This window comes from Oenanthe melanoleuca, chromosome 2 (genome assembly GCF_029582105.1).
Source record: "Oenanthe melanoleuca isolate GR-GAL-2019-014 chromosome 2, OMel1.0, whole genome shotgun sequence".
Taxonomy (NCBI): Eukaryota; Metazoa; Chordata; class Aves; order Passeriformes; family Muscicapidae; genus Oenanthe; species Oenanthe melanoleuca.
Window position 1 is genome coordinate 126,298,030 of NC_079335.1, and position 536,305 is coordinate 126,834,334.

General features: G+C 39.2%; 5 protein-coding genes and 1 pseudogene across 8 annotated transcripts; all 6 read right to left on the reverse strand.

The window, feature by feature from the left end:
* Positions 1–120,122: 120,122 nt before the first annotated feature.
* FZD1 (frizzled class receptor 1) lies at positions 120,123–123,162 on the reverse strand. The gene has a single exon (XM_056483746.1). It carries the CDS (start codon positions 123,070–123,072, stop codon positions 121,318–121,320), a length of 1,755 nt encoding a protein of 584 aa, XP_056339721.1. The 5' UTR covers positions 123,073–123,162; the 3' UTR covers positions 120,123–121,317.
* A 1,022-nt stretch (positions 123,163–124,184) lies between these two features.
* Positions 124,185–460,456, reverse strand: CDK14 (cyclin dependent kinase 14). 2 transcript variants are annotated; one of them, XM_056483748.1, is made up of 15 exons: positions 460,047–460,456; positions 453,697–453,728; positions 379,734–379,979; positions 369,635–369,729; positions 359,204–359,283; positions 332,167–332,261; positions 316,757–316,819; positions 304,898–305,021; positions 286,443–286,563; positions 276,375–276,468; positions 254,665–254,728; positions 245,643–245,691; positions 224,682–224,821; positions 220,512–220,658; positions 124,185–126,761 (listed from the first exon to the last, which is right to left on the reverse strand). In XM_056483748.1, exons 1-14 carry the CDS (start codon positions 460,135–460,137, stop codon positions 220,543–220,545), a joined length of 1,410 nt encoding a protein of 469 aa, XP_056339723.1. In that variant the 5' UTR covers positions 460,138–460,456; the 3' UTR covers positions 124,185–126,761; positions 220,512–220,542. The 2 variants fall into 2 exon arrangements, with proteins under 2 accessions (XP_056339723.1, XP_056339722.1); XM_056483747.1 differs by lacking the exon at positions 124,185–126,761 and adding an exon at positions 156,811–161,022.
* On the reverse strand, positions 399,223–438,091 carry LOC130249796 (pre-mRNA-processing factor 6-like; annotated as a pseudogene).
* Positions 460,457–477,400: 16,944 nt separating the features above from the next.
* LOC130249643 (pituitary tumor-transforming gene 1 protein-interacting protein-like) lies at positions 477,401–500,573 on the reverse strand. Of its 2 annotated transcripts, none has more exons than XM_056484604.1 (7): positions 500,356–500,573; positions 498,810–498,862; positions 496,538–496,646; positions 493,726–493,834; positions 490,162–490,227; positions 485,653–485,699; positions 477,401–478,972 (listed from the first exon to the last, which is right to left on the reverse strand). In XM_056484604.1, the coding sequence occupies exons 1-7, from the start codon at positions 500,471–500,473 to the stop codon at positions 478,923–478,925; spliced, it is 552 nt and encodes a 183-aa protein (XP_056340579.1). In that variant the 5' UTR covers positions 500,474–500,573; the 3' UTR covers positions 477,401–478,922. The 2 variants fall into 2 exon arrangements, with proteins under 2 accessions (XP_056340579.1, XP_056340578.1); XM_056484603.1 differs by having other exon boundaries at positions 490,162–490,230; positions 500,356–500,540.
* Positions 500,574–511,554: 10,981 nt separating this feature from the next.
* On the reverse strand, positions 511,555–519,923 carry CLDN12 (claudin 12). The gene is made up of 3 exons (XM_056484726.1): positions 519,834–519,923; positions 517,505–517,571; positions 511,555–515,458 (listed from the first exon to the last, which is right to left on the reverse strand). The coding sequence occupies exon 3, from the start codon at positions 515,434–515,436 to the stop codon at positions 514,699–514,701; it is 738 nt and encodes a 245-aa protein (XP_056340701.1). The 5' UTR covers positions 515,437–515,458; positions 517,505–517,571; positions 519,834–519,923; the 3' UTR covers positions 511,555–514,698.
* Positions 519,924–521,028: 1,105 nt separating this feature from the next.
* GTPBP10 (GTP binding protein 10) lies at positions 521,029–533,731 on the reverse strand. 2 transcript variants are annotated; one of them, XM_056484350.1, is made up of 10 exons: positions 533,534–533,731; positions 531,933–532,121; positions 531,738–531,829; positions 530,612–530,756; positions 528,499–528,572; positions 527,567–527,619; positions 524,636–524,743; positions 524,056–524,133; positions 523,017–523,140; positions 521,029–522,176 (listed from the first exon to the last, which is right to left on the reverse strand). In XM_056484350.1, the coding sequence occupies exons 2-10, from the start codon at positions 532,070–532,072 to the stop codon at positions 521,947–521,949; spliced, it is 1,044 nt and encodes a 347-aa protein (XP_056340325.1). In that variant the 5' UTR covers positions 532,073–532,121; positions 533,534–533,731; the 3' UTR covers positions 521,029–521,946. The 2 variants fall into 2 exon arrangements, with proteins under 2 accessions (XP_056340325.1, XP_056340324.1); XM_056484349.1 differs by having other exon boundaries at positions 531,933–532,126; positions 533,534–533,730.
* Positions 533,732–536,305: the final 2,574 nt, after the last annotated feature.

The window sequence follows — 536,305 nt, forward strand, 5'->3', positions numbered from 1 at the left end:
CTGCTCAGGTAAGGCACTGAACATAGGCATTTGTTTTCCCTTCCTGCTTTGCAGTGAATTGTTCTCTTTGCTGATGGTCAGAGTCTTCTAGAACATGGAAGCTAGTGACTCCATCAGGTCATGCAAATTCAAAATACATCTTCTGTTTTTCCCTCCCTCTAGTGTATATAGGTATAGATAGAGAGCTTGGTGTAAATAAGGAAGCTTTTCCTTGAAGAAGTTTAAAAAAGCATAGCCATAAAGGATTAAGAAATTAAAAAGCTTTTTGCTGTTTGCTTCCAGTGAACAGAAAGTGGTACAAAGAAAGAAGGAATGGAGAACAAGCTTGTGTTGCTTTTCACAATGAATTAAGTATATAAATGCTTAACAATGAATAAACACTATTGACAGAAAAAAGTAAATATGTCTTAAATTTTCTCTGGCTTTTAAAACAAAGAATATCAATAGCAAAATTGTGTTTTCAAATGTGTTTTGAATTTGACAGTGTCTCTTTGACATTTATAAAGTACAGTGATGAGTATGTAATTAAAGTTCTGTGCTTATTTTCCAATATTGAATTCTCAGTCCTACAAAGTTCCTTTGAGCTAAGAAGTGACTGAACAAAGGAGGAAGGCTTGCCAGCCTGTTCCCATGCAAGCCATGCTGTGCACCAGCAATGTGCTTGCCTTTGAACCCAACACTGAGCCAGACCGTGTGCATGTGCTGAGGAGCATCTCCTCCCAATGTTCTTGGGGGTTTGTTTCAACTACCACAAAAGTCCTAAGTGAGGAATAGAATGTTTTCCTAAATTTATTTGCATTTCCTTCTGTCTAAATATGAAGTATCAGTCTTTTTGTGGCAAAGGGAGATGTTTTCTTGGGAGCTCACATATCTGGTTTGACTGCAGATAAAATACTGAACAGCATGTATAACCCTGGGACATCAGCACTGAATTCACAGGTAATGAATTTTGCTGTAGGCTGTTTTTCAATTGTTGTTTTTGCTCCTCACTCTCAGAGTGTGCTTTCCACCAGTGAGCATCCTGCTCAGGATTAGAGCACTGACACCCAGCCTGCATGGGCTTGGCTGTGTCAGTAACACAAGATCTCAAGCCAACAAAGCCCCACTTACAGCACACAAAAAAGGCACAGCACCAAAGCTGTCTAAATGTTTTCACTCTTTCCATATGAAAATGTTCATTTGGCCCAGGCCATATGTAGAGATTCATGTTTATCTCAAATTACACATAACATAAAAATTGCTATCACAGAGCTGAATACTGCATTAAGTGTCAGTGGTCACAGCACATAGGCTGCAGGTCAGGGACAGGACTTTGGGAGTCCCCTTTACTGTCTGCTTAGCTCCAGAGTGATGTTCCCTCTTGTGTGCTCTGCCTGCCTGCCTGATTTAGCTGGAAATGGGACATATTGGCTTGAATCCTTTCTGATGAAGGAGCCTGAATTTTATCCCTCTCTGAGAAGGGGTGGTGTCACTAGAGCTGCAGGCAGGAGCTGCTTGGACATTGTTTGAGCAAGGGCTGCTGTCCCCATGCTCTGGGTGATTCTGCAGACATACACTTGCTGTGCCCTGAGCACACCTCCAGGCTTGAAGCCTTCAGCTCCCAGTGACAGACCTGGCTGTCACACAGGTGTCAAACTGCAGTATGAAGTGGCAGTAGCAGGTGAAGGAGTTCTGGCATGTCCACACACAGATTAAACAACTTGGATTTTGTTGCTGTGTAAACCTTTACGTTAGTTCTCTCAGTCTTTTTGTGGATTAATTCTTCCTACTTCAGTTGCTCACTTCATATGGAAAATCATCATCATTGATGGAATTGAATGCATCTATCCACAGACCCAGCCCAGAAGCCTCTGGATATTCTTTTCTGAGTGCACCAGGGGTTGGGTACCTAAAATGGATGAATTAGCAATTATTTAGATCTTCAGACATTAAAAGATGATGTAACTATTTCAAACACAAGGCAAATCTGTGACTGAATCCTGAATGCGTGCTGCAGGAAAAGGCTGACAGGATTGCTAAGGGCAGTTGCTTCAGGAAAAATAGCATAAGGTTACCCTGAGCCTGGAGATTGTGAGGTTAAGGCAAGAGAGCAGCCAAGTGTGGCACAGCATGAACCGTGGTGGACAGGAGCCCTTGGTGGACAGGAGCCCTTGGTGGACAGCAGTGCAAGGTCTCTGTGTCAGGTGACTGTCATGCCAGTTCTATGTCAGCAGCAAAGCAGAGCACGGGTCCCCTGTCTGTTCTCTGTTGTGTGCAGTTGGTTTACCCTCAGCAAATATTGTTCTAACAGAGCCAGCTGTCAGATTTGCATCTGTTGAACAGATACAAAACACTGATCTCAGTGGGAGGCAGGTACCTACTCTGCATAAGCACTTTTGCAAATCCCAAAAGGCATTTCTCCATCTTCAGGCACTTCAATATCTTTGAAAATCCTGCCCTTTGTGCCTAGCTTTGCCTCTCTACAAAGCAGAGAGAAATCTGCCTCCCTAGGAAGTGAAGCAGAGTTAAATTTATTCATATTTGCTTTAAGCTTTGGAACCACAGACAAGATGTATGCCACAGGTGTACTTCTTGTTCAGCATGCTCTACAATGAAACACCTGTGTTCAGGTATTGTCCATGCTGCCATTGGCCTCATTTTGGAACATGTATCCATGAATCAGAGGAAGGCAAGGTGCCATGCTAATGAATATAGCTACAGAAAGATAAGCCACACTGCTTTGTGATGGGCCAGCAGCTCTTTTATAAAGGACAGAAGCAAGGTTTCACTGCTGGTATCCTCCTGTGCTTGAATGTCTTGAAGAAAAGAGGTAGAAAAATACTACAGGTGATCATTGTCATCATTGTGCAAGACATTTGGTGAGATAAAGACAGCAAAGACAATTATATGTCCAGATCTTCAATTCTGATGTCTAAAAGAGCTCTCAGTTTTTCAAAACTGCCCCATGCTCCATGAGCTTAGGCCCTTCTGCAATGCATTACATGGTGGCTTCACTGGGGCTTTCTGGTTGCAGAGGTCCTCTTGCCCTTGCTCCTCTACATCTTGCCCTGACTGTGAATTTTCCAGAGTTTCAGAATCTGTTCCTGCACTCTTTTGTTAGCATGAACAAAGCAGAGGTTGTGTTTGAGCCCTGCAGGGTCCTTTTGCCCTAGTTCCCCCATGAGCTGCCTGGGGTGGAAATTTCCATCTGACTTGCTTGTCCTGCCCTCAGATAGGGGAGTTTATTCGGGCTGCCCTGTCACTGCTCATTTTGCCTTGGGTTTTTAACCAGTTTCCTTTCGCTGGGGCAGCAGCTGTCCTGCCAGTGGAGCTGTGCTGGCCTCCCTAAGACTCAGCCTGGCTGTGGCTTCAATTGCTGGCTGATCCCCAGTTCCCAGGTAATGGCCAGTCCTGTATATCTGATAGTAGTCACCCTTTCCAGGGGAAATTCAGAGGAAAAAGGCTCCTGCTTTCTGCTTCTTCTTTGCTTGTCTGCACAGACAGTACCAGACTGTATGAGTGTGGTGGGTTTTCTTGCTAATCATCCATCTACTTTGCCTGTTTTGGGTTTGACATTATTTTGGTTTATTTAGCTGGGGTGGTTCTTGTTCTTTCCCAGTGGCAAATGCTGTGGAAAGCCAGATAAGGACTTCACCCTATTCTTAAGCATCAGGGCAACATATCTTAGCTTTCAATAGCTGAGCATTTTGATAGCTGAGAGGCAACTGGAAGACAATTAAATGACATGATTTGAAGCCAGGGTTCTTTGTTTTAGTGTCTGGCCTGCCCAGGCATTCTGGTGTTATGCTTATAACTTTTCCCTTTACTTCTATGAAGACAGAAATATGATCAAAGAAAATAAAAAAGGAGAATCTGCAGAAAAGTTGTTGAAGCATTACTGAAACATTCTATGTTAGCAGCGCCAAAGGCTGCGAACTCTCTTAGTGTGTTAAAGCCTTTTAATAATTTGAGATCACATTATAATCCCCTTGTCCAGAATCCTTACAATTTATACATGGTTTAATGCTTGGAATAAAGTTAGAATCTCAGTCTCTCTTCCTTATTTTTTTTTTTTTTCCCACTCTTATGCCACAGTCAAGGATAATAATTTTAAATTTTCAAATGTGTTAAAAGCATTAAATGCACTAGTTGAAGTATTTTATTTTGAATTAAAGTCACTCAAAACTTTAATATGACAGGGAAGATACAGTGCAATAATTCTAGCTGTGACTCAAAACAGGAAAAAATCCTGACTTTGATCTGAGTAATAACACTTCTCTCCCTGACTGACAAGATTGCTTTCCTGCCATACTGAGCCTTAGCACCAGAAGCACCCAAGAGCTGCTGGCTCCCAGCACAGGGAATGCAGCTGGAGCTGGCTGGAGCTGGAGCTGCCCTGGACTCAGCCACACATCCTGTCCATGCAGGTGGGAGAGGGGAGGACATGTCACAGCACCACAGACACCATGCAGGAAAGTGGAGCCACCTGCCCCAGTGATCTGAACCTTTTCCAAGGCAGTTGTGGAAATTTGTTTAGACCACTTCTGGCATTAAACAAAATGTGTTACATCTCGTTATACATAGCTATGTAAAGCTGGAGCATTTCATGCATTTGGTAGAGTGGTTAAGCAAGCAAAGAGATGTGAGTCAGCTGAAACTTCTGGGGAGAGAAGGTCAGCTGGGATAAGCACATGAAGCACAAATCATCTGACAGGGGGTCAGATCTGCCTCACAAGGAAAAGGGCTTGGTTCAGCTCCCAGCCTTGGTGGGAACAGCACAGTTTGGCTTAGCCCATACTGCCACAGTGACTTGGGGTATAAAATGTGCATGCTAGAATTTATTCACATAGCTATGCTGCTGAACCCTTGTGCCAGTTCACCTCAGGCCTGTTAAGCACCTTTGGGGACCACTGAAGCTATTCAGGGATAGATTTCTAAAAGCATGAAAGGCAAACTGCCATGCTAGTTCCACTGGAACACACCTAGGGGGTGATTTGAGTACCTAAACATGTATGTCCAGCACAGTTTAGGTGCCCTAGGATCTTATGTTTTATTTTAGAAAGTCATAGTTTCCCATACACCTATCAGCTCACTAGAAATTATCTGAAATTGCACTGGTTACCTATGTTCAGGCACCCAAATATCTCCCCTAATACCATGTTGTGCTTGAAGTTAATCCAGTTTGTAACAGTAAGAGAGAAAATCTTCTCAGTCCTGCAAGCTTATTTCAGTAGGTCCCTTCCACCTATTTTACAAAACCACGGTGGGCTGGTGGTCTTGCAGTTTGCACAGATTTTTCTAATTTTTTAATGTTTTGATTGGGAAGAAGTCAGACTTCAAAATTTGTGCCTAAGGTTAATCTAGCATTATTGGGTTTCAGAGTTAACTTCCATTTAAAAGAACCTAACTTCTTCACCTCAGAGGCCAGCATCCCTACTGTGCCAAATATTTTGAAGGAGTGTTGGTCTTGGCAGTGTGTTTGGAAAGTTACATAAATCCAGTTAAGCAGCATCATAGAAGAAATTCTTTAGACTTGTCTAACTTTCACAAAAGATGTGCTACCAGAAGGTCTTTTCATCCTGAACACTTCTGATCATATGGAGGGATGGATAGACATGGTCAACCTAGTTCCAAAACCTAAAAGTGTTATGTCTCTGATAAAAAACCTGTATTTATTTTTTATTTATTACATCAGGTACAGCACCCATTCAGCTGTTTTGGATAGGAAAAATAGCAAGAGGTGCTCTTATTTTATTTAAATACTAGTGGACTTGTCTATTATATAGGTTTTGGATAAAAGGATTTTATGTGGCAATGAACTGTAAGGCACAGCCATGAGTCACCTTCTCTGTCACTTGGGTAAAAGCTGCTTAGGGTGACTGGCAAGCCTGAGACACTCATATATACAAACAATGAAAGCTAGTTGCCACATGATGAGAGGCAAAAGCTCATAAAATAGAGCCTATACTGTAAGAATCTCAGATTTTTTCCTCAGAAGGCTTTAAGATACCAAAAATAGTGGACATCTAATTTCTGAAAGGCAGAATCATTAGCCACTATGGGGAATCAAGACCTTAAAACTGGAGCTACAGTAATGTACATTCATTGTGTGTATACATCCAGAATATATATTATTTTTGAAATAAGACATATAAACCTTCAAGTTTCAGTCCATTAAGTTAGAAATTACCAGAGGTCATGAATAAATTTTGTCAATGAACAGGTTTAAATTTCAGTGACCACTTAAGGAAAAATTGTATTTTTGCCTTGCTTTAATTGCCAAAGGCTATGGTTTTAGAGGAAAGAATGACTGGCTAAGTAGTCAGCAAAAAAAAAAGAAAAATTATGCCATTAGTACGTGATATATTGTGCTATTTTCTGTGCCATGGGTTCTCTTCCGTGTTGCTCCATCTCACTCAGATCTCACAACAAACTCCAATATGTCTGTCTGCAGCCTGGCTGTCATTCCTGCTAAGATCAATGCCTCCTGGTTGGTTGCAGATATTTAATTATCCCCAGACGTGCAGTGTACAGACTGGAGCCTTACATACATGTAACACTGAGGATGAAGGGTCTGTGACCAAACCTTTCTCTGAGCAAAAGTCACTTAACACATTTTTGCATTACAAAATATCCCACAGTGAGATCTCACTGGAACCAGATGTTCATAGCAGAAAGCATATGGCAAGAGGATGTAGATCCATTTTTCTTAAGTCCTCTTGAAAAGTCATTGTATCATAGCCCAAATTCTGCTGAATTTCATGCTTATAACCCCTAAAGCCTTTTCCCAGTTTAAAAAAAAAAGGTCTCTGTTTTCATTGCTTGTGAATCACTTCCACATCCAGTGATTTCCAATGGTTTGCAGAGAAAGTGGCTGAGAAGAGAATCTGACCCACAATGAACAAGGTGTGCATGAAGCTTGAATGAATGGAACATGTGTGATGAATTAGTGAATGAGTTTTTGTCCTGGAGAAGCAGAGACAATGGTCAAATAAAAGTCAGCCTTTGTGTGTTCCATAAGTATTTAATCTCAACCTAAAGAGATAGAAATTTCCAAACAATCTGTATGCTGTTTATCATATCATGTCATCTCATATTATACAATGCCTGCTGGTGCATGACAGCTGCCTAATCTGTTTATGTAGCTGGGCTTAACCAGGTGAGTTTGTTCTTATTGAATGGATTAGAGTGTCTGACAACAGACCCCTTTTCAAACTGAAAGTTGCTGCCAATACAGAGAAAAGCAGGGCCTAAAAAACACTGTAAGCCAATGCCCAGGGCTAATGAAGGCTGAGACTGTCCTTCAGTTGTTCATTTAACCCCTTGTGCCCACAAATACTGCATTTATTAAAGGGGTTAATTGCTGTGTCCTGTCCAACTACACCCAGCACAAGCTGTTGTGTGCTCAGATGTGTGTCCTTCATGCCAGCAAGGATCCAGCTCTGACAGAAGCCTTGGGAAATGTGTGCCAGGCAGGCACCCAGGGACAGCAGCAGTGACAAGGACAGGAGCAGTGTGTGCTCCTCTCCTGCTTCCTCCTCAAATGGGTACAAGAAGGGTGAGACTGAGGGGTTGTTTCCTTGGTGGCCCAAAGGTAACCCTGCAGTGGTCACTGCAGGTCTGGCACTGCTCTGGAGTCTACCAGTATCTCAGGAAGCAAACAGAGTCACACTTTGGATCTTTCAATATACAATGGCACAATCTGAGTTACTCTCTGTAAAAATGTTATTTCTTGACTGTATTTGGCCATGCCAATAAATAACAGGAAATTTGCCAACCATAATCAGTGATCTCTCCCTTTCTTTCACTTTACTCATCACTTGGGAACTTTCAGGTAATTGCAATTCTTAAAAGCTATTGGAGTTTGGAAACACTTTCAGCAGCATTTGCAGTACATAGGAAATTCCAAGCCAGACAAGACATTCATGGCTTGGTATAAAGTCCAAATATATGAGTCATCCTACAAAACAAATGTCATATGGCAGCCTGTGCTCATGAAAATAAATTACTGATTTGGTTTTTAGGCTTTAAATAAGTAATTATATATTTTATTCTGATCTCTTTTATTTAAATGAATAAATGTCTTCCTGAATTTCCATGTTCATAAAGAACTAGCATGTGCCACATGTAGACACAGTAACAAGAAACTAAAATACATGAAGAGCTGGTCCAGTATGACAGAAGAAAACCTGTATAATTATGGTGACAGTTAGAAATGCTCTTTACAATATTTGAGCTGAGAAATGTGTGTCTCATAGGTATTACAGAGATTTATGTTTGGTTTTTAATAAATTAGTAAAGCACCATTTTCAAACACTAAAAGCAGTCACTTTTTGTTTGCAAGCCAGAATAATTTTTTTTCCATGCTTTTATAAAGCCATAAACCCTTGAAAGAGATTATATAATATTGATATATAACCATTATGCAATTGGACTTTCTCTGTGATGATTTGAAAGCACTTCTCATTACTGATGACTGAATTCTCACCATACCTGTTTTTACAGAGGTTTTTTATCATTTTGGAGATGAATGACTGAAAACACAGGCTGTACTTAAACTGGGAATGCTTTACTGGTGTAGGAGTTCCTGTACATTATGGGAATGAAGTGCACTTAGTCTGTTGGACAAGCAGGATTGCTTTGCACTGGCACAGTAAATTAGTTTACCCTTCAAGTGAAACAAGCTGTACTAGTAAAAGCACAATTTTCCTAACTGCAAGCCAAGGTCTCCTGGACTGGTCTCCTTTATCTAAAAGAAAATCCTGTCAGAGCAGATTTTTAGGATTTTCTACCTTTGTCTAGACTTTCTGGGTGAATGCCTTGCAGCCCTGGGGCACAGCTGAGCACAGCAGCAGCTCTGGCTGTGCAGCTGCAGAGCCAAACACTCGAGATACCAGGGTGTGCAGCAGGTCCTGGTCAGATGGGGCTGGATGAGCAGTGTGACCCTGGGTCTGTGCTCCAGTGACAGCACTGCTGGGCTGTCTAAGCAATCAGAGCAAATCAGGGGCAAAGCCAGAAGCAGAAGTTTATCCCATTAAAAGCCAGGCCATGCAATGAAAAGCCCAGTGAGTTCCCTTGGCATTAATAAGGCAACTTCTGTTCACTAGGGCAGCTGTGTCATTGTGCAGCATTTCTGGGATAGCAAAGAAGAGTCATGATATATACATGTCTGTATATATATATAATTATGTCTATATCTATCTATATCTATATCATCTATCTCTATCTCTATCTCTATCTCTATCTCTATCTCTATCTCTATCTATCTCATCTCTATTTCTATTTCTATTTCTATTTCTATTTCTATTTCTATTTCTATTTCTATTTCTATTTCTATTTCTATTTCTATTTCTATTTCTATTTCTATTTCTATCTATATAATCTATATAATCTATATAATCTATATAATCTATATAATCTATATCTATATCTATCTATCTATCTATCTATCTATCTATCTATCTATCTGTCTATCTATCTATCTAATCCATGGTCACATAGTTGCAATGATTTCCATATGGCTTGCTTGAAAGGTCCTTGCTAACTCTAGAAATTCCAAGCAAATACAGAAAAAAACCCCCCTGTTTCTAGACAGAAAGAAAGCTGATTGCAAAATCTGGATATAGGAGAGCAGTTTGCAGCAATTAGAAAATATGATAAATGAATTTTGAAATACCTTCTCTAGGGTCCATCTTATTGTCCCTTATTTTTCCATTGCATTGGTACTAATGGAAATCCATTTATCTGGTTTTAATCTTAGTTACTGTACCAATTCTTGTAGTAATCAGACATAATTAATTAGAGTTAGAAAATCCTTTAATCCTACAAGTTTGTAATTCCATGGGATTGAAGGGAGTCAAACAGAAAATGGATCCTTCCATGGAAAACAATTACTTTTAGCATGGAAAACTGAGCCTCTTCCTTACCTAATGCTAGTGAAAGACCAGAAATAAATTACATAGAAACTAGTATAATAGCTACAGACTTCAAAATGGGGAGCCAAACATTATGCAACCTGTTTCACTGAGCTCATGCAGGGTTAGATCACTGTAACCATGGAAAAAAAAAAGAAAAAAACCAACACTATGAAGAGTGGATTTATAATGTTCTTTTCACATTTGCCAGTTTGATTCTGAAGAATGTAAAATCAATGAGACCTTTCAGGCCAAGCTGTATGTGAATCACTATCTGTTATGTTTTATGTCTTTCTCCCACCTATAACACACAAGGGCTCAGGAGTGCCTGCATCCTGAGATGTCTTGGGCACTTTCCATGGCCCAAGAGAAAGGTCAAAAGGATTTCAGCAGCCAGATGAGCACATACCTTTGGTTGGGATTCACTAGCCCCATAGCCCCCTGCCTGAGTACTGTGTTGCTCAAGACAAAAATCCTATTTAGCCAGAATGAGGGGAAGGAATGAGCTCCTAAAATAAGCACTGGCACATTCCTCTGAAACTTTAAATAAACCTTCCTAGAGGTAAGTTCAAAATAGGTTATTTTCAAGGTGGATTTTCAGTTACCTATAAACTTGTCTCTGACTTGTAATAACTTTTGTAAGAAGGAGGAAGCATTTTTTTTGTGGTTATAACCCAAAAGATGCATTGCTGAGGTGTTTTCTGGGGTATTTGTAGCCTCCTTGCATGGACATTAAAATGTGAATGCATAAAATTACTGTACCTAAAGATACTTTGGGAAGCAAATTTGAAAACAGGACCTTTAATCTCTTTCTACTGGATTTTGCTTCACTACACACAGGTCTGTTGGAAACCTTAATTAATGTCATTTTAGTCCTACAAAATGAGCCTACAAAAATGCAAGATTTTATCACCTCTAATCTTCTTTGTCCCTGAAAAATCAACAGCACACAAGTTCAAGCAGTCTTGGCTGAACACAACTTTCACAGGATACTGTTCCTTTAGGGTCACATCTGATAAAATCCAGTGTGCAGCATGCAAACCTCCACAGGAAGTACTCAAAGGAGATATTATCCACATCCTCATCTAACAAGGGAGAACAATAATAGGTATCTTTCTCCCTTCTCCTCTCCATCAAGAGCTGCCTGGACAACAGTTGCTCTGTAGCCTCTGGGGGAGGATGATGTATTTTGTTTCCCCTTTACCCTCTGTCTCCCCTGTATCCACACCCAGAGACCATCCTCATCTCTCACCTCTCAAGTCAGTAAAAAAATCATCTCAACATGAGAGCTGTCAAAATGCCACTTGTATTTTAACAGCACCCATGACACACAGCCCTACACACAAGAGAGGAAATGGGCTGGAGAGCTCAGAGAATTAATTAGCTTGACTTTCTCTGAAGCTTAATTTGTTTTGGTAAAAAGACAATAACACAAAATAATTACGTTATTGAATGTAACTTCTCTGCTTGTGGTTGTCTTTTCCAAATTACCTCTCAGAAAATAACAGTTCTTCCCTGAGGCATTTCTCAGATGGAAAGCTCAGAAGTAAGAACCACAGAAAAAAAAGCTGGATGCTGAATGAGAGGACACACTTATCTATCACCTTAGCAAAGCTGTTGTAAAGCCATGAGACAGCCCTTCCAACAACTAGAACCTCTTGCAGTGGCCATCAGAGCCTTTCCTGAAAAACTTTTCATGGCAAAGGAGAGATTTGGTGTCAGGATGTTAGATATTCTCTCCACCATGGTTTTACAGTAGACAATTAACACAAGCTTTACCTACCAGAGATAAAACACCCTCCACTTTTTTGTCAGTGAAAACATGATATAAACAAAGCCAGGGGCTCTATCCCAAGTTTGCCTCTTGCTTTTGCCAGACTTGACTCCTGCATGAGATCCTGATAATCAACACAGGAAGCTGACAAGGTAAGGCACTAAAGGAGAGTGATGCAGCTCAAAGAAATGCTACAAGTAAATAAATTACACCAGGATAATTTATTTGTTTTTCTTCCTTTCAGCTTAAAGGAGTTACTGTTTAGCAACCCAGCCCAGTGAGATTTAACTCCCCTTGGTATCCTGCAAAAAGCGTTCCAATGTCATTGGATATTTATTACTCTGCTATTTAACTGGAGATATCCCCTCTTTATCTTCATATTTTTGAATTGGTTTACATTCTGGAGATGATAAAATAAAGATTGCTTTGTGGTTTTTGGACCAGCACAGCAGAGGCCAAGGGCTGTTGTGGAAAATAGTATATGATTAGAAAATCTGTTTTTGCCACATGAGCCCCAGTTACATAGGAGTAATGAAAGGTGAGAAACAATAAGTATTATAGGCACAACCTATGATAGCCTATAAACACACTTTACCCACCTCACTAACTGACCTCAGGAGATTTGGATATTCAGTGAAGTCAGAGTTCAACTCTCAGGATCAGACAAAGGTTTCTGATAGATACATATACATACATGTTAAAAGTGGCTAAAGAGGCAAAAAGGAGCCCAGGTACCTCTAAAAATTCTATTGAGTGCTGTAAATATACCCAAAATAATGCCAACATGTGACTACATGCCAGTGTTTTGATTTTCTGTATATATATCTGAGTTAGTTACCTAATCTTTTATAATTAAAACAGGAAAATAGGCACTTTTAGATACAACTAATTTCAGTTTAAAGTAGTTGTCTAGAAAGGAGCAGATATTATAGAAGTGTTTATTTCTCACTATTGGTGGTACTAGGAACTGAGGGCCATGAGCTCAGGTAGAGCTGCTTAAACCACAGGCAGGTCGAGCTGGGCAAGAAAAATCCTATATTTGAAGACTTGCTTATCTTAAATATTTCTGTGGCTTCCTATGTATAAAGATTGCTTGTCACATGAAGTTTAATTTTGGGGAGAGGAGGATATATGGCATGTAAGCACTCTGATAGAAGATGATGATTTGGCAGAGGCTTTGTGCACAACTGTGGGATTGCCATCACTGTATCAGTGTGGACAAAACTAATGGTTAATTGCCAATTCACAAAAGAAAGAGGGCACCACTGTCTTTATTCTGCACCTGCCCTGCCTATATGTGAATAACTGTGTCAAGCTGTCATAATCAGAAGGTTAATGGAAATACTGGCTCTTTATTTTGTTACATCTGTCCACAATTTTGAAGGTTGTTGCTCAAAACTTCCATGTGTTTTATCACATTCCACTGACTGCCCATTAGCTTCTCCTTTGTAAGTTGGGGACTGGGACTGTGACTTGCATTTGATTTCACTTGAACCCGTGGCAGCAAGCACTTTACAGCCTGGTGTGTTTGGAGTTTATTAGAGTGTGTTTGGACAGGGGACTTTCCTGAACAAGAAGGTCCAGCCATTCTCTCATAAACTTATACTTTAGAATTGCTTATTCTCCCTCAGCTGACTTCAAGTACTTCTGCATTTCAAAGCACCTCTTTATTTGCCTAAGCATTTCATTTGTCAATGTGCTATCATTACTGCATTTAATTGAAAAATTCATTATGATAATATGCCATATAAACAATAGTCAAATTTGTAACTGCTTCTTTGGATCACAGTAGTTTTAAAACCCCACTAATACATCAAAATATTTGAAGAATAAATAGTGCCTGTGTATGTGAAAGAAGAAAGGGGAAGTATGCAGAAACTCCTACAGGCATACAAGTCAAAACACACTGTTACACATTTTGCCTCCATGGGATAATGGTGAGACATTCACAATATGTGGCCTACTTTTTACACAGAAGCAAGATTAAAGTTTTGAGAATGAAAAAATGCACCAAACATTTGCCATTTCCTTATCATGCTTACATGAATATCCTGTTGTGATAGATAAAGACCATCTTTCCTCCAGCAGCCTATAGGACAATGTCCTAGTGTGGGAGTGCTCTGATCTGTTTACTAAATGAAACCTAAATGAGATAGTATTTTTAGAAATCCAATGGCTGTTAGAACAAGTGAAGGGGGAAGAAAGCCATCCCATCCCAAAAACTTCCACCAGGATGTTTAGCATTATGTCTCAAAATAGTAATATTTTTTGCAGTAGAAGTTCACTTGTTGTAAGGATGTTGTAAGGACTTCCCAATTGCTTATCTCAAACACTGCTGGACCACAGCAGGACTTTGCCATGAGATAAGCAGGGAATGGAGCAGCAGGATGGCTCTGGCTCCAGGGTCTGGCTGGCACTTCTGGGGAATGCATCCCATCGAGGGTTCCCACTGGGGTAAACTGTGCAGGGGCAGCTGCCCACACTCATACTGCTGGCCAGAGATCACCCAAGGTATGGGATGCCACAGATAGCATCTGTGACCACCAAGGGCTTTCCAACTCCTCTCCCACCCAACTCCCCCCATTTTGCCTCCATGGATTCCTGGAACCTGGACTGCACAGTTAAGCTACCTGATGGGAGCTTGGGATAAGATAAAGGGGATACCATTGTCTGAGCATTATCTCAGGCCCAGGGAGAGGTAAACAGAGCTGGGGGAACACTGATAAAGGACACAGAGAACCCACAAGGAAAGTCAGCTCAGTGGCTATGCTGAAATCAGCTGTGACTTGGTAAAAGGTAGTTCTGGCAGGGGGATCTGGCACAACCCACCACATTAAAGAAACCCATGGACTTGGACAACCCACTGATTCAAAAGAACTATAGCATCAGAAGTGAGGGAATCATTTAACCAGTAGAATAAGATAATTGATTAGATAAATAGTGAATTTTGAATGACCACAATACCCCCACACCCAGAAAACCACGAGGAAGAAGGACCAACAGGACAGATCCACAGATGGTGACTGTCTTCTGCCTAATCTGCCTCTATCTCCCATCCTCTCTCTTTTCTACTTTTTCAATCTTTCTGCCTCACATTCTACTGTTAAATAAAATCCATATTATTGACTTTGGCATATGATCTTGCTTGCACCTTAATTCAGGTAGAGGTATCTCTCCATACATCAGATCTTAAAACATGTCCTGGGCAAATTCCAGTTCAAATAATTTCCTTTTGCTGTTTTACAGGTACCCTCTGTTTCTGTAGTAGTATAATGCCAGCATGGATTTATAAGATGCCTGGATGCATTTTTTCCTGTCCAAGCATTTTTTAAATCAAGTCTGATTGCATGTTGTGTGCACTACTAACTTCCAGTGAACTTTTAAGTGAAACTGACTTTATCTGCACAAATGTTTGGGGGATATAATTTCTCTAAGTAATTTGAATAGTCTGATTCAGCCTATTTTTATGGTTCATGTTGCAGCACTAGGTAGATGCTGAATGTTGATTTCCTTCGATTTTGATCTCATCTGAGACACTGCACATCCTTGCCTTGTATTTGAAAAACAAAATAAAGTGAAAAAACCCTTAAAGCAGTGGTTTCCCAGACACTGTTGCTAGGTGATATTCCAAAGCTGAATGAATTCTTAAACTCTTCCTGCTCCAGGCACCTAATAACCAGTATCCACACGTTCAAGTGAAAAAGGAGCATCCCTGCTTTTCTGACTGCTTCCTAGTTTTGCATCCTTACACAGACTGAGACAGGCACCAGCTGTCTTGGTTTTAGCTTTTCTCTCCCTTGGAAACCAGGCAAGGCATTTACAAATACTATCAAGATTAGATGAATTAGCTGGGTAGAAAATCAACATACTTAAGTACTCCTATCTGCACCTCCTCAGTGACTCTTCTGGCAGTTATGTATGTGACAATGGTTATGTTAGAAAGCATGTATCTATATGAATAACTGTTCACTCAAAGATATTAATGAATGCTAGAAAATCTGGAAGTCTATGTTGGTAGAAAAAGAACAAAAATTGACCATTTTTTTAAAACAGCAGTTGAATAACAGTACAGACTCTGCTGAAACTTGGTCAATTTAATCAGAATTTAACTCAGAATGGGTTTATTATGTCCATTAATACATAATGCAATGCTGAGCTTTCCTTGAGATGAAACTTAAGCTTCCTCCTTTTTTTGGCTTCACCAAGTAAGTGTATCCTTCACAAAACTTAAGTCAGCACAGACTGACCCTGCAGCAAATGGCCATGTTAGACCTTGTGAATAAAATAGTGAAGATGCATGCAAGAATACTTTGTATGAATGTGATATAGTGGAATAAAAAACAGGCACAGCAGTGCATTTGCTTTTCTGTGGCTTTGTTTTGACTTTCTTGCTGCTTGGAGGATACCAAGATATTGCAAACCCATTACTTCATTTATGCTGACAAAATTCCTCAGGAGAAAGAGGAAAAATGGCTGTCCATAAGGGTATCAAACTTCCTTCTCTCTTGACAAGCTGAAAATCCTCCTCCCATCTTTCCATATACTCCCTGCCTTATTCAGAATATTTTTTTTATATACATACAATACAGCTCTCTATCTTTCTCCAAGCCAAGGTCCACACTCAGAGAGGACTGGTCGAGGCATGGCAGTGACAGCAGGCTGCAAGGACAGCAGCCTGAAAGTCTCTCCTTTTGTCTTGCTCCACAGGAGAGGCTTTGTGAGGAAAACTCCAACCTTTTTTTCTGATGTCAGACCAGCAAATTTCTAGCAGTGTCACAGAGAGATGGTTACCTCACCATGAAGAAATCCACAATTCTGTAATTAAGGGCTATCATAATGAAAACACGCCAATTAAGCTTGCACTGGCAGCTTCATTCTTCACACTGAATTACTGAAATTTTAATCTTGATAACAGTCTTTTAACTTTGATTCTGTGTATGATTTCCTAATCTCAGTAAAAACTAAATTTGCAAAAAAACGAGGCTGAATCATCCCATTATCTAAGGTCTTCATTACTTCTATATGAATTATTAAGAGTGCTGCTAATGGTGAGGAAAGCCTAAAAAGTAACTTGTCAAAATATTTGTTGGAGATGTTTCTCTTTGCTGCTTTCACATAGGACATCTGTCTGTTTGAAGCTTGCCCTATATTGGGAAATTGCTTTCATTAGTTCCTTGCCTGTGCTGCTCCTGGGAGCCTATTAAGTAACCTAATGCCATGTTGTGATCCTGGATGGGAAGGCATTCTCCCACAGGTCTGGTTTCTAGTCTTCCTGGTAAAGTGTGGCAGAATGAGGTTATCCTGAATAAAGACTTGACAGAATAATTTTCCATACAGGCAAGACTAATTTTTCCCCACTCTCATTCTTACTTTGAGTTGGTAAAGATGATTTTTGGAAATTCTTGAGCCTGAGGCTCAAGACAAATTTCAGCCCAAACAGTCTCTACAACACTAGCACACAGAATCACAGAATTACCAGGTTGGAAGAGCCCTTCAAGATCTCAAGACCAACCCATGCCCTAACACCTCAACTAGACCATGGCACCAAGTGCTACATCCAGTCTTTTTTAAAACACATCCAGGAATGATGATTCCACCACCTCCCTGGGCAGACCATTCCAGTACTTTATCACTCTTTCCGTGAAAAACTTTTTCCTGATATCCAACCCGTATCTCCCCTGGCACAGCTTGAGACTGTGTCCTATCGTTCTGTCAGTGCTGCCTGGTGGAAGAGACCAATCCCCGCCTGACCACAAACACCTTTCAGGGAGCTGTAGAGAGTGTAAGGTCACCCTGAGTCTCCTTTTCTCCAGGATAAACACCCCCAGCTCCCTCAGTTCCTCACAGGGTTTGTGTTCCAAGCCCCTCACCAGCCTTGTTTCCCTCCTCTGGACACGCTCAAGTGTCTCAATGTCCTTCCTAAACTGAGGAGACAGAACTGGACACAGCACTCAAGGTGTGGCCTCACCAGTGCTGAGTAGAGGGAAAGAATGACATCCCTGCTCCTGCTGGCCACACTGTTCCTGATACAGGCCAGGTAGGTACCCTATGAATGTATTGAATGGAAAGGTTCATCTTTGTCAGGCAGCAGGGGAATGTCAGCAAAAATGGTATGGATAATTCCCCTGGTGATGAAGAAATGAGTGTGACTGGTGCAAAAGCTGTTGCTGAGGCAGATCTCCTCAGGCAGTGCCTCTGGAGACAGATGGACCATGCAGGCATCATTGCCATCACATCCTCACATCCTTGCAAGAGCTGTGAGGGTCTAAGGCCTACAAAAACAAATAATAAACATGCCTGAAATGTTAAATGAGACCCTCAGTGGTTCTGTGTGTTTTAATAAGAAAAACTTCTGTGGTAGGCAGGATAGCAAGAACAATCCTTTTCAATAGAAAAAGCTCTCAGCCTTAGGGGCTCTTTCTAAATACTTTCAGAGAAGAGAGAGGAATGCAGAGTGGGATATGGGTTTGTTTCATGTTGGGCACTTAGGATTGTCAGTGAAGATTTGGACAGCAGAAGCTGCAGCTAGTTCTCAGTGGTCCTTTATCTGCAGTGTGGATTTTACCTGCAGTGTGGGTTACCCATGGCCTGAAAGCAGAGGGGCTGAGGTGCTCCTGCTGACCCAGCAGTGCCACTCAGGGGCACAGCCAAGATTATCTTTGGGGTAGGTTCAGAAGACTCACCCAAAAGGAAAAGGTGCTGTGCTGAGGCAGCCCTGTGCTTCCATGAACAGGGCCTCAGAAATTTGGGAAGAGACACCTCTCTGGGGCTCTGAGTGCTTGCTTCTCAGCACCATGGCACTGGAATTGCATTGCTGTTATTGCTGACAGATCCTCTTCCCCCCAGAATTAAGGGCACCTCTTAGCAGTGCTTGGTTAGTTCAGGTCCATCTGGGAGCTCCAGACCCAGCACCCAGGGGCTTGCTGTCTCTGACAAGCATGGGATGCTCTGTTATGTCTGTTCCTGCACAGCCTGTTTGCAGGTTCTGCAGCAGCTCCTGGACAAAGCACAGCAGGTTATGAAGCCCAGGAAGGACTGTGAGCAATCTCTTCAGCACTGTGGCATTCACTTTCTAAGTAACTTGAGAAATGTTCTTTGTTCAGCCAGGCATTCAGGGCAAGATCCAACTCCCTTTCTTTTAGTTATCTGCAATTTAGGTGCCTAGTCTAAATAAATTACCTTGTCTCTCTGGATGGAGCCTATATGAAGATATACATCTTTAGAGTGTTATTCATCCCACCTACTGTAAACATTTATATTGAAATAGAATGATATATACTGTGGAAGAGTCTTTCTCCATTGCTTATCAAGGAATTCTGGTGAAAATTTACATTAGTCTCCTATCTGGTAGATAACTAAATTTGATGAATCACATTCATGTGTTTTAAGGCAAATTATCCTTATTTCTTGTACTGAGGTCTCCTGGGTAGTTGTATGTTTGCCATCAGATTTCTTCACGTTGCATATCCATTGGTAATTAATGATTTTTCTCCTTTTCTTTGGGTTTGAGTTTTCTCAGTGTTTCAGTGCCCAGAGAAGATGTGTGGAGTGCTGTATGACTGGTTTCTGCTTGAATGGAGATGATCAGATGATCTTTGGTCCTAAACACAGAGTGTTCTGTGTAGCCAGCATTAGTACATCATCTAGACACACCCCCCAAAAAAAAATGAAAATGGAAACATAAGCATTTATTTAAACATTTATTTTAAAAGATATTAATAACTGGAGGATAGAACAGAAAATGGCTGATGTTTCTAGGATGAAGTGCTCTGCAATAGCAGAAGTTTTATTTTTAAACAAAAAAAACAAAACAACTCAACAGAGGTGCAGTTCAGGAGAGGACATTTGAAATATCTCAGCCTTGGAAATTATATTAAGAACAGCAGGATACATTTTGTAAGCATTGACTTACGAGTTTTGATCTCAAAGCAAGAAGACCAAAGTATTTGTGATGTTTTCTTGGATAACATTGCTTGGATTAAGGAAATTTGCAAGTGTACATGAATATGCTTTCCAACTCAAGGATAAAACAGTGCCAATGTCACCTTACTGCATACTATAGGCCTTCCTATAAGTTGTAAATTGTCAGTGAACATTAAAAAAACAAAACATCCCCACTCCCAGCTCCACAAACCCATCCCCCAACCAAGCCTGTGGAAAAACAATAAGGAATTACCATAATTTTTAAACAGTTTGTGAAAGAGGAAATTTCCATTAACAATTTATTCACTAAAAAATACTGCACATATCACTTTTTTTTTCCTATTGTTATTCCATTTTCTTTTATCTAATTTCCAACTTTTAGATCTCAGTTTTTGGAATTTTAGTAGTCATTTCTGACCAAATGATAGTGACAGTTGCCCTGATTTATTGTTTGAGTTCTGCTGTTAGATCATGACCTTTTAGAGACATTAAATTTTTCTTAAATGTAGAGGCTGAAAGCCTAACATTATTCAGATGTAGATTCCAGATAAGCCTGAAGGCTGGGACACACACATTGTGTACTTCAGTCTAAAATGTCAAAATAGAGACCTTTTGAAAAGGGATTTCAATTTGGATTTTGGAAAGTAGATGCAGGCAATTGTCTTAGACTTATGCCTTTTCTTTGTCATGGCTATTAAAAAAATTGCAGTTATTGAACCCATTTAGAATGCTGGTCAATGCTTACAAGTGACAATGAACAGGATTAATATTCAGAAAGAAAACAGAGACCAATGTCAGATCCTTCTAATTATTATAATTGCAGTAAGATTGAAAATGTAAACTCAAACTATACATCCTCATCACAAAGTATTTTCTGCACTGGTCACATTGAGCAGAACCAAGATCTCAAAGGGGTAGAAAATATTTTCAAGCCTCCCACAGGACCAGCTTGGTGTTTTGACAAAATGTTGGAGCACTGTTACCTCCAAGATAATCTGCTATCTGGAATAGATCTTTTAAAGGCTGGGTTTATGTACTTTCTTTCTGGTAGTCAAATTAGCCTGCCATAAATAACACTGAAAAGAGACCAGAACAGTAGCTTAGATTACCATGGGGAAGGCTCACTGACAGCCCTGGCTTCACTGCAATTCTCTTGGAATCAGTTTGCTATCACAGATGTTATTCAAGTAATTAAGTGTTATTGCATAAGTTCTCAGACAACATAATATAACCCTAATCTTATTAATGAAGACAGACCAGTGCAGGCCACCTGAAATCTTAATCTCATACTTTCTTTCTTAAATTAGTATTCTTTTGAATTAAAAAATAAATAAAGCAAATATGTTTCATCTATTAGACAGCAGAGAAGTGAATTGCTTTGTGAATAACTCCATGGTGAGGCACAGGTATTGGGGAGCCTTAAGAGCCTCCTGCCTCTCCTGCCTGTCCTCCTGCTGTCCTTATGTAAGAGAACAAGCCTCCTCTGTGCCCTGTGTTGTGCACACCAACCAATGCAGCTCTTAGTAATTTCAGGTGTCCAAAATTACATCATGTACCTAAGTTTAAGCACTAAGTGATTGTACAAAAAGCAACACTTTTGTGATCATGCTGGGGTGATAAGGATAGGCAGCAAAGTCCCATTATCTGAGCCACACACATGTACCAAAATCTCTGACCTTGCTGTGCATCTTTATATGATGCTTAATTTTTGTGCTTATTTGTGTCTGATATTTAATGCTAGTCTGTTTAGAATAAAGACCTTCCTTCTATTCTTGGTGCTGGCTTTAGTCACAGGAGCTGCAATCCTAAAAATTTAATCACCATAAGTAAAGGAAATACAAAGACATGATGGAGATACAGAAGCTTTTTTACATGAGTCTACAATTAAAACTAAAACTAAAACTAAATCTAAGCTACATACACACACACACACACATATATATATACATGTTTAAAATCTCTAAGAAATAAATTATTGCTTCACTGTCTAATTAAAACAATATCATTCCTACCATGCAGAGGGAGAGCAACATAGTGAAAGTAACTGAGAGTCTAAGGCTAAGAGTGTTGTAACAGGAATCATCCAAGCCCTCACAAAGCATAGGAATACTGCCTTCAAGGCTGATGAATTTGAACCTTTTTAGAAAGGCATTCTGCCTTGTTTGAAAGCCTTCAAATGAAGGACAATTCATAGCAAGAATTTTCAATAGTTAATTACATGCACTGTTAAAAACCTAGTGCTTTATTTCCAATCTTATTCTTTCTTTTTCCTTTAAAGAAAGAGATTATAAAATAAAATGATTCATCCATAGATCTCATCAGGCTTGGTCTGCACTGCTCACTTGTATTCCCTCCAGTAACTGCTCTTGTTTGCTGACCAGTTCAGAAATGAACTGCAGCCTCAGATGAGTCCCCCACACAGAGACTGTACTCTTATCTTTGCACTTTAAGCTGTACTAAATGAATGATAATGCCTTTGCACAGGATGAAGGCACAATCAGAACCATCTCACTGGGAAGAAAGCAATTTCAAACAGATCTGGCAGCATATTCTGTCCTATTCAGTTCCTCCAACATGCCCATCACCCTGTATATGAGCACTTTTCAGAGCAAAACCAGCCCCAACACATAAAAGTTCATTTTCCATCTCTTCAGCCATGGGGTGTGCATGCTGTAAAGTCTTCCAGGGACAGGGGGACCAAGTCCTCATTCATTGGAGGTGTGAAAGAGACAGAATTTGACAAGAGGATAAGTTTCTTCATGAGTAAATTCCTGTGTTTTGATGTGGCTGCTGCTGACAACTTGTTCCCCACATGCACAAAGGTGCTCCCAATGAGCAGCAGGGCTCTATGGAGGCACTGCAGGTACCTTGTCATCATGCTGCCCAAGGAGCAGAGATTGAGGTAGAAGATGCTTCCTTTGGACATTTTACTTGTTTTACTTTACTGATGTATCATGGTTGCCAGATCAGCTGATGTGAAACTTCTAAGTGTAGAAGTCACACAGAGCTCCAAGGAGAAAAGGAGGCCTGGTTCTGTTTTGGAACTGGCTGTCAAGGCCAGGTAAGCTCAAATGCTGAAAAATAAACCTGTGGCTGACTCTGTAAGGAAATTACTCTTCCTTAGGTTCCTACAAGCCTAAAAAAGGCTCCTAGGATGTCAACAGAGAAGACTTGCCAAGGGAAGGCACCAGAACCTCCAATTCTAAACTAAAAAGAGAAGTGAGATGTTGGCTGAAATACTTTGCTAGTGACTCAGTATAAAATTAACTTTCTAAATCAGAGATCTCCCATGTTCTTGTCCTGCTGCTTAAATGTTCGATTATGTTTGATTTTCACCCTTCCAGTAATTTGTTAATTGACAGCTACAGCAAAAGTTCCTCCCTCTCCTGTCAGTGAGTGAGTGAGAGCATTACAGCTGTTGTGGTTGTAAAGCCTTTCCATGGCAGAAAGGTGACATTTTATACATACCCTGGATGTAAGTAACTGCAAGTCATGTGGAACAAGACTAAATCAAGTTTGCAGCAATGCCTCAGCCTATAAAGAGGCAGTTAACAAAATGTTTCTTCTGTAATCAAATCAAATTGAGACTTTCCCATGAGCTTTTTTAATCATTAAATCAGCAATCTGTTTTGTAGTGTGCGTCTAAAATGGATTGCAGTGTCACAAGTGAGGGGACAACATCACAGTGAGCAGAAGGAGCCAGAGACTGGGAAGGGAAGGCAAGAAATTCCTAAGTTAGCTTTGCCACCTGTATTTTGAAACTTTTAGAATCTTTAGAACTTCTGGGAAAATATGCAGAAAACCCATCCCTGGTATCTATAAAATCAAGACTGAATGTCTGTTTAATGGGCTGTGTTCCTGTTCAGCCACGAGTTTTTGAATGGGCGTTACTGGAAGAGGTTGTGAGTCTGTGTTGGGAGATCAGACTGCCTTTGTGGCTCCCATCCCTCAAACCTCTGAACTCTCATTAGGGTTTCTCAGGCCTGGATTCAGCCAGCTGGTGCACTTCAGTAAGAACAGGAGGAAGGACAATGCTTTTGATAGTCATACAAATTCCATTGTTTATCTGACTGTCAGTATTACATCTCTGTATTCAATGGGGGTCAGGAGCCTGCTGCAGAATAGCTGTGCAACATCAGTTGTTTGACCAAAGGCCTGCTCAGTCAAGCGTTTCACTGCTCATCTGTCATTGGGGCTGCCAGTAATAACAATTAGCTTGACTTAATTGTGTATTTTAACAGCTGCTTAATATTACCCACATCTTTCCTTCCTCATAATGTAAGATACCTTCCTACTGAATGTGGTTTTAATTAAGGCTGTGTTCACAACTTTTCACAAGCTGTTGAAAAATTCATGTCTTGTAAGAAAAGTGATGATGCAGTAAATGCTACTGGGGCAGAGACTAACTTTTTATTAGATGAGCATTGAGCCCTTCTGAATTTACATCTCCAGATTAACTGACTCGGGTGCCAAAGAAAAGAGTGAATAGATTTAACTACTGCAGTAACATAAAATGTGTAAAATATGCAGGTGCTGATGCCAGCAAGGTTGTGTGTTGTGGGGCAGTGTGTCCTTAACATCCTGCTAAGCCATAATCTGTTGCAGGGCACTGTACCTGTTGACTGCATTTCCATGTGCTTGAGAAGTGCTAAGCTGATGAAGAGCGCTGTGACTGAGCAGTGCTGTGGCACTGCTTCCACTTAAAGCCTGTAGAATTTGTTGCACAAGAAAAATACACAAAGTCACATTTTTGAATATACAATTCAGCATACGAAAATCTCTCACTTATCTGTGTGTGTGACAAATGGATAATTCTTCACAAGACAGTAGAAACTGAGTTATTAACCCTCACCTTCACAAGGGGAATCTGAATTCCAAACTCTCTTTACAAGCCAATACTATTACACTGACATTCCTCTCCATATGCCCCAAATAATATCTTGGTAACTGCAAAAAAGTTGAGGAAGTTGTTATATATGTGGAATTACATTGTGAGCATGAATTACTTTCATCCGGAGCAGATGTCTTGTGCCCTTAGCTTGACTTCTACTCAGACATGGAATGCATGACATTTATACAACGTTACAAATGGGCTGGGATTTGGGACTGAGCAAACTTTTGGGTTACAGACATTCAGAAGTAAAATCATCACCCTTTCCTACTTTTTATTGTCCAGAAGCAAACATTTTTAAAAATTCTCTTCTCATATTCTGACAATAAGCATTTTAGTTATCCTAGCACTCACTTTTAGATGTGCTGTAAATATACTTGGCAAGCTAATGGATGCCCTTAGCCACTTGAAACAGCCACTTTCCACTTAGTTTATGTATTTCACACATGTAAAGAACAGAGAAACAATGTGGAACAGCATTTGCAGGTCCCACAGTATTCATGCCTTTGGTATTCAGGAAGGTGGGAACTCCTTGCTTGTGGAATTTTATCGGGATTCTGGCACCCTGGCACTTTTTTTTTTTTCTTTTTTTTTTTTTTTCTTTTTTTTTTTTAATGTAGATGATTTCCCAATTAAATTACTTTGTAGGAAAGTAACGATCTTTGAGAATTTACCCTGTTGTGAACTTGGTTGAAATACATAACATCTTGGAAAATTATTTTGACAAGCTGTGGGGTGGCAGAAACTGGAGTGGTTGAACAAACAGCAATTATTCCATGGCTGTGCTTCTTTAGGAGCCTGAGCTATATCAATGACTGACATGGAGCAGCAGATACAGGAAACTTTCAGAGCACAGAAGGCACAGGCAGAATCTCCTGCTCACCCCCCTGGTGATGAAGTCCTACCCATGGGAGGACATTGCTGAGCCAAGTGGCTCTGAACAGCCTCCAGCAGCTCCCAGCTCCTGAGGTTTAAGGCTCTAATGACTTGCAAATGGAACTTAACATAGGGTTAAATATTGCCCAAAGAAGCAGGCTGCTCTGTGAGCAGTGGATAAAGCAGTGGCACTGCCTTCCCAAGGGTCAGTGTCCCACACAAAGACTCTGTGGCATTCCACAAAGGGGAGAACACCCACAAATTCTTTTCCCTCACTATGGGCAATCGTATCTTTCTCATCCAGTGACTAGGTGCTGTCATTCAGCTCACAGAAACTTTATAGATCTACATCCAAGCCCAGAAGACAAACAGTCAAAATGTATGCTGATGGAAACAGCAAAGCCCTATGAATCTCATTTTCACAGGAAGACAGACTAAAAATTAGCCCACATCATGCCCTTTCATGCCAAATATGCAAATATGTCAATTAAACCAAATAAACTCTAATTGTTTGCTCTCACAGCAGAGTGGTTTTTTTTTCTTGTTAGAAGTGAAGGCTCTATGCATACCCCACTAGTTTCCCCAAGTAGTCCCAGAGCAATCTTTTCTCATAATGGTCTTTCTTGATTTAAAGACAATAAAGATAACAGGTTCACAGTGGAAGAGATTGTTCCTGTCCTGAACCTTCAGAGAATTCAATGCAATTTTTATAGGACATTTTTTGACACAAGTGAAGGTGAGCCAGTTACTGTGTTAATAATCCTTGCTGAGTTTAATGAACAGAAATGACTGGCAAGCTGCTGCAAAGGACTGGGACATCTGAAAGCCTTCCTTAGCTATTTTCCAAAGCAGTGTCCCTTCTTTGGGAATTTGACTGCACTGGGGAGTTGTCTTTGCTGTGTTTTAATATTTCTCTGACTGTAGCTGTGAATGTTGGATCAGTGGGGTACCACTGCCTCTGCTTACTCAGAAATGAGCCCAAAATGCAAAAGGTGTGTCCAGATCTGGATCTAGAATTCAAGTATTGGAGAGCCTGGGATGTTTGGATCTGCTCAATGCTCTGAATAGGGAAACAACTCGAAGGAGCCACTCTCTTCTTTAGCCCTGATTTCATGGGGGTGGAAGGGTTTGCATTTTTACAAAGAAACACCTAAAGCTTTTATCCAACCAGGCTTCCCATGGTGACCAATGCTGGAATCATCACAGGCAGCCTGACACACTTGCCTGTCCCTCTGTGCCTCAGCTCCTGCTTGCTCAGGACAGACCAGACAGGACAACAGCATAAAGGACCCAGGATGCAGATGTGATTTTTCAGGAAAAGGCCCTACAGGAGATTGCACAACACAACAAGTCCAAGCAGGTAGCAGGAAAACCAGTATTTTTCCCAGACACCATGATAGTCATAATTACAGTCCTGTAAGTCAATATGATGAAAGACAAATCACATATTTCCAGATGTCCATGGTAAAACTACTTACTGTAAATTAGAGCCAGAGTTAAGTGTGTGGAAAAGTCCTATAATTTGGGCCACAGCTGCAAGAAAAGCTGTAAGAAAAGGCTCTGAGCTGTGACTTTGTTTTCATCACAGCATTTTGTTATGTCTCTTGTTATTGCCTTATCAAAAGCAAGCTGGTGTAGAAACATTCCCTTTTACAGCAGGGTTATTATTCAGCTGGAAAAAGAATTTTAAAAAAATTACGCTAAATGAGTTGAATGATTACCTTTAATTACCATTCACTCACTAAGCTATGTCAGATAGACAGATTCCTATATTAAAGTGAATGCTTTTGAAAAATACATCAAGTGCATGGCTGTGATTTGTTCTGCCAGCAGATTCCAACATTAATTCTTCCCCAGTGTTGCAAAAGAAAACTGAGGTCCTGCCAGAATTTCAATAGCAGCCATTGAACAGGGCTCAATAATGAATCTTTTGTGAAAACCATCAGTACCTCATGTGTTGTATTTTGTTTCAGATGAATAATTTGTACTTTATTAATCCTTTGAAACATACCTTTTCTTACCAGATGGCTTGGTACTATACCTTTTCATTAATAAGCATTATTAGTGCTAAGCAATTATTCATGAATAAATAAAGGAGTCATGGATCTTATTTTTTATTGCTTACCCAATTTTACAGCCAAGACACAGCTTAGCCAACAGTTTCAGTGCTATGGCTTTAATAGTGTGGGACCTTTCACCCTAATGGCTGGCATGCAAATGTACAACCTTTACAGCTTCTAACTACAGGGAGATAGCCTCTAGGAGCACAGAGGAGTTGGCTTTTCTCCAGTCATGCTGATAAATACCCAGAGATGTGTGTTGGTTGCCTCACTCACACAGCTTGCAAGTGTCTTCACACAGCTGAGAAGTTCCTAAACCACTGCCCAGGCTGCCCTTCTGGCCATGTGTGTTGTCTGTGCTCTGTGTTGAGCTGTTACAACCAGAATGGAAGTTTGTTTTATAGAACATGACCCACAATTCCCATTGTTGTAGCAACATTCCAGCTGGGAGAAAGCCATCCCAACCCACATCCCAAAGCCACAAGCCTTCCAGCTCTGCAGTACCTGCAGGCCATTGTAATAAAATAATTTGCCTACCAATGACTTTTTTGTTTGTTTTGCTTTAATATAATACTCCAGTGATAAATTGGTTTCAGCTTAATGTTTTTGCTCAATCAAAATTGCCATCATGGGCCGGCAAACTGTGAACACCAGAATGAAAATTTTGCCAAAGAAGATTCCCTATTAGGATATAATCAGGGAACTGACCCATCTGAAAGATCCAGCAACTGACCAGAAAGATCCCACCTGGCCTTTTTTTTCCAGGGCCAGTGTCCCAGGATGAATGGGGTTCCCCATCCTGTTATCCCTGGACCCTGCAGCCTGTCAGCCCAGGATCCCCCTCGGGGAGTGCCTGGGCTCTTGGTTGTTTTGGGGATGGTCTGGTGTCCTGCCAGATTGTGCTGGCAGCCCCTAAAGAGGCATTTCAGCTGCTTGCAAGCATGAATGCTTAGAGGGGAACATTCAAATGGGGCTGTTAGTACCTGCAGCCAAGCACAGTGGGTCAGTGTGTCAGCATCTGAGAGTTCCCGTTAAGCAGTTTCTGTCAAAGGCAGTCCTCAGCACCTTCCTGTTTTAAATACAAATGCACTTTTCTTTCAAGCAAAAATCATCTGAGATTGTTTAAAATCTGAGAATTATTTTGCCTGTCTTTTGCTAAGAAAATATATATAGCACGTCATTTATACAGAGCAAAAATGAACACATTTTCACAGCCAGAGGTTTAAGGGCACAGCATACACAACTGTGTTTAATTCTGCTCACTTATATTATGAAGCATCCATGCCAGAGCAGGAGCATTAACATTTTTGGACTCAGGCTACAGAAAGCTAAATGGTATGGCCAATATTTCCAGACTTCAATGTCCTGCTTATCACAATCTAAAGTCATTCTTATGGAAAAGTTTTTTCAGAAAAAACAAGAGACAATCAAGACCTTGAAAACTGGGCTCCAAAGAAGAGATCTCAGTGCTCCACCAATGTATTGTTTTGTTTCAGGTAGCCTTTTCTTCTATGTAAATGGTTTTATAAATTTGGGACTTTTTTTAATTGTAAACCATCACTCCATTGGAGCATGTCAAGGGACTCAGTGGAAGAGGGTTTATTTAATGATGAGGAGACCAGTCCTACTCCTCTTGCAGAAGTTTTACAAACTTCTCTTGGAGGAAACTGATCAGTTTGCTTTGGTGTCTAGGTATGGATTGACAGCCTCACTTCAGAGCTGCTCCATATAGAATGCTACCCAAATATCTGGCATATATCAAATCTGGATTTTTAGTAGGACCTGTTACAAGAGATGGATTTTTGGCCACAATATCCACAGAGTTCCTTTCAAAAATATCTTTTATCCTAGACCCCTAGCTTAAACATTATACTATATACAGATATTTGCAGTTTGTATTAATATTTTACTAATTAATCCTAATTAATTAATCTTACTATTTTTAAGCTGATCTAGGAATTCCAGCTGTTTTAGGAACCCAATCCTGTTCCATGTATAGAAATAAGTAAATTTTTAATTCATTCAATGTAAGATATCTGCTTATAAGAACAGCAGTGGACAGTCAGGCCTGGTGTTTAATAATAAATCTATTAATCAGTAATTGCCTCATGGCTGACATGAGTAAAACAGGATATTATAAACTCACATTTGCTATAGACAGCAATGACTCTGTTAGAGCATTCTTTTCTGCCTTTTTGCTAGTGTAATTATTCATAATGACTACTGAATTTGGGCGTTGTTATTTGCCTAAATGACTCATGAATCCAGTTTGGGATTGTTTAGATGCCGTGGGAGAATAATAGTCATAATAATTGCATAAAATTCAGCTAGTAATGTGTTGATTGATTTTATGTTCCTGCTCCCAATGACAACAATTTTGAATCCACTTCTTTCTTTGAATTATTGAATTGCTTTTTGAATTAAGAAAGAAGAAAAAGTAGAAAGAAGCAAATTACCTCAAAAAAAGTAAAATAACACCACCTTTTTTCTTCTATATATATGCCCTATAAAGTTCTTATTGTAGTAGGGAGCATTTAAAATCAAGCAGCCCATACCAAAATTAGAGTACAGTTCATGGGAAGGAGCTGTTCAGCCCTATGTTTCTGGAACTATACTTAAGTCATGCAGTAATAGCCAAACCAATGTATTACTTTATCAGATAAAAGTTACCAAAGTAAACTGAAAAGCTTACTCTGAAATATACAATGTGGTTTTTTTATATATGCATTTTTACATATTTTACAGGCAGTAGAAGATTAGAGTAGATTTAAGTAGTTCCTCTAAAATAATTCAACAATAAAGCTTGAGCACAGATGTGTAAGAGGCATGAAACTATTCTGTATTTTATTGCTCCAGTTACAATGAACATTATATTTACAGCTTTCTTTTGAATGTGTGTTAAAATGATACTGAACAGAAGCAGGTAAAACAGAAACCTTAGTCTTTAGCTGTCCTGGTTTCCAGGACAATTAAAAAAAAAAAAGAAACAAAAAAGAATTATGAGTTGGTTGTGTCAGAAGTCTTGCAGCGGATATAGAATCCAAGTTAATGATATCCTGTAATCTGATCCTGAGCGGACATGGACAGCTGTTCTCAGGGCCTTAATGAGCCATGCACATTTACAGATCACTGATTAGCAGAACCTGATCCTGGTGGGCACAGACATGTCCTAACACTGTGTGAAATAGCTCTGGTGGTATTAAATAACAAGGATCATGGTAACAAGGTTATCGTGTGATTACCTGTCTGTAAAATTCCTATTTATCTTCATTATGCTGCTGCTTTTCTCGGAGATGAAGGTGGGAAAAGCTTGCCATCTTTGATACTACACCTGTTGCTTCAGTCTTTGCACTTTGAGAGAGGACAGCCTCCTTGGGCTCAGTTTGCAGAGAGGAGCTCTGCAGCAGAGAGCTGCCCTGGGCACAGCCATGGCACTGATGCCTCCTGTGATGCTCAGGGTGCAACAGTGACTCCAGCCAAAAAAAACCAGAAATATTTCTTGTTTTTTATGACAATAGTCACTCTTGATTGGGGGAAGAAGTATTTCTTCTTTTCTTATGACAATAGTCACTGTTGACTGGGGGTGGAGGTGAGGAAACACAGTTCCATGAAAAAAACCATTTGTGGCAAAGATGAGCAGCTTCAAGCAATTGGATATACCTAAGAGGACCAGAGGTAGTGGCAGTGCCAGTTATGTCAAGGGCAATCCAATATATTCTATTTATGCATCTGCTTCTGCTCTTCCTTGATGATATTTTGAAGTGCTTATCAGTCTGTGCACTATGAACACCTAATTTAGGTTTAGCAAATAAGGTGGCTGCTAAATACATGTATCCCTGTGCAGTGCAGTTTGCCTTATGCATTGTTTTGAGATAGTAATAATCTAAAAGTAATTCAAGACAGTAATAATCTAAAAGTAACAGCACTGCCCTTTTGCATAACAATGAGTCTAAAGCACACATCTGTCTGTATGAGGAGCTGATGGCTTTGTTAGGGCTTCAGTTGATGAGGACAGCATGTAAAATACAGCTAAATGTAAAGTGATCTTTCAAGACAACAGGGACTCCAGTCACTCTAGATATTTAGGAACTGATGAGGGAAATATTCGGGGATGAGGGATTAAAAACTCAGCACTAAAAAGCTTTTTATCTCATGTTATAAAGAGTGACTAAACTAATCACTGTAAAACATTATTCATTAAAAATTTTCTTTTACAAAACCAAGCGTGACTTTAAATTAACGAGCTTTTGGGGTATTTTCCTTCTCCTGTGTTTTCCTACCATGAATTATTCTGCACCATTTGTTGCCTCTAAGTCATCTCTTGTTCCTGCATACATACTCAGCCTTTTGTGTCCCAAAACAGGTGAAAGTTGTGTGTCTAAGCAACACTGAACACTAAAAATGAGCTCACTTGCAGTGTCATCAACTGGTCTCCAACCACTATTTCCCTCAACTTTGCCAGTCCTCCCATTGGATAAGGAAAATGAGCTGTATTGACATCCTTGCAATAATGGTTACTTTAAAAGCAGAAAAATTAAAAATCAAGTAATGATTTTTTTTTTTTTGCTGAAAGTCAAATCTATGCAATACATCACAAACATTATTCTGTCATTTGTTTTTCACTGTGAGAGGCTCACAATTTTAAATATAAAAGCACCTTGCAGGCAGAGGTAGAAAATTATTTTTCTGAGTTTATTTGTCCTCATTTTAATTTTCTTGAAAACTTTTCATAAGTTTTCAGTGTTTCTTTTTAAAAATTGCTTGTGGAACAAGTTGTTTTTTCTGATCAGATGGGCAGAGGGACAAAATAAGTTTTCTGTGAGACATCATTCTTTTTCTGTCTCTAACAAGTCCATTTTTGGAAGACATTTCATAAGACTTCTTACCACACTTTGGACTTGTACTTCATCATAAAGAGGCAGCAGTTATGCTGCTGACCAGAAGCCCCATTTTAGGTTCTCTTATCACATCTCTCACAGTGTACCAAGTTGCATATATGATCCAGCCACTTCTAGGAAAGGAATGCAGTCTTATCCTGGATTCGAACTGGGTGGAGGATGTCAGATGGCTTTATATGCCTAATAATTTATGCTCTGAAATTCAAGGTTTGAATGCTTTGATTTTTATTCTACTGATTATTTAATAAAGAGTTACAAAATACCATCTCACTTATTTCTAACATAATCCTACAATGCAAATAAAAAGAACCTTTTAAGAGGCAAGGGGTATAGCTTGGGGTTCCTCCTGCTTGCATCTACCCACTCGTATTTAACGTTCTCCCAAGGACATTTCTTTCTACTTCTAAGGTATTAACAAAGTAGCATTTCAATAGCATTTTTTCTTAAAGAAAACCAGCTTTTCTTTGAAGATACAAAGTTTGTGAATGCTAACATTTGTCTGGAGTCCCCTTCCAGTTAGGGAATGTAGCCCAAGCGAAATTTCACTTTCCTATTTACGATGAGATCCATTGGTTTTCATCTCATACCTCTGAAGTTAGATGGTTATCCTCTGCCACTCATTAGGGTCCCTTAATTATCAATGGGGAGAGACAGACTCTTCCAGAGGGTGATTTATTCCATCCTAAAACAGCTGTTTAAGACAGGAAAGATGAATTATGCTGTGGAGGTCCTATCTCTCCTCGATGACTAGAGCAGTCTGAAGTCATTTGTTCCTAGGATCTGTGCGACAGGACCACAAAGTATGCTCTGTCATTAATTCCAGAATAAAGGAGTCCTTGAAAATGATGTGGCTGGGGTGAACAGAAAGTATAGCCAGGCTTTTCAAATCATACATAAGGAAAATTTAAGCTGTAGTCATTGAGGTACTTCATCTAATTCCAAGGGCAGACAATGGTGGGGAGAGCTCTGTGCTGAGCTGACAGAAGCTGAGCCTTTGGTTGTTACAAGAGTGGTTTCCTCTTTCTGATGGCTTTAATTTTACACCTTATATCCTGAAGAGAGGCAGTTAATTTTTGTACTTCCCTCAGCCACAGCTCATTTAGGAAAACCTCCACGGAACTGCAGAACTAGAAAATGCAGAGAATACTCTGACAAATTGAAACCCTTGTCTGTGTGATTAAGCACAGAATAATCATCACTTTTTAACCACTATTTTGGGAGAACCATCCAGAAAAGTGTGGAGTAAGGTGACCAAAAGGGCAGGTGCCCCATCTGTGCTCTCCTCACATAACCAATCAGTTCCTCATTTGCACAGACTCTGAAAAAGAAAGAAACTGAAAATAGAAGCTGGGAAGAGGACTTTTGATCAATCCTGAGCCTCAGTGTGACTGAGCATCACAGATAAAAGTTCTTTTCCCAGGCATAGGGAGTGGAAACCCTACTAGCTGAGCCAGGGAAAACAGAACCTCCTTCAGCAGAGACTCCCCCATCTGGGGGTGGCCACCAAGGCAGAGGATACCCAAGGGATGCTGGAATTCAGTTCCCAGGCATGGATGGAACACCCTGGGAGTAAGGGCAGGGTCAAAGGGCAAACTTAATATTTGTATGATAAACAATTATTTTTTGATTCCACTTAGCTAATTCACTCTCATTCTTATTAAACAAATCATCTTTGATTGAATCACATTATTTAAAGATAACAGAGATCATCCAGAGTGGTTGGTACCATTTTGGGAAAATATCTTTTGTGCTACACAGAAGTTACATTACTCATTCACTTGAGGGTGTATCTTTCAACACGGTTGTAATCCGATTATCAGATCCAAACATTGCCAGTGAAGTTGCTTGAGATGAAAGAGATAATTTTCTAGAGGGCATAAAAGTATTTAATTTCTGCTTCTTGAGGCAAAAGAGATTTTTTAAGTCTTTGGTGTTGGCTGTTCCAAAGTAGAAGATATTGATGTATACCAACTATGTGATTTCAAACACAGGAATAACAACAGACCCTCTCTAAAGATAAAAGACAGATTCTACATTCAGTATGTCTAATCAATAACACAGTCTCTCTCACCAGGTTAATCAGTTTGGAGACTCCAACAGCAATATCGAATTCTCATATGGCAGTCATACAGAATCTGAGAGGAAGCAGCATGCAGCAGACCCCATTTTACTGAAGGCAGGAGGAGCTCAGGCTGTGAATATCCCACCTGGAGAAGAATATACTCTTTCTCAAATACCTTCTGCAGTAGCAGCAGATCCATAAGAGAGCTTGTCCTGCCCTGATCCATCTTTAGCCTCGCTCTCTCTGCAGAAAACAGCCAGTCCTACAGAGAAGGGTGAGCTGAATTTGACCTTTTTCAGTGTAAAACCACAAAACCATGCAAGTCACCCTCTTGTGTTTTTGGATGTACTTGGCAAGGGAAAGTGAGGGGTGGAATTCATCTGACCTAAATCTGGTGTTTACAGCATTTGCCCAAGATAGTCTCAATTTACAAGCAGTGCAGAGAAACAGGCATTTTATAAGAAATGTTTTTAAAACTTTGAAATGCTGCATGCATTGGTTCCATTGCTGTTAGTGGAACTAGTGACCACATCAATATCAACATTTATATTTAATCAGAGGCCTTTCCTTTCCCATTTGCTGTACCACAAAACTTGTGGAACAGGGATAAAACTTTTTTGTCTTAGATCCTTCTTTATCATCAGTGCAAAGGAGCTAGAAAGCTACCTCAGTTGGATGACTGGTGATAAAACTAATCTGTAAAACTCTCTGAATCTTTAGTCTAAAACAGGGCAGCTTCTGGCTAGGTTGCTTTCTGTTCTAGAGAATTTTGTTGCAACACAGACTGTAAAGTATAAATGTAATGTAGCATAAGCTGTCTGGAGATTGTTTTGTTTTTACCTGAGAGCCAAAGGGGCTCTGCTCCCTAGAAATTGCTGACTGGTTTTAAATTGTTTTAAATAGGATCTGTAACCAGAATATCTACCATCACTGATCTCTGATGTGCTGTAGAAATATTCCAAATAAATAATCAGGTTCTTCCTCTGTAGTTCTCAAGCTTCAGGCAGCCAGACTGTGGCATACTCTGTTTTCTTCTTTTGAGGGAAGCCTTGGAAGAGGGTCCTTGACCGGGGTCTTAGCAAGAGGATATAGTACAGTCCCTAGAACAAAGTTTCCAGTGCTCATGAAAAAACTGGCCTTTTATCAAACCTGTAGAGAAATTAAAGTCATGGATGGAACATTGAAATCCTGGTTTTGATATTTAGATGCTATCATTGAAACTCATTGAATGGCTACCAGAGAAATAATCACAATAACTGCTTTGATTTCACTGCTTTGTCAGTGAAGACACAAAAAACAAGGAGCAAAAATAAGTAACGATGCTGAAAACTGTCATAAGTAGTATTTTTTAAACCATTATCCCTGTGTTTTAACCTATGTCCATTTGTCAGTATCAAAACACCACTTGAGCCCAACAGGAACCAGAATAGCCCATAAAGAAATCTTTAGATCTGAATGAAAACAAAAACCACTGCATATTTTCAACTTTAGACCTATTGCAAGGCCATTGCAGAGTACCTGATAATGGCATTTATGTTTATATAGTCCATTGTTTTTCCTGTGCTGCAAACTTTCCACTCGACAGCCCTGTTTCCTGTTTCCCATTATGGAAGTCTCCAAAGGGGGTTTCCTTCTGTTTTTCTTATGGTATAAAGGAATTTCATAAGTACAAGTCCAGTTTCTTTTCAGAGCTACACGTGCAGAATGGAATCTGAAAGCTCCCAGCGTAATCATCTCCAGCATGTACATAGTTAGTGTTACACATAATCCACATCTGGGTCACAAAATCTCTGAAAGGCTTCCAGGAATATTTAGACAGCCATAATGCAACACGTTGCTGTGTAAGGGAGAAATAGAGCTAACCTCAGTGTCAAGGTTATAGCTTTTGAGAAACACAGCAGCTCCCCTCAGAACCCTGCAACTCACCTTCTGGATCCTGACTGCCATCAGTTTGAATACCATTAATATTTTCTTTTCCACTCAAGCCCATAGACACATCTGAAAACAGTTTGCATCCCAGCCTGCCTTATGCTGGTGATATTTAAATCTAAACTGTGTATAAAGCTTGGTGCATATGTAACCCATATATTTTAATATCAGAGACCATCTTGGCACCTTTTTCTGCTACAATCAGCTCAGAACCCCAGGAGATAAAATATGGTTGAAACTGAACTAGCAGGCAGTCTGCATTACAGTATTCATTTCTGAGTTAAAACACATTCTTAGATTAGATCTGGGCTTGGCACTATGCTGCAGTACAGCTTTGTGTGTAGTATTGTATCTATAAACTACTTTTTAACCACTGCTTATGGCAGAGATCCCATAGTGATATAAAAGCTATATGAAGCCCTTCAAAACTTTCTTTTCAGCATATTTTACTTAAATAGTGGTTTTAGGACGGTGCCTCAAGGAATACAACATCAGGCATTACCTGTAGCCCTTAATGATACTAGATTTTATTGTAATTTCTCTACAAAATTTGGGGCAGCTGAGAGTAAAAAAGGTGGTTCATTTTTTAGTTCATCTTCTCTTCATGAGAAGAGGTCTACTTCACAAATTTTTTGTACCAAAGAATTCCTTAATTTTGTTGTTTTCAATTCCTCCCAAAAAGGGGCTAACCAGAAATTATTATCCAGCTCTATATTAATCTGATCTTGCCACTGAATTTGAACTTTCTAGCTACAAAGTTGCCTTCTGAATTGCTTTTAAAATGGAGGATCCTCTCATTTTGTTTTGCTGTCTGTATATCCCACTGGTGAATAAGAGCATTGTAGATGTCCCTGTCTGCCCATACAGACACTCTTGCAGGAAAGGTGAGAATTTTTCAGCAAGAGAGATTTTGGGGTCAATCCCTGGTCAAGAAGGTGAGTGTCCTGTCTAAGGAGCAAATGCAATAGTGTTTATCCTCTGTCCATCTGTGTACACCCCTGTACAGAGAAGAAAGACACAGCCCTTGGAGGGGCCTCTCTCCCCCTACATGCTATAAAAGAGCCTAAATAAGAACTTGAGATGAGACATCTACCTCACAAATGGCTGGAGCTGAGGGAGCTGATTTCCCCCTCACAGTTTCTTATACACAGTCTTCTCTTGCTTTCCCTCTCCTGTGCTATGCCAAACGGTGCAAATACTTGATGGGAAAGAGGGAGAAAACACTTTGGCAGTTGCTTGCTCTTTCTACTCTGAGAAGATACACCATGATATCAGAGGTAACTCTCTGCTTCTCAGTGATTTGGACAGGGTAAGGGTGATCTCACTGTTTACTTGTTTATTTTGCTTCTTGCTAAGCTTTGTGCATTGTTAGTGCCCCTGACACCGACTACTCATCCAGCAAATATACTTTCAGAATATTTTCTTTTCCAAATCTATTCCTTTTTCCCCCCTTTTCTTTGTGTAGAGGATATGTACTGGCTTTGTGGAATCCCTGTAGCAAGTTGTGAATGATGTATGAACTGAAAAATCTTTGCCTGGTACACAGTAGGAATATAGAAAGTACTGTGCAGTCACTGCTGTGCTATGCTTTTTTTCCTACATATACAGACACATAGTAGTCATTTCATATTCATTTTGACAAACCTTTTATGTCCAGACACCATGGGATGGGATGGCTTGTGCACCATTGGCCTGCACTGGATTATGTATCAGAGAGATTTTTGTGCATAACTGTTCCCTGAGCTGTGCTTGGAAGAAACTGGTGTCTTCTGCTTTTGCTAATATGCCAGCTTGAGTTTCCTCCTCAGTTCATATTTCAGGCAGCAAGTATACCTGGGAAGCATTGCTAAGATGTCTGTATTCTGCAAATGTGTGCTCAGACAGGGATTTGAATCCTAGACACTGAGCTGCAAACTTGAGGATGTGCTCATTTTTTTAATTGGCATGGATCCTGGCTATTCCCTGTTTACAGCCTACTGTGTACTCATTCAGTTTATTTCCTTTGGGCATCCAGTCCATCTTAGCTAGTGGAAAGAGTACAAAATACCCAGCAGAAATGCAAGTGCAAATCAGAGAGATTTTTCCCTTCTATTTTAATGGCTACAAGATTCATACTCCTCCTCAGATGCCTATTGCTCACTTAGATTTTTGATTTCCCATGTTGCCATACCTGAAAGGGTATGCACTACATATTCCTGCAAGATATATGTCACCACAGAAAATCTTACTTGATTTCCCCTGATTATACAAGGGTATATTCCTAATGTAGAATGGCTGAATGTTTTTCCTTCTGTGGTCACACAGTATATTATTAGTTGCTTAAACCTGTTGTTAGATTCCACCTGAATGAAAAGATTTCATTTTTATGAGCATTGACCAGTGAGACTACAAGTTAAATCTAGCTTTCCCCTAAGAGTACATTTCTCATTAATAAGAAAGATGCTGAAGTCAAAGTAAAGGCTTATTTTATTAAAAGTGGAGACCTTAGGGAGGAAGTAGAGGTTACTGACTAAAGCACCAGAATCCTTGTTTACATTAAATAAATCACATTCCTTCTCTGAGCCTCCATTTCCTAACTTAAAAATAAGGAAAAAAACCAGATAGTTTTTCAATTCTGGAGACTGACAGTTGAACAGCATCGGACAAAAATTACTGATGTGTATAAAGTACAGAAGTAAGTGAAAGTGAGTAAAAGACAAGCAAACAGATGAAACCAGGGGGAGAGAAGCAGCAGCTGGGTAGGAGAATACATTCTGATCACCTGAAGACAGGGTGTCAGAGACCCTTATGCACAGTGAGGCAGGCAGGAAGGTTTGCAGGGGAGGTGGTGCACAGCCACCTGAATCCTGGAAAAGATGGGTAAATCGTGCACAGGGAGTTACTGTCCCAGGAAAAGAAGTCAGGAAGGACAGGATTAGCTACAGCTGAGCCCACTGCTTTTCCCTAGGCTTCCCCAGGCCATGGCGTGAGAGCTCCAGGCTCCTGAGTAATGGACTGTGCTTCTCCAGCTGACACTGCTGCAAGATGTCAGGAGCCTGTTCTTACTGCAACAATTAATATTTTAAAAATGGTTATCAGCAACTATTGTTTTGTTATGTCTTTATCTCTAGTTTCACCAAATAGAGCAGACTTTTACCACATGCCCCAAATAGTAGACTATTTATGAGGGGCTTTTTATGATTGCAAATCAAGAGTATCCTTGGCAACATTTCTTTCCCATTCCCAGCAATCAGCTGCTGAACCCTAACCCAGATATGTTTGATATTCCCTGCATTCATGCTTGGACAAATGAAGTTGATTCCTGAGCCTGTGAACACATTGGAAGTGTTGCCTCATTCACTGCAACCTTGGCAGAAGTAAATTGGACCAAGGTGACACTCCCGGCCTTGCTTTCGGTATAATTTCTTTCTTTTCACTATGGAACCCTGATGTGGTCATGCCCTAACCTTTCTTTGAGTCAGTTCTCCTGCTGGGGGAGTTAAAGAGTGGAAAAAGACTTGTGCACTCTCCAGAATTCAGCAGAGAGCTGCTAATGAGCCCTCCTGATCCCCCTGCACCGGGGTGCGCCCAGGGCTCTGCTCAGCCCTGCACCCTCTGCTCCATCCCACGGGCTCTGGGATGGATGGGCAGCCAGGGGTGCCCTGAGCCCAGCACAGCCCCACTGACCCCTCAGCAGGCTCTGCTCCCTTGCCTTGGGGATGGCTGCCCCCCAAGCTGGCTCGCACCTTCCATCGACTTCCACATGGCTTTGCTGGGCACCCCAAACCACCCAGGCAACATCTGCTGTGCTGTGGGTGTGTCTTATGCATTGTTTTTGTGATGAGATTATGGCATGATGTGAATTTTTCACTGCTGGGTTGTTTTTATGTTTTTTTTGCATTGTCTTATCTCATAAAACAGTACATGATATTCCCCACCAACCAGATGCACAAGCAGCCTATACATTGGTTTTGGATGCTTGCAGGAAACTGCTGTAAAAATGCTTCTTGGAATTTAGAATGTTCTGGAAACTTATGATTTTTGTTATCAAAATGGGTTAAAATCAACTATGGTAGTATAGTCTGCATTTTCTTAATGCCCCATAGACTTCCTCAACATTCTACTTTTAAAGAGTTTAAACTAATACATCCGAGTCTCTATCACCCAATTTTTATTCATGGATTGAAGGTAAAAAACAAGCTTTCCTGTTTTTTTAGTATGTGATCAGTTTTTCAGCTCGAATGAGTGTCTTGGATAAATCCAAAAGCAATAAAAACCTTCTCTGCACCTGTGGAGAAGCTACAGCTGGCAAAAGCAAACATTTTTTCAGGTGTTCAGTCATTGAAACCTTACTCCTGAGTAGTGGGATTCTCTTAAAATTTCAAGAATAAATATATTTAACTCAAGTATTATTTTTAATTTAATATGAAATGGCCCAAAGTTATTTCAGTAATCCTAGGCCTTTGTAAAGGTTAACCTAATTTCAGAGTTGATTTTAAATTATGTAAATATTTTAATGAGTCTGTACTAGCAACACCTGAATACAGACCCTGTCATTATTTTTTCTGGGTACTAATTTTTGCACCCTTTGTCTGTAGAAGTTGATAAGAAATTTCCAACCACTAAATCATATTGAGAGAGTAACTGTAGTGTTAACTATTTTTAATTTAAGAAGATCAAAAACTGTGATTACCACAAGTATATATACACACATATATATAAACATAGTGTGATCAGAAGCTAGAAATGTTCCCAATAGGCACATTTTTGTAAGACTTGGCATTCCTTATTCAGAATGTTTGAGCCTCCTGCTCCAAAACAGGGGTCTGGCTTGTTCACTGCTCCTTGCTGGGCAGATGTTCTTCTTTCCCAGGTAGGATGGTCTGTAGCATAATGGTTCCAAGAGGGATTTAAAACTATCTCTGCTGAAATGACTCTCAGGTTGATACAGGGATAGACACCAGGCAATTTAACGTTTCTGCTTGGAAAGCTGTGCTGTGTCCTATCAATGACCCTGTTGTGAGCAATCCTAATCACCTCCCGTTTGCTGTCTGAACCCAGCTGCTAACAGGCATTTTAGGGCTGTCTGCTGTTTACAGGAAAGCAAACCATTGCTCTCTCTGCAGAGAGAAGCACTCAGAGTGGATCTGTGACATGGTGCTTCCACCAGCAGAGACAGGGCACAGGAGAGTCCAGCCCGGGGATGCTCTGAGCCACGTGCAGGGCTGCTCGCTGGCATCCAGCTGCAGCCAGCTGTTTTGGGGTGCTCTGAGCTGACAGCAGGGCCCTGGGGTGAGCTGTGCCACCCAGCCAGACCCTCCACACCCAGAGAAGTGCTGCCACAGCAGGACAGGGTGCCCCACAGGAGCCAGCGTGCACCCCACGCTCGTGTGTGCAGTGCTGCCTTACACTCGTCCATAGTAATTACTCACAGATATTTACTGTAGCACATGGCATATAGAACATTAAAAGGGGTTTGAAAATCTCTCAGTTTTTCAACTTCTGAAGGATTATTAACTTCAAAGTCTGAAGAAATGTCGGCCTTCTATGCTTGGAAATGCCAGCAGCTTTTGCATATCCCCACCACAGTACCAAGCAACCCCCAGCAGAGAGAAACGATTACTGCCTCCATGGCATAAGGATGGCTTTTGATCTCCTAACATATTGGAAATTACTTAAAGGTAAGCCATCTGCTAGCTGAGGAACAAAAATAGATTACATCACACCCTGCTAGAAAGATTGTGTTAAATCCTGTGTATCAAGGCTTTTAATAATTCTAAATTAAGTCAGTTAATAGGATTAGGTACACATTTTCCTTAGGCTTCTTTCAGCAACTATTCACAAAAAAAACTTTTTTTTGGTGGTGGAGATCTGTTAAATTCATGCATGTTTCACTGTGAATAAAAGAGTTCATTCCAGAACAAAACATTTCTTTAGATCATAACTGCTCTCCAAAAACAGAGTAGGAGAGCAGGTCAGTGTGCAGGGAGTGGGAGGAACCCAAGCCTTTTATTTTTTGGCAATATAGTAAAAATAATATAGTAAAAATAATATAGTAATAACTATATATATATATATATATATATATATATATATATATATATATAAAATAAATTAATATTGTAATATTGACTGCAAGTGTTGAATTGCTTATTGCTTAGCTAGGGTACTGAAACTATTTGCCTAGAATGTAGCCTAAAAGTTTGTTCAGGAAACTTTTCAAAGTGTTTTGGTTTTTTTGGTTTGGGTTTTATTTTTTTGGTTTTTTTTTTGGTTTTTTTTGGTTTTTTTTTGGTTTTTTTTGTTTGGTTTTTTTTGGGTGTTGTTTTGTTTTGTTTTGTTTTGTTTTTTTGGTTTTTTTTTAATCCCCAAAGTGGTTGGCCACCTAAGAAAGGTGATTTAGACCTGCTCTCTTTACACTGAGAAGAAACTTTGACTGGTATTCCTTGTACCTAGGAGATCATAAACCTTATTATTTTGGCTTTGACACTGTCTGGGAAAAGATGCTCAGATGACAAATCTCCCTCATTTCTTTCACTGCTACCTCCCTCTTGTCCTTGGCAGTCCATGAATCATGGACTACAGTAGCTGAAACTTACATCCAAGTATTTGGGTTTAATAGGACTTAGTGGACTCTTCCCTTAATCTGTGCAATTATTTTCCAAGTTTATTTATAGTTTTGTGTTCTGTAACATACTTTGGCAATGAGATTCATGATTAAGGTTTGTGTTGTAACTACTTATTTTTGTTAAAAACTTTTAAGCTTATAATTTTATAAGTGGACCATGGACTAACTACTTTTCTCACAAGAATTAAACCATTTGGAATCATGTTTGGGTGCAAGACAATTTGGTCATGTACTATTTTATACTTGTTGCCATTTTCTCCTGTGAATTAATCAGTGGCTGTTTTACTATATCCTCATCAAAACACATGAAACTAAAATTATTTGTATTTTCCATTCTTTCATGTGGTCTAGGATTTATTACTGAAGACTTTTAATGTGACAGAAGTCATTCTGATTACCATTAAGAAATCCTGCTTAGTCAACAAGTATTCATGGCCTTACATGGATCAGTAGTTAACAACTGTGGTAAGTGGTATCTTCCTCTAAGGGTAATTTATTTCATATCAAAGCAAACTATCCCCCCATAAAATAAGGCTACAAGAATCTGGAAAACATAAGTTAGAGCCAAACCCTGAATGTATGGTTTCTGAGCAATGCAACAAGTGAAAATATAAAGGAATTGTGGCCCCATGCCATAAAAACTTCTGGGCAGAAATTTGTGGAGTTCTGTTATCTCAGATGCAGTTACAGTCCCTGAGATTACTCTTGTGCTCAAAATTAAATACATATTTCTTTTCTATATGTGAACTCTAGAAGGAATTACTTGTGTTAGATCAGAGTTTGGAAAACAGTGGCTCCAACTAGCTGGTTATGGTTTTACACTGATTAGCACAGAAGAAGTATTTTCCATTTCTAATGTCAAATGCACCACCATATAAATGTTAGAACAAAAGCAAAGGACAGTATTGGCAAGTATGGAACTACAGTAAAACAATAAAAAGAATCCTCCTTCAACTTCTGTGTCGTGGCATTTAAGTATTTCTGGAAGTTTGGTTCAGCAGAACTGGGGAGGTTGAGGGCACAGGGAAAGTGAAGGATCCTATACTTCATTAAAATGGAGAGTGAAACACAACAGAGCATTACAGACATTTAAAGATGAGATATCCAGGAGGATATCTTATATTGACTGGGAAAATGGTTGTCTTTGCAACAAGCAGAACACATGATTCTGGATTTTGCTGATGTTGGACTTGCATGCAGAAGATACCACACAAGCATTTATTGCACAGCTGAATGTTCCATCTATATGCAAACTAAGTAATTAGAGAGAGCTGAGGAGCAAACTTTACTACAACCCATCCAATCTGTTAAACTTGGCCTTCAGACATCCTTTTGTCTCATTGAAGAGCTGTTTTTTTTCCATTCCCTTTCAGTCCTTGCCTTTTCCAGAGTGAAACTGCCAAGAGTATTTCTGAAAAGCTGGAAAGGAGAACTGACTTTGGAGCTACTGTACAAACAGTAATTCTCACAACTTCCATCCGTCAGCTGCCTACCCCAAGGAGAGGTTTAGAGTCCTCAGACCCCCTAGTTTACAAACTGTCCACTTCAGAACACATATCAACACTAAATAATTTAAAAATAAAAGTATGACCTTACTACTTCAGATCAAATGTTAATGTAGCTCTGTTTTCTGCAGTGGATACAAACATGTCCCTGAAAAAAATAAGAGCATGTCAAGTCTTTATGGTACTTTGCATTAAGCTTCACATTCAGTTTTTAACTATTTTCAGCCCCCTCTGCCTTCATTGCACACCCACTAAGTCTGACACTGGAAGAGTCTGTGAGGAAACATTTTCTATCAAGCTCTTGTTGCCAGTTCTAGCCTTTTTCAGGCCTCCAAGAACTTTCATCACCAAGAACTTGTTTAGATATATTGAAACTATTTTGGGACAAGAAGATCACAATTTGTAGAGTTTTAGGACCTTGGTAAATCGTGGTTTTATATAGTGGCATAGTGATGTTCTTCATTTTGCTCTTCTCAAAAAGATTCTTAATGTTTGACTTGCTTTTTTGACCACTAATTAATATTAATATGATACTTTCATAGTTACCCACCTTCACTCCTAGGTCCTGTTCCTGGGTGGTAAGATCATCTCAGAGCCCACCATTTTCTAGATGAAGCCAGAATTTTCTCATGCCCATCACTTTACATTTATTAATAGTGAATTTCCTTTTTATTGCCCAGTTGCTTAGTGAGCCCTTTACATTTGGGTCTTGCCCTTTGATAGTCTGGGTAACTAAGCATAATTAGCAAACTTGCCCTCACCACTCATCCCTTTTGAAGAATATTTTAAATATATCAAACAGTCCCTGCAGAATTCTTCTGGTGAGTTCATTTCAACGTGAAACTAAACATTTACTCCTAACCTCTGTTTTCTGTCTTTCATTCAGATATTCATCTAAACAAAAATTCCCCTTTAAACATCCCCCAGATGTTTAGTTTTCTTAAAAGCTAAATCTTTACAGAGGTATTTTGTAAAAAGCTTTTTGGAAATCCAAGTAGACTGTACCTACCAGGTCACCCTTATCTACATGCTTTTTTATTTTTAAAGAACTCTACATTTATAAAGCAATACTTCCATGGACAAAGACATGGAGTAGTTCCAGATGTGCATTATTTCTATTCTTATTAAACATGCTACTGATGTACCCTGTATAGATGTCAATCTTGCAGGCCTGCAGTTCCTCAGATCTTCCCTGGAATAATTTCTAAAAACTGACACCCCATTTGTCACCCTTCAGTCCTGCTGCTAAGGCAATTTCAGGCAAGAAATTACACTCCCTTGCTATAATTCCACTATTGCATCCTTGCATTGTCCTAGGACAACAAGCTGAATAACATCTGCTCTTGGCAATTTTTTTTAATGCTCAATTGACCATTTGTTCCTTATCCTTTTTTGCAGAAATTTCAATTTGAAGGAGATGTTCTACTCACCACCCCCCCAAAAAACCCCAAGCCAAACCCAAACAACAGCAACAAAATAACCCAAACCTCAAAACAAAACAAAACAAAAAAATCCCTCCAGAGTGTAAAAGTCCTTAGTTTTTTCCATAGTGAACACTGATGCAATTAATTAACTTTTGTGAACTTTTTCCTCCTGTATCAGGATCAACTAGTATTCCTACAGAGTTTCAGAACATCCTACTCTTTAGAATGTATTTTTAATTGTTGTGCTGACCCTACTGCATTTTTATATTCAAAATTCCAGAATTTATCATTGTATTTTCTTACTATGGATATGACTTCATCATCCTTCCCTGAAGGAGGATGGCCTCATGCCATACAAAAGACTGATTATCTAGCTGTGTTAATTGATACACTATATGGAATTAGGCACAATCAGATAATTCTTACAAAAAAGGCTTTGCACAGAGAACAGCTGAAAGAATAATTCAGGCCTATATCCATGCCCTAATCAAAAGTCAGATAGCCTATTTTTGGACAATATCCCTTTCATCTCTTCTTGTTGAAGATGTTCCTTTTCTCACAGCTTTTTTAAATTGTTGCCTAGGTGATAGGACATTTATTTTGGAAGGGAAGTCTCATGTTCAGTCTCATCACCTGCATCTTCCTCTGTTGCACATCTCTTGACAACTCAATAATACACATAAATGGCTTTTAGTACAGCAGCAGCACTCGGCTGTCCCCCTTAAACAATGAATGCTGCCAAGCTGCAGAGCCATACTGACTAGCCTTATAGCTCAATCAACACAAAGAATAATTTTGGCCAAAAGGAATGTGTTTTTGCTTTTTTCTCAGTCCACAAGACATTGTAACCTGATCTTCAAGGGAACACCTTGGAGGGTATGGATCCAAACACACCATGACCATGGTGAGGACTCAGCCAGAACTCAGTGGATTTGCAGCTTGAAAGTGAATTGAGCAGAGTCAGAAGACAGAAAGAGATACTGAATTGTATTGTGTCCAGACACCAATCTTTAGAGAGACAGAGGATAAGCCTGAGTATAAGCAGTATATATGCAGGTCTTCAGAAGGTTGTTCAGGGTCCAAACTCTGCTTCAGGGTCTGGCCAGCCTTGGTGTGCCTGCCCCTGGGTTCTGGCAATCTTCTCTAAGGTACCAAGGGGAGAACTGGACCTCTCAATCAAATTTTGTTATTTGTGTGTCTTTGAATTCAGTTCAAAGGTCTAATTCAACAAAGAGATTTATATCACTGACTACTACCTAGGCACCTGAATCCAATGTTTATATTTTACTGAGACTCTCAAAACTCCCACTGAATTGCTGCCTATCATTTTAACTCATCTTTGTTCTTGGGTTTTGCATCACTTAACCTTAAACATTTGCAATGCAGATGTTTGCATCTGAATTAGTCATCCTCAGTTCCGCTTAAGCTCAGCAGAGAGAAGAGAGAGTTTCTGAGGAATGATTCATCTGACCCACTTTAGAGGTCTGCAGTACATCCCATGGACTACACAGCCAGCCCACAGTGACAGCTCAGATGTATCTGCCAGCCCAGTAGGTGATTGCATTCAGACAGATGAATTGAAACCCTGATGCCAGAGGAGCTGCAGATCATTTGTACACTCTGTACAGCCCTAAACCACCTGTGCATAGCAAATGTGAGCTATTTTAAACCTCAAAGGACAATTGCATTGCACACTGATGCAAGCTGAGAGTGAGCCTGTGAACAGCTGTGGTGGCTGACAGGCAGGGAATAAACAAGTTGCTCTGTATGTTCTGTTTACACAGGGTGGCCAAAAGCCCCCTGTGCTAGAGCCCTGCTCACCTCCATGCCTGACCAAGCTTCTGGCATTGGACTTGACCTCCTCTGCCCAAAAGGTGCCAGCACACCCATCTCCATTTACACAGTGCTCTTCTTGGATAGCCTCAGCAGAAATGTGTACCTGAAGTTTCAGGATGCCTAAAATTTAAACAGTAAGATTTTCATGTCTCACTAGCCCTAGGTATACCAAGTTTTTGTATAAAATATTCCTGTGTCTTTAATCTCTAAGTGTGGGAACTTAGTGTTGAATTAATCCTAATTAGATCTCATAGCTCATAGTGTGTCTATTATTTCTTTCTCATGGGGGAAAAAGATGGTGGATATGCTTTTAACAATAGATTCTGGAATACTCTGACTTCAGTGTGAACTGTGGCAAGGCACAAAGGACTGGGTGTCCTAAAAACTGGTTAGAAGCTGGACTTACACCACTAAAGTATGCAAAGCAGATTTTGCTGCAGCTAAAGAAATAACTGGAGGGGTCAAAGTGAGCTGCAGAATGAAAAAAAGCAGCATGATGAAGCCTGTGCCTAGAGTAGCTGGGCAGATAGGATGCAGTAATCTACTTACATCTCATCATTAAAGAGTGATAAGGAAGCAGCATTTATTTGACCACCAGAAAGCACTGGAAATTTAAATTATTTTTAACTGAAACAAGCTCAAAGTCATTTGTTGAACCATCATTTAGCAGATTTTTTTTCTGCTTGAGTGAATGGCTTCAATTTACAGCTATGTTTTTAGCAAACCAAGAAATTATAGAAGTGAAAACTTGCCATCTTAACTGGAGGAAATGCAGACATTGACATTCTTCCTGGTCTTAAAGTACATGAAAAATGTTTCTATCCTATATCACCTACATATATAAGCTTGAAGTGGACATCTCAAATGATTTTTATCCTTGTTATATTTGACAAGCTTGAACAAGGTGATGGCAGGCTGCTTGTGCCACATTCACTACAGAAGGGAAACACTCCCAATAGCAGATTATGAGAGAAAAGGTTGTTACATTTATTTGTTATTTGTCTTAGTTCTTCAGTGAGGGAGGAATTAATGTATTTTTTAACATAAATGTTATTAATTGTGTGTATCTACAGCTCTCTCTAGTGACAAAAAGCTCATAAAAACTATAGCTCAGAACATTTAGTGGCTGTCTGTTATTCTTAAATAATGCAAATTATTTGATCTTCTTGTTTTAATCCCCTTACTTCACAAATCTTGGTAGCTATGGCCAAAACATGCTCTATGGACTCATTAAACACTCAGTACTCCCAGTGATGACAACAGAGATTGTGACAGAAAAATCACAATAAGATTTGGTCTCTAACAAACAACAAATAGTGCTGTGTTTATAACTCTTTAGCACAGTTTATTTCTTCTCATACACAATGCAGACCCTTGATGTGTGTTCTACATCTCAGAACAGGGTCTATGGCCCATCTTACAGGGCCCTGGTGCCTGAAATTGGCACTGATTTTGGAAGAATTAAAGGTTTCTATAAAGTGCATTCTCACCTGACCTGGGAACTACAGTGGCATCAGTTACACTTTTGTAATTGACAGCATTTACATTAGTCACAGTCATTTCTTTATGTCCCAGCACAAATTTATTAAATGCCTCTGAAGCATTTAACCAAAACTGTACTTGGCAGCACTGCTGACCTTTAAAAAAACTTCTCCCTATGATTCAGCAGCAATATATGTTCTTATTATATCACTCAATCAATGTCAGCATCTCCAAGTGTCCCTCAGAAGAGCTGGCCAAACTGCCAGACACTGACTGAATGGAAGGTGATCACTGCATCCCAAGCCATGGATATTGCACAGCTCTTGCAAGGATGTGTCAGTGCTACCCCTATTTACATTCATTTGCTTCAGGCTGCTTTTATTTTTTGCCCCAAGACAAAACCACATGCAAACTGCTGAAGCTCCCATGCCTTTTGACCTTGCCAAGCTTTGTTAGAGCATCTTATCTTTACACAATACCCACAAGCATGCATAGGACACTGGGATCAGTGTACCAGAAACTCAGTGCAGTTTTGAGTCACAGCACCATAGGCTAAGAAGATGTGACATATATTTCCATATCAAAACAAGAAAAACCTTTCTTTCCCCTCTTCACTGATGCATAACATCCCAAAAGGCAAGAATGGCCTTCAGCTAACACAGATCAATTTTCTTTCAGCTTCAATCACCATTTAATTACTGTTGACTTCTTTAACCTTTTTCTCTTCCTTTATGGATTAGATTCCTTTATACTCTGTTGCCATTTGCTTTCTCTGTGACATAATCAAACTCAAAATGGTATGATAAAATTTCACATTTTTCTTCTTCCTTCCTACCATTTATGCTCAATTTACTTCAAAAACCAAATCATTTCTTCAGGAGAAAAGTATTTTTAATGAATTGACTTTTAACTTTATCTCTCCCCAGTATCTAGATGTCATTTGCTTTAAGAAAGTAATTGTTCAGATGACTGGATGGCATGTTGGATAAAAGCACTTGCTTTTCAGCTCTTAACATTTCAGGAGAAAAACACCCACATGGCAGTATATTTTGAATGCAATGAGTTTTGTTGACTCAGCTTCATCTTCTGCAAATATTTTGTATTTCACTAACTCAGAGTCCACATAAAAATAGTTTAGTTAAAACTTTTTATCAGAAGGAAACCATTCCTCAGTAGATCAGCAGAGGAATGATTTTTCTACCAGTGGCTGTAAAACAAGCAGAGATCCTCCCAGCCACACCAGGGCATTCATTCCTTGGCACCATTTGTCCTGCTGGATCAGAGGCCAGTGTGTCTGTGTCACTGTGCATGGGCTGGTGTAATTCAGAATAGATTATGGCCCATGCATCTTTTAGACTGATTGCTTTAAAACACCTTTAATTGCAAATGCAATGAGCACAGTCTGTTTTCTGGAACACAAATATTTTAGGGCTTAGAGTAACCCCATCTTGGCATTGATGCAAACACCTAATACCCCCTTTACAAGGAAATATTAATACCAAGGAGTTGGGCACTGAGCTGTGGAGCAGAATGATTTTTCATTTGTTGGATTGTAGGGGTCAAAGGAAAGAGTGGTTCTGTAATTATTACCACACACAGTGTAACTGCCTGTGAATCTGTTACTATGGATTTTATTTTGAGACCTTGTTTTTGAAAACATTTGTCCTTGAACTTCTAATTAAATTGGAGCAATTGAGTTACAAGAACTATTGACCAGAAGATTTTAGAGAAGTGAGGATGCTCTGAGGTATGTGTCATTATTGGCAGTACCTTTGATCCCTATGGATCCTTTGGACACCACAGTTAACAAACAGCTTTACAAAAATAGCTTTATCTCATGAGATCTCACTGATGTCCATTCAAGCCATTTCTTTGGTTTTGCTCCATCTCAGGATGTTGTAAGCAGTTGTCTTCTTCTTATACATCCAGCCATTAAATTAAGCCAATTCTCAAGGGCAAAAGAAGATGTAGAAAAGTACCAATTCTTACTAACATGATACTAAATACTAGTTGTCCCTTTTTGTTTCAATAATTGCTGAATAATTAATTAATTCTATTTTAAAGTTAAATATATATTTCTACTCACAGGAAAAAAATACAGTTTCATTTTTGATTCAGTTACAGTAAAGTAAATTGATAAAATACTTTGAAAATAATTGTACTAAAGGGAGAGCCTGGAGAATAAAAATAAAATACATAAAATACAGATGAAAATATGTGAAGTATAATCCTTTTGAGCCACATTGTCTTTTCTTGCACCCATAATAGGCTTGTTTTGTGTTGCTGTGTGCTCCCACACTCTGTAGACTGCTCTACTGTGTGCTGAGATATGCAAATATGTATTTAAAGCAGATGATGTAGCTTTCAGATCATTTAGATTAAGGATGAGTTTACTCTGCAGCACTGTGACCTACCTCATTTAATAACTGGAATAACATGTAATTGTGATCTGGGTGGTTTTAATGAGATGGAAAACACTATGCATGACCCATTGCATGTTATATTAAGCTGATCATTTTTAAATACACACCTCTGTGGACATTAGGCATGAAGACAAAAAGCACATATCTGAGTTTAAAATCATCAATAAAAAGACCTGCCTGCAGTGCTTCCAGACATAATAGAATGGCCTTTGAAAAAGCCATCAATTTTAACTAAAACTGTTGGAATTTGCTGGATTAGCTTTTAAAATTCAGACCTTTCTGCAGTGAGTCATTTATTTATGTAAGTTGGTCATACTATCCACAGCTATAAAAAATGGAGTAAATCAGATCTTTTGCCATTCCATTTTACTTCTTCCTGTCATACATATTTCAGCATAACTGGAAGGAACATATTTTGTTTACATATTTTAGAAATAATTGTAAAGAGCAGTTTCTTAGAGTGGCATTAGAAAATTTTGGCTAGGTTGCTATCAGTCTTGAAGGATTTTATCCTCAAAGGTTTTGGTTTTCATGTTCATATGCAATGTACAATGTAATGTAATACACTACTCTTATGTGTCTGTCCAGAGCCAATAATCAGTTACCCTAAATTAACAGATTATCTTGAGATTTCAATTGAAATGTTTTTACTATGTTTGAAAAGAATTTTATTCTTAAAAATATGTGAAACCTTCCAAAATTAAGATTTTTAAAAGTAATTAAAAAATCAAAGCTCAAAATTTTGGGAAAAAGTCAGGAATGAGCTAAAGCAAGATACTGGATCTGCCTGTGTTTATATAGCTCATAAAATGAGCAAAAGTTCAGAAAAACATGACTAATGTCAAAGATTAGTAAAAAGTTTAATAGTGCCAGTTAAGTCTTTGCATGATGTGTTTTATTGTCTGGTATAGACCAGGCAGTTATTACAGTGCAATCAGACAGCAAATGTAATTTGTATCACAGCTATTAATATTTATCATGTAAATGACCTGAAATGATTTTATCTGAGGCATGTAATTCTTATTTCTGATTTTTAATACTTATTTTATCCAAGCAGGATCTGAAAATCCCATGTGAATTTGAAATCTAACCTTTTATAGTGAGGGAAAATACATATGCATACTCTGATAGCTGAAGATTTTGGGGGGAAATTTTGCCACTGCCTTCTCTGGCAATGTACCTTCTGCATATTACCTTTATTTTGTATATTAGCTCATTAAAACATGTTGGTGGGCTCAGTTCAATTGAGACAGCTCAAGGAAAACTCAAACTCAGGATATGAAAAAACGGAAAATGAAAAAGGGGAGGTTACCTTATGACTTCCTCAAATCAACCTTGGAAGTTGTCACCTATTGTTAATTTTTACTTTGAACATGAAGTTTAGTTCACTGCTTTTCATCGCCTCAATTTAAAACTCGATTGTTTTGTAATTGGACAGTTTCATTTTTCTAATCACTAATAAAATTACTTAAATTGAAAGAGAACTGGTATAATTTATATTAGTTTGAAAGTATTTCACAACTGAAGGAATTAAAAAATGCCAATTGTTTGAGAAAAATCAAAATCAAAGCTGAAAAAAAAAGTGGAGAATTTCCTTTTAGTATTTTATTATCAAGCTAGCAGAGATTGCTTAGGAAAGATCATATTCTTTATAAATACCATGAATTTCTAAAATATTTTTGGCTCTTACTCAAGGTACAAGAAAATATTATTGTCCTGCTGAAACCACTGCATACTAAGTATTAACGAATGAAAACTAGTAAACATTTTCCCAAAATACAAACTCAGTAATTTGCAGATAGTATTGATTCTCATGACCCAAGCAATTCCCTGTCTAGAAGTACAGTTCTTCTGCCTCCCTGCTTCCAAGCTATTTCTTTCTCCTGTTGCACTATTTAGACTCCTAGATAATATTTTTGGATTATGGGTGTATTATTTACAACCTATTGTCCTAATACAAAACATTCACTGAAAAAATCAGATGTTCATTATCATGGTCTTTAGCATCACCTGTGACAAACACAATCTCATCTTGCAGATTTCTTCAGCCCATTCCAATGATGCCTTTCTTTCTAAATACTCCTTAAGCTTTTCAAAAAGCAATCAAATATGCAATCACAAGAATGTTTATTTTCTGTGTTGGGATTTGTAATGCTAACATCCATCCACTTTGATATTCCTCTGTTTTAGCTAAAGAGAATGAGAACTAAGCTATCATACATCCATGATCACATCCTCTTGTGTCCCTTGCTGGGACATTGGTGGACAGATGCTTTTGCAAACCTTTGTTCCACAACTTGAATTCACTTTCATATGTTATTGACAAAATATGATGCACTCCAGTTTGGGATACTGTGTTTTAGCTATTGGCTATAGAAGAAGCAGTGCATAACAGTGCTGTCAGTGAGAAGGGGAGCTTCAGGTAACAACACCTGACAAATCTCTTTTAATGCTACATATTAATGGATCTGAAAACCAGCACATTCTTCTTGAAAAAAGAAATAGCAAATCTCCACTCAAAGAAAGGGATTGAGGGGGTGGGACAACAGAGTGAACAGGAGGGAGAACATACAAAAAGACACCTGTTCTCATTAATTCAATGACTACTGTCAGCACAGTCCTACTACAAAGAAGGATAAAACCCATAATGAGTACTCTTCAAACTACATTCATGAGGGGGAAAAAAAGGGAGGAAATAATGCCATTCTGGTTAGATGTAGCACAAGGTCTGGGAAGTTGGTGCACTGACAAATGAGAACTGATGTACTGCACTGAGCACAGGAGCAAAGATGCAATCAGAAATGCTCGTGTTGCCCAGTTCATGCTTTCCATGGAATCTATTTTCAGAAGTCCCTAAAGATCAAATTCACCTAAGTACAGGATGATGATACAATGGGCTTTCCTTGTAGCAGAAAATTAAACAGTTTTTTCCTTTGTCTATTCACCATGAACAAAATGCAGAGATCTTCTCTTGTTGTGAAGGAAGCATCCATAGCTCTGCATGGTAGAGCAGTTCCAGCTAATGGGCTGCACATTGGACAGAAATCTGTAACCATTTTATTAATGGATTAATATCCTAGGAGAGCTTACCAACTGTCATGTTTTTTTACCAACTTTGAGGCATATGACTCACAAAAGGAGGATATAAATATTCTTGAGGCATGACATGAAGTTAGAGAAGAAAGCAAAATGCTAGAATAATAAGTCTCTTAGCAGTATTCAGAATGGGTATTACATGTGCTCTTTTGTACATGCAAAAAAAGATAGCTTATCCACAGACTATAATTGTCAATAAAACACCCCATCAAGTCTGTGCAAATGGAGACAGAATCTATTGTCTTGTTAATACAAATTTAACTTAGGAGACTGCTGGAGTTTCTGCTTGAGCTGAGTAGGAAGGAACAAATTCCAAATCTAAGGAGCTCAGTACTTAAGGATCCACATGAGATTTCAGATGGGTCAGCCAAAAATATTATATTGAAACTTTTGTGGTCTCCACTTGGCATTCCTGACACCTTCCCATCCTCTGCCAGAATGGAGTCTCTGCATGTCACACAAAAAACACTGCCACAGTCTAAGTGTTTTAATATGACAAAGATATATTTCTTCACTCAAAAAGAAAGATGGCAGTTTATTTTGTTTGCATGTTATTTAAGGCTAGATGGGAAAAGGGTAATATTTTCAGCTGGACTTCAAAAAGAATGCTTGCCAAATAAGGCAGAACTGTTTTTTGACAGATTAGAATGAATGAGTGCTTATATGTAATCTGTCATTTATTTGTACAAATCCATATTTAGCATGCAAATATATACTTGTTGCTGGACTCTATTTCTATAGTTGGTCAAATCCAAACCCTAATGTGAATTGTGCCAACAATAATGTCCCCAAATCTGCATTCCATTTCTAAAGTTCAAATTTATTTCTAAATAAAAATGGCAGTTTTCCAAGAATGTGACTCCCAGTAAAGATTGTGGTTGTGCTGGGATCCAGTGTAATACCCAAATGGCATTTATTTCCTTTTCTCTTTCTGTGAGCATACATATTCTTCTCACAGACTTATTTCCGATAGATGAGATAGATTTTCTTCAACTAGACCAGGATCCTCAACTAGACCGGGTTGCTCAGAGCTCCATCCAGCCTGGCCTTGAATACTTCCAGGGATGGGGTATCCACAACTTCCCTGAGCAAACTGTTCCAGTGTCTCACCAACCTCATGGTAAAGCATTTTTTCCTGATATTGAACCTAAACTTACTCTCTTTCAATTTGACCCCATTCCCCCTTCTCCTGTCACTGCCATCCCTGTAAATAGTTTTCTTGCCTCATCTTTCCCATAAATTCCCTTCAGGCACTGCATGGCTGCAATTGGGTCACTCCTAATCCATCTCTCTTCCAGGCTGAGCAATCCTAATTCTCCCAGCATTTCCTCATGAGAGGTGCTTCCAATCCTCTGACCATCTCAGTGTCCCTGCTCTGGACTCACTCCATGCCCTTCATGCCCTTCCTGAGCTGGTACCCAGAGCTGGGTGCTGTGTTCCAGGTCGGGTCTCTCTCACCAGGGCACAGCAGAGGGACAAAACCTCCCTGCCCTGCTGCCCACGCTGCTTCTGGTGCAGCCCAGGGCACGTTTGTGTCTCTGGGCTGTGAGTGCCCATGGCTGGGTCATGTCCAGCCTCTCACCCACCAGCACCCCCAGCTCCTTCTGGGCAGGGCTGCTCTCAATCTGTTCACCCTCCAGCCATTATCCATTTCTGTACATGGATTCTGTATCTAAAATGTTCTTTAAATTCAGTTAGAGAAAAGACAAGAGAAACCTGTGGTTTCCACTCTGAAAAATGCATCTCTGTTAACAGTTTTTCTAGTGTTCATCCTGTACTTCTTTGAGAGCATTGCCTATTGCTTTTAAATGCTGTTTAAATATGTGGCCTATACCAGATGTGATTCTGAGGCATTGAGTACAAGCAAGTTTCAGGGACATGAACAGCACACAGGTCTGTGAGATTTGATCCCTTGAAGTTTCCAAGTACCCAGCTAGTCACTGTGGAATAAGATTATCTCACCAGACTTTGGAGATCTAACAACTTATGTCTAAAGTCAATGAAGAAGGCATGAAAAAGAGCAATTACCCCCTTGTCCAATAAACACTCAAGTAGCTGGGATGAACAATCTTCTGTGGGTGCACATTATGCTAGGTTAATTATAGTGTTGGGTTTTTTAAATGAGGATAATTATTAGACATATGAAGTCAGATTAGGTTCATCTTATCCTCAGACAAAACCAAAACTCAGAACAAAGTTGGACTGCTCAGGGTTGAGGCTTTTCATCTGAAGAGTTCTAAGTGCATCACACAAGAAGTAGCTGTGATTTTGAACTGCCATTTTCAAGAGACCACATTTGGCACAGGGAAGCTGTACTCTTTACCTGACTTCTTTCTCAATCATTTTCTCTGACAAATTAAATAGTATTTTTCTGTAAATAAAGCTACTGAAGTGCAAAAATGATCTGGAGGTGCTGATCCCACACCTTGACATAATCATTAGCTTGGGTACTCTGCAGCTGAGAGGTAGGTAGGTAGGCATGGGGTGGAGTGGGAGCAAGGCAGGTTAGTGAAGGAGATCTTAGGGTCTCCACTTGTCTCATCTGGGGGCAAAACACACAAGTGAGCTGCAGGCACACCACTGCTGATGAATTTAATATCCTGCCTTCTACCTCTGGGCAGCAGCCAGGGTCAGCAACCAGAGCTTGGGGAGTTATTACTGGGGGGAAGAAAGATGACAGGGGAGTAAGAACAAGTAAAAAAGGATGTTGGTTCTGGGTTAGAGAAAGATGCAAAATGCTCAGGGTCTAGCAATGATTAAATCACCTTTTCACTGTGGCTGTTGGTGGCTGTGCTCTGCTGTTACCAGCAGGGACTCTGCCTTCCCAGGACAGGTGGGACTGGGACACTTGCACAGGGAGGTTGCAGATTTGGTTTTCTCAAGCTGCTTTTGCTGCAGATTCCAAATGCCAGTGAATGCCACCAACCCCAGGTAACAAACTGAAGCTAAAAGGCCTTTGTAATTTTTTGCCTGTTATCTTAAAGGACTTAATTCTGCAGTGCTATGTAAAACCAAACTGCAGCTATCAGGGAGCACAGCTGTCTTTATCTGCTTTCAGTAGCACTCATAAGCAACTTACTGCCTCATTACCAAACCTGAAGCCAGAAATGTATTTGCACAGGGACAGAATGATCATGCCCAATGTCAGGTGAAGGACATTTGCTTTCATTATTTTTCCCTTGTCTCTTGTTTTATTCACACATTTCCACTTCTTTAATGTCTCTTCTCTTGATTATTAATGTATGAAGAATGCTGGCTGCACAGTTCAGAACATGACAACACCTGAGAAACCCCAAAGAAGCCAAGCATTGCTATGTGTTATTTATAGGATTTCAGGCTTCTCTGTATTTCCCTCAGTTTCTGGGACTTTGTAATTAGAGAGAGAAAAACTACCAACTCAGAGTCAGATGGTGAAAGAAGCTCCAGAGCTCAGTATTGACCTATTTATGCCAGAACTGCTCTTTAACTGTTAAAACATTCCTGTTGTAGGGGGTCAGAGGCTTCATGTATTAATGCAGAAAGTCATGGGACTGAGTTGAATAATTTATTAATTGCTTTTGTGCACCACACCTAGGGCTTTTTTGGAGAAAGGGTTGAATATTTAGCAGATTAAAACAGTGTGTTTGAGTCATTTATACTCAGTACAAGTCTTATGAGCCACCCTGGAGATGGGGGTCTTTAGCCAGGAGAAAAAAAGCTCAGAGGGGACCTTACAGCTCTCTAAATTTTCCTGAAAGGAGGTTGCAGTGAGGTGGGGATCAGCCACTTCTCCCAGGTAACAAGGGACAGGACAGAAAAAAAAAAAGTCTTTAAGTTGTGCCAGGGAAGGTTCAGATTGGGTATTAGGAAACATTCCTTCACCAAAAGGGTCACCAAGTGTTGGAACAGGATGCCCAAGGAAGTGGTTCATTCACCAGCCCTGGAGGTATTTAAAATCATAGAATCATAGAATGGTTTGGGCTGGAGGGGACCTTCAAGATCATCTAGAGCAGGTTGCCCAGGGCCCCATCCAACCTGGCCTTGAACACTTCCAGGGATGGGGCACCCATAACTCCTTGCGCTCTTCCAGTGCCTCACCATCCTCACAGCAGAGAATTTCCTTTGGGAACTGTTCTGAAATGTTTGTGTGAATAATGCTGTGTGGACAGCACATAACCTCAGGGTGAAGAGTCAGGCAAAACACTACATATCAGGGTTTTCCAGCTGGACACATGCACAGGCTCTCCATCCTTGGCCAGAAACAATGACCTCTAGAGAGCTGAGCACTCTGCTTGGAAGAGCTTTTCCAAAGGCATTTCCCCATTGTCTAGACCCACCTGGCTGCTAAAGACCATTATGGCAATGACTCCTTCATTTACTAATTGCTGGAAAAGACCAGGGCAGCTGACAGGGTGAAATTCCTGCTCAGGTTTTGGCTATTTTCCTGCCTTTAGTGACCAAAAAAGGTATTTTCTTATAGAATACCTGTAATCCTAAATTTCTACTCTGTGTTCACTAAGAACACAACTTTTTACTAGCTCATAGCCCTCTGAAGGTATTTTTTAAAATGTAATTATTATCTTTATATTTTAGATACCACCATTAAAATAGACAGAAGAATGTAAAATGTATATACAGAGCTATGATTGCTGTCCAGTTTGTTTAAATTAGAGAAACTCTATATTTTGAAATTGTACAAATAACTTAGAATGTTTGGATTATGAAACTAAAGATAACTGTAAAAGGATATGAAGCTGTAAAAGGATATGAAAAGACAAAGAGTAATTAAAAATCTACTTCTCATTAGTCTTCCATTTTCTTTAAAATCTCAACTTGCTACCAGTTGTGTAAATCAGTGCCAGGCTTTATGCCTAGAGAGCCTCTGGAATACTCCTCTCAATTTTTTCTTATAATGTTTTAAGACTATTTTTTGTCAAAGAGTTTATTTATTAAACACATTTTAATAGTTTTTACTCTTATGCAGTGCCACATATTGTTTACTTACTTTTCTACTTGCCTGAATTTTATATTAAGTAATTACAAATTAATTGCATACTGCATATAGAAACTTGCTGTTTGATTGCTTGTTATGGCCCTTTGGTATTGCTTCCTTCCTAATTGGGATGATTTTCCTAAAAAAAAAAAAAAGTGTAAAAAGCTTCAATGATAAGCTTCAGCAAGAGGACTGAAGGTGTCTTCTGAAGTGTGTCAGAAGTGACAGCAAATGTCAAAATTACCTTGGAAAGTTGCCACTTCACCAGATAAAGGCCCAGTCCACCAGCTGGTATGTGTCATGAAATGGTTAATGAAGTGGGGTATAGGAGGCCCCTGGTACAGTCCTTTGAAAGTGGTTTCACTTTGCTTAGCTCAACCTAATCATTTTCCTCCTTTTGCTACACATGCTGCCAGCCACACTGCCCATCACCCATGATATCCAATTGATTCCTGCTGCAGCTGATCAACTGGACACCAATCAAAGAGAAGGGAAAAGAAGTGCCCAAATGCCACAATCCAAAAGGGGAACTGAAATGCAATCAGTGACTCCATAAGATGTGACCCAGCCTTCCTGCACAAGCAGAGACAAGCTCAGTAACTCCAGATCCTTCACCTTTTTTTTCTGCTACAAGGACCTGATTGCCCTGTTCATTTTAGCAGCCCTTTCTGCCAATACATATTTGAATTTTTCTTAGGATGATCACAGTTGTTGACAATTTTCTGTGTAAGGTCCTGCCCTGGCTTCAGCTAAGACAGAGTTTCTTCTCAGTAGCTGTTACAGTGCAGTGTTTTGGATCCAGAGTGAGAATAGAATAGATATTACACTGATGGTTTTGGTTTTGTTTTCTTCTAAGTCCTGCTTATCCTAAGTCAAGAACTTCCTTGTCTTATGTTCTTCTGTAAAGGAAGCATGCAAATGAAACTGGGAGGGAGCACAGCTGGGAGTGGTGACCCAGATTGACCAGAGGGATATTCCAGGCAACACAAAGCCATGCACAGCATAGACACTGGGAGGAGTTGCCCAGAAGGATGGTTGGTCTGGATTTGGGAAGAAAGGTTTGGCACTGGTCAGCAGGCAGTGAACAATTGCATTATGCATCACTTGGTTTTCCCCTTTCTATTAACATTATTATTATTATTATTTACCATTTGTATTGCATTTTAGTTTATTTTCATTTTTATTACACTATTCCTATCTCACTCAAGTTGCACTTTGAGTGTCTTCCCCATTCCACCAGGGTTTACATTTGCATTGTCTCAATGAGCTTTGTGAGGGAAGAAAGGCTGCAACAAGCAGCAGCATTGTTTTAACTGTCAGAGTACTTTTACAATGCTTGTTGGAATCCTAAGGTAATTTCCACCCTCCTCAGTCTCACACACAACCAGAACCTTCTTCCTAAGTGAAGACAGCACAAGAAACATCCACAGGACCACACTTGGGAGGGCTCACTTTATCCCTGGTGCATCCTCTCAGCCCTGGGTCTCTCCTACATCACTGGTGTGAACAGAGGGCAAAGGCTGCATGACCCAGCCCTGCAGCACCACCAGGTTCCTAACTTGTGTTTCCTATGAATGAAGTTCACAAAAGAGAAAAGAGATAAGCCATGATGTGTGATCTAAAATGAATGAATCTTTCAGATCAACCCTTGCACAATGGTTTCTCTCTGTGCCACAATCTGGAAGATTAATGTGGTGAGTATGCATGGCTGCCAACTGCCTTTGTGTGCCAGTCCAAGAATTAATAAATGCTTTGCAGTTGTTCAGTCACAATGAGAAAATTACAATCAATTGGCATTTTTAATAAAGAAATTAATGGTACACTTCAGTGAGATGACACTGATAAGTGACTGCTTCAGGCAGTGAACTGCTCATCCCTATTTATAGCTATATAGCTGAGGACAGAAAAAATGGAAGAGGGAGGGAGAGACAATAAATCCCCAGTGAATTGCAATTAATTGCTTCCCAGTGTACTGACTCACCATATTCCTCACCAGAAGACAGCTTTCAACAATTTTTTTTTTAGTATTTATCTCATCTGTGTAAATTTACACTGCAGCCCTGAGCAGAGCACCCTGCCCTGTATTGGTGGCCAGCAGAGAGAAGGGGGCACTGCTGGGACCTGGAGATCTGGATGGTGTCTGGCACCTGCTTTGAGGTGAGGTGGATTTCTCCCTAGATTAGCAAGGGAATCCAGAGTGATTAGCAGAGATTTAGCTCTGACCTATTTTAGATGTTTATAACTAAGCAAGTGAGTCACACTTGGTACTTTTGTTGCCTTAGTTTCCCACTTAAAAAGTGACTATTCCACATGATCAAAGACAAGTTGTCTATGAGACCTTCCAAAGTGAGAGGTGTGCCACAATGACTGACAAGATATAAGAAGTCATGAGTGCAAGAGAGCTAAAACTGTCTTTGTATAGGCAGGTGTTGCAGTGAATATCAGACAGTTCAGGTTGACAAATTCAGTTCAGCTCACTCAAGAATCTGTAAACATTGATATTGGCCCAAACTTCATCTGACTCCTTTCACTTCCTGGCAGTGAAATGTTGGAAATGCGTCAATGTGTTATTGGAAAACTCTTGGGAAACATTTCAGTAGTTCTAATTCAATCCCTAACCAGGAAGTATAGAGGGAAAAGGGGGAAAAAATGTTTTTAAACCCATTAAAACATTGGCAACATCAGCTCTGATGGTGTTGAACAGAAATGAACTGAGTGTGTCTCTGGAGGGAGCAGGCAGGCTTGGCTTGCCTGGAGCACTGGCACCTGCCAGAGGGGCAAGAGGGACTGTGTGCATGCAGGGAAAGAGGCTGCATTGCTGTCCCTCTTATAAATGCTGGAATATTTTTATAGTGTGACAAAGGATAAGCAAACTGATACAAGAGCACCAGAATTTTCTCCCCGTGCTTTTCTTTCCCCTTGGCCTGTTGGGGCTCAAAGTCAGAAATCCCTCTAACATTCCATGATCCCTGAGATGACAACTCAGGCTGGTGCAGGCTGTACTGAATTGTGACAGGTCAGGATTGCCCTGCAGGGCCAGCACCAGAGCTGTGACCAGAACTGTGTCATGGAAAGCTGCAGCCACAGGGGAGAGCAGGGGGAGGGCACCAACAAGCTGCTCATGGAGGATTCCTTGTGGGTAACTTTGCTTGGGGCATCATCATTTTGGGAATTACAGAGTAACTGCCAGATGGAGACTAAGGGCTGTGCTGCTGAACACAAGTCATTGTGGCTGCAGAAAAAAAGCCTCTTTTTGCACAAAAATCACCACTAGTAATGGAAATTATTTTAAAAAATTGACAATGGATCACTAAATTTGCACCAAATCTCCAGCAGTAGGAATGACATTGACATATGCACTTAGCATGTTTTGGGGGATGGGGAGGATGGAAAGGACAGAAAGGTGGCTGGAGTATTTCTTGAGTCCACTTCTCACTCTGTGTGTCTACAGTTTCAACAAAACCCATCTTTTTTTTCTACATTCACATAAATATTATCTGCACAAGAATGTAAACAACAGTAAAAAATTGGAATCTGGGCACGGGTCAGCTCTTAGAGGAGTGCCTGCTTTCTGAAGCCATGCACATGCACACAGTCCTGCAGCTTACAGCCCATAGCTGTAAGATCACATCACACATGAAGAGTGTAACTTTCCATTCCAGAGCAAAGAGCAAGCCACTTATGTCTTCTAATCAAAGAAATACAAAACAAAGCCTTAAATTGCATTTTCTAGCTGTATCTACATAATGCTTCCAACAAAATTAGTTGTGTTTCTCATTATTATTGAGAATTGTGAGTGCTGATAGTGCCCCATTCCTCTTCCTTGTTGGTTATTTCCTATGCACAGCTTTCTCACATGTCCTTTTTCACAGGAGATGCTGCCCAGAGTTCATTGCTGAGCATCTGTGCTGCACCTAATAAAATGCTGAGGTGTGACATGTCTATCACAGAACAACACCATGGTGAAACAGCATGAAAAAATATCTTTCCAGGCCTCCTGGACAACTGTAGAGCAACATACCTCCTAATCTCCTCTGAAACCTGAAACCTCAGGTAAGGCATTGGTTGCACATGGAGGCAAATTAATAAGGATTGGACACATTTCTCACCAGGCTCTATAACTGCTTTTATTGTTATCATAATTTTGAAATTTAAACTTGTGAGGGAGGGCAGAATGATGGGATTAGTCTTCCTTGAGGACCCCTCCTGACAAATGTGTGTTGCTGGGCAGGAACCTGTGTTCAGAGGATGCCACATCACCTTGCTCAGCAGTTACTGTAGCAACAGCTTTGCCTATTCTTATTCCTTCATTGGGCACCTTGAACCCTCTCATTTTCTTACTGACAGAAGACTCAACCCCCTACTTACAAAAATTATTTAATAAAAAACCACATTGCTAAGGGCAATCAGCCTTGATCCAAAGAACTCATGAAGCTTCACCTCTTTGCAATGGCCAAGGGTCCAGCTCACACTGTTTCTGTGTACAGACAGAATAGTCACTGCTCACAAGAAACACCACAAGAACTTACAAAACAATATTCATCAATAGGTGGGAAAAGCACAGAATATGACAGAAGATGGTCAGACAGAATTTTTGGTATCATTTCAATCTCCACTAGGCTCTACAAGAGCACAGGATACATTCTTTGCAGTTGGCCTGTAGAAATCTGACATCATTGTAAACAGAAAATATTTGAGCGAGAAGAAAAGAAAATCTTTTAATATTAACTCAGTTTAAGACTCAGAAGTTTCCCATTGAATATTATGGTACTGGTCAAAGCTAGGACCTATCTTTCACTTTTTGAAGAGGGTTGTTTTTATTAGCACAGGTGTATGCAGTAATAAATAACTGCTTTAAAGCATTTAATGTAAAATCAGCCCTCATAAACTAGCAGGAACATACCTTGAAATTTGTAGAGTCTACAGATAAGCTAGTGTGCAAGAACTTAATAGTGTATGGTTTTGATTATAGAGTAATCATTTCCCTCATTAACATATATAAACACTTAAATGACCTGTAGGTATTTAAACTTGTTTTATTCTGAGTATACTTTTCTTAGTATTACAAATCTCACTCACTGTTTAATTCTAGAAAAAATAATATTTATTTTAGAAGGTATTTGCTGAATGATGTTGTTTGAAGGGCTGCTTGGCAGCACATAAACCATCACCAGTATCAGCTGGAACAAAGGCAGAGGACCTGTAGCTCAGCATCCAGCACATCTATGACAGCCTGGCAGAGAGAAAGGGCACGTCCTCATGGCTCAGAATTTTCACCCCATGCTCAAGCTCTTCATAATAAAATCCTTGGAATCCACCTGCTAAAGCCTTTGGTCTAAGAAGCATGCTTATAAAAGCCTTTGACTTTGAGGTCTGCTTTCTGGGACTAAATCATATTATTTCATCCTCTGAAGGAAAGCTGACATTAGTGGGACTTGGTGGGTACATTAAAGGACAGAGTTTGACCCAGTGGCTTAAGAAAAAAAATAAAGAGATAGGACTCTAAGGTTCAAGTCCATATTACTGCTTGACAAACTGAAAGGAGTGAAATCACTGCCTTATGAAGAAAAATAAAAATTAGAGCATTTTTGGCTGCAAGACCTATAAACACACATGCACACGGGCATACTTCAAATTGAGGACTTACTTTGTATTAGTCTGGTAGTCAATCAACCCCTCAGTACCTGGTAGCTTGGAGAGGTCAGGAGAGATGAGCCCTAACTCTAACTTTTTGTTAGAGGTGGCAGAACTTTTTTGCAGCTGCTTAGAACTTTTATTTTTTAACCATCTTTAAACACTGGAGAAAATATATGGCTCTGGATGATTTTCTAGGAGAAAATTCTAAAGTAATTCTCCTGGCTCTGAGACTGAGGCTAAGGGAGGAAAAAGCATTGTTTTGTCCATGTGGCCCAGGAGGGACTAGCTCAGGTGGGGACTGAGAGGCTCAGCAATGCAAACTGCTCCAACTGCCAGCTCTATAACTTTAAAGCCCCAGCATGTGTGAGCACACTGGATAAAGAATTCCTCCCCACGACTCCAGCTGCTGGCTGTATCACTTCTGACTAATGAGAGGCAGAAGCAGAGGAGGGAGAAGGCAAGTGGCAGGAGAAGGCAGCAGAGGTGCCACAGATAAATGGGGAGGAAGGATGAAAGGGGAGCTCTAGTCTATAAGACACTTCCACCAGCACAGGACCTGAGACCTGATCCTCAACAGCCTCTAGCAGCAAATACCTGTGAAGGCACTGATGGGAACAGCATGGCAGTCCTTTCAGGAGATGGCTCAAACAGCATGCTATTGCTATTGCTGCTGCAAGTCACCACCACAGGAAACTGGAGGTTTTATCCCTCCTGAGATGACATGGACAATGACTTGGACATTTTCACCTTTACGTTTTTTAAAAAAGGAAGAAATTAAATTAGACTAGTCTTAAAAGAACACCAAGATTGCAAAGTCAAGTGCTGGAAAGATGGGAAATGCCTGAGTCCCTTTCTCCTGCTGCTCATGTGAGAGCAAGGTGCTGCACAAGTGACTACATGCTCATTTTCCTGTGGGCATTTTTCTTTCAGAGAAGAATGGCCACTGCTCAGAGCATGAAAGCTGGTGTGTGGGTGAGAGATTGTGAAGAATTGCTTCATCTAGGCATGGAAAATGTGTCCTGGGTCATACAAGCCACTACAGAACAGTTCCAGTCTATGTTTCTCATTTTGTTGTCTTGAACCATAAATGTTTTCCTCTCCAACTAAAATCACAAAGAGCTGCATTTTTTTTCTGTTGCAATGTTATTGATCATATAAAACAATCCCCATGTTCGTAGGGAAGAGGTGATGTTTTCAGGAGATCAAAGGAGAGAAGAGGCAAAAAAACCTCCCAGATTTTCAGGAATGCAAATACATGGGATGTGGAACAGCCACAGCAGGTACCTACAGTTTAGACCCTATGGGAAGAAAACCAACATAGCAATCATACTGTTAAAGACTGTCAGGTTAAAGTCAAACCAAGACAGCCCTGGCATTGTTTTCTAGCATCAAATGTTTGACCTTACAGGCCAAACTGCATGTCAGAGATCTGCATGTTAAAGTTAGTTATGTGGAAAAACCAGATGCAGATACAGTACCCTGTACCCTCCATTCAATTGCTTTTTTGAATTAATGTCAGATTACAATGACTGTAAGCCAGTGAAATGTTGATGATCTCTGTCCAGTGTGGTAGAGGTAGAGAAATCAGCTTCAGCTGAAAATATGTTTTATAGCTAAGAGGAAAAAAGCAGTCAGGCACTGAAGACTGCTTCTACCTAGCACTTGAAAGAGAGCTCTTTCTGTTGAAAATCAAAAAGCTTTGGTAAGGGAAGGGGGGGAAAAGCATAGCTCTTGGCTCTACTGTTCGGTAAAATAAAGCACCTTTTCCAATATTTTTCTTCCAGCATTTTGCTGAAGATAATTTAGTAGGAGTTCAAGAATCAAAACAAAAAAAACTAGTGAAGAGGCAAAATAGAGGAATGGAAATATATTTCTTATAAATATCTTCAAAGTCTAGACCTACACAAAAGCTGGAGCTTACCAAGTCAGTAAACCATTTTGCTAAATTTGGAGAGTCCTGACATTTTGCAGCTTCCTTATTGCACAGTTATCAAAGGAAGGAACTTAAACTCTTCCTACGGACATGAATGTAACACCCAAAGTAAGGAGGAGTCTTCTTCTAGAACCTATTCCTGTCTTTGGCACCTAGATCTAGAAAAACAGGACATAGAATGTTGGGAGGAGGGAAATAAAAAAATCCCCACAAACAAAAAATGCAAACAAAAAACACCCCCACAAACCCTCACCACTTACAAACCACATGCTATATTTTTTATATTGTCAATATTCTTGTTTCTCTGATGCAAACACTCTCTATATCCAGTCACTATGTGCAGGACTTCCATTCAAATAAAAGAACATTTGAAGAAAGGCAGCCCTGGCTATTGCAGGTATTCTCCTTGCTACTGTTATTTTTACAACTGGAGAAGATATCATTCTAGCATTAAAGTTTTCTGGGCTTAGAATAATTTCATCAGCTCTCTAGAGCTTGACAAAGAAAAGGAGACAAAATCAGAAAGCTATCAATAGCTCTTTTCTAACATTTTCACTAGAAAACAGTAGTAAGGTATGAATTACATTTTTAACTGAGATTTTTTGGGAAGAAAACAAAACCAGAAAGAACAAAACCACACCTCCACTAAACCACTTAATATGCATTGCCAGCAAACATATTAATTTGTATGTCTTGGATTCTATCTGCAGCTGATATTCTCTTTAATCAAAAATACTGAACAGAATCAAAGAAAAAATGCTGATTTATATTTTATTGCTCGTGTTTTATCTTTTTCACTTGCATAAAAGACCTATTTTCTGCACTGTTAACAGATCTTAATTTAAATATGTTAACACAAACATTTGTATGCCTATTTACAAATACCTTGTATAAGTAAATAACAATGCATACATATATATGTAGACATGTAAGTATAGGGATATACAAACTTCAATTATTTTTAAAAATACATCAAAGAAAGTCACTATTGTTATCCACCAGCTGTGACCAAAACTGTCTCTTTAACATGCTGCATTTAATGAGACATTATGTTAGCATTTCCAATTCTCTGTATTTCCCTGAAAAAAAAAAAATCTATGTTAAAATCAGTAAGGGAATTATGTAAATAAAGCACCAACCCTGATGAAACAGAAATTATTTATCTCAGCAGCTGTGCAGGTCTGTTTATGATAGATGATTAACTAGCAAATTGTTTGCATATTTGTTTTATGAAGCATTTGGCAATTTAACTTTTAGCTATGAAGGTTTAGCCAAAAGTCATTAAAATGCTTAGGCTGGTACTGATCACAGGTGCTACTGTTTTAGGAAACTTACAAAATGCCAAAATGTAAGATATACCTTATAGCAAAGGACTATATCCACAGAGGGTTGTCCAGGAGGTGTGAGTAGGGACCAGGCTGGACATCTAATCCACCCACTTGGTGGTTTGTGGGGACTCAAAAAAAAAACAGGTTCTGGCTTCTTCTCCTGCTGCCACTGAATTTGCCTTCTCCTTCAGTCCTTTTGATAGTCTATGACAAGGGACACCTTTGCTACAGGCACAATTTGAGAATATCTCCAGACCTTCATAGGCAGATCTGGGATGTTTGAGACCTGGATTCCAGCTCCACTTTCATGGATATTTAATGCAAATAGCACAGTCACAAGTGCTACACTGGCACAGGGACCATTACAACATGGAATTCTTCTCCCTCTTTTACCTATTGAATTTTAGAAGGAAAGACCACCCCCACCAAAAGGGTTGGAAATCTTTTGTAATGTGGGTTAAAATCTGCTCAGAAAGGAAACTGCATCTTGTTTTCCTGCAGTTTGGGTAAGTGCACTGATACCTGAGCCTCTTCCAGGGTGGCTGAAAACATCTTACCATTGTCATCACCCAAAGATTACTTCACTGAGCAAGTGGAATATAGTTGTGGCTTGTCTATTTTTGTGTTTAGTGTCAAATGAATAGAGAAAATCAGACTTAGATAGCTTTTTTGTATTTCATTCACAAGATGCTGTAGCAAGCAGCATCCACCAGTGATAGGTCCCTAAAAAGTACATTGGTTACTCTGAAGGCAGGTATGTTCAGGTTCTGACTGAACTGAGCATGGGTACACATTTTAGCAGTTAAGGATTCTCTGAAAGTTTCTTTTCCTCTTTTGCTCAAAGCGACAATTTCAGTTCTGTTATTACTTTATTTCATTATTTTCATGAGAACAGCTACAATATGAGAAGGGACAGTTTGGCCCTTTCTATTGTGACAGGCAGCTCACAGCTGCATAACTCCAGGGAGAAGTTGCTCTGCCTAAGACAATTTGCATCAGTGAGTCCTGGCTTGCTCACCTTGTGCTTGTCCCTGTATTTTGCTGTAAGAGAGGAGCTGGTGCTTCTCCATCAACCATGCCAGCCCCTGTCTGCTCTCATCCCTGACTTTCACAATCACTTTCTCCAAGCCCTGAAGATGCAGCCCTTGTTTCCAGACACACAGAGCTCGGTGGCATGCATGAGATGTGAGTGTGACCAGAGTTGTCCTGTATCCACTGCCAAACCCAGACCAAACACTGGTCTGCTGGTGCTGATACCCAGAGATCATACAGCTCTAGCTGTTAGTTACAGACACAAGGCTCACTTGCTGTTTAGGGGAGAACAAAAAGCATCAGCATCAGCTCACGTGTAGCTGCAGCTGCAGTGCTGTGGATTTATAAGTGGATAAATTACAGCTGCACCCTGCCTGCTTCCCCCTGCCATCTCAGCATGCCTCTCCTTTGCCTTCTGCCCTGTTCTTCCAGACCCCACTCACCTCCTCCCATCAGAAAGGAGCCATCTGAACTCAGACTGCAAGTAATAAATTTATAAACATTGTTTTGGAATTTTCACACAAAGCAGAAATCAGTTCATGATTCCCAAAATCCTACTGATTCACCAAGCTATCATCACTATATGAGCTCATACCAGTAGAATTTTGCTGTGAAAGTAAGCCAAAGAGTTTGAACAGCAAGTTGCACCTGGCCAAAAATGCACTGCTTTTATTTCTTTAAAATTCCAACCACCCAACACATTTTTCCTGTGTTCTTGTAGCTTGCCTCTGCTGAAACCTCACTGGTGTCAGAGTTAACCTGGAAGATTCGTATGGAATTAGAGAAATACATTGTTTGCTCTATTTGTGAAACATACTTTCCAGGAACAGTATTTCCTTCTGTTCCCTCCTCTCAAATTTCCCTCCTCCCAGCCTGTTGCTATGCTGGTGCTGTGTGTATTCTCTGAGCTTACACCACGAGCTGCCTACAGCAAGGAGCTGTTATTTGTGCTCCTCCACAACACAGCTCTGTCACCATGGACATAGCAGCCCAGGCAGATGATCTTCATTACAGAAAGCTAACAGGGCAGATCAGTCATTCATCAGGATGATCATTGACTCCCCTGTGAGGTGGGGGCTGTGCTTTCAAGGCAAGCTATAATTTATCCCAGCAAACTTGATGATATGTGGCTATTGTTGAGAAAAAACTGAGAAAACCTGAGCACAACACACAGCCTGTGATGGGGTTTTAAATCTTTTCCTATAGGTGAAAAGAATGTTTTCCTCCTTTAACCTGCTGTGGGGCTCTCTGTGAGAGTAATCAGGTGAGATGTCTGTCTTGTAGCAGTGATGGGGGACTGGAATGCACTGTGGGATATCTTGCTATGACAGATTCATACAAAATATCAGATTAATCAGGTTCAGCCTTTCCCTCTTTCTGATTTTTCCTGATTCAATGCCCAAGATGATGATGACTCCAGCAGGAAAAACAGAAGAAGAAAATCTGCTTGAAGAGTTGCCTTCCTAAATTAAGCAGGATGAAGAGGTGACCTGAATTTGTTTGCTTGTCTTTAAACAAAGAACTCATGAAATCTTAAAAAGCAGCTTTTGACTGTAAACAGTGACTTTGCCTATTTAATATAGCTTTAAAGACTTACACTGCTTCCCTCCACCTCCAGATGATGGGGTGACTTCCCTGGGAATACATGCAGGAACATTGCCTTCCTCAGGCTCTGAGCTTGCAGTGGCTTAAGTAACCAGTTTCCAGCCAGTCTGGCTGAAGAAATAACCAAAACATAAAAGCATCAAAGCCTTTGAGATGTGTGGAGGTAGTGAGGTGTCTCAGGGCTCCTTTGCTGGCTCCCCAGCAGGCACTGCTGGCCTCACTGCTCTCTCCATCTAATCCATGCCCATGGTGCAGCTTTGACAGATGCTCCCAATCACTACCACCAAAAATACTGAACTGATTGTCTAAATTCAGGAGAGAGCCTTAAAATCTTGCTGTTTCAAAATGGCTTATTTTGATGCTTTTTATTTGCCTTTGGGTTAGAGTTTTCAGAGCCATGCCAGTGATTGCAGTCATTAAGCCTACATAATTTTTCCTAAAATAGGACTTCAGGCTGCCATTGACAGCTTCTTTACACCAATGAGGTTTTAAGAAAAAATCAAATATTTGAGACTGGTGAATAAGCCTTGAGAATTATCAACATTTTATGTCACTGGCTCCTTTGCTGTTCTCATCTCTTCCTGCCTCAAGAAACCAATTCCTCCATGTCAGATAAGAGATCCAGGATACATGATAACTATCCAAAACTGGAGTGCATAAACACAGTTTGCAGCTCAAGCCAATTTCATCTCATCTTTAATAACAGCTCCATTTTAAAACATTTGGAGAGAAGAAAATTAAGAATAAATAGTAATTTTTTTTCTGATAAAAACATGCTCCAAATGGGCTTTTATTTTGAAAGAGTCTTCTTTAATGTACAGAGAAGCTTCAGAAATTAGTACAAGGCAGAGTGAACTGCAGTCCTACTGAGTGAAGTGTAAGATATTGAATAAATAATTTTGATTTGACAAGGAAAATTGGTTGAGGTCTTTAACTACTGCTATAATAGAAATAACTACATTTTTTTATATGAAGAAGGCTTTTAAGCATTTCTGGTTTTGTGTGCACATGTGCATGAAGTGTTACTGTTTGCACATTTATTCATAAAATAAGCAAAGTAAAGTAACCCTTTACTTATTGCTATGATGGGAATACAGCAATTGAAAAGGAGAGTCCCACTGTAGTGGTTGTCACAGGAAAAGTCTGTCCCTGCTCCAGTACACAGAAAACCATAGATGCAAGTTAGAGGAGAGCAAAATGAGTCAGGGTGATGAGCTCACATTAAAAACCAAAGTTTAACAGAAAAACAGGAGCCTAAGCCAGCCATAAGTGCATTTTTCAGGATGATATAATCTTTATTAAGTGGCTTGAAATTACATTATTATCCAGAACTTCATGTACACCAAAATATTGACATGTATGATGTTACATAATTTTCCTGATTAGAAGGAGCATTCAAAAGTCATTATGATACTTCAATATACTGTGACTTCCAACAGTGGATCCAAGTGTTAGCTTCCAAGATTTCAAACATTTGAAAGAACATTTTCAGACCTTTTTTGAAATAGCTGTCCTTGAGTACAGAAGATAGTCCCCTCTTACAATTAGCTGAATATTGTATGTACATCACCATAAAACTTTGAAAGAATTGGGATCAACTTATTGTTTGACAAAGCTAAAGCAAGAATGGTAATCAATCCCTTGGCAATGGAAATTTTAAATTTAAAATAAGCTTTACAAAGCCTTTGAACCTTCAAACACTTTATCCTTAAGAAATTAATGGGTCCCTGAAGAAGTCTTATTTCCCTTTCTGTTTCAGTTATATATACTTCAATTACATTAATCAACAATGCAACAAAATAACTGATAAAGACCAACCTCCCAGAAAAATATCTTCCCAATGCCTCTTTGCCACTTCCCCCCTTTTTTTTGCCCTTTTTGGATTCTAAGCTGCTCAGGGCTCTACAGAAAAACTGTACTTTCTGGTTTTTGTGCTCTATTTTTTCCCAGCTTTGGTTTGCTGTCACAGTAACACCTCCCTCCACCCCTGACCTATTCCTCTCTCCAGCAATTTGTGTTGACTGCAGCAACACCTGCAGATGAAAGCAGCCCTGTGTGAGAGGTTTCCTTCTGCTGAACCAGGAACAGCACTGAAGAGTCCTTCAAATGTTTCTGTCTTTTAAAGGCAATTGGAACTTTATGGAACATTTTCTTTTTCCTCTTAGGAACAATTACCATTGTGGTCCCCAAGCTGCCATGCCAGCCTCTGCCTTTGGGCAAAAATGAATATATTTTTCAAGTTTCACTACATCAAAAACTCCTAGAAGTGACCTTCCTTGTTACAGGTATAGATTGTGGATGCCTTTATTGTGCCTACTCTTAAATCCCATCATAGTTATAGTTTCAGTCTAGCTCAGCTTCTCCCAAACATGAAAAGCCAATCTGTGTGAACTGTTGACACTGTTTTCCCCTCTTGGTTCCTTTGCTCTCCTTAAAAACCAAGACCCTAAAAATAAATGTCTCCTAGCTTCAGCCTTTGGCCTGGTACCTCCTTGCAGGGCTTTGTAAGGTGCTCACATCCACCATCAAGCACCATTTTGCTATTCCTGTGGCTCTTAGCTGATCTTTCTGCTAGCATTACCTGGAAGCACCACTGCAGAGAAGCTGCATGCCTTCTAGTATTTGTATTATAAACAGCCTACTTAGGGGGTTTGTATAACTCAGAGGTAAGAATTTGCTTTTGGCTGAAAGTGATTAACTCTCAGCCAAAAACCAGAATTTTGTTTAATTTGATGTAAATAAAATTGATTTGCTGTGACAGTTCTATTTATACCAAGGGTTTTGTATTTAGATCAGTTTATCCAGATACCACGTGAGGATTGTGGTGCTGACAAAAAAAATCTGTGATGTTGGGTCACAATTCTCACAGCCTCTAGCACAGAAAAGTGAGGGGGTAACTAATGCACAGAGAGGGACAGACACCACATCCCTCCCCTTTGCTCCTCCATGGGATGCAAGAGGAGGTAACTAATGCACAGAGAGGGACAGACACCACATCCCTCCCCTTTGCTCCTCCATGGGATGCAAGAGGTCCCAACAGTGTCATGATGTGCCCAAGGCATTATGAAAAATTTGGTCCTTTCCTTGGCTGCCATACAGAATATGTCTGTTTGATCTGGAATTGCAGACAAGTGGCTGACAAGGAGGACTGACCACTTAGTTCAAGGCTCTGCACAGGCACTGAACTGGGTTTTCTGGGTACCACTGCCTTGAAGTCAGAGAGGGATGGAGAGGAAAGAAGACATTCCTCTTGTACACTTGTGCACAGTCTTGACCATGAAATGGCTCAATTTATCTGAATTTGATGCTTTCATGGTCAGATTTCTCATGCTGCTACCTTTCTGCTTTCTGCCCTCTGCATTAATCTCACATAATTTGCTTTTTAAGTAAGTTCAAAAGCCAATGTGTCCTTACTGAATTTGCCTTATATAATGCACCATGCACATATATTTGTTTTTTAAATCATGAAGAAGAGAACTATTGATGAAGGCCATTAAGTTAGTTCATTAACATCTCAAAAAAGTAACATTAACAGACTGAAATATCTAGGTTTTTTTTTTTTTTTTTGAGGAAACTACAGAAACAGTTTTGTGGTTGGAAATAATTATGGATAGGGGTATGGTTTGTGCAATGTGAATATTTAATTGCTGCACTAAAGGCAGTGACTCTTATTTTAGGAGCCATTATGTAGTGTAAATTTCTGCATGTTCAAAACTGGCTGCAACCATCTTGAAAAACTGAAGTGTAAGACAAAACCCTAAAATTCACAACTCTTACAAAGTGTAGCCATCCTGAGATGACTGCTGATGAAAAGTTCCCTTAAATTTCTGTATCATTATAAAAATTAAAGTAAAATTCTTGGCCTAGTATAAAATTTACAACATTTTAGTGAGGAGCCCTGTTTCATTTATAAGTGGAAATTGGTGGTTATCTGCTAAGGGTAACACATTTCTGGTTTCTGTACCCATTTCTGTCTGAAGAAAATAAGTTCTGAAGTAAACATATAAGAGAGAAGTGCACAAGCACATAAACCCTAATGGCTGGAAGATCAAGTGCTAGGAAGACCTGGACTTCCCCAGTGACATTAAGTTACTCCCTGATGTTTTCCAGAAATCTACAGAAAGAGGTGGACAAAGCAGAAAAAGAAGTATTTGGAGAGCAGGATTTGCAGCACTTGTGGCATGGAAATGTTCTGAAACAACAACACCACTGCAGACTGTACAAATGTCAAGAAGCAAGGTCTGTTAATAACTCTGGGTGTAAGAGCAAGCAGAAACCTGAAGGAGGTGGCATCAAAAGGTGTCACTGGTGATGAATCTGCCCCACGTAGGATGCACAGGAAGGGAGCACAGCACCTGTGTTAAGACAGGATTTGTGATCCAGTGTGGTCAGACTGGGTGGGGGAAGCTTTGGAGCAGTAGATCTGCCAAAACATTCAATAGAAATTGGATGTTTTTGATAGTCAGAGCATGAGTGAGAAAGTGGGGCCCAAAAACCACTTGGGAAGATGGACTTGGGAAAGCAGTGCAGGGTGTTCCTGTGCCTTGCAACAGAGAGAAGACAACACAGGGTAGAGGAGAGGTGTTTGAGCCTCTGGCCCTGTCTGGGCTTAAAAAAGAAATAATATTAATGTGTCCAGGAGGTGAAATATGGACAATTCAAAAGCCCATAAAGCATTCATTCATCCTGGGCATCACAGGGTGATTTGTTACACCTTGCCACTGACTTGAGACTAGACTTTGACCACTGAAGCTCCCTGGGACTTTGATGCAATAATTTATAGGACAGATTTACAGGGCAGCCACAAAGCAATTTAACATCTCTTCTTTTCCTTCTACTGCCTGACTGGCATTGCACACAGCTCCCCCCTTCACCAGTTCAACTGAGGCTCAATCCATCACTGATTTATGTGTATATAAATCAGGAATAAGATCAGAGACAGACCTTTGTATAAAAGAAAAGTCTGTTTTTTAGAGCTTGAGCAATAGCAGTAATTATTAATAGGTTTAACCCAAACCCTGATGTACAGAGCACAATAATATTGTGAAATCAAGACTGTGGATCTAAATTTTGTGGATGATGTAATCAAACTTATCAGAGAAATAAGAGTCTTTTTAAAAAAAGGACAATTGTGGTTTAAGCTACTTTGACAGTTCCTCTATTCCAGGACAAAGCATTTGGATTGGTCAAAAAAATTTGAATTTGACCATCTACTTTCATCTCTGTAATTTTTTTTAAAGAAATAACTCTGTTCTTGATGCTTCACCATATCATCTGATTTTTCTGATACTGACATGCTAATGTGCATTTCCATTTTCTGTCATTTTTTTTTCCCTAGACTACCTACCATTCAGAACCTTTCCAACCTGGATTCAGGCATGTGACAAATAGAAGAACTAAGAACTGTAACTGCTTTGCAAAACCTGTCCTTTTTTTAAAATAATATTAAACCTGTGTATCAGTTAGCTCTGAATGATATGGAATTGGAAATAAGGAATTATCTGGGCAAAAAGTGTGAAGGGGAGAAAAAATCAGGATTCCCTAGAGAAGGTAGGCTGTATGATGTTAGAATATATAATATACAATACATTTGTACATTTGTTTACTACTCCTGTGTAGCTTACCCTGCCCTTCCCTTGGTGTTCCTCACGTCACTTTCATTCAAATTAATGAAAACAGAGTTTGAGCATGTGGGCAAAGCAAGACTAACTCACCAGGTCTTGGACTCAGCTGCTTGACCCTCTTCCATTTCATTTACTAATACAGTTATACTCAAAATATTAGTTACAGAGGAGAAAAATGATCATATGGAGGAAAAAAGCCATCTTTTTTGATTACTGTGTTACTATAGGAGAGTTCTAGGTCATGAAATCTAACACTATCATTGATAGTGCATCATTTATCTCTTCTTTATGTTGTTGTTCTGGTTTTTTTTTGACACAGATGAAAGTTTAAAATTAAGTAATTGGATACTGCTTAGCAGAAATATTCTGGATTTAGCCATGTTTGTGCTCATGCTGCAGCCCCATAACAAAGTGATTCAAGTTGTCAAGGGCTGCTCATGGGTTGCTCATCTGCCATCCTTCAGGTCACCAGCATTTGCTCACGGGATTTCAGGGGATCTGGACAGCTTTAAACTCTCTCTCCTGCTCCGAATCTCAACCTAGACAGAGTCTGTAGGTCAGTTGTTAGCATGTGCAATACATCTGGTATATCAAAATGGTTGAAAAAACCTGGGGTTTATGACTCCCAGACTCTCAGCTGGCACTGGGCAGCTTGAAGAGGGACACAGGGAGCATGACACTTGCTCTGAACTGAAGGTTCAGACTCTGAATACTGTTGAATTGCAAATAAACTAATTAACTAATCCAAATACAATATAGCCACTGCTGAGTGACCAAATAACCATGAAGGTGACTAAAGGAACTCCACGACTACTCGATGATCTGCACATGAATTCTGTGGGGGAGAAAAGCACAGCTCACACAGTCTGCTTTCTGACCAGAAAATCCACACTACTGAAAAAAAATTCTACCACTAGTTTAAAATGTTCCAGGACTTTTCTGGAAGGGTGCATGTTATATAATTTTGCACAGCAGAAGTAGAGCTAAGTCAGCTTTAAATAGTAACCATTTCAAGCAGTGTCTTCACAGACCATTTTCACAGTGTTATTTTCACAGCAATAATGTCTGCATTCATAATTACAGCAGCAAGTTCAAGACTTCTGGAAAAAGAGGGTGAAAAGATAGAATAAAAGATTGCATGTGGGGAAATGAGATTGGGAGAGTTATTCATGCACTGAAGTAATAATATATTCTTATATTAAGCTGAATAATTTCCTAGTTCCTATCTTAATATGTAGAATAGGGAATTCTGTGTCCCTAATGTACTGATTTGGTCAGAAAAATCACCCACGCTGCCTTATACAAAACACTGAAGCAGACAGAACTAATTTCCATTAGCACTCACAGTTTTCCCCCAAAGCATCTTCTTACCATTAATGTAACAGCTCTACATTGTCCTCTTATTGTCCTGGATATGAAAAAATCATTAGCCTTATTTTATTAATGAGGCCCAGCTAACAATATTCACAAACTGGCTGTGCTCTCAGGTCTTGCAGTATTACAGATAGGAGTGTTCCATACTTTATTTTTGTACCATGATAATCTGGAAGTTGCAGAAAGGTGATTATTTAGCTTTCCTTCACAAATGAAACCTGTTCCAGGCAAAGCTGGAAGGAAAAATCAAGTTCAGTTTCTGATTCATTTTTTCTTAAGCACTGGAAATTGTGTTGATTTCACAGCTTAGACTTTGCATTTAGAGTAGATAGCACCCTTTATCTTAAGTATTTTGATGAAAAGCCTCAAGCATCCTTGAGGATAGGTGTGTCCCTGTTACAGAAGGGCAGCACTGGGAGCTGTTGTAACTTGACACATGGGGATCAGCAGCAGGAGAAAGAGCTCTGTCAGTGCTGGGAGTGCCTGTGGTTTCACATGGGTGAAGGAAGAGGTCTTCCCATGCCCTCACTACCTCTTTTCCCATGTCAGGCATTCAAACTTCTTTAGGGATGCACAGGGGTAGGGAGATGTGCATAACCTCCTGTCTGCAGAGCTGGGCAATGGTGAGCTTGCTCTGGACTAGAAACTGCACAAATATACATTTGTATAATGAGGGCTCAGTGCTGGACTTCTTTGACCTTATGAATCTGGAGCCAGTGCTTTTTCTGGGCCACAGGCAGAGCAGCTTGCTTCTGCCCACAGAGACAGCTCAAGTGTGCCTGATAAAAGGGTCAACTCTATCTTTCAGATCACTCATAGTAAAGAGATGAAAGCAGAGGAAATGCCAGATATCACTACTACAGTTCCTGGATCTGTCCTTTCAAATGACACAATTTCCTTCTCCTGTTAACCACCATCCATGGCTGATTAAGCCATGGGATTGTCCTAGCAAGCAGGACAGCAGTGTGCATGGCTCCTCAGCTGCCTCAGTCCCAGCATCTGGGACACAACCATAGTACAAAACTAGGTGCTGACAACACACAGGAGGGGTTAAAGCACCTCCCTTGGCCATGCTGCCCTTCAGGGCTAGCAGAGCACAGACCTGGTGGCTTTCTGTGCTCAGCCATCAATATAGCAACGAGTGCACCAGGGCGATGAGCAAAACTGCTACAGTGCTTTTGCAGCCACATCTGCTCTGTGGCATTGTTCTTCTTTTTTGTCATCTGTTTATTTGAGGATCTCTTAGGCTGCTGGCTGTGAGGGGAGACAGAAGAAAACAATTAGAAGAGATTAGAATGTGTGAGAAAACAACAAGGAGAAGCTAGTGTAAGGGGAGTGAGGGAAGGAGAGATATGGAAAAGACAAGAATTGTGGTGGGTAGAAGATTGAAATTGATGCAAAAAATGAATTAGTGGGAAAGCTGCTGCACAAACCACAAAACCCAAGTAGGCAATATAAAACCAGTATTTGAGTTAGACCTTCAGATGAAATAGAGAGCCAGGAGTCTTGTATTAACAGCTGTGCTGCTGTGCTTGTCTCTGAAGGTTCTCTACTTGAACTCAGTAACAGGCATATCCTGAGATATTTAATTCTGGCTTTTGGCCTCTAAATTGATTTACCACAATATCTTCCCCACCTGACTGGGGATAAAGAGATTATCTTAACAAACAAGACTTACCATCACAGTTGCATGGATGAATTTCTCTCCAGCTATTACTCCCATCTCTTTGCATATTTTTGTGTCACTTTTTGACCTGAGAACAAAGAGCTTTCAGTATATATATATATATTTCTGCCTTTTCACGATGGTTTGGAAAATTATCATTGCTGCTATTTACTTGAGCTATGGTTATACACACTCACAGGGGATTATGTACCTTATTCCCATAACAAGCAAATGGTCCCTCTTGCCTCACTCACTCCACAAATCCAGATACTCCCGAGAATGGTGCTGTATAAATACCTAGATAGATAAATCAGAAAGATATTTATTTTCTCCATACTCTGATAGGAAGGAATCTGGGGAGTGTGCATTCCTCAGTAGTCTGTCTTTGTTTTTACAATAAAATATCTTTTCTACCACTACAGCAAGAGGAGATGAGAGATATCTGGTGCCAATGAACTCTTGTACTTGCTTAGAATGCTGCAGTGCTATTGTTTTTAATATTTAAAGCTGCAATGTTGCCATGTAACTGGGGAAATAGCTTTTTGTGTTTAAATATTTCATAGCTTGTTGAAGTCCAAGAACAAGAAGAATTTCTTTAGTACGTTAGAGGCCTATCTTGACTTGAAAAGTTTTTTGTTAACCCTTGAATGTGTAAAAATTGCTATGTACTGCAGAAATTTAATAAGCATAATTTGATTCATTCAGGGATCATGAAGACCTGGAAAGAAACATTTTTGTCTTTTCACTTTTGTATAAATCCACGTTAATCTTCTCAATATGCTTTTCTATGTTGGAGGAAATCTTTCATTTAATATTAGAGCCCTAGTTTAATATTTCATAATTTGGTTTCTAAAAATATGTATTTCCTTATAAACCATTTCCAAAACTATTCAGTATCAAAAACAAAAGCTTCAATTTAATTGCTTTTTTAATTTCCATTTCTTTCTTTGGTGCTTGAGTATACATTTTGTTCACTTTCTAGAACAGGATTTTTTATGTGATTCCCTAGGCAAAATTAACTTCAGAACAACCAATGTGTAAATTCTTCTGATTTTAACTGATAATAGCTGAAACGTGTTATGTACTGAAATTGTGAATTTGTACACTGATGGTTCTGATGGTGAGATCAGAATAAAACAGAGGTTGGAAAAATCCATTCCTGGTATCAGTGATGAAACAAACTCATTTGAGTCAGTTCCTGAATTATGGCAATTTTCTGCATGGTCTCCTGGCCCCTCAATGGTTTTTATTCCAAATAAAGTAAATAGTCTCCTCATCTGAGAGATGAAAATAGCTATCTGTTTTGCACAGAGATCCTGAATGGTAGGCTTATTGTGAAACTGAGGAAGAGAGTGGTATAGAGTAACACCTTGGGAACATTTGGGAATGGTGACAGCTCAGCAGGGTGCATATAAATATTTAGGTAATAAACACAAGCCTTTCAAATGCTTGGAAAAGAATCAAACGTTCCTCATGAGATTCTCCAAGTTACAGAAATATTTGCTTAGAATGTTAACATTAATGAGTATTTTAGGGTAAACCATAATTAACATGTTTAGAGATGGAAAAAAATGTATGGAGAATAATCATCCTGCTCACAAACACATTTGTTTGTTCTTTACATTAAAAGTTAATGATGTGTGCTGGCAAGCAGAATGAAGCACAGATGATGGCTTGAAAGTACCCATGCCAGATGTTCACTCAATATTTGGCCTAGTTTTATTTCCACACTCCATTATTCCCATATCACTCCCAAATGTTTGCAAGGCTGGCCTTAGGGCTACTGTTGCAGGATGGATTCTTCTTCCCTGGTGCTCATCTCCTGCTCCAGCAGCAGCAGTAGCACTGGTTGCCCCTTTCAGGCTGGAGCTTTGGCTATCTCATCTCACAGTTTTAGGTGACCTCAAAATTCACAAGTGAAAAAGAGGTTCTTTACTTGCCCACCCAACCCAACTCATGAGAGCATCCCAGGGAGGACCTGGATGCTACAGGACTTTTGAATGTAATGTTAGCACTCCCTGGCACAGGGACTTGCAGCACTGAACTGAGTGCATTTGCTGCCTCAATGATGTGGGGATGCTGACAGGCATCTCACAATGCAATTAAAGACAATACAACAAGGAGAAAACCATGTCCAAAAACCAGAGAGGCAAACCCTATGTAACTTTCAGCATTGCTCTTGCCAATTTCTAGGCATATAATTTATTATTTCCTTTAACATGATGAGGATACCTGCTTTCAGTTCACAGCCACAGATTTAGTACACTTGACCTAGAATGTGAGAAATCATGTTCAATTTCCTTTTCTGCTCTAGGGGATGTGAATCAAGAACTGCACAAAGACGTGTCCACCATGTTAGTCTGGAATAAATGTATGGAAAATAGCTCTTGCTACTTGACCATGCATGGATAAATTAAAAGTTATTTTGGTTAGAAAGGAAGTGACTCTCACAATGACTTTTAATTCCTTTACTTACAGTATAGAAGAAAATCTGGAGTCAGTGTGTTCCAACAATACTTGTGACAGAGCTAAAATGCATTTTAACATACATTGGAAGATGGAGAAGTGAAGTTCATGTCTTTTTTGTCCCAGATGAATGTCCCAGTTGATAGACTTCAAAGTCAGGCTCTGCTGTCTTTAACCACTGGGCTAATACAACAACAATCCAGAGGGATTTACAAGGGCAGCTGTGTCTGAGCAGCCCTCCCAGCAAATGCAGGACCTTGTGCATGGTAGGAAAAGTGCTTAGCCCAAACAGAAACCCCTGCAGCCCTGCAAATGGGTGTGTTGGGTATGGGAACCAGGCCTGTGGGCAGCTGTGGTGGCACAGGTCCCCTGCACTGCCTTGCAGGACCAGGGGACTCATCCAGGGCCCAGGACAGAGCCTGGGGACGTGGGACACCCCAGCACCTGGCACCACCAGGACTGCACCGTGGGACTTGATTACAACAGGTCAACTTGTCAGATTAAAAAATGGGAAGTGAGAGGGTGTGGAAGGTGCAAAAATGAGGGGGAGCTGCTTTGGCAGAAGCTGTGAGGAGCTACATGAGGGGTTGGGAACCTGAAGCAGTTCTAAGAAACTCAGTACCCCAGGAAGATCCTTCCTTTCTTCTGGTTGCCTGCTGCCTCTTTGGGAGCTGCATGTGAGCCCAGGGGTACCACTGGTACAGGTTGTGCATTGTAACCAAGGGGACATTGCTGCTGAGTGGAGCAGCAGCTCCTCATTTCCACCAGGTTACAAAGTGCCCACTGCAAAAGGCTGTGCCTCAAATTCCAGATGATCCCAGAAAAAGCATGAGCCAAACATACACATCTGAGAGTAATATCTGGCCTCTTGTGCTTTGATCCTTCAGTGAATATTGAATTTTAACTATTAAAAATACATGAAAAGTATTCAACAGCAATCAAACATCACCTTCACCACAAAAAAATAAACCTTCCCCAGTTTTGTTGCTTTCTTGAAGTCATAAGTATATCAGACTATGTGCTGAACTACCCCTTGGAAAAGAGCTGAAATTTTGCATTTTGGTAATAATCTTCTTCACTGTAGGAACTACAGAAATTAATATACTTCCAGAGGTTATCTGGAAGTCCAAGTCCAAAGGCATTAGTCTGCTACAGAAATGGCAAGCATCATTAGCTCTTAGTTAATATATCAAGTAAAATGACAGTTTATAAAACAAGGGAGTAATGACCTATGTTTAAAACTGACATGGAGTAGCAAGTTACATACAAGGCAAAACTTTGTGAAAGCAACAGTGACTGTGGAAAAAGTGACAATGCACATAGCAGATTTTCATTCCTATAAAATTATTTAGGTGATAGTACGTGTCTGCATGTGCCAGCATTATTTTGGGTTAGCCCAGCTGCCACATGTGGAATTCTCCCCCAGGAAACCTTGAAACTTATGCAGAGAGTCCTGAGAAATTCAGATTCATACATCTCCTCCTCTTGTTTAAGTTCTTTTGAAGGACTCAGCTGAGTTCTTGCCCATCCAAACAAATATCTAGTAAGACCACCATGGCTGCTCTATGGGAGAAGTAAAGCTGGAAATTTGAAGAGCTCAGGTGGAAAGGATGAATAGAAGATACAAGACAAAAATTTGCAATTGCCTTTAATTATTCATAGATAATTCATTGGAGGAATAACATTTCCTGATCTGAAAGTATGGATTAATTTTAGCAGTCTCTGAGTAGCAGAAAATGACTATATTAAAAACAAGAAAAGCCTGTGGTACTTTTCCATGGGAGATTTTGTCAAAATTTGAACAGTTTCACAGGAAAATTGAAGTCCATTTCTGGTATCTTGATGACCTAAATGCAAACCAAATTAAATCAATTTGTTCATACTTTTAGATATTACTTCCCAAAATGAAACAAAAGTTGAGACTGGGATTTTACTGGGGACAGAAGTTTCATTTTTCAAACATACATGCTAGAAACTATAAACTGAAGTGAAATTAGATAGTCTGCTTTTATTGAGACTCTCCCAAAGCAACACAATCCAAATAGACTCAGTGGTAGAGCTGGTCCAGAATGATTTGATGAAATGTTTTTGATCTGAAAGTGATGGCTCCAACTAAGCTGAAGATTTTTATGTAAAGAAGTCATCTGAGAAGAATTTGCAGTAAAACAAAGTCCAAGGCACATCAGAAAACTGCCAGGCTTCTTACTAAACTGTCTCATGGTTTGCCTGAAGGACAAACTTCAATCTGTGGCTTGGCTGCTTCCTCATGAGCAATCCCTCATCCCAAATGCTCCTGGGCTTTCAGGGCTCTACTCCTGCCACAGTCCCACTGTAACACTGCTCATGAGGCACCAAGCCCCAAAAACTGCATTTCCTGACCAAGCCCAGCACAACTCTGCTCTGTATCAATGAGGAGATCTCTGGCAAGGAGGAGAAGTGTGGCTGCTTCTCCCCTGAGCCCTCAGGAGGTGATAGTTTCTCCTGAGCTAAGGGTTTTGATTCCTAAAACACCTGCTTCATTCCTCACTCTCTGGCTTGCCCCAGAGAGGATCACTTGGTGTTTGGGATTTGCAATGCAATAGAGGTCCTGAGTTTAAAATGGCTTTACCTCATAGTCTCAGGGAAGAAATGAAACCCCAGAGAAGGATGCCACACCCAGAGGGATTGCTACCTACTTCACAGTCTTCTATTCCAGGAATTTCCACCTTTCTGGAGTCAAAAATTGAGATTTTTCTTCTTCAAAGTAAGAGCTATAAATATCAGCTATTGCTAGCAGCCTAACAGAGAACAACAATAAATCACTCTCTACAAACTATTCATGTCTGTGTAAATTATCTTTTAGATTTATTAAAGCCTCATGGTGTCACAACCGTAGAATCAAAGTTCATTACAAAGACCACCAAACACTGTATGAGTTACACACCAAAGTGACTCCTCTGTATTTCACAAAGTCAACATTAAATTCTTCTTTGCCATTATAATAGCAAGCATTGTTGGACAACAGCAAATTCAGGGACTCTTGGACTGGACACAGATGTGTTTGTGGTGGGGAACCTGCACTACCTGCAACTTTATTTTAAACATATCAATCTTGCAATCTTGAACCAGATTTTGCATTAGATTTCCTTTCCCATAATTATCAAGTAAACTGAAACGATTGTCTACTTGTGAAAAAAATATCCATTAAAGCTGAAATAAGCCAAGCAGTATTTTTGGTGTTAGTCATAATAACACAGCAGGTGTTTTTGTTCTCTACTAACAACAAAATTTCTCTATTCCCTGTCACCCTATGCTGACCTCTACGGCTCCATTTGTAATTGGCCATTGTTGCTCTTTGCTACCCATGGGAATAAAGTATTTGCTATAGATAACTTTACTTTGACTTAACCTAGACCTGGAAAAAATAAGATTTCCTGATAAATACACATAGATTCAAAAATATATACAAGCAAAAAAAAAAAAAAAAAAAACAAAAAAAAAAACACTGTGACAGATGTTAAAGCAAAAGCTCATGGATCACATTAGATTTACTTATAATTAAATCTGAAATTTTCACATGGGTGGTAATTTATTTGTGGGTCAAAGACTGAAGTGAATCTCTTACCAAACACCTGCTAGGAATATCTGGCCTAAAATTCACAGTTGTCCATCTGGAGGGAATAAAAAAGGGTGGGGAGCAGGCAGCAAGCCTAGATAGCCCACACAGAGAGATTTCAGAGAAACCAAATGGTATCATTGGGAAACCTGGAGCTGGGACTCTGCAGAGGTCCCAGCCTGCTGCTGGTGATCCCTGGGAGCAGAGGAGCAGGGAGGAGCTGAGATCTTTCAACAGATGTACTGGCACATTCACCACAGCACTGCAGAATTGTATTGAGGGAAAAATATTCATCTCTGACTCTCTGTTAGAGTAGCTGAACCTTTCTGCTTGTGAAATATTTCCTTGGTGCACAAATTGCCCACTTTTAATGCTTTTCTGACCTTCCACATGGTTTGCCCAGTACAGTCTGACAGACTGCACAAAAGCCCCATCAAATCAGATGTGTGGTGCCAGACAATGATTTGCCAAACCTCATTTATATGGAAACTACCTCAGTATGGCTGCTGCTGTGGCAATGCAAAGCAGAAAGTAATCTATTCATGAATACCTGTCTTCATCTGCTGTACTTGTCTTTGATGGCTGGGTACCAATAATTTAGCAAGTGCCATGCTCTGACATTCACTCCAGAAGTTCAGACTGTCTCAATGGTATGGCAGCACCACTAGTATAAAGTACAGTGACTTTCTCTCCAGAGCAACATTATTTATGCATGACATGGAATAAAGCCTAATAGGAGCAATGAAAGGAAGAAAAGTGCAATGAGCTAGTGTGTATATGATATGACCTTGTTAACATTTCACCACAGCATAATCTTTTTGTACTTTCAAGCATGATAAGTTAATGCTTGCCACTGTGAGACACATTGGAACTGACAGATAGACATGCATTTTAAAAACTCAGCTCAGCAACTGTCACTTTACCACTCTGCAAAACGTGTAAGGGACTGAAGAATGAAGAGCAGAGACCTTACAGTAACAATAAAAATCCTCACTTGTATTCCTCAGAATACATCAAATACCCTGCAGCTTCCATCTGCAGAACTTGATGAGAATAATCTAAATGAGAAATGTATATTGTGACAAACAACTGAGAGTTTAATTGGAATTGTGAATGTGGGCATGCAAGGCTGCCAAATGCTTGTGGATCTAAGGACTTGGTACCTACATAGAGAGCATCCAGACAGGGCTGCAGAAGCTGGTCTTGGAAAAGGTTATATAGCTCAAGCTGTGTGTATGTATAATGCAGGAGCTCTCTTAGGAATAAACCTGAAAAGAATGAGTGGCATGTGAATAGGACACGTACTTTTAAACCCAGTCACTGTATAAGCTGTTTTAGATTGGCGATTTTGAAACTGGCAAAGCATTTTCTTCCCAAACAACACTTATGTGACAAAGGAACTTGACTAAGTGGGAAATTGTGAGCTGTCAAGTGGATGTTGCATGACCTAACACAAATGTCTGGTATTAGTTGTTTGATCTGTAATATACCACAGTTAGTTCAGGATAAAAAACTGGAAAACACAGATAAATCTTTTGTATCAAACATTTTACTGACAGGCAGCAGCCCTGCTAAATACATTTGGGATAATTCTGATGCCTGAGAATCTTTGGCAAAACCACTTGACCTTTATGCAGCAGAATGAGAATCTAGATTTTTTTTCTGTGAAGAAAATAATACTGTTCCATGGAACAAGTAGTGCAGTCCTGAGCATGCTCTTCCCCTGCAACAGCATCTTCTTTCTTTCTGTCCCACCATAATGTACTAATTGAAAAGTAATAAAAGATTTTTGTAAAATCCAAAAGACAGCCTCAGTTGTGATCATACCTCAGTTGTGTAGACTGCATTTGCCAGTGCAGACTTCTTCTGTGAAGACTACCCTGCTTTGATGCAAATTGAAAATATTTTCATTGTCTTCCTTCTGCTCCACAGCAACTCCATTGTTACATTCTGTCAATGTATTATGTGATAAGTTCTCTATGTGATGCTTCTTCCAGCCCTTTCCTTGAGTTTCTTGTTCTGTAACATAAAAAACTACAGTTCTTCCTCTTTGAATCATTAGAATGTTCTTACTAGATCACATATAATATATTTGGTCTTGACTGAAGTTCTGGTGTAGAGTTTTTTTACCAAATTTTGTAGCATTTGGGGAGTGGTGAAGGAAATTGGTTGTAACACAGTATTTAAAGATAGCTGTAATCCTGAAAGATGAGCAGGTAACTTTCAAAATAAACTGCTGTGGCCCTGAGGGAGAGCTGGAGTTCTTATATGTGCTAGGGATATAAAATTCTCATTAAAAAATCCACCAAACAAATTTTCTTAATTCTTTTTTGAAAATAGAAAATTTGGGGAGTGATTGAAATACATGTAGTAATTGTTTTTACTTTAATGATGAGGAATACACAAATAGCTCCTATATGTGTGTAGAAAATACAAAAATATGCTTAAAAAATTAAATTAGATAGAGGACAGTGCTTTAAATGGAGGTTTTCTACCTGTAAAAGAAAAAGTAATTTTCACTGACAGTTCCTCCATGAAATAGAATAGGGGAAAAATAAAGTGGAGAGTATTGCCATACTGTCCTGTAAACTAAAGGAAATGTTAACCATACAGGCCCAAAACAGCTGGAATCCTGAGCTCTAACAAAACCCCCATCTTTCTAAATGAAAAGCTTGAAAATGTACATGACATCCCCATACATGCATTCATGGTAATGGAATACATGCAGTGAAGCATTATATGCTAACAGTAAATTTGGCCCCAAAAATATTGGAATTATAGTTGCCATAACATTGGAAAGTTTAGTTAGAGAATAAATGCACTGGAAATACCTCATTATTTCACTGGGAGTCCTGCTCATTGTTGAATGTGGTTTAAACCACTGAAATGAAACAGTAAATGCAGCAATAAAATAAATCAGTAATAACATCTTTTTAGACATTATTCCATCCTTTTCTCTATTTTTATTCTAAAAGAGACAATTTCCTGTAATTTTTCTTATTTTTTCCTCAAGGGTCTAGTTTTTCCATCCCAAGCCTTCCAAAAGGATTGAAGGAAGGACTAAGAAGGATGTCTTTCAGAAAATCTTCAAACTCCTTTCCATGACCATAAATCATGGAAGAAAATTTGTTAAAAATTCTGATGACATACACTGTTTTCACAGCAGGAGTCATATCATTCAGCCAGGCTTGGACTGAAAGGAAATAAGAGAGAAAGGGAAAAAAAGAGGAAGAAGCACTGCCTCCAGATCATCTATGAACTGCACTTTTTATGGTTGTCCCTCTATCAGGAGACCCAAAATGAGGTAAATTTAAACTTCAGATGTGGATCTGGATCTTTCTTGTCTCTTTGGTATTCATGTCAAAGTTTACTTGTAGTTGCATTACAGAGAGATGAATCTTCTGTAAAACAGGGATCCCAAATGGAAAATTCCCAGACTCCATGGTGATGTCCTCTTGTGTTTGGCTTCCAACTGCAAACCTGAATCCACATTTGACCTTTAAAAGAATTTGGGATAGTCTTTTCTTTATTTTTTTTCCTGACTTTGGAGGCTGTGTCACCCCCCATTACAATCACAGCTGCAACTAGAGCACTTCATCTGACTGGTTTTTATACAGCAAGATGGATCTTTTATGAAACCATGATGGACATTCTTTGTAATAACAAATGGCTTCTTTTTCAAGTATTTCTCAAATAATCCCCAACTGTAATACAACATAAACAATTTTTTCTGTCTCATTAGCAGTATTAATTCTAAGACCACTAACAAAGTCCATAAAAAGCCTTTAAGAAAGAATTTTCACAGAAACTGTGGCTTCCAAAAATGGCAGAAATACATTGATGAAAAAGAAATAAATATTTAGCCTCCATAAATCTTTTTGAAGTTTCAAAATTTCATCATTATTATTAGCTCAGTGAAGTTAGTATAACAAAGCAGCACTAAATATTAATAATTGTTTCTACACCTCATAGAGTGTTTTGTTTTAAGACTGTATATCACCAGTGATGGATAAAGCTCTGTAAGTTTGGACATGAGGTTGTTCCTACAAGACACTTGTAGTTCATATCTCTATCTGTTTTTTCCTGAGATTGGAACCAGACTAAAGAGGAAACTTATCTTCTTGGGGAGACTGAGAGGTGTCTGTACTTTCAGAATAGAGCAGCTTGGTTAAAAAATGACACTGATATCTGAATAATCTCTGGGATTCGTTTCTGCAAAATTAAAAGCAGCATTCATTTTCCATATTTTTATTTTAGAGCAACTCTCTGCCAAACCCGCCTTAATCACTTAAGCTGAGCAATGTTCTGATGGCATATGAGAACCATCATGAAACATAAGTTCTTTCCACTTTATTCATCCCCTCTCAATTCTCCAAGTCCTTCTCTGCATCCAGTTGCCTTGAAAACAATCCCTGTCTTCAGCAGCATCTTTCAGCTCCAGCATTACTCCTCTTGCCATCCTGAGTGTCTATTGCCATTTCATTTTTGCCTCTTCTCAGTTACTTCCCTGATGCTGATCTCTACCCAAAACTCAGGGGAATCAGACTTAATTTTAGACAGAGGCCAGAGTGGTTAACTTTAAACTCAGATCCAAATCTTCAGTTTCCTGTGTCCTTGGCCTTTTTTGATACAGCTTTCCAGCTTTGGCACTCCCATGCTTATTTCATACTCGCATTCCCCAGTGTGTGGGAGTGCTGTTGTTTGGGTCAGAGAACTGGAATTCCGGAGTCAGGAACTCATATTCTCCTAAATTACTCCCTCCATGGCCTTTACGACTAGCTGCTAACTTGTTTATTTCAATGACACTTACATAGGGTGTTTCTCTTTTTTAATGCCAACTTGACACATAGTTGACATAATTTTTGGAAACACTGTTTATCTCATTTAGAAAGCAATATCACTTTGAAGCTATGAAAATTGGCATAATTTCCTAGTTTGTCCTCTGTGAAACTGAAGCATATTAATTCAAGGGCATCTTTCGAAAATTAGGTGCTAATGCATCCAAATTATCCATCATCCACCTGAACAAAAGACATATTTACTACCCTCACAGACTGGACTTTGGCTGCTTTTTCTTGCAGACCCAGCTGCCTTCCCAACCTTCTTATCTTCCTGGCATCCAGATGCTCTATTCTTCCCATCACCAGGAGGGTTGTCAAAGGTCAGAGCCTGTGGATCACTGAACTAGATTAGCTTTGCAAATTACTATAGCCCTAAACCCTCCCATCCAAGATAACAGCAAAATGGTCCTAACTTAGTTAATGATTTTTTTTTACCAGATTATTACTATCTCCAAAAGTGCAGTTATCACTTCTTTAAGTGCACTTATCACATCCTTCAAGTTTTGCAAAGCACTGCATGCTATTTTACAGTAGCTCAGGAGCAAGCCTGCATTAGACACAGAATGTTCTCCACTTGTTTTACTTAAGCAAAGACCTTCATCAGAGTTGTTTTCCTTGCTTATAGTATGAACTATTGATTCAAACCATCACTGTAGAGAAATGCTAACATTCTCTCAGTGCTGGAATTTGGCTCTCAAAATGTACTGGAAAGGCAGAGATAAAATTTGTATTCAAGGCAATTTCTGTGCTACACATTAAGCCAAGAATCTGAATTTTCCTTTCAGAAGCTCCCAGAGGTGTTATTGCCAAATCTCACCAGGACACGTGATTTTTGGGTTTTAATTTTGATTCTCTTATGGGTTTATATTTTTTTTTTCAGATCTAATTTACGTTTCATTCTACACATGCCTTCTTAAACTATTGAGTGTTCATATGCTGTACAAATTTAGGTATCCACACCCATTCCTATTTTTTCAGTTTTAGGAGGCACATTATAACATGTGAAATCAGTTTTTCACAGAGCTAATAGTAACAGAGGCACATATTTCAGCAGATTAATAATTCTCTTTACTGTAGATCTCATGAATTCTTCTCCTCCCTTTTCCTTCTGCCCTCATGAGTTTAAAGTCCACCCAGTGATTTCAGTGACCAAGTCACATTTGTACAATTATATGCTTCAAAGACATTTTTAAGGAGAAAATTAAACAAACAAACAACAAAAAATATTTGGCAACATTAACAATTTCCTCTTTAATAACTACCATAGCCATTATAAAAACCCACAAAACTTTCTAATTTAAAGTGGAAAACATATTTTCTAACTTGGTGGTATCCACCATCACTATTATCACCACCACAAAAAACAAGAGCAGGAGCCAGAAGTGGTGCATGATCAGTCAGCTCCACAAAAGAGTGTTCTTTTGGGAACACAGTTGGTTTGGGTTTCCTGTCCCTAACTTTAGCATTCTGAATGTTGTTTGCTCTGAATTAGTCACATAGGATTTCTCAGCAGGCAACCTCTCATTTTGAACAGATAAGTACAGATCACCCTCTGCAACTGGCTGTGTCTCTCCAAAGGTCTCAGAGGGATCTCCATGACTGACTTAGAATAGATATTCCATGTTTCCCTAATGATGGAGCTATATTATTGCCATGTATGTAATGCACATTTATTTGTGCATGAGTTTTGCTGTACATATACATAAACATACCCATACAAATGCATATAAATAAATTTGTATCTTTTTATATAGTCCTAACAAATTTTAAAATCTAGATATATCAAAGTTAGGGTAATGGAATGTAAACATACAGTTTGCTTTCCTGCAACCAAAATTTAAATTATATAAATTGCTGTGTCTCTTAAATTGAAAACAAAGATGCATGTGTTTGTTCCTTGCTATTCAACCCAATCTGGCCCAGTCAAAATGATTTACTACCAAAGGTCACCAGTGATTTACTGCCAAAGGTCACCATGCCCACACAACAATACAAACATGCCCAGGTAGCAATTTAACTACAGCAGAACAAAGCTAAAGCAGTGCTGTGGCCAGGGAGAAGCAGCACATATCCTGCTAGGCAGCCCAGGAAGCAGGAATCAAAAATGTTCAAGCCAGTGATGGTATCTGAGACCTTACATACAATTACTGAAGAAGTTCACAGCTTTCATTGGCATTTTGCTTTGTAAACAAAAAAACCTTGAGTCAAAACAATGAAGGGCCTTTCCTCCTGGTCCTTTAAAGGAATCTAAGCAGAGAAACCCATAAGCTATTAACAAAATGTACACATTTTCTAAACTGCCCCTGAATTCCCTTAGAGATATTGATCTGAAAAAAATTACTGGAAAAATGTTCAGTTAAATGTATTAGTAATTCATTGTACCAATAAACAATTCCCTCATTGTGATGCATTATATAGCAGCTATGGAGTAGACAACGTGATCTGATATATACATATAACGCTATATGGTGTGATTATTGATCTATCCATGTGAAACACGGACTGTGCAAAAAATTCAGAGCTAGTACAGCTGACTTGGAGCCTAAGCAGAGCTGATAGGACAGTGTGGCATGTATTTTTTTTTCTCCTGGCACCTGAACACAGATGGTAGCTCTTTTTACAGGCTACCAGCCTCAGGAATTCCTCCTTCATGCTGCTTTTATTCTGGTGTGCTTTCAAAGGGTGTACTTCTTCTCTGGTACCATAAGGACAAGAAAATAACAGTCTGAGGCTGCTGTTATTACAGTTTCTAAAGAGCAAACAAAATAACATAGAAAGATGAAAAGGCTATTCCATTTTATTTTTCAAATACTTGGAAATACAGATAATGACCTTGCTTGGCTTTTGTTAGTGCAACAGCCATTTCATTGCAGTGAGCAGTGAAATTCCACAGAGGTTGAATCTCCCCTTAAGAATGAAACATTGATATGCAGAGTTGTGTTTTTATCACATCACCATACCCTTGTTTTATTTTCATTTTTATGGAGTTCTAATAGTGCTTGGTGCTAGTAAATGAGTGTGCAGTTATCCCTACACTTTTCTGATCCTGCTCTTTCAGCATTCCTGCAGGTTCTCCCATGAGAGGCACAGTGAGCAAGGTGGGCAATACACACCTTCCCATGGTAATGCTCATCAGTGCTCAGCTGGACCAAAAATGGTTAATGTGGATGATGTGCAACTTCTTCATTTCAGCAGATATTTGTTTGAATTATAACACTTTGCCTATTTTCAGCTAAAAAATACAGCACAAAAATTGCCTGTGGTTTTTGCTCATTTGTGTTTCAACACTCTATACAATATGGATCACCAAAGATTAATGTTATAAGCAGAAAAAAAAAGAACAGTCATAATAGCTATCCAGAAAAATAAACAGCAATGTTCCTCTTACAGACCTGGCATCCACATTAACTAATAAAACATTGTCTAAAACTCCTATGTCCTGAGGACAGCATCCTTTCTGAATCATTATTCCCATGTACAACTTATAATTTCTTTAAAAGGTGGGGAGCTGGAACAGAAAAGAAATCCTGGCAGAAGCACAAGGATTTCTTAGATGGAGTCCACCCACTGAGATGTTTGTGGAAGCAGCTGTAGGCAGAAAAATTATTCAAGTGGGATCTGAAAATGATTCTCAGAAGGACTGAGACAACATAAACACTCAGCTCATTTCCACCTTTGCACTGTATTAAAAAGAATAAATGCTGCACTATGACCAGACAGAAAGTGTGTAGGGAAACCCTCAGTATTCCTCATCAATCTATTTTGGAAGACATTTTTGGTATTAGGAACACTGTTAAAGTGATTAAAGAAGGCACTTTCTTTTCTCATCCAAGTAATTTACCTGCTACAGTAGACAACCATATCATTACATTTCATGGATACAGCTATGAAAAAGTAGCTTCCAACTGTGGTTTTAGGCCCCAGCAACTTCCTAGAAGTCCAGCTGAGACTCTTGCTCCTTTCATTGCCAGACCTTTTTGTGTCCAGCATGAATATATTCACAGGGTTTATATCCTTGTGTCATAGTGCCCTTCAGAAGAAATGTCCTTTTTCTCCTGGAGACATGCTTAGAGAAATAAATGGTGCCTTCTCCCAGACTTTCCTTTGCAACATAAAACTAGCAAAGTCCTTTTCAATTCTGTCATGTGATGGGGTTTCTGTTCTCTGGGTGTTGTCCTAGTCTTTGCTTTCACCTATTCCCATCTGAGTTCACCTTTCGGAGGTAGATCTAATTGAGACTGCTCTAACTGTGTCCCATATAATCAATAGCTCTTTAAACCACAACACATACCATAAATCTGTGTTAATACTCAAAAAAAGAAACCCAAAAAATGGCCCAAAAGAAGCACAAGGACATGTAATATTCCTAATTTTTGAAATTCTGATTCATAGGTCACCAAACATTTAAACCTTATTTGATGACAAAGTAACTTGCTCATTTTTAAGCTGAAGGACATGACTGATCTCAGCATGCAGCTAAGCATATCAGTTTCTTAATGGTATTAAAGAGAAGAAAATTAGATAGGGATGGGACTTGTGGGAGTGATTATTCCAGGCTGAGAAACTGCATATTAGCTTTAATAATACTGTAATAAATCCATAATAAAAGAACAAATTATTATTTGTATTTTTTGCACTCTCAAGTCCCTGAAGCCTTTAGACAAAGAAAGAAATCTGTGTCCCTGCCCATCCTGTTCTCCACAGACACAGGAGGAGTCCAGAATCCCTGCCAGTCCTGTCCTTCTCTTCCTTTTTGGTTTTATAAAACACATTATGTACATACATTTTTGCCTAACCTTTTGTATTGTGCTAAGTATTTTTTTTTTTAATGTAAAAAATACCTACCCTGGAGTTGGAAGAGAAAGCTGTGAGACGGTTCAATATTTATCCCCATTCAAATGTGACTGTCTGTTCTGGAGGATGCCAGGTGCTTCAAACACTGCCAAACATATGGCAGGGCTGCCTTCAACAGGGAGCTGAGCTAATGGCCCCACATGCATTTCATTTAAAAATATGGACAACTATTCAATCAAAATGAATTTTGTCATCTTGGTCAGAACTGCATTCAGTCTGTGTTGAGAGACTTGAAAGGACGCTCTGCTGCCCATATTTTATAACAATGACTCACTCAGCTGCTGTAATCCCAGTCAGATACAGCACAATGCTATTCCTTGCCTGTTTCTTTTCTTTCAGCTGTAACTTTTCCTCTGCTATGCACAAAACTCAGTGGTTGTCAAGAAGGTCTTGTTAGCACCTGCTTTAGGGGCTAGCTACTTATATCCGAGGCTTTGCACTTTCATAGTCTTTTTCCCCCTCTAACTCTGACCCTTTTTCTGAGTATGAAAACATATCTCATCTTTACCTTGCAGCTACAGGACAGGAAAGCAGCTACAGTTACAGATCTGTATGATACAACCTTTTTCCTGATTTGTCTGATGAAAAATGTATAAGCAAGTAGAAAACATTATTATCCCAAAGCAATTCGTACACAAAAGCATAACAACCTTTCCAACCACAGCAGAGGCAGCAGTTGTAATATTTTTTGTTTAAAAGGCATTTACCTCCTATCATGGTTTCCTAGACTGGTTCCAATGCTCATTAAAAGAATTGGTTCAAAAAAGCCTCATGAAATCCTGCACCAAGCAAGCAGTGAACCTCCTCCCTAAAAAAACCCAGAAAAAATAATTGGCAGAAATAAGCATATAAATAAATATGTGGGGCTCGTTAGAAAGATATGCTCCATTTCAGGAAGGAGACTAACTAAGATATTAAAGGAATGAAGCAATTTTAGGGGTAATGATCAAATTCAATGAAAATAATTTTTTGTAAAATAAATCATAATTAAATAATCAAACATCCAGTGCCAGGCTGCATTCATATCAGGGTATGAAATTTCCCCTAATTTAGCAGGAAGGGAAAAAAAAAAAAAAAAAGGAGGAAATAATCATTTTGTGTTGCCCACAAGGAAATAAATCTATATATAAAAAATATATTTTCTCTCTCTATTGCTCCCCCTCCTCCTGCTTGTGCTGGGTGGGTGAGCTCCAGACTTCACATGCTGGGCTCTGTATGGGATCACCCCCCTCCCCACCCAGCAAAAACCATCACTTTGCTGGTGACATTTCCCCTAGCCCCTGTCCCCAGAGGGTCTGAACCTGCTGTGACACCCTCACCAAACCTGCCCAAACCTGCAGGGCAAAGCTGTGGGGAGGCTCTGGCTTGGGGTCACAGGGATGACCAGAAGCCAAGTCTGGATTTCTTTAAATGGATCTTTAAATGGGGTGGAGGGGGCTGAAGGAGGAGCCAAACAATCAGCAGACTGAAGTGAGTGGCTAGACCACAGGTATTTGGAGACTGTAAACTTGGTGTATGCACTGACTGACTAAAATAGCTTCTCAACAGCTGTAAGTTATTATATAGACACTGGGCTCTCACATCCTTTATTAACAACAACCCAAAAAACTGCTCAAATTTGGTTTTGTCTTATGCACAGCATTATGAAAAAATAATGAAAATATATTCCTCTATAGATTGTTACAGCATTTCTAAAGACATGACGTCATAAAAATGCAAGCTAATTAAACTGGGCTAGAGCTTATTAAAAGCCCTAATTTTTTTTAACTCTATGAACTGTTTTAGGGAGGCCCAAAAGCAGGAAATGTTTGTATCTAGCTACTTATGTATAGTTCTTACTTGCAATCAAAGTGAAACATTTGAATCATCATTATTATGCTTATGGCCAGTGAATGTGACTATTTCTCAGCTTGCATATGTTTTCAGGGAAAATATCCTCCTGATTAAGGACCTAAGGTCACTTGTGGAAAGGTCAGCCAACATCTTGTTCTGATTCAAAGATGGGGAGAGACAAGCTCCTGCACATCACATCCGACTGTGCTCATTGTGTGTGCAGAAGGGAACAGCTGGACATTGTTTAACAATCACCCTTATGGGCACAGGCTGCATTTTAGCAGCTCAGCAGCCTCTAAGGTCCTCCAGTGTGAATATGCCTGCCTTTATAGAAACAGGTCACTAAATAAAACAGGTGACACTCTTTCTTTATGCAATTAAACCAGCCAGGTATGCACTCTCACTTGGGAACATAACATGTTTTGAAAAAAAATCCATGAAGGAAAGAAATTTCTGCTGAAGGCATGAAAGTTGTACAGTGTCTGTCCTGAATAATGAGTGAATGAAAGAATTTCTTCTGCTTAAGAGTATAACAAATAAAATGCAAAGCAGGCTCATAGGGTATGGGAACATATTTTCAAACTGATGAGCAGAGACAAGCTCAGCTCCTGACCAGCCAAGAAATGCAAAAACCCTCATCAGTTGTAAAATGGAGTCTTACAGTTTTTTGAATGGAACTGAGTAGTAGGTTAAGGAGAAGTTTAAATTCATGATGAATCATTTTGTCCTTTGTCTTCATAAGAAGGAGGCATTTGTTCATTGTGTTCATTGCACCCCAGCTACATAATATCACACCTCACATTTTCCTTGGCCTTTGTAAAGACCAGTTATTTCCTTTCTTCCCACCAACTTCACTGCTGTGATTTTTTTGGCTCTCATCTGAAGTACCAGAGACAGATCTCAACCAGAGACAGGACAGGACACATTGGTGATTCTACTGAAATATAAACATCTCAAGAGCCTTTGAGGTATACTCCAAAGGTTATACCTGACACTTGACAGATCTTGGGTGACAGGAATTTTCCCCAAAATCAGACTGGTGGGGGTGATCAACTTATCTACTTTTATCCATAGGATAATGTGGTAGAATTGTTAGGATCATCTGACAAATAACTAACATCATAACTGCTAATGGAAACTGAAATCAGCACTGAAAAGCCTTGATCCCCTCAGCTCTCTCTGTGATTTATAACAGCATGCTCAGACCTTTTGCTATAGATCTGCAAGTTGTCACAGGGAGCTGGCAAGATTTTTGAGGCTCCTTTGTGGCTGAGCATCTATTAAATAGTCAAATTCAATAACAAGTAGCTGGGCTTAGTGATCTAAACAGCTCACATTCACACAGTAATTTTACTTTTTGCATATTCTTGGATTACTGTGCAAAAGAGAGAAAGGTAGGTGATGTCCCATGTAAGGGAATTGTGAAGTAGCAGATTTTCAACATCAGTTTCCAGGTTTTCACTGGAATCTGAGGTCATGAGAGTATGTGTAGCACTACTCAGACAGATCTGCTAAATTACCAATAACAATCTGTTCCCATGCTCTGATGCTGTAAAATTTCTATGTATTTGTTTCACAAAAGCTTCTGTTCCAGTATGTCTTAAATATCTTATGAAAAAAATTATTCTGCTATTATAATTTAATCCAATGTGTTATGAATATGACATTTGACAGCCTATGGCTGAAAATTCCAGCTGCCTTTCTGGACTAAGAGCATAAAGTTTTACAGCCTTATGTGGCAAGCCACTAGGGTCAGCAAAAAGGAGCCTGAATTTTCTATGCAGATCAGGAAAGCTGCTGATGAATTGTTATTCTTCCCCTTAGTGGGGGTCCCAAGAGACCAAATGATCTGAATTATCTTCTCATCAGTAGTGAATCTGTCTCTCAGGGGAAAGGTCAAAAATAAGCCAGGGCAAGGAGTACAGGCAAAGAGTTGAGCATGCTTTGAAGTGTTCAGCCCAGTGTGGCAACACAAAATGCAGGCATGAGGGGCTGTAGAAGGGCTGTCCTGATTCCCACTCCTGAGAATTCCTCATGTAATTCCTCTCCCCAGGAAGAGATTTTGTTAAGTGGTCTGGGTAAAAAAGCTGAAGGATGGAGCTTCAGGACAGGCAGGACAGACAAGTAGCCAGGCAGCACTGCCCAGGGGCTGCTGCCCTCCGTGCAAACATCTTCCACCATGGAGGGATGACACAGCAGGGAACTCAGAGCTTATCTGCGATAAGCCAGAGAAAAACAAGAGTGAGAAAGCCAGGGAAGGAGCATCTTACCCAGGTGGTAGAGAGCAGATTCACAACACTAACATTTGCTAGTGATAGCTCAGGGCTTCAAAGTCCCCTAGATATGGTACAGGGCTTCATTTCGCTGTGTAAACTCCAAACAAAGAGACTGGTGCTATCCCAGAGTTTTTCTGAGTAGCAATTTAATCTGAGTAATTTCCTCCAAGAAATTTAAACTTTATTCTCAAGAAATCAGACTAATAAAATAAGAATAATGCAGAAGGTAGAGAGCTAATTTCATTTATTTGTTTTGAAATGCTGCCAGAGGATCTTTTTAGGACTTTGGGCATCTTACAATCAGGTGTGGATGAGAGATATGTCACAAAACTAGGACCTGGATCAATTTCCATGGATTTTGCTCTCTATTCCTGCTATTATACCAGCTATCCATGGAATATATTAAACACTGTTTAAATAGTTAAAGTACTCTAGAATTCTGAATTAGAAACATGACAGTTTGTAATGAGAACTGAAGAAATATCAGATCAGGAAATGTAACTCTTCCTCTAAACAAGCAAGTAGCTTTATTTTTCTGAAAAGCTGCCAGTGAAGCCATCCTAAGTGGTTTTAAAATTATTTTGAGAAACACAACTGCAATATCTTAAAATGGATGTTATACATGAAAGATTATTCAGTTCCAAAAAGGACAACTCTTGTTCAGCTGTAATGAATATTCAGCTAAAATGCACCAAAAGGCACAGAACTCCTGCTCTTTTTCTTCAATTGTTTTCTGGCAATGACCAGGAGAAACATGAAACCAAATCAAGAAATGGATGGGGACAGTAAAGAAGCAGTAGGAAAGGTAGGAAACAGCTGATGTCACACATGAAGCACATGCTTTCCTATTGCTTCTTTGCTGAAGAGGAGGAAAGGGTATTTAAGCCACTTCACCTTACCCTGACCTCTGGGCTGAGTCTGGTTCCATTTTCTAGGGGGGTGTGTGTGGATGTCAGTCCTGAGCTCGTGACTTCTGGTACCATTTCCTTCTCAAACAGCTCTTCCCAGCTGGGCAAGCAAGTACTAAAAGCTGGAATGTGCCAGCCCTGGGCTGCTGAGGATGCCAAGGGCCAGGCAGTGCCCCAGCACTAACCTTCACCTTGTCCAAGAGGCTCCCTGAAGCCTTCTCATCTCACACTGAAAGATCCTCACTCACAGCATCTGCAACTGAGGATTTATTTACACAATAGATTTCATTAAATTTTAATAAAAATTCAGTGTTGGCAGGAGCCACTTTTCTCACTACCAAGACTTCCTTTTCTATTTCATAAAGTATGTCAATGGCACACAGTTAATCACAGGAGGAGTTCTAAGGCTGGGGATGAAGTGAGGAACACAGAAGTAGACATGGGAATTCAGGGGAGCAATATTAATTGAACTATCCCAATTGTAACCACAGAAGAGACAAAGAGAGGTCTAGCCCCCAGATCCAAAGCCAGGCTGATGTTAATCCCATTGTGGCAGATGTTTGTCTGAGCAGTCCTTAGGAAGTTTGGTTATGGAGAATCTGAAGTCTCATTTCACAGCCTTGTTCCTGAGTTTATCTGTCTGATGGTGAGAAACAGTCACTTCAGTGGCTGGCACTGAATGTTTAACAATGAGTTTAACATTTTCCTTTTGAAAAACTGAAAATTATGAACAACCAAACAATCTCCTTCCTAATAGCAAGTGTGTTTAAAGGAAGATGAGATTCCATCCTTTTAACTGCTCCTTGCTTTTTTACCCTTCTGTTACTCCTCTCTAAAAAAGCAGGAGGTGTGACACAAACAGCAAACCAAAAGCAAACACCAAGCAGAGCCTCTGACTGGATGCTTTCTCTGACCAATGGTTTTAAAACTCTACTTTCCCAGGAAGTGCACTTTTACCAAGCACCTTGTAAATCAAAGGAATATGGACCCTTCAGCAGTGAAGTGGTTGATTTGTCAGAGAGATAACAGTGGGAATGTAATTTCTATCAGTAAGGCTGATTCAAACTTTTCTATTCATGAAGATTTTGATGGATTATGTGAGATCAAGTAAAGCAAATGTACACACCATTACATTAATGCAGTAAGATGTTCTTTGGCAGCTTATCCCTAAGTACATCCACAGGACAACTAGGGTGCTAGCAGTGTTGTCCCAGTCTACAAAACTCATGATGACAGTAAAATGGAGATATCAGAAACTGCTGAAGAAGTGTTGCTTGAGTGGAGCACACCACTGTCCAGGGACATGGCTGTTTTATATTTACTCCAATACTTCTACTGAGAGGAAATCAGATAGTCAACATCCTGCTGAAGACTCTGCATTTGCTGCTCAAGAAAAATGTGTCTCCCATCCCAGGAAGGGATGCATTGCTGCATTCACTGATCTTGAATCAGATGCAGAGGTGTAAGCAAAGTATTTATCTGACTGAGGGAGAGCTTGCTGCTCTCCAAACAAAACAAAATCCAGTAAGAGAGGTTTTGCCTTCTGCAGCCAGAAAGGAGCCTGCAGAAATTATAACAAGGCATTGCTGTGACTCATTGCATCAATAACCATTTCCCATGATATCTGAGCTGCTTGCTGGATATATCTATTTTATCTTGACTTATATTTAGCTCATGAGAAGTCTGGGGGTGAAACCATCTTCTCTGTTTGAAAAGGACATATCAGGTTCTGAGTGGGCTAATTGCTACTTTAATATAAAATAACAGACAATAAAAATCACCATATAATGATTGAATATTGGGAATGGTAGGGCATACTGCTCCCTCTGGACCAACTGATGTTAGAGCAAAACTGGGTAATCATCATCTACTGCTGAAAGGAGTAGAAAAGGCTATGTCCTGTATTTATACCAGTTGGGGTGCTCTCCAGTTTATCTGTAAAGACAGGCTTGCAGACTCTGAAATATAATTTGGGAGATAAGTGGATCAGTTCTTCCCAGTGGATGTAAAGCAATGGAGGCTCTGATGAGAGACAAAGGGAGAAAGGATTTGTTCACTGAAGAACATGAGTTCCAAATTAAACACAAGAAAATATAAAGCTCAAATAAGGGCTTGAAGAAGGAAGGGGGTAGAAAAGCAGAGATAAAGGAAAATAAAGGGATACTGTAGAAGAAGCATAGCTGTGTGTTGGAGTGCAGGTTGTTGGGCATGGAAATGAGAGGAGATGTCGTCATTCTGCTTTCTGTGCAATGAATCTTTAAATGTAGATGAATGTCTTTCCGTGCTAGGGAGGCAGCTCCAAATAGCAGCTGTCTTCTGTTTCAGTGCAGATGCAGAATAGTACCAGAGCAAGATGGTTTCCTCCTCTTTGCTGACCAGCAACTTCTTCTTAAATTATTTGATTTTCACCCTCTGGGGTTTTTTGTTTGTTTGTTTGTTTGGGGTTTTTTTTTTTTGTTGGTTTTTTTTTTAAGTTCCCTTTCTACAAGAAATGAAAGTGATCTGGTCTGGAAGATAAATGCAATATATTCTGTAAATAAGAAAATTCTTGTGGGAATTGCTGATAACATGGCAGTGCTGGGCACCTACTGCCAACCAGTTAAACCATCCATGCTGTCAGATGGTACTGGGGCTGTTTTCCCCACCAGAAGCACAGGACCACATGTGGTGCCAATGACATGGACACACATGTTGCAGTGCACCACACACCTCCAGTTTTCTCCTGTCCTTATTTCGATTATTTCCATCACTACCCAGACTCAAAATTCTCACAATTAAAATATGCCATTAGCAGTCATTTCTGCACATCATGCCCTGAAGTGCAGCCAGGATGACTCACAGTGCAGTTTTCTAGTCCAGCCCTTGTATTGAGAGCCATAAATCAATGGGGTCACAGTCTGAGCTTTTGTCTCATTGTTCCCATAATATTTCCACTTGCACCTCATATGCCTTAACATACTGTACACATACATGTTCCATGTCTTTCTGAAAGTCTCTGCACTTTGAATAATTACATGCAAATGGGGTCACCCTACCACAGACCCTTAACTAGCATTAAACCCCTTAAATATCACTTGCAGTAGAAGATCCTAAGGGTCATTCTCATTCCTCTGTGAATTTATCCCACAGCTAAAGTTCATGCATTGTTTTTTCTAAATATGCAATAATAGCCAAAGTGCACACTTTTGTCTGTTAACCTGATATTGATGGAAGCAGGACAAAGCTCACAGTGCTAAATTCCAACCTGAGTTCAACCTGTTCTGTTCAGTGCAGATGAATGTCCAGAGCTGGGCACTAACTTTGACTCAAGCATGAGAAATAGGAAGGATGTGTAAAAAATACCTGTGATTATGTGTGAATTACACATATGAAAAATTACATGCAAATCTGTGCATCAAGAAAATGACAGCCTATGGAAAATGTAACTTGCAGCCCCCTTCTTTCCCATCAGTGACAGGAACTGTTTTGTAAACATTGTCTGACCACTCACTGCATTGACTGCCTATAGAGATTCTCTTCAGATTCATGTTCCCACTGAATGGCTTAAAAAATTTGTGGATGCAAGGAATGTACAAGACTACTGAATTACTTTGGCATGAAGGATCTCTCTGTAGCAAGGAATAATGTCTTTTCTGCAAGACAGAGAGCTTTCCAGGAAGCAGAGTCAATGCTGCAGACATCATTTGAAGAGCTCTCTGTGTTTGACAAGCTCCCTAATCCACTTCTATTACAAAAAAGAAAAAAATGAAACAATAAAATATAGAGTCTCTAACTTTCCAGAAATGCCCATGTACAGGAAGAGAAAGGAAAACTGGAAATAATACCTCAGTCTTGATACCTTCTGTCCCCTCAGAAAAATTCTATTGAGAATTCTATTGAGAATATGCTACAGTGTTGTGCAGCATATATGAGCTTGAATAGAGTTTAAAAGAGTGTCTATTAGTGAATGGCACACAAATAAAAGAAAATGTGTGGCCTTTCAGCCTCTAGGTCACCAGGTCGAGTCCAGCTCTCACAAGCAGTGGTGGAGGTCACTGTCATTTGAGGGCTTCATGGTCAGTATGACATTGGCTTCTGAGCCATGAGCTGCAACATTAGAACTCTTGTTCCTCACCAGGAGATGAAGACATGACACTGTTCTGCAAACCTCTGCTCTTTTAAATTCAAAGCCCATTAATATTTGAGGATAATAATTGTCCTGGTAAATGCATGGACATCTGGAATGCTGCACTACCTTCCATATTATGAGCATTACTGCTGAATAAGAGCACAGTAAAAAATGAGTATCACTTAACAAGTTCTTTTCATTGGTGCAAACAGTCATGCAGGATACAAACTAGTGGAAAATCAGACTGTGCCTGTAATAAGAATTCTCAATCAATTGAAAGAATTCTGGTACATTTACCTTTAATTAAAAAAACCTTGCCTGCCCTCTTTCTACATTATCCAGAAATTTTTTCTCCAAAAGAACTAGAAGGGTATGGGCATATAATGCTCCCTTTTGAGAGGAGCAGTCTTAAAATACTCACTCGTTTTTGCTTGGTATTCTGTCCCACCAAAGGAGTTTTATACCATGGAGTATTTTGACAAGGATTATGAATGTATGTGAGGATGGAAATTCTTTCTTTTTTCACAAGTGAGATACTAAGTGAATAAACTGAACAAAGACTATACTGCTATTTCTAAAATTAAAACTGTCCTCAACTACCTGCAATCAGGAATACTATTGTAATACTGGGATGAATCAATCTATCTTCCCTTTGACAATGACCTTTTCTGTAGTGTTTTATGCTGCAAAATTTTAGCAGCATCCACTTGATAGACATTTTGCCTTATGATAGTTTTCTTGGAACTGATTTCCATTCTCCTACCCCCATATTTTGAAATGTGTTTAGCATTTTAGTTTGGAATCCATCTGTGTCAGTGCTTAAATATGGATTTCAGTTGTGAGTAAAAAGCATTATGGTCACAGTCAACTTTAAATTTTCCCAGTGCAACTTCATTTTATCTACAGGGGGCTAGATGTGAGGGGGAAATGGAGGTTGATAATTTTTGTTTAAAGAAAGCTTCATTTTGCAAAAGATGGAACTCACACAGTTTAAAATGAAGGCTTGAAAGCTGGGATATACAGGCTTGAAGACTGGACCCAAGTCCTCTTGCAGAATCCATCAAGTACCTCAGCATACCCACACCAGTCAGTTTGGACATTTACAGGATCCTAAACACTGCAGGGATGGTGATCAGGAACAGCAAAGAGGAGTCACCAGTCTGGCCCCATGAGGACTGAAGACATGCTGCCACATTTGTGGTAGACAGAGCATCAAAGTGCCTTGCAAGAAACTCTGCATCCTTTCAGCCACCCTGGAGGTGATATTATTAAGCTCCAGTGGGATAAATCCAGTAAGAATCTGCCCAGCAACATGCATAAGGGCCCTACAGTTCTGCCCCATATTTTTGTTTCTGGAAGCCATTTTTTAAAATCTGTTTGCAGATGAGGAATTTAAATGCTGAATTTCACATCCTCCCCCACTCAGATTGCAAGGCTCATCTAATGCATGTTTATGTAGAGTCTGATTCCCCTGCTAAGTGTTTCTATTCTCCACCCAATCTGGCAGCTACTGAACAATGCACAAAATAAATTTAATTGATTTGTACAGGTATTAAAACAGATTATCATCTACACAGTTTTGGAAAGCAGACACTGTGTGTTAGCAGACACTGTGTGTTAGCCAAGCAGATGATGCAAACTATAATGATTTACAAAGGGTTTCAGAGAGCTGGGTATTAGCACACAGTAGATCACATTAGACAGCTAAAGAATTTCACTTTTATCCATCACATGACAAAGGAGATCCAAACTTAATCATGAGATGGTTTAAATATCAGAAATTATTTATTTAAAACATCATATCAGGAATCAAATTTTCATACAAAAGCTCTTGGTTTACCTGTTCCTGCAAATCATATGCATGATGGAATGCACCCATTTCCAGTGCAAGCCAGAATTTTCCATTTAGGAATTGACTGCAAATAAACACCTCACCCAGAACACAGAACTGTGCATACACATGCAGCACCAGCCAGATATCCCTGCTGAAAATCCATGGCTGCCCACCTCTGGTGGAAAATATTGACATACTGACATATGGCTGACAAACAGGCAATGCAAATATCATGAAATTGCTGCTTCCAGCATGGAAGGAGAACTCTAGGAGGGCACACCAGCAGTCATTCCCTCTCTTGCAAAGGTTGTTATCCAGGATATTTGTTCCCTGCCCACAGTGTGGGGTGACATGGGGAGGTCAGGGTGCCTGTCACCTCCTGCCACCACTCTGACTGAGCTGCAATGGCCAGAGATGGACACCCAGGGATGAGCACAAAGCCAGGACATGAATGCAGCACTCTCAGTGCAGTATGCACTGAGTGACCACTGTCATTTTACAATAAATGAAATTCTAAAATGAAAATTAAAAACCTTCCCCGAAGATAAAGGAAGGGAGCTGTGGAGCTGTTGTGTGAAGAGACACCCTTTTGTGCATGTAAGGAGAGGTTGTTTTTCCAAGGGCACAGGACACTTTTACACAGTCAGGGCTATAGAACTTGCAAAAGAATTTTTATAACAAGCTCTTTAATGAAACATCTATGACAGCTGAATTAAAACATTAGTTAATGGAGCTAGGTCTGAGATTGGAAATTTGTTTCTCTTTGTTCTACAACTCAGGAGATCACTCTTTTTTTAATGCCTCCTCAATGTATGAAATCACTGCAGTGTTCTTTACACTGCTTCAGGAATTATGAAGGCTGGAAAAATACTTTTCTTGGGCAATAAACTCATAGTTGGACTGAATTTTTCCCCTTCTACACGAAAAACACAGCCAGACCATTCTCCTTATCCAGCAACGGCTGGTGCACAGCTCTGACCAAAACCCTGTTGTCTCAGCTGATTTTGAAAGATGTCTTTTAAGAACAAGGTAAACTCCACAGAAACACTCTCTTCTGAGCCTGATGTGATTGCACAATTACAGACATTGTAGCTTCTAGGCTTTGATCCAGAAAAATACATAAGTGTCTGACTTCAAGGGGGATTTTCATGCACTTAATGTTAGTTGCTTACATACTTTGTTGCACAGAAGTCTGAGCACAAGGTGTTAACAGTAATTATTGTTCTGTGAAAACATGCAAAAAAGCATTCAGGAGAAGCTGAGTTTGGTATTCAAGTGTTGAATAATCTAAAAGGTTATGCTATCATATAATAAAATCAGTAAGCAACAAAAAAATAAACCAGCAAACACTTCCTGGTAACACTCTGAAATATATTATTCAATTCTAGAAAGGTACCAGAATTTATTTCATAGTTATAGAGTGGATTTTATACCTACATAGAATTTCCCATCACTGAAAACCTCAAAGGACTTTATAAACCAGGACTGAATTTTATCTCCTGGTTATAGGATACATAGAGCTGCTGTTTTCAACACTCTGATCCAATTTCTTACAAGCACCTCTTTGGGAAAAAAGTTAAGTCACTGCTTTTGCAAAGTGTCATCTGAAGTGCCATGTGCAGGTCCAGTGAGGTTCCTCCCATCCTCTGCCCTAATCTTCCTACCTGCATATTGCTTTCTACATGTTTCCTTCTTAGCTAGTGGAATAAAGGAATAAAGGACAAAATACTGAATGTATGAATAAAAAGAATAAAATTAAGGTTGATCGCAGTAGACTCAGACTTTAGCCAGAGATTCTAGAGGTATTAGTTTTAAAAATCAGTGAAGAAATAATGACTAAAAAATCTTATCAAATAAAATTGTGCAGTAAAATGTAACACTTTCACTGAAATTGGAAAATAACATATTCATATCCAGTACCTCAATTCTGAAAACAATATCATATAACCTTCAGTGGCTCCAGTTTTAAAGATGACCTATTCATATATTACCATAAATTCTTTAGGCAACAGTTACTTTCACAGTAGCCCTGCCTCAGTGGGCAGAGAAGTTCATACTTTTATAATGGCTAAAGTGCATGAACAGCTTTGTCAGGACAATGTAATTACATCAAACACAGACCTGATCCAGCCTAATGATGATAAAACTACATGACTGAAATGAATCTTCCTTTCCTCGTGGGAAATCTAAACCCACTGAGGTGCTGCTGCAGGTAAATATGTCTTAGAGGCTTTTCTGTCTCATTGTTCACTCACCTATTTGCCATTACTGAAGGATGTAATGAGAGAGAATTTAAAGTATTTTTTGGACACTGGGCGACACAGACTGGTCTGATCTTGTTTTTCTGAAGTTACTTGGCACTCTGGATCTCTAAATAAATATAAAGTCATTCACAATCAAACAGGCAAGAAAGAAATGACAAGTGTTTTGACAGTGCTCAAAATACTTTGAGGTATTTTTAGCATATTTCTGAGTCGTATTAGCTTAACCTGTAATAGAATATAAATGAGCCCATATGGCAGGGATGTAATTATGTTCCATGTGAGAAATCCCTGTGGTAGATTTGGGGGAAAAAAACTCACTACGTGTGCCTTCTGGAGGGCACGATTTACACATGATTACCTACTCATTTGCATTGAGAAGAATATGAAGTAACACAATGCTAACAACACGGTAATGAAAAGGGCAAGCAAAGACTCCAAATCCCTGGGGGTGCTGATCCCTCTGACTGACATCCAGTTAGGAGCAGGGAATTCGTCCCTTTAGGGACCACATTTTATGAAGCGATCTTTGATTATGTGGGCACAGTAATCACGAGTCTTAATTATTATTACTGTGAGAGAATGGGCTACAAATCTCCGGGGAATGTCTCTGTCACAGATACTTTGCTGGTGAATGCTGAAAATTAGTGTTTTCCCAAGGATCATTTTCATTCCAGCCTGATATTTAGCTGAAGTTTCTTTGACTACTAGTCATGAAACATTAAATATAGATTAGAGGCAGAGAGATGTTGAAAGTTAAAATTCACCGGAGGTGCACACCCGTGCACTTGAGAGACAGCCCCAAATGTTGTCCAGATGTTGTAGCAACAAGGCTGAGGGTTCCCAAGCTGCAGCACAGCCACAACAGAGGAGAAAGTGGATGTTTAGCATTCCACTGGCCTTCTGTTTAGTTTACTTGTAGTGTATTAATTTAGCAGAAAGTCCTAACAGCCTGTTAGCAGTAGATGTTACCAAGTGTACACTATCCTGAAAGAATGAAGAAATTCTTTTATAGCAATAAAGGGAGCAATTCAAAGCATGTAATTGATTTTCCACATTTTCAAACTGTGATAAGACTAAGCTTTAGCAGCAGAAACATATGTTTGCAGTTTTGTCAATGTTCTTCAATGAATCAAAAAAAAAATAGGAACCTATAAGTTACTGGTTAGATCGTTAACATGCACTGGGCATTTCGGTGGCTATTGAAGCACTTGCCAAGAGCATGTCATCTTCTAAACAGACTCAGAGGTAGCAGGGATTGCTTTTTGCCACAGGACATGTTTTTGTGATTATCTAAAATCATTCTTTTCCATTAGGAACACCACACAGAAGAACATCAAGGCTCCTTTAACTAGCTATTGTCACGTTTGTGTGCTGTCCTTCCTTACATCATTCTCAGCCCAGAGAGGCAGAGAGGCAGCAGGGCAGGGCTCCTTTCTGCTCACCCCTGCAGCATTCCCAACTAACTACTGCACACTGTGGTGTCTGACAGCCAGCTGCTGCCCCCACTCCTCACACCAGTATTAGGGTGCTCTCTGGGCCCCCCAGGAACATCCCTGATGACACCCACCAGAGGAACTCAAAGCAGAACTATTCAAATAAATTTTCAGAAAGGTTTTTGGATTCTCCTGACACCAGAAAGAAAAGTGCAAGAACATAAAAGAGGTCACCTACTAAGGCTTGGAAAACAGGTCACCTACCTGTCCTCAGAAACTTTTCAATTTCAGATGTCTTCCCATCTTGCATTATGAGAAACCTCAGATGCTTAGCAGCTTCTTTGTGAAAAAAGAGAGGACACATTTCAGAATAACCTATTTATTGGGATATACAAGGGAGATACAGAAAATTTGAGTCCTATTCCTACTCTGTTGGCCTTAGAGCAGACATGTGGACCCAAAACTTAAGTCCACTTGGCATGCTAAGCCTGAGCTGCAGACAGATTCTCACTGCACTTCAATAAATAATTGTGGAGAGCAATACAGAATGAGACAGTGACACTCATTGGGAGCCATCAGAAAACAGCAAAATTTCCATTAACTGAGGTAGCTGTGGTGGGGAAAATAACAGAGGTTCATGTCCCCACATGTCATTTGCCTCAATTCTTGTGTTGGAAGACTTGCCAAAGTGAGAAGGAAACAGCTTGGAGGGATGCCTGCCCACAGCCAGGAGGGAAGAGGGTGCTTGCAGCATGGGGGTAAGGAAACCATCTTCTGGCATGGTGAGGAGTTGGCAAGGCTGACTGAGAATCAAACAGGGCAACAGTAGGGCAGGGGGAAAAATCCCTCAAAGACTAAAGCAAGCTCATTCATGTTTGCTCCCTCAGGAGAGCACAGAGCATCCCCCACAGAGGATGACTTCATAGCTTTGAAACTAGGAAAGCTTCAGAGAATAGGAAATGGGAATGCAAGACCCTTTAAACTGAAATCTAAAGGTTTGAATTTGTGAAACAATGGGAGCAACTACCTGAGTTTGTCACCATCTCATGACCGTAGGGTTTCAGGTAGCAGCAGATGATGATCTCTGGCTTTTCATGGACAAACATGGGCAGCAGAGACCAGCCTCTGAAGGAGGCAGATGCTGTGGCTATGGCCTGGAGATGGAGGAAAGGGGACAGTAGAGACAAAGAGTCTCTCTGGGCCTCCTCAGGAGGGATGGTTCTTCTGCTGTACCCCACTGTGGTGATGCCTTTGGAGTGCCATGCCTTCTACACAAAGAGGGTTTTTAGAACACCTGAAGTGTGCTGAATGGCTGAGTAACATGCTTGCTACTCCTTCTGCCAAAGGAACCAGCATCTTTGTAGAGCCAGAGGCTTTTCTTCTATGAAGCAACAAAACCATAAGGGCAAAATCCGGGTGAATTAATTCTCTTATTTAATATGACAGCACGGAAGAAACAGAAAACCAAACAAAATCCCCGGTGGTTGCTCCATCCCATCCCTCCTCCATATGTGTCTCCTCCTTTTCAAAAGCTGTGCAGAGGGAGAACAAAGAAGGAATGTGGTTCCCTTCCCAGGGCTTAGAGGAGCTGTGTGCAGTGACCCCCACAGGCACTGCTGCACATGGATCCATTATCAGTGCACACACCAGCTCTGCTCCAGATCTGTGCAGATACTCGTGCAAGGTGCAAGGAAATACCATGGGCCATGCAAGGCTCCCATTATGGAGATGATGGGAATGGAGGGTACTCAGCTGCAAATATAACCAAACCTTTCTCAGCTATTTCTGCTTCCTACTCTCCATTTGCACTTAAGAACTCCAAACAAACAGAGCTCTCAAGCAACAACACAGCTCAACAGATAGCAGCCTTCTTTTGACTGCTTCCTAGCCTACTTTTTTTGGTTTGGTTTGTTTTGTTGTAGTTTGGTGCATAATTTTTTAAAAAGAGAAAGAAAAAAGAGAAAAGATACAGGAACCATGTGTGCTTCATTGAAAATGCTGCTCATGTAATTCTCTTTGAAGTGTGCAGCAAAACTCCTTTGTAGGTTAATGAGAACAGGATCAGGCCCTTCACAGTGAACTTGTGCTGAGAGCAGATAAGATCTTGAATCAGTCAGAGCCAAGCATGCTGTTTGTGCAACATGGGCAGGCTGAGTCAATCTCTGAATATTTTTAATGGGTGTCAACGTGAAGTGTTAATTCCACAAGTTAAATTGTTTTGCAGTTTGCCTGTGCCTGCTCTCCAGGCTGCCTTCACAAATGGTACACATCCATTTGCTGGCTGTGACAGGAAAGCTATTTCCAGAACTGCTGCAAGAAAACAACACTTCTGAGAAAATATAAAGTGTGACTTTTACAAAGAATTTTAAAACCAAATGATAGTAGAAATACCTGCTAGATATTCAGATGGTCACACATAAAAGTAAAAGTAGCCCCATTTCAAACAGAGATTATTACCTTTTTTTTAAGGACCCTGAAATCAAACTGAGTATTTGGTAACTGATTCTTTTTGAGGAGCTAACCTCTATTTTTTACAAACACAGGACGGAGGTACTGAAGTACTGAGATGCTGAGATAATGTTTGCCCCTGGATAGTACCTACATAACCTTAGTAAATAGGATCAGAAAAACACTGAAAACATTTTGAATTCTGATGAAACTAACTAAGCACGAAGAACAATGTTTGGATGAGAAATCTTTATTTTTGACTTTCCCTTTTTCTGTTCCCAGGATCTCCATGCACTTCCTAATGCATCTTGAAGCCAAGATGAAATTACAGCCCTCAGGAGGCCAACGGGAGGCTCACAATTGCCCACTGCCTTCAGCACAGCCAGGATTTTACTCTTACTGTAAAGATATCTTAAGAAACACTGGGGCCAGCTGCCCACTTCTATGGAAATAGTCAGCTGGAAACATAGCAAAGCCTACCACACAATTTCCTTTCCAGTTTCCCCTGTAGGGAGATTTTTAATCTTGGAGTGGAAAACAGGATCCAGGGAAACCTGTGGAAGCCTTGTGGTTGCCATCTAGAGAGAGCTGGCTCTGGCTGGGCTCCCTGCCTTGCCCTGCTCCCCATACCACCATCACTTCAGCCCCAGGTTTGCAGCCCCTCTGCTTGTCCCTCTTCCATGAGACAACAAGGAGGGTTTGCCTTGTTTCCCTGCCTCCACCTCCTGTGACTCTGGGGAGTGTGCTGGAGGACCTGCCCAAGGTTTCTGCATGCTCTGGAAAGCCATTCCCTTCCCACATCTGAGTTATGGTGGTCTTCAGCTACCCTCGGCAAGAGAGGCACAAATCCTGCACTGCCACAAGTGCTCAGTTCAATATCTCAAACCTGGCCTGTGCAGACAACCATCTCCCAGTGCCTTCCCCCTTTGCTGCCCCTCCTCCTCCTCCTGACCTTTTCTTGCCTGCACACCACAGGCAGCTGCCCATCCAGACCCTGATTTCCATCTCTCCCCCATGTCCCACCCCTGGGGAGAGCAGCCCCAAGGACTCCAGGCTTAGCAGTGCTGAGCACAGCACCCGTGGGCTGAGAGCTGGTGTGCTTCACCACTCCAGAACTGCAAATCTTTGTATCAGGATGTGGAGTTGGTGCTCAGACACCAAGTTAAGTCATCACAGTTGCAACTGTTTACTGAATTGGTTAGAATCCATTTTCTTATAATTGAGCACCACTTGCTTCTATTAATTTTGTTAACAGTGAAGTGCCCAATCCTACAAAATGCTAAACCTTTGAGCAGGTTGGAAATTTTTCTTTCACTTCCCTCAGAATTAGAATAGCTATTTTCTTAATTAAGAAGTAAATAAATAAACTACTTGCAGTCTTTTAAGAGACAGTTTCATGCTAGGAGGAGACTAATTACCCTCCCCATTCACAGAAAATAAAAGTGAAGCTTTCACTGTTATAGAAAAATAAGGACTGAGAAGTTAACAAGAGTCATTGCAAAATCTGACTTTGTGATGAGCTGGTTTTCCTGCAATCTTTTCATTTACAGAAATATTTTGAGAAACCCACCTTGAGGTATGTTGGCTTTTTTATTATTATTTCCTCTTTAGATGCAGTTGTAGATGAGTAGGCTATAAATGAAACACAAATTTTCCTGAAGGCAATCATAAAGGTGTGTTGCAGCCTTTCCTTCTCAATTTCACATGGAGTGAATTTACCACAATGTAATATTACCACTAGTGTAATATTTTAATTTGAACAACTGGAAAATTCTTACCTGCCCACTCTGTACTCCCAGTATTAGATCAGCTCCTTCAGGATAGTATTTGTGCTTGTATTTAAAAGTGAAATGTCAGGAATAAACTGTCAAACACCTTGAGAGTAAGCTACTTCTCTGTTTCTGGGGGTTTTTTTTGTGATTAACATGATGCACTCTGCACAGTCAGTTCTCAACAATAAATGGGGATCTGACCAAGTTATATTCTGACAATGGTTGGAGCAAGGAAGATTCCAGAGGAAGAGTAACAGGCAGGAGAGCAGTAGAACAGTAGGATGGGGATGTTGTAATGCCACATATTGCACATAACTTCCTCCATCAAATGCAGGGATTAAGAGCAGCCAGGATAGTCCAGGTAGGTGGGGAGGGGAAATAAAAGAACCAGCACATGGCTTGGGCAGCCAGGAAAATGAGTCAATTCAGCACAGCCTCACAGTGCTGCTGTCAGTAGGATATCCATGGAATTTGCAGGAGAATGCCAAGACTACCTCTGAGTGGGACTGACAGACCAGTGCCCAGTGGAGCTACAGGCACTGAACCAGAGGTGGGCAAGGTGTCAGGTGGGGGCTGGCATGCTCCTGTGCTGCTCAAATGGCCTGCACACTCCTGCCCTTCTGTAGTGTTCTGAGCCTGGTAGTGAAGCTCAAATAAAGCAACAGTACTTAACCTGAACAAGACAACGTGACTAGTCATAGAGCATCATTGAGCCATACTTTTAGTCTCAGGTAAATACAGCCAGTTAGACTAGCACTGAGTCACAGGATGTAAAACAGTTACACAAACAAGTATGGAACAAAACAGCATCAAGACATCCCACCTGAGGGTACAGGACATTTTCATTTTTATTGTGGTCTTTGTCATTAAAGTATCCCATAAATATTTCCTAATGTGTGTTGCAGCAAGTAATTAATATTAGCCAAGATATACTAGGACTAGACAAAAATCTCTCTCACCCAAAAGTATCCTGGTGATACCATAAGGAGGACAAATTTCACCAAATGTGCTGCACTTGACATAGGGTAGCATTCTATGTTAGGCTAGGATAACACCTTATTAAATACTGCAGACCACTATTAATGCAACCAGCCAAATGCCAGCTAATTGCACATAAAAGTCTATCACTTCAGCAGAGGTCGGTAGCAGAACCAGGTCTTGGTCTTCATTAAGCATTGTCTGAGCAGAAAACTAGAGTTTATTTACTCAGCCTCAAGATAAGCAACTTAATGCAGCTGATTTGAATGCAAACAAGGGCAAGACCTCATGCCTGGAAGACTCTCAGATGTGGTTACACTGGAAGTTTAGAATAAACACAAGTTGGGATCTGAAACCCAGTTGTCGTGGCCTACAAATTTGGGATGTTTTAAAGTAGTTAAAATTTTTTTAAAGCATTGTCTGAACTATCAAAGTGGTATTGCTTTTATCTGGAAGATATTACACTTGCAATTACATATTGTTTATTAAGGTCAATTTTGCTAATTCACTGGAATTTCTCCCATATGACAGAAATTACATTTGCTTCTCCATTTAGTGACCTCAAATGACAAAAGGTGCAGAATGAATTTAAGTTGGCATGTAAATGCAATTATGCCTTTCCTATTTTCTTACAGGACTTATCCAGTCTGCTTTAACACCATCACTGGGTGGTGATGTTGTTTAACACCATTCACAAATGAATAAGGGGCTCAAAATGCTTGCAATGTGTCCAGGACCTGGCACGTTTAGTTTGTCCTTAGGAAGCTATTTCACATCTTAAAAATGCTTGTGGACTTCTAAAAACTAAACTGTGGAAACCAAGGCCTCAGCTGTAAGACAAGTCTTGCTTCCTAAACCTGGTAACCCATTTTTAAATTATGGTAGTGCAATTTCAAAATGGACTAGGAGCTTCAGAACAAAGCATTTCTCTTCTATGCTGTAAACACAGAAACAGCAAAGGGGTCAGTCCAAAGAAAGAAAAACAAAGTTCTCTTTCTCCAAATGAGGGTGAATCACTGCCCAAGCCTTACAGCTCAACTGAACAACAGAGGCAAGAGATTTACAAATATGAAAAACTCTCACAGCTGTGGACACAAGAGCACCCCTCTCTTGTAATGGCTCTAAGCAGATTACTGACTTGCATTTTTGAATCAACATTTGACTTCAGAATCCATATGATCCATTGGCTCCAAGTTTGCAAACAGCAACCAATAAAATCTAGGAGAATTAAAAAAGGGGGAGTGAGGTTGATATTCAGATTTTGCATAGTATTGCCAGTCATGTAGTGCTGTCATTGGAAATATCTACCAAATAAAATGCAATTCCAGTGCCTGAGCACTAGAGGGTAAATTTAGAATAAAAACAGAGTTGTGCCTCAGTTTCTTTATTTTGATAGCAAGCATTTGAACGCTTGACTTAGCACCTCTTCATCTGTCTCGACTTTTGCTAGCTGAAGCTCTTTCTGAGGCCATGCAGCACTGGGGTGGAAGATTATGTCACACAATTGCAAACTTCTTGCAAGAGTACTCTCAATAATTTTGAAGTGTGTCATGCCAAACTCAGGATTACTTTCTCTGGTCAGCTTCAGGGTGCACACCACACCTTTTAAAAAGGACCACAGTGTCAGTCTGAAAATTGTCTCTTGTGACTGGGATTGGCAAAAGACTGGTGAGATATTAGCCCATAGCCTTTTTTGAAAAAATACTCATCATGTAAATAAACAGCAGTCTCTTCTCATACCTAGTTATCATCCCTTTGAATAATATTTTTTTTTAAGTGCAAAGGGATGGCAGCAGAAGGGTGGGCATCATCCAGAGGGCTGGACTGAGCCCCAGTTGATTTCAGTCTTGTCTTACCCCTCTATTGAAAAAAAAAAAAAAAAAAAACAACAACCAAAAAAAACAACCAAACCAAACACAACACAAACACACACAAGTATGTGCATATACCAGAAATTTTGGGCATTACTATATGAACAAACCAGAAATCCTACTCCTTCCCAATAGGATTTGTTATGGAAACAGCATATAATTTCATCCCAATACCACAAATTTGCCACTACATTAAAGAGCATTACTGTTACTAAAGGATGAATGGTAAATCAACATCCCCAGCTCTTCAGGCTACAGCCCTCTTCAAGGGAATGGTGATTTCGAGTGTCCCTTCATTTCAGGGTATAAATATATCCCATGAGAGAAAGCAAAGCTGCTGAGTATGGAATGCTTAAATGAGAACTTCAGCACAGAAAAACTTTGTCATAGCAGTTTTGTTTTTATATTAACCTTGTCAGGGCAAGAGAAGTGGGAAAAACTGCTTCTTTGTATACTGATACTTTCCACTTATTGTACATTGATACTTTCTCTGGTAACCAAGGCACATCAATTACCCAGACTACATTGTAAAAACCCCCATCTAAACCCCCTGGAGCAATGGACAGATCTCTTTTTAACTGTAAACCATTACTGATGCCCCACGCAAAAGATATCTTTGTATCTTATTAATAAATAATCTGAAATACCATTATGTGTTGAGAAATAAAATATAAAAAAGTGGAGGAGCCACACAGATAGCACCACAGCATTCAATGTGACCCTTGCCAATTACTGCCCTGTGAAGGGTCACAAAAATTAGCAAACAAAAAAAAGCAGGGGGTGCCCTTTCAACAGATTTATGAATGTATTGCACACTCTAGTATATTTATTAAAATAACCAAGATTGAACATGGAGCTTTAGTTCTGAAAAAAAAAAAAAAATTCCAAAGAATTGAAGGGGATCCATATCTGCTGCAAATAATGAACTGTAAATAGTGACATCTTACTTCTTGTAGAAAAAAAATTCCATTATTCATTTCTGAGAAGTATTTTTAAAAATTGGTCTTCCCATTTTTACCATAAACATCTCTGTTATAAATAAATATGTTCTCCCACCCATAAATAAATCACATACATTGTTGCAAGAAAACAGATCAGCAGAAACAGCTGAAATGTAATTATACACTAACCAAAAAGAATTCCATTGTAACTGAAAATGAATGGCTTGTACTTCAGGTCATTAGCAGAGCACTGACCAGCCCAATCCTAAATGCTAGAATACCCCCACAAAAAAGGAGGGAAAAAAACAACCAACCAACCAAACTTGAGAAAAATATCCAAGTGCTTGAGAAAGCAGAAACTATGTTTGTATAGAATGAATTTTTAAATATTGTGAAAACCCTGCCCATTTGTCTCACATTAGAGAAATTCTGTTAAGCTTCCCTTACTTCTCTATGGCTGTTTATGCATCACTATTTGAAAAAAGTAAACAAGCTAAAAATCATTTTTATCTGCCTCCACATCTACAGAATGAAATGCTTTGCTAGCTTATAACACTAAAAATCAAAAATCAAGTTTGATAATTAACCAGCCTTTCTTAACAAACCCACACTTACCAAATGGCACTTCAAACAACGAACTACAGAAAAAAAGAAAAAAAAAGGAAAAACGTGTATTGTGTTGAAAGGTTAAAGAATATGTGTACTTTCCATATAGCTGAAATGCTTCCATGAACATTTAACTCTGGATTAACACAACAGTCCAAATTCAGGAAAATAAAACTATTTTACTCATTAAAACATTCTGACAATATTGCAACGTAATTTAAGTGTCATTTTAAGCACTGAGAATTTTTTTATTTCAATAAAAAGGAAAACAAGAAGAAATGCTAAGTTGAGAGAATCCCTTTCTGCCACCAAAAAGAAACCAAAAAAAAAAAAAAACAAACCCAACCAAAAAAAACCCACCAAAAACCAAACAAAAAAAACCCCACAAAAAAACCCCAAAACTCCCACCAAAAAAGAACTGGTGAGCTTCTTTCTTCTCCTGCCATATAGCAGATCTCTTCTTGGATTTCACACCACTGACCATACCCTGACAGATATCTTACACAGTTTACATTACTTCTTTTGAAGGATTAATCTAGACCAGCCCAGAGATAAAAACCAAAATGCACAATGAATTCCTACACTGAATTCCAGCTTGTTACTGTGAACTCAACATAAGTAAAAAAGGAATCCCACACATCTTATAGTATATACACTGTTTTCACACAGTAGGAGTTAGAGGAATACGTAAAGGGACAAGCTACTTTTGTACAAAACCTCAATTTATTTCAGAGAAATTAAAAATATGGTATTTAATATATATAAATTTCTATTCCTCTATAAATATAGATGATCTTGCGATAATGAACAGAAATAAATGCATACCAAATTAAAATAATTTTGCATTTAGGGTATGGTAGCCATAGATAACGTTTATGAACCTAAATACAGGCATTTGTAATATAAAAGAAGTTTAAAACAATACAATCAGGAGAGAAGCATTCTGCTGTTTTTCATACAGAGGTCTACATATTCAAATGCATCTGTTGAAAGTTACAATTTCGTCTTTAACTTTTTTAATGCATTAGAAGCACAATCCCACACACCCAGGAGCACACAAGGGAGTAGATACACTGCAGACATGGTATCTTATCCTTGCAGTATGCAATGTTATTTCTGTACCGAAAAAAGGGGAAAAAAAGACAGCAGAGGCTCTTTCAGGTCTCACATCTCACCAGAGTGCTTAAGCATTCTGCTTTTCTGTTTTCCTTTTCATTGTTTTTACTACTGGCAAAAATCATCACACCCTCATGATGTGTAATAATTTAAATCTCAATGAATTAAAATTCAAAGGAATGGCAATGGCTCCAGCGTTTCCCATACGAAGAGCTGGTGCATGAATATAACTAGGGGGCAGGGAGGAAACAAACAAAAGCCCCAAACTGAATGCTGCGATTTATTCCGATGAAGCTCTTTTCAGTGAGCCCGTATTTCCTGATCCTGCTGACCCCAGCCGGCAGCGGCGCGGCGGGAGGGAGCGGGGCGGGCGGCGGTGGGAGCACCCGCGGGGCGCCCGGGATCGCAGCGGGCTTAGGGAAAAAACAGCAGGAGCCAATTCCGCTCTGTCTCTGAGCCCTGAGCCATCGGAGGTGCTACAGGTGCAGGCGGCGCTGAACCCCAGCTCGTACCCCGCACCGGGCCAACACTGCTGAGCCCCGGGCACACGGCCGGGGCTCTCCCTCCAGAGCGGCCCCGAGCACGGCGGCTGTCCGCACCGCAGGAAGGCCGGCGGGGTCAGCGCCGGGGCTCGCTGCAGCGCCGGCCCCGAGCCCTGCCCGGGGGCTCTCCGCGCTCCCCGGACGGGGCCGGAGCCGGGGCGGGAAGCGGCGCTCCTCCCCATCCCCATCCCCACCTCCACGGGCGGGCCAGGACCCAGCCCGGCTCAGGAGGAGCCCCCGGCCGCAGCCCCGCTCCGCGCCCTCCTGGTTCATGCAGCTGGAATTCCAAGCAGAGCCATTACAAAACATGTGTGGGGGAGAAGAAAAGGGGGTGGTTTTCGGTTCTCTTACCGGCAGCTTTTCCCATCCTGCCCTACAAAATAAAAATCCAAAGTCTTTTTTTTTTCTTTAAATAAAAAAAAAGGGAGGAGGTGAAGCGAGGAAGTAAAATCCGCAAACGGGTTAGAAGTGTCCTAAATAATTAAAAAAGTGAGTTTTTTGTAATTTAAATACAAATATACTTACAAAATCTTACAGAGGCTATTTACATCCCTCTCCCCCAACCTGACAGTGCGTTCAGCTCCTACAGGAGACAGCCCGAGCGGCATGGGGAGGGCAGAGCCCGGAGATCCCAGGCACTGGCTCATCCTCCGCTCCCCGCCGCCTGCGGAAGCCACTCGCAGTCCCAAAAGTTTGCCCAGGCTGCATAAGGAGCTGCTTCCCGAGGCAGAGCCTCAGTCCTCCGCCTGCCCGCATCTCCCTAGCCTGGCAAGCAGGGGTCTCAGACCGTGGTCTCACCCTGCTTGCTGTTGGTGAGCCTGGTGTAAAACTTCCTCCAGGAGTTCAGGGTTTTCCCGGACCAGATCCAGAAACCCGAAGTGATGCCCACGATTAAGGTCATGAGATACTTGATCATGAAGACAGTGAAGTCGGGGCTCATGGGCGGGTGGTGGCCGCTGTGGTTGTTGGGGCAGGGAATGGCATAACTCTTACAGCTCTGCGTGACCCAGCTCCTCTCCCACTGTTCCCTAAAAGCTTGCTCGTAAAAATAGCAGGCAATGACGATGGTGGCCGGCACCGTGTAGAGGACACTGAAGATGCCTATCCTCACCATGAGCTTCTCCAGCTTTTCTGTCTTGGTGCCGTCATGCTTCATGATGGTCCGGATCCTGAAGAGGGACACAAAGCCAGCCAGCAGGAAAGAGGTGCCAATGAACAGGTAGACGAACAAGGGGGCCAGCACGAAGCCCCTCAGGGCATCCACGTTGTTGATGCCCACAAAGCAGACGCCACTGAGGACGTCCCCATCCACTTGTCCCAGGGCAAGGATGGTGATGGTCTTGATGGCCGGCACGGCCCAGGCGGCCAGATGAAAGTACTGGGAGTTGGCCTCAATGGCCTCATGGCCCCACTTCATGCCAGCAGCAAGGAACCAGGTAAGGGAGAGGATGACCCACCAGATGGAGCTGGCCATGCCAAAGAAGTAGAGCATCATGAAGAGGATGGTGCAGCCCTCCCGCTTCGTGCCCTGCGCCACGGTGCGGGAACCGTCCTCGGCAAAGCGCTCGTTGCAGACCACCCTCTCCTCCAGGAGGAAGCCGGCGATGTAGGCCACGGCCACCGCCGTGTAGCAGCCTGAGAGGAAGATGATGGGCCGCTCGGGGTAGCTGAATCGCTTCATGTCCACCAAGTAGGTGAGGACGGTGAAGAGGGTGGAGGCACAGCAGAGCACGGACCAGATGCCGATCCAGGTGCGGGAGAAGCGCAGCTCCTCGGGCCCGAAGTACATGAGCCCGTAGAGGCGGCCGGGCTCGCAGGGCGCCCCGCAGTCCTTCTCTCCCAGGAAGCGGTAGTTCAGGTACGAGGGCACCTTCAGCGCCCGCGGGCAGGTGAAGCGCCCGCGGCTCTCGCCGGGCCCCGCGCCCCCAGGGCCGCCGGCGCCCCCGCGGTGCGGGTTGCTGGTCCAGCTCTCGGGGCGCAGGGCGGGCGTGGGGGTGCCGCGCTCCGAGGCGTTCTGCCCCACGCACAGCTCGCCAGCCCCGTGCACCGGGAACTTTTCGCAGCGCAGCGTGTCGGGCCACTGGAAGCCGAACTTGTTCATGAGGGCCTCGCAGCCCTGGCGGGCCCGCTCGCAGAGGGAGCGGCAGGGCGGCAGGGCCTGCTCCAGCACGGTGCACACCGGCGCGTACATGGAGCACAGGAAGAACTTGAGCTCGGCCGAGCACTGCACCTTCACCAGCGGGTAGAACTGGTGCACCTCCAGCCCCGCGTCCTCCTGGTTGGTGTGGCCCAGCAGGTTGGGCATGATGGTCTGGTTGTAGGCGATGTCGGTGCAGAGAGGGATGGAGATGGGCTGGCAGTAGCCGTGGTCAGGGATGGAGATGCCCCGCTCGCCGTTGTACTGCGACGCCGGCAGCTGCCCCCCGGCCGGCAGCGCCGCCGCCCACAGCAGCGCCAGCAGCAGCGCCAGCCGCGGGCGCCGGCCGCTGCCAACTTCCCCGCCGCCGCTCACCGCCGGCCCGCGCCGCTCGGCCATGCTCAGTCGGTGCCGCCTGCCCTGCCGGGCTCCCGCCGCCCCGCCGCCGCCGCCTCCGCCGCCGCTGCTCCTCCCGGCCCGAAGTTGCGACTCATGAAGGGAGCGGCGGGCAGGGACGGGGCAGCCCCGGCCGCCACTCACGCGGCCGCGGAGCGCAGCGCGCAGCTCTGCCCGCTCCGGCGGCAGCGTCCGCCGCGCCTCCGAGTACCGCCGCTACCGCCGCCGCCGCCGCCTCCGCCGCCGCCTGACCATTTGTGCCGGCCCCTCGAGCCCGCGCCCCTCGCCGCGCCGCGCCGCGCGCCCTCCGACCGGTTTCCAGGCGCCCCGCAGTCTGCTCCACCGGAGGGAGGAGCCTTGAAACCGACGCCGAACTTTCCTGCGCAAGGGACCGTCTCCCAACGCCTCACCCGGGGGCGGGCGCAGGCGGGCCGGGGCTGCCCCTCAGCGCGCCGCGCACAAAGGCGGCGGGGCGGCGCTGGGAAGGGGCCCCGCGGCGGGCGGCGGGGGACGGGCTGTGCCGTGCCGGTCGGCAGCGCGCCGCCCCGGCCGTCCCGGGGGTGCTCTTGGATTCCCCGCTGGTGACGCCTGTGGAAGCTGTTGAGCGGCGCTCCCGCGCTGGGCCGGCCCCGTCACCCTCGGTGCCCCCGGCCGTGCAGCAGCCGGGCTGATCCCGGGCGGGGCAGTCGGTGTTTGGCGCACGGCAAAGGGCAGGGCTGGAGCCGGGAGCCGCGGCTGTGCCGGGACTGCTGCGGGGAGCCGAGCGCAGCCCGGTGTCTCTGCGGTCTGGAATGGGGGACACGCTGCGGTCACCCGAGGCGCAGCCCGCCGTGTGGCACACCGGGGGATGCTGGAGTGGCCAAAACTCGCCTCTCCCCAGAGACACTTTCAGTAACTCGCTACCGACCGGTGTGTCATCTGCGCCTTCCTCCCATCGTGTCCACAGAAGCAGCCCGACATACGAAAATAATCCCACCAGGGCTTTCCCATTCCCCTGCCTCCCTCTGCTTGATGGGCAGCTGTTCCAGTGTGGCTCAAGTCAAATGCTGTGCGACTTGCAATACCTACCGTCAGGTTTTTTGGAAAATTCTTGCTGTATTCTGGGGAGGGGGGTGAATAGGCATACAGTGACCGCCAGCAGTGGCCATTTTTGCACGCCTGAAGCCCCATTGCACAAACAGAATGGAGGTCCTGTTTGCTCTCCCGAAATGCATAGTCCAGAAAAATGATGAAGGCTGAATAGGGGATTTACTGTACTCATTGGAACTGAATAAGAATAATAAAGTGTGCTCTTGGAGAGAAGAACCCTGCCCTGTTCTCCAGACATTCAGTAATTAAGGCGCTCCGTTGTGTGTGCAAATGTTCTCATATTTGTCCGAAGGTTAATTCTGCCATTCGGAGCTGGACCAGGCGTGGAACTTGTCCCACCAGCTGTCTTCCTTCTTTGCAGTGCTTCTACCCTTTCCACTTACATATTAATTGAGATCCAAAAATCCATTAGGAGTAAGACAGCTCCAGCATTTATTTCTAGCTGTCAGAGGTGGCACGGGTTAATAAAAGACATCCGTATTTCTTGGATAGCTACAGATAAAATTTGGACTGTGTTATTTAGGCCACTGTCTTTCTCCCAGCAGTGCTGTCCCACATTCAAACTAATTAATAGCAAAATCTGTGCTGTGTAACGACTGCAGGAGCGGGATCATGTTAAGAAAAATTGCACATCCTCAAAAATGTCGATTGCTGATGTCCTTGTTTACTGAGGTTCATTGAGTTCTGTCAAGAACACTCTTCTCAGAGGACCACAGTTCAAAAATGATAAGCACAAAAAGCTTTTTCCATCTTCTGCTGAACAGTTTAATTCCTTAAATATTGTATTTATCGAACTGTATTGAAGCTACATATTTTTCTCTTCAGATCTACATCAGTAATTAAAATTATTAACTTCTTTCTGGCACAAAACCTATTTATATTCAGCCCTAAATAGCAGTATTGCTTCTCTGTTCATCCTAAAAGATTGAACACCATCCTAAAAGATTGGATCATTAAATCGGAATAAATATTATCCATGCTCTTTCTCATAGACAATGAGTGTGAATTTCTGACTAATCTTGGGAAGCCTCCTTGGCTTTCTGCCTGTTCTTTTTATACTTGGGGAAACATCACATAATCTAGGAGAGGTAATTAAGATGCCTAAGTGCATCATCACTTGGTTGAAATTCTACCTAATAGGGTCTGCATTTGAAATATTAAGAAAACACTTCTCAAACGGAAAAACACCCATCTCTACTAACCTAGAAGATTGTTCTAGGAGAAAGACCAGTGTATACAGATAAGGTTTGTACATGTACATAATAGATTTTTTAAGATCAACTAGTACAGAAGGAAAACCAGACACATTTTTGAATTAACAAGCTAATTTTTTTTGTTGTTCTGAAGCAGTAACTATCTAAATGCAGTAATTAGCTAAAAGCTAAATGCAGCTTGAGAAAAACTACTTCAAGTTCAGATGTATCAGACCAGCTCAGAAAGAAAAAGTGGAAATGGGGTAAAGGTGGTATTGAGGGGAGAAGAACAAGGGTTGAGAGCTGTTAGGTTCTGAAAAGTTTCCAGGATTTGCTCATTTTAACTGTTTAATGATTTTTCACATAACAGAAGAAAATCCTATGTGGAAAGAATCTTCCCAGAAGCACTTGTCCTACATTTCAAACACCCCAAACCACAAAACTCATCATTAGAGCATAATCCTTTGTGGCCTAAAACACGAGATCAGTTTAAACTGTGCCTGAGCAAGAAATGCAAGATGTGTTTTGATGCCCATCCACTGCTACATCATTGCTACAGCAATGAACACCCCCTGCCATCAAACCATCAGCATACCCTAGTTTTACATTTGATGTTCCAGGGCTGTACTTCACCCAGTGCACAGAATTCCTTGAAGTCCTATTGCTGAAAATGACCACTCAGCTCCAGCATAAACTCCTGGAGGGCAAGCAAACCATTGTGCTGTTTGTGAGGGAGTCTTTCTCACAAAACAGACATTCTCTCACTCTTTTCAGACCTGATCTTTTAAGGGAAATTACAGAACTTGTCCCACAGAAGTCCACTCTGAGACTAACTCTGCCCAAAACTGTGGACTCAGTAGAGATGCTGGTCTGATAGTACATTATCATTTCCTTCTACTTCAACATACAACACTGCCTCCTCCCACTTACCCCTCTCCAAATCAACACTGTCTCTCCTTTTTGCTTAGCTAATAAATGCTATTTTTTCCCATAATTAACATCATCAATGTTCTCTCTATTCTAAAGGTACAATCTTCTTCCTTTCAGAATTGGCTTAATTAATAAATATATTAGGAAACAGTAAGCAGTTGTTCTTAACTGAAAGGTGATTCTAACAGAAATCAAAAGTCTGTCTTATTTTTCCACATATATGTCTTGGTCTAACAAAATTTACTACTTCTTCATGCCAGCCCAGTACTGTACATCATATCCACAGGAAATTATTCCTATGTGTCCTCTTGTTCTTCTAATGATTCCTTAGGTGTCCATCATAGTTGGAGAGAGGAGGCTGGACTGGACATCACCTTTGCTGTGGTCAGTATGACAGGAATCATGTTCTTATGAAGACACATTCTATTTCTTAAAGCACAGGCACTCTTCTCCCTTGCTACGGAAAGACAATCCTCCATTCTAAAAGAAACAAAAATTTGGGCATTAAATAATAATAAAAAGGAATTTCAGCTTTTACTTCAAACCAATATGCAGATGTTACTAGGTATAGTAGCTGTTAGGGGAAATTAGGACTCTGGCAGGTAGGAGAGTATGAGATTTGTCCTCTTACATTCTTTATGTAACAATACTACCCTTAGAGTGCTGGTTCGTGCTTGCTTTACTTATTATGGGAGATGGGGGATTGTCTGGAAAAAAAAGTTATGTAAATCTTTGATTTTTTAAAGAAATAATGCAAAAAGTCATCACAGGATTTTCTTGTTTTCCTCTCTGTGATTGGCAGAAATAGGATAAAGTGAATGCTTCCATTCCATAACACTTAAGCAAAACTCATTTCCTTAGAGGAAATTATTCAGCTTTATCTCACAGACCTGTGTTGCACACAGAGAATCCAAACAGAAGCACAAATATGTATTTAGGAAGGCTAGTGAGCACCCAAATGAATAAAATGTAAACTGAGATGAGAACATAAATTATATTTGTCCACCAAATTAAAGCAAATGTTATGCTTAAATAATTAGGTTTTTAATTGATTCAAGGTTTCATTATTAAGATATCAAATAAAGGGTTAAAAGTAAAATCATCATAATTCAGTGGGATAAGTTAAAAGTTGATTTTTGTTTCATGTTGAGCATGAATCTTGGCTGGTAAGAACAGTTACTATTTTTTGTGTGGAGCAATTAGTTCTGTATGGAAAGAAAGGATTTGTGAGATTTGGGTAGAGAGGGGGATTAATATATGTAAGCTGTGATGGGCAACAGTGTGTAAACTAAATGAATGAAGTTTCTTGGGAGTTTCCAAATGAGACAGCACAGATTCACATCTCAGTTGGGTCCCATTTCAGCTCTGAGAACTGGCAGTACACATCATATCAAGTCCTCACAATGCACAGACAGGGACACTTGCTGAAAAATCAGTACAAAGATTGCAAAAGCAGTGAAATCAAGGAGAATCAGTACAAAGATTCTAAATGCAGTGAAATGAAGGAGAGATGATTACAGTGTAATGAAGGAGAGATGATTACAGTGTCACACATACCAAATTGTAAGATGAAATAAAGTACGCCCTTACATTGCCATATTAAATCTACCATATATTTTGGATAATAAAATCATTAATCCAGATGATACATGCTCCTTAAAGTAAGGTGTTTGACCCTAGAAGTTGACACTAAGGTCTACAAACCAAAATTCTGGAGAGTAGGTACCTGGACAAGTCTCCCAAGCAGCATTTACAGTTGCATGGTAAGATAGTTTTCAGTTTGCAACATCCCAATGACATAGTCATCTGCCTCAGGGCCATGGCATAGTGTTTCACAGACCTAGTCTTGTCAGAGGAACAAAATCCTTAAAATTTAAAAGCCTGCCTTCGACATTTCTTGGAACATCTAGAAGACTCTTAGAAGTATGCCTGTGCTGACAAAAATAACAAACACATACAGTGATTGGCAAAGAAAATCAGTAGGAGCTGAACACAAACCTTAGGAATGATGCAGTCAGCAGCCAGGATACTTTCTGCAGCAAAGGGTCTCAAGGCTGTACAGCCAAGTGCTCAGAAAGTCACCTCAGTGCAGAGGCAGTTGTTACTAACAAGCGTTTGACAAGATACCAAGTAATTATCTGACCATCAGGTGGCCCAGGTCAGCTTACCCTCAAATTCATTCCACTTGCCTTTTATTAATTGGCTGTATTAGTTTGCAATTGTCCATTTAGGTTAAAAATTGTACTTTTAATTGTATTTGGGGGTTGTGGAAACAAGAGAAATAGAATTTATTCCTGCTGAGTGATACCTATTGTAACATGAATGTTCTACCAGGTACCATGGGCAAGGAATAAAGAGCAGTTTTTGGCCAGCATTGGTGTAAGTCAGGCCCCCATTACAAGGATTTTATATGTTTTAAAGAGGCATGAGGAGAAGCAATATGCACAGTCAAAGCAGACTACAAAGAGTCTCTTCCTCTCAGTACCCACAGCATTTTTTCCTTAATGCTGTTTATTCAAGATAGATGGAGTATGTGGAGATTCGAATTGGTTTTCTTTTCTGTTCAGAAGAAATGTAGATGATCCCCTGCAAATTAAAGCCGTATGTTGCCTGCCTTCCTTGACATGTTCTGTGCTGGGGTGAGAGGCGCACGGGGCTGCAGCCCGGCTGCCGCTGCCAGAAGTTTTCCGGAGAACAAGAAAAAGTCACAACTCTTAAAAGGGCAATTGCAGATCACAGCTCATTTTGTTCAGAGAATGCGAACATTTTTACTCTCTTTTTATTTCCCTTTCTTGAGCAAGTTCTTCTACAGTTACACACAGTGCCTGAAAACACAGACTCTCTCTTGTTCTTCAAACACAGAGGGGCTGATTTAAGGGCCTAAGATGGCAATCCTTACTCCCAGGAGTAGACCTGCTGATTTCACAGATACAAGGGAAAGGAGTAGAGCTTCATAAGGCTGTGATGCAAGGAGAAATTATGTGGTGAGCTCTTACTTCTGGCCTCATGCTGCTCTTGCTGTGCTTCAAGTACATTCCTTTTAAAGAAATGACTCCCCATTTCCACTGATGTAAATGAGATTCAGATCATATTTGGTGCATTACTATTTCAAGATACACAAATTGAAAAGGTGTGTGTGTATGAGGTGGGGAGATAGAGTGGAGGAAAGCTGTTTTTCTATGTCTTTTAGGAGTGTGTGTATTTTCCATGAATGCCATTTAGAGAGTGAGCAGGATGAGATCAGAGCAGGAGTAATTCTGAGCCTGCATCTGCCTTTTTCAGTGGAATGCAGCTTGGTACATGTTAAAGGACAATCTTGACTTTCCCTTTAGAAGAAATTTTTGGGTTTTGCTTTTCTTTGTAAAGATAGCTTTAAATATTTAACCAGTAAACAGAGGCAGAATGCCCAGCAAGACTGAAAGGAATGTGCCACAAATATCTGCTTGTAAGCACTTCTCCCCTAAATACATTCTTCCTCATACAGGAGGGGTCAGCTGTATTTTGAAAGGAATTGTTTTTTGACATTTTAGGCTGTTTGTGTGAAAGGAATTAAGAATGTCTTAAGAATGGACAGGAGTAATTCTAGATCTTCCTTCAGTGTTCTAGACCTTCCTCCAATGTTGCAGCTGACTTTTCTAGTTAGCATTTCCCCTACTCTTTGACCCTGGCTGTGTGGGCCCTTGATAAACCATCCTTAGCCTGATTCCACAGTCTTCAAGGAGGAGAAAAAGGAACACTTCCTAAAAATCTCGAAGTTCACAGTAAGGAATGTTACCTTCAGGATGATGGAACTTAATTTCCTATTGTCACAGGTTGTCATTCTGTGTTGCTCAAACATGCAACAATGTTTAGCCCAACTGCAAATATATTCAAGTCTCTCCTTCCCTGGTACCCCTGTCAGAACATTAACCTATCCCATGACAGTGGGTGCATCTGGACTCTCTGCTTCTGGATCTTGTGACATCTCTGTTTTTATGGGTGACTAATAAGATTGCATAATTTTACTGGATTTGGATTTACTTATGGAAATCCACACATTTGCCATCTCCAGGGATGATTATTGTAATTGTATTGTAATTCTGTATAATTTCATATGGTTTTGCTGACATTAAGAAAAGTATCTGAGAGTTCCCAGCACTGCAGACCAGGAGGATAAGCCATGTCACCTCAGTGTCTCAGGAGATACAGTGTATCCAGGAGATACAGCAACATCTGGCTGACTGAATCTGTAACATCCAGAAGATTCTGGCATGTTTATGTACTTCTGTATTTTCAGATGAAAACACATCCTTTTCCCATTTCGACTCTCAGTGGTAGTCACACCATTACAAACAAGGTTCAGTCATGCCCATCCTTACATATTCTACCTGGAAAATGAGAGAGACTTCATGGTTATTCTTCAATTAATTCATGAGGAAGGATATACATAAAAATACAGACTGAATAGAAAGCATTAGGAAAGGATGGAAGGGGAAAAGATGGGTATCTAGCTTCTGGTTCTTACGTGTTGGTATCAATTAATGTTGAAATCATTCTTAAATTTCAGGAAATATTTTGCTGGTGGTGATTCTTTTGGACGTTGTCTGTTCCTGTGCCATTTATTATAGCTAGACAGATATAGCTCAGCTATTAGGATAACTATTAATTAGTACTTCTCCAAAGCCACTGTGGTTTCTATTTCTATTTTTGTACTTCTTTTACAGTTGTAGAGCTTCTTCTTTGAATACATCATGACTCTTAAAAAATGCAAACTGATTTAAGTATTTATTTATTTTAAAGTCTTCACTGTGCCTACAGTTACTTTCTTCCAGGTACATTTGTGATGGCAATTCAGAGTTGGAAGTCTGGGTCCTCCTTTTAGCAAAGAAGGGCTAGGAGCAGTTCATCCTAAACTCTGTCCACACTGCTGCCATAGCAAGCAAAAACCAGACTGGTTTGGGAGGCACATTTCCTTCCTTCTCACAAGTAATGTATTTGTGACTAAGTGGCAGCTGGCCTGCCATAGAAATTAGGCTGCCATGAAACCAACAGGCTTGCAGTCCCATCTCTGGGATATCTCAGTTATATGTCATTGCTTGAACATTAAAAAATGTGACAGAACCATGTTCCCACATATTGTGTTCAATAGCAGCAGGCTTAAAGATGCTTCAAATCATAGCAAGCCTAATTGTGAGCCAATGTAGCACTCTGAGTACCAAGGACAGGCACTAATTGGTTTTTGCCACGTCTGCTACGCCATTTCTATTACTTTTTTTTTTTTTTTTTTTTTTTTAATTCACAGTGCATAGCATTAGGGATATGGGACTTAAAGGCTTGTCTTATTTGGGGAAAAAGAATGCCAATATTAAACTAATCCCTTGTGTAGACACTCTTATTTCAGTTTAAAAGTGCCTTTCATGGCATTAGCAAGTTGATTCCTTGCTGACATAAGCTTAATCAATATGAAACACTCAGCCTGATATAAATTTATCTCTGTGATGGGGTTGCACCAATTTCTCTATGTGCCTTTGAAAAACCATTTAGTTAAATCAGTTGTTTCTTCAAATTGGCAAGTTCTCTCTCATTGAAGATTTGCAGTACAACAGTGTGGCCAGCTGAAAAATGAATCACTTCAGTCAAATGTAAAGAACTCTTTGCCTTTGTACAGTGCTACCCATTAAAGCTCTGAAAGCTGCAAATATCAATAAACCTAGAGCAGCTTTGCATCTATGTTCTTAATCCCCATTTTCTAAATGCAGGAACTTAAATGTAGAGAAATTAAATGCGTTTCCAAGGTCAACAAAAGAGTATGTGGTAAAGTGGTTTCAGAATGAGACCAATGACTGAATATCCCTGGTCCCAGCATCTTTTAGACACCTTACATGTAAGAAGTGCTGGTACCTGTGCTTTCTGCCCTTTAGAATCAGATTGCTAGGGTTGGATGATGTATCTGAGAATAACTAGCCAGTAATCTCTCATTTGAGTTTTGTAAACAAAAGACTGACTTCTTCTTGAATGAAGATCTGCCCTTGTAATTTTATCACCACCTTACTAAATATTTATTTCCAGTGGTATCCTCCTTTAGCTATAAACATAGACATTCTAATCTCAAATTCTGAGGCAAAAAGGATATTCTACCATTTGTTATGGCTACACCAAATATATTTTTTCAAAGGATAAACATTTCAAATCTTATGCTGCAAGCAGAGCTTTTTAGGCTAGGAAGAGGATCACAGTGAAAGTATTGATGCAGTATATCACCCATTCTGGAATAGTGTTTGTGGTCCAAACAACCACTCTGTCTGCTCTGTGTTAAAACATATTAGTTTTTAGGATATTAGTTTGAAGCCCTGTAAATGATGGGTCTGGTCACAGACAAAAGCACACATTAGCACTGTTGGAAAAAATATGACAATGTCAGGTCAGATGAGCTTGAATCAATCTCCTCAGAACAGGCTCAGGTTCAGATGGAGCAAGTAATGCTATGGTATGACTGATTGAAAGGCATGTAAAATAAACCACAGCTGGTGTTTTCACCATGGAGCTCACTCTGTCATTGGGTGATGCTACTAAAAATTACTGAAACTTGAAAATGCTTTTTAAAGCCTGAAAAAATAATTTCCATCCTTTGTCATATATCTCAGATTTATACCCTCAATTCTGTAATCTGGAATTCAGTTATACCAATGATTTGCCAAAAGCATGGATGCTTACAACATGTTAAGCTACAAAGACCATAGTTGTGCAGTGCAAATACTGTCTACAATTATGGCAATTAAAAATAGTAGCTTGGGGCAGAAGCACTTTAAAAATATTTGCAGAATTATCAAAAGTCTTTCTGTGCTCCTATCCCAGAGAACCTGGGCACCTCAGCACCTCAAAATCTCTAATGTGCTTGTTCTAAAAGATAAAAGTACTGCTTTGTCTTTGTTTTGGAAAGGAAATCTAAGGCAGAGATTAAAATGACCTGTTCAAAGTCAGGTAAGAAATCTGTGATAGGAAAGTGAATTTAACCTAAAGCTGGCACACATTCTTTTTTCCTGAGGCCTATTTTTCCTGGACAGGGATGTGAATCACAGTTGTTTTAAGCCCCCTTGGGAGGTGGTCCCACACCTTACCCACTCCTGTTCTTCCTCCCACAGAGGCACCTGCAGGGCAGAGAGAAGCAGAGCAATGTGCTGACCCAGCTGAAAGCTAACCAGCAAGCCCAGTGTAGCTCCAGTCCCAGCAATTCCCTTCTCCAGCCCTTGGCATGGCTGCAGGGGTGCCAGTGCCAGCAGAGGGGAAAGGGAAGGAAGGTGTGAGCTGAAACACAGGAGAGGAGGGAATGGTTCCTGTCAGCAACAGCCCAGCTTTAATGGGCATGAAGCAATCATGAAACTGCAGCTTGGACTGCACCTTTCCAAAGAAAATTTAATCATTAGTTATTCTGACTTGAAATTAAAAAAATCTAGTCATAGCTGGACCAGCTGCTGAGGTGGCAAATATGGGGAGAAATCCCTGTTGTTTTGTTCTTTCCAGTACTGCAAAGGGAAATTGAGGGGCCTGGGAGTAGAAAAGACCTTGAGTCACCTTGATGCTGACTCCTACCCTGAATAGAGGGGCAGCAGGGCTTGAGGCCATCATTTAACACCTCCCCCCTGCTATGTATGGCAGGACTGTTGACAACAGATTTGTTTAACATCACAGTACTAGCCCATGAGGAAGCTGTCACCTTAGACTCTCTCACAGCAGCATGCAAGATTCTTAATATCTATTCTCTAACCTGAAAAGCAATCAAGATGACACATGAATGTTCTGACTAAGCATGTTTATATTTATGTATTTGCTTAATTTGCTTCGTTGCCAGTTTCCTTTCCCTGCCTGCCTTTCATGCTCTAACTAATGTCTCTCTCAGCATGCCACTGTCAATAGCAATTTACACTAGACATCAGGCCATGCGAACAGCTCACGTGTCACCAGTTAAAATGAAGGGAGACTCCAAGGACAGTGGTGCACAGCCATCTCCTAAATGTGGGTTGCAGAGCACTGTTCTTGAAAGTGCTCTGCATCCTCTGCTGCTGTGAGGAGACAGCTGCCTGCCACTGAAAAACTCTGGACTGGGCATATGGACTTAATTTAATTAACCAGATAACCTGTGCTACATCTACTGTGAGTGGATCTCCTAGTGCCAATACTCACACTGTAGAACAGCTCTTTTCATGACAGAAGCAGCCTTTGGTAAAGATGAAATGGTGCAAGAGGAGACACAAACTCTGCCCCTTTTTATGTTCTGGGTAGGAGGCAGAGTCCTAACTGCTCCTCAGCAAGCCCCATCAGTGAAGTTGAGAACATGCCAATGTCAATGGGTGTTTGTCATATTGTGCAGCAAATCCTAATAAATACATAAATTAAAAAAGGCCTTGATAAAAGAAATTCACCAGAGGCAGATGGTCAACGATGATCACCAACATGAAAACTCAGATATAGGCTGAGAATTGGAATCCTCAGGATTCAAATATAACTACATTGTAAAATATTTGGAGTAACTATTGGACAAGACTTTAGATATGAATTTGTTCAATTAAAAACAAGGTTGAAAAACCCCAGCATTTTAACTTTGCTGATTAGTGTTGGGTGCTTATTTATCTCAAGCCAGTCAGAGAGATTTGGTTGGGATTTGAAGTGGAAGTTTCATAGATACACAACCTTTAGCATGTGTCCAGATATTTTACCTCCTCTTCCTTTGGCTTGTGTATAGACAAAGGCACTTGGGCTGCTTCTGACTGCATATGAAAATGAAATTTCCTTCAGCATGTACTTTGCTTTTAAAAGGATTATCTCCCACTTTTTTCATTTTTCTAGACCTCAACAGTGCAAGACACCCAGATGATCTTTTAGAAACAAGAAGACAAACCATGGGGAGGGTTATTTACTGCAGCTCTTGTGATAACTGCTTTTTGACTGAGGTAACATGTGACACCTAAAATCAGCAAGAATATCTTGCAGAAGTACCTACCAGCCTAATCCACAAATTCTCTCTGCATGTACATAGTCATTATTTCACTACTTTAGTTTTTTCTTTAAAAATTCTCTTTCTCTCTTTTCCTAAAGCAGAAAAGAACCAAGAAACTCAGTCTCATACTTACACTAACAACTTTTAGGCCAAGGAACATAATCTGCTTTTATATTTTATCAAGATAAATTCCAGACATAATTTGTTTTCCCAGACCCAACTCTTGGCCTGTATTTCTCACAAGTGGATAATCACCCAACAAAAATAAATAAAAATATCACCCTACCAAATTAATATCTGACATTGCTCATAGCTGACATTGTTCAGAGACCCCTTTTGCATCTGCAGGAGACAGCCATGACTTTCTCGCTGCTGCTCCCTGACCAGTTCCATGCAGCCCATGTAGCATCTGTCTCTGAGCTCATTATGCATAGCTTTCTCATGTTGCTGCAGACTAATGGTGAAGAAATTGGGTGTGTGGCCATTCCCATTTTGTAAACAGAATGTATACTATCTTGTAACAGGAGTCATTATAATACAGACTGTTAGTGTTCATGATTACTGCTTATTTCCATACCATGCTGGAGAGGAAGAGAGATCTGAAGTTGAAGGTCACAGCCTTTAAAGAATGAAGAAATGTCTCCTGCAGGTGCTTGGTTTATAATTGCCCAGGATAGAGCTGTTTTTATGAGGATTGTTGTCATAGTAAAGTTCCCAAGAAAAACAAGTGGTTTTTTTGTTTTGGTTGGTTGGTTAGATTTTTTTGTCCTGGCATCTGTTTACTGTCAGTGGACACCCACAGCTGTAGCCAGGAGTATGCCTTCACTTCTGGCCTCTGATGTGAACAGCTTTTGCTCCAGCCCTGGGGAGCTGCTGGGCAGACAAAGCAGTAGGGAGCAGGCAGCACCCCAGGTGATAAAATGTCCAGTTTCCATTCTGATGTATGGGAAATTTTAAAAGCTTTGATGTCTGAAGGCATATGCACTCCAGCAGAGAAAACTTCACATCTCATCTCTCCCTTGCCAGGAGTAGATCTTTTCTATTATATCACAAGCAGCCTGACAACACAACACATAAAAATAGGAGCTATCACTGTATCAGATCATGAACCAGCTTTCCTGAATGTTGTTATTAAGGCAATTCTTAAGTGAGATAAAAATTGGTAGTATAATAAGTCTCTTTAGAAGTATGCTAAGCATACCCGAAATAAGGCTCAATGCAATTAATTTGACTAAACAATTCAGAAGAAAATATATTAATGTGAAAAGTATAATGGAGGAATTACCACATGAATTCTCTAATTGCCTAGATTCTAAAACACATAAGAGTATCAGGGACCTGGCAGACACCAGAATCCATAATTTCCACTATCATATGTTTTTGCAGTAGAAAGTAGAATTAAGTAAACACATTCTTTGCTATTTAATTAAAGAAATGTAACTCTTCTAGATAATAATCTTGATAGTGAACCAGAAAGCAGAGCTCTGTTCACACACAGCTAAGAAAGTGCAACCATTTATTCCAGGGAATATACAGTGGATCTTGATCCCCTTGGTACTGAGCAGGCAGAACATGCTCTCATACAGGGCCACCCCACATTCATCCAGCAGTGGAGGCAGAACATCTCCTCTCATTTATGCTTCACCTCACAGTTCTGCTGTGCTCATGCACGGGGGGCAGCTGGAGTTTGAACTGCCCTGGCCAGAAGATGCCCAGTTCTGAGCAGGGACAGCAGTACTGTGAGAATATGTGCTGGAGCTTTGCCATGGTTTGGCTTAGAAAGCCCAGTTGTTTCACTGGATTTGGGCAGTTAGGGAGGGCAAGTAAAAGAAGTCAAGAAGAATTAATAAAAACATGGTGATATCTGAAAAGCTCTTGCAGCGAGTATCTGCCTGGAGTTATATGCCTAGGACTGCAGACAGTTGTTCATTTTTTTGTGTGTATGACCACAACACAACTACAGAATTGCAGCCTGTAGAATGCACAAGTTTTCACAGTTTCATACTCATTTCCTCTGCACTTTCTACAAGCAAGAATGAGGAGATACCACAGATCAGCAGCTGCACAGTAACCTGTTATGTTCTGGTAGCTGATCTGGGCACACAGTTTCTCCATCCAATTTCAGTTAAGGTTAGAACCCCTGGGGAGAAGAGAGAGCAGACAGTGCTGTGAGCATTTTAGCTGTGTACATCCAGTGCCATGCTGGCTTGCTTTTTGAAACACCAGCAGAAGGAGAGCAGCAGCAGCTATGGAGGTCACAATGGCAGGAGAAGCAATGTATGCACCAGGCTCCTATCCAAACAGTTTCTGCTAAACCATGGAGATCCACAGAGCAGACTTGATGACCTATGTTGACTTTCAGGCTTCATACAACTGCATCCTGCAACCAAGAATTTTAAATCTGGCTGCATAATGCTGCATGTTAATGCATATGGGATGGTTTTTGGAAGCTCTGTCCTCTCCCATGAAGATGAAAACTTGGGCTTTAGGGACCACTTTGAAGAAATCAGACTTCAAAAAATAGCATAAATGTGGCTATATTAGCTGTGCATATGGCTGTGATAAGCTGGGCCTTGGTCCAATATCGTGTTTTGTTTTGTTTTGTTTTTTTTAAAAGTATAAAATATATTTGCATCACTGACTTGAAAGGTCCTGGTAGCTATGTTGATTGTTTATTGGTTCTACTTATTTGCAAACAAAGAAAAGTGAGGAGAATGGCAGAGTGGTTCAGAAGTGGGATAGCTGCAGGAGCAGAAAGGGTCATGGTCAAGGTGTTGAAAGTTGTTGGTGCAAGTGCCAGCAAAGAGACCAAAATAGATATGTAAAGGAACACAAGGAGGTTGCAGGTAAGCAGCTAAGGGCAATACCTCTACCAGCTTCAGGGAATGCAAAATCCTGCACATCCAGCTAACTACAGAGACCTTAGTCACTGGTGGTAAAAAATAATCCTGAACATATTAACCAACAGATTAAGGCCAGTTTCAGAGGAAGCAGATGACAGAAACAGTGTGACTTCACAGCAGATGCAAGCAACTACTCCTTTAGTGCAGTAAGAAATGTCAAGCAATTGGGTAAGTCCAAGTTTGATTTAGGAGCAGAGGACTTGGAATCGCACCCATTTTCAATCATGAAGATGAATGCTGCTGTGAGATGCCTTGGAGGGCATAATTTTGAAAGATCTGTAGCAAAACTTATCAGTAAATATAAATGATATGTGATTACTGACAAATAGGTCTTACTTAATGAAAGCATTTTTTGCCATGTTTGAAAATTTGTTTTGTAGACTTGAACTTAAAACTTGCTCCAAGAAGATGAGATGACTGCATCTTGGAGAAGAAAGAGTACATACTGTGCTGACATGTAACATAAGGGAAGTCACAGAGAAGTCTAGTTCTACATGTAGTTGTATCCACATTAGCATCAGTTAGTTCAGCATCAGTGATTCAGTAAAGGTCAATTAAAACAGTCATGTACCTTAGTCAGAAATGCTGCACAGTAGATGATGAGATTATGGATCAATAAGGATAATAGATCTACAATCCATATGGGGTTTTTTTTCAAATTTATTATTATTTCATGGACTAAGAACAGTTCCAGTAAATCAGATAAAATTGTAAAAAAGGTTGGAGACAGCTCTTTCAAATATTGCAGTTAGAAATGGAAAAACATTTTAAAATATCAGAGACTGAGTCAGGAAACCAAGGCAAGGGATTGACTTTAATTAAAAAGATTATAATGATGATGATACACCAGGCCATACCAATCATAATGAAAAAAACCAAAAAACATACAAGGCCTAAAAGCTAATATCAAGTTCATGACTAGATACTGCATTAAATTAAGCTTTGTTTAATAGTGGAATAATCCCTCAACTGGAAAGACCAGCAATGACATAGTGTTCCCCAGATCTGGAAGGACACTCCAGAAAGCCAGAGAAGAAAAAGACTATTTATCTATTTTGGATTTTAATTAAGATGCCTTTTTTCTACAGCCCTAAAATTTATCTGTCTGTCTACAGAAATAGTCATAAACAATCATCACCATAAAAAACTTGTAAAAATGCCCCACAAATTCAGAAGTTTTTTCAAACAAAGCAGTCAGTGCAGATTCACTTACCTAAATATTTAGCACACATGCACATACCACACACACATCTGCACAGTAAGAAGAGAGAACAGATAAATCAAATACACAGACACTGCAGAAATACAATGTGCTTGCCAAGACTCAGACACAAGCCTTCACAGGAGTCTGTTTTTAAGCCAATTCATATTTGAATAATTGAAATGACATCTAATGGAAATTAAATATATACAATAAAATAAATGTGTGTATTCATCTTTATGAAAAAAGTATTAATAATACAAAGGTACAATATTGAGATCGTCTAGGAAAACATCTTGTCCTAGAAAATGTAGGAGCTTTGTGTTCAAAGGATTTAGAAAATAAACTCCCTTTCTGTGGAGCCCTGCCCGTTGGGATTTGGCATAAGAAAGAACAGAGAATTTCTAAGAAATATCAGGTTTTCTTTGCTGGTGTATTTTTTACTTTGTTCTGAATGGAAACAACTTGAGCTCAAAAGGTAAATTTCAGTGACTATAGATTTTACTAAGTGTGAGTTTAGCAGAGAAAGCAAAATAAATCGAAGGATGTACTAAATATGACTGCATTTTACAGCCCCTTTCTTCTTCTTTTGATAAGCACTTAACAGAAGTCTATTCAGTGAAAGCTGCCAATTCTTATTTTTACCATATGTACAGATCGAGGATGTCAGAAGAAATGTGTATGGCAAATTAGGGTGAACTCTGTGGCCTGAATGTTAAATGAGAGGGCAAATTATGCAGGATTTGTCTACCATTTCAGTGCTCTCATTTGTGATGTCTTTGGGCAGGGCACCTTTATAAGACTATCCTGAAGATATTATCATAATGGAATGTTTTGCATAATGGAAAACACAGTCACCTCAGATCTTCTTTTGCATGACAAACCCTTGATTAGAAAAATAATAGGATGGAAATGGAATTTGTGTTTATACAGGCAGGCATCAGAGCCAAGGAGAATGGAAGCTGACCTCAATACACTGGAGAACTGACATAGGCAGATGCAAAACCTCTCTCTTTACAGTAAATTTAGCCTGGAAATAAACTGAGAAACAAGCGGCAGTCATATAAAAGTCTTCTTATGGTGAAAAGTTCCTTATTCATGAGAAAAGTATCTGTGATATGCAAAGGATATCACATATTTTTGAGTGACTCATAGCTCTTTTATACTGTAAGGTCCACATTACAACCCTGTGAAAACAAGAGTGTTTTGATATTTGACCAAATGGAAAATATTTTAAATTTCCTGTTACGTATCTAATTTAGCTTTGGCAATTTACAGTCTTTAGGTCCATTGATGTACAGTTAGAAAACGGAATGAATATCCTGTCTTAAATCAGCATGGCCAAACATGTACATAATTAAGAACTGGATTATTATTTTCAGAATTGAATACAGCCGTGCTCCTGTCCTGTACTCATCTGAATTAATGCACACATCTGCATATGTATTTATAGGGTTGCTGCTGATGTGCACATGCCATTAGACACATAAACCTGCTGGTTTTATTTAGTCAGTCAGTATTAATTATAAGATTTATTCTGAAAACAGAAACATAGAAAAAAGTCTCAAAACTCTAGAATAATTTGGAAGACTCTGTACCTTCAGGGAAATTGTAAAATCAAAGGTAGATTTTACTAACTATTTCCTTCTTACTATCTAAGAATGTAATGTGCTATTACATGATTGGACTTAACACATGTTCAACTTAGAAGACAACATTATTTCATTACTGTCAGTGATCCTGGGAGCACAAAACAGTATTATTCTCTGCCAACATCATATTGCACACAGGTTGAAGTGGATTTTGGGTGATAAGAATTCCAACACAGCTGGTTTACAGAGGACCTCAGTTAAACTGCTTTAAACACCTAGTCTAAAATATAGTACCTGTGAAGATAGTGTTGTGATAACAGGAGTTCTGCCTGCTGGGAGAATGTAAGTGCTAATTACAAACGTGCTCATGTTTTCTTCTATGGCTGCCCTGAATTAAAGAACACTGGCCAGTCCTGATATTTGATATAGCCTGAGAAGACAATTGCTCTGAGGCACCTCATCTTCGTCTGATAAGGATAAAATCTTAGCCTGGCTTTGGTTTTCTGATAGCCATTTCCTTTCTGTCTTCCTCACTGTGATTTGTTGAGATGATCTTTATCTGTTCCAAATGCTCTGAACACCCAGAATTGCCATTAAAGGCAGCAAGGATAGGTGTACCAACTATCTCTCAGGATCAAGCTTATCATTTATAGCTGTAAATATCTGTATGACTAGAGTTACATGTGTCAGCTTTAAGATAATATCATGATTTCATTGTGGTCAAATATCTTGAAAAAGGAAATCATGGCCGATCTCTGAACAGCGTCTGTTCATGTTTATTATCTTAACAGTAAACTCACAGCTGATTGCAGTTTGGCCCTTATACTAAATCATTTCAGCTTGTTCAGGAACAGATCAATCTGGAGATGCAGCTTTACAGAGAATTGACATAGAATACTAACCTTTATTTTTCAGCAAAGGTAATTTTTGATGTAAAAAAATGACGGACAAGTAGCCACAACATTCAATATACATATATGAACAATGGCTAATGAAATACAGGAATTCAATTTTTCAATGCCTGAAGAAGCAGATTTAATACCTGGGTTTAGTACTGCAGATTTCTTCATCTGGTTTAGAGTGAGTTGTAGGTAGGCTGATTGATTAGAAGACTAAAAAGATAACCCAATTTAATGATCATACATAACATGCCTACCAGAATCCTCCACCTAGTTAATTTATTTGAGGAATACTTTTCAATGTATTAGAGAATGAATCTCCCCTCTTCTTCCACAGCAAGAGTATGGCAGCCAGACAACCCTCTGCTATCAGTCTGAACCCAGAAGGATATGTTCCCAAATGCTGCTTAATTCACCTTCTCTAAAGTGCTAGCAGTAAGTTCTGCACTGGGGCTGTGTACTTAAGGTCTGTATTTGCCACCCGCTCTGCTTTCCATTAATCGATTACTGACTCAAAGCTGCACTTAATCCATTATGACAATAGTTACATTTGTAAAAAAAAAACATTCTGAAGTAAGATTCTGAGTTGTAGTAGAGTCTGTTCAGGCCATGCTCTGAGATAGCTAGAGCATGCCCCCGGGATTATTCCCATAAGACAAACCAAAGCCAGACTCTGTAATGACACCACTTGCAAATTCAGCAGTCATTTTTTCTAATCTCCCCACTTCCAGTAAGCTCATCCTGAATGCCTTTTAGCCAGCCTCAATTTTGGTGTCTCCGCCATCTAACCCAGTGAGAAACACACAAACAAATCCCTCAAGGAAGGGCAGGAAGTTGTGAGAGCTGTTACATAGTTATTGTTACTAGGGAAACCACTGCCTTAGTATTCATGTGTTCAGCAGATCTGTCTGGCTGTGTCTTGGAGTCCAGGCAATATCATGAAATAAATGGCAACCAGGAAAATGAACCAAAACCAGCACAAAATATACTGTAAATATCTGTGACACTTAAAATCTTGTTTTGGTAAATGAAGTAGAACCAGAAATATCTCCCATAATATGCTTTTATAACAAGGGAGTGTGTGTTTGGAAGAGTATGCTATATTCTATTCCTCTTTTCCTGAACATTAATAAAATATCTGTAAAAACAATCAGTACTGATAGTCTAGAGTTAAAATGCTAAGCCCAAGCAGCTATATTTTTTGGCTGCTGACCTTAGCTCCAATTTCATGAGCAGTATCTATATCCAAGCAAAGGATGAGTAGAGCTAGTACTCTGGAAAGCAGACTGGAGTGTTGGGACTCATCTCTAAGTACAGATCGTCTATGCTCCTACTCTGTGGGACATTTTTTTGTTTGTTTGTTGGCTTTTTTAAGATGCAGCTTGTTTCTGGGTTCAGTCACAAAAGTGTATGACTTAAAAAACAGTAGAAACATCTCGAGCAGTAGCCATGCTTCTTAATGTTCCCTGTATCCCTGTTAGCATAATTTAAACAAGCAGCAACTTTCCCAGATTCAGTCAGAAATCGGGACTGGAAGGGCTCTCAAGAAATCATCCGTGCTGAGCAGGTTGTCATATATCTGGTTTATACATACACGATCACCACCAGCTCCTTAATTTCCACAGTGATTGAGATTCAACACATTTCATCCTCAGTAGGAATTCCACAGCTGATTAACTGATTTTGCCTCTTATCCATCTTGCTGAAAATCTCAGCTGAGTGATAAAGCTTGCAGAGGATACGCACACCTTCCCTAGAGCACTTCTAGCCTCAGGCTGTCAGTTCCAGTGCTGGCTGCATTGCAAAACCAGCTGGGTGTTACTGCTCTCCCTGATGGACTCCAGGCACGTAGCCGGTTTGCTCATTCACCACGGGTTTTAGGTCTGGCACTTCAGAAAGTTATTGTTCCTGAGGATCTCGATAACCCCAAGCCCAGCCAGAAACAACCACCTCAGCAGGTTTGTTCTTGCTTTAGAGTGGAATGAATTGCAGTGAGAAGATACAGTGTGCAGCATAACTGAGTATTGCAAAGTTCACTTGCTGCTAGAGAAGGACTTCTCTAAACAGACATTTCAGAAGACAACATACATGCACAAACATGACCAGAGTTACAGGCAAGACTGCAGGCAGGATAGTGGTACCTGGTGTTCTGAAGAAATGGAGGTGAGGAAAGCAGCAGAGAATGAAGTGACAATACTTTGTTGTGAAGCAACCCTCTGATAATAAAGCACAAATGATTAACAACTATTTGGGCCTTGCTGAAGCAGGCTTACAAGCAGGGTTATGCAAAAAAACCTATAAACTGAGATAAAACCTAACACTTTGGATAAAAAAGATGGATAAAAAAGATCTTTTTGACTCTACAAGAATCACTATAATTAACAATAAACAAGTGTTTAAAGGCTTGCTTCCTTTTTTTTTTTTTTTTTTTCCCTAGTTTTATTTATCTCAGAGTTAACTATAGCAAAAATACTCCTGCTTTACAACAGAGAAAAATAAAAAACCAGGACTGCAGGATTTAGAAATATCCCTGCCATGAAGACCTGCAACACAGGACAATGGAAATATCAAGGTACAGAACTAAAGTTCAAATACTCATGGGTGGCAGCTCACTTTCCTCTCAGTATGTTTGAATCTTTGCATGATCTCCAGCCTGATCCTTAGTCCACAGTATGATATGGGCTTGTGCTATCCACAGGGTCACCATATAAAACAGATAATTAGAGACCACTAAGAAGAGACTTTGGCAATTAGAAATATCCAGCACAAACCAACAGAAAGATTCTGGTCATTAAATATATCCAGTGATGGCACTAAATAAAGAGGCACATGTGAGCTACAGCCGGGAAATACAGGGAACTAGAGTTCATGCAGAAAAAAGCTGTTGCAGAATTACAAAAAACTCTCACTGATGTCCCAAATAAAAGATGATATAATAAATATGAACCTCAGTTCCAGGTTTCTTTCAAGAGCACTACAGGAAGCAGCTTCTATCGTTCAGATATCTGGATCTAAAGGACAAGGAGACAGTGTCCAAGCCAGGCAGTGTATTCAGCAGGGCTAGGTATGGAATTTGGCACTGGGGAACAGGCATGCTCTGGCTGGTTTGCTATGGCTCTTCCTGGCAATTTTACCTAGACTGCTATCTTATGGGGCAGTAAAAAGGCATTCACTGTCCCCTGACAGGACCCCACTTCCAGCTCGGGATGCACTTTTGTTGAGAGCTGTTGAGAGCTGGAAGACTACTTAGAGGAGATATGTCTGTGGGCTTTCTTTATTCACACATCTTTTCTCAGATACTGGCAGCCAGGTTTGGGGTTGGAGGACTAGAGGACTTTAGTGCTGAGAATTAAGGTAATTTTGATGAGGCAGGAGACAGGTATGGTACACACTAAACCCTGGAAAGAGCTGAGTGTTCTCCTCACCCACGTGGGCTTGGTCTCTTGAGACCCCCATGCAGTAGGCAGCTGCATTCTTGGGGGCATTCACAGGAGCATAGCTGCCCTGCTTGTGGGTCTCCATGTGGCAGAGCTGCCCCGCACAAGGAAGCTGCCACTTCACTTCTGGAGAAACCTACAGAGGAACAGCTTAAAACAGACAGTGACACAAGGAGGGCCCACATGTGGGGTGGTTCAGAAAAACTGACAGCATTGGGAGTGAGGCAGAAAACCTGCTCATTTGTTGGATGAGGAGTGCAGGCAGCAGAGCTGGAAACACCTCCTGTGGTTCTCTGAAGCTGTAGCTGTTGAGAGGGCAAGGGCCAAATCACCCATCTCTCCTGTGCTTTGAGATGCATGTTGGAAAAGCAGACAGACAACCCCCTCCCAGATGAGTTCGCACTTTCAGTGAGAGCTTTAATAAGAAGCCAGGTTTGCAGGAGAGAAGAGGATGGGGATCCACAGGGCAGCCCAGATTTACCTGTAAAATCCTCCAGCAGGATGTGACATCTCAGTGCAGGTGGAGAGCACCAGGGTGCAAGCAAGCAGTACTGTTTCAATGTTTATGGCTGAAAATGTCCCCAACATGTGTACTCACACGACCTACATTTTGAAGATAGAGATCTGCCTCTGGCCCAGCTCTGCTTTCAGTATTCTGAGGAGCAGTGCTCAGAGCTAAGAAATCCAGTAATGGATATTGATATTGCAGGCTGCTGTTCGATCACAGGATAGCTTGCCTGTGACAGGCCAAGAGGGAAATCAATGCTGGTGACAGCATTTTCAGCCAGGAACTGCCCAGAAGTCAAACAAAGTAGCCACAGCTTTTAGTAACACTGCTCAGAGATCAATTGCTACACTTTCCACAGATTATAGAGCAAATTAAATGTCTGCCAGATATATATATAAATAAATATATATGTATGTATGTATTGACAACAGTGGGAGTTTTGGAAAGGGAAGACTGAAGTCACCTTGCTTTAGAGCCTCAGATATTTATCATGGAAACCAGTTTGCTGGAAAAGTCTGTGCAACTGCATGGCTGGTATGTCCACTCATCCCTGTGCAGCAGGCTGTGGCTCAGTGAGGGAGCAGGTATCTTAAATGCTCCCAAAGCAGAATACAAGGAGGGTGAACTAACAGCAGAACTCAAGCCAGAGCTGAGCACAGGCAGTGCAAGGAATCAGTTAGTCACAGAAAAATGCAAACACTTGTAACATCAAGTCAAATTTAGTCAGCAGCTTCACCTGGAATAAAATGTAGAAGGGATAATTTTGGTGGTTTTGCAATTTATTTATTTTTTTTTTTGCTTTGACTTTTCATACAAGACTTACAAACTGTCTTGAAAACAATTTCTGAAACAATAGAAAATGGAAAAAGAGTATGGTATGCCAACTACATCTTGTGAGACTGGAGGTACCTTATTTAAAGCTGGGTCTTAGAATCACCCCCTTCACAATGATACTGATTCTAGGTGGGACAAGTTCAATTTTTTTTGCTTTGAAGATACTTGGAAAGCAGAGAATGGAAAATTCAGGTAAGTACCCTAGACACCAGCCCAGACCATAATCATCACCTATTTTCTTACTCAGTGAATGTTCATGAGTTACACATATTCAAGAGAGGTTCCCTTTGTATCTCTGCAGCCACAGTGAATTTTCTTTATCACAAATACCAATGCCTTCAAGTGGCTGAGAGCTTTACATCTCTCAGAACACAGGGAGCAGGGCTGGGTTGGTGGTGGAGCAGGGACACGAAGCAGGGCACGCCACAGCTTCTGCTGTTTGACCTGTCCCACCCCATGGTGTACAGGTTGCTCAGCAGCCTTGAATCCAGCAAAGGCAACATCAATTGCAGAAGTTTCACTTGATCTGCCTGTGTGGCATGGTTTGGACAGCCTGGCAGTTAGGACATTTTTTCTGAGGAAAACCTGGGGATTATGGAGCAGCTGGAGTCTCTTACCTAAAGAGTCAAAGTTCACACCACTGGGTGCAACAGGGTATATGCCCTCCTCAATTTTGTGAATTTTGCTCCAGTCATCCTGAATGAGTTTATTTTTACATAGTTTTAGAGATGTCCCAGATCAATATGAAAAACTTATTCAACCTGGAAAAAAACCTCCCTTATCTGACAAACGGTCTGAAAAACTTTGGTTTCATGGACATCCAAAAATATTTTCCTCTTTTTCTTTAAAACATTGCAGTTTTCCTCCAAATAGGACCAGTCATTCATGCAGGTCTAGTTAAAATAAGAAGTATTGCCAGCTCTTTGCTGAGAACATTAGTCTGGTTGCTCAGCATTTCTAGTTCCAAAAGCTGTTGCCCAGAGTAAAACTGTTGCCCACTTGTACTGGGTCTGGCTGAGATGGAGCCCATTTTCCCCACAGCAGCCCTCATAGTGCTGTGCTTTGTATCAGTAGCTAGAGAGGTGCTGATAAACACTCGTGTTTTGGCAACTGCAGAGCAGGGCTCACACAGAATCCTCGCTGCCTCTCCAACAATCTGCCTCCCAGAGTGGGCTGGGAGCAGGCAAGAAGTTGGGAAGGTCAGCCAGGACAGCTGACCTCAACTGACCAAAGGGATATTCCATACCATATGGCATCTGCTCAGCAATAAAAGCCAACAGAAAGGAGGGGCATTTGTCACGATGTTTGTCTTCCAAAAGAGCTGCTAGGCACTCTGGAGCCCTGGGAAGGTCTTCCCTTCCTGGGAAATGTCTGAACACTGATGAGAAGGAGAGAATAAATCTTGTTTTCCTTTGCTTTTGTGCATGGCCTTTGTTTTTGCTTTATTAAACTGCCTTTATCTTGACCCATGAGTTTTTGACATATCATTTTCTCCCTTCCAGTGTTGCTGAGGAAGGAAGTGATAGAGCCACTGGTGAGCAACTAGCATCTATTGAATGCAGTCCCATCAGTCCTTTTTAACAACCAACATGGGGCACCCTCTTTGCAGCAAATACTGTGCCTTCACACACTTAAGGGCCAAATTCTGATTAAGCTCCCATTTCAGTAGGATCAGAACAGGTCTGAACCACTAAATTTTTTCTCTCTCAGACTCCCATAGTGCCTGGTTTGGAGATGGAGGCAAGCAGCAAGTTAGGCACTTATACCCAAAGCATGCTAGGCCTCTTTACACCCAAAGGGAGAATTCAGCAAACTGAGATTAGTGTGCCAGGTGAGGCCACAGCAGGAAGCACCCTGCAGACCGGCCTGGTTTTTTTCCTTACACCAGAAAACATCTTTTTCATTTGTCACCAAGCTGAACAGAATTTAGTCCACTGATGCTCTAAACTTTCCCGCAAAGTTTGGAAGTGATGCAACACAGAATTTGCAATATCCTACATCCCAGAGTACTGGATCTGAGTTTAGGTGTGGGTGCCTTTGTAGCAGGATTCTCAAGGACTAACATCATATTGAGGCTGCAATTGTTTCTGAGTAGGAGCAGAATGTAACTCTGGAGCATCTGAAAAAACCCACTCTTTTTCTATATAAAAATACAAGAAAATATGTGTGCACGATTGTCTCATTCCCCAGAGTGTTATGCACATAATCAAAGGAAAATCACTATGGACTCTGTGGCACGGAGGAATAGAGTGCTTTTCCTTTATGAATGAAGCACATACAGCTGAGCAAGTACCATTTCCATGGGTAAAGACTGCTTTTAAGGAGAAAAGAAATAGATAGCATCTTCTCTGTAGCAAAATAAGGGCACACAGATCAGCCTATTCTCACAGCCGGTGTTCAACATTATACTTAAGAGCAGTATTAGACTAAAAAGCACCTAATTTAACTTGAGCTGATTTAAAATGCATCTTGGTGAGTCTCAGCTATTGTCTAACGCTTTTGTTTGAGATGTTCTACATTAGTCAGCCACTTTTGATTCATGTGCTAACAATCCCCCTTCAGGCAGGTAATTCACAGACAATGTTCACGATGTGCAAAGTAGCACTCCAGTTCCCACAGACAAAAGTCAGTCAACTTTAAATCCCAGAGCCCCTAAACTTATTTTGCATAAATTGCCCTCACAGGAGGGGAGCAGAGATCTGTTTATATGCATCTCCTAGAATTCAAATCAATTTTTCAGAACAGTGGGAATGCTGATTAGAAACAAATCACAGCAGAAAGCAAAGGCTGCAACCAATTTCGAGTACAAACAAAATAAAATGTGAATGTCTTCACTTTAACCTCTACATCCCACTTCAGTGTCCTTTCCATTAAAGGTTTCTTCGCACAATTAACAGAATGGGGATATATTTTTGTTAAATAATGACCTCCTACAGATGGCATTTTTTCCCTTGGTACTGAAGTTACACGATAGCATTTACTCCCATAATGGAATAGGTCTTAAGCCTAGTAGCTGTTGATTTTGCCAAGACTACAAATGGGACCTTTATGCTAATGAAAGGTAAGATTTCAATCTTTCCAATGCCATGCAGTTCCTGTCCTCAGAAGATCTTGAGATAGTGAGCTGTTTCAAATCATGCAATGCCAAGTATAAGGAAGAGTTTGGATTCCTTTTTTTGAACTGCAGTACTTAGACAATCACATTCCTTTTTCCCAGAAATCCATATATCTGTATTCATAGCAGACAAAAAAACCTGTAATCACCTCAAGGTAAAAAAAAGAGAACTGTGAAACCACGGTACCAGTAAAACCTGTAAATATGTTAAAACAGGACAAAATGAAAACTTCTGCATTGGTAAACCACGTAGCCGTGGCAACTTATATAATTAACAAATTATAAGGCTATCAAGGTTGCGTAACTACTTGCATAAGCCATCAACATTCACAAAGTGGAATCTAGACACAGCTCCAATCTGTGTTTAAACTGCTGTGTCTATCTTAGCAAGCCATCCTGGACAAAGTCCTAGTACTACTGAAATCAATGCAAAAATAAAAAATAAAAAAATTATTTCAGGGTTTCCAGGATTCCAACAGATTTCAAACCAGATTAAAACCAGATCTCCCCTGCCCATATGGTAGGATGAGCTATTAAGTCATCATTTTCTTAGCGATAGTTCGAATTTACCAAGTGCCCCCTCCAACCAGTGAACCTTGTTATCCCCTCTTGGTAGGTTTTATTACTAATGATGATTAGTAATTCATTCTATCACGAGAACATGTTTTCTAGAAACTCTTCATTCCAAACTAGAAGCAAAACCATGGACATTGAAATATGGCATCTAAGCTGAAATATCTGGAGATGGCAGTTTGGAGAGTTTCAGCCTCTGGAGTCTGGAACCAAATGATTTCTGACATCTGCAGTGTCCCAACGCTGCACACACTGGAGAATTGCATTGGCTCCTGACTCTGCGGCAAAAACCCAAAAAACCCAGAGGTCTCCAGCCCCACAGTCATTCAAATGGAATCTGGTCACTGGGCTGAGAACTCCAGCCACACAGTCATTCAAATGGAATCTGGTCACTGGGCTGAGAAACCTGAGCTCCTGGCGATCCACAGGTGAAGGAAGTTAATTGAAAGATAAGTCTTTCTCTCCTGATAAATCAGTGGGTTTCAAAGCTGCTGAATAACCTTGCTTTGTTGGGAAAAGCTTCCAACCAGCTCTAATCAAACAGTTCCAGATTAAGTTAAGAAAAGCAATTTAAAGAAGGTGCAGGGAGAGCTCTGGGGGATTTGTGTAAGTGTTGAGGGACACCTTAAAAAAAACAAAAAAAAAAAAAACAAAAAAAAAAAAAACAAAAACAAAAACAAAAACAAAAACAAAAAACAGTGTGTGCTACAACCCCGATTTCTTTGTTGGGACAGTGTAGTACCGAGATATGAAAGAAAAATAACTAGCGATTTCCCCGTTTTCCCCTTGCATCGCATCCTGCAGATTGGAACAGTGCAGGCTGATCATCTGTTAATCAGTTGTTTAGGTGATTACTACCAGAGAACAAAAGAGATCATATGTGTGGAAAATAAACCAGGCAGAGATTCAAGAGAGATTAAACAACACATTTTCTTTCTCTCTTTGTAGTAAACGTCCATTAAAAAATGGGGAAAAAATTCACCTAAGGCTATTTCTCTAACTCTGGCTCCAGAGATACCTTTGAAAGAACTTGGTTGCATTTTTTTTCACTTTCTGTATTGAAGAAATTAATAAAAGATCAGCATCTGGGGCAAGTATGAGTTTCATACTGTGTTTTACTGATGACAAACACCAATTCCATCTTCAGGTATTCACACCAGTCCAAAGCCCAGTTGCTGCACCAGCTGCTGCATGGATCTAGCTGAAGGCGGATTAGGGAATTAAGGCAAGATTGAAGGTGTTGCACACGAACTGATGGATGTAGCAAAGTGCTTTCAGATGTGCTAAAACAGTGGAACAGGCTGCCCAGAAAAGTTGTGGCTGCCCCATTCCTGGAAGCCTTCGAGGCCAGGGTGGATGGAGCTTTGAGCCACCTGGTCTAGCGGAAGGACTCCCTGCCCATGGCCAGGGGATGATCTCCAAGGCCCTTTCCAAGCCCGGCATTCTGTGATTCCGTGAAACCCTGCAGGTGAGGGTGTTTGGATGGCTGTGGGAAAGTGGCCCAGGGCGGGCGGGATGCCGCCGGCAGGAGCAGGGCTGAGGGCCCGGCTGTGGCAGCTCTGAGGGGAGCCAGGGCCTGGCTTGTCCCCGCACCCCGCACCCACTCTGCCCGACAGCCTGGAACCGCGGTGAGAGCGGGGAGGAGACCCCCGCCCCCCATTCATAGCGGCATTTCCTACAACCTTTGGAAAATCTCAGCGAGAAGCCTGACTCTCCCCGATCCCGCCTCTCATGGCAGCACGGCTGCTCGCCGCGCCAAGCCCAGCGGCGGCCGCGCCCTGCCCAGCTCGGCATTCCCCGCTGCTCCCGCTCCGCGGCGGACACTCCGGAGCTGCTTCCCTCACGCTGGCGCCAGAGCTCCCCGCTTCCCAGCGGGTGCAGACACAGCCCGGCCCTTCCCGGCCCTTGTTCCTGGCCCTTCCTTCCCTCGGCCGACGGGCGGAACCGGGCATGGGCTTGACGGAGCTCAGCCCTGTGGGACTGACTGCCCACGAACGCTGCCTCGGGCCGGGGTCTGTCCTCCCACCACCCTCCCCGTGCCTCATATCCCAGCTTCAGCCCTGTGGGACTGCCCACGAACGCTGCCTCGGGCCGGGGTCTGTCCTCCCACCACCCTCCCCGTGCCTCATATCCCAGCTTCAGCCCTGTGGGATGACTGCCCACGAGCGCTGCCTCGGGCCGGGGTCTGTCCTCCCACCGCCCTCCCAGTGCCTCATATCCCAGCTTCAGCCCTGTGGGATGACTGCCCACGAACGCTGCCTCGGGCCGGGGCCTGTCCTCCCACCGCCCTCCCCGCGCCTCGTGTCCGCCGCGCCTGTGGGGAACGAAGCCTTGTCTCTGCCGGGCATCTCAGTGGTGTCAGCACAGCCAGCACACCTGAATGTGCTCCTTGTTCCTTCCTGGCACTCCCTCCTACCAGACGGATTCCTGCAGTCAAAACATTTCGGTGCAAAGCAGCTCAGCAGCCTGAGTTGCAGGTGCGGGAGTCACCGGCCCCAGTGTTTGGAAGGGTGCTGCGGTTTCTCACCATGAAGTTTCAGCAGAGTTAACACGGCCCCGTGGTGGGGAGGGAATGGGAGATCCCACCGAGTGGGCCACCGATGGTTTGGTGTTTTTTAGACTAACAAGGAGCACGGGACAAAGTTGCTTTAGCTTCAGTCTGTCATCAGGCCTTCAGTAAGAGCTGATGTTATTCCCAGGTCCCAGCTCCTTTCTTTCCCTGGTTCAACTGGTGACTCCTTCAGGCCACCTGGCACTGCTGCAAAACTGGGGACAAGCATCCTCTCCCAAAAGCTCGGTATTGTTTACTTCGGCAGTGCTGTCATAGGGAACCCTGCTGCCAACACTGCAGAAACACACAGCAGTGTTCAAAGCTCTGTGTTATTACAGGTGGGGAATGTATAGTACACTTCCTCATATTTGGGAGCTTGTAAGGGCTCATCTGAAACCCTCTGAGATTCTCCCCTTTCCTTTGATCAATTGGTTGTCCTAAATCTAAACTGCAAGTGCTTGGGGAAAGGATATCCAAATGTCCCTTTCTCACGTGTGAGTCATAAAAGAAAGGCTCAGCTAGCAGAAGGATGAATGTTTTGGGAATTTCTAAAACAAGGGAATGTTCTAAAACACTGAAACTTGTTTGTGACCATGTCCTAACCTCTGCCACATTCACGACCTTGAGGTTCATGCCCTCAGATAGCACACATTCTATCTCATGCCCTTTCTCCTGCTTCTTCCACCTCCAGATGTGTCCAAGAAGGACAGGAGAGCTTGGAAGAGTGACTGAAGCTATGGAGCAGCAAATCCTCATTCTGCTCACTCACTGCTGTCTCTGGACTGGCAGAAGAGTGGGGTACCTCTGGCCAGTAAAGGAGCTGATCCAAAAATTACAGGTTCCTGCTATTCCAGATTAGTCACTCTGTGTGCATGAGTGCACACTAAACAACCAGCAGTGAAAACACATACATTGCCCAGGTAGTTGCAAACAGGCATTTCTGGAGAGAGCCTAGTGGATGTAGGAGACCATGGAAGTGCAGCTCTTCCATGATTCACATCCCCACCAAGGAGGCAGTTATTTTCCAAAATAACCCTGCATGGGGTTGCTGTAGAGTACAACCTTCACTCCTCCTTTGCTATCTATATTGTGTGTTATTGTGGAAAAAAAAGAGATTACAGAAGAACATCTGAGACAGTCTCTGAAAGTTGTGTATCCTGATGCAGCCAATGCATTTCCCAGTGAATGCTGGTACATGCAGTTTCTCCTGCTCCACACTTACATGATGCTGGGCATTTGGTAAATGAGCAATTCTTCAAAGTCCTGTTAGAGCACAACACTTCGGCATGTCTTTGGAGCTGTCTGTACTGTGAAACATGACCTGTTTTAAACACAGAAGTTACACTTTGTCATTGTGAGAAACTGTTCTAAAAAAATCTTGAATTTTCAGGCTTCACCAAACACCAGGTAAAATACTCTTTCAGGTATTTTTACTGATGCAAAGTTTTGAAAATAAAAAAAACTGAATCTGTACCTTGGGTTTTAGGGTGTGGGTTCATCTTTCTTTTTCTTCTACAAAAATACAGATACTTACATCTGTATGGTATATTCCAGAGCAGTGTATACAGCTTATTTCTCTGATGCATGAATATCTCTGATCTCCTCAGGTGAAAGCGGGGGGACAAATGTATAATTACTTGGATTGTAAGATTAACACCTACCCTTCTGACACCTACACTGAAGTCCTAATTGCAGTTGAAAAGTGAGGTTGAAATGTTTCTATGATATCATAGATCTCCTTAGGCTTCAAGACTTTACTGGGATATACAGCACTGCAGTATCTGGTATAGCACTTAGAGCTGTTACGTCTTTTATGTGAATCACCATATGGGTCCTTGAAAAATTAATTTTAAAATGTTTGATTTTAATTTAGTAGTTCTTTCAAGGTAGTACAGCCCCAGCAATCACTACTGGGTCCTTTGGGAATCAGGAGATAAAGGAAAAAAAAAAAAAAGGGAACATTTCTGGAATCACTTTCTTTTGCCCAACTCGGTATCAGCTGGCAGAAGCAATAATGAAGGGGCTGCAGGACTGCTCTCAGCTATTATTGTGCCTGGCTCTCTCTCAGCATGACTCACTGCAGACAATATATAACACCACTCGCAAGGGAAATGAACAGTAAATACTTGGCCCTGGATATTTTTTTTAAATCGCTTCAGTTGTTTTTTTTTTTTCTCTCTCTGATTTGTATCCCTTTATCCTCGCCCATGTGCTATATAAGCCTCTCAAATCTAATGTCCATAACACCACCCCCCACTGGTAGCAGCAAGCCCTTCCGCTGCTGTAGGGTTTACTTTGCAGAGGTTTACAAGGAGAGGCATTATTGAGAAACTCTATGTGTTAACCCAATGGCACAGGGTTGCTCCAACACCTTCCCTCTGGTTTTTCTTTTCTTGGGGGAGGGGTGGCTATTCTAGCTAAATGCATCTCTTGCTTTGTCATAGCAGCCAGGCTCGCTTAGGAAGAAAACCTTGGGGCTAAACAGGCTAGGAGTGCAGCCAAGGGGGTCAGGAGACAGCTTTAAAGATTATACTACATAATTAAAGGCTGACTCTGAACATGCTTCCTGGTACCCTGTGTTCAAACATACAAACCTTTTTAGGTAATAATTCTTGGTCCTTATTTGTATCAGAGGTATTTGTAGGTTAAAGTTGCCATACAGGTAGTGAGTCAGGAAAACAAATTATTCATCTAGACTATAAAAAGGCAACACCTTCCTAAACCTGCCCTAGACAGTGAGAACTGAGGGTAAAATATAAATAGATGAACAGGCATGTGTTTTCTTAGTTTGTTTTTGTGAAATGCCCTCTGGGTGCAGCTGATGTCATTCTACAGCAACTTTCTAGATTGAAAATGAGGATTCTTCCCCTGAAGTGCTCTGTGATCAGAACAGGGCCAGAACTGGATAAAACCTGAGATATGGAAGACCCACATTCCAGCTTATACTGTGCTAGCTCCAAGGAAGACCTTTTTATCTTCAAATATTTCTAATCAGTTGGAGCAAGACTATAATCTAAGTCCTCCATTATTCATATTCTGTGCCAGGGCTGCTGCCCCATCAGCCTACACAGTACAAGCACTTGCTCTCCAGCCATCCCCCATCCCCGATCAAAATGGCTCCTACAGACTCTTGTGTTTGCTAAAACAGCATATTCTGACATTTCAGGCAAATATTCTAATGAAGTCTATGCAAACTGCATTGATTTAGCATCCCTTGTCTAAAAATAGGTCCTAGCAAGATGCTGGTACCAAAAAAGGTAGAAGCAGTGGAAAGGAGGAGAAAATACTGAACACACATATTGATAATATACAGTGTGAGCAAGCACTTGCTTATCTAATGCTATGATGCACAAATAGACAAAGAGTCAAGGCAGCATATGCTCACTGATTGAAATACATAATCAAGTATGAACAAGGATAAATCACACTTCCACATCAAAGTCGTGAAAAATGTATTTCGTGTTTTGCCCGATTTTCTACCAGAATTGTCAGTTTTCTATTTCAAGAGAAGTTGCAATAAGCCAGACTTCATGCTCCATACAATGATATATTTAAATCAGACCTGTTTGGTTTCTTTTTGCAGAATACTGGCTTTTCTACTTCTTTGGTTAAATTCCAGTGTGCTGTAAAGAGGTCCCTTGTCACATATACAACAAAACAGAATGAGACACCAAATCATTAACTTACTATTACAGACAGAAAGGTGAAGAATGTTGCCCTGTGTAGTCAGCACTGCCTTGTAGGTTTGATGAAGCTCATGTTTGACTGAATCAGTGCCTAATCTTTTCAACATATTACTGTCTAGTGTCTGCCTGCTCCCAAGTACTTTTCATTTCTCAAAAATCTCTTGTTTACAACCATTTCCTTGTTCAGTTTTTGGAGAACAAAGAGGAAAAGAAAGGCTTTATTCCTTGGGTTTGGTCTAGATCACAAAGGAGAAGAGAGATTCTGCTACACTTTATTCAATATGATGTTACAAGAAAACAACAGTTACAGCTGACAAACCATTACATCTTTCATAATACAGACAAATTACAAGGTGTAACAAATAATGCGACATTTATTTCACTGTACTGCTTACTATGCTGTTCTTCTGAAGTATATATATATTTAATTACATTAACATTGTTTTCATGTACCAGCCCTCCCCTTTTTTATTTGTTAAAAAAAGAACACCTCTTAGTGCACCATACAAAAATCCGCATGGAAGCTGGCAAGCAGGAATTTGTATGCAGCACCATTGAAATGCATTTTGGGGGATGGGAATTATTAGTGCATCCTTTACTTTTAGATTTTTTTTGCTTGTGTGAAAAATGCAAGGCAGTAACGTACAGTCACTCCACCTAAATGCTGGTAGAGGAGAGTATTGTTATGCTCAGTAATGCAACTTAATTCTGTTCATATGGGGTATCTGCATTTTGCTCCTTAGTCTGTACAGCCTTAACCTTTTATATAACAAAGATTACAAACCCAGTAATATTCACAGATGAATATATGAGCATATCAGAGCATTGACTACACATTTGGTTGCGTGCACTGACACAGGGGTGTACATAACCCACCAACCCACAGGGTATTTATTTATTTATCTTACCTTCTGTTCCCAGGAGTTTGAAGTGCAGAACCCCTATGCACCAAACAGAAAGCAAAACCCCCTGTGCCTCCGTCTACTGCAGACTGAATTTTCACTGTTGTACTGATGACTTGTCCTAAGCCATGGTTCTGATTAAAAGTAAGAGTGAGAATTAAAAAGACCCACCTGATCTAGGACTCCATACAGTAATGTAATGCCAGAACTATTGGAGTGTCCTGTCTGGGGTGGTGCCTACTGGGTGTGGATTACAGTTGATCTGAACCCAGCAGGGGAGAGGACTGAGCAATCTCCAGCTGGTTGGCTTGTAGATTTAGGTTCTGTGAACTTGATCTTGGTAAGGACTCTCTGTATCATGCAGACCATATCTATGACCATCTTCCCTTCCCCATTCACTTAATATTAGATCCCATAGAAAGTTAGAACATGCCTTCCCACTTTTATCTGCCTGCTATACCTGCTGCCCTGTTGCTGCTGCTCTCCCATCTCGCAGCAAAGCCACTTCTCTCAAGTATCACCAGGACAGATCTACTGGATCTCAGCCAAGTGGTAGGAAAATGCAAGTCACACTGCTGCTGGCTACTGACTGAGCAAATCCCACAGTTTCTCCAGGACTGTGCTCCAAAGACTATTGGTCACTGAAGCCAACTTTTGACTTCAACAATGTTGACAATGCGAAACATCACATTCCAGGCACCTACAGCACGTCTGGAAGGCTGGGCTACTTCTTGTCTCTTTGAAGATTCTTTGGGGAACTAATTTCAGAAGGATGAGAGAAAATGACACTACTGATCTTTGTTGAAGCTGTCTCAAGAGCATTTATAGGATTTAAACAGTCCATTCTGCAACACTGAGGAGAGCTGTGGTGAAAACAGCTGGAGAGGTGGGCAGCTGTTTGGGAGTCCTTACTGATGGGTGTCGGGCTAACCATGCAGGTGAGGGCTCTGCTGGAAGGGAGAAGAGGGAGCTCAGGCTGTAGTGTCAACTGTTAGTTCTCTGGCCAAAGGAGCTTCTACTATCTAAAAAACCTTGATATTTCCCAGAAGATTTGATGTTACAGAGGATTAATTTGCAGTGCTCATGTGAAAAACACCATCCTCCTCAGTTTCACTGGTGCCAGGAGAACATCCCCAGGGCCCAGAGCCTCCATGGGAGAGTAGCAAAATGAAGTCACAACAGGCAGTGGTGTGCCAGGAAAGGAGGTGCAGAAGTAAGAGATCCTGGTCACTCCTTAATGATCAGTAGTGATAACTTCATTACTGCTGAATATTATGCTGCTATTTGGAAACCTAGATGTTTATGAACTTTCATTCAGGCAATTAATTAAGTTTGAAGACTTTTTTTATCAACTTTATTTCAGTGGTTGCTTAAATGTGGGAATGGGGCAGGGAGGATAATCTCATGTGCACATGTGTGTTCACACACATACACACACATACATACCTTAAGCAAACACTGTACATGAGTCACTATGGATAGTTATGTGCTAGGCTTGTGGGAACAGTTGGGGAATTACTCTCTATACTAAACCTTCAGATGATTAATTGAGCAGTGTAATTGCTTGCCTTCAAATTTAAGCTGTCAAGTAGAAGCATCTATGAAACTACCCTTATATTCCTAATCAAAATCTTTGTTACATTTTCAAAAATTCTTCAGATTTTGCAGCAAGTTTTTTTTTCTAAAAATAGCTAATTTTAATCATCAAACTGCACACAATTTAAGTAGCAAAGATAATGTATAAAAGACTTTTCTCTTACAAAAAAAAAGAAACATGAAACCCAAACAAACCACGTCTAAGGCAGTTTCAGTGTGTGATAAATTCAAAAGTTCAGTGGTCACTTTTCCCCCTATAAACACAGGGGAAGAACTGTAGTAAGTTCTAAATAGGATTGTGACTGAAAGTGGCTTTCAGATGGCTTTTAGCAGATCCTGAAACAGAGATGTCATTGGGGAAAATTGTCTTTTAATGGCTGTGCAAATATTGAGAATATTTCCACGGTTCAGTTCTTTGAAAGTGTAGACTCCTGTCCTAGTTCATTAAGAGACCTTTTGTAGCTACTTGTGCATTCAAGGATTTGCCTTATTGGGTGTCTTTCTTATTAAACACTGCTGGAGTTTAATAAGATGGCAGTAGCACAAATCCTTTCCCCCTCCTTTTAAACACTGAAAGCTAACCAAAGCGTTACCACACTTCTTTAAAATGTAATTCAATGCATCCAGCAAGCAAAGGATGTCAAAATTATATGCAGAATAATATTGCCTAGCAAGTGCTTCTGTCTGAGCAGGACTATAACTCAACAGTGATTTTTGCACAATACCCTGCCCTCTCTGAATGCAAAGTTGTAAACAGGGCAGTTTTTCATACCCCCTGAACACAATGCTCTCCCCAGCCAAAATGTAGCAGGGGCTTCCTTTTCTAAAATCACACACACAACTTAGTTTCTTGCAAAGTTTGCATTTGAATGATTCATTCAGAAAAGCTATCTAAAGACTAAGGATCATGTAGTGCCTTCCAATCAGCTCAGAATACCTATGGAAAATAACTCAAAAGGTGCTTTGGTGTGGAACAGCAAACAGTCTGGGATGAGGAGAATTCTCCACTTGCTTTGTACGTGGCAAAGTAACACAGCTAGATTTAATGGCTCATTCAAAGGAAGTTTTTTCTGTACCTCAGTATCTGCCTTGAATTAAACAGAACAGTTTCATCATCTCTGTTTTTAAGAAAGTATTCCAAAAAGTAACTAGTGTGAGGAAAAGCATAGAGATGTTAGCCAAGACCCATAAAAGGAGGATATATTCTTGAAGGGAATAAAACTATAAGGAATTCAGTGCGTATCTATCAGCTGCATACATCTCTTCATTTTTGCTTTGTCGTTCTCACAGGCCTATTTTGAAAACTGGCATGCTACATAGCCTAAGCAGAGTAACCAAATTTAGAGTACTGAAGTAAACATGCAATTATTGCCATGTTTTTAAATGGATATGAATGGTCTGAGGGGATAATGAAAAAAGAAATAACCCAACAACACCTGAGGAAGAGTGGCAAGGTGCTGTAATTGTCAGCTGATCAGACAAGTTGGGCTTGCCCTGGGAAGAAATAGTCTTCCCATTGGCTGCCAACTATGCACAACCCTCAAAGAAACACACAGTCCTTTATGCCACTGTTGGCTCTTTTTGTACAGTTGTTACTGAAGAGGTGTGAACACCAAATGTGTTGTCTGAAAGTATTTAAGACGTTGCTGGTGAAAGCATAAAAATCCTTACAAAGATGCAGCGCTGCAGTGGAAAATCAAACAAAATCAAACACAAAAGACTGAAAGAGTACATGCCATGTATCAGTCAGCAAAAGCTTAATCTTCACATAGTTCTCTGAAATCACAAGGTATCCAAATGCGTGCAAGGTTTTAAATAAATTGCAGGGAAAAACAGGGTCTTGCCAGCTTCAATTTTCTTTTGAATGAAATCCACCATAGAGACAGAAAGGAAACAGGCCGTGGTTCTTTCCTGGTGTCGGCCTCCTCATTAGGTTTTTGTTTCCCTCCTCCAACCTGGTATATTTAATCCTGTAAGGAAACAATATAAATTATAATAAGCCTTATGAATTGCATTTTAAAATGTTTTTTTGTTTTTTTTGGTTTTTTTTTCACTTGGTAAAAGATAGGTTAGGCCAAAGCTAGTTATGAAGACGCCAGCTCAGAGTGAAGGGCAGAATTCCAAAGCATGTTTAGAACTGGTACCTCAGGAAAATGAACTTAAAACACCAATGTTTACAGGGTGGTCGCCTAAGTGAGATATATTAATCCATATTCATGTGTCTGTGCCCCAAGAGCTAATCTTCAGAGGTGCCATTAGCACTGACATTCTCCATGGAAATTATAGACAGCTGTGAACAGTCATCTCTTCTAAAGGTGGTCACACCCCCTGAATGCAAAGGAAGGTTGCTAAAAATGCTGGCAGAGCTTCAGGAGTTTACAAGCTTTTTTTGCCCCCTTTCTCCCTAGTGATCTTCTCCTCCATAACAATACTTGTAGTTTTTGAAAACGTCTCCCCTGGTTTCCTCCCCAAGAGTTGTTTGGGGCACCCTGAGACAAACCACAAACATTTCTGCAAACATAATCAGGTTATGGAGCTTCTTGGTGTGCTGTGTCTAAATGTATTCACCTTTATTTCAGTTTAGCATTTCTATTTTAGTATTTCTATTACTAGGCAGATAATTGAAAATTTTCCTTTCAAATACAAAAGTAAACACTATCAATAGCTTCACTTATATTGTCTTTCACTCTACTGATGTAGAAGCTCAAAACAATGACTGGACTTGCATGACGGTATCTTAATGTTTTTGAGGTTTACACAAAACAGGAGGCAGGCTGAGAATGTGGGACAGGAAAACAAAGTATCCAATAACTGCAAGAAGAGCCACCTGAAGGCGGAATGAAGGCTAATGAACTGGATGAACAGAAGCCACTGAAAGGATTTTATAATTAAGACATTTAACTCTTAATAAATCTCCAAGTAGAATTCTATGCCAAGAAATAAAGTGAGACTTTCTGAGAAATTATGAAAATATTTTTGGTAAGTTCTCCAAGCTACAGACCTGATAAATTTTTAAAATGCGGTTGGCAGGAAGACAGACAGATGTGAAGGAATTTCATCCCTTAAAAGAAGAATGCTGAAATATTCATTGAGCGTGGAACTGGTTTGTATTAGCATGTCCTAAAACTATTTAAATCAAACTGGATGCAGGTGCCAGTGAATCTAGTCTAGCCCTCATTTCAAAAGCAGGAGAAAAACAAGGCATTGGTTTTGAACTGCAGTTTCAAGCATAGCATTTTAATTGTGGCTTTCAATAAAACAGCCCAGTGTCTATGCAGTATCTTAACTTCCCTAATTTCCAGGGATCCTGTCATGGTTCTTGAGAGCTCTTCTGTTCTTTAAGCACCAGGATACCTGAAATGGATTTAATAAAAGCCTGTTCTTAAGCATCTTGGGCCCTGTTGGAGCTTGGTCTACCACCTCTAGAGTCCTTCTTAGGTTGTTTCCTAAAAGCACCTGGAGTTTGTGTGGAATGTCTACTCCACACTTTCCCCAAGGTCTAGAAACTTGGCTGAAATACCAATAAATCTTGTTTCAAGGAATACATTTGAGCTGATGCATTTAGTTTACCTTCAAAAGCTTAAAAAGAAAAGCAGTATTTGGAACGTGCACAGATTCACATCTGCTTAGTGATGAAACACCAGTGATAATATTCCCTAAATTCCAGATTTCCCTTACTTCATGAGCACTTTTCAGGGATGTTCTCTTGGAAGCTCCTTCTTGGAAAGAAGCAACTAAACTTCCAAAGCTCCTTTGAACTCTGAGGTTGCATTTGGCCCCACTGCCACCTACACTCCTGTTGTGGAAAGCAGGCTTGCAATTTGGAAGCTACATCTGCCCAGATCCAGAATAGCTGGCCTGATTTTAGGCTAAGCCCAAATTACTGGAGTTCCAGAGACTGGCATAAGCAGCAGGGACATCTGAGACAGGTAGCAAAATTATAAGGATAGAAAAGTCTCTGGATGGATGCTTTTCCAGTAATTATAAAATTGTTCAGAGGGTCAATGCTCATTTGAGAATAACTGCAATTTAATTACACAGAACTTTTCCTTTCTATCACTGGACCTCAGGACAATTTCTAAATGAGGTAACTATCACACTTCTCCTAGGATTATGCTTCAATTTTCCAGAAACAGTACTACATTGCCTGGTTTCAAGTTTGGCTTTGTAGGCTGATGACACATTCTCCAGGGCAGGGCCTGATCTTGTGGACTGGGGAATACCTTCATTAGAAGTTTAGCACTTCCAGAATCAAGCCCTAAAACATTAAGAGATTCTTTAGAAATTAATAAACTGAGAGCTGCAACCACATAACACATGGGGAAAAAAAATCTTTGCACAAAGGCAACTACTGTGAGCACCAATGCAGACTGCAGGCAGAACACTGAACACTAAAAAAGGGTAGCAGGAGTTACAGGTTTCCTGCTCTGGCTCAGTACAAGGCAGATCACAATTCTAAGATCATGACTCTACCAGCTCCAGCTTTGCTGGATCCTGCCATGCCAGGGCTGCAACTGGTTTCTTGTGAAGCTTAGAGAGTGTGTATGGTGGGCAACACCACCCTCCTGCACAGGATCCAGATTTAAATTAGATCAGTGGAAAATAACATGATTTGATGCCACATTTCACTAATGGTTCTGCCTGGGGAAAGCTAGGAGACAGTACAACTGGAACCAGAGAACAGCATGGTGGGCTCAGTCTCTGCAGTGTTGAAATGAGCAGAATGCCTGGTTTGGGAATCCAGACCCACTGCTCACAGCAGTGCCAGAATGGGCAGGGTGTTCTGAGCCTGAACCTCAGCTCTGCCTGCCAAGGCTTCTCCTGACTATGAAATCCTTACATGACACAGCAAGTGTGGTTCTTTGGAACAGATAATGTTTGCATCTGAATCACTAGTTCTCTGAATGTGTATTGTCAATTCAGAAGTGGAGTCAACAGGTCAAGTCTGGAAGTCTTCAACAGGTGAAGTCTTCCCCTGCCTCAGAGAGCTGTTGTAGAGTGCCAGCTTTCTCTGCTGCTGAACACAGATATGCCACTTGTCAGAGGAGTGCTGTAATCCCTCTGCACTTTCTCTTTGCATTTATTTTTGTTTAAGATGAGATATCAAATACACAACTTTCCTAAACTGGAAAAAGAGGAGAGCATCTCTTTATCCACAACAGAAAATCCACAATTAAAAAAACCCATAAAATTTTAGACTGGTGTGAACCAATCTTCTTATTAAAAAAGCTTTGCTTCTTCAATGTGGCTCTTGAACTGAAACATCAGTTGTTCATACAACAAACACACAAGGCAGGGCCCTCTACACAGTGTTGCCATTCAGTTCCCAGATGGCTTAGTATTCCATGTTTCTATTTTTAATGACATATTTTAGAAATATCCTTGCTTAGAATTTATACATTTCCCTCATCACACAAATCAAAATTTTGCCTGGTGACTTGGCACATTATGTTTATGGCCTCTGGTCACAGCTTTGCTTATTAAATTGTAAATTGTTAAATAGAATATTTACAACTTGTGATTTCCCAAAAGCAAAATAGGGTTCTTTTATATCTCCTTAAAAACCAAACCAAAACAACAAACCCCAAACAAACAAGCAACAACAAACCCTGAAACATAACCGGCTGCCTTAAAAATGAACTTCTTTCAGCAGAGATCCTGGTACTTCTGATTTTCCTGACATCTCTACTAAACCTAATAGCTTTCTACAAGTAAGTTAATGATGTACTTGAAATATTGAGTGATCTACATGAAGCGACTTATTTCTGTGTTTGTTACCCAGAGAAAATTTCTACTGCATACATCTGTTTGTCCCATACCCTGAATGGGATAGAGTGTTAATCCACCTTAAAACCAGCAGATGCCAACTTCAGAATGCAGTAGCTGTTGGTGTAACAGTGGTTGTAGACAGGCATACCAAAGCTTGTAATTTAAACATTAATCATACTCTCAAGACATGAGGCAGAGGAGGGTGATTAAATCCCAAATATTTTATTTATTTTAATTAGCAAAAGAACATCCTGTCCTGTAAAAATACCAGCTCAATACATGTTCCTTTTGGCAGCATCAGCATCCTTCTCTAGGTACTTTTAATTTCTGTATAAATTATCACATTGGGTGGAGCTCTGCTCCCTCAGAGTCTTTAGCATGCAAAGCACACTCAGAGTGCAGGTCTATTTATGTGGCAGCTGATGTAGCAGTATTGTAGGAGTATTCCAGTTTTAAAATAAAACTGTGAGCTGACAGCTGGAGATCCTGTATTCTTTATGAGCTGAAACATGGAGGTATTTAAGATCATCAACAACAATACTCTTTCTGCTTCTCCCTCCACCACACATGCAGACACCACAGATACTGTTCATCCTCTCTGAAAAAAAGTACAGTATTAACAGGTGATTTTCCCCACACCTTTTATTCCCACCTTTGTTAGAGAAATCATTTTAAAAAGCCAACCAAACATTAGCAATACTATTAGCACTCAGATAATATCTACATGCAACTTGTTGCTATAAATATTAATTAATTGGATCACCAATACCCATAATGCAACTTTATTTTGACCTACGTGCCCTATGAACTAGATATTTTTTGGATTCAATTTCCTTAAAACCAACTGTCAGCATCATGTGATGGAAGAGATGAAAAATGAAAATGAGCGTTCCTGCTGTGCAGGTGAGTGACCTGTGGGAGACAGCTCTGCCTGCTAGGATTTTTACACGTACCATCAGACACAGACCAATTGATTAGATCATCTTATACCTGCCACCAACTAGGCTCAAGAGACTAATTAGAGGGAGTACTGCCTGCGCAGGCACCCCATTGACACCTAATTTGCTCAGCCAAAGCCTTTGGGGAGAATGTATTATCTCTGCAGCTGCACTTCATGCATTTCTGATTTGAGGCATAAGCAAGGAGTACTTCTTCACTCTTTTGAGCAAACTGAGTATATAAGCCCTTAAGTGCTAAATACAAGCAGAGAAATTAAATCTGGCCAGCCACCATAAATCCTTTTTCCCCTTCAAATATATATGCACATATACATGCATACATGTTTTATTTTATATCCGTGTCTATGATATATGTGCACAAATGCAAACATACAAAAAATGTGTATGTATGACTCTGAATGTGTGTAGAAAGGATGGGTATATAAAGACATTTCTATAAATATATGCTTTAAAATATGCAATTGTCACACTGTAAAGTGTGCCTTCTTTCAGAGGGAAGTTTTACTTCTGTGAAATTTAAAAGAAATGCATTTTTTCTTGTATATGAAAAATAAATGATCTGCAATGTTGTTAGCTCAGGCTCAGAATTACCCCATGGACAAGGCTCAGTAGATTGATGCCTATAAAGTTGCTCTGTGTATCTTCAGAGGTGCTTGTTCAAAGATTATTTCAGTATACAGCCTAGCTTTGTTGGAAGCTTTTCTTCGATGGACTACACCTTGTTTGTGGTTTCCTGAGGAGTACTATTCACTAAGGCTAAATATAAGGCTACTTAAATTGCTTTCTGCTGGGCTTTAGTTTTATCTAGTTATCCATGCTCCAAAATACACAGGAGAGGCAAGACTGCCATTAAAAATTTATTCAGAAAGAAAAAAAAAAAAAAAAAAAAAAAGAAGAGACACACTAGAAAAAATAGGATTTTTCGACAAACTGTGAAGGGTCTGAAGAAAATAATTTCAACTATAGGTTGGTTAGTGATTGCTGAACTCAAGCCTTGTTGCACAGAGGAACATAGTGGATTTGCATCACTTCTAAAATAGCACTGAAGCCAAGTATCTTCTTCCCTGTCATGTGTCTACAAAGCAACTTTCAGGAGCTGAATAAGGCTGAATAATTGCAGTCTAATTTCAGTTTCTGTCAAAGCCCATGTTGACAAGGTCAGTTTATAGTGTCAACTCAGGATCCTGCACCCCTGTAACTAAAGAAGTAAAGAAGCTGCAACAAAATATGTGTGTGGCCAAAGTATTCAGGTGTAATCTCCTTTGCAAAACACACTACAAATGTGTGTCCTGTTTCTAGGGTGGGGCATAACTCAATACAGAGAGACTAGCCTCACCTTTCTCCCTTCACATAGGCCACATCTTTACCAATTTACTTTATATTTCTTTAGCTATTTAATATCTTTTAATGTTTAAATTATACCTCTAGATTATCTTGGCAATTGTTGGCTACTACCCTTTCACAGATGCAGCATGGTACAGGATACTTCCACATTATAAATATAAGTGCTATAAGTACTTAGTAGTAAACCATATTTGACAAATCAGTAGCACAGGATTAATTGGTTAATTTCTTCTGTTTTCTTCTCTTGTGTCTTGTTACTGCATTGTATTCTTATACACAAAGGATTTCCAGACTCTATCTAAAGTGATGAAAATTGCTGTATATTCTTTTCCACAGTTCTAGCATATAAATCATAATAGAGATCCTTATGGACATATTGCTGTGCTATGTATTCCTCTCTCCACAAAGAATTGTTCAAGATTGACTTTGCCTCTAAGCAGAGCCCTGCAACTCTAAATAGATTTGTGTGTGGGAGCTGACTACAGTTTCAGGGTGGGCATGAAGGGATGACCCTAAAAGAAGTGAGTGCTAGCCAAGAACTGTAAACTAGTAAGAAAATAAAAAACCAGAATATTAATACAATTATAAACGAAATTATTTTATGAGCACACTTTAAATAGGTGGCATAACCTTTGAAAGGTGAGATGTCTATGACCCTGTGGATATGGGGCTGGAAAACAGAAAAACAGAAACCAAGATTTTGGCTTTGCTGCTCAATGTGACTGTAGGAAAGTCATTTCATCCCACTGCAACCTGTTTTGTAACAAGGGCCCTGGTTTATGTTGCAGCCTCTGGGTTTAGAGTGTCTCCCAAAATTAGTGCCCAGTTTTAGCTGGAGTCACTAATAGTTCAAATTATGTAAATATAGTTAAATTTATCAAAAAAAGCAGTATTAGAACAGTTGCAAAATTTGGTAGTATTTGAAATCTTTACTTGGATTCTGAGTTTTCCAAATTGTACCTTAAAGCACAGCATGAGTTCAAAATGAAAGTCCTGCATCACCTGACTCTGTGAATGTGCACCCAAAAGCCCAGTGTGGGAGGTTCATTCTGGAGAGTCAAGACTTTCCCTTAAATTACACACCAGCTGCTAAGTAGCATATATGCACATCAATAATTGCAAACCAACCTTGCATACTTTGCACACAGGTCTCTACAAAATATTGTAATGAATTCCTTCATGGTGTGTCTTGTCAGGAGAAAAAAAGGAATACAAGCTCAATCTTCACTGTAATATATTTTATTCACAGTATTAATTCCCAGTGTTATTTGATAATGTGATTGGTTTCACAATTGATTTGTAGGTATACTTTTAACTTTTGAGTGGCTGTGGTAACTTCCAAATTAGTTTTCTACAAGTCTTTCAGTGAAAATTCTTTCCTACCCTAGCTGCCCCACAGCTGAAGTTTTTCTTTGAGTTGAGAACAAAGTCCACAAAGCCCTTCACAATTACCATTTGAATAAGGCTTCACATGAAAAATGGCCAGGACTGAATCTACTACACGTCTTCTAGTTTATAAGAATAAAGCACAGCCCTCTGTGAGTGAGCTCTGGGAAAACTAGCACTTCAGATGGAGATACTGCAAAAACAGCAGTGTTATTGAGCTTAATATAGTTTGCAAGCAAAGCCATGGAAACCTTATTAAAAACAAAAACACAAATTGAGGGTTTTGGTACACATCAAAAATAGGAAAATATTAGTTCTAGTTATTTGCAAGAATATATATCTCAAACCTGACAAACAGCCAAATCCCTACAACTTCTTCTAACCTTTTTTCTATCTGATTAACATGGTATGTCTAAATTGCTATGCTTCTCACCCTGATAACTTGCAAAAAAGCCTGCCAAAAAGGAATTGACTGAACATGAATTGGAGAAATGCTGTCTCCCTGGATCTATAATGAGACAACCTAAATCTACTGTTTTTGCCAGTGTTTGACACTATAAGATCCTTAACTCAGTGGTAGCACCAGCTCTCATCTCTGAAACAGATAAGTAAATGCTATACCTGAACAAAATGTGTAGGTATCTTAATTAAAATAACTGAAAGAAAAAGAAAGAAAGAAAGAAAAGCGCCTTTGTTACAGTTGCATGTAACAGGACTCAGAAAGGAAATACCTGTTGGAAAATGATATAAAGTCATTAATGCCCTGGTTAACAGGTTTGTTACTGGTTTAAACCCACCTCTGGAGAAAAGGAGCTCCAGAATGGCTGCTAAGAGATCTGCTAATAGATCTTGCTGAACTCTCTTGCAGAGCTAAACAGTGAAGGGATGGGAGATTCAACTACAAGCAGCAGGATGTGAGTGAGCTTAGCTGAGGTACTCTTCTGTCTCACCTTTGTGGCAGAGCCAGCTTAAGAAATTCCCACTGCTGCAAACTTAATTTCTTGTTCCTGCCCTGCCACTTGGGGACCCATCACTTGTATTGTAAAATTTTCTGTGGAACTCTCTGTCCACTGTATCACTAAAGGTATCAGAAGTGACATTTTTATGTAGAAAATCATAGTGAAGTGATCCAGCTAACACCAAACTTCCAACTAGCTTCATCATAGCTAATGGGATTGAAAACTGGTGAGAGAGCAAGAAGAAACTGCCTGGATAGAGCTAGACAGAAACTCATCACACTGTTCTTGTTTGTAAAGACAAAATGATGGAGTAACATCCTTATTTTTTAGCAGCAGCATTCCCCAGTGCATTACTAAGAACAAAGCTTCATTCTAAAACCTGAAACCACCTCCCAGCTCACAAATGGCTAATTATTTTCAGGTATCCAGAAACACTGTGAAATCTGCCTTAGCCAGCCACTTAGGGGAGCAGACAGAAGTTGTCACATAATGACCTACTAATTAAAAAGGAAGAAAAGCATACTCAAAAGATCTGGGAATACCCATAAGATAGCCTAATAAGGATAATCTCCGGTACATGTTTCAAGGGAGCAGCAAATGAGAGATGGCTGAGAGCCCATGCCTCTGACTGGAAGTTCTTTGAATTTTTTTGGTTGGTTTTAATTTTTTTTTTTTAGCAGCAAAAATATGTTAGCCTGCCAACATACCAAGGAGATGTTTAACAGTTTGTGAAGCTTCAAGTCATATTTAACCAGAATTCAGAGAATTCAGATGGGATAGAAAAGCATCTGATTCTTTACAGGTCACTATCTAGTTCTGAGTGAAAATACAACCCTAGAGTTCAGGGAAAGCAGATCAACTGTGCCCTCCAAATACCACACATGAAACTTATTGGTTGCCAGTGTCAGGAATGATGGTCACTGTTATTAGCAGTGCTATTTATCAACTCAAACTAAAGCACATTTATTAATTTATTTATATTGTCTGCAACACAACAGCTGACCAACTCAAAACCCAAATGAGATGATGTGCTTGACCATCTCCATCCACTCCTCCCCATCTAACATAACAAGAAGTAGATATCTTCAGAGAACTTAATCAAAAATTTATTCCTGCTTTTCCCTGCCATGGCTTTTATCCCCAAAGTGAGGTCTGCTGGACAAAATGACATGTGAAAGACTAAATACTCACCAGATGACTCCATTAGCATTTACCTCCTCCCAAAAATTAAGCCCTGCCTCATGCAAAAATTAAAGTGTCTGCAGGTACTTAAGAATAGAGCATTTTGTATACATGTGATTGTTTAATATTAGTCAAGTTACTTCTTGAAAGCTAAGTAATCTTGGAACAAATTTAATTCTGCTGGTTTAGTCAGTGCAGAGTAGCTGTGGGATCATCTAGGGATGGGTGTGGACCATTTTGCTCTAACAAAGATTCCTTGGAATTTAAAAATGCCTCTGCAAGGGATCATAACACTATAAAGTACCTCAGACCCCACAGATAAATGCTAAGCATTAAGAAAACAATGTGTGAATGTTTATCACTACCACAATCATTCTAGTAGCCTGCAAGTACCTACAGGCAGCTTGGAGTTAAGTTATATATATTTTTTTTGCTTTGAGGAAACAGGGTGAGTGTTCAGGTGCAGAAGGAAGAAAAAAAGAGGAATGGGTAAAGAAAAGAAAAAAAAAAAAACATTTCTCACCTGCATTTTTATTTCCATTATTGTTCTTCCTAGAAAGTACTTTTTAAACCAGCAAGGAATTTTTAATCTGGAAGGTGGAGTTATGAATGCCTTTGTTTTAGCTTGACAGAACAGATATTATTGCAGCTGCATTCTGGACAGTTAAGATCCTTCTAGGTAAACACCATCTGGTTATGCATTCTGTTTGCTGCTGTGACTTTAGAGAGACTGAGCATCATGGCAAAGTGGTAATGTCAATTAAAATACATTTTTAGGACAGCCCTGCAACCCTTAGGCACATATAAATTAGACAGAAAGCAGACCTCACATGCTGAAGCAGAAGGACCTTTCCCATGATTACAGTATATTATATATAGCAAGTTTAAGTAATAGATGTATTCAAATTTTGCAATACATTTTCAAATATGATTATGTCCTAAACTCTTAATCTATGTGTCCACCCACACCATGAATGCCACACAATGGTATTTTTGACAGAGATATCAGGAAGTCTTTGCAGTTGACATTTTCAAGGCTTAGTTGTTTCCCAGCCTGAGAGTTCTTTAGACCAGAATGGAACAGAGGAGAAAAAAAGAATCCCAGTTTAGGAAATGCAATGGTGTCTTTATGAGATGCTGCTTGTCTTCATGCTCACTCCCTAGAGGGTGTGCTGAGACTTGCTGAATACTGCTATGCAGTCCTTTCACCTATTCAGCTCCCACTTGGGATTTTGCTGAAAATCTGTGACATTAGAAATAGTTACTGGCAGCTTCAGGCCAGCTGCTTTCTTCCCTGCCAGTTCCATTTTTACATACAAAACCATATGGAGCACTGAAACGGAAATATTTCCCCAGTGCAGTCTCTGTGGCATTAAATGGAAAAAATGTTCCAGAATTAGCACCTCCACAGAGCATCACTACAGCAATGAGGATAATCTATCTAGCACATAAGGAGATCACAAAGCAGCTCAGTGATTTTATTTCTCAGAGCTCCCACTCTGTTTGGGGTAAGAACCTTTTCCACATGTATGACTAAGATGTTCAGATATTATGCATTATTCCAGCATAAGGTTCCTCTCACAGACACAACTTTTTGAAACCAAGCAGGATCTACATTCTTTGATAACCAGACCACCTCCAGATATTACAGAGGCTTCCCTCTTCCTTTTTGTTTTTCCCTAAGACTTAAATTAAATTAAATTTTAAAAAAACCAGTTTCACATACTAGAGAGGCTTGTGGCAGGAACAGAAGATGTCAAATCAAGTGCAACATACTATACATTTTGTGGTATGCAAAGACAGGGATCATGGTAAGATGGAGTACTAAAGGCTTTTCTTTCAGAAGTGCTATAAGCATTGGTTTTCTTGTAACTGCAAGAAATACTTAATCTTTTTTTTTGAAGCTCCATTATAAAAGTAGGTTTTGCATAGCTCATTAAAATAGTTTAAATGACACAAGGTTAAGAACAGGAAAGCCTTTCACCAAAGGTGGTTAGTCCTTTTCAAAGATTTCATATTATTTGAAGCTTACTTTCACTGCATTCTCTTACCTTGGCTGCTTCCCAAGTGGGTATAAGTTAATTAAATAGGATTTTGACCCTTTAACCTTCCCTATAAACTGCATCTTTACCTACTCTATTTAAATAAATCAGATAAAAAACCAATCATAGCAGAATATATATTTTTACAGCTGTGGAAAAAACAAACATGTCTATTATGCTTATTTGTAAGTACTTAGTAGTCAAAGCAACAGCCAAGACTCATGGATGATTTTAATTAAAATAAATCTGGGTGGGCACATAAATTCATTTACAATGTTTTTTTCAAACTGAAACTTCTCTAGCATTACTGAAGAGCACAGCACTACAGAAAGTTCTCATTTGTTTGTGGCAACTGAAGCTCAATCCACCTGAGTAGCTTGTATTCATGTTGAGTAATGTAAAGTGTAAATTGTATCTACAAAAAATATCAAAGATATGAGGCTGAAAATTGTTCCAGGAAAGAAAAGAAAGGAAGAGCAAAACAGATGGACAGATAATAAATATACAGAATGATACCCAGCATCTCTGTAACTGGCTTGCTCTGGGTTTAAATATCAAAAGGTGAAACAGATGCACCAGAGAACACTGAAGTGCTCTCTACAAACAGAGAGTGTGGCTTTCTGTATCTCATTAGCCCTTTTCACCTTAAAGTGCAGGCTTCTGATTATTAGACCCTTCCAAAAAGCCTTTTAAGTTCATCCAGAAACAAAGTACAGTTTAGGTATGAAGAATGATATCAGTTATGTGTGGAGAAATGAGTAACTAGCTCACATACAAAGAATGAACAAAGAACTAAGCTGCCTCTTTGTGCCCAAGTGATGTGCTCAGGTCTCTGCATAGGCAGTAACAAAGATACAGCTACTGGAGCTGAGCATTGATCACATTTCTCACCCCCAGTAGGGACTGCTAAAATTGAGTTCATCACAGAAATAAATCCTTCCAAAACACAGGCCTTTAGTTTGATATAATAATAGCAATACCATCTAACCACCTCACTGATGCATTTTGTTCAAATTGTGCAGCCACTGGTGATAAATACATGCCTTTTCAAGGGTGCTACTTTTTTTGATCATTGACTGGGACATATCTGCCCCTTTCCTGACACTTCTCTCAACCCATCCTGGCTGAATAAACAGCAGGAAGATGGCAACGACAATCATATGATGCATAAGAAGCCCCCACTGCAGCATGAGCAGAGACACATACAAGTGGGGGAGGCAGACCTGTGCACCAACTTCTGTCTTCCAAGGTGCCACTCATCTCCTCATTGTAAGTGCTTGGGGGTTTGCAATGGCTTCATGCATCATGTTTTTTCCACTTTTGTCAAACTGTTTTAGACCAGGGCTGTTACCATGCACAGGCTGTGGTAACAAGGATTAACAGGAATAAGGTTTTCTGTTTCTCACGTTGCACAGAAGAGGATCATATACTCCCAATAGCAAGATTTCTCTGCAAGATTTCTTCATTATCCCCATAGCAAAGCTATCTAAAGCAATATGTAGCAGTAGAGTGTCCAAAGGAGAAAAAAAAAAACCAATAAAAATCAAAAAAGGCATTGGAAATTCTGGAAATTATAATGAATGGTTTAAAGGCATGTCAACAGTCTGTAACTTTCCCTCCTCAAACATTTTTATCCTGTCAAGTAATAACTGACAATAACGGTACTGTAAACTCAGAGAGATACATTCTTTGTACTTTGAAAGGGCTTTGCATAGAGTTATTTTAATTATTTTCCTTCTATAGTAAGTAGAGGATGAAAAAGATTTCTGAAATAAGAAATGTTATTGTTAACTCACTAATCACAGCTGAGGGACTTAGGGGCAGTCTGGTTCCTGAAATATCTTTGAGCTTATTTTACAGAATTGACTTGGTTGGTGGTATCCCTGTCACATGGATTTCAATGCAAGGCACCAGAACTTCCTTTATGCAGAATTACAATAGACAACACTGGATGCTGAAATCATAGCCTGAGAAATTCTAGATCACTAATACTTGAAACTTTTATTAATTTTAAGAAGTCAATTTTTCATTTGTAAATGACTATTTATGAGGTGAGTGAGTTTTGAGTCAATGTGTAAACTACACACTATGTTATTTATTTTTCAAACATAAAATACATATCCCTGCTGTTTTGAGAAACTACTGACCCTTAAAAGTCAAAGCAAGGGCTTGATTTCTCTCCTTTGATTCTGGGGTCACCACAGATGAGAGGGTTATGAGCTTCCCTGTTTTGCTTCTTGACATTCATCATACTTATGGCTTGGGACCAGTGGAGTATCTGGGGACAACCCGGGTACCAACAGCTAGGAAGAGCTGCTAAGGGGACCTGGGAAATGCTGAGACTATGGCCAAGGAGCCCATGTGGCAGAGCAGACCAGGAGGGGAGTCTGCAGCCAAAGCCAGGCAGTCACACAGCTACAAACGATGAGGTTTTACAGCAGAAGCTGCTGTAATATGGAAATAGATTCTTACCCTCTAGGCCCATATGTCATCACAACAAGCTAAGCTGAAGCTGCCAACTAAAATGGGCAATTTCACATGAACTTGGCAGAGTGACTGCCAACACAGAGCTTGTTTTCCACTGGTGCCACCCACTCTGCTAATCCAATTCTGTCTCCTGATTTCTTTTAAGTAATAATGAACACAGCAGATGGGAGGGGGAAATGTTGCTGGCTGTTAAGCCAGCAGGCGAGTGAGGCTCTTTGCTTTTCACATATCTTGTGCAAACTAGCTCTAAATGCAATGTCAAGTGATTAATAGTGGTTAAATGAGAAAGCCAGGATTTGCCATGTCAGTCATTTAATCTTTGACCAGGACAGGCAGGCAAACAAAACAGTCAGAAGAATGACATGTTCAAAGAGAAAGAACCAACTTCCATAACATTTAACTCTGATAAAGGTAGGGATAGACTCTTCTGTCCATCCTTGCAAGTACCATTTTTGGTGGGCTTTTTTGGGCAGTGGCATGGGGTGATACGGGGTTGCTAAGCACTAGAGCAATATTAAAAATAGCTTTCAAGTCAAACACAGTAATCAGGACAGGAGTTATTGAGTGAAATCCCATGGCTGACTCCTTTGTGACAGAGGGACAGGTTAGGGAATAGGGATGTGACTGTCAGGAGAAAGGGCAGAGGGAGGCACGGGCAGAGCAAACAGCCAGGAGGCTGCCTGTCTGCTCAGCAGCAGCAGGAGCACCTATTGTTCCTGGGTCACACAACATTATCTCCTGCCCAACAAACAGCAGGTAAGCTTGTTTGCACAATGCACTGTGTTTTCTCTTGTGTCAGCCTGACACAGAGGATAATCACCTCCTACTGCTACCTACTGACCTCACACTGAGGGCTGAAAGGCAGGAATCCCACTGGCGACACATCTTGATGAAGGTGAAAGAAGGTATCAGTAAGAGGTTATCAGTACACCAAAACCTCTTCCACTTTATCAGTTTCTGAAAATTTGGGAACTTACAACTCTTGAAAGGAGTTAAAATGCTTGTGCAATATATCTAATCTCTTAGAGACCTGCAGCATTTTTTAACACATGATCATTTTTTTGTCCCCAAAGAAACCTTTGCCACATTTGCTGTTCAAACTATATGCTGCTTTTCTAAGAGAAAGAGTTTTATTGAAAATAAGACCCTTGATTCCTTTATTGTGGAAGTGGAAAGTCTCAAGTTGAATGGGCAGACAACAAAGTTTCAGTAGCTGAATGCTTGGAAAGTTGCATTTGAGTCCTGCTTTTGCCATAGTTCCTACATGATGCTAGAAAACTATTATCAGAGCTCCTATGATAGTAGAGTATGTTAATCTATTTTTTTTTTCTTTTTTTTTTTTTTTAAACAGAAATTCACTTAGCAGCTCTCATTTTCTTTGTAATCCAAGATGGATCCTGGCTGGGGCTGCAGATATGCTGAGTATTCACTGCTCCAGCTGAGGTCAATGCAGAATGAAATCCAATCTGAACATATTGAGCACTAAAGGATGCAAGGAGCTCTGAAAAATCAGGCAAGAATAATTGATTCATTTTTAACAATTGCCATTTTAATACCTGTGCTTCAGCTCCTAGAGCATAAAATGGACACCTTGATACCATGTCAGCTCATGGGGGTACTGTGAAAGTGGCTTCACGATGCTGGCAAAGAACTAAGCCAGAATGCACATCATGAAAAGCCACCATGGAAACTAATGATTCCATATCTGGTGCAGATTATGGAGGCTATAGCCATAATGCAAAGGATGAAACACTGAATGGTGAAGATGAAAGGAAACATTAACTATCCATCTGTGTCCACAATCCATTATCCTACAGAAAATTGACTTGAGGGCCCAAAGAAATAAGAGTATATGATCCTGACAAATGAAAACTATAGATGAGTGCATAAACCACAGGTGGACGAAATTAAATTTGAAACCTTAATTTTTGTATTTCCTGTTTGAATTTACCACTTTAATAAATTTTGTGAAGCAGACTTTATAAGAAGACAGTGTTGCTGAGAACTAATGGTACATCTACCCAGTTAGTCACATAAAGGGTAAAGAGATTCCTAATATGAAACATAACTTTGTCTCAAATTTTCTCAAAAAATACTACCAATTTCTTTGCCTTTCAACTAAAATGTTTTGTCTGGTTTGTTGTTGCAAGGCCACAGTAACAATTTGAGACAGCAACCTTTGATAATACAGGTTAACAGATATTGCATTGTGTAAATGTTACAATCTCTGTTTTTCCATCTAATGTAGGGAGCTTAGCATATGCCTTCTAAAAACTGAAAGAATTTCATGCAGGCATCTGTACTGGCCTGTTCTTTGTACTAATTAAATTAGTTTCCCTTTGAGTAAGTAAGGTACTGGCAGCCAGGAACAGTTGGGGAGACAGCTCAGAGGCTTAAGCACTGAACCATGAACTTTTCTGTTTACTACAACATTAAACAAGTAGACACTCTTGCTGACATTATGGGGAATGAAAGAGCATTCTGTTAAGATTGTTGTTTCATTACTGTTAGTGAACTACTGATCTTCGTAAAGAGACATTTTTAAAGATACAAAAGGTATTTCATTTGATACAGTTAACTAAATAAACTCATTATTTGGTTTAAAAATACGTGTGTCAAAGTTAAAGCTGAATTTGAACTTCAAATCCAAGGGGTCAAAACTCAGAAGGGAGAAATAAGTCAAAGTGCCACCCAATAACCTGGCTGTGTCTCTGGTTCTGCACCTCCACTCTAATGACCACAAAGATGAAAACTTGATATGACACAGATCTTCAGCCCAAGCAGCTCACAAGGGGCACTGACACCTTGAAGCAGCAGGGCAAGAGACACCATGTCTCTGATCTTCTACACCAGTAGCTTTCAGCAGCTGCTGGAGAGTTTGCCATTTGTTTAAATAAAGCATAATGACAAAAAAGCACAAGCAGCATATGAATGGAAGATCTAAATAGCTGTTGTTACTTCAGTTTCATTTTTCCTTGTCATATAAGACCTCTTAAAATGCTATAAATTGTTTACATTAAAATATACATGCTTGCCACAGTACATCTACACTGAGCCTTTGTGTGCATATATTTAGCTCAAAGCTAATCTCTGAATAAAAGCCCTTTCTGAAAATAGAGATTTATAAAAAGAAATACTGATAAACTTTCAACTATAGGGACTCTAGTGGTCACTGCAAAAACAGCACTGCAACACAAAACCTGTGTGATTTTGCGGATCACCCCATAAATCTTCCTTTGTCCCATGAGTTCAAGTTTTCAGCCAAGAAAAACAACATTCTTCATAAAATTAATGAAAACAAGCTGCTCTTTGCCTACAGAAAAAGATTTTTCTTAATTACATTTTTTGCTTTGAATCATATATCCTGTAGTTTGATTAAATTCCCTTAGAAGTCAACTAAAAATTAGAGCTTTGCAGCGTGAACCTCAAACGTGGTGTTTACTTGGAGAATATAAACCCACTGTGCCTTTGGAAGGTGATATTTAAAGCAAGAATAAGAGCAATATGCAAGACAGTTTTTATTATTTTCATTATGTCACTGCATAAATTTATTTTCAGGGCTTAGAGTTGGCAGAGAAATATGATCTGGCCAATGTATTTATTAGAAATAAATGGTCTGTGTAAATGAATGTAGATAGAGCAAGAATACTGGAATTCTGGTTAATCCCTTGAGGCAGTAAATCAGGATTTCTAAAGCACTTAATGCAAAATATCTGCATCAAGGGGTTAAATATATAAAATATGAAAAGTCAAAGACAAGAACTAGATTAAAAGGTTGCATGGAGACGGTGTTGAAAAAACTGGAGCCTGCTGCTAAATAGATATCCAACAGGCATTTATTTAGGTTCACTGGCTGCAGCAGCCGCTGGCATACTCTAAATGAACTCATACAACAAACAAAAATCAAATTCTAGTGTCAGTCTTTGATCATTTCTTAGTACCAAAGCAGAAAATTTCACAGAGAACCAAGCTATGTGGACATGATTAAGCTAATGCAACTAATTGCCCTAACTGAAAAATAAAAATGCCAGTTCTCTATACCCTTGCTGCATCCTCCCTCATTGCCTCAATACTCCAGATGAGCCTTGTATCCTTCCTGGCAGACTGTGCCTGATCCCCAGTAGGGACAGCAGACAGGGAAGAGACATCACTCATCAATTTAAGCACTAATTGAATCAGTTCCTATTCAGCAGAAAGTCTCCCTCTACTCCAGAGTGAAACCTGTCCCAAAACCTAAGTCTTTGCTAGGCCTAAACCATAATTCAGACTGAAGAATAGTTTTCTTTTCCTCTGGCTCCCAATACTTTCGTACAAACAAGACTTTAGATGACTTTTTGTGTATGTACCACTAAATAAGAACTACTTAAAAAAAACCCCAGCCCCAAATCCTAACCACTCTAACCAACAAAAATTGAATATATTGCTCATTCAAACAGCAGTGTTCCCTGTGGTTCTGTGTGCAGCAGATGTATTCCCAACACAACTGCAGCTATCACCCATGGCCAGTAACTGCTGGCTCCAAAGCTCAGAGGTGCACTTTGTTTTAAGTTCTAAGGCAACAAGATATACCTTGATATATATACATTATATATATATATATTTTCACATTATATGTATATATATTTTTTTTTTTCTGCTTTTATGCACACACATGGATAAAACTGACCTTTTTTTTAAAACCACTGTAGCCCTGACCCTTTCAGGGGCTCCATGCAAAGAGACCAGTATCCACACAGAGCTTGTTTGAAGCCAATGTGGTTTTCCCAGTGGGAGACAGGAAGAGATGGGAATTACTGAGTTAAATTTGTGTATTGGTATTTTCAACATAAATTAAATATTTGCAGCTAAAGTAATAAATACTGAAATCCTACTATGCACTGATACCTTTCAGATCTCTGGGAAGGCAAGTGACCTTGGTCCTGCTTCTGTCATTCTAAACTTAAAAGTTTTAAACTTTAAAGGAAATTTAGTCCAGATTGGGAGATGGATTCCTAGTTCCCACACTGGTACTCCAGAAACTTCATTTCCTTCAGTAGGTCTTAATCACATCCTTAAAGCTAAATATTTTTCCAGCTATGTTCCTAAATTGAGTTTTGTATGAACAGCAGAAGAAAAAAAACCCTTTTATATATATGACAAATTACAGTGCTCATCACTTTTGTTCAGCAAGGTTGTATCAAATGCTATTTCACAATTCAAGGAATGCATCTGAATTCCTACGAAGAGATCCAGAGGATTAACTCTTGTACACGTCTTTTCCTGTTTGGGACAAGGCTGCCAAAACCTGAATGCAGAAGACTGAAATTCTGAGCATGGCAAAATGTACTTGTTAGACCTTTTAACCTATAATTGATAGCAAAAACTAGGTGTTGTAAAATCTGAGCCTAGCTGAGCAAGCTTTAGGGCATTTTCTCACTTGTTATTTTACCTCTTGATTATCACTCATGCACAGGAAGAAACTACCAGAAATGCCTAGGGAATGGCTAATAGTCTCAAAGCTACTATTTAAAAAGAAGATATTGATAGAATTAGCTAACATATAAAAAAATGTGTCAATTGTTATTTGTACTTATTATGCACAAAGTTTATTTGTAAAAATTGGCTTTTATGATCACCATACATTTGTCAAACTTGATTGTAAAATGGCATTCTTTTGACAAGCCAGTTCTACAGTGACACAAACACTAAATGAAGACAACATACAAGTACTTACTTGGGAGAAGAAAGTCTCGGAAAGAAAGAACATTTTAATAATTATTTTTATTCATTTGACAAAGCTGGCACCTTAACTCCCCCAGGTCTCTGAAAGAGTGTGTGAATATCCAGGGAACAGGCTATCACAGCACTGCTAATTCATCTGGATTTGACCTCTGAGGAACAGTTTGTGTCACCGTGGAGCAAAAGCTCTGGTGAAACATTTGTCTAGATGAAAGGCCTCAAGCAGTTAACCTGCACAGCAGAGGCACTGCAGCTGGGCACGAGGATAATGACCTCTACCCAAATGGGAAGGCACATCAATGGAACACTACGACAGCAAGACAAAAGATGATGGCAGCTCAGCAGGAAAACATTAGCAGTGATATAATTCCTGTACTGTGTGTGAAGAAATGCCTTAAGAAGTATAATGCCAACCTGTTTTTACCTAATAATTATTTCAAGTGTTAATATTTTAAAAAAAAATTAAACATCTTTGTTCTTCGCTTTTATTTTAAATTCTTGCTTTCATTCTGTTTTATTTTTTTCCTAAATAAAAATCCTGATAGAAGTAAATACCCCATGCAGGTAAAAGTTACAATTCAGATGAAATAAACTTTCCTCATTTGATACATGAATTATTGGATGGATGTTTTTCTGAGTTCAGGTAGTTATGACACTTCTTAAACATAATCCAGAAGAACTTGATGAACCTTGTTCAGCAAGTCAAACCTGTCCTAACAGACAGATTAACTCATTTCTTATGCAGATTATTTATACTTAGGATACCTTTCATTGTTTATACTGGAGTTTTCTGTTTTTAAAAGGAGACACTGTGTCACATATCCATTATTTTTACCAGGCAGAATGCCTTGAATATTTAGCTACCACTCTTTTAGCACCACACCATAAGTTCTGGGTTTAAACTATTTATTTTTAAAGTAGTAGCATGATCAGGCCTGCATGCTTATCTAAAGATCTTTGCTTTATGAGGGAGATTTTAGTCTGTGAGGTTTCCTCTACACATGGTAGGCAGCTGTCAGCAGCAGTGAGCAGGGCGAGGGGTCACTGCAGCTGCTCTGTGAAAGCACAGGGTTCCATCAACATCGCAAAAATCCTGCAGAGTGGGAGCTGGAGACCACGGATTAGAGTACACTGGAGTGTGTATATAAGGTCACATCACGTCTATCAAAGTGATATCAAACTGCTACACTGTACAATACATTTTACTGTGCTCTGTGTTCAAAGAAAATAAAAGGAAAATGGACATGTGTGTAGCAGACCACGGTGTAGTACAGAATTTCACACTGTCCTTTTAAATAGATTTACTAAGTTCACAAAGACATGTCAAATATGTATACACAGTGGAGATATGTTGACTTGAGAGAGAACTAGATTTCATGAATTCTTCAGGTCAGACATGAATGAGATCAAAATAATTCTTATTAATTAAATAGTAGAAAAGACTATTAAGAGAAACCAGATGTCCACATTTCCTGAATCACACACACTGATATACATAAATGTCTGTCTTTGTCTACATATGTCAATAGTTTCCCATGAAGAGCTTTTTCATATCTCCTCATGAAACTTTGATGAAATCTGTAGCTGTATTTAAGATAGCCCTAAAATAAGGACAGATAAGGAGCAAACACATAATTCTGATTTGTAGACACAATTCTCTCCCAAATCTGCCTGTTTCAGAGGACAGTTACAGGACATCGATGTCACATATGTCATGTTGTACAGAATCCACAGAATCCAGAGATTTGTAATTCTCATCATGGTGCTTCAACCAGATGGACAACACTGTGCTTCCCAACAACAACAGCAGCAACTACCACAACAAGATATTACTGACCTGACATCTTGCATTAGGAAACAAGGAGATGGGTAGGGCAACAGAGAATTTGTTCTGGCTGAAATATGCAACAAAATGAGATGACTAGACACTAAACAGTGTCTCTTATTTCTAGCAATCTTGTGTAAGCTGAAAGCTAGCAAAGATATTCAGGCAACAAGGGTTTATCAAACTACATCTGTCTACAAAGTCAAAGGGTTGATGACACTTTAACAGTTTTATGCTGTTTCCAAATTGCTTCCACAATTTTACAATTGCTTGCAATCTCTTTCAGCAATAGAATATAAGCAACGTAGGTGCAAAGAATAAAAAAGGAGAAAGCATCCTTTTTGCAAACTGTACAGTTGTGAAGTATGAGCTGCTGAAAGAATCCAAATGGTGTGATTTAGACTAAAGCATCCCAAATATCTGAACCAGCAGGACTCTGTCACCTTCAAATTTCCTCTGAAAAGTTCTTAAGTTTTTCTGTTCATGAGGATCACTTTAAAAATTGCTGACCCTGGCAAAGATTGCAAAACTGTCAAAAAAAAAAAAAAAGTTACCACCTTAAGCACAAGTAAATTACAAACCTCCCTTTCTCCTCACCATAAATAACCAACACCCACTTGCACAGTAAGCCCTTTAATCTCTTCCTCACAAAACCCTTCATGCCTGGCATTCACTTACACATGCATTTGCAGTTATTTTTCACAGCCAATTACCATCCTGCCCTCACCCAGTCATTACCCAATCCTCCTGGACACACACATTCACTTGAAGGCATCCTCCTCCACTTCAGCTCTTCCCACACTGAAGCCCTCTCTTCTTAACCACTGGCCCAGATACACCTGAGCTGCTGAGAGGTTTCTGAGCCATCAGAGCTCAGCATGAATGGGCTTTGTCTCTTTGGATTTCTCCAGTTTTGTTTTATTTTAAGCAGAAAATCTTTGATGCAGGACCATTTCTTCCTGCTTTCCTGGGAAAGGCTTCCCCTTACACTGGACAGGCAGAGTTGCCAAGCCTGAAGAACGAATGTGGATGAATACCCCTGGCAGTGCCAAGGTCTCTTCTCAGCTTCACTGCTGCTGACCTGGGTCTGGTCCCTGACTCTGACTCTGGCCCTGCTGTCTCTACAGTTTTCTACATCAATATTGCTGCCCAAGAACCAACCTCCCCCCTCCCACAAGTGGGAACACCAATGCACCCACTGCCTTAATCAATGTACATACAATCAGAGAGGATCACACAAGGGCTGCCTGGCTTAGCCTACTCCTCAAATAATACTTCACCTGCTTTACAAATGGTTCCTCAATCTTAAGTGAATTATCTTTGCACATGTCTGAATAAATGAAAAAGATTAAGGACAGCTGGTGGAAGAAATGTGAAAAAAGTGGAAAGTTTCCCATGGCTTTCAGCCTTGTGATTGCTCTTCTAAGCCACAGTCTTGGAGAAAAAAAATTAACCTGCAAATGCTATCTTATTTTCTTGTAAGAATAGGAACACAGCTTTATCTTTAAAAATAAATTAATCCTAAGGACTGATCTTTCTAAGGAAAGAAAAGTTCCTGACAAAATGAAAGGGGCAAAGAGTCATAAGAAAAACATACCTGAGAAAGAATTTTTCACCAGAATTATGAGAAATTCTGTCACCCATTTCACTCTGAAATCCTATTTGCCTCACACTCTATTGCAAAACCATGGTACAGTACATATTTTTCTCCCATCAGTTCGTTCTTCTTGCATTATTCACAGGTTAGAGATCAGTTTCCTGCAGCTTGTAGAGCACAGCAGGAGCTGAGAAGTGACACACAGACTGCCCTACGTCTGTGTACCTGAATTCCCAACTTCCAGTTTCTTCTGCAGCATTACTGGGCACATGATAGATGACTCTTCCCCTTATTTTCTGTGGGGCATAACCATTTTTCCACTTGATGGGCCAGCCAGCTAGATAATCAGTACATGCAGACCAGTGGGCCCCAAGAGTCACCCTGTAAGCATGAGAATGACATCCAAAATGCTGTAATTAACAACAAGCACCACTACAAGCTCCACTTCTAAAGTGACCAGAGTGATGATTCAGAGCACAACCCTGTACAAAGCTCCCATTTTAGGCTACAGAACTGGAAAATTGAGAACTCTTCAATAATTCTATGTTAAAAACATCCTGGTTATAATTATTATGTTATGCTGGCAATAGAATTTCATATATAATTACTGACCCATATTAGAGGAGCAGGGCAACCAGTAGCTAGCTTAAAGTAGTTAACTTGCAATTAGCTCATAATGATTTCATTACTTGGCACATTGTTTTCTTACACAAAGCTCCCATAATTTCTTTTCTAAAATTACAGAGAGAATTGCTGATTAGGAATCTCCATGTGAGCCTGGAATTTATGCACTTGTTTAATTTCGAAATAAATAAAACTAAATTATATACTTATGCACATGTAGGCCAGGCCTACTGAGATCTTTAGGAGAAACATATTCAGGCTTCCAAAACAGAGGTACTGCCATTAACCAAATAATCTCCATCTGAAAAACAGTCCTTTCCCTTTACAGTATTTGCAATAATTTAGGTAGGTAGAAGAATATTTTCACAGCAATCTTAATCCTTGTAATACATTTGAATAGTTCTTTGTGCTTCTTAGATGTTTTTAACAAATGAATAGTTGAATAGTGGATTTGGAAAAATTCTACGTGCACTGATTACATAAGAAAAAAACCCTAAACATTTGATTTTATATTATTTCTAAAAATGTTGATCACATTTGCACATATGTACAATTTTTTTGGAAACATCCTTCAAAATTCCTAAATAATAACAAAGAACCAGAGTCTTCATGTTTCCTCTCTTATTTTTTTTACCCTTTGCATTCTCATCTTCTGCTTCCCACTGGTTTCCCTCTGCTCTCCTGCTTTGGTATGAAATCCTGCTGCATGTCTGGGAGAGTTAGTAAGGAAAAGAAAGTCTTGCAGGTGACAGAGCTGCTCTGCAGACTGACAGCTCAAGACATGGCTTCTAAATAATTCAGTCTGGGATCAGACATGGCAATTCTGTCTATGCAGAAATACCTCAGAGTCAAGGTCAAACACTTCACATTGTCAAGAACAAGCAATTAGTAAGCAGAATTTCCACACTTTGAAATGGGCTCATAGTTTGCTTTCAACTATATGGGTAGGAAATATTAGTATGTGTGGACTCAAGTTGCCATCCTTAAAAAAAACCCAATAAAATACTCAACATTTTTGACTTTAGATTATTTGGAAGTTATTTCCTTTTCTTCTGCATTTGTGTTGATGTTGCCTGGTCAGTATAGTGGTAAGCTGAGGGCTAGAGGTGTTACCATCACAAACAGGGGTGGTTCTGTAACCACAAATGGCAAGGAAACCAGAAAGGTAGGTTATGCAAAGACAGCAGAGAAATGCCATGTGATCAAATATTTAATATTTCCACTTCAATTATACACATAATTAGCTTTTTTCCTGGGTATACAAACAAAAGCACATTTCTATTTTTGCCCATACACTTTAGGCCAACTAAACAGTATAAATGCAATGGATTATCTGAAGGCTAAGTACATCCTTTAGGTGTGTGCACACATCTCTGCACATGAGTTCCACTCAAAGGAACTTCTCAGTTCCTGGAGAAGAGGATTTCTTAGCACAGTTCACTGTCCCTTCTGCACTGTTACAAAACAAATGCTGATGACAGCAACAGGAATAATGCTTCCAAAAAAAAGGGGACTGCTTAATTAAACTCTATAGAATGCAAATTCATTGTGCTATTCAACATGAAAGTTCTTTTCAGATAGATAAAGGATTTTTTGTGGGGTTGCCTTTTTTAATTATTTTTTTTTCAAACAAGCTCCATGTCTTAGGTCTGGAAGCAATCAAACTGGATGTGACTGTGAAGTATAACTCTGAAAATGCTTGCAACATAACTCTGGCCTATTGCAATGTTGTTATTATAGTTCTGGTTTCTGCTGGAGCCATGGCCATGGAGCTGCACAGGAGTCACTGATGAGAGTTCACAAAAATACCCTTTCCCCCACCATCCCTCAAGCAGCACGGATTAAATAACTGCTGCTCAGCTGCTGTCTTTTAAATAAAAATATTCTCTTCATTGTACATGTAGCAGTGGTAGGTTGAAGTACATTCTGCCTTTCTTTTCTTTTTCACTCCCCAAGTCATGAAACATCAGGCAGGACCACAGTGAGAAAGGATTTGGCATGTTTTAAAAATTTGTCTTGTTTTCTTTTAGCCCAGGAAAAAAGGTGCCCAGAGGAACTTCTTTTTTTCTTGTTTAACATGGAGAAAAAGCATCAGAAAACAGTAATTATTCAGATCCTACAGAAAATCACGTCACTGTTTCAAATGAAAGTTCAGGTGTTTTCAGGGACATGCCCTATACCTATGATAAGTATGAAACTTGGTACTGTTGGTTTATGCTACTGTTCTAAATACTGTTTTGAGAAAAACTATCCACAAATGGTTTTATTCTCAAAAACGTATTTTTCCTACAGAATTGGAAGTACTGGGGAAAAGCTTAGCCCAGAGTGTTAAGTGGGTCATAGGAAGACAAAAAATAGAAACACATTGGTTGGTTGTGGATGTGAGAATGGCTACGTGATCTAAAAAACTCCAGATTCAATCTTTGGTAGTTTCTACACTAAAGATTTCTTGTGAGGCAGACTGAAAATACAGTATTATGTGTTTGTGTCATCCTCTGCTCTTTTCCATACCACTTGCTAATGGCAACTGTCAGGGACAAAACACTCATCTTGATGGACTTTTAGTCTGCCTTGATATGGATGTTTTCATGTTAGTAGGAACCTTGAAAACTCCAGTTTGGGAGCTAACCTGAGAATACTCAGGATTACCTACCTGCCCTGTGAGCCCACTCAGCTATTTTTTGAGAAATGTAGTTCTTAAGCCTAGACATTATTTTAAAGTTGTAGTGTAGTTATCTACAGGTACTTTTACATTGTATTTCATGTTTAATTGCATGCATTTTCCTACTAATCCTTAATTTTGATACTTTTGGAGCTGGAGCTCATGAACACCTTGACAATAAAAACTAATCAATATCTAATCCTGTGATTTGATTCAACAGCAACACGTGTCCTACAAATTGCATTTTTCTGCAGTAAAACACAATACTTTATGAAAAGAATATGTATTTACCATAGTAGATAAAAATCTTACAGCACTATACAAACAAGTAAAACTGTTCTGGTTATCTGTGACAGCCTCTAAATCTATCATCAGAAAGAAAAATATCTGTGAATAGTAATTAAACATTTTCCAGTAGTGTGTAACAAATCTCAGATGTCCAGTTATTACCTTTGGTTATCACAGATACTATACAGTGCTTCCATTGTTTATCTAGCTGGCTGATGGTTTCCAGGTAGGTGACTCAAACTGCATCCACAGCACCTCCCCAGCCAGGGGTGCTGGAGGAGGAGTACCACATGCAGAGGTGTCTGCATGCCTAGCCATTCTCAGGAATGTCAAATATTGAAAGCTGAAGAATCAAGACTTGGAAGCAATGTAAAAAGCTTAAGTCAATTCTTCTACTTATATGGCAAAGCTGAGAAAGCAGCTTTTCATACATGTTTTCTCCCATTATACCTCCTCTCCTCCCTCACCAAGAAATACTCTCACTTATGAGGACACTAGGATGAGAGTGGTTGAGACAAATGTTCCTATATATGGAAGAGTCTGAGTTAAAGACAACTCTGGATGACAGATCATGTTAAATTCTCATCATGCCTATGCTCCTCACAGTTACTGTAGAAGAGATTAAATGATGAAGGAAAAACCCACTATTTAATTCCAGATGCTTCCTGACAGGAAAAATACTTGAAAAACTGAGAAAGAGTCCTAAATTCCTATTTATTTCCTCTCGTGATACCATCCATAATGTTAGTCTACATATTTCAGTGAACCTGACACCTGAGCAAGCATTGATGTTTTCAGTTAACAGCAATGTAAAGGTGCCAGATAATATTTGCCAAGAAATGCTGCTGTTTCTCATTTGAGAGGACAATCTCCATAGCCTTACAACCTGCAAGATCAGTTTTGCACTGTAACCATAATGCAAACCACAAGCCTATAATATGTGGTTTCTGCTGCCAACATATAATGTTTGCTGAATATTTAATAAAGTGTTCATAGACTTTAACACTATATACAAGCATTTTCCTTAAATGGATAAGGACATTGATAAGAAATGTGATTGCCATTTTTATTGTCAGTCCTGAGGTATGTGTCTAAATGTTTATCATCTTTACAATCTTTCTTTACACAGAAAGGTTTTATCCATATATTTTGTAATTTTTAAATTATATGTGTTTGCTACAACAAATATTTCTATCACATGCCTTTTTCTGGTTTTAGGTTAAAACTTTATCATCTCCTAAGAGTGACATTTTATGAAATCTTTCTTTTTGTGTTGAATTACTGTGTCACTTAAAGGAATATTTTCTCTCTGAAATATTTTTTAACAGGAAAACTTCTAATAACTAAATAGTAAGCAAAATAAAGAAGACTGAGCCTGTATAACCAAAAGATATACAAGACTGCTCTCACTCTGAGTGACAAACATAGAAACTGGCCCAGCTGAGGAGCACACTGCTCTGGAGACAAGAACCTCCTCCTGCTTTCCACCCTGTGGGAAATGAAGAATGGCTGGTTGGTCCACATAGCTGCAAACCCATTATTGCTCCTCACCTCCCACCCATCACCCAATCTGCCTCCAGGGCTCTGTAGGTGATCCCATGGAGGACAGATCCTTGGTGTGCAGGCAGATAACATTTGGCATGGACTCCTTTGCCTAAGGGTTTGACTCCTTCTCTGGGTTCAACAGCAGCAGGACCACTCTCTACACCATGCACTTCTCACCTAGCTGGTAAAGCTTTCTCTCTAAAGATGCCAGCCCTGTGCTCCACTCATGACACTGGGCTCAGCAATACTGCTGTTCATGGCAGTGCTGAATGGAACCTGCTTTCTGAGCAGGAGGAGGGGTTCAGGCTCCACCAGGGGCTTCAGGGCAGCTCGAGCCCCCAGGAGCAATGCCAGCTGAGGGCTAAATGGGCACAGCAGCCCATATCCCACTGCACCCAGCTCCTGTGGTGGGCTATCCATAGAGACCCACAGTGGGGCTGTGAAAACACAGCATGGTAAAATTCAGGATGAGTATGTAAAGTATGTGTGCATGGGCGTGCATTCAAGATGTACACTTCCCAGCTGGATTTCAGAACTGGAAAAGCCAGTGTAAAAACGGAGAATAGTTTTCTATGAGACAGTTTCAGTCCTGATAAAGAAACATTCATTTGAGGAGTGAAACAGCACTCAGGGACTCCTTTTGAAATTCCTGCAGCTTCTATCCAGAGTCTTGGTTTCAGCTGCTCCCTCTGCCTCTCCATGGTTAATTTTAAGCATCCCATAAACACACATGGTGGGAATGAAGGGTGGGATTGAGGGAAAAGAACGGGACCAACTTCATTCTCATTCCAGACAAATGGGGAACAAACCAAACAATCCAAATATCAAAGCAATTTACTGTGAAGCTTAGTGGCAGACTGTCACACACTGATAGTTAAACATACTGTAAGCAGATTAATAATAATTATTTAATAGGAAGCTGAGTACATTGTACCTAGTTTGGTTACAAGCTGTACAGATTGCTGCAAGCTGTACAGATTTCTTAGCCTTTTCAGAGTGGATAAAATAAAAAATTACTACGTGCTAGAAGCTTCTTTCTTTGCTGACAGAAACCAACTACACTTTTGCCCCCTCTTAAACAAACCAGTGTACTTTTCACTCCATAAATCTCATATTACTTCCTTCCTTTGCATTTATTTTGAACCAGAAGGAGGGGTTTTTAACAGAAGTGCTCTATGGAAGCAGGAGGAAAACAGCAGATCAGGATGGAAGCCACATAAGGAAAGTAAATCAAAAGTAATAAAATCATGGAGATCTAGCAAGGTTTGTGGGGGGAAATGAAGTCGAAATTGACTGAATCCAGAGCTGGAGAAACATTACACATGAGAAAACACCATTAAAAATAGGCTGCACTCTGAACAGATGAGATGGGAAATGAAGTAATAATTTATAGCAAAGATAGGAAAAAACCTGCCAGGTTTGCAAATTTCAAATGAGATGCAAGTTTGAATAACAAGTGATAATGAAATGCAAGCACACAATCTTTAAGAACAATTTAATTAAAAGGAAAACAATATGCTTTGCAACACAGGATCAGAAATAACATACTGCCTCATTTGCTGTGCAGCTAACTAGATAGCTGTCTATCCAACAGGGCAAGCAATGCATTCCAGTATTAAAAAATTTTACATAAAGGTTTCAACTTGACCTGAAAAAATATCAATAATGACTTAAAACTTTCCAAATAGGTATTTGCTAGAAATTCTTTCTTCTGATTTTAAGTGACATGAGTATGAAACAAATGGAAATGTCTGTGGGCATAAGAACTTCTGCTAAGCATGTATAGCTTTAAAAAGTAGTTTTACTTTTAAAAGCAGAATATGCCAAGCATTTACTGTAATAAATATGGCCATTTTTCTCCCAATCCCTAAGAATGGTCTTTAAAAATTCACACAGTTTGGCAAGCCTTCCAGAAAGGAAAAAAACCTCACACCCTAGAAATCTCATATGTAATATTAAGCAATGCAATAAAAGAGTAGCTTATTTTATATTGAAAGATATTAACTACAGTATGGGATATTGCAGAAGAAGAAGGTCTGCAGATTTGAAAATGAATGTCATGCATGATTTATAAATGCAAATGTGAATAGTAGGTGATAATGAAATACAAGCAAGCAAATACACGATAAATCAGATACCCTGAGGAGGTGGGGGAAGTGTGCTGCACTAAATGTACTTTTTCAAATGTCAGAGTTGGACCCAAATAGCATGAGAAAGCAGCATCTTGATAGAGTGGAATTATAGGAAAACAGCATGTGGATAATACCAAATGAAGGTAAAGGTAGAATGAGTGTTTACAGTTGTGTGAGAAAATACACTACTGAGGTGTATTAAAAATAAAGGCATTAATCTTAGTCTCAAAAATAAAATACTTCTTACATTGCCCACTAAACTTAGCCAAGGTTATCAAACCTCAGAAAGTCCACAGAAGAAGACTACGTATGTGGATGAATATTAGCTTAAGTTAATGGATATTCTTGATTTACTATGTTTAGTCATATACAAATAAAATACCCAAGAGACAGACAAGGAATGCAGATTCAGGGGACAGGAGCTGCTCCTGAGGAGCCAGGGCAAAGCAAAGACCAAGAGGAGCTTTTTGACTCAAAAATACCTTTAGACACATAGCCCAGGTGCCAGCAAATTTCCTTCCATGTAGCAATGACAGATTGAAGGAACTAATCCATGCTTTCCTATATTTTGACTGGTTCTGTAGTTAACAATTCAGCTGCTGTTTAAACTGAAGGACTGTGCATCAAGAAACTTTACAAGTGTCTTTTGAAGACTTAGGTGGAATTCTTTTTAGGGAGGAACTGGGGTCAGGGTTAAAAATGCACTCACTATATACAACTTGGCCTGACAAGACAGAGGAAATGGCATACTTTTGATAAGGCTGTTAAAAACCCAAAGAGGGTAAAGTCAGACACAGCTCCATTAAAAAAACACCAAAAGAAAAAGAAAAATTATTAAAAAAAATAAAAATATGTGAAGTGTGTTACATGGGTCTGCTGATTTCATCTTGTCTTGGCATCAGTGCAGTAGCTGTCTGCTGTTTTCCTATTGTTTTTTAAAGCTGCAATGATTTTTGTGTTGGTATGCAGAGGCAGTTTGATGGCCTTCCAAATCTGTATTTACAATTTAAGAATTAGTCACACAGGACTCTATCAATATGCAGATAATTAAAACAGAACACTAATAAAACAGAAAAAGATAGAGAGTTAAGTATCTAAAATTATCTATAACCTGTAACTTGATGCCTCATGTAAAGCCTATATGTAGATAAAATGAAAGCTTGGAATTTTTGAGAGCTAACTTTTTAAAACAGCTTTCCATTAATTAAAATCATAATTTTGCCTGAAATTGAACCATGGATATCTGGCTTACTTTCCTTTCATATAGTCCATGATCTCTGAAGCAGCTACACCAGCTCGGAGAATTTAGTACAATGTTTTACCTGGCACATGTGAAGATATATTATAAACAACTAAACATGAAATGTAAGAACAAGGAAAAACTCATCTTAGAATGGATATATGAAATATTTAAGTATTTATATACTATTTAAGAGAGTGCCAGTAGTACCTGGGCACCCAAGATATCTGCAGGATGCTATGAGGGAGGCATTCAGAGAAGAGCTTTCAAAGGAACTGCACCATGGCCGAACTGCAAGGGTTAATTACACAGCTGAGTGTCTACTCCATTTACTGATAAGCAGAAAATGTTGTAATTTTTTGGATTTATGAATTGCTGGGGTCAGTCTGTATCTTGCACACAGCAGTGTCTGTCTGGCTGCATCCCTCACACGCTGGGCAGAGACAATCCCTCTCTCCTGGAGCCCCGAGCCCTCTAAGCTGCTCGCTCCGTAACCTTGGCAGCTGGGGCCAGCACAATTCCTCAGTCTTGTTTTTGCTACTGGGCCTCTCTAAATAAAAACTACAGAGCCTTGTTAGCCAACAACTGAGCGTGAAATCATGGCACTGCAATCCCCTACTCTAAGACTCAATCAATATTTTTCATTACGGATTTGTACAGTTAGGTCAGCAAGAAGAAAAAGGCGCACGGAGCAAAACATACAAAACAGAGAATTACAAAATCTCTTCCAAGCTGCAGGATTATTTTCATTATAATGATGTAAAAAATACACTCTGATGTAGTTTTTAAATAAAAATGAAGGAAACTTACATTTGGTTGGACACAACAAAGTGATCTGTATGGCCTGTACTGACACATCTTGGTAATGCAATCTGTTTGACATTCAAAAGATTTACTATTCCTTTAAACAAAAATTACATCATTGCACATTAAACACAAAAGACAGGTTTAAACTGCTGAATTTTCTGGATGATATTTTCTTTGCATTAATTAGTAGGAAGGAGGATTAGACAGAGGCACAGGGCTAAGCTGGTACATTTCAGCCTGAGAATCAGGGGCAATCTGCTGCACAATGTAGCTGCTGCTCTGACCCATTTCCAACAAGTTTTAGCTCAATAGTATACACTGGACCACTCATTTTCCTGAACCAGGCAGAAAAACATGAAGATAGAACCAAACACACCTGAAATTTTTGATAATGCAAAGGTGGTCATTACAGACTTACTAGGCAAACTAGGTTTTACCTAACATGAAGCCTCTTGATAAATCAGGGTAATTTGGTAACAGCAATAAAAACCATACCTGCATTTTAAAAACCTTATTTGTACATAATCAAACATTTGTTGAAATAATATTTTTCTCCTGTATTTGAAGAGAAATATCACTTTGTACCATCAATAACTAACTCCCAGGAATTATGATTACAACAAGCCAAATATGTGTTATGTGTTAGATGTGAATCTATTTCAGAGCAGCTACATTACAAGGTGAATTGAACCTCTTATGTATGTGAAAAATCACTGTCACTTAATAACACTAATGTGAAACCATGGCCTTGATCTGAAGGACAGCCATCACAGAGGGATTTAGAGGGTTTTTATAATCCTAGTGACTATTTTACACTAATCAAGTTGCTTGCTGAAAGCCCCAAGACCAATTTTTCTTCTGATAGGAACACCTTTGGAAAGAGTGCCTTTATTACAGGTCTGTACTGTTAAACTATTTCTTCTGCTGGAAGAGCATCCACTCACTTGTCCAAAGACAGTCCCACTGCTTGGTAGGAATTTGCTTTTTCATATGCAACTTCAATTTTCAATCTATCTTTCATAAATCCCAAACAAACCCTCTGTCCTCCACCACTGTTTTGCAAAGTTCAAAAAGCCAAAATACTTAATGCAGATTGAAAGAAAAAAAAAGTCTCTTTACAATCTACAGAGGACTGAAGTTTAACTCAGCTGGCTAGAGCACAGTGCTAATAACACCAAGATTGTGGGTTCAATCCCACTACAGGACAATACTGAAAGAGTTGATGATCCTTGTGGGTCCCTTCCAACTCAGAATATTCTGTGAAGTGTTTATAAATTTAAAATGGCTTTTGCAAACTCAACTGTTCTCCTGTCTGCAGCCAATAGAAGTAAGTATGGATTTGAACCACAGCAGGAACAGCCAAGTCTTTCTTGATGTCTAACAGCAAGGACAGAAAGACTGGAACAGGCTACCCAGAGGAGGTGGTGGTATCACTATTATTGGATGTTTTTAAAAACAGGTTAGTCAAACATCTGTCAGAATGACACAGATAGAGCTGATCCTGCCTTGGGGAAGGCAGCATAGACTAGATGACCTCTCGAGGCTCTTCCTGCCCTATTTTTTATGATTCAGTGATTCAGCACATAGCTTTGAAACACCCTGGGGCTTGATTCTTTTCTCACCTCATGTTATTTTTAAAATGGTGCAACTTCACTGACTTCAGTAGAGCTTTTCCTCCCTGTCCTGCAGTAAGTGTGAGAAGAATCAGAACTCACATTTCTTACACAAATGGAGACTGGGTCTACCCTCCCACTGTGCTGCACAGCTGATTTCCTGAGATAACATTTTTTACCTCTTTAAAGCAGGCAATATCAGCGATTTAAGTCAACCTTTGTATTATTTTAGTAAAAATCTAAGTCCCATTATATGAAGCAAAGGCAAAAAAAAAAAATCCAGTAGAAATATTCTTTGCAATTTTCAGTGAATATCAACTTTTTCTCCCAATGTATTTCTCTTTGTGTAGAGATGGAGCTTGGGACTGAGAAAAAGTCACCTCACCTACTGAAGGAAGCTACAGTAGATAGCAAAGAGGAGGAAAAGAAACAGGAGAGCCAGTACTAGGCATTTGGCAGTGCCTCAGAAACAAGGACACAAAACACTACAGCTGGCTGTGACATCTTGTAGACAGGGTATTCTAAAAATGTTACAGACTGGGGGTGGGTTTAGCATGTGAGCTAATAAGTGTGGCAGCTAATCACATTCCCATCCATCAATCCCTAAGGACAAAGAAGTAGATAAAATATGTCAGAAGCCCCTGAAGCTACACAGCATCTAGAATACTACATATTTGAAAATGTCAGAGCTATCCACATTCCACATGCAGTCAGCAGGTTTACACAGAGCTTCAAACACCCAGAAAATCTGTAGTCCATGCCACAGTCAGTGAAACCCTATTACACTGCACCAACTTCAAACAGAGGAACCACAGAAAACACAGTCCATACTGACTAATTTATTCTTTGGTTATCATCATCCATAGATGCTTCCTATCACTATCTCTCTTGTGGCATTCATATATATCTATATAATATCTCAAAAGTATTTTCTGCTCATTTGATTTTGCTTTTAATGGATAATAAATTGTCTGCTTATTTTTTTGGTGTGAATGAAATTCAACATCAAGTAGTAAACTGTGCTTTTCATGCATTTAATCTAATTCAAACTAATAATAAAAAATAGAGAAATGGTTTTTGCAAATTCACTCTTAAAAAAAGATTGACTATAAAAATAAATATGAATACAAATATAGATACAAAATATATAAATATAAATATAAATATAAATATAAATATAAATATAAATATATAATATCCTTGCAGGTGGATTTTTGCTTTCAAAAAATTCATTGAAATGAAGATTTTTAAAACTGAGAGACTTCATCTGAAACATGCTGCTCAGGGCTTCAGCACTTTTCGAGACCTTTGGGAGATCCTGTCTTCTGATTAGTTTTACAGTGGTCACTCCTTTTCCATGCTCTCATATCCCAGTTTATGCAAAACTTCATGAAAAAGATGGTGAAGACACGAATGGAAAAATTCTCATAGGCTGCTAATTCCAGTGGTAATTGAACCTGGCATATTTCCTCTATTCTGGTCTAACTGGGATTTGAATATTTGTTTCCCTCAAGTAAAGGTTGTGAAATCCCCTGAAACACAAAACTATGATGAAAAGGTCCCTAGTGCAAAAGATATTTCATTTACTTGTGCAGTGCTTTGAGATTTGATTCTTCACTTAAGAGTACCAGATTTCCTTGGGATGATGAAAGATTGTATAAAACCCCAAGGAACATGGAAAGGTTTAACTCTCACTTCTGGATTCCTTTCATTAAGAAAATGGTATCTGCAGGTTTGGTGGGAGGAGGCAGGGGGTGTAAGTTTTTGGCCTGAAGAACAGTTAAAAATTAGTGACAGGTTTCAAGATGTGTTATAAAACACAGTTTATCCATACTCAGACAAACAATCTTTAATACCAAATCACTCAGACAAACCTGTACAAAGTTTCATGTGACAGCAAAATACTCTGTCAAGCACCCTCTGCAGTACATCATAACATGCCTTCTCTGCTCCTGAATCTGGAAGCCTGTGTCACCCTGTTCCTTTGAAAAGGCCTGCTCTGCATCCAAGTTTATCATAAGGTCATCTTCCTTTCTATGTTTTTTTCTGCCATTATATTTGCTTATCTCAATTAGATTCTGAGCCTTTGAGATAGGTGATGGCAATCAGAGACAGCTGCATGCTGTCATGTTAGTTACCACAAACCAGCTCATTTTGAACTACCCAGCTCTTCCAGAAATTAATATTATTCACTGAACGGGACCTTTCTTTAACTTGTTTGTTTGATTGGTTTAGTTTGTTGGGTTTGTTTGTTTGTTTGGGTTTTTTGTTTTGTTGTCTTTTCCATCAATGCACTGTGCATGATGGGCAAGGCTACTCTTCAACCTGAGAACTACACCTTCTGGGTATTTTCTGGGAGAAAAAAAACCCAGTTACCTGAAGCATTTTGAGTTTGAAATCTTTTTGGTATTATCTTATCAGCTACCCAGATCTCTTCATAGGCAGAGACTGAAATATCTGCAATAATAAAGACTATGGAGAAATAGAGAGGCAACGAAGTGGATATCTTTCTAACTGTGAGCTTAATGACTTAATCAGGGGCATGCTTGTGTATTCTGTTTTTACTCAAGCTTTGTGCACCTCCTCCCCTTGGCACTGTTCTTTAACCTGTCTAAAATGGCACCACTTGCTGATCAGAGAATCAAGTCCAATGCAGTTAAAACAGTGAACACAGCCTCTTTAACACAGTACTTAAAGCAGGGCTACCTTGTCTTCTACAGATACAAGGACATTTCTGACAGCACTCTCAAAAAAAGGGACTAAAATTTTCCCATCTGCCACCTCTCCTGCTCATCACAAGCAGTTCTTTGCATCAGCATAGAGGCTTGGACCTTGACTCCCTTCATTGAAGTGATTACAAGAAGTATTTTCTAGCCCCCCAAATTTTTTTTTTAAGACTTCTCACATAATTAGAGTTAAGAAAGTTCAATGAAAGCAATTTACATCTGTCTCAGTTTTTAGCTCTTAATAATGATATAAATTTCATTAATAATATGCATTCATGGGGTTGTCTGAAATAGTGCATTAACATTTCTCCTAAAGCAATATACTTTTTATCTACATACTATTTTCCTATCTGTCTGCATAAGGCCCCAAGAATTTCTTTTAAGATACAGCAATTCAATAATTACTCAAGTCTCCCATCTACAAATTAATATGACTGGAGCATTTAAGTATCCTTGAACAGGCAGGAATGAATCCCAAATGGAAAGGCCAGCCAGTTACCTCAATAAAACCAGATTGTGTGCAGAGAGGGGTAGCAGTCTGCAACACTGAACACATGGCCTGAGCTCTCTGCAAGAAGGAGCATTATTTAATATACTATTGCAAGGTACTAGCATGACTGAGCCTAGCCTTGCTCTGAGCCAGGGGAGCCACATCCTAAGACAAATGTAAAATAATGACATTTCCCTTCCATAACACACAGAACACATTCCTAAACAAAGACCAACATTTCTAGAGTCAAAGATAAAGCAAATTTTTAAACACTGCAGTATCAAGGCCTTATTGTGCACTTTAGGCTAGTGACCAGCCACATTCTGGAGATAATGAAGAATTTGCTAAGAACAAGGAATAACAAAGTTGACAGCAAATACACAGACTGATCATCATGACATAGCAACTATAAAGAAAAGAAAATATGAGATTGTACTGGATCAAGTAGTAGCTGATAGCAAAGATGACAACATATTACCATATAAATATTGTGGCTGGAGGCAAGTCTTGGTAGGTGCAAGTCATTAGGATTTCTTTGTGGTAGCCCTGTAAATTATACATGGGGCTGCTCTTAGTGAAATCATCTTTTTGCACTCCTGGAGTTTTATGCCAAATAAAAAAAAAATGAAGGAAGTAAGCAGAATTATTCTTGCTTATGTAGCAATTTTGATAAACAGGAAGGAGTCTCATCATTAGATAAAAAAAAAATTAATCACATTATGTCAAAATTAATCAATGAAGTCAAAGGTCCATTCTGTCCTCTTGTTCCTCAGAAGACTTGCTTTACCTAATGACTACTGGGAGAAGGCTGGGAAGCTCCTTAATAAACACATTAACATACATTTTGGTGTATGCCTGGCATTATTCAAGCTCTTAAGAATCTCACTAAGTTCAGACATCTGTAGGGATGACATGCAAAGCTGTCAAAGTGAAGTACAGCCCATATTCAAAAATGCTAATATTAACACACATATATAAATAATTAATTAACATGCAACAATCCTCTCTTCACTTTTAAAGAAGATACTTCCAAATCTTTCAATCCACTCAGATTAGATTATGATCTCTTAAGCAAGCAGTTTTTTCAGCAACCCCAGCTAGAAACCCTTTCTAATTTCCAAGACATCAGATTTTTCCTATGTGATTCAAGATTATTATCACAATACAAAAATAAACTATCCAGCGAAATTATTTTAATGTAACCAAGTATTAGAAGATTATTTTTTTCAGTTAAGAGTTCAGAAAAATCTGATTGACAGAAGTATGTGTGACAAGGCTGCAAATCCAGCTTGAAAGCTCCCATGATTGAGTGAAAATCAAGCTGACCCAGTACAATCTAACTCTGTTGTTTCAGATCTGATAAAAACCCCTAAACTGATTGGTTAACCTTGAACCAGCAGGATTTATGGTGGTTCCCAGTAACCAGCATGGAGCCAATGTACTCTGCTCAAATCAGGTCAGGTATCCATTCTCAATCCAGACCAAATTTGTGCTGCTGGGAAAGCAGGAGTGCACAGACCTCATCTCAATGACTGTGGAACCAAGGCACAATTGTAGAAAATGCTGGAAAATCTCCTTGTGCAGTAAACACACCTCTAACAGAGTGTTATTCATACAAAATACATTAAAGTCCTTATAAGAATTCAGAAATTTATTTCCTGGAATAACATTTTTCCAGTGATTTGAAAGACAAAATGTAGCACAAAGGGACTCAGATAAATTAACAGTTCTTCCATATCTATTTTCTTCATGCCAAATAAAAATAAATTTCCCAAAATAGGCAATGTCTATTCGGGTAAAACACCCCAACAGCCAAAGGGCATGTCTGTTCTCAGAGATGACCTAATTTAACATATTTAGGAGGGAATTTCTGTTAGCAGGGAAGTAGAATACAACTTTCACCATTAGAACAGGTCTGACCATATGCACACATTCAAGGCACAGCCAACATGGAGTGTTGCCCCTCTTCCAGACCACGTACATTCCTAAACCTCAAGAAATAGAACAGACCAAATCTTGACTTCAGTAAAGTCTAAGTAAAAGGCTGCACCTACAGAACCTTAACAGCATCAGCTGGGGCTCTAATGCTATTCCTTCATGACAAAGAACATGAGCAACACATTTCTGACTACAGCTTCTCAGCAGACTCCCTTGTCCAGTGACTCCCAGTAGCTCTGGATTCACCCAGCACACCACTGACTGTCACTCAAAAAGGAGAAAGAACTACCAGTTAACTGCAACTCCATGGTTCAAGAGACTCCCTCCTCAGCTTATTTTCTCCTTTGGTTCACTCTCAGTCTTAAATTTTTTATTACCCAGTGAAATTCACTCAAAAAGAACTCTTGGAATAACAAAATAAAAAGGAAACACATTTTCCTCTCTTAAATCAAAACCACTGTGCCAGCCTGGAATCCCCTAATGACAACATGAGCCCAAGACAGAACAATGGCATAGTTGCTTGATAAATTACAGAAAGTGAAATTAATATTTTATAAATGGGAATGGAAAAGTCTGTCAGAAAACCAAGGTTCTGCCAGGGTTTCATTCCAAAATACATCAGAATTAGATACCAGAATACAAATAAAACTCTGCAACTTTTCCTATGACCCTTTTGGTATTCCATCTAAGTCACCTGCAGAACTGTATGAAAAGAGTGGGACACTTTCTTTTAAATGAACACTTTTCCTACCTGCTGAGTTGTTTCTCAAGGAATTCATGTGAATTTGCAGCATGAGAGTTGAAGCTCAGATGTACAGCTTTCCAAGGGAAAGCCAAGTCCATGGCAGTGATACCAGTCTGCATCCATGCACACCTACTCACAAATGTTTCCCATTCTCCTTCAGTTGTACCCCATTGCTCTTGCTCCAGATTTCATGTCTCTCAAGGATTTGTTTTTTCCATTGTATCACCAGTGCTGAAGGTTGCATGTCATACACAAGTAAGCAGCTCAAGTAACTTTACAATCTTGTGTACTCTAACATTATGAGCCATCACTGTCTCTTTCAACAATTTTTGCTCAGTGATCAATTAGCCACTGTATGAGCATGGGGAGTCACCCTATCCACCCTCCTGTTACTGTCATAAAAAGACATAACCATTCCTTTATTAAAATTCAGCACTTGATAAAGACAGCTTTTGCCATGTGCTTAAATTTACTTTGTGTATTACTCAAAAGACTGGGACATAGATTTCTTTAGAAACTATTTTTGCCTTCCAATTATTAAAAACAGTATTTTATTTTAAATTTTATTTTCATCAGCTCACTCCCTGTTGACAAAAATGCCCTGCTTAAAGCACATTAAAATAGTGAATCAGAAAATGGATGCTCTAATTTACTAAATAAAGTAAAAAATAAAAGACAAAGTAATAAAAAGATAAAGCCTTCATAGAGAATTGAAGCAATTATATCTCCACAGCTACAATATAACCCAAAACTTTGCAAACCCTTTGATTATTGAACCATGGCTGAAGTGAATAATTTGGCTTTCACTAAGAAAACAAGCACATTCATTCTCACCACAATGGAGAGAGGCAGTTTTAATTAAACCTTATCAAAAGATGAATAAAGAATAAACTCAATACCCATTCCACAGGATTCTATTTTCATCTGTTTAGTTTAAGCTTGCCATGTTCATGCAATAATTAACCACTGTCCAAGGAATGCTGGAGTTGTGTTAATGTTGGTAAAGATTTAATTAGTTCAATTATCTGGAGAGTATTGAAGGCTCAGCACAGTACCAATTTCTTCAGGCTTTATACATACCTCAGATCAAAATATATTAAACTGAAATATAAGTGAACAAAGAAAATGTACTATTTCACTTCAGCTACTGAATGAATGTGTGTTTAATAATTTTACTGCCCTCGTTTTAAAATGAGGTTTCAGAAATAGAATATGTAAGCTGTGATTTACCCAGTCTTCCAGATTAGCTGGTGGGTTTTTTTTTTCCTCCCCTAAGTCATCTCATATTTTAAACAAAATTAAGTTTACTTTAGGAGAGAAAGCCCAATGCTTCTTTAAGCAGGAGAAAGCATAGCTCCTTTTACACTTTTTCCCCCCACTGCCTACATATTTTATGTCTTTCAAGGAAAGTGAGGCATTTAAAAAGCATTGAAAGCAGTGACACAGACAACTGTTTCAATCTGTCAGCCAGCACGGACAGGCAGTGGGGATCATTTCAGAAAATGGAGCAGCCCCTGGCAGCCTGACCTTCCTGGTGGGAAAGCGAGCCCAGCGCGGCGCTCGACAAGCTCGCCAACAAAGGAGCGAGCTCGGTCCCCCCAAATTCTGACACGCTTCTCACAGCAAAACCCAGCCTGGGATGGGCTGTCCCTGAGGGCTGCTGACAAAGGGACTGCTCTAATTGGGGACTGCACGTTACTGGGAAACAAAGAGCGAGAGATGGAGAGTAACACACCACTTCACTACAGGCAGACTGCAAACGCTGGAGTGAGCCCAGCTCCCACTTCTTCAAATCTGTAAAACTCCATATTAGATGCTATTCAAGCCCTCTGGATCTGTATGTGCAGCTCCTGCTGCCTTCAGTGGGAACAGAGCCCAGGAATGGGAGCGTTAGAAGATTTCCCCCTTTGTGTTACTAAAATATTATCATTAGCTATTCTTTAGAAGGGATGTTTGAATAAACCACATCCATTTTCCTGTAAGGTTTAAATGACATGTTTATTACTACCACAGTCCATCCTTTGTTTTCCCAACAGTGTGTTTTGGAGTATGAGCTCTTTATTACCAGTGAAAGCTGCACAAAGATGGCCAGCACGTGAGAAGGTCACAGGAGTTTATCTCTGTAGAATGATGTTATCATTTTCTTATGAAGCAATAAAAAGTTATGAGTTAATATTAAAGTAACTGTTTTGAAATTGCATACTACATTGTACCCAGGCTGGATTCAAGCTGCTTGTCTCTTTAGGCAGTCAAAAACTACTTTACAGATTGCACTGCTGTGCTTCCAAGCAGTAAACTTTATTTTATTTACCATCTGGTAAATAACCCTTGTTATTTACCTTATTTTCTACTTATTTTCTACTTATTTTCTACTTATTTTCTACTTATTTTCTACTACTCATTTCAGCTGGAGTAAATTAAACTAATAAGAGAAGGTGTGAACTGCACACCGAGTACCAACTGATGCCTCAGGTCACCTCCCATTTTTACCAAAATTTGATCTCCCCTTCCAGTTTTCTCTAGGGTGGAAGAAAAAGGGAGATGCTGAAATTCATTCAGGTTTTTCTTAAGTCCAGATGGCAGATAATGCTCACCAAGCAACAGGATACAGCACATTTTCCATCAGCCACCTCCCTTTTTTGACAACTGATTTTCAAGTTGCACCAACAATCTGAGGACTGGAGGTGCTCTGTGGCCTATTGATTGCAGACTTGCTTCTGCCTGTGTTTCTGTGAGAATTTATGACAACCATGTGGGAGAAAATAAGATGATTAAGTATTTAATGATTCACATTTATCACTAGCTGGGAAAAAAACCACAAAACCTCAGCTGAAACATCAATGTCTGTCTCTGAGTAAGAATAAAGAAGAACTCCAGGTTAAAAATACCACCCCAAACAAGTCAGAGCATGTATAACTGAAAGCCAAATTTCATCATATGTGGACTCATTTATTAATATTAATAGGACTGTAATTTTTTCCCTTAATTATAATCCTTAAGTGACTGTAAACACAAATATATCCATACAGGTATACCCAACACAATTCTTTGGTATCTTAGAAATTGTTTCATCTTCTTTCCCAGAATTTCACCAAGCCTTAAAGACAGCACTTGTTTTACTAGAGAAAATTCAAGCTCTATTCAGGCCAGGATGTTGCTCACCCTAACACTCACAAAGCATTACTGAGAAACATATGTTGCTTTACAATGACTACTAGTTACAATGCTAATGAGACAATGACAGACACATTTCTAGGAAGAATTATACATATATATATATATGTATGTATATATATATTTATATATATATACATATATGTATGTATATATATGTATGTGTATATATATATATATGGAGCATTTTGTGTGTGTGTGTGTATGTATGTGGGTAGACACACACACATGCACACACACACACACAATTTCCATGAGTATTATCATCCAAATAAATAATTCAGTACTAGTTAAAACCATTAGGGCTATGGCAATCACACACTAAAATAATTGCAGCAACAAAAAGCAAAAGCCATCTATTTTAGGTGCTGTGCTGTTAATGACCTATTTGGTCCCTAAATATTAATTATATCCCTGAGATTATGTTCTTTGTTCCATGTGAAATCCTTGAGCACTGGCAGTATACACTGCACGTGGATAGTTATTCTAAGGAAGAGCAATTTGCCTGCCACCACCTTTAAATAGTTTTGGGTTTTTTTAAACACAAATCAGTTATTTTATCTGGTAAAGCTCTAAGGCATGGACTGAGTCTGCTGCAGATTAAATATAAAAGAGGTTTGGGGCTTCTGACTCATCTCTCAGGTGAGAAAAAAAAAACCTAGAAAGTACAGAAGAGATCTTAGTAGAGAAACAACACTTTACCCCAACTAAATTTCAAAACACTGTTTTTAGTTGGTATGAAGCTCTACTTGTTTAAAAAAGAACTGTGTTGGAGAAGGCAGCAAGATTTTGTCTGCCTCAAGAGTATCTGATTTTTGTGCTCTCTGCATTTTGAGAACATAACTCTCCCCTTTTTCTCCTAGCCTGAAAACATTTTGTGATATATGAGTTCAGCCAAGAAGTATTGGGGAACTTTGTCTACACCAAAAAAGAACTTTAGGGTATTTTGTGAAGATAATGAAAAGAACTTGCTCAAGTCTGCAGTGTAATTTTTACCACACAAATTCCTCACTTTTGTGTTAGCAAAGAGGAATACTTTGAGTCTTTCAGTTTAGGAGATCTTCAAACAGACAACAGTGTGTAAACAATCCCAAAGTACATAACTTTACTAGAACAACCTCCAGTCTGTGTGCAAGGGCTTCAGAAAGGCCCCTTCATCAGATTTCCTTCTGCTCTTCACACTGAACAAAGCCTTGGCTGACAATACCGAAATCTCCTCCTTTATTTGGATTAAACCCTTTGCAGGAGAAGTATGCAAATGCTATACGTGTTTCTCTTGCTGAGGCTACTCTAACCCAGCTATCTTTTCACTGTCTGTTTTCCCCCAGCAGACCATCCTCTCGGCTGACAGGGGGAGCAGCCTTTGAATTCAATCTTTCACAGCACTGACAGTTGGATGCTGGGGCCTGCCATGAACTCTAAAAGGAGCTCATTTAGTCATAATTAACTATTCCCTGCATATTTCCTAAGGTATGGTAATTGTGCTAAAAGCCAACAAGTGAAGCATTCATTCTGGTTTTCTTTTAAACTTATTTTTCCACAGCAGTCCCTTTCTCCCCTCCTTCTCCCCCAGCCCCCCGCCTTTTTTTTTTTTTTTTTTATTTAATCTTTTCTTTCTTTCTTTTCTTCCTCCTTGGAAACATTTAGAGTAAAGAAAAGGAATGACAGTGGAGATAGGGAGCTGCAGAAAACTGTGATGTGGGCAGTTCAAAAGGCAAAGTCTGCCATACGATACAGGACCCCATGGCAGCACTGAGCTATTCAGCTGGGTAAAACATAAAGAAAAATGAAATGAGTAGAATAGAGCTATGCCATTAATGCAGAATGATGGACATCCTACTTGGGTAACAGGGAGTCATGAATATACATTTCTAATTCCTCAGATATGGTGGTAAGTGATCTCTGTTTCCTTAGCACCAGAGTACATGTATTTGAACTACCTAAAATCTTCAAGTTATGCAGATGTAAAGCACTTTACACACTATTCCTCCCTCCTCCCCACAACACACACATATACATGTCCTACTGCATGCAGTGGGGCCCTCACAGGGATAAGGTATGATGGATCCAGCTCATGTTTATCACTGCTGAGGTGGGAAGGTTTGGGAATCTGACAGGGATTATTTACCTTAAAAGGCAAAACATGATCTCTAGTCTGCCCTTATCTGTTTTCTGGTTTATTTAAATGAAGGAAGGGTTGACAGCACTCTGTGTTTAATTACAGGCTTTGCATTTGTTGAAATTCTTGTGCCTTTCAGAAAGTTTGGGACCTACTGGACACCTTTCCATCATAAAAGTGCATAGTGCATATAGACAAGCAAGAAACAACAGAGCTTAGTATCTTCACATTCCCATCTCCTTTCCATCTGGATGTGCACCAGGAGCAAAGAAATCACTGGCTTTTGCAAAGAATGCATGGCAGGGCCATATCTGTGTGTATGTGTGTGCTGGGGGGAGTGTGGGTTAACACTGCAAACTCAGAAACTGTGCCACAAGGGCCAAACACAGCACTGAGCTTCCTTACTCTTATGCAGCCTTTTTCCACAGCCACAAAATGTGGTAGGACCTTCCATGAACAAGGTGAGTAGCATCTTTGAATTACAGAATTTATACTCCAAATTTATACTCCAAATAAAGTAAAAAAACAAAGAAAGAGATAAGGAAGAGAGATGGCAAAACTTCAAACAACAAGGTCATGTAACAACTCATTTTACTTATGTTCACATATTAAGGATCCTGTTTTCACTTTTTCATCTATAAATATACTATATTTGCTTTAAACCTGCAAAATATTTAAGAATTAAAAAACTGAATTTTTTTTTTTTTAGTTCAAACACTAGAGTACACACTGCTCCAAAAAAAGAATCTTAATGTTGAAGAGTAAGGTGGATGAAATGTTTCTAAAATCCTTTTCCCTTCCCTTTATTTCTAGACTATATCAAATTTGTGGATTGATATGGTTTTTAATGGCAGGCAAAAACACACTAAGAGCCAAGCTGGCAGGCTGTTGCTGAAACTCTTAATGATCTATTTTATCATCACGGTCTGGGATTTTGTTTTCTTAGGGGAGGAGGTTTGGGGGTGGGGGATGTTTGTTTAACTTCTGTGCATTACTGTGATCACAACACACAGTGGATTAACAACAGAAATTTAAAACAGAGCATCTCTCAATAGACATGAGCTGAAAATGTTGGTGTTTGTTAGCAAGAAACTGTGCTTGTTTCCATGAAAATAAAATGGGTGAGAAACACCACATGGATGAGAAGCTTTGCAGATCTCACCTGGCAGAGTTCCTTTTTTGCCCACAGTGTCCTAGCTGCTCTTGAGCAGTGTTGCTTCCTCCAGTCCAGACCCTGAAGATGTTATTTCTGCCTCTGATGATTCTCTAAGGGCCCATGTGTTTAGACTGCATTGTGCTTACTCTCTTCCTTCCCCAGGAACTCATGGAAAGAGAATTAGGTTTCTCAATCATTCTGTTCCACTGAGGCACATTTCAAACACCTTTCTAAAGCCCCAGGTGTGCTCCAGTTTCTCTGCCCTGCATTTAGGAGTCTGGATGAAGGAGAGGTGCCTGTCCTGTGTCTGGTGGCACCAGCAGTGCTGTGACCCATCAGCAATTCTCCTGCTTTTGATACCACACAAGCTGGTACAGCAGTTTCCCAGAAAACTGTAAGGTTCAGAGATGAATCTGAGGAGAGGAGGACAGCCTACACTAGAAAGCAAGTCCAGGACTTGAAAATTCAGAAAATCTCAGCTTTTATGTCGTCTGAGGAAAAATGGCAAGGGTTAATGATCCAAAAGCAATGCTCCAGCTACTAAGAAAATCAAAATCAAGACTTATGCACAAGTTCCTGGTTAAGGAATTTGACAGGATCAGATCAAGAAATCTTCAATATGCTCAATGTATCTAAATGTACCTCCTTAGAGATTTAGTAATAGATGTAAATAATTTGTGGGATATTTAATGCAGAGGGGAAGACTTAGTAAAAAAAACCAAAATAGTGGTGAGGCAAAATCACAGAAAATAACTTTGATAGAAATATCCATTTACTGCAGCCCAAGTTAACAACACAGATGAAAAAGAAGATTAAAAAGCAAATTATATCAAAGTCGGAACTACACACATACATCTAAAAAGTGGTATGACCCAATCCTGGGTTCAATTTATGGATTGTTTTATACTGCTGTATTTAATTTGAAATATAATACATAAAGCAAAAGTTGAAATGTTACTGATTGAACCAGATTTCATCAACAGCTGCTCACATTACACAGAGTTATTTAGATGACCTCAGGGCTCACTGGACTTTTCCAACACTCTCTACATATCCACCTTCTAAAAAGACAAAGGCAATTCATACACAAAGTGATTTTACATGCAAGTAATGAGACAAGGAGTCACTGATGGAATGTGGACCATGTGTTAGAGCTTCTTCTCACCTGAAAAGTGATTCACAAAGATTGGTAATGTCACAGAATACACACTAGCAAGTCCCAGTGATTCCTCAGAAATTTGGGGGAGAAAACACATAAAAATCAGATGATAAATAAGTGATTTTCCCACTCACTGCTTCTGCCTGATCTTCCTCAGAGAGTCAAGGAACAAACCAGTATTTATTTGGAATAAAGAAGTCATGCTTGGAGTGAATGACAAACAACTGCAGGAACAGTAAGTTTTGAGGGGCAGGAAGGAATTTACTACTAATTCCTTCCTGGCTACTATTCTTCATTTGAATTATCAAGTTCCTAGAAGCTAAGAAGATTTTTGTCAGTTTTGAAAAACCAGAAGCTGGTTAAAAAATGAAGAGTAATGGTTAAATTCTTTCTTCTCTTTCAGACTAAAATTCTTTTTCTTGCCAGAAATATGTGGGAAATATTAGTTGTTTAACTGCTTTTTCTGATTCTGAGTGATCCCTTCTTTGGTCATGAACCTAGGTCATACACAGGTCATTAACCAGTGTCACACACAGTCCTAAAAAGAGCTTATCTGCACCTGCCAGATTTCCTAGCCAAAACATCCTTCTGCTCATGTCCAAGCAGCTGTTGCCAGATGCAGAAGACACTGCAGCTACCACAGATCCCTCAAATATACCTCAGGGTTAAAAATCTAGCAGGTCTGTCCAGTGCTTCCTGATCCTTGCCTTTACTCCATGGAGCTAACAGACTTGGAGATTTCCCAGTTTACTCTCTTTTCCCAACAGAAGCCTAATTTTCAAACTCCATACCAATAATTTAAATGCATATCACTTCCCCAAACAAAGCACCAGAGCAGATATTACGTAATGAATATTTTCTGAACTTTTCAAATTAGTTTCTAGTTTTTTACTTAAATACTTAAATATTAGTTGGGATCTGCTGAGCTACCCAAGGTGGGAAAAATTCTATCACAGAATCTGCACAGAGGATATTTTATTCTGATATTTTGCTCTCTTTATTCAGCTATGCAAAGGATTGAGCCTTTGTGTGTTCATTAGTGCAGCAGCCAGTGCTCACAGTGCCTATCTGAAAGAACTTTACACTAAAAAGGTATCTGGAAGGTAAAGAATGCCCTTTTAAGGTGCTTTAGTAACTTCTTTTTTGTAAATTATCAGGCTGTTAATGCTGAGCTTTTTACATGAAATACAAAACAGAAAACACTCATCTGAAGGCTCTGTACAAATATTTTGATTAAGAAACTCCCTTTAAAAAACTGATTCTGATTCACATTTCGTGAAGAAAGGGAAATCCAGCAGCCTGTGCTTACTCAATGAAGCAAATGCCAGCTACTCCATTACCAACTTAACAACTTTGATGGATGGAAGAAAATAAAAGCTGAAAAAATCCAGGGTCTGAACAGTAAGCAAAGAATCCTCAGCATCCAACCAAGAGACTGCTTAAGCATGAGCTTCAAGCTTCTGAGAAAAGTATGAGTTTAACATATAAAAGACAAAATTCCTTAACAAGAGGAGATATAGTTGGCAAAATAGTTCTCAGGAACCCCTTCAGCTTTTAAGTCTCATTTTCTCAGCCTGAGATGGTATTGTTGTGTCTATGTTAGTTTTGATAAGGGAGCCAGCTCTACTCCCATGAAGTCCATGGAATTCTACCATTGTCTTCAGGAGGAGCAGAGCTAGACACAAAGATACCAAGATAAAACAGTCTGGCAGGTACCATGATCCCCTCTTATTTTCTTAACATTTCTGAAAAAAAAAGTGTGGGGGAGGGGAGGAATCTATGCAGCCATTTCTACTGATATGCAATATGCCTTTTATATTAAAATCCAGACCCATGAAGCAAATGAATGGTTGGTAATATTAATAGCCAGGGGCTTGTTAAACTGCCTGGGATGAAGAGTTTGCCTGCAATTTTACCACTACAGGATATGTTGGAGAAGACTAAGCATTTTGTAATGCTGATATTTTATATATGCATTCTTTAAGTCCCTGATAGGCAGCAGACCCTGTAGTCTTCATTTCAGATTAAATTTTATACAGTAAGCCTGAAAGCTTTATTTATTTTTAAATCCATACTTTCTAAGGGTATGTAGTTTTTCTTGGAAATAAAAATATATCATGCAACTGAAAGTGCATTCTGATTTTATGCAGTCCAGCTAAGCATTAAAAATGAGCCCTTTTATAATTCAACTTGCAACAGGAACATGTCTTTTTTACAACAGCAGCTTGCTGTTGTTGTAAACCCCCAACCCCACTTCATCCAGAAGACAAATCACTGCCCCATGTTAATAATGAATGCAGCTCATATCTACTGTGTTCTGTTAAATTGCTAAAATTGCCCAGATAAACCATTTGAGAGTATGTCAGGTTAAATTAATACAACATGACCTGCTCACTTCCACAGTTGGGAAGAAAGAAGTTGGCATTCTTTAAATCCAGAGCTCAACCTGGAGATTATGCTAAACTGCTTCATTCACAGTCCAGGCTCCTCTGCACATGTCAGGAGGACAGCATTTGTCCCCTCTAGTGATAAACAAATTATACATGAAATCAATTCCACTTCACAATAATTTTCCCTATTGGGTATTATCTTTCCTCCTCTGCTCCCTCCAGTTAAGCTTGCATCCTGTAACTTGCTAATGAGCTGGGGGCTCTCTGTTCCAGGTGGCACCCCCTGCCTGGAAGTCATGACATTTCCCATTTGGAATGCTGCTGGCATTTTTCGACAGCTCCTGCTAACCAGCCTTTTTGACCTGCACTAAGAGGAACTCATCTGATCGAATGCTCCAACCTGCCAATCACACCAGCAAATGATCTTCACAGTCACTCCCAAGGCAGGAGGGGAAAAAAAGGAGAGGGAGAGAGGGGGAGCGAGAGAGGCAGAGTGATGGAGCAGGCAGCCTCTGCAGCTACCTAATGAGAGTACTTTGAGACAGCTGAGACACTGGAAAACTGGTGGGAAAATTAGGACAGAACTGAATGCCTGCTGCTGTTATTACTGCTTTCTTTACACCCTGAGATCATTTTGAAAGCAATACCTCTGAGATGTGCCATTTTCAAAACAACAGAAGTTAATTTTACCATATAAATAGAAAACAGATATATTTTTCCCTGCCACTATCAATATGCAAACCTCATAATTCTGCTCTGCCAAATGGTGTTCTTTACAGAATTAATTAGGAGCTGTAAGCTCGTTAAACGAGTAGCTTCACTTAGGGATGATTATGAATATTTTTTTGTGGTTGATGTAAGCCATAAATAGCACTTTTAACCTAATTTAAATGCTGGCAACGTTTACACCTCTGTATTTACAAATGTTTGCACACAGATACATAGAACAACAAATACAGTAACTGCAAAGTCTCCATGTCACTTCATGGGCTGAAACCAAGCAGAGTCATGATAATGATTCAGTTGTTTTGATTTTGTTCATTTTATGATGTGACAGATTACTCAGTGCTGAATCTTTCAAGCACACAAGGACACATTTAATTGTGTAGATATTTCTTTCCCTTCAGATTATAAGCTAACTAGATTTTAATACCCATGTAATACACAGACTGAACGAGAGAGGTATGAAAAACCATTGTAAAATAAACATTTCAGGGAGAAAACTTAAAAAAAAGGCAGTGATCTTACTGTTACCAAAAAAAAAGCCAGAAAATATAATGCACAATTAGACTTTATATTAGCATCAAAAGAGAGTTGCAGAAGTGGCTGTACAGAATTAAAATCTAGGTTACTAATGGCAGAGAATGATCACCCATAATTACTAATTCAAAATACATATATGGCCCAAAACAAAAATTAATAATTTATAACAGACCAAATACTCAATTTTGCTTCCATTTCTTAAAATATCCAAAGATACTCTTCCAGGACTATTCTTCTATGATAGATATCTTTATCTGAGAATTTAGTATTTTTTGAGTTTTCCTCCTGAGATTTAATAATTAACACTAGGAGGATGTGGGAAATCAATCTGTCCTCATTCCACTTATGGGGCAAAATAAATTATTGGAATTTATTAACTGACTTGTAAACTATTGCTACATTTTTAGGCAAGAATCTTCCCACAACTAGGGGTATTCAGTGCACATTTACTTTAATGGGTGTTGCATCAAGAGCCAGTTTTGCAGTGATTGGTTCAGTTTGTTTATTTCATGGAGAATAAGGCAATATAAGTTAGAGATGAAAAAATGGCACCACAAAACTTGTCCTCCACAGAAAAGATTCTGCTGTATGGAAACACTAAATTTCACTTTTTGCTTACAATTTGGCCAAAAGTAAAACTTTCTGCTAACTCTGAATGCTGCAAAAGGTGCCTGAGAGGCAATGCCTCTCCTTAGCTTTGCTGTCTCCCTGGGTTATGGGCTGTGTGTCAGCATTGGAAGCCTCTGCTTTGTCTGCAGAACTGTGGTTCCACATTCGTGTCAGACAAAGCCTCACTGAGGGGTCACATGAGGCAATAATCCTAAAGGAGAGGTGACTGTCCATGGGAGAATGGGGAGAGTGGAGACCTGCTTCTGCCTCCCCCAGTCACTGTCACCGAGACATTGTCCTTGCTGCGTTCAAATGTCACCCAGACCACCAGCCCACTGCAACTCACACTGCCTTTCATGCCTAGACACTTCTTAGGCATCAACAGACCACAAAGACTGCCTATGGGAATTGCTTGCTATCCTAATATTAATAATGCAATACAGTACACTTATGGCACAGAGGATTCCACCTTTCGTCTCCTAAATTTATGAGCAAACCAATTGGAAATACAGATAAACAGCCCTGCAACTGAGCACATGCATTCATGCAAATACCACTAATATCTTTCCTACAGCATAAATGACTGTAAAATTACACACCTCTACACTAAAAATTATTTGAAAATGAATCTTCACAGTGCTGAAGGCAAGTTATCATGCATTGGGAATGAACTGAAAATAGGCTCCATACTATGCCATAGTACAAGGAAATACAGTATTGTCCTTCGAGAAAGTTATCCATAATAGCAGTATTGCTTTGTTTTCCTTCTGCCAGATCTGCAGCTGATTTGGCCATGACACATTCCAATTTTAAATAAATCAAGTCAATAAAAACGTAGCCACTAGCTTCACACCAAATGACACAGAGTATATAACTGCAGGGAAGACATCAGTATCTCCTGGCAATGGAGGTTTGAAATACTTGTCCTACCAAGTGGAGTATGAAACAATAAAACATGAAGACCTCTCTTCTCTGTTCTGCTTCCCTTCTTTCCTTCTTCTTTCCTAAAGAGACTCCCATTATTTTAGAAATCCTGGTCATGCCTACTTGTTTCAGTGTACTTATTTCCAGGCATAGATGCTCTCCTGAGCTTTCAGTCTCCAGGCTGGACAGGCTTTCACCAGAATTGGTGTTCAGCTTCCCAATTCACTTCCCATACCTCTGTGCATTATATTACCAACTCTTTTTATAAAGACAATCAAGAGACTGTGCATTCTTCTCCTTAGAAGGAGTGCAATTTAGTGACTGCATTTCACATGACAAGGTGAGCTGTTACAGTACTGACACAAAAACAACATTTAATGTTTAACATATTGTCTAAGCCTCATGAGTTCCTTGATTGGGCAGTGGATTGCCTTTACTGGGGCATACCTGAAGACCCTAGGGACAATTCCTCCATCCTCAGTCCCCACATGTCACTTTATACAAAAACAGCCTTGCACTGGACAGCTATTTGCTTAGCCCATTTCACCTGCTGTGCAGAGTCCAGAGAATATGGGGGGATTTTCTTTATGGTTGAATAGAGGGCAAAATTCAGCCCCTAACTTCCATTTTAGATTAATAGAAATGAGATCACAAGGAGAATGTAGACCAATGCCTGGAGTTTTTCCCTTGTGTGTTATATTTAGGATATATAGGAGCAGTGTGGTGATCTTATTCTTCAATATTAAGTGAAACACAGCTGGAACAGTCTCATAAAGCCATTATGTTGTTAACATAAGAAAATAATGGCACTGAAAGTACTAGAGAGCCAAAAAATATCTTGGATTCTGCAGTTATCTTTCACTGCTTAATATTAATTTAACATTTTACAAAATTGATGTTACAATTTCAACTCTGCTTAGTACTATCACTACTGGACTGAAACCCAAATTGCTTTCAGCTGCCCACCACAACTGCATCTTATTAGCCTTTTCAGGAAAGCCAATTTATGCAAATCCAGTATTAGTTAAATAATTAAATTGACCCTCAACATTCATGTATAGACACTGTCTGGCACTAAAAGATGCAAGAGAAATTTAAACCTCCCATCTTTAGTGCTTAGGCTTCCATCTTTTCAACTGCAGCAGCACAATGCCTGTTTATACACATCTATCTGAATCCATCTATTAAAAAAATGCATTAAAAAATTAAACTGGCTACTGCTGTGCTTTTATAGCTCTGCTTTTCTCTCCCAATCTGGTTTTACACTGAATTTTGAGATTTCACACATATAAAGCACTACTGGCTACTTTGAGCTTTTGATTAAATCAACAGTGACAAAATCTGGCTGATATGCAGTCTCTCAGCCTAGAATTTCTCTTTTATGCAGACCTTTCTCCACTGTAATTACTACAGTTTTATCCCCTGAAGCTGCAGAGATGAAGACTTAGATGCACAGTATATGGTTTTCCACTGTGTTTTAGCAACACTGGGTACCCAGCACAGAGTAAATGCAGGGGAGTAATGAATGAAAATGACTTTTCAATACCGACTACTGGACACACACACTGCTGGACTGCAGCTTCCCTGAGGCTTGACTAGGGCAAGGCAGGCAAAAATTATGTTCCCACACAGCAGTGCTGAAGAGATGCTCTTAACCAATTTATAAATGTAAAACTGAGGATGGCAAACAAAACTGGAACTATGTGGATGGGGATGTAACAACAGTCACCTCTCCAGCTAGCAAAGAGAAAAAGGTAATTTTACATAACAACCCTGTGCTGCTGAGCACACCTGGTCAGAAGCAGCCAAATAACCTGCACCTTTTGCCACTACAGTGGTAACTGTCACCTCTTCAGCTTTATTCTGTTTCACACAGCTGAGCTGGCCCCAGTGACACCATCCTGCCTTCCACTGGCTGGGCTGGTGTCAGTTGCTGCCTTAAATGGACACAGAAAAAAGAATCCAGCACCCTGTGATTGAAATTCAGGATTGCTGGGATGCATGTGCATGTGGTGGAGCAATACAAATAAAGACCACTTTTTGTTTTGCTTCAGTGAATTGTCAAAGAGATTTAGAAAGCCAGGGGATCTCATTATGGTAATACAGGTTAAATACTTTAAAAGCATATGGTGTTACCATCCTGAATGAAGCTGTCCCTGCTGGCCCCAGGAAGCAGACAATAGGCCAGGAACACATCTCGTGTCTCTGGCCCACCAATGGGAACTGGGGATTATAAATCACCACAAGAAAACATCACGTGCTATCTGGTATCAGGTAATGCCTTGTCTTTTCAATTACTATTTGGCTCATCCCTTCCAGAGAGGAACAAGCTTGAGCCATGTATTCCAGTAGCCAAATGAAAACAGAGCTCTAGAGTTTATTAGGGTCCATTCTTGTCTCAATAAAACAGATCTGTAAGGATGGATGACCATAGGATACACAGTATAACTCAACAAGACATGTAGAGATGAGAAATGCTTCCACAGAGACGCTTCTTCCCCATGGAGAAAAAAATAACAACAAAAACCATCAGGCACAAAGTAAAAAAAATTTGCATTATCACAAAACTTTAAAGATTTGTAGATATGGTCAAAAGGCCCCATCTAATTCAGTGCTGACAGATTCTTCTGTGTGCAGTGATGCTCATTACCACATATTTGCTAATTTTTCTCCAGTAGAGAGCAGCCTCAGCATTGACCTTGCTAACTCCAAATGTCAGCTTTTTCCCCATGGGCACTGGAATAAATGTGTTGTCTCTTCTTGGAGCCCTAGACAATGATACAGTGTGGTCTACAAAGATCCCATCAGTAGTCCAAGTCTGACAGATGTTATCTAAGTTTTCAGAAACATGTCCATGTTTTCAAGTGGTAAGTTGATTTGTGAGTTGCAGACAGGAAGCTGAAGCACTACAGTATTTTAAAGACAGCAGAAATTCTCAGAGATGCAGCAATTTCTGAGGGCTTAAGACAAGCTCTAATCAATGATGGAGCCAATTAAATATTTACTGCCTTTAGTCCCTCTCCTTCACCAATCTGCCAGAGACTGCTGCTTCCCAAGCAGATCATGTCTCAGCCATTCCTCCCCTAATCTTTTTGCCTTCCAAACCCTAAAGAAAAGTGGATTTAATTCAGTGGGTGCACTATCAGGGCAGTAACATCTGGCAAGTGTGTGAGAGAACAGCAGGAGATGAAAACTTCTTATCACAGAAAGATCTGGCACAGCACCTTTATTGGGTCTCTCAATTTTATTTCCTTCTTTATCCCCAAAACAGAGAAATTAGGGAAGGGAAGGGAAGGGAAGGGAAGGGAAGGGAAGGGAAGGGAAGGGAAGGGAAGGGAAGGGAAGGGAAGGGAAGGGAAGGGAAGGGAAGGGAAGGGAAGGGAAGGGAAGGGAAGGGAAGGGAAGGGAAGGGAAGGGAAGGGAAGGGAAGGGAAGGGAAGGGAAGGGAAGGGAAGGGAAGGGAAGGGAAGGGAAGGGAAGGGAAGGGAAGGGAAGGGAAGGGAAGGGAAGGGAAGGGAAGGGAAGGGAAGGGAAGGGAAGGGAAGGGAAGGGAAGGGAAGGGAAGGGAAGGGAAGGGAAGGGAAGGGAAGGGAAGGGAAGGGAAGGGAAGGGAAGGGAAGGGAAGGGAAGGGAAGGGAAGGGAAGGGAAGGGAAGGGAAGGGAAGGGAAGGGAAGGGAAGGGAAGGACAACTAGGATTTTCTTCAGCACCAGATTCTAGAGGTGGTTGAAGATGGTTCCTTGTGTTTCTTTGTGGTTTTCTCTAATAAATTCCTTTACAATGTATAAATGCAAAAAATCTATATAAAATAAAACTTTTCCTTTACACATGTGTTAGAGGATTTAGAGAGCAACTATCTACAGATTTTTCTCTTTCACAGCTTCCCGAAGGATACTGGAAAACCTCAAAATTCCAGCCCTTCCTAACTTCCCTGCCACCTCTATATATGCATAAACTCAACCCACAAAGTTTAGTCCAGGAGACAAGCTAGAAACATTTTTTTGCTCTGGTTGGTTTTTTGTTTTTTGGGGTTTTTTTTTTGTTTTTTGTTTTTTGTTTTTTGTTTTTTGTTTTTTGTTTTTTGTTTTTTGTTTTTTTTTAATAATCAGATCTATTTCCTTGCAATATTTGCCCCTTCTAATTATCCTTTATCCCACTAGCTGGGATGTTATGTGATCATGCTTGTTGACATTTTAACATCTTGTACTGTTTGCCTCCATCTCTCTAACTCTACTTGCCTTGATTTCCTGTTAACTCATGGCTCTGGAAAGCTACTGCTATCTTTCCTTTTGCTATTCATGCATCTTTTTGCTTCACTGAGCCTTGTGAATGGAGACTTTGACAGAATATATTGTAATAAATACCCCTTCCCTAGTGCTACTCTCCTGCTCACTGCAACTCTAGTCTTCTGCTAGAGTTTTACTGACTGAACATCCTATTTGCCAGTCACTACTCTACTGCTTAAAATCACAGCCACCTGCCATTCTTCTTTTCACATTACCAAAACTGCAGACTCTCTTCCCAACTCTATTCATTTTCCACACTGACTCACACCTCTGCTTGCCTGGTAGTCTCATCCCATGAAAGGTTTCCACCCATTCTAATAATTCCTCACTCAAATCCATTTTCCATGTCCACAGTTCTCTTGCTTCCCTATGAATTTTAGTTCCATCTCATTAATCCCCAGCTCTCCACATGGTACAAGAGGACCTTTTACTGTGTTTGGTACTGATACTTTTCCAGCATGACCTGCTGGTCTCCATCTCATGGCAAATACTACAGGGGGAGCTGATATGTTATTGCACTCTAAGCACCTAACAGAAAAAAGTCCCAAGCCACAGTGGAAAACTGTAATCAATAATGTGCACATCACAACATTTGCTAAGTGGTTTCAGGCCTTTCACAATAAAACATGCTATTCAATATTAAAACTGTGGCTGAGCAGCCAGAACAGTACAGTGATGTATGTAAAGGGTACATTTGGATTTTTCTTTCTGTTCTCATACAAAAATTTAAAACAGTAGTTTCTGTGTGCTCAAATAGATATTTGGTAAAAATGATCCAATGGTTCTTTTGTACTACTTTACACGCTCATTTGCAAAAACCTTCCATTGCATATTTTATAAATGAAAAATTGCATTTATTTGGAAGCAGCAGAAAGGAGATTCTGTACATGAGAATTGAGATTCTGTACATAAGCTTCTACACAAAAGGTCTTTAGCACAGATGGGCACATTCTAAATATACTTTAGATGGATGATATGTCACGTTAGAACAGACAAGGTTGAAGAGATGTCTGCAGGGACACAGCCCCAGGAAAAAGTAGGGATTAGCTTGTCAATAAAGATGTAAACAGACTGCTCTGAGGCAGCCTCATTTCTGACATTAGAGAATCTTAAATGGTTTTTTGGTGAACAGCTTGTGCAAAAACTGGGGCAGGCTGTCAGCACCAAAATCTACTAATTCCAGTTTTTCAGTAGTTACTGCCTGTCAGGCAACGGCTCTATAATATTATAGGGTTAAAAAACCAAATTGTACATAAGCATACAACAGCAAACCCAAATGTAATTCATTAGAGAAAGCTACATCTGATATTGTAAAAAGCAGGCTTAGCTAAATATAGACATTGTGTGAATATCAACCACATTTATGGGAGACCATATCTTCAAATAGGTATACGAGCAGCATGTGCCTTTATCTCAGCTCCTAGACCTTCTGTAACAAGCTGGTATCATGGAACATTCAAAAGCAGCTGTGTCTTTAAAAAAAAGCAAGAAAAAAAGGCAGGTCTTGCTTTTTTTTGAATGAAAAGAATCTGCTCTCTAGGTATTTTGTGAAACACTGTGGTATGAAAAAAACAACATTTAGAGAAGCACAATAAGCAAAGCAGCTATATAAGGAAATGCTGCTAATCTGGAAGAGTCTGTCAAGTTAAATCCCACTGAACAAACACTGGGGTGGTGCATATGGGCAGAAGACAATTAATGCCATGGTATAACTCCACCATCCCCTTGCTGTAATTTTGTAAGCAGCCTCTCTATTCACCTGGCCTTCCCAAGTTCTGCTCTGCTCTTAAAATACCAGAAGTCATATTACACACTATTTCACTGCTGAATACCAATGGTTAAACAAAACTAGTGATATAGACCATAAGCACTAACACGAGAGCACCTCTTTTTTCACCAAGAATCCTTCTGCTACCATGACCACCAACCTACTAAATAACAGAATCATAGAATGCTTAGGGTTGTGAGGGACCTTAGATCATAGAATTTGTCCTCCTTGCCCCAAAATTTAATAGAACTGGCAAGAGGTGTTTTCTCTCTTCCTGTTTTACCAGGGAAAAGAAAGTACCAGTCCAAATTGAAGGCAAAATATTATTTAGTATACTAGCACCAACTTCTGCAAGGTTTTCAACCTGTCAGTGACATTCATTCCTGAGAACTTAAACTCTTCATATGGACTGTAAAACTGCAAAAACAGAGTATCAGCCTGCATATGGATGAGCAGTTGAGTTTTGTATTTTGTTTCTCCAAAGATAACTAAAGAGCATTTTCAAAGAGATCCTTTCCAACAATCATGTCTTACCTGCATTATCAGTTGTGAACATAGGTATTCTTCAATGTTTGCTGTTTGATACACCTTTGCCATAACTATTGTTTTTTCCAAAGGCTCTCATGCTTTCTCCAGTCTCTGGCTGTAATCTTACATTCGGTACAGTAAAAATAGAAGACACTGTAAAAAAGAGTGTCAGTTCAGAAACTTTGATTTCTTTTTGCAGTAAATGCAACAATTTAAAAATAATTAATATATATAGTAAACACAACACATTAAATACATATATCACCCATTTCTGCATGCAAGGACTGTACAAATTCTGAATGGAAAGAAGCCGAATGCATTATGGTGGAAATTGTATGGTGCAAACATTTTTATCTGCATGCATCTTCAAAAAAACCTGTTTCCAGATTGTGTGTGTTCATCTGTCCTCTACACCAACATACAATTAATACCTTCCACTTTCAAATTTCTGCTGAGAGAATTTAGAAGTAAGAAGGTAAAACGTGCAGCAAGGTTTTTCAATCATTTGATATCACATATTTCATCTTCAGAATCTTGATATCAGTAGAACCACACTATCTTGTTTGACTTTCTTTTTTGAATTACTAAAGACAAGTAGGCTTGTTGGAAATATCCAAACAACTCAAAAATATTTTATGTGAAGCAATCCCCTTTTGCATGAGCTAGAAAAACCTTGACAACTTCAATGTCACACCAGGCAACAAGTTATTAGGAGATGATAATAACAACATTAGATGATGATAATAACAACAGAAATCAAAATACAAATGGTTTATAATAAGAACTTAATATAAGTTAGTTCTTAAATAAAAACTAACATATTGATAATATGAAAACTCATTTTACTTAGGATGCCTCAGTCTGATGGGGAAAAATCAATGACTTTTAATACTTCCTGAAAACAAACCTCCAGGTAACAATATCCTCACAAGAGCTGCCACTGCATGATTCCATAAGGAAATGTGAAAGAACTAATCAGGGCCATAAGAGTTTTCTTTTTTGCACTAACAAATGGCACATCTATAAGGTTTTGGAACTATTTTTTAATCCATATGTCTTTAAAAGACCTGGATACTGCTTTATGCACAGACCTTCCCACTGTAGTTTGACATCTCAACTTGCATTTCTTATTCTGCTATCCTTGATAGCACACATTGTAAATGGCAGATATTTTATGCAAATAAATTAATATGAAATCTCAAATATGAAAGTAGAAAAGTGGGAGAACTGATCTTTTTTTTTAAATAGAAAATAACAAGTACACATATTTAGTAAAAAGGATTATTCTGTGGATTACTGCTCAATTTTCAGATGAAAGCTATTTTGCACCATAAATTGCACTATATTTCTAGACAAGGTATTTTTAGTAGAACTGCCCTACTCTTACCTTTTTAATGTACTATTTTCAAAAATTGAAAGTGGCTGCCTATGAGCTTATCTGGAAATTGAACTTCCAACCCAACTGAAATGATGCCTTGACTTGAAACTAAACCAAGTAAAAAAGCAAAATTGTGCTTATCACATTAACTCTGCACACATTTTTAAAATAAATCCCATTAAAAATCTATATTATAAAGTATTACATAGAAATACAAATACATAGTTCTAATGGTCAAAACAAGAACAGAAAGTCAAGCACAGTGTAGGCAGAGTCACCATATTTTTATAAAATACTGTGATTCCAAGGAAACAATTTTCTGATGGAAAATCATTTGACTGATTCATTCCTTTTGCTTTTCTACCCACATATGAGTCTTTCCCTCATTTTAAGTGCTAAATCCCCAAATTTACAATTCAGCATCAGGTCCAAATTGGACAAAATATATTCCATGATGAATACTATTCACTACAGAATGAATCACAAAATCACAGTGGTGTCCAAAGTAGAAAGCAGTAATTTTCTTTGTACATAAAGACTCAATATGTTTATATTTAATTGTCAATAGTCTTTCTTGATGTAAAATACTAGCACAGAGAACTAGAATCACAAAAACTGGTAATTTCAGTACACAGCAAACATTTTCCCAACTCTCCAAAGTAAATGATTTCTTTGTTTTGTAAATATGTTTACAAGTATATCCAAGTCATACTAAATAGAAATGATTGTAGTATTTGATACTGGGATTGTCCTTTCTTGCATCTGGATTTACGCTTCATAATGATTATCTACTAGACACAGAAATAGTCTTTCTGTAACTCAAAATTTTACTGGAGGCATTTAGAAGAACCTTGCTTTAAAATATAATGATTTTTTCATCTTTATTCTCCCCCCTTCAAAAGGTTTCACTGCTCCTGATGTTTAACGTTATGCAAAGACGTGTTTCTGCCAATGAATATCGCCTTATGGTTATGCTTCTGCAAATAACCTGCTGTGAGCTGATAAAAGGATTAATGCAGCCAAAATTCTTAATCTGTGAAATTACAAATTAAATTCTCATATTAAAAATACCACCCTGAGGTATTTTTTGTGGTTTTAATTCCCCTCTGGTGTTCTGCATACATTGTGCTTGTTAATGACTAGGACAAGACTGTCTCTGTTGGCAGCCTGCTGCAGAGTGATAATGTGTAGGCATTTACTTCACTGATAGAACTGGATTTAGCCACTGACTGATAAACTAAGTGGCAAGTGGGTAATAAGTCCATATTAACAGAAAAGTACTACTGCAGAATTCAGAATTCAAAATCCTGGCTAGACTAAATCACACAGTCATAAGGATTGAGATGTCACCACTGCAGAGTGATTTTTGTTTTCCATTTAGTGGAAATAGGATAAATGAACTGGCATTCTTGATGTTTCATTAGTACTGAAGAAAAGAATCTCCACCTAAATTTATACTGAATGTTTAAATTTTCTGCTTATCAAGTACCACAGACAGCAAACTGAGTGGTGGGTCACCATGGTAGAGAAGAAAACTGGGAATCTTTTTGCAGAGCCAGAACACAGTCTATGACAGTGATGGACAGAAATTATTGGTGTTATTTTGGTTTTAATGTTCATATTCTACAAATGGGAGAGTGCTCTGCAGAGCAGAGCTGGCAGTAGGATGCTTGGACAGCCAAGTCACAACCAGCCCAAAATGTGACTACTACAGCTGTTGAGGATTGAAAAGAAAAATTTCAGGAAGACAAGAGTTTTTGTACTGACACTGCTGTAAACAGATTCTACTGTGAATGAATATTCAAAAAGAGAGCTTAGTTTTTAGAAGCAAACTTTTAAATCAGCCATAGTTACACAGAGTTCCACTGTTGCATCTCTGAACTTTCTGCCTTGAGGTACTGGATTTAGATCTTTTGTTAATGGATGCACGTTTGAAAACAGAAAAGAACATACAGTGCTATAATGCAACCATGTGTCTCTTCACCATATTGAGTTAAACCAAAATGCTGACTGTTACTCCCTTGTGAAACCTTTTTTTAATAACAGAACCTTCTTTGAATAAAAAAATATAATTCAGGATACTATTTTCCCCCTAGAATAAATAGTTGTGTGCTTTAAATACTGAAAAACAACATGCAGACATATGATATAAGTGATTTTAAATTACTGAAAAGATAATTGACAGCACACATGATGATAGGAACATTTCTGCAAGTCAACTGGAATGCATTCTGTTTAATAAAAGAAGCAAAAGGATGTATGTAAATAGTGAAAGCATTCTTAGTTAAGAATATCATCTGCCATCCTCTCTGTACACAGTCTAATTCAGCAAATTAAGTGATTGTTTACTCTGTGCTTCCCAGACTTCTGAATGCTGAGTCCTTTCTCAAAGGTTACTGTTATAACACAGAGATTCTGTGAATCAAACACAGCTGGATTTTTATCCTGTGTGCTGCAGCTAGTTAAGAAGTACTGTATGTTATAAGAGCACTAAATATGTAAATTGCATTTTTCCTTTTGCTTTATGACAATTCAGAGGATTCTATTGGCTCCACACATAATCAAATACAAAGATAGCAGGCTGCAGACTGCAGAGCAGAGATAGCAAAAAAAAAAAAATCCATTTTGTCCTGTGTCAAGCTAACTATGTAATTTCAATCCACACAATTGCAGTCACGTATTTTGTGTGTGGCTGTGTGTGTCCATGGAGCTGTCTGTATGTGAGGGTTAGCATACAACTTGCATCTGTCTGAAGCAGAATCTTTGTTTCTAATAGATTTGGAGGTGATTATACTCACTATCAGTTAACTCCCATAGCCGTGGGGGCAGATCACTGAAGTACTCGTGGCTCAGAGCTGCCTGTGCTGACAATCTGTTCTTTGGGAAACACTGGAGTAGTTTGGAGGCTAGATCCTCTGCATGCTTCACACAGCTCAGCCTGAAACACAAACAAGAAGGTTTTTCTGAAAAACAGTATCATTATTCTGTTTACTAATTCCATATCCAGCCAGCACAGTTGAAACACCAACCTTTAATAGCCAGGAGCACTACCAGGAAAACTCTTCCTCAGGCTAGGGAGTTGATTAATTATTTCTGTATTGACAGCTCAAAATTCATACAAATTTTACAAGTACAGAGCATATAAAATACCACAGCACATATGCCCTGACTATTTGCTAAACCATTATGAGCAACAGCATCTTGAAAGTAAATGTTTTGATCCTTACATTTACATTTTATTGAACATACTGACAAACTGAAAATTTATAGTGCTGGAAAACAAATGCTTATTACCACGTAAACACATGAAATCCAAGCTTAAAATAACAGCAACATTCACACAACTTTGAGAAGTATCAAATTTGAAAATCCAGTGATGCTTAACATGAAACACATTCATCATGTTTCACAAAGACACTTGTCTTTCAGAAGTACTGACTTCTTACTTGTCCATATATTCACATATAAGGGAATTGACTCTTCATTAAGTGTTAATCCAATGCAAACATTCAATTTAAGTGAGTTATCTTTTCTAGGTTTCCTACAGAAACTGAGAAAACTTACTGTTTTGCTGCGAGCTAAACCCTTGGGAATGTTATAAGAAAATATAATCTAAAAGTAATAGACTTGAAATGGAGACAGTAAAATGGTAATCAGCAAGATGTGGCCTGGGCCCAGTAACCTGTAGCCACCTCCTAAATTTCCAAAGCCACCAAGCTTTTTGTAATATGCAGTCAAAAAAATACATGATGAATCTTGTTGACATCACATTGCTATTATTACTAGGAAACTACATAAATTCAACAATGCCTTTGTTCAGTAAAGATCTCTCATTGGGTAAATGCCAAAGTTTAGAAAAGGTTTTTTCAATGCATTGGTTTCCAAAAAACAGTAGAAAGTAGACTGCAGTCCAAAATAACTCAGCATATGAAAAAAGATTATGTTATCCTCTAAAATCAAAAATCCTACAGCATGTTTTATGCAAATATTCATTTTTTTTCAGCTCAAGATGACTTTCCAGAAAAAAATTCAAGAAGATGGATTAAACAGCATTACTCTTTTATTGGGCTGACATGGCATGATTTATATGTATCAGTATAGGCACAGGTGAAAACTGTTTCTTCAACAAAGAACAGACAACACTTAAAACACTAAATAAATAAAGGTTATTAAGTAATTTAAATTACAAATATCATAGACACGACTTTTTGTCCACGTCCATACCATAGCGTGAAAAATAAAATATAAATTTTAGATAATAATTTTAAATAAAAAATTAGAAGTCTAAAGCATCTATCCTAAACTATGTACTGGCATATGTATGATATGCTGATATCTGCAATCATTCAAAAAATATGCCACTGTCTGTCTTTTTAATTTCTAGCAACTGTATGCTAGATGGAAATTTAAACACTGTGCCTATCTGATCTCTTCTGGAGAACTGGCAGGATATATGTCCAGATAGAAGACATTATATCTCATCATTCATAATCTTAGTGAATTCTCAGGATTAGATTTCAGAATTGCTATTTCAGGTTAAACAGATGCTGAACTCCAGTGTTTCTGATGGACACTTTTTTTCATTTTCAGTTTGTGACAAAAGAAAAACACCTTGAATGAAAGACTCATTGCTTATAAATTACATCACAAATTAGAATAATTCCAGACTATTTAAACTACCAGATTGTTAAAAATGTTCAGTAAACTTTTGTGATGATTACAGATAATTTCATTACAGAAAAATACCAAGACAAAAGGTTATTATTAACAAAGAAAAGGAAAAGGAGGGGCAAACATTCAAGGAGAATTGGTATTAATTCTTCTACACATCCCAAATTTCCACGGAATGGTGATTATATGGAGTCTGTGAGGCCTGAGTCCTAATCCCCCCTGCACCAATTAATTGTTCAGAGATTGTGTCAAACCATTTCACCAATGTAATTTTTCCCCACAGAGGTAGCTGCAAGCTTTCCAGGAACCACAGTAAACCTGCTCTGTGTTGAATGAGGACTACTGTGAATTCAGAAAAATGCAGTCACCTAAGCAGTGAAATATTATCCTCCAATATAAGAATGACACCATTCCTTAGCTGACCCATACAAACAGTGGAGATGCTAATTAGGTAAGGTAAAGCAAAGCAAAAGAAAATAACATTCAAACATCAACAAATTCTGACTTGCAGGTGAAATTATGGATGACATCTGCAGTTCCTTGAACAGAGTGATGCTGACATTTTGACTGCATTAATGGTTACCAGTGTACCTGGCACACTGCTAAGATTTTTTGCAAGAAATTCAGAAAAACTAATATAAATTGCAAGTGTTTTGAATAGGAAGAGTTTAGAAAGCCAGCCACCTTCCCAGTTTAGACACAAAAAAGATAAATGTTTACTGAAATCAGTTGAGAAACCAGAGATAAACATCAAATAATCAACAGATTATACATTAATATAAATTAAAAAAAAAATCTAGGGCTGGAAAAGAATCATATCAGATAATTAAATAATTATTAATAAATCAGTCATAATTAGAACCAGTTTTATAATTAATAAATAGAAAGAAGACTATTCATTGCACAGTCTGCAAAAATATTTTAATCTGCTATAATTATTAGATCTATCTGCCCTGATCACATTCTAAGTAGTGCTGGGGGTGTGGGGTTGATGTAAGTTGTTTGCCAGTGCTTTGAAGGTTTTACTTGCTACATTATTAGTATTATGTTTCCAAGCATTTATAGATTTCAAACTCAGAAGGGACCACAAGGATCAAGTGTCACCCCTTGTGTAATACAGGCCAAAGATCATCTGAGTAACTCATGGATCAAATCTCCACTTTCCCCTAGCTCAGCTGTATCTTTAAAGTTCTACATTAAAATTCTAATTTTGTTTATGGAGCTTTTGCACAGCAACGAAAAAAGGTCTTCTCCACACTCATGTCTTCTGCAAAGGTCCCTTCTGGAAACCAATGGGCACTACAAAAAGCACATGCATGTGGGCTCCTGAGCTTCTCAGTACTAAAAAATGATGCCTTCGTGGCATGCATGACTAATTTTGCTGCTTTGTTTAAAGACAAGCTATTCTTTACTTATGAAAAAATGTACTGTATGATCATGTATTAAAATTACATCTGCCACGTCAGAATTGTTTGAAAACCCTATTTAGTGCAAAACCTCTGTGCTTGGAACATTGAAACTATTGCTTTGTTTCTCACTTTTTTTTTTTTGCCAATATTCTCCTTAAAACATTAACCATTTGTCTAATTTTAGTTTGAAACCTGATTCCTCAATAGAGACAAAGGCTAAATTTTTTTGATGGGGTTCAGTAGTTAAATACCTAATATAGAAGTTAACAGAAAGAACCGAAGGAAAAAAAAATTCATTTTTAAATACTCCTCTTTCAGTACGAGACAGGATGGAATTTCATACAATATGGCTTTGTGTCTAAAACATAATAGCATGTTTTGTCTCACAGCAGTTGGGCCATATAGGAACTTGGCATGCATGATATGGCAAGTCTCAATATTCACGCTTCACTTACTGTCACACTAATCACTGAGGAATAGTTACTAGCCATGACAGCACACATACTTTCAGAAAATGTGGTGTACAGCAGAATACACAGAAACCTTTGGCTATATGTAGGTATTGTTTTGAGAAATACTGGGAATATTTTTGCACACCTACTCTGATGACATTTGTGAAACACATTGACTTTCAATTTAATCCCAAATGCTATATACAGCCTTAGCTCAAGAAAAACAAACACCATATGAACCTGTCTCACTTGAAATATATATGAATCTGACTAGACTTGAGCAGTTGTAAATCTCATTGGATTACAAGAATTTGATTTAATTTCAGAAAACAGGCTTAAATGTCTTTCTACTGCAGAGAAAGGTCAGTATTTGGTCAAGCAGAACATGACTAAGATCACTGAAGTTTGGTTTAAGCTCTTAAGAAAAAAAAGTTTGGGGCATGTGCAGTGAACTTCTGAACTTGGGGTGATTTGCTTTTAAATGCAATGAAGAAGGCAGTTCAAATTCACATAAATAATTAAGACAAATGGGCATTAAAACAAATGGAGATAATATGCTGTCTATATGCTCCTAGCAGCATGAGGTAAATACTTCCCAAAGCAAAAATGGTTTACTGTGCATATTTTCCATGTGAAGATCTGATTCTTGCAGTGTGTCACTAATTAATTTCTCAACTGGCATTTACAGCATGGCCTAGAGGAGTGAGGTACCTAATTCTGATTAGAAATTTCAGCTGTTTCTTTATTCTAAGCAAGTTCCTGCAACCTGAAGTGCTGAAAGACAAAGACACAGTTAACCTGAACAACCACACCATTTAGCAGAGCTTAAAGTTGAGTGGTGTGAAGAGCACTAACAAATTGGTGTGAATCAGGCAGGCAACCCTGGCAGCTCCTTTCACAGAGATGCTCTGGACCCCTCAACAACAGGGCTCCTGTACTCCCCATTTCCACCCAACTCATCCCAGGCTTCAGCCTCTCCTGAGCTCTGTACAAAACCATCCATCACCATGCACTGCAGTTAACACTTTACAAATGCACTGCCTTCTAACAGCTGAACAGAAACGCCCACGTGTGCCTTGACAGTCTATACCTCTGAACGTACACGTGATCCTGGTAGCAGCAGCTATGTGAAACACCAATCAGAGCAGGGCCTACCTGAGTAGCATTCCCTTTTCATGAGCCCCAGCAGCCTCTTCTGTTGTTCCCACCATGCAGAGAACACCTACTGTCTTCAAAGAGCTGCCGTGCCAGCTCCAGCGCGCAGCAGCCGCTTCCCCGCGCGCCCGGTGCGCCTCCACGGAGCTTTTGCAGAGTTTATTGAGCCATCAAGCAACCAACACAACAAGTGAATGCAAGTTTTGATGTGAGGCTTTTAGCTTTTGATACAGATGAAGGCATAAAGGAGTAGCTCAAGATGAGAATCTAACAGAGCAAAGATGTTACCATTTTTTCAGTGTTTTGCACAAAGGGTATTGAGGACTAAAATTGATGAACAAAGAGAGACAAAACCATTTGAAGGCTCACTGGAGCAGTGTTTTACTTGCTGCTGATCAATCACAAAATACAGAATTTGCTCTACAGCACAGTACAGAGGTACTTCAAGCCAAACTACAGAGTAAATAATACAATCAAACAGAGCCAATGTGGCATGTCACTGCTGGGACTGTACCCCACACCTGCCAACAGCAGTCCTGGGTTGTGCACATTCCTTAGAAAAGACATGTCCCCAAACACCTGATGCTCCTCTTGCTCTTCCCAAATTGAGATGCTGGCAACAGTTTAGATTCAGAAACACTGAGCCGTCTACACATGCAGGGTGGGAAAATCCAGTCTCCAGGCTCCCTAGGCCACCACTTTAATTGTACTATTCTAGCTCAGCCCCTGAACAGAAGCAAGATTGCCACATTAGCACATCATGCTCTTGGATGAGCTAGGCTGGGACAAAGCCTGCACTGGCTATAACATGTATAACATGGCTATACTTCTTCTGTGTCTGTCCTTTGGAAATTTAAAAATTAGTTTGATCCCCTTTGATTATATTACCACATTACAGCATCAGAAGTCTTATCCACTGAAGTACTGAAAAGGTGGTCAAAATATTTATTATTACTATAAAAGCCATGACAACCAATGATAAGTATTCACAGATATGCAGTGAAGATAAAAATAACAGTGTCAGTGTTTGATTCCCTGGCACTGCTGTTAATGTCGACACAGCAGAAGTCAGAGCCCACTTGGAAAGCTGTGGAGGTAAGTTCATTCAGTGCATTCCAGGAAGGTAAAGATAACCCTGGCCTGTCTGAACTAATTCTCACTTGACAGTTGCACAGATGCCATTAGCTGGAAAGCAGCCAAGATGAACAGCATTTTGTGAAAAAACGAAGGTTCTACCAATACAGGCAACCAGGTTTTCTATTTTTATTAATATAGATTTAGCCCTAGGTTTATAATGGTATATACTTGGTAAATTCATAAAAGAATCTACTGACCCAGTAGGTAAACCAAAATTACAGTTGCAGCCCCTGAACTTCTCAGAACAGAGAATTAAGATGCTTAAACTGCTCATGAATCACACCAGGCTTCAGAGACTCAGCTTGGTCACACCTAAGCTAGACAATGAAGTGACCCAACCTCTCAAGGCAATTCACTTTTGACAATAGCCATTATGCTCAATTACAACTTGATCATTTGTATGTGTCATCACCAAATGCAACTCAAGACAAAAACTTAGATATGAGTCTACTTCTCCCTGACTCTTTGGCACTAGATTTGATATGTTTAATGTCTGTTTCAGATGTACTACTGTATTTCTTCAACACAATGATGCTTGTGATTTCCAGCTTGGAAGGTCTGCTTCACAGAGGAAGCAGAACACACCACTTTTAAAAACTGAATTTGGTTGATCTGATGTTTAAAGGCTAAGCTTAAGGAGAACCAGTAAATATACAACAGACCTAAATGTATTCTGAGATTTTTGAGAGCTGCCCAGGCCAGCTCTCACTCTGATGCCTCAGAATATGAGCTGAGCTGTGAAACCTTACAAAGAAACCCAGCACCAACTATTGAGAGCTTTGGGCAGGAAGATTGCTTATACTGCCCACTGACAGTTATTTTTCCTACTTGTTTCTTCCAATTCTGATGCAGAGCAAGGTTGGCATCTTTTTGCCAGAATAACATATGCTGGAGCATCAAATGAAGCAAGAAGCATGGAGTCCACATGGTAGACACTGAAGTGAAGAAAAGGTTATTTAAACAGCAAACATACCATGTATGTGCAGTGATAACACACCCTAAGCTATTGAGAATGGGGTGTTCTGTGATAGGATCACATAACTTCCTTAATTCCTAGGAATTCTGAGATTGTGATAGTCGAGGCAGTGTGACTGCTGGATACAGTGCTTTGCTACTGTTTAAAATCAGTCACTAAGTCATTAAACTAAAAACTACCTGAAGTAATTCACATTGTTTCACTCAGTTTTCAGCAGTTTGTTAGATACAGGTATTTCCCTGAAAAAAATATTTCCTAAGAAATTTTAACTAGAACTTTACTATTTTGTCCCAGGAATAATTAGCAATTACTTTTTTTTAATTTTACATGCCACCACCAAGCAACTATTTTAATTCTTTCAGCATCCCAATTAGGCCAGTGTTAAAGATACTAATTATGGAAGACATAGTACATTACTTACACCACCACAGACCACTACTGGATATGCCAGACTTATAGTTTACTGCAAGATCTTTGTTTGCTGTAAGTGCAATCAATGAAGAAAAACAACACAGTGGTGGCATCTAGTCAGGAGTTTTTGATTGTTCTGAAATTCTTTAAAGGGCAGGAATCTTCTGATCAAGGTGAGTGTTTTTTTAAAGGCTCTCTGTGTGCACCTCAGCAAGTTGAACAGAATAACCTTAGAAAACAAACAGAGCTAAAAATAATTACTAACACCCCAATCATTTTATGAGCTATTATTTCACCAGAAAATGGAGAAAATAGAACTTTAATCCTGAAAAAAAACTCTTCAAGGTTTATGTTCTCTATAAACCTTTCACTGAGAACTGAAAATATAAGTTAGTAATGCAATAAATGCCCTAACAAATATATCAGATTTTTCACTTAATGCTTTTTACAGGCTTAAACCAATCTGAGTGAAAGAAAATCACCTTTTACAGTCTGACTCTTAAAGGAAGAATGCCTTTCTGTTATGCTTTTTAAAATAAGGCATGGTGAATTTATATCAACTTCAGTGAATCTTGGGGCATGATAAAAGGAAGAAAATATAGCAGTGGAGTTAACATTCCATAGTATTCTCTCTTCACATATTTATTTCCTCACTGGCTGGACATAAGTGGGAAAAAAAAAAAAAAAAAAAAAAAAGGATGGAATAACCCCCCCACCCCCAACACAGAAAGAGCTGAAATAAACCTTTGGCACACAATGCAGTCAAAGCTCTGTGTTTTTCCTCATCCCACCCTCAACAACCTGAATTGCTTCTCTCCAAATAAATCCATGCAAAAGATATTCTGAAGAAAAAGAAAAAAAAACAAACCCTGAATTTCAAATTTGTCAAGTGGGTGCACCCATTAGGAAAGTAAAAAAAGTCTTCCTTATTTTCCCTTATCCAGCTGTCTTTCTGGACCTATTACCTTTAGAAAACAATCAAAACAATCAAAACAAAGACAGAACTAAGTGCAAGTAAATAAACATTAATGCTGCTCTATGAATCTCTACCCTCTTGTCTGATATTTTATCATCTTGGGTTTAAGTAGTTTTAATTCCATTCTAATGTAAATAAGAACTGGTTTGTTTGCTCAGTACTTCAACAAGAATTTGCTGCAAGGTTGCAGCATGCAGGCAGTGCCCTGAGAAGGGTGACCTTGCTTTAGTGGGTGAAGCCAGAGATCATTTATCAGAGTTAACCTACAAAATCTGTCTTGCTGGAGCTCAGATCTGTCAACCACTTGGAAGCAGCTACTTGCCCTGTCCTCCCACTGCTGCCTAAAACATTGCATGGGTCTGATCTTTTCTATTCCTGTATACCTCTCAGCTAATAAAATAGGTTTTTGTGGCTGTGGAACTAACAGGAGTACTTTGTATTTATTTATACAGCTCATTAAAGGCAGATAGAGATTTGGAGGCAGAGAGAATGCCCCAAGCCTGGAAAGCTCAGGAAGACAGACCCCAGGCATATGCATGTATTTAACTTTATGCAGATGAGCTGCCTGGCTGAACCCAATGAGACTGAGCAATTATGTAAAAGCAGGCATCCTGGTCTTTTCTGCAACTATACTCCTAAGCTAAGACACGAGAGGGAAATGATGCAGAACTAGTAAACACTGGGAGGAAGAGACTGAAATTGCTGCAATGAGAGTATGTGGGCAATATATTCAAGCTATGCAGTCAAGAACACTCAATTATGTATTATTATGTCTGTATTTAGACAGATTTACATCACATAGAACTAGCTGCAGCTCCCTGACCCTCAGGCACTTGGTTCAGGTGACACCAGGAGAGAACACAGGGTAGGACACCCCATTCAAGCCAGCACTGTGGTGTAGAAAGTGCCATTCCTTTTCCAGATCCACTCTTCCTAGCACACCCCTCTCTCTTTGCATTAATAGAAACTTCCCAAAATGAGCTTCAGCTCCTCTTTGAGTAGGGAGAACCAGCCAGACTGAAAATCCAGTGTCTGACACCAAAGGCAGTAATACTTGTTAAGGGACAAATATGCTCGTGTTAATGTGTGAACTTAACTTTGAACTTGAACAGGGGGAAAAAATACTCTAGGTTTCTTCTGCAGGGACCACCATGAAAGGAGAAAACAGTGATCTCTATAGTACACAATTTAGAGAAAATCTAACATTATTTTGCACTGTTTTTGTTTTTGTTTTAAGGGGAACATTACATATCTACACATACCTGTATTGAAGTGTCTTTCTAAAAAGTTGCTTGAATATAACATTTGAGTTTATGCTTTTTATTTATAAACATCTTGGAGGTAAACCACCAAGTCACAAGATCCATCTATTTTAGCTACCAGTTACTGAAATACATGGATATGTGTGAGGATGTAGTGCTGACACTCAGAAACTGGCTTGCAGTAGGGAAGAACTCAACCCTGAACCATTTTTGCAAATCCTATCCTGTAAAAGTATCATGAAAGAGAGACAGCTAAGCAGGGAGTTACTGCTATTTAGGCATAAATCAGCATAGGTGATTTAAGAACTAAAATCAAATTTTTTATCTATAATAGTGACCACTAAAGGTCAGATTCCCCAAAGAGCCAGGTATCACTAAAAATTGACTGCCAGCAGAGCTCAGGCCACTTCTAACAACCCAAAAAAGCAGGTGGAATCTCAAAAGATATTGCACACATGGAACTGTGGAATCCATGGATCTCTGGTCATTGTGCTGTCATTGAACTGGATGGGCAGGTAAATAACATCTGGGTCTCATTTCAGGGTGTTAAATGAACACTAAGCTTTTGTAAATGCAGGTATTTGAGGCTGATAGGCTCTAGCAGATTCCAAACTGGGAACAAGAGCCTGGAGTCAAGGACCACAAACAACTGATAAATTCACTAACTGGGCATAAGCCCATCTGGTTCCCAGAAGGGAAAGCAGCAGTTGTGAGTCTGCCTGAACCATCTAGGGGACATGAGAAGGCTTAAATATGAGAAAGGGATCACTGACATAAAAATAGGGAATAGGGTCTTTGTGAAGAAAGAGAGGAAGGGGAAAAATTTTGGAGGATTTTGAAAATATAAGAAGAGGCTCAAAAATGATGAAGTAAAACAGCCAGTGTTGGGAAGAGAATTAAACAATACACAAAAAAATAAACTGAACTCACTGGTTTCTTGTTATATGATCTGAAAAAGGATGTTGATTGGGAGAGGACATGAGAAGTCTATTATGATAATCAAGATCAGAGTGATGAAGTTGATACAAGAAAGTAATGTAGAAAAGCTGGAAAGAAAAAAAGGTAAAATGTATATATCCTTCTGGATGCATATAATAGGGAAATTTTTTATTTTTCTTTTCCTAAGACTTTAGGCCTAAGTGACAAAGAATCCTAGCAGAACAGTGAGAGCAGGGGCTTCACTGGGAATGTGCTCAGGTGTGCACAGGGAACAGTAAGAATCTCTCCATTGAAGTCTTATTGCTGGATTGAGCAGGGCTAGTGAAAGAGCCTGACTGCTCAACTGCTGAGTGTCCACATTGCCCCTGGATTATCTGGCCATGTCAGCAAACTCCAAACTCACTCCTGGACACAGTCCAGGGAACAGCTCGTGCCAGGGACCATCCCCAAAATGCAGCAGTGTCTGTGCTCCTACAAGCAATACACATATTGTACTGCCATATATTGCACTATGGCAAAAACACCATGGAAAACACAATCCCTATGGTCTGCAACATGCTGACTTCATTCTGGAAATTTTGCATTAAAAACCCAAACTAATAACTGCACCTGCAGCTGCATGGGGACCACAGAAAGCCCACAGGAGGTGCATGCCCAAGAGCTCCTCAGCACAGCTGTGGCCAGGTCTGCCACATGGCCTCAGGGCCAGCTCACATCCCTGGCTCTGCTTTAGTTTGCAGCACACACGTGGGCTGGAGCTGACAGAAGAATGATATTCACCAAACACTGTCTGTCAACATCTCAGGAAAATTCATGCCCTCATGGCTGCTGAATAAAGCTTGACTCAAGGGCACTGTAAGGATCAAATATGAAAGAAATAAAAGGAATGCAACCATATTCTGCAAAAGCCATAATGCTGAGGGAAGGCCAGTAATGATCCTGAGCATAATTTTTTTATGTCAGGGTGGTGAATTTGGTTTGAGGCACACTAACAGTACATAGTACTAAACAGAACTTTAAAACTGCCATAAAATCTAATCAAAGAAGGAAATGCAAAAGTGATGGTCCATTTCTTAACATGCAGTGATGTCAGAGTGAAAAGCATAAATGTAACCTACTTTTACAAGATTTCCTTGCCAGAGACCACAGATATCCAAATATCTGTACCACAGATATCCAAACAGTATCAATCTTTTAAAACTATTCTGTATTCCCAAACAATAGAGACAAAAAAGCAAACAATACATTTATAAGAATGTGATAAAAGTAAAAATTTTACTTTTTCAATTTATATTCTTCACAGCAGGATTCTGAATTTATAAATCCAACATGAAAAATTAGGTCCATTATTCATTTGTATTTTCAGCCTTCTATTGCAGCAGTGTTCATAAAACAAACACAGCTGGCATCTTTATTATTTTATTCACTGAAGGATTTAGCTGGACAAACATCACAAAGATGGTGGCTGTTTTCATTGAATTTATGATCAAATATGCTCCAGCATAAGATCAACTCTGTTACATCAATTATTAGGAGATGTGAATAATTTAACAGAAAGTTGTCTATTTGTAAATCAGATCTTAGGGACAGAAATTCAGCTGAGGTAGCAGCCAGTGGATATACATGTATCACAGAATTTAAAAGGATGCAGGCTTTTTGTGAGTCACATTTAGTGACAAACATTGTCATTTATATTTTGCTATCTAGTGAGCTGCTAATTCAGGCAAACAATTTCAAAATTTTACTTTAAACTTTAATTAAATTCATCTTTATCAGATGAGAATTTAATTTTACTGATGCTTTTCAGAATGACACAATATATTTCCTATAAAGGCTTAACTGAAAAACAACAAACAAACTACCATCAACACCATATTTTGTGTTTTTTTCCATAGATGCTCAGCAGAGTCTGTTGTTCAGCCTAATGCCAGGAGAGCTATGATAATTTTAACGCAGAATGTGTGCCTTAGGATATGGGATTGACTCAGTGCCTGAAAGAAAAAGGTCAGTTCCCTTTGGAGCCACTTGCCTCTCTGCCCTCCAGCAATGACAGGTGCACCAGCCCTGTGCTGAGGCTCGTTATTCACAGTGCAGATGCATAACCAGCCCCTCTGATTTAATGCAGCAGCAGGTCAGAGTCTCCCAGCTTCCCCTTTTGACATGGGTCAAGCAGGCACTGAACACAGACACACACGACCTGCTTGCAGACAGCATCTTTCACAAATTCTCAAACAATAGCTTCAAACTTTCTTAGCTACTTCATTTAAAGAAATCACTGAATTTATGTATTAAAATGTTTGGCTAGTAAATAACTTAAGTTATGAAAAAATCAGTGTTTTCCACAGTCTACAATGATTTGTGTTTTGGTTTCACTAATATATAAAAAAAAAAAAAAAAAAAAAAAAAAAAGAAAATCTTCATGAAAAAGCAAAAATTCTCATTTCTCTGTACAATATGGCAGGGAAGATACCAGAAATCTTTAGGCAGATACACGAGGCAACACAGTCAAAAATGGAGGAAAGGAAGCGATTAAGATTTTTTTGAATGAATTTTGAGAGACAGTCACAGGAGATGCTCATAAATGGCAGTACCTGTGATCTTGCCAGAGAAAAAGTGGTGGTTCAAAATTACACTAAAACCCCCCCATGAAATCCTCATAAAAGTCAGTATTTGCCTAAGGCAAAGATAGTTTATGGTGTTTGTATCACTGCAGAAATCTTAACTATTGTCATAAGTCTCTGGCTGGCAACAGAGATGAACAGCATGAGTTTTGAGATTGGCTTAAGCCATCTGCACTGGTGACAAAACCCAGGAACATTATTCATAATTTTATACTTATTCCTGTCTGCACCATTTCTCAAAATTATCTGCATTTCTGAGATCCCAAGATGAGAATCAAAGGAACTGCTTAGTTAAAGAAAAATTATCTGCAATACAGAATAAACAGGAGAGGATAATATCAAGCCACATAAGCCAAGAGCAGTTCCTTGGCACTAAGCACTTTTGAATGCCAACCCAGTTCTCAAGTTGCCCATCATTTTCACTTTCCTTTTGGAAAAATCTTGCCTTTAATGGCTACATGCAAATAATGAGAGAGCCAGTAGTAAGGTCTGCTTCCTTTATATTACTACCTTCAGAGAACATCTTTAATTCCTTAGACAAACATTTTAAAAGATATCTCAGAGACTCATTTTTGTCAGCAATGTCATTATCTGGAGAAGAGAGATTTCAGCAGACAGGCCAGCAGCAGAGAACTCAAGCAAGAGGGTAGAATTCAGAATGTGAGGATATAATGATGCCTGGTGCTTCTGATCAGAAAGTATTAGACTTCAAACCAAAAAATGAACACAGACACCATGGCAGCATATGAGTAACAGGCTACCAAAAACATAATTCTGAGAAATTAATAAAACACTGGCATGTAGAAATGCAAGGAGAAAGAACAACTGGAAACATCTGAAGAGCTGATCAGAAAGTACTCAAAAACATTAATGAAGAACATACATTTAAAAAAAACCTCATACCTGGAAACACCAAATAAACATGTCTATCTGGTATACATCTCAATATCCTAAGGAATTCTATAGGAATTAGTGAAGATAGCAAACAAATGTAAGGCATCTTTTATAAGTCTTTCCAGGAATTCTACATAGGAATAGCCAGTTCTCTTTCCTAATTTCTCTTCATAGGCTTATTACTGTAGATATGTTACTGTAACATTATCTATCTCTGCATTCTAGTATGGTACAATGGTACTAGACTTAAAAAAATATATGCCCATACTTCCTTTCTGGTTTTCAAAAAAGAGAAGCTTGGGAAATACTTTTTGGACACTGACACAATATAGAAGGAAAACAGAGACAATATGGATGTAAAATTAGATTTCAGAAGAAATAAGACAAAATGGCAATCAAAAGAAGAGGTGACTAATGACTGAGATGCCATATAAATTATTTTCTTAAAGTGGACTTAATAATTGGTGGAACAAAACAACAAAAAGATAATGTTTGATGCAATTTCTATTAAAAAATCTTGCTCTGTGGACAAACTCTGAAGAGCTGGGATGTGATACACTATCTCAAAGCCTGAAAGTGGCTGACAGGCCATAAGCAAAGGGTAATGATGAGTGGCAATGTACTGAGTTGGAAGGGAAGTGTCCAGCTGTGTGCCAGAGGGATTAGCGTTAGTCACAGTTTTATTTAACATCTTTATTAATGACCTGGACTAAGGGATACCCTGCATACTGAATCAACTCTCAGATGACACTAAATGCTGAAATCACCACAAAAGACAAAGACATTAATACAAAGAAACTAACAGTAGTGAGACATGGACAGAAAATCTAAAAACAAGATAAGCATAGAACACTACAAACAATTATTTCCACAGAATAATAACCCCAAACATGGACAGGTCCAGAGTTAACAATGCAAACAAACTCTAGTCCAATACCAGATACTGAATTAAATGCTGCAGAAAACAACAAAGAACATCTATGTACATTGGGGCTGTATTTTCATTGCTGTCATGGATTGGAAAAGGTACAGGGCAACAATGTAATTTTAGCAATGAAGCAGAATGGAGTTATTAGTAGTCTGAAACAAAAATGACAAAAGCTTTTGTGGTCCAGTTTAGAAGGCTTATTAGTATTTTAACTGGAACAAGAGGATGTAACACAACACCTAAAGCTTAGCAACACAAAAGAGGGGGAATTTAGAATAAAGCAAGAATAAATCGACTGTCAGGATAAACATGGTATCAATGAGGTCTGCTAGGAACAGCCTTCCCTCTAAGTTTTAAAAGGTATAACATTATAGCACTTCGCGGCTGCTCCAATTTGAAAGAAAGACTAGAATACAGCTCAGAAAGGATTTTTTGAGCTGGGCGAAGGGATGAACGGAGGAAGTGCAGCAATGTTTCCCAGCTCCTGGCTCCAGCAGCATCCCCTAATTCCGCACCCGCTGAAATCCCCGCGGCGCGTCCTGCACAGCGAACAGCGCTCCGCGGGCGCAGGAAAAGGCGCTTAACTACCACTAAGCAGCTTCCACCACCCCGGAATTAATTTATAATTAATTCAACTTAATTTTAGCGTTTAAGTAGTGATGGATTAATTAATAAACCTCACTAAGCGGAGAAATAGAGAACAAAGGCGCTGCTGGTCTGCGGGCGCCCCCTGGCGCGGGCAGCGCGGAACTGCAGCGGGGGGGACACCGCCTTCTATCGCGGGGGGTGTCGCGACATGACTGCCCGGGAGCAGGGGGAAAAAGCAAACGGAAATGCAAAATGTTTTTTGTTTCCAGTGCAGCAGTATGCCTGCAAACCTTGAGGAGGCAGAGGCAGGTTTGTATGTGTGTTTACAAACACTTCCAATCGGTGTTTCCATGGTGTGTCCGGTCCCCGCCGCTCCCCCGGCGTGTCCCGGCCCCAGCGATGTGCTCACAGCGCTCACGGAGCGCACAGCACAGCCAGCCACCTCTGCTCCTTATTTATCCGTCAGAGAGGTTTCCCCAACCTCAACACTAAAGCTTTTTGTTTCTATTGTGCCGGAGAGCCCAGTGTTCCTCCAATGGTACTACCGACTGTGTTACAATGAGCAACGCTGGTGAAGGGACAGGAGGTGAAGGGATAAAAGTGACAATTAGAAGAGCGCTTTTTCTTTAATCCAAACCCAACTAAAGATTTTCTAAAAAACCCAAACACCACACTCCCAGACCAAAAATGCTTCCCAAGTCTCAGCTCTAAGCAAATCCATAGTCTGTGCCATGCTTGGAATGAAATACAGACTCAAGCTACATCGACTTGTCTCTATTCACTCACTCTGCTTTCTTCAGGAAGTTTTCACTGAATAACAGTCCCAAAATAGGCCAGTCCATCCTGGGATGCAACTTTTAAACACCCTGGCCTCAGAAAGGGAGGTCTCAAGTACAGAGGCCATCTTGTTAAAGGAAGAAATCCTCAGCAGTGGGACTGGTGAGAATAAAGTGTTATTTATATAATAAATACAGCCATGTTGGGGAATTACAAAGTAGTAGTCCCATTTATGCAGAGCAGAATTTGTTTTCAACTGCACCTTTTCTTTCCAACCTAATTTCTCACAATACAACCCATTATGACAGAAGGGTCTGAAAAAGCTTTTTATATCCTACCAAATATACACAAGGATAATTAGTTCTCTTTTGTTATTCTTCTGTAAGGGTTTATTATTGTGGAGAAGCTTTTGCAAATTGAAAGAGGTTGCATTGCATTCTGGAGGCAGAGCTGTTCTTGGTTTTTATTGTGTAGAGATAATTGAACAGAAAAGTTCAGGGGAAAAAAAAGTGAAAATATAATTAATTATGAGCTCTATAGGAAGATCAGATTACCACAACTTAGTTCTTTCAGACCAGCATTTTATAATTACATTCCACAGTATGTTATGTCATGCTATGTAGGTGAAGCTTCATACTAGATAAAGCAAACACCAATGCAAGTTTTGTTTCTTAACTTTATAAGCATTAATCCAAAATTTAGAGATTCCATCTTATCTAGTAAATACTCTCTCTATAATCTTTAAGTAGTTTATCAACCAGTGAAGAAATTCAGTGTTGAAGTCTGCAAATAACTTAATTTGCTATATGTGAAAGTTATATTATTTGCCTCAAACACTTCCCAAAAGTACCTCTAATAATAACCAATTCTAGTTTAAGAATTTAAGGGACCTGACTTATGTAATGATCCTGCTGGGTTTCACTTTGGCATTGCTGTCAAATTCCATGCTTTTAAATAATTTCCAGCTAGACCAGGAATTAAAGAGCAATTGGCTTGTGTCCAATATCGTTCCATCATCTTGCTCTTCCTTTAAAATCATCTTGTGGAAGCTGATGTTGGTCAGGTGCAATTATTTTGCCCTCAAACTACTGCCTGTGATGTTTTGGAAGGTTTGGCGTTGGAAATTTTTTGCCTCTCTTCCTTTGGCCTTACAGACATGAAGCTGGCTCTGTAGATACTGGAAGAGTATTATTCTTTCTCCTACTGACCTCCCCTTACATAAATTGAATTAAAATGTACATTTTGAGGAAAGAGCCTCTTTGAAGGCTTCCAAACCCATATTCTCACCCTTGCATGCTGTGACTTCAAAACATGTATATAAACAAGACAAAGGATCAGCCTGTGCCTGAAAGATGAAACAGGAGATAGTGAAACTTCATTGTGCTTAGAAAATTAAAGCTGTTCTCTTCCAATCTGGGAGCATGAAGTTCAATGTCACTGCTATACAGTTTCTATGGAAGTTTCTATGTGAAAATTCTTTTTTTTTTTTTTTTTTTTTTTTTTTTTTTGCATAGCAATTCCTCCCCTATAAAATGCAGGAATGGGACCTTGCATCAATAGAAGTTAAAGCATACATGTAAATCCTTACAAGACCATAAACACTGCTCTTTAAGGTACATCTTTCAAAGCTACTAAGATGCTGAGAGGAAGTAAGTCTGTACCAAAACCAATGCATATTTAAAAACAAAAGGCGGTATGTTTTTCTCTCATTTCAGGTCTTATGATCATTGCATTTAAAATAATTATGTATGTGACATATTTTGTGTCACCAAAAATCTTCCACAAATTAAATCAGAAGTTAGAAAAGTTTTGGTTTTTTTTAAATTTAAGATTGGAGACTGCTTCTTTTTGAAACATGATAAGAAAGAAAGAAAATTTCTAGAATGAATCAGTCTATCCATGTGTTAAATTTTACAGCGGGATTATAAACCCTTGGGAATATGATGTCTATAATGGAAATGTTTATACATCCTTAACTACAGCTGTGCAAGCAAACAGAGCTCTAACACAGCACACAGATAAAGATTTACACTGGAAAAAGAGAAAGCCCTTTACAATTCAAATGTAAATGATACATAATTTTGAGGCATTGAATATTTCCTATTATAGCAGAAACATCCATATGAAGTACTGAACTGTATGTATTGTCATTGCTTTCAATCCCTTCATTTATGCAGAAAAATTGCAAATCCTTTATGCACAGTGCATTGAAAATGTATAAATATTTTTGAAGAGGTTTCATAGAATTTAGAAAGCTCTGGTCTTATTTGAGTCAGCCTGTGATGTGATCAGAACTTGTGTCAATAATGAAATCTCAGAGACTGAAGCTGTTTTAAGCAAACTGGGTTTTGTTCTTTTTTTTTGTGGTATTTTATGAAAAGAGAAATTTCATGCAATGGTCTCAAAGGAAATATAAGACAGCAATTTCTCAAATTCAAACCAATTATTGTACTTATTAATACATAACTGCTGTATTTTAATAGTCTAGCTGCTCTTAAAATACAGAAAAAACCTTCAGCCCAGGCCTGCAGGATGGATGGAATAGCATGCCAGTATCTATTCACATTACTTAGGCAAATACATGCCTCCAAGCAAGCACATTCAAATCAATATTAGTTTCCTTGTCCTTCTTTCCCAATCCAGATCTAATTGTCTATGCTGTAGTATAATTGATTCTTTCAAGCTTTTGGATTTCATTAACTACTTTCAAAGAAAATATCAACTTGCAATTTTTTTGACTGTAAAAGGACAGGATACAGACCATTATAGTGACTTAATTTTTAAAAGGAAAGCTGTGACTTTCAGGAGATTAAATTTTATTCCAAGCAGTAAGACTGAGGTACAGTCAAACATTTTAAGATGCCTGCAAGGATTGCAATTGGCAAAATGGTCTGAGATATTTACAAAATATAAGTGGAGTTAATCTTCCTGTTGTTTCCTCTGCAGTAAACAGGAGATGGACTCGTCCACAAAAGCCACCAAATTAGGCTCCTGGATTGAACTGGACAAGCCAGGAGCTTTTCTATAGACTATTGAAAGTTAATTAATGCAGGCTGGTAACACTTAACCTTCCTGGGGGCCTGAACTGGTTTCAGTGCCAGCTTTATTTCTCACTGCAGGAATTGGGAACCAAGGAGGAGCCAGCAGTGCTGCAAAGTGAGACACAGGGTCATGGAAGATGCCTGGCACTGCAGAAGCACAGGTTCTGACTCAAAGGACAAACATTAATGGTGTTACATTCAACAATTAGTACCAAAATATTGATTTATCCTTCTATATTAAGAGATTCTTCCTCCTTCAGTCAACCACAATTTCAAAAGGTGGTTTGTTTTAGTAGTGTGTTTGTTTGTTTGTTTGTCTGTTTGTTTGTTTGTTAAAAAGAAAACACTGGACCAAATGAGTTTGGGAAGGAAAAGATAGAGAAAAAAAGTAATAGAATGGCAAAGTGAATATAAACCTAATCACATTTTGGAAAAGTGACCATGCTATAGATTTTGCAGTTGTAGACACATTTCATTGTTAATAAATAAGGATATTGGAAAAGCATTTGGATTTCTACTCTATTAATAAATTTTTTCCTTTACAGGAAGGAAGTTTCTTCACCAGAACATATTGTATCTTCCATTCTAGTGGTGAACTTGGAGATGTTACAGTCTCCTGCTGATTAATCTCTTGAAGTCCCTGGTAAACTACCAACAGTTTACCAACAAGACAGCCAGTTGCTAGCAAAAATAAAATTTTGAATTAGCACAATAAAGAAAACAGCAATGCTGGTACAGCAAAGGCTTAGCCCTGCTGCAGGACTTTTGGTCAAAAGAAAGTGGAGAAAAATTCTAACAGCTTTTCTGGCAAGACAAGTTGTTGACATAGCTGAAATCATCCAATTCAAGCTCTCTATGCCTTCCTCAAAATATAAAAGCTATTAATTGCTTAAGACAGTACAGTCCAAATATGCTGTCTACAAAGATTCTACATGTGCTGAGAAATCTTCTAGCAAACTTTACACAGATGATTTCTTAGAATAAGGGCAGTAGTGTGGTATTCAATCTGAATGCTCATCAGGTAGCCTTTCTGGACTTTGAGCATAATACCTCCATATCAATGTCCATCTGATGTAAATCTGACCAAATTCAGGAAACATTGAAAGGAAAAAAAATGTGGTGAATTTTCCCTGCTTTTTTCTTTTATAATTAAGATGATAACAGTATGGTCAGCAATGACCAGATGAACCTGGCAACAGGGGATGATTATGTGGAAACAACACTCAAAAGTGGATTAGAAACACAATTTTTAAAAGTTCCCTAATTTTTATAGATGAACAGAGAAAACAGGATTCCAAGCTGATGGCCCAAAGTAATAAGAGAGTATTTCTCCATGAGCTCAATTCACTTGCCAACTAACACCCCCAAGAAGAAATTACTTACTATGAAGTTTCTTCCTATTTACAAAAAACTGGCAATTCATATCTGGCTTATTTGAAAAGAATAGAGCCATTCTATCTTAGACATGATAACTTCAGCATATCCTTGAAGAGTCAAAAGTGCAAAGAAAAAAAATACTTACTTGTTCCATGCTTGTCTAAGGTTTTTAGGGCCGTACTGTGTAAACCGTTCTGTAAGAAAAAGGGAAATATTCAATTATTTTACTAAACCAAGGAAAGAAAACCATGAGCCAATGAGCAATTGACATACAAACAGGAGAAAAAAATACCAAAACACAACACCAATACCAAAAAGCCCTTAACTTGTTAAACCAAATCAAACCAAACCAGCATGACCTAAAGCTCATTTACTGTGGCATCACCAGAAATGGAAAGTTTTACAATTATTTCTAAAGTAGTTTTTGACTGCTACAGGATAAAAAGAATCCTGAAATCTAGTGTTTTTTTCTTCTTCATGACAAATACAATTCTCTACAGCCTCCCTGTGATATTTTTATGCTTTTCAGGATGCAGAACAGTAAGTGTGGGTCTCTGTGATTCACGGGAACATGATGGACACACAAGTCTATTTTCTTAAGAATACATATAAATAATGAGCAGAAGGAACAAGTACAATGTCAGCTTTTTTTGGTTTTTTTTTTTTTTTTTTGTTTACTCAAACATTAAGTGATTGCATTAGCTGCTGTGTAAAGTTTAAACTTACAAAATACTCCATAAAGTCAAGTAAATAAATAAATAAATTTTGCTTCCTCTCCACCCATGTGCATGACATTTAATAGACCCACCGTACAGTTGCAATAGTATTTATATATATATATATATTCACACAGATACACATGCATCTTACTGTGAAAAACAGCTGCAAGTGTAAACTTCAAAGGAATTGTGTTCAAATTCCTATATTTGTATACTTGCTTGTATTATTTCTAAAGTTGTCATGTACATTTCATACATAGCCAGTCCCAAGGATGCCAAAACCAAGGCAGAAGAAAAATCCTAGTGTCAATGTGGATGCTTTGATTTTCTTTCTTATACTGATTTTTTTAGGGCTTTTTGCCCCTTTAACTAAAATGACAAATGCAGAAGCTTCAAATCTCATTGAATCCACTATTGGAAGTTACTGATAATCACTAGACCTGCAAACTGTGTCTGTGGGCCACTGTTGAGTTTTGTTGCTTTAGCCATACTGATGCAGTTAAAGAAATGAAATCACTCCCTTTTAGTTATGTGTGACAAGTGTACTGGAAACTGGAGGCTACATGACTATAACCCTTCAATTTGCAAAAAGGAATTAAATGCATGCATATATGCCAACAGATACCCATTAAAATTGGAAAAAAAGAAAGACTTTTTATATTAAGTAAATTGTCCAACCATAACACTGTCAATTCATTTATGACAAGGGACTGAAAAATAAAATGCAGCTTGACAGTGCTGTGTAACAACATGTCTGAGATGGGAGTTCACCTAATAAAGTGCAAATTTGCACATTAATCTGTTTCTGTGCAGAAAAATCTGTGTGGAAAGAGAATTGAACTGACTTGAAGCACTGCTGAAAAGGCAACCTGGACCTCGAGAGAGACAGATTTTGATTTTATCTGTCATTCTGCAATATGTTTTGGTCAGATACTGAGCTGGTTCAAACTGGCAAAGCAACACTGATTTCAACAGAGCTACATCCACTTAAAACATTTAAGAAGTATCATATAAAACATATTTTTCTTGACCAGACTATCTGGTGTTTATTTTAATCAATTTAAGCTATTTTTACTGTGGGAGGAAAGCCCAAGAGTCAACCACTTGGCCAAATTGCCTTAAGATTTTAATGCCCAAAGATCTGTTCCAGTTCTGCAAAAAACCTGAAAAACTATTGGTATGCCAGATGAAATTTACTGAAAAAATGATACACTGGAACCAGTTATGTAAACACTATAGGGGACACACATGAGCAAAACAAACTTCTCAAAGGGATCTTACTTTGCTGTCTACAGTTCCAGTCTAAATATCTTTTTAAGTAATTGCCTTATACATCATATTTATTAGGCAGGAGAGAGAAAACAGAAGGGGAAGACAAAGGGAGGGCAAAACCCTGTCTATAGAGAGGCAAATGTTTAGTCCATAGTCCTTAATTTCAAACTCTATTGACTATGCTGTGACTGCAAACCATGCTTCTCCTAATTATTGGTACCAACTCTTAAGCAGATTAGAGGCTGCTTACTTTACATCTTTTATACAGAGAAAGAAACCACACATTGATAAAATAATAGCTCACATTTTTCCACCTAATTTTGTGGCTCCAAACAGAGTCTTACTAACTTTCATGGACAAGATAATTAGATGTGACTATTGTGTTAATTAAGCCCAGCCTCATGTACATGCCAGCTGATAATATTTTTCTGAATTCATCCTTTAGAGAATAAAGAAGCAGTGAAACCAGCTGATTTTGGTTTCAGAGTTGCCAGAACAGAGAAGCTACAAGAATCTTGTCCTTGAGCTCCTCCACCATGGTGCAGTTTTTAAAAAAAAAAGAAGAAGAAGAAAGGAAAACAAAAAAAAAGCCTGAACAGAAAGCTCATTCATTGCATTCAGCAGTACTAAGTACTTAAAAAAAACAATATTTCTTTCTTTTATCTCTTATTTCCTTTAGGCAGCCACTGTACAGCAACACTGGTATATGTGCACACCCACTTGTGTGCCCACACATGTTCTGCTCTGCAAACATCATTCTGTGCCTGATGAACACACTCCTGACAGCCCTGCACCAAGGGCAGGCTCAAACAGAAGCCAGCTCCAGCAGAACTCACTAGTGAGCTTATTAGCAGACCACTGCAGGAATACTGCTCTGCTCTGAGAATTGAAAATACAGGCACTTGCATTTTAAGTAACATTAAACAAGATCAGGGTTTTTTTCCTTTTTTTTATCAGCCAGAAAAATACATGAACTATTATACCTTTGCCACATTTTCTTTGAAAGGACCTAAAATAGGCAAGGAAAGCTACAGAAGGAATTAGAGGCAGAATACATTTTGATTTTTAGCTTCTTTTTAACAGTATTGATAATCAGCTTCTGGTCTAAACCAAAGAACTTAAAATGCAGTTTGACTTCAAGGCATTTTTTATGTTGTTAATCAAACCATGATGGCTAATATGCATTCCTTGATTAATGCTCTTCTCTATTTAAAACCAAATGTGATTAGCTTAAATGCAAATATTTAAACATCACCATTATTAATATTTTGAAAAGTCTAATTCATTATTTCTGTGGAAGGGTTTTCTTTACATTTATTTTAAAACTCTAACATGACTAACACTGTATTGTGATATACAAGACATATACAATTTTTAGTAAAGATTCAATGCTAAAATTAGTCAAATTATGTTAGCTAAAGATATAAAGACAAGTATCTATGTTGACAAGAAAAATTTCAAACACTACAATATCTGCAGCACTAATGTGCAATTTGTTTTTACTGGAGTTCAGTCATAACTGGAGTTTTATCAAATACATGAGCTAGACCTTGGAGTTCTGTATGCCAAACATCTTGATAAAAATTACAACTCCCTCCCCTCCATCCCATCCCCTCTTCTCCCTTCCATTTGCTTTAGAAGAGCACAGTTTGTGTAAAGAGGAAGAATAGCTGCTGTTTCCTACACTCCCTCCTGAGGATGAGTAGAAAATGTAATTTTAATACCCAGTATTATCTGAAGCATTGAATTCCTACATTAAATGGTTCCACCTTTTAGCAGAGCTCACCTTGCCTCCCCTGCATACATAATAAGTTACTTTAACTTTTCAGCTTAATGTAATTCAGTTTAAAGAATGGTGAAAACACTGACAGCTCTGCTTCCCTTGGGTTGTAGATACCAAGATTGAAGAAACAGTAAATAACACAGTTGAGTTTTGGCAAAAGAGGGGGAGGAATTAGAAATTAATTCTCATTCACAAGTAGCCCTCCTTTCTTCAAGTACTCAAATTCTTGAAGACTACATCTACACCAGTAATTTAAATGAGCTTGGCCAAGACACCATCACTGTGCAGTGGCACTGCTGCAGCACCTCCCACTTCCACCCTCCAGAACAGGAGATGGGGACTTCTTACAGGGAACAGTCCCTGGCCCACAAAACCTCCTCACATCAAGAAAGCTTCCTAATGCCCAGGAATTAATTATCTGTACGTGTTAATTGCCATGAGGTAAAAGCACAGCAGAGGCTTCCACTTCACCTGGGAACATTCCCTGGCATCAATGCAGATGAAAACAAGAAGATATTGATTTAGAATGTAGCAAAATGTTGACAGGTTTTGGAGAAACTCTATAGGAAAATGAGAAGCCATATGTTCTCATACACAGTATGTTCATGTGTTTGTGCCAAAGGAGTTCAGTCTCTCAGTCCAGCCCTACTCTAAAAGAAGACTTAAAACTTTTGAAAAAAATCTGGCTGTTAATCAGCTGTTAAGATGCATGTAGGCAGATCATATTTCTAAACCAAATCTATATTTATTGATCACTTAGGAAGTAAAGTAGAACTCCTGAGTTAGAACAGCAGCTCTGCAGTGGTTTTGTCCATCAGAGACTTGTGATTTTCTAATAAATCCACAAAGTACTCATCAGTCCCTGACAAAACCCATGTTATGCCCTATCTCCTATGAATGCTTTTTCCTCACTGTTTCTTTTTGTGTTCTGCTTTCTCTTTAAGCAGAGACTCTTCCTCTTTTCATCCTGGCTTTAGGGATTCTCTTTTAAAAATCAGTGCTCAGCAGATGTTTCCATTGTCTCATAAAGGCACTTTTCAGGTGTGTTACTCTCTATTGTATCTGATCATCTGTTAACATTGTGAGGTTCAGGCTCCTACACCACCAGCCCAAGCTTAAATATTTAGCTTTCTTTCACCTAGAAACAGTATAGTAAAGAAACTGATGCAGAATGAACATTCTCATGTTTTTACCACCTTCCAAACAAGTTCCTTCTTCTCCTTGACCATTACCATCTCTTCATTGCCACAGACAGTTAATTTATCTTCTATTGTGACCATATCTTACCTTCTCCCATTTTACTCACTGAAAGTACCTCCTGATAAATCTCTACTTAACTTCCCAGGATGGAGGTTACACAGCATCAGTCCCAAACACTAACTGAGAATGTCAGAAAAGTGAAAACTTGACTTTAGTGTAGATATTTATCCAAAGGTTTATCCTTTGGACAGGACTCAATCCAGGAGAAATGGCTGGAGAGAGAAAGTTGAGAGGACTCCAGACAAAAAAAAACCCAGAGATTTAATAACAATGAAAAACATAATGCACAAAAAATCAGGAAGACTTTGATTCAAGACTGGCAAGGAAGTAGCTTGTTTGGGAATACTGCTTCACCTCTACTCATCTAGATAAGACATAATTAATGAATTAAAGTAGTTAATTCATTCCTGGAGATACAGGTCCAGTGATATGATTGATGTTTGAATCTGTTTTACCTCAGCAAATCTAAATATTTCCTAAAGTATTGCAACAAAAGAGTGAATAGTGAAAACATGTTCTCCAAATCTAGGGGATCATGTTCATCATTGAAAGTGTCTCTGCCCAACAGCCTGTAACATGGGGCTTCTCATGTGGATGAAACATCAAGATCCTATTGAAATAGCAACTAGAACTCTTTCACAATTCCCTCAAACTGTTTTCCTATTTGAGGGCAGATAATTACTTTCACAGGGACCCAGAATGGCTGGGGTTCATTGGTGATGAAAGCAATGAAATGGTGATTCCTGAGTACAGGAAGACCCTCACAAGATTACAGCACCCATAACAGCTTCAAAGTGACTGAAAAGTTACTGAAATACTCCTGAAGTACTTCAGGCCTCTCAAATGTATTATTTAGGTTATCCTTAAGTAACTTACTAAGCAGGACATATGGGCATGTGTGTCTGTGCTTCCAGACAAAACTGAGAGGATGGAGGCTGCAGCACAGAGAAGGCTTAAAGACCAGGCCAACTTTAAGCTTTAAATATCTTATCTGTTACTTGTAAGGCAGTAAGTAATCTTAAAGCAGATAGATAAAATACAAGTTGTTTTCTGACTTTTTAAATTACAAACAAAACTATGACAATTTTATTTTCACTATTATAAGCTGTTAAAATCACCTAGGTTAGGAGTTTAAATGACCTAGAGTCACCCACAACTGGCTTTAGGAACATATTTCTTATTCAGGCTCAGAAATATTCCTGCATATTAAGATGTCAGAGATCACAGTTATTAAAGCACTGGATGCTTTCCATAATAATCATGACCCTTGGCCACCATAGTACAGACTAGTACCATGTTTTTCAGACTTGTTTCTCCTAGTAAACTGTGATTAGCTCTCTGCAGCACAAGACTGGGCCCTATCAAACCACAGTGTGAAAAGTAGTTATTGAAGTCTGTATGCAAACAAGAAATACAATTAAATTCTGTTTTGACTCTCAACAGTCTTCCCAAATCCACAGGCATTTAATGTGCTCAGCATTTTTTAAACTATAGCAATGATCTATCACTGATATTTGCTGTTCAAATGCTTTTGTTCTATGTTCATACAACTCAAGTTTATGGAATCAAAGCCTTGCCTCAGTGAACATTGATATCCTCACCACCAATGCTCTCTGCACTTCTCAATTTATCACAATTAGTGATAGCAGCTATCAGTTTTAAAACTTGACTAACATGCAAAGCACAGGAGTTACTTGACCCCATACCACATATATTTAAACACAGTAATTTAACAGATCTTCAAGAATAATGGAATTAGTTCAGATTTGGCAAGACATTTCAGGGTACTTCATTATTTTGCTAGGAAAAGGAACAGATTAAGTAATCTTCAAAGAATCACAGAATATTTTGCTTGAAAGGAACCCACAAGGACCACTGAGTCCAGCTGTCAAATGCATTATTAAAGTCTCAACTTTCATTTTGGCTCCTAAGAAGTCAGTCAGGCAAGCTGGAGTGTAACAGCAATTTCAGACCATCAGGAAGGGAGCATGGCTGGTTAAGCACCTGTAGAAGATGATGCAGCAGCCTTACCACAGCCAGAAATCTTTTGTGCACACAACAGCATGAAGGAAAGCACATTTTTAAGAACAGACAGAGAACCTGGTATCCTTGACCAAACACCTCCAACAACCCTAATGGCCTGAGCAAAGAGCATTCATTCCAGCCCAGCCCAAAGGTCAGAGCATTTTGTGCAGAACACACCTTAGGTGCTGGCACCCCAGAATGATCCCAGAGGGATGTGTTTTGCTGCTCTAACAATTCCACATTTACCTAAAATTCAGTTACTCAGTTTTGGGGTATGCAAGCCAGTTTTTGTTGTCTAGTTAGATGATGCTTTCTATTGCTGTAATTTCTAAAAACAGCAAATAAGGAACCATAAGATAAACAAAAATCCTTTTACCAAGGTCATCAAGGATATAGGGTGCACAACACTGTATGTGTACAGAACAGGGATTTTATTTTTTGAGTGCTCCCAGACCTCCACAGTGCTAGGGAATGAAGGAGCTCAGTGCTTTGCACTAACAGGCCCTAAAAAGATGAAATGATTGCAGCAATAATAGTAATTACTCTGACTTAAAAATCTACATATTCACAGATGTGGAAAGGATCTGAGAGAACAAAGGCCACACCATGCAGAAATGGTGAAAATACTGAGTGACTATTTTCTGTCTTGTAGGCACCTTTTCTCCTCTCCCCACCCTGCATTTTTATAAATATTATGTATTCATAGCTGAAAAAATTAAAAGTCTGGGATGGAGAAAATAAGAGCAATTCTAACACAATGCCTGTATAAAAATTAGATTTAATGAAGTGCCTACAGTGGATTTATTTCCTGATGTTCTTCTGTGGTAATAAACCCACATCCCTTGACACACTTGGAAGCCAAACCGAAAAATGAAATCAGGAAATTTCTTGGCTGCCATCTACTGTTCAAAACTTTCCTGTATCTCACAGAAAAAGAAAAACAAACCAACCCAAAGAACAGCCACTGACACCTTCAGGCCTTCCCATTCTCTTTACTATTCTTGCTAAAACCAATGTTTTTGGGCTGCTTTTACAGACCACTGCATTTCTGTAAGCATTCTGTATTTGCCCACCTTTCAATCAGTGTCAAGAATAAGAAACACAAAAGCTTGTAAACTTAATGGAACACTGTTTAAGGGAAGAACACTGTAGCATTTTTAGTATTTTAGTGAAAGACTGTTAAAGAAGTTTCTACTGATTCACTAGATAGCACTAGAGTGTGATTTCACTATACAGCAGTAAGTCAGCAGTAGGACAGAGACTGAAAATCAATGTGCAAGAAACTGTCTGCATTCCTTTCTTTCAAGGCTTTATGTTTCTATCAGGGTAAGCCCTACAATATATTTGTTTCTCTCTCTCTTATTTTGAGAGCTATCTAGATCTGTTTGCCCCTTACAACTCCTCTGACTCATCTGCCTACTCACTCACCTGCTTTGCCATGATTAAAAAAACATATTTCATAGATCCCCACTCAGAAGTTCACAAGACTACATATATTACATACAAAAACATGCATACATATATAGCATAATGAATATATATATATATATATATATATATAGCACATCCTCCTACTCTCTCAGAGACAAACTGCCCTCTCTCACAAAAAGGTGTCAGATGGTGAAACAGTTTTTCAAGGATGGTTACAGAGTATGACGACTGCAAATACAACACATATTAAAAAATTGAGTCTTTGCAGAAAGATACTAATAGATGATCTGTTAATAACTTCAGCTTTCACAACTTCTTTTCTCTACTGTTTAGTTTCTTTTATATTTGTCAAAGTTTGGTCAGTGCTCTGAAAAGTAATCCTGACTAGAGAATCAGCACACTAGCAGTCTGAAAGGTACAATACTCAGTGGCTGAGGAATGCAAGCAGGTCAGGGCTCATACTGTAACAAACAGAAGAAAACAAAAAGAAAGCAAAGGAATTAAATGAAAGAAAATCTCCCACCATGAGCACAATAAAAAGTAAGTAGCTTGAAGTGCATTACAGTTCACACAGGGCACACCAGGTCATTTTGATCACTTGTGGTCAGGGATGTAATTCTCTCTGTTGTGTGTACTTCCAGAGAGGGAATTTGGAGGAACTTGGTGCTTCAACCTACCTGGTTTGAAATGGGGTAAAGAGTGGACTCCAGGCCACGTATCTTCATTTGGTGTTCCGAGTACCTGTGCACAAAAAAAAAAAACAAACCCCACATTGCTTTAATGGAAAAGACTTAACAAGTCATAGCACTGTAGAAAGCACAATCTAAACTTCAAATAGGCTTCTTAAGTGGGGATGGGGAGGAGGAGGAAGGTACAAAAGGTTAAATGATTACAATATTGCCAAGGTACCAGTTGGGTCTGTAAAGCAGGTGGGAGTGCTGTGTTCCTGTCACACTGTTTAACCAAGGGATGTTAAAGCTGCTTTTCACTGACAAGTACCAAGCTATCTGAGAGCACTGGTGTTACAGAGGCTAGACAATTTAACTCAGAAATAACTTCAATCCCTAGAAACTTAAATAAGATAAAAAGATAATGAATAGATGCTAGGATAGGAGATTTACACAGATGGTAAAGAGGATGATCAAGAGTGTGTCATGAACAAGAATGCACAGCAGAGTTGTTATTTTAATGTGGCTGCAATACACATAAAAATAGTAAATTCTTAGGAGATACAGACTTTACTGACTCGTGCATTATGCTTTGTTTCTATTCACTCTCCTCCTTCTTGTAAAGTAAGTCAGACCAACTTACAGCATCAAAGTATTTACACTTCTCACATGCATCTTATGTTCTCTGTTCACGTGAAAAGTTCACTCTCCATGCCTTTGACACAAGTAGTAATTAAAGTGAGAGAACTGCTATAAGTAGTTCTCCCAAACCTGGTTTTGCTTCATAACACATAACTGTCAAGACTTGCTTTAAGTAAAGTCAGGAGGAACACTTAAATTAACTAGAATCACATTTCTGAATGAACCACGGAATTTAATATTTCACTAGTAGGATCTTTCTTTTCAAAAATTTACACTCAATTTCTAACATGAATGAAAATGCTAGATTCTTTTGAATATTTGTTATAAGCTTAAACCCTAGAATAACAGGTTGATATTCTGAATGAAAGTAATTCATATTAGTCTAGTGCTTGTTTTGCATTATCAATGTACAAAAGCTCCTCCCAGCTCTGCCCCTATCTGCACTGCAGGTCATCTGAATAAAACTTTTGGACCTGCATATCTTCAGGTGACATTCTGTGGTCACTTACCTCAGCAGGAAGCAAGACCAAAGTTAGCATGAAAATCTGTGACCCAAAAAATGTGAGAAACAACATCTACTCCAAATCATTTGGAACTGAAGAGATTTATTTTAATTTTGTTTGGTGCGATAGATATGAATTAGGAGCATTAAAGGAAGGACACCACTCCAGAATACTTGTTTCATTTCTTAAGTTGTGTAAACATTTGCTCTTGTTGATAAAATAAAAAAAAAATTCTTAGAAGCAAGACTGGCAAGGTAAAACACAAAAAGTTTTTCTTCAACTCTGCCAGAAATTTATTAAATTAGATTTAGAAATGAGCTTAAAAACTTGAGACAAAACTAAGTGACCTCTAAAATAGATACAATTTTTACCTATGAGGTTTGCTTTATGAGTCTATGGCCTCAAATTTATTGAGCAGTTTAAAATAGTAATATTTTTCTAATCTAAGAATATTAATCCAAAGATATTTTTTGTCCACAATCAAATACAATAGGCAGACAGTCCAACTTGGATGTAGTATGATCAGTAGAGGGAAAGCAGAGCACTAAGGTGACAAAGGTGACAGTATCAGTGCAACTATAGAGTATACATTCACTTAGTTATTTAGGTATGCAAATTCGCTGATTTTATTTGTAAATATTGTTTGTAGCACATTTCTTTCAGTCCTTGTGATGTCTTAATTGGCACTTGAATAAGATAAACCTGGCCCTGCAACCCTGATTCATCACAACACCAGTGTTCATCTCATTATTGCTATTAGAGAGAGCACAATGCTGTCATTAAACATTGAGGAAGTTAGGAGACACTGTCAACACTGAGTCACAAAATCAATTTGCAAATAACTTCCACTTACTTTCTGCATTAATCAAGCTCCTGGTGCCAGGCACCTCCTAGACCAGGAGAGGGAGCCCGTGCATCAAAACCAGAGATTCTTGCATCAATTTTGATTTAGAAGTAAGGTTCTCAACTTTGCAACCCCTCTCAGAGAATCAAAATAACATTCCCTTAATAAATAAGATATATTGATTATGAATATATTTTTTTCTGAACATTAAAAAAATTAGCTACATTCCTCTAAAGGTATGTTCTTACTTGCCTTTTATTTTAGATGAGACAGAGGCAGCAATGGGAGTGTACAGATGAAAATTAAAACCAGCTAACAAAATCTGTAATTTTTACCTTTTAAAGGATCTCCTGACTCAGTGTTTCTTGTTTCACTAGTTTTCCAATCCATTTCTTTAATAATATTCTAGCCCATCTGCCACCACAGTATCTAGGAGCCAGCTACAAGCAAGTTCTGTGCATTGGAGTACTCAAATCACCTACAATATTTACAGCTTCTCTCAAGGGCAGCAGTCAGGCTGAAAACAACTGCAGGTTTCCTAGCATCTAAAAGCCAAACAATTTTTAAGGTAGAGACAAGTGGCAGTCCAGGCAAGGATCCAAACACTTTATTTTAATGCATGGTCCAAACACTATAAGATCACACTTCTTCCACATGATTTTTTAGCATATGCAATACAGAAAGTCACAGTATGTGACAGCCAACAAACCAGGAGGAGAGGGCAGAGGTGAAACAACTGTGCCTGTGGGTAAGATGGACCAGTCACTGCCCACAGGTAAGTCAACACAAAGAGATTTGTAAGCATCCCCTTGTAAGTGAGTCTCCTAAGCAGCAATCAATCCCATTCTGATGAGTGGGATTAAGCAATCCAAAGAACAAGTTTTGACACTGCCATAAACAAAGCAAAGAGGGTTCACACTGAACCACAGTGGAGAAGAATCTGCCTTGTTTTGCAGCTTACAAGAGAGAATTAAGTCACCAACATGGACAGGGGAGGTGGAGAGGAAGGGAAAACCCAACAACCTTCTATTTTACTGGAACACACTGTCACTTAGCAGTGAAGACTGATTATCCAGACCCAGACAACAGCTGAACACCAGGAGCTGTTATTTTACAGGTGACCTCCTAGCCCCAGCTTTCATGGTCCACCACTTCTCAGCCCAAGCTGCCACCAGGAATTCTGCCTCCTCTACATTTTAACATTTTTTCTTTCCATTTCACGTACCAAAACCATGAAAATAACCACTGCTGTCACAGCAATCAAGCCTCAGCTTAATACTGGAAAAACCCTTTTATTTAGCATTGAGAATTATTTGAAAAAATAAGACTAACTTGTTTGCTTTCTCTACTGATAATCTGATTCTCAGCGAGGTAAGCATTCAGCTTGCATTGTTTAATATCCTATTTTCTTTAAATTGAATTAGTAGCACAAGACTAATCTACAATCCTAAAATTTGGAATGCAGTATTAATGTTTTCCAGAGACCATGGTGGTTATGGTTTCTGCAAAGAAGACTCCAAAATCTACTGGGGTTCTGCTGTTCCACACCACAGACAACATTCTGGGCTCTTTTATTCTCTGAAAATGTATATAAAATGATTTTTCTCATTTGAGACTTGCCATTAAAAATCAGGACCAGATTCTAATGCCATTTGTAGGGTGAGAAGTCTCTTTATATAAAAATGACAGATTTACTATATATCAGGGTGCTGAAGGTCAAATACCTGTGCTGCCAGTTGATATCATTAGGGTTTGGCAGAAAGTTATAAAAACAGAACCTGCTGTTCAAATCTCCACACACAAGCATGAAATAGAAAGATTTCCTAGGAAATGCAACAAAAATGCATCAAAGGCTACTGCATTGCCTTGTTTTTTTAATGTAAGAAAAATTTGGGGGTTAGCATGTGGTTTTGCAAGGACTCACCATTCCCTGTGTACAAGGGAATAATTAGTTTACAGTGAGCTTTGCACCAACACAATTAGTCATGTTGTCCTGTATTCTGCTTCAAATGCAAAACCATCCCATGTTATTGCCATGTATTAGATGAGCAGCAGTGCAAATCTTTCCTACCAGCTCTTTCCCAATTGCTGGCACAATTAATAAAGAAAAGCATTTCCCTTTACACTACAAGTTTTGAATATACAAAGCTGCATATAACTGATGTAACACTTTATCCCTTGTTAGAGCTGATGATCCTCAAGAAAGGTGAAGGTTTGATTTCAACAAGACAAAGAATCTGCAGCCTGTGGTATTATTCAGAGCAGAATGAAAGACAAGACCAGAATGCAAATAAGCTGCCTTTCCTTAGACAAGAGTTATGGAAATCAGGTTAAGTAATATGCAGAATTTAATTTTTTTTTAATGTTAAGTCAACTTGACGAACAAACAAAGTTTAGGAAAAAAAGGTGTCAGGAGAATGCAAGTTTTCCTTTTAAAAGAAGAGGGGTTTGTTGAAAAATGCCCTGGAATTTTAACTGGAAAAAGTTACAAGCTGGATGTAAAAATGTTTTCTTATTTTATTGTACCTTTGAAGGATGTTCAAGATTTCTTTTCTTGTCTTCCTGTTTGCTGGGTAAAATATACTGCATTTAGTGAATCCTTGGCTGTGATCTACCATGGGAGACTACAGCTATTTGAAGAACAACTTACTCAAAAGAGGAAGAGAATAAGCATTGCAGACCATTCTGAAATAAGCAATCTCTGTTGAGTGAGATTTGGAGGTTTTGGATGTTTGGTTTTTCAAGAAAAATCTGTTCTATTCTTCCAAAACAAAACACATATATCTAATGAAGTTTTCAACTTAGTCAAAAAGCTAGGTGTTTTCCATTCCATTAGAGGAAAGTACATTACTGCTTCAAATTTGCCTCTTGAGGAGCAGTGTGAGTTCCAGGGTTTTTCTACAGCAGCTCCATCCCTCTCAGAGCCACCTCTGAGCACAGAGTTTCTGCTCTGGAAGAGCAATGGTGTAAGTCATCTGTCCAGATGATCACCTGGGGCCACATTCCCTTCCTGAGGAGTAGAGTCAGAGAGATCTGAACCACACCTTTCACAATCTGGAGAAGTTCTGTGTTAGCAGAAGTGAGGCAGTGAAGTCCAAAGAATGAGCTTCATCCTTTAACTTAGCACTTGGTTATAGTACACTTGGTTAGAAAAAGCATTCAGTGATTATTTGTGCAGTATGCATGCTGACTTGAGTCTGCTGACTGACAACAGCACTGAGGCTTCCTTGCACTGCCTGCTGGGCACAATGGTGACAGCTGAGTGTCAGGTTTAATATCCAAAATCTAGAGTCAGAAATGGAATTGCCTCAATACCAGTCATTTCCTTCACTCCTTCACATCAGGAGTTTAGAGGTTTGCTTTTGCAGCTCAGTTTCCATAAGGGTCTGTACATCCATTAATTTGTGTAAAACACTTACTGGTTTGTTAGACTGGGGCCAGACACATTTCACCCTTGGGAATGTTGTGGAAGTTCCAGGGTTCACAGCTGCAGTGAAAAATTCACCTCATTTTTTGCTGAAGAAACAATCAGCTAAGATGGCAAGAATATATTTATTTGGATTCATGAAAAGTAAAGACCACATGCCTATTAATTGTCCTTGAGATTTAGAATATTGAAGCCTTACTTCATTAAATCAATGGCAAAAATTGTATCGTTCCTAAACCAGGAATCCATGCCAATTCTAAGTTAAAACAGCTGAGGTAAGATTGTGTAATCTAGGCAGTATCTTCCCATGTGGGAAGTAATAAAGACCTTGTTCAGATCCTGAAAACCATATTTTAGTAAAATTATTTTTAGTAAACTTTCTGTGTTTTTCTCAGTCAACTGTCATCAAAATATCCCTTCATTATTGCTACACAGGTAAGAAATTAAACACCAGTGAAACATTAAAAATACAGAAAATGTAATGCAACAGATTAAGCATACTGAAAACATAATTTCTATGATTCCTCTTCAGGAAAAAATGTTAAACAAGAACACATAATTCTTTACAGACAAATACAGAATTTCAAATTCTTATTCTTAGTTTTATGCATAAAACAGGTGATAATTTTTTTGCTTCCTTATGTGTAAATGCTGCCAGAGTCATGAGAAGATCCTTACAAGGAAAAAGGCAAAATAAATTCAATAGCCACCATGTTTTATGTGCACAATGGTAATGTACAAAATAATATTTTAAATGTGATCTGCATTCAGGGAATTAAATCGGAATTATGGATTTAAGAGGGAACAAGGCTGGTTAGAAAACAAACTGATTGGAGTATTTCTTCTGCAAGTTATTTTGTAAATCATCTAAGCATGGTCTTAACAAAAAAAAAAAAAAAAAAAAAAAAAAAAAAACCAAAAAAAAAAACATATTAAATTCTTTCACTAGCCTTATGAAGTACCTGCTGTACAGATGATGAGGTTGGGACACAACAGCAACAGAAAAAAGAGAAGGCACCTCCTTATGAACCCCATAAACCTGTTTTTGCTGTAAGGAAAGTGATGCTGTTTTGTGAAAAAATGCAAGTTATTGAGGCTTATTCTTTAAGGTGAAAAAAGAGGCAGCAAGAACAGAATGAGGCCCCACAAAAGCCTGACTCAGGCATCAAGTGGAATATCATCATTCCATTATATATGGGTAATTGAACCACATCCTTTGAGTATAAGAAGTGATTTATGATGGAGCTGTATTCTAAAACCTTGGGCTAATGTGCCAGTGTGGATGAAAAAAGCAAAACACTCCCACAAAATTCTAATAACATACCTTCATTTAAAAAAAAAAAATCAAGCTCAACTAATATTTTTGTTTTAGCTATGTCAAGGATGAAAAATGAGGTACTTGAAACAGTAGAGGGCCCAACTGCTCTTAACTTCCTTTCCCCATAGAGGCAAAATACAATGAAGTCTTGCCAGGAAACCTTTTTAATATGTGATTTTTTCCATCCTTACTTTATGTATATAAACAGTATTTTAGAAGCTGTCTGCCTTGCAAAGTTAAATTTATCCCAACACTGTTTCCATACCATTTGCAGCACAAGTAAATCCATCATTCTCCTCATAGCCATGGTAACCACAGCTACCCTTCTGAGGGACCCTGGCAGAGACACCACTGCAGCTGTGCCAACACAAGGCAGACAGAGGGGGTGGAGAGTGCCCAAAAACAGCCTGGCCACCCTCACAGAGCCAGGCTCTGCTCCAGTGGGAGCCACAGCTGGCACAGAGGAGCAGAACTGTCACCCCAGTGCCACAGCTCTGCAGAGCATCAGGGCAAGACTGATGAACCCCAGCCCTACAACAAAGCACCACGGGGGTTTGACATGCCAGCATCCCTGAAGGCTCAGTCAGGGAAGAGCTCTGCTTATTCCAATTTGATGGGATGACTTTTAGAAACAAATTCTGTCCATAATCCAAACTGAACTGCAATGAGCACAAAACTAGAGGATTTAATCTAAATTTCACAATGAGGAAAAAGCAAGTGTGAAAAACCTCATACAGGACTGTGACATCCTCTTCCTACAGGGAGTCAGCACATTTCATCATAAGGTCCTATTTTAGTAACTTACAACATCCACAAAAGTTCACATGGTGGAAGAAACTGCTTTTTTAATTTAGTGATTCTTACTAAAATGTTTATGTGAATGAGATGAATGCTAAAATAAACTAGGAAAAAGGATTTGGCAAACTTATTTTGAAAATAGATGGGCCTATGCTGTAGAGACACAATCTGAAATTAGCAGCAAAAGGGCAAAAGGAAACTCCTGACAGAGACTGCACTTTCCCTCAAACCAGTGCAGCCATGCAGCAATTTTGCCAAATCAAAAGCTAGTTAAACAATGATGTGCATGGTAAAAGGAGATTGTTTAGCTCCAAAGTCTCCTTCCATCAGCAAACAATCCCATAATCAGAATTTAAAAATTCTGACATTAAACTAGACTTAGGGCCTTTGGTATCTGCTTTGGAGCTGCAGAAACTATACAAGATCTCAACAGGACAAGACTGATCCTTTGTAAGAAGAGAAAAGATTTTGAAAGCTTTTGTAGACCTCAAAGCTGTGGATCAGGAAAAGACTGGGAAGGAAATTCATGTAGAAGACTCTAGCTAACCTCAAGAGATTTCTCTCTCCCTCCACAAGGAGAAAAGTTTGGTCTTCTGGCATTGACAGAGCCTGTGAGCTCTCAAGTAGGGTTACAGAGGGAATGATTTCACTGAGGAAGAGATTGGTGTTAATACATGTGAAGAAGCAGCTGCTGCTGCTAGCTGTGCTGGAAGGTCTCTTCCTTACTGTTTGGGAACAAACAGAATGGTTTTCTTTTCTGCAAAGACAGCTGTTTTCTGCCAGAAGGACCCTGTGGCTCACAAGTCATGCTTGTTTACATGTTCTTTAAAATCTGCTCTGATTTACTCTGTACAGAATAGTGATACACTCTGCATTTCACATTTCCTATCCTGTCTAGGTTGCAAAGCCTTTGGAACAACCCACCCAAACAGACAGTCCTCCCCTAAACATGTTCTTTAAAGATTTATTTCTAGGGTTTTTTTAATGACTTCTTTTCTTTAAACTGAAAAGGGAGAATAAAAATAAAAGCCAAAACCTTGTGGGAGGCCTTTATGAAATGTAGTTCTGGAAGTCCTGCTGTGCTGGCTCAGCAGCTGGCTCATTTGAATTCCAGGTATGCACTACACAGGGTTTTTTGGAAATGCTGGCTTATCAGAAAAGCAATGCTCCCTTTGGATCATAAAGCTGGCTTTAGGGTCTTTTTGAAGACCATGAAACTGGCTCAGTTAACACATATGAATTCCTACCTAGTGTTGTAGTATCCAATCTCACTGGCACAGGCCAAGCTACGCTGTTGCATCAGGATACTTAAGGGCTTAAAGCTGCCATTCAGCTGGAAAGCTTAGTTAAATAATTAACAGACCAAAGCATGCATATTCCTATGAATCACCATAAAAACAGCAAGGAAAACCTTTTTATCTAGAAGAAAATTAAGTTTCTTCACTATGGTGTCATTTAACTACAACTGTTTAAACAAACTAGAACATTTGGGACCACATCCTTTCTCCACGAGGGTTTTCTCTGCACCAGACCCTGACCCCACTGGTTCTCACAGGAACCAAGCAACATTTCCCCTCCAAAGCAGTGAATGCACAATGCACTTCTGTGATACTGGAAACATTTTGTCTCTGGCCTGGTGCCCAGTCCCCACACATCAGAGGAAGGACTGTGCCTGGCTGTGACAGCACACCAGGACTCAGCACTCCTCACCCCAAGGAGCAGCACATGCACAAAAGGAGCTCTGGACACGTGCTGCTTATGATAGAAAAATACCTGCAGAAGAAAGCTCTTGTGCTAAGGCAGACAGAATACTAGAGTGGGTGACTGAGCTGCCTGAGCTCACTGTCTGGGCAAAAAAAAAAAAAGCAACATGAAAATTCTTTTTCTCACCTAAAAACCAGGGGAGGTAACATTCACTGAGACCTATATATGAAGCCTGGTGCTCAGCATCACAGAACAGCATGAGAGTAGAATCTGATCAGATCATCCAGAAGTTTGCCAGCTCCTTATTTTGCCAGTTAAGGTCTTGATCTTGCAATAATCTCAATTTTGAATAGATTTGTGAAGACCCATGGAGCTTAGTGATGCAGTGGGTATTTTGTCAGTTTTTTTTAAGTGACAATCTGCAGAAAATGAAGGCAGCAGGTCACACTGCCATTTGAAGAATGTCCAGGTTCAGGTGTTAGAATGTTTCTGAAACAGTGAGGGCATTAATAATGAGCTCCAGTTGTGATGGGTATATAGACAGATAAGAGTACTCTTCTTGGATGTCTAAATATCCAGCTGATTCCTACACTGAACCCTATCAGAATTCTCAAATCAAATCCCTCTTAAAAATGTCTAACCTTATCACTTAAAATCCATTTCAAGTGACACAGTTTGAACTGTGCCTCCTGCAACAGAACACAGCATGATGCTTGGTGTATTCACTCCAAGCAGCAGCATTTTGCTGCTACAAAAGAAAAGAGTTTTATATTATCCTTCTGAATCACAGGCACAGAACAAGCAAGCAGAATGAAAAATGGAAGTACAGAAATATTTTTTTCCTGAAAGTGGGGGAAATGGCAGCCTATGTCTGATGGAGAGAGAGTGGCTATAAAAGCAGCTGAGACATTTTAAGTGGGGTCAGTGCAGAATCCCAGGGAGTTACACATTCTCATCCAGAGGATGGTAAGATCTGTTAGAGGGCTGGCTGAACAGAACCTGTATCCTCCAGTGCAGTCTAGTGAGCTAGCACACCTCACCCAGAGCATTTTGGAAATTTCCAGTGAATTCTTAGCTGAAACATCTACCCATGTTCCTGACACTTCCTTTACCTATTTCCTTGCAAACCCATTAAGAGGGGTTGCCCAGACACCATGAGGTACATGCTCAAACATCAAGTTGGTTTTGAAAGAGTACAGAATGTTGAGATGATAAAATTTTCAAAAATTAGAAACTGTGATTTATCTATTTATTTATCAGTTGTGGCCTCAACAAGCAGATGGCAGATAACCTAAGAGTTTTCATTTTAGTTATTTAAATGGTGTGAAAGCTGGTGCATCTCAACTGGAAGAGGCTCTGCCAGCTTCAGGGAACTGTCTTGTTTGCTTTGACATTGGTGCACTCAGAAACTTTGTCCACAACTTCTGAGCTGCTCCAAAAGCACCATGCAGGAGGGACCAGGGAGCAGTCATGCCCTGTCTCCAACTAAACTCTGAGCCATCTGCAGGCAGCTCCTGCTCTTGGCAGCACTGCTTTTGGGCAAAATGGAATTCCTTCCCAGGAGTGCTGGAACTGATCCTCTCTCCTCACTGGAGAAAGGAGCTGAGAGGATTCAGCAGTATTTGGAGAACATACTACCTATAGCTCCAATATGAACTGAAGGGGCTTGCACTGAATAATTAGTCAAGTGTGAGTGAATTACAGCAAATTCTCAAATGATTGGAGCTACTTAATGTTGCATTTTAGGCTATAGGTGAGAAAAGAAAAGGATAATGCAACATAGTTCCCTGTGCAATGGAGAAGCAAAAGAGACCCAGAGCTTTATTCAAACAAATACTACACTTTATATAAAGTAGTATGTGAAAAACAAAATAGAAAAGACTCATTGGTCCAAGAAGGCAACACCTCTTTGAAAACAAACTTTCTGCAAAACATCACGAGACCCTCACACAGCTCTCACACACCCTGCAGGTGCATAATCATTGTTATAAATTCTTATCCTTGTGAAGGCTGAGAAACTCAAGGCTTCAAGGCTGCTTTTTCTCTGGTTCCCAGCAGCATCCAACAACAACTTAACACCTGTATATCATGCTCCACCTTTTTTTTCCAGAAAAACAGAATAAAGAACAATCCAGAGGGTGAAATGGATAACTAAATAAATAGGCTACACAAATTAAAAGAAGACAATTTGCACAGATATATGACAATGAGCTTCAGTACCACTGGTAGTCCATAAGGAGAAAGAGGAGGGGAAAGACTGGAGTAACAATTTCTTATCCTCTGTCTCCAGTACATTAAGGTCCAGAGAAATGCATGGCCTGAAATATTGATGATACAAAGGCTGAAAAATGATGGGGCATCAGATACAAGAACAGTAAAATGACAATTATAATCTTTAACATGAGCAACTCTGCTATTACAAGGTGTTTTGGAGGGAAATTTTAAAGATCTAATTGAAATAGAAGAAAGACAGATGTTACACCAATGAAACATGGACAATCAACTGTACAAGTTATCAGAGAGAGAAATCAACCTCTCAACATGTAGGCACAGCTGATCTCTTGAACTATGTGAGGAATGCAGATGAGCAGCACAATGTTATCATTAAGCTATTTAAAAGGCCACAAAAGCAACAAAACCATGAGAACATTAGCAAGAAGATACTATAAAGCAGAAGTGGTAGGAGGCTGCACTAAAAGTACATTTTACTGAAAGTAAATGAAGCCCAATGAAGAAATTACTTTAGTAGCAAACAGGTATTTCACTACCCTTAGTTTTCAGCTACATTTGCTGGTCTGAATATTTTTTTTAATGGAACAGAGTATTGCAGAGCTTTCATGAAAAGACCAATTAAACAAACAAAAGATGATTTTCCCTGGCTACAGTTTGAACTGCTGAGAGCTGATAAAGTGATATGATGCAGGTCAGCAGGACCTCATCCCTTCCCTCCCTTTCCAAGAGGAAGGAGCAATACTAACACACTCTAAAACAAGCTGGCTCAGCAGAATAGCAATGTCATCAACCAAATATCTCACTCATTAGACCACAGCAGATTATACCAACATCCAAATTATTAAGACCTCTTTTTAAGCAACTAGGACAATATGTTTTATGGATGCACACCAAGGTGAGACATGAAGAATACTTAAAGGATTGATAAAACCCTTGTATGTTTTCTTTCCCTGTGATTTTCATGAAGGGCCAGTTCAGTCAAAATGTATGGAAAATTTATTTTGTTTCTCTTATGAGAAAAGCACAATTACCAGCTATTGTAAAACAATCATATTCAGGATACACAGGGTAAAATTGCAAATATATTATGTTCTAAGATGAAAATGAGTTATAATTCAAACCATTTTGAAAAAGGCAAGTAAATTTAGTACAATTTAAAATATTTGTGAAAGGAAGTAAGTAGGCATTATGCTAAAGTAGTGAATCCCTCTTTATGATGTAATAAAGTTTAATTAAATTGAAAGCTCAAAAAGTCAACTGATTTCTCGCCTACTAAAATATACAGAAATCCAACTGTAATCTTCCAGTGTTCTAAGTTAGATGCTAAAAATGTCCTTTGATTTTTACTCATCAGGGTAATCATATTTATGTGAGAACATACTTACTGCACCACACTACATTCTCTGTTAAGTATTTACCTTGTGCTGTTCTGCTCCATCACCAACAGAGTTTGCACCACAGCCTTTTGGGTCCTATTCTGCCCTGAAAAAGCACTGTGAAGAATTCTCACTATTTCTCACAAAATACACTGTTAGCTTTCTGTGATGGGCTTGGAAGCAGACCTCAATTGCCAGAAATACAGCTACACAGTGACATCCATGCACACTCTAAAGACAAACAGCAAACACAGGACTTTTTTTCTTCCTGCAACTGACAGCTGGAGAATCCTGTTCTGCTTTAGTCTCCCTTAACTTTAAACTGAGAGCTTAGAAGGCTGGGGAAAGAAGAACCAAAGCACAAGAATAAAACATAATATAATAGTGCATAGCTCATAAGCTGCTCTGTTTATTTCACACTCAGTTAAGAATACCTACTGCAATAAGATCCTGTCAGGTGATTGTCCTACTCTCAATATCTTATGAGGCTTCTTTTTGTTTGCTTGTTTGTTTGTTTGGGATTTTTTTATATTTTCTTATGTAGCAGAAAAAATTTCATTTCTATAGCCCTTTTTCTTTCCTTTTCCTACTCATTAATACTATTTTTTCAGTAGGATTTTCTTTGTGCAAGTCTCATAAGAAATGGCAACACACAGAAATTGTGTGACAGCATTTTTATATGTATAACTTAGCATTTCAACATATGAAAATTTTATGCCTGAGTTATTCAACCATAGCCATTTAATGAGCTAGAAAAGCAGCTGTCCTAATCAAGGTGTATTAAGGTTTGCCCCTTGAAAACTTGAAGCCTCTTGAAATTACTAAGCTTGTATCAAAATTTACATTTAGCTCACTAGGATCAGCAGCTTGTGAAAATGATAGTTGGAGACAATCTTAAGGCAAGTGCTCAGCATCTTGCTAAATTAATACCTAGTCTAGGGCACTGATCATGGAAACACTAAAATAGGCATTGAAGTCTAACTTTATTCAAATTAGGCTTACTGCAAATGGTGCCTCAAAGCCTGTGCATGGGCAGAAGGGAAGTTTCCCCCAGATACCATGTGAGAGAGAGCTATTTACTTTTACTAGTTCTAAGGACAGAAGGAATCAGCTATTATTCTTGAATTCTTTTAAGAAATACCTGCAGACAGACAAGACATCAACCCTATATTCTCATAACCCTTCTCCAAAATCTTCATCTAAAACAGCCTCACATTGATTTTTAGACATTCTCAACCTTAAGGATGTTTCAACTTTTGCTACAGATAATAAACAACAATTTTGGCCATCAAGATACTTTGCAGAAAAGTCACTTTTGACAAGCAATGTGCAATTCAGACACAAGTTAAAGAAGAAATGGAAAAGGAAAGATTCAAGTACAATGAACATTGTTTCTTTACTTATAAAAGAGAAAGCAATGAGACAATTTGATGCCTGATCATTTTTTATCTCCCCTAGCAAATAAAGCCAGCATACCAGAGTAAGTTTTTTGAATGTGTCTGTGTTTTTTACAGTACAATATTATCTTGTAGAATAAATGTTTGGATAGCAGACCAACGCTTCTGCTCAGAACAGGCTTCAGCTCCCACAAATGCACAAATTTTCAACAAAATTCACAACTGCTTTTCTGTTCAGTGTCACCTGCATACAAAAATGTTTGCAAATACAGCTCCATAACACACAATCTGCACAGAGAGGGATTTTACATGGCAAAGAAGATATTTCTGTGGGGCAAGAAGGAAGGTGCCTGCAAAGATGTAAATCAGTGCACTGACTTATACCAGGTACTGATTTGTACCAGCTGAGTCTCTTCATTTTTTTTTTTTTTCAAAGTATTGTCTGTAAACACTCTCTCAAAGGCTAGAGGCAAGTCTGGAAAAGAAACAATGCTTCCTTATAATTATAGCCCATTTCTCATTCAGCAACTGAAATATGGCAGAAAGAAAACATTCTGATTCCAAAGAAAACCACAAAGCCATTGTTTTCCACTGAACCATGTCTTAATTTGTTTTCTTTTTCTGATAGCCAATTACTCCTCATGTTTTGCACTACCAAGCTGATAATAACCCACACTGCTGCAATGCCAGCCCAGCCATGCTCAGGGTTTTGCTCAGAATCAGCAGGCTGGACTGGAACATCTTGCAGGCAGGTGACACCCATGTGCATGAGGTTGTGTGACTGGCTGGCCTGAAATCCAGCCAACCCTCAAAGCAAAAAAAAGGGGTCACACAATAATTTATTATTTCCTCTCCTTCTCTTCCCTTCTGCTACCAGCTGGTAGTTCCCCTAGAAAGTGTCCATAATACTCTGGCAGATATTTTTATGATTTTAAACATGGATTAATGTGAGATTGCATGTCCCAATTTCTAAAAGAAATGTTAGCAGAGTGTGAGATTTGTATTTTTTAAAGCCTCCTTTCCTAACACACACAGGCAATACTCCTCTAGAAACTGTCCTACATTTTCACAAATAGCTGTTTTTAAATCCTAGGCCAAGTTTGTTTGCCATGTGGGTTTAACAGTATAAGGCAAAGAACAGCACAGACTATGGATATTCAGACATGGTAAAGATGGGAGTTCTTCATGAAAAGTGAATGCAAATTAGCATATTTTACTTTGTGCCCTGTCATATGGGAAAAAGTCTACTCACACAGTAATACACAAAACAATATCATGCAGTCAGAGATCAAAAGTTGAGCTGAAACTCCATAAAAAGAAATTTTTCAAATTGTCATAATCCTTTACAAAGCGTGAACACATAGAAGATTTTCTTTGTTTTTTAAAGTTCATTTTAAAGGTTAATTTTGCTCATACTTGCCTAGTTTAGAATGACTTTCATTTGAAATTTGGCATAAGACATAAAGCCCAGAGAGGAACCTTGTAAAAGTGGTATCAGTGCAAAACCTGCAGGCAACTGCAGTAAAATACAAAGTGCTAACAACTTCAAAAAGAAGACCCACAGGTAGAGAAGCCTGCTATTTATGTAATTAATTTTCAGGGTGCTGAAAAGAAGCAGAATATTTTGCATATTGTTGTTATAAAGCAAAGGAGAGGTAGATTTAATAGCAGGATTGTACTTCTCTACTTACATGTATTGTGTTATAGAAGAAAGAACTCAGCAGTTTCTAATTAATTAGTTTCAAAAACCCCCCTTATATTCCTCATGAAGTCATTGGTGGCAAGCAAATGGAAAGATATGGGAGGAAAACACAAACCTTGCCCTCTAAGCAAGAACTATTTATGTTACAATAGATTCATCCAACCAGAAGAATAGATGGCACCACAGACATCAAGCCTACACAAAATAAAATTTCAGCTCACATTCAGCCTCACAATTATGTGTATTCCATCAGAGATGAATGACCTGTTTTTCAGAGCCAAAGTATTTACTGAGTGGAAGAAAAACATATTTTAAATAAAGAAACAGGGGAAAAAAAGACCAATAAATTTGACTAAGTATCTGATTACACAGAAGAATTTCAAAATCCAATGCTTTAAAGTACTCCTCCCTTGGGTTTAGCATTGCTAGCTTCACAAAAGATGCTATTAATACAATGTACCAGAAGGCACATTTTCTTTGGGTCCATCATAAGTTTAAAAGCTCTAGAAAAGTATTATTCCAGGCTTCAGAAGATGTCAGTGACACGAAGCAAACCTTCAGATCCAGAGCCACAGGGGGAAAGCTCTGCAGCATCACAAATGCCTGTTAACATCAGCCATGGAGGGAACACTACCAGCCTGCACTACAAGACACTTCAGGCTTGTAGTCATATACTACAAGTATGTGTGCATATATGCATAAAAAATAATATTGCTAGCCTTGTAAACCTTCAATAATGGGAGAAACAGTTCCATTCTCATTGAAACTAAAATGCCATTTTCCATAGCTATCTGAAATGGCAAACTCTTGTGAGTTCTGCTGCACAGCTCTCTGTGGAAAGCTGGAGTTTCTGGTGTTGCCCTTTGGCATATCAGGGTGCTGGGCTCAATGCATATTATTCTTTCTTAATTACTTTTTAATACTGTGTAATATGGTACCCAACAGAGCAATAGCATCCAATATCAGAGAGGAGTCCTCAGCTTGTTCAGTACGTGTGTCAGGAATGACAGAAGCTTCTGGGTGCCATTTCCCACTCCTGCTGTGACACCCTACCTACAGTGTGATGCTCCTGTGGTGCACATGCCTCCTGCAACCATGTTTGCAGACAGAATACCCATTTTCAGACAAACCAGCATTTAAATGCCATTGTCCTGCCTGTGCAGAGAGCTACAAAGTACCAGGAGAACTCTTTGTACATTATTCTTGCAGTGAAATCTAATTTGTAGTGTAGTTGGTACCATGGCTAAAGTTCAGGCAATGCACAGATTATTCCCTTATCAGGAAGGCTTCAGAGCCTGGAAGGAAAATTCACTTTGATCAATTGTGGCTCTCAGAAAGCTCACATAAAATGGAAAAGACAGAAATACCTCCCCACTTAAAAAAAAAAAATCTTTGCAGAAGAAAAATTTAGCTAATGCAAGAGATTCAACTCTGATCTGTTTTGAATCTGTTAAGAACAGCAAGTACAAAAGCACATATAAAATTCAGAGCTGTAACCAAGTTGCCATCTCCAGTGTGGCATGCACAAGCATACTGCAGGCTGCTCAGTGTAATCAGCTTCAACACTCAACTAATTCATACTGATCATCACCAGATCCAAGGAGCTGTCAATTTGCTGTGGTACAGGGCTAGCTTGAAGGCATTTGGGGCAGCTTGAACTTCTAGACCTGATTAAGTCTTATATTTACAATGGCACATTCTCCTTGATCTGAAAACCTCAAAGTTTGCATATAGAAATAAACTATTGATAAAGATCTTAGCTACTCCTTATCAAAACCCAAATGATATTCCCCAACTTTGTGTAATTTGATTTTGATTCAACAGGTTGCCTCACATATTTTTCCTATTCTCATGGTTCTACTGCTCAATGTGAACTTGATCAAATATTCATCCTGTCTTGTGTGTGTATTGCAAAACTAAAAAGAAATGCTATGCTGCCATTTCATGTCTTCAGTGCATCAGACTTGGCAGCTTGCAACAAAAACCTAAGCTGCTTGTCTCACAGAATGGAAAAAAGTTTGCTGGAAGTGATAATGACTCCCCATTAGTTAAACACTTCGAGGAAAGAGACTTGTTAGCTACTACAGACTGTAATTACAAAAAATAAACAGCAACAGAGCAAGAGGAAATGTCTCAAGCTGTGCCCAGGGAGATTCAGTCTGGACATCAGGAAGAATTTCTTCACTGAAATACTTGTCAAGCATTGAAATTGGCTGTCCAGGGAGGTGGTGGAGTTACCATCCCTGGAAGGGTTCAGGAAATGACTGGGCATGGCATTCAGTGCTATTTAGTGGTATTCACTCAAAGGTTAGACTCAGCCTTAATGACTTTATGATTTAATTCTATGATACTACACTTTCCTCTCTTATTTTCTATGATGCATTTCTTTTCAGAAAGTAACCCCAGTTTCAACATGCAGGAAAAAAGCAGGGACAAAAATGTATTTTATCAGCATACTGATAAAACCAAAACACCTCTGCATTAAGGCACTTTATTCACCATTAAACCTCTCTGAAAAAGCAACCTACTTATATGTGTGATTCCCACTTCATTTTGCAGGCAAAGTTTTTTTAAAAGAGCTTATCAACACTTTTAATTTTAGTCAGAAAAAAGAATTCATATGATCAGATTCAAAGTGTGACAATAACAGCTTGCAGCTGCTTATTCATCAACATCTCTAAGTGCTGGTCTGATTCTGAGAACAGATCCTGTGTATAAACCCTTGCTATTTTATTGAAGCCTGTGGTTGTAATAGAACCTGAGTACACTTATTAAAAACAGCTGCTGTGACAGAAATAGAGAATCAGTGAATATTACCATTAAAAAACCCACAAATTGAATCAACAGAAGTCAGGAGAGACTAGCTTAAAGAGAGGAGTCCTTAAACAAAACTGAAAGATCAACCACTGCTCTTAATCTGCTATACACAATCACTTAATTAAGCTGTTATGAAACATAAATAAACATCATTCATAATGAGGAAGAAACATATGTGGTGTGTTGTGTTGCATCTATTTTTGCTATGTAGATATGTGAAGAAGGCCAGCAGTAGAGATACACAAAAACATTTAGGGAATCTGACTTCAACTTGATAATTGCTAAAACAATGCACACACATGTGCTTTAATTTCATTTACATAATAATGGTCACTAAACAATAGGAAATCAAACAGCTACTTAAGATTTTTAAACTGTTACTCATGATAAATTTTATTCACTTTTCTTGGCTACAATTTCTTACATTTTCCCAGTTTCCTACTAGAATGTACCCAATTCCCTAAGAGCTGCAACCTGGCTCCTTTCACACTTAAGGACATGAAGCTATGGCTAAACAACAGCAACAGACATGACAAAGATTAATGTTCCTTTTTGTTGCAAGCTGTGTACAAGGTGTGAACAAAGGGATTACTGGACCAGAGTGAAGGTGAGCTGTACCTTCCACATTTTCAGAGGAGAACCCTCTGTTTTAAGAAGACTGCTGCTGGTGGATGCTGAAAACACAAAGGATGGGAGCTCCTTCTGGAAGTCTTTTATTGGCTGACCTGTTTCTTTCACAGCCATGTAAGTGCTCACTGTGTGGGAGTTAATCATCTCAGTTATCTGGTAAAACAACCTGATTCATTTTGTCCTTCAGTGCTACTAACTACCCTACTACATATTATTCACTGGTGAATTAATGAATTTAATCCCTCTGTTCAAATACAAAACCAAACAAGAATAATCCTCTGGTTTATAACTTTTAAATAGATAACTTAAAGCCTTAATGATGCTTAAAGTACATTAGAGAGGCACTCACTGAAACTATTTAGCTAATGGTAACTAGACACTAACATTAGAAAGCTTAATTAATTGGAATTTAAAATTAACTCTGATTTGCAATGGACCATAAAACACCCAGACCAAAATTTTATCTATTTATTTGATGGTTTGCAAAAGATCAAATTAAAGAAAGAGTATCAATAAATTATCTCTTGTTATTTCAGCACTGTTCTCAGTATTTGCAACTGCAATTTAAAAACAAAATTTAAAATAACTGGCAGGCCTCAAAACTTATCCTATATTGCATTTATCTTGGAATTCTAACATGCAGATAGTGAAGATAGAGAAAAAAAAACAGAAGTCTACAAAAGGTTTATAGAAGGCATACAAAAATAGATTTATATGATATACCTATCACTATCACTCTTTGCACTCTATCTTACAATCTCATATGATAAATTGCAAACAAAGCTCTGCTAAAGGAAGCTCCTAATTTCTGCTCTTACAAGTGCCCTTAATTTCAACAGCAAAAATAGTCAATAAAAATTTACTGCAATGAATGAGATCCAGTGCCAAAGAGGAACTAATTCTTTCAAAATTTCATGTTCTATAAAAAAGGAGAAAATTTCAAATTAATAAATGAAAAGCATAATAAGTTTAGAAAGCAAAGCTGGAAACTGGCTCAGAAGTTGCTAGCTTAAAATACACGAGCTGGCAAGCAAACAAAGCAATGAGACACGTCACAGGAACTGCTCAGAACTGCTGCTCCCACTCTGTGTTGTATTCTTCCACAGCACAGAATTTTCAGGGTATTAGCCAACAGGGCAGAAAAACCAAATATTTTACAGAAAATGAGTTATATTTATATCACAATCAAGTAAGGCCTTGTTTTAGAGAGATATTTTTATGAACCATTCCTAAAAGCATTTGCTAAATTCCCTGATGTCCCAACAGAAGAGATATAGTGCAAGCAAGTCTGAATAAAGTGAAGAATGTAAATTTTTTAAACATACTATGAAAGACTTTCTTCCTCTCCCTATGGACCAAAAAAGAATACCAAATAAATGTGCTGCATTTGAAATAAATGACTTCTGACAAAACAACATTTGAAAGCAAGGGTATGCTGGTGTTTCCCTTCTGAATTCATGGTCAGAACAATCCAGAGATTGACACATTAGGGTCAGATGCTGCTCCTGTGATACTTTTCCTGCTGCACACAACAGCAGCAGGAGCCACTCTGGCTCAGCTGGGTGAGCAGTGCCTGCCCTGAACAAACCACTCCACAGCAGCACAGCTCCCAGGAGGCACCAGAGCAGACAAACCTTTACTGGGAGTCAGGAAAAGCTGTTCCTGATCCTTTGTAAGGGAATTGCCAAACCCAGAGCACAATAGAAGAAAGATCAAATGAAAATAAAAACCCAAGCAAACAAGCAAAACTTGAAAAACCTGGGGAGAAAAATGTATAAATTATCATTTATGCTTGAGACAAATTACCTTTTCTTTCACTCCCAGTGCAGATGTGTCATCAGTGCCTTTGAGCAACCCACATGAAGGCCCTAACCAGGCTGCAGAAGCAGTACTCAAGGATTCCTCCTGAATCTAAGCATGATTTCAGAATTCCTATTCTGACCTCACTTGCTATCTTACTTTTCCTTTATATATCTATATAACAAAAAAATACTTGGCATTAACACTACAGTATTAGTAGAATATTAATAAGGCAATCCAGAGCTGTCCTCTGCAAAGTGAGAATGACAAACTGGATGGATTTCCATTTCCTTACATTTGGAAAGCTTTTACACAATTGCAAAGTTACAAAAAAAGAGGTGAAAAAAATGAGAAACAGAACTTTTTACACAAAATATACCAAGTAGACTCTATCTAGCTTGTGGACTGGGCTTCTGACCCTTGGCTCTATCAGTCATTTAATTCCTAACACTAATTCCTAACACAAAGAAATATGTGAACATTTACTAATTGATCCTTTATTGTCTTACTTCAGCGATAAAGAACTCACCAGAAATATCCTTTCAAGTTGATCTTGAATGTCTTTCATTCCTGGAAAAGCAGCGACCCCTTGAATCATTTCTACAAAGATACAACCCACTCCCCTACAGAAGGAAAAAAATGAAGACAAGGTTAGAAAGATTTCTTACAGACCAAAAAGCCAACAACAATGCTTTTGTACCCTTTACCAGTGTTTAAATATTTTTTTTTTAAATTGATGCCAGGTGGAAGGACAGGCACATGCATCTGCTAAAATCAGTGTATACAAATGAACACTGGTCAGGTGTTTGAAGAAAGGTGTAGAGGGAACAGGAATATAGTTGGTGGGTATTGAGACCAGCTGCTGATTTCTGCATTAGTGCTTCCCAAGCAGAATGGTCATGCTCCCAAAGAAACTCTGGAGATGTGGGAATGGCAGTGAGAGAGCATCCTTGGGAGAGGCTGAATGGGGACAGACAGATGACATGGAAGCACACTCAACATAGGAGGAGAATCTGGAAAAGATGAGTAAAAAGGAAAAGGGCAGGTGGCTGAATTCAGCTACTGCCCAAATGCTGGTAACTTGGGGGAAGTACTTGCTTGGACTTCCTTCTCCCCTCTTCCAGCTAAAGAAAGGAAGCTCACAGCCCAGAGCTGCTGACCCCATTCCCCAGAAGCTTTGCCTGAGGTCCTGCAATGGGCTGAGAAGCCATGGGTTCCCTCCTCTCCCCACAGCCACCTCCTTTGCAGGAGCTTTACCAAGGCTCCTGTCCTTGGTTTCCCACTAAATGTTCTTCACATGAGTCCCCCTCATCCCACGGAGTTAAGCCAGTGGCAGAAGTACTGGGAAATCAAAATATCTGAGGCACACTAACTACAGCACAAAGCATGCATTCTCAAAGGTTGAGGAAAGCTTTGCAACTCTGTCTCAAATTCCAGATAACCTGTAAACTCCTGCATCTCAAAAGGAAAGCGAATTACAAACTTGCACTTGATGAAAACAGCTCAAGGGTTGCTTGTTCTCTCAGCAAAAATTTTAAGAGAAAACATCCCTCTTGGCTATCAATAGGATGCAGAATTTGATGATATACTTGAACTTCTTCAATTACATTTTTCTGCATACATTTTTCTACAACTTTCATATGCAAACACCCACGTATGCTGTACAACTTTGTCTGTGTAAGCAACCACACAAAACCACTCTTCACTCAAAGTAATAACATGTTTAAATCCCCAAAACACATACCAAAATGAACTAAGAATTTGCAACACTTAACTACAGAACCACCTCCTTCTAAAACAGAGTTTTGTTTCTGTGTCAGAAAAATCCCAGCAATAACCTCTAATTTAACTTTGTTTTTAGAAGTAAATTATTTGGAATGTAGTAATTACATACCTTTTCACTGCTTATGCATCATGATGATGCATTCAGAAAGCAGCTTTTAATTTTGGGATTTGTGTGCATATATTGGTGAGGAACTGGTTCTAGAATAAAACAACTTAATGAAAACAGGTTGCATATTTTCATTAAGACTGCAGCTGAGTGCTTGTAGACACCACTTAACTAAAAGTTTCAGTGAATAACCTGTGCTTTGCTCATCTCTCAGGCTTTGACAAATACCCAATAATGAAACAATTTTACATTCCAGGACAACGAGGGTTCATAGTCAAATTTTTTAAGAAGAAAATTAAATATACATCACCATTTTCTAAGTTTACAACCCAGAGCACAGATATAGTAAAGCTTCTCAGTGACATGCAGAAGTGGAAGAAAATTTTGGAAAGCACAGTTGCAGTCAAATTTTAGAATAAATCAGGAATTTATAAAAGAGAGGTTAAAATTTATGTTCCATATGCTTCTGCTGGTTACCAAATGAACTGAATTGATTAAACTGCCATTCATCATTTAGTCTGGTTAGTGCTTCATTAGGCACAGATAGGCACAATATATCTTAGTCAAATACTTATAAACTGTACCAGCATCTCAGGCAAGGAAAAATTCGAGATTTTAGCCAGGATCCATTTATTCAAGATGAGCAATAAAACAATTGAACTTAGACTGAAGAAAAGAGGATCACAGTTCTATTATTGCAACCAGAAAACAGGCATTTGATTAAACAAGCATACCACTTGAGAGCATATATAAATGTGCAGGGAATCTTCACCCAGCTGTTTGAACAGCAATGAGGTAAGGGCAGCAGGAAGATTTTGCCAAATTTTGTATTATTTTACATTATTTATAAATTTGTCCCCTTTTATTAGTTCTGACACAAATATAAGCAAAAAAATCAAGAACAGCAAACTAAACTGAAGAAAAAATTCCTGCTTGGAAATAAGAATCCTATTATATGTCTTGGATTCTTGTGCAGTCTAGAATTCCACTTAGTCACAAACTGAAGTAATAGAGTACTGGAGGTAAACAAACACCTAATAGAAAAAAGGTATTATAAAATTTGATTATACAATCAAAAAGGTATTCTAATCATTGGGAAGAGAAATATAAGCAACCTTCAAGATTTGAGCTGGAAGACTCCTGCTCCCTTCAGCCCACTTGAGAATTAAGCTTATGACTGGTTTCAAAGGTTATGGTGTTCAGCACATTGATGAGTAAGTCAATAAAAAGAGAAGTTTAAATAAATACTAAAAAAAGGGAAAATAGTAATACATAAAAAGTATGACATTGAACTAGGAAATGGATAGGAAAGACCCAGAAAGCCATAACAGCAAATAAAGGCATGAAGATGGATGGACAGTGTTTTGGATGTCATAGGGGTATTTTAGGAGGTGAATTTTAGGATCCATAACAGGAATCCCTGCATTGCAAACTGTAAGTGCACACACTGCAAATGAGAAAAGAAATAAAGCCTCTAAAAGGCTTTGAAATTTTGTCTTGTTTTTGTAGATCTCACAAACTTTTAAACAGTTTAGGGATGTTTTTGAACAAAGGAAAAACTATTTTCATGTCAGAAGAACTGGGTTTTAAGGAAAAATTAAGAAAATTGTCATTCTTGCATACAAGAAAACCCAAGGGACAAGGGAGAATGTGATGACTCTGTATTTAAAATTATGCAAAATGAAAGACAGGGAAGAACCGATTAGGATTTTAATAGTTCCCAGAATGGTAGGTAAATCCAAAATAGTAGCTAGAAATAGCAGAATGCCTTTAGGAAATAGAACTTTTAGGGTGAGTGTTAAGGAAATACAATTAATAACTGTGCTATGGCCCAGCCTCCCAATGGACTTGAAGCCCAGTTACAGTCATGCAAAACTAGATAAGCTGAAATATTTAAGAATATTCTTCAGGAAACAGACTTGCATTCACAGTGGAGTGGAGATCATCTCACACATCACCCCCAGCTCTAGTTTCTATAATGCAAAGATTATTTCTTAAAATATGAAATAGAGGCTTTGAGGTGCACACATCTCCAAGGATATGTTATTTAGGTAAATTTATGCACGTTCAGCATACAATGACATTTTCAGGAGGCACTTATAAATAATTTTTGACAAAAGACTATTACCTCAACAACTTTCAGTGTATTCAATTTGGATTTTCCTACTCTTTTTATTCTGAGTTTGGATAAACAAACAAAATGCTGCAAATGCTGTTCAGAGATCTTTCCAATGCAATGGCATAGGATAAACTTGCAAAGTAAAAGTGACAGCTATTTAATGCTGAAATGGGTGGTTTACTCTCTGATGACAAAAAGCATGACTAAACCTATTGATATATTGATGAGACCATACACAGCCATGCCATCTAATATTGCTCTTCTATTGTCCTGCTTAATTTCCTGGGACTCTGGCTGTCACTGTACAGCCTTATACAGAGTAGGAGTTACTAGCACAGCTGAATGGCTTCTCTTGCATTTGAATTGATATAGTAAATGAGCCTGTAAAAATGAATGCCTCAGGAGCCTACTTTTCTTGTTGTATTTTTTTTTTTTTTTTCTGCACAGCTTTTATAATTTAGAAGGTATTCCCTTAAAGCTGACTTGCTTACTGGTGTACTGGCTTTCTGTTTTTGGCTTAGGGATTTATATTCCTGTCTCTGTGTAACAAAGATCCTTATTGCTACAAGAATCTCCAGCATATCTGCACTTGAATACTGTAAAACAAAAAAAAAAGCAGAACAGCTTTGGTAAGGCATAATATATAAAAGATTATAAGGGATGGTTCCTTCAGTTAATATTATGACTTTTCTTAATGGAACCATAAAAGAGAGCAGAGACATGCTCCAGAATGAGGAGCTGTTTCCAAACCAAGTTTTGGTTTATACTTAAATCAAGTATATAGAAACCCTATATTCTTACTATATATATGTTTTAAAGTGTGAAATATTCTGCCTTGAACAGATCTGCTTTGTAGCAGGCTGAGTGCAGGTGCTAATGCTCAGCATGGCCTTTGCAGTGAAAACCTGTGCTGGGTCTTCACACAATATTTTTATCTGGTCATTAAGTCTGTTTTCTGTGTGCAGGGTTTGGCTTCAGAAGGGCAAGGCATTTTATGAAAGCCAAGTAATTCCTTTCAGCAATCCCCCAGTGAGATTTCTGAAATTCAAAGGAGAGTTTTCATTCAAGCTTCCCAAACTACACACTGTTTGTAATGTTAAATATATCAGAATTAAAAAGCAAACAGACAAACAAATAAATACACAAACAAAACCCTACAAAACCTACATGCACACTCCTTCAAAAATCTCACTGTTTTACTTTTTTATGGATTTGTCACCAAGATGTAATACTGGAATACCTTCCCTAAAATCCTAGTAATATGCATGTTGTAAGGGCAAAGAGATTTTTACCTTGTCTGATTTATTCAGGGAAAAAAAGACCATGTTCCTTTATCATCCTGCTTATGAACATGGTGAAAACAAATTCTGGGGGAAAGGCATGTAAAACAAGGGACTTTTTTCTCCTTAGCTGACAAAAATCTGATTTATTTCCACTGCAGCAGACTGCCAGAATACCCACAAATGCTGAAGTTGGTTGGAATTTGTCATTCACAACCATTACTTTTTTATATGTAAGAAATAAAATCTAATGAACAACACTCTCTGATAAAAATACAGTGGCAATAAGGCAAACAGCAGTTCTCACAAAAGAAGTAATGAGTAAATCAAAATTTCCCTTTCAGGATGACAAAAAACATTAAAATTTGTGCAGGAAGCATATGCAATGAATGAAAACTAATTTACTTGAAAGCATGACAGCTGAAGGTATTTCTTTACAGTCAGACTTGAAGTAATTGTAATTACAAGAGACTAGAGTGGTCATGTGTCACTGAATACCCAGAAATAAAAGCTTCAGATTTTTTTTTTTTTTCCTTTGTAGCAATATTCAGTTTCTATATTAAGAAATACTATATTCATAAAGGATTAAAATCTACATGATCCCTTCTTGTGGGATTCTTTCTATTCAACTCACTTGTTCTGTAACAGCAGAGTCAAAATAAGCTCAAGAAAATACTCTTCAAAGCAACTACCTGAGCAACATTTTGCCAGGAGACACTTTCATGTTGAACATGTACTTTCTGGTTTTCTTTTCTGCATCCAGATACTTTTGTAATGTACTTTCCTTACACACATGAAAGGTATTTCTAGCAATGAAAAAGTTAATAGCAAATCTGATACTGCAAATGGATAAAAGTCATTTTCAGACAGGAAATGAAATGTCCTTCCCATAACTACAGACCCAGCCAGTTCCTCACCTCCTCACACACAGCATTTCTATGAATTTGAGCCTACAGAATTTTCCAATGAAAAGCTAATTCAGCTGATAAAACTTTTGAAGAACTCACTGACAGCAAGAGAAATTTAATTAACAATACCTTTATAGTTAGTGGAATATGACCTTAATACCCTAATCCTACACATTAGCATTTCTTTGGAGTGGAAGTCATAATCCTGAGGAACATCAAGGGCAAAAGAGCTGATTTCCCCTATGCTGCTTTCTCTCTCAGGCCCCAAGTATTTCTTCAGGGCATACTGGGACTGCTGCTCTCACATTTCTCTCACTGCAAACCATTTAAAGCAGAAACAGGATAAAGATGCCTTTGTAATGTCCCCTGTGCCAAAACCATAATTTGGTGCATTTGTGTCTAGGACAAAATTCGTTTTTATGTAATGAATGTCTTAGTTATGGTTGCAGATCTTCATTGGTCAAATATTCATGAAAGCATGCATGGAATTACAGTGAGCACTCAAATCCACACTCATAGCAGGCTGTGTGTGAGAAGTGGTGTATTCCCAATACCATTTATTTTTCTAATAACAGGATAGAAAAACTCCATATGAACAGGTTTCCCTAAATTAAACTCAGATTTGAAATCATGAATAATAACCCAGATGTAACAAAGTTAAATAAGAGTGATTTAAGAAGCATTTTTGTAACATTTTACTGGCCTACTTTTAATTTATTTGTTCTCCAGCACTAAACATAGCTGACACTAGTTAATAAAAGTGAATTTAAAATATATCCTGGCCCATAACTGCTTAGGTTACCTGTACTGTGACTAAGAGTGTATTTTTTAAAGAACAAAATAACAGAATTTGCAAAAAAATCCCCAGCTGTTAGCAAACACAGTTTAAAGCCAGCTGCACTTCAAAATAAAATATCCCTAGTGATTTCTTGATGTAAGCAACCCAGATGCAGCAGCAGCACATGCATTATCAGAATCAAATGGATTTAACAGCCTGTTTAAATTGCTTCATTTACTAATATTATACTCTTCCTGTAAGGAACAAAGAGAATAGGTTATTTTAGGGATTTTTCCCTATGTTTCTGTGTTACTTATATATGGGTTTTAGTAATCCATAAACCCTTTATGTGTTGAAGCCTATTTTCCTTGCATTGACTTTCAAAGGACTGTAAAATTCAAGGATTAGGACAAGTTACACCAGAGGCAATGCAAAACCATTTTCCTAGCTACTAGTAAGTCCTCATCAAGAGGAGGAAAAAAAAAAAAAAGCTATATCAAAGGTTATCACAACTCTTTGATGCAGTTGTGGGTAGTATAATACATTCACATAATGCTGCTGTATCAAATGCTGTCAGCAGTAAATCACCAAGCCCAGCACACTGATTTCCATCACCAGCCTGACACCACTATTGCATGTACATCTTCATTAATATTATTTTATTGCCAGGGGCTATTTAAAAAAGAATGCAGGAGAATGTAACATTGTGTGTGGATCATTAGCTTTTAGTTACTATTCTAATTCTCTACACCAGCAAATGAAGTGTAAAAATAGCCTGCAGCCTCTGCCACCTGCTTCCCAGCCCACTGTCCAGTGGTTAATATTTGGACTCTTTTTTCATGCAGCTGGTCTTCTGCTCTGTGGGAGACTCACTTTCTGTTCCTGGGGAACCACCATGAAATGTCATTTATCATGGCTATAGAAAAAGCCCTGTGACTTTTTTTCCCCCTCTAAATAGAGGAAACAGCTGTGCTTTCTACCTTAACATTATTTAAATATTTAGTGAAGTGGCTGCCTAGTTTTGTCATCATGTAGATCATCAATAATGACACAGGAGAGCACACACTATCTGCCATAAGGACATAATGCCAGTAATTGCATAAAAATGCTAATGCTACAAACACACTTTTGATAACAAATTACCAAATTATCTTGGAATCTGATGGTAGGCAGGTTTCTCCATGCCTCCCTTCCTCCCACTCTGGGAAGCCACTAAATGGCTTTAATGCAATTATGGCTGAGCTCTGAGCAGCCACTGAGCAAGCAGAGCCCCAAGGCTGCTGGAGCTCCAGCAGAGCTCAGTCAGATGTGCCAAGGGAGCACAAGTGACCTCAGCACACAGCCACACCTCACAGCCACACTGGAGGGGCTGTCTCACCCAGCAAGGCACACAGGGAAAATCCTGAACTCTTCTGTCACACACAGCACACTCTCACCTGATTCCTGATGTGGCAGAGGCTGAGCCCCTGCACAAATTGCTGCCCTGTGAAAGAAACTGTATTGCTAGGTCCCTTTTTCCTTAGCCCTTCATAGTTGCTCAGTTTGTACAGGGCAGAAAAAACACTGTAAGGGCTACAAATTGAGTGCAAGAGGGATATGACATTGTTTTTCATTTGGAACAGAATACACCACCTCTGACCCATGGGCACCTGGGTGTTTTTTAGGCCTTTATAAAATGCTCTGTGCAGGAGAACATCACTAATTGATATAGTTGAAGATGTAACTATTTGTGTCATTCCCAGTACTAGATTCATTTTTGGCAGAAAACAAAACAAAGACCTGGACTGCTCAAGTAGCATTTTAATTCCTTCCTTGATCTTTCCTGCTGCCCATGTAATTTGAATATAAACATATGATTATGAAGGAGATGCTCAGAGGTATAGTAACTTTTAATTAGCTACATTACTTAATCTTTATTACAGGAACACAACATATTTTGATTGGACCTTCTAATAGCTCTTTTACTAATGTTAAAGGTTAAATGGGAAAATGTTAACAATCTTTTTGACAAGCTACTGAACTTTGGAGAGAACCATTTTTATTTGTAGAATTTTTTTTTTAGCAATAATAAAAAAATAATATAAAAAAGTAACATAATAAAATAATTTTTAAATCCTTTGTTCAGTTTCACAGTGCAGTGTTTTTTAAATTGGGAGAAAGTTAGAAAAATTAATTTCCAATGTTGCTTTTAACTAAAAAAAAAATATTTAAAAGTGCTTTTTAGCAGTTTGCCCTCTTAAAGCATTAAAGTTTTTCTTTAGCTGTTTCTGTATATTCTCTGTAATTTACTCATGTATCTACAGGCATACACAAATACATGTGATCAAGAACTGAACAAATGTAGAGGGAACTGTGAGAAGATGAGCAGAAAGGATTATTTATCTCTCCCAGCTATTTCCATCCTCTGAGTCAGTTGTCCTGCCTCACCCCAAGCAGGCTGAGCTTCTTGCTGAGGGTGTCTGAGGTATTGCTTGGAAAAGTGGTGATTGTAAAACACCAGGAGCAGATGGGCTGCAGAGATTGTGTGCAACCTGTGAAGACACCAGGTGGATCCTGATGTTTAGGAAAACAGGACAGTTTTAGGATAGGTGAGAAATTGAGATGCAGAAGGAAATTATTTTAGACCTGTGAAGTGGAGAATGGTCTGAGTAAAACCAGACAATTGATAAAGAACATGCAGCCTTTGCCTCTCTGGCACACTTGTATTATCAGAGTGTCCACATCTGGAGTTTTCTCACTGTCCCTTTCTCACCTCTTGGTTCACCTTCCCTTAGAGCTCAAGGAATTGCAGCAGCCAAGGCCCAGTTGTACCAACCACTCACTTTAGTATCAGATATTCTAGTATTTATACCCTGTAACCCATTTTTTTTTAAATGAATGAGTTGAAAAGATTTAAAAAGTCAAACAAGCATTAAAAAAATCAAAATCAAATGAACCAACAGAACAAAACAAAACCTAAACATATTCCTGAGCATCTTCCTTTCTTTGTAAGAAAGAGGGTTTTTTTTCTGTATTTCAGAATTTGAACAGATTACAGAGATCCTGTACCTCAAAACCTACAGAATAAACAAGAACCTCCAGCTTGGTTTTTAACAGTCAAAAAAACAAATACCTTCCTTGTTCCTTGTTCAACACAGGACTAAATGCTGTCATCAAAAATGAGCAAGGTGATGTATATTGAACAAACTCAACTACTCTTCTAAACAACATCTGTAGATTTGAAAGAAAACCATTCAATGATCTTTACTGCTGCCAAATACAGTAGATTAAGAACTGAGGTTTTATGCTCACAACCAGAGAATTCTGGTTTTCTCCTTGCTACAAGTGGGCATGGTGAAAGTCTGTATTTTGCAAAACAAGTGTCATATCACATGAAAGTACCACACTAAGACTCCAAAAGTCAGACTACAGTCTCTTGCAAAGCACCAATGGGTGCTGAGTCAACAGCTGGCAGCAGCTGGCAGCCAGTGGGGTGCAGGAGGGGATTCCCTTAGAGAGATACTGCAGGAACCACACATACATTTTTTAACCTGCACCAATTATCTCACTTCATATTTGGTTTACATGTCTAACAAAACAAGAGCTAAAGCATCTACATGGAGTCTTTCCATCAACACTCACCACATGTCAAGGCAGGTGGAATATTCTGTTGATCCCAGAAGGACATCTGGAGGCCTGTACCACAGGGTCACCACTTCATTGGAATATGTATGACTAGGAACTGATTTAGCTCTTGCAAGACCTATGGGGTAAACACAAATAAATTAATGTAAACAAAGCAAAGAAATAGTTTGCTGTACAGCTACAATCTAAAAGGATATATAAGCATGTATCACATAATGTGATAGGCATGTTGCAAGAGTATTTTTCTTCTAGAACAGGAGTATTTTACTTAATGGCAACATCTATCATTAAGTACCTGGCTAAGCAGAGCTGTGAATATTATAAGGGATAATAAAATATGCTTTTCATAATGACAACCACAGGCCCAGGAGAGATGCAAAGATATACTGTAGTATACCTAAATAAAAGACAAATAAACCAAGATTTTAACTGCCATTAACTGCTTATCCTGAGGCATGAATAGTCTCCAATTTCAGTGTTATTTAGAAGAAGAAAATGAAAAGGAAACTCCCAGACAAATGATGCCACAGATGAGATTTGGCTTCTTAGGGAAGCCTAGGAAACTTTCAACAGCTTACACTGGAAAGCCCAGCCTGCTTACCCAAGTTTACATTTAAAAGCTGTAGACACACTTAAACATTTCCATTCAAATAAATATTAATATTGCAGCAGTACAGCAGAAAATGGTATGTGAAAAATTCCTCTCCATCTCAAGAATTTGAACATTGGCAGTGCTCCAATTTCAGAAATCATTTCAATAAAATGTCTGGCCTACTAAAGATATTTACAATAATTGTCTTTTAAGCTTGTCAGTCATTTAAAAGAATTCACATTACTACACCATGTAAAAGAGAGATCATCTTATGCTATAAACTAAGAAGTTTACAAGTATGTTTCTCCTACAGAAGACTCTCTCTTCCAAAAAATGGAAAAAGATCTTCAGGGCTAAGGTGACTCTTTCTAGCATGGGCCTGCAAATGCTTTTTCCAAATTATCTGATCCTAGCTATTGCACTGAGAACATCCACTTTCTTGCTGGGAACACTGGACACGCACAAGTAATGGAAATCAGGAGAATGCAGGACTGGGTGCATTTTGTGTCTTCCTGAACTGATTTTTCCTTTCAGAAAACAAATGGAATAACTATAACTATATAACTATAAGGTCATGTTTTACACCTTACAGAAACAAAGAAGCAAAGTCATACACTCAGAAAAAAAGAAGCAACATGAGAATTCCTGAAAGAGTGCAGAAGGGAGTTCTTTGTCCCTTCTTAATACACTAGAAAGGCTATCTATGAACATTTACTGTCAGTGAATATATCTCCATAGCAATGATAGCCAATCTTGCCAGTGTATTGCATTATCAGCTGATTACAGCAATTAGACCTGTGTAGGGGAATAATCTGAATTGTATGCCATGATCTCCTCTTTTAAAAATTACATCTGAAACATGAATACCTATTTTTTTTTTAATTTGCAGACCTCCATTTCTTTAAGGTTTGTGCACCTGTCCATCAGCTTGATGAACAATTTGTCTTACCAAGACAACCCAGGGCTGGCCAGGTACAGCCCCAAAGAGGCCACATCATGTGTTCCACAGTGTCTCTGCCTCCAGAGACTGGTTTTGGCTTCCAGGAAACCAGAAACCACTAACAGCTCAAAGTGGTGAGCAGTTCTTATTCCTGGCACACACAACCATTAACAAGCCTGAGTTTCTGTGCATCTATATTCCATGTGAATAAACTGAAACAGTATTCCCTGAATTTGTGGATATGGACCTACAACTATTAAACAATATAAAAATTATGAAAGGATTTGAGAAGTGTGCATGGTGAATGATTCCATCCTTTTTGCCTGTTTGAGCCCTCCCCTTAGTCTTGTCTGAGGAAGACTGAATTTGTTTGCAAATTCTAAACTTTTACCAATTCTTCACAGGAGAAGAAGCACAACCAAGCAGGGAAAAGGCTTCTTGAAGAAGCCACATGATGTATTTTGGGGAAAACTGTCAAAAGACTTAAGAGCTTGTGGGATGGCAGACAAACTCAAATTTTCACGACACATTGTTCCACAAATTCCAGAAATCTCCCATGCAGAGAGAAATGAGTACCCAACTTGTCATCCCAGAAATTTGCAGGTGTTGTAGTCAGCCCAAGCACACCCTTCCTCCTCTCCTGTGGCTGTTCACTGTAGAACCAGTCCTCCCCTTCTGCTGGGAATGCCACCCATGCTGTTTCCTCAGTATACTGCTTCTAGACCTCCTTCACCTCTAATCCATTCCAGGTTAATGAAAATCCATCTTATTTTCAAAGAATGGCCCTTTAGGGCTAGTCCCAGCCTGTTGGACAACTAAATGTTTTTCTTTAATCCATTCTTCACTCCCAAAACACTATGAAAGTTTCATTTGAGTCTGGCTCTGCACCTGGTTTCTCAGTTATTAAGAGGATCATTAATGGAATTGAGAAACATTTAAACAAAATCTTAATTTGTAAAAGCAAGCTGAGGCCATACATTGGTATCAGACAGCACCACCAGGTTAAGAGGTATTTTAGTTTAAGTTAAACCATAACAAAAGGCTAATGAGTACAGGCCACATGTTTTAAGCTGTGGCAAATTGGTTTCCTAGTTGGCCACATACACTGCTTTGGAAAGTAAATGGAAAAATGGAAAGCAGGAGTGAACAATCAGGGGAAATACTTACAAAAGCTAAAATTTGGAAGGGGAAAATTTGGCACAGTCAGTCACTCACTCCCCTTGTGCAAGACTGACAGGACCTGAATCAGGCTAATCCCTCAGAGGAGCTGCTTTCTCACAGGGAGGGAGCAACCTTTGCTTTTTCTGCATAATTCTCTGCTCTGCATAAAGAATGCATTTAGCAATAATGAACACTTTCACTCAAAATTAATGCAAATGTTTCTCATTGCACAGGAGATATGAAAAAAAAAAAATCTTTCCGATATATTTACAATCCTAAAAGAATGCTATGAAAATAAAGTTGTGAAACAACAAGATACTGCATTTCTTGTTTTGATGGTCCAGATGCAAATAGGTGACAGTTACCAGGGTTTTTTCAGACATCCTTCTGCAAGAAAACTTGCTACATATTTTATACCCCTTTGCACATCCGAATATGCTTACTCATGCAAAATTTATTTAAGCACATCCTTCAACAGAAAGAAAACTGAAGGGTAGGATTAATTAGCACAGCATGTTAGATCACTTTCTTTAAGAGTTCCCTGTCTGTTTCCATGGTTACACTACAGGAAGAATGACAATCTCATTTTAAAAAAGCAGAGCTTATAAAGGGATCATCAAAACTTCAAACCTTAATGGCCCATGTGCATCAAAGCCACAAGGTAAGTGGCAGATCACCAGGTGAGTGCACAATATTTACATATTGCTGCCTGAGCACTCTTGCAGCCTGGGCAGGTGGAGGAAGGACCTCCTGACAAGCAGTGACCTCCCCTCTGATCCTGTGTCTTACAGAAGATAAAAGGTCAGCACGTGTCCTGCTCTATTTTGAGAGAAGGAATCCAAGGATAAGGCCCAGTTATTAAAATTAAGGTTGTGCCAGACCCAATGGGGATCTTGTGTGTAATTATGGGAAGGACAGACACTGTTTAATGCTCTCCAGGCAGTGACTTCTATGACCATTATTTACCCAAAATGAAAGAAGAAACTGTGTCTAATGCATTACGTGCTGCAAGGCTTGCACAACATCATCTAGCTGCTCTGTGGCACAAACCACAACTTAATTTTAACTCATTCATTAAACAACAGCTCAGGGTACTCTGGGAAGCCCAGTATTTAAAATACAGAGTGAATGATTTATGTCTATGTATGTTTATGTCTTTAACACAGAAAATCCCCTGCTGCCTCCTATGCTGAACTTTAAAAAAATCCTTCTTTTTTTCAAGAAGAAATTTTCTTGCTTGGCAAACACAATTGTCTCTGCTTCATCTGGCTGTATCTTAGACTCAGAAGATGTATCTGATTTTGGCTAGTATCAGCTATTGACAAAACATATTACACTGATTTATCACTGTAATTTTAAAATTGTATTTAGCTTTTACAAGAGGCTGTAGCTACATCCAGATTTGAGGCCTATCCAACACACACATCTTTGGCTACATGAGCACAAATATTAATATTTGATACCTTTCTAGCTGCAGGATAGCTTCCTAGTCAACTTCATATGACAATCAGGAAGCCTTTGTTCACAGCAAATATGATTCTGCAAATGAGAAAACCAGTCACGTCTGCAAAAACAAAGGCTTGCCAAGGATGTGCATGGTTTCCCTTTCTATTATACCTTAAATGTGTTGTGCAGTTTATTATTTTGATTTAGATATATTTTAAAAGGCTGTAGCAAGCATGCTAATAATAAGGTGTTTTTCTTGTTGTTTTTCCTTGATTCAGGTTCTTTATGTCCTTCCTTTTTTAGCTTCCTGTTTTGTTTATTTAACAATTACTTTGTTTGAGGTAAATGGCTTATTGAACCAAGAGTCAGTAATAATATTGAAATGTTGCTAATGTATTCTGTTGTAGATCATGAACTGTCAACTTAACCTATTTACTCAGCTACTTGTTTTCCACATTTATTCAGCGAATACTCGAGTGGCAACAAAAAGTAAAAAAGTGAAATGGGTGGAGACACTGACACTGCTCCAATGAAGTGGTCAGCACTCTAAGCCAGAAGCCAGTTCTTGGCAATCAAAAGCATCCTGCAGCCTTTAGGTCCCTCTGCTGTTTATCTGAATGCATCTGTCTCCAACATGAAGCTTTACCAGAGCATCTGAGATAAATTCCTCTCAAATAAGATAAATCACCTACAATATCCTATGTCCTGGTCCTAACATAGCCATTAACTTATGATAGTGCTATTCATTTATAAAAGTTACTCATGATCAGAGAGACTAATTAGGATCTCAAATTAGTATTCCCAAAATGCACTTGAGCAATGACTAGCCTTCCAAACTGGAGTGCAGGAGTCAGTTTTCAAGAGACAGAGAGAAGTAAGTTAGACAAAAGGCATGTGTGCCTCTCAGCCTGTCTGGCTTTTCCAGCTGTTATCAGCTGTTGTAATAAAAGATTATTTTTCCCTGCAAGTCTTATCTTGTGTATGTCTTCAGACAATCACTTACAGTAACACAGACAATAATAATTCTAGTCTGTGAATAGGACTCAAGTGTCAGTTGACAAACACAAGTTACAGAATGAGGAGATACAGAAATACTTTTCCTGCTACCAGAAAGAACGACTCTAACACTCATGAAAAGTGTTTGCCCCTTTCCAACAAATCCAGCATCATTTTTTTATTATAACCTCTCTCCCCTGCCCCCTGTGCCTCCCAGAGGACCATAAGCAATAGAAAAAAGTGATACAAGAAAGAGCTCAGCTCTTCATGTCTATATTATAAGATCACCTTGCTTAATTTTTTTGAAAGATATCACAGCTATAAAGCTCTTTATTTTTTTGCTTTAAAATCCTTGTAAATAATTTCTAATATGTTCTGAAAAAAGACATTTTTACTGGTTTCCTCATGGACATGGTATAGATGCCCACAATAGCCTTAACAGGTGATTGATTTAAATTTGGATTTTTATTTAACAATTTGTTGTTTCATAAATGGCTATGAGAAGATGATGTCCTCTACCCCCATAAATGCCCCAGCAGGAACATACCACTGTGCTAATAAGGCTGTAAGTGAAAATGTCAGAATTACTCATTTCACAGTGAAGTTATTAGGTCTGAAGGAAAGAGTTAATAGTTGCTGAACAGATGGTTTTAAATTGGAAAGATCTGCAGAGTGCAGGGAGGAAGTTCTAGAAAGGACAAACAGGCAGAAAATAATTCTTCACTGAAAATGAGAACTAATGCATCTCAGGATATTTAAATATTCCTTGAGAAAAGAGAGAAAACGGGGAAGTAGTAATGAATGAATGAACCTACTCAATACTGGACAATTATTTGTGTAATAGTAATAATTTACATGTGGAACTTTAAGACATGACGAATGAACTTGCAAAGACAAGAAAGGTAGCAGACCACTTTCACACAGTTTTGAGGTATAAATGTTTCATCACCATTAGGATTTTCCCCTAACAAATGAAAGGACAAGAGGCAAAAAAAAAAAGATATTCAGGAGAACAGTGCAACTGGTACCTGGATAACTCATCATTTGATAGGGATGGCATGAGACAGGTTAAATACAACACAGCAGTAAAGAAATAAATATGCTTGCTCTCCAAGACTTATCTTTTTTAGAAATTCATCACATAGACAAACTACCTCCCCCTCTGCCCAGGTGCAAAGAGCACTGAACACACACCAGATGCAACTCAATTGTATACAGGGCATCAGTACCATTAAAGTCCTTCTAGTTTCATGTTGTATTAAACCTGACAGCTGAAGAACTGTTTAATAAGCACAATTTGGTGCTACTGTAGTGATTCACAGTCAGACACATAGAAACACAAAAGCTAAGTTTCACTGACAGTTGTATTTTTGAACATCTAATCCCAGTTGTGAAAAGGTGATGCCATGTATGGCTCTCTCCACCTACTGAAGGACTCCAGAACTCACTGAAGTGAATCCATGCAGAGCTGGACAAAAGCCAACAATAATAGCATGGCTACTGGGATGTTACTCTATGGAGTGATTTATTCCAGTGGGATCAGGTTTGCTGATCTGTTATGATCTATTATGTTCTATCTAACTGTAAAATATCTGGATTATTTGATGAAGAGCATATCTCTAGTCATGGTCAGCTATTAACAACCTAATCAAGTAGCTGCAAATTTACTTGAACTTGTCTAGGATAAGTAGTTTAACAAGAACAAGGCTACATGGAAAAAAAAAAAGTATTTGAACAATATTAACATCTATAGATAATATTTTTGAAAAGCAGATCTAACAAGTATTTTGTTGATAAATCAAACAACGCTGCCATTTGACATCACCCTGCAGGAGTGGAACCTGTGTAATTGAAAATTTCAGCACCCAAGGTGCTGAAACCACCAACTCTTACAACACAAGGTGTGACTTATGAATAAATGACACAATTCCATGGCTAGTATCCACCAGACTCCAGCCCCTGTGCTGCAGAGCCAGTGCAAGTGGGTTTGATGTGCCTCCTTTTCCAGCCAAGGTGTGCCTGAGCACACTCCCCAATGCTGCAGAATGCCTTTGGTCCCTCAGCCACCCTCAGCTCACAAACCAGGGCTGCCCTGCCTGGCACAAACTGCTCCCTAGAGTTTAATCCAGGCTGCTTCCTGTACCCAAGCCAGACTATTTATAGATAACACAAGTATTTAGCTGACTTTTGTCATTGCTGCAGTGTGATATATCACAACTTACACATTCCCTTAGCAGGTAAAACATGGTCTTGGAGTTCTACCAAAGAACTCCAGTACATTTTGCATGTGTTATCACATCAGTACATACATTCACACACTAGGTAATACCCACAGCATCTAAAGCCACATCTGACTGCACAGGCTTACATCAGAGAAAAATTATTTCAAAACACACATTGGTGCAAAATTAACAAAATGGAAAAAAATCTCAATTATATAAAAGCTTCTTTAAATGCAAAGAACAAAATAACTACAAAATAACTTGAAGATGCCACTAATTTCAAAATTGTTTCCACTTTGCTTTCAAGAGTTAAGCCACTAAGAAAATCTGTTTAAGCACTGTTGCTTCTGTAAAGCAATATTATAAAGCAACATCTAACAACAGAATTCTCTTGAGTCTCAGATTCACCTGTTCAATTGAATTGCTCCTCAAAACTCATTTAATGTATATGTCATCTTAAATTATCTGAACCACAAATCTTGTAAGAAAACTTTTATGTGAGAGACATTCCAATATGCTTAGGTCTAAATTATTATTTGACTTTGCATCAGTAATAAGGCATCCATATTCCTGCAGAGCCATCTATTCAGTTCTTAATACAATTTGTCAAAGAAAAAGAAGAAATGAAAGCAGACAATTTTATTTTTAAAAAAATTACATTAGAAGGGCATTAAGGCTATTTCCTTAAATTCTGGAAATATGTAGTTAAAACCCAACTGCTCCTAATGCAGCATTTTTCTCTAAAGTGATAATGAATTCTAAAATGCCACTGCCAGCATGGCAAAGCTGGAGCTACACAACCCAATCTAGTCCTTTATGTACAGATGAAAGCTTACCAAGTCAGTAGAACTGCAGAACCCTGTATTGTAACTAATAAAACAGGTTAAAATCTGTTTGTACTGAAACCAAGCCATTCTTTTATCTATTCAACTTGGGGACAATGGATGCACTTCTGAACACAGTGCTCAATAAAAATTTCTTGCAGATTGCAAGCAAAGGATCCTTATTAGTACTTTGACCACTGACAAACTACTACTGTCATACTGCTATTGAAGCATTCCATGCTTTATTCCACCCATTTACTCTATCAAGTTTGCATGTTGAGCCAATTGTCAGTACATGTAAGCATGTCTCATTTAGTATCACAGCCCACAACCTGTGCAGCAAACCTGGTGGTAATCCTGAGCACTGTAAGACAGAATGGGCAAAGGATTGCCAAAATTTCAAGAAGCTAACATTAGGCATTTGTGTTCATAAAGTACATTTCAGTGATCTGCTGTCTTTTTTCTTATCCATTCCCTCAACTTTTTTTTTATTTAGTTAGTTTTTTCCTAAGGTCTACAGACAGGTCAACCAAATTTCCAGCCTGCTGGAAGGGTCCAGAAATAACTTAAAAACATTGCAATGACATATGCTTAAAAGCAAATATAGTCACAAAAGCAAGTAAGTTTGATGTTCAAGTGACCTAAAAATTGCTGCAATAAGAATGATATGAATATATTCATGGCTGTTGGTGGGAATAAAAGAGATTATATCCGAAAATCTCCTCCTACCTTATTTCCAATGACCACACAAAAAAATTGCTGTACAATTTGACATATTATGAGCCAGAAAAGCCAAAGGTGGGTACAACCAACCTTGGAGAAGAGCTTGATGACCTTTAACGAGGTGAAGCTCTAACCTGCCATTCTCTGCACCAAAAGTTACTCTGCACAATATTCTCCCCATGCAAATTCTCCCCATGTTGTTAATGTTCCCACATCATCCAGACATAAAGCTGCTGATTCCTGACTCTCCCACTTTTAAGTTTTTTAACTTTGGGTCTTTCAAATTATAAGACCAAAAGGTCAAGCCAAGTATGGTTATTTGTAATATACATAAGGGTAACTACTTGGAGTTACCATTTATTTGCATAGTTTTTGGAAATGGAAGTCGCTGGAGAAGTGTTAAGTATTGCTAAGACAAGCACTCCTGATCACTTCTGGCTACCATCAAGGCTAACTGATGCAGGGGAAAATCTCATCCTAATGCAGGTAGCCCTGCAAGCACAATTTTAATTTACATCAGGACGAATTATGCATCTATGAATATATTAATACAACCAGCACTGTGTCTTTCAGAAAGAATTAAAAAATTCATGCATAAATTATTAAGAATTACCTAGATAAAAAGTGACTGTGTTGCAGGAAAGTAAGGTTTTAAACTGACTGGGACAAAACAAATGATGTTATAAATTACAGAGCCATCATTTCTTTCAAATGCAATCTCAATTATGGAATTATTTCAGACCATGTTAAAGGCACATTTCTCTTAATAAACTGCCAGTTCTGTTCATGTTAATCTTTTTCTTTGCATATCAATATTTTTGTTCTGATTGATGATGAATTTTTTTTCTTCTTTAATCCACACCTTTCCCAGTTAACCTGTAATATCTACATAGCTGATTATTTCCTGTGTAAAATAAATCTGCATAACTATTAACACACTAATGACATTAAAATCAAAACTTGGCATAATTTTCTCACTATATAATACAGTATGTTCTCTTAAATAAGGAAGCATAAAACAAAATCATGATCAGACCAAGAAAGCAAAGATGGAGAGTACTATAGGAGCTACCTGGAGGCCTATATTCAAAAGCCATGAGCATGTGCCTTTACCATGAGCAGTTCTTTTTTCTTTAGTATTTTTTCCCTGTAACTACTGAAACAAGCAAAGAAGTTTCAAAACAATAAAGTTTTAGTGGCAGTTTGATATTTTAAATACAGGCCCTTGTAACCATGATAATCAAAAGGATATGGAGAGGTGTAAGAAGAAAATATGTTCTCATATAAAACTGAGAAAACACCATCACATGACTGAAAAGGATTTTTTCAAATAAAACAATACTTGTTTTAAAGACATCTACAGGTTCATATGGGTGGGTGGGTGGGTGGATGGATGGATGGATGGATGGATGGATGGATGGATGGATCTCTTTTGTACAAGCAGCAGATCCCAGTTCTCCATGTCTTTTGTGCCATTGTCACATAGCAATCTAGCTCACACTTAAGTGGGCAATATAAGGCAATAAAAAAAAAAATCATGATTATCATAATAACACAGCACTGAGCTAGCTGCAATACAGATGACATTCAAATCCCACGTTCTTCTTAAGCACAAAATACTGAAACTGATTTTTCATTGCAGTTGTTTTAATGGTGTCATAACCAACTTCCTTTATTACCCTTAATGTATAATTAAGATGCTTTCCTCCTATTTAAAGGCTTGATATAACTCTCACTTGTAACAATAGAGAATTGCATTGAACCCTAAGTAATCTGAGATGCATTTAACAGGGGACCCATTTAATGAGTCACAGTAATCTCCAGGTCCTTTGTGCTTTTTAAAAAAATAGAACATTTTCCTTTTCAGTCAATAATCCTACACAGTGCTTCTCAGTGGACAGAGCCTAAGTTACAGCACCTGCTTTAGCAAAAGCTGAAAAGCCTCATATTTAAAGAATTTTAATTTCAATTGTTAAAAAAGAATCAATGAAGACTGACATAGACAAAAATTCAATAAGTGGCTCTACTTCGTATTAACAATTGGCAGAGAGAAATTAAAGTCTTAGTTGAGTACAGAACCTCCCTACAGTTTTTACAATTGCTGTCTCCAGATAGCAAACCCATGTCAAATCCATTCTTTTTTCATAAACCATGAAACCCAATTTCTGCCCATGAGGGATTCTTACTGAGTTGACTCTCACATGGTCATTTTTTGTACAGATTTCACCTCTGAAACAATTCTTTTAGTCTAAATGCCAGAAATCAGATCTACCCCTTTCCACTGCTGTTGTTTGAAATTTTCTGCCACCTCCCCATTTCATCACAGGTCTGGACATCACAACAGGAGGTCACAAGCACAGCATATGAAGCTGTTTCTCCTGGGAGGGAAACAGAAGAATGCAGCTTTGGCTAACCCTGACAGCAGCCAGTTTCACCATTAGAAATGAGAAGGAAGGCCTGGGGGTGGAAGGAAAGCCTTTGATCCTTGGGAAGGAAAATAAATAACATGGCAGCCTGCCACAGCTCTCTGAGTCCACAGTGCCCACAGCTTTTGCAGCCTCCAGCATTTATCTTTCCCCCAGGAAAAAAGATTTGAAGGTGCCATAGCTACCTATGAGCTCTGCTCCTAAGCTCTGGCCTTACTTTGCCTGGATCTAGAAAGTGTGGCCAGAAGGGCTTTTTGCCCTGGCTCAGTCTCAGCCATGGAAGCTATTCCAGGACAGGCACACACAGTCTGCTCTGCTGCTCCAGCCCCCACTGCCACTGCAAACAGCAGCTTCTGCTCTCCATGGAAAATCAGCTATTTCAAAATTATTAATTATAAAAATAACTGTACTTGATAAAGACCTGTAAGCTGACTCAGATTTAAACAGTTTGGGGTTCACTTTCCAGGTTCCCACTTCCTCTTTTTCCAATTTCCTCACAACATTGTCACCGAAGTCATCTTCCTTTCTTGAAATTTAATACAACTAGAGTCCTCAAAGAATCCCATTTCTGTCCCTCCTGAGGGGTAAAAGAACCAGTTCTCCAGATTTCAAAGCTGTTACCAGAAAGGAACAGGCTGCACCTGGAGTAACAGCAACCTCCCACAGGAATATGGGCAAGAAATGAAAAGAAATGTCTTTTCCTTCCATGTTCAACTCAGGCAGGGTGTTAGAGGGCTCTGTGGACTATGTTTGGGGTAGACAGGTTTTCTTTACCAGCAGCAGCCTCTGATAACCAATCCCAGAGAGCTCCCAGCCCTCCTCTAGAGCCTGCAGAAGGGCTGGTGGGGAGGGCAGGAGCTGTGCAGGGCCGGCAGCCCCAGGGGGGACAGGCTGCTCCTGCAGCTCACCCCAAATGGCTTCAATGCTCCTCAGGCTCCCCTAAAGCCAGGCAGCCAAAGGGAGCCAGCCTGTGTAACCAAGGCACTCTCAGAGGAACTTTGCTAACAATTTCATCAAGCTTCACCAACAATATAATACCAGCTCTTTGGGTACTGAGACAGCTCCTTATATCAGCATCTTCAAGAACTGATACTCTGTGGATCATTTACACAGGAAAAACATCACAGTTATCCATGCAAGCAATCTTTTATGCTATTCAGCTTTTCATATGAATTTTATACAGAACATTATAAAGAAACCCTTGTGGGATTCTTACAGTGAAGAAAAAAAAAAAAAAAAACAAACCTACTTTTTTTTCAACTTGTCAACATAGTTTGAGCAATTTTAACAGTAAGCTCTACAGGAATAACCTTTTCCCTCATGACATACCCCTGTCATCCTCTCCACAGAAAATCTATATGGAAATGCATGGAAACATCCTCTCTAATACTCAGCTGCAGTTTTAAACTGCCACTCCACTGAGTATAATTCCCTTCATTATAACCCTCAAGTCTCTTTGCTCCTGCTATCTATTATTAATCATTCTATGTATCTGGAAGGATGCATGGTTGAATCATACTGACTTGATTCTTTTACTACATCAGAGGAGTTTATATTAACAAAATTCCAAAAGCTTAAGGCAGGACTTTCACCATAATACAGATCTCCTGCAGATCCTTACTCATCCAGAGATCCCCAAAGACAACAAAAAGCTTCAGGGTCAGTGGTATTTGAGAGACTAAATGAAAGACATTTTCATGAAGATGCCATGCTGTTTTTCCTCTCCTCTTTCCATTCCCACAGATGAGAAAGAGCAACTCTTGTACTGCAGGAATAAGCATTAAAGCATTAAAGTACTAAGCTCCTGATGCTCCTTGTTGCCCACCTTGCAACACTAGAATTTGTTGGTAGTGTTACTGCAGTTTGAAGATTTTTTTAAAGGACTAAAATTACCAAAACTTTGGGCAGAGGTTGGGAGGGAGGGGAAACATCCATTCAAGTCTTTTCAAAATTTTTCAACTTAGAAAATTATCAATCATCAAGTTTACCTCTCCTTGCAAATTATACTCAAGCTAACAATACTTTTAGACCTGTTGTTCCATATTTTGATGTTGTATTATGCACTTGTGTGCCTGCTATGTAGGTACCAAAACTAGGCAGGTGCCTGCACAGTTTATACACCCTGTCTTGGAGCCATTGCACAGAGAAAAAGGCAGTATACATACTAAAAAAAAAAAGACATCTAATTAAAAGATGTGATTGCACAGAAGGTCCTTGCACTTACAATAAGTGAACAATCCAAAACAGAGACAAAACAGGAGTTCAAACTTCACATTCACCCACTTCATGCAGCTCACTTCTGTTGCAGGTCTAACAGAAGAGAGGAAAGGGAAAGGCAGCTGCAGGGAAGATCCACAAACAAGGAGTTCCCTGAGAAACAAACCCCTCCAGAGCTGAAGCAGGCAAAAGCCCTACTAGTGACCTGGCCAGTTCCTCTCACACCCTTAGAAGTGCTTTAACTTTGTCACATGCTAATCAAGTCTTAAATGGTTTGTTCTCAAGACACATGACCTAATGATATTATCATTGAAAATGTCAGCTCAAAGCTATGTAAATATTTTATCAGAAAATATTTATTAACAAGTATAACTATGTATTTTTCAACCCAGAAAGCAAAATAATATTTTAACTACATAATGTGTAAGAGCAGTTGTGCTGTGCTCAGAATAAAGGTCCACATTGTTCCTGGAGTTGTCAGAATATTAGATTGCTAGTGGCTCTTTTCAGAGAGTAGGAAAGAAGGCATGAAAAGAGTAAATCCTTCCTGGAAAGCCTCACACAGAAGGTGAGATCTACCTCCCACCTGATTATTGTCAGCTACTTAGGGACTTGGTGCTGGAGTTTATTAAGTATGATAATCTGCATGCAAACATTATTGATTAGCCAATCTTGATTTATATCAGCATATGCAACAGCTAAATACCAGTATCCAATCATTAAGAAACAAAATAAAACAAGCACAGTATTTACCGAGTCACAGAACCACACAAGGAGAATTTACCTAGTTCAATCTGCCAGATTGCTCAAGGCTTAGTCCAGTAAGGGATGCAAACAGAGATTTCATAACATCTCTGGGCTGCTCCAGTGCTGAAGTACTTTCATCTTTCATACCAACATTTCCTTCCCTACAGCCAGTTGTGTTTCAGCTCATGACCATTATCCTCATCCTCCCACCTAAGAACACTGCCATGCTCTGGGTAATCAACTCTTAAGTTATTGGGAGACTGCAGAGCTCCTCATTCCATTACAGAAGGCAATTCCACAGATCAAACACAATTTACCTTGACTAAAACTGGCAAACACTTTCTTCAAACATACAGAAGCTACTTCCAAGAAGTCTCACTCCACTATTTTTTATGGGATAGTGGTTGACCAAGCTGCAGTACTCCAGACCTCCTTTCTTGCCCTTTTTGCAAATGGGTAAAACAATAACCTTTCTCCAGTTATGGGGAATCTCCCTCCATCTAGAGTCTGTCAGAGATCACAGAGGGCAGCCTGACAATGGCATCAGCTGGCTCTCCCAGTACACTCAGGCAAGGTGTGATTCTTGGGTTTGCCCTGGGCAGGGCCAGGACAAGGACTCTATGATGCTTACAGGTCCCTTCCTGAGGTCAGACTGACAGGCCTGTAGTTCCCCAGATCCTCCTTTCAACCCCTCTTATAGATGGGTTTCACATTTGCTAACCTCCAGACATCTGGGACCTCCCCAGCTAACCAGGATCAAAAGATAAATTATGGAGAGTGGCTTGATGAGCTCTTCTGCCAGCTCCTTCAAGCCACTCACATGAATCCCATCTGGACCCACAGACTTGTGAGTGTCTGAATGGCACAAGAGGTCACCAAGATTGCAGGGGCTCTGTTCTGCTCCCTGCCCATGTCTGTCAGCTCAGAGGGCTGGTGCCCCTGAGGATTACTATCCTTTCTGTTCAAGGCTGAGGCAAATTTCTTATGGTGTTACTCATTAGAGTTTAAAATACTGTATTTCTACTTAAGACTGACATATGCAGGAAATAAACAAAATCATAGACAGTTAGCAAAATTCACACCACAGGATCAAAAACAATTCTTGCACTTTGTTCCATAAGAATTCCTAATATACTTTACTTCCCTCTGGAATCTTAATTAGATTTTAAAAAGAATGCAGGTATGGTGTTCAAAGACTATTTTTCACAGCAACAATTACTCAAGATGTAGCCTCCCATATTACATCTTCTCAAGAAAGCCATTTTTTATAGCTCATCCATTTTTAATTTGATAAAGCCTCTATATTCTGTGCTCCCTTTTCATTTGACTGCTGAGTTTTCTCATAAATGTTCATTTCCTAGCAGCTAGAGCACAATGAACAGAAAAGCAAACTGCTGTTCTTCTGAACAAAGACACTCCCACACAGTGAAGTATCCATGTCTGGGAGCCCTGCTATAGGAAAACACATGCCCACAGTTATTCAAAGATTCCACTTCAGCTGCAGTGCAATGCACTGGCAGACATGAATAGCCTTTCTTCTACCTTGTTTATTCAAGAACTATGATCCACTACCCTGATTTTTATTTGACATCCTACAGTGAAGAGATTAAATAAGCCTGACACCAAATGAAGAACTTCAGACACGATGATGATTTTTTGGTAAACTAACGAAACCAAAATCTGAAGGTCTTGTCCTGAGAGACTAAAAGGCCTTTGCTCAAGGATTTATATTTATTATGCTGGCAAAGTCAATCCTATCTCCAACAGACACTGATTTCTTGATAGGTTCTCTCCTGCCTTGAGTGCATTTGAAAGCAAGGCAACCATCTTTCTAATTTCCACACAGCTCCTCATGTAATTAATCAAGTATACAATCTAAACCAACTTCCTTTCCAAGCACATTATTGCAAATCAGTCATTTGTGGGAGAAAAACATAAAGAGAAATAGGACTGTATTTTACATCTTGTTTAAGAAGAGTCTTTCATACTGGGAAGGTGGAAGATGGGCTATAATAATACAGCATTTAAATAAGTAAATGTGCACAGGGTTACAGGGAGAGCACATGTGTGCTCTCATTTCTCATGCTTCCAGTGAAAGAGGTCATGATCTTTCAGACTTTAACCTCATCACTTCTAATTTTTCATCTTGGTTCTCAGAAGAGAAACCTAACCCATCTGGTTTTCAGTTTTATGAGGTCATGAGCCATGAAAGAAAATCTAGCTTTAAAAAAAAGGAGACATATAATCTCTCTTTGTATAAGCGTAGACTATGCAGATGTTTCTGTTATGTCAAGGCAAACTTAAAAGGGAAAAAATATTCTATGGACAATATTACACATTCATGTCTGTACCACTGTGTATTTCTTTCTGGTTGTACTTATACATTTCTGGTCCCTCTATCAAAACCATACACAATGGCCAACCTTAAACTCCTGCCCACACAAAGCTGTGAAAATCCTGCCTTTCATGTCATCAATGGGATATTTAGCCTGGTGCTACAATGAGGCAATAATTTAATCAAATGTCCCATCCTGTCCTCTGCTCTATGGCAACACCAGGCAACCACAGCCAGAAACACAACCAGAGTGAACTTCTGTCTGAGTTGGACATTTCATTGGATGGTTCACACTCCAGCAGCACATTTAATAGTGCTGGTGAAAGGCAGGTTGTTTTCTTTCTTCTTAAAAGCACAGCAAAAAAGTTTCCAGCCTCTCTTTCCCAGCCACACAAGCCACAGAGCTCCAGTACCCACCCCCACACCATAGGAAACATTTTACATGCAAAAGAGGTTGTGAGACCTTTTATGGTTTTCAGCATCCTCCAAAGCTAGAGAACCACTGTTACAATCTCCTGAGAGATTTATAATATGGGGATACCTGAAAGTCAGATTAGTTCATAGGGTTCTATACATATAAATGATACAAAATACTACTAAACTGAACAACACCTTCAACAGAGGGTTAACTCATATTTAACTACAAGAACACTGAATGATGCAACTGTTTCACTTACTTAAGAGTGAAATCTTATAGAAACAAAATGCAACATGCAGGAATGGATTTTTCAAGCACTGATTTCAAAAAACAGCAAGCTGTGTAAAATGACAACAAAAAAATCATATACAAACCAGGAGACAATTGATTCTAATATTATTTCTCTAATTGGCTTACAATCCAAAGGCCAATCAAGTTCTTGTGGACTGTGTCCACCTTAAGTCCTGTTCCTTCTCCAGCATAGCAAATACACACTGAGCTGTTAATTGCAGTAATGCTAATTAAAAGACAAAACCTCACGACTACATTAACAGTGAAATTGCCAATTAGCACACAAGGCTTCCTCATTACTGCTGCTGCATGAAATCTGAAGCATGATGTGGACAGCAGTCATAAAATAAAAAACATTTTCAAATAGCCAAGAGGTCACATTTTCAGCTTGCTTCAGAAATACTGCTGGAATCAGTAACTGAGAAGCTGACCTACAGGAAAGAAAGAAATTCCTACAACCTTTTGTGAAAACCACTAAAGAAAAATACTGCCATTTTCCACATCTGCATTCACAATGGTTTCCAGAGGCCTTGGTGCAGCCACTAGAAAATGGATTAAAATTTTAAAAATAGGCCAAAGGCTAAGATTTCAGTGGATAATTTATCCTGACTTTATACTCCACATAAGGCTTCTACAGAAAGAACTAATGGATGCTGAAAGCAGTTCAGGCAATCCTAGTGCCCTTTATTCTCCAGAAGGAACACTTGTCCTTGTGTCCTTCAGTCTCTTTCAATGACCATTTAACGAAAGTTAATCCAGATCTTCACAACCCTGGAGCTGCTTCAGGTCTCTCTCCACCTTTTTTCTTTTCTTTTTAAAGATTTTAAATTCTAATTCAGAAGTCTCATGGTAAATAAAACGGAAATACTTTTCAGCATTATCTTCCTTGGGAGAACTGGAGTAGGTGTTTGTTTTTCACTTGCTCCCTTTTAATCAAGCATTTTGTTGACCATAATCAATTTCTTCACTCAGGAGAAAAATGTGCAATTATCTACAATGAAGAAGGTGTGTCTAAGGAATAGGATGGGGGGTGGGGGGGAAGAGAAATCAATGGAACCATCTGTCTGACATTCCTACAACATTATAAGAGACTTGTAATTAACTGCTTGCCTACCAAAGTCTGCCAGCTTTAACTCCCCCGTGTCACTGATCAGAAGGTTCTGTGGTTTCAGGTCCCTGTGCAAAATGTAACGCTGGTGGATGTAAGACAGTCCTCGCAGCAACTGAAATAAAAATAACTGAAAAAGAGGGGGACAAAAAATGACCTCTGTTAATATTTTGCATATAACCACAGGTGATTTCTTCACAATATGCAGGGTGCTTGCACATTGTGGTAACATTGTGTCAGAATTCCTCCCAAACTGGCTAATTCCCACCCCAATTTAACACAATGAAATTTCCATCTGAAATATACTTACTTTGCAAGGGCTAAACCCAGCCTCCAAGCCCTGCTATGCCATAGGTTCAATATGACTGCTTTACAAAGAATGAGAGTAATACAACCATGTGCAGAAGGCTTGGTTTCACCAAATTATAATTATATTCCATTTACCCATATGGCCTTAGAGATTAGGTGGTAGCCTGAAGACAGATGTGTATCTTCACTAATTATAGGAAACAACAGTACAGGGAGGATAGGGATGGGGAGATAAGGATGGGGGATGGAACACTGCAGCTAAAACAAAGAAGAAATTAATGGTAAAACAAAAAGGCCTATGTACCCAAGGAAATCTGCAAGTAAAATAGATTTTATCCATCTAAGTCTATTTTAATGGGAGTTTCTTATGTATTTTTCATTAGGAAATAATAACTCTCACTGAACCTAAAGACAACCTTTGAAACCTACTTGCAATAGTCTTCAAGGTAAATTTAGATACAAACCTAACTCACCATCTCCTGGTTTCTTAGAGTCCTTCCTGGACTCTATAAATGCTTACTCCTAAAACTAAGTACTACTACTGTGTATTCTGTAATTTACAATTGTGAACAAAGCACTGGATGAAGAAGATCATTCGTCCTCCCCTTTTCATGTCCCCCATGCATCATTCTCCCACATCCTTTCAGACACCTGCTGTGAAGGGCTGTGTTAACCATCATGGGTTTTGTCCATACAAAAGGTGAATGAACTCCCAGGAATTTTCTTTGCAGTTATGAAGAAACTATCCCAATGTAGAGACCCTTCCTTTTGCCTGATGTATTTTAAGAAACACTTCAGCTTCTAAATGTGAACACAAAAATCCCCTCCAAAGCTACACATGGAGGATACAAGAGCAGATCTGGACTTTGTGCCCTACAGCTCAGAGGACAGTGAAATGTGTCTCTAGAAGATTGGAAACCACACCAAAGGTTTGGGAAAAGTCAACTCAGGCACACGAGAATTTCTAATTAACTTGCAACACAAGCATCCTATTCAGTGATTACTGAAGTGAAGAGACATTATAAAAAGGGTTACAAAATCTGATTATAGAAGAGAATAAAGGATGACATGAAAGAAACAGAAATGTCATGTTACTGAAGGAGAAATTAATTTAATTGCATTTCATTTTTTCCCTGAGTGCAGATACAATGCAGTCTATGTTTAGCTATTTAGCCAGGGCACAAAGAGCCATATCAATCACCTTCTTGCCAGGGCTGGGTCTAACAATGTGCTGAGGAAACCTAAGAGCAAAATACAGAAACAAAGAATAGCAGGAAAGTCATAAGTAACATGCACATTCCTTTTTGAATTGTGGTTAAAGGGGAATTCAAGGTACATAAAAACTATTTTAATAAGAACAAGAAGCAGAACTGGCTTTCATTACAGCCTGAAAATATCAATTTAATTATATTAAATTACTTCAAATAATATATTTTTAAATAAAAATATGGGCAAAATAACCAATTTGCTAGGCTAAATCAGTGGCATTTAACTTCAAACATTATTCTTAAATATACAAAGAAATTTCAATTATCATGGTAGCTTACAGCACTGTAATCTGTATAATAAGTCAAAATATATTTATTAATATCTTTAATTTGGCTTAAGTGCAAAGAGTCAAGTGATTTGACATAACGTGCTAAAAAAAATGCCCAACAACTTCACAGCTAAACAGAATAAACATCTGCTCTTGAGGACAGCTTTGGAATGTACTTTTATTCCAAACTTGTAGACATGCTGTACTTATTAAGTACTTCCCCAAAAGTTAATTAATTCACTCACACCTCCTTGGAGGAAGCTCATGGAAAAGAAGGGGAAAAAAAAAAACTTCCTGAATTCATTACAGGGTAAAGTCAGACATTGTGTTTTTGCTTTCTCTTTTTCTCTTCCCCTTTGCTTTTATTTGGTAATATTAAATGTGAAAAGATTTAAGTGAACACAAGCCTAACATCTGGCAGCAAAGCATTCTGCAAACCACAGGCCCTTTGTGTTTGTTTGGGATGAGAAAACACCAAGGGAAGCCTCTCCATTTCCAACACTGTCCCAGCCCACAAAAAGAAAAGATGACTTGGAAAAAACTGTTTCTGATTTCTCACATAGCACTTCTGCCCTCTCACAGTCAAGCTCCCTCTCCTGATCTTGAGGAAAGCCTTTTCCAAGAAACCTGTTTTCTTTCCAGATTATCTAGATTACCTTCATAAGGACAGAGATGAATTCTAGAGGAGGTACCATCAATCCTCACCCATGCACCCACTCTGAAATCAACAATCTGTCATGGTCATGCTCTCACCTTATTTGCTCCACCCTCCACCCCACTCAATTCCAATCACTATCAAACCTCAGCCTGGGGCTTTTCAGGGAGTTTTGAACAAACAACTGAACTGCCATTTCCCAAGGCCCCAGGATGGCAGCTGGAGTCAATGGCAAATTCAACATGCATTTCAACAGGTTGGTTGTGATGGCAAAAACAACACAGATACATAGTTCTTTAACTTTTATGTTGGTAATTTTAATATTTGCATGGTCATACACAAGGCTGTATAGCTATTGAATAACCTGCAATAAACAAACTAAGACATCAATCACTAAGACATCATTTGTGTACAGTTTCTAGCTTATTAGTAAGAAAAAAGGTTCTGGTAATAAAATTAGGCTCACAAAATGACAAAGATCATTGTGGTGAGAGTTGAAAAAGTCAAAAAACAGGACAGGGATTTGTCCCTAGAAGTCAGGTTTTCAGCAAAGCTTAACATTAGGAAGCTCAACACTTTATGTTCAGACAAAAAGCCCTAACACTTGTGGCTTCAAGTCTTGCTTATTTATTATAGCCATTAAAAAATACCTTTTTTTTTTTTCCCCTGACTTTTATGCAGCTCTCACTTTAATGAACAACATATTTTAATGAAGACTTTCCATTGTCAGCAAGAAAAATGCATGCAGGTCAAAGCTAATTCAGGGTTTATGGACTGTGATATTAAAAGCACATTAGCAGTTCTTAAAACTTGCAAGCTCTCTCCAGTCTAACAATGAAGGGGAATACTCATGTACAAGTAATCTGTGTAAGGTACTCAGATTATTCCATACAGTTTCCCTCCATTATCAGAGGTGATGGAGAGCTTCTGGCAAAGGATATTGGGGAAAGTAAAAAGCAGAAATTCACAACATGCCTAGGGAGATTCTCCATAAAATGTACCACTTCCACACAGACTCTGCTGAGGCACTGAGGTCCCCAATGATGGAAAGGATGCTTGCCTAGAGGACAGAATAATGATGCCTGTGGAAGTCTTTTTAAGTCCTTCTGTGATGGCAAAGAGGGATTATTATACTATTTTCATTATTTGGGCTCCCTTAATTCATGTTGTACTGTGGCAATAAAGGACCTGGCCCTGGATACAGAAGTAGAAAGTTACATAGAACTAGAAGGCTACAAAGAACTTTTTAGTTTACAGAAGATGCACAAAACTCTCGGTTCTCCTCTCTTGGCAGCAAAAGACTGCAAAAAAGGCTGAGATAATCTGGACCAGGAGGTAACATGATTTCAGAAGAAAGACGAAATCAAGCCTGAATTAATTTGCCTTTCCTCTAGCAAGCTCATACTGCTCTATTAGTATAGTAACTTTTGAAAAACAATACACAATACCACACAAGCTTTATTATCACCCATCACTGATTACACAAATGCTCCTTCTTGTTCTGTGTATCAAAGCACACTGTCTGGGTATCACACAATCATCTGAACTCCCAAGTGTGCATTCAGCATCAATGAAATCATATTTAGTCTTAATAGGCCATCAAATCTAAAAATACCAGTAAGAGAAACCAAACTTGGAACATCCAATTTCATGCTTGCAATCAATGAAGTTCTCTATCATTAAAAGGACAGCACAGGCTTCTGTAAATTACTGGCTATTTAAAAAGGCAAAAGGAGGTCATAAATCACTACAGTGCCATCTCACAGCCTTGGAAATAATCACAACTGAACACATTACTCAGTTCCATTTGAGTTTGCTAGACTGTTTGGGAGTTTTAGAATACTTTTTTTTAAAATATTACCACTAGAAACAGCTACCTGGAAGTAGCAACTATCACAGAAGTAATGAGAAATGTCCCTCTGTGACTTCTGCTGGCATGTCAAAAGCTCATCAAACAAAATCTTTTTTTATCGCTCTTGGTTTGCTATTCATTTCCCTCTTCTCAACCAGGATAATAACCATGAGATAAAACCCAACTTTTCACTTCTATGACCTGGGGAAATACTGCACTTTTTAGGTCAAAGTTTTGTAGACTCTGTTTCTTAAATTGTCAGAAGTTCCAGGAACAAAATATTGACTTGAGATAAATTTGCAACCCTATGAATAAGGAAAATCTCAATTAAAAATTATTAGCTATTTGAATCTACAGGATTTTCAGGATCATAATAAGATTTATCTCACTAAAAGGTTTCTCCTATCTGTCTTCCCTGGAATCAACTGAGTTCTTGCTAAAAGAATTTTAAAACAATCCACTCCAAAATGCATTTATGAAGATTTCTAATTTTCTCCTGCATTCCTTACATGAGAGTCTTACCAAGGCAATGTCACATGGAAATACATGTGATAGAGCCACTGGAAATGTGCATTGCATCATCACTTAAAAATGTATATATATTTATAGATATATACAGATTTTTCCACTTATTTCCAGCAGAACTGCAAAGGAAAGAGATTAGAATGTGTTAATTTGCTAACTTCTATTCTCTTTGATGCTCTTTTAATAATTTTTTGTCCCCTCTGGGTACTACTACAGTCATTTGCAATGAGGAAGGTGTGCTTAATTAACTGAGTATAAAGACACTCCCTTATGATCAGTTACAGTCATCTGCTAATGTTCAGTAAGTGGAAGACTCAGTTTTTTTCTTCTGAGTGGAAAAAGCAAAAATAAATTCAATTCAATTGAATTTCACCTTTCATCAACTCACTTCCATGCTGAAGTAGGTCAGAGTGGCAATTGTTGCCTCAGTGATTTAAAAAAATTGGAAATGTCCTCCCTGCAATATACACATTTTCTTGCCACATGTGAATCATGAAGATCACACAGACAATAAATTACAAGTGCACTTATGAAAGTGACATTCCTCTAGCATGAATTTTAGCATGCTAATGAAGATTCTGCATTAACTGTTCACAGTTGTGCATATTATCAAACAATTAGGTGACAAGACTGACATGAAGTAGAGTGAAATGCTGATGCCATATTTAATGTCTGATAACTAAAAAGTCTAATTTAAATAATCAATTCTCAATGCCATGTGTAAAAGACGACCTTAATTTGGCATAACATTATTCTGTCTGCTGCACACCTGCCTGTTCACTGAATGAGGAATGACAAATAGCACCCTCTCAGCCACATTAAACAGCATCACATCTTACTTAACATATCTGCTGAAATACACTTTTAATTCAACTTCACATCAGCAGCATGACCAATTTGAGTGAGTAGGAGAGGGATTTCAGAAGCATCACATTAGTTTAGATTTGCTTCCAGTAACAACAGATAAATCTAAAAGGACCACCACAGCAGGTTTTCACCTCAAAGCCAAAGACTGTTTTCTTCAAACCCCAGTGAGTCAGGGACATGAAAATTCATCATAGCTGGATCTCCTAGCACAGTTTAACTGCCCAGTTCCTGTGCACCTCTGTCTGTGGTGCTCAGCCTCCTGGTCAGATACCCCTAGTTACACACAGGTGCTCACACACCACAGCTTCCCCTACACATGTAACATCTTTGTCACATGGGGATGCAGGACTGTAATCCAACATATTAATGCTGGATTCTGTGATCCACAGAAAAGGGGGGACACAAACCTCCTGTCCATGCCACAGGTGTTGAAGCAATCACACAATGGAAAGAAAACAGGAAGATGCTAGGGAAGCCTACTTTGTTAACAACTGCCACCTAAAACCTAAAGCATTTTTATCCTAGTTTTCAGATATTATGCTTTTCTAACAAGCACATGGGTTTGTATCTTACTGTTAACAAATGTAACTATTGCTCAGCAAGAGCCAGTATGCAATGCTCTGCTGCTGCCAAAGTTCCAGCAGCTCCACCTGAGTGCAGAGGCATGCTTTGTATGGATACAACACAGGAACTGCCCAATCCCTGCTCTAAATGCCTCCCTGTGCTTCAGACCATCCTAAAGCTGTGATCAGTTCAGTCATAAATATTAATGTTTACAGAAGACATCAGATGACAACTACCCTATGGCTTTGACTCAGATTATTAATTTTCACATTAGTCATTAAATGCCAAAATTACTCATTGGACAAAAACAGATTCAACATTAACAACTGCACCATTAGTTAAGGATAATGTTCACAGTGCTGCAGTGTAGTGAGGAATACATGAATACCATGAATGATAAGTTCCAGAGATTTCAGATAATATCATATAACAATGAGTATATTTCAACATTTTCAATCCAATGCTATGGAGACCACCATTAAACCCTTGGTTTAATAAACCCAATATTTTTATCATATCTGGGGTTTTTTTAACTATAAAGTTGACTAATCTCTTCTTGAGCATTTAGCACAGAAAAATGTTGCAGCATCCCATTATGTCACTAACTACTATCTATCACATTCCTTTAATTTTTTTTGCAAGTTTTAAGAGAAACAAATTATATTTTTGCTGAAACATAAGCATATTTTTATGGAGATTATTGGGCTGCCCTAGGAAACTTAGTACCCAAATCCCAATCCACGTTTTGCCACATATTCTGACTCAGTATTGCAGTGGTAAAACACATTTTAAAGGTTCTGGTGCGGGTAGGACTTAGTTAGTTGAGATTTTGCTTCAAAAATATCCATCCATTATGCACAGAAGACTGCTGTGCCCTGCTTCCTAGGAGAAAGGAAGGCTCAAAATTGAGATGGGGAAGAGCTGAAGTCTTGAAGGCTCCTGGGAGAAGGCTGAGTATTCTTGTTGCCTGCATGCAAAGCTCAAAAAGCCTATTTCATCTTAACTCTTTTTGGCCCTAGGAAGAGAAAAGGTGCCCAGGGAGAAGAACAAATCAGTGCAGCAATATTAGATAGAATAAGAACAAACTGGAAGTTCCTTCCCCCTCTGGTCACAGCAGACAGGAGATTTCCAAGTTGCCTGAAGTAAGAGATTTTGAGAGCAATTAAGAGACAGGGAAGTTTTTGTCTGGTTGACAACTTATTGTCATTCAGGCTGGTGTTGCATGGATTAAGGAACAGTGGGTCAGAGGGAAATGTCTTTTTTTATTGCCAAAGATGGTTTTTTTTCTGTCAAATGCTCACACGAATCGATATTACCTCTACCACTGCAAGTAGAAGAAAAAAGGCAGAGAGAAAAAATTCAGGATGCTTTTCTCAAAAGACTTCAGCTATCTCAAGACAGCATCACTAATTAAGAAGCAAATCTGCTTTCCTTAATAGATTTATTTTAGAGGCAGGGATGCAAACAAGCAATGTAGGCATGACAGATGCAAGCCTTTGCTCCACTTATTCTACCAGTAATAGGAGTTACAGTAAACAAACTCAACTATAAAACAAGTGCACCCAGGCATGAAGATGAATTTGTGTGCATTACTGGGAATGTAATAATATGGAGTAAAAGACACAGACTAAAGGTGATAATTCAAAGATTAGAAGAAGCTAAGACCAGTTACATTTTCACAGGACATGCTGAAATGCACAAATAAAAAGATATTAAAATTAGGAATTTACAAAACCAGAGCCATCTATGGACAGCTGAAAATAAAGGCTCAGGAGAACCAAGAAGGTAAGACAAAAATTGGTGGAGATAGCCCTGTATCAGACAGAAAGGGACATAAATCAGAATGAAGATCATAACAAAAAAAAAAAAAAAAAAAAAAAAAAAAAAAAAAAAAAAAAAATTATCACTGGTAGGGGCAGCTAGTTGCTCTGAACCATTAGAGATTCTGCTGTAGAAAGAAACCCAGATGTTCCAATTGAGCATGCACTACCTCTAAAGGCTGCAACATCTGTAGGAGTATATTTCAGTAGTCTGGGCCAGGAGGAACATCACAGGGAGATTCAGGAGCAAATCTTGTACCTCAGTTTGCAATAGCACATTTTGCAGCTTGGCAAGCACCACACATTACACATATAAATCAATTCCCATTTCCAGTCATGGACAAGGCTGCAGCAGTAGCTTCCAGCAGAAACATAATTATATGTGGGGCCATGTATTTAAGATTTATTGCTTGCCTTCAATTGTGGAAAAACTGAGAAAGACATCTTTTAAGCCAGACAAGGGAAGATGAGGCCATGCCTACTACACAGGGACTTATTAACTGATCATCCTTTTCCTCAGCATCTCTTACTATAACACTGTACACAGCATGTGAATATATAGTTATAAGTAAGTGGTAGTCATGCAAGTTTGTTAGCTACCAAAGATGTAAATAATTGTATGTTTGGAGCTAATGGAGTTTGCAGAATATATGGACTGAAACAACTGCTTTATGCCAATTTCCCTTCAAGCTGATGAAGATGTTTCAGGTACCTAACTATGTTTATATAATCAGAATAACTGGTTTAACATTACCAGGGATAGGCATTTTTAAAACACCATCTCAGCATCACATGCAAGTTCCTTGAAGGGTTTAAAGCCTGATGTTATTTGCAAGACTTGCACCTCCACCCAAGAATTACAAAATGCTGAAATCATTATATGTCAATACATACATACCAATAAAAATGCCAAACCTAATACTTTGGGAAGCAATCTTGTTTTATTTGCCTAAGCATACTGTCCCTGGACTTCTGTAACTGCCAGCTGAGACATTCTTCTTTATACTTCCACATACTTATAATATCCTGCTTAGTCTTTATTTAAAATAGTTAAGTGACAGCAAATAGCCTATTTAAAACCACAAAGAAAGGCAATGTCAAACACAATACCTGAGGGGACAACAATATGTGTGTCCATCAAAGTAATTTAGATTTTATTCTACTTATGAATCTTCATTTAAAAGTAAGCCTGAGGGAACAAGCATTGTCTTTAGCTTGCAAATACAGAGAAAATTCAGAAATATAATTAAGCTGAAGATATCCTATAGAAGCCAAGATGTAAGTAAATAATGGTTTTGCATCTTCCTTCCTATAAAATACCATTTAACAGGAATTACTGTACATATTCTTTGGAAAAAAGAAAGATGTGTGATTATGTGGGGTTGTATTTATAATAACTGGCAACAAGCCAGAAAGAACTATCCATCAACAGGCAATACTTTCCTCAAGAACAAAATTAAAAGGCAGGGGGTCTTTTGTCATGCTGGGAGAGCATCAATGGCTTAACCCCACAGGTTGGCCCCAGAGAGCCAAGACTAATTTATTGCTACTGGAATATAATTGCTCAACTGGAAGCTTTTAAAATGGATTTGGGGATCATTTAACCACTGATTCTGAACTAACAGAAAAGTCTGACTAAAAGTGAAATTACTGAAGGACCTCTAGAAAGAAAGGGCTGTCAGGGAGGGAAGGCTAATTAATATTAGAAATCAACTGTGGATCCAAACAGACAACTTTGCCTGGAAGCTAAAACCAAAACAAGGTGGCAAAGTCTCAGAACCCCAGTTGCACAGGTCAACAAACTGAGCACAGCACTAGAAAGCATTCAAATGAAATGGTTATGAAATAACCATCTTACTTCCTCTGAAACAAAAGAGCAGCACAAGCTTTTAGTTTGGCATGCTGGTGAAGGTCTGAAAATTTTTAGCATATGAGACTGGGTTTCTGTCCTCCCAGCTGAAGAAATCACTCTCTTAGACTATTTTTAATTCAGCTTTGAGAGCTGGTATCACACTAAAAATCCCAAGCAATCTGATTCAGTCATTAAAATGGTAGGACCTCAAATCATCATCCCTGGTTTTAGCAATTACTGCATGATTAAGGCCAGCTTTTGTTGCTGGCCTGGCAAGAGAGTCTACTAAATATATATAACTGATTTTCATCAAGATTATTTAAGAGAAAAAAAAGTTAATTGTTCAATGGGATTGCTCATGTTTCATCTGCTGATTGAAGTTTTATCTGTTTCAACTTCCAAATTTTTTTTCTTTTCTCCCCATCCACCACCCCCCATTTTTATTAATAATCCACTGAGAATTTAAAAAACTTGATCCAGCACCAGTACATCAGGATTCTACACTTAGCTACTCAAATAAATATTTCTAATGTGTCTATAGGCTTCAAAGGTGTTGCTGAGCACTGTCAGGTGGTGCAGATACCCACAGAAATACATGCAGCAAAATCTGAAAGGGAAATGTTTCTGCTGCAGTTCCCTCTGAGGCTCCTTGTTTTAACAATCACATTCAACACCTAAAACTTTGCTTAGGAAACTGAGCAGGGAAGAAAGCTCAGAAGTTTCAAGGGTCAAAAAGCAGGTCCTACCTCACTCCCCTTAGTGCCATACTCATGGTGAGTGGGTGTGATGGCTTTTTGGTTTTTTCCCAAATATATGCAGTAAGGAGGAATTTTCCTTATTTTTTTAAGATGATTCTTATCTCATAATTCTTATCAAAAATCATGTTTTAGATGTCACTTTTCATTCAAAGAATGCAGAAAATTATTGAATGAAAGATGTGAAACAATGATCAGCTATTGCAGAAGAAAAATACTTTCTCTTTTTAAAATAATTTTCTTTTTCTTTAAAGCCAAACAGACCTTCTGGTTTTTCCAGAAAAAAGAAAGTATTTTCATGAACTTCTACATTTCAGTAAGTTACATCCTGGAATAAAGTTCCCAGAATGACAAGTGAAGACTTAAACACTTCCAAAGTAGAACATCAATGGGACTGGGGTCCAAGTGCAAGACAATTGTAACAAATTTCATCTGAGTGACCTACACACACACAATACATTCTGCATGGCTGGCAGGCTTCCATTTGATGCTAAGATCATTTGGCTGACTTCCCAAATAGTAACTGGATCAAGTCTCTCTACTCATCTATCTTTCCATTAAATCCTGCTAATAAACTCTCTCCTTCCTGTGTGGTGATTCTCAGTATCTACCTTAGAAGGAAAAAAAAAATTCCAAAAATGCTGATCTCATCCAAGAAAGTGAGCAGAAAGATTAGGGAAGATTTTATATGTTCATATAAAAAAGCAGTACATTCAGCCAGTACAATTAATTACAGTTCCCTCAAACTTGATGAACCCACACTAACATAGCTAACTGAAAATCTAGCACTGACAGCCTAAAGCATATTTACCCTGGCTTTTAGGGCAATACTGTCTTAAGAGCAAATGTTTTAATGGAGGGGAGGGATTACCAACACTGTTAACAGCATTCACCTACATATTCTGGCTCTGAGTAAATTTTACAAACTGCAGAATTTCTATTGTAGGAATGCTCCAATACTTGAATTTGTAATTATTTTCAAAGAAAACAAATATTTAAAAATACAGTACATATGTCAGGCATTTTCCCTTTAGCTAGCAATCAGTTCCTATGAAACAACTGACATGACATTTTTTCAAAGTTACTGCTATTGCATTTGCCTTGAATGTGTGCTCTGTTTGACTCTTACCTTCACATTCTCTGGATGAAGCCCTCCAGGGTGTTTGTCCATGTACTGACATAAATCAGTGTGCTAAAAGAAAGTCAGATGGAGAAAACTATATTAATATCCATATGACTGCAGCAGTAAATACCCCTCTACTTTGGAGTGGATATAACAAATGGAAAACAAGATTTTTTTTTTTTCAGCCACACATGTGCAAACACACATTTGTACCTTCACACTCATTTTATTTAACATCCTTGATAACTGATATGAATATTCAAAAAATGCAAATTAATATTTTTTTCTAATGCCCCACATTTGGTAGATTAATTATCTGAATTTTAATGCCACTCTAAAATTTGTAAGGAGAGTATCACCATCAACACCACAACAATAATATCTAGGCAGAAGAGGAAGGACCTAAAGGGAGAATCTCACATTCAACTCCCATTGTTCACATTATAACATTGGCCTTTAAATATAATTTTATAGTGATTCTAGATTAAGATGGGTTAAATTTTTAGAAAATAAAGCTGAAAGGCATTATATATCTGAGTACTGAATGGTACTTTCCAACTCAAAAACAAGCACATATTATGAACATGTGCAGCCATTAAATACAGATACTTTAGAAAATAACTTCATGGAAAATTGAAACCTAAGTTTTTGTTTCGTAGTTACCTATATTTCCTGCAAACATAGCATGAAATTTGTTCAGAAAAAAAATAAAAAAGAAGGCTTGCAATGCATAGAGTAATGTTATTTTTAATGAATAAATATTTATAGCTTTTACTATGGAAACACTTTTCTCTGAATTCTTCTCTTACATTCTATGCTTCAGGAGCATGGTTTCAGTCAAGTGACAGGCTGATTCTCTAATGTGCTTGCACAACTCAGCTTCTGGAATCATGTTCAGAATGAAAAAAGCCAAAATATGCACTTGATTAACCAACAAATACTCAGAGACAGACTCTGCCTTCCACATCTGGTTTCTGAACACATCTGGCAAAAATTATCCAACATTCCTTGAAAAGCTACTTGGCAATACCTGCCTCACATACTCAACAGCCCAACTAAATACAGCCAAAGTGAGAGTTTTGGACAAAAGTTGTCTTCCACACAGCAGAATGGTGTCTCTGTGCAACATTTCCCAAACCAGTAGGCATGCCTTAGCTTTCTTTTGCAGATACTTAGGAAAGTTCACACCCAAGACACAAAATTTGTTCTAGCCACAACTATTCTGCGTAATTGCTTCTGAAATCACAAACTAAAAAAAAACCCACACTGTGCATGTAGAATTAACATTGCAAAGACATTAAGATGCACAGGATGATTAGGCTCTGCACTAGCACAACTATTTTCATGAATTCTTATGTGGCTTCAAGGGAGCAAGAGCTCTGACTGCAGGAAATTGCTTGAATCCCAAAATGAACAGTGTGTGTATCACAAGGGCAGAGGTCATGCTCAGACAGGCAAACCATACTAAATACAACAAAACAGAGATTATTCCAAAATGCAGGATACACAGCGAGTCTTCAATTTATAGTTTACAAATTAGAGAATGCATTTACAAAGAAAATTTGAAGATTAATTAAAATATTCTACCAGTGAATTGTTAGTGTCAAAGAAGTGGATTTTGCATAAAGACTCTTAAGTTTAAAGACTTATTCCTCATTTCTGTAAAATCTTTAGCCTTAAGGTGCAAATTCCTCTTCCATTCTCCCAGTTAGTTTTCTGGGACTGCATCAATAAACCATGCCACAAATGGACCAGTCATCCTCCCATAAGCATCACCACATTACACATTTTTGTCTTGTTCACTGTATGAACACCAAGAAAACATACTTAAACAAAGTCATCTAATAACCTTGTCATTTGTTTTAATAAAGTAACAGGTTCTGAGTAATAATCCCAGCAGAAGAATCTGCCTTAATATCAGCTGAAACACCATTTACTACCTGAACATGGCACACTCCCTGGTGTGGGCTGGCTCAAGGAATTATCACTTTCCCAGTTCAATCTCTCAGCCTTTGTGAACAACAGATAACCTGGTAGGTGGGAAGTTTATTACCTCCTTCACCTTCCATTGATTTCTATGATTTGCAACCAGTGAGCTGACAGAAACCAGATCAGAGGAAGACAAACCCAATGCCATTTCTGAAGGCCCCCTTCCTGAAGCCCCACCTCACCAGCCACACTAACTGCATATTTTTACTCACCAAAAGCTCTTCATCCTATTCAAAGCCACAACTCTAGGAATAGCAATAAGCCATATTTTTTTATTTCCAATATACTTGTAGCAAATGGTGAGGATGACTCCATTTTCTCATGTTTATATTTCAGTTACTGTTTAGATGCATTTTCTCCATACAGAAACATCAGTGATTATCTTGTTTGTGTTATCCATCATTAACTTATTCCTCCTACCCTAAGGATGAAGACAGCTGGGAGCCTGATACAACCTTCTGCCATCAAAAAACTGATTAACCACATCTACCTAAAAGTCAGTGCATTTCCTCAATTTCCTCAGAATCCTGGCAATCTTACAGAGTTAATTGTGCTGCAGTCTTTTTGCATTTATTTTTTTTCCCTACACACACACTTACAGACACAGAGGAATCTGTACCAAACCTTCATTCAGATGGGGAAGAGAAATTGAATGCATTTTCTGTTCAAATCTTTCAACAATTTGCTTTTATAAAACTAAGAGTCCTTGTCATAAAAGTAACTAAACATTATGGTAAGAACTGTGGAAGCAACTTACAATGTTGGTGTACATCGCTCCCCACTTTAAAAAATAAGAAGGTGGCAGAAAAGCAAAGGCAGCATCAGCTGCTCCCCTCTTCCAAGGTAGGGACTGGATGCACATTGAATTAAACATTAGTACAGCCAGGAAAACTGACAGTGCTGCAGAGACAGCTCTTTCTAAACCTGTTTTCCCTTCTGGCAGCCGAAGTGTCTGCTCCGGTGCTTGTGTGTGCTACCGACATTGAAGGAGACAACATGAGTGGAAGTTTCAGGAAAGCATTAGAAAAGAAAACTAGACAGCAAGCTGGATGAAAGCAGTTTTTAAATGGTATTCCATGAAATTTGTTCTATATAGATGGAGTCTTTTTCTTCATGCTGTATTTCATGGTGGCAAACAACATGTTTTCCCAAGTGGAAGAGTGGCTGCAAATCCAGCCTGCCATACTCTGACACTGGAGACTTTGCTGGGGTCACCACCCTGATCTAATAAAATATATACCCTAAAGGAAAATTCAAGATACAAACTCATATTGGCCATAACATGAAACTATACTGAAACAAGGTACAAAGACAAGGAACAGACCAACCAATGCACCTTTCACAGTCCCTTCTGCACATCTCAGAGGGTCAGGCCACATCACAGGGAAGCAGCATTCTGGAAATGCAGCACAGAGACTTCCAAGTAATTGCACAAATTCTGGTCCCAAGTGCACCTGGCTAGACCAATTCTGCTTCAAGCTAGCTTTTAACAGCTCTGTCAGCCATACTGTTAACCCCCAACACATATAAATCACCAAAGTAACACCATGCTGACAGAACACTTGATATTTTAATCTAAGTTCCAAATCCCATTAGTTCCTGCTCCTTACACGCCACTAGTTTACCCACACCTATATGTACAAATATTCAATTTGCACTTCTCTGCTCAAAGCAGCTACACAAAAAACAATAAGCAGAGATAAATCAAGTTTCCATAGAGAGGAATTCAAAAGCTAGGAAAGTCCAGAATTAATGGGGTTTATCCAACCTTTTATTTGTTTCCCCATTAAATGTATATTATGATAACTCCTAAAAGGTCTGATGTAATCACATACTTTTTTCCTTCCCAGGATTAGACATACTAACTGAACAGAATAGGAGATACTTGATTTAAAAATAGCTGTGCTGTTTTATGGTTAGGGGGTTTTCTTCTGTTCTCAAACAGCAGGCAGTCTGGCTTTTTTACTACTTGGAAGACAGAAATAATCTCACAGGCTTTCCCACCCTGCTTAGTGCTATGCTATTGACATGCTTTACAAACACAGAACAATTTCATAGCAATGCAGGAGACATAAGGCATTACTTCCTTTTATCAGACAGAGACTTGAAGTAAAGGCAAAAAAAAAAATCCTACGAATCATTAATCTGGGCAATTCTGTTCAAAGAACTTTGGTTTTGACTTTTCAGAGTATTTGGCACTATTTTGTCTTCTGTGTTTTGACTGACTGTGGTGGTAATGAAAGATACTCTGGTCTTCAGGTGCATCCTTCACTCCCACATATACCCTCTTCCTTTTTGCTGCCTCTGATGGGCAATGTGTTTTCTCCTGAGCTAAGAACACCTGGTGGACATTGCAGAAGGAACTGTCTGGATGCTCTCATTCCAGAGCTGGGGAAGCTGATATGTTGCTACAGACTTTGGTGCACACTGGTCTGAAAAAGACTATAAAATGCATTGGTAATACTTAAATATATATTAACAATAAATCTAAACATAATCATCCACCTAATCATTGTGTCCTTCTCATACCTGGCTGAGAGCCTTGTCTCAACTACTCTGGCTCCAGTAACAGCTGCAAATGTGTAATGTTTTTGCAAAGGAGACTGAGAATCTCATGCTGATTAGCAGAAATCTGCAATGACAGCAATTTCAGCTGGTGAAGACAATTCCCAATACAGCAGCGGTTCTCTACAGCAGTATTACCAAACTTGTCTTGAAATGATAGTTCAAATGAGGCAGGAACCTCAGAAGACATCCTGGTTCCCACATTCACAGAAAATGAGAGAAATTCAACAACCACATGCCTTCAGCACATAATCCTTTGCAGAGCTGCACAACAGGCACTTCCACAGGGGTGAAAAAAGGAGATTGCCCAGGCCATCTTTATCTTGGTGTCCCCCAGTTACAAGACCTTCAGTTTCCCACTTCACTAACACAAAAATGTCTTCTGCAAAACCTGTTTTGCTTTAAGTGAGCAACTTGATCTCTCCTCCTGCTACTGGCAGAAATGAATAGCTACAATATTTGAAGTGAGAGACTTAAGTCTTTGAGAAGACAGGAGGAATCTTCAAAGACTTATAAAATAACTCTTAAGTACAATTTATGATTTTTCTGAAGCTTATCACTTGACCAAATTTGGGACAGTTTTCAAAATAATAGTCCAACACTACCCATAGCACAAAGGCTACCCATCTCCTAAATCCCAAATCCATACTGTACAGCTTGAATATTTAAAATAAGGGTTCTCCAGATACAGATTCAAGATATCTTGGCCATTTTGGCTGAAAGCAAAAGTAAATCAAGGTAATTTGAGACATATATTGGCATTTTTGTTACCTTCTCTCAGTACATTAAAACACAGACCCTTTCCTCAGTGCACATCTCAAGTAACAAAGCCTCCATAAAGACACCCATGACCCTTCCTGGGCTAGATGGAACAATTTCTAGATAGACCAGAGACTGCACAGTGCTTCCTAGGATAGGGAACAGAACACCCATGGTCAGCAATGCTGGTTCACCTAGTCTTGTTTCCAAACTGAATACAGAATCACATCAGCCAATGCTCATTTTTGACCCAAAAATTGCAAATATTTTCCTCCCTGTGATAGAGACAAGTATCACAACTCCTACAGGTACCTGAAAATGAGAGAGAGATTAAGTTACTTTTCCAACACGACTGCTCATAGTCTAAACAAAAATCAACAAAGTCGCACAGGGATTAAAATAAAATAAATTAAAAAAAAAAAAACCGCACACTTTACTCAGATTAACATTTTTCATACATTTTTCATACCCTTAAATACCACAACTCTACAAAAAGTATGATTTACTTATGAAATATGGTTTTCCAGACTCACATGAAGAAATGAGTTGGTGAATTGGGGTTTTGATTTAAACTTGAGGCAGTGTGTAATTGTATGAAGGTCATTTTTAGTCAGCAAGACTCTGGTTGGTAAGTAGACACATGTGTTTATGTTTGTGAGCATGCTGTGTATAAGCATCTGCTGAAGGGAGAATTCTGGCTGCTATTTATACAGCTGAAGCAAGGTTTATATACATTACATCCTAGATCTGGAAAAGAGAGAGTGTGCAAACAAGGGGGGGGGAAAAATAAATGCTGATAACTCTTCCCTTCTCCTCTCAAAGGAATTCTAATTATGAATAGATGAGTAAACCACAAGCTAGAAATGTCCTCAGATATGCTCCATGCTGCACTTTAACACACCTGTTTTGCTCAGAAATCAGACTGCTACCAAACACAAACGTGTTCAGACAAAGGGAGGGATGTTTCCTCTCAAAGGCATGGCTACTGACATGAAATGGTCTCTACTTCACCCACCCTTCCCCATAATAATAATAACCTGACTCTTCTAATTAAATTAGCCACTTCTACTTCCCATGCAACACATTCTCTTTCCCTCCTCTTCCTCAGTCATGACAAATCTCCACGTGACTTTGGATCCCACAATTCTGCTAATTGGTTTCAGCTGTCATAGAAGCTGAAATGCACGGGGAGCCTGGGGCTTGTGAATGGAACAGGAAGCACTTCCAACTTCATTCCCATCATGTAAAGCCAGCAGTGTGTAAGAACCCTCCCATTAAAACCAAACTGGGAGTATCTGGCTGCTGGCAATGCAGACAGATTGTGCTGCTCCACTGAGGCTGCTGGGAGCCATTCCTCCCTCTTCAGAGGAGAGCACACATTATTTATGCCCTAGCAGCTTCCCTGACTAAAATACTTCCCCTTTTGTCACCAACCAATTCTGGAACCGATAATATAATTTACAAATAAAAGGATGGGCACCGGGAATATTCAGAGCGACAGGATAACAATAAAAGTTAATTCCTTTTAAATGGCATGTATCCTCCAACCTAAGCACTCTGCAGATTACTGTGCCACAGCTTAAACTTATTTCATGTCCTAGCATCTTCAAAAGTGTCATAGACTCTAATTTTCACGTATTTCTGTGGCTTTCTGTAATTCAATCTTTTCCCTTTATGAGATGACACATGCTAACAAAAAATACCCTAAAAAGTGTCTCTGGGTGATACCCAAGCAACTTCCAGCAAAACAGCAGCAGGCAACAGCACCAGCTGGGCTGAGCAGGAGGGGAAAGATCTATAGTAGGGATTCAAGGAACTAAAAACTGCCCCACAAGATACTCATAATGAAAACAATTCTGCTAACAGATCTTTTTAGTGCCTTGGATTTCTCTCACACTGTCAACAAAGATAAGTATACTTCAAAACACATGAGCAATACTATATAGAAAAGGAGACTAGGTGGTGAGGGAGTACATAATACAGATAGAAACATATCTGAAAATCCCAGAGAGAAAAAGGGATGCACAGTTGTCTGATTTTTGGATGTTACTAGAAAAGATAAATTTATTTATGGATACAAAGCCTCTGTTCATTTCACAGAGAATAACCTGGTTACTTACAGACAAATGAATCACACACCAGTAAGGAAAAAACTGCTGAATGAACTAAGAGGTCTTCAACAAAATGCAATTTTCTGAAGATGCCAGTTTATCCTCCTCCTCCTCCTACTCTCTGTCCACCTTAATAATTCTATCAGCTTTGCGTTCTTAGTAATTCAGATTAAGGAGACAAAACCTACTTAATTTAGAGATATTATCTGAACAAATGAATAACATTACAAAAATAAGTAGGAATTCCTGTTTAGTGTGATCAAAATCTAGCACCAAAATCATCAGATTGTGCAAACTGTGATGGACTCAAAATCAACAGAGTTGGGACAATTTTTGCAAGCTGTAACACATGTGCCCACAAGGATGGGCAGGTGCACTTTTTCTCTAATTTGTTATGTCACTGAGCTTCCACATCACTGACCACAATATGCACACATAACTAACAAACAAACAAAAATAAAAATAATAAAAATTTGAAGAATCAGTTTCTTGTTAAACATGGAAGATACCCACAGGCTCATGGGGAGAGCCCTTGCTCCAGGGCCACTGAGCAGAGCCCACACGTGGCAGGGAGGCTGGCAATCCACACACACACCACACCAGTCAAATATTCACATTAATACTGGCATGGGGCTGACCAGGGATAGTTCAGCTGTATACACAACCAGCTGGCACAAGAGCCCTTCATATGGTGGTGTGTGCTGGGCAAGAACACAAACCCATCTTCAGGGCAGGAAAGGACCAGTGCCACATTCTACATAGACCTCTTTCACATCGGCTGAGAGATTTTTTCCTGTCATGTACCCTAATCCTAATAGTCCATGGATGATTGCAAGATTAATAAAAATTTTATAGGGAAAAATTCAGTTCAAACTGCCAGGCACACAAAACATAAAGGATGCTTCCATGGATTAGATCCTCTTTATTCAAAGTAGTAAAACTGGAACAATTAATAGGGCTTTTTTAATTTTCAAGAGCTGGCTCTGTTTATTACTCAAGCTTGTTCTTGCTTCCTCCTATTTGTCATGTCTTAATTAGCTTTTACATCATAAAATTATAAACATAAAAATATCTGCAATTATTGATTTATTCATTCTGACTTCAGGATTTTTACTACTTTTACTTTGCCAGAATTGCTTACCCCAAGTTTCTGTTTTTAAAGACTGCATAGATATATTTTTATCATATGACAATATTAGTACAAAGCTACATACTTTGTTCAGGAAGGAAAAATCTGTTTTTAAGATTTAGAATTAAGGTAATCATCACTCTCCAAATAGTAAATTCTAATGGTTTGTTAGTTTTTTCAATCTACACTGAATTAATCAGAGCTTCACATTTTAAGAGGAATTAAGAGTTACAAACCATATTATTAAAGACAGCCTGAGAAAAAAAAGTTTAATTAGACTGGACAGTCTGTAGTGCAAGTTGAGATATTGTCAAGTTTCACCTTAGAGGGAACTAGCCAATGCCAGTTTATGATAGAAATGAAAAGATAAGGAATATGTGGGATGCCACCAGAACTACTGATGAGAGAGTTGTGCATGAATCTATAACATAGAGATAATTAATTATTAAGAGAGCCCAAACAAAAAATCAACACACACTAACAAACAAAAAGCACACAACTAGAACAGTTTCTTTTTTTAAACTTTGTTTAAAGTAGTAAAATAAGCTGATATATTTTTTCTTCAGTTCCTGACACAGGAAAGTAACAGCATATTGATTTCACTGAAAGACTAAAAGTGTTCATATTTTGCTGATGAAAATTATGATGCAGAAAGACACAGATAGAAAGGACCTCAAAAAGAAAAAATAATAATCTTACCTATACCTACTATCAGTGACAGAATTCTGATGATTATTTGCCCAAATGGTTCTTTAAAACCTGACAGTATTAGACAAACCATCACCCCATGGTAGCTTCTTAAGTGCTGCATTATTGTTAGCATGAAAGGGGCATTCCTTGAGTTTAATCTTTCTCTTCCTTACTGTAATTTCAGATTTCCTTTTTTATCCTCTTTACCATTCACACAGAAATAGGTCACTGACTTTCTCTATGATATATTTAAAGGTTGTAAATGTCTCATCCTTTTTATATCCCCAACTCTTGCTTTGGCTTTTCCTTCGAAGGCTTTATTCTCGTTGTTTACTCACCCTTGTCTTTTTCCCCTCAGGTTTCCAGCTGATTCATGTCTTTGTGTGTACAGATTTACCCTTTAGGATGGTGGCCTTACCTGTATTAAGCAGAGTGTCATCACTGGCATGTCTACTATGCACATGCATCTTACTACATGTATGTGTTTCTGATGGACTGAAATACTTGAATTTTTATCTGTAATTTAGTGAAAAACTCGCTGTGATCTATCAGAAAGTAGAATATCTCATGGGATTTCCAGTATTCTATCTATCAGCTCAACTCTGGATGTTTCTTATGCTTTGTTCTGTTGTGTGTATTGATTTGGGGTTTTTTTTAATACTTACACTGAATTCAAGTGTTAATACTTACTAAAAAGAAGAATAAATAATAGATGCTAATTATTAAATGGTGCACAGCACACCACAAATCTAATCAATATTTACCAGCCATTAGTAAATTGCACAAAAATTGGTCATTCAGATACACACAGCCTTCCTGCCTGTTGAATTGTAAATCTTGATTAATTTTATTAATACATGTATTCATCAGCATGTGCCCTCCATATGAAGCCCACACATCTGGAAATCCTGCAAAGATGGGATCACATAATCACAGAACATGCTGAGTTGGAAGGAAGCCACAAATACCATCAAGTCCAACTCCTGGCCCTGCACAGCACCATCCCCAAGAGTTACACCACGTGCTCAAGAATATTGCAACATCTGCCCTTGCTAGACATGTAAGCTTGTTAGCTAGCAGGAGTACTCTTATTTAAATTTAAATATAATTTTTCTTTCCTTCTTTCCTATTAATTCCCATGTCTGGCAGAATCTTTACCTCTCAGCAAAGCTCTAAGCAATTTCCATCTGAAATCCCACCACAATCCCTCCCTCCTGAAACCTGGTTTGTTTGCATTTCCAGCCTATACCTGGACATCAGCAGCACCTGTCTCTGATTGCTCATTAAAACCTGAAAAACAAGGCTTTCCCAAGAGCAGTATTCCCTTACTGCCTCTTCTCAATAGAACAGGATGTCATTTCTCTGTTTGCTCTCAGCCTTGCTCTGTTGTCTTTTTGACTGCAATTTAAGCAATGAAACTTCAGGCAAGCCAGGGGCACAAGGCAGGGTTAAACTAGAGGGGAAAAGCTCCTTCTCTAGTCAAGGTAAACAGAAACTACTAAATTCAACTGCTGCCATGCTGGGAGCCCTGAGTGACTGCTCCTGGCCAGGGAGGACAAGTGAGCAAGGGTGACTGGAGGCACCTGGCTTGTCAAGAGCTTCACCAGCATTCAGTTCTTGCTCACCATAGCTGGACAGGCACCTTGATATCAAACAGAAAAATCACCTATCATTTCACTTTCACTCCACAATAATGTTAGTCAGGCTCCAAATAAGCTTCACTTTAAGGCAATGATTAGAAGATGCCTCCTTCCTTCTTGTGCCCAGTTTCTCCCTAGGGTATTACACATCACTGAAGGATCCTAGTGATAAAAGCTCAAAAGCAGCTCTGGGACACTTCTGGTTTTCCCTGCTCTCTCTCACTCACTAAAAAAATGTGGCTTTTTTGGTTTGTTTTCAAAAACAGTCAAAGCCATCATACCTTCAATTTCCACACTTGCTCCATAACAAAATAAAAACAGAAAAACAATAAAAGTGTTCAATCCAAATAATCAAAAGTTATAAGAAATCAAAATTTTTCAATGGAAACATTTTTGATCCTTGCAGGGGATTAATTTTGCTCATTTTCTTACACAATACTTTTGTAAGTATAGTGTAAGACAAATTTGTCCCCAGACAAATTCAAAATCTCAACTGTATAATTTTTAATTCTGATAAAAAGTGTGTATGTCAATTTCCAATAAGCTTCAAAATGAGAAACTCATATCTATTTTCTTCTTACAGGAAATGGGAGGGAAATGTAACTAATGAACTTTATTAAGTAAACTCATTGTATAACAACCTATTTTAGCTGCTGCAATGAAGCAATGAAAATTAAATGTTCTTTAATGGAAAGTAATTTTTAGAAGCAAAAACATACACAAATATTAAAAAAGGCAAGGAAATTGGAAATGCTTGGGTTTAAATTACATTATTAGATTACTCTGGAGCTTTTTCACTGTTGAGGCAGACAAAATATTGCTCATTACTCATCCTTCCAATTATAAGTATCTGTTCTTGTTGCAAACCTAGTTCATAAATATTGAAAGCATGATGTAAAGCACTGCTATACAAGCTCACTTTTACATGCCAGGAATAGGATGAGCTGCTGGTTCATTTATTGATAATAATATACTTACATAATTATGCATAATACTAAAAACCTCATTATCATTCTACAAGCCTGTAGCAAATGCATTTTGCTTAGGATTGCCTTTCAGCAATTAAATGTTTCTAAATTCAGTCATCTTCCTTCTAAATAAACAAGTGAAGCAGCAACCGGTAGCAGCTAATGATCATTTTAGAGCAAACAGATGTGAGCCCATCTTCAGAGATCTCTCAGTATGACTGAGATCTCACCTACAAAATTCCCCACCTCCTTGGGCAGAGCTGGCCATATCAGTGACACTGGCACTAAAGCCACCAACCCCAAAAGATGCCAAATTAACACCTAAACAGAGCCTGGTGAGGAAGGGAACAAAACCTTTGTGAACAGTCACACACCTCCACTGAAATGTGAAGCTGAACTGACCTTTTACTTTGGGAAGCCACTGCAGTCTCAGACACCAGATGCAAAGTGTGCCAAAATTTCATTTTCAGGTCTTGCTTAGCACATCCCAGTTAACTATTTAGAAATAATTTTCTTTACCACTTATACATGAAAGACTATCAGCCATTCAGGTTCTGTAGAGGAAATTCCAAGCAGCTCATTCTCAAAATTCCCCAGATAACAATGCCTCTCAGTCACCCAGTGATAGAACTGAGCTCTAAGCATGCTTTGCAGTATGCTGATGTAAGAGTTAACATGTCCCTTAGTAACAAGGTACTGTATTCTAAACTATTTTCAACTAAGTTCTTTCATTCAAAAGGAATAAGCTCCCTTTCTCTTCTTCCACATGAATGCACAGCTCCACATTCACCACCAGAATGTTTATATGGAGAATAAATTTCTCCTCATCTTCAACTATCAGACAGAAATTTTAAAGGTTGACTTTTTTGGCTTTGCAGACCTCCAAGGTTAAAGTTAAAAAGCTCTGTCATGTTCTCATCTGACAGACATATACTTTTAAAAAAAGCCAATTTGAGGGACCCAGGTAATTTAATGACTGCCATGTTCCCTTTCAGAGGCTATTCTGCTTCCAGCATTTAACTTATTATTATAATGCATTTTGCAATGAAAGGTGCTACATGAAATTAAATTTCATTCTACTCTTTCAGGGTCAATGCTGAAACCAAACACCTCTGATAATCTCAGACATTTCACCAGTATTATTTTCCCAATGGAATCATCACCAACCTAGTAACCCAAAGTTTCCATTTTCTGAGAACTCTCAGATCACTAAGTGTTCATTCCTATTTTACTCCAGATAACTTGCTCAGACATTTTTATTATGTTTGAAAAGGTCAATAGTGATCAATGGAAACAGTGCATCAGTTCCATGATATCTCTTTATGAAATAAATCAAATTCAATCCCTTTAGGGATTGAATCCTTTAGGATTCAGTCATTCAAAAACGTACACCACCATGTAATTTTAATCACATGAATATTTTGACTTCTTTCAGTATAAATTACTTATATGATTGAGCTAAACCCCATACAGGTGTTAAAATAGCAACAAACCAGGCATTAAAGATACAGAGCTCAGTAACACCAATTACACAGCTAGACTGAATACTCAACCAGCCAAAATCTGTACATTTAAAAGGGCAACTGTAATGTTTACCTCTGCACATTCACATTATGCCCTGAATGGAAACTTTATAACAAAAGAAACAAATGGGATCCTTGCAAACATGAAATAAAACCTGTATCATGCAGACACACAAGAATTCAATTCAGGTTATGTGGGCATTCTCAAGAATTCACTATTTGATCAGACTATAATTTTATATTACTGAATGATGAAAAGATTTTTGTTAGGAAATTCTGTCACCTCAAGGCACAGGAGCATGTTATAATGTCATTATTATACAGTCTTTGGGCTGTTAGGAGAGAATAAAGTATCCTTCCCTTCTTCCCCAGTACCACCATGAGAGACTGCCTACCAGCCTAAACACTAAAGTTTTACTGGGATCAGCTGCCAGAACCATTACTAAATGAGATTCTCAAACAGGCTATCAAACACCATGGGAGCCAAAAGGTGCAACCACCAGCAGGGTTGGAAAACAGCAAAGAGAGTCCAGAGGAATGTGCCACTGCATGAAGCTTAATCTGTGTCTGTACATGGCTGGGAGCCAGAGTCTTAAACAACCTGTCTAAACAACCTCACTGACACAAAATCCAGAAACTTGCATCTGTGTAACAAGCAAAATGTAGAATCCAGCAATTTGAAATCAGGGTAATAGGCAAACCCATTGATTTTAGGGAGAAATATATCCCATACATCTAAGTTCTCAACCAGTTCCAAAGAATGCAGCTAAATACAACTGATTTAATGCTGGTAAATGGGACTGCAAAATGCATTCATGTAAAGATATGAAAATAAGTGTACACTGACCATTACAAAAAATTAAGTATCAAAGCTTTTCCTATCTTAATTCAGTGTGTAAGTCAGGAGCAGGACAACTACTGATTTTAAGAAAAAGAATCAAATTTTTATTACTATTTCAGTACCTGAGGTAAAAAATATGAACTGTATCAAATGTTCTGCAGGCTGCTGCAGCTGAATACCCACACCCTCACAGTGCAGATATTTAGGTAAATACACAAAGTTAACAGCTAGTCCAGACAAGAGTCTGTGATGCTGTGTGCATTTTCATGTAAAAATTAAAGCCTCCCCCCAAGAAACACATAAAACAATTCCTGTATTAAGTAAAGGTTCATTTAGAGTAATGCTAGCAGTCACTGTACTTTATAAACACAGTGTCTTACAGACTACAATAACTGATATTATACTGAAAATCTAATGGTCTCTAAACTCATTTGTTTCTTTTAAATTACATGTTCTTGGACCCATCTGTGAAAACTGGGAGCTTAATTATGATAGTACATGCATAATTCCACAGCTAAATGCTAAAGTAGTTCTACATAAATGCCATATGTTTGTCTAAGAAAAACTAAAACGATTAATTAGGAGGCCAAGGCCAATACTTTGGAAAGTAATACTCTCAACACAATTAGATCTTTACACTGCCTACTATATAAATTGAAGTTTTAATTAACAGGTAAAGCATTAGTCATGGTAAAATTGAAAAAAAATCCTAGATTCTAAATTGCATGCACCAGACCTTTTTTTACTGACATCACTTATAAAAAGACACTATGCACAAGTCAATCACAAAAAAAAAAAAAAAAAAAAAAAGGTTTAAACTTGATATATGTTTTTCACCAAGGAGTTACCTGTTAAGCATTTGAGTCCTGTTCTTCCCTACATTATTCTCACCTATTTAAAGTATTTGGTCACACCAATAAAGAAAAAGCTCCAAAAACAAACTATAACTAGGAAGCAGAATAAGTTTGAAAAGTCAATTCAACAGCATAAGGTCCTTCAAGAGCCCTTGCAGCCACTTCTCCATCTCTGAATCTGGTTTAGCCCAGCTTTCCACTTCAAAGCAAAATTTCTTATAGACATCACTCTCCTGAAGAAAGGTTTATTTTGGCCTGATTCATAGGTCACTGATGGTAAAGAGATCATTTCCATAAAATTCAATACACTCTGGACCACACCTAGAACATATAGTCACTTTACTCACCACATATTCAAACACAAGTGTCAAAGTCTCCTTGGTGTGAATGATGTCATGGAGCAGCACAATGTTTGCATGTTTCAATCCTTTCAAAAGAGAAGCTGAAAAGCAAAGCATACATGTTATCTTAAAGAGTATCCAGATATTTTATATTGATTTGCTCTCTTTTTTTAGTGACTTAAATGAGCTCCATAACCTGACAACCAATAGTTGTACTTTAGTATCTTCCATGTTCATGAGTTCCACACATCCAGTTTTTGAACATCACACCTTCCCATTCTATGCTATTTTCCCCACCTTCCTGGTCAAACTCAGTCTCACTCTGAGGCCAAGATGAGCTGAAGCAAGAGATGCTTTCTTTTCTCAGCCTCCTCTGAGTGAATCACTCATGTCTGAGCAACCAGACATCAAGAGCACTCCTACACTCAAAGGTATTTTTTTTTGTCTCAGACAAAAGTCAAGCATGTCATTTCAAAACATAATCTTTCCAACACAACAGAGCTGCTGTCTAAATTAAGTGCAGCATCTATCCTAAAAAAAGGGTTTTAAGCAATAATTCTCATTTCTCTCAAATATAACAGAGATTTAATGAATCATTTGTATTAGCCCATAAGAATAAATAAATGGTATTTCCTCACTGTATTTTTAAATGGTACTAGCTCATGTTTTAATAAAAGACAAAGACTTGTCTAGTGAACTTTCAGGTAATCTCCTTCACTAATTTTTTTTACAACCTAATACATATTTAATGTTCCTTCCATATTACATATTTAATGTTCCACAAGACATGGCATATTTTAGCAATATATGCTGACAAGCCATGTGCTGTTACCAATGTCATTCTGTCGTTGGTGCCTTGTCATCTCATGCATACATCTGAGCAGGACTATCACTCACCCTAACAAGTAAATAATAGATACAAAGACATGCAAATGAGTGGCATATTTCTAAACTGAATAATGTGGAACTTTCTTCTGTCACACTTCTACTTGTGTCAAAGAAAAAAAAATGAAAGACCAAATGTGTGTCTCAATCCTTTTCGATGCAGAAAGGAAACTAGAGAGCCTCCACAGCATTGTTACCCCTTGCTGTCCTATTCAGGGTTTTCCATCAGGCTGAGGTAACTCCAGGGGTCATCTGGCTTTGAATTAAGAAAAGTACACATCATCTCTCATACTGGTCTTTAGGAGATCAATCTGACAAGTTAATCACTCTAGAAAGCAACACAAAAGCCACATGGCATCTGGCTGCATCAGTGTTTCTCCACAAGCATCCTTAGCATCAAACTCTGGAGCTCATCCTAGGCAGAAGGCAGACAGCAAAGAGGAAATTACCATAAAGCTGCTTCAAAGTGAGTATCCCCACAGACAGCATGAGGACAGGACTGCAAACCTGCAAGGAAGCTCTATGACCAAGAATGAGGCAACCCTACAACCTGGCTGAAGAGGTGAGAATAAAATTTCAAAAGAGCTTGCTTTGGCCAGCACCCACAGCTCATGCTATTTAGAGAGCCAGCACACAGGAGTCTCTCCTGTGCTCTGATTTTGTTGCCACTGAGCTGTAAAACAGCTACTGTAATTACAAAGAATTTTAAACATTTGATCAGTGCATGTCTAGAAACTGTTCATATTCCACATATTAAATAGAGGTCTTTTTCAGAAAGGAAGAGCCATAAGCAATTTTCATGAGATACTCATCTTACAACTTGGACAATTTCTTGGAACTAAAGCTCAGAGAGATTTGGATATCTTGGGGGTTTTTTTAAAGAAAATGATGAGAAATTGCTACTGGAAAAAGGCATGGATACAAATAAAAGATAAAGAACAACTGTTTTGAAAGGTACTTTCTAACAGAAGCAAGAACTTTTAACCTGGGGAAGCCCTAAGCAGAGTTCACCTGAAGTAACTGAGGTTTTTACCAGCTCTTTCCTCAAACCTTATTGAATGGCCATACATTTGCAGATATTGAGAACAAAAAACTTCCTCCCAGCAGAGCCTGTGTTGAACTGTAACAGTAATAGTAATAGTAATAGTATTTATGACCTCTGTCAGCTTTTGCTGCTCAGATCATCACCTGAGGCCCTTTAATTCCTCTAGTTGGCCATTACTTTGTTGCTAGAATCTCTAGATGGGTCATTAAAGCTTAACAGCACATTGAAAGCAGCGTACCTCGAGGTCTTTGCAAATACTCTTTCCCCTTCAGTCCCCTCCCCCACCCTTATTTATCTTCTCTAATATCCAATTCTCCCCTTTTAGAGCCTCAGTAATCAGCATCTGCCATATATTACAGGAACCACAAAATATCACCTGCAGGGTGAAATTTCTGTCTTCTCCATTAGTCCAAGTGAAATACAGTAGGTAATACAGCACAGAGAGCAAAATCATCTTAATTGCACTAATTTTACACTGCAGAAATTAGCAATTACACTATCCAGTCACATTGTGAGGAAACAAACATAACTGGTGAAAGTAAGGGAATTACCCCACATGCTCTTCTTTCAGGACTTACCATTAAGACTGCCTTGTGAAAACGTTGTTTTGTTTCTCAAAAAAAAAAAAAAAAAAAAGGGGGAGGGGGGGAAGGAAATTAAAAACAATGTCTGAAATAGGAAAGCTGTTTCTTCTTCCACAGAGTACTTTAAAAACAAAATGAAATATGAACTATAATATGGAGGTTTTTTCCAGAAAAACAGCTTTTCAGAACAAATTACCTATACATCTCCTCTTCTGGGCAAGTTTGTTCTCTGAGGGGATAGAACTTTGGATGAACTCCACTAATTCAAAGACAAAACCCAGAAATTCACATCCAAAAGAATGAAAAAGAGTCCAGAGAATCTGTCAGCATCAACTTGAGACAAGGCTGACTTTACCTTTGAAGCTGCCAATGCAGCTGCTACTGCAGCTCAGTGAGAAGTCAGGTGCTGCTGTGCCTGGTGTTACTTCTAGAACAAAATAATTCTGTCAGAGAAGGCCATTTCCATCCAGTGATTATTACCCATGGATTTCACACAGAGTTGTTTTCTTTTAGGATAAAATGACTAAAATGTTGTTGAAAAAGCATTGCAACAACTCACAAAAGTGGGACCAATGTACTTGTACTCACTGTATTCTTAGCATGTATTTTTCGTAACAAAATTATACAATGCTGCTTCAAAAGTACTGGCACTCTTTTTTTACCCTTGGTATGAAATGTAAAATAAACAGATGGCAGCACTTTTAATTAATTTCTCCAAAGAGTTCTGAGAAGGAACAGCAGCAAGGAATGTCAAAATTCATTTTTAAAACACTTTGGACAAAGTGTTATATGGGTTGAATGGCCAGGTGCTTGTTCTGACACCTGTGTTTGCACAGTCCCACACAGCAAATTCTAACAGTAAAGCCCAGGGAAGGCGAATTGCTGACATACTTCAACAATTAACAACATCCCAGATGATAATTCCTGTGACTTTTACACAAGCTCATGATCTGAGTCGCTAAATGTATCAACACTCCACACTTTCCATCAAGGGCTAATAACCATATTTGCATACTTAAAGGAAACACATTGCTTTTGCTTGAACAGCCACCACAGGCTCAGCTCCCAAGGAGGGAATGCTCTCATCTGTTCTGAGCTCCTGGCAAGCTGCCATATCACTTGTGCTGGTCAAGGAGGGCTCTGCTGTTCCCAGATGAGCTGGATTCTAAAGTACACTCACTGCAGAGCAAGGCAGCCAGATGGACTGCAGCCAGCTCCTACCCAAAACCTGAGCAGCATCAGTAAATCAGAGCTCTGCTCCCTGCGGGGCGCCCAGCACCAGCTCCAGCCTGACACCCCATTAACAATGCCTGGTGACTTTTAGATCAGCCTCAGCTCGGGAGTGCTTTGAAAAAGGCTATTCCCATAGCTCATAAAGCAATATTTCACAGCTGTATGATAAATTCAACTAAAGTAACTATTGCTATTGACTCCCAGGTCACACGGAAGAACTTTTCACTAGCAAATTTTGGATGTGTAAGTACATTAAGCTCGAACATTAATTATGGTACTTTGATCACCCATTCAGTCTTTCAATTCCTGACTATCATTCTATTCTCACTTGGTGAAAAATCACAAATCTCCACTGTGGCTTTAGACAGAATAACCCATGATTTTCAAACTGGCTGATATTTCAGTGACCTGGAAGCTTTTCTCAGCAGCAGCAGAGCTCAGCCTCATGCTGCTCATGTACAACTGCTGATGATCCTCTCTCATACTAAATTTTCAACATTTTTCCAAAAAGTATAACTATAAAAATACCTGCTTTCCTCAGTAGCTGGGGTGTCCTTTGAGATTACTATGCACCAGTTCTACTGCTCATGCTGCTGCTCACATGCAGTGCTCACCCCTTCTCACTGCACACCATGGAAGCTTCTCTAATGCTGTTAAAGCAGCTGTGCATCTTTCCTGCCCTGTTGGATTTCTGAGACATATTCTAGTCAGTAACACAAATCTGTGAAAGCAAGTAAGCTGCTGTGCTTCAGAGCCAAACAACTTATCTTTAAAATTCTGCAGCTTGTCACACTCTGCAGACACAGCAGTGCTCTCTGACAGAGTGCCAACTTCCTCACATACACAGCTGGGATCAGCCTCTGAGCTCTCCTGGAAAGGTGTCCTCAGTGAGAAAACATCCATGGGGCTTTTCCTTATAATCATGTTTTCTGAAAAAACACACTCAAGTGTGTCTTACTGCCTGTACAAACTACAGTTCTGCTTCTCTCCAAGCAACTTATTTTCAATCTATACAACTTTCATAGCAATTTTTAAAATTTGGCCTGAGAGCACAACGTCCCTTACACTCCTCATCCACTTCCCACACAGCAGGGATTTCTGTGTGCAAAATGTTACTTAGAATTCCACCACAGAGACAGGAATTCAGCACTCTGTTGGTTTTGCAGCAATAACTGTACAGTAATTTCCTCCTCAGAAATGCAGTCCCCAAATCCACACTTTGCTATTTTTTAGTTCACCCATCTGAAATTATTTACTATGAGCAAATAGCTTTGCTTTCCTAGAACCTCAACATAACAAAATTCAATTCAGTGAAAACTGTACATCCTAGGTAAGACCACACTGACCAGAAACTTCCCATCTTCTCACCACAGGACACATTCTGCAGAATGATCATTATTTATACCACATATGTAAGCCCAAGTAATTGATTTTAGAGCTGCATACCTATAAACACACAAAATTGGTCAGCTTCTACTCTGATCTTAGTGGACACAGTGCAATAAACTTATATAGGTCAGTCTTTGGCTTGGAAAACTTTCTAGGAGCAGGTTTCATAAATTACGAAAGAATTTGTGAGCTACAGAAAGAAGAAAAAGCAGAATAGAAAACTTTAGATGGGTTATTACATAAGCTTAGCTCAATTACCTTCTTTATAGCTAATTCAAGCCTCATAAAAGTTTCTTCTAGATCTAACACATGGTCATTATTCTAGCTTTCATTAAGTCAAAAAAATGACAGTCTGCCATTAAGGAAGCAAACTGTGCTTCACATGCTTGCAAGAAAGGACTTGGCAGTCCTTCAAATGTAGATTGCTTTGCTGGGGGGACTACATGGATGAAATTAGCTTCATTTACCTCCTCAGCCTCAATTCAGGCTTACATGAGCTACTTGAACTTTTAACCAATTTTTTTCTATTATCCGTGAAACTTCTTCTTGCTGCTCCTTCTTGAAAGTACAATATGCTGTTAGGGAAGAAATACAGAAAAAGGGTGTGTGTAACAACACATAGGCACCTTCACAGGTTCTTCTTGTTACAGCTGTAATCTCCTAAGCAAAAGGCAAGTCACAAACCTGCTAAAATCTCTTTGCCTACTGAATTGGAATAAAACACTGGAAGGACTGATCAAATAAGCTCTGAAAAGCACAACAATATATTATTCCAACAGTTATACAGAGAATTGCTGCCATACAAAATGAACGTCTCTTCCATTACTTTCTAGATATAAATGTATGCATTGTGTATTGCTCCCAGTGCTCTTCCAACACAAGTGCAGATGGAGGTTAAAAATAATGAGACATCATCCTATTAAAGCCAGACTCTTTTGGAAAGCAATTGCAATATGCTACTCCTATCTTGTAGTCATATTTTGCCTTCCCTATCCATTTCAGTATTCCAGAGGAGGAAACTGTGTAAAACAAAAATATGCAGCATTTACAGAAAACAACTCTATAATGCAGGTAGCATGTGAAAGCAGAACATTTCTATTACTTTTTGATGCACTCATAGCATGACCCAGACTAATAACACAATCTATTTATAAAGCCATCACTGGCTGGTTTTAGCCTTGTTATCATGATGAATCTCAGACACTGTCTTCACATGAATATCTATCTACCTTAGGACTACTTTGGATTACTAAATAGTTCCATCTCTCAAAAACAGGCTTTAGTAACAAATTCTGTAACCCACAGATTAACTTTCTTTTGGAAAAAAAAAACCCTCAACCCAGTGTTTCGAAACAGAGATTCAAAACCAGGGAACAAAGAGGGCTTTAAAATAGAAATATACATTTTGCCATCTCTGTGAAGCTATTCTAAATCTGGCCGAGTTAAAGCTTTGGAAATTGTCTCTTTGGGTCAGCCTGACTATCAGCACTGTGAAAGGAAGGAGGAATATCAAAAAGGGGAGATGGCAGGAGAGGCTGTGTTCCACAGTGGAAGCTAGGACAGCTGGGCAAGGAGAAAGAAAAGCCAGGGGACAAATGAACATCCTTCACAGGTAGAAAAACTCAGGAAGTGGAAAGAGCACACAGACAAGACAGAAAAGGGGCAGGATGCAGAGCATTTTGGGGAAAGTACACAGGAGCCTGCAGACACTAGAACATATCCTTCACTGATGTCCATGCAAGAACCCAAGATTCCCACTGCTTTCAGCAGGAATCAATGAAAGCATCTGGCAGTTTTCCTCATTCTCCTGCAATTTCAGTCCACAGAGAGAAGCACCCTTCCAAGTACCAGTTAACATTTCAGTTCAAGCAGGATGTGCTCATATGAGAGCTAGCAAATATAATGAAACATTAGAGTGCAGACACAACACCAGAAAATGGAATATAGATTTCCACTTGCCTTTTCAAACACTTGGAACGTTACTTAAACAAAAATCCAAATTAAAATAAAGAATTCTGGACCAAGTGCTCAAAACAGAAATGGACTACAATTACAGGGGCTGCTGCAGTGCAAACTCTGAGATGCATATTCCTGATGTCACTTCCATGAGATAAGCCAGTGTTTCAGTTCACAGCTGCTTCACATCTGTCTTGCATTTATCTCACACTTTGACAACCTGCAAATTCACAGCCTAACTTCTGCAATGGCCAGTTTGTGTGCCTGTACCCATTTACTGTTCTCAGGTTTTAATTGTTTTTCACAGATGGAATAAGCAGTGGAAGGATCTTGTCCATTCATCAGAAAAGCTGAAAACTCATCAGGTCGAAGACAGAAAAAAATCAGCCTGACTTTTACCCTTACCACTGACTAAGCATAACTTTAAGTCACTCAAGCTAATAATATTACCATGTTCCTCATTTTCAACTTTTGATCTTCATTCTTATGAGAACCACAGAGTGCACACAATTATAACCCCAAGCAACCCTGTACACTGATATTACCCAATGTTATGCAAGCACTTTGAAAGTCATCTCAAAATCATCATTTAAAAGGACTCTAGGCAAGTGGGGTGCTGACAAGATGAACAAATATTTAAGTAGTCAGAGGAGAGTGATGAGTGTTCTAGAAATTTTCAAAACCATCTGTGTTTTAGTAATGCACAGTAGGTGCCCATAGCTAGAGCCACCCATCAGGAACATTAAATTAAATTAATCGATCATCATCTGACACGGGCAGAGATCACACAGTAGGAACAAACATGGTGCTGTTGTGTAATTAAGGAAAGAACAGTGGAAGAAGAGAGACCAAATTAAGTTTTCATAGGTAAATTCAATTCTGACAACTTCTGAATGATTGACTTTGCAACCATAATAAAGAGACTCTGCTGTAAACAGTATATCTGCAGTATTAGTATTCCATTGTCCAAAGGAGGGAGTAAATAACCAAGAACAGCACTGAACCTCACGCTCTGCTGAAGTCAATGAGCATTTTGTTACTCACTTTTACCAATGCATCAATATGACAAGAAATCACTTAACCTTATGTACCTGCAATGAATATTTTTTTTTGTACACAGAAGACAGAAAGGCATCATGGGAAATAATTAAATTGCATTGACATGAAGCTCAGTTGCCTACCAGCATACTTGAGCCACTACTTACAAATGAGGAATTCTACAGAAAAGCTATTTTAGAAAAAAATTACTTTTGCTCTATTTCTCAGTGGGCCATTTCCTTCATGAAAAAAAAGAGACTGCACGAAAAGCAGACTCATTTGTCAGCAAACACTTCAGGCAGCAGAAAAACAAGGCTTGTGGCATATGTCTTGCTATTTTTCAAAAAGGGAGCGAGACAGGAGTCTTTAAAGGATCATGTCAATTTTCTTCTTCTGGGTGGGTGAGGCCCAACATGCCTCTTTGCCCATAAGTGGAAAATAAAGCTGGAATGCTCACAGCATTGCTGTGTCTCTTGTGGAGTGGTTTAGATGTTAAAGGAAGGCAGACTCAGTAGAAAGCTAGCAAATAATTATTTTTACAACTATTTTAGTAAACAAAATCAATCACAGTGAAAATAAGGCATCATGTTCTGTAACTGAAAAGAGAAAAACATGGAGTGTATATACGAAAAGAACAAAAATTCATAATAAAGGAAATGAAATCCAGTTACCGCGTAACTTTCCCTAAAAGCTAGCTCAAAACAATGAACTATCAGGCTCTTAAGCATCATTAGAATATGAATAATATCTAGAACATTTTAAAAACATTTTTAAGGACAGGAAATAACCATAATTCAGGCTAGACCTCTTTCATGCCTTTTATAAGATTTGTAATTTATTTTTCTTTCCCATCCAAAAATATGCTAAGCAGAATATGTATGCTGAATACAAAATGGTAATATTCCCTCAAGTAACTTGTAAACTAATTTCTACCATGAAAAAAGCAATAGTGATGAAGCAAGCTTGCAGACACTACAGCAGCAAAACCCAGTGAAGGTTAAATTCTTTTCCAGGCTGGGAATGGACAGCCATGCTTTACTATGACCAATAAAGTCCTTTGGTGCCAACACTGCTGGACACCCACTTTGCAAGCACATAATCTGAAAATACATTATAAGGGTCCCTCTGCATTTGCCCTGTGGTCTCTAGGTATTGTCTTCTTCTCACTCCATCACTGAATGGTCATTTACTTTTGCAGCCCATAGTACCCATCAACAGTGCTAGCTGAATTCAAGATGCAAGCAACAGAGAGGAAACAGAAAAACTGGGAGTCCCAGGATTTTTGCTTTATTCACCCCAGAATGTAACTATATCCAAATCAGTATGACTGCAAATTTACAAATTTACATTTAAATGACAGTGAAGACCTGTTATTATCATGTCACTCTCTAGAGCAGCATGTGCTTATTGAAAGGTTGGGGACATTGGTCAACTTGGAAATATGTGTTATAAAGGACATAAATTTTCATTTAAGCAAAAGTTGTATGTTTCTTTAAAAAGCAGCTGGGCTTCATAGAGAGCAGGAGAGGTGCTAGAACAGAAAAGATGAGCTGAAGGAATGTCTCAGCTTCATGGAGTTGACAGCCATAGCTGACAGTGACAGGGTGAAAAAGTTAAGTGATGCTCAGAGGAGACCTAGCTGAGATAAGGTAGTGATTTCTATCCTCCTACTTTTGCCAAAAACATATCCATAATTTTTAAGTACAGATTCAAAATTACCTGTGTAGATACATGACATGAATCAAACCATGGACCTAAATCATACTGGAAGCCATTCTGAGCAATGACATAATTAAAGCACTCCTAAAAAATGTGAGAAAACACATTAAAAGGATCTTTGAGCATAACCCATTAACACCACAGGTGGTAAGAATTTTTTTTTTAAAGGACAACTCAACAGCTTGTCTGTCTACTACATACAGATATAAAACATCCAGCCCCCTTGAAAATATACTCAGTTCTTCCATCCTGTTGTGTCATTCATCAATTATAATTACAGCAATTTACTGTTTGCTTTTCCAGATAAAATTCTTTTTATAGAACCATAGTAATTAACAATGACAGTAGCAAAATTGATAGCCCTGCTTCTTAAAGTACCCGTTCCTCTAAAATGACACTACTGCCTTAACAGACTTTAAACAAACGTTCTCTTTTTTTCCAATTTGTGTCTAACAGAGTTTTTTCCAGTCAAAACAGGTCAGCTTTTTTCCAAGAGAGAACTAGAGAACCAATATGATCTTTAATGTTGCTGACCTTTTCTTTCAAACAGATCTCTGAACTCATTCATTGAAATGTGGCTTTCAAAAGTCAGACTTCAGGTCAAAGAATGCTTTTTCTGTGAAAAATTGTCCAATTTCTCAGTTTACATCCAGTCAATGGAAAATTGTACTTTAAAGCTGCACTTAAGCAGCTAAAATCTCCCAGAGAATCCATCTTCCCTGAGCATGCTTAAACATTTAGGTATTTGTCAGAAACAGAAGTCTGAGCCAAGAAATCCAGAATACAGCACCAGTTATAGACAGGACAGTGTCATCAGGAGAACAATTCTAACAGTTTCCCCAAAGTCTCAGTTCCAAACTTGGTTTTGGCTGAACGCATCTCCAAATCCTGTCTTCTGTTTATGCTCCTCTCCCTTCACCCCTGCTAATAACAAAAAGGGTGGGAATTGCCAGCCCTGCCCAATTAGATTCCCCATTCTCAGTGATATAACTTCCTGACTGAGTCATCAACCCTTCCCTTCCTATTATTAACCCTTCCCTTCTTCCCATTATTGCTTTCTACCCCAGAGTTGCTTTGAACAGACCTGAATTTGCATTCTTCCAAACTCACTGTGATAGTTGCTGTAATCCTCACACCAACATCTATTCTCAACCTCCCTTTCTCCTAGTTCTCCTCCCTACCACTACCAGATATGGACAGTGCCAAGCATTCAGTAGGACAGACTTCTCCAGGCTGCCAGAGCATGTCAGAAATGGAAGCAAGAAGGCTACAGGGAGTAGAAGATGGAAAAGGGGACAAAAATACACAGATAATGCATGTAGAGTTTATAACTCTGTCAATACATATAAGAAAATAAATCAAAAAACAAAGCTAAATGCAAAGTGGGAGGTTTACACCTGTGCAATGAAAACTGCTACCTAAAAAGCCAGTTTCACAAAGGGACTTTCATAGGCTCAGGACAAGCTAACAAGCCAAAATCCAAGAGCTTAAATCTTGGTTCATCATCCCACACCGTACATGAGCCTAGAGATACAGACACTTCTTTAGTTTTGTCTTTAAATCCTTCTTGCTAATTGTTATATCTAAACAAAAAAAATTATTTGCTAACCAAACACAAGGCATGAAAGGCTCTTGTTTCTATAGACAATTGGAACAGAAAACAAGCAGGGCACCTTAAGCAGCAGGACTTAGAGAGCACGACAACATGCCTAGATTGTATTTCTTTATAACTTCCATTTCCAATTAGAAAAATAAAGCTAATAAAATACTAACAGATTGGGTGGCTGAATCAATAAGAGTAGCAGAAACTCCTCCTGATAAGCTCTGTTTTACTTGCAGAAACCAAGCAAGGAGAAACTTTAGTTGTTAATTTGATTTGACCAAGCACAAATTGCACTAGACCACTCAGTGTACAACTACATTGCCAGGATGGGACCTGAACACCACAAAACTGTTGGATATAATCTCCTTATAAATGTAGCACTATCACAAGGCCAAGGATGAAATGCTATCATCTCACCAACTGACCCCAAACAAACTTGTCCAACACAAACAAAAACTCTTCAGCACAGTTCAAGTGCACTGAAGTCTTAAGCTCAGCTTAAGCAACAATTTCACACTCATAAGACCAAAGTTCAGGAATATGACAAAGCCATGATTGCTTTCTAGTGATTTCTGAACCTCTGAAAGTCTTTGGAATGTTTTGTTTCCCTAAAGAATCCTTCTCCAAGCAAGTCTTGAAGATAGCTGATCTGCAACAGTGTTTTGAGATACTGCAAAAGGGCCAACACATTTTTAGTTTCTACAGCTTAAGTGAGAACACCTCAGCATGCCAGAAAACACAGCTCAAGCACTGTGAAGTCCTTGGAGCTCTTTACTAGCAATTTGCTGCCTTATCACCTCATGGAAAGTAAATCAAAGAATGACTTCTCAAAGCCACCAAATTTTTATTGGCCATGTTTTTCTCCCAAACAAACACACTCAGACCTAAAAAAGGTCACAGGAATTAGAGAAGCAAGTATCCATAGGCACCAATGAATCTTTTTCCTCCTTCAGCATGGCTAGTTATTGTATATGTTATATCAGACATTTGCAACAGCAAACTACACCTCTAAGGGAAATTAATAAATAAGGAATACTAAATCCCTGTTCCAACACATGCCAGAAAGCTTTGGCTAAAACTCAAGAATTGATTGCATTGAAAACTCTAAGAGCACATTCCAGTTCAGATATTGATATTAAAATAGTGGCAGACAAAGTGCTAACATTCACAAGGCTAAACATCCTCCCTAAATTCACAACATGGTTCAATATTTTACATAGCACCAGCCTTATAAAAGCAGAACAGAAATATTTTAAAAATTAGTCAATTAAACAGGCACAGGAACCCTACTCATTTTTTTCTAATTAGGGCTCAGCAACCCAGTGATGACAGATCACACACTCTGTGAGGTCCATCAAAATGCCTCTCCCCTGCTGGTTTGGAAACTTATATATGACAGCCTGATAATATTTGAAACAAACTGACAAGATCTCCACAGGTAAACAACCTGGTCTGAGGCAGTAAAACAGATTCCTCTCCCAAAGTTCTCTGACCACAACAAACTACATCTAAAATATTAAGAACCATTTACCTGAGAAGAAACTACAGCTGCATGTCCATATCTTGAGGGTATCTCTGATGTTAACTACACAATGAGTGCCACACATCATAGGAAACACAGCAGTGTCTTTGTCATTGAGGAGTACCTGCAGGTATTTTTCTAACATTTTGCTGGGCTTTAACAAGTGCTGTTAACAAAACCTTGTCCTTGTATACAGTTTGGCTTTCATTTCACTTGAGAAGCTTTTATAAACTTGTTTACATAATTCTCAAAGATGTAGATTTATAACTGTCAATGATTTTACAAGGTTAATGGCCTCTGTAATTAAAACAAATGAATGAGAAACTCAACTCTAAATTTATGCACTTCAGTCAACCAGAAAAAGAGCAAACTCTGCAAAGAACATGGATGTGTGAACCAGACTAAACTCACCTTTTGCTGACTGCTCCAAAGCAATGTACAAAAGAGAATATACTTCTATTAATGATGCACTTAGACTCTGGAGTATTTTGAAACCTAAAATTCTAGGAATAGAGATTAATGGAATTTCTAGTCTAGTTTCCAGATCTAGATGCATCTGAGACATACTTTTACTCCAGAGGTGTCATTTGAATTTAACAAACAACAAACACACACACCAGAATAAAATGTGGTACTGTATGAGGCTCAAAAACACAGATTGTCTTTTCAGGACCATATCTATTATTGAAGATAGTTCTAATTAACTTTAAACCTCACTTTCCTATATTTTTATTTGGACCTCAAGCTTTTAATTAGTGTATTTTTAAATAAAGTAATTTAATCCATATCATGCCTCAAAAATTTTTATATTGAACTAATTGATATACATTAGCAAGTAAAAGGCTAGATCACACCATACTCTTTTTTGAAGGTTAAATAATCTGAAGCTGTAATAATTATAACCAAATTTCTTTGTAGAATTAAAATATTTGCCATCCATTCACTGAAGTACTAGATAAACTCATCTAGAAAAAAATTATAAGGATAAAATCTCCTTATATTTAAGGGGGTTTTTAAAGTTCAAAGGTTTCCTGTTGCCTCAGAGAGGTCAGAAGTTGCTTTGTGCTCTTGAACTGTGATCAGGAGTTATTCACATGTAATTGGATGTGACATTCTACCCTCTTGTCCAGAGCCATAAAAATGGATGTAAAACATGAATGCATGGGCTGATGGCAAGATGGGACTATTATTAATGCAATTCATAAGCCTCTTGGACTGCTGGCAGAAATCTGACAGAAAGTCTTGAACACACTATCCATAGATATATACTTTTATATACTTTATACTTTTATAGGTTATTTAGTTTGACCTCCTTAGCACAAGAAGCCATTTCCAAGCTCATAAATTTTTACTGAGCATATCTTTAGGAAGACATCCATTGTCTTTCAACAACCCAGCAGCACAAGTGCCCCAAACTTCATTCACATTTGGAAGAGTAGGAAGTCCATCTAATCCTTACACTGATAACTCACACAAAGCTGCTTAATCAGACTTTTAATGGAGACTATACATTGCTCCAAACCCTTTTCTTTAGCTTTTATATAGATTTGTACTAATTTGTGCAAGCAAGACTGAGAGACAGCAGCATTCAGACACACATCAATGCCATCGCTTGAATTTTGTTTGTGAGCCACAGCTACAACCCTTAGCTTCTCCACTGGCATGCAAAATAAAGCATTTTTGATTATGCAAATAGTTCTCTGCTTTGTGAATAGGGCCTCAAGTGATTCAAATGCTAATTCTGTTAGAAACCTTGATGCAAAGCCAGTATTTCAACCATGTCAGCTTTATAACCAAGACTTTCTGAGAAACATGTAATTGCAAATTGAAAAATATCTTTTAGAACCAGAAATACACAGAGACAAAGTAACCTGGGGAAGTGGGAAAGTTTTTACAGCTTTCTGTCAATGGCCCTGCAACCTGCTGGGTTTTGCTTTGAGTTAGATGCCCCTTCAGGACCTGGCAGTTTCCCAGCAGAGGCAATGTAGGCAGTGCTGCACTGAGAAAACCAGAAATGAAACAACAAAAGCCCATTTTTATCTTCTCCACAGAATAATGTGCTATATAGTCAGGGTTTACATCTTCTTGTTTTCTTAATAAAACCTTCACACAATCCAGTGAATGCCTGCATGAAGATGTTCTTGCCATTATTAAACACTTTTTTTGAGCCCTCACAGCACACAAAAGAGCAAGCCTGAGTCCTGGATTTCAGAAAAATGGGGGAAAGGGAAGTGAGGGAGAATGTGTATGTGAAATGTGTAAAATGCTTTTCTTCTCAGCTTGTAAGCAGTTTTTCCCCCTGATTAGTTGCATTTAACCTACTACAGTACTTTGTTCTCTCAAGTTCTAGGAGATATGAGGGAAGGGAGAATGTTTTCAGAGGGAAGCCAGCCACTGCCATCAGCTGTGTGCAAAGCTACATTCCTGCCACCCTCTTGACTATCTTGATTGCTTCTGCTCAGGGAAAACCAGATGATAATTAAGGCTAAGTAAAACCTGTGGATCTAATTACCTGAGCTGCACAACTAAGACAAGCTTCAAAGAAATAACCTGCAGCTTCAGTTGCCTATAGACAAAAAAAAAAAGGGTGTTAGAAAGCTTCCACACGAGTTCCAAGGCAAAAAGTTAAATAATATAAACGACCTGTCATTAATGGTGCCAGTTTTGTGCATCTCAAGGCAAAATCCAGAGGATAGATTATTTGCATTAATCCCTTCCTAACATCCCAAAGTAAAAACCAAAGATAACCACTTCTGCATTGATTAAGGGAACTCTGAAACATGCAAGACAAAACACACACAACAAAGCCATATCAGATCAGAACAGATACAAATCACAGAGTTTAGCACACCCAAAATATCCTTATTTACATGGCTTCCTCCATTCATTTTGTTTTAAGTTCACTTTTCAACTGTAAATTGAAAATCTAAAGCTAAATCTGCTGCCAGCTGAGAAGCTGTGGAAGTTTGTGACAAGTGGCTCAGACCTCAAAAATTCAGAAATACACAGTTCTAGATTCTACAGCTGAATATCCCATTGTGATGACCTTTAGACTCCACTGTCATGGCTTATATTTTAGTAAATGGGTCAGAGGTGGAAGGTCACATATCCTATTAGCAGTCTCTGAACCATCCAGTTCCCCTTCATCTCAGAAAAATGCAACACATTATCAGCTTCTTTTCTACTATTGCTTACTCGGGGGGGAACATTCTGAAGTAAAATAATGTGGATATTCATTTTCATTGCTTTGAAGAAGACAGTAAAGGTCAAGTTCTAATATTGAAATGCTACTCTCTTCATATTGATTATGAAACCTGAAGGCAGTAACTCCACCCATGTTGGAAGAAGAGACACCATTATGAAGCCTGTATTACAGCTCTGTATAATCCTGGAAGATAATGCCCCACCTCTCCCAGCAAACACTGAAAAATTGAACTGAAATGTTTGCAGCACAATCTTCAGGCCATGGAAAAATACAAAAGAGAAAAAAGAGCAGTGCTGTCTCCCGAAGGAATGGTCTCACCCAGACAACTGTGCCTACAGCATCTGACAGCAGGTAGACCAAAGAAAAAAAGGAGCCTGTGAAGAAACAAAACAATAATATATTTTGTCTCACATATATAACTTTAAAATAAGATGCATTTGCTACCACTTTTGTCACTGTTTTGATTATAACTGACCTTTTCTTTCCTATGAGAAAGATATTAGTGCTTCTTAATGATTGCAGTGGTTACTGCCATATTTCATGCCAGTACAAAGATGTAAGCTCTGAAAATATTTCACCTATTTCAAAGTTTAGAAACAATTCATACTTAAAATTTGCAGCAAATTACTGTGAACTATACATAGCATTTTACCATACTGGGATTTTTTACCTCCCTGTATAAATATGTCACGTATAAACAACATATTTAAGGAAAAATTAAATAATTTCCACAAAACACAGGAATAAAAAGCAGCAAAACAAAATACTGCAGTAGTCTTATCTCTCAGGCTGCCTATCTTCTCAACTAGAAAGTCTCTACTTATGTCATTGCCTCATCATTTGAAAATAAGTGTCATTTTCCCTTTGATATAGGAGTCATTTGTTAGATATTACAACAAAATAGTGTCTTGTATCTGTAAAGGGACTAAAGGTGCTTAATTTTATAAATAAGTTACAAATTTGAAATAAACTACTGGATTTTTCTTAAAGGAAGAAAAAGTATTTATTGTGCTGTGGACAAAAGCATTGAAAACAAAGGCATTGCTGTGGATCCAGCAGAAGCACATGCACATCTTCATTGTTACCTTTGTGTCTGAAGAACCAAGACAATTTTTGAATTATTTATACACATCAGGAGAACTAGGATAATTCATTCATGAACTTTCTGTGTCAGAAACACAAAGCTGTTCTGGTGATGTCTATGAATGATGACTGAATTCAGCAGCAAGAAGATGGTGACATCTCAGACACAGCTTTTGATGGGCAACTTTCACAGGAAGCATTTTTATCTAGAGCTGGGTACATGTCCAGCTCACATTAGGCAATCTCTGGGTTGATCTTGGTTGTATGTGACCCTTCACAAAGGATTTTGCTCTTTAGGGGACAAGGTTAATTGTTTTTCAAGTCTTAAAAACATACAGGAGACACATGAATGCACAATACACACATGCACCCATACACTTCTTGCCATATATATAATAAGGTGTATCTCCTTCAAGGGGAAGAGCTGTAACACAAGGAAACCAGACAACCCTCTGAAGTCCTTATTTTGTACTTTACCCAAAGTTGAAACCAATTCTGCTGAGATACAAGTCTAGTTTCATGTGTTAAAAAGACCATGGATAAAACTGAAGCTGACTGAACTGGTTCAAACACTGAGCTGCCACCTTGCTTTGGTATTTCTGAAATCCAGGACACAGCAGTGGAGAAACACGCACAGAGATCTTGACAAAGACAAATGCCTTTGCATAGATTTGAAGCCACCACTTTCACTGTAAGGCTAAAAGATATTATTGTCTAGATTATCCCTTCTTCAAAAGAAAAAACAATTAGAACTACCTAGGTTCAGGAGACATTTCTCTGCCCTCAACATCAGAGATATCAAATTTTTATTTCACCAGGTGGCATTGGAAGATACTGGCCCTTGGATGGATGCCTGAGGGTCTCCATGCAGTTCCAGCTGAGACATGCCACCACTTGCTGGCATCTCCTCTCATATTAAGCTGATTTTTATACTATCAACTCAATCTGCTCCAGTTGGGATATGATCACAAGGTAAAAACTAATGCTGCTTGGAGAAGGATTAACTTAGTTCCACTACTAATGGTGGCAGAATATGCTGTAAGAGGATATTAAATTTGCATACAGCATAAAAAGATATTCTCAACATCTTCCACTCAAACAAAAAGCCATGAGGACTGCATAAGGGTTCATATGACTTATAGATGCATATTATCATTATATCTGAAGAAAGGTTTGCCAACCTTCCTGTATCCTCCAAATTCTGTGATTGTCATGTGTTTTCTACCCTTCTTGTCACGCTATCAGGGACAACAAGAGCAGCAGATGAGAATCTGTAAGGCAACAGCTCCAACTCCTGCATTAAACAGGGAAGAGAAGAAACAGTTTTTGAGCAGAAGAAATCTGATCTAAGCAGAGAGCCCAGGGGTAAAAAGGCAAATTACAGAGCCCTGAAACTCAGGTCAGAGGAAACTGTAAGCAAAGGCCTTACTGAGAAGGGTTCAATGGCATTTGTGATCTAATGGATTTGCAACCTTCCAGTGCTGGAACTAGAGCAATATCCCTTATCCAACACTTCTCATGTGAGCAATGAGGATGCACAGACAACTTTTTCAGAGGAAGTAGAGCAGAGCCTGAAAGGTCTGCCATTAAGCTAACATAACAAGGATGAGGAAAGAATTTGTGATGGCAAAATGATCATATTAAAAAAATAATCTTTGAAGTGTCACCCCATTCTTTTCTTGCTTGAACTGTTCTCAAGAACAAAAGCCAGAAGAAGGTCACAGCCTGAACATCAAAAGCCCTGAATAAAGATTCAATGGATACAGTCGTGTTCTGCCTCAGCAGGCCACAGATAAAATGTTGGAGGGGGAATGGGAGGAGGACAGAGGGGATGAAATATTCTGTAGAATAAATCTAGTTCTATGAAACCAGATAATTTAGAATTTGCATTTGTACTTCTCAGAAAAGCGTGACACTTTTCCTAGATGATGGAAGCTCATTAGAGATTTTAAAATTTATAACTTGATTCTCAAAGGGAAACACCATAATTTATGCTGTATTTATGTAATCCCAAGTCTCCTGAAGGTTTCCTAATTGAGAAAACTGCTAATTTGTTAGATGGCTGAAAAAAAACCCCAGAAAATAAAAAAAACAGGAAAGACTATGTTCAGTCTGTGAATAACCAAGTACAAAGAAACAAACAGGACAGAGTTTTTCCATCTACCATTTTTGACCATCTTATGTGGACAGAAGCTTCCATATGGCTCACCAAAAAGAAGTAGCACAGTGCAACTTGGACCCACTAAAAAGCAGGATAAAATAACATCATAACTTTCACTGTATATGAGACTAGAGACTAGAAATCCATCAGCTCTCCCATATTCATCTTAAATGACAAGGAATTCAGTTCACCTGCTCCAGCCAGCCAGTCCAACTGCTTTCAGGGAAAAGCAAATGAGAACTGTCAGTAAAAAAAATTAGCAGCCAGTCAGGGCTGGAGAGAACAGCAGGAGGGAAAGCAGAGTGAAGATGAAAGCTCCTGCTGCTTCCAAGGTCCACATCACATTGCCAAAGATCTAACACATTTCTCTTAGACATACACAGCTGCAGGAGAAAGCACAAATGAAACATAGCTGAACATCTGAGCTATCAAAACAACCATCAGAAAAAACTCCAGAAATTAAAAGTATTTATCTATTATTAATGTTCAAGAAGAAATAGTACACACTTTTCTGCAACATGAATGGGTATTTAATAAGTAACTTCCAAAAGTCTTGGAAATTTTAATAGTTGACTTCATTTCAAGAAAAAGGTCCCAGGAACATCCTTTTCCAAAGGTACTTCAGTTTTTGAAGCCCAGCCTGTCTTAATTTGGGAACTGTTGTAACTCAAGGAAACCCACAGCTTGGGTAAGGCTGCAGAGTGACCACAAGAGAAAGAGACCAGACAGAGAAATAAAAATTGCTGACATTTCTTTACTTTTGAATATTCTTGACCTTAAATATCCAACTACACACTGTCCCAGAGGTTCTTGGCTCATGTGTTTTATTTTTAACAGCACTGAAAAACAAAGCTGTTACAACTCCAAGCTCAACTGGCTTTGCAAGGACTTTACAGTTAATTGAGCCATCACTGTTTAGCCTGCAGTACCAGCAGGCACCAGCTCTGCCAACTCTGCAGGCAGTGAAAAAGTTCCCCAAGCTACAGCCAAGCTACTGTCCTTTCCTTTTTTTATTTAACTGCTCCAAAGCAATGTGGCTTTTGGGGAGAGTGAGCTGATCCTCAGACACTAAAGCACAGACACAAAGCCCCTGTAGTAACTCTTGTGACATGCACACTCAGAATAGCCACATCTCCATAACCTCAAACATAATCTCTTGAAGTTCCCTGAGGCTTTGTTGAGCCAGATACATGTGAAGCTTTCAGGCATTTCAACTATGGAAATTTAGATTTCTTGACTGGACTTTGTGAAGGAAATCTGAAAGTCCTCCAAACTGCTATCACTAAAAAGGAAGCAGTTGTTAAGATTCCTTATTAAAATTAAACAACCAAACCAAACCAAACAAACACACATACACACACAACCAAAAACCACCCAAATCAACCCTGAATGAAATTAATATGTTTACTTTATATAAGTGGATGATTTACCTTCCAGTAAAAAAATATATTCTTTACTGGAAGACAAAGACAGGATTTTCACTGCAATTTTCATGTTTACCTTCTAGATCAACCAATGACTCTTAAAAAAATACAGGCAGATATTGTTTCACAGTGGCCTTGACTTGTGGCATACAACCTTCCAGAGCTCCTCTAACACAGTGAGTAGGAGGGTTATCACCATGACTCATCTAACCAGTGCCATGAGGTCATTTGTTGACTTCAGTGTTGTAAAGACCACCAGGCTACATATCACTGAGCTGGGAAGTGCCTGCAATAACTCAGGGCATAATTCAGGATGAGGTCACAAGAATTATACCTATTTAGTCAAAATACAATTTTCTGCAGCTCTTCCTTAGATGGTAGGGTTACAGAAAATAATACAAAAGCTCAGCTGCTTTACATCACTTTTTAACACAAATCAGTGTTTTCCACTGTGTACCAATTAGAGACACCAGGAAATAAATTACACAATCACTCAGGTAAGAGCTTTCTCTTGGCAAACTCCTGATCTTCCCTGTATTCGTTTCTTAGACATTATTACACTTCAATTTTCTGCAGATAAAAGTTTTGTGAAAATGTATCCCCTCCAGCCTGACAATTTATGAAAGGTGGGCCTCAGAAAACCTCCCAGCCTCAAAGAGGCTGGCTGATATAAATATATGTCCTGGGAAATAATATATGATATATTATAATAAGTGAAATATAAAACATAACCTGTATTTTATACATAATACAAATCCTGGGGAATTATATATTATATATTATAAAAAGTGAAATATAATACATAACTTGTATTTTATATATAATACAAATCCTGGGGAATAAATGTGAATTCTCAATTCTTTCTTAGACACTGTTTCAGGTTTTCATTTCTTGTTTCTCTTATAATCATAGAATGGCCTGGGATGGAAGAGACCTTAAAGATGATGAAGTTCCAACCCTCGCCACAGGCAGGGACACCTTCCACTAGACCAGGTTGCTCAGAGCCTCATTCAACCTGAACATTTCCAGGGATGGGACAGCCACAATTTCTCTGGGCAACCTGTTCCAATCTTCACAATAAAGAAATTCTTAATATCGACTCTCTGTGAGTTTAAAGCCATTTCCCCTTGTCCTGTCACTACATGCTCTTGTTAAAAGTCCCTCTCTGTCTTTCTTGTAGGCTCCTTCAGTCACTGGAGGGCTGCAATTAGGTAGCTCCTAAGCCTTCTCTTTTCCAGACTGAATAAACCCAGTTCTCTCAGCCTTTCCTCATAGGAAAGCTGCTCTATCCCTCTAATCATCTTGGCAGCCTCCTCTAGACCCACTCCCACCACACAGAGAGATAAGGATGGAAGAGGTCTGAAACTTTGAACACTTCTCAAGATGTTCTGTGGCCAAGAGCTAAGCATCTCTCTTCCATGCTTTATACTGGTGCTCAGATGCACTAAGTTTTCTCCCCCAACTCATAAAATAAACTTATTCAGTATGCATTATAAACTGCTCTTTAAAATTATAAAAAAAAGATCATTAAGCAATTAATGTATTTGTAATTTTATAATGCAAGACAGCAGATGCTTCCAAGCACTTTAGTGTTATTTCTGCATGCTGCTATCCATACATGGCATTGAGACCACAGCCTTTGACAATGAAGTAGATGGAAAAGCATTATCTGAGAAACTGTCAAATCAAAGATATAGAGACTGGCACATGAGCACATTTCAATGTTTCACACAAATTGGTACAAATGCATAGAAATTACAACACGTAAATGCAGTAATTAATAAAAACAAAATGAAAAAGTACAAAAATAGCTACAAAAATGGATGATGCTTGGAAGCACCATCTAGACCTATGGGAAATGAAACATTATGATGTACCAAAACACTGGAATAGAGTTTTATTGCTATAGTAAATAGTAATATTTCCAAGGGTGGAAAGTGAAAAACAAATGCAAAACGTTTTCATAACTGGGATGGGAAAGAAAGAATTTTATTACCCAAGAAAAGAACACAGTAAGCAAGTTAACCTCAGAAGCAAGGTGCTGATAAAGCCAAGGGATGTTTGTCTTTATACGTGACCAAAAAGCAAAATCTTTGTCATGCTGGGTGTAAGCAATATTATTACCAAGATAACTACAGAACTGTAAATGAAGCTGTTCCCAGAATAAGAATCCACCACACAGTTCAGTATTTAGTCTAGATGAACATATGATATTGCAGGAAATTAAGGGAATGAACTATCTGAGATAAAAGTTAAGGTCAGTGAACTTTTCTCCTGGCTGCTGTGGGTTTAATAAAACTTTAAGTCTGATGCTGAACCATCTCTGAACAGTTGATATTGAGCATTACAGTAAAAGAATAAACCACAACTGCACTAACACAGAAAACAAATAATTTGCTAATCTGTATACCACCAAATTTATTCTAAATGAGAAAATAGGATGTAAATTAATTCAGACTCCTCAGTGTCTCAGATACCACATTTAGCCCACAACAGTAATATGGTGTCCTGGATCACTCACATATATGTTATCAGAAAATCTCATAGATTTATCCCACTCAGGTATATACACCAATTCACTTGTGCTTTTTTCTCCTTTTTTACTTTCTTTTTTTTTTCTTGGGCTCTTCAAAAGTAAATTAGATTATCTCAGACAATAAGTGAAGATAAGTGAATTAAATTTAGAGGGAAACATCCTACAAACTGTGTGCAATAAGCTGGTAGATCTGACTCAGGCCAAGTTGAAAGAACATTTAGCACAGGCTACCTCTAAATTTTGTTCTAGAAATTCAATAGTGAGCTGAACAGCACCAATAAATATGCCATGTTCACCTATTCTCATTTAAACCTATGTAACTTTGATGGTAGAAGACACAAACCCCTATCTGCTGTCAAAGCAAACTTACTTTATAAGCTTTAATTGAAGCTTCAGCTAAACCTCCCCCAGGCTTTAAAATTAACTGATTTTCCTTATGCAGCTTTACTGGGTTTTTTGTTTGGTTGGAGATCTTTTTTCACTTTTCCTTCCACTTTTTGTTTCAACCAAGTTAGTGCTTGTCTCTGCAGTCACACATTCCATATTTATCTCCTCCATTTTCCCACTCCTCTTAGTCTTTCTCCATTGTAGCTTTGTTTTACTTTGAGCTTCATTCTGCTGCTGTCACAACAGTAACATTATGCTTCCCTGTACACAGACAGCTACAACATTCCCTCAGCATGACCACTGCTTAGGATTTCAGCCTGCAACTTCCCCCAAATTAACATCACACAGCATCCCCCACAGGAGCACCGAGCAGAAATGCTATTTTCTCTCACTGCTTTACTCAAGGATCCATGAGAAATGTTCAACAATTTTCTAGCAGTAGTTTTAATTTACAGCTAACTAGACTTCTGCCTGAATTTGCCTTGCATTGGTGGAAAATTAGAAAATAAGGAACAAGTCAAGATGAAGCCTGTCTGGTTTTTCCATTATGAGAGTTTGGAAAAAATGCCCTCCAACAGACCTCTGGCTCATACCACCATATATGCATTTTTCCTTTAGGAGAACACTATTCCTCAGATAACTGAAATTAGAAGTTGATCTCATCTTCAGTGGTATTTGTCCTTGTTCTAATTGTCCCAGCCTAAATTGTGGCACTGGAGTCCTTAGTCAGTCATCAAAGACCAAGAGAATACTGCTTAACACAGTGTCCCATTCTTACTGTTTTTCCATATCAAACTTATCAGATAACTTCAAGGGCTCATAGAAGCATTTCTTTTTTCCTTTTTTTTTTTTTTATTCCCCACCCTTGCAGCTGACAGCTGCCATGGATGCATTGCTGAGCCCAGCATGTCCAGTTTGGATTAGATGCTGCCAAGAGAAAAGGAACAGTTTCCTAATGTCCTGCTAGGGAAGCCCAGGGCTGTAGTGACTGCAGTGTTACTGTCAGAGAGCACAGACCTGGCACAACATCCATGAGGTCACCTTCTGAAAACTGCATGTGAAATACAGCTTTCCTTACTTTTCTGGTCCTAATATCTGTTTCTGACAAAATCAAAACCAACAACAAAAAAGTCAAAGCCTAAATAAATACAGATTTTTCCCCTTCCCATCTTACATATCAGGTATGTGTGACTTCTACATGACATAAAACATATAACATATAACATTGTACTTATACTGACAGATACTGAATGAAATTTGACAATCAAGGAGACAAAATTTCATTTACCAAAAAAAATCACCTCATAAACAACCTATAACCCAAGTTTGAGTCCACTTAACCAAGAGTCTACAAGAGTCAAGAAAAAGCTTTTTTATTATCCTAATATTCTTTGGATCTACTCTCAGCTTAGATGAAGACTTAAGAATATAATGGATGCACACAGTCCTACCATAATCACTGAGACACCACACAGTTAAAAATTGGTATTCATTATTAAGTTCAAGAGCTTTTCTAGGCAAGATCTTTGTTCTACTAATATTAAAGCACCAGGGTTTTAACTGGTTCCAACCACAGTATTGTAGTCACAGCTAAAAAGAAAACTTCCCAATGACAGTGTGAGAAGTATTTTCATGCAAGTTTGCCTTTATAATTTTCTTAATATAGAGGTGGGAAAAATCTCTGTTCTTATTCCTAATGAATACCTCTGAGCTCACACAACACACTATTTATGAAGGTAAAGGGATTATACTGTATTTGACAGTTATAGTGCTGTAAACTTTCATCTAGACCAAGCTCACATTAAAAACCCTTTTAAGTGTCACTAAAAAGGCACAAGAAAGCCATATTTACTATTCTCTCATTAAGTCAGTACCTTATCAACTATAAACCTGAAGAACAATAAACATTTGAATCACAGACTGTTATAACTTGAACTCAGCATCACAGATACTGAAAGCTGCACCTGTAACCCTCTGCACACCTTGTTATCACAGCACAGCTGCAGGGACAGACAGCTCACAGATAAAATAGACATTGTTATGAATAAATGTGTCAGATCATTCAATAATTGTTACTCAGACGAAGCAGTAGAGAAGAACTATGGGAACTCCTCCATAAATTGGCCACCCACGGTTTCCCCTACTTTGTGAAAGAGGCACCTTTAAAATGCACAATCTTGAGATGGAAATCCACAGTAGTTTAGAGTCTCTAACTTCAGTCACATGAAACATGGGGGGTTTTTTTGCCCGGCCCAGTCCAGAATGGGCTCATTGCACAGACAGACATACAGCAGAGAGATGGCTGCAGCAGCAAGGCACAAGGGAGCTACAGCTGCTCTGTCTGGGCTGTCATGGCCATAAAGCCACAATCTCACAGGGAGAGCCAACTGTGGACCCTCTGAGGTCTGATGTTCTAGTACCTGCCTGGCTCATCTCACCCTGGGAATTATGCTGATAGTACAATTTTAAGAGGTCCCTCAAAGTCGTAAGAGTTTCATCTCTTTAATTCATTACCAATTTTGGCTGAATCTGAATCAGCGGTGTAATGGTAAATTGTTTATTACTTCTCTGCCAAGGCTCATTTTTAGTACTTTCTAAGAGAGAAGGACCACACAAAGAAGGCATATCCAGCAATTTCTGCACAGGAGCTCAATACAGGCAGACTCAGATAAAGCAGTCACTAGAGACCAGGAGAGGCTGACAAGGAAGGATAAAGGAGTGGAGCAGAAAGCTTAACAGGCATCTCCAGGCATGACAGACAAGAATCACTCCCAAGCCACACAACCAGGAGTCCATGGGGAAGGAAAAACAAACACAAGCTAGTTGCAAACCACACACAGCTTCAAAAGCACCTGCAGTTTTGCTCCCTGATCTTTTGAGTGCCTTTATCAAGAAACGCTTGTCGTCGCTTCATGCTGCATGTATCTGAAAAATCACATCTACCTTCATCCTAGGTGCTGCCTGCAGGCAAGAAGCACATCTTACACAGTTCCCTCATCTTGCAGAGTGACTTCTCACACCCACCCTAAACATGCTCTTAAGTGCTCGTTTGTATAGTAAATCTAACAGGAGCCAAGCACAGGCTGAGCTGCGCTCTTGAACAAGAACTCCCACACCAGAGGCTTTGTTTTTGAAGCACCAAAGTTTCTTCCTACTGAGAATGTAACCATGGAATTTGATTTCTCAAGCTATTCACTGCAGCATGGCACAGCAATAAGAAGCAAATAATTACAAAAAACCCCACATATATAATCACTAAATGTGAGTGCATACCTTCCCTGATAGCAGTAAATGGGGTTCCTTCCTCTTCTTGTAATCTAATCACCTTCAATGCCACCAGCTTTCCATTTACCCTGAAAGGGAAAGAGAGGAGGGGAAGCAGAAATTTAGAAACATCAAAATTATAGCAGCAACAGTATTTCTCATAATAGAACTTGTTTCTTATCATGTACTTATTCAATTTCTTCCTGTCAATGCCAGTGACTCATTTATAGCACTGTAAGAAACACTTCATAGCTTCCATAATGTCAACTTTATATTTTCACACTCAGATGCAGTCCAAGAAATTATCTCAGTTTTGTGTCTGTGAGTCAGTCTGTTTCCTTTCCACCACAGCTTTGTTACTGAAGCTTTGTTAAGAAGTAACACATTTTAAAATTTCACTATAAAATATCAGTTCATTATTTGATCAAACTGTTCAAAGGAAAAGGCATATGATTTTTATCAATCATTTCACCAGTATATCCAGATTTACACTGATTACGTCTTTCCCACTGCATGACAGACATTATTATAGCCTTCAAAAAGCTACAAAGTTTGCATAATGAAATAATTTTTAGGTCATTCTGGCCATTTCCTGCTAGGGCAGGATTGTTCCTCAGGCATATTCTTCCTAACATGGCCCAGGCTACTTTAAAATTACTGTAACTCTCATTTAAAAGTTTAAAAATATTTTGTGCTCCAAGAGACAAAAGTTCTTAACAGGTTATTTTAGTGTAAAATCTATTTGGCTTGTTTCACTTTTAGCATTCCAAATTTCACCACACAAGAATTACATTCTTGGCCTTGCAAAAAAGTCCAGTTGGTTCAGTTTATCAAAAAAAAAAAAAAAAAAAGGAACTAAGCTGATATTCATTACCCTCTTCAAGAGAAAACTCATACCATGAAACTTTTAACTCCTCATGTATGACAAGCAATGATGAGGATAAACTACCAAAAAGGCACAGTACAGTTTTTAAAATTGTTGTTATTATTATTATTATTAAGATTGATTTCTTGTAAAAGCAAATTCATTTAGCCTTTACAGCCACAAATTCAAGGATGCATTGTAGACTTTACACTCTTGTAGTCATGGAGGCAATTCTCTACTGTACTACAAGAGGGATGGCCCAGGAAGATGTATTAAATTTCAAAGCAAGATGATATGGATAACCACCAACTCTGAATTCACTCTTCTCCCTCAGGCTTTTCATTTCTGCAGTTATATGAGTTCAGTGACGGATGGCTACTGCCTTGTTTCTTCTGATTATTCCTCTTTTATAATTACCAGAAACTCATTAGCCCTATACAGAACATTGCACAATGACTCTGAGCAAGTTAAGAAACCCTGGTTATCAGAAGATGGTTTGCTCATCACCTTCCAATTATTCATAATATTCAGGCTGGCACCAATTCAAGTCTCAGGTCACTAGTCACTGTTGAAAGGAAATTATCAGCTTAACTCTCCTGGATTTCTCCTTATAATTACCTTACATACTTTTTAATTTGAATTTAAACAGGACTTATGGCATCAGAAAAAGATAAACCTTGCCTCAAGTAACTTCATGCGTCATGCTCAGACAGGAGAATGAATCATATTAAAAGCAGGACTGATGCAGTTCATAAACATGTGTAGTTTTCAATTCCTCTGTCAATCCACCACCCTACCTATCATACACGTATCACATAGATATCTGGATGACTTGAATATTTTGCAACAGATGAAATAACTGCAGAAGGAATTTAAGTAAGAAAAGCAAGATCATTTTGTAGATAATGAACAGGACAGATGCTGTGCTCAGAGAAGGGAATGCAAAATACAATGGAAAAAACACATCAAAGAGGTATTAAGGAAACAGGGGTATGGAGTCTTTTGATAAAGGACAAAAAACTGCATTGTGTAGCTTATGTTCTTTTTAATCTGAAGTTCTGCATTCCATTGGTTCATGAGGAGCAATATATAACACAAACAGCAATACAATGGAACCAGTTTCAAAGAATTCACAATTAAACAGAATAAGTGAGCTGTGCTTTTTAGTTATTTTTGTCCCTTTGTCATTGGTACCTGTCATCATCTTGACAGACAATTTGGCAACTCTCAGTGCTATCAAAATAATCAAACTAATCTCAAGTAATGCTCCTCTGGGATTTCATTCTCCTCTTTAATATAATTTATCTCCAATATATCAATGTATAATTGCCATAATATAACAGCCTCCTTATTCTCATTTCCTACCCAGTCATTAAAATCTTTTCTTGTTTCCATTTAATTTTCTATAAACAAGAGCATATAAAACTGGAGAAGTGAGAAATTATGAAGTATCTATTAAAGAGCCAGGGTGTATATTCACACCCTTTAATTATCCTGCCACTGATGCAATCTCAAGATGCAGTTAGGTGATGCTGAAGAGATGAGCTAAGGGCTTAATCTGTGCCACACACTCCTAACACTTGTATTTGCTCTCATTTCTGCTGGACTTTACAATGAGACTGCTCAGAGAGCTTAATAAGAGAAGACTGGCCCTTCCAAGAATAATTAAATCATATTTTTAAAAAATTATAAAGGTATGATAAAAAGAAAAAAATACTAGAAAAAACATAAGAACTGGGTCCAGCTTTTGAGAAGCAATGTGTCATGGGATCAAGCCATCCATGTCATGAAGTTATGCCCTGAAACTTGTGATGCCATGTCAAAATAATACAGAAATTTCCTAAGAAACAAGACTGACAAAAGGAAACCTGGGTAAAATTACCTCTGCAACCTATCAATACCTGTCTTTGCAGACTTCAGAAGTGATCAGATAAGGTTAGCAGAACTCCTTCCAGATATTAATTCACATTCATCTTCCACAACTTTCAAAGCATGCTCAGTATTTTCATTATTTTCAAATAGAAGCAAAAAACTGACAAGCAGACTGCCTTTGAAAAGGCAACACTGCTCACTCTTTTAACATCTAGGATTCATTAAACCACCTCTATTACTCACTGTCCAAAGCAAACAATTTCACACCTTCTTGAAACAATACACTCCACTGTGTCAAAGATTACACTTATCATCTTATGCCCATCCTGTCAACTGCCTCATTAGTTCCTATTAAGGACAATATTGACTAAAGAATTCCTATTTTCTAAGCCATCCTCCCTCCTAAACTAGCTCACTTTCTCTTTCTCATTGGAAAACCTTCAGCAAAAATACAGAAGTACTAAAGCCTCTCTAATTATCACATAAAAATACTTTAGGCAAATTACCTGCAGCTGATGGACAGTTTTCCAATTCATGGAAATTCAGCACTTTAACATTATATAATCTCTTCTAATACATTTCTGATTATATATGCAATGTAGGCAAAAAGAAAAATTGTCCAAATTGCTTTATGCAGCATAAAGTAAAAGCCTGCATATTATAAAAAATACAAATGAGCCAGATATTATAAAAATGCTAATATAATATGTCATTCTGAATTTTCTAAACCAGCATATATCAGCACAAGCAAAATAAACACATTTATAAAAAATGACCATTCATGAGAAAGTAAAGAAGACTGGAAATTATTTAATGCTTTAATGTGTCATTAAGAACATACAATACTGATGAATATAAAGTAACTGATGACTTAATTGGCTTCACTGGGGATAATGCTGATGATGCCACATAGAGAACAATAGAGTACAATAACACTATTTTCTCAAGTTCTTCAGATATATTTAGATGAAATAAATGTTCCAAATATACACATTTAAAAGAGTCAATTAGCATAAAATCTGCCAATTCTGATTTCAATCTGTTTATTTAATACTGAGTTTTACCACTGGCTGGAGTTGAAGTGGAGCTCATAATTTGAGCAAGTGCTAAGCTTGGGAACACTTCTGTAAAGAAAAATCAGTAGATGATAGGGATGATGCTCTAATTTGTGACACAAATTTCAAGAAACTAATTTCAAAAGGAAAATTTCAATTGTTAAATATTCATTTACAGGAAAATCTCAAAGTTTGATGATCAAACCTTGAGAATATCTAATTAGATCTACTCTGTAGTAATATTAATGTCAGAAACAGACACCTAGAACTCCAAACAGACCATGGAGACCTAATGAAACCAGGCTCTGCCAGAAATTTCCTTTGAACTAACCTGACAGAAGCACATTCACTGCAGGTTTAGTCACCTCTGATTATTCTACCAACAAATAACTAATTCCACATTGAGGGAAACACTTCTTTTAATCATTAATATAAAAGACAGTTCAGTGTAAACATGGCTTATATTCTATTTTTCTTACTAAAAAGGACTCACATTTCTAGTTTACAAAAGCCACTCCCAGTCCTGCTAAAGCCCTACCATGTAAATTCTCAGGGGACTAACACAAACCCTGAATTTCTCTTTTTGAATCCCACCATCTTTTAACCTCATCCTAGACAAAAGTCACCTTGTCTTAGTAGAAGCCAGTGGATTAAAGATACTTCATAATGCTGACATTTATTAGGGCTGAAAAAACAGAAGATCAAAGAGTTTCATGAGTGATGAAGGATTTAAATTATTAATTAGTGCTGTCACTGTTACTCAGGAGTCACAGCAGTCTGTCACAAACAGCCCTCACCTGGACAGGGGCAGGTAAGGATTTACCTCCAGGTCCCTCATCCCACCCCAGCTCACATCAGCCCAAACTCAGCAGCTCATCTAAGCACAGGGGCTGTGCAACAACTCCACTACATGTATGTAATATCATTATATTCTATCCTAGTTTTTCTACCAATTTTTCCAAGGCACTCCTGGCTAAGTAATATAATAGACTTACTTTCTTCAGTTTTGTACCCTGCTATGTGAGATAAAATATTAAGTCATCTCCTTACACTGCTTTGTAGGTTGAAGCACAGCACATATAGTGTGATGTTCTTTTTATATATTCAACTATGGAAAAAATTTCCCAATCTTTCTTTTAATTCACTCAGTAAGTGATCAATATAGTCAATGATTCATCTTCTAGTTAGAACCCTAGCAACTTATTTTTGTACTTATTCTGCTTTAATAATTTTTTCCACCATTTGGTATTTTAGTTGAGCATCTAGTTGTCATTAGTTTTCTATCTAATTCAACTTTACTTATTATTTTTATTAAAGATCTACAATGCTAGAGATTTTTAAAGAGCATTTATGTACACATTTTATAATCCCATGCCATAACTTGCCGACAAAAATCAGTTAAGGAAGTAAGTTAAAAAATGAAGGGGGGGAAAAAGGACAGCCTAGTTGGTAACCATAAAGTGCATTTTTGTAACCCATGAATATGTATTCCTTTTCCAGCCATCTGTTATCCTCAGATGAAAAGAGGACTTCCTTTGTAGAACACTAATTTCACACAATTTTCAAGAAATAAAGAAAAGGTTAAGAAAGTTTAGGTCATTAAGGCAACATGAATCAGAATAATTTTGAAATATCAGTCTAAATAAATTGCCCATAACATGAAGAAAAACTTTCCAGGGAACTGGACTGTTGTACACGAAACTTATGAACACAACCCCTCACAAGGGCACAGAGTAAAGCTTGGGGAATGACTAAAAAATGGCAGCTTGACCATCACAAGCATATGGCACTTGCAACAGATTGAACATAAAAGACAATCAAAGAGTCAAAGAGATTTCATGGCAAACAAAAGAAATTCTGCAACTTCAGAACCAAAAGTCAGAACAGCAATTAGTCCTGTCAGCCATCCTCAGCATCATAAATACAAAAACCAAAATACACACACCACCCCTTTTCCTGTGAGCAGCCGTCCACACACATATTTATGAAATATTATGGTCAGCTATATTCATAACACACTGCAATACATCATGCCAATAACAAACAGAGGTAGCTCCCCCTGATTATTCAAAGATTCCCTGATGCCTCAAGAATAACACAGCATGGAAACAATCCAGTACAGAACATGGTGTCTGCCTGAGCATGATTTCTCTCCACTTTGCACCGTGAACTCCCTATTGATTTTTTAAGGGGAATAGTAAAAGGTACTGCCTTTGATGGAGATAAATGTCAAATCCCACAGCTCCCTGAAAAAATACGTTTTATCTTTGGATACAAGTTGAAAATAAAAAAAAATCAGATTTTGAACTGAAATGGGAGAGGTGCCTGGATGGAAGTACTGCCCTATCTCTGCAGCCTTTGAGCTCTTGTTGACAGCACCAGCTTCTATCTGTGCTCTTCTCTTTGCTCTACTGATTTCTTTTACTAATAGTTAAAAAGGATAGGGATCAGAATTCATTAGAATAAGTGTGTTATTAAGAGTAAGTTGAAATTATGTCATTTTGTGATGGGGAAAATAGGCGAAAATGTCTTGATGGAGCTGTTACAAATTCTACACATTTTTGCAATACTGTGAGCACATGCAATCCAGTAAAGGTGCCCAAAAAGGTAAAGGTACAATAAAAAATCACATGGGCATTCAAGGAGCAGATTAGATCACAGTGGAGATAGCACTGGCAGTACCTCTCAAATTTAACTGAGGGAATCCTTTTTAATTCTTTGCCTTGAAGGGCAACTGAACACAGCGGGAGAGGATGGAAAGCACGCCAACACATCAAATTGCCAAAAGCACAGGTTTTTCCCTCAAGTGCAATATGCAGAGTTCCCAGTGGGGGAACACAAGGGCTCCATGCTGCTTTGCAAGGGGCTCTGGTTGGCAGCAGCTCCCCTGTGCTGTCACCAGCTTCATCTCCAGACTCACAACTCACATCAACATTTACGTGCCACAGATCAACCAGATCCCAGGTAAATTTATCATCAGGCTCAAGAGGGAAGAAGGGCAACGACAGCAGGAAGACAACATGTCAGTACACAGGCAGCACTTCCTCAGCTCAGCCACACAGTGAAATGACACAGGAATTCAAAGGCCACCCATTGCTCTGCACCTACTGCATGGCAAACGTCCAAGGTGTTAATCAGATACAGAGTCAATGGAACTTGCATCATTTTTACAGTGTTAACAGTAAATTACTCAGCCCGCTTCTCTAAAATTTTGCATTAAAATAAATCCCTTCAAAGTCCTCTGAATTTCATGCAGTAAGCAGCCTCCTGTGACTTTACACAACTAAGTAAAATATGAGAATCTAGCCTGAATGAAAGTAGAAAATGAACATGCCAAGATGAGTTTCACTACACACGTCTGACGGGCAACACATGAAATCAAAGAGATTTACCTACTGAAGCAACTGTCAGCCAGAAATAAATGACTGCTTGGCTGTTTCTCCCACAAACAAAAAAGCCCAGCCTAAGAGAATACTGCTTCACTTTCCTCAATAACACAGTCCTCTTCACTCTGCTGCTTCTTCACCCCAGGGATTCATTTTTATCTGACTACAGAAAGAGAAATCCATCATCCAGTAAAAGGAATTAGCCCATTTCATTTCAATTTCCTGGAATACAACCACAGATGCTCAAAAAGATAGAAAAGCAATGGGTTTTATAGGAAGACAAGGGCTTGGTACCATTTATCCTGCTCAAAGTGCAAAAAGCCAGGATGGTTCTGAAAGCAAGTTACTGCACATATTACCTTAAATTTTAGGAAGGGAAATGGCTGATTTTGTGTCTTTTCAGGCAGAAATGCATCTTTTAGACTCTCCAAATAGTATGCTAATATTGAGAAGGTTTTATTCCAACGTTATGATTAGCAGGGGAAATAATTTTAAAAGCTGAAATGTATCTCAGGAAATGCATAAAAACTCCAACTCTACTACTTGCTACATGCAGCTGGTGACAAGTAATGAGCAAAATAATTCTGAGTACAAAGCATCATTCAAAATAGCTCAATACAATCTTAAATTTTCCATCTTCACCTGCAGTTAAGGACACATCTCAGAAACATTTTGGCAAAATGAAGAAACCAATCATTAGAGTTGGTTATTAGGGATTCTTAAACATTTTGATCAAAATCCACTCATTGTGTACTATCAGCTCCAGCTTTTCTATCATGTGTCTGCATTCTACATTGTGCCACAAGAGATTAATCCTTTAGCAGTCAAACTGGGAGCATACCTAAATAAAGAGACCTCTTTTGCTCATTGGTATTCCCACTGAGTCTGCAGGCAGGAGAACACAGTGATGCATATCACAGTCTCACCCTACATACCCATATCAGAGTCTAGAAAAATAAAAAATTACCTATTCCTATATCATTTTAAGATAAAGCTATAGACAATCAGAGTTAACCTGTCTGAAAAGCAGCAGCCAGGTTCAGGTCTCAGCCATAGAACCATGGAATTGTTTAGGCTGGAAAAGACCTCTATCACTGAGTCCAACCATTAACCCAGCACTGCCAAGCCCCCCACTAAACACAACCCTAAGTGCCACACTTGCACATCTCAAATACTGCAGGGATGGGCCAGAGCCAGTGCTGGGCCATGCATTCACCCCACACCTGCTCACCAAGAGTACATCACAGCAGTGATGCTCTTCCTTCTGCAGGGATACCAGAGATTCCTCACCCTCCCACAGGCACAGGGGTAACAGGGCTGCATTACCTCAACAAACAAGTCCTTTTGAAATAGCAGATAACACCTGTAGTGTTTCCCAAGTTCTCAAATATCTCTTCCTGCTGGGAAGTAATTTAACTGTCTCTCTAGTTCAATAAACAGAAGCCTGGACTGGAGGTGCTGAATCTGGATAGTGCTGGATAATATGGAAATTATTCAATTCTCAGTGGGGTAAAAAAAGTCAAATTCAAACAGGTGAAGGAACACTACTATAACAGTAGAAATACTCTCTGCATATGAATTCTCATCCACACCCTGGTTACATATATTTTTTTTCAGAACACATTTTAAAGACCTTGCAGATGTTACAAAGCAACAGGACAAGGTCAGATATAATTGTTTTAAGTCTCACTACTTATTCAGAGCCAGCTGTTTATAATGGAGAAAGCAGTGTGCCCAGTAATTTCAATTTATTATTCAAGTACCATTAAAATCACTGAAGTATTTCTTTCAGATTTGCAGGCAGCTCTACTAAAATGAGTATTTCTAACCAATCTACATTTCATAACATGTTCACTATTAATGCAATAGCTTCAGGGAAGGGTTTTGCTTTGCTTTTAAATTTCAGTCTGTTCCACTGACTGACAGGACATCCAGTGACTGTTGCCTTGGTTCAGTCTTACTGAAAGCTGAGACATATGGACTGACTGTCATCAGATACTCACTGTGATTTTACTAAAGGGTTTTAGTAATTAGGCTCAAGCTGAAATCTATACTGCTTTCTCATATTACATAGACCCCAATAAAAAGCTTACACATGTATAATGTCTGGAACTTATGGTAATGCATAGCTGAGCCATTAACAACACAACATAATAGCATTTCCTTGAAGAAAGCTGCCAGTGAAAGACAATACCTGCTGTGGCATGGCAGAAGTGTGAATATTTCTTCTACATTTAGAACATGTTTTTATTCCTATCAGCTGTCATTATGCTTGTCAATACCTAAGTAAGCCATTGAGAGATGAGGCAACCCTCATTCTGATTTATTACAAATATTCAGTGAAAAAAAGATCATTTTCAGTACCTAACCAAGTTAATGACCCTGGAAAATGTTTTTCTGGTTTTCAGCAGTTATTCTGTGCCATGACCATCATGGTATTCTCAGCTGGAATGGCAGTGTTGCCTCATGTATCATTGACTAACCGAAGTTTTTAAATAAAGATATCACATGTACCAAATCCCCCTTTCAGAACTGTTTTGCTATTATTGGGAATCTAATTATGAAAACTTCATTAAACATGTCAAATGGCACAAGAAACTCTGCTTCACAATGGATAACTCTAAATGTAAGCACTGGCTGAACAAGTATATTTTAAGTGTGTTTACTGAGTTATTTTATGCAATATAAAAGCACTTAGGGCATTTGGGGATAAAAAAGCTGCAACAAATAACATTAAATTGGCTGAAAAAATATGTGACATGTATAAAGTAAATTATTTTGAGGTACAGTAGCTGCAACTATTGTAAATAGACTCTTTTAAACAAACTAAACCTAGAGTAGTCCAAAATTCAATGCATTTCCTTCATGTTGTTTTATTGAAGTTTTTTAATAATGATAAACAAAAATGAACAATTTATTCTATATATATTCTATATATATTCTATATATTCAGACTACCATAAAACTCTACTTGACAGCATATTTTGCTTTTACCCCTAGAAATTAATTTGGTATGGATAGCAAGAAAGCAGTACAACATTAAAGTGCAAAAGAAGTCAGATTAATGAGAATTTCATCTTGTTCTGGTGTGAAGGCAATATCCTAGCTGTGCAATATGGTCTCAGCCCTTTCATTAGAGCATGTGGCAGGCAGCAGCACTTTGATTCACAGGGATCTATGTACCTGCTCAGCAACAGCAGTTGACACTTGCTGCTTGTCTTCATTTACACACAAAATATAGTAAAAAGAAAACACCACTTACTTGCTTTTTCCTTTGTATACTGTAGCATAGGACCCTTCCCCTAGTTTTTCCAGTTTTTCATATGAGTCTGCTTTTCCAAACTTGGGGCTTGTAGGCTAAACAAAACAAAAAAGAAGACCTTTCAGCATGGCACCCATACCATGAACTGTCTTGATTCAGCCTTTAGAGACCAAATATTATTATCAAGGCTCACAGACATGTCTATTCTCAGTAATCAACAACAAAAAAGTCATTAATAGAGGGAAAGAAAAATATTTATTCAATAACCCAGATGGTAGTTGCTAATATCAACCACACACTTGCACCACTGGATCTATCAAAAGGATTTTGTTCTCAATCAAAGAGATGGTTCTGTTTTATTTTTCACATATATCACTTCATAGAGGGAAAAAGACCATTAACTAAAGCATCTTATCTATGTTTAGAGATCTAAACAGCAGCCTTAATCTGCCCTACAAAATCAGACTAATAAAGCTATTTAGTCATATTTTTATTTCTTATTTTTTTAGACTAAAGCCCATCCAAGAACATTGCTCTAAGTAGTCAGTGTCCCATTAAATCAATCATTGTTCAGAGAATGGTCAAATGCTACAGGAAAGCATCTGTAGCCATGTCATCTGAATTATGATTACAGTCTTCAGATGTGGATATAATCACATCATGCTTTAATGTACATTTTACATCGTGGATAAAAGTCCTGTATCCTTAATATTTGCAGCCTAAGTGAAGAGTCTAAAACTGAGCTAAGCTAAGGAATGATTCTTGCTCCAGGGGCCAGATAGCTCAGCTGGCATTTGTGACAGACTGATACTTGCCCACCTTTTATACAGTACTAACAGAGAACAAATCAACTCTGCAAAAAAAGAAATTCACCTGACATTAAAACTTTCCATTCTGAAATTCAGAGAAAACATTTGACTTTTTTGAAGTGCATCCTATTTTCCCACATTTCCTTATTTTCCAGTTGTCTGGAAGAAAAGGCAATGTTATTTTTTCTCCAAGACCAGACAGACACTGCAAAAAACTGACCTGCAGCTGCCCTCAGTGTCACCTACACATCTTTTAGATTGCAGTGCTCAGACATCCCTCCTGTCCTAAACCAACCAAGAGATCATAGAGAAAGCTTGGAGGGTCAGCACTAATGCTCAAATCACACACAGTGATTTGACAGCACTCTTGTTAAATGCTGCAGAGAAGGGCAGACAAGCAAACTTGGGATGGTTAAGGTTGAATTCAGCTGGGATGAGCCACGTGCAGCTGTGCACATGCTCCCCTCACATTCAGGATCCTATGTCTGATTTACCAGAAGGATTAATGTATCCATTTTTTGAAAGGAAACTAACAGTACAGTACAGGGCACATCTGTGTGTAAATCCTTGCTAAGCCATGGTTGAAAGTTTTAAATCAACTGACCCTAAAAATTGCTTCTGTTTAAATAGGCAGGGGCATCCCAGGTAAGCTCGTTTGGTGCCTCATACTTGTCCACCCCACACAATTAACCATTAGCCAGAAAATGCAAATGTTCTCTTTTCTCTACTATTCTTCATTTGCCCTATGCAAAAATTCTGGTACTTTGGCAACTACACACCTTTATTTGATATCAACATTCCAGCCTTCTTTTGAATGACATAAGGACATACACACATGTGTTTGAAAAATTGAGCCCTTTCACCTCTCTCCAGTAGAAACAACAACCTATTACCTTGCTATCCAATTCCTAAGCATTAGTAGATTTACTAATTTGTTATAACAAAACTCTCAGATCTTTTTCCTGCTACATTATTTTGAACACTTCATTATAGATAAGGCAGTAATATTCTTGGCTTCCAATCTGTGCTTAAAAAGGCATTCTACCTGGTTAAAAACAAATTTTAGGATTTTTTTTTAATTCCATTTTTATTATAGATGTGACTAAAATACTTATTCAAGTAGCCTTCTCATTTACTTATCCAATTATGGACTAATGCAAAAAGATTAAAAAAAAATTCAGGAAAAAAGTAGTTAGATGTTTAAATGTACTGCATATAATGAAGAGGGAGTGCAGAGTATTTCCCAAATTGCAGGCTGCAATGAACACACAGTGAGTAGCTTTGTTTGGAGTGGAAATGCTGCCCTAGTTAACAGTGAATAGTTCACTGTTGGCTTCCTCACAGAGACACAGAGAAAGGACACAGTGCCTACATGTGTTTCACATCCATTCTTATTTTCACACTGAGATTTACTTTTATTCTCTACCTCTGGAAACCATAATCTAAAGGTCACAACAACATGTAAAGCCCTAAGATCTTGATAGGAAACAGGATGCCTTTAATCCATTACCACATCAACAGTAATTATTCCTACAACCTCAAGCTCATTTCTCCCCAGTCCAGCTGCCAGCAGCACAGACTGGAAGTCATGACTTTTGACTCATTCTCCTGGAAGTTGCTGCATCCTCACCAAGAACAGGCAGAGCTCTAAAGCTGGTGTTGGCTGGGACAGCTCACTCCAGAGCCCTGGGCTCAGCTCTGCCAAGCAAGGCTGACCTGCACCCTCCCCTTGTGCCTGCTCAGGCTGGGTGTGAGCCCAGAAAGAGCCCAAACCCCACAGCTGAGCCACCCCAGATGCAGCAAAGCCCAGGGCTGACACCTTCCTTCCCAGCTTACAGCAGCCCTGGGTGGAGCTCAGCTCTGCTCCATCACACTGGATGCCCAGGCTCTCCCCCATGACACCTCCCTGAAAATGGTTTTCCTTGCATTTGTAATCTTAAAAGGCTTACAGTTTTGGAAGATGAGTGGTAGAGAAAAGCACTTCGTGGGATTTCATAAAAAAAAGATTTAAATAAATTCTGAGGCAAAAGAATAGATATAATAATATAAATAATTTGTGTGATACTTCTTAACAAAATGCCAAAACACTCATCATACTGCAATTACTTTAGACAATGAAGTGAGACAGCTTTATCATTTCCCCAATATTTTCTCCATTTTTAAAAAAATGAAATCTCATGCACTAATTCAAACTTCTAATTACAAATTGCCTATAAAGTTAAGAAGTTCAGACACTTTTTATATTTCCTTTTATTTCTGGATTATAAAGGAGGTGAAGACAGAAATAATGCAAAAATGCAAAACTTTTCAAAACTTAAGTTTTAAACTCAAAGGAATCTAAATAAAGGAATCTAAATAATTTTAAATTCTACATGACTGCTGAAAACTATAACCATTTCAGCCTACTTTCCTTTTTTATTACAGTACCCCATTGATATGGATATTTTTTCAGCTTCATAGATATGAATTTCATTATTCAGATTTCAAATAAATAAATAAAAAATGTTATTTGTTACAGCAAGGTTGGTGGCTTTTTTATTAAATGCTAATATTAAAATCAAATCTGGAAAATTCACTTTTAACTACAATTTCTTCTTCCAAAGTATTTAATTCCTTCTGGTAAAATACACAGGAATATATATATACACAGAGATTTGTGTTTGTTAAGTCACAGGAGTCCCTCACTCTGCCTGGGATGTGGTTGACAGAAATACACACAGTGAGTGAGACATATCCAGAGCACACCACATGCACAGTGCTTGCATCAGCCACTCACAGACATCACAAGCAGCACACTCACAAGAATTCCCCTGTATTTTACATAACTGGTGCAGTCCCCCAGTTTGACCCAGACAATATTTCTCAATGGAAAAGAGTACTGGTTTTAGCTGAACATGTGTTTTGGTAAGTTTTTTCAAAGCTTCTTTTTGAAGATCTAACCTCACAATACTTCTATAGCTATTATTTTTCTATTTCTCTTGCTCCTCCTTACTGCTTTTTAACCCTCTAAAACACCAACAGAGGATCACAGAATTATTTAGGTTTGAAAAGGCTTTAAAGATCACCAAGTCCAACTCTAATCCTAACACTGCCAAGCCCACCACATATGTCCCTAAGCACCAAATCTATACACATCTTTTAAATATCTCCAGGGATTGTGACTCAACCACTTCCCTGGGCAGCCTTTTTGCAGTGCTTGACAACTCTTCTATGTATTAAACATCACTGGGATTAGTTAGGAAAAAGAAGCCTGGTGCTCCATGTTAGAGCTCCTCATTTTCTACAAAAAAACCTCAATTTCCAAAATCCCAACACCTAGATGCATATGTGACCAAGACTGAACTATCTAACAGCAAAAAGTTAAATAGGCAGTAAACAACCAGGCAGCAAGAAACTGATACAACTGGAAAACTCTGCAAAGGGAACTTTCATGCTCCAGAAAATCTTTCAAATAACTCAAATGGGAAAGCTAAACTAATTACTGAGACAAAAGGGAGTAAAGATCCTCATGCCTCTAGATCACAGTCCCAAGTCACTGTGGAAGTCAGCACAGGCTGTGGTAGATCATGTTATCCCCAAGAGGACACTGGCCACTGGAGCACAGAACAATGCAGATCTTTCCCTTCAGGAAACTCACTGGGAATTTCGCTTGCTTGCCTTCACGTTTCACTTTTCTTGAAAATGGTTTTTAATAGGCAGCATTCTTGTTATCAGCTTACATTTTTTCCAGTGCTAGATTAGTCTAAGAGCACCACTGAGCACAGAAGTGAGCATTTTTAGCAGCATGGCTTGCAGTAACCAAGATTAGATATTTTTTCCCCTCTGGATAAGGAAATCCAGATCATAGTAACAGGGATAGAAAGAGTATGCCAAAATGTTGAGTACAGAAATAGAAGAAGCTAGTATTTCAAAATGATGTGAGAGTTTTAAAAATAACAAAGAAAAAAAGAAATGAGAAAAAACTGTCTTTTCTGACCAGGTTGTTTCAAATGGCTCTTTCATTGATGCAGCCTGCAGGAGAAATAACAGGCTCAATCCAAGGTCTTGCAGTATGAATCCTTGCACTGCATCACCACCTGAACACTTCTCTTTCTCAGGATTTTTCAAAATCTATGCAATAAAGAGGTTTTAATGGAAAATTACACTGCAAATCACCTGACTATTCCTATAGAAGCTGTGTGGGTTATGTTCTCATGCATTTTTCATAACTGCAGAACAGCTTGTGAATGTCACACTTAACTGTCACACTCGCGAGTCTAAGTTTTAAATAGATCCTTTTTTTTTTAACAGGAGGATATTAAACTTCAATATAAAACTATCATTAAGAGAAAAATATTTTCACAGTACCTCTGTAAGTTAAAAAAAAAAATCAAAAGTGAATATCTGCTTTGTTATACACCTCAAAAGAAATAAATTGATTGTTAGAAAAACCTGAGAGTAAAACACAGGCCAAGATTAAATCACAAGATTAAATCTACTGAGATTAAATCACAAGAATGAAAGATAATAATTACTTTTTAATCATTTTGTCTTCTTTCTCACCTTCTTTCACAAAACCATATGCAGTTTTCACACTAATAAAAGGCTGTATCCAACCTATAATAATAGGCCAATAGACCATATCTTGAAAGCTGGACTGTTTTCTAGGGCAATGTTCAAGGGATACAAAGATGTGCAAGCATTCAAACCAAGCATGTCTCAGTTCTCCCACTCTCTGATCCCATTCTGTTCTTGCATCTTCCTAACCCTTTAACACACAGCCAGAAATTAACAGCAACCTGGGCAGAAGAGACCACAGTGCTCTCTGAGAAGGATGCAGTTTTTAAAGCCGTGCTCTTCTTCTCCAGGCTATTAGAGCACAGGAGCTGGCTCAACTGCCACAATCTATCTGCCTTTTCATCTAGAGAGTATCCTTTAGGTTAACTATTATTAACACTCCCTTTGTGCCAGTAAGGAAAACTCCACTGTCTACAATGAGCTCTGAAATTATCTTACCTCCATAAAACAGATCAACCAGGAAGGGTGCAGTACCTAGGAATTAACAGTTCCTAACTGCTCCTAACAGTTCCTAACTGGAGAATGTTGCAAACACCTGAAGAGGAAGGGAGACAAGAATCCCACAGCAAGTGTTTATTTGAGCAGACAGAAATGATGCCTGACTTTCAGAAAAAATCCTGACACTAGTGTCTATTTTAGAGCTAGATTTCTTACACAACTAATTTTCAATGCACTAACAGGATCAGTAGGATCATTATAGGATTGATGGTTTTTGGCTTGTACTTTTGGGAGGGAAGTTGCATGTATCAGGACTGAAAATTAATAAAAGTTACAGAAAGTGAAGAAAGGCTGTTCTCCCAAATAGAGTGCAGATTCAGTGCAGTAAAGCATTGCTTATCCAATTATTTTTATTTGAATGTTTGGGGTTTTTACATTTATCTGAGTTAGCAGAATGTTAGTGTTTTGCTTGATTTTGTTTTTAAGAAGTAACTGACAGGTAGGAACACATACCTGTGCATGACATTTAAATTCACCACCAGGGAGCTTAAGCTATTCAAGGAGAACAAACTGATGTGTATCACTACACAACTAAATCTTGAGCAGATGGCTACTTTATACAGCTTGCAATATTCTATTTACATATGGTGCAAAAGTACTGTTTCAGTGTATAAAATGTGTACTCTGAATACACCAAAACTTTACCTTGCACTGGAGAGTTTGATCAAGCCATCTTTTAAAAACAGCTGTTTGGGGAAGAGTGGCACCTGTTTGCTTTTCAGTTGTGATTTTTAATTTTGTCTAGTTTATTATTTAATATTACCTATTCTTCATTTAAGGAGAGAAGAAAAGCATTTTTGTGCCTTTGTAGACAAAGGACACAGCATGAGATTTTTAGAAAGATAGAAACAGAGAGATGGATAAGTATGCACAACTGTAGCTATATGTATTATATATATACATACATACATTTATATTGTGTTGGGATGGATCAGAGAAAGGTTTGTCATGCCAAATTCCCTTCTAACAGTGGCTGCACAGGTAGGCAAACACCTACTTCACTACCTCCAAGTTTTCCCAAGCTTTCTACTGCACTGATGTGATAAAGGAATAATTCTGTTCTGCTGGAAAATTTGTCCCATAATAACATACAATTTCAGTCAGCATAAGCAGCTCAGAAATCATTGTCATAGGTGGTTTTTTATGTTGAAAACAAGCAGAGAAGGTGGAAAGGTTCTAAGTGCAAAAATTAAGCTTGTTGTTCATACAAGAACAAACACAAAGTGCTAAATTCTGTCTGTACACTACTGCACTAATTAACTACACAGGAATTCTACCAGAAATACAACAAGGTGTGATATTAGTTGCAGAAAAATATTTCATGTTCAAAAGCAAGAGATTTATTTTCCAAGTGACAATCTGTGGGCAGGATCATGGAGCTCCAGCTCCCCCAAACCTCTGTGTGTGTTTCATCTTCCTCATTACAAAGTGCAGCACATTTCAAAGGTACAGACAACACAAAATGGGCAACATACCCCTGCAGAGTATTTTGTGATCTTTACCAAACACTGACACTGATACCTGTCAGAGAGGTGATAAAGCTGCTGAAATTAATCAAAGCAGAAACTAACACTCCCAGGCATTATAAACAAGGTCTTGCAGGTCACATCTTGAAAAATGTTATTTTTCTGACACAAATAAAGGACTTTTACCTGAGCATAAGGTAATAAGTGATATGGAGACTGCAAGCCTCAGCCAGATACCTCCTGTAAGACATTATTTCCACACCTGATGGCTACAGAGGACTTCAAATGATGAAAGGAAAGGACTAAATGGAAGCTACCCCTAATTCTGTTCCTCCATTAATCAAGCATAGAAAATGCAAATTGAAGGCAGCATCTCTCTATCAGAATATCTTAAAATAAGGCTTACAGAAAGCAGAGACTGAAACATAACTCCACAGCTGTAGCCCTTCTGACCCAGAGGGCACAGCATGTCCAAGAACATTTACAGAAACTGAAATGCCTGTTCAGACTGGTATAACCTGTACAAGAGGAGAATTTCCAGAGAACCAAGTACAAAAGTAAGGGAGAATATGCAGCTGACATGGAAGAAAAAGATGTAATGATCAGAAGAGCAAGTAGCAAGGGCATCTACTAGACAACATCAGGGATACAAAAAAAAATGAAACTCTAAACTCTTTGTTGAATCAAGTATAATTCAAAACCACAGAATGATACATTTCTGCAACTAACCACATGGGCATCACTCAACAAAATGTGCACCAGGGCATCTACTGCTTGAAGCCTTGTATTCAGGCTGTGGGAATGGGGTTGAAGCATCTTGATCTTGTCTCTCAGATGGCTGAACTCAGGTCTGCAGGCAGGACTGGGTGTGACCTTCTCAGCAGAGGGTTAACACCACCTCTTGTTGTGAGCTGCTCTTCCCTCTCCATTGGCATGAACACTTTCATCATTCCACACTCTCTTCCTTGTGAGGAAAAGTGAAAAATTACTAACAATGCCTCCAAGTAGATGGAAGAACTGAGTTCACCAAACAGAGCTATAAAAATCAGAGAGAATTACAGGAAGTTGAGAAATAAGAATTGTATTTCAAGAAATTCCTTTGCACCTCCTGTATCCAGCAAGTCTGTGTGAGTCACCATGGACAAAGATTACCCAAAGCACATGTTTAGCTAGGACTCTAACCAGCAGCATACTGTAGAGGAAGCATTAATGTAATTTACATAGGAAAATACTGGATCATAGAATATTGTATGGATGCAGTATGGATAGAGCGCATCTTTCCCTCTGGAAAAGAACAAGATGCCAAAAGCACAGTTTCAGAAACATCTGCTTCAAAAATTCTGGAAATAGAGCAACTGAAACCCTTCAGTGTTAACAGAAGAATGTCAAAAACATTAACAGAAATTAGTGACAGCTTCTAAGAGGAACAACAGAGATGAGGACAGAGTTAATACCACAAAATACTTAAGATCTTCCAAAAAAGTCATATACATTAGTAGTTGTGGTGCCAAAAAATAATCAGGCATCATAAACAAGTAAACACAGTGCAAATAGATTCATCCATTCTTAATGATTGTAAAAGTTTTATGGTAAGAATTCCTCGTCATGGACTCAGATGGAAGACACTAGAGACATCTTTGGCAGCAGCCATGCAATGCCGAGTGATGATGAAAAAGCAAATTTGTTTTTGCTACAGATGGTTACATTTTAAAAGGTAACCTTTTGTAAAAAGGACAGTCCCCGGGAGGTGTGACATCTTCCCGGCTAAATTCACACGGGTTAAACTCAGCTCATCTACAGAAAATTAATCTCCTGCCATTTCTCATCAGAAGTTTGACAGGCTTCAGTCAAACTTCTGTAGGGAGGACAGAGGATGTCCAGAAGACAAAGCAAAACAAAGAAAAGAAAGAAAATAAAAAAAGAGGAGGCAATCAACCTTCTAAATTTCTTTGCATCGAGTAAGATTTGAAGTGTTACATCCATTCTCCTTAGATGTGTAGTTTTCAACTCAAAGGTCACACCATTATGGATTTTTCTTGCCAAAGCATAACAGAAATAGTTTTTCAATAATTTTGAAGGTCTTTTGGGGGAAATCTGTTCTGGGTATTATTCATTAAAGACATGACATTTTATTTATCTAGTTTCTATCAAAATACTTGAGAATAAAACTATTATGATGTGTTGCCAAACCCTTCTGTTATTTTTCTCTCTTTCCTCTCTCTCACAGAGTTTCTAACAGGGAAATAAATATTATTTTTACTACTTGATTTTCAAAAGAGAATTATAAAATGTAAACAAAATCTATAAAATCTGATCTGTTTCTCTAAAACTGAAATCTAAAAATCAAAAAGGCAATTCATGTGGTTTCTTAAACTTCATGGGAAAGAATTCCTCTCCATAAATAACCAACCCTCTGCCAAATTTGCTGCATAAACATTATAGCAGCTGTAATGACATACCAGGATAAGGAGAGGAAAATGCTTAGAAATCCTGTAAGACACCCTAACTAACATCTGAAAGGAATTTCATAAATAATATTATTTTTCAAGTTCTATTTTCTGATCCTATTTCATTAATAAATATATGGAAACATGCATACAACAAACCTCTATATGGAAACAAATACTTGGAAAAGACATTTAGGAGCAGCTATGACCTTTCTCTTTGTTGTTTCCAAGTAAACAATCCCTTCTTAGGGAAGAAAACATTTATCTGGTGCCTCTAACTCCACCATTTGGAGGTGCAGAGGTGTCAGGAGTGTGCACTTACAGAGCTGGGGCTGGAGTGCCGCCTGACTTTGGGTGATTCCTTCCCTGCAGATGAAGTTTTGAAGTTGATGCAGGCGTTGTTCTCCGAGTGAACCCTCTTCACTTGATTAGCTGGCTTCTCAAATGGATCAAAACTGCTCTGTGTCCTCTGAACCCGAACTTTTTTATCCTCAGGAATTGTATCCAGAGGTTTGATCACTGAATCCATTCCCTGGCAGTTCCGTGTAGACATCTTTGTGACACATATCTGAAAAGAAAAAACATCATTTGTTGATTCTTACAGGCTTAAAGTCGATAACATTCTGTGCACTAGCCAGCATCAAAAAAGGCACTCAGCTTCATAAGCATTCACTTTCTATTTCTATGTAAAAATTGAAAACAACACGTGCATTTTACATAGGGGACACTCACATCACAATAATAACTATAAAAAGCCTATCTCTGTACAATGTACTAGAAGATCTGGAAAAGGAAGGCAAAAGGGGAACATACATAAATTCATACATTTGTGTTTTCTTGTACAATGTGTTCTTGGCAACAATGCCACTTCTCTCTCCAGTCTAGCCACAGATATCCACAAGCAGTATTGATTTCCATTTGTTCAGAATTGGATGAGACTAAACTAAAATAAATGATGGTAGTTTGTGTGTGTGTGCACTGGCTGGTGCTGGCTTTCCAAAGATTCAATACCGGTATATTATTGTATTTTTAAATAATGCTTATACAGTGTTATTATTACTATCACCATATGTCTCAGAAAATCAAATCAGTAAATCAATTCCCAGGCACTGAAACGTGAGACTGGAGCTTAATGGCACACTAAAGCCCAGGAGTTCAATTCTTTGTTGCTGTGAAGTACAACTCTGCCAAGCTAAAGGCTGCCACTTGCTGCTTGAGCCATCCAAACAAGCTATGGTTAGTTCAAAAGAACTAAATGAGCAAACAGCACCTTTAGATACTCCAGTCATGTACATTTCTGGTTTCAATTTCAATATATATGACATTTTTATAAATTACACAGTTAGTGAGGTGCTGTGTTTGAGGCCTCAGCTTCTGTTTTCACCCATAAGAAACTTGACTTTTACTTGGAAAGAAAAGAAAGAGTTTCAATTTTCAGGCTACAGGGAAAAGTTATGAAGTGTGATGCAAGCAGACCCAAGAGCCTCCCTAAATTGTAAGGCACATTGAAGTGCCTTAAATAATCAAAGTGCATCAAATAATCTACAATATATTTTTCCATGACATTTGCATGTGTTTAAGGATAGGCAGTGTTAATTTGCTGTCAATTGAACGGTTCCTATAAAAACAATTTAATATTCCATTCAAGCACCTATAATCTATTCTAATTTTTGAAAACTTGTCATCCTAAAACAGTTAATATAAAAATTAAAAAAAAGAAAAAAGAAATAACCATTAAATCAGGAGTCTTCCTTCCTAACCCAAAGTATCTCCAAAAACTTCTCAAATAAATTATTCTTTGCCATTTTCCTAGAGGTATTTTGTGCCTTGAGATCTAACTTACTTCAATTGTTTATAGAAATACTGGGGTGGCTATAACTTGTGGAGTTCAGCTTTTCTTTTTTTTTTTTTATGATCCACTGTAACAGTAGATGAAAGCTTTCTTTTCTACATTAAAAATTTAAAATATGTTGCCTGCATTGTGCCATCTGGCCAAATGATCATATACCAGGTCAACTCTAATGAAGAACACCACTAAATCACAAACCAGGCATAACAAGGGTTCCCATTTCTTCTCACTAAAGCCATTTCTCCAAGACTAGAACTCCACCAAGTTATAACTTCCTTGAGAAGAGGAAAAGCCCCCCCCGCTTCATTCCAAATGATATTTCTTTTCTGGACTTAAATTAAGAAAATTATATAATTTTGGTCTGTTGCTTCAGAGAGAAAACATAAAGAGCTGCAGCATAAAGAGTTTTTAATTAGTCTTCTTATAAAACAAATTGGTTTCTTTTTCCTAAAGCAACTCATATGCACAGACACGTATCCACATGTCATCTCCACTTTTCCACTTCTTCCCACTGTCATCTCCGTGTTCTTGCAACACTTGCTACCAACAAAGATTTTTTGAAATGTAAATGTAAATTTACTGTTAGTATAGCAGTACTTCCATGTTGATTAATCAACATGGATGTAAATAAATCAGTAACCAGTATTTCTTAGCATTTGAAACCCTGTGATCTAGAAATAAAGTTTTTCTAGGGGCAGGAGATATGGACAAACAGTTCCAAAGTGATAATGGTCTTCCTTTCAGGTTAACAAGGCACCTGTAGCAGATTAAAATATTTTGAATACAAGCTGTAAACATACTATAGATAATAATGCCATGATTGCTGCTTCTGTTTTCTTTTTCCACTGGAAAATCTCCATGTCTAGGTCTAACATGAGCCATGTAAACACGTGTTATTATTGTCTTGATTGGAAGCAGTAATAGTTTGGAATTAGATTTTGAAGGGAGGCACTTTAGCCTTCAGGACACTTGACTGAATCTGGAGTAGGATAAAAATCCCCACCATCATCTTATAACAGCCAGCTTCCAACTTGCAAATGACTGAATCCAAGAGGAGCACCAAGCAGCTCCCCTCTCAGAAGTCAAGGAACACCTGGGTGGATGCACAGGCTGGACACCACTGTCACCTGTGCAAAAGCAGAGGCTGCTCACCCTGCCCATCTGCCTGTTCTGCAACTGCAGCACATCTCCTGCCAGAGCTGGAAAGGGGGTTAATTCATCCCTTCTCTCTCACCAGTATCAATATTTCCTTGGCAGAAACAAAGCATTCTCTCCAAATGGCTGCTGAGTGCAGCAAAAGCCAGCAAAGCTAAGCTTACACCGCTGCTGCAGGGCACACATTTCCAAACTGTCTAAAACACTGAAGAGAAACAATATTTAAGCATTTGTTTTACATTCTGCCACTGATAGGCCAAGTCCATTGACAGGCCAACTTCATGCTGAAACTATTCTGTGAAATCTGAAAGGAGCAGGTCTGAAAGGTCAGCACTGAGCACTGGCTGTAACCAGCTTCAGGACACAAATCATTGGTGGTTTCAGGCTTCCCTCCACCAGCAAGGTGAAGCTACCACAGTACAGCAGATTGCTCCTGTGCTCCAGTAAGGATGCAACTTATTCTGTAGTGGCTTATCATGCAAAAAAGCAACAATGTGCTAACCAAAACTGAAACATAACTTATTTTGGAAATCTCCCTCTGCATAAAAATGATCATAGATTTCACCAGCTTGACCACACCACCTTTAGGAACATTAGGGATTTGAATTTTTTAATTCTACTTCAGCCTTTTAGATATAATTTTCCTTTGCATAACTGCTGTTTATAAATTTCAACTTCTCAAAGGACATGTACAAATACTTAGCATCAGAAGGTGTTAGACTTGTAAACCAGTGCCTGGTAGCTCCTTGCTGGTAGTCAGGAGAAGCCTACCACACCTTCTCATTTTCAGATTTCTTTTTGCATATGAGAGTTAAGGATCATTTTCCAGTTAAAGCACAGTATTTGTCATAAAGAACACCAGTTCATTTTCAGAATCTTTTAGATGCTCCTGGGTGATACTCTGGGAGAGTGAGACTTTCCCTCTAAGTACATTCTGCCACCTCTAAGACTGGACTTTTCTTTTTACCCCGTTTCATTTGTTCTGATTTCCCAATCTTGGAAAAGAGATCCCTGTCAGCCCAGGTGTGCTCCAACAGAAGAGCCTCTCCACAAGCATCCTGCCCATCACATTTATCACAAATGGATCATTAATATCAATACATAATTGTACTTCCCCATGTTGTCCCATATTCTGCTGCATGCCATACACATTCTCCATACTCTGATTACTGAAATAAACCCACTTTTAAAATGTGTCCACAATTATTTACTCAGTCCCACCTGAAAATGTTAAGACAAAATGAGACATCATGATGAGACATTTGGCCACTTAAAATCTACAGCACAAACAACCACTTTGCACCTACCTGAAGAGCTCTTGTCTACTTTTTAAAGAAACCACAATAAGATTTATCTAGAAAATCAGAATATTCATGTCAATTTCAGTAATTACCTTAGCTATCACACAGATTCTGGCAATGTAAAACAAAATAAAATGCAGCACTGCAACAGTTAGTGTAGCTTGACATGAAAAGTTATTTTAGTGTTTCTCTGTGGTTTTTTAATTTATTTAAGGTAAAAAGAGACAGAATATTCAAGAAAGAGTTCCTCATGTTAGAACCACAAAAAAGCACAACATAGTTTATACTTGGCAACTTTTTTAGTTGCTGATCAGAATCTGAAGACAGTGTATGATGGACAACAACACAGCTTAGACGGAAATTTCCCCCTACTCCTCCTGCCCAGTCTCCCAATCAATTTGAGAAAATCCCAAGACTGCTCTAGGATAAAGAGCCTTAAACATCATTATGTCAGTATGGACACCATTATCCACCCTAACATCATAGTGCTTATCATATCTCAAAACACAATGTCAGCATTTAGGCAATTTTTTTCCCACAAACAACACTGCTGAAGTTAAGAGACTGAAATCACAAGAAGAGTGATTTTGCTCCATGTGTAAAGCTCCTTAATAAGCCCCATTAAATAAATAAAAATCAGTATAATCATTCATGGAACTATTTCTAAATAAAGATGCCTCTTTGAATCACTTCAAATCTCATTTCAAGCAATACTCCTTAATCTGCATTTGGGATTAATGTGAAAATAATAAATGGTGTATCAGCTGTAGTTATTGTGATACAGTTTCAATGCAAGATTTTTTGCAGTTCATCACTGTCAGCAAAATTACAAGGTCCCAAAGAAACAGGATTCTTAAAATTAAAGGTTGCTAGACTAACTCATTTACTGTTTAAAGTCATATTGAAAGAGTGAGACTGATCAGTTAAACCATGTAAGTAATTTATAGTCTTACAGTTCATGAATTTTAAAACAGTCATGAATGACCCCAGAATTAATCGCCTGTTTGGGTACTTAGTAAAATATAGATTGTCCCATAACAGTGGAATTTGTTCAGATGAATAAAGATATCCTCAGTAACAAAGAACAACCAATTCTGACAGTACTGGTCAGACTTCCTAGCACAAAGAAGAAAAAAGTTTAAAAAAGCTTGTATAGTGTAAAGACCCCCTTCTCTGAAACTCATCTTTCAAGAAGATGCATTATATCTGGATTTTAATTCTTACTTTTAACACTAGAAATGCTTGCTACGGTCATCCAGTGGATACAGACTTTTGTAAAATATAAAAAAAATTCCCAGCCATCTACTATTTTCTATTGGTTATTGCCACTGTGTAAATCTGGGGGGAAAAGTGACTGGTTGGGTAAATACCAGAGTGGACATCCAAAGCTGCTACTGAAAAACCTGAAGGAAATATCTGAATTCCACCCACTTGCACCATTCCAGGAGATGTAGTATGAAAGGACCAGATCCAGGGAAACCCAAGATCTAGCATGCAGCAAGAAAACAAAAAAAATTAAAATACTGAGTGATGTGAGGTAAGGAAGTCACTTAACCTCTCCACAATTCCTTTTTTATTCACAACAGTGATCCTGCCCCCATCACAAGCAGAAACTGGGAGCACTAATTAAGTTTGCAAAGCACTTGGGCTTTTTTAAGTGAAAAGTTATGAAGATATAGATTATAATTTGTAGAGTCAAAGCCCGCTGGAGGTAGTGGAACAATCTCATTATTACAGACAATAAGACTTAGCAGTTGCATTTAGCTGAAAGATGTATAAAGAAAAAAAATATAGTTAAGTGATACTGGTTCAACAGCTGAATTGCTTAGAATGTAAGTCTGCCATTAATTTTCACTGGAAAAATCCTATCTGGATACGAGTTTTTATTTCCTTTTATAAGCATGTTATTTTCTATCATGCTTTGGTACCATGGCAATTGAGAACACAAGTCATCTGCAGATTCTGGCATCCCTGGAATTTGACATTTGCTACTTATAAAACACAGTTTGGGAATGTTCTGGAGCATTATAAGCAGCTCTGTTCAAAATAAAAATGCAGCTATCTGCAGATTCATTCTCTTTGCAGAACAAAGCAATGGGGAGGCTCTTGCTTGTTTTAAACAAAGGTCTTGCCTGCTTCTTCTCAGTCCATCTGGAATCACTCTCTATCCTCCCCAAGAGAGGGTCAGCAAATGACTGCTCACCCACAAGCAGAAACATGCACAGGTTGAGAAGAGAGCTCAGTTGGTGAGAACTCTACAACAGGGGAAAAGATCCACACAGAATAAGAGATGAGATAAGGGAGCAGATAAAATTGTGAAGGGGGAAGTAGAGCATGTAATGCTGCACGACATCACCAGCCAGCTCATACCAGAGCTACCAGTGCAATCAGGCTCACACTTGAAAGAGGTCCTGGAACACACTCACCCCTCCCTGTAATCACCTGCACCAGCCCTTTGAACACTTGATGGGCACAGCTAAAAGAAGCTGAAAGAGACCTTGAGTAAGAGAGGGGAAAAAAAAAATAATAGGGAGGTGGTAGAAAGGAAGGAAGATGCAAGGAAAAATGTTTTTAAAATAAGGCACTTCTTTTCCTCTCCTGATGGCTTCTCTCTGTGTCCCAGAACTATAATTCATATTCTTGGGTAATACTTATTTAATTGGCTACAGAGATTGCTCACAACAAGCTAGCAAATGCAACTGAAAACAGAGCTCAGAGACTGGAAATGGTATCTGGGGATATGGAATGCTCCTTGCTGTACCTATCACAAACTTACTCATACACCTCCCACAGCCCATCTCAAAGGCACTCACCAAAAAGCCATTTCACTTCCAAAGCCAGAGCTGATGTTAAACCAACTGTCACTGTCATATGGGAGAAGGCGAATATAAAAAGGTCACTGAAGTGCCAGATGGGAGAATTTTTGAACTAGAAGCTCTGACATTAATTCCCTGTGTTTGTCTGAAATACTGAACTCAACGAGCTGATTAAATGTCTGTGCTGAATTGTCAAGTGAGAAAAAAGTCACTCTCACGGAAAGACCAACTGATCAGATCTAGGGTAGCAATCCCAGTTGCATAAAAATCTGAAAACTTTTTTACCTGCATGAAGGAAAAAACATTTCACACTAGAATTTAAAATTGTTCACCCAATTCTTTCACTACCAACACACCAAGAGCTGCACTATAGAACATATTTATTTGCTAACTTGATACCTAAATATTAGCATAATTTCTAAATCAAGCACAATCCTGAAATCAGGATCTAATGAAAATTATTTTAGGTGCCCTCAACATGGTAAGGAGAAGCTGAGCATTTCTAATTTTTTTTCTCTTCATAGAACAGCCTAACTTCAGAAAAGTGAGTTTCCAAGTTGATGTTCCTCTCCTTGCAGAGAAAAATGGTCCAGTTTTCAAGAGAGCCTGTACTAGATTTTAGGTCTATAAAAGCTTACATATGTCCTCAAAGCAAAACTGTTCTGTGACAACAGAGGAGAAGGAGTCACCTAAGGACAGGGTTTCAGATAAAGGTCACACTCAAGTCCTGACAGCCTCTAACGTTCATGAAAAGAGACAGAAACTGATCTAAAGGGGCATTTTGCTCTATTTCTGTACTGATGCCCCAAAATACAGTAACTTTAGAATAAAGCCTGGCAAATAAATTCTTCCTTTTGCACAGTGTTCACAGTTATCACAGTGGTATGTAATGCAATATGCCATGCAAGCCTTTCCTGAAATTGCAAGCAGGCTGCTGCTTCCATCAACCTGGGTCCAGACTTGCTGCACCCAAAAGCAGGAGGGTCATTCCTCCAATAAACCAGAGAGCACAGCTGAGGCTCAGCAGAGATGTCAGTGTGGGAGAGGCAGCTTCCAGCACCAGGCACGAGCCAAGGATGCCTTGGTAACCAGAAAGGAGGTGAAGAAAGTGTCTGAACATAAACACTCTCCCAAGAAATTGTGACAGGTGGTTTTTATACTCTTTTACTTAGTTACCCACTTGTATCTGTTGTCTATCCTCCTCTGTAACCATATGAACAGGATTTAAAAATAAAGATTAAAAAAATATTTTCAATCCCTTTTCCATATCAGCCTCCTGCTCCAACAGATGGCTACATGTGCAGTGCTAGTTTATACAGTTTTCTTTCCATAAGTGCATTATTAGTGGTTTTATGCGAACAGTATATTAAGTCTTTCTGAGTTTACAGGTTTATAATTTTATTCTGTCCTCCAAAACTCCCCCTGATCATGAAGTTATCAAAGGCATATCCATAAATGCAGTAAGTCTTCCCACTGCCAAGTTCAAGTGTGAGAAATCTTGAGAGACTTGACAACAAAATGCCTATTCTTGCTAGATTCTGAGGCTGTCAGTAAGGTTTTTAAGAAAATAAATTGTAAACAACTCCATGCCTTGAAAATAAGCTCTACCCAGCTCCTTCAGGCTCCTTTGCCTATCCCTTGCAAGCCTCTTGATTCTTCCACAGTTATCACCAAGTACTTCAGACTGATACTAAAAAAAAATTGTCCTCTTACAAGCCGGGACTGCAACAAAAACACTGCTGATGGTGAGATCTGGTCATGCAGCTGGCAGTAAGACTTAAGCCCAACTACTCAAACCTTTCACATATGCTCTTCACACAAATGCTGAAGAACACTTTTTTAATTAGAAGAAAAGATGAAGGGGATAGGTCATGTAATCATCTCTGTGAAATACACACATTTGCAGGTGGAAAGGTTTTGCAGCTATCTTTGTCTGATGATAACCTTCATTATCATCAATGAAGCAGCATGCATGTTGCATGGCCATTAACAAATCATTGCCACTCTCACATTAGCTTCAGCAGATGTTTTCTTGCTTTGCAAGAAATAATTCAAGACCAAGAATGGTAAATTAGTTCAGCTCTTCTTCCTTCAGACCATTTCCTGCACTTAAAAAAAATCTACTTCATTCCTTTCCCTGTTTTCTTCATTTTTCTTCCTTTATTTTCCTTCTTACCTCTCTTTAGCAAAAGACAGACAATAAACTAGGTAATAAGAGTTGCTTCCTTCATTCTGTTAATGCTTTTCAAAGTTTCATTTTAGCACCAAGAAAGAAATCTCTCCTGCTCTTGCTTGCTTCATCCCTGAGGTCAACAACCCTAGAGGTTGAGGAATGGATCTTCCAAGGCAGATGAATGTCACAGGACAAACTCTCTGAAGGTTTCTAGATCTGCTTCTCTACATATTATCTTCCAAACCACTGAATTTGACAAGGTATCCTCTATCAAATCAGCACAGTATAAAGGTAGAGGCATAAAAAGAGCTTCAACTTTGTCATTATTCTCTTGTGTGAAGAATCTTCCAAGATCTGAATAACCTACATTCCAACTCCGTCTCCCTGAAATCTTAGTAACAGCCATCCATGACCTTTCTGCCATTGCTTTCTTTCATGGAAGTTTGAGAGTTCAGACAAGGATGACAAGCACAGTTTCACAAATAATTAAATGAAAAGTCCTCACCTGTGTTTGGATTTCATCTACACCTGGCTCCTTTTTTTCAAACTTGTTCTTTCCGGTTTTTTCCCCTCAGACAAATGACCTGGTTACAGAATTCTATAAAACTTGAATGCAAAGTCTCAAAGGAATTTTCTAGCAGCTACCTCAGGTTTGCCAGACTTGCAGCAGCACAATAACTTTCAAAGCAAAAGGTGTAAGGGAGCATAATGAAACTTGCTTCTCAGTGCATAATGTGCTACAGTGGAAAACAAGCCATATCCTACAATTCAGAACTTAGTCAGGAGCATAACTGAAAATTATAGCATATTGAATTACTCAGAATATGAAGAACACTCCAGTCCAGTATATCTTTTCTTGCCAAGATGTATAAAACTTAAAATGGAGAGGTTTCAAGCTTACACTGAGAAGAGCTCATCATAAGAAGGATGGCTACAATGTTATAATGAGAATTCTGTGAACAGCATATAATGATATACAGCATATAACAGATAATGCTCATTTTTTTTCAAAAACCTATATATTTCAACAGAGAAGTGAAAATCCTGCTGCTTCTTTGATGTGTTCAAGCCAAAACATGTGCTGTAGTAGACTTATGCCTGTGCTTAAATGAATTTAAAAGAATAAGCTGTAACAGTACAAAGCAGCCAAGCCTTCTGCAGTTGGTGGCAATTTGCACCTCCAAAGCTGCGAGTTCATCATGAATCACTTTCAACAAGCAGCAAATTTTGAGAATCAAATTGCTCAAAAATCACATCTACCCTTAGAACATCAGTGTGTAAAGTCCTCCAACCTTACAGTACAGTAAGCTTCTCATGAAAAAATTGCCACAAAAGTGAGAGTGCATAGCTCACCCTGCACAGCTGCCTACCAGCAGTACAATCACTTTGTATAATTATTTAATTTTATGTATATGGACTACGTTGCCAAACAGAAAATTCCTTGCAAACTTGAAAGTTAGGGGCCTGGTTCCACCACTTTCCTCGGCAGCAGCAAAACCAACCACCCCATCAATAAACTGTAGAACTTCTCAAGACAACTCTTCTGTATTGCATTAAAATAAAATTTATATAGCCAATATTTAACAACAGAACCAATTTGTTCATTAAAATCCCCACTATTTACAGGGAAGTCCAGGCAAACCTATTTTACACATACTCCTAAAGGTTTAAATATATTTTCTATGTACTTACACGAAGATTTAATAAAATGGAAAAGGACATATTCAAATGTTCTAAGCCTGTAGACTGAAAAGCATCAGAAATGAATTAAGTGAAGCTGAGCTTTCACAACATATAAATAGACATTATGCCTTTTTCTATGGTTTTACTTCCCCACTGCTCACTTGGCAACATTTGGTATTTTCCTCTTAAGGTAAGTTGTATACAATTTAATATTAAATTACAAACATCCAACACAGCAAAGCTGAAATATAACTGACATAAATTCTATTCAATTTCTTGGAAAGAATGATACAGACTGGATCAAAAGCTTGCTGATACGAGATTTGTTACTAGCTTAGGTTATTTTACATTTATATAGCATCTAGCTTAAGTTTATCAAGTTATTTTTCATGAGAAGCTACAACAGAACTAGCCAGCAGGATGAGCTAGCAAGTTCAGCTCTAGAATTAATGTACACAAATTCCAACAATAAACCCTACAAATATTTGCAAAATAAAAGAAAAATCTCCACTCCCACTTTTCACACGATTTCTGACTAGCACACCAAAACAAACACAACTAACAGATAAAACTGTGTGTTTCCATGTCCTCTGCAGGCCAGTCCAGAACTGATTCAGCAGCTTCAGAGAAGCCCATCCACCCAGGAACATGATAAACAGAAGAGCAAGATCACCAGCAATACAGAGAAAGCCCAGAAGTTACTTCTACAAAGGCAAAACTACGTTTATGGGGTTGATTCAAAAATTTTATAATACAAAATCACCCGCCTGAATTCAACATTCTGTACTATGTTAAATTACTGTTTTACTACTTGCTTTTTGCTAAACTGCTAAATCCAGAAGTATATGTAGGTTTATATCAGGGAGTGGAATGAAAGATATCAGTAAAAAATATGCCAGATGTCGAAGAGATGCATATAATCAGTGATTCAATACACAACACACTTATGTCAAAAGCAAACAGCAGTCACAGAAAGGTATTTACTGAACCATACCAAGACACAGAAGTCACCATGCAAGTGGAAGAAGCACTTAAGGACTGGTGGAGTTGCTATTGGGAGAACCTGGCCTGACAATAACATTATAAAAACAGTACTAAGAAAAATTAAGCCCATAAGGGTCAGATTCTTAGCATGATCAGTACATTCCTTCCTAACTTGGTAGTAGAAAAAATCTTAATCAAAGATTCTGGAAGCCAGTATGAACCTATCTAAGGGAATTCAAGTTCAAAAAATAGTAATTAACCTGTTCTTCCCAAACTAAGAATGCCAGACACTCCTTTTTCCAGTTCAGAAACAGGTTTTGGAGACCTGATATTGCACAGGCTCTCTGTTGGTTCAGGTAATATTTGATAGGATACTCTTATTCATTTTAACAGGGTTTGTAAACTGTAATTATCATGGTATCAATACCTGAAACACTTAGGAACATTTTAACACCAGTGTTATCAAACCAAATTTACAAAACCTATGCAGCAGTCCCTGACTGCTGCATTTTTGCCTTTCTGGGACTTCAAAGGGAAATAACCCCAACAGAGCAGTCTGGACCTGCTCAGCAGTTCCTGTGACCTTTAAGGGGCACATCTGCACTCACATTTATACCCAAGTTGCTGAACATGACAGCCCAAATTCTCACCTGCCCCAGGGTGGATACTCACACACTCTCACCCCAAAGACCCACCCAGGGCAGCTACTGAAATCTGCAGGATTGCCCAGTGGAAGCTGGCACGGTTCAAGGATTTCCCTTAAAGCACAAAGTCATGCCTTACCCCTTCCCTCCACAGCTGGAGCCCAGCAGAGCTGCCCCTGCCAGCTGCCCTGTGGGACCAGCCAGGCATTCTTGCTCTTCAGCCTGACCACAGCCCCTTCATGGCTTTACTCATCTGTGGGGCTCTGGAGAGCAAGAACTGCCTGTCTGAGACACAGAGCACCTGCTCAGAGCTCAACCCTTCAAACAGCCCACCAATGCCAACAGGGTGAGGGGAAAATGTCAAAACCTGTTGGAGCAGATTTGGTTTTAGAGATTTTTGGTACTGGTTTTGTTTAAGATTTACACAGCAAAATAACAAAAAAAAAAAGGAGTTGGGGAAAGACAGGTGACCATTTTTGCTATAGGACATCAATGGCTGGCCAAACTTGCACCTAGATGAGATCTTGATGACATTTTGCCTGCTCAGCTACAACTCCTTGAAGTTCCTTCTTCCTGGAGTCAGGGTCACTAAGGAGACTGTGGCAAACACTCACTCCTCAGGTAATCCCTTATTTCCTGCTGTGACAGACCCCAGCCCCAAAAACTGATTCACACAAAACTACAAAACTGATTCACACAAAGATCTTTATATTCACAGAACACATGGCAATAACTGCCTATTAAACTATGTATTTCTTCCCCTTCCCATCTGTGTTCTTAAGTTTTGGCCACATTTTGCACATTTTAAGCTAGCCAGTTAATTTGGGAGCTGTGTTTAACTAAGTATTACCATAGGGAACATTATTTATCAATAAAATATGTCCAAAATGCTACTCCTTTCTTAGGCTCAGAAAACTAAAATGCCAGAACTCTAGAGACAACAGTAACACAGTAAGGGGAGATTATGACTTTAGACTTGGGGAGAAGAAACACTTGCAGCTAGAAAGATGATGGAAGCAACAAATCTCACATATATAAGTAGATGAAAAGACAACACTATGAGAAAAACACAACTTAAAATTCGCTTTAAAAAAATCCTTCATGCCTGGACTTCCATTTCTGGTACAATATGTGGGCAAACAAAGTGGCTGGATTACTTCTATGCATTAAACAATGGTTTGCAATTTATTAATGATGATATGAGCATGATAATACAAGCAAAGGAAAACTTCCATAAAAATAATAAAAATATAATACAACTGAAATAACTCTTGCAACAGGAATATTATGGGTAATTCTCAACAACAAAAAAAGGCATCTCTATTTTCTCAGAAAAAAACTATGTAAATTAAGGTTGTATGTAGAGTGAAACTCACCACCTCACATCACTTATACCACAGTATATACAGCATTTTTAAAGAAGGAACTCCAGCAAAATAATAATGAAACCTTCAGAAAATAATTGATGCAGGACTGAAGCTTTACCCTTTAATCATATTCAGTGACAAAGAAGAAGAACCCTTTAATTGGCGAGCACTGAAAAAGAAAACATGAATCCCTGTCAAACTAGTTATTTGATCCCACACTGATATACAACTGATCTCTTCTTGGAGTATAATTCACATGCTGCATAAAGATAAGCATTCTCCTCTAGAAAAAAGCCTCTTTGCTTTTGTCCTTAACTAGCAACAGCAAAAACCATCACTCTACCATTACTACCACAGTTCATTTCCTTTAAGTAGTAGAACATATGGTGAAATGCTATTTTTTTGTTCAGTTCCAATGGATTTCTGTTAAGACTTAGTTTTCTAAGGCTTGATCTACAACTGAAACACACTAGCTGTCAGTTAAGTCATCAGAAATAATTCAAATAATTCCATTCTATGGCCACATTTTAATCTTTCTGTCTTGTACTAATGGTAACTGCTGCTCTTTTCTTCCTCTCTTTCCCTGAACATGCTGCTGCTCTAAGCTTTCATATGTTGAAATATTCCACTAAGATCCAAACCGCTGTCAACACACTCCTACATAAGCATTCAAGAATGACTACCTAAAAAGACTACCTCACTTTTTGTTATATTAAATAAAGAGAGCATGCAAGAGAAATAAAATCATGACAGAGGTTAACAAGGCAAAAAAAATATTCTGACATCCATGATATAGTATGTATCTAAAAAGGATCATTTTAATTTTATCTTCTACCACCCAACAAATCTGTAACTGTTACAGACATTTATTCAGATACAGCAAGCTGCACAGACTTGTTAGCAGAGATGAAAAAGTGGCTGATCACGTCCTTCACTCACTCATCCCAGAGGGCGTTCAGCCAAGCATGTATCGGAAAAAATTGCCCATACTATCCTCTTAATACAATTATAAATAAGGCTGCCAGAGAGAGAGAGAGACACAGAGAGAAAAGCACCGTTTTTAAGCCTTCCCCTACCTTCTCCTGGTATTTACAAACCGCAGGCAGTGCTGCTGGGGAAGCTCACCAGGGTGGCTGCCGAGAGGTCTCATGTGGCGTTCCCAGCTTCCCACCGCCTCCCTCTGCCTGGATGCTAAGCATTCCCGAGAAAACCCACCCTGACATGCACAGAACGAGCACTGCACAACTTGGGAGCATGTGATAACTAGGCTTCAGGGTGAAACAGGAAACCCCAGCACCCAATTAATCCCAGGGATTTAAAGAAGCCCCATCTTACCGTTTTGCTGTTGCCCAGATCAGGTCAGATTCACCTGCAACTCTTTGGCATCTCTCTGGCAATGTTAGTGTTTGCAGTCAGGCCGGGCTCATTCAGCAACTGAATTCACAACATCTTTCTGCACTAGCAAGCTGAAATGGTACGGCTGTACTACAGCTAAGAAAGGGGGAAATCTAAAGCAGCAAACAAAGAAATCCCTCAAGACAGGGTAATCCCAGTGGAGCAGAATATAAAAGGTACAGATGAGCACTGAGGGTACAATATTTCTCTGTCTAAATTTCATCAGCAATACTATGCTCTTTCTAAAAAGATTTTTTTTTTTTTTAAATATATGATGGACTTGCCTGTGGAGTTCCCAGAAAGGCAGAGTATCCAGGCTCTGCAGCAGCATTGCAGCCAAAGTAACCATGCATATGCTATCTAGGCAATTTACAGCAGTCTTTTTGAAAAGATATTGATTTACAGTGTAGCACTGCCTCAACCCAACACAGAACTGCAGCCAAAATAGCTGATGGTGATTTCACAGGAATTAAGGGGGAAAAACTCAAGATTCAATAAAAGGATGAAACTAATCATTCCCAATTCAATTCTGTCCCAGTCCTAAAAGATATCAGCAAGTTCTAGAGTGACAAAATGACATTATAGAAATAATATACGGGCCCCTGAATACAAGCACTATGGGTATCACTATCCAGTTTTATACAAATAATAAATATTAAAAAGCATTTAAAATTTATTGAGTCAAAATATGAACTCTCAAGTTAGTTTCAGCATTTTCAGGATGAAACTTAGTATTTAATTTATGAATGTACAAAATACACAAAGCTGTGAGTAAGCAATAGACACCTACTCCGTGCTGGGAATCCACTACTCAGCCCAAGCAAGCTTGAGTGTGGCAGGAGGGAAAAGAGGGAGCAGGAGCAAACCCTCAGAGAGGGCTTCACCAGAAAGGAGGCAGTGCATCTTCTCCATCTCCTACTCCTACAGCAACCCCTGCTGGCCTGTGCTTTGCTTCAGATGGCTCCTGGCTCCCCAGAAACCTCCTGGGGTGGGGGAGCACTGGGCAGACTATACTAGGACAGGGAACAGTAATGTGTACATCAGCAAAACCTCCAGGAGGAAAAGAATGCAGCTCAGCTGAGGTGACATCTTCAACAACCTGAAATATTTTTCATTTTGATGTAATGATGAGGTACAACAGTAGCAGGAAAAACACAGCCCTGGCTCAGACCCCAGGCAGCTCCAGTGACCCTCATCACAGAAAACCTCATCACCCCTGGAAATGGGCTCTCCTGTAGAGTTCCACTCTGAAGAAAGCAGAGGGTGCTCAAATAACTCATTTACTCAGGTCCTGCCATAGTCACCAAGACTTACACATGTTGACAACTTCTCAACTCCAGGCTCACACCTGAACCTAGCACCAGTGGCTCCATACACAACTTCAATGGCATAAGCAAATTCTGTAAGACAATACCAAAATTATGTAGTAGTTGTCATCTTTATCCCTCATCTATTTCCCAACCTTAGTCACAGGAGAATCTCCAGACTTCTTAGTTTGTCAATTTGGTTTCTAAGCAGATAGGCAGCTTCAAATCTCCTGAAAAAATAGGACTTCCACTCTCTTGAACAAAATTTTCTTTTCCGCTCTCCCAAGTGTGAGGCTCAGAGGAACACATGAATAAGAGCTTCCAGTTCAAATTATGAGAAAATACTTTCTCAGTGTTTACAATTCTTGGCCTTATTCTGTCAACAACAAATTTGTCTGAGGCTGAGTCAGGACAGAACAGGACAGAAGGATGCTCAGGAAAAAGAAAAAAAGATAGTGAGTAAGCACCTGCAGAGGCCAATATGTGCCAAAAGGCACCATGTTAAGGGAAAAGTAGTGGACAGCCATGGAAAAAGGAAACACAGAATGCAAAAAAAGGCAAGCCAGAGAAACAGGGAACTGCATTCCAGAAGCAAATGAGGTGTTGGGCCAAGGTACAGAGACTGCCAGCAAGTCAAACAGCCCACAAAGTTACAGAATCACAGAATATGCTGAATTAGAAAGGACCCACCAGGACCACTGAAGTCCAACTCCTGACCTTGCACAGGACCATCCCCAAGAATCACACCACGTGTCTGAGAGTGTTGTCCAAATGCTTCTTGAACCCTGTCAGGCTGGGGCTGTGGCCAATTCCCTGGGGAGCTGCTCCAGTGCCCAACCACCCTCTGGAGGAAGAACCCTTCCCTAATATCCAACCTAAACTCCTCCAACACAGCTTAATGCTCTTTTGGGTCCTGTCACTGGTCACCACAGAGAAAAGATCAGTATCTGACTCTCTGCTTCCTCTTTTGAGGATGTTGTAGACTGCCATGAGGTCTCCCCTCAGTCTTCTCCAGGCTCAACAGATCAAGTGACCTCAGCCACTCCTCATACAGCCTCTCCCTACATGGTCATTCACCCTGTCTGTAGCCCTCCTTTAGACATTCTCCAATACTTTTATATCCTTCTTACACTGTGGCACCCAGAACTGCCCCAGCACTGGAGGTGAGGCTGCCCCAGCTCAGAGCTGAGCAGGACAATCCCTCCCTTGCCCTGCTGTGATGCTGTGCCTGATGCTCCCCAGGACAGGGCTGGCCCTCCTGGCTGCCAGGGCATGGCTGGTTTATATTGAGCTCACCACTGACCAGGACCCCCATGTCCCTTTTGCAGGGCTGCTTTCCAGTCTCTCCACACTTGACTGACCCCTCCAGGTGCAAAACCTGGCACTTGCCCTTGTTAAACTTCATACGGTTGGTTATTGCCAAGGGGTCTTAATTTGTCTAAATCTCTCCCTGCAGGGCCTTTCTGTAATGAGATACAACTCACACAAACCTCCCATATGTAGAAGTTAATTATTTTTACTGTATTCAAAAGAATTGAAAAGAAATTTCATTTATTGCATAAACTCTTCTTGTTGCCTTTGTCTTTGACCTTCCTGAAAAGATCCAATTCCAGGGCTTTGGCTTTTCTAAGTGCATGCTTGGAAGATGTACCTGTATTCCTTCCCCATTGCTTGTCCTCAATTCAATCTTCTGTATAATTCCTTTTCATGTTTGAGTCTTATAGGAAAGTCCTTGCTCATCCATGGAGGCTTCCCAGCATTTTTGCTTGGCTCCCCACTATTCTCATTCTCCTCCTTCTCTTCTGCTAGCCCCATTCCTTGTCCTACTCCCAATGCCATTTGCAGATGAGGTTGAACACAACTTGGCTAGAGCACAAACGTGTTCTGCTGCTGCCCATGGCACCACAGAGAGGACTGGGGAACCTGGCTGGAAGGCAAAGGCTATTTAAAATTAAGAATTGGGTTGATGGAACACACAAAGACCCCTGTAGAATAGAAACAGGGTGAAAGAATAACTAACCTAAAAAAAAGTTTCAATACAATAACTAAAAAAAAAAGTCAAATAACTATGGAGCTTCATTTAGATTTTAAAACTCTCCATGGAAGGCAGCTGCAAGTACAAGTTTCACATTATCAGTACTTTAAGTCCTGCCAACACTTTCATCCCAGGGCAGACTGCAAAATGCTATGTGGCACTTGGGAGCAGTTCTTCACCTATAAGGAGGTATTTTTGGAGCTTTTCAATACAATAGTAAATTGCTACACTTAAAACAGAGAAATTACACAATGTCACAGCTCTGATGGTCAATTAACTAAAAATGCTAACCATCTTTTATTAATATAGCATAGTAAAATAATGCCAGTTCTGCTCTGTGTGGTCATACTACACACTAATAAAATGAAGCAAGTAAAGTCCCATTTCCACTGGTCTACACTGAGTCATCTGAGAGGAGGAGAGACAGGGAGCAAGGGAGAAAGGCAGCTAGAACTTCCCTCCTCTCCAAGAGGTAATAAGCAAATGCAGTAATTAGCAGAAGCTTCATACATCTGTATGAGCCTATTTTCTCCTCACAGAAGAAAATGCATGGCTAAGGAGAGCCACTGCTTCTCAACACACACCCTTCCATTTGGACAACTGCAGACTCAACATACAAGGAAAAAAAAGAACATTTTTGAAAATGTACTCACTTGTGAGAGTCATTTTGATGTCTAGCCAGCCACTTCACAAGCCACTGATAATATTTCATGAAGAAATTATTTAACAAGAGCTTAAGAAGCTGAGTCCAAAAATTGAGTGCTGGATGGAACACCTGTCCAAGCCCAGTTCAGATCCTTGCTATCACAGGTGACCATAAAACATGACCCCCTTCCTTAAATTGGGAAGTTTGAGTCTAGTTTGAGTTAGAACACATAGAGTACAAGAAGACATAACCTTAGTAAAACAATCCAGCAGTGATACAAATATATTGAATGCAAAGAAAATAATTTTTATCTTAGGATGGCAAGTGAAGCAGTGGTAATATTGCACAATAGAATGTATGACAAGTTATTCCAAGTACAACATCCTGTTAAACTTGCTTTGCAATACCAATATTTGCACTATACCAGATGTGTTATCTGGTATGGTGGGACTTCACTTAAAAAGTCACTGTCTGAAACAAAATACAATGCAACATAGTGACAATCAGTTTTGCAACTTTGAAGATAAAAATGGATTTTTGGGTTATGGGACTGATTCCATATACAGTTTGCATTTGTCCTCTCATAATCCACAGTTTGGGGAAGTCTTCATAGTGCTTCAAGGCTTCCTCAGAGCTCCTGGGGTGCAGCAATGTTCCCCAGCACCCATTCTAACTGCACAGATTTCATGGAGACCCTTGCTGTGGGGGCACTGCTGTGAGCCTTTGCCTCCTTGCTCTTTCAGAGTCACTGTTCTCTGACTCAAGGTCCGCGGCAGTCAGCCAAATTCCTCACTGTTGGGGTTGGCCTGGGAAACCAAAATGCTTCTGGCTGCTGGCACTGGCCACTTAAATTCAGTTCCTGTGAGCCACAGCACTTCTGCTTTGGGATGGTGAGCAATAGCTCTCTGCAAAAGAGCCTTCAAGGATTCTCTGGTTCCATGGCTCTTTTCAGGTAGGCTGCTTCCAGCCACACATTCCTCTTGCTTGGGAAAACTTGCAAGGAATAAGCATAAATGGCTCAGGCACTCTCCAGAGCACTATGAGTAACACAACCTTCTGCATCTTCCATCCAGGTTGTTTTTGATCTTCTTCTTGCATCCCAATCCCAATCCCAGCTCACATGATTGCCTGGCGCATGGGCACACTTCCAGCTTTATCACATTGCTCAGCTTCTTGTATCTGGTGTTCCCTGTTGAGCTCCACACTGTAAGACCTGAGATGTGATGCCTCTGTCAGTGACTTTCTTCACCATCTGAGTGTTTCCATTGGCTTCCTCCAGTTTGGCAGCAGTGATCCAGAAGTGAAAATCCATCAGGATATTCCCCTGGGCTTTGTTAAGGACTTTATGAGCACTCTCACATGTCTCCAGACTTGCCAGCACCAGCTATGGCTCAGCACTGGTTGGACAGGACTCCACAGCCTGGCTCAGCATGACCCTGGCATCCTCAGGTTGCTCCAGCTCCACGGCTGCTGTCAACAAATGCAAAGTTTGGAACATGCTCAAGGGCCTTCCTAAGGACATTTCTTGGCACAGATATCCATCTCCAGCTCTGCTGTTCTGATATAAATCCAGAAAGACTGTGGAAGGTGCCAGACAGCCTGGGCACAACAGCCTTGGTGGTATCTCCAGGCTGAAGCTGAGCAGCTTCCAACCAAACACCTTCAGTCTCAGGGCACATCTCTGATCCTTTCATCATGTGGTTTCAAGCACCTGGAGTTTGCAAGTGACCTCCTCCAGTTGAGCTGATGCTATCCAGGCTGGTGGATGATGAGGATTGGTCTCTTGGACAGATTTTAGGAATAAACAGGCTTTTTTTGATATCATCAATATCTCCTCCATGTGTGGGAATCATGGAATTCAAGTCTGTCGAATATCCTTTTGAGTCCTCTACAGTCTGGCCACCCAGAGAGTCTGACACCTGGCTTAGCCTCACTCATCAAGGTGCTCCTGGCTTGGCCAGTCTTCCTCCAATTCACTGTCCCAGGTGCATGAAGCCTGGTGTCATTCCTCCTGGGTATGGCATATTCATTCCCCCTGGATATGGAGTATTCAATCCACCAAACTGTGCCTGGTGTGGGTCCATGAAGTATAATGCTCCCCTGACTGTAAATGCTTTGCTAGAAGCAAAGGGACAGGAGTCATCTCATACCGAGGATTCCTCTGATGCTTGTTCCTGGCATTCCCCCTGGAATACTCAGCCACTCCTCCTCAGTAATCTCCACTAACTTCCATTTCAAGTCTGAGAACTGCTGCTGAATTTTAGGTTGTTCCATATGGTATTTTCCTATTTCCTCTTTTTCTTGTTGTTCCCTTCTCTCTTTCCTGCTTTCATCCATCCTCTTATCCAAAGCCACATAAACAGCATCTCTTTCCCCATCACCTTTTCATAGGGGCTACTTGAGAACAGGCTCCCAGCATAGCCATTGAAATTGTCATAACTGTGTTATTCAAGTTCTCATCTTCATCATCTGCTCTCTGGTTCTGCTTCATCTGGTCCCCCACAGCTCTCTTCCCCAGTGGGGGATATTCATCCACAGGGTCACTGGCACCACAAGCAGGGCTGATGTCACAGTGGTGGTGAAACCTGTGGCTCTGCAGCCCAGCACAGAGCCCAGGGCTGTGGGCAAGCCCAGGATTAGCTGCTTCTTCTCACAGTGGTGGTGTCCCAAGTCCCTAGAGCACCCTAGAGTTTATATATGGTCAGATATATAGTCCCCAAAGTGGGGACCTTCACAATGGAATGATGTAATCCTGTAAGTCATAGGATATTTTGGGGGGTCCTTGATGGCCTAGGTCCTCACAGCTGTTGAGCCATTATGGCCCATTGGCAAAGAAGACTCCCTTTAGCTGGGTGTAGTTATCACAGCTGAATCAATCTGTGAGACAAAAAACCACTAGCTTGCTACCAAGGGTTTGCCTCTTCCCCTTACCAAACACCCAGCTGGCAGCCTGAGGGCTGGGTGTGCTCTGGGCAGCTACTGCAAACAACCCACCATTACGAGTTCATCAGAAAAAATGTAGATGGGAGTAGAATACACAGTTTGGTTACACCCCACAATGTAACCCAAGACAACTAGAGAGCTGACAATACTCATGTTTGCAATCCAAAAACAATTAATTTAAAAAAAAAACACTAATGAGGAAAGGACAGTAATATTTCTGTGACAGAAATTTTAACGATGAATACTAGGAGACAGACTTTAAAAAGTTTTTATTTATAGATAATTATAAAGAATTAACAATAGTTTTTAATATCTACTAGTATAAATCCCAGGAATGAATCCCTGAAAATGTTTCATTTTTGAGCTACATATATTGCTACAGCTGATCTCATAGAGGGACAAAGCTCAGAGATATCTTATTTCAAAGTCATCCACAGTATTTGAGCTAGGACAAAAAAGCTTTCTAGAAATGAATTAAAACTTAACACAAAATGATGAGTTCACCTTCATCTCTTTCTTAAGTTTAAATATGTCACATCAAAATTCTCATCTTCTTTGAAAGCACTGGAGTTCAGCCTCCCTTCATTCTCACTTTGAGATACTCACATGAAATGCTTTGGGTTTGGGTGCATATTGGGACCAGGGTTATTTAATATCTTCACTAATGACACAGATGAAGGGATCAAGTGTACCCTCAGCACATTTGCTGATGATACCAAGCTGAGTGGTGAGGCTGACACACCTGAAGGACAGGATGCCATCCAGAGGGACCTGGACAAGCTGGAGAAATGGCCCATGGGAATCTCATGCAGTTTAATGAGACCAAGTGCAAGGTGCTGCACCTGGGCTGGGGTAACCCCCAGACCCACACATGGGGGATGGATGGATGGATGGATGGATGGATGGATGGATGTGGAGCAGCCCTGCCCAGAAGGAGCTGGGGGTGCTGGTGGGTGAGAGGCTGGACATGACCCAGCCATGGGCACTCACAGCCCAGAGACACAAACGTGCCCTGGGCTGCACCAGAAGCAGCGTGGGCAGCAGGGCAGGGAGGTTTTGTCCCTCTGCTGTGCTCTGGTGAGAGAGACCCCACCTGGAACACAGCACCCAGCTCTGGGTACCAGCTCAGGAATGACATGTACTGTGTCATTTCTGTTTTATGAGGCTTAATATTTAATATATTTATAAAACCAGTATTCCTGCAATAACTTCATGACAGCTAGTTTTGTTCTCTTTTCTTCTCCTATTTGTTTCTGTTTACCTTTTTTTCAGAGTACTGCTTAACACCTAATCACTACCTTCACACTGTCATCCCATTATCCTACAATTCTTATCCAGAACAATGTAATTTGTTTAGACTCACTATTACATATGTATAACTGCAGTTAATTTCTTCATATGCATTGGTTTATACATATTAGCATGAAATACCATTATCATTTTATCATCCAAATAATCTATATTGCAAAATCCCTGGGCAACTTGAGGCAGTTCAACTAAATAACTTTTTTATAATACATCAATTTTTCATCCCTCTTCCATGTCTTCCTCTCCTGCCTGGAGGGTTAGTTGCTATTCCCTTCTAAGTCTCAAAAATGGATATTTTACCAGTTCTGCATGTAACAGATGTATAACCATCACACAAATCACAATGACTGGAAAATCTGATGTTAGCAAAATACTGGGTTAGATGGGGGCATGACATGAGATTAAACAAGTGGTTGACTAAGTAGAAACACTCAAGTAACTCCTGATTTAAGAATACTTTTGGTCTTAATGAAAAAACATGAGGAGCAGCTGTGAGAATCATCTCTCCTTCCAGCTCTATTTGTCTAGAAGGCTGCACTAGCTAATGGACAAGGGTTTCACTGCAGTCACCCATACTTTTGTTCTTTACTAATTAAATTTGCATAGAATGATGATCAGCTAAAAGGCATGTCAGATCTCAAAGTGATGCAATGCTGAGTCAAGCACCCACAGGAAGCAAGCACCAGAAGTGCAGGCATTGCACTAATACTCATCTGCTCTTTGGTTAAATACAAAGGGTTGGTTTTGACCTATAAAACCCTTTACTGTCTGGGTCACTACCCCTTGCAGACTGCTTTTCTTGTCCCTTTTTATCTCAGTAATTCAGACAAGAGGGTTGTATTCACCTGGGCATTCTCACTGAAGGGTACTTCAGTCCAGAAGCTGATAAAGCTTTAATGCATGTTGAGCAGCTTATCTATTTTCCCAGCACTTTCTTAGGTGAGAAATAGAAAGCATCTCAGGAGGGGTGAGCTGCTGAAGATAAAAAACTACAGAAAGGACAAGAGAAAAAAGCCTCTTCCACATACTATTAAAAATACTTCTGTGAAATACAGTTAGTGGTGGCACAGCTCCTGCAGCTTAAATGTTCACAGAGCACCCATCCTCACAGAGTATTTCACCTAAGTGGTTCTTTCCTTTCCCAGACCATCTCTTTCCACACCTCTAGAGCTGAACCCATTACAGTATGGTCTAAAATAGATTCCCTATTGTCCTATGATCTTATTAAGTAGAAGAACATGGATTTTCATGTGATAGAGCACAGTGGCTACAGTGGGCTGGGATGGATTTTTACATCAAGAGATTTATTCAAGACCATGTTGCCTATAAAAAAAAATCAAGTTTTAATAATTTTAAAGGAGCAGAATACCAGCTTCAGAGGAGGGAAAGAATTTTCCTTACCTTGTTTCAGATTTTCATTAATTTCTTGAAAGGAAATTTTAAAGGAAACATGCTGTTTCAGTCTAACATTCAAATTCAAATGAAACTTCTTTTGTTTAAATGACATGGGAGAAGATATTGATTACTTTATCTAGGTTGTATCTATCTCTTTTGTATCAAGTTGAAGAATCCTATTACATGAGGAAATAGAAAAATTAAGGTCTATGACAAACAAGGGGAATGATTCCACAGAACTGACAGGTTGAAGGCTGTGAATGAACATCTTCTTCCATTTAAATCACCACTACAGGATTTACAGCACAGTGTTTCAAAACTCTACAAAACATTTAATTTCATTTTGCATGAGAGCTCTCTGTAATACTGAGGTGTGTGAGAGAAGTTTGGATGGTGATGGCCTCCAAACTGAGAGGCTCATCACCTGTCAGGGACTGAGGTAAGGCTGACTGGCTGGTATCTCCCTGCACCCTCCCTGCTGCCCATTCCAGAAGTCTGGATGATGTTTGCTTTCTTCCAGTCTCTTGGACTGGATATCATGACCTTTCAAGGAGGATCATGAGCAGCCTCCCTGTGGTGTCCACCAGCTTTCTCTTCCATTCATGGAAGCACTAAATCCACTTGTAAAATCTTCTGGGGGGAAAAGAAACAAACCTGGTACTATATTTAATTTGTGACTGATTTAGCAAAAGACTACAATGAAAATTATTCCTACTGTACCATAAAACAAAGTCAAATTCCCTTAGAGCAATAATTCTCACACTCTATGATGTCCCATGACTATCTACAGGCAGTTAAAATTATATAATGCACTCTTACCTTTTTTTCCTTAAAAAAACCAAACAATAAATTCTCAAAAAATGAGACAATGTGAGCTAAACTATGTAGGAGTGAACACACTTTCTTAGAAACTTCTTGTAAGAAGCAGAGTCACTGATGCTCCATTATTCTGTTGTTCTTCCAAAGTAAGATGTCTTCTTAATTGATACTTAAAAATAAAATTAGCATTGCCCTAGCAGCTTAGTCATTAAAACAAGTCTTCACTCTACTAGACTCTTAGTAGACAGAGAAGCATTTTTTTGTTCAAAAAAAAACCCTTACAGCATCAGGAGCGAAACAAAAGTTTTGCCATAAAAACCAATATGACATTTAATTATGAATGGTAAGTGGAAAAAGAAGTCTAAGGCAAGAGAAGCATCATAACATAAATTATGATTCCCCTAGAGTGTTTCAAGGACACACTGCAACCTAAAGTTTAACTGAGGAAAGGTTTGAAGAAATGTAAATGCTGCAGAACACATCTTTATAGATATGATTCCAAATAGAAGTGGGAGAGCAGCATAAAATCATGGCTGCTGTCTGACAAAATTTTAACAAAAATGACTGAAAAAAAATCCTGAAATGCTTTTAGAACTTATAATATTGAGGGCTTACATGTCCAATAAAATATCTGTCTGTTCTCAGAAAAGGTTGTGGAAATAATTTAAAATGTAAAAGGACAGTACTAGCAGAAACAATCACTATGGCAATAAAAATTCAGACAAGAAGAATTCAAACAAAGATTCCACTGAAGCCACTGTGGTATAAAAAAACCCAACAAAAGATGCTTTAAAATGTCTTATGGTTGCCTTTGAATTTCATATGCCAAACACAGATCTGATACTTCCAAAATAAACAGTTTCTATTTGAAATGTTTCAATGAAAATACACATCTCATACTGTATTACCTCATATGTATATCTCATACCAGAGGTGTTTATATTCCTGGGGAGTCCCATTAACCTCTGTGCAAGCAGTATGTTGAGAGATAACCATACAAAAGGCTGGTTGTTCTTTACCCACCCATGACAGCACAAACCACCAATTACAACACATGCACAGATGGCTAATTGGTTTTATCACAGTTTTCACAAGCCTGGAAGGGGGACACCACCTTTCCCAATTTCTCTGAAGGTTAGTACCAGCAGCACAGAACCAATTCATGTGTTGAGGTCCCCTGAGTCGTGTTGCCTTGCTTGGTCAAACAAAAAATATAAAATTGTGTAGTAGTTTACATGATATGCTTAACACCCCTGATTAAACTTTATGTAGGTCTTCAATGCACATAGAGATTTTATCTCTCACTTACTATGAAATGCTGCTAAGAAGATTATCACATAAACAAAAATTCTAAACATTTCAGAACAAAGTTTATAAGACTCACAATTAATTTGTCAGGAATGGCGACACTGAAACCCCAATAAAAAAAAATGCAAGAAACAGTCTCCAAAACTAAAAGTAAATTTTAACAGAGAAGGAACAGCTTCCATCCCAAAACTAGCTGTGTGTAAGTTCTGCATATCAATGTATTTCACACCTATTTGCTGAAAGAGAACAGGGGGACTGAGGACTCCACAGAGAGATCTGAATTCCCAAAAGGACCTCCAAATATTAGAGATCATCTTCTCCCACAGTCCCAGAATTTGCCCATCTCCCTGAAACCTGCCTCTGATCCTGCCTTTGCTCCTAGCCCTCCATACCCACTCTGATGCCTTCCCTCATTTACACCCATACACACCAATCTGCTTTTCCAATATCTTCCTGAATCCTCCAAATTCCTTATTAGGCTCTTCTTCCTTGGAGGATATTTCATATTCTCTGCTTCATATATTAGAAGCACTGAATGTATTCAGGGGAAAAACAGTATCCTTGCACCTCAGGTTATTGCCTGGATCCTGAGGGGATATGTCCAGGAGCTCTCTGCCTCTGTCCCTTTCCAGATGAAGTTCCTTTTTGTGCTCTAGCACATGCACAGGTAGGCTAGCACAGGTCCTTTAAGGAATTGCAGTGTGCTTTTACAATAGAAAATCCAAGAAAATTTCAATCATGCTTTAACAAGTCTTCAATATTCATTAATTAGGAGTATTTTTGGCATGCTGATTTCAGGAAAAGCTGGATAAAATAACAAAAACAGAAGAAAAATCTTGGGAATAAAGTCTAGCACTTTTCAAAATTTAAGTGTTTGAGACAATGAGGATGTGTAATTTCTAACATTACCAACCATTCCCACACCTCCTTCACTTTTCTGAAAATTAGGAACTGCAAACAGTGTGGCTTGCAGAGTGAACATGCAGTCAAGTCAGGAAAACAGTTCTATCTCAACATGGACTCTGGGATCCACCTGTACTCCTTCAAGAACAGGGAGAGAAAGCAAATCTTGGAATTTTTCTCAACAAGGGTGCCCTCCATCCTATCCTCAAAAGTTTATACTCACTCTTAGGCTGGAATTTTTCTGCTTCAAACAGCCACTGAAACTAAAATGACTCAATGTTTTGATAGGCCTTCTTATTGACCATGTATTTTTAAAACACAGCTGGCAAGTAGGGGCCAAACAATTCAATTCTATCTTTAAAAAGTACAGCTTAATCATCTTGGCTCACTGAGGACTGCTTATTAATATGATTACCAGCAAAGGCTGCCAGCAGTATTTACAGAGATCTGAAATCAATTCTTGTCCTATACTGGAACAGTTAGACTATCCTTTTCTTATCCTTGTTCTTCCCTGCTAGTAGGAGATGTCTCATCACTAAATAAATGAAACAGTCTTTGCAGACACATCATTCCAAGGACCATGCCAGGCCAGAGCACTGCCATTTCCCAATCCATTTCAGTGGAAATTGAAATGTTAGAAATGCTCTCTGACAAGACAGGGGGAGTTCAGTACGTGAGAGAATGTACCAGCCTGGGAAATACAAGTTTCCAAGTTGTTGTGTTGTTTTATATGATCTCAAACTTCAAGGAGTTTGGACTTGGGATTTGCTTGTGCTAAATTAATATTTTAGCCTCTCTTCTGACTCTGCCAACTGCATCCCCCTAGAGCTCAACTTTTGAGAGGGCAGGGGGCAAGCTATCATGGAATAATAAACTGCATAATACGGCATAAACAGTAGCAAACAACACAGATCAAGTGCACCCCTGAGGTCACTTTCCAGAAATATTCATTTACATTTTTTAATTGCTGCTTTTCATTTCAAACCCAGGTAATATAAACAACATTAAGCCTGCCCTTATCAAACAGATGTTCTTTAACCAAAATCTGAAGTAATAAAAATGAATACCAATTAAGGCTATGAAGGTATGAACCCATTTCCATACAATGCACTAGGAAACCTGCATATTAGTACTAGAACAAAATACCTAACAAGAGATTTCTAAAAGTGCAAGTAAAAACCAGACAAAATTTTAAAAACCAATTTATTATATAAACATAAAGTCAAAATCCCACAAACCTGGGTCTTCTTTTAGCAAAGGCCAATCCATGAAGATACATGAAATACAGCCATTAATAAACACATAGTGTGAAAAAAAAAGACCACCACAAAATAAAGACAACCCCCAAAAAAACATCAAAAAAAACCTCAAAACAAACAATTCAGAATTTCTGTCTGAAGTCCTACATGCATTCCCTGAATCACACATTACATATAAGTGGCATACTTTATATTCATGTAAATCCTTTCTGAACTAAGCCAAATGTTAATGTAAGTTTTGCATAAGGCCAACTGACATATTAATATGATAAAAATTATGACTGCTCCCTTTGCTCTTAATGTAAACAACTACAGCTAGAGAGAAGGTAGAGAATTGGAAATAAAGTGCTTTTTCACAAGAAGGTGCCAAACTTTAGTCTTGGCAAAGGTTCATTTCATTGTTTTTGACCAAAAGGCTAAAAAAACCACACGAATCCAAAAAACACATTAGAGAGGATAAAACTTCTTTGTGCTATGGGAGAAAAGGAATGCAAGCAATACTGAATAGCTTTTGTCTGACTTCATCTTTGTATTTTCAAGGCCACCCTCCCTAATACCCTAACATCTGAATATCTTCAAGATGTGCTAAGAAATCTATCTTCAAAATCCACTGAGAAAAATACTAATTTCCTTCTCTGTCAGATGGAAAATTAAGGCTCAGATGTTTAATAACTTGCTAAAAGCAACATAGCACTTTCTCTGCCAGAAGAAACTGTATTTGAATACAGGTTGGTTCTGAGGTTAAAAGTACTGTGAAATCTAATGCATTCATTTAGTCCTGGCCCTTTGTACAAATTTTACACTGCTATCAGCTTGTCAAATTCCAATGAGAAGATTTCCTTCGATGTCACCTTAATGTCTTACACTCAGTGGAATAACCTCAGGGTTTTAAGGTCTGCTGTTAAACTATTACTTTGGCTTAACACCAGCATCAACAATTAGTATTAAAGACATGAAGTAAAATTAGATCTGAGACATTGTGCACTATACAATAAACATGTCATCTTTACTACCTCCTTTCACATCTCCCTTCTGAAAACATTGCCTTCACTCACTGCAATCTATTAAGATGTGCTTCTATCATAACATTCCCTCTAAAAAAGGAATCATGTTTCTTATTAAGTGCTGAACTGCAACTGACTGCAAAGCAGAACCCTAGCAATATTTTAAAAGCCATAGAATTCACTCATGCCACAACTAGAGCAAACACTTCAAACAAAATGTGCTCTAATTCACTCAGCTTAATGGGAAAAGTAATGCCATTATGGAAATGTGTGGACATTGCACATAGTGCAAGGTCAGTCAGCAGTGCCTCATCTCCATAATGTCTTGGCTCCTTGTAGGCATTTTTAAAACACATCTCATATAGTGGATTCTTTAAAAATTTGTACCAGAAAAAATTCATAGTTGTGATATAGAACAAAAATATAGAAAGCAGCTTCTTAAATTTAACTCAGTCTGTGAGCTTCCTGGATCCCTACTCAAGTATCCCTAACTGGACACACCTCTGGGGTCAGACACACTGACATGTGCAACCAGCACACACCAGCAGGCTCACACCACCTTACACCCCTTGCCATCCCCTGTGCCCACTGACCCAAACACTGACTGATCCACAAGTGCTTGAGCACATTCTGCATGTGTGACACCAAAATGCTTCTGAAGCAGTTTTTGAGTAGGCAGTTCTAAAGTCCAGCCTCCTAAGGCTTTATTAAGCTTTATAAACCTACATCCAACACTCAATCAAATTTAAAACATTTCAACCTTAATTCCCCTATCATACTGCATGTTAAACATGTTAAGAAAAAAACCTTTCTCTATCTGCTCTCAGAACTAACACTGCTCTTTCTCCCAAAATTTTCAGCAGAATGTGAATATTGCCTGACTTTAAGTCACCAAAAATTTAGCTTGAGTAGCAACTGCAGGAAAAAGGCTCCAAAGAAAGGTGCTGACAAATCCAGGTAGAAGTAATATTTTCATGGTTACTAATGACAGTCAGAAACCAGCAGAAAGGAATTGCATTGAGCTCCCAAGAATTAGCATTAGTGGATCAGCATTAATACAGGCAATAAATTTGCAAAGTGTAATGAGGTTTCAGAAGACAAATAGGAAAGTCAATGCACATGACTCCAGGCTTTGTTTCACCTCCCTCACAAGTGTAAAAGTCATGACTTTACTTATCAGGGTACATTTCATATAACCTGCATGGCAGACTCAGTTCTTAGGGAGGAGAGGGTTGTGTTTTCCTTTTTTAAATTGCTTTTATTCATGTAGGGTTTCTTGTTTTTACACAAACAGAAGCACAAATCAGACATAAGAAGCTTACATAAGAAGCAAAAAGTCATGGGAAAACATTTTGCAACAAGTACATGATTTTTTTTTAGAAATGGCAGCATTGCATTAATATAATTAAAACTGTTTTCTTTACTTCGTGCTATAAAAAGAAAATTACCTCCAAATGCAAATTTGGTGACCTGTTCTCAGACCCATCAGCTGTTGGCTTCTTTGATGAGCTGTGAGTCCTCAACTAGACCTTTATTTACAGAACATTGTTAGATTTAAGATTTAAGCCCATAATCTCTATGTTGGATGTTTTACCTTCAAGAATAAAAGCCACTGGCAGATACAGAAGTTTGTCCTTCTTATTTCCATAGAAAACAAACTATAACCATCCCTTTTAATCAAGCAGAAAAATTTATTTTAGAACTTACAGTAAGCTTGTGATAAAGGATTGTCCTTAAATGGCTATATAATATGATATATATGGTAATAAAAGAGCTGGTTCTGACTAACTGGAAGTGTTGTATTAAGTTTGCAATTTCTTTACAGCAAGAAATATACAATGATGAGCTCCAGCAACTACATATGTATTCATATTTTCAATTTATGTTTTACTATTAAAAACCAAGCAATTGAAGTCTAATAAATAGAAATTATTTCCATATAATTTGTCTTAAGCATCATTTAGAAGGAAACTGGAACTAAGATGGATTGATACCATGATTTAAGACGTTTGAGTAAATAAAACCATTTTAAATAGTAGACAGGAAAAACCACAAAAATAAATTTCATCTTTTAACAGGTACATTATTGTCTGCATTAATTGTCTACATTATTAGAAATCAGAAAAGCTCTTCATTGTTATTTTTTGGAAGAACTGGTACATGTCATCGCTCCAGGCTCTTATTCACAGATACACTGAAGATAAGAACAAAGCATCCTGATTTTCAGCTACTATCTACCTTCCAGTTTCTGAATGAACTACCTAGGGAATTTAAGAAAAAAAATTGTTGAAAATTTTAATTCTGCAGAAATAACTATTACTGTCAAAAACTGATTCAACATTCAAGAGGTCAGCAGTCTGGCTTGAAACTTCAGTATAAGAGTATTTCTTACCCCACCCAATTAAACTTTCAAATTTTTTTTCCAGTCAAAACTATCCTGAATCATAGTGCTTTAAAGGTTGTCATAACATTTAAAAAATGTAAAATTTAGAACTTTTTTTCATTCACTTGTCTTTAAAATGCTTTTCTACCATCCTGTCTATTTGCATAATGCAAAATCAGTTTAGCTGTATAAGGACATACATAAAATACTTTTCCTTGGCATGTTTTGATGCCACCAAAAACACAGAGAAAATCTTCTGCTGTTCCTCTGATTTCACTGCAGTCCCAAATAAGCCACATTCTGTATAGTCTACTCATCATATCAGAGCTCACCATTAAAACACTATCTCAGTTTTTCATAATCAGTTGGTAATGGAGGTACAGAAATACTTCTCCAGGCAGTGCAGCCAGAGGAGTGCTCACTCTGCTGTGGCTGTGAGCCCCTCTGTCCCTGCTCAGAGCTGCCAGCTGCTCCCAGCAGCGCTCCAGCTGCTCCCCCACTGCACAGCTGGAGCTGCCAAAACTCCCTGCTTGCCTCTCACCCACTCAGATGGCATCCCAGTGCGCTGGGCTGCTCCTCTGCACAATTTCTGGAAGACCTGATACCTTCCAAATCACTGACTGGAGTCACTGACCTAGCCCCCTGCTCTAAAGCAGGTTATTGACACTCATCATTTGACAGAGCGTGCCACAGGAAAACCACAACAAACTGGGAACACTCATTTATTTAAATGGACCAACATGTGACAAGAACAGCCTGCACTAGTCTGTAACAGGGAAATAGATGGCACTAAAACTAGAAAAAAAGCAGGATAGATTAAAAGGGCTTGAAGCAATTTTAGCAGATGTTTACTAAAGGAAAGCTCAAGGGACAAAAACAGTGAAGGTAAAAATGCCAAAAATAATTTTGAAAAATAAATTGATTTTATAAAGGAAGGCAACAATTTTGGCAAGGAGAGGACTGATAGAGGGATGCAATCAGGTTCTGAAGACCTCTGAAGCTAAGACTTTGAGGTTTAAAGTAAAGCAGGAATAAAAAGGCTTTATCCTAAAACACACCCAATGCCAATTTCATTGTTTCACTTGAAGAAAGATGCTGCAGTGTTATATGAGAGAAATCAAAGCTGAGCACCATATGTATGAACCCTCTTTATCTGCAAGACTTAAAAGACTTCAAAACAGCCTAACTCACATAAAGGTGACATTATCAGCCTTTAGACAAAAGCCAGCCTGAGTTTAAGGCATGCAGACTGCTGGAAAAAAAAAATATTAGCTGCCACAAAACCCTATCACATAAGGAAATTTCACCTTTAGGTCAGAAAATATGGACACCTGCTTTTCCATTATTTTTTTGAGTAAGACAATGGGAAAACAATGAACATTAAGCTTCTTTCCTTCATGAATATATTTAAGAGTCATTCTTCAATGAACAATTTGATATACTATATTCTGAAGCTTTAAGAGGTTTGTTTTAAGTGGATTCATCAGGCAGAAGGGCCTTGCTGTGGATGCCAAGGAGGTTTTAACCTGCATGAAAATAAACCAGAAAGTCACTGTGGCCACAAAACACAAGTAGCAAAGAAATTGCTCATATAAAAGGCCCAGAGGTTTTCCACATTCACACATCAGAATTAACACTTTAAACCATTCCCTGGTAGTTCAAGCTGAGTATGACACACTGCAAACCCTTCAACAAAAGGCATTCTAAATACTTCTATAGTTTCTATCATATAACAGAGACCTGAAGAAAAATATCCTTTTTACTGACACATAGCCTTTAAAGAAGTCAGCAATTTGTGAAATAAATTTTGGCAAATAAGATACCACCCACAAGGCGAAATATGTGCCTAAATATGCAACCCAGAAGTTTTTTTATGCAATAGGAAAAAAGATAGTTTTCTTCTAAATTTCCCCAATTTGTTCCACAGACCTTTCTTGAAATTGTTTTTGTATGATATATTATTATAAAACAACTTTCATTTTTGCATCAGTCACACAGCAGGCAGTATTTTAAGAATGCTCAATATAAAGCTCACTTAATCACCTAATTTCCAGTTGCATTCCTATAACACATTTATCCCAGTGGAAATCAGTCTCACTGAATGGTCTACAATTATTTACTTACTCTCTAAGCAAGCACAGCAAAAGAAGTCACGAATATAATGTATATAACACATTATATACATATAGCATACATATATATACATTTTACATATATATATATATACACACACACGCACATTATAAATATACATATATATATACACACACATATATATACATTATGTAATATATATTGCTTACTATCTGTATATAAGGCCCTCTATGCACATCCCTGCATTGCACTTACAGGGGAGGATGCAGAATATGTACACACCACAAAACAGGGCTACATAAAGATATCACTACACACATATTTAACAGCCTGCACTGGCAAGTATCATTTTTTATGGGTACACATCTGCTTCTCAGAATAGTGACCACACTATTGCTGAAGTCCCACCACACCACCTTGAGTGCTAATAAATCTGAAGTAGCACAATGTATTCCCAGCTATTTATAACAGAAAGAAATTCTAGGTTTCTTGTTTTTATTTTATCCCATACATACATAACTATTAGTGCCCCATGTCAGGGGCATGAGCAGGTGGTTCTGAGCCTGAAGCCCCCAGGGGGGCTGGGGGAGCAGCATGCATGGAGGCAGCCCACACCTCCCTGGGCAGGGCTGCTCCTCTGCTCCACCACCATGAGGCTCACCTGCATCATCAGTGCAGCTGAGTCACAAGCAAATGGGGACAAGAGCTACCCTCCCCAGGCAAAGCAGAGATGGGAATGGCTTGTGCAATGATAAATCTATGTGTCCTGCACAGACCCAACCTAAAATGCCAACCTTTCCGTTTTTGTGCAACACTCAAAGAGCCTTTTGTGGAATACCTGAAGGCCACTGCTCATATTAGTCAAAACAAAGATTAAGATCTCCAAAAATATTTGCTCAGGCATTCCAGAATCCTGCCCCAGAGTCTACTAAGAGCAACAGGGTCAGTGAAGCAAGTGTTCAGCCAAATGAGTAATGCTTGGAGTCAAGAAAACAGCTGGGCAGACACAGATGTTATCTAGGTTGCTCTTTTAGACAAACATAGCATTAAGGGCTCTGATTCATATTTTGCAATAATCTCTGTCAGAACACCAGCTACTGGTGCTGAAGATCCAGGTGATGCTAGAGAGATCAGACAGCAAGGAAAAAACCCAGCACATACAATTATTTTCAAAGGCACACAGACCTTTGAAATGAGGCATTTACGTAACAGCTTCTCTGCATTAAAAATACAGTCAGCACCATTTTCCCAGAATCTTAGCCAACCTCTCCCCCAAGGACAAGAAGAGGGAATGCTGTCAAACATTGAACTTCACAATTTTCCTTAGTACTGTGACCCTGTATTAGCACTTGGCATCCTCATCTAAACAGTTCATGGCAACCACAGTGCCTCTGACAAACTCTGGCTGTAGAAAAAGACTGAGGTATGCTGCAAAACAGTTTCTGAAGTTCCTGGTAATAATGTGGTTAGATGCATAAGCAGATTATCAACTGTGTTACAAATGTGGAAATGCCTTCATTCTACTTGAAAACACCATAATAAATGTAAACTTCATTTTCTAGAGGGAGCACAGAGCATCAGGGGGAAAAGAACCACACCTGAAAGAAACTAAAAATATTTTAACTTCTAGAAAAAATAGTGAAAGGATATTTTTTTCTCCTTCAAGAATTTCCAGACAGCCTGAAGAAAGAATACAGGCTTGCAAAGCAGACAGCTAAGTACTGGCATGTTCCTGAAGTAGCTTCTGCATGATACAAAACCCCTTAGAAATTGTGAAAGGTCCCTGATGACCAAAAGTTTTTGTACTCTTCTTCAGAAAAAGACTAAAAGAACAATCAAGGAACTACAAACTAATCACCCTCACTTAGGTCCTTGGAAAAATCATGGAGCAAATCCTCTTGGAGCACATTTCCAGGCACAAAAATGGGGGGGTGATGGCAACAGAGGCATGGATTTAGCAGGGGTAAATCTTCCCTAAATACAAAATTTTCTTCTCTGCCACAAATCTTGACTGGATTTCTGGACAACATTAGACTGATACACATCATTGACTTTAACTAGGTTTTGACAGTCTCACACAGCCAACCCTGCGTTCAAGTTAAGATGCTAAATTCTGGATGGGCAGACAACTAGTTGGGCTAAAATATTTGGCTAGCTGAGCCAAAGGGCTGTCCTGTACCTGCAAGCTGGTAACAAATGAGGCACTGCAGGGGTCTGTTTAATACCCCTATCAACAACCTGGAGGGGATGAGGGGGTGCACTCTCTGCAGCTGGAGGGTTGGGATGTTGGTACCCAGGACTGCCATCCAGAAAGACCCACAAAGGCTAGAGAAATATCCTGATGGAAACTTCATGCAGTTCAGCAAGGACATAGAGAAGTTCAGCATCTGGGAGTAAAGATGTCCCAAACACTGTTCCCTCCTTCCAACACTGTGGATGAGTGAGTGGCCCAGATCTGCAGACACAGCCCTGAGGAGGGTGGCAGAGTGAAGCTCCACAAGAGCCCCATGGCCCCAGCAGCAGCGGGGGTCAGCAGCTGGAACAGGAGGCAGGGAAGTGACCCACACCTCTGCTCAGCACTCTTCAGACCACACTGACATTCCTGAGGTCAGTCTGGGGCCCTCCAGTACCAGGCACTGGCAAACCCCTGAGTTCAAACCACGAGAGCACCCAAGGCTGGGGGATAGAGAACCTGTCCTGTGAAGGGGGTATGATGGTCCAAGGTTTGCTTAGCCTGGAGAGAGACATTTTCAGGAGAATCTAACAGCAGCTCCCCAGCAGCCAGTCTCTACAAGGAGGTTATGAAGATATATGAGCCCTTTTCAATAATGTATAGTGGGAGGAAAAGAAACAGCAAGTATATACTTGTTTATGAAAGAGAGGACATAAGGAGAAAGTTTTCAACCCTGTTGACAGCCAAGGATTGGAACAAGTTATCCAGAGATGTTGTGCAGTCTCCATCTTTGGAGGCTTTCAAGATCAACTGGAAAAATCTCTCAGTAAGCTGGTCTAATTTCATAGCTTTGAGATGTTGTACAAAAGATTTCCTCAGGTCCCTCCTGACCTGAATTATCGTACAGATCCACAGAATTCTTTCACTGCTGCAAAGACCATCCCTGCAGTAAAGTGCTTCTAGTAACTCACTGGAAGCTGAGAGGGCACAGTATTGAGTAAGCTGGTGATGTTAACTGGACTACTCAGTCCAATTCATCTACTCATACTTGAATGATTTCCAAATGAGATTTGGAGTCTAACAGGAAAAAAATCCCCACATTATTTCTTAGTTATTTTAATGTATACATTTGTCTTGCTTAGAAAATCACAAAGCAGCTCTCATAATCCCTGTTTAGTTAAAATATGATACACAACTTTTTATTTTGCTTTGTAAAAGGTTTCAGTATCTACAAATGAAAGTCTTTGTGAGTCTGGTATCTTTCCTACATAATGAACAGAAACTGGCCAGCTCCCAAACAGCCTCACCACAGAGGCCAGTCAGGGGAAATGAATGCAGGAGAAAGGGAAGGTCCCTTCCCACATGTGGAAGCACTGATTCAGAGATGCTCAACACTCACCATTTCTAAAGAAAAAATGCAATATTTGCCTGTTCAAGCTGGAAAAATATGTCCTAAAAGAAGCACCTTTAATTTTGGAAGGAAAATTCCCAGCCTATTCAACTCACCATGCATGTTACACAACTGAGAAAGTTTTCATTGCACACAAAGCAGCCAGATTCTACATTACCTAGAAGAAAAAAAAAAACTGTGTAACTTTTGGCCCATGCTCCTAATGATAGGTAATTTTCATTCCCAGGACAGGGTGATGCTTTATTAAAATTTTCCCCCAGGAAAAATCAAGGTGTTGTTGTGTCAGCTTTTTATGCAGCAATTCAGCAGCTGAACATTTGCATTAATTATGATACTGGTGATGATTCTCTTCTGCAATCATTGGACATGCTCCGTTTCTCCTCCAGATGGTCTTCTCCCAAGTCCACAGAATTGTCTGGGAAGCTGATAACCTTTTACAAATTGACAGCTATCCTAACAGCAACTATAGTTTCCTCTTCTTTACAGAATATATAACAAAATCCTGGGGTCCAGTAGTTTTCATTGTATATTTTGACATTTTGTTTTAGATTGGAGATTTTGGTTTTTTGGGAGTTTGGTTTGGGTTTTTGGTGGGGGTTTTTTTGTTTGTTTGTTTTTGGGGGATTTTTTGTTTTGTTTTGTTTTTTTGCGTTTTTTCTGGTTTGTTGTTGTTTTTTTGGGGGGTTTTGGTTGGTTTGGTTTTTGAGATGGTTTTTTTTGGGGGGGGGGCGGTTGGAGGGTTTTTTTTTTGTTTTTGTTTTTTTTTGTTTTTTTTGTTTTTTGGTTTTTTTTTGTTTTGTTTTGTTTTGTTTTGTTTTTTTTTTTGTTTTTTTTTTTGTTTGTTTGTTTGTTTTTTTCTTTTTGCTTTTAAAGTACATCACCAGAATCAGGCTAATAAAATTGTCAATGATTTGAAGAAAATTAAAGAAAGAAAAAAAAAAAAAAAACAAAAAAAAAAACCAGGAGAATCACGTCACAGGTCTCTATCTGGGCAGATGCCTCACTTGTTGGGGAGTGAAGAATGAAATTTCACACTACCTAAACATGCTGAGCATCACTCTACTCCAGATGGAGGGAATAAAATCCCAGCACTGCAATGGCAGCAGACATCCATCCACTGGAGTAAACTGCCCTTTGAGACAAGGGAGGTCAACAGACTGTTAAGGATTAACACTAACCCCAAAATTACCATTGAGAAACCTGAACAGAAACAAAGACAAGGTTACAGAAATTTCCACAGCTCGTCTGCACTTAGCTGCCTTTCCCTCTCTATGAAATCTGAATATTTTATCAGTTTGTTGTTTTTTCACCACTTACCTATGTAACAGAGAAAATAACAGTTGACTTAAAAGCAATAGCTGGTCTCACCAAGGGTTATGTTTTCATTGCTGGTCAAAATCTAGAATTAGTTTTATAAACACTGTGTAATTGACCTGTGAGGTTCAATAGCTCAGAACATATTGAACAAAGAGCTTAGCAGTATCCAAGAAGGGATTGAACATAATGATTAATAGCCTCTGTAACTAGACTAAAAATTGCAAGAACCTCAGTCTTCATGCTCCAGGGCACAGACAACCAGCTGAGATCAAGCATAAATTTCTGCCCACTATATTACTGTGAAGTTACATGCACTGGGAATAGCTCACAGCTTTAGAGACTTGCAAGATTTTTGGTTTATACCACTGGTTGTAAAGCACCTACATTAATCCTTAAACATCTTGAAAGCAAGACATTCTCAGGGAACAACTTCCTAAATTGAAACTATTTCTGACAACTGTTCATCTCAACTGATTTTTTAACTTTTTAAAAATAGCTAATGCTCTACAATATCATTAGAAAACTGACTCTGAAACTCCACTACTCTTCCTTGATGATTGGGAAAAGAAGCCACACCAGAGACAAACTCAGTCAACATCTCTCCACCCCCAAACACACACACACAAAATAAAACAATTCCAGCCAAATCCTTTTTTAATGAAAACTGGTTGCACCAGCTTTTCTAAATTACTCCACTCTTATGAGAAAGAAGCTCAGTAGAAAATAATAAAGAACATTAAAGCCTTTCTAGTTTTCACTCAAAAACTACTTCTATTTACACAGGACGAGGTTGTGTTCTACCCACATTTTCTTTCTCCAATTCATACTTCCATGGGCTGTATTTCTTATCTGAATTAGGCTTTCTGCCACAAGTGTATATGGCATTCCCATAACACATTTTCCTATTGCAAGGCATCACTTTGGAGTCAGAGAGAGACTTGGCAGTCCAGGAAACAGATCCACCAAGCAGCAACTGCCCATTAACTTGGGTGAATGCTGCACTGGCACTTCCAAACCAAATAATTTGGGAAAATACTGTTATTCATCCAGATTGTCTAAGTAGGTAAGAATTCTCTCAGCTGTAGCATTTACACTGACTTTATGGTTATTTTAATTTTCAATTTCAAAATTTGCATATTCATTACCACTTTGAACAGTTAACCTTCCATATCCATCCCAATGCAACCAAATTTGCCATAGCTTGCCACAGATTTTTTTCAGTTCCAGTAATATTTTGTTCTTTACTAGTGGTCTCTGAAATCCATCTTGTTTACCAAAATCTTCCACAAACTAAAGGATACTGCAACACAATGATCCATTCTATCAATTTTGCTACTAACATAAACATTAGGTGTATGGGAAGACTTTATGACTTCAATAAAGATCAAGTTCCCAAACAGAAAGTATATTCTTATTATGCAATAAATAAAAATATGTATACAAAAGAAACTAAATATAGGAATATAATGAGGTAAAAAAATAGCATTAAATGAATCATGGATGAAAAGTGGGCAGAAAGAATTTCCACTGCCATTAACATCTGAAAAACCAAATAAATTATTCTTATGGCAACAAAGATACAACAAAAAAAGAGTAAGAATGGGGTTTTTTTTCATGCAAATACAAGGGCAGGCTACCCATCTCTCTCTATTTGGAAATCCAGGCAGGAACCTTCTTGATGCAAACCAAGACTATATTAAACTGACAAGATATGTTAGTACTCCACTGTAATGAAGAAGCTGCAAAGCCTGAAGCCTGGGATATAACACTTAAAATGTAAAGGGAAAATAAAGAAGAATTTTTAAATTCTTATAGAAATTCAGAACAAGTGAATAAAACATGGAAAACATGACAGAAATCAAACAAGCAGGAAAGCACTGGAAGGAAAGGAAGACGTGAGAAACTAGAAATTGAAAGACAAATGTCTAACAATTTGATTTTCAGTTACTTACAGTCACATAGACTCTGAAGATGTCTGACACTCCTTTATTTAGGTGAGGATAATAAAGTATCCTCACCTAAGGATGGTGAAAAACAAAGTCTTAAGGGGAAACTGGAAGTACTGGGACAAGAAAATAAGAGCTGCAGCAAGAGCCTCTCAAGGTTTAAATACACTTAATTGGAAAACAGACTGATACACAGGACTCTGAAACTTTATCGTGCATCAGAAGTCACAAAACCAGCTGAATGCATCTCATTCCCACTCTTCTTCCACGACATTTCAGTCAAAATCCATAATAACCATTCTTTGATGGTGCTGAATGGGCATAGTTAAATCTCAGGGGGAAGAAAGTAGGTATTAATTTTTTTTTAATTGCCCTGTTTCAGAAGGGTCTAGCTCAATTTGGATGCAAATGTAGAAGCAAGGTACACCATAAAGCAACAGTGACAGCATCTAGGCAGCAGAAACACCATAATATGTAGTGAAAAATGGTTTTTCCCTTCCCCATTGTTTCCTATATTTCAACATATTCAGGGAAATAAGATACAAGAAATAGCCTAAGTTCCTTCTTTTTTACTGTAGGTTCACTCAATGAGTTTTCACTATTTGTTCATTTATCTTCAAGTTGGAATTTCTCCCAAGAGACCAAGACAACCCTCTCAAAGCTGCTCTAGTATAAAACAGAATGAAAAAAATTAACAACACTTCAACAGTTTTCAAAGCAGATCCATGTTCTGCCCACATATATCTGTGTTCAATTCTCAATACCTTCCACAGGCACTGCTCACAGATGCCAATCACTTGCCCCTACAGACCCAAAAAGTGAGTGAAGCCCAGCTCATGAGAACAACAGCAAGTACAACTGCCAGCACACACACACCTTAGAGACACAAGCTGCAGCCACCAGACCTTGGCATGAAGATGAAAGTATTGCCCTTCCTCCAAGAGAGAAGGCAAAAAAAAAATAAATCACTATAATGCAGGGAATCCTGGAAGGTCAAAATCACTGTGTGAAGCAAGGTGGTCCACAGGATGAATGGAGTTAACAGAATTGTTTGTTGGAAAGACAAAATTAGAACAAGGCTGTCTTTTCCAGCAGCCAGGAAAAAAGGCATGAAAGCAAAGTGGGTCCCAGTTCCTATTCTGGCCTAGGGTAATTACTAAGAAGAATCTGGAATGTTTTATCTGGAATCTCTTCTGAACAGCACAACTTCCCACAAGAATTTTGGTCCTACTATCGTTCTGATGCTTCAGTATCAAAATTCATTTTAAAAAACCCCACACATTAAAAACTTTCTCATATGAAAAAGCTGTTCATTAAAACTAGTGGCCAGAGCTTTGTCACTTTTTAGTTTAATGTTTAGAAAGGCAATTTAAAAGCCAGAGCTTTAATTTCATATATGATGCAAAGTTATATATGCATAAACATGCCGCACAGCATCCTTGTAATAAAACTCCACTTAGTGCTGCATATTTGCCTGCCACTTCATTTATGAATGGAAAGACAGTGCCCCAAGAAAACAACCAAGATCACCTAAATGTTTTCATGTCTTACATCAGACTTAAAAATGTACAGAAGAGGAAGCAATTTTTCATGTGATTTTTTGAATAACTTCTCTGTACTTCTTGAACCACTCATGACCAATGCCTGGGCATTTTTTTGGAAGCCTGTCACTAGCTGGGAGGAATAAAAGTCTGAGAAAACAGACAAAATGTTCTGTACTTTCTGAGTTGTCATGAAGTGCATCTCTGACCCTTACCATTCTGTACTATTACAGGCTAGGACAGTGATGTATCATTATGCTCACACACACACAGATGATTAAGGTAAATTACATGTTTAATTCTCAATTACATCTACAGGCAGAAGCCTTGCTGTTTCAAATATCTGTAAGCATGTTCTATAGATTCACTTCAACTCAGGATTGCACTTGAAATTCAAACTGGCCTAGTCCAGGAAAGAGACTGAATTGGAATTCATTTAGAATTTTTCTTTCTAAAGCTTTCCATCTGCCCCAGCCCAACTGCACACACCACTACAACTTTCATTTTTCCACTCTGGTGTGTATAAATTACTAAAACATCACTACTTTACAGAAAATTTCACAGCAGCTCTAGTTTTAGCACAGTGGGCTGGTTACTCTATGCACACACTTAGTTCTCCCAGCTCTCCCCACTGTGACTGCTACCAGCTTGCTCTTTTCTCATGGGAAAGAGTTTTTATTTGCCCTCTTTCTTCTTTCTCAGAGACAAAATTTACTGTACACCACTTCAACATGGAGACAGGCAGTGGAGAGTTCACACTTGCAGGCCCTTGCCAACCATCCATCAGTATTTTCTTTGCCCATTTTCAAGTGAAAATGGCTGTTACAATTACTAGCACTGGACAGATGCTACAGTCACTTTAGCTAAGTACAGATTGATACTATTAACACCTACTTCTCAGCAGAAAAATGCCACTTGCACTGCAACAGCCATCAAAAAGAGCCATCCATCTCAGTGGATCAGTGAATAGATTTTTGGCTGCAGAGCCCCCTGGGTCACAGCAGAGATCAGAGCAGGTCTAACGAGAGAGAGCTGCAGCCCAAGCTGCCCCAAGTGCCAAGCAAAGCTCCAGTCTGAGAAGCACCCATTTGGTACATGGGCCTGGCCATCACTTTCCAGTGAAAATTCCACCCCATGGATGAGCTTTGCTTCTAAATGAATTGCAAATTATACACCCATGGAGTGCCAGCTGGTATTGTTGCTCTGTAGTTTTCCTTCGGTTTCCCTCTCTCTCCCCTCAATTAATACAACGATATTCATGCCCTGTCATGTCTTACTGCTTAATTATGTACTTTGCAGAACAAAGCTTTAAAAATGAGAATATCAAGCTGGAGGGGGGAAGGGGGAAGAACAGGATAACCAGATGTGCAGAGAGAGAAGGAAACAAAGGGCATTTTGAAAGGGGAGTGAGAGAACTAGAATTTGTGTGGGGATGAAAGGATGGGAAGTCAGAAATAGAACAAGAGGATGCACATAAGACTTACTGGCTCATTCACTTTAATTTATAAAAAGGTATATGCTGTACTAAATAATTAATCTGCAGTTATCTAAAATAGTTTAATAAATAGTTGGAGCTGTTTATTATGAGATCTCAACCTGCTTCCATTTCTTGAAGCAATAGATACACACTTCTTGCTGGCAGAGAGAGAATTCTGTATTGTTTTACAAAACTGGAAAAAAAACAAAACAAGGTAAATGAAAAATACATTGGCACACCTTGTGTTAGAAGGCATATTTTAATCAAGTGAAACAAGTTAAACTAAAAGATACTACAGAGATCTGCTGTACCAATATTTACTTCATTCACAGTAAGACAGCTTTTCACACATCCATTTTATCTGAACTTTCTTTATCAAGTGTACTGCTAAAACTTATTTTGCATACACAGTCAAGAGAAGGTACTTAATGAAACAGCTGTTTTATCTTCTCTTACAACTTGAATGTTGTGTATATTGTGGTACAACAGGCAGTCAGGACTCACAGAGCAAAGTTCTGGAATCAGTTTTGGGTGCGACACAACTACTGGAAACTAATTTGTTCAAAAGCATTCAGGCTCACTGCAGTCCTAAAATATTCTTTAAAAAACAATTACCAACCATTGCAAGCATATTCTATTTTGGCATGTCAAAAATTTTTTGTACCAAAATTAATTCAGGGAAAGAGAAAGACTTTTTCCACTTGAATAGGAAGGGACCAGCAGAGCCCTTCAGATCCCCACTAATCACAATTTTACAGTACAATATTATGCCCAGAGTGACCATTAGGGGAAATTAGGCTTTTCTAGTTTTCCAGTTTGAACAAAACCATTTAGAATCCAGCTGTTGCCTCATACCAGTGCCAAGGGAGCTTGGTGGCCAGGGGAGGTTTATTGATCATGAGTTACTCTGTCATTTGCTAGCTCTCAGATGGTAACATAATAGTTTGGAGTTGGACATCTTTATACTGTACAATATATCACAGAGAAAAAAATTAATTTTGATGTTCCTGTTTCCTTTACTACTTTGAAATCCTTTATTCAGCTGCAGTGTTCAGTTCTCAGAATTACCGTGTAGTCAGCAAATTCTCCCTGATCCTGTATGAGGAATGAATTATTTCACATCCACTTCAATTCTATTTGTATAAATATTTTGCAGGAAACAGCTTGCTTAGTATTGATCCACTTCTTCTGGTTTCACACACCCTATACAATAGTCTTCAAATATTTGCTGAATTTGATTCTCGTGTATTGAACACAGAGAGAGAGGTGGATTTTCCTTTAGTCTCTTGCTAGTGCTAAGAAACAGCTTTACAAATGAAACTGACAACTTCAAGACAATTTGTAAAACAGAATCTAATGCTCTTTTTGGACAAGAGAAACACTGACATTTAAGCAGTGATCTACTTTAAAGTTAAGCAATGATGGTCTCATTTTGCAGCAGGAGCCTTCAATATAAGAAACTATCTTGTCTGCAGAGAGGGGGCAGAGCTCAGTACTGTGTAGGCATGCCTCTGTGGCTATTTTACACCACCCACATCATCACCAGGGGCTTGGTTTCAGGGGGAGGAAAAGCTGAACACAGCCCTGGAAGTGCACCCTTTAGCATCCTTCTGCAGCAGGCAGGCTGTGTCCTGGTTTGAAAAAGACAGGTGTCTTTTTATACATATACATATATATATATGTATAAAACAAGGCAAACAAAACAACAACTACTATGAAATTAACAACAAACAGAACAGGAGCCCCATCCTCAGCCAAGGATGCCATCCCCTCCCCATTCCTGAGACATGGCTCCACAGTGCCCTGCAAAGGGATGCTGGAATGGGAAGCGTGGAACCAAGGGGTGGAGGAGAGCCTGAGCCCAGCTGAGCCGAGTCCAACCCGAGCCTGAGCCCAGCTGAGTCCAACCTGAGCCAAAAGGAGCCAAGCAGAGCTGCAGGGAGCCAAGCAGAGCCAGGCAGAGTGGTCAGGAGCAGCCACGCTGATGCTGTGTGCAATCAAGTCCAGCATCCGAAGTGGGGGCATGGTGAGATGTGGCCAGTCTGGCTTTTGGGGATTTTTCTGCCATTGTTTTCTGTTGCCTTGGCTTCAGGGACAGGGAGTCACCTGCAGGAAGTGGCCACAATCCTGTCTTTGCCCCAGCTGCCACATGGAACTAAGCTGAGGCAGTGAACATCTTGTGTGTGTAAAGCACTTCTCTTTTGCATTCTTAATATTGCTGCTGCTGCCAGGCATTTCTTATTCTTATTCTTATTCTTATTCTTATTCTTATTCTTATTCTTATTCTTATTCTTATTCTTATTCTTATTCTTATTCCTACTCTTATTCCTACTCTTATTCCTACTCTTATTCTTACTCTTACTCTTATTGTTTCGTGCTTCCAGAAAATTGTTGTCTCAACCCATATTCTCTGCCTTTGTCCCTCTCTTATCAGAAGGGGCCGGGGAAAGAGGACTGGCTTATTTGGAGTTTAATTTCCTGCCACTGTTAAACCACCACAAAAATAAAAACCAAAGAGAAGTCATTTGCTTGCCCACATTGTAATATCCTCCAATCTGAAGTTAGTCCTCCCACAACAGACTATTCTACTGCACTAAAGCCCAGTACAAGAGAAAGTTGATCCATTGAAAGAACTGCTTCAGTTTGTTCTAAATCAGATTAAGAATAGATTAAGAAACAGCCTTTTAAATTTTCTTCTGACATACTCTATTTTTATTATCTAGGTGTCTTTGTGAATTTTAATGCATTAAAACACCTAATGTAAAAGAGTATGAATGGAGGTTGTGAGAATCAAATTTAATGCAAAGAAGTGCTTTCAAAACGGAGACACTCAACATTAAAATTTCCAGTACAAAAAAATGAAGTAAGCTTGGCCAAATCCTTACTGAAAAAAATTAGGATATAGGATGATCTAATCAGAGAATCATCACAGACCATCCATTCCAACTCTTAACCTAAGACTATCAAGGCCACCATTAAACCATGTCCCCAGGCATTCTACATCTACACTTTTAAGTCTTTTTTATGTGGGTTTATTTTTTACATTTACTTTTTTTTGCATTTTTTATACCTTCAGGGATGGTGATTCAACCACTTCCTTGGGCAACCTGTTCCAATGCTTAACAACTTTCATCTGAAGAATTTTTCCTCATAACCAATCCAAACCTCCCCTGGTACAACTTGAGGACATTTCTTCTCTTCCTGTCCACTCATTATCTGGGATAAGAGGCTGACCCCATCTGGCCACAACCTCTTTCAGGTAGCTGTAGAGAGCAATAACATCTTCCCTGAACTCCCTTTTCTCCAGGCTAAACACCCCCAGCTCCTCAGCTGCTCCTCATGCTCCAGACTCTCTCCCAGCTTAGCTGCCCTTTCTGGACATCATTTCAATGTCCCAGAACTGAGCCCAGTATTGGAGGTGCAGCCCCACCAGTGCCCAGTGCAGGGGGCAGTCACTGCCCTGCTCCTGCTGGCCACACCATTGCTGACACAGGCCAGGATGCCACTGGCCTTCTTGGCCACCTGGGCACACACTGGGTCATGTTCAGCTGCTGTCAACCAGCATCCCAAGGTCCTTTTCTACCAGGCATGTTTCCAGCCACTCATTCCCTGCAGCACTCAGGGAGTTGCTGTGAAACACCTGGTACTCTATCTTTATATACATGGCTTCATGCCACTGGCCTTGGCCACCAACCCAGCCTGTCCTGATCCCTCTGCAGAGCCTTCCTGCCCTCCAGCAAATCAAACCTTCCACACCTTCCTTGCTGCCTCTCAAACTTCTCAGCTCCTCTACCCAAAGCTGGGCAAGATTCTGGGAGGGGACAGAGACAGGACAGCTGACCCCAACTGATCAAAGGGATATTCCATAACTTGTGGTGACTGCTCAGCAATGAAACCTAAAAGAAAGGAGGTGGGGGGGGGCCAGGTTTGCATTTGTCATTAGGATATTTGTCTTCCAGAGCAACTGCTAGGAGCCCTGAAGCCCTGCTCCCTGGGAAGTGTCTGGACATCACCTGCTGATGGAAGCAGAGAATAGAGTCTTCTGTTTTCCTCTGCTTCCATGCATGTGACCTCTACCCTATTAGTCTGCCTTTATCTTGATTTCACATTTTTTCCACCTTATTTTCTCTCTCCTCCATCCTGCTGAAGATGGGTGTGATGGAGTGGACGGTGGGCAACTGGCATGCAGCCAAGGTGAACTCACCCCACTGCACAATGTTGATGTCCTGCTCAAAGGGACTTTGCTGAAACACCATGACTAATCAAAAGTCTGGTCATCAAATGCCATATGACTAATCCTGCCAAAACCAGCTTAATCCAACAGGTTGTCAAATGTTTTAACTCATGCTGCACCTCATTCTTGAAGTCATCTTTTTTTTTTCTTGGGGAGATTTTCACAATCAAGAACAGAATGTTAAAAAAATACAGAAGAAAAATTGGTCTTTTGCCTACAAATTACTGTCATGACAACATTCCAAGGGGATATAAGAAGAAGAAAGAACTACTCCAGAGACTACAACTATTTTATATGGCAGGAACAAAAGCATTCATTTTCAACAAGAGATTTCTATGGTTAATTCCTCTGTTTCTAAAGGCAGTTCCCAGCATATAAAATACCCCAGTGCATGTCAGAGTTTCAAACATCAAAAGGCCATACTTAAGTTATTAAATCACTGGATGTTGTACACAAGAATTTTCCAGCTTTCTCAGTCACAGTGTAAGGTTTAATTCATTTTGAACTCACACCTAGTCAATCAAATACATGCATGACACCTATTTCCAGGGTTCCACTCTGTTATAAATAATATATTATAATACAAATAATGTTACAAAAAATGTTAATCTCATGCAAAATCTATTTTACCACACTGTAGTAATGCATCAAATGACAAATCACTGACTCCTGGCAATAAGTGGTATACAAATACCATCCCAGTTCATTTGAATAGTCTTTACTTACAACAGACAACTTCATATCTGTTTTCCATACTAAAGCTCTGCTGATTCATTAAACTGTGGGCTTGATGCATTTTTAAATTTTTTTCACTCTTCCCAAAAAAGTAACTTCCACAAAAATTTTAAAGGTATTTATACAGTAAAAAAGCTGCTGTAGTAAACCAGAAAGCACATGAAACATTCTTGCCCACACAAGTTAAAAATATTAAGTTATGGAAGTTAAGTTAGGTAGTTTCCTGTACTTATAAACATAAAGCAAATCAAAATGTCCTTATTTTTATACTGACTTCCACTACCTTTTATTTGCATTGTCACGTACCTTTTACTCCAATTTAAAACCAAAAATAGTATTTAATTTTAACAAAACCCAAAATGAAATTTTTTTAATGTATCAGGCACTGCTTATTAAATATAAGAAAAAGAGTAATGTTTTTCAAAACAGACTCAGATAATTGCACCTTAGAAGTGGTGTAGCCTGCTCCCCAAAATTAAGGCCTTCATTTGCACAGAATACAGGTAGCTACACATTTCTATGGGACTCAAACCAGGAGAACCTGATATCTACATTAATGTCTGCTAGCATTTTAAAAAGTCTTCTGTGCTAGTGGTGGTAGCCTAGATATTTATAGGTATTGTATTCTATACCACAATAAGCATTACTATATGTAGGTATATATGTTTATTCATTTACTCTCACCTAGATGTCCCACCTAAATAATCAAAAGATGCATATGAAAGATTTACACATCAGTTGTAAGAGCACTTTGAACTTCCCCACCACTACAGGATTGACTCTGCAATAGTAAATATTGTACACTGAGCTGCTGTTGTGCAGAGATGCTCTGAGGTAACTGAACCCTTTTGTCAAAAAAACATACAGAATTTTAGAGTCAGCTTAAAAATACCTAAGTATTGAAACAGGCAGGTAACATTAGTTTCTCTGACTCCTCCTCTCCCCCAGTCATCTTGTAAGAACAGCTGTAATGAAATTTTACCAATTATTTCCAACTAACACTACATCAAAAATTCAAATACTGCCAAATCAAACATCACAGTTTTGATGAATTCTCTGAATGCATGAGAACTGGCACCAAATAGAAACTCTGAGTTGCACATAAAAAAATATTTTTTTTCCTTCATATTTATGAAGACCTAAAAAAGTCAACTGGCTTCTTTGACTTCCTGCCCCAGCTGCAGAAGAGGCAGTCACTACACTGCTCCCAGCAGCAGGCAGAGGATACTTGGTCCTCCAAAGGACTATTTTTCATCCTAAGTGCCAGTGCAAACAAACCAAACAAACCTAAGTAAATACACAGTAGACAAGCACAAAGACAGCAGAAGTGGAAGACCATTTCTAACACCACTGCACCATCACCCCAGGTTATAATGCAGTAATCAGCAAAAAATAACAGCTTTTGTAATCACACTTTTGTGCATTCCCGTGCCACTGTTTGCCTTCAATATTAGAATGAGAGGAGGGACCTCTGCCAATTTTTTCTCTTTTTTTATCGTCCGGATCTTAATGAAGTTTATGTCCCTGCTTGCTGTTAAATTGCACAGATTAGTAACACATGAGTAAAATAAATACAATCCTTCACATGATTACATTTTAAATTACCACATCTGAGAGGGAAAGCACAAACAACATGCACTTGGCATGTATGGAACATTTGCTGCCCAGGTCTGAAGGCAGGACTGTTCAAAAGCCTCTACCTCTTCAGCCAAAGAAGTAATTTATTCAGCTGGCTGCCATTACAGATATTTGTCAATGGGAGAATGTACTTTCTAACACTGTACAAATACAGTGGCAATGAAATACAAGAACAAAGAATTATCTAGAATTATTGCTTCTGTTCATCAAATGCTTCTGAACCTGTGGCCCTGATGCTGCAGAGATGCCAAGGATGCAAAGGTCTGTACATGCACAGGCTGCAACCCTGCACATCTCCACCCTGACATTTAGACTCTGCCAACCAGGTATCTTAAAGGGTTTTATATATTGCCAAAAGCCTATGAATGTGCCTGATCTGTGCAGTTATGGGGAAAAGGACACTTCATTTAACCTTGTCTGGAGTAATCCCGTTCATCTCAGCGCTGCTTAGCTCAGACACCAGTTTGCAGCTGCCTACATTTATAATGTGTTCCTATCAGGTGCTTAATATATATCCAAATCCTACTGCTGCCATCATTTTAGTAGTTAATCAATCAAGCCTAAATGCTCCCAAGTTCAAAACCAGCAGCTGCTGTGGCTGACACGGATCCAGGGATGAGCAGTTGGTTCAGGATTATGTTCCTGATTCACCTCCACGTCTAAGGATGCTCATGGTGCCATGCAAGGCTCTCAGCACCATTTTTCTCCACCAATTAATTAGCTCACCAACTGAAGACAGCTCAGGGGGCATGGGATTGAAAATCTACCATCAACATAAACTACTTTTCCTAGCAATCACTGGTGGAGACAATAAATGGCCTTGCCAAAACACAGTGTGTATCCCAATGCTACTTGAATACATTACCCTCCAAACAGCAGTGAGAAGCAGATCATTTGATTAGCTTGATCTAGGTAGGGGAACACTGTCTACAACCCCACCACTTACAACTCACACCACAGACTTGGACAGCCATCAAACACTGGGTTTTTTTGAAAGATAGCAGTTTTGATTCTACTTCCCTTAATAACATAGTATCAGTATCACTTTAGTCTTTAAATACACAACCCCATAATCACAAGAACACCTTTTTCAAAGAAACTTTTCATAAAGCAATAGCAGCTCCATTTTGCTCAATCCTTGCAAGCAACTCAGAGGCAATTGCTTTGGACAGCAGAACAGCAACCTCTGGCATGACTCCCACCAGCTGCCTCCATTCACATGTAAACCACAAAGGTTGGAGGATACTTTTCCTCAGAGACTTCTCCATGAATGGTATGACATGATTCAGAAAGGAAAAACCCAAAGAGATGTGCTATTAAAAGCCTCTCTCCACATTCCCAACTAATAACTCAGTTTCCCTGTGTTCTCCATCATTTCCCTCTCCTGATTCTACACTGCCAGGCTAGACACTTTTTTTTTTAAAAATTCCTCCTACTCTGCTTTCTGTCTTCTGTGCTGGAAAGGAGGCTTTGTCCTATTTGTTTTCCAGCATGCTGAGCACAGCTATAGGAGAATCTGCTTATTGCCTCCAAGTATTGCTCACTGATGGATGAAATAAACAATAGTGTCTTGCTCCTTCTCTTTCCCACACTTTATACTTAGCAATGCAAAACAGAGTCCTTACATCAAAAAAATAAAGCATTTCTTCTTTTTAAAGGGGTCTTGGTAATGCTGCAAAACTGAAGGAAGTGACAGTAAGTATCATCAGTCTTAGATTTTCTCTGGCATCCTTCTGCCACATGGAGTTTATTTATACAGTCTGCAGAACTACTTTGGCAAAAGTTTTACTTTCTGAGCATGCTGAGTTCACTTCAGATGGCTGACATTCCCCTGAAGAGCCAAGGAAGAAAGAAAAAGAAACATCTTGGGACTTCCCACTTCCTCTCAGCAAGACCCTGTGCCACACTTCCTGCCCTCAAAAATATGTAACCACTATATTCTGTGTACTTTACAGTGATAGAAAAGTGCTCCAATCTGCCTTCCCAGTTAAAAAAATGGATATTTGTGCTTAAAGGGGAAGAAGGAGCAAGAGCAAGACAAAATTTTTCAAAAAAACATTTTAAGTGCCACTTTTAAAAGCTCTATTTTGTAACTATTCCATTCCTTTCCACTACTTGCTTTTGACATACAAATATAAATGTTATTGATGAAAGTCAAATGGAAAATTATATACATATGTGTATATATATATTATATAATTTATATATATTCTATAAAGCTAAAAAGACTTCAGAAAGCCAAATTGACTATCTCCCCTCATCAGATGTACCAGAGACAAGCTCCCAGGACCACAACTAGTAGGAAATTACACTGGTGAAGTGGCATTTGCTTACTCTCTTTTCCTTGAATGTCATGCCCCAAAATATAATGAAAGCAACTTCAATTTATATTGACAAAATTACCTAAGAAAACACAGACAGCATTGATTATCAAACTGCTGATAGAATTTATAGTTATGTTGATAAACTAATTTACTCACAGTAAGTTATTAAACTACTGCCTCACATCACATTTGAAAACTAATGAACTTTTCCAGGTATTTGACCATGCAGACCATTTTCTCTAATACTGGACTCTGAAACTGCCTGGGAGCCACCAACACACGTGCCCCTCCCAACTTTGTTTTGATCTTGAAAGGCATCAGATTTTCCTGCTTTATTAGAAAATCCCACATGGGTTCAGATTTCATTTCTGAGGGGCAAGAAATCTTTTTTCCTCTCAGTATCCTTATGTATCCAACATTAATTCATCCAGATATCTTCTCACACCTGTACTATGAATACACTACTGAACAAAGATGCCAACAAACCTGCAGAAACAGCCCTGTGCAATGGCTAACTTTAACACATAGACTTCTGATTATTCATGCATTATTCATACATTTGAAATTTGTTTAAACTCCCTTCGGGGCAGAGGTTCTTCAAATACAGTCAACATTTCTTTCTCATTAATTAATGGGAGCTATTTTTTACTTCAATATTATTTGAATAGTAAATGTTGAAATGCATATGAAATGAGTTGCCTTACCAAGACACAGAAATTCCTGCTCTTCATCCTAGTGCACTGAACAAAAATTTGCTCTTGTCAACTGCAGATCACAAATGAAACAACTCACAACATTAAAATAATTGAAGGAATAAATCACCATAGTAGATTAAGTGCTGATATTGTTATGCCACATTCAGAGCTTCATGTTAAAAATCCTAAATCCTAGATAAAATTACATTTTTTAAGTACTTAATCACTTTTCAACGTAATTTCTTCCATGTACACTTAACAGAACCTTTCCTAGCTTCCTCTGCTTTTCCCACTTTTTACCTTGAGGATGATAAAATTCTAATTCGCTTCATCTGAAAGCCATTTTCAAGAAACAGATGATATTTCAGTAGACTACATCAGATCTAGGTTCTGTTTTAATTACTTCATCTTCTTGTATTTCAGTTAACTGTCTGAAGAGGAGGCAGTCCATCCTCCCAAGTGACTCTCCAAGTTTCTGCTTGCCAGCATGATCATCTAGTTGACCCCTCTAACCTGTAGATCCTGATCCTTCAACTGAAGGTATCTGAAGCCATCTGTGGCCTTCCCCATTCTCTCTCCAGCACTGCCACTGAAAAACGATGGAGTGTACCCACTTCCAATTGCCTTTTTCCTTTCCTTTCCTTTCCTTTCCTTTCCTTTCCTTTCCTTTCCTTTCCTTTCCTTTCCTTTCCTTTGGCAGATGTTTCTAAGCAATGCACTCCCATTTCCCCTTTATGGCACTCTCCATCCCAATGGCTTTGTGCATGTTCTTTAGCCAGTCTCTGCTGAATGCAATTCATTCAGCACATTAGAATCAGATGGGAAAACAGGCAGATATGAGAATAAGACATGAGATGCCTTTATGCCAGAAGGCATGAATGGATCAACTGTTTCTTTTTTGATCTGTAAACAACTCCAGAGGTCCTGGACAATGCATCTTTGCTAGACACATTGACATGAAAGGAAACTGGGATGCTGTTCCTGATGCTTTCAGTGTCCTGAGACTTTTCCTGCAGACTGCCCTCTCCCAGCAAGGAAATCCCACAAAGATGCAGAGTAAAATACCACATACCACTCATGCTAAGATAAACAATAATAAGATCCAACAAACTTCCAAGTCACACCATAAAACACAATCAGGAGGTGTGATCAGGATATAAAAATTCATACACACATCTGTCATGACATCAGTACACTCCTTTCCTTTTAAGTTTAATATAAAATATATTAAGAAACAACAGTTATTATCAGTTTTCAGGCGCCACCAGACAGTTAAATGCCATTTGCTATCATTATTCACTTAACAGTAACAGCAGAAAACATTTCTTTCATAAACCCAGCTGTTCTGGGAAACATGGTACCCTGAGAGCCATCAGAGCAGGAGCTCCAGCCTCCAGAGTACTGCAAAGTCAAGGTTAATGCCCTCCCAGAGCATTTAAGTGCTGCTGTTTGCAGCAACCTAAGCTGAACACAAGGCACTGTGTGCTGCCCCTGGCTGCCTGGAGCTGATTTTCCTCACAGCAGCACATCTGATCCTGTTTGTGGTTATGACCAAAGCAGCACAGGTAACACAGCAGTGTTTCTGCTGCTGCTGGTGCTTGCACAGACTCAAGACCTTCCCTCTCTGCCCCTCACACTGCCCAGGACATGGGCTGAGGGTGGGCAAGAGCTCCAGCTGGGCAAGGACACAGCCAGGACAGCCAAGTGGCCAAAGGACATTCTGTGACATGTAACATGATGACCAGCCATAAAACTGGGGGTTTGAACTTTCCAAGGTAAATGCTGCTCAGAGACTGGTTGGGATCACTCTACCTGTGGCTGTCTTTACATCACTTTTGGGTTTTCTTCCCTTTACTTATTAGTCTTTATCTCAACTCACAAGGTTTTCTTGCTTTTACTTTTCCAATTCTTATCCCACTGCAAGAAGCAGGAGAGGGAGGATGGGAGGGAGGGGTTGGCAGGTGTTTCATTGCTGCCTGGGTTAAACTCACCACATAAGGTCTTGACTAAAAAGCTCTAATGTAAATACTTGTGAAATATGAAGTTATCATGCTGCTTAAAATGTATGTCTGTTACAGACTTATACACCCATCACTTGCTGAAATGAAATAGCAGAGATATTTAATACAACTGAAATATCATACTTGAAAGTATAAAGAGCTTCTGTATCATAAAGTACTTTCAGAATCCCCATCTTTAGGGTTTAGAACCCTGGATTATCATGAAATATCTCTGTGAATGGAAGCTGTTGTGCAGAGCACCTTTAGGAAGTGCTGCAGGTACTTTAAATAGATTTTACCAATTAAATAACCAGGGACAAAACAGACCAAGTCTAGTACTTCTTCCCAATAATACTGTAACTACAGCTTCTGATCCAGTGTTACACAAACATGGGCTAAAAGTGTAAGTTTTAAATTTTCTGTGGAAAGAGGCTGCATGCCAACAGAAGTGTACATCCTGTTCTTTTCTTATTTTACCTTTATTTTTGGAAGGGAAAAAAAAAAAAGTCTTAATAAAGGAGAGAATACTGGCTTATGTATTTCTTTAAATTCAGAGCAGAACTACAACCCCTCCAGCATCCCTTGTTTTCTAGGCTATTTTCTATGAAATTATTTTCTTAAATATTCAAATGAGAGACTAGACAAAACAACCTACTGAGGTTTCTTTCAACTTAAGTATTTTCTTTTTGTATTCCACTTTTCTGTAGAGAGGTGTTCTATTGCATATTTATGAACTCATGGAAATGTTGAAGTTTAATGGCAGGGCTGTCAGACCCCAAACAACAGGAAGTGCAAATTGTACCACCACTGAAAAAACTCTACAGAGTGAAAATAAAACCAATGTTCACATTTGAAAAAAAAAAATAAAATAAGCTAATTAGACACAAGCAGTACTCTGAAGCACCAACACAACAAAAAAGGAAACTAAACTGTTTCCACAAAAATAGACATACAAAGCAGAAAAACGAAGCTGGCACATACAATAGCCTGTGGTATTTTACTATGAGAGCTACAAGCAAGATAACTGAACTCTTGTACACAAAAGATTGTGAAATACAGATGATGATAAGCACCATTTTTAAAAAATATGTCAAAAGTAATACATAATTTTTATTAAATATAAAGCATTATCATGTATTTAGTCAAGAAATAGAAAAATACAAAAAATTACGCAGGTCAAAAATTTTCCACTTTTTCTGCAGAAGCATAATGGTTTCTGGAAAGATGCCATTAAGAAAGGATTTTTCAGAACCAAAATTGGACTTAGCTGTTGACTCATCTCTGTAAAAGAGAACATTACCTGGTGATCATAAAACACAGCTGGGCTGTGTGATACACATGCTGAAACACTATGTCTAGAGTGGGCTGGATCTTCTTTAAGAAGAGGAGAGATGGCCTTTCATCCTGTTACAGACAAAAAAGGGATCTGAAATCTCAGTACGCTGAAGAATAGATAAAATGTTTATTTCCCAGCTCAAAAAGTAAGGCACACTACACTCCTACAGTAAAAGAGCCTCTACTCTCAACTCTTCCCTGCTGTTAAACAGAAGAACACATGAACATATACACAAGAAAAATGCCCAGAGATATCCAAACTTGCAGGAAACAGAATACAAACAAATTAAAGCAACAAGTCCCTGTGGTCCCATTTGGAAACACTGCACAGGAAATCCCAGTTGTAAGGTGAAACTATTCTGACTAGGAATGCAAACAGAAACTAAACAGAAAACAGTTCAGTTGTAACTTATTTTAAAATAGTTAAGAATTCAAGAAGGCAGAAAGAAGACAACTTCACAATAAAACACTTGCTTTTCATTAGCATTTTTGTGAAGTTTGTAAGATCTCTGAGGAATGTGTTGACTGAATATGAAGTCATGTTTTAAATACTGTAAGTAATAAGACATCTTGCCCTCCCTAGAAAATATACTGATCTGTCACTATAGTCCAGTTTTCCTTCACTGTTCTTCTCTTTACTCTCTCCACTCTATTCTACAATGGATTTGTCAGCAGCTCCAGCTCTCTTCTAAGAGACAACTCATTTCTGCAAAAAGAATTATTTTCTTCTCTTTATTCATGCCAGGCATTTGAGTAAAATAAATCAGAAACTGTAAAAGATGAACCAATACAAAGCCAAGACTACACCTGGAGTTTTGCCAGCAAAAATAGCATTGTTTAACAAAATTACCCCTAAGAAACATTGCCATGTCACTGTGATTTTCATGAGCCCTGAGCTCCAAACATAAAAATGCCAATATTGGATGAAACCACAGCTTTCTCTGTCTCTCAGCAGATAAGCTCTGTGGTTTCTGCTGGGGGAGCACGTACCCTTCCAGGGAGAGTCACCTCCAGATGTTTTCCATTTGTCCCCTGCTCCAACATGTGCTCTGTTGCCCCCAGCCATGCTTCACTGTCCCACATCTTGGGCACAATCTCACCCCCAGCCCTGCCAAGGCTTTACCAGTCCTGAAGCTCCTTTACTGCAGGAAGGCAGAGACAGCAACACAAGGTCAGGTCTCTCTCTCTCCTTAATTCTTTTTTCACTCAGCTTGTCCACACCACACATAGTTTTGTGTATCTGTCATAATTCTCCTTGGTGGTCTTTTCCAGGCTTAACAATCCTACTCTATTTCCTTTCTCCTTACAACACACTGTCCCATGACTGCCCTACTTGGGTTGTCCAGTTCCAGCAAAGCCTTCCCAAGGACTCCAGAGAGAACCTTGATAGATTACCAAAGAAAGAGCAAAGAAAACAGTGACACCTTCTATAAAGGCTTGCAAAGGAAGAAACATCCTTGGCTCCCTCTGCTATCACCTCCCCAAGTCCTCCAAAATGTAAAGGTAAAACCAGAGGAGGAGCAGGGCAGCATGTCCATCATTAGACAAGCTGAGGACACACTAGCAGCATAGCTGTTAGCTTCCTTTCCCAAATCCCTCTGGTTTGCATGAGGGAAATCATCAGGTAAAGATGGTAAAGCTTATATGCAATAGGTATAACAAATAAAGAGGGGATTCAGTGAGCAAGTAAAGACCCAACCTGCCTAACATGAACATCCATAGTATGAATATATTGTGCTAGAGACAGAAATTAATTTATTCTGTACTTGCATTCATGTTTGGATGCAACTGCTTTGTATAGCCTTAGAATAAATACCAAATTTCCCCTTAAACTTGCAAGCAGATTTGTGTTTATTACCTTAGAAGATTGAAAGTCATTATGAATATTTCTAATATCCTTTGCTACTTCTTGAACATACACTTCCTTAAAACCAGCCAATTTTTTAAAGTTATATATAGTCAAATATAAATGCAGCATAAGTTAGAATACTCATTTTCTTATAAGAAGCCTAAAGAAGAGCTCATCTGTTCATATTAAAGCATAACATACTAAAGGACTTAGTAGTGGGGGAGAAAAATGATGGGGGAGACACCTAAGCATGCATCAAAGCTTCACTTTAATAATAGAAAAGAAATAGTATCAGGCTGAAGAAACATTGAATAGAGACTTCATAAGGAAAACTCAAGTATGGAAGAATTTTAATTTTCTCTCCCAAGTTTTTTGTAACACGCTTTTTTTCTTCCAAAAGAACTAAACTAAACCTGAAAGACCAGTTTATATACCTGCTGCAGCTGCAAGGGACACAAAAATTTATGGCATGATTTGTACATTGTCAAGTTAATCACTTCTGCACTTCTTGTCAGCAATCAGTCAAGGCTGCTAACTTTTACCTGAGCAATAACCATTGTTTTCAACAAGAAAAAATTACTACCTTGTGCCCATTTTTCTTATTAAGTATCATTTTACAAATTAAGGCTTTGATTCTATGAGTATGCACATTTTTGACAACTCCATGTATTTCCCTGCAAGCCTGTGAGGCTCTCAGGACACAAAGCAAGAGCACTTCTTGCTTTGCAAAAGCTTTACTGAGAATTTAGGAACCAAATAGTAAAATCTTCTTCAGTAACTAATAATATGAATCCGACTGAGAAATGCATGGCTAATAAAACTGCTTATTAAACCTGCTTATCAAAATGCTGACCCCCATCTAGGTTACCACAACAGCAAATTTTTGAAATGTGTTTTTGTGATCAAATTCAAGAGATTTATCAGTCTATCTGGAGAGAAAAATAATAGACAGAGCAGAAGATTAAAGAGGGATAACAGAAAACACAGGGAATGATAATTTGAGGACTTTAATATTTAGGCCCTGCCTAAGTAATAAAAAACAAATCAGTAATCAATACTCATTTTCAAATCCAGAGTAAACAGTGGGTTTATTGCTCACAATAATTCTGGAGAGAGCTTTATGATGTTTTCAGTGGCACAGGACATTAATTAGAAATGTCAAAATGCACCTCAGCATTGGTGCTTTGTTCTCCATTTGTCTCGGTTGTTAACTTTGGGCATTAAGACAAAAAAAACCCAAAAACCAAATAAACAGCAAAAAAAAAAATAAAATCTGCTTTAATGACCACAATTCACTAACCCATAGCTGATTTTTCGTTATGAGTTTTGGGATTAATTTTTTAGTATTTTACACACTAATTAACTAGTTTGGGAGAAAAACCATCTCCAGGGGACCATTAATTCAGACATATTGTTTATTAATGCATATTTTTCTTTTCCAAAACTGTGCAGCAAGAGTGAACATAATTTATTCTCTTCTCTTAAAAACTTAAATTAATAATAAATCTGGTTTACTGCACTTTTAATTACAGCCCAGTTTTAAAGCATCCCCCACCTTGATCAAGCAGGAGCCTAAGGGTACCATTTTCCAGCATAATGAGCACAATCTTTTGAACTATTCCACTGAAGAAGTTTGGTGCTCAGGACAGAGCTTCATGAACCCAATTTTGCAAGATGCACATCATCCTGCTATTACAAAATGGCAGCAATTCCAAAAATGCAAGCTAATATAAGGCAGTTCAACTCTTAAAGTGCATACTGACAAAAAGACAGGAGTAAAATAGTAAAATATGTGATCATGTGCCAGTCTTAGGCAGAAAAATGAAATAAAGGTATGCCATTCTTTCAAAAGTAGAGATCATTCAGCTGTGCTTTGTTGATGTTGACAGCAACTTTACCCATAAGCAAAGAACATACAGGTACAATACAGCATTTTAAAATTAAGAATACAGCCCTATTATAATCAACTCACAGACCCTTTCCTAGAAATCAAGCATTAGACCCAAAGTGTTAAAGCCAAAATTACAACCAGGAGTCCTGTTGACAACTGGTACAATGAAATGAGTAATTCTGGCCAGACTCTGGTTCCCCAGCTTTTTTTTTTTTTCCACAGGATATTTCTTAATGCTAATGCCAATTCCAGAAGTGGAAACATTTCAGGAACAAGTCTATAAGCAGAGCAGTTCACCATATGAAGCACTTAAAGGCCACACTTCAGAACAAGAATTGAGAGGTTTCAACAGCCTGAATTTGCTCCACATAATCCATGTAAAGTTAGGAACATATCTAAGGAAGAAGTAAATGTGAAAACCAAGGTAAAAATTGCACAGAGCAGTAGTAAGTGTCATGGGATACTTCCCCTAGGTTTATGGAGGAAGAACTACACTTTAAGAAAAGTACCTCCCTTCCCACCCTACTACCATAACCACTACTAACCAGAAAAAAGTTCTTCATTTTTCTCTAATGCTGACCCTCTCCAGCCTTCCCAGTGTCCTCTACAAAGGAATACTCAAGACATGGTGCAGAATTCCCTTTATTTGACAAAGCTTATTTTTGCTCTGATGTTTTTGGCAGCAAATATTTCCTCTTTCCAGATAAATCAATCTGGAGCCTCAAAATGACTGCATATTGCTCCAAAGGGATAATTCCAGGCAAAAGATACTTTATTTCTGTTGGAAGCATGTGGTTCTTTTAAAGGTTTATAAATACAGGTGATTTCCATGTGTAGCTTATTCCCTCAGAGCCTCTTGTTTTTGAAACTAACCTCATGGAAGAGCAGGCAGAAGAGAAGCTTAAATACACATATTATGCATGTTAATAGAAACAAACAGCACAAGAGCCCCTTTTTAGTAATTCCTAATGGAAACAGTTGATAAGAGGTAAAGCTACAGATTCTTGTAAGTGGAAAAAAAATTCAAACCTTAGCAATAAGTTCTGTGTTGCTTGCTCTGGAGTACCAAGTGCTGGGATTTGGGAGGGAAAGAAACAGACTTTTCCAGATTGGAAAGATGAGCAGTGCATAGGAATGAGTTACTAAAGGTAAACATTTTATTACAGATGTTTCTAGAGAATCTTCACTGTTATATTTCTTCTAAACTTTTATAAACAAGTGGCTTAAACAGTATCTCTTAGAATCTTTATAGTACTTGGACCTAAATTATTTGCAATGTACCATATGGAATCACAGATGAAGCAAATCACTTCCCCTTACAGAAACAATTAGAATATAATAGGTGATCACATATGACAAAACTAACAATAAATAAATTGCATGTGACACAAGCACTGAAAAAATGCAGGAAGAAAGCAGCCTGTAAAAAAGTTCACAAGTGACAGGATGGTGGAGACTGGAAGGCTCCTCTGCAGGTCACCTGGTCCAGCCCATCTGCTCAAGCAGGGCCACCTAAACCACAGTGCACAGGATGGGCAGGCTGTCCAGATGGCTTCTGCACAGATGGTGACTCCACAACCTTAATGAGAACCTTCCCTTTCTGCTAGGTCACTCTCACAGTACAAATGTGCTCCCTGATGTTCAGAGGTTTTCAGCTCCCTGTCTCAGTTTATGCCACTGCCTCTGGTCCTGTCACACAGCACCACTGAGAGGAGCCTGACACTCTCTGCACACCCTCCCTCCAGGCACTGGCAAGATTCCCCACTGACCTTCTCTGAACAGCCCCAGTTCTCTGTCACTCCCCACAGGAGAGATGCTCCAGTCCCTCAGTCACTCCAGTGACCCTTCTTCATGTGTCTCTTGCACTGAGGAGCTCAGAACTACCTGTATGGCAGGTGTGGCCTCATCAGTGCTGAGAGGAAGGGAGGCACCACCTCCCCTCACCTGCTGGGAACACTCCCAGTGCAGCCCAGGATACCAGCACCACCTTTGGGCACACTGCAAGCTCACACTCAGCTTCATGTCCACCAGGACCCCCAGGCCACTTTCTGCAAAGCTGGTCAGTTCTCAACATGATAGGTTTTAATAAACTGTGTGGTCTGAACTTGAGTCTGAGTCCCTTTCTTAACTCCAGGCAAAATTCCATCTTGTACCCAGCAAAAAGCTGTGGTGAGTAACATGAGATTTATTCTGGAAGTTGTTTTCTTTCAGAGTGGCTCATACAGTTACTGACACACCATGAGTGCAAGTTACAGGTCCTGAGGCAAAATGGTGAACTTGTGAATGATGAGTTTAATCTAATTTCTTCCTGATTAATTCCTGATCTATTTGAAATCTTGAAGTCTAAGAAGCAAACTCAGATAATAACTAACATATTCCAACTGAACATCTCCTATTCCACCTATGCTCTTTGCACCAGGAAAAATAATTGCATTTTCCATTTTTTGCCTTCCTCTCCAAGAAACCTCTCTGATTTTTCCACAAGCAATAGAAACTGGGGAAGGAAGATAAGCATGGCATTCTTCCAAACCTTAACAATAAAATAAACCCAATTCACATAGGTTTCCAAGATAAGGATCCACTGACAGGATCCACTCACACCTGCTCCAAAGTCTTGCATCACAGTGAGCCCCAGCAGCCTCTTGAAACCACCTCCTCAGCAGTGAGTGTTAAATGTACTCATGAGCTCTGCTGGGTCCCAGGGGAATAGGTTCACACTGGTGTCCTCTCTGAGGCTTAACTGACAGTACCAAAATGAAACATCACTTTGACTGTAAAAGTCTACATCATTTCTGCCCCACCTGTGGATGAATGAAACAATTAGTGCTGGGAATAAACCTACCAGAGCCTCTCAGTTAGAGCATTGTCAAAATTAATGTGTAAGACAGAACTCTAAGAAAAGGATTCTTGTGTCCCACGACAGTATTTGTTCAAATATGGGAGAATTTTCCTCCATAACTTTTTTTTTTTACTTTTGAAGAAACAATATTTCATAGCTTTGTGTTGTTGAATATCATCACAAACATAGTCTGAGCCCATTGTCTGTATGTCCATATAAAATGCATTCTCCCCACATCACTGAAAAAAATTTTTCTTAAATTATTTAAAAAATATATGCAGTCTAACTCATAACTGCTTAGTTACTGCAAACTTTCTCTCAAAGATAAAAATACCATTTTCTTACTGATTTGAACAGAAAAATTCCTGATGTGCTACAGCATATCTTTTTGAAGGGCAAGCAAATTAGGCATTTCCCTTCATCTTCTCTGAGCTTCTGTCATGATTTGATGACAGCCAGACAAATCACATTTAACTGAACCATACCAGAGTAATAACTAACTAAATAAGTGAAAAAAAAAAAAAAAAAAAGCAACCACTCAAATATTTCTCCAGATGCTGTCCTCTAGTTTCTGGAATTCTGTGCATCTCCAAGGTCATCAGGAGATGCATCTAACAAACATCCTGTTTGTATCTGGTTCCTCTCTGTGCATGAAGAGCTAAAATAAATCATCTCTGTTTTTTGCTTTCTTTGTTTAAACAAAAAAACTTTTTTCCCTCCAAACCAAGCAAACCTGCAGTCATGAGAGACTTCCCACATCTGAGCAAGCCAGGACATGGTAAGAATTACAATGAATTTGACAAATGGAACTGGCATCACTCTTCACATGGATAAGCTAAAAAACCTTTTTCTGAGCAAGCATGGATTGCTATTTTAACTGTAGAACTGCATCAGTAATTGGCATCAACAAAGGAGAGCAGGTTGGAGATCATCTAATAAAACTGTGTGTTTAGAAGGCAAATAAATAAATTAAAGCTACCAACCCACATTTTGTGTGGCTTCTGCCAGCACCAGCAGCCTCCAGCAGCCTGCAGGTGCCCTCTCTCCTCTCCTCTCCTCTCCTCTCCTCTCCTCTCCTCTCCTCTCCTCTCCTCTCCTCTCCTCTCCTCTCCTCTCCTCTCCTCTCCTCTCCTCTCCTCTCCTCTCCTCTCCTCTCCTCTCCTCTCCTCTCCTCTCCTCTCCTCTCCACCCAGGACAGGAGCTCCCACCCTGGCTGTGCTTCCCTGCAGATGACTCAACAACTGGCAAGGACTTCAGAACATCCTTGTCACCAGGGACAAGGTGACAGAACCAGCTAAAGAACAGGACAAATTGCATAAAGGCATGCAGTGAAAGTAGATAACCACACTGAGGCTAAGCTATAAATGAAAAGAGGCACAAACAGGAAAGAAAAAAGAGGAAATCAAATGTGCCTAAGAGCTAACCAACAGCTACAGGCACTGTATGTGAACTGTGATGCTGCTTTTGCTACCACATGGGTTAAAAGGAAATAACTAAATTGAAACCAGAAATTGTTATAATAGAGCACCACCAATTACAAAAGATAAAGAAAAGGATGGACATACTGGTCTCGTGGGGGATGGGATAGATGTGTGCATAGGTAGTTTCCAAAAAATAGAAAAAAAACCAAACAAAACAACCAAACTTAATAGAACTTCCAAATAAAGTAACAAGTGAAGAATTTGTTTCTCTCCAATAGCAACAATAACAGTTAATGCAGAGATAAAGAAAAAAATAATTGATTAAGCTGTCTACAAATTTCAACATGTTTTCCTTCTAACAACACAGAAAGGAAAAATTCTTCACCTGAGACAGTATTTAAGAAAAATAAGGCAAAATATGCATCCTCTGCACTACTTCTCACATACTTGGGATAATGAAAAGTCTTCCAGATCTCAAAGCTGAAGGGCATATCTAACCCAAGCAATCACAGCAAGTGGCCTCAGTCAAATTCCTTCAGTGCTGAATTTTCAAGACAGACGACAGAAAACAAGTCCAAGAACAGCATGAAGCCACCCTCAGGTGCAGTTTCAGTGTCACTGAGCCTGAGTCTCAATGTGCATCCCAGTGGAGAAAAAGGAAGGTAAAGATCCATTAAAAATGGTGCTGAGTGTGATTGTGTACAATAATCATCCACTGGCAACAAGAAGTTTACCCTCCCTAAAAGAAACAGGAAGATTCCTCTCACACATATGTGTGGAAGAACACCTTTCTGTACATGTGAGCTATCCAAGAAGTTCACCTACAAAGAAAAGCCCTGCTGAGTACATGGCAATAAGAAAAATATTTCAAGCCACTGGATTTCCTGGGTTGGCACATCAGTGAACATCTTCCAAAGCTAGTGATGTTTTTATTTCTCAACCCTGAAGAAGGTGAACACCTGGATTCTACCAAAAAACTTAATTCAAATGAAATAATAACCTCAGAGGGCCCCAAACACTATCAATTCCAGTTGTTACTTAGAACTGGTTATAATGCATTATGTGCTCTCTCAGCAGTCCTGGTTCCATCATTCACACTTATTTTTACTTATTAAATTACTTCCAATATTTAATATTTAAATAACCTGTAATATTCAAGTTTGAATTTTTAAACCTGATAAGGAAAAATTCCATACCTGAAACAAACATAGGGAGTACTAACAGAATCTGACTCAACTGGCTTAGAAGCAGAAAAGTTTGCTGGAAGGGGGAAAAGATATATTCCAGAATATATAGAAAAAGAAGTATAAGGCAATAACAATTCCTTTAAACCTCAATATCATCAAAATTACATTGTTTTGTGCACATAAAATCCATTTTAAATAAGCCTGTAATCTCCTTTTTCTTATCCCTTCCAAATAATTGACAAGAGATGTCAATTGACTCAGAACTTTGATTACTGTGGATGGGATCCTGCAAATCTATGGTTGTCAGCAATATTGTGACACACAGCAGATCAGGCAGCATACATGCAGAATTTCTCAGGAAAGCTAAAATGTAGACAGATAATGTTCATTTAGATCCCTTCATGAGAAGAAGATTTAGATACAGTTATGTCTGTTCATAGTGTGGCTTGAAAGAAAAAAAGAACAAAAGCAATAATGTCTAAGTACAGAGTAGATGGAAAAGACAGACCTATCAAGGCAGTGACATGATTATTTCTTGCCTCAGAATCAGGAGAAGGCCAAGAACAAGAAGATATGTTCCCATATGGATCCCATACATATATATTTTACATATATAAATATATATATCCCATATATAGCATATTGTTCTTTGTAATTCTATTTAATCTATCAATAAATTACTATATCCTGTATGCCCCAAGAAAATAAACAGCAGGATTTACATGTGAGCACACTTCACTAAAATAATAATAGCTTACATTCAGACTCCACACTCCTGGAATGCATACACCTTCTCATCTGATGAGCAGAAACATCCCAAAATACACATTCACAAGTGAGAGAAGTAGGCCTGGAAATTCATCTTCATTTCACAGTGTTTCTCTGATAGCTAAAACACTTGCCTGCAGATCACAACAGAGCTATATATGTCAGCATTTTGGCCAAATCCTCACCAGTCACTGCTGCAGACATGGATTCAGACCAAGTTCTGCTCCTTTGCTCCATCCATTTTCCAAGAAAAGTTAAGCAAAGGACACAGGCATATTAACTAGCCACATGAACCCTTCTTCTATCCAGTCTCTACAGAAGAAAAGGCAGAAAAAGGGGAGAGTAAGCAGGTTCACCTTAAATACTTAACCACTTTTCTTATGTCATGAAAATATTAAACACTTTCTGAAAGGTAATAGGATGCACTCTCACCAAACACAACTGAACATATCAATGGCTGGGGCACAAATTCAAACCACTGCCACTCAACAGATTTAAGGATGTGCCAAGATTAAAGCTCTTCCTCAGCTACAAAAGAGGGTTCTCAAACCTCCATCTCCCAAAGGCCAGGTCTATCCCCAACACTCAGAACAGTTCCTGTACTGAAAGGGCAGAGTCACTGCCAAGTAAACCCAAAATCTTCCACATGGTCCCAGGTTTTGCTTCAAAGCCTTGAAATTGAGAAAACAGTGCAGCTATGTCATAGTCAGCTTTGCTTGGTGGCTTTCCGGCCACCTCTCAGTTACTCACCAGCTTGCATTGTGGTCACCTAGATCTGTTCCTGAAGTGTCTCACATCTTCCAGAACCTGATTTATTTCCATGTGCGACACAGCACAGGGAAGTGATAGGAATCCCTGATCACCATATAAATATCAGTAATTCTCTGAGAAATTATGCAAGGCTGCCCAAGAGTTGGGCTTTTTTAGGCCACCAGGAGTTTCACAGAGCAGAGTTCTCACAGAACAATGCCCCTTCTGTCCCACAGAGGAACATCTGTCCCACAGCTGATGCAACAAGAAGCTTTAGCAGAATGGCAGTTTTTGCTCTCTTCCATTCATGCCCTTCGTTCTCAGACTCACCTGAAACACAATTGCTAGTAATATTATCAGTCTAGAGAAAACAATTTTTCCCTCTAAACAGGTGAGAACAACTTTGTAAGAACTGAAATGCTGGCACTATTCTGCTACAGATGCACACATACCAGCATCACACACCAGTCCTAAGAGCCAGGGCACAATTCAGATTTGTGTTTTTGGAATGGCTTCAAAGAGACGCAGCAGCAGAGACCATAAATCTGTTGGGCAAGATGATGTCTGCTGCTAGGGAACCTCACAAGTGTAGGAGAGCAGTTTAAGGAACACAAACCATCTCCTGGGAAATCTCTGTCATGTACAGGCTCAGGAGACAACATCATCCCCACCCATCTTCCCTCCCAGAGGTGGCAGTCTGGAAAGATCTTTATCAGACACACAAAGATCTCTCTAACCCAGGAGGGTGGTCCTCCTGCAGGAGGCATCACATTACATTATTGAGCCTTCACCTCCCTCTTGTCACCAAAAAATATTTGTCTGCGTCATGCATCAAGCAACACTTCAAAAGCTGCAACTTCCAATACTGAGCTGTCTTCTGCCTGGAATTGTTTTCTCTCATTTGCTTTGTGACAATGTATCTGAACAGACAGATTTTTCCACCTTTGTACACATTTGGCAAAGTAACCTAACTACTAGATGAAGTTTTTCTGACCCAGTTCCCTGGTATTATTTAGAAAATGTTTTGACACCTATACTTCTAGTGGTTTTTTCCAAATTCAGTTTTAAGGGTTTTTAATCTTTGTCATACACAAATATCTCTCTCAAGATACTTACTATAAATAAAATAATAAAAAATCAGAACATTTATTTAGTGTATTATGTGCCACCTGCATTATGGCATTCAAATGCCTCTTGTTCATACTTTACAAAGCTTAACTTTCTTCCAACTACACCCTTTTCCTTTAACTGTTCAAAGTCAAAATAATCTCTACACAAAAGTTCTGGTTCAGAGATGGGTATCCTCTAAACCAAGACTTTTTTCATGCCAACATCCCACAGAGGGAGTAGCCCTTTTATTTGGGGTGAGAGAGACTGTGAGAGCAAGCACATTACAGAATCAAGAATTAACTTGGCAGAACTCCCTCCCCTTTCACACACTTCCACTTCAAACACACAGAAGTTGTTCCATGAGTGAAATAAATGAAATTTGGCTTCCTCAGAGTTGGAGACTCTAAATGTAGTAAGGAGTAGATGAGTATTAAGGATTTTGCTGAAGTCAGAGTATTCATAACACATCCAACCTCATTCTCATATGCTCACAAGAACGTGAATTTCAGCTTTTCCATCAGAGGAGATTCTTATCTCTACCCCTCAGCCAGCTCACATGCTTTTCCACCAGCATTTAGGCATCTGGTGTCAGACAGCTTCAAAGTTACTGGGTGAAGTCAGACAGCACTATGCATGCAGCAGACACAATCCCAGTATCCTAATTTCCCAAGAAAGATGGCCTTTAAAAAAAAAGTGCTCTTAATATCAGCAAAAATTAACATTAAAATTCAGCTAAACAATAGCAATAAAACTCACTATAAGAGGCAATAATCAAATACATTCATATTTATTTTGAGGCTGAAGATCATTTTCTTTTGATTTCATTGTGACATTGATAATAATTTATTTAGTGTGCACACATATGACTGAAGGTCTTAAAACATGATTTAAGTGCTCAGAGTAACCAGCAACAGAAAGACAAGAACAAACAGCTTGCAACAGTAATTTAGAAATAAATTGTAATAGCAAGCAGCTAACCAAAGGAAGAGGTTACCACCAACCCTAGATGAGTTTAGTCACATCAACCCTGGCTGCTATTTAAACAAATATGCTACAATTCAGCCACTTGTTATTGGCCTTGATCACATTGTAATGAAAAATAAGTAGGTTCCATCATTATAAGGCAGAGTGAACTTATATATATACAGTGGTCCAAATACATCAAAGCAATCCTGCATGGCTGGAAATGATTAATCTGAACTTTGACAACTACTGAAGCACAAATAAAATGTTCACTCAAGGAACACCTATTTGTTTTCAGAGTGCTCTTTTCATGTAGTGCTGCTCCTCAGAGGTGTTCATTTTCTATCACGATGTTCAATGTAGATAATCAGTGCTTCACCTAAAACAACAAAACAGATGCTAACTGTGCCAGAACCTACACCCAGAGAGTGAAACTCAGGCTGCTTTGAAAAACAGGGCAGCTACTTTGGGGGGAGAGGGTGGTTCACAGTTTGCCATTTTCAGAGAGTAGACAAGGCACATTTAAGGACACAAGGAGAAGGTGCTTACTCAAAAAACTTTGCAAACAGGCAAGAACAGCCCCTCTCCCATGATACTCCCTGGCAGAGGAAACCACAAATCCACAAACCACTGACAACACTGAGAACCTTCCCACTGATTTCTGCACGTACTGACCCAGGCCTGTGTTTCAGTTCCCACAATGTGACCAGTGTGACAGAAAGGAAGAGGCTAAAGGTTAGAAAACAAAAAACAAAACCACACCATTACTGCTTTGAATGAAAGACTGTAGAAAAAGTGGTCTGCATCCACTCCTCTATCCATGTGAGTCTCTGGAAGATGTCACACATCTTAGGAAGGTGAGCAGGCTACCATTAAATCCATTAAATGGATTAATTCAATGTTCTCATGGACCAAAGCTAAGGTTGGCATCATTTACAGAAAACTGGCCTCTTTTTTTTCTCATTTAAAATTTAATCAAAGCAACATAAGAGGTATTAAAAAGTGAGAAACCTTACACTACTCCTTCACACTCTTGTTCTCTGACCTTATGGGCAGGACTAAACACAGCAGTAAGATCCCTGAAACAATTCTACAAATAAAAGTATTTTCTAACCTGTAACTTATTCACAGGATTCACTGCTCATGATTCTTCTGGTCCCTATTTATTGGACAGATTCATTTCATAACCAACAGAAAGCAATTATGTGGTACAGTTGCCTGTCATGTCTGACATCTTAATTTTTAGAAGTTTCTCTTCAAAAGACAGACAACTTCCTGTAGTGTTGTACATTTTTCAGCTGCTGCAAGCAATTGAAGCAGGTAGAATTAAGAGCCACTGAACTGCTCAATTTATTCCTCTCAGTTCCTGAGAGACACACAAGCAAGCACCTCATGTAGCACCTACAATATGCAGAATAAAGTGACAACCTATTCAGCTGCAAATGCAGACCTGGCAGCTTTAGAAGGGTCATCTTCCTCTTCATGCCACCTTCTCTCCTCCATCAGAGGTATCAGGTCCCTGCTGGCCAACTTCTGCTCCTGGTGTTATGGTCACCACTTGAAAGGCTGAAACAAGAGTCCTCCTCCTCTACCTGTCAGAGCACAAAGTCCCTCTGCAAGTTCATCACTCTTGCTCAAGCCCTGCTTCACAGGCAACCTCCCTCTGGAAAGGGGAAGCAGGCTGAGAAGAGATACACAGCACCTGTCAGCAGCATAAATGAGCATCCTTTCACCAACCATACAAGGAGAATGTGCTGCTTGTTAAATGAAATTTCTGTTTCAATAGCTGACTATTTATTTTTTTTGTAGTAGGAGGCCCAAAGCTGACAGCTTTTGGACAGCCTGGAAAACTACTTTCTCTCTCTCCTCTGATCTGATATTCCCATTTATTGTCATCTTAACTTCTTCAGAACTGCTTCCCTGTTACATCAATACTACATGTACAAGACAGCTTTTTTTCATATCCTGCTATGGTCTTAGTAGTGTTTTTCAGGATGGCCTCCTAAGACCAATATGTGCACCCACTCCTCTGCTCACAGATACTGCCTTCCTTAGAAGTAGGTGTTATTAAATCAGGTACATTATTGTTACCAGCATCTGTTTCATCTTCTGATTTGAAGGATGTTTGAAAGGAAAGGAATTAAGTGATACCTGGTACAGCTCATTCTCTGATTCATATTTCAGGCTAGAAAATCACCAGGAACTGTGTACAATTTGAAGAGATAATAAGGACAACATAAAATCTCAACACATTTTTCTTTCTTCTAAGAAATGACACCTAAAGCTATGGAATCAATTGATGCAAATGTCACATCAAGTTCCTCTATACTTACAGGAAATAGAAGAAAATTCTTTTGTGTACCCTTCCCACTAGATGTCCCTTACTGCTTCTGCAGTAGCTCATTGCAACAATCTGTCAGATTCCATTAAAAACATATTTGAAAGATTATTTCTTCCCTAACCCCCTTGAATTTAAATAAAAATTTGCTCAAGTTGTCTTCTGTTAAAGCAGAAAATCAGGTTTAAAGAAAATAATGCAACCTGCAGATAAACAATGCTGGGGAAGGGAAGGGGACAGAAGAACTGCCATCTTCATATGCCAATGCTTTTTAATAGATCCTTTCAAATTCTGACTCAAGTTTAATACAAGGTATTACTACTTACTGAGAGGTTATAGCACAGCTATACCACTGCAGCCTTCAGAAGGAAATACTGAACAAACCAGATTTGTAAAACAAGGATTCAGAGTTTACTAACCACATATCTGCACATATTTGCACAGGTGTAACTTCTAGGGAGGAATCAAGTTCCATGTGTGTTACAAGAGAACTAAAATAGTCAGAACCACTGCTTGATGCAACAGAGCTCCTGAAAAGAGAGCCTGACCCCATGACCTTCACTCCAGACCTGAGAGGGGTCAAGGTGAGTGAGATTTTGCAACACATCAGAAAATCACAAAGCATTTATATTGTTACTGCTGTATTTTAGCATCAGTGTGATCTGTTTAGAAAGAGATGGAGTCTGATTTGATCCAGAATCCAGGACATTACATCATCATTTATTTATTCTAGAATCTGGCATTACACAACAGCTATCTCACTCTATTCAGCCAAGAATTTAAGCTTACAGCAGGCAACGAAGAAGAAATGCCAGAAGTGTAACATCAACACATGAAAACACTTCCATTTGCTTCCAGCTCTGGTGGCAGAGGGAAGTACAAGGCAAGCATTGACTACAATATCACCAGTCATCACACCAAGGTCCTGCATGAACTTGCTCTGTGGGATAACTTGCACTGACCTGGAACTCTCAAGCACAAATCATGAGCAGCATATTTTACAAGTTAACTTGGGAATCATATCACAGACAGGTCAAGACCTCAAACTGATTAGACTGAATAATCAAGTATCAGTTTTACCAATAGACTGGATGCTGGTTTTGTGCTGTTGGGTTGGGTTTCTTTTTAATTTCATAATAAGCATCTCTCAGTTGACATATTCAGCAAGAAGCCAATGCAGCAGCACTTTACATAAAGTGTTCTCTCAGGAGTGAAGATTTCTCCCTGCCTGTTACAGTACAGGCCTTCACTTACAGGAATTATCACAGGCAGAGTTCTATAAAGTATTTTCCCTGCATGCAACATTTCTCAGCATTGAACTGTTTTAAATGGCCACTTTTCTTAAAACATTCAGTTGTATTAAATCAAAAAAAAAGCCCCTAAGTGTTCCTTTCAGACCCTTTGACTAACAAATTCTTCTGGTAGTTATTTGTAAAATGAAAATATGAGCAACATGCATGTGTTAATTCACATGCACATCATGACACTACTATCTGTGGGTTTCTGCTAGCATCAGTGACAAATACTAAAGGCATACCTGGACTATGCAAGGTACAAAGACATTTAACCTACCTCATCAAAGCTGCTATCTTCCTTCTTCAAGGCTTTAAAATAAAAAGAAAAAATAAATTATTATCTGTATGCATTTCAATGAACAAAAAACACCAGAAAAGAAAAAAAAAAAAAAGAGAAAAAAAAAAAAAAAAAAAAAAATACCCAGAGCATCATTTCCCTGTTATAATAGGAAAGAACAGGCTGGTGTGAAAAACAATTTTATACTCAAAATATGAATCTATAAATGCAATGTAGAACTGCACAGAGAGTTTCTAAGAAAGTAAATTTACATATTTATGAAAAACATCCTCTCAGGTTAAAGAAAATAAAGAGTTTGTAAGGGTGAGTTTGGTTTTTAAATTTTAACTCCCAGTGAGTATGAAAACCCTTTCTGGAGAGCTTGACTGAACTTCAAAAGGGAAAAGTGTAACAAACACCTAACCATGTATTTAGTTTGTCAAGTACTAACTCTTTATGAAGTAGTATGCATTGTAATATGCTTTTTTCCTTTATCTTTTTTTCTTTTATAATTTTTAGAATGACTTACACTACAGCAGAAGAGATTTCTTTCTTACACTGTTACCAAGCAATTAATCAACAAACACAGGAGAGAAAAACAGTGCAGAAAACGTGAACTGGTGAGAAAATGAAGACACAAATGGTTCTGCAGTTGTAGCAAAGATTAAGCTGATGAAAAGTTTTCCTTTAGCATACTAGACATCTTAATTGAAACATGAAGAAAATTAATTCCTCCAAATCTGCACTGAACTGTGTCAGTCCAAAGGTAGAGACTGGTTCTTTTTCTCAACCAGACCCACGAGGGACTGCACTTTGTGTGCTGATGCTGTGACCTGAAAGTGCTCTTTGTTTCCCTCTCCTGGAGAGCCAAAATTAAATAAACCATTGCACTGGTGATTGCACTGTTTCTTCTCAGTTTACATCACACAGGTCCTCAGTTTGAGGGAGGTCATCTAACAACCACACAGCTCGTGCAGAGCTGCACCAGAAGGGTCTCTCCTCATCATTCAAGCAGCACAATGTTTCTTACTCTCCTTCCTGCATATTTCTGCAGGAGACAAATATTTAAGCACCTAGCATGGTTGAGGATCTAGACTCCAGTAGTTCTTTTCCTCTTTTAGATGCTCCTTCTGCCTTCAAATCACTATTAATTTCTAAACCTCTTCCAAGTCTTGTCTTCAGGAGCAACTGTGTTACCAGCTCCAAAAACAAAAAACAACCAACAAAAAATTAAAACAAACCACAAAAGACCAAAACAAAAAGACCCCAGAAAACCCCCAAAACAAACAAACTAAAAAACCAAAAACCACAGCAACAACAAAAACCAACCAAACAAAACAAAAATAAAAGTAAACAAAAACCACAACAAACAAGCAAAAACAAAACAAGAGCAATGCCAAAGCTGTAGAAGCTGTATCAGAGGTGGTACAGAGGCAGTACCACCTGTGCTGCATCTCCAGAATCTCCACCATGGGCAGCAAGGCACAAACCCCAGTTATCTTTGCACAGAAAAGCAGGGAATGTCCAGTCTTCCCTTCCCTTTAAAATCCCCTTTCTTTAGGACACAAAACATGGCTTCCCTCAAACCTCTGAAAATCACTGCTTCACAGTTACTCATCTGGGCTTCATGCTCAGTGACAAAAATAATGAAACAAACTCAGGTTTGTTGCTGAGGAGATCTGTACACATTGTACTTTTTGACAGTTAAATATATTTTTATGGTTTTGAAGGGTGATCAAAACATTTTCAGACTGCCAGTCCCAAGTGCTCAAACTATGAGAAGGAAAGTGAAGGAAAGTGAAGGAAAGTGAAGGAAAGTGAAGGAAAGTGAAGGAAAGTGAAGGAAAGTGAAGGAAAGTGAAGGAAAGTGAAGGAAAGTGAAGGAAAGTGAAGGAAAGTGAAGGAGAATCCCCAACCTGTGGAACACTTTTTAAGAATGTGCTTCTGATCTTCTCAATCACCATTCAGGTCACAATGCCATACAAGCTATAAATTAGTAAATGACACACCTAGGCTGTGCTGACAAGCTTTTCTCCCTTACCAGAACACAAAATTTTCACACTACCAGAATATTACAGGAATAGCCAAACAGACAGCTAAACAAAATTTACAGTGTAACAGAACAAGAAATGGGAAGATATTGGTCCAATGCCAATATCTGGCTTGTGTTTAGTTTCTACCTTTGACTAAAAGGGCTTTTAAGAATCACAAGAAGAGTATGGGAGTTCTGGCCACCCATTTAATGAGATTCTGTTTAATAACAATATCAGTCTCAAAAAATTCATTATATAGCATCTCCCAAAGAAAACAACAAAGCAGTACATTTTATAGAACAAACTATATTAAAAATATTTTTTTCTCTCTGATGCAATCTTTTCCTTTTTAAACTGTTTAAAAAAAAGTTCTGCTGAACTTAAAAAAATAAACTATTTACAAATGAACTTCTCATTATCTCAGGTATGTGAGCTATGTGGATGTACATCAGAGGAGATTAGTGGAGATAACCTTTGTATCAGTGAGGAGCTAGCAACAAAGCCCAGGGATGCTCAGAAAGGCCACAGACTGCTTTCAGCACACTGTGATCAATCTCAACAATGTTTTCTCTCTTTCTTTCTCTCTTTCTTTCCTCCTTCCTTTCTTTGTAACCTGGTGTTAGTTTTTGGCTAAAGCAACTCATAAGAAAATAGAAGTTAAATGGCATGAGCTGAAGAGGTCTCAAAGTGATTCTGGTACTAAATGAACTTCAACAAAGGCATAGCTAAGAACTCTCCACATAACTCAAAGATGACTACTACTTTTATTAAATTATTCACTAATAATTTAATTACATAATTATCAAAGGGCAAAACTAGGAACCAAACTTAATAAAGGTTTAAATGCTAAATTAAACAGTGAGTCAACAGAATCTCTAGAAGTTGGTTAACTGTTCACTTACATGGTCCACACATTCTTTAAGCAAGGAAACCAAATTTTTTAAACTAATATGGATGTTCATATAAAAATGAATAGGCTGGCAGAAACTTATGAATGAAAAGAATTATGTATATTTTTCAGATTATCAGCAATACAAGTTCTTTATGATGAGATAACTTTTAAGAGGGACACTCCTTTAAACAACAGAAAGCAGAAAGGGTACCTAAGCTGCAAAGATAGAACATTTCTCTAGAATTGGAAGTGTGCAATTTCTGCAGCAAAGAGCCATTCTGTAGCACCACAGGCCACACACATTTCCCCCAGCACACCACAGCACTGTATCATCCCCTGTCAGATTTGCACACAATGGCACAAAGTGAATGCTCAGGAAAAGGCTCACTGAATGGGCAATTTCACACATCACAATTTTCAACTCAGCAAAATAAACATTTCCAATATTAGGTGCTCTAACAGTTACAGGACTAAGCCCAGTTTTGTTTGATGAGCCAGATCTTCATCACCCTCTTCCAGGAAAGCCACTGGCTGCAAAGCATCAGTTCACAGTTAAGAAAATGGGTCAAGTCTTCCTGAAGCTGCAGTTGGCACCCTTTGGGCCTCTGCTGTGCCCCAGGAATAACTGCACTGTCTAGAGATGGTGGAGAAATAGCTTCAAACATTACCCAACATACTTCACTGCACTGTAAAAAAATCATAAATTAATTGCAGCTAAAGCTTCTCAAATTGAGAGGATTACTTGGTGGAGAGAAATGAGTCTGAAATGCAGTTTATTGAGTGTTAACCCACAAGCTCTAACAAAAAATAAAGCTCACTGCCAGTGACAATCAGGATACATTTCCATCACTCTTATCCAAGAGGCTAACATAAACTTGGGTATCAAAATCTGGTACCAAAGTTTGGGGTCTTCCAGTGTAGAGAGAACTGCATTTGGTAGATGGAATACTGCCAACACTGGGGGAAGGCAGTGCTTTATCATTTCAGGAATGATCATCAGATCTTTCCTACTGCAACACATGAAGGTTTAACTCACTAATGTTTGATTCAAACCCTACAGTACTCTCACATAATTTATATGACTATGCTCATGATACTGTGTTGCATACTTTAGCCTACAAAAACACAGACATTGGAACAGAACAGAAAAAGTTTATATATCATCACTGTTTTATAGAATCACAGAATGGTTTGAGTTGGAGGAGACCCTGAAGATCATTCCAACTCCCCTGTTATGGGCAGGGACAATTTGCACTACACCAGGTTGCTCAAAGCCCCATCCAACCTGGCCTTTACCACTGTCAGGAATTTATGACAAATCACAACTGAACAGATGACTGAAAAAGTTACAATTTAAATACTTTTTTTATTTGTAATTTGCTAACCATACCAAGAAACCAGCATTTATAAAAAGAGCTTTAAAACCCAAATGTCAAATACCTAGAAAAACTTTTTCCAATGAGGTTTTTGTTTTCTCTCCTTCACTTCAATATAAGAGTTAAGTACAGCACATGTTTTAACCAAGGATTTCCTGGTATGCAAGTTTAGAATTTCTTTGCTTGGGCTTATCTGTGGCTCTGGTATCAGGGGGTGGACCATCTTCAAACCTCATACAGAAAAATTAGAAGTTTTGTTGCTCAAAGTGCAGTTACCAGAATGATGACCAATATATTTGAGCATCTGAAGACTGAACAAACTTGCTGGGAGCAGCTGTGTTTTAATCACAAAACAACCAGCAGCAAACAAACAAACAAACCACATTCCAGATCACACACCTACACTTCTGCACATATACACACAGGACTGGAGGAGCTTTCAGACATCCTTGTATCTAAAACCAGGCCACAGCTCCCAAGGAAACTAAAAGCTTGTTTAATTTGTGCAAAATGACAAAAAGAGATAATCACCCAACCGAGCCAAATAAAACATGCAGAAATTACCAGCCAGAGGGGCCTTGATCCCTAAAAGGCATTAACAGGACTGTCACTGTTACAACAAAGCAGCATCCTCATTCAAAACATTTTCTTTGTTAATGACTTCCACCATTAGTAAAACCCTTTCACAGCTCTGTGGAAGAGGGTCTCTCTGTGTTTATACACGCACAGAGACATAGAACAGACCAAACACCTGACTGCTTCATTTTTTTTTCTTCTAATCAAATGAAGTTATATGTATTTTACAAGTTTAAGACTGATGATAGGTGAAAGCTGTTTCCATATGGGGACAGAGAGATTTGTAACAGTGAAATTATATTTGCTTTACCACTGAAATTTTGCATTTCCCCTTGAAACTCTCTGGTTTACAAGTAAGAAAAAGCTTTTCTCAGTCTTTTCAATCCTGGAGTAGGACAATAAAAAATACCTGATTTCAAACACAATCATCCACTTAAAACTTGCAGTACTTGGATGCATACACAGCAATGAAAAATTAAAACGCCCAAGTGTGCCAGCACATCTCCTAGGTGGGGTTCTGGGGAGAGCCCAGCTCCAGGCTCCGGGCTGCACCGGCACTTCACACACCTCACACCCTCTCAGCGGGACAAAGCAGCTCTGCAAGCTGACCCTGCCAGGATGGCTGTAAGGGAAGAGCTCCCAAATGGACAGGGCACGGCTAAGGACTGTGCAATACAGAAGGACTACAAGGACAGGAGCTGCTGCATCTGCTCTCGTGTTACTGCACTTCTCCACTGCTCTGTCCCACCAACTCGGGGACACTTCTCACCGCCTCTCAGAGGACCTTCTCTCCCTGCTTAGCTGCGTGTTGATGATGTCACTGGGAATTAATGCTTTAAACAGTGAATTAAGCAACACAGCATGCCAAACACTCGGAGAAACACCAGCCCGAGCAGACCAGAACTCTTTGGCATTGTTCTCAATAACAAATTCAACTGCAAAATAAACTGGTGTCAAAGCCAGAACACGGCGTGGTGGCATCGGGAGGTAACACGCTCGGCACTGGCATTCACATGACGCTGTCTCAGGATGCTTTATGGCAGTGACAGAGCGACAAGACTTCACAGCAGATGACAGACAGACTTCTTTTGTCTGGCCCCCTAAATCACTGGGCCGCTTTTACCTGCTTCAGCATCTCAACTAAAAACAACCTGCAGCCCGTACAAAAAATAAATTACCAGACCTGCAACAAAATGAAAATAACCGACTGCTTTCTGTCGAGGTTTCTCTTTGGCAATGGGGGCACATGAGCCAACTCTCATGTACAGTTTGTTCTTCCCAGCCGATTTTGGGCTAACTCCATCACAGATCCAACCAGCACTGCTGGGGCTACCGGAGTTCTTTATTTCCCGAGCTCTCTTCCCAAGGAACGTTTTTGGGAAGGCGTCGCGCGGCTGTTCCCAGCCCGGCAGCGCTGTTCCCACCGCCCCGTCCCCTCCCTGCCGGGACGCCCGGGCCGGGCCCGGCACTCACCTATTCGGCCGAAGCTCTCCGACAAAGTTCTCCGCAACTTTTTCATCCTGCTGATCTTCTCGGCGGACTGCGAGTCGATCATGTCACACATCGGGGGGCCACCCCCCGCTCCCGCCGGCCGCCACCGCCGCTCGCCCGGCTCCGGGGGAGGCGCGGCCCCTCCGGCCCCGGGGCTGTCCCCACGGCCCGCGGAGCCCCGGGACAGCGCCGGTCCGCCCGGCCGAGGAGCGCTACGCCGCGGCCGGGGCCGCTGGAGCCGCTGGAGCCGCTGGAGCCGCTGGAGCCGCTGGGCTGCGCCCCGGCAGCGCCCCGCGCATCGCCCCTGCCGTGCCCCGCGGCCGGAGCAGCGCCGGGAGCGCCCAGGGAGCGCCGCAGAGCCCGGGCAAGGCTGCGGGCGGCGCGGGGACGGACGGAGGGCGTGAGGAACGGAGGGAGGGAGGGTGCGCTGAGAGAAAGGAGGAGGAGGAGCCTGGGCGGGCCGGGGAGCCCCGGGGAGGAAGGGCGGCGGCGGCGGGGGCGTGAGGGGGGCAGGCGGGGAGCGCTGGGGCCGGGCCGGGGGATGCGCGCTGAGCGCGGCGCGGGCAGCGAGGGATGCGAGGGATGCGAGGGATGCGAGGGATGCGGCGATTCCCGTCGGGAGCCCTTGGGAAGCAATGGATGCGGCGATTCCCGTCGGGAGCGCTCAGGGCAGGGGCTGGGAAGGCGCTGGCGGTGGCTCTCGGGGAGCAGCGGGGACACCGTGTCCGGCCGGGGCTGTCCGTGCCCCCGCCGCTGCACCGCGGTCTCCGGGCACCGCTGCGGTGCCCCGGGCCGCGCTGACCGAGGCCCGGCGGGGAAGGAGGCAGAGGGATGCTGCCCCTGCTCCTGCGGGGGAAAGGGCACCTCGCTCCCCGAGAGAGCCCGGCCCGTCGAGTGGAAATCGGGGTCCTCTCCCCGTGCGTCTCCAGGCGCAGCCAGATAATGTTCATTCAAGTGACTTAGCCTGCGACTTAATGGGTGCTGGGAGCTTTTGATCTTGTTAACTCAATTGAACCAGCACTATTGAAAAATAAATCACTTTAGCCCATCAAAATGAATGGTCGTGTCTAGTCCAAAGTATAAAGTAGGTACTTTTCGAGAACAATATGCTAGGTAAGATTTTAAAGCCCAGGTCTTTGTGGCTCAAATTGTATGTTAATGCGTGTTATCTGGTTAAAATGAACTTGGGTTTTATTGAGGATACCTAACACAATTTACTGGGATTAGACGGTGTCTAAGCTCAGTTTCAGAAGCACATTTGTCTAGACAAGTGTTTAGGTGAGTTGGGTTCAAGCCATCTGCAACTCTGTGCTCTGGGGTTGGGATTGAACCTTTCTATTACAGTGCAGCAGGGGTGGACAGTATGCAGCATCTTGAGGTGGAAATCTATTGCAATTATCTATTTTAATCTCCTATGAGTAGAACATGAATGTATCTCTTGTGGCATAGAAGATAATGGGAACTTGTCCTGCTCTATAGCAGTACAGTAGTGCTGGTAAAATGTCTTATGTATAACCCCTGAATGTACAGACAGCTTGATAAAAAGGTTTTTGGAAATGTGAATCCTCTTGACCCTGCTAACATCTTTGAAAAAGGAGCTAAAATGTCATTTTCAATGTTGGCTATGTCATGTTATGGAAGGAAATTGAGAAACGGTGGAAACTGGAACCTTGCAGAGAGCAGTGCAGGGGAAAGGAGGAGAAATAAAAATTAAGAAGAAACAGACAATGGCACTAGAAGGAAAAAGGGAGGGAGGACACAAGTGCTTAAGGATGTTTAACTAAATAATTTCAAGAATATTTCATTTAAGTGCTTAATAATGGCTGATGGTTTGATCTTTGTCTGAATCTTACTTTACTATCCCTGTTCTTAGTGGAGAGGAAAATGCCATCATCATAAATAAAATATTCTGATCCAGGAGCTGAAACTGAGTTTAGCATCTGAGCCCTGTGCATTTTCTGTGTGCATCATTCACTCCAGGTAGCTCTGCTGTTTGGCTGAGACTTGCATTAATGCTGCTATAATTCAGTCCATGACTTGCTTTCAGCAATTAGGGATATAATTTCTGAGAGCTTCTTAGGAACCTGTAATTAACTGTGCTTAATTGATAGATGCTTTCTTACCCTAGATCCTAGCATCTATGTGAATTTGGAAAAATATTCCCCTTTTTCCTCCCTATTTCTAAGTAAATTATCACTTTATCTCTTGTGAAGGACAAGTCTCTGCCAGGATACCACAGTCTTTCTTTCACAGAAAAACAAGCAACCCAAAATTTCTGAGAAGCATCTGGCTTTGCAGCTGCTTGGGAATAATCTACAAGCATATGTCAGGGTCTTTTAAATCAATGAAAATTTTGCCTAAATTAGACACCAGTGTGGTGCCAAGTGAGAGAAACCCAGGTCTTGTCTTCTGAAAATTGCACAACCTTAGGATGCAGAGATGTTACACAGACTTTCTCCACCAGAAGAAGGACAAGCTTCCAGCTGTGCACAGATTCTCCAACTGCATCCTACAATTTGTGTCATTCTTCCCGATGTGGTCTTTATTTGGCAGAAATATTTCTGTGAAAGTCCTTCTTTGTTCTCTCTCCAGCCCAAACCTCTTTTGTTTCCAAGGGCAATAGTATTGAAAATTCATTGAATTCAGGAATGTGGAATCACTTCTGTAGCTTTGATCAAGCTCATAAGCTGGTGGTTCTTATTTCTTGTCTCTATTTCCATCACCCATCTCAGGAAACCAGTAAAGCAGAAACACCCAATTAGCAAACCACAGAGATAGCAGCTACTCTGATGATGATGCTTTGCTTCCTTGTAGGAAGAGGATTTCAGCTCTAAGTCTTTCAATTTGTGGCATAAAAAAATTAACATGAAAAACATACAAAATGAAATTGTTGTTTGCTGCCTTCTTCTGCAAGCCTTTACCAAGTTAAAGCATGTTTGCATTTAATGGGGCATCTGTTTTATGAAAAGCCAGGCACATTATTTAAAACACTTTTTCTTACATCAACTCTCCAAAGAAACACCCTAAACAAAAACTGCTTGCAGTTATTTTATGACCCGAGCATCTCCTTTCCTGGCTTTGGTAAGAATTCAGTACAAACCCTGGCCTCTGCTGCTGACACTGAGTCATGCTGAATCACTCTGCAAATGTAAGTATTATCAAGTGCAGGAAAAATAGTTGCCAAGATATCACTTGCAAGTTGGACAAGGGGAAACCTTCTCCTCAGTGCATCATGCAAGCCAGGAGCCTCATGTTTCAATGTCTCACACTGAGGTGAGGGTTGTTTCTGAAAAGGGGAGAGAGCAGGGCTGGCAGTTTGTCCATTATTGTGTAAAAGAACATATTGTTTGGAGCTGGAAGCAGCGTGGTCAGGCCTGGAGCACAGGGTGTGCCAGCAGCCTCCTTGCAGATGGAGCAGCCACGGCCGCGCCATCCGCTTCTTGCAGGGAGAGATGAAACAACAGAAAAATAAACCCATGATGCACAGTGCAGGTGGTGGCTCGGGGTGTAACACAGATCTGTGCACTCTCCAGATCTCAGGGCATTTGCTGTTGATTTTATGGGGTAATTTTATGTGGTCTGAGCTCTGTCTCGACCTCAGTGTTTGTCGTGTGTCCCCCCAGCCCTGACCCTGTAACACTTCTTAGGGGCTCTTGAAAGGCAATGTGCTTAAGTTACATTCCTGGGCCAAGTGTTTGAATTTCAGGAACCTTAGGAGCACATAAACAAGCAGTGTGTGTTTGTGGAAGAGGTAGTTAATGCCATTGGTTTGGTGTGTTATGTGGGCAGAGTAAGACCTCGCATGAAGTGGTCTGTTGGAGGAAAGCTGTAGAGCTCTCCAGGGAGATGAAACAGTCAGTGTAACTTCTCTGGGGAGAGCACTGTCTTGTCAGGCCTTCTGCTGCCAGTATAAAGTAGATTTTCATAAATCTCCCAGTCAGGAGACGCTCTGCATTAGGCCAGTCTGCTCACCTTGAAAAGATCTCTGCTGCAGTGTCTGGGACCTGAGTGCTTGGAGCTGTGCTGCTTGTTAACACACAGCAATCCTTTCGTGACCCTCCAGTGATGAAGATGGATGTACAGTCACATAACACACCCCCCTCCTCTTCCCCCTCCCCCAGTCTCACTTTCACTTGTCCTCTAATAATACTCAGTCCAAGATGACTATTATCTGAAGAGAAAGCCAGGCTCTGCTAACACAAATGGTGCCATATCCTTAGGGACATGACCTTTAAGCTCTGCTAGCAAAATGCATTAGTGACAAAAATTAAACTTCAGCAATAGCAGAACAGTACGTGTGTAATCTGTATCCACATCATAACTTGATCCCACAAAAAGTTCTCAGAGCTGGTGTATTTTATGTTGCCTTATTGGTGATTGTCATTAAATCCCAGTTTTTATCCACCCGTGGAGTTTTCTCCTCGTTGATATTCCATGAAGCCCTGCTGATAAACAGAGGGCACACAGGCCCAGTATTGCCTCTCCAGCCTGGCTGCTATTGCCAAAGCCTGCTCTTTGGGGTAAGAAGGGATGAGTAAAGGTTCACACACATGGTTCCAAAGCCACAACAGGAAGAAAGTGGTTTTCCTGCTGCCTTATATCCAACTGCTGATTAGAGGTGACCTGCTGAGCCACCCGTGGTTTTACACCTCTAGTACCCTCTCGTGGTCACTTTATTTCATGTATTGACATATGGGGTCACTTGTTTTCTGTTTCATTCTTACTTCATACCATCACATCAGGGGTTAAATGGCTGCAAATGAAACACAACATCTTTAACCTTGGTGCTTGTAGCTCCTGTCCCTGTTAGGCAGCTTCCTTGTGGTGTTTGAGAGCAGGTGATTTTCCAGGAAGGTGTGGATTCTTTTTGGCTTGGCCATCACACAAAGTTGTGGGTTAACAGGCAGCTGAGCATTGCACATCTGCTCTACTCACATCCACAGAATGGAAAAGTTAGAGTAAAAACAAGAAAACTCACGGGTTGGTAATTTTATAAGCAAAGAAGTGGAATTAGAAAGAAAACAAAAGATAAGTGACACAAAGGAAATCACTTGCCACCTCCCCCAGACAGAGTGATGCCCAGCCTGCTCCTGAGGCAAAAAACAAGTGGCCTATCTAAACTCCTCTCCACTGCATTGCTGAACATATTGTTACATGGCATGAAATATTGCTTTGGACAGTTTGGGCTGTATCTGCTTGTATTCCCTCCCCAGCTCTTGTGGACCCCTGATCTATTCACTGGTTGGGGAGCAGGAGAAACAGAGGCAGCCTTGATGCTGTACAGACAGTGCCCAGCATAGAGTCTATGCAGCAGCATTGTTTTGGTCACAAATCCAAACCACAGCATCGTAGGAGCTGCCATGAAAAGAATTAACTCCATCCCAGACCTAGTACACACAGATGTAGGAAATTCACAGTGAGGATATAGTGTGCAGAAAAAAACCGATATAAATAACAATGTATCAGAAACCTACCTACTTCAAACTAACAAAGTAACATAATTGTTATGAACTGAAATCTTTTACAATAAATGCTTCTGTATAAAAGGTGTCACCTCAGAGATTCTGCTGGGCAAGTATAGGTATGTTGGGTTTGCAGGAATAGGCTGAGGTGCTTTCCAGTTTAAAATCACCTGGCTACCTAGCAACATAGCATTGATACTGAATGTTGTTCCTGCAAAATAAGTGGAAAAACCTTTTATTGAGCTCATTTTCTTATGCCATCTTGATAAAAGTCTAGTAAAAGGGAAAATGGTGTTTAATATGCACTGGCCCCAACCATTGTGATTTTAGATCCCAATGTTTTGAAGTCACCTAAATATTCAGCAAATTCTCATGATGAAAATGATGCAAAATGAAACAGCAGGAGGACTGAGGTTGATCCACTTAGATGCACTAAAAAAGAATGTGTGCATCATGTCATTTTATCATAAACATTGAATAAAAGGTGTTTACTGTAACAACACACGTTTTCTTCACAGCAAAATCTCATCTGCACTGTAGCATTATTTGTGACTTAGAAGTCTGTGCCTCTACACAAACAAAGCCCAACTGATTTGGGCTGGGAAAATATGATAACTGGCACACAGAGCCTGGGGAAATTTCTCATGGGCAAGGGTCCTCTGGTAGGTAACCCATGATTTTGAAAACACATAGCCAGTTGATTCTAGGTGTGAATATTTAAAAATTAAAAACCCACATACTGATATCTCTTGGAAACAAGCTTGAAATATTAACCCTACTTTATTTCTAAGATATCCCAATTTTTTATTGCTCTGTTTTTTGGATTTTTCCCCATTTCTTAACTAGTAAAATCACTTGCAATGACTATTAGAGCAGCATGCTATAGAAGCAGCTGGACTCCATTTGCTCATATTTCTCTGTACTCTTTTAGACTGCTTGAATCTGTAGGACAGAGTATAATGGGAATGTTATCTCTCTGTGGAGAGAGAAACTCTGCCTCAAAAATAATACAAAATATTTGCAGTATTATACATTAAAGGCTGCTTTGTCAAAATGGAGATCTGTCCCCTTAACATGAAAATCTGGATGGACTTCAGGCAAGCAGGAAAACATTGCTTGTTCTTTCTGCTCAGTTCTATCCCAAAATCAGCACCTAAGGCACTTAAAAACAGTCCAGCCCACATGGCAGTCTGCTGAGGGAAGGTTTCAGAACCTGTATCCCACAGCTTTATTTAGTTCCTATCACTGTGGTAACGAAGTACTGCACAAATTAAGTGCCACAAATTCACAGCTGAATACTGTCCTTCACTACCACCCTGTTGATCTTCACAGAGTCAGCACAAATGAGTGCTCCTGATCTCCCAGTGCAGGTCCTTCCTGCAGTGCAGCAGCAGTACAGGCTCTGGTGCCATTTAGGGAGTTATATACTGATAAGGAGCCAGACAGAAGTGATGTCTGCAGGTAGTGCAGGTATGGTTTCTACACAAAAGTGTTGCAGTCAAAATTTACAATGGAGAAGGCCACAGTAAACGTGACAGCTGAAGGATGGCAGCACCCATCACCTGCAAAATGAGTCAGAAGCACAAGAAACAGCAAATTGGCCACTATTGCACATAACTCCCAGGAATTCTGTGATTTTGAGAAAGATGAAAGGGAGCCTTTGTGTTTGTTTAAAGCCCTGCTCCCAGGAGTTAGAGGGGAAAGCATAAAGAGATTTTAAGGAAAATTCAATTGAAGAAGAGCTGGAAACACTAATTAAAGGCAGGGGTTTGTGCCACTGCAGAACCTGGGAAGTGCAAAGATTTATGTAATTAGGAGTTTTAAAAGGAAAGAAAAGGTGGGGGTGTTCAATGCAGTAGGAAGGTGGAGAGGCAGCAGAAAGAAACAAAGTGGGAAAGAGATACTCAGGATGATAAGCTGGAAAGATGACCTATAAAACTGATTTTGGAAGCTGGATAAAGAATCTTTGTCAAAACTGAAGATTAGGAGCTTGTGGCAGGCAGCCTGTGAGATGAAGAGAATTTTAGTTGCATGGAGAAAGAGCAAAAATCACTCTGGACAAAAAGGAGCTGCCAGATTTGAAGTGCCTGGACCTGTGTGAAAATTAGGTGTGACAATTTCCTCCATTTTGTTTTAAAATAATGTATGAAGTAAATGCTAAAAGGTGAGACCTCCTGCAAAATTAGGAGGAGAAAAGCCCAGGTTATTGTAATAAATTTGTGGTGATCTCCAGGCACACCAACTAATTATGGCACTTGTGACAGTCTCGTCAGGACAGTGCTGGGAAAACTTGAGGTGGCTGACCTATAAGCCAGTGACAAGGCAAGTTATTTTAATGAAATGTTGTTCATACAAACTAGCTAGAAACAAGCCAGAGCAGAGAGCATCTGCATTAGATTTAGTGGCATCTTCATTCATTTCACTCTTGTGGGCTGAGCCACCCAGAGTCTGTTTCATGCATTGCCTGAGCACTGTTTGAGCAGCAACTGCTCCCACTGGGATTCCACTGCCTCTTTAAAGGGTTCTGTGGAAAACATACAGCTCTCCAAAGGTGATGGAAAATGGGATCATGAACAAATATTGTTGGAGCATGGTGCCAATAACACCAGGGCCATGGGTTCAATCCCCATCCACTGAAAAGCTGGACTTGATGATCCTTGTGGGTCCCTTCCAACTCAGAATATTCTGTGACTGTGATTCTGTGAGATGGGCTGGATGGAGGGAGGGCATGCTCACCAAGGGCCAAGCAGTCTCTTGGACACTTGCATTTTTGAGGTACCAGGATGGAAGGAGGCACAACAGAGGGGGAGATGATGATATGAAGAGGAAAGCAGTGGACTGGGATGATCCAGCTGGACACACAAGAGGAGTTAACAGAGAAACAGGTTCAGATCTGAGCAGAAGGAAGTCAGTCTGACACAGAGAGAAAGATCTTGGAGCCATCCCTGCAAAACTGGTAACCGGAACTGCACAGGGGCTTCAGAATTTAATGGTTAGAGGTCCTAGTACCCCACAACAAATTAATTATTGTTGTTGGTCTATATGTAAACATGGATTATTACAGGATAAGTCTGCTTGCATCAGTAATGAATTGATCCCAAAACACATGCAATATTGCAACTAATTTTATTCAGCATTTACATCCTTTGGTTATGTATCTTACTGAGGATTTAAGTATCACATTTGAAAATCCATGGATTTCAAGCCTGGGAAACATTCATGTCCACTAACCTCAAATTTGAAATTAAGTACCTAACCCCTTTGTCTAATTGATGAAAATAAAAAATTGATTCATATTCTTATTTTTATTTTTACATTTATATAATAAAAAATCACTGTTCACAAGCTACTCTAGCAGGACTTCATTTACTTGTACAAAAATTTCCAGAATATATATTTATGTTTCTCCTTTATAAGAAGCAAATAAAATGTGATAAAATGAACAGGACTTTCAGTGTGATTCTGTTTATTCCAGTAAGAGGTTAAAAAGCCAATAATTCCACATTACTTGCTAAAGTATTTATATTTCTGAAATTCCTCTTGAAGTTACAGCCATCCAGAATAGATGTGTCTTTAAGATTTATAAAAAGTGATACACAATATAAATAAGTGCATATACCCAGGGGAAAAGGCCCCTCAGGAGTGATTTAGAAGACAAATTCACTGCAAAGTAATTTTTTTCTGGTGAAAACTTCACTTGACAGAGTCCCTGCTAAGAAAAATCTCTTTCAGAAAAAAAAGTTTGTGAGTGATACAGTCCTAAGGAAAGCCCTTGATAATTCCAGCTTCCTGAGTTCACAAAACAAGGCTCTCATAATTGCATGTGGTGCTCCAAGCATCCCAAAGGAGGTGACACTAAGCCCTCATTCCTCCACACCAATTAAAGCAAAAAAAATCTCTATTGTTTTAGACCCATCTTTTCACCTAGTGCCTCCAGTTCATTAATAGCTGCTTTGCCATAGAAGAACCTTATGCTGATTGAAAATATTTCAGTCAATTTCTCAGTTGTTGTTGAGATCAAGAAGGGGAAAAATGGAAAGCCAATAAATCAGAATAGCTGATGTTGTCACAAGAAGCTCCTTGTAACAAGAGCAACAGCAGAGAAAAGAGATCAAGCAAAAGAGAAGGGAGCATATTCTAAATATTCTTCAGGATAAAACAAGTTAGAGATGTAGGACAGGGTCATTCAAGGAACAGGCAGATATCCACAGCTGCATCAGAATGAAGGAAGGAACTCCTCAGCTGTGATGTGTACCTCTTGGGTAACTTCTTGCCATTCACCTCACTGCATGAGGGAGTCACCCTTGGTGCTGTCTGTCTCTAGAATCTGGGTCCTTTTGAAGTTTCAAACCAGCAGCATTGTAGTGCCCAACCATCACCATAAACCAGATCCTTCTCCAGTGGGCTCCAAGGCACAGCAACCACAGACCTCCTGCTGCTCTCACAGGATTCATTGGATTCTGCAGCTCCAGGTACTGTACAGAGACAAACATTCTCTGTCATTTAACTGAGCCCAGTGTTGCATGGTGTCTAAATTTGATTTTTTTTTTATTGTTTATTGATTCCACAGCATCACCCTATTTTTTTTCAACTTTTGCACCAAGGATTAGAGGTTGGCATTGGAAAGTGATAGCCAGTGACCTAGAAGGACTTTCTGTGGTGCAGTGTTATCCAAAGATTATCTATCTTTTCAAATAAACAACTCAGCTGCTGTGATTCATGGTCTGTGTTTGATGTCAACAAGAACATTGGTCCCAGTAATGACAAACAGCTCAGGCTGCTTCTAGCTTCCTGCCCAGCTGAGCAGCTCTCATGATGAGCAAATGAGAGCAGTTTTGTATCACACATCTTCAGAGAATAACTTGAAGAGAAGACTTGGTTTACTGGGTGCAAAATGCATTAAAAAGATACCTGACACTTTTTTTGCTGCAATTTTCAGTTCCCAAGTTATGCTCCTTGCTGCTTCAGTATTCTCCTTCATTAAGTGTCCTTTTGTCTGACTTAATTTGGCTGAAGCCATGTACCTGTATTTTAGAATAAGAGTTCATCAGGTAATGCAACTAGGGAATAAAAGGAAAAATGTATTTTTAATTTATTTGGTGTACTGAAAAGAATGTCAGGAAGGAAATTTGTAACAAAAGACAGTTTTATGGCTCCTTTTCTTGCATCACAATGTGATCTAATTATGTACTTGTTCAAATGACAGTTCCCTTGTGATTCTCATTTAAGAGAAGTGCTAACCAATGCAATGATCAAAACCAGCATTGTAGAACAATTCCATCACATTCAGGATAGAAGTCCATCACGGGGCTGTCTGATCACCAGATTTGCTGGTGTCTAGCCTGAGGGCATTAAATACCTTCTCTGACTGACACATTTATGTCTATTTGCAGAGTCTATCTACTCATGTTTTCCAAAGTTTAAAAATCTGTTATTCTGGGAGGAAAAAAAAAAAATCCTTCCTCAAAAAATCCTCATGAATGTAAATTAAGCCAGCACCGTGCTTTTCTTCCAGGTGCCAGCACCCTGGTAGTGCAGCCAGGCTGTGGGCAGGCAGCTGGAGCATCCCTGCACAGCTGTGATCCAGCACTGGGGCTCGTGTGCCTGCTCCAGGATGGCAAATAGAGAACACTGGCTTGAGCCCATAGATGGCAAAACTCATCTTTGAGTGTAGGTGAGCAACAGGAGTCGGAGGGTTTAATTTATTTATCTCTCTGCTCCCCCAGTGGTTTCTGAATTCTCTATTTATCCTCTGAGGGAGAGGGCTCTAATGTTTGTGTTGCCAAATTCAGCAATATATGTCTGAAAACATCACTGACTTCCTGTACTCTTCCAAATGAAAGCAAAGATTTCTATCTTCCTCTGTTTAAATCTGATTTATGATACAGTTATACAAAGGATCTGGTAGCATTTTAAATACCCTGTGAATGTGAAAACAAGTAAGAGCCTAAATTCTTGTAATTCTGTGTTCTTTTTAATTCCAGTCTGAAAAACTACACTGATAACATACTATATAGATAACATTTTTAATTTATTCATTACATTCTGATAATTTTTCATATAAGTAATTACATTAATAAATTCGGCACAGTCCTTTGAAGTTCTATTTAGAAAGTACCATGTTATCTGCATGTAATAAACCTCATGTATCTGTCCTCCCTCTTCTACTATCATGTCTAGTGACTACTATTACAAGCTTTTTAAAATATTCCTCTGCTCAGCTTAATGGGGATTTTTACAGTGTCATTACACATTCTAATTGGGCGATTAGGGGTTTCATGCCACTAATCGAAATGCAGAGCCAGGGACTGAACTAGTGCAAGCTCTGGAAAAAGAAATGAGCTGAAAGGACAGTGACAGATTTACCTACACAGAGTGACAAAACCCAGAGTCAAGTGTCAGGCACGGCTGCCACTACAGCCCAGAGCAAAGCCCCTGAACAAAGTGCCTCTGGTCAAAAATTAACCCATGGAAAAAAGGATTCTCCAAATTTCTCTGTGAAGATGGGTTTGTACCATCCCTCACTACTATTTCGATTTTGAGGCCCAAACCCCCTTGTGCTAGAGGATTTCCTGCATCCAACCATTTTATTGCCTGTTTTGGAATACCTTCAGCCTGGGCAGCTTTGACTAACCAACATATTCTGTATTTGATGAGGGGACAAACTCACCAGCATTGAGCATTGGAATAATCTTGAATTCTCCTTTTTCATGTTCATAGCCCCATATTAGAGCATTAAACATCTGACCTAGGGGTTCATATGAAAGCTTGGTAAGCTCTAGGGGAAAATATTAACTTATTTTGGTAATATCAAGAACATTGCAGTCTGATGAAGCTTCTGATATTCCTAGAACATGGACATTTAATAAAGATAAGAGTCCTCATGGCTGGGGGGCTCTGCCTTAGGAATATATTCCTATGTTGATCTTTTTGTTATTAGAAACATGACTTTCTTTCATATTATTTTCCTTACAAAAGGAATGGCAATTTTGCTAACAGGGGAATTGGAGATGGGCTTGGATCCTGATTACCTCAGGATAATTTGGGAATTTCCCCCTTAGAAGTCATAGTCTATCTGATCCCACTGACTCAAATTCACCATGTATCAACCTACACCCAGTTTTAGTCCTGTGAATCAACTTCATTTTGAGGACAGAACTGACCACCAAAATGAAGTCTGTGTTTCAGCAGGAGCTACTCAGAGCACCAGCTAGTCATCAGCAACCCAGGACAGATGTTCAGTCTGTTAAAAATGGATTAAAAAACACTCTCTAAATGTCTTTATTATTCAGGTGTGAAGCTTCCTTGCAGCAGCAAGGGACACTCAGGAGGATGACACTGCTGAGCTGACATTTGGATCTTTGTGAAAATTCCATCAGACCAACAATAACCCTTGAGGGAAAACTGAACCAGGAAGACTAAAACCCAGAAAGTTGTCCCTCATCATCCACTGCATCTGATCTCCACTGGTGAGTATTGAAGAATGGAAATACTTTTCCAGACCACAAACTCTGTCAGGAGCCCACTCTGCACGTGGTATTGCATCTCTGGGGAGGCCTGAACGAGCCATCTCTTCACCAGCTTGCCCAGAAATGCAGCCATTCCAAAATGGTGCCATGCAAATTCCATGTGCTTCCACTTGCTCTGCAACTGCAATGAAAGCAATGTAGCCATACCAGCAACTGTGTCCCAGGAATGAGCTGAGCCTTTGTCCTGCTGGCTCTGGCCGTGTGCTGTTCAAGTAAATCATCAAAGCACTGCACTGGTCTGTTGCAACAATTTCAGCTCTGCCACAAACTGTATTTTTTAAAATAAGCTACTCAGTGGTGGTAAAAAAAAAATATTAGGAGTCAAATGGATTTTCCCTGTGTGCTCACTATCACCTTCTTACAACCCAGGAGGTCAGGGAGGCAGGATTTCTCTTTTCAGATGCCATGCTGACTCTTCTCCACAGCAGGCTCAATTGTCCAGGGTAACTGCTCTGAATTCACATTGTAGTGATCTAGGTTATTGGAGTTTCAAGAATCCACGTGAAGAAGAAAGCAGCATTAAAGAAAACTATGGTAATGCAATACAAGAGGCAAAATAGTCTTGGAGATTACCACCTTGAAATGTTGCAAATCCTCTTTTGCAAGGACCGAGAACTTAGGTCATCTCTTAACAAGAATCGTGTTATTCATAAAAAGGAAAAAGAAATAATGAAACAAAGTAATGGGAACCTAAAGGACTCTCCTTGAGGGCAAGAGTGGTATGTGTATGTGATTCCTGAATTGATGCATGGGAAATGAGTAACTAGGGCTGGTCTGAGAACACCAAGTGCCAGATACTATTTCAAGCCAGGTGACCATAAGGGGTATACAAAACATTGCCCTTGGGATGCAGGTCAGAGAATATTGAGCTTAGTAACTGTGACAGAAACAGTGGTACGAAAATCCACATCAACTTTTTTCCTAATCCTTTTTGCCATGCTGCTACTTGATAGCTCCTTGCAGAGATTGGAAGGTCAAATTAAAAAGAAAAACAAAAACAAAAAAACAACTGCCAAGTCTCTAGACCAGCTGTAAATATCTTTATCTTCTTCCTGCATCTTACTTCAGCATGTTAATACACAAACAGATTCAAACTTACAGGGTTCTCAAAGTGACTTTGCTTAGTCTATCACCCATTTATCTGCCATGCCAGCACTTGACTCAAAGTGACAGCTCAAAAACTCTGCCCTCTATTACTTTTCTTGTTTAAAAGCAATTGCTATATCAGCAAGAGAGAAGTCACTTCATTTGATTAATAATACATACTGATGGTCAAGACATTCAGTCAGAAAACTAATAAATTGTTAAGCTGCTGAAATACACCTGCAGATTTCTTTAGGTCTAGACTTACCTTCTGACCTTCCCACTTTGTGGGAGCTCACTTAAGACATCACTAAATATTTTCTCTGTAAACAAAATAATATAGGAAAAAGGAAGGTTTTAGATTTTCATACAGCCTTCTTATAAACAAACACTAAGCCTGGTTATTAATGCAGCAAGTGAATCAACCTGGGAATTTCTGATGTAACAATACTGTGTAGTTGCATATTTTTACTTCTATTAAAGATGACAGGACATAACAAAATACAAACATGCAAATCTCATCAAAGTTGTGCAGAAGAGAACACCATTTGTGGATCACTGCTGTAGTATTTTTCCACTATTTTCCTTTTGCCTCCTTTCACAACTCACAACTCTTCTTGTTTGTGGATGGTTTCACTCATTCACTACTTGCCTAGCCTTCACTACTTCACCATGGCTTAAAACAGCAACCAAGGAGTCAAAGTGGAAAAAAGAATTCAATGTTATTTGAAGGTATCAGAATGACGACCCTTTCTTTTAAGTTTTGGGTGAAGGAGCTTTTGAGGAATGGTCTCAGAGGAGTCTGTCAAGTGCCACCAAGCAGAAACACAACTTTAGGAATACTCAGGAGATATTTATACTTCAGTCCTGACATGCCACTTTCTACATACTTTTGACAAGTTCCTTCCTCTCTGCCCTTCAAGTGGCTGTTCTAGCACTAACAGAAAGGATAAATCAATCAACAGCAAGCTTAGCTGCTGCATTTGGAAAGATGAGAGCCTATGTGAGCTTTGAAAAGCTTCCACCCATGTAAGCTCCCTAGCTCATGATGTGAAGCACAGGGGCAGTCAGAGATGCTGGCTGATTAGAACCCCAAAACCAAAGATGATAAAGCCCAGACTGAGGCGGGCACTGTGGGAACAGCCACACGCAAACGCTGCCAACTTCACTGTCTCCCCAGACTACTGACTTCCTCTTCCCCCCATCATTTCTTCACAGTGTCTTTCATCCTCTCTGTTCCTGTTTGGCCCCTGACACTCAGAGAGACAGCAAGAAAAGTATCCTAGCTGTTTCTGTCCCCTTTCTTTTTGGACTGGCTGCAAGTTCAGCAGCTCAGCCGGGGCATCCTAGAGTTGCAAGCAACTGGCACACAGCCCAGAGCCACTCCTCGTGCCCCTGCTTGGAATAACAAGAAACTTGGAAAGGATACATGGTAAAATCTATGTATGGGAGTCTGAAACAAAGATACCCTAAAAAATAAAATTTACCATTTTCCAAAACTACTTTTGTACATCTACTTAATAATCAAGTAACAATTAAGAAAGACATGGTACATACAACTAGATGGAGTCATGTCAAATCCAAGATTTCTCAAGTGACAAGTATTCCTGCATTAAGTTAAAACAACATGCTTAAATTTTCCAAAATTTTCTTCACTTATACAAATTACATCCAGCAATATCAGTCTCAAACCTGTCCCACTTGAGATTTGAGTACTGCAATTGTATTAGTCTATTCTGTGGAAAGACAAACACAAATTTTAATTTTTTCACTTCCCAGACTGCTCTTTTCAGACAGCAATACCTTCACTACTAAAATCAACAAGCAATAACCACTAAAAGTGTAATTACAGAGGAAAGGGAATAGATTTTCAATGAAGAGGAAATCAGAAAAACACAACAAACAGATACAGCTCTCAGGAATAGGTTATGCTGTTTCCCTACTTTTGTTATTATGTTGCATACCTTCTGTTTGTTTTGTTGAAAAAGTGTGGAGGAGGGGAAGCTCAGACCAAAGATGATAAATGCCTTTGTTCATACACCTGAGAAACAAAGATACTACCACACCTCTCTCTGTTTTCCAATTACTTGTGGCTACACTGAAATACAAAGGCGAGTAATCCTTCTCCTGGTAAGGCAAAGTAAGAAACAGTGACGTACAGAAAAGCAGAGTAGGTAATTAATATAATGAAGTAAGGGTATTTCCCATCCAATTATTTGCTTCAATGAACACAGAAAAGAAAGGCTAAAAAGTCTGAAAAGTCTGGGGATTTTGTGAGGATTTTTGCATTTTCTATTAAGCTCTAAGGCTGGTGTCCACAACAGTCTCATTAAATTAATAGTCTTAGCAGTGTAAGCAAAAATATACCACATTCAATATCCAGCTTAACATTTTGTATAAACTACAGACTAAAGTTAAGGCTTAACATAAGGTAACTGTGACCACAGTCATTACCATCTTACGTCCACAACTGGACTTAAGAATGTCAATTCTCCTCTTGCCTTGTCTCAAAATATTTTGGTTCTCCAAGTACTTTACCATCTTTGAAATGGTAAGAAAGGTTGTCCCTCCTCCTCCTTTTGATAGAATACATAACAGCCCTTCGTACATTGTAGCAGGTGCTGAAGAAAAATGCTTTTCTATTAAGTCAGGAATGTCACTACTTGGGTCGTGAGACAGCAGACAGACCTTCATCATTTTTGCAGAAGTTATCTCCAGGGAAAACCATCAGCATGTTTCATTTCCACACTATCAACTCACTCTTATCATAGGCCATCATTCTTCTAAGACAAGCATTTGAATAGTACTTCAGACCTTACAATGGCTGACAGAAAAAGAAACATGAAATTAAACACAATGCCTACTAATAAAGCACTAAATATGAATTAAAGAAAAAAGGAAAAAGAAAAAACAGACCAGTATTTCATTATCATTACAATACAGATTCAGAAAGTGGGAAACCTATTTTTAAATAAATTCCTGAGAGACTATATAAAAGAAACAGCATCCAAAGGTAAAGCCAGTGAAAGAACACTGTACCAAAACCAGTGATAAGTGTTATTTACTAAACCTAAGCAGAGGCAGGTTCTTTGACACTGCAAAGATTGGCAATTCACATCCTCACCCACAGGCATGATCTAATTCCTGCCACAGGCAACTGACAAAAATGCATCTTTTCCCTCTCTGAAGTCACACTTGGTAACTTCTTTCAAACTAAGTTAATTTAAAACGGTATAGAACAACAGAAGTAAACAGAAAGATATTCAAGATGTTAAAGAGTTTATTTTAGGAATGTGGACAAAAATAACACAAACATCTTCAATACTGTACATTTGTTTAACAGATAAACAGCAAGGGAGGTGATTTAAAGTATATAGAATAAATGGGAATATGATATTTGACTGGGGGGACAGAAGAGCTCTTTGCTTGTCACATCATACTGGTAAGCTACTAAAAGTGCTCAAGGAAACACCTCTATGAAAAGAAAGACAGGAAATAAATCACATTATGGAAATATAAAAAGAACAATAAAAGGTTAAAAAAAATACTGCCTTCTTACTGTACTGGCTCTGGGAGGGACTGAGGTAACTTTCTTCACAGCAGCCCTTACAGTGCTGCTTTGCTTTGGATTTGTGGCAAGAACAGTGCTGGTAAGACACCAGTGCTTTGGCTTTTGCTGAGCATTGCTTGCACAGCATCAAGGTTTCATTTTTCCCCACTCTGCCTGCTCCAGCAACTAGGCCAGGGATGAGCAAGAAGCTGGGAGAGGACACAGTTGGCACAGCTGGCCAAAACTGACCCAAACTGACCCTACTCCAGGCTCACCTAGAAAACTGGAGGGGAGGCTGGGCAGAGCTCCACTTCTGGGAGATGGCAATTACCTTTGTAGAATTTGTTCCCTCTGCCCTCTCCCTTCACTTACTGTGCCTTTATCTCAACCCTTTGCTGCTCCCATTCTCTCCTGCATCCCCTCGAGGGAGGGAGGAAGCAGCTGGGCAGTGCTTAAGCTGCTGGCCAGGGTCAGCCCTGGTAAACTGCACAATCTGGCCAACTTCCTACTTTTTTTTTTTTTCAATATACATTAAGTTTGCCGAAGAAAGTGTTCACACAGACTGATGTTTCTTAAATTTAGGAACACAACTATGTTTGTTTCAAGATCAATCTTCTTGCAATTTTGCTAACTGATTTCTTTTTCACATCAGTATTACATTCAAAGTACCTATCAACATTCCCACAACTGAATTTAATTATTCAAAGACAAATATGCTCTTCTCTGTCAACCCTTACACATTACACTCTTGGAAGATGCTTTTCCAGGTCGAAAAAACCTCCACCCACAAGAATGTACATGATTCATTTTCCATCAACTATTTCTGCTATGTGGAGCTGTGCTTCCATGTTGCTTTTTGTTATAAATAAAAAAAAATCTCTTTATTTAGGAACACGTGAATAACTGCTTGAAGTGGCAGTTAAGACTGAACTCAAACACACTATTGTGACTATTAACCATCTAAGTCAAGTAATAAAATAGAGATTTAAGAAGAGGAAAGATAAACAACAAACTTCAATGAACATTTCAACAACATTTATAAAAAATAAGTTTTATACATGTAGGAGCTAGAAACATGTTATTTCAGAAAGTCTTTATCTGCTTCTAGTTTTACAACCAGGAAAAAAATACTTTGGAGAGAAAAAACACAAAAGTGAAAGAGCACAAAGGGCAAATGAAAACAAACTGTCTTCATGGATTCTGGAGTTACAGCTCTTGTGGACGGTGCTCATCTTTATTCATTCTCAAATCTGCTGTAGGGGTTATCAGAATCCTGGAGAAGACCTGTAAAACAAAATGGGACTATAGTTATCATTTTCCTTTTACAGAAAAACTTTGAGTTACTGACTTCACTGCAATAGCCACTGCATGTAACAAATCCAAAAGGCAATTCTTGTAATAGTTGCTCTATTACCTAGACACTCAAGTATTATAATAAATTGGAAGTGTTCTTAAGCACTCTTATTTCTCAGGCAAGTATTTCATAATTTAGCAGGGAAAGAACATTTCCCTACGAAAAATTATTACAGAAAAAAGCCATTTCTCATCTGTGAGGTGTACCACAAAAAATGCACTTGTGAGAGTCAAGTTGACAAAAATCTAAGTATAGAGATGTCTCAAGAAGAACAGATTCCAAGTGGCCAGTTTATAAATGCAAGTGACTGTAAGATCATCATCCTTTTAAAATATAAGATGCTGCTACTTTGACTTAGTTCTACTTCAATTATACCCAACCATCTGTCACATTCAGCCACTTACAGCTTTTCTGCAACAAGACAATAATCTCTAAGAAAAAATGAAGATCACTTCTCATGTGCACTAAAATCTCCAGGGACCAGAACAAGAGCATCACTTAATCCAAGTTGCAATATGTTTCCCTCACAAAGATTCTTAATGACTTTACACTAAAATACTGTCACAGAAAGCACTGCAAAGCCCTCCAATTATGCTGAGTGCCTGGATATGCAGAGCATCCTCTGTATGGGTTAGCTGAGCAATTGCTGCTCCAAACAAATTATTTCAAAGAGACTTTAAACCACACTTTAAACCTGGGGTAGGCAGAAGACTGAAAATAAAGGAGTTCTGTAAGAGTCCAGAGGCTGACCTTATGTTGTGAAAAGACAGAACACTATTGCTATCTTTCCTGCCAAAATTTTTATACTGATATTTGACAAGGACTCTTCTCTAGCTCCTTTGTCTAGGCAGGGAGACAGAAGACAGTGCAGCCAAGCAACTCCAAATCACAAATGTTCACATTCACAATAATAAAAAAAAAAAAAATTCTAATCATTGCCAAACATTGTAAGAACTCTCCTCAGTCCTTTTCATACCATATCTCATTTCCACATTCCTCTTTCGTGCACACAGATACTGAACATTCACTGTTTTATCTGAAAGTCAAAACCTACTGGTGCTGTAGGCAGACTACACTACTGCCTACCTTGTGCAGTTGGTGAGCCTCATTTGAACTGCCAGGTTATTTTAGTATGCTAGTCAAGCAGCACAACTGCTCAGTGCTGATTACTGTATCAGTTAATGCAACTAACTACCTGATAGGGAACAGTAAATATTTGAAATAAAGAATAAATATGAAAAGTCCTATAATCACTCAAATAAACAAGATTACAAGTAGTCAACTTGTAAAATGTTAATATCAAAATCATCCCTCATATATAATGACCCACTTTTGTCCAAGGAGTAAGCCAGTAACATTTATAAAGCTTCAGCCAGGTAACATGACATATGTCTATTTACCTGGTGTAGTGCCTTGTATCAGAGGTACTATCCCTTTCTATAATAAAATTTTAAAATTAAGCATTTGTTTAATAAGAATATGCTAGATGATATAATTGTCAAAAATAATCTACAGTATCTTTAGATGTGGAAATTTTTATATTTTTAAACTTCTAGAAAGTGGTTACTTCTCAAATTTTAATCCTACTTTTCATTCATTTAAACCAACAGTTGTGATGTCCACTACGTCTATTCTAGCTGTCAAGTAAACTAACACACAATAAAAAATTCCCTCTTATCCTTGGCCTGCCATTCAACCTTCAGTGCCTTCAGGTAACATTCCTGCATTAATTAAACCCCAACCCAAAGAGAGAAGAAACATTTATTTTACTCCCAGGTCATCACCACTCCCACCCTTCCTCCAGACTTGTTAATACTTTGGCAGTTAGAATATAAGGCTCCTACTGTATCTAGCTACCTGAAACACAACTGAGGAGTCCTTTTTTAATAAAAAAATTGCAGTACTTCTGTATCTCATCCCTTCAAAATACAAAACACATTTATACAACATTTACTGAAAATCAGCATCAATGCTAGAAATCACCAGTATTGTTACAATTGCCATTGCATAAACTCTCTGCACTCATTAAGTTCCATTTACAAATAAATGCACCTAACTTCAAAGAGCTTTCCACAAAGTGGCAAGAGGTGGTACCATATTGAACAAAATACAAAATGAACATACCCTGCAGAATTCTCTCGGTAAGGTCTGGCAAGTGCTTATTGTATTTTATTGATATTTCATTCAGGACACATACTCAACACTTGACAGGTCTGAAAATAGCACAGTAGAACACTAGATACTGTTCTTTACAGCTCAAACAGCTGAAAGCCAATGGAAAAGATTTTCTACATCCAGTAGTGCCAATTTCAAATTAACCAGAGGATTGTGTAAGAATCCTGATAAACCTTCCCTATACCATTCTGAGAAAGTGAATATATTTTTCTGTTCCCCTGCACCAAAACACTCAGCTAAAAGCCATTTTAGAAAACTAATCCTCATATTTCAAGTGAATGTGTCATTTTCAGTACTCACTGCAAATGCCATTCCCAGTACTTGCTTTAATTTTACTGAATTATGTTTAGGAATGAACAGATCTAATCAACACCAATCAGGCATCAGAATATCTAACTTGAAAGAACTCTCATCTGTTTCATCACAGAATACTGAAACTAAATAGGCTTTAAGAACTACGAGTCAATCCAGTGTGAATACTATTGACTCTGACTTCAGAAATTGATGTCCCAAGAAAAAGGGACTCCAAGAGAAATGGCAAGCCCTCCCTCCAAATGAGAATAACCAGGGGTTACAGTACCTGACACACTTTGCTTTCAGCCTTGCTCTCAAACCTGCATCCAGCATTTAAATTTCTTTTACCCTTAGCATTTTAAGTACATCATAAGATTACATACACTAAGAGGAGTGAGAGACAGCAGCTCAGCACTTGCACCAACTCTTACTGAAGAAGTATTAGACTCCAGTAAGTGGACAAAAATTATTTGGAGATATAGAAAAAAAGGAGCATGACCAAAAGCTTCTGTCAGCTGCCACAGCTGCTCTGCCAGTGCCACTTTGAGGAGCTGGCAGCCCATGCTAATTGGGCAGCATGTCTGGTTCAGCTGAAGCTCCTGCTCTGCCTTGAACCAGGCAGGAGAGGTCTCCAAACTGCTTCCTGTCTGACACAGCTGTCATTTACACTCAGGGGTTCAGAGAAACCAGATGTTGGTATCTTCAGGAGCCTGGTTTGTAATCAAGCCCATCACATGTCACTGGTAAACTTGAATATTGGCACACAGGTCCCATAAAAGTTCTTCTATTTACTCTCATTTTGAGGTCAGTATTTGACTTACTTAGCAGTATCTAAGAAACACTCAAAAATTTGAGAGGCATGGTAGTCAAGTATCTTTCAATAGTTTGTATGAAATAATGAAGCATCTTATGAAATGACAAAGCAATGGTCAAAAGAAATTAATACCTCTTTCCAGCATATTCATTTATATTGTATGCTAACTATGCAGGTTCCCAGTCATTGAGATCTGACTCTCATCATGTATCAACACTGACCAAAAACAGAATTAACAAGAGACTGTGTATAGTTGAAAACAAAACATAACAAAAAAACCCAATCCGGTTTGCTGCATGTCTTCACCCCTTATTAAAATTTCCTTCCTTATTTCCAGTCCTCCAGATTAACAACTGTATTCTTAACAAGCAAACTAAACAGCCTTCAGTGTTTGGAAATGAAAGGTTATCCTGCCTTGCATTCAGAACACGAAAGATGGTCAGGGCAAAGGGTTTACCTTGAACAGAAGAAACATTTACTGTCACAAACTACTGAATATAGAAACCAATGTCTTACATAAAATAAACAAGAGAGGATTACATATCATTAAAATAGCTAATCAAAACCTTTGCAGAACTAAAGCAATGAAATGATAATTATTTTGCAAAAATTAAATGAAAAAAACCCTTCCACTAATACTAGGCAAAATCCTCAAAGAAATAAACAATAAAGCAGCTTCCCACTAGTGCTATACTAAACACACAATAGAAGCAAATGCAGCAGGAATTAAATTGTAGTTCCTTTGTGTACTACACAAGCTACAAAATACTCTGAATTCTACTTTAAATTTTTCCTAAGAGTCAACGTATAATTTGTGCAATCATATTGCATTCATCTATGTGAGCAAATGAAAAATACTATCAAATTGTGCAACAAAGAAACAATTGAAAGTGTGTACTCCTGGTTGCTAAAGCTCTCTATTGCTTCCAACGCTCCCAAAGGATTGTGGCTAGTGACACCTGCAGTGCATTATAAATGTGTAATTACCATTTAAATGGGGTATGGAAAGCTGGGGGATGAAATGGGAAAAGGCATTCCCTTAAAGCCAACCAAATACTGAAATTTCGGGCATCATCATCTTAATCTACAGTCAGGTTAACAAAGTCATTGTCATTCTGCCACTCATCCATGCCTGCTTAACTGAGAATCCTCTCTGCAGTGTGCAAGAGTGCAAAATAATCTAGTGTCCCCATAATTATTTGCAGCAATTTTTATTAGATTATGTTTAATATGCTAACATCTGTATTTTCTAGACAGTAAAAAATATGGACAGAAGATCCAAGTCTACTCTATGTCTCACCAAATTATTCCGACAATCATTTGTCCATATATTATCAGAATGCAGCCCTTATATTCAACAGCAATTATATTTTTGTATTTCAAAATTTATACATATTTTGTATTTCATTTTTCCTTAGTTACATACATCCTTTAAGGATGTGCTAATTATGTTTATGTGATAGTTAGATTTTTCTTTAAGATAAAAATTAACCACGAGGTTTCAGGCCTCAAATTGATATATCTGATAATATGAATTAATCTTTGCTTAGGCACTACAGCAAACTGGTCAATAAACTTTACATAGAAGTTTACTAACAAAATTTAAGTTTTATAGTCCAATTGCAATCTGGTGCAGATAAGCTGCATTACAAAATCTAAGTGCAGGAAGAAGTAAGTATATCTGACTTCTTACAAAAGAGAACACTTTCCATTAACACAATGAATGTATAGATTTATTTCTCATAAATTCATTGACAGTGGAGGCAAAATGACTCTAGCTCTCCTATGACTGTGTGCACAGTACAGCTCCAAGCAGTACTTGTGTATTCCAGAAGCATTACGTTATACAGTTTTAAATTTCAGGGAACTCAAGTACTCCAACAAGGTCTGGCAAAGCACTCCACAAAGGTCTGAAAGTTAAGCACTGGACAGACAACTGTCTCCTGAAAAATGTAGGGCCATGCAGAGATAAGTGACCTGGTTTCACAATCAGAACAGAACTGAATGCAGCTTTCACACCACCAAACCCCAGTGCAGGGCTCTGATATGAGAACTGCCATTCTGCACCCAGGACCTGCATCTTGGCTGCATCCAGGAGATGCAAAGCTCCATCTGACTGAGTGCTGCAAGTTATTGTGGGGACACAGCCATTGCCCTAAGTTCTTCACCAGATCTTTCCCAAAGCTGCTGAGATTGACTGTGAGGTCCCTTCTAAGGAGAAACATGTTTTATGTTGCACTTGGATTTTGCTTGCTTTTTTTACATCTGGACTATTGTTGTCAACCACTCAAACACCTATTGAAACTGAATTGTTTCAGTTATACTGAAACTGAGATACAGGGTTCATTATCCTGTAAAATACCAGAGAACAATTTCCATGACTGTTAAACAAAAATTACTTCCAGTTTCTTCAACATTCTTTCTCCTATAGCTCAAGCTTCATAGTGTAGTTTTCCTCTGTTCCTGCAAAGGATCGTTCTTTCACAAACATTCTCCAGGCAGAGAATTCCCTACAGAGTTTGTCTGTATCACTTCTGCATTAGGCAAAGGGCAGGCTACAGATTCAGGAAGGAATTCCTAGACTTTGCCAATCAGTTTAACAAGAGGATGAAAATTAACAGCTTTGAGTGACTGTTCAGACCCCTAGAAACACCTTCTCTGACATTAGTGCAATCTACATAATAAAAAATGCAGCAGAGTTTTAGCAGAACCATCTCTGAATACACAGTACTATTAACCCTATGAACAAATCAAATGAAAAGTGCAAGCACTGACAAGCCTACATAATAAGAGCCTCTTATACAACACAGTAGGTCCTACAGTCTAATCATACTCTTCCACAACTGGACCATAGCCCCACTTTAAAACAAAGAAAAAAATATTTTATCACTACGTAAGGCTGCCTCCTCCACCCTTCTTTTTCAAGCTTGATTTAAAAAGCATGATATCTGCTTAGTCAGTCTCTCCTTCTTCAATAGCCATGACTACAGCAGCAAAGTTCAAGTAGGTTGATTTATCACATTCAGTAACAAAAAAGCCCCAAAACTCAGTCCTCTTACTTAGGAACAGACAGAATGAATCACTTATTTTAATAAATATATTTAAATGCCCATCCTAAGCACACTGTCTTCTTGCCCAGTTGGACAGTCAGCACAGGAAGAGAACAGCAGCATAAACGTGCTGAGATCAGGTGTCAGAAGACAGGCATCAGCAGAAAACTGGGCTTGATTACTTCTGCCACTCAAAAAGCAGCTTATTTCTGCTGTGAACTTTAATTAGGGAAAAGGAATCAATGTAGGCATAGTATGAAAACAAGACAACACATACCATACTTCTTACGTATTTCATCATGCTTCAGTTTTCTTTCGTGTTTCCTGCAAGAAATAAAAGCATCAGAAGAACATTCAGACTCTTCTGAGCTGTAAGCAAACTATAATTACATCCAAAAAGGACAACAGCACTTTTTATATTAGTATTAGTAATTACACTGCAATTTTTTTTACAAAATCACACTTAGCAGTTATATATATATATAGTATTTCCATTTACATTTCATCTGTAAGTATATACATACACTGTATCTGTAAGATTTACCATAAATTCTTACTAATTGACAGTAAGAACATAAAATGTATTACAATAAACAATAAGAAGCATTTTTATTTTCTTTCCTATGTAAAAGTAAAGCATCCATATATATGCACACATTCACACACTGAGGCATTCACCTATACATAAGAAGCAAGGCAATACACTACACTGGAAGACTCCCAGATGCTTTCCAGCAGGGAGTGTAATTGTAAAATTTAGCTGGGCACAGAACATACTTCAAAATACTAATTCAATATAATAATTCTAAAAGGACAAAAAGGTGTATTACTATTTTGCTTAAGTAAGTGAAAACAACTGCTTTCTAAAATCCAACATGGCACCCATGCAGACAAAAAATTAAAATATTGTGCTAAATACAAATTGGTTTTTATGTTGTCTGACTATAACACCGTTATAGGCTGTATCTAGTATTGCCAAAATTAAATTATTTACATAAACCAAGTGTCTGATGAGTCGATTTCTCCTTCCCCTTTGCAAAGGTGAAGGGGGGAGAATGAAAGATGTTTAAATGGAAAAAATTCCATCTTTTCTCAGAGTTTTCCTGTGTTACAAAGGAAGGATCATTTTTGCTTAGTTTAAGAAACAAACATAAAAGTTCCTACACAATTGCTTCATGAGTGTGATCCAGGATCTATATACCTTGAGGAAAAGACATAGAATTTGGTAAAGAAAAGTTCCTCTAACAAAAATTAAAAAAAAAAAAAAAAGAAAAAAATTTAAATTACACCCTTTGTTACCCCCGTCAAAATTCAACCCAGTCAGACAAGTTGTGACTTCTGCCGGATTCCAATTCGCACGTATTCAGCAGAAAGCTGTTAAGCACTGACAGCTTAATTCACCAAAGATCCCATCTGCCCTATGCATATTCCACCTCCAAACAATTCCTACTGCTAATCAGATCCTGTATGTCCTCAGAAGCAATTATCCTGCTTCCTACAGAGCTGGGGGTTGAACTGGCCTTTTCCAGCAACTGCACTTTCGGAAAAGCATGCAGATAAAGCATGATGAGAAAAACCAAACAAGACAGACTCAAAACCTTCCACTACTATTTCCCAGAGATACCCATGTCCATTACACCCCCCTGCATTATTAAGCCCAGGCAGCACAGTAAACAAAGTAACCTAGCCAAAATGCAGTAAGAGGAATTGGAGAGTCAGGATAATGAAATTCACGTAGAGAAAGAAAGACAGGATTGAGACACTGAAGAGAACAAAAAGGAAATAGGAGACAAATTTACCCACTGAAGGTAACCTGACAACAGGATTGCTGCTTTCTGTAGTACCTAAAAGGAAGATATTATATGGGGAAAGGGATCTCAGGAAGAGAATAGAGAAATTCTGCTTAAAGCAGTCTTCTCCAATATAAAGCTAAACCTTTCCTCTGTATACTTTTCATGTGACCTCAAACCAGGTTTATTACTGGTGGTACTAATGGCATTTCTTCCTTGTTTTGCATATCCTGTCTGAAGCAATGGAGACTCATTGCTGTAGTTACAGCTACTGAAACCTCTGTACTTCAGCAGTCAGTGTCAATCAGTTCTGAATTCAGAAAGCACCTGCTTAAGAAAGGAGTGGTGCAAAATCAAGCTGTGTAGGCTTTGAACCTCAGAAATGCTTTAGGATACCTCCCTAGGCTATTTAAAACAAGCCACCAAACATCTAATGAAGTTTGAAGGGTAAAACCATTAATATCAGTGAAACATTCAAACTCTGACAGGCAGCCATGACAGCATCCCATGACTAAATCCTTGTTCAGTAAATAAGGCTTAGGTACACATCAACTCAGAAGAACCAGACACAGCTCTGAAGTCCCTGAAGCCACCCTGACTTACTGCACACCTCACATTATGATCAGCTCAAGTCACTTCAGTCTTCTGAGTTGGTTCTGTTTCTTAACAGTACTGCTATTACTCCATTTTATACATGCTAAGCTATTGGCTTCTTATCCAAGTTGTCCTCATTGCTGTAAGCAGAGGAAGTATTTTCTCAATTCTAACAATTTACATAATAATTTTTCATACTTGGTTCTTCACAAATAAACTACCATCTTTTCTTTCCCTGGCCTCTCTCCTTGTTGTCACTTACCAATACAATATCAATTTATACTTGGTACTGAATATTATTGCTTATTTGTTTATAAACTTCTAAAATAAATTATTTATAAATTATATAAATATAACATATAAATATCCCATGTATTTGAATATGCAAATAATTGAGTGTATAGAAAAACACTTCACTACTCAGTAATGCTATGCTCAAAAATGATTCTTCATGTTAGAGATGATGAAGTCAAATAAAGGACTACAGCTATGCAATAAGGTAACTGTTTTAAGTCAAAAATTGAACTCCAGACAACCTTCTCTTCATGCCCTCGCTGTAAGTGCAAACTTGAACCATCACCAGTGATTTTCAACCCTCTCAGTACACTGACAGCCAGTTTCAGCCTTGTGTAGACAAGCAGAAAGCCAACATAACTACCCTTACTTTTCATTTTAACATGCATCTTCCAAAGAGACACTATAGTATCCATAATTAACTGATTTTTAATGCAAACAAATATTAAACTTAAAAACCAGACTTTTACAGTGTACTGAAAATATTAGGTGCTGCAATGATCTTAAACCTTCCACAAAAAATATTTCCATGGAACACTATGGAACTTGGGCCTTCTTACTTTGTTTTTACCATTCACTAACGGAATCAGGAAATTAAGCTCAGGCTAGTCCTGTTCACCTTCCACTGCCAATTGATATGAACAGCTGTATTTGAAGTAGCTGTATCCCACAGAAAAAAAACCCCAACAAGTAGAATGACAAGTAAAAAACATAACCAGATAGACACGAGGTCAATGCTGTGATTACTTTCCTCCCATGATATTTATCCGAACATCTATTCAGCTATTTTCATAAACTATGTGAAAATGTCAAAGTAGAAATGAAGGAGTACTCAGTACTCCTCCTCAGGCAGTGTTTTCCTCTGCAGGTTGCTTGTCAAAAATGGGTTGTTGAGAATACTAATTTGTTCTACAGCCTGCTGCTAGCAATTCATCCTCCAAAGGTCTTAGAGGAAGCAAGCAGCGGGTAGGGTGAGGTGCTTTAGGTGCTGGAAGTGGCCTACCCCTTGTGTTTTCCCATGACCCCTAGCCACACACACAATAGGTGTGCATGTTCAGAACATGTAAACACCCCAGGGCTGCTGCTAAGCTCTCTGCTGCAATTAAAACAGTTTCTGTTTCACAGACACACTCCTGAGACAAGCTGGGAAAGAGGAATGCTGCTCTATGTAAGGCTGCAGCAATCATTCTGGCAGTGCAGTCTGCTCCCAGTGATCCTTGCTCCTAGGCTAAATTCAAGAATGGAGCTGGTATTAGCTCTGTGCTGCTAATTGCCTGGTGCAACACCACTTGCTAGCTGTGTGCACAGCACACCTTATGCTCCAGAAGCATCAGACTTCCTACAGATTAACTGTACCAAGAATTCAAAGCTGACACATAAGTCACAGTGGAAAGGTTACAGAACACAATCATCCCCTCTTATGCACCTAGTCAGAAGTCTGCTTTAAAACAAACAGATAAGTACTGTCTTAACTGAACAAAGTTGCATAATTAAGGATTTTATCACAATGTACATGGTTTTATATACAAAAAAAAAAAAAGTTGATATTCCTCACTGGGTCCCATCACTTTAGAAAGAAACAAAAGCATTATAGGAGAAACACCATGTTCATACTAGCACTCAGTCTCCTGTGCTGTGACTAGTTGTAACTGGATTAGCAGGCAGAAAATTCCCCTTTTTTTCTGATCCATTGCAAATATTCAATATAACTTATCTAAGAAACTGTGTGTGAGCAAATTTCCTGCTGGACGCCTATTTCTTACCCTTCCAGGCACATTCAAGCCTGACACTTTCAGCTCACAACTTCAGATGTTTATGAAAACAAATTTGCATCTGTTCTCTCCTTAGATAATGTTTGTCATTACCTTGCAATGATGCACAGAGTGGTACCTGCCACACTGAGCATTTGCTCAGTTTGCTCTCTGTTCATTTACAGCAATACAGCTCCTAATCAGCCTCATAATAAAGCTGTTTTGTAAAAACCTGACACTGTCATGCCTAATGTCATGATGTCTCTTTGTTTAGTACTCCATGCATTTCTTAGAAAGGCAGAATACTCCTACATGACCAGGAAGTGTACAGCTATACATCAAGCTGTCAAGACTTACCTCTGAAGAGACTGTAGTCTTCGTTCCTCTCTCTTCCTAGCTAGCTGCTCCTCTTCTTCATCTAGTCTGCTACAAAAATAAGGAGGGAAGGAAAGCATAAGAGGAGGAAAAAGCAACTTTATTGCTAAGCTATCACTATTTAGTTACTTTACTTTTAAAAAGAATTTATAGTCTGAACAGAGATACTACTTCATGGACATGTAAAATTTCACAGCTAAGTATACTTGACAAGTTTGTGTAATTATCCTTTCACATTTTATAATATCCAAATGCTTTACTCATGTAGTAATATGCACTTCAGCCTCCACAGGACTATTTACAGCTCCTTAGGAAGAGGATGCAGACTGCTCCAGAAGCAGAATTCCTAATTGCCCTTTTTCCCATGTGTCACACCCCATTTAAGACTCAGTGTTCTACACATGCACAGTTAAGTCCATTGTTGTCCTCTGGAAGAAGATTGATGGTTCATAAGCCTTTGATGCCAGAACAATTTATCTTTCCAACAACCATTACTATCCAATCTCAAGCTGCCCCCAGGAAATGAATCTGTTCTGGAATGAGCAAGGATTTACCTGAGTATCAGCTGTGTGATTCTGGGAAATGCTGACCTACACAGTACATCTGAGCTGTGCTCTACTGAACTCTCTGCTGCACTTTACCTTTGTGTCCTGCCTTGGAGAAAGCTCAGCTTCACTTAACCATTAGTCAGATTATGTAAGACTTATAGGACTCTAAAACAAATGTCAAACATTTTTTCTGTTAGTTTTCCCTGACAAAACTTATGATGATTCTTCAGGATTAGTAAATGGACAACGGCCCAGGTGCTAATCATCTTTCAAAAGTGAATACAGTTCTGAAGATGTCTGAGATTAATATTTACAATATTAATACACCTGAGCAGCATTACCACACATCTGCAGCCACCAACATCTAAGTTAAGCAAGAGTGACATCCAGTGGTTAATTACAGCATGTCAAAAGCTTTAATACACAAAATTTAGACACATTCAGGTCTGGAGACATGAACTCAATTCTTTCACCTGCTCAAACAGTCCATATATCTCTCTGAACATTATACTTATTTCAATACAAGCCAGTACTTCAGAATCTACGCAAGTTTTAGAAACAAATTTCTTAGTTCCAGCTTTTTCCACCTAAAAATTAGAAGAATCTTGGGGGAGCAGGAAACACACACTACAGGTCACTTTTATTTGAAAACAATGCTAGACCCTTTTAGAAAACTAATAATTCTCCACATCAGCATGTCCAGCATGACTAGAAGGTCCCATTCTTCGGCCCCTCCTATAAAAATGCTTTACTGGAGACTGTGTCTTATAACTATGCAATAATCTTCTCAACTGGTGTTCCAAATTATGAAAGCATCAATGCTGGTATATGATTCAGAAAATATATTTCTTCCCTGTAATTAAAGAGCATTAAATATCTTCTGATTTCTGGATATTTTGAATGAATTGTTCTTCCAAATTCAGAAAGTTTGTGATTATACAAATAAAAACATGGTTGATAATAGAAGTTCACTGGAGTCTATCTAGTAGAATTTCATGAATAACAGCTGTTCATGAAACTGTCACAAGTATGTGGAACTAGACTCTTAGAAGTCAAAAAACACAGAATAAAAATAAAATCTATGCACCAATATTCCTAGAATTCCTGTGGTAGGATGGACACAGATGAGCCAACTACAATACTGATGTGGGAGTTAATGATTTTAAGTATTCTCTGTGTTCAAGGAAAGGGTAAGTTCAGGCTTCTCAAACACTTAAACACCACAGCTTAAGAATTCCCAAAAGAAACACTGATATTTCTCCAAAACAAGCTTACATCTCAGATCTCAGATGACACATCTAAAATAAACAGTAAACAGATCTAGTACATTTCCACAACCTTTCCTTCCTCCTTCATGAAGAAAAAAAGAAAAAAAGTTTCTTTTGTGGAAAAATGAGTCCCCAAAAATAAGGAAGAAGAGAGCAAAAGAATTCCTGCTGAGAACCAGAGGGCTTAAAGCCAATAATGTATCATGTTTCAGTGTAATAACACATTCTGACTCCTCCTGAAATAAACTGGACCTCAGATTGACAAGACCTTTAAATCCTTTAAGGGTCACCAGATTAAGCTTGACACCTTTGGAGTCTTGGCATAAGATAACTCTGAACTAACCCTCTATTTATAGAATTAGATGTTACAGTACTGATTGACAACTTAGCTACTAAAACTGAAGTCTGGCACAAATATCTCTTTTCACAGGATTCAAGCTTTATTTGCTGACATGTCAACCACAAGGGCCTACTCAGTTGTTCTGCAGAGGATGTTGGCAGATCTTATGTAAGATCAAAACCTGTTCTTCACATCTTCAAGGCTTATCAGCACAGGGCTAAAGAGTATTCATTTTTGCACTAGGGCAGATTTGGTATACCAACCTACCAATAGAACAGGTACACTCTTCCTCAGGGAAGACAGAAAGGAACGAGATGTCATTTACAATTCTTTTCACATTTTTTTAAAGCCTCATATGCACCATATTTCTCTGGCTTTCAGCAATAAACAATGCACAGTTAGGTAAGTTCTTTTAAAAAAATCCAAAACCAAATCTCAAACAGGAACAATGAGTCAAAGGTACTTAAAAAAGTATAGAAATCATTTCAAATAAAGAAATAAGGCCCCATTTTATTAATACAGGAAATACTGAAGGACAAAAAGAACAGAGCTAGCTGAAACTACTGTCCAGAAAGTTTTAAAAACTTGAGTGATAACATGCTGTGCTGTCCCACTTCACACTGCAGCACTGATGGACTTATTTTAGCTTATCAACTTTTTAACTTATCAACTACTTCCCTCCTTTTAAGAATATCAGCTACTTAGAGAAGCTAGTTTAAAAAAAATTTACAAGTTCTCCAAGATCTCAAGAAGATTTAAATTTTGTAGTATTATTTTCCTTGAAAATAAGTAAATAATTCTTAGTATCTTAGGGCAAAGAGGTATTATCTCACATTTAGAATACCTTCTTGAATTGGCAAAGACAGCTAATCCCTTAGATACTGACTGCTGACAGACCCTAGAGCAACTCTGAAAGATGGATACAAAGTGCTGTATAGGACATTGTTGCTCAATTACTTGTTACTCAGCTGGTCCCTTTTTGCTGTACCATGAGCTTGCCTTGAAAGAAATCATTTATACCATTATCACAAGAAGCAAGGATTTACTTGGCCATGGGAAGATTTCATGTCCAATGCTAATAATAAAGTGTAAAATGTAGAAGTGTAAGTTGTAAAGCAACAGCTTACCTGAAGTCAGACACATCTAGTGCTCTTACCACTAGAAAAATCACTTCAGTGCCAGTCCAGCATCATTTCCAGTGTCATACTACCTGTCACTAAATATCTCTCAGGTTGTTGTCTTTCTCAAACAAATAAAGCAAAATTACCAGAACTGCTTCCAAATAAAAATATTTTTAGCAATAAATATTTTTACTGGAGAGTAAAAGTTGTAGGTAGACAGGGAAGAGCAGGACCCAGTGTTAGGAAAGGAAACAAATATATGTGTTTACCTCCTGGAACGCCTTCTGCAGTAACAGCAGTAACAGCAACAGACTGTTATGGACACCAGAATGAGTCCAGCTACCACAGCCATGGCAATAATTAAAGCCTCAAAGTTTACTGAAAAAAAAATGAATATATTCAACTTGTTAAGACCTTCCCAGATATTTTTTCATCCCTATATGCAAAAACCTCCACATGATTCTGTTCAACTACCCCAGATAAAATGCAGTATGCCACATGCAAACTTTGATATTATGCATAATCTACATTAAACAGAAATTAAGTAAAATCCCATTTCTCATTCTGGTACTTCCCTACAAGTTACAAAAACTTAAATATATTTCATCCAGAAAAGCAAAATTTTTTTTAAAAAATGTTTTAAACAAAATTTTATTTTTTCAAAAGTATACTACTTAATTGAAGCAAAAAAGGTTTTTTTGAACCTATTAACGTGCAGGAAAAGATTGTCAGTTTTCAGTCTGCATTCCTGGCACCAGCACCTATTTCATCTGCTTACTATTCATGAAAACACCCAACACAATTAAGCTACTTTGTATTACACTGTTCTTCACTTCACTCTGGTTAATAATCTGTCAACACATGTAATTCATATAAAATAGTAACTGGAAGCTAGTAATTCATTTTTGATTTTGAAATCTGCACTATTCACCTTCATTTTCAGCAATGGTGAACAACATTTATCTCTTAATTTTATTTGCTCAAAGAAAAAAAAGAAACATCACCATCACCTTCACAAGTTAATTAATTTTCCTGCTGTGTTTGTAGGGGACAGTCTCAGTAATACCATATAACCCCATGGCATGCTGCTGCCTGTAATTTATTAAAAAGAAATCTATTGAGGAAATGTATCTTTGAGGACGTTTTTGTTGTTGGTTTGTTTTTTTTTTCTACTTTTACTTTTTTTTGCTGGGAATGTGCTCCATTATGAAATTTTCATTTTGTGTTTAAGGTACAGTCAATCTAGAAACATAAATGGCACACAAGGTAGAAGCCATTTCCACAGCAGCAGTAAACTGTCAATATCACCCTTAGTATCAGTAGAAAAGGACATGTGTTTCTCTACTTTTGTGTGCTTGAGAGTGTTAAATTACTTCATAGCAGCTGATTTGATGCTGTGTTCTGTATTTCTGGCTCTAACATGCTGGTAGCACACCAATGTTTTGGCTGTTGCTGAATAGGCTTGAAGAGCACCAAAATATTTCCCCACCTCCTCCCTGTCCCCTTCCCTCTGTTCCCCCCAGTGAGTAGGACTGGACACAGGCAAGAGGCTGGGAGAGGTCAGGAGGGGATGCTGACAGAACACTTGACCCAAACTGACCATCACAAAATGTCCCGGTCAGCAAAAAAATCTGAGGTAAAGGAAAGGTAAGTGGAGTGTAACTGGCTTCCAAGGAGAAAGCAAATTGCAATGGGAATTTCTTGTCTGGGGACTGGCTGAGCATCAGTCTGCCTGGGGACAGAGGAACGTAAAATAACAAAAAAATTTGCATTTTTTCCTCTCCCTCTTTTTCCTTCCCTTTTTAAACTGTCTTTATCTCAGTCAAGGAGGTTTTCTGCTCTTCTTCCTTTTTCTTTCTCCACCCCACTGGGGCCATGTGAGAAAAGGAGGAAACAAGCAGCTGTGTCAGTACTCTGCCACTGGCAGGAGTCAACCCTCCACATTTTCAGAAAAAAAGTCTGCTAAAAATTTCATTATAAGAGCCTTTACTACAACACTGCAAGCCCAGTTTTCTTAAAAGTGAGCTTCATCACTGAAATTATATTCTTACCACACCCTAAAGTACTTCAACAAAAGTCTAAGCATAAATGCCTGTTCTCAGAAAACAAAGAACAAGGCCCTTGTGTAAGAGTATAGAATTATTGAAGTTCACCTGTACTTTTTAACCTAGTCACTCTGCAGCAGTCATTATAAGTGGTACTGCTCAGAAACTTGGCATGTTCCACTTTAACAGCAATCTTCTGCTACCCTAATTTAGACTACTGCAAAACCTCTCTGCGGTAAGCATGGTAACTTTCTTCAGCCAACACAGTCACTGAGAGTTCACCCTCACTTGCTTTTGTCTTTTACCCTCCTGGTGTCCATGCACAAACAGAAAGCAGCAAGCCTCTGCTCTGCTGACTGAAGCTGTACTCTTGTGTTTTCACAAACCACTACACCTTGTTTCATACAAGAAGCTTTCCAATGCCTTAGATGTTCTCTGTTCCAGTCTAGTCTGAATTTAGATTTACACAATTACAAAAACAGCTCTAAATATTTCACTCTGAAAGCAGCACATGCTCAGTCCTTTATTTTGTAGTAACACATGCAAAGCAAATGGAAATTGAAGAACAATTACACAATGCAGGATTACAACCTGCAGTGGCACCGTGCATTTTCCTTTTAAACCTTATCTACATTGCCTTTGGTATCCATCAATTACACTGTTATTTCAGTTTAAGCAAAAATAGCCTTCAAAAATTTGTGTGTGACTCTATTCCTATGGTACTGGTTCACTGCTGCCACTGGAACATAATAGAACCATGGATCTAGACAAATCCTCCAACACTTTCAGAAATTTTAAAGAAAGCAATAAAGTTTTAAAGTCATTGCAACAGTATACCAACACTGGCTATTCACAAAGAAACCTTAACAATGACTGTTTTTAAATTCAGAAGATTAGAGCTATGGCTCCAAATCATAACCACTGCCTCCGAGCGCCGTCCCTCAAATAAATTATCAGCAAACAGCTCTAGCAAGCTACCTCACTTTAATTATACTCATAAACAATTATCTACAGCAAAAGTAAAATTAGTACCTACTCCAGCAAACTCCCCATCGGGCATTTGAGAGTGAACACAATGAAGATGGTGGAAAAATACTTCTTACAGGGTAATCAATACACGTGCTGTTGGTGTAGCACCAAAGGCACTGTGCAAAAGAAACAAGAAAAATCACAAATTATTCATCTTCAAAAACAGTTAACAATTTAGTGCATCGCTCCAAAGACAGAAATTGAAGTGTTTTGTCTTATATAGAAGTTCTTGTACAATTTCTCAGCAAAACTCAAACTTAATGGTGAATAAGAACATTTTGTACTTGCAAGTAACACTAGCCCAAAGATATCTAGGATCATATTGAGGTACTCTGCATACTTGAGGGTAAAATGAGTTTGGGTTTAAAATTATTGGAATTAACAAATAAGAAATACAAAATCAGATTGCCAATTATTCAGAATTTTAAAACACCTTGTATCTTTAAGGAATAAACATACACCTATAATCTTACTTCAGCCTTGTATTTGATTAACAACAGAAAGAAAAAAGAATCCTTGTAAGTCTACAGAAGCTTTTTCTCCAAGGTAATGAATGATACAGCCTCATCCAGTCTGAGTTGCAAGATACTCTGTGTATCTTAATTGCACAGGCTTACACATCTGGATATTTTTAAAATTTAAAATTTTTATGTGTATCATAGTTAAAATTCCAGCACAACATTTCTGCTTTTAAAGTCATCACTAAGCATCAGGCTTAGGTTCTGGTTTTCATCTGTTGAAATAAATACTTATTCAGTCATTTTTCAGAAGTCATTTACCACACATCTCAAACAGTTAAATAGTTTTGAATAATGGCAATAGGAGTCTTTGACAGAATGTTTTTTAGGATCCATTATAAAAAGAGTTCAACCAGGAACTAGGTTTTATCTAACAGTACTATCAAGAACATCCTTGTCATACATCCTCAATTACACAAAGCCTGTTATCTTGCCCTTAATAGACTGCAAAACATTAAACACAAAGGAAACTATTTGTAACAGATTCTGCTTTCTGGAAAAGTGTGGATACAGTAAGAATGTATTACTGTTTTGCTGTTGCTAGTCTGTACAAATTAAACATACCCATAAGGGCACATCAACAGAAAAACCAAAGAAAGCAGAATTTACTTTGCAAAAACCATGCCCTTTTAATTACAGATGTTAGATGAGAATATGCTTTTTTTGGTTCAAATATTTAGTCAGAATTAACAGTTAAAAAATAACAACTAATAGGGAGCATAATAATGAGGTCTCTCCTAATCTCAACAACTGTACACTGTTGGTGACACCTGGGAGCCCAGAAAGCCCAACTGTATCACCCTGATGGAGACTCCTGCATCAAACTGCTGGAAACATACCTAAGCAAAAGGCAATGCCTGACACAGCTACTAGCTGGAGCAGGGGCTGAAGTACAAGAAAGTATTTCAATTGACTCATTCCAATGATAAAAGGATCTGACAATACACAATCATCAATACAATTCAATTAACATTTTTCCCTTAAAGTCAAAATATGCACAGGACAAGCAGGTAAGTTCAGATATTTCTTTAAGACTCCTGAATCTGAAGTCTGAATTTGAAATAATCTACTTCTGCTCTGCAGGGACTAATGGCCTCTGCATGCTTATCACAATCCTTATGGTAGAGCTAAAGAAGTTTCCAGCAAAGAGCAGAGAAACAAATTCTAACATTTAAACATCTGCCTTACTGCAATCTCATTGGAAATCTAAACACTGCTACCAACGTGGCTTAGCCTGGCAGTGAAGCACTCACAGTCTGATGTAGCCAGTGGAGGGACCAGCACACTCTGCCTCAGCTACAGGCACTTCTTGGGGCATCTTTAGAGAAAGGCACTTCCAGTTTATCTACATTAATTTCCCAGTTCTCCTAGCACAACAGAAGAAAGACAAGGCATTTTAACTACCTGAGTTTATTAGAGGGACATTTATCTAAGTGCTAACCACAAAATGAGGATGTGTCTGAGGCAGCAGCAACATCAACTTGCTCAGCTGAGCTATAAAAGCCCCGAGCACACTGACACTGGAAGCCTGGGTTCAGTCTGTCCTCTCCAGACAAAGCACAGGAACATCCTGAGTGACCAAATCATGGAGCAACCCTGGCAAAGTGAAACCACACTGGCATCACATGTGACAGAGGAGAAGCAACACATCAATTGACTCTATCATTTAAATAAGAAACAAATAGCCAAAGAAAACCTAACAATTTGATTTTGCAATAAGTGGAAATTCTTATCAATCAAAAAAGATGTTAAAAATCTTACCGAAACATTGTTTAGACATTCTTCACAGGACTTCTGGGAAAATGCTGAACATGCTAAAAAAACAAACAAAACCAAAATACACAGAGATTATGTATTTATTTTTATTCCATAAGGTCAAACATTTATCATAATATTTAACCTTTTTTTTCCTAATCCTAGATACAAGCAGTAATTTTGACTGAAGTAATAAAATCTCAATAATTCCATTCCAGGAGAACTGCAGCAAACAGAGAAAAAAAAAAGTAAATTCAACCTTAGACACAGTGAAACAATTCAAGCTTACCTTTAACCTCAGTTTGCTTTCTCTAAGGACAACACAGAAGATATAACCCAGCAGTCTCCTGGTATCTCTGCTGAAATTCTAGAACTTACACACTTCAATTTAGGGAACTTTCCAAAGTGCATCTTTGGAAGCTTTGCAAAAGTTGAACCTTGCTTAGGATTTCTCTCCTTCCACAGGTATTAACTTTTAGTTTCAGAAACTTCTATTTTTACTCAATTTTCAAATGGGATTTTTTGACACACAGGACCATCATGCTGCTTATAAAAATATTTAATTGCCTTTTCAACGTGAGATTTAGAACCCTTCCCTAAAGGAAATTAAACACCCCTAGCTGGGATCTAGACACACCTGTCAACTTGAGATACCCAAATTTGATGCCAGCCAACCTGACGTGCACCTTTGTGGCCACATCTGTTGGTGGCAACTAAATCTGAAGCCGAGCTTCACCAGCCGCCTGCCAAAAGCAGGGAAGAGAGAAATGATTCCAACAGAACGGAGGGATGAACAACTCCATCGGATTCTCCCGAGCCACATTCCTCATCATCACCCAGGGCTGAGCAAACCCTGGCGACTGTGTACTCTAGGATGACCCTGCCTGAGCAAGAGAAGTTGGATCAGGAGACCACTGTGGTCCCTTCCAACCTGCCCCATCCCGCGATTCTGTGAGTGCTGTCTGTGCCGCAAAGGTCCGGACACCCGCATGGACCGCAGGCCGGCAAAGCCAGCGCCATCAGCCCGTCCTTCTGCCGGGCCCGGGCTGTTCCCTCGGGGCCGGCAAACCCAGCGCCATCAGCCCGTCCTTCTGCCGGGCCCGGGGCCGGCAAAGCCAGCGCCATCAGCCCGTCCTTCTGCCGGGCCCGGGGCCGGCAAAGCCAGCGCCATCAGCCCGTCCTTCTGCCGGGAGCGGGCTGTTCCCTCCGGGCCGGCAAACCCAGCGCCATCAGCCCGTCCTTCTGCCGGGAGCGGGGCCGGCAAACCCAGCGCCATCAGCCCGTCCTTCTGCCGGGCCCGGGCTGTTCCCTCCGGGCCCGCGGGCCCAGCCCGCTCCGCGCCGGGCACAGCACCAGGAGCTCTCCGCAGCTCTCCTGAAGGCGCTTCGGGCGCGGCCCGGCCCTTGCAGGTCTCGGGGCGAGCCGCGCCCGTGTCCGCCGCCGTGCCCCTCTGCCCGGCTCGGGCCCAGCTCGCCCGGGAAGGCGGCTCGGCCGCAGCCGCGGGCCGGACGGAAGCGAAGGGCCCAACGCCGCGCTGCCCGCCCCTCCTTACCCGGCGCCGGCGGAGCCGTGCTGCGGATCTGCTCCAGCCCCGCCACGGCGCGGCCCCACAGCAGCGCCATGCCCGGCAGCCACAGCGGACACAGCGGCCACCGCCGCACCGCCTCCATGGCCCGAGCCGGACCGGAACCGGAGCGGAACCGGAGCGGCCCCGCGCAGGCGCCGCCAGCCCGGGGCGGGGCGGGGGCCGGGCCTCGCCGGCCGCGCTCTCGGGCGGGCTGAGAGGGACTGTGCCTGCCCCTCAGCCACAGTCACCGTCGGCAGGCCGAGATCTGAGCTGCACGGGAGCTTTCCGCCTCCTTTCGTGTGCTGTGACGCCCTTCTCTCCTTGCTTTGCATGTGGGCTTTCCGGTGCCTGTGGGGCAGGGAGGTGGCTCCTGCTTCCTCGTTCCGTTCCTGAGTGAGGATGCCCAGCAGGCTGCCAGAGCCAGCAGAGACAACCCCCAGAGAAATTAATAAAGAGATGGAGGCAAATTGAAAATTTGTCATGACCTTCCCATTTTAAAAGACTAACGAATTGTTGGTTTTGCATGGTGACCCACCTCTCAGGGCCTTTGGGAAGCATTCAGCACTCTTCCAAGTGCCCAGGGATATATAGAGCACCCAGATTAGTCTTCAAGATACAGCACAGGAACAAAAGAAAGACCCCAAACCCTCTGAGATGGCAGGGTGAGGACACACAAGACACTTTGGGCATCTCAGTGGCCCTAGATAGCTGTGGTTAGGCACTAAACCGAGTCCTTAATGGCCAACAAGTGGCTTGGCATGCTGTCACAGCCAACCTTCCTTTAGTTAAACAATCCTGCTGCTGAACTTCATTAGTTTCCCTGTTCCTTGTTCAGGATTGGGAAGTTTTATATTTGGCAATCAGTAGCTGAAGTACCTGTGCAGATTTTGTTAGTGCTCAAAGATTCTGCTTCAAGCAGGAAGCAAACACTCCTTCCAAGTACGGCATTGTTCAGTCAAGTAGTGACTCCAGCTGCTTGTGACCTCCCTTCCCAAACACTCCTTCTCTTCTATTTAGAGAATTTTTATTACTCTTGTGTAATAAAGCCATTGTTGCTATAGAAAGTATTGCAATTGCTTTGTGGACATAGGGACAGCAGGTCTGGGCTGTTTGAGAGGCTTTTGTAAATACACTTGAGCCTTAACAAGAAATAAGAGGAATGTTTTTCACAGTACTTGATTTTGCCATCCTATCTATTTTCAGACACCTGATTCACCTTACTGCAGAGATTAATCTCCCTAAAATCCTACCTAGTAAGAGATGAATAGCTCCAGGGAAAAGAGGGAATTAGGATAACTGCTAGTATTTCTGGTGGCTTAGGCTAATGTGTAAAATTGAAGAGATCAAACCCAAGTAAGGTGCCCTTACCTTAAGTTTCAATCTGCACAAATTTGTTTACATTTAATTTTGTCTATGTTACCTTCAGATTTTTGCCAGCAGCACTAGAGTCCCTGCTTCTTGGTCTTCAGGGATTTTAGAAAAATAAAGCCAAAGTGTGGGTATACAGGCCATATGGAGACAAAGATGGTTTTTTTTTTACCTGAGGTTAAATGTAGGACAATATTATTATGACTTCAGTGTGCTTCAGCTGACAGAATGCTTGAATGGTTTGGGTTGGAAGGAGCCTTTAAAGGTTGTCTAGTTCCACTCCTCTGCAATGAGCAGGGGATCTGAAGACCAGGTTTTGCCATGTTTTCAAGTCTATAAATCTTTGTGCTCTGAAAAACTTCTTTTCTTTTTTCTTGAAGTCACTTGGAATGGGCTCTTGGGATAGCAGAGAGACACAGGTAACAGACAAAGACTGCCAAAGATAAGGAACTGTTTACAAGTAATAATAAACTATTGCTATTAGACTATTGCATAGGGAGAGATGTATCAAGTCATGAAAGGCACAGAAAAAATTAACACAGAAGGACTTTTTTTCTAATAGAAGACCTGGAATACAATTATCATGTAGAAGACTGAAAAAAAAATGTTCTTAAAAGAAAGTACCTTAAATTATGAAAGTCTGGATATTAAGGACATTAAAAGTTTAGATTAGGCCAGAAGTTTGGATTTTTTTCATAAATGTGTCTGTTAACAGTTATTAAATACAGATATATCTGGTTCAGAAAGTCCCTGAACCACACTGCTTGAAGCTGTGTAAAATTGCTAAGGAAGATGCATTGTATGATTGCTTTGTTCTGACACTCTTCCTTAGGCATCTGTTTTTGACTGCCATTTTAGGTGAGATACTGAATTAAAAGTGCCCTTAAAATTACTTTATAGAGCTGTTCTTATTAATTTTCTTTTTCTTCAAAGCTTATGTTATATTCCACCTGATTGTACTGAATTATGTTTGAGACAAAGGGGAAATCCTTTAGCTTTTTTTTTTAATGTATCTTAGTTTTGGATGGTTTTATGTATTCAGTGAAGAGTGATTTCTCATAAAACAGCTCAAATTTCAAGCTTTCCAGAGTTTGTGATTTTTCATTGAGTTGCTTCTAACACAGTTATGTTAGAGGAAGTGTTTAGCTGGAGCCAAGTGGGAGAGGAGGGGAAAACAGAATTTGCTAAGAGCTCTTCAGAAGTATGGATACATCTATATTCTCAGATTTAGTTTTATTATTCCTTTGGGGAAAAAGCCCCACATTAATATAATTTATGAACAGCTGTGTTGATTCTCTCAGAATGACTATTCCTACAGTAATGAAACACTTTTTTTCTTGGTTAGGTAGCCACTCCCTCAGCAGACATAAATTCCCAGGAAATGAAATGCAGATGACGAGAAAAAGTGATTTTTTAGCTTGTTTATTTGCCATTATCACCAGTGCTAACAATCTCAAAGGTGATTTATGGGTTACATAGCCTGTGTGTGTTCAATTCCCTGAATGGCAGTATTACTTCATCACTGTGGCAGAGTTTACCCAGCTTGCCTGATTGCAATATGTGTAAATAATTCAGCTGATGAGTCACAGAAGTGATTAGAATATCACTGGGTTTTTTTCTGTGTTGGGCTCATGAGCATAGGTCCTGGTAAAAGACATTTTACTGCAGCAATACATTGTTCAAAAAGCTTTTTTTAAGTTTGTGACTGTTTGGAGCACGAATGTATCTTCAGGTTGCAGTTTGATTTTTAATTAGATCAGTGTTCCCACAAAAAGTAGTCTGTTCTTGTCTCTCCCTGAATACTTGTCCTTGCATCTGAAAAGCACCACCATGCAACAGAAACATCTGTGTTCCTATAGAGAGCTGATGCAACTGAAAGTTTTTCAGTGAGATTAGTGATACTCTATGGGGTTCACTGAACAGGGGACCAAATTCTTGTGCTGGCACAGCACAGAAGGAATTGTACCCTGGGGCTTTTGTTTGTTTGTTTGTTTTCTCAGTTGCAGGACCAGCTTAAATGTCTGTTGGCTTCATATAAAGGCTTCAGGGCATTGTTGAAGTCATGTGAGAAGGTACATGTGAGATCTAATATTTTCTTGAAGTACTAAGTGATTATATACCTACAGGGAGCAGATCTGCTGAATAAGGACATGCACCTTCATATGGTCTTCCTTAAGAGTGTATTCAGATTTTAATAAAGTTGTTTCTACAGCTATCCTCTTAAAAATATTCATAATACTATCTTACAAAGCAAGATGTGCAACTATGAGTTCAGCCTATTTCTGAAGGTCAGATATAGAAAATTAGACCTTCCGGGTCAATGTCCACCTTCTGTCTTATAATAAATCAATCTTCCATAAATAATCTCTGGTGAAACATAACTCTTAGAGACACTAATAATTAGAAGTGGGAAGTATAAACAATCCAGCTCTGGTTCTGCAAATACACAGGTAGCAGATATTTGCACAGATCAAAGCAGTGTGGTTTATTAAAGGTTTTTGTGGGTTTGCTATAAATGCAACAGCCCAATTTCATCTTTTAGGCAAACCCTGGGCCTAAACCAGAGACTGGCTGTTAAATAGTATCAATAAATTCGGACATGATCAGCTGAATACTGCTGGGACAGTTAAAATGAGTCTTCTCAGCTGATGTGGGCCTTTGGTGTCTCTGCTAAGGGTGGTGGTAGCAGCTGATTTTCCTTGATTTTCATTGCACAGTACTCAGGTGACCACACACAATGTTTAGGGAATAAATACACTTTTCAGAAGAGAGTCTGCATAACTACTCAATTATCTTGTGGTTATACTGAGACATAAAAATACTAGTCTCATAAAAAAAGGCATAAAGTGAAAATTCTTGTTTCTGACCTAAAGTTTTTTTGTTGAAAAGGAATAGTTGAGAATTGTTTTATATGCATTGTTCTGCAGAATGGTTAGTAGTACTGAATTTCAGCCAAATTGAATTCTAGTCTATTGTTAGACTTATTGTATGCTATGTATGACCAAAATGACAAGCCAAGTGCTTTAAACTTGTATTTCATATTAAAATGCACTGCCAGTCAAATCTGGCAGTGCATAAACAGCTGTTAACATTTAGTCCTCTCTAATATTTCAAAAAAGAGAGAGTAATAAATTTTTCAATATATCATGGACCAAACTGATCACTCCTAGCAGGGCTAACTAATTTATTTTGAAAAGTATTGGACATATTTAGACAAAGACTAATTGTTAAAAGCAGCATTTCTTCAATGGCAGGGCTGATTTGGTTTCTGGATGAGCAGTGTTGTATAAAAAATGGCAGAGTGTTGAAGAAAAGCAGTGTCTGGGGCCTTGGCATAGGGTATTGCTCAGATCTCCCAGGCAGGCTGGTTGGTTGCAGGCTCTGGGTAGTGACAGGAGTCACTGGGTCAGGGGAGATTCCTTAACTGCTTCTCTGCCCAATTCTCACATGCCAGCTGTCTCCTGATCCTGTGTGACTACTTCAGCATGTGCATTATCCATTGTTTAGAGTATTTTAAAATAAAACATCTTCCTGTATTAACTATATGCAAAAGGACTGCCCTGTGTGACTATGTCTATACTTACAAGAACAGTTTCTAAAAGTTGCATGCATCCTACCTGCACACAATCCCATCAGTTCTGCAGCAGGAACCAACAGGAGGGTCTGAAAGAGCCAGATTCTTCACCCAGAAGGTTATGGGACAAATTTAGGTGTAGAAATTTTTCTTGGAACCAGCAGGAGCTGCTTGGGAGGAACCCTCAGGACTATCTGAATTCCTCACCTGAAAATCTCTTGCAATAGTTACTCAGATCCTTTTATTGTGGAGGTGAGGAGGAGCCAAGTGCGTCACCTTACCTTTGCTCAGCTGTGTGTCTCTTCTGTGCAGGGACAGCTGAGGAATTCCTGGAGCACCCAGGGAGCTAATGAGCTAATGAGTTTGGGGTGTGCACACAGGGACACCCCTAAGGCCCAACTACACCATGAGTACAACTAAAGGACAGCTTGACTTTCATCCAGTGTCTCACACTAAACTTAGATACCAAAGCCCTTGCCACAGCACCTTTGTAATTGAAAACCTTGCAGAACAGCATCCATCCAGCTGTGAAATAAAATAGGCAGCTCATGATTTCCTGTGGGTCTGTCTTGAGGTTTAACTGGGCACAGGCTTTTCCTGGGAACATGGATATAATGCCATGCAGATCATGCTGTTTTAAATTGCTCTTGCTCTCTTGAGAAATCTGTTTCCAAGATTTTGCTCCTTTTCCCAGAATGAATTAATGTAATGATACTTAATTGCATGTTTTATATTTATCATTGGCTTTTCTGTATTAAAGAGAGACGTAATACTACAGTGACTTGGGGTAAGATAAACAGGAGAGTCACAAAACAACAGCCTAAGAAAAGAAGGTTCTGTTGCATTCCAGAAATTACTAACTCTATTTGATTTAAGCTATTGGTTTAACAAACTGACAGATAATATCCTTTGGCTGTTATTTCCCAGGACTTATCTAACATTTGAAAGACTTCTGTTGTCAAAAACTGGTAAAAATCAGTTAACATTTTAATGCCAAAGTATGGGATAATTATTTACCCACACAGCTGCTCTTATTTAGTCCATTTTCTAAACTGTGAGGGGACCAAATTTTCTCTTGGCACTTCAGAATCTATATCACATGAGTTAACAGACTGTTTCAGTTGGACATCAGATCTTTTCCTTAATACTGCGCATTTCCTGGCTTGTCAGCACTTCAGCTTTTCTTTGCTCTGCTGCAGAATGCCATATAGCTATGCAAAAATAGTACTGAGGTCTCATATTATCTCTGTTATAGTTATTTTCAATATGAAGTGCTAATATAATTTGCTTCTTGGATCAACCTAAGTAATTCAAGAATCCCAATACCAAAACATCCTGCTGTGGCTTTGGTCTTTGTCTCTCCATCACTTTAATTCAGACCAATTAAGAAATAGTATCTGTATCTAATTATTGTCCAGGAATTTTGTGCAATATTTTCTGCAACATCACAGAAAAGGAATCTTCTATCATATGCAATATAAAATTCCCAGCCTTATTTAAAAATGTGAATGTATCATTCCAGCACACATCCCCAAAATGCCTCATCTGGAAATTAAGATACAAAGAAGTTAGTGTTGATTACCCTGCTTAGTTTCACCATATACACTCACCTGTATTAACTGAAGCAGATAACTACTGTTTTAGAAAGTTGTAGCTTTACAAATGTTCCCATGAACCTGTCCAAATCTCCTTACTTGTGCTACTGAACTGTGATGTTAGGAATCTGGGAGTTTACAAATGTCTGCCTTTACATCTCAGACATTTTCAACACAACTGTGATCAAATCCATATTTTGATTTGCAGATAATTCCTTTCTAGGCAGTGGGTAACAGACTTGTATCATATACTGAGTGGGGATTTCCAATTTAAACCCCATGTCCAAATTTCTGATATTTTCCTCCATGCCTGTGCCAATGGAAAAGGAAATCCTGCCTTCACCCACATCCTCCCTTCTTATGTCCAGCCAGAGTTGTGCACTTTGGACAAGTGATAAGAGACACAACAGGCACAGTGGTTGGTCAAAGACAGTATTTTCAGGAAATGTAATAATAATTTTAAGCCATAGAGGAAACTCTAAGAGCTCAAGAAAACAAATTGATAGCTCTCTGCCATTGAGAACTTGTGTTTATACCTGTTAGAAAGATGTGACATCAGAGCCAGAAATAAACCCAAGAAAATGTGTTGGAAGTATTTCAGTAGAGGCTAATATCAAGATGAAATACAAAACATTGTAAAAATAGCTGTAAGAAAAATATTTTCCAGGACCAACCCAGGAAACATGGCCAATTTTAGTCTGCTAATTTACAATAATATTTAAGCAAATCTAGGCTTATGTTATCTTTGACAGACCATACAGGAGCTTCTGCAGCCCCTTATGCCATCTCTGGGGCCCTACAAAAATAATGAGATGTCATCTGAGATATTGTCATATAAAAAATGGTTCTTGGAGGGCTGTTGTGGACTTCTGGACCCAGAGAATTGACTTGCCCACCCTAGGAAAGCAGGACTCTGAAATTCTTTAGGAAATGAAGCCATCCATGAAACAAATACAGTTATGATGTATGGAAAAAGCTCTTAGAAGAAAGGGACAATTTTCTAGGGACAGAAACTGTCAAAGGCAACCTTTCTTCTCTGGAAATGGTAATCTACTTGGCTGGCTGGTGAGTCAAGAGCTGCAAGGTATTAGTAATTTTGCATGCACGCACAAGAAGCTCAGAGGCATATTTCACCAAATCATGTTTTCATGTTATATGTCTAATAAGACCTTCTTTGATTTTTTTAGTGAGTTTAGTGAGTGTTTGTGATGTGTTTGAAACTTACCCTGAGTAGTGAAATTCACTCTGAGGAAATTCTGTTCTGCCAAGTGTTTAAGATCTTCTGTAGCAGCTCTAAGTAGATTAGTGCTGAGAGCCTGAGAGAATTACAGCTCCCAGAGGACTTCTCAAGCGAGGCATGCAGGCATGAGCCGCCAAGATTAGTGGTTCTCAGGGCTCTCATAACTCCTTGGCTAATTAAGGTGCAGCCACACAGCATTTGAAAGTGTACATGCAAACTAACTGGGACTGCTGCAGCTTAATGAATGATGAGCTCTGTAACAGCTGACACCAGAACTGCTGAAAGCCCCCCAGCATCTCAGCTTAGCCACAGTACCAGAAACCTCTCCTTGTGGCTGCCAGTTCCCAGTGTGCCACCAAGCTTGCAGAGCCAGCTCTTTCCCAGTGCTCAGCTCTCCCATGTGTTTGCAAGGGAAATGTCCTCACCTCTGCAGCTGTGGAGGCCAGCAGCATTTGGTCAGAGCTGCAGGTAATGAGATCTGAAGGTGCCCCCATCACAAGCCTAACAAAGAGCAGAAATGTGAATATGTTTTTTTGATGGTTTGTATTCTCAAGGCCTTCCCTGGGAGATGTATAATTGAATCAAACAGAATAGGCAGCAATGGAAGGCAGATAAATTTGTGCAGTCTCACCTGAAGCTGTACTGTAGAAATCATGCCCTCCACTAGGCCCATTTTGTGAGAATGCAATTCCTTGTCAGCTGCTTCCCAAGATGACAGTTTTGCCAGGAAATTCAACCTGTCTACAGAACACCATAGCAAAACAGTAGAAAGAACCTGAGCATTTTATTGTTGCTGACTTAGTTAAAGATTCAAAACAGTGACATTATAGTAATCCATGGTGCCGAGTCTCTACAGATAACACTAAACTATTCACATCCAATCTAAAAACTAATGTAAATACCTTACTATCTGGCACTATTATCTACTAAAAAAATTAGCTATTTTCCTTATTAATATCATTATCAGTTTCTGCACATTTACATAGTCTAAAGCAGTGTGATCTTCACATTCAATAGAAGTCAACTCCTTTTTGTGCTTTATTACCTTGTTTTCTTCCCATACTGTCTTTCTGAGTGAATTAGGATGAAATGAAAGGAGCAAAGGAATAAACTTTGAAATGTTTTAAAACATGTTTTTTCTCCAAATGCAACATTTTTCATCAACTTATACAATAGGTAAACACAAACCACATAAAAAATTTTTCAAAATAATGGAATCTTTCTTATGCAAATTGCTGACTAAGTGAGAAAAAGTTATCAAAGTAAGGCTTCATGAAGAATCAACCTAAGACTGCAATCTTGCCCTTCTTCCACTCACACATTCTCACTGCCTCCTTTGTGTTGGCAGTAGAGCTTGTGACCAGGAGGCAGGCCAGATTAGCCACCTAGGGGGGTGGAAACTAAATAAGCAGAAAAGATAAACAGCAAAAGGAGCAAGAAGACATGATTTCATCTCCTAGTAGCAGACTATATTTACATCTGCTTATGCTCATCAAAAAAATCACATGCTGAAGCCTCTCTTGAATAGTAGGTCACAAAGGCCTGCAGTAACAAAAGATAGATACAGGACCTGTTTTAGGAAACAACTTATTTTTGACATAACTGCTAGTATTTCTTTAAACTCCAATGTGAATTTGTAAATGATCTTACACATTTGCTTATAAATATATTGTGGTTTTGGCAAGAAAACCAGCACAGTATCAATGGTTACAGACCCTCTCTGACTGTGCTGTCACACAGAGAAGAGCTGTAATGTGTAGTGATAAGACCCCAGAGACACTGGAGAGCACCAAACTTTGGTCTGGAATGGCAGCCTTGGCAGTGATGGCTACACAGCAGGCATGGCATGTAGCTAGGAAGTGGTACTGAGCACTTGGGTCAATGTCTGTGGGTCCCAAGGACACATACTGCCTGGGCAGTACTTGGATGCTGTTTTCCAAGTGTGCTTATATTCCTCTGGGAGCCTTGGATGTCGAGTAAAGCTTATTAAAACACTTAGAGCTTTCATTACTTATTTTTCTCTTTGTTATAAGAGAAACTAGGACAACAACCCTGCTTTTGGAAGTCCAGCTGTCTGGTCTCTCTCCTCATAACAGTCACTAACTCATGCCACCTCACCACAATTTCTACTGCCCTGTTCTCAGCCTTTACATCTCCTTGCAGCTGCCACACCCAGAAGACAAGGTCCCCATACTGCCCAGCCTAATACCTGAGTAACCAAATTGACTCTTTGAACACAGACAAAAAGCTGTTTTGAAAACTGTAAAAACTTCTTATCCTCCAATGAGGCCTCGGTATGTCCCTCTTGATTAATAATAATATAATGCAGCAGTGGAACAAAAAACTTACAGAAAAGCTTATGCTGCTTCTGAGGTGCACTACTGCTCAGTAGTTACATGGAGGGATAAGTAACATTACACACTTGATTAACCATATGTGAATTCAAGTCCTGTGAAATAAAACAAGGGGAAAAACTGCCAAGATATTTGTTTCCAATGAGCACAAACAGGTGGGGTAGTTTTTTAGAAATTTTAATATGAAAAAATGAGTCATTCCCACACTTTAGGAGAAACTGAGTTCTCTGCATCCCAGTATTTATGCCAACACTTAACCAGCCTCTAGGTTTATACTGGCTCATAAGAGAGAGGAGGCCTGTCTGGAAGTGACAGCAAAGGAAGAAATGAACCCCCTGAAGAAGAAATTATAAAATCATTTTTCCACCCCCTCAAATGAGCTGTGGTACTGACAACTGCTTCTTATTGTGCCTACTCCACAAGAATGGTTCTCATGCAACCTATTTCCCAAAACAGATAAAAACTGCCAGAATGCCAGTTGAGAAGACAAATCCCGAAGAATTACCAGCAAGTCTCACTCTATTCTGCAAAAGAATTCAGTTTTTGTGAACTTGAACTGTGGAATCAGCATTTTTAACACTCAAAGGGTTTTTGTATTTCGCCCCTGAGCGATGGGGAAAGGCTCAGCACTGAGTCACCATAACACTGCTGAGCTGCAGGAGTAGCCAGGAGCAGCACATGACACAAGTGAAGCATTAAGAACCACTACCATTCTTCTGGACTGCCACAAGTCCCTGGGATGCCCCAATGACTTTCACAGGTCAGGAGGCATCACATTCTCCAGCTGACAGCATATCCTGCACAGCAGATGGGAGGGCAGGAGTTTGGCTTATCCCCTCTTTTCAGAAGGGTTGGTTTGGGGTTTTGTGGCGCTTTTTAAAATCCTGCTTTGTTTTGCTCAAAGCAGAAGTCTTATAAGTTAGGCAGCTAAATTGCAGTATATACATTTTAAATCTATTAAGGCATCTGAAATAGTCTGGTGATCAATATCAAAAGGTAAAGTCTTTCATAGTCTAGTAGCTACTGTTTTCAACAAAATCAAAATAAACTGCATCCATATGAGACTCTTTTATTAAAAATACATATCTTCTGTTTCACATAAAAAGAACCAACACTTAACACAATTTAAAGAAGTTGGACAGGAACTACTTGAAAAAATACAGGTTCCTGTAATCCCAGAGCACCCAACTGCACAAGCTACAAATTACAATCTTTCTGTTGAAGACCCCAAGTGCCTGTCCTGCACACAGCAGTGCCCAGGAAGGTGCAGCTGGTCAGAGGCAGGGGTGCTAACTGCTCCCCAGAGGTCTTCCCTGGCAGGCATACCTGCAGGGTACATGTGTTTTCTCCCAATTCAGGGAGGCTTGTCACTCCCCAGCCGTGGTGCTGGGCACAGTGGCAACCTTAGCAAAAAAAAACATGTTGGAGGTTGGCCAGCTCTTTCTGTAACAGAGGAAATACAGCACAGCACTTCCAGGTAATTTCACTTAGGATTCAGCAGAAACATATTAACAGAATTGGTGAAAGAAAACCAGCCCCGCTTCAATGATAGAACATGATGCAACAATCTTTTTGCTAACTAAAACCTACACTGGAATCCATTATCTTCTGGAGCCCCACTTTTCATAACTCATTCATCTCTGACCTTTGGAAAGACACAATCTTCAAAGCAACAAGTTATTAGCTTAGGCAGGAGTAAATACTAATTAAAAGTTCTGTACATAAAAATCAAAGTCAGAATACAAAAGAGCTGTCAGAGGAATCTGCTATTAAAGTGCACAGAAAACAACACTGGCTAAACTTATATTCTTGTAGAAAGCAACAGTTTGCCAGGCTGTCATTCTTGTTCTGGAGATGCTGAAAATTCAGCTCCTTTTTAAGTCACTAAGAGACATACTTGTCAACTCTTAAAAATGATCAAAATACTCTGCAAATTCAGGCTCAGAGTGTATTGGACACTGACTGTAACATTTACTGGTCAACTCATAACTGAAGCAAGGCACAAAGAAGAAAAGACACTGAAGTGATGCAAGAGCAAGATGATGTTAAATCACAGACCAGTGGCCCCTTTCTTTGACTTTACAAGGCATTAATGGATATGAGCAGCTAAACCAGCAACAGTGATGGACAACCAGACTAACAGTAATGCAAAGTTCAGTTTTGAAGGAAAAAAAACCAAATTGGCTTGCATGTCATTACCTGTTCTAATCCCATGCAAGTCTGATAAAAAAAGATACTTTGTACTCCCACACCTTGTAAACCTAAGAGAGTATTAAACTCGTGTTTAGGCCTTTAGAGGCATATCTCCTTGCATATTCTTTATTTTCTACAGTTAATTCCTTAAGACTGCTGTTTAATCAAGCATTGTCTTAAAGGCCTGTCACTTTACTGACTGCTGGGAATTATGACAGAGATCAGCTTTCTCCCTCAGTCCACTGAAGTCTGAGATCTACCAGCTAAAACACAATCCTTCTTTACATACTGTTACTTCACAGATTTTAACAGAACAAGATTTGCCCAGTACAGTACTTGTTTCTGTTTCTAACACCTAGAGTAGGAAGCGAAGTGGTTTCCAGGACCTTGTATGAATTTTCAGGACTGGAATTAAAGAACTTGATTTGATTTTTTCAGAAAACCAAATTTATTCTGGGATTAATGAAATGCAAATACCCACTAAGCTCCAGAATGCCACCAATCAAAACAAGTTTCCTTACTGGAATGACATCTTAAACATAAGATCTCAATTTACCAAAACCTGAGAGAATCCAATGCTTGCCTTAATTATAGCACTCTTCAACTCACTGTCATCAAATTTTCAAGTAATGTCAAAGCCCATATTGAAGAGCTTTGATCCTTAGGGCTCACCTGCTGCTCTGCATTTTAGAAGGCAAAAAGTGATTTTAAGACATCCCAGGCTGGGAATTTACAGTGTCTCCTCATCCTTGTAGAGCTACAAGGTGAAGCTCACAAGTTACTCAAAACTTCATTTTATGGAAAATAGGAAGAGGAAACTTTCTGCATTTATGAGATGGCAGCAGGGGAAATAACTGGATTTAAAAATAGCTGAATTTGGAAAGGTGTTAAAGAACAAGGCTGAAAAGGTTGTCTTAATCAGTAAGGAAATAAGCTATAGCATGAAAAGTCCATCAACCATAAAGATCAACTGAAAAAAACACAAGCTCATTAATCCTTGTATATACACTTTTAAAAAACATCTAGATTAAAAAAAAAAAAATCTCTCACCAGGATTGTAATTCCCTTTCCAGAGAGATGTTGTTATAGCTTGTATACAGTGTTCCAAAAGAATCTTTCATAGTCTTCAGAATTCTGTATGATTTTCCTGACCCTTTTTACAGTGAGTGACATTTCTCTCCAGAACTGAATGCTTTATATCCTAGTTGAAAACCCATTTTTAAGAAGGCCTTCAAATCAAACATTCACAAAATCACAAAATAGATCTAGTGAATTTGCTAACTTAGTAAAAAACAGACTAGAAATAAAATTCACAAAAGATTTCTAGCCTCCAATAATTCACAAAATGCTATTACAGCACAGAACAACATTCTTAGTTAAATCAGTTTCATTCCTTCGGATAGGTATTTTGAAAATAAAGGGTAATTTGGCACTAATTCTGTTACAGAAGTTCCTAAGCAGGTATCTGTGTGTACAGCAAAAAACAAAGAACAGTGCACAGAACAGAATTAGTCTGCCAAACACCCTTTTCAGACATCACATATTACAGTATGTGGGTCTGGATAAACAAGAAACTCAGTGAATCCCCTGCACTCAGTTCCATTGCCTGCATCTGGACAATACATGGGTGCAAGGGTCTTACAATGAGATCAGAATCTAGGAACAGCTTATCAAATTTCAAAGAGATTCAGACCTGCTTTGACATCAGCAAGCGAAAGGATGGACGCGTACAATTGTTAGTGTACTGTTCCAGCATTAGCAGCAACTTTGACTGTAGTGAGCTCAGAATCAAAGAAAGAAGAAAAAAAAGAAAGGAAAGGTGGTCAGGAAGTAACAGACCAGAACAGCAACAGACTTGCTGAACTTGGACCTCCACAGCTTTGTGCCTTGGGAAACTTGGCCATACAAAGGATTATGCTCAGTGCAAGGCAGCACAGAGAATCAAGCCTGCAATTTTCATGGCTTGAACGAGCACAAGAACTTTGCTTCCAAGGCTTTGTCTCCTTAAGATGAATGTGTCACAACAGGAATGTCAATTTCTACGGCAGAGAGGCGAGAACGTGCGGAGTAGGGCTGAGAGGCATAGCTGTGCATGCTGGGGGCGTGGGAATACAAGGGCTGCCAGAAAGGAGAAGGGAGGCTTTTGCATGCACAGTACCACAGGAACAGCAAGATGGAAGTGAAAAACAGACCGCCAGCACTGGCAATGGCAATAAATACAGAGATGTCAAAGCTGAAGACGGGCTCGTATTTTCTGTTCAGATAATTGTTATAAAAAATGACCCAGATGGACGGAGTGAGACAAATGGCACAGGCAAGCAGGAACAAGAGGCCGGCCACGAGATGGCAGCCTGCGCTGTTTACCAGGCACTTGGCCAGTTTGACGTTGGGCACGCTCGATACAAAGGCTGTGTTACACATGCCAATCATGCAGAGGAACAGAGCTGAGACAGCAGTAAACATACTCAGAGGAAGGGCAAACTGAAGAACACGCAAATCCAGCTGATCGACAGCCGTGTACCACTGCGGGTCATAGATCACACAGTCTCTGCTCCCATCAAAGCGCGCGCACTTAATCCAGAGTCCAGTGTAAACGGTCACATTCCTCTCATTCTTGTTGTACGTGTACAGTCTCATTTGCCTCCAGTTTGGCAGCAGAACTGCTGCAAGGAGCCCAGCCACTGAGGCTGTTCCACTGAGGAAGGCCAGTACGGTCGCTGCGTGAACATCCCGGCAGCCCATATTTGCCCACAGAGGTTGTTTCCTGCAATTAAAAAGAAAAAAAAAGAAAAATATAGAAGAAAACAGTGAACATGGGACAAACTATGTGCCAAGTTAATAAACTTAGATGACAGCTGGTGGGCACTAACTCTGTGGCACCTTCTTTGTCTGACACACTTAAGACAGTGGTAACACCACCACATTCACACTTTAATGAAACGTCAGGTTATTTCTCAGACTGTTATGACTTCTCAGCTGACAGACTGCTAAAGCCACTGTGTTCAAGATGAAAAAGAAGCACGTTTGAATGTGTGAGTCTATGCAGCCATGATTTAAGTTCACCTGTCCTTGACTGCCAGCTCCCTGTCTTTAGCCCAGATACAGTACCAGGGTGCATGCTCAGTCCTACCATGCTGCTGCATGAGTAAAAGGGAGTTGCTTAAAATCTACATCATTAGACTGGCAAGGAATGCCTATGTAGGCAGTCATACACATTTTATATAGGCCAAACTGTTGACAAGAGCTGTGAGATAGTGGTGGAGGCTCTGTTGAGTAACTTACTATGAATTTTTCAACAGCAACTAACAGTTCTTCCACACTACTCCTGCCTTTCCGAATCAACTGTCCAAGCACACAATTACAGAAAGCAGACGGCTTTTCAGCTTTCACAATTTCCACTTCAGAGCAAATGTTAATACTGCCTCCTTTTCAATATAACCACTGTCTGCATACCTACTATGTATAGCCTCTTGCCTGCAGAGATGCTGAGAAACAGTCTCAATGACAGGTCTTTAAAAAACAAACAAAAATAAACAAACAAAAAAGGGACTCAATTCAAGTCTTCAAGACTCAATTCTCTGCAAGCCCAAGATATTTTAAAGAAGTCTAATACACAGCAAGCACTGAGTATTTACCCCAGAATGTACTTGAAGCTGGATACTAGGAATTATAGTACCAAAAAATGAACAGATACTTGGCAAATTCTCACTGAGCGCCATTAGGTTATAAACTCCTCCTTAAATGTCTTCTAAATTATTATACTGCATTGTGCATATTTGTCAAATGTCCAAAGTCATACACCAATTCCTTAAGTACCAGAAGTTCTGCTTAATACATTTCCTAGAAACGGAGCATCTGTATCACTGAAAGGTTATAGACATGGTTACAAACAAAAAGGCAACTGGATATGATCTCTCATTCTCCTTTTATACCTATAAACATCCAATGACCAGGGAGCTCCAGTTTTCAGATAAAGAATTCCCATGTATACTGGAAACACACTGAAAGCATTATCAAGCCATGCAGCTAGCTGACATTCTATTGATTGATAGACAACTAAATGAAGTTCAATTTGTTTCCTAAGAAACCATTAAGCAATTATTTTATGCCATCTAACCCTGAAGAATTACACTGGAATGTGCTGATCACAGTCTTCTAAAGAAGTACTCTGGAAAGAAATAATGACAACCACATTTATGCTATGAACTACCGTATTTGTCAAAAAGACAGCATTATATTGTTGCTAAGGATAGCTGAGCGTGGGCAAGCTTCTCTTCCCATGGCAGTAAACCTGTCAGATGGCAGGTCATTAACAGGATAGCCCCTAGGTAAGGGGACCAGAGAAGTATTTCCATCGTGATTAATTTAATATGATGCTTAACCCCAGCTTTGGTAAGGTCAAAACAATCAACTTGCAAGAAAATGGAACTATAACAAATTAACTTCAGGGGTAAATCTAATATAGCATCAAATTTTGTTCTCCTCAAGCTCAATGCTTTTGCTGTCCCATAAAGAGCTTGCCTTTACCTGGATACAGCTTGCATGAAGACAGGGCATACTCCAAGATAGTGCTATATGTGAACCAGCTGGAATAAACAGATCACCAACCATTTTCAGGAACCTGCTGTTTCCAAAAGTTCATTTATAGTAGTAAATTACTGCCAGTAGGCAGTAATACCCACCATCCCTTCCATCGGGGAGACCTATCCCCATACTGCTGGCTTTGTGACTGTAATTACAGCTTCAGATCCCCAATGAAGACAGTAACAAAACAGGTGTTGCCTTAATTAGATGGCTACAGTGTACTTACCAGCAGTGTCCTCAAATCAAGAGAAACCTTAGCAACTTCTCTAAGCAGGAAAAAGGTGTTACTGGAGCTAAGAAACAAAACAAAGAAAGAGTCAGCATCACACTTGTTTTGTACAATTTCAGCAACAGCACTTACACTGCAGTTCAGGAATTACAAATATCAGCTATGTTTGCATTAGGCCAACTCCATCACCTTGTACAATTTCCCCTTATTTAAAAAACAATGCACAAACTACCTTTTTTTTTTTTTTTTTTTCTTTCTTCAGCTTTTTTTTCTCCAGAGCTTGTTTTCTGTCTAGTCATCTCAAAAGGGTGCAAAAAACTGCCTTTCTTATGGGTAATCCAAGACACAGAGTTTGCATCCTGAATTTTATGTTTTTAGCAAAAAATCCATAAGAACTCCCACAGAATGATTACTGCAGATGTTAGGTTCAAGGCTGCACTTGAACAGTGGTGAGGAAAGGTGCAATGATTATTTAATGTCAGAAAGAAAGGCACAAACCCTGAATTGTTTATATACCTTGTGGGTCTCTATTCCTTCCTGCCTTCTACACAAAGGTTTCAAGGAAATTGGAGAAAAACAGGAAACAATGGTGATGCCTTTTCAATGGCTGTCCAGCTTTTCCAGAGGAAGAAAAGATCCACTTGTGAATTTTCTACACCCACATCTAAGTCCCAAGATCAAACCTGCAGCTCATAATAAGTAAATTACTTTACTACTGGACAGCATCAGACCTCCAAGCATGCCAGTATGTTACTGTTACAAGTTACAACCTAAAGGCAAGTTTCTTGGGTTGAAGTGCAAAGACAGAGTTTATTCTAAACTACCCATGTCAAACTCTGAAATATTGTAATATTCATCTGTGAATAGGCTCCACCACCTATAAAAATATCAAATAAATTCTTCTATCAAACTATCTAGGTAAGAAAGACACTTTGCAACACAGTCATGAACCCCAATTTCTTCACTAAATGAGAAAGAGGGCTTCAGATTTGGAAACTCATTAATATGAATGCTATTGCATATAAGACACACAAATGCAGACACACAGCTTGGAGCAGCAGCTTTTGTTCACTAACATTATTGATTAATTGTCAAGCTTTCTGTGCACTTTGCAGCTGAAACCAAGATAAACACAGACCTTCCTCTGCAAGTTCACACCCATGAACAACCACAACAACGTAATTAAGTAGAAAATTAGTACAGGTAAACAAAGCTGTCACAGGGAGCTGTGCCCAGCCCAGGAGTGAAACCTGTGTTGTAATAAACAGATACAGAGCAGCTATGGAATACTCCCCAATATCCAACTCATTTCTGCAGACATGGAGTTTCTTTTGGTTTTCCTCTTCCTCTCTTTAGTCCATCTGGTTTTACTGTCTATCCCTGGTGGTGTTGAACTAGGGACCTCGACCACTTCTCAACTAGCTGTCCAAGGGAAGAAAGCACACTTTGGCCTGATAAAACCCTGCCTTGCCTTAGATTCTTGGCTTCAGCTTCTTCCATCCCAAGGATTTTAAAGCTGTACCGTGCAAGGCTCTTATATGATCCACAGAAGTTACCAGTCTTAATCACATCCCTTAACAGAGACAGATATCACTCTCTATTCTAAATATCCATGCTGCTGTAACAAGAGATGTTAGCTGAACCTGGTTAAAAACTGGTAAATCATTAAAGGCGCACAAGATTAAAAAATGAAACAAAGATGACAAAAAGGACGTTTACTATAGACATAATCCAGAAATGAGTAAAACCAGCTCTGATCCCTTGCATGGCCTTGAGAAGACCATGGTCTGGGAAGCATTCCTGTTTTGTAAAGTCCTGTAGGAGAGAAGTCACATTATAATTTATCAACACAATTTATAAATAAACGGTTGTTTAACTATCCACAACAGTACGAGCAGTTTAAAATCTTTTATGAGTTTTGCGAAACCGGCCACCAGAAACTGGAGGCCTAAAGCTCGCCAGTTTCAAGGGACTGGTTCAGAACCATTACCACCACTTTTGGTTTTTTTTTAAATTCTGGGAATCAATCATGCAGTTCCACGCTCTACAAAACTCCTTTTAAAATTAAATACAGATGTACCGGATTAGAATTAACGATCCTAGCTAACAGACTAGGACTTCCAAGAAAAACTTGGAGCACAGGTAATTATTTTACCGACTGAATCGCAAAGAGCAGCTGACGCACGGAGAGAACACACAGCGTCTCCCCCGGGAAGCACCGCCGACCCCCGCCCGCGACAGCGCTCCGAGGCTGCGGCACCGCGATGCCGGAGTCGCGGGGGAGCCGGGAGGAGCCGCAGGGCCCGGGAGGGCCGTGCCCGCTCACCTTGCTGCCGCGCAGAGGAGGCGCCACGGCCGCCGCCATGGCCGCGGAGCCGCCGCGCTGAGGGGAGGCCGCGCCCGCGCGGGGCCTTGTGGGGCGGAGCGGCCGCGCCGGCGCAGTGCGGGCCGGGCCCGGGCGCCACGGAGCCCTGCAGCCCCTCAGCCCCCTCAGCGCCGGGCACCACGGAGCCCTGCAGCCCCTCAGCCCCCTCAGCACCGGGCACCACGGAGCCCTGCAGCACTCAGCGCCGGGCGCCACGGAGCCCTGCGGCCCCTCAGCCCCCTCAGCGCCGGGCACCACGGAGCCCTGCAGCACTCAGCGCCGGGCGCCACGGAGCCCTGCGGCCCCTCAGCCCCCTCAGCGCCGGGCACCACGGAGCCCTGCAGCCCCTCAGCCCCCTCAGCGCCGGGCACCACGGAGCCCTGCAGCCCCTCAGCCCCGCGCACTGCAGCCCCCTTCAGCCCTCAGCCACCTTCATTCCCTCAGCCCCGCTCGGGGCTCTCCGCTCTCCGCCAGCCCCGGCCGAAAACGCCGATGGATGCTCTGAAACACGTCCCTCCGATCAGCCAGCTGGCCGCAGGTCGGAGGAACCTCAGCCCGGCAGACAGCTCAAGTCATGCTGCCTCTTAGTCCAAACACACCCCCAGTTCTCCTTTATGAGTGAGGTTAAAACCAGTGTTCACTAAATCTGGAAAAAGCAAAATGCTATTTTCAGCTATGAAATAGCCTCCAGAAAAGGAAGCTCAGGGGTGATGTTACCACTCTACAACTCCTTGAAAGAAGGTTGTAGCCAGGTGGGGGCCGGTCTCTTTTCTCCCAGGCAAGCAGCAACAGGATGAGAGGACATGGCCTCAATCTGTGCCAGGGCAGATTCAGATTTGGCTTCATGAGGAATTTCTCCACAGAAAGGGTAAAGAGCTGCCCAGGGAGGTGGAGGGTAGAGGTTTAAAAAAACAGTGGATGTGGCACTGAATGCCATGGTCTAGTTGAGAAGGTGGTGTTGAATCATTGGTCAGACTCAATCGCACAGGTCTTTCCCAACCTAATTGATTCTGCAGTTCTGTAAAACGGAGTATCAAAAATTGACAGCCTATTCTTAGCTGTAGTGGAAGCATATTAGCCCCAAACACAGTAAAATTAGAGAAAAATCAAAAAAACAATGCAAATAATAAAATAAATGCATATGAGAAATCATACCTTTCTTCCCAGTGACTGCTTTAATAAAATTTAAAGAAGCAGGGTATGATACATATATTACAAAACAAAACTAGACCAAACTAGAAGGCTTTGATGTATTCAATCTTATTTTGCTTTACAGTCCATTTAACAGCTTTAAAGTAGAAAACACCCTGATAATAAAGGGCTTCAATATTTTTTCAAAGTAAAACATGTGCCTTCTTGTAATACAAAATGTAGAACACTAAATATATCCAAAAATGTATAGCTCTGTTGAAAAGAAGCCATTTTCTTCACCAAAATGTAACATAAACCAAACAACTGCATAAAAGGAAGGAATCACAGATTAAGCTTGGAAATTTGGAATCAGGATTTATACAACCAAGATGTACTAGTGGGCACTAGCAGGTGTCAAGAAAACCTCCAGCATTACAAATCAGTCTTGCTTTTTGTGCTCCTACAAGTCAATTCCTTGGATCCATTATATGTGTTTTCCTTTAAATCCTTAAAACCAACAAACCCCCTACAATCCAATGCCTGTCACAATAGCAGAACCAGTTCACCTTAGAAGCCCCAGATCCTGGAAAATTCCTCCATCAGAAACTTCCCTTGGTTCTTCTGATGCCCACGGGACACAAAGAGTTGTTGAACTTGCTCCTCTGTGCAAGTTATATTTCCTCCATTCCTCTCACTTCGCAAAAAATATTCCAGGGATCATCAGTTGTGAAGCAGTGCTTTGAGTTGCACATACTTTGGTCTTTACATTGTTGAGCTTCGTAGCCAACATTAATTAAAACAAACTTGCCTTTTTCCCCACTGTGCCCTACCCAAGTGCCTAAACAAATGGAGGGAAGCAGGCAATGATGGAAGAGGAGACAAATAAATTGAAGGTCTGCACAAAAAAGGCTTAATGTGCATAAGTAAAATATGTTGGATCCATTCAGGAATGCCAGTTTCTATTCATTTGTTCTTGTTTGGAAGTTTGTAAAAGCAGGAGTTTCTTTTTCCGATAGTCTTCATTCACCTGCTCAGCTTCCTCATCTATGGATTTTCTTAGACATGTTTTGAGTTCCTCAATTCCTTCTCCAGTATACGTTGATATAGGAATCACCTCCCTGAATTCAAGAGTATTTGCTGGAATCATTTCTTCCTCCAGTAAGTGCAAAAAGTCTGAGAAATTGTATTGAAAGAGTTAGTTCAATCCCCAAATACTGTATCACTACAAAACCCATAAAATCCCATTAAATGTAGGAAATACACTTTAATGAATTACAGTTATAAACATAACAGCAATTAATGTATTATCTATAATCTTATTATTATTATCTTATATATTATCTATATATATTACCTATATATATTATCTATATATACACTATCTGCTTAATTAGTTTTTAAAAATATAGCTCAGATCTCAGAAAACAAGCTCTACTATACCAGTTATACAATTCTTAAAGCTGCCATGAGAAGATTCTATACACTTCCAATGAGCACAAAGAAATCCCAAGTTGCAGAATATGGGAGAATATGGTCTTAAGCCATTCTGGTTTCTTTACATTCCAGGAAAGAGAAAGCAATTCACCCCAATGTAATTACAAGATTGAAGTAAACCTACATAGACCTGTCCAGAACTTTCATGTGTTTAGGTCAAAGTCACATGACAAATGGTATATATGTCAGTGCCTGAAGAGGGCCTTCTATGCAGATTACTCTTATTCCAGACACCTAGACTGGAAACTTATTCCCCATATTATGATTAGGAAAGATCATCTGAGATATCTCTGTTTTATTACAATCCTTTCCCAACAGTGAAGCCATTACAAACAATATATTATATAGAGCTCTGCATATAAACAGAGCTCTAAATGCCAGAAGTGATTTTAAACATATGTTTAAACAATAAATTTAATAGCTGACTTCAGATTCAAACAACTCTCTACTAATGCAGAGTTATCCATATGAAATCTTGCTACTACTTTTGATGAAAGTTATTGCTGGAATTTCATTTACCCTGAGGATTCTCTAGTTGTGTCATAAGCTCATCCAAGTTATCCTCTGCACATGGCAAATCCATTTTATTAATGGCAAGAAGTGCAGGCTTTGTTAAAAGTTCCTCTTTGTACAGTTCCAGTTCCTTAAAAGAAAAGTAAATTTCCATTAGTAAGTATTTGTAGTTTAACAAGTACTACTTCAATTTTACATCTCCTCTTGCATTTGTTTAATTGCCTAAATAGCCTTTCTTGCCCAGGCAGCTGTGAGTTTGACTCAGGTGCTCAAGACATATTAAAGCACAGAGGAAAATAATGTTCAGTGATTCAGCCATTTCTTGTTCAAAGACAGATTTCAGGTAAACAGGCTAGCTCATTCTGAAATGCCTCTTACAAAAAGAACGAGAGTTTTGGTTTTTGTTTATTCTGACATCCACAAAATCAATCTCAGAAAAACTTCAGACCTATAAAACATACAAGAAAATAATTTGGAGAGTGTTATAATTCTCAAACATTTTAATATTAGAAAATCACAACCTGAACTAACTAAAAATAAACAGCAATACCTGAAATTTAGAAGATTCATCAAGTTAAATCACACAGAGATAAACTTAAAATTATGTAATATGTATTATTTTAATCAGAAGCATAATTAAGAGATAAAAACAGTGAATGTCTGCAAAGCTGAGGTCTGATGTCTTACCTATGTTAGTCTATGCAGTAAGGGCATGAAGGCAAGGCTTTATCTGTAACCACATATTTCTACTCCTTAAAATGATACTGGATTGGGGAACTGAAAATGATGTCTTTTTACCTTTACTTGACTGTAAGAGACATGCCACATGCTGCATAGATTAATCAATTCCATTAATAATTATGTGGTATCCAACATAAACTTTACTGGACAAGTAAAAATAAAGACTTCATAATTTTGGAGAATCTCTTTATTAATTAGCTTTATATTATAAATCCAGAAGACACACTAACATCAGATCAAAACTGAGCCATTTGCTTGACTCAACACATAACTACAACTGTCATATAGAAAGATGAGAACTTACCTTTGTTAGAAGCAATATTGTTTCAAAGGCTGTTCTGAACGGAGTCTTGATAGACAGCTGGAATCCAGAAATATCAACCTGAAAAAGTTACACAAAAACAAGCTTTGTGGTGTAAAATTATGCTGCAGGATCAAGGTACTGTCCATGAACTACTCTGCCCTGGGATGTCTATGTCCATGTGTTCACTCCTGGGCAAATAACAGAGGGCAACTATGTATAATTGCAAAGAAACATCAGACACTGGAGGCACAAACTGGTTAATTCTGATACAGTGTTTCTCAAAAGTCTGCTTTTTAAACTTCTTCTGGTAATCTTACAGAAAAAAAAAATCATGCTTTTGTTATGCTTGGAATACTTCACAGTTCTAAATTAATCGGAAATTTTCAATTATAAATTCTTTTTAAGAATTTAATTTATCATTAGTCATTTGATGACTAATTCTGTAAAGAGAATTGCAGCTACATTTATCGTAATCATGCAAATTACAAATGGTTTTCTAAATTCCAATTACATTGCAGTTAAAATGTATTTTATTTACTGCACTTTGATTTTAATAAACTGCAAATTTTACTTAACTTACAACTAAGAGAAGCTGTTTAGTTCTTTCTACATGTTTGAGAAATTTGTGGCCCATTCCTTTGTTTGCATGTGCACCTTCAATCAGTCCGGGGAGATCAGCTACTGAAATCTAGGAAAAGTTTCAAACAAAATATTTCAGTAAGCAAACACACAGACTTTAAACTATCAACAGTGATTATCATTTTACATAAACAAAAGAACCCAGACAAAATAATAGTCACTGGCTGTTTCAATACATTTACAATCTATCATTAGAAGCAGATTAAACAAAATGCTGCTATTACATAGACCTGGTGCTCCTCATGTTCCCCCGTCTATTTTTTATAGCTGTCTGCAAAGTACAAAATAGAGGGTAATAATACCTCAGCAGAGATCTCACAAAATGTAGCTGATACCTAAGAATAAGACTCTGAAAGGTGAGCATCTTAGGCAATCACATTTGTATAGAATTCAAAGTGTCACTGGAAAAGAAAATAAAGTCTGTTCCTTGTGGCTACAGAGTACCATTACTCCAAATACAAATTACTCCAAATACCCACTTTACACTGCTCCTCTGAGCATGAAAAGATACAAAAATTTGACTTCTGCTCTTCAGCTCAAATGAGACTTTGATTAATAAATCAGTTTCCAGCCAGAGCCCAGCAAAGGCTTTCACAATGGACAGGCACCTGGTAGTTTTCTCTGCTGGCTGAGAGGGCTGTTGGACAGCTGAGGCACACCGAAAAAAGAGCAGAATGATAATGAAAATAGCTACTCAGTAGTCACAGAAAGCTAAGACAGAGAGTGAAGTACAGAACAGCAGAGGTAGGATCTTCACATCTATCTAATGCCCATTTAGACAGCAACTGGATTAAATGGAACAATGACTGAAGCCAGCATAACATAAAATTTCCAGTGTGCTACTTATTGCAGATACGCTATTCAGATATTGCTCAGATACTCTGTAGAAAATGTAAGTGCTTCTGCTAGTTTTCATGATCTGGTACTGAGACCAGAAACCTAACTCTACTCAGATCCTCTACTTTGGTGTCTTTTTTCTTTCCAAGCAGTAATGACAGATGACAGACAGCACCAGGAAATTTGCATGTATTTTCTTTTTTATACTGTACTAAGATAAAACAAGCAAATTGCTACATATGTCTCTAAAAATATCAATGTTCTGTAGAAAAACATGAGTCATTGTCCCCTGAGTGGTACAGGAAAGACACCTCAATTATTGCTCTTAATTATGTTGCTTATGTTGTTTTGGTTTCAGCAGCTGCAATATGGAGAATACTTCCTCTTACTCACAGAAGCTCCCCATGATCACAACCCGTAGTTCCCTCGACTTTAGAAAACAGGTATTTTGTCCGTATAGCTCTATATTGCACCCAACACTGGTATAAAAACCATGAACTGTAGAAATGGCCAACAATAAGGATCACTATGACATGAAAAAGACTTCAGAAAAGCAAGCCAGGAGTGCAAGTAAATCTCTTGCTAGAGAAAGATACACCAGTATGAGCAAGAGATCCTCATTCATGGCAGACACTTTTTTGAAAGGGCTATGAAAAATCCTGTTCATTTGCAGCATGGCTTTTTAGCATAAACTACCCTAAACTATCAGATAAAATTTAAAAAAATTGCCTTAGACATATAGCATCTCTACAGGGAACCACACAAACTAGACTTACTTTCTTTAATTCACAGTTTTGTTGAAGTTTGTTAAATGAAGGTTTCAAGCATCAGCTACTGAATCTCCCTAGCATTATTGGTTCTGAAAGCAAAAATAGTGAGGTTTTTGTCTTTTCATATTTGAGCGTTGTGTTTTTCTGGTTAACTCATCTGAAACCCTTTTATGCACTCGCCTTTTATCTTGAAAATGATGAGTCCAGTGCTGCATGTATCATACACTTCAAAAACAAAGTAAAAGCACATCAAAGAAGATTCAAGCTTGAGGAATGAAAATGTTTGTTGCAACTTTTAGGTGAAGCTGAGGTCCAAAATCTATTAGCCTATCTCATTTAGCACTGGTTTCCATCTCAATGGATACTGTAGAAAGGATTCCAGCCACCACAGAATTATCTGACAACTTTTATCTGAAGAAGCTGGGTGGAACAGAGTTCACAAAAATTAAGGTGGTAGGGCCATAACTCCACCAGTCTTTCACAGCCTACCACAAAAGGAACTGGACCCAGGTGCCTCACCTCTCAGGCAGTGCACTATCCTGGCTGTTCAGTAATCACTATCACGTATTTCAGTTTTTAATTAAAAAACCCAACCCCCCAAACAAAAAAGAAACAAAACAACATAACAAACAAAAACCCCACAAACATAAAAAAAAAACTAAAAGAAAGTTAGAACGGCCAAGCTTGAAAGTCATCACAAGAAGTTATGGTAACAGGGATATAATCACAAAACTTCCTGGCATTCACTAATGTAGATCTTCAGCTACTGGACAAATCAGCCACTACTTGCATTCTGAAAATTACTCACTCAGTCCAGAGCTCTGTATAGGCAACTTGGAGAAAATTTGCTTCTTCTCAATAAAAAAAGCAGGCTGGTCTCTGAAACAGTGGTTTTTTTCCAAGTCCTAAACTTAAGAGTATACTAGGACACAGCAATCTCAATTCCATAACTCTAAGATTGTAAATCAGGATTAGAACCACCAAAAGAAGAGAAGAGAAAATGAGAAGCCATTTATTATAGTGACTTGAAATAAGCTCTACATCAAAATACTGTATTTGGCTATGAAACTCTCTTATTCTTTTTTAATAAAACAGTAGTTTTGCCACAACTTCTGTTAAGTCCATGTAATTGCATTTGATATGTACACATTATAGACACACATGAAAATACCTACAAGTTTCCATTCTCTGAAATTCTGTTAAGCAACATAAATAGTCACTCTGTATATCTTTAAGAAACAATCAGAGTGAAGTTTCATACCTACCTGCTTATAATCTGGATACATGATCTTTCCTAGTTCAGGCTGTATTGTAGTGACTGTGACAAGGGGACAGGAAGAAAACAAAACTGTTTTTAACATTTAAAAATGTTAAAGTTACAAAACATTTAAATATTTTAGGACTTTCTCAGTGTATTTAATTAAACAAATGTGCAGTAGCAAAAAAAAAAAAAAAAAAAAAAAAAACCAAAACCAAAAAAAAACGCAAGTCTCATCTCTTTCTGAAGTTCTACTCCAGTCATCCCAAAATGGGAACAGTGAAGGTAGAGAAGTCTCAGACACAAAAACTATTACCTGGACTATGGATTAGCTTCCAAACAGTGATAAAACAATGAAAGGTTAAGTGAGATAGGATTCTTCAAACTGAGAAAAAACTGTAGAGAATTGGGAATAGTGGAAAAAGGTCATAGGAATTATCTTACTTTTTAATTAAAGAAGATCAGTCAACTAATTCTAACTTACTGACAGAAAAATTATTAAAAAAATTCTGTCCATTTTTCAGTGGACAGATTAAAACTCCCAAATCTTATCTATTGCAAGTGGTAGCAAATTCTAAAGCATACAAGGCATTTATGCAAAGGGGCTTGACAGAACATATTCAGTAGACTGAGGATATTACATACCACAGAGAGTCTTAGTTGCAATAAAATGGGCTGACACAAAAATAAATATTAAATAGGCCCTGCATTAACAGGTTGAAGCATTATGGGGGTGTATACATGAAAAACTGAGATGGGTAAGGGAACTGGACCCTGGGGCAGCAAGTACCTCCTTGAAGTATTTCTTATAATTAAAAAGCCAGGCACCATTGCTATACCCTATTCTTAATTATAAACTTTTATTATAAGCAAGTCATTGAAAAGATTTCTTGCTCTCAGGAAATATTACTGCTCTAAAAATAAGTGTATGAAACTTACATGCATAATTTGCAATCTCAGGTTTGGCATGAGAAATCTTGCTTAACAAGGATGACTTTCCTGCATTTGGAAACCTAGAAGAAAAGTCAGGATTGATACACTGAATAAACACCTGTATGATTCCTGTATATTCATTTCCAATATTTATTTTTCAATGCTATCAACATGTTTTCACACTCATCTACTCAGGCTATTTTTTTCTTTTACAAAATGAACAAGCCCCAGATCATTAAGAATTACTTTTTGACATCAAATCTCAGTAATTTTTCTAAATTCAACAATGCTTCCTAAGAATGCAGGCAGGAGAGTTATGTAAACACGTGTAATACATTTAAGGGAAACCTTTCAAAGTCACTCAGACAGAAATACAGCATTACCATCCAAGTATACTTGGATTCACTCTTCATGTGCTATAGCTGATTTTGTAAATTATGTTTGCATTCTAAAAAGCTGTCATGCAAATATATCTTACCAGTTGGATTTACAGTTTCTTGACATACACATCATGGTTTATGAAAGTCTACACTTTAGTATTCATGATACCTATGCTAGAGTTTAGCTAACATAGCAAAGCAAATGTAAACTCAGAGAGAGTGAGACTGTGTACATAGACACACATGTGGCACAGTGTATGTGTGATTTTAAGGCAGAAAAGTTGTATGAGGGATCCTGAAATTAGTACTAACCTGTTTTGCTACCAAGTAAACCTAAAAGAACATTTGGGAACTGGTGTGTGCACACCTGACTGTTGTAACATTTTCCTTTTACAAGGGATAGCTATACCTGCATCCTACCACAAAAGTGTTCCTTAAGGGATCCACCAGCTTTTACAAAAGCTTCTTCACAGAACACATCTACCCACTGAAATGGAAACCTAAGTGAAGACCGAAATTGTAACACCCACTTGTTTTAAAGATTAAACTGAGCTGGAAAAAGCACAATACCCTTGATCCAAGTAAAACTTGAAGTTAATACTGGCATCCAAGGATAGACTACAGTCCTTATTCTTAGCACACAGTCCATCCAGAAAGTCCACACAAGATTTGTGTTGCAGTCAAATTCACAAATATTCATCACAGCATGATCAAAGAAAACTCTGTCTACAAGCAACACAGTCAAAGATACAAAGATACAAAGGCAGGTGTCCCACAGAAAACCAAATACTCTCCACTTGAATACATGAAGAACCATGGCCCATTAACAAGGCTGGTGCCACATTATAGACCTTTATAAAGGGGCTATACATAAATCTTTCTTCAGAAAAAAAAAAAAAAAAAAAAAAAAGAAAGAAACCTAATGACTCTTGTTATAATAGGAAAATTATTGACTGCAGTTTTCATACACTCTGATGTTCAAAGGTGCCTTAAAGAATTCCAGAAGGTTCCTCTGGTCATATCCTCGAGAGAGCACTTTCTTTCCACTGAAGTAGAATATGTTCTTTGAAGTTTAAATTACAACCTAGACTAACACATCACAACCTGTACTCAAACTTGATGGGCCTTTCTCAAGTCTACATGTTTGTTTTTGGTTTTTTTTAACCTGATCTAATAGCAAACCACTCACAAAAAAGGTAAAAGTAGCAAACACAAAGAGATCAAAGTACAACCACAAACTATCAGAGGCTGATTCATACTCTCAATAAGAAAATTATATGCTTCTCTAATTGACTGATAATGATTTTGGTATCCATTTTGAAGGCAAACTGTCAGCTAAAATACAAGATTAAAGAAGCATCAGCATCATAAAACTCCTGTACTTTTACACTGATCAAAACAAGAAAAAAAATTCTGTCATGTAATTACTGAAGACCAATTGAAAAATATGTAACTTTAGAGAAATTTTGTATTAACAAAATTATTTCCAATAACAAAAAAGAAGAGAAAAATATAGTTAGAAAACCATGCTGTCTTCAAGTTTCCATTTTTTTACTAGTATATATCAACTAGATTATTTCCACCTCAAACTGATCATTTCATGTTTCCTACGTTTATTTATTAATAAGGACCATAGGGTTGATTTATGTTAGCAGATGCTGAATAGAACAACAGTTGAATTTGAAATATACTACTTTGTTGTCTAATACTAATTGTAGTTTTCAAACTACAGTACTTACCCAACTAAGCCAACATCTGCTATAAGTTTCAAATCAAGGTGAACAGTTCTCCTCTGACCTTTGCAAGGCAGAAAGTTTGTAGCCAAAGAGCCTCCAAGACCTCCACGAGCTGCTAAGAATCTCTCTCCTGCTGCATTAAGCTCTCCTGAAAATAAATTTGTTAGTGAAAAAACACAATCCCCTGCAGTAGTTCAGTTGTGATTTTCCACTTAAATGCCTCCAGTAATGAGACTATTTTCTGTATGCTTCCTTGTAAGAACTGTGCCCTCAAGGTCATGGTGACTTTCCTAGTTTGGCAACAAATGAAAGCCATCACACCTCAATACTCTTCTCTGTCATACAGTCACCTCAAGAAAACTGCAGGCAGGCAAAGTATGGAGGTTCTGAACCCTCCAATATTTGAATTCAAGAATGCAGGGAAATTATGCATTGATAGAAATGTGGCTCCCTTCAGATGGTTCATCTTTTTCCATCAAGATACAGACTGTAGTGTCTCCCTTAGGGTGAGAATAATTAAAACAACAAAAAAAGCAAAATACTTGGATATCTTTAGCCCCCTGATATGCCTGCATCATAAACAAATATTGCAATAGGGAAATTTGGGAATTTTGCTTAAATTCTAATCAGTTTGAAAAGAAAAACTCTGAGAAACTCTAAAGGAACCACTGAGAGCTATTCCAAGAGTATTGAAAGAGATCTTCCTAGTGAGTAAAAAATAGATATGCACCTAAAATGTTGACATTCAGCAAGAATCTTTGTCTATTAAGTATTTTCATAATTCAGTAAAGATATAGGGATATTACTTAGGTTTATGGAGACATAATTTATGTGAGGTCATGAATGGTTCTGTGGGGGATCAGTATGGCTTCCAGCCATTAACACTTGTTTCCAACAGCAAAGGACTTGTATATAGTGATACAAATCAACTACTGCTGTTTCCAGGAAAGAGTCCATGCTTTTCCAACAATTTTTACAGTGTATTTGTCAACTCTTTGGCCAAACAAAGAAAAACACAGACATATTTTAGAAAATGGGTAACCTTAAAACATCCTAGTATTAGAAATCCACTAGATGTTATCAAAAAAAGTGTAACAGACATTAGATATCTTAAAGCAAATGTTCTTACCAATCTGCTTGCCATCATCATCAAGAACTGAAATTCCCAAAGGGACATGAACTTCACAATCTTTTCCTTTTTCACCTTTTAGAGCTTTAACACTGGGAGAAAATAAACCAGAAATTAAACCAGACTTCGTAACTTAAGCTGACGTTTTGCTTTCTGGAAAAGTTGTAAATAACAACTTTCATTAAATATTCTTACCTGCTGTTGGCTCCCGTTCCAGCTACAAATCTCTTCTGGGGATACTTCTCCCTAATGCTCTTTAAGGTAGTCCTTTCTCGGGCAACGAACCAGACATCACCACCTCTTCCTCCTTCCCCTCCCAGATTAGGATAACCCATTCCACCAGTTCCTCCTCTCACATAGACCCGCAAATCGTCTATGAAGTTGCTGTACTAATAAAACAAACGTTTCAACATCAGTTAATTCCGTTCTGTTTATATTTCGCTCCACAGAAACGTGTGTAAGACCGCTTGGACTGATCTTTCATGGCAATAGATGAAAGTTCAGCATACAGTTGTTAATCAATGTTGGCGCGTCTTCCCCGGCAGCGACACCTCACGGCGCGCAGGGCCCGGGCAGCGGAACGGGCCGGGCCGGAGACCCGCGTGTGGCGCCGAGGGACACAGGGCAGGGCAGGGCTCAGAGACCCGCGTGTGGCGCCGAGGGACACAGGGCAGGGCAGGGCTGAGAGACCCGCGTGTGGCGCCGAGGGACACAGGGCAGGGCTCAGAGACCCGCGTGTGGCGCCGAGGGACACAGGGCAGGGCTGAGAGACCCGCGTGTGGCGCCGAGGGACACAGGGCAGGGCAGGGCTGAGAGACCCGCGTGTGGCGCCGAGGGACACAGGGCAGGGCAGGGCTGAGAGACCCGCGTGTGGCGCCGAGGGACACAGGGCAGGGCAGGGCTCAGAGACCCGCGTGTGGCACCGAGGGACACAGGGCAGGGCAGGGCTCAGAGACCCGCGTGTGGCGCCGAGGGACACAGGGCAGGGCAGGGCTGAGAGACCCGCGTGTGGCACCGAGGGACACAGGGCAGGGCCGGGCCGGAGACCCGCGTGTGGCGCCGAGGGACACAGGGCAGGGCAGGGCTCAGAGACCCGCGTGTTGCACCGAGGGACACAGGGCAGGGCAGGGCTCAGAGACCCGCGTGTGGTGCCGAGGGACACAGGGCAGGGCAGGGCTGAGAGACCCGCGTGTGGCACCGAGGGACACAGGGCAGGGCAGGGCTCAGAGACCCGCGTGTGGTGCCGAGGGACACAGGGCAGGGCAGGGCTGAGAGACCCGCGTGTGGCACCGAGGGACACAGGGCAGGGCCGGGCACTGCTAGAGACCCGCGTGTGGCACCGAGGGACACAGGGCAGGGCAGGGCTCAGAGACCCGCGTGTGGCACCGAGGGACACAGGCAGGGCCGGGCACTGCTAGAGACCCGCGTGTTGCACCGAGGGACACAGGACGAGCCCGGGCACTGCTCAGAGACCCGCGTGTGGCACCGAGGGACACAGGGCAGGGCAGGGCTGAGAGACCGGCGTGTGGCGCCGAGGGACACAGGGCAGGGCAGGGCTCAGAGACCCGCGTGTGGCACCGAGGGACACAGGGCAGGGCAGGGCAGGGCTCAGAGACCCGCGTGTGGCGCCGAGGGACACAGGGCGGGCACCGGGCACTGCGGGCAGGGCAGGGCCGGCCTGCGCCCCCGGCTCACGGGAGCTCCCGGAGAGCCCCGTAAGCGGGACCGCGGATCCCCGCCAGCCCTCCCGCCACCCGAGCGCCGTCCCCGCCGCTCCCCGCGCCGGCCGCACTGACCTTGCGCAGCGCCGCCGCGCCGCAGCGCACCATGGCGGCCGCAGGCCCGGGCCGGTGGCTGTGCAGAGGGCACGGGCAGGAGTGCGGGCTCGCTGCGGCGGGCTGGTTCCGCCGGGCGGGTTCCGCCGGGCTGGATCGGGGCCTGCTCGGCGCCGCCACAGAGCCGGCCCCGCCGCGGCCCCGCAGCCGCGCAGGCGCAGCCCGGCCCGGCCCGGCCCGGCCGCTGTGGAGTGGCTGCAGGCTGCTCCGAGCCCCGGCCTCGGGCCCAGGGGCGGGTGGAAACGGAGCTCGGCGTCCTGAGAGATTTTAAAAAGTTTAATAAAAGACAATTAGAGACAATAAAGCAAAAGGTCACAGTGGCCGGCTGCTTGGCATTCCGCCGAGAGCACACCTTAACTCAGAAAACGCTTCGTTAAATGCATCAACCTGTTGCATATTCATACACCTTTCATGCATTACTTAAAATCACCCCGTCCCCCCCGTCCCCCCATCCTGTAAATCAACGTTTTTAACTTTTAATTTTTTTCCCTTGTGGCTTCTTGTCGGTGCACTCCCTGATGACGGAGATCAAGAAATCCTTTCCCTGGAGTTCTGGTGTTCGTCACCTCTGTCTTCTTCCAGATAGGATAAGCCAAGAATGTGAAGAATTTTCTGATTATCTTTTTACCATTCTCTGAGTTAGTTACATGAACAAAAGCTTTTTACATCACCATGTTACATTCCAAAAAAATATATTTATTACACTACTATTCCTAAATGTTATCAATAGCAGAACTAGAAGAAACTATATTCATTCAGCAAAGTTTTCTGACATTATACATATAGCATTCATTTTAATATTTGTGAAAAGCCAATAATATGATATGTACTTATAACAAGTGGCACCGATAACAAGATCCCCAGAAGGAGTTAACAAATAGACCTGACCTTTAAATTATGCTAATTTTCAGGATGAATTAAAATACATGGCTTTAATAAAGCTTAAACTGCTTTGCATTTTTAAAATGGTCACGAATAAGAAATTATTTTGTGAATTGTGATATCAGTAAGGTCTGAAGAGTAAAATAGGTGAAAAAATCATAGAGTGGTTTGTATTGAAAGGGACCTTAAAGATCATTCAGTCCAATCCCCCTGTCATGAGCAGGGACACCTTCCACTAGACCAGGTTGCTCCAAAGCCTTGAACACTTCCAGGGATGGGGCATCCACACCTTCTCTGGGCAACCTGTTACAGTGCCTCACTACCCTCACAGTAAAGGACATTTTCTGTGTATCTAATCCAAATATTCCCTTTTGGTTTGAACCTATTGCCCTCCTATCACTACAGTTCTGGTAAGTCCCTCTCCAGCTTCCCTATGCAGCCACTTCCATACTGGAAGGTTACAATGAAGTCTTGACACAATCTTCTCCAGGGCAAGCAGCCAAAATTTTCCTGGCCTTTCTTCATAGAGGAGATTCTCAGCCCCCTTAGCAACTTCATGGCCTCCTCTGGGCTTGCTCCAGCAGCTCAGTGTCCTTCTTGTGTTGGGGGCACCAGAACTGCATACAGTATTCCAGCTGGAGTCTCACAAGAGCAGGGCAGAGGAGAAAAATCACCCCCAAGTTCTTTCATAAGCCTTTATTTTGTGGATAAATATTTCTTAGACAATATAAGCATGTTTTTAGGGTTTTTGTGGTTTTTTAAAACACTAATCTTCATCACAAAGTAAATGTTTTTCTGTTCCTTCTTACAGCTTTTCCACAAGGTTTTACATTCTCAATTGCACCTATTAGCTGCCTGAGGATAACTTTAACAATGCATGTTAATGCTACATAATAAAATAATTTTTAAAAAATTTAGAAAACAATGGTATGCCTTATACATTCTAAATGGCCCAGCAGAACATTTAAGTTCATGTGAATGGCAGAACAGAAATTATTACAACAAAAAATTCAGAGCTCCCATGTTGTGCTTTCAGATCACGGGGACCACATTGGCAGTTCTGAAGCAGGTAATATGGAAAATCTAGTGGGAAGTGTTTTGAACTAATCAGTTAATAATGTGATGACTAGAAAGTAGGAAATGTGGGCCTTGTCCTTGAGGCATTTGACTGAGGGCTTGCAGGCTGAGACTCCTCTTCTATACTTGCATGTCTCTAGATGTCAAACCATGTCAAGAACAGCTGCTTGCCATCTCCATCTCTCTCTCTCTGAGTCTTTGAAGTTAGGTTCAGGTGAACTTGGAATGTAATTGCTCATCTTTGAAAAGAAGAAAAGTGACCTGGCAAACCACAGACCCTGAAACCTGCAGTCTCACTGCAAAGCTTTGGAAAAACTCAAATTTTTTGTATTAATTCCCCAAAACATTGGATATGGTATCACCTGGGAAGGAATGAGTATACTGGGGTTAGGAGAGAAATTATGAGAGAAAAATGAGATAACCACAAAAAAGTTAGAAAAGAAAAAGGCTTAAAGGGTTTGTTTTAGGATGGTCTTATTTGATACTTTTTGTAGTAGTCCTGATAAAACCAGTAAGAGCATACTCATGAAATTTGGAAATGAGATGTTCTTAGGAATCACCATAAGTACAGAAAGGTGCTATTTTTGGCTAGGATAGAGTTACTTTTTTTTCAGAGTGGCTAGAATGGGGCTGTGGTTTGGATTTGTGCTAAGAGTGTTGATAATGCAGGGAATTTTTTAGTTATTGCTGATCAGGGCTTCCATGCAGTCAAGACCTTTTGTGCTCCTCACCCCACTCCATCAGTGAGTGGGCTGTGAGTTGATGGGAAGCTGG

Bases quoted from the DNA above. Each gene is read 5' to 3' on its own strand.
- CDK14 (XM_056483748.1), bottom strand. From the start codon at position 460,137: ATGTGTGACATGATCGACTCGCAGTCCGCCGAGAAGATCAGCAGGATG. The intron at 316,820-332,166 runs GTGAGTAAAGTG...ACTTTCTTTTAG, and splicing joins CACTTGTGTTTGAATATGTG to CACACTGATTTATGTCAGTA. The intron at 286,564-304,897 runs GTAGGCAAGCAG...TTTACCCCATAG, and splicing joins GTTAAAGCTGGCAGACTTTG to GTCTTGCAAGAGCTAAATCA.
- CLDN12 (XM_056484726.1), bottom strand. From the start codon at position 515,436: ATGGGCTGCCGGGATGTTCACGCAGCGACCGTACTGGCCTTCCTCAGT.
- GTPBP10 (XM_056484349.1), bottom strand. From the start codon at position 533,566: ATGGTGCGCTGCGGCGCGGCGGCGCTGCGCAAG. The intron at 530,757-531,737 runs GTAAGAACATTT...ATTTATTTTCAG, and splicing joins TGATGATGGCAAGCAGATTG to GAGAGCTTAATGCAGCAGGA. The intron at 527,620-528,498 runs GTAAGTTTCATA...CCCTTGTCACAG, and splicing joins TGAGATTGCAAATTATGCAT to TCACTACAATACAGCCTGAA.
- LOC130249643 (XM_056484603.1), bottom strand. From the start codon at position 500,473: ATGGAGGCGGTGCGGCGGTGGCCGCTGTGTCCGCTGTGGCTGCCGGGC. The intron at 496,647-498,809 runs GTAAGATTTTTA...TCTTTTGCACAG, and splicing joins AATGTCTAAACAATGTTTCG to TGCCTTTGGTGCTACACCAA. The intron at 478,973-485,652 runs GTATGTGTTGTC...TTTGTTTTACAG, and splicing joins TGAAATACGTAAGAAGTATG to GTCTTCTCCAGGATTCTGAT.
- FZD1 (XM_056483746.1), bottom strand. From the start codon at position 123,072: ATGGCCGAGCGGCGCGGGCCGGCGGTGAGCGGCGGCGGGGAAGTTGGC.